The sequence below is a fragment of the Penicillium canariense genome (assembly GCF_028826845.1).
Source record: "Penicillium canariense strain IBT 26290 chromosome Unknown utg000006l_segment0_segment0, whole genome shotgun sequence".
NCBI lineage: Eukaryota > Fungi > Ascomycota > Eurotiomycetes > Eurotiales > Aspergillaceae > Penicillium > Penicillium canariense.
This window is the reverse complement of record NW_026622733.1, coordinates 1-460,993: the sequence shown is the minus strand read 5'-3', so window position 1 is coordinate 460,993 and position 460,993 is coordinate 1. Positions and strand designations below refer to the sequence as shown.

The following is a 460,993-nucleotide window of genomic DNA, read 5'->3' as shown; positions in this document are numbered from 1 at the left end:
GAGTAATCGCGAACTCGTGAGTTGTAATCAGATGAGAGGCACGCAAAACACTCAGAGTTAAAGAGACAAGGGTTATATCATGTATCCAGGCTAGTAAAGCAAAAAAAAACTCCTTGGCATGCGAGTGGAAGATTTCGAAAGTGCGGGGCCAGAAAAGAAGACCAATGCGAAGGGCGCGGTCAGACGCCGAGAGTATCCGCATTCCAAATGACAGAAGCAAAAAGCCCGATAAGAGGCGCTTGTCATATCGAATACCGCTTCGGGACGGAAGTGTCATAACGGACGATTGGAGACCAGATCTGCAAGTCAATGGAATTCGAAGGAACCCTGCTCGACGTCATGGATCGGGCGATATTCGCCCGCGGAGCGCTTCAGCCGCCCCTCCCAACCCCCTTTCAGGTAACAACGGAGTAATCGTCACCGTACAGGTCCGCATCGTCAAAGAAAACTGCAGACTGGCGTCGCACTTCCTCCATCAGGCTGCCCCGCCGGGAATTCGGGGTCTGAGGGCGGGAGGACGTGGTGGACTGGGACATGCTATCGGACTCCCCGTAACGCGAGTCGTCCTTGTCGTGTCGTTCGGGGAAACTGGCGTCCAATCTCTGGGAAAGCGCGTCTGAAGGCTCGAGCTGTGAATTTTGGAGCCGACGAGATAGGATCGGGGAGAGAGAGCGACCCCCCGTCGTGGAACATTGCTGGAGGCCCCTCATGATAGCTCTTTCTATATTGAGGCGATTCTTGATAAACTGGATTTTGGGAAAGGTGCTTTGCTGACCAACGTGGATCATGCGCGCCAGCCGCTCCGGTGTTGGATCCGAGAGAATGTGGTAGAAATCAGACGGGACGCTCTTTGGCCAGATCGTGACCGTGCCACTGAATTTCTGTAGCCAGATCTCACTCCAGTCTTGACCCAATGGCCGGGGAAGAAGCTCCAAGTGCCGTAAGACGCGGAGCCATTTGTTCAGGTCGAGTTTGATATATTGTTCGATCGCAGTACCGAGGAATCCGCCGCGCCAGCCACGGCCCTTGCGGTGCGTGACCGGCCGCCCCACGGTTCCTCGGGAACTGAAGAAGAATAAGTTGATGTGGGGGTTGACCTAGAGGCGAGAAAGAAAAAGAAAAGTCAGAGAAACCACACGTCAAAGTAGTTGGCGGGAGGGGGATCGACAAACCTGAGACACGATTGTAAAATTGACGTTGAAATGCAGATTTAACGCTTTAATGGGAATGTCCGTCCGCAGACTGCCGTCCTTCCACTTGTGTCCAAACGAGTACGGCGCTAGTGTGCCGTCGCGCTTTTTGGTCAGCAGAACGACCGGATTCAGAATGCCGGGCACAGCAGCTGAAGCCAATACAGCACTCCAAATAACGCAATCCGGGCAAGTCAGATAGTTTGCTAGGATCGTGGGTGAGTGAGGGTCTGAGGGTACGCAAGACACATTCAAGATGCGACCAGTCCGTTCATAGGCTTCCCGAAATGTCGTCGATCCCCGGCAGAACCAGCTACACTGCCGCGCCCAGTCTAGCGTGTCGAACCGAGCGCCGGTTCTCCACCAACGGCGAATCCACGTTGTGAAGCCTTCATGACATGCCCGAATTCGGTGTGCTAGAGCCGGAACTAACAGTTGCTTTAGCTCTTCATCGGTTCGGGTCGCCACGAGGCCTGCGACTAGCGCTCCCCCTGACGTGCCAGTGATGATTTCTGGCAGGACCCCATTATCCAGCAAGGCCTTGACGACCCCGAAATGGTAATATGCAAAAGTTGCTCCGCCCGACAAACAAAGTGCCGTGCGCCCGAAGTTGGTGTCGAGGTGCTTGAAGTGCTCGTACTTGGCCTCCTTGTCGATCTGTCGGCTATCCAGGACCAACTGGATACATGTATGTACCTCGTCGATGTATTCCTGGACGAGATCCTTTGTCCCGGAATAGGCCTCGCTGTACATCCGAGGATTCTCCACCCCGGCAAAGTTGTTCTTCACGCAGGCCTCCAGCAGAGCCCGAAGCTCTTCGACCGCCGGCACATCATTGACCGAGGCCCCACCACTCATTTCCCGCTCGACTTCGTATCTCACGCTCTTCAGCTGATCCACCACCTTGTTGATCGTGAGGTGATCATAGTAAGCGTATTCATCAGCCTGCTTCCACTTCTCATTGCCAAGATGGGCGTCCAGCGCCTGAGCGGCACTCAGCCAGCTGGGGTAATCCGTCTGCGTCCAGAGCGCCCGTCTGAGCCGCTGCCTCTTGCCACGCCATGTCACCCACTGCTCATACAGAAAGATGTACACGCGGACCAGGACGTAGCCGCAGCTCAGCACGGCAATCCATGCGAACACCGTGATCAAGAGCGGCCACTTCAGCACCGTATACAACACGCCTTCCCTCGTTTCATCCCTGCTTCGCTGCGGATTCTTGCGACGGCCTCGGGTCTTGCGCACCCGCTGGTTGATCGGGCGCCAGTCATTGATGGCCACCACGGGGGATGCTTCGGGGGCATTCAGTGCATTCTCGAAACATTGCAGCTCGCCCGGTTGAAGAAATTCTCGATCGTAGTCCGGCAGACCGGCCGGGTCATATTGGTCGTGTAGCGCTGCCTTCTCTGCGGCGGCCATGGTTCAACACATGGTGCAGACGCAGGTGGTTGAGGTACCGTCGGTCAGTCAGGCCACAGCTTCACGAATCCGGGTTGGGGAGCTCTCAGCGACGTCAGCGTCACGTGTACCCCACCCCTTCCGAGCCACTCCGCAGTGGGGTGTGGCTGGTGCGGCGGTTGAACTTGGATCTCCCCCTTGGGATCTTTAATCGCCGTGCCCCGCGGCCAACAGATAAGGCACTGGTTCGATCCCACGGTTGTCCCGCTGGGAACATACTAGTCGCTCAACACCAACATTTTCTCAATGTCCGACCGGATAACCCCGCCCGGCCGTTTATCTACACAAGGACCACGGTATAATATACAATCCCAATTGCGCCAATCTACGACTCAACCACCCTCCCACCGCGGGGCAGCGCATGTCCCTAGGCAATTGGTCATGTCCCATCCCACCTCGCCATGCTACGCGAGAAAATTGAATTTGCACTTGCACTTGCATCTGCATTTCGCGCATGCTCGTTAGAAAGTCAATCTCGTGGCACGACATTCGCCCGGTTGTTCTTGTTCTCCCTATGGAATGCGCGCTGGCCGGTTCGGCCGTGCGACACCCAGCAGCATCCCCCCCCCCCCCACTCAATCCTTCCTCCAGCGTCATTCCGGCGCGCGTCACCGTCTCAGAGGATTCAGAGCGGAGTCTATCGCGCTCGCACGGCGATCCGCAATCCCGGGTCTTGGGTGCGGCGACGTCGAAGCTCCGGCAGAGCACGGCATGGCTTCACCGCTAGATACTAGCCTCTTCCTGATCTCAAGGTTTGATAGGAGACGGCGGTGGCTGTGATTGGCGGACCCCAGTAGAGTTTTTTCTTTACTTGGATTGCGGTGTTTGGTTCGGCCTTGGAGGGACCGGAAAGCACCCTATGGGCTGCTGAGGGCGGGGGCTGCTATCATACCTTTTAGCCGCATTTGTGACCAGGGTGGCGGGCGATATCGGAATATTGTGTCGAGGATGTCTGAAGAAGGTCGGAGTGTGTTGGTGACTGGTGACCGTCCGGATCGAAATCTGTCGAGATGGGGTAGGTGGGATACTCCGTGCCATCGATTCTTATAAATAGCGTCCTCTAACGTAGTTCATTACCTGCTTCATGCTCAGACGCTCCGAATGGGCCCCATCAGCGACTCTGTGGAACCAACTCCCCCATGATGTGCAGATGTGCAGATGTGCAGATGTGCAGATGTGCAGATGTGCAGCACCCAGTCGGGCGGGATTGGTGGCTAATTTGGCTAATTAGGCTCGGGACCGGGCTTCTCTTCCTGTCATCTGCGCCCCTTGATGCTGATCATGCTGATCCACCTGTGTCATCCTCGACAGAAAAGCAAACATGACGCCTCCAGTCGTCCCGATCTCAATCCTCCCTACCATCTCCCGCAGAATGAGAGATCGGGTCGGGACGAGGGAGGTCGGACGCGGTCCTACTGTAGTTGGTACTGTAGTTTCGAGCCGTGAATGGATTATCCCGTTTGCGCGGTAGCCGCCCGTCTTTTTAGGCTGCCCTTAGCTAATTAGTTCAACTTGCCGGCCTTTGAACAGGGAGGGATGGGCCGTGGGCTAGCGGGGTGGATAGGGTGAAGACCTCTAACCGCGTCCCTACGATACTCGTCCTCCAGCACGGGAGGTAACGTGCTCCTTCCTCCAGCCTCTCACCATCCAGCACTTTGACATCCAAACGGCTCAACTCCAGTGGTCCCTGCCTCATTGGGCCATATGCAGATCGCTAACCTTCCCATCGCACGCATTCGACGACGGTGGCGCTAGGATGGGACTGCCCACTTTCCCCCGCTCGCAGCGATCCCTCGTTCTCCCCGATGGGCCAAATGAGCAAATGAGCCAAAAGAAAAAGAAAACATGGCGATGATGCAGGCTCAGCGAGCCACACGGGGCTTGGCACGGTGATTGCGTCTTGCAAATGATCATGCCGCTCTCCCCCAATAAGCAGGCCGCCCGCGATATCGCCCTCCGTATCCTCGTGCTGTGTGGATCGCCTGCGGTGTGGAAGGCGCCCATGCCTCTAATCGTTCTCATTGATTGATTGGACTCTTTGATTGCGATGGCTCTGATTCTGGCGGGCGCTCCTACTGAATCCGGCCGTACGGGACGATCGTATAGGCAGATCAGCTGTTTCCCCCCCCCTTTGAGATGTCGCCATTTCTTATGCGAGCATTCCTTCAGCTGGAGGGCATGGAGGGGGTGGGTATAGTCAGAGGGAGGGTCAGAGGCAGGGTCATCACAGTCATGGCTCGCATCACGCAGCCGGGGAGCTGAAGCGAACGGAGCCTCTAGGCGCGAATCTCTGCGAGCCTCTCGAGGAGAGGCAGGTCCATTATGTACGGTACGGAGTAACTCACGTACGTCCACGGGGCTGCTGCAAGGATAGGCATGCGAACTACTCCTGGCTCGCAAGTGCAGGGTCACTGCAGCGAGGCTGGGACTGGCGCTGGAGTCCTGAGGCGCAGGAATGTGACAGAAAGGCCCGTCCTACGTAATTCCCGGTTTACAGGAACTTATAATGGGAGTCGATTGATGCCATTTCCCGCGCTCCCACGGGCATCTGCTCTTGGGATGGGGACAGTGGCATCGCGTTCGTAGGACTGTACTCCATATATACTCTGTACTTAGCGTACTTGCTGCAAGAACCGGAGACGGGTATGGTCCTGGATCCTGGATCCTTGATCCTTGGCCCTGAGCCACGAATGAAATGGGGTTCCACGTTATGCGGAATCCTAAATCTGTCCCCTCCGCAAACTCAACTGGACTCCTGAGACGCGGTGGCACCGGCTGCCGAAGACACAGGCGATCTATCGTGCTGCAGTCCACCCCTGCCTCCACATTGGTCTTCACATTAATGAATTAATGCATTCACGAAACGAGCAGGGCGGATGCGTTACCATGGCTCGGATCACGCCAGGTGTGTGGGTTTGCTTCAGTGCTGGGATGTGGGAGCGGTGTGACTGATCGCGGGGGTTCCGATGAGCAGATGAGCAGGAGCATCAATCACAGCCGGAATATGTGTTCCAAACCCCATCGCGAGTCCCTCATGCACCCAGCGATGACGGCACCCTTTGATCTTTTGATGCCGGACCGTGGAGGGCATCCCGAATATTCCAGGACTGATCCAAGGCCCACCGTGGAATGTCAGATGTCAGTGCGAGCTGACTCGGCTTGGCCCCATCGCGGACGTCCGAGTGCCAGTGAAGTGCCAGATAGCGTAAGGTCCATGTCCGTGCGGCCTGCTGATTGGCCCGTCCATAGTTCATCGACTCCCTCGAAAGCGCCAAACGGCCCGCGCTCTCGTTGGCGCCCCCCCCCCCCCCCTGCCATCTTTTATTTTTGGCCCGGGAATCTTTTTGGAGGTCATTCTTAACGGCCAGATTGGCACCTTGGAAGGACTTTTGCAATGCAGATATCTTCTGCACCTGCGGGGCCACTGGCGCGATGGAGCTGTCCACTGCAGATGGCCCAGTACCCGGCAAGGATGGACTCGGGAAACACGGCGCTACGCTAGCTACAGGACGCTCCGCCCTGTACGCGGGCTTGCGGCACTAAAGGGAAAAAAAAAAAGCGGGCCAGGGAGCACGGGGCAACTGACGCTCGGCATTCCCACCCGGGCTGCACTGCGGGTTGCCTGTGGCGGTTGCTGGGGGGAAGGGGAAGCAGATCACCAGCTGGCCGCCACCGTAGAAATCAGAGATAATCATCCCGAGATACAGCGATACGTAGATACATACGTAGATACGCGATAGCGGCAAAGTGGTGTGGATATATGGGTCCTGTATACTTTCTGTGTGGCCGATCGGGAGGGGAACGGACCAGGGACTGCAAAGCGACCCACCGCGGAGCGTGATAGACAGACGCATCCTTACTCGAGGGGATCGACTTAGAATGCTGGGACTATCCACGGTTCAGACCATGCAGGACGAAGCAACCCATCAGCGGGGCATTCCCAGTCCATCCCATACTCCCGCCATCGTGCCATACATTCACGCAGACCGCACACTGGACGGACACTGGACGCTGGACTGCAGCATTTCGGTCGATCCAACCGAAGGGTCTGATAGACGCGGCCGAACTAAACCTGCGACCCCCTCCATAGGCTCGCCACTGCCAGTAGCTGCAGGAAAATTAGCCTCCTATTATTATTAGTCGCATTAACTCGGATTTGTCCGTGTACGGTCACCATAGACCCGCGATGCTGGGTTCTCAGTTGCTTCATAGAAATTGGAGGGGAAAAACAGAGACATTCAGCGTGGTCGCTCTCGGCATGTAGCACCGGCGCATTGAAGAGAGCACCGACCGGTGATGTGGTTCTGCTGTTATGTTGTTTATCGTGGTCCCGACGTGAGGGGAGACGTCCCCCCCGAAGCATCGGGAAATGAGCATCGCGATCAGACCACAGTCAGTTCATTTAGGATTCTGCTTAGTAGGGGGGAAAGGGTAATACTGCGACAATCAAGAACCATAATGACCATTCAGATGATCTTTCCCCCCCCCTAAATAACCCCGAATAATCTGCCCTAAGCCCGATGAAACTTTAGCCCCGTCCGTACTGGTAAAAACGTATTTACCTTCTGCCACTTATCTCGCGATCAACGCCATTCTTATTTAGCGGTTACCCCGTGCCACCAATTTCTGTCGCTTCTCTTTCCTCCTCTTCAGCCCTCCCATTCATCCAACCTTCCCCCTCCCCCTGAACCCCCTCGAAATCCTCGACGATTTCGACTCGATCCCTTGGGGTTTCTTTTCTGACTCGTCGACTGGCCACGCTCCTTTTGCACGAGGTACCTGCCCCCCCCTCACACCACCGGACCAATCGACCAGACCACCCGCTAACTGCTCACATCGCCTAGGCGACAGCGACCACACGTTCCTTCAATCGCATCGGGTCACACCAGCAAAATGTCGACTCTCTCTGATAGCACCTATTGAGCGATCCATCTTCAGAGTTCTCCGGGCTACTCTCCTGCCTCGCTGGAACCCGTTTCTACCATGGAGAAGCTAAACACTGAAGATGGACAACTCTTCATCAAGGTGTGTCCGGTCCCCGAAGAGATGGGAGAACCACTCCCCCTGAGCATGTCGGCTAACCTAGAGGTTTCCCCCCGCAACAGAACCTTGCCAGCTTCGTCCGCACGCATGAAAAGGCGCTCGCAAATGCGTTGCAGCTCCGCCGCCAGTCCAAGAATGTTGTAACCCCTCAGTCGCCGACCAGCTCCTCGAGCGCCGGCTCCTCCTTATCCTCCACCTCCCTGACCCTGGCGGCGGCCTTGTCCTTTGGGGCATTGAAATTTACTTCGCAGAACATCAAGCCGGCCAAACTGACCCTGACCCCCCACCACCTCTTCTACCTGTTGTCGCGCTTTGAGGATCTGTCCATTGCGGTGGGCCCCATGAACGTCCGGTTGGAGAACATCCACACCGAAGTGTCCCAATCCTACGTGTCCTTCCTGAATAAACCCCAGCGGTCCAAGGGGGATGGGGCGTCGATCCACTCCGTGTCCAGCGTGCGTAGCGTCATGTCCGGTATGAGTGGCCTCTGGTCTTCCTTTGGTCTGGGATTCAAGGACTCGAGCTCCAAGCCCGACAGAGCCAAGGCCGCCTTGGAAGCGGACCTGAAGTATCTCTACTCGGCCTTCACCAAGATCCCCTGCCTGCGCCTGGCTCCAGACCACCGCGCGCGCCTGATCCGCGGATATGAAGAGTTTCCTTTCGACACCGCGGTGCCGCTCCATTCCTTCAAAAATTTGAGCGCATTAGAGATCATTGACATAGACTACCGCTCCTTCTATGGTTGGGACCGCTTGTCCGAGCAGCTGCGCACCTTGTCCATCAAGCGGGCTCATTTGGATGACCCGGCGGATCTGTTGACGAGGATCGTGCTGGACGACATCGACAAGCGCCGTCGTCGATCGGCCAAGTCCCAACAGTCGCCGCCGCTTGGCTGGACCAGTAGTACGGGTGCTCAACCCGTTCATACGCCCGACCATACTTCCATCTCGGCGCCGGGCTCTCCGGTGGCCGACACCGCGCTCGCGAGCAGCACCAGTCCCAAGTCGGTTCCGATGATGCGGGCGGGCTCGGAGGGCGCAAGGATTCGCGCCCGGGCGGAGAGCATCTCGCCGACGCGGCCGGCGACCAAGCATAGTCAACGTCATAGTCGTGGGCAGTCGGCGCGGATTCGTCGCACGGGCTCGGGCAGCTCGAACTCCAGCGATACATCGGGTGGCTATCGGACTGGAAGCTCGTCGACGCTTCTTCCGGGCGTCCTCCCTCCATCCAAATGGCGGTTCTTGCGACACCTTGGCCTTCCGGAGAACTCGTTAACCTCCATCTCTGCTGCCAGCCTTGCGCCCGTGGCGAACACCCTCAACTCCCTCGACCTGTCCTCAAACCTCTTGACTGAGATTCCTGACAGTCTGGCATCGCTGATGGCTTTGCGTGCGCTCAACCTGTCCCACTGCATGATCGATTCCCTTCACTCCCTTTCGCGCAATCCGCTGCCCGCGATCACTGCTCTCAACCTCCGTGGCAACCGGCTGCGCTCCCTCGCTGGCATTGAACGACTGCTTTCCCTGGAACGATTGGATCTCCGCGACAATAACTTGATGGACCCGACGGAAATGGCTCGACTGACCAGTCTCCCTGAGATACGAGAGATCTGGGTTTCCGGAAACCCGTTCGTGAAGACTCACTCCGGCTACCGCGTCGTGATCATGAACCTCTTCCGTCGGACTCCCGGCTATGCAGAGGACATTATCATCGATGGCCGTGGACCCGGCTTCACCGAGCGAAAGCAACTGGTCGACCGTGTTGCCGAGCCTGAAGGTGCCCCGGTGGTGCGCTCGAGTGCAGCAGACCAGTCGACTGTGGTGCACAAGTCAACCGGTGTCGTAGTGACCCAGGGGACTCCCCCACCAGTGCCTCCGAAAGATGATGTGGACTGGCATCCGAAAGGTGTCCAGCGGACTGAGACCGACGGCGGGACCAACCGTCGGAAGAAGATCCAGCGGCGACGCATCGTCGACCTCTCCACCGACAACCCGTTCACCACCGATGGCCTGGGAACCCCTGGGCCTATGATCCCTGCAGTCCTGCCGACCCAACAGCTTCACGGCCCGGCCCACTCCTCCGTCGTGCTCCCATATGAACATCAGTTGCGGCTCGACAGCGGGACACCGTCGGGATCTTCCAGTATCCAGAGCCCGGTCAAGCAAGCGCACTCCTCGAGCCCCCAGCCCGCGGTGGTACCACCAACCCCCAGCAAAGACTGGACTTTGGACGAGGAGCTGTGCCGCCAACAGTTGGAGGTTCTGCGGCAGGAAGTGGGACACAGCTGGATCACCGTCCTGGCAGACCATCCTTGGGATAATTCGCAGACTGGTCTGGCGACGCACCATCTAGCGGGGGCAGGGCTGGACCACCCTGCGCTTCCAACCGCGCCTCTTGCCCGCGCAAACAGTCATGCTATCCTGAGTGGAGGACATACGTTGGGTGGTTGAAGGGCATCTTACTTTTTGGAACCACCCCCCCCCCCCCCCCCCGGGGCCTCTCTCCCACCTTCTCCTCCCACCCTCTTGCATCCATTGATTTCATCATACTCGGCCCCTCTTCCTCTCTTCGGCCGTTTTATATCTTTTCGCTGCTTCCGACTCCTCGGAAAGTACCATGAAAACCACTTCCCCCCTTCAGACGAATTAGTCTATTTGAGTAAGCCTCGCGCTGCTCCCCATTTGCATTTTCCGGCGTTGGATAACTTACGAAATATGGCGGGTTGGATGTATGAACAATTTACGGCCTTGCGTTTGCTTTCATCGTTTTTGGGCTTCTCTGGTCTTCTTTTGGTCTTTGTTTTTCGTTTCTGTTTCTCATGCTTGAGTGCTGCGCTGTTTCCCTTTCCCGCTTCAAAACGCATGCTTCTGCAGCTTCTTTCTGCTCGTCATGTTCTGGAGGGCACCGTGAAAGATGACTTGGTTTCTAGAGCGCGTGTATCGTACATGTGGTTTCTGTTTTTTTTGCTGTGTTGGCGCTGGTGGCATGATTCCTTATTCCCCTTTTGTTTCTGTTTCTTCACCTTGCGTGGTTCTCTTCTGGTGGATTTTTGCCGTTTTCAATCTCCATTTTCAATCATCATGCTCTTCTTTGCAGAGCAAGACTCGCAATGAGCGAGAACCAGTTCGGAAAACAATATCAGCCTTGTTCCAATCATGATCTTCGGCACGTAGTCAAAGTAGTTTAGCCTGCCGAGCAGCCAGGATGAGCCGTAGTCGAAGCTGTGAGTAGTCAAGCCAACGCCAGCACGTAATTTAGCTCCAGGGCCCACCGGTCCAGGCGTTGGGTAGGCCCGGGCCCAGGTCGGCAACTTCGCAGCGCTGGTCGGGATGGTGTATCACAGCCGGACAAGGGCATCGGGAAGAGTCTTATATATTCGGGAGGTACCCTGGTGTATTTTTGGGCACGTATCTCAACCGGGATGTGCTCTGGTTGGTGCTATGGTCGCTTTGACTGTCTGATGAGGAGGGTCTCGCCCGGCAGCCACTGCAGGAGCCCCCTCCACTGACGCCGACAATGTGGCAAGGAGTGGTAATCGAGAGGCGAGGGAAAAGGAAGACGGGAAAACAGGGGAGTAAAAGGGGCTACGAAGATGTCAGTCATCATTCTGCCATCATTAGTGTTCTCTGAAACTCAGAAAAGGCCCGGCAGGGTGGAAGTGAGCTCACCAGCGCGAAGTATACGGCAAGCCAAACAGCCGCTGCAAACACAAACCAGAACTTCCATTCCCGCTCCCTCCTCCTCTCCCTGCAAGATTCTCCCTCTTCATCCTTTGAGGCTCCCCACGCATCAACTCGCGTTCCCGTGCTTTTGGATATTCTTCGTGCCGTTGCGCCCGCAGAAAACTTTTCTCCCTTGATTGCCATCCTCCTGCCTCCTTCGCACTCGCTGCTGCCGCCCCCCGGAAAACTTCGATCGCTCCATCTCGGAATCCCCCTCCCTTCATCCCGCTCGAATCGACCGCTCGCGATCGCATTCTACCGCACCCTCACTCTTCTTGAGGCGCTCAGCAGCCTGTCTACCTCTTTCTCTATCCCCTATTCAGTCGCTCGTCGCTAGTTGGAAGAGGCTACGCTCCGTCCACACCCCCCGTCCGGCATCCCTGCCAGATCCTTCCCCCAACAGCTTGTCGCGGCCGTAAGGCCTCAGCCTAGAGTTTTTGGTTTGATTGAATTTCATTTCGGTACGTGCTCATCTTGCTCATCTCTCTTATCGACATATCTCGTCCAAGGAGGGCCACACCAGGGCGACATAGTCTTGAGCCTGCCGGTGAAGAGAAAAAAAATTCCATCGGAGACGACGCGTCTGGCGCCCCTCTGATGACGATTTCACGATTTGAGAATCGGCCCCCTATCTTTGCCACCGATGAACCCATGCCTAACTGACTGTTACCTTTGTGGCCGTTGCAGAAACATAGCCGCCGCGTCATCAATCCTTCACCCGCTGCGGAAGACATACCTTCCCATCGCGCGTGCTCTTTCGTTTCCCTTTTCTTTTCTTCGTTTCTTTCCCGTCCTTCGTTTAGAGGCCGCCCGTCATGGCCGACCAAGAAGTGGATTTGGACTCTATCATCGACCGCCTGTTGGAGGTGAGGGGCAGCCGTCCGGGAAAGCAGGTGCAGTTGTTGGAATCCGAGATCCGTTATCTCTGCACCAAGGCCCGTGAGATTTTCATCTCACAGCCTATTCTGCTAGAGCTGGAAGCCCCCATCAAGGTGCGTATCCTGCCCCAGCATCTTTGCTCGGTCTTCCTGGAAATGACGGCTCTAACCTATGTTTGTCTTGTTTTGATTACAGATCTGCGGTGATATCCACGGCCAATACTACGATCTCCTCCGTCTGTTCGAGTACGGTGGTTTCCCCCCCAGGCCAACTACCTGTTCCTCGGTGATTACGTCGACCGTGGTAAGCAGTCGCTCGAGACCATCTGCCTGCTCCTCGCGTACAAGATCAAGTACCCCGAGAACTTCTTCATTTTGCGTGGCAACCACGAGTGTGCCTCCATCAACCGTATCTATGGCTTCTACGATGAGTGCAAGCGACGATACAACATCAAGCTGTGGAAGACCTTCACCGACTGCTTCAACTGCCTGCCCATTGCCGCCATCATTGACGAGAAGATTTTCACTATGCACGGCGGTCTGAGCCCCGATCTCAACTCGATGGAGCAGATCCGCCGTGTTATGCGTCCCACTGATGTAAGTTTTCTGTTCCGTGGCTGTTTTTCTTCGCCTTGGCCTCTGGCACCGGTGCGGTTATGTTTGGACCGGACTCGAGAGGTGGCAGACATTATCTACAAATGAATTGCCAAAGCTTCCGCGGCTTAAAGGCCACATTCGCTGACACTGACTACACTAGATCCCCGACTGCGGCCTCCTCTGCGATCTGCTGTGGTCTGATCCGGACAAGGATATCACGGGTTGGAGCGAAAATGACCGTGGTGTCTCGTTCACATTCGGCCCCGATGTGGTGTCACGTTTCCTCCAGAAACACGATATGGACTTGATATGCCGTGCGCACCAGGTTGTGGAGGATGGATACGAGTTCTTCTCGAAGCGACAGCTGGTCACGCTATTCAGCGCGCCCAACTACTGCGGTGAATTCGACAATGCGGGTGCGATGATGAGCGTCGACGAGTCTCTGCTCTGCTCCTTCCAGGTGAGTGGATCTCATATCCCTCTTCCTCCTCCCACCGTCGATTTGCAGAACACCACGTCTAACCTAGGACTTTTCTTCCCCTCCTTAGATCCTAAAACCAGCCGAAAAGAAACAAAAGTACGTCTACGGTGGCATGAGCTCCGGCGGGTCCATCACTCCTCCGCGCAAGCAAAAGAAGAAATAAAAAAAGAGTCAATACGAGCTTTCCCATGTGCAGCAGGTTCGGGCGGAGATAAGCCATTTTTGCAACACACCTTGTTCAACTATCGCCTACCGACAAATACAACAACCACCATGCCCCACGCCCTTCCCTCCAACCTCTCGCCGCGAGTTATATTCCCACCCCCTCCTTCACAACTCCCCACGAAGCGATGAACGACCGAAGATTCCTATCAACGCACGGGTCTAGCCCAACACCACCCACCCGTCTTAGCACAACCATCGCCGCAACGATAATACCACATCTTTTTCTCTCATCCTCCGTTTAGGGCTAACCCGGCGCGCCATTCGACACCTTCTCGTCTGTCTTCCCCTCATTTCTTCTGCTTCTGGCCGGATCCGGATCACGCGACCAACACATGTACACCGCGGACGGACGATTTTTCATTTCTCTTATTAACTTTTCTTCTTCGAACTCATTTCGCACCTTTTCCCCCTTTTTTTCTTCTTCCTGACTAGTCGTTCATCTGCTGTTACTGCTGTTTCTCGCTTTACCATCTGGACGGAATGTTTACTCTCGGCATCCTGGAAGGGCAGGAAATCCTGGTTTATCCCTATCTTATTCATTTTTTATTTCTTTCTTTTTTCTGTCCTCTGATTGTTTCTGTCTTATCGGTCGAGTTGTTTTGAGTTTCAATGGATCGCATCTGTTTGCCTGAGTTCTAAATTTTGATTGATGTGGTGTTGGTTGCGTAGTTTGTAGTTGATATGCGCCATAATGCCGCCTGTAGGGTAGGCGTTGCTAAGTCTAGGCTGTATACAAACTATGCATACGTCACAATGGAACTCTTGCTCGTGGTGGGAGGTGGGAGGTGATCAGGATGGGACGATCTACCATCTACCCCCCGACACATCTCTGCATTCCCTCCTTGACAACATCCATTTCAATTTCAATATTCAATTTCAATTTCAATCTACACCACTCCCGCTGCCTCGCTGGACTCGGAGCCAGCCGAAGCGCCACATTCCACCCATCCAAAAGCGAGCCTTGTCTACTTCTACTCCGCCCAGCTAGACGATAGACGAGTTATCCGAACCCACGTCTCATAGTTTCAAACCATTGTATTCAGCAAGACCAAAAGAAAAAGTTCACCGGCTAACTGGCTGCAGTGTAGGGACAAAAGCGCAACGCAAAGCATAGGCAGGGAGAATAACAGCATGCATTCGAGGGTACAGAGTAGTTAGCCCTAGGCCGAGCCTGGGCCTGGGTAGGGGCTAGGCGAGGCTAGACTTGGCTTGTGGAGTAAAAGTGCTGTGACAAGTCACGATATCGGTATATGCGTGTTGAAGGCGTGGAATAAAGGGGGGGGGGGTAACGAGGATTGGCGTTGGGTGTAGGGGGAGATTTGTCGGAGCGATAAGTCGGGTTGGGTTGTTTGGGTCGGGATGGGTTGGGTTCGGTTGCCTGGGGACTGAAGCTACACGGGGACTGGTTGTCGAGTTTAGACGTATTGGGACAGCCAGCGGATACCCTCGCCATAGCCTAGATGGTCAGGTTAGCTGCCCGGCTTTCCTCGGGACAGTCAAGCACTCGGGAGTCCCGCTGCGCGGGGCGGGGGACACTCACCCTGTCGCATGACAACACTGCACATGAAGAGCTCGATCGGCCGGATGCCCTCGAGAGGGACCTTACCCTTGCCGGTGGTCTGGTAGAGGCCCAGCTGGTGGCGCAGCTCATCCTCCGAAACGGCGTCGGGGTGGTCGATCTTGTTGCCGAGAACGAGGAAAGGCACCTTGGCGAGGTCCTCCATGGCGAGCAGAGCGTCCAGCTCGGCCTTGGATTCGGGGAAGCGCTCGTAGTCCTTGGCGTCGACCAGGAAGACAATGCCGCTGACTTCGGGGAAGTAGTCTTTCCACAGGCGGCGGGCTAGCGGTGCGAGAGAGTTGGGGACTTGGTTAGCTGCATTGTTCCCTTCTTGCCTTAAAACAGTCAATCGCTGGCGTCAGACTCACCCTGCTGGTGACCGCCCAGATCGAAGGTCGTGAAGCGGTTGTTGCCGATGGCCAGCTCCTCCGAGGTCGGGTGTGCCGTGGGCGACAGGACGGCGACACGGTCGTTCTAGGTGAGCACTATCGTTAGCGCCTGCGTTCCATCTTGCAACCACCCATCCATCAATCCATCCATCCATATCTGCGCAGACATATCAACCCATCCACCAAGAAGTTTCCGCACGCATCAGGGTCCAATAATCTCGGCACTAAGCCTCGGCCCTGGCTTGCATCCCGCCTTCCGCAGCAGCTCTCCACTTCACACCCGCGAACTCACCTTCAGCATGTGCAGCAGGGTAGTCTTGCCGGCATTGTCGAGACCGAGGAACAGGAGCTTGGCGTGCTTGTTGAGGAGGCCGAGCGAGGCCAGGACATCGTAGACTGCAGCAGGAGAAAGGCATCCATTAGCAAACGCATTTTTGCAAGGTCGCCCCGAAATCACGGGCGCTGGAGCCGCGGCATTGCGATGGGCTGAATGGGAACAGTCCCGAGTGCCGTCAATGTGCTCCTCAAAGCCCAAGAAGCTCGGTCCGCAGATGGGAAGAGCTGGGTTCCCTTTCTCTGGTATGTCCTGGGCGCGGAGGACTTGTCAGGCGATGGGGTCAGGTAGGTCACTTACACCAGTTGACGATCCACATGGCGGAGATGAGGATTCAGGGGGCGACGGTGGAAGGGTCGAACAAAGGAAAGCGGATACGGCGAGCGTGCAGACGAGAGTGAGGCGTCAAGGTGGATGGAGAGGGGGGAAGAGGCAAAAAGACAGGTTGATGTTGTTTTCGGGATCGGCCAGTGGTTTGGGTGCCTGAGGCATAAAGGGATCAGCGGTGGCGGACTTGGACAAAAATAGAGGCCACCAACTTCCGCTAGAAGGCGAATGTGAATGATAGCTAACGGAAATTCTACAGTATGCTAGATTCAGTTTGCTGTTACTCGAGCAAGAGAGTACAAGTGGTTAAAATGTGTATATGGTTCATTCGTGATCACAAGCACGAAGACTTGCGCTAGCACAACTCACATTCATCCGCCCACTATATCCACAATGCAGCAAATTAAGCTAAGGGGTATATGCACCGCAACCATGCAAGATCAAAAGGAAAGTGGCCTCCTCAGACAAGTGTTGGCAAGACAAGAAAAATGTACTGGAAAAGAGTATGGAAAAACGGTATTGGAAATGCAAGGATATATGGTTCTCCCCCGGAATGATTAGAAGAGGGTATGGTAAATATGGTCAGGAGGATCGAAAAGAGGATCACATCCCATCAAAAAATAAAGGAAAACCATCAAGTGGATGACATGAAGTTGGTTAAGTATGTATCAGCGAAAGGCACCCAGATCGCTAGCTGGGTGAGAAAATAAACATGTGAAGGAAGAGAAAGAGGTAATGTATGTACAATGACGAAGAAGAGGTAGTAGGTATTGGGGTAAAAAAAGGGGGGGGAAACAAGAGACATCCAATTGCGGAGTCCAGTCCCAGGGGGCTTAAACGGATAGGACGAGCTGGGCGTCTTGACCGACGCCGTAAGCCCTGCACCTCTCAGCAACTTCGAGGCCAAGCTCCTTCATCCGTTCAGCACCCTTGCCGGGTATCGGCCGCCGCACCATCTGCTCCTTGGCAGCTTTGCGGCAATGCTGGCGCCAAAACTTCTCTTTGCGTTTCTGGCGTTTCTTTTCGAGACCCTCGACAATATCGATGGGTCCACGCGTATGCATTTCGCGCGTGCGCGAGTGCTCACGCTCAGGCGACTCGGTCAGAGGCGGAATCCCTTGCCACCGATGGGACTTGTCCAAGCTCGTGAAGAACGGGTTGGGCGTACGCGGCAACGACTTGGTCCTGACCAAGTGCGGGCGCTGAACCAGGTGGCTGATGTTCAGACCTTGCGGGGATGAAGACTCGATGGCGGGGATGTCCTCCGATAGACCGGTCCATTTCGTGGGCAAGGGCGACTTGGCTCGGGCCCGGGGAGGAGGGGACTTGAGGCGCTTGGGGGAGATGCGGCCAGCCCGGCGAGGCGGGGGAGACATCATGCGCTTGGGTGGGGGAGACACCATACGCTTGGGCGAGTGCCGGGGCGAGTGCTTGTCATCCGTACGGCCACGTGTAGGCTCGAAGACGAAGTCATCGAGATCGCCGTGAGAAATGTCCTCGAGGTCCTCGAGGTCATCCTCTGGGTCGCTGGTCGGAAAGCTCGGGTCAATGTCTTGCGGGATGACGACAAGCTTCTCGAGACGACGTTGTTCCATGCAGGACTTGTAGGCGGCCTCCAGCGGACGATCCTCATCGAGTGTTCCACAGACAAAGTCGGTGCTATCCGGCAGGTTGGGGGTACCGGGGCGCATCATAGGCACCTTACAAGCGCGAGGGACCGCAGTTCTCCGAACGGGGGCCGGCAGCCATTTCGGGGGACGGTCATCGGTCGTCGAGTCGACGGAAGTGTTCGAGGCACGACGCTGCAGGGCAGATGGGAAAACATCGAGAGGCTGAGTGCTAGGTGCCGGCCGGACGGCCGACGGGGCCCAGAACTCGTAGTCTGAGCCGTCGTCATCGCTCTCGTCGGACTCGGCGAAACCAGCCTCGTTGTCGGACTCGTTTCCATCATCGTCAGAGAAGTGGACAGTCGAGTCATCATCGCCAAGGTCCTCAACGTCGTCTTCCTCATCCTCCTCATCCTGGGCTTCCTCCTCGGCTTGTTCACCCAGTCGTCGAATTGCATTCTCTTTCTTCATGCAATCGTTCAATGTAATTTTCTGGGAGTAATCAGTCGACTTAGTGACCCACTCGTCATCCTCTTCGACGGAGCTGGCAAACTCGTGGAACCGGGTAGCCTCTGATTCCTCGAACTTGCCCAGGCCGCTCGTCGGGACACCTTTAGGCACAACCTTGGCCGGGAGCTTCTCATCCTTGGCACCCTCGACGCGTTCTTGGGAAGGCTTGCGCGCCACCGGAGCCGGGGAACCGCGACAACGAGCGCGGAAGGTGGTCGGACGACCCGGGGAGCGCTCGCGCGAGACAGCGGACTGACGTCCAGGGCAGACGAAGGTGAGAGTCGTCTTGCGCTTGGGAGGTTCGAGGGTACTCTTGGTCGATTCAGGTGAGGGTCGGGGTGGCGCGGCGGGCTTTTGAGTAGTCGAGTCCTCGGTCTTGCGGCCGCAGGCAAAGCTGATGCACCGCTTGCGTCCCAAGTTGGCCTCGACGGTGGTCTCATTGGTGTTGGCGTCGGCGATTTTGACCTTGGGAGCCGTTTCTCTCTTGCCGTTCATCGGGGCCGCCTTGCCCATCATTTGCGGCGGCAAAGGCGGGCTCGGGGTGTTGGATAAGGACGGGCTCGTCAGGCCCCCATCACTGGTCAGCTCGGCGGTAGAGATGCCACTGATGTTGCTGTGAGGGTAGGAGCGGTAGGAGTAGGTGGAGTCGTGGAAGGAGGGGTGTGGTTCGGTGGGGGACATCTCCGGGCTGCTCTTGAGGGCGCGGGTGAGCAGAGATTCCTTGTGGACCATGGGCGGTCGTGCAAAGACCGTCTCGTCATGATGGTCCAGAGAAGTCGCATGCAGAATGTGATGTTGATCGGGGGGTTCATCCAAGTCCTCGGCCAGCTCGGCCTCGTCGTGGGCCGGCCGGGTGGCGGCGTTTGGCGCGATGAGCATCTTGAGGAGGTTGTGAAATGAGAAGGGTCGTTCTCCACGGGTTTGTGCCATTATTCGAGCAAAGCAATGTTCCAGGCAATCGCCAAGAAGGGGGGGAATGGTTTGAGGGGGTCGAAAGTGGTGGCGAGCTTCACGATGTGTAGTCGTGACTCGCACAGGCAATGCTCGATATCGATTACGAATCGCAATCGATCAACCCAGCGGGCAGAGCAGTAGTCCCGTGAAGGACGCCGGTCATGATATGTAACGCATGGCTTGGAGGCGCAGGGAGTAAAAAGGGTGACGAGAGAGGGTCGCCAAGGAGGATAATTGTCTTTCAAGAATGGCCGTTCAATAGAGCACCGGGGCAAGAATACCTCTAGTCTTAGCGCCAAGCGTCCGTGCTGGAGAGGGGAGGGCGACTAAAGAAGAAGAAAAAAGCAAGAATGTGAAGAGACCACAAATGGAGTCGAAGAGGGAGAGAAGGAGGGGAAGAGTGGAGAGTGTTAAAAGGAAGGAATCAAGAGAGGGTATAGTCAGTTGCAGATGTAGTCGTGAGGGCTCGTCGTAAGAGGGGGGCGCATGGGGGAGTCTCCGGCCTCGCAGTACTGCGTACTCACTGTACTCGGTACTCTTGGTACTGACCGTACCGTACAGCAACAGACCCTGCTTTCATGCCCTCACTATGGCCGACCCGGCCAGTGGCTCGTCACGACATGACCATCCGGGCAATACACGGGAAGGCGGCATGGTCGGCTTGGGTTTAGCGTGGGAAAGGTGCAAAAAAATTTCACGAAATCAGCTTTTGCTCCTCGCCACAAAACGTCCCTTCCACGCTTTTTCCAAGCCCCACTTTTTGACCTGCACCTTTCCATGCAGCGCTGCGCATCGGACGGGGATATGGTTCCTGCGCCTTGAGCCAACCTGCTTCGTTTTCTATTTATTGTTCTTTCAGACAAAACAGTGATTGTTCGTTCTTCTATGATCCTGTGCTGATGATCGATACCCTCTTGCTGATCCCGCGGCCAGTGCCACACAGTCAGGGTTTCATCAGCGTTCAATGAAACCGAGTGGAGCGTGATGACTATTGTCGAGTTGGCGGATGGTTGCTGGACTATGAGGCATTTTGTGCCGGCTAAACCCCTTCAGGGCACCCACGCTAGCACCCCGTCCCGTTCGAGTGTAACGGAGTAATGCACCCCGTCACGAAAATTATGTACTCAATAGACCAAGTATACAGATGTGTAGACATCACCATGCTCGCCTGGAAATTCCGTTGAATGCTCCGATCGCCCTTCTCCCGCATTCCCGCCATGACACGTTGCTCGATGCGGTCCAGCTTCAGGAATGCTTCTACTGAGGGCGCAGCTGAATTCATCGGTCCCCGTACCGTCATCCGACGTTTCAGGAGCCTGTTGGGGTGCCGATCGGCGGTATGGTTCCGTAACCGCCCTCGTCCCAAAGCGGCTGTGCCCTGAACGCTCTCGTCCAGCACTAGCAAGATTGGGACGGACGCTCCAACCCGTAGCGAACTGTTCAAACCCTAGTGCACCCTCCTCACGACCCCGCCCCCAAAATACTACACACGCGCTCTGCGCGCTTCGTGTTGCGTCGGGTCCATGGTCTTGGCGGGGTTTGCCCATACTGGAAGATCTGGCGATAGGATGCAATTGCTCCTTAATGCGGACACCTCTGACGTACTGGTGCCATCCACCGATCCTGTGAGGAGACGTGGTATGGGGCCCTCAGCCCACAACAACACATAGATGTGTAGGTACTCCGTATAGATGCATTCAACCATTCAACACGACTGATCTGTAAACAATCGCCACCGCCATCTCTCCAATAATCGATCCTGACAAGGCAGTGAATCAAAAAAGTATCCACCGTCCACGTCCTCTGATCGGGTCCCTCCCCCAGGAAGGGCAATGTCTTGGCCCTGCTCCGTGCCGGGCGATCGGGCTTGGTATCCAGCGTCGACTACCCACTGTCATGATCCTCCGTGCAGGTTATTCCAAAGCATGCCAAGTCCACAGGCTGCACTCTTCGGCATAGCGCCAAGGACGATCCCATCCTGCTGCTGCGCTGTCCACGGCAGTGAGGTCGCTCATGTACTACGCTAGGATCGAGGATCGAGGATCGCCAGGGCGTCATCCTCCGAGGCGATGCTCCAGGCATACTCATATCATGCCGACTTCGTCAACTCCAGAGGTACCGCGGTTGAAACACTGACCGATGCACCGGGTAGTGAAGTTCGCGTGGACACTCGGAGATCGGTCTCGCAGGTCCTGCCGTCCACCGTCGGAGTGTCCTCCGAACGGGAGGTGTGTCCTCCTCAACCCGCTCCTCGACTGACTCCACCAACGCAGGCTGTTGGAGTCGCTCCCCGACTCTCAATTCCGACCGGGTAGGAGAAATCATGTGGATTGCGTTGCCAAATGACCGCGGCGCACCACTCGCCGAACACGCGGATGAGGGCCACGAGCGCAGGAGGAGCGGTCAGCCGCGATCGCAATCAGCCCTGGCGGACCGTTCATACGAGCAAGAAAGATACTAATTCGCGGCATTTAGCCAGCATCCGAATGGGGCCCTCAGCAGGTACCCAAGTACCCAAGTACCCAAATACACGAGTACACGAGTACTTGGGTACCGCAGGTAGCTGAGGAGCTCGGCAGTTCGGCAACGCCCACAAGATCACATCTCCTCCGGCTTCATACTTGACGCGTCCTGTCATGTCTGTGCAGCGAACACGGCCCCAAGATGGAGCGCTGAGATCGTGACAAGCTTCGCGAATCCGAGGAGATCACCCCACACTGTGGTGCGAGCAGGCATGGCCCCTGTCGCCCGCGCGAGCCCTCAGTGGGCCGCACATTCGCCCACGAACCGGTCAGCGAGCCCGCAGTTGAGATTGCAATACTGGCGAAGCTTGTTCATCGAAACGGTGATGCAGGGCTGGGATCGCCGGAGGTGACCAGGTGCACGCTGCGCTTGAGTCGAGGGAAGTGAGGCCCGTGAGTCGAGGGGAGGCTTTCTCCGATGGGAGTTTGGCCGGAGTGGGATGGTCGAGTCTTGCTGATTGGGGGAGGGCCCCTGCTGCTGATCCTTTGGACGAGAGGCTCGCTGCTGTTTGGCTGATAGTCATCCATCATTTCGCAAGCTCGCTACGTCCTGGCGAGCAAAGCGGGCCACCTAGCACCCGTTCATCCTGTACCACGGAGTACATGTACAATCAGGGATGGGCGATATACTTGGCAGGCGCCATCTCTTTGTAGGAAAATAAATCCCACGCCCCCCACACCAGAACCAAAAACCCGTCCAATCGCTCACTGCGGCATGTTTTTCGCGCCACTGCGCGGACATTGCCCGTGCGATTGGGATTGGAGAATGGGCCGAGAAACATGCCCCCCCAATTGCCCGGCATCCCCTCATGCCGATCCATTGGACAGTCTACTATAGTAAACCACGAATAATAATACGGGAGAGTCTCTCCCTCATTCCAATCATCGCGCCGGAGACTCTTCACAATTACCTCGGGCCAAGAGTAGGATCCCGTCCCTAACGGGATAGCGTTTCGCTCGAGGCCCGAGGGCGGGAAGGGTTCGGCCGGGGTCCGTGGAGAAACAATGGGCATTCAGAATCGAAAAAAAGGGGAATGAGGAGCTCGGAATTGAAGAGTGGAGAATTGGGAAACGTATTCTATCTCGGCCCGTTTCTACCCAGGTTGCGCCGTCCAAAAACAATAAGGTGTGAACTGTGCAGGTGGAGTCCAGCGCTAGGGCCAAGAGCGGGCACGATAGCAGAAGAGCGGGCGACGAACTAACTCATACGGTCCTAGGGGATGTGTTGTACATTTGAATGTTCCGCAGTTGCTGACCGGAGCACAACCGGGGGAAGTGGAGTCGATGCAGACGTACCAGATTGGCCGAGCAGCAGGCAAAGCAAGAGCGACGCGAACTATGGAAGGAGCAGATGCCGCTGGCTTGCTGGCTCGTTGGCTAGCAGGAGGCAGCGAGTTTCGCCACGTCCCGAGGCAGCTTCTTCCCGCAGGTGTCCAGAACTGCACTGTATGAGGCATTTTCAACCGATCCCCACCGCGCACCTGCGCTGTGCTCTAAAAACAGTTAAGTCAGCCCGGTTCAAGAGGGGCAAGAACATTTTGACAGCGGCAGTCCCGCTTGGCGGGGACATGGTGGTTCATGGAACCCCGAACCCCTCTGGGTTTCTCGACTTTCTTTTTCTTCGCCTCGGACGGGATGCTCTGCGACGTCAAGTTGTCAATTGCGTGGATGGGAGAAGATTACTATTCGCCGGTCAATTCCTTTCCATGCGGCGGTGCTTCGTGTCACCGGTGTCGTGACGACGCTGCTGCTGCCGGGCGAGACTAACCTTCCAGATTGGCATACAATATACCACCAGAAACCTATCCAGATCGGGTGCCATTACCCGTGCATTCCTGCCGTGCCCATTGGGCTGTCACAGTTATACGATGACACCAGACGGCCTCTCACAGCAATCCTGGGACTTCTGCTTCTGCTGCGACCGACGGGATCGGATGTTCCACGCGTTGCAGGGCCGGGGCTATTGGGGACCCGAGGTTGTGCACGATGCCAGAGTTACTTGAAGGTGACTTCCATTTGGCCCACGTCTCCTTCCTCCCCGCCCCGGGCAGTTGAATGTCCGTTCCGAGGAGCCTCTTCTCCTTGGCCGTGTCCCTTCTACTCCGACTCCGACTCTGTATAGGTCCTGTATATCAAAGCATACTGCCTCTCCTATCGCTCACAGCCAAGGAATTCAGACAAGACAGGAACTCACAAGTCCAATGGATTTGTCATTCGCAACCTCGCCAAGACAGCCTACGCAACACCATTCCCCCTCATGCACCGATCATGCTTGGAAGCCAGGCAGGTCCATGAACACACCCGGCAGTGCCGCCAGCACAGCACCGCCCAGCCCACGAAGACACCCAGCCCGTCGCCGCCACCAGCACATATCCATTCCAGCACAATGCTGGGCGACAACCGATCTTCTAGCCTGCCAAGCCCCGGCCATCGTCCTCGCCTTCAGAATGCGGCCGGTGTGATGCCGGAGCAGCGATTGACCCACGATCAGGCTATTCTACTCGTCCAAGCCAAGTTAGGGATGGACGCCCCAAATTCACTGACAAGACATGACCCCACAAACCCGGGGGCGTGGAATGAACCCACACGAATAGGGAGGGTCGCCCCATTTTCCTTTTTCCTTTTCTTTTTTTATCTCGAGGCCAAGGTCTTACCTCTGCTTCTGCGGGAGAAGGTTCAGGGGGGAGAAGAAGGGGCAGGGGGGCGCTTCTTGACCCAGGACTCGGACGCATCACGGACTCCGTGTAGAGAGGAATGCTGTCCGCTCGGCGCCAAGACCCTCCCTTCGCAGCAGGTCTCCTCCGTACCAGCAGCAACAAACTTGGCCGCCTGGAGTTCGGCTCCATTGGCCTGCGCCAAGGGCGATCACGCCGATCATGCTACCCCGAGCCGTGCATCAAGGGGCTTGGCGCTTCTCCGTTAAAGGGGCCGGCGAGCTATTGGTTTGGCGCCAAGCCGTCGCACGGCACGACGGTGGCTGCTGGCCGGTGAGGGGGCGGTTTTGGGTGCAGAGCACTGTGGTGTGAGATCGTGCTTCTCCAGTACCGAGTGCAGGCCAGGACTGTTTGGCGCCCCGGGATCGACCGGCTACAGGCTTGGCTTGTGGGTATCGGTCGGACCGATCAGGTAGGTTCGTGACATCGGGAACCGGGGGCCCGCTGGGCTGAGTGCATACGGCGCCAATGCTGATGTTGCTGATCGGCCCTTGGATATACCGGACGGAGACGCTTGCCCTGGTGTGTGTGAAGTATACAAAGAACTGCACCAGGTGACGGACGGCGCGTCACCGCCGAGAACGACCCTATGCTGCGCCTGGCCCCTTGGCACAAACACCCTCGCGATCGTCCAGGCCATCGGATGGCCAGTCTCACGAGCTACTGTAAGCTGAGTGAGCTGGGCAACCCATGTCCTGGCGGTCCACAAACGTAGAACCTGACTGGGACTCTTAGGCCCGAGCCGGCGCGCTATCTTACTGGGTAATATACGGAGCCCTAGCAGTGAACGATTAGGTCCTCACCTAATCAGCTGCTGACGGTCATCATTTCTCTCTGCGTGCTTGTCCAATATGACAGTATCCATACTCCGTACAGGATACCAGTTACGAAACAAGAATACCAAAATGTTCACGCTGCTCGGAAATTCCCCCAATACCATGATTCCTCCTATCCGCTGATCTGCTGGATCTGCCTTAGCACTCCGTAGCGCACTGACTGGACACTCCGATCACCTCGAAATCTGGTGATCGCCAATCGACCGTCCGCAAACCAACTTGGTTGGCCAACTGCACTAGTCACCGGGCACGCTCCTCGCGCAGCTCACCTACCAATAGCAACCCAGCATCCCGCCAGCAGGCCCGGCGTCGCACTAAGATTGCCATAGCAGTTCACGAGCGACTCGCACGAGCCCGGAGTTTTCTTGCCTAGCGCTTGTTTGGATTTTGCTGGCTAGGACGACGGATTCGACGATTGAGAAAGGGGGGAGTTCAGCTTGATTTTGATGTCGATGTTGATGTTGATGCCACCTGCGGCCCCCACGCCAGCCATGCCATCATCAGTCAGCCCTGCGGTGGGCTGGGATGCCTTGTCTCCACCCGCGGCGTGGACCGACGGTTTCTGTTTTGTGCTATGTGCGCTGATGAAAGTAAGGCTGGCGGGGGACTGTGATATCATTTTGCTCGAGAAAAGATAGGCCTGAACAGACGACAGTGCCTCCAGGTCCGTGCCGGCGCGATGACTCTATGAGTATAGCAGTGCTATTCTATACACGGAGACCCTGCTCCACTAGTAATCAATGCCCTATTGAGGGGTTATGGCCAGTTGCTGCGATCTGGTTTGAGCCGAACAACCCTGTCGATGGACACGCTGTAGACGGCGACTTGGATGGCCTCAAGCGCTCGTTGACGACATACCCGACCAACACAACGCATCCCGTCGCTCCTCATTCGCCCACACTTCGGCCTCCACCCTTGTCCACACACAACACACGCAACGTCTCAGTAGGTTAAGCTAGGACCCCCACGCAAATGGTAGGCGGCCAGTAGGCGAGGGCGTTGGATGCGCATTCCAGCGGTCGGGGGAGGCCGTTTTGGGGGATGGACGGTACGGGACGCCGCTCTCATCATCGGTGATGTCACGGTTGGGCGGAGGTCAACCCAGGATCGCTTGGGCATGCGACGAGACGTGGGTGGGAGAAATCTATCTGTGAAAGAGGGTAATCTCGACGCTACCGAGGGTTGTACCTGGAACAGACTACGTCACACTGGGGTTTGGTGTCGGGGAATGGTAACGGAGGACGATGCGATATACATATCCGGATAGTCAAGAAATCTCCTAAATGCTGTAGGTATTGCGCGTCGAGATGGACTACCCACCCGGACTACCATATGGGTTGTTCTCTTCCATAGAGGTACCTGGGTTAGAAATCGATGCCTAGGTATATACCCATGAACAGGAATTCTTGAGTGTGTCCTCGATGCATATATTGAGCTGCAACAAACCTTGGAATTGGAACAATATGGCCATCTTGAGATCCTAGGTTCGAAGCGTATCATACATGTACGTTCTCGCGTTCTCATTATATATCTTGGCGATGGTATCATAGGCACAATTGGGAATTCGGAAACTCAGAATAGAAGGAGAGGTGTTGTCGTACCTGACTATGAAAGATAATGGGTACGATAATTCTAATAGTCAGATCAGATGTCAATTAATTCTAATAGTCAGAGCAAATGTCACCTTCTTCCAATAAATTGCCCTTGTTTGGATCATTTTGACGTTTGCTCTGGCCAATCTCACTTGCCTATATACAGCTTCGGTTGCAGAGGCTCAATGCTATTTCCATCTGTATACGAGCTTTAAGCGAAAGCCCCGACGCTAAAACCAACAAACCCCTCCCGACATGCCGTGAATACGAGGTCGCTCAGAAACTACCCCTGTCAAAGGGCCAATACCCCTCGAACTATCTCCTGAGTGAACCAGGGGATAATCTTCCGAGTCGAAACTTATCACCCTCAAAATATCTATTCAGGTGTCGAGGACAGCACGATGGATCCCCTCTCCATCTCCGCCTCGGTCGCCGGCCTCATCACCATATCAACTCAAATCCTCGGCATCATTGGCACGATCAAGTCCAAGAACAATCGGGGACTGGAAACTCTCTCGCGTGAAGTTGGCGCCGTTCGAGGTATCCTCTGGCACATCCAAGAGATCATCCAGTTCCAATCCACACAGCCGACCAAAAGTGCGGAATGGCTGGATGCGCTCAACAACACCCTGGACGACTGTGGAGACGTGTATCTCACATTGCGGAAAGATCTGGAGGGTTTGCATTCGAGCTCGCGGCTTGACTCCCTTAAGATGAAAGTCAAGTGGACACTGAAGGAGAAGGATATCCAGGACATGTTGAGAAGGTTAGAGAGCTATAAGCTCTCACTGGATTTATTGCTGTCGGTCCAGACCAGGTATGTCTATGTCTCTGCGGACAATGACCTCTATCGATGCTCACGGTTGGTAGTACTACCACGACAAATATCGAGGAAGTTCTTGGGCAGGTGCAGAAGAAGCTGTCGCTCAAGCCCGCGGAATCTCCTGCCGTAAAAACACCGCTATCCTGGCGAAAGAAGCTGGCAGGACTCGATTCAGGGCCTACGCAGGAGAGGGGGAATAGCTCTGATGCGACGCCCCCTACAGTGGTACGTCCTGACAGCTCTGGGGCCATTGGGAGTGATATGTCCCATATCCTTCCTGGGCCCAAAGCAACCGGTTGGCAGGAGCCAGGAGTCTACGGCATCACCCGCGATGAAGGCCAAGAAGCTCCTGATCTCAACAGCCCAAACCTCACCTCGGTCTGTGAAATGTAAGTGGCCCCGAGACTCCACCATCAGTACCACGGCTCATAGCCATCCTTTTGTATCAGAAACGTTGGGAAACAAAAACTCAGTCTGGTCTGTGGCTGGGAGAAACCAAACGAAGCAAATGAAGCGATCATTCCGATACGTGTACATCTTCTGTTCAAAGGGCCGTCACCGGGAGATCTATATTTTATGCATTTAAAAGACTGTGAGTAAGGCCATGACGTATGCGAACGGAAGACTAATCTCACCTAGCGTTATCCATGATACTATCGGAGCGCATTTTCGTTCCAGCTGGGAAATGCAGTCTCATACTAGCACGCTGTGATATGAAAGACTTGGTATGCCCCCTCAATGACCTCTCAGCACAGGAGAACCCGGAGGACTTCAAACTTGCATTAGGAGCCTATGCGTTGAAATCAAGCTCCAAAGCAGAACAGGTGTTGGTAAACTTTGAGGAACCACAAGGTACGATGGCAATCTGACTTGGGTTCGGGGAAAAACGCTCAATGTTGCAGATCGCGATAGATTTCTGGGCCATCTGTATGCTGTGCGATACCTGCAACGGATGGACCCTGCATTTGCTATGCCCAATAAGCTTTACCATGGTTCAGCAGTCAGGAAAAGGTTATACCTAGCAGAGATACGCGGACGAAGTCAACCGTGCTAACTTGTGGATGCAGAACGCAACATGTTCAAGTGGGCTATGCCGATGGCACTGAAAAGTCCTACATCTATCCTTATCTCTGCATTGAGTACAGTCTGGAAGATAAGGCTCCACGGCTCTCATGTGCAGCAAAGCCCACTGATCTTGAGGCGATCTTCCAAGAGGACTGTAAGCAGGAGCACGTCGCAGTAGTCTTCGAACAGGGTTGGACTGATAGCGTCTAGTACCAAGCCTTGATATTCAAATAGTGGGAGACGAGACTATTGTCTGCAACACCCCGGACGGAAATAAAATCCGCACATTCTCAATAACGTTTGGGTCTCTAAGTGGTATGGACTGTGGGCCAAATGATTCCTTGGGAGTGATATTAACTCCCGTCTACAGAGGTCGTTCAGATGTACCACCGCCTGCAAGATATCGTGCGGGAATGGACCGCACTAGGCAGGAGGAAACTGGACGACTACAAAACAAAGAAGGAATGGTAAGGGTCTACTCCTTCGTTTCTTTGGGTATGTGAACCACGCTTCTGAACACGGTCCGATATAGGAAGGTCAAAAAACTGGAATTCTGGGAAGGATCGCAAGCCCCTGGAGAGCCATTTCACAATGTCATCGTCGTCGCCAAATCAGACTGCGTTCTCAAGAGATTGATGATGGATATCTATGACTCCAGGCGAATTGAAAAACTGGCATCTTTCTATGGTACGTGGAAATGCAAGATTGCCCATACCTTATCTTTTTATCTTCTCTCGCCCTTTACTTACCTCTAGGAGTGATGTCATCATCTATCCTCTTCTATAAACGCCATATGCGAGCATCCTCTCCGGACTTCTTTGTTTCCCCGGTTTTTCAAACTGGCTTTTGGGATCTGAGAAATGGTGGTGGCACAACGGCGGAAAACTTCCAAGCCGGCCAAGTGAGAATGTACGGCCCAGGTGAGAAGTACCTATGTGATGAGCTGGAAGTCTTTGTTGAGGCTTTAATGGAGGAGAGTAAGGAAGCTCAGAAGGGGTTCATGATGGAAGCCAGTTCGATTTGAGGACGTTGCTCGATAGTTAGCGACGTAGAGGTCCTTCATCTAGCTTGCATCCGTGCTCCGATTGAGCTTACCGAATGTATTTGATTTTCTCTCTGCAGTGCCACATATTGAAAGATGATGAAACTGTTTGCTGTTTAACAACCTGTTCTACTTAAGTATAACCACGCGATCATAACTCCCCGCCTGGCTGCATTCCGGGGAAAGAATCCGGGGTCAACAAACTTCACAGCCTGAACTTCAAGGCTGTCAGGCGGCTGAACTCTGGGGCAGGAAAGCACGTGTCTGCAAGGAACCCCGTGTCAAGGTATAAATCTGATATTCTATATACAATGATGGTGAAAAATATAGACTGGAAGGTGAAAACAATCCCCTGCCCCCTTCATCAAGACTAGTGACTTTCTTAAGCGCCCTCGCTTGCGGTCTTCGTCATTCTTGCGCTGCGCCTCTTTTCAGACCATGGGAAATGAACGACAGGAACGATAAAAAAGCTGTTGCTATTGTCAGCAATTCCAGCGAAGGCGTTATACCAAGCCAGAAAAGCTCCAAGGAAAGCCAAAAGACCGCCTGCTTTCATAAGGCCCTCGTTGGGCATTTCATGTGCGTTCGGGTAGAAATACGCAAGGGCGATGAGAAGAATGGAGAGATCGACGACGAAAAAGAGGGAAAAGAAGGCGACAGTAGATTTGACCGTGCATAGCATGATGAGGAAGGTAAAGATGAACCACGCCTAAAACGGTGAGCATTGTTTCTGACAAGGGAGCGAAAGTAGTCACGAACCATGAGGTACAGGGCGAAGGAATTATAGAACAAGATAGGGGACCCCTTATCGGCTTCTTCAAGGGCACCTATAATGTTGAATCCGCCGGGAATGAAGGTAATAGCAATTGAGATCCAGAATCCGCCATATGAGGAGAGAACAGTAGCGCCAAAGGTGTTCCCAGCTGCCATTTCCCTGTTGATAGCCATTAGATACTCCCTTTATCCAACACTTGAGTTCAAGGTAGCTCACCACATCCCCGAAAGGAGCTGTACCAGTCCCCCGTAAACCAGGGCAGGTCCAACAATGATGTTTGGCTTGGTAATCCCTCTCACGTTCATTTGAATACACCCAAGCATAAACGTTGTCAGAGCAAACCCGCATAGACCGAGGGGTGCTGGATTGGCGATCTTGCGGTTCTTAGGGGATCGATAGAGACCCGGTTGGAACTCACCACCAAAGGCAGGGACTCGACTTTCGGCCGTGTTGATGTGTGCCAGCGGGCCATAACGGCCAGCTTCAACGTCATCAGTATTGGAATCCGAAGAAGACATATTGTTACCAGCCTTTATGTCGGGGTTATTGTCGTAAGTCATAACGGAGAAAAGGTATGCAGTCAAAGGGAACAACAGTGTCAAAATGTTTCGATTAGGAGGCTAGCCCACGGAAGTATACGTGAAAATCCACCAAGTCTAGGGATGCTACACTCAGCCTACTCAGATTCATACCCTCTTTATATAAACATCGTGATGCGTCTGCCTCCTCTTATCCATGACGATTCAACTCCAAGCGGCACTTACCATCGGGAACCCGCAGCAAACCAATGGAGCAGTGATCATGGAATGGAGACAATAAAACGCCAACAATTGAAACCCTGGGTTACAGGTAGAGTGAGAAAACAGCTCCATCCGTTCGTAGATTCCCCCTATTGATCCTGACAACCGATATATTTCCCAGCTCAGAGCTGCGGAGGTGGATCTCTTGTAATTAAGATGGTGTGGAGAAACCCCAGATGGGGGACAAACTTTATGTGCCTAAAATAAAGTGAATAGGTGGGGATCGGAGCACATTTCGGCACATCACCCAAACAGGGTCCCATATTAACCTTTAGTGCGAGTCACGGGAAAGTTATGGGTGCCGAATCTAGAGCCGATCTCTGTGATTGACTTTTCGGATCGCTAGTTGGTGGATTGGCCGTGAGTGGCGGTAATGCTGGACTGACCCCAGGTTCCGCGGAACCCATTTTGGTTTGCTGGCCATGGGTGGCAAAAGAGCAGCTAGGAGAGCTGTATGAGATCCCGTGATTGGGAACAAGTGGATTCGTTGACCCAGTCTCTGGTTGTGGAGATACTGCTAAGGTGGACAGAAGTAGGAGTATTCAGATGAAATGGTCCCCATATGAGAGTTCAGAAGAAGGACGGTGATATCTCTATACACACCTCACTTATAACAGGTGACCTGTGGCTTTCCCAGCAATGGAGTAGATAGAGCAGAGCAATCACCTTTCCTGCTCGTTCGTGTTGTTCAGGGAAACTTGCGCATTTCAGTCTTGCCCATAATCTTCGGCTAAGGCCTGGGTTGGGCCACGCTACTGAGTGGTATTACTTGACGGATCATTGCTCGATGAGATGATCCATCTGTCTCGAGTATTTATGGGTTTCGTTCGGTACGTGTAATACGAATGGAAGCTCAACGATGTTAAGGTAGCGGGATTTCCAACGAGATAGCAGATTTAGTTCTCGGTGTAAAAGTTTGGCTGGGTTTCCCGCTAGTCTGATATCACAAATAACGTGTTATTGCAAAAAGTAGAAATGAGCTTTTGAGTAACGCCGCCTTCTATGCGACCCATCAAAAACACCATCCGCTAACTATAGGAGCAATTGCCAAAGTAGATCTGCATCATATGACAAGCCACTTGTCAGTAACATCCTTGGCAGTGTTTGTATCGTCACCGAGCACATAGAGGCATTGCAAAGCAAAAGCAGCCTCGTGCGAGAAATCCTCGACAAAGTTCTGGCCCGCAGTCACAGCAACGTCGCCAGCCCTATCCATATCCACATCAGCTCCATCTGTTGCACTAATTGATGGCCCAGCCAACTGTTCCCGGGTCTGCTGCTGAATCTCTTCACCTATTTTGAGCACACGCTCATACCCTTCGATGGCCAAATGGGCCAAATTCAGGCCATGCCACATGCGAGCAAAATTGAATTCAACCTCCTGACACTCTTGCATTGAAGCTCCACGCTTCGCACGAACGCGGCGGTACTCGTGCATGAACGACAGGCCCTGCATTATAAGATAGTGTCGGTTCTCCGATTGTCGCTTCTGAGAATGGTGGATGAAGCAGAGAGCAATAGAGAGAAGAACAACCGGGTTCTGGTCATCGAGTGCGTAGGCACGGAAGAAGTAGTTCAGGGCTGGATAGAAGCTGTTGCCTGAATAGAGAATATGACCGTACAGCACCAGCAAAGCGATATCCAGCTCATACGCTGGAATTGGTTCGCCATTCTCGTCTTTGGTTGAGAGTGCAGCACGTTCCCTCCAGACAGATTGCCGCGGCGGCTGGGGCTTATTCTCCATGTCTGGCAAAGTAAAGTCCATAGCCTTGATCTGGCGGAGCATGAACTTCATACTTGGGGAGGAGTTGAAAAGTGATTTTTGAGGGTTCCCAGCTAGATGGCTCAGCATCGAAAAAAGGCGATACGTGTCTGTGACGAACTGATACTCCTTCACAAACCAACGAGCCTCACTAGTGAGAGCCTCTTCGTCCTGGGCTCGAAGTGCACAAGCTGTGAAGATATTAGCTGCTGAACCAAAAATTCCATGCCGATGAAAGACTCACTGAACCAACAGACATGGATCATACGAGACTTTCGCTTATCGTGGAACCAAATACTAGCAGTCGCAGCAGCTTCGAGGGCTTCATATGCTTCAACTGGCTCACCCTGGTCGGTGATGGTGAGGGCATACTGTAGGAAGATGTCTAGCCACGAGTCAAAGGAAATGCCATGATATTCCGTTGGAACAACGTCATGCAGTGCTTCTTCTTGAACGTCGCCACCTGCACCATGCCGTTAGCTCAGTGTCAATGACTGTGTATTCAAACAAGACGTACCCCTCGACCTCTGCAACCGTCCCGCTATTTCTTGCATTTCATCCAAGAAAACGCTGGTCTTAACGCCGCCGCTCTTCCGTTGTGCTTGGCTCGAATAGCCCTGGAATTCGGTAGTGCGTGCCATCGGGTAAAAGATTCGGTTTGATCGAAAATCGCGCAACAGAGCATCAGCAATATCAAGCCAGTCCTCGGTCGCATCGACATCGCCATCCTTGACTTTGGGCTCCAATTGCTGCATTTTTGCATACAGAAATTGGATGTCATCTGCACGGTGACTATCAACTCTCTCAACACGCCCCTGCCCAGAAGTAGTTGCTGTCCACGTGTCGAGTGGTCCGGGTTTAGGTGCGATGGGCCTCAGGGCCCCTGGGTCCGACCTCCTGAATTCGGCGGCAAGTTGTTCTAGCCGAGCATCCTTTCTCCTCCGGCGGGTTCTGGTCTCCTGTCGGCCAATCAAGACGGCCTCGTTGACATACTTGAATGCCTGATCGCTCATTCCGAGACTATCATAGAGCTTCGCTAGCTGCGCGCGTGACTCCATGTTCCTCGAGTCATGATCGGCAACGGTAAGATAGCAACTTTCAGCCTCTTCCACCCTGCCCAGCTGCATGCAACAGTCGGCCATGGCGAGGAAGAAGCTGATGTCAGCATATTCCGTAGTTTGCTGGATGGGCTCGTAGAAGCGGAGCGCTTCTTCTAGCATTCCAACATCTTTCAAAGCGTCTGCAACTTCTCGGAACAGATCCCCGTAATCAAAGATCCGGGCCCCTTCAGAGGTATCATCAGGGTTCAGATATTCCAGATGGTGCTAGTTAAGCCCGATGTTAGGTGTGTGGGTCTCCGAATATCACCGTTGATGCATTTTAACTCACCATTGCCTCTTGGTGATGCTTATCACCCATCCTCAGGCGGAACAACCCCATCTTGACCCGAAGCTCGAGAGGGAGGCCCAGTCCATAGCTATCCCGCGGCCAATGACCAGGAATGAATCCATCAGTCTTGATTCGGCGAGGTGAATCCTCCGAGTCCCATTCCCGGTCATCGTCCTCGAAATTCACCCACATAATGTCATCTTTGCGACCCAGCAGCCATCTAGAAAGTGACTTAAGATGGTAGAGCCCTTCTCGTGGCCGGCCCACATAGCCGAAGAGCTCGGCATAGATGTTGATGTCGGACCAAGAGAAATCACGAACTTGATCTGGGTCAAGGGAGGTAAAGTAGTCGACACTTATTGACCAATGAGTAACTGCCCGGTCAACATCGTTGAGATCAATGAAAATCTCTGCTAGGTGTCGAAGAGCTCTGGTGTTGTGCGGCCGTTCGTTCAGAATACGCTCGTACTCGCTGGCGGCCTTGCCATTGTGTCCGAGCTCCCGGTATAGTGCAGCTCTCTGAAATCGAACATTGAAATTTCTCGGTTGAATATCAATCACACGGCTGTAACAATAAACAACGTCATTCAGCGCACTCCCACGGTTGTCACCAGCGCGTTCCAGAAGGAGTCGTGCAACCTTCATCCAAACAGTAGGATCTTTTGGTCGGGTGTGAGCACCGTTCCAAAGAGCTTGCAAGGCTCGAACCTTATCTCCTTTGGCCAGCCAAATTTCTGACAGCAGTGAATGAGCCGGAAACATCTCGGGGTTGACCTGAATTGCCTGATTCACGAACTCATGGGCGCGGTCATAATCGCCATCAATGAAAGCAGAAGTGGCTTCTGAATGGTACAATTTGAATTCTGGGCCCGGGTCCAGCGGTTTGCGCGGCCCTCGTTTGATGCCCTTTCCACCGCGGGCACCATAACGACCTGAGAAACGCCCTCCACCTCGGCGCCGCCGCCGCCGCGCCGCACCAGAGTCATCAGAATCTTCACCTTCAGGAGGCTCGTCGTCCTCGTCACTGAGACGATTGATCAATTCAAGCACGAACTTGGAGGTGGACGACGTAGCACACATACCTTTCGCTTCCATCTTCTGAAATCTCGTAGTCTGAATCGTCGTTGCTCATGTCGTCCGCATAAAGTCTGGGCTGGGATACTTGGCTATCCTCGGATAATAGACCAGCTTCGTCACCCAAATACTCTTGCTCAGGGTTTTCGGGCGCGTTTTGAGAAAATAACGACTGATACAAGCGAGGGTCGATCACCGAGGCCGGGACGTTCTGAGCCTGGGCGGCAACAGCATTATTCTCCCGCCAAGGGTACTGAATGGCCTCATCGATATCAGGATACACGTATGCCTCTCCCGAAGGAGAGGTATAGTCCATAGGAGGATCCGGGTCTGCCATGGTGACAAGGCGACGCGCGGGTCGTGCGGACCATCAAACAGAGATTTTGAAGGGGAAGGCGTGGGGAAAGATCTTCTCAATGAGCTGCAGGGAATCGCACTGGTTACAATGATGCAGTTGTTGTTGTAACTCTAAAGCTAGTGCGTCAAGAACCAGTGCGCTGGGACCATGGGCCCAGACCGTATAGTCGAGGCGGCGAGTCTCTCCAGGCGTTTCAGATGCAGCAGCCCAGATTATTCATAGTAACAGCTCCACCAGGGGCGATGCAATGGATGAATCAGAAAAGAAACCGCTGGGTGACAAGCACTGTCAAGGTGCAGACCGAGGAATGCAGAGTTGAGGTTCCTCATTCCCTCATTCCCGGAGTTTGTGTCGCGGAACCCGTGACCCTGAAACAGAAAAGCCTCTTTTTCACGGCCGCATTTCTTCTCCCCTCTGTCCTTTTCCCACCATCCAACTTCCACCCTCCTCCTCTCTTCTCTCCTCCTCTCCCGTTTTCCTTTCTTTGGGCACTGGGCTTGGCTTGCTGTGTTTGACACACTATTGCCTCCTGGTCCCTAACTTTCCTTCGTTCGAGTCCTCCTCCTAATATTGCGGAGTCTTTGCGTCTGGTCTCCCCCCAATCCCACACCAACCCCCAAAACTCGAGGTGCAGCCACTGGCCTGGTCTGTGCCCGCCCAACTGTGGTCGCCTAGAGTCGAGATTCAGGCTTCGCAGTTCTCGTCGGCATCCGTGAATCTCCGCGACTGGGTCCTTCGGTCAGGTTTTTTTTTGATTCTATTTTGTTACGCAAACTCAGCAGGTTCTGCAGGTGTTTTGCAGTAATCTTTTCCATCATCATCTCCACTGTATTTACTATTCACTTTTCCAACTCCCTCGTCCCATCCCGGTGAGCCATGGCCAGCCATATCATCGGCAACCGCAACAGCACCCCGGAGGCGGCCCCGAATTCCACCCTGCGTCCTCCGTCGTCTGCCCGCAACCTCGGATCGCACCAGCTGCGGGCCTCCGCCGACATGTCCGGATTCCCCTCGCCGCTGTCCTCCCGCAGCATGCGTCCATCCTCGGAGGTTTTCTTCAACCCACAATCCCAAGGTCAAAACACAACGGAGGATGCCTTGGATCGGGCAGCCCAGCAGTGGCTGGCGGATATTGATCAGTACGAGGCAACACTGGAGGAGATGGCAGCGGCCACTCTCGACCAGGACTTCAAAGATGAACTCAGTGCCATCGAGCAGTGGTTCCGCGTCCTGAGCGAGGCGGAGCGGACGGCAGCGCTATATGCGTTATTGCAGCAGACCACCCAAGTGCAGATTCGGTTTTTCATCCAAGTCCTGCAGCAGATGTCCCAGAGTCATCCCATGTCTGGGCTTCTTTCTCCGGCCAACTTTGGTGAAAAAGGTAATCAACGCAACGATCTACATTTTCATGCATCCCAAAACAAACAAATGGCTAACTCCATCTTCCCTATCGCAGATGCTATGTCTAGCCGCTTGAGCGATGCCATGTCGAAACTCAATATGGACACCTCCCGGGGTTCCTTGGGCCGGCCCCCGCCATCCCCCGGCGCGAAGCGTAACTCGGGTCTCGATTCGTCTACTATAAACGCGATGTTCCCGGATGCTGCGGCCGCGATCGCGAAGAAGAAGGCGGAGTTCACACAACAGACGGGCAATGCCCCTCCATCGAACCGGAACAGTGCGGTCTTCGGAGACCGTACCTCGTTCGTTGCACCCACCATCTCCGCTCCTGATAACAGCTCGGACAACCTGGGCCAGCCCCCAACCTCCCCATGGGGTCAACGTGGCGGTCTCCCCGACACCCAGCCTCCGATTGCTCGACCGAAATCCTCTTCGGGACATCAGCCCATGGGCCAGTTCAGCCAGACTGTCAACACCTCGGGCATGCGTTCTCCTCTACCCCAGACCGCCAACATGCCCGCGCCTGACATTGAGCCCCCTATGCTCTCACCATACAACGTTGGAAATCACAGCTGGGCGTCGATGACCAATACCCCGATGACCGCAACCTTCGGCCAGCAGCAGCAGAACAATGGACAGCACTCTCAGGCTGACATGGTGGCCAACGCGACCGCGATGAAGTTGGCTGCTTTGTCTACGGTGAACAACCGCATTGCGCTGGATGATGCTCGGAAGTACCGCCGGGCCCGCTCCAACGATGGCCAGGGCAAGAACTCGGCCGCCAACCCTACCATCTCCCAAGGTCTGGCCAGCCCAGGTCTGCACGGATCGATGGCCAGCCAGCTGCTGAATGCGCAGCAACTGGCCGCATTACAGGCCCAGCAGCAGGCTGCCATGGCGGGACGGCGATCTCGCCCGACCTCCCCCGGCATCGCTATGCAGGGGGGTGGCCTCGGTGCGATGAGTTTCACCTCCCCGCAGAACAATGGTTTCCTGGCAGCCTACGACCCGAACAACCCGCTGATGGGTAACGGGCTGGCCTCGCTGGGTATTGGGCAGTTCGGTCTAGGTGGTGAGGGCTACCTCTCTGACCATTCTGAGGTCGCCCGTGGACGGTCGCCACGTGGTCGTCGTGGCAGCTCGAAGCCGCCAGAGGACCCCACGGACCCCGCTCTTCTGAAGGACATCCCCAGCTGGCTGCGATCCCTTCGGCTGCACAAGTACACCGACAACCTGAAGGACCTCAAGTGGACGGAGTTGGTCGAGCTTGATGACAAGGCCCTGGAGGACCGTGGTGTCAACGCGTTGGGTGCGCGGAACAAGATGCTCAAGGTGAGTCTTGCTTCTTATCTTTCGCTTTTCTCAAGATAATGTCAGACGACTAATTCATTCCCCTCAGGTCTTCGACCAGGTCCGAGAAGCCCGTGCAGACGGCAAGCTTGATAACGTTCAGGGACTGTGATTGTGATTTTGATGGTGACTGTTATTGTGATTTTTGATTCCGGAGCATGGCGTGGGAAACTGGTTCGAGGTCTTCTCAATCAGGCCCCGATTCGATTGCCCAGCGATATCATGGAATTGGCATTCGCGTTCCATCATGTGCGGTTGTTCCTTTCTTCTTCTCCTTCTCCTTTTTGCCTTTTTCTTGTTTTTCTTTTCCATTTCCTTCCTTCTGTCTCATTCGTTCTGTGATCTTTTGGTTCACCCTAATATGACGGATGTGGGTTCGGCATGTATCAAACGCAGTGATGTCTTCAAGCAACGGCTTCATGAGGAGGGGACACTTCGGGCTACTGAACATTGAAAATGACTGGGTCAATCGTAGATATGGACATGATTTGTTCGAGTCTGTGGTTTTCTTGATTACTTCAGTAGTGTATATGATCTTCTTAGGGAATTTCTTTACTGGTATGTGCGTGGGTGATGCTGTTCTCCGTACCACGCACAGCGCCCGTCCACATGGCCCGTGCGCTTCTAGAAACCCGCGCCCGAGCCTCCGCTCAACCTCATCTCTCCTCCCCGCCAGGAATATCCTCCACTACGACGTCCTCGTTGCTGCGTACGATCTTCTCCCGTGCCAGCTACCCATTGCCAGCCGTGGTCCTCGCCATCACAGCACATCGGTTCTCAGCCCGCAATCCCGGAAGCGGACCACCGACGCATCTCTTTCACTTGGCCACGCCAGCAACACAGCTTCGTGAACTCGACAGAAGTATCCGCGCCCAGAGCTCTCCATTACAACACATCGGCCACAATGGCACCCACAAAGCAGGAGCTCTCCCTGCTCGTCAACCCCCTCGTCCCCGAGGCTGTGCAGCACAATAACCGGGTACGTTTCCGAGTCCCAAGTCCAACCAGCCCACCCATCTATCTACCGCACCCAACCCCCCCACCACACTACAGCACGGCACAGCACAGCACCTCACCTCACACCATGCCTCACCATTCTCCCCTTCTATTCCAATGCATCCGTCGTATTCGCACTAAACTAACACCCTCAACCAGGTTCTATCCTCCCTTCACTCCCTAACAGCCTTCCTCCTCGGCCTCTCCGCCGGCGTCCTCGCCCTCCAATCCACCTTCGGCTTCGCCTTCTACTTCACCGGCACCGTGCTCGTCTCCGCCCTCTTCCACGCCGTCCTCCTGCAGCGCTCCTCTGGCGCCGGGGCCGGCGCCTTCTTCCCCGGCAGCAACGGCGAAATTGAGGGCCGCATTGGCATTGATAAGAATGGGGTGGTGCGTATGGAGAAGAAGGGGGGGCCTGGTGGATTTGTGTTGCGTTCGGGTGCTTGGAGGGATGTTTGGTTTGGAGGGGGTGTTTTGAGTGAGGCCCTTAGTGGGTTTGTGTTGGGGTGGGCTGGTGTTGGGGGAGTTCTGAGGTAGTGCCGAGATTGGGATAGGGGGGAGGGGGTAGACGTGAATATTAGTCTTGCTGTACTCGGTACTGGTGATAAATCAAGGATTTGTGATGGGGATGGGCCCCTGGTCTGGAATACATTAACAGGAAAATCATCTCAAGGGTCCCAATCTGTGGATATTGTTCAGGGACCTATTGCCCGTATAATACATACCCAGCGTGGGTGCCACGCAGACGGATGGTCTTTCCGATACTGTATCAACTAAACTTAGACGGGAGAACGATACGGCAAATGGTACGAATCAACGAAGATCGTGGAAGTAGATCAGAGTAAATGACACGGTCTATAGATTCAAGGGTATCCCGAGCGAGTATTGAGGCGGGCCCAAGCCCAAGCAAAAAGATGATAGGTATAGGTAGGTAGGTATATATGGTGGATCCAGACAAGATAGATACCCCGATTGAAGGCTAGCAATCCAGCCAAGTTCCAGATGCGGCCAATCCCAAAGACTCAATCAACAGATATTACGCCGAGGAGTCAGCAGCGTAATCATAGCAAAAAAGAACAGGTGGAAAGAAAAAAAGACAAGAAATAGCAAAGAATATTATTGTCAGGTCGTATCAGGGCATATCAATTGGGCTCCAAACCAGGGAGAGGTCCATGATCGATGCATGCGTAGAGGAGGAGAAAGGGTAGGGGAGGTAGGTGGGAGGAGAGTGACGCGGGCTTTTCTTGTTCTTGTTCTTTTCTTTCTTAAACGTGCGGGATCTCGTTCGACGAGTTCGCCACCGCACTCTGCAGCGCACTGGTCAAGTCGATATGGAAGAACGGCCTGTTCATGCCCTGCAGGATTGCGACCTTGCGACGGCTGCGGTACGCCTTGCTGTCTGTCAGATCGCGCGCCAGCTTGTCCTCGTAGATAGCGCGGCTCTCCTCGGACGAGGTCTCGATACCGTGCGTCTCGGTCTCCGTCGTGGCGGGGTCGTTCTTCAGCCCCGATTCGACGTCCTTGGTGCGCGGGTGCTCGCGCGCATTGTTGACCATCTCGGCGTGCGCGGCCGCCGACGCGCTGCCTTCAATCTCGGCGACGCTGAAGATCGGCTTCCAGCGGTGGAAGCCCTCGCTGGAGGGCTTGGTGGGGTAGCCGAAGCCGGCGGCGGCGAGGCCGCGCTTTGTCCAGCGGTTGTTAATGTGCGCAAAGTGCCATTGCACTGACCGCGGCGAGGCGTATCGATCCAGCTGGTTGCGAACGTCGATCAGGTTCTGGATCGAGGTGACGTCCACATTGTTGACAGAGGAGAAGTCCAGGATGACAGCTTGCAGGAGCGGGCGCGCGTTCTCCTCGGCTGCTTTGCCACGTGCGGGGCCGGGTTCGTTCCACGGGCGGTCACCGTTGTTGCGGAAGGCATTCGGGTTTGTGCGACGGGTGTTCTGGAAGATGGTTTGCACCAGGTAGTCGGTGTAGTGGTTGGCGTTGGGATAGTTGAAGCCCTCGGAGAAGCGGTAAATGAAGATACCCGGGTGAGGCTGCTCAATATCCACATCGGGGTTGGAGCCGTCATTGTGGTTGATGGGCAGGAAGATGGACCGGTGGGCATGGTCCTCATCCTCGGAGGAAGTGCGGGTGGTACCGAAGGAGCCATACTTGCCATCATCATCCACCAGATGGTCGCCGACCACGGAGTGGACCTTGACCTGGCCGAGGAAATGGCCACGGGCCTTGGCCACGCGGAAGAGCAGAACAGCCACGGACACACAGATGGTGCAGTAGATGCCGTTCTCAATAGATGTGAAGACCGTCACGAAAACGCCGATGAAGAAAATGATGGCATCCAGAGGGGCGACTCGCCAGAACTGGTACACCGTGTTGGGAGGAGTGATCAAGTCACCCACGGCGTGGATAATCACACCCGCGAGGGAGGCACTGGGGATGTAGAAGAAGAGGGCAGGCAATGCGTAGATAGCGAGCAGCACCACAACGGCGGTGATAACACCCGCCAGGGGAGTGCGCACACCAGCCTTAGACTTGATCGCAGTGCGGGAGAAAGAACCGGTGGCAGGGTAGGCACCCAGAAAAGGACCCAGCAAGTTACTAATGCCAATGGCCACAAACTCCTGCGAAGGGTCGATGGTGTAGTTGTTGACACGACCGAAGGACTTGGAAATGGCAATGTGCTCGATCAGGAGCACGATCACGGCCGCGGGGATCTGGCCCGCAAAGGCGCTGATGACCTTGCGGTCCATTTTCGGCACGGCGGCATTCTGGAAACCGCGAGGCACATGACCCAGCACCTTGAAGGCCGGGTGATCCTTACGGTGCAGGTTCACCGCAGCACTAATCATGGTGTAGAACAGGATGACAAAGACGGTACGCAGGGTCGAGGCAAAGAACCAGATCTTCGCGCGGTGCGGCTGCTTCTTCGCGCCGTAGGTGCAGCCGGAACGGATTATGTACAACATGGCCAAGGCCGTGACACCCATTGCCGCATCGAGGGACGAACTGGGGAGATGTTTGAGCGTATTGATGATCGTCAGGTACGTAGCACCGCGGGTCGAGAACTTGGCCGTCTCGCCCAGCATCGTAGACACCTGGCCAGCGCAGATGTTGAGGGCCGAGCCTGTCATAAAGGCCGAGATGGCCGGGAGCGGGATGAAATCCACGATGAAACCAAATTTGATCAGACCCATGAAGCACACGATGCCACCCAGGATCACGGCCAAAGTGGAGGCCACCTCATGGCCGGGGATATCCGGATACTTATCCTGGACGTCGAGCACAATCTGGCCGGTCAGAGTCGACATGACGGCCACGGGCTGTGGACAGGGTCAACATGGTTAGCTGTTTTGTATTTTTGGGCGGAGGGGGTTGGGGGGTTTTCATTTCAGTTGGCACTTACACCGATGGTGATATCTTTAGAAGTAGCAAAGAACCAGTAGAGCAGAACACCCATAAAGGACGAGTACAAACCGAACTGCACAGGCAGCTCAGCCAGCTTGGCGTAGGCCATACCCTGCGGCACGACCACCGCTCCCACGGTGATACCTGTTCCCAAAAAGAAAATTCGTCAGCTTCGGTCGTTCGCGACAGATCTAGCGTCGTTTGTCACGAACTTACCTGCAACGAGGTCACCATACAGCCACTGCATGTTGTAGCGGCCAATCCAGTTGAGGAAGGGGAAGAGGCCAATCAGATAGTTGAGCAGCTGCTTGCCGGAGGGCGTAATCTCACGAATCCACTCGACGCTGGTGGGTTCGGGCTCGCTGTAGGAATAGGTATCGACGGTGCCGACGGAAAAGGTCGACTCGCCGCGGGTGACGGGGTCCGTTGAGGCACCCAGCGGATCTCTGTAAGGGACCTTGATCCCCAGGCCCTTGGCGAGGGCATTGCCCACCTTGGTGGCACGGTCACCCATGTTGGTGATGGGTCGACACGAAGGGTGTCGGGTTCAACTCGCTGGAGATGGGGGAGGGAGAGGGGAACGATTGAAATCCCGTCCAGTCCAGTCCAGGGTCCAGGCCCAAAAGGGTCGAGAGGATCACTCAAAAGTGAAGAAAGTGGGAGGTGTCAGAGTAGTGAGATCTCGGGTGACAGGTCTCAAAAACGTGGCGACGATTCCAGAATATATACAAGGGCGGAAGAATTTCAGACGATCACGCACGGTGCATGGCGACCAGGCCCACGGACAAGAGAAAATTAAAAGAAAAAAGCATATATGAAGACGACAGGGGAGGAGAGCAGAGTGGAGGTGTTGTGCGTGATTCGGGGGCCGATGGCGTAATATCAAAGCTCCCCAGATTTCGAAGAATAATTAGTGTTGATGTGGGTTCCTCACCGGTCGCGGCGTTGGCGTTTGATGAAATGATCGGAGTCCGTTCGGTCCAGCATTCTCAGAGCCAGGACGCGGCCATAAGAATGAAACGAGTGACTACGGTGGCCATGGCCCTGGCCCACTGCCCGAAGATCGCATTGAGCAGCAAGTGCCGGGTGGAACCCCAAGCGGACGGTCTGGACGCGATGGGTTCTGATGACGACGGAGTGTGGAGCATACCTTCCGCTCCGAGGAGACGGTGGATGATAGAACATGACGGTGCTGTGAAACCGCGTTTGATCATTTCCCGTCCATGTCTTGCGCTTGCTACTGCGCCGGCTCCTGCTGGGCGTCCATGGCAGCGTCTACTATAGTCTACTATACGGAGGACGGAGGACGGAGGACGAAGTAGTGATGTCGGCATCAAACTCAGTGCCCAGCGTCAAATCAAGCAAGATCGAGTGGTGATGACATAAGCTGCCAAGCTAAACCCATGACGAATCAGGGTGGCCGCGCGGGCGCCGACGATCGATTATGGACCCCCGCAGCCAATCAGCGAGCCGCCCGATGGTGAAATCAGCCGCGCCGATGGTGCCAGCAGGAAAAGACGACAACAGCAAGGCAAGTGGAAATTACCTGGCCGCAGACAATGGACGAACGGAGTCTTCTTCCACGGACGACGCACTGCCCAGGCTCTGTAGTCTCCTCCGGTCTCGCTTCGCGACCCCTCGAACTGACGGTCCCGCTCCAGGTCGTGCTCGTGAAAAGAACCTTTACGCACGCCACGCTCGAGACCCACCTGAGCCTACGGTTGCCGCGCCGTGGCCTTGTTGACGAGCCCGAAGCTACAGAGGACAGCCCACTGCGCTCAACCGCCCCCGGTCCGTGCTTGGCAGGGGTGGACTCCCGCTCTTTTATTTGTGTCTCCGACGGTTCGTTATCCCCGAGGTCCCCTTTCTCGTCCGGTGTAGGAATGCTCCCCATAGGGACTCCGTACGGAGTACGTCCCTTCACGGACCCTCTTTACTTTGGAACCTCCTGATCCGCCCACGCTGCCACTCCCAGCGAAGACCCTACCGCATGCTCCGCCAAAGAAAAACAAACCATCCAGCATGGCACGCATAGACCGGTGGGTACTCGGAGGCCATCACACGCAACGGGCGTCGCAAGGCCCCGGACTGGTTAGCTACAGCTGCGGCCTGCAGATACGTTGCCCTAGTCTCCGCCGCAGCAAAGTCGCCATTCAGATCCAAATCACGTCATACAGCGTATCGCGGCTAGGGGTCTATGACTTTAAACAATGATGCCAGGCGCTGTCTTGCCGGAGGGACTAACGCCGTCTGCGTTATTCGTGGCTCTGCCTGTTTGGGGCTTAGTCGGGTGAGGGGATTATCCCATGCAACTTTCTGATCTAACTGAGTATTGAGTTCATCGAGAGGGCAGCAGTCTACTTGGGGCGTTACGCCGCGGTTGTGTTCGCAGCCCATGGCTTGTCCGTCTAAGCGAGCATGCAGCTGCCACATCCTGACTGGCGGAAACGGGTGGCTTGCACCATAGGCATTCATGTACCACAGGACGAACGCGACATACGGGACATCCTCCAAGGGAATCTACGCTTCGCGTGGCCCAAGGTTATCTTCTTCCTCCGACCAATGTGGCCAATCCCCATCCATACCGCGCACGCCTTCACTTCCCTATCCTCTTTCCATCCCATCTGTGTTGTTGCCCCGCGACTCCGTGATACGAGGCCGTCATGCGGCGCGACACCCTCCATCAGTGATCACGCCACCACCAAGCCAAGCTCGAGCTTCCTCTTGGCCCCGCGCATGGTAGACCATCGACCACCGACCACCTATGCCCAGTCTCGCCGCTGCACCCCATCCTTCGCCCCGGCTAGCGTACTCCGCACGTTCCAAGGGGCGCCAGCACAGGCTCAAACGGAACTGATGCCATCGCCGTCCTCGCGCGCGCCATCCGCCTGAATCTCGAGGGGACCGGTGCCAAGGGCATAGCGACCGACACGATGCTCTCGGGGTTCCTCAATTCGTAATCCGTTGTATCCTCCGTGCACCGCAGGCTGGCCATGATGTTGTCTGTCCGTGGGGTGATGCTAGGTCGACTAGAGGAGTCCGAGGCTCAGGGTCCCTATGTGGACATCGGGTGTGCGCATCGTGCATATGCAGGGCACGTGGTTGCGGCCAGGCTTTGCTAGGCGTCGGCGTGATGCTGCATGGTTACCTGGTATGGGCGATGCCAGCCGCGCTGGGTCTGGGGATCGGGAATGGGGCCGGGGGAAACCACTTTGCGGAATTATGGTGCAGTGTAAGGTATATGGGCGTGTCGGAGGATAAACTGCGTTGGACGAGACCAGGTTTGGGACGCCAACGCGGACTGTTCCCGGTCCACCCAGACAAGGGTATCCCCAAATGCACCCGTAGAGATGTAATATATACCTCTATAATGGCGGGGCACGGAAAGCAACATCCCTCCACCGCCACTAACAAAGCCATTGTTCTGATAGCAGGTGTTGATGGGAGGATAAACGAAGATAGAAGTCGGACAATGAACAACTAGAAGTCCAAATAGTAGAATACTGACTGCTCGGGCTGAGAACCCTGCGGGCCGAGCGAGCTAGGTATTCATCTCGCTTCTGCGGAGCGGGGACCTCGAGCGATAGTGCAGGACGGACACAATCTTGACTTTCCTGCTGAGATTCCAACCCTTTCCCTTTCGCTCTTCCAGTGGAAGCTCTCGTTGTCAGATCACATATTTGGAAATTTGGGCTATTTCCTCAGCTCGCTGAAATGACGACTGGAATGAGCTGGCATCTCCTATCACTCTTGTCAACCGGAACATAAACCAAGACCTACGAGTCCGACGTCGACAAAAGCTCCAGGGGCCCTGAAGCGGAACTCACATGATGGCCTCTCTGGTGTGTCTGCTTGAGCTACTACGGGATAGGGCATCATTCGACGAAGGAATACCCTAAGCTACAAGATCCTTTACTGACCACGAATCATGCCATGAACAATGCATTAAACCAAAAACAACGCAATGTCTATTCCGAGTCATCATCAGTGCGGGCTAGAAAAGGAAAAAAAAAATAAGAAGATAAAGGAAGCACAATGGAAAAGAAGAAAGAGAATCCCCATCTGGTTCACTCCACGATCCCCTCCAAAGTCCGACCACGGGACGCCGAGAAAGCGAAAATTCCGGTTCAAATCCCCTGCACACATCGTGGTCTCATCCAGCTTCGTGTCGTCGGAATAAGCACCGTCGCAAAAAGGTCACGATCCCTCTTCGAAGCCAGCTGCTCGTAACCGCCTGCCGCCTCCGCCTCCGCCGCCCGCCGAAATCAATCCAAGGAAAAGAAAAGCAGAAAGATGGAGGTCATGGCCGGGTGCGGAGAGCAGAATAAGGATGACTAGGATCCAGAAGAAGAGACAATACGAAGGTCGGTGAGAGCCATGCATCTTCCAGTTCTTCAAAGCGAACGCCAGTGCAAAGCAGGAAAAAAAAAGAGGTTGGTGAACCATCCATATGACCAGAAACGAAAAAAAAAAAGAAATCACAGCCCCGGACACATCTCTATCTCATTGGTCGGGGATGGGGGAGAGCCGGGCGCCCCTTCACATGGTATCATAAGCGAGGTTTCATCAAGTCAGCCCGGGCATTGTGCAATTTTTGTTTCGCCTTCCCCGAATCAATCACGGCCTCGTTGGCGGAGCCGTTTATTGAGAGGCGCACTGCACCCGCTCGGCGCCGGGGGGAACATCGTCATCGTCCTCGTCCATGCCGGAGCCAGCGGCACCGTGGGCGCGGGCCTGCGAGTTCTCGTTGCCGTCGATGTCCTCCAGCTCAAAGTCCTCAACCATCGCGTCGGGCGGGGGGATATTCTGGTGCACACGAGGCGGGAGCACCTTCTCGAGCAGCTCGAGATTCTGCAGCTGGTCCTTCTCGGGGAACTTGACGTCGAACTTGATGTACAGGTTGCCGTGGTCGTGATGGCGGAACGAGGGCATACCTTGACCGTGGATAACCTTGATGGAATCTACAGGCGGATGTCATGTTAGCGAATGAAACCTATGGGGGTTACAGAGGAAGGATGGAGGAAACTCACCAGGAACAATGACCTCGCCAGGGGCGATATTCACGGTCAACCACCGCTCGTCAAGGTGCTCAATGTGGATGGAGCCGCCGGCAAGCGCGGTCAGCAGGTCAATCTCGGCCTGGTAGAATAGGTCGTCGTTCTTGCGCTGGAAGCGGGGGTGGGGCTTCTGCTCAATCTCGAAAACAACGTCGCCGGGCATCACACCAGGCATCTGGTCACCCTCGCCGCGGAATTCGATCTTGTGGCCATCGCGCACACCCTTGTCCACGTGAACGTGCAGCACCTTGCGCTCAACAATAGTCTTCTTGCCGTTGCACTTCTTGCAGCGGTCCTTCTCGCGGATGATCTCGCCCTCACCGTTGCAGTCGGGGCAGACAGTTTGGAAGCGCTGGATCATGGGACCCATCTGACGCATCATCGTCTTCATACCACTACCGTTGCAGCCTGAGCACTCCTTGACGGCACCCTCCTTGCCGCCACGGCCCTCACACCCCGAGCAGATGACCGACTTCTGCAGCGCCAATTTGGACACCTTACCGCGGTAAATGTCCTCCAGGTTGACTTTGTGGACATGGTGGATGGTGCGGGCCTTCTTGGGCCCGGTTTCCCGCATGCCGCCGCCGAACATACCGCCGAACGCGCCGCCGCCGCCGAAGAACTGCGAGAACAGGTCCTCGGCATTCATACCACCGCCGGCGCCGCCACCTTCCAGACCCTCCTCACCATATTGGTCGTAGATCTGACGCTTCTGGGGATCGGAAAGAATCTCGTAGGCGTGCGACAGCTCCTTGAACTTCTCCGCAGCGTCCGGGTTGTTGGTGTTCTTGTCTGCATGGGAGCGGAAGATTGCGTGTCAGCCAGATTGGTTCTAGGCGATGTCTGTTTGGTGGGGGAGGGGGGGGGAATCATCTTTCATCTCCCCCCTCTAGGGCATTTACGTACCAGGGTGGAACTTCAAGGCACCCTTCTTGTAGGCGCTCTTCAGCTGAGCCTCAGAAGCCGAGGGGTCAACCTATAACAGAAAACAAAAAGCGCTCGGTCAGTTTCCATATTCACTCCGTCAAACCAGACAAGGGAAATTTCGACATACCCCGAGGCACTCGTAGTACTTGGTGTCTTTGACCATTGTGCCGAGATCAGGCGAAAGAATGTCGAGGGGGAGAGATGAGAAAGGGGATCACGAGGAGGAGGGAAGGGGAATCGAGAGAGAATGGAACCTCAGGATCGAAGGAGATCGCGATGCCCGGAAGGTCAAAAGGGTCAAATGGCGGAGGAGGGGGAGGATGGAGATAGAAGGAAGATGAATATCTTTGGATAAGAATAGAGAATAGGAGCCCACCAGCGAAAGGCTGAGTAACTTTTTTCAGGTACTGTACGGGGTGTGTACAGAAGTCGACCGAATAGATTACCAGGGCCCGAACAGCGAACTCCGGCCTATTCCAGCGAGAATGAACGCTCTGGAGCAATCAACGATCCTAACAGATCTCAACTTTCTAAATTTCGATCACCCAGCCAGAGGCTATATCTACCTTTCTACCTTGCTACGATGAACCGGTCCCTCGGTCGCCTGCTTTTCTGGCGGCTTCTTTCACGCGGTGCTGGAAACTGATTTGGTCCGAGCGCTGGTTCGACGGGATTCTGCGGCCTTCGATGGCTTTCGTTGGATTTCTCCGGGTTCCGTGGTTTCCTGTAATTCCATTTCACGACAGCTGAGTAATGGCGATCATTGATGCTCTGCTGACTGTACCAGGGCAATGATTATTCATGTTAAGATCCAATGGCGAAGGCTGCCGGTGCAGGATCTGATATAGTTCCAGGGTTCTTGTTGAGGGGGCGAATCCTGGTCTTCCCCGGCCAGCCTACTATAGTAGTATACATCTCTGTATCACTGCAGTACAGAATAATACAGAATTATACGGCGTTCTTCAATGTAGGACTGTTCTTACATCTTGAAAAAAAATGAACGAAATGTGTAAGCCTGCCGAGTTTTCGTCTCACGTTTTCTGCCACCTCCCCCGCCACAGTGCTAGCCACAAGCCAGCCACCGGCCTTATCGATAAGCCAAGGAGGGGGAAAAGTTCGTCGAGAACTCCGAGATCCACTCATGCCGCCCTTGTCAAATCGTCATCGAGCGGGCCTGTCCGAGGGAAACCTGTAGATAAGCGGTAGAAGAGTCATCTTTCGGCCCCTGGAGTAGCAAGCATTTCCAAAGCTTCCCCTCGTATCCCCGCACCACCCGCACCACCCGCACCACCCGCACCACCTCAATTGCAATTGCTCGTATCACCACCATGGAGCAGGACGCCGGATTCATCGCTGCCGTGGAAGAGGCCAAGCAGGGCGCCGCAGAGGGCGGCGTGCCCATTGGCGCGTGCTTGGTTTCCAAGGACGGCAAGATCTTGGGCCGAGGCCATAACATGCGTGTGCAGAAGGGCAGCGCCGTCCTGCATGTTAGTAACACCTGCCGACCCAGAACCCTGCCTCAGAACCATGGAAGTAGGCACTGGAACACAAGCTAATGTCATATGCTAGGCTGAGATGTCCGCTCTCGAGAACTCCGGCCGTCTCCCTGCTTCGGCCTACGAGGGCGCTACCATGTACACCACCCTGTCCCCTTGCGACATGTGCACCGGTGCCTGCATTCTCTACAAGGTCAAGCGGGTTGTCATTGGCGAGAACCAGAACTTCGTGGGCGGAGAAGAGCTCCTCCTCAACCGCGGCAAGGAGGTTGTCGTCCTGGATAACCAGGAGTGCAAGGACTTCATGGCCAAGTTTATCAAGGAGAAGCCGGAGCTGTGGTAGGTCATGCTTTTTTTTTTTTGTCGAACAGCTTGGACGCAAGGCGGCAGAGGGAGTTGTTGATGCCATTTACAAGAGCTGTGCTAATCGCAATGCTCGCCGTACAGGAACGAAGATATCGCCGTTTAAAGACCATAGAAATTGATTTAGAAGCCCGAATAGATGCGGTGGGCGGGTCCATGAGTCCGCCCAAAATCATACTCATATTTCGAACAGGCGGATGAATGTTCTAATGTGTCGTGAAACTTTTTTCTAGACTTAGCGCCTAGGATGGGAATGTTTGAGAACCCGCCCATTTCATAAAACCAAGATTTAGACGCCTATTTCGTTAGACGGTGAATTTCCTCAAAGAAGAACTTGAGGTGCTCGGGGTCCACGAATGGAGTGACACCTGTTGCATATGTCAATATCGTAGCTCCTGTCTCAATGGATAGCCTCACGTACCGTGTCCGAGGTTGCAAATCCAGCCCTGCTTGCCCTTCTGGAATCCCTCAACCATCCGCTCCACCGTAGCAGTAATGGCAGGACGGCCACCGTAGAGCATACCGGGATCGGCATTACCCTGGATGGTTACCCGGCCGTTGGCGATCCGGAAGGCCTCGGCAGGGTCGTGTAGCCAGTCAAGACCGACAACATTGTACCCAGACTCGCAAAGGTCGTCCAGGGCGTACCAGGCACCCTTGGCAAAAACGGTCATTGGGACAGGCTCCAAGCCCATCTCCTTCAATCGCTTGGGCAGGTTGGCGGAAATGTGACGCAGGTAAGGCAGCGAGAAGGAGGCGAACGAAGCGGGCGACAGCTCGCCGGCCCACGAGTCAAACACCTGCACCAGCTGCGCGCCGGCCGCAACCTGGAGCGCCAGGTACTCCACACAGATCTCAGCAATCTTTTGCAGCAGTGCCTGCGACTCGGTCGGGTACTTGTAGACCCAGGTCTTAGACTGAATGAACATCTTGCTGCCGCCGCCCTCGACCATGTAGCACAGCAGCGTCCACGGCGCGCCACAGAACCCGATGAGTGGTACACGGCCCTTCAGCTTGAAGCGTGTGAGCGAAATTGCCTTGTAGACATAGTCAAGTTCCGCCTTCACGTCCACCGTCTTAGCCATGACCTTCTCGTACTGTCCGTCTGTTGGCGACTTGAGAGGCTCAGGGAAGTGCGGGCCCTTCTTGTCCACCATTTCCACCACCATGCCCATGGCCTGCGGGATGACCAGGATATCGGAGAAAATAATGGCCGCATCGATCAGGCCCTCGTAGCGGTCAATCGGCTGGAGGGTCAGGGTCGAGGCGATCTCCGGCGAGCGGCAGCACTCAAAGAAGTCACGGTTGGCCTTGGCCTCGTGATACTCGGGGAGGTAGCGACCGGCTAGAAATAATTGCATAAAAACAGTCAGATTGGTTGGGTTCTCGTGCACGATGGCAGCCTCGGACGTGGGGTCGAGCTCACCCTGTCGCATAACCCATATCGGCGGACGCTCCACCTTCTCACCTGCGATTGTCAGTGATCGTGTAGAGATTAGGAATGAAGAACTGAAGTACCCCGCGCGGCCCTCAGCAACAGGTCGTTCTTTAGCGGCTCGAATTGTTCCTGCATGGTGGGTGATTGAATAGTTGAAGAGGATGGGAAGTGGCGGAATTCTCGGGATACCGCGGGCCAGCCGAGGATTTGGCGGGAGGACCTTGGCTGGAGACGAAAGAATCGACACATCCTTCTACTGAAAGCAAGTAGCCAAGGTAGAAAGTCCCTCAGTCTATATTACGCTTCAACTAAAATCTGGAATAATTATGACACCATTCGCTACGACTGGAGGGATAGAACAGAGGATGCTCACCTCAGGTGGCACGCTCGACGTGCCGGAAGACCATAGATGCATCCGTGCAGCCAAAAACAACGCAATTTAATGCAATTGTAATTGTTTGCCATAAGAGGGCAACGACGATGAAGGGCTTGAATTATCCTCTCTGTCTAATTCAGTCCAAATCTGCATTCTTCAACCATAACAGCTTTTTAGGCTCTCTGGATAATAATTTTAGAAAAAAAAAAGGTGAGCAAAAAAGAATCAAACGTCACCTGCAGGATTCGAACCTACGCTCACGAATGAACGCCCTAACAAGATGTGGTGGTCCATATGGACTATCACTGAATAGCAGGGGCGCGCCTTAACCACTCGGCCAAAGTGACAATGGAGTTATAGACTTTGATTTTCATTCGAAACCCAATTGCAGTAGATCAGATGTTTTTCGGTGACCTATGGGATTTAACTGGTCACAAATGAACGCCCTCATAGTATATGTGTAAGCGGTATCAAGAAGTACACTCCTGAAAATAAATGACTAGAGGTAGGGCGTGACCACGGACAAAATGGTGGGTAGGTCACTACCGACATCAGAGTAGGAGCATCCAGTAAATAGGAAGCGAAGTATGAACCACACACAAAGAATTTTCCAAGGTTTAGTTGGCCCCCAAGTTTGGCTGTAATGGGTTTGCATGTAACCACAAGGTTGCCGGCTAGTTCGAAGGAATGCTGCTTCTTTCTTTATGGGTAAGGGAGGCTCTATCGAACTATAATCAAGATTCATCATCGATCAATTCTTGTACAAGATAGGCTGGACCTTTTTTGCTTCAAGGAGAATTATGAACTCAGGCACACTCAACTACCAGGTGGATTGAGTAGCTACTCCGGTATGACTTTATGGATTTTAGGGCTTACTGAAGCATAGAGGACCTTGTCATGGACCCGATGACCATACAAGGGTAGAGGAGTTCGTTCTGCGTACGGTTTAGTGAGTGATTTCACTAATATGTCTCCACTGTTGAGCCAACACGTATCGATAAATAAAAGGATATTGGTTATCTCATCAGTGAAGCATAGATTGGAGCTACATTTCAACACCAACTGGCCCATCTCAATTAATAAAGGGGTGCCCCCAAGGCAGCAAAGACCAATTACCCAGAATATTGGAAAAGTGAAGTGTGGAATACTTGGTAATCTTACAATTATTGCTGAAGCCACCATGTCATATACCTCTGCTCATTTGATGTGACAAGAGTTACGGCGGGCAACAGGGAGATTGTCAGACTTTAATCACCAGGTTGTTTTACTATTATCTTCAGCTCCGGTTTTGAGAATATTGGCTACCTTTTCTTCGCTGTTCGCTTTTAAGGTGGATATGATGGTTGCAGTAACTCGTAGTAGGCAGGTGCGTTGCTACTGGTATATCAAGTCTCGTTAAAATCTTCATCAATATGTCTGTGCATTCCTGTTTCACCAGGTTTACTCTCTTGGCTGAACGATGTGGAGACCGGTATACCGTAGAGGAATATTATATATGTACGTACAAAAAACTCTCCCCTTCAGTCGCCATAACTCTTCTTCCGAGTGTTACCCAGATTGTACAAAGCATCGTCAATTGCCTTCCTTGCCTTAGCTTCCAACGTGGTAGAGAGATCCGAGGTGCCCGCGGCATTGATGATGGCCAGTTTGGAATCTTCCGCAACGGACCACTTCAGGCTTCCCTCGAAAGAATTGGCCCGGAGACTTTCAAGGAGAATCTGGGGAGAAGCCGGGCCCGACTTCCACGTATCCGTACAGTTAGGCTCCCGTACAGTGTCCACCGAGACGACAACAGAGCCCGGCAAATCCATGCTAACCAGGTCCAGCACGTTTCCAGAAAGCTGAATAGTATCTTGGAGCGTGAGTGTGCTGTCACTTTCGAGTGAGTAGTGGAGGAGCTGAGAAGAGCTATTTTACCTATTAGCAGAAATCTTTTTGATCTGGATAGAGATCGAAACGTACCCTTCGAGGTTGACAAAGATTGCCCTCACAGGGTCCCTGGTACCCACCGGCTGGTCAAGAGAGATATCCCAGATTCCACTAACAACAGAATCCTGGAATGAATCACCCAGAAGGATCTTTTGAAGTAGCTCTCCTTCACTCCAGTTCCACACGAGCAAAAGGCCATCACCGCCGCCGGAAATTAGGACATTGGGCGCCCACGAAGGAACGCATATTTTGCTAACAAGCGAAGTGTGACCCAAGCATTGTTGCTCAATGACATGAGCCTGGGGAATACCACGAGACACCCGGATATGCTCATCACGATCCGCAGTCAGGATATAATTCCGTGGGCGACTCCCCGAAGGACCAGGCAGAGAGACGGAGATTAGATCGGTCAGCATCGAGACATGGCCAAGGATCAGCTGGTGCTCAAAGTTAAGCATGTTTTTCTCCTCTACTTCCTCTTGTGGCTTTTCAACACCTTCAGCCTTCTCAGCCTTTTCAGCCCTTTCAGCCTGGCGTAGCTGCTGCTCTAGCGAGAGTAGGTTGCGCTTCGAGTGCACAGTGAGTGTGGTAGCGGCTGGCTTAGAGGCTTTAACTTGGGCACGAGTCTTCACGTACTCCCCAGGGATCAAGGGCAAAGAATAGACGTCGCCGAACTTGTCAGCACAGAGGATAGTCTGACCATCAGGCGTCAGATCCAGTGCGCATGGCTTCTTGGGCATGTTTCTTCACTGACATTAATATTTGCTGATTGTGGGATAAAGGGGGAAGCACTTACCGAGAGCTCAGCTCCTGTAATTTTCCGTCTTCACTCAAGCTAAAAACTCGGATGCATTTGTCCTCAGCAGTCAGAGCAACTACATATTTGCCATCTGGAGATGCCAAGACCATGGGGATATTTGTCCAAGAGGGAGATTTGCTGTTGAGGATCTCCTCTGTAGGCTTCTCCTCAGCCTGAGTCTCAGGCGACGAGAGCTTTCTCCTCTTCTCTGGTGGCGCTTGATCCTCCGAAGTAGATTTTGGACCAGAAGCAACTTTGGAGCTGATCTCTACATGCTGGGGCCACACGTCCAGGCGCCGGCCGCTCTCGGCCTCGTAGCAGTAGATATGCCGGCCTGCGGAGGCGATCAACACATCAGAAAGACCTTGATGCTGTCGCTTGACATATTTCAAGCTCCGGAAGGGGTGTTGAAAGCTGGCCATAGTGAATGCCGGCTTCTCTCGACTAGAATCGGCAGAATTTGATCGGCGCGGGAGGCCGTGGTGGACTTGCGTGAAGTTCCGGGGTCAATTAGGTGAATCAATCGGTGGAAGAGACATTCACAAGAGACCAAAGAGAAGACCCAAATGATCAATCACAAGAGGGGAGCCTCAACTCTTTTTTTGTCGTCGCTCTACTCGGCTTCCCAAACGCAGCAAATCGACGGCTGCTCACGTGACCCACACTAGCCGAAGCGCACCACAAAAAAACTTTCCAAATTCGCACCTCCGCGACTTCTTCCTTCATTCAACAACCACCAATTGACTACCCTTAAACAGCCTATCTTCGTGCAAATAAGGAGAAATGGGGGCAAGTCCGCAACCAAGGCCGCTTACTTCGATAAGCTCAAGGCCCTTCTCGATGAGTACCGCACCGTCTTCATTGTCGGTGTCGACAATGTCAGCTCTCAGCAGATGCACGAGATCCGTATCACGCTCCGTGGCCAGGCTGTTGTCCTGATGGGCAAGAACACCATGGTTCGCCGTGCCCTCAAGGGTTTCGTCACCGAGAACCCTGAGTTCGAGCGTCTCCTGCCCCACGTCAAGGGTAAGTTCCTCGTCGCTTCGAATATTCGAATTCCTGCATTTCGGAGACCCGTCGACTAACTCGCATGTGTGCTTGTGTACAGGCAACGTTGGTTTCATCTTCACCAACGGTGACATGAAGGATGTCAAGGCCAAGATCCTTGCCAACCGTGTCGCTGCCCCCGCCCGTGCCGGTGCCGTCGCCCCCGATGATGTCTGGGTCCCCGCCGGTAACACCGGTATGGAGCCCGGTAAGACCTCGTTCTTCCAGGCTCTCGGTGTCCCCACCAAGATTGCTCGTGGTACCATCGAAATTGTGTCCGACCTCAAGCTTATTGAGGCTGGCAACAAGGTCGGTGCCTCTGAGGCTTCGCTGCTCAACCTGCTGAACATCTCTCCCTTCACCTACGGTATGAGCATTGCCCAGGTGTACGACCAGGGCCAGACCTTCAGCGCCGATGTCCTTGACATCGACGATGAGCAGCTCCTGAAGACCTTCAGCCAGGCCATTGCCACCATCACTGCTCTCTCCCTGGCCACCGGCATCCCCACTCTGCCTTCTGCCATCCACTCCCTCATCAACTCCTACAAGAAGGTTCTTGCTGTTGCTCTTGAGACTGAGATCACCTGGCCCGAGATTGAGGAGCTCAAGGACCGTATCGCTAACCCCGATGCCTACGCCTCTGCTGCTCCTGTCGCCGCTGCCGCCGCTACTTCCGGTGGTGATGCCCCTGCCGCTGCCGCTCCCGAGGAGGAGGCTGAGGAGTCTGACGAGGACATGGGCTTCGGTCTCTTCGACTAAGCGCCTTTTCCTTGATAGGATACGAAAGCCATGTGTTAGATACCTTATTTGACCCTAGCCCTGAAAAGGGCCGGGAAATGAAAAATGACTATGACTTGGCAACGAAGCTTAGTTGTTTCGCCCTTCAGACATACTTAATGGAACGTAGAAAACACGCTCCATTACCTGTCCTGACCAAAATGGTAAGCTTCACATCCCCCCCCTTTTTTTCTTTGCTATTTCCTTGCACACCGTCGATTACATATGTACTCGACTTGGCGGATGATGAAACATTTTTAACCCCGAGCATGCGTCTCCCGTGAGACCGCGCTGACGATTAAAAACGCAACAACAACACTCTAATTTTTTGCTGACGCCTTGCCTTGTTTTGCTCTTGCCTTACATTACATTTTTAATATGATTGAGGAGCAATTGCTGACTATTTCTCAGCTTCACAGATACTATACCTCACTTTAGCGCTCCTGGTATGTGCTACGTAGTCGTACGTAGAATAGTTGGCGTTTGGACTGGCTGGATTTGACATAGGAAGATTCATCGGGTTGAATAGTCATGGTATACGAAATGAAATGCATGGGTTGTATCATACAAGAAATTTCCATTGGTAGATGGACACCATTCCATCAGCTTTTCCGCCAGTAATACTTGACGTGAGATGATCAAGTCACCTCGACATGAGAAGGTAAACTCCAGAATCTATTTGTGGCATGCATGCTTGATCACAAAATTAAATAACAGCCCACATCCTGCAAAGAGGAAGGAAAGCAAGAAAAGGTATCTCAATACGTTTTAACCAGCTACGCAGCATCGTCGGCGCCACGCCCAAACCGTCCTCCAAAACCACCTAGATCACGCCGGAAGAACTTCCCAATATTCTTGAGATTCTCATTGAGGTTACCAGCTGCAGTGGTCTCCGATGAAGTGTGAGCATGACTGGCTTGCTGGACAGAGGTACTTGGCGCGGGAGAGGGAGCGCCAGTTGTCCCGGCGAAACCAGAGGTCGACGGGGGCGTGTTTGTCATACCAGGAACACCAGAAGCACCCAATGCGCCGAGGCTGGGGTTCCCGAAGCGGTCAACGCCATCCTTAGCGGCGGACATGATGGCAGAGCCGAGCATTGAGGCATCAAAGCGCGAAGGCATGGATGCGGTACCGCCGAGTCCCAGACCTTGTGAGACAGAGCCCGTCGTGGTAGCGGCAGGCGCTTGAAGAGATGTGAGGATCGGGTTGCTTTGTTGTAGACTGGATGCGTAGCGGTCCGATGCACGGTGCAGCTGGAAGAGTTCGACAAGGTGGTTTTGCTCTTGTCGGCTGCGAATGCCCTTGAGGTCGAGGATCTTGCGGAAGTTGTTGTTGTTTCGATCCGCGATGTGGATCAGATATGCCTGCACCAGGGCTTCGGGAGGTGATGGTCGGACTTGCAGCGTTTTGAGGAGGGTTTCGATCTTGAAGAAACTGCTGTTTACGCGCTTCACGAAGCCAGCTGGGGCGGGGGCAGGAAGGAGGGATGAGAGGCCGCTCTTGAGGGTATAGGAGTCGAGGAGCATCTAGGTAGACTTGTAAGCTTGCGGGGGCCCAACAGACAAAATAAGGATCATTAAAAACAGCACGTACCTGTTCAGCGCCTGTCTCTGAAACAGGCCTGCATTGGAAAATGTTGCTGATGAACAGACTCGACATCAACTCAACCAGATGGTCAGAGAAGGCCCGCGCATACTGCTGCTTATGCAACAATTGTAGGATCTCCGCGGTTTTATCCTTTGTTCGAGATACGAGCTCGCCAACATAGGAGCTCTGGTCACTGACAGCCTCCATCTTACTCCACGGCGTGTTGCGCATTTCTCGCCAGGATGGTTCTAGGTCGACCTCAACTTGCCGTACAAGCCCTCGCACAGCTGCAGAAGCAATGCCCATGAACGAATCTGCCTGGCTTTGTAGATCCACTGATTGTTTCAGGGACTCATCCAACCGACCCTTGATTTTCTCTTCCAGCTGGGTACATGTAGTGTAACAGTAATCAGCGGTGTTAAGAACGGAAATGAGGTCTTCAATGGTCGGTACTTTCGAGGGTGTGTGAGCGCTGGGCCGTTCACTGATATAGTTAAGGAGGACCTGCTGCGCATATTGATCCAAGTATTTCGCAAACACCTTAGCCAACTCGGCCAGACTGCCACCTGTTGAGAGTTTCGCGCATTGTTGCAAAGATTGACGATAGAATGTGAAAAGTTCAGTCGAGGAGGAGATCACAATGTGCGAGTTGAACTCCTCATCTAGGGGCCTCAGAGGCTGTTGGCGGTACTTGGGTAACAGCGCGGCGAGCTGCTTGTCCTGTGCATCCACCCAAACGCTCAGATATGGTTCGAAAGCCTCGGAGATAGACTGACTGAACACAGGTGATTCATTTGAGGAGGCGAAGGTGTCCGTGGATAGGCGCGAAGGCGCAAAGCGACTCTCGAGTGAATGCTCAAATTCAAGCGTTTCTTGCAGGCACGAGAGCAGTAGATTGACATCAATAACCTGTCCGCTGCGCACTGACCGGGACAAGATGCCTTTGAAATCATCCCGAGTACCCTCACAGAAAACGTTGGCCAAGATTTCGTTAACCCGCCAGGAGGCCGGAAAGATAGCAGCGTTCTCCTCATCATAGATCTTCAGTATGCGCCGGAACCACGAATACCTGCGGGAAATGTTGTCCAATGACCCGGCTTCTTCGTTGTTTCGGAAGACCTGGCGGTACTCACGAAGCTGGGTATTGCAGTACCAGGTTACTAGTCTGGACCGAGCGTGCTCGCCTAGTGCATCTACCACCTGACATGCCTCCGAGAGCATCCCGCGCTTCTGAGCAACTTCGCCCTTAGCAAAAGCTATTTCAAAGTCCTCACAGACCTGTTCCAGAAGGTCCCGCTGGATCTCCGCCACATTTCGGCTCAGGATCGCAATTTGGTCGATCGATCGGTGTGACTTGAAATGGGCCATTAGCTGGATCACCGCCTGCAGAAGCTGCGCGCAGTCTCGGTATTGTCGCGTTCGACTGAGAGCTTGGAGCTGATCATATGCGGTGGTGAGCATCTGTAGCCGCTTCAGCGCCGTCATGGACAAAGTGAGGTTCCTCTTCGCATTGTCTAATTGCTTGATGTCGGCCGTCATGTCCGTGATGGCTTGCTCGGTCTTCATCGCACGCTCCCGCACGTCGTCGATCTTCTTGAACAGCTCCGACAAATCAGCTTTCGCTGTCTGGATACGTTCCACACTGTCCGCATTGGAGGTGACCTGCTCCTCGACCAGGATGCTGATCTCGTCATCCAATTCATCTTCGTATGTGTGGAGGGTGCCGGAGACCTGGGAGACGGAGGAGAGGGTAGAGGGATGGGAGAATATGGCGTTTAAATGGTCGACAGGATCATAGTCCACTGAAGGTTCACCACACCGAGTTAGTATTAGGTTATGCGAACAGCAGTGGTTGTCGGTCCGTACCTGCATCCAAGGCGTCGAGGGTGGGCTCCTCATTTGGCGGCATATGGCCGGTGGTCGAGACTGTAATCGCAGTCATCCCATGGATTCTTCAAGCCAGACTCATCCTGCTCTTCACCGAGAGACAATTCCTGTGACAGGCCAATGCCGACTGTGTGAGGACCGAGAAGGCGGGAATTGGGGAATTAGAGTTGCTCGGACCAGGCGCGGGTCGCATGTCTCCCGGGCCAGCTTGGCATCTTACGCAACCCTACAAACATCGGAAAGTATAGCCTACAACGACAGAACTAGAACTGCGGATTGATTTTTGTTGTGTGGCCTGCAAATGAGCGTTACGAACACTCACAGCGGCAAGGGCTTGGGCTCCCTAAGGTCATCAATAATCAGGGGTTGGGCCTCCGAATAATCGGAAGCCATACTGGTAGTGGGGATTCAGCTACGTCAACGGGACCAACCACAATACACGCAATCTCATAGTAGACCATCTTTTTGAAAATTTGCAACTATGGTTTTGAGAGATATTTCTCTTCGTCCTTAACCACATGTGGCAGATGTTAAACTAGAATACAGAAAAACAAATTTATAAAACCCTTGCCCATTCGCCCGAGCCATGCAAAATTCAGAAAGCCACCTCGGGTGCCATGTTTCCTTGTAGCATACAGCTCCACCGCAACTCCAGAATGTCCTCGCAGTCATATGTAAGGTCTTTTATAGCGGTATGATCGAAAGTAGATGTGTGAGCCAGCGAACGAGTCGTTGAAGCCGCTTAGGCGGCAGAGAGAAAAGCGGTAGCGGGAAGCGTGCCCGACGCCTGGAAATCAAGTTACTACCAGATCTTCGTATATCATTTCAATCGAGTATGCTTACCTTCAGCTCTTCGAAATTCTTCCATGCGGCATCAAGATTCCAGCCATTGCCTGACAAAGCCATTTCCGAGAATTGAAGCGTCATGCCGGACTTGGCGCTCATCTGTGCGACCAGCTGCTCCTGCTGAACTTGAATATCGGTTTTTCCAGGAGCAGGAGCACCGTATCCATTGGGGATGCCAGGCTGGGCAAGGAGTGCGGGTGCGAGTGCGGGTGCGGGTGCGGGTGCAGGCACAGATGCAGGCGCGGGTGCAATGGGAGCAGTTGCGGTTGCCTGAGGGATAGCCTGGTTCTCCGGACTCCATGCCTCGAAACCACCGTATGCGCGAAGACACAAAAGGTCACTTATAACTCGAATCCCACCCACACCACCACCGGGGCCAATAACGAATGTTCTATCGAAGCTGCGCGTCTCAACCTTGCCTCCAACACTCTCCTCAAACTCTCCATGAACCATGACCATGAGACCACCTACACCGGTAGGACTTTGCCCATGAGGGTCAGGAAGTCCAGGGACCTGGTGGCACTCGATAAGGTACTTTTCTGGGCGGGCTGCCATGTCGGGGTGGCGGGTTTGCGGAAGGGTGTTCCACAGCTCAGAGATTTTGTCTGTGCCCACAAAGGTACGCGACATGCGAGCAGGGAGGTGACTGATTTTGAGGAGGTTCCGGCTCTTCTTGATGTATGGATCCCAGCCTGCCGCTTCCGTCTGCTGGGCCTTCGGAGCCTGAGTGTTGATATTCATGGTGAACGTGGAGTGATTGTCGTAGACGCTCTTAACGAGATCGTTGCGAGAGTTGTCGAAGCCCGTGAAGAAGGCGCGGATGAAGTTCTCCCCGATCTGGCCTTCATCCTGGAAGTGGGGTGGCTGAACAGGAATGGGTGTCTTCTTCTGAGCTGCAATATCCTCTGCGGTGCGAACGACGACGTTGTTCAGCGTTTGCAGCTTAGGGTACCATTTTAGTAGGGTTTCCTTGAAATTTGGCTCGGCACTAAACGGGTTCTCAGTCAAATCGAGGAACTCGAGGTTGCGGAACTTCCAGCGCCATGCCATCACGGAACGGGAATCCTTGAGATTGTTGTGGGATAGATCCAGGTTCTTGAGATCCGGAAACGTTTGAGCGAGCGTTGTAACAGCCGTGATGTTTGTGAGTTGGTTGTGAGCTAGGCTAACACTCTCTACCGCCGCCCGTCGCTGAGCCGGGTCGTCGAATCCCATTTCCCAAACCTTCATCAGGGCAGGAAAGAATTTGGATTCAGTCGAAGTCTGGTTGAAAATGCCCATGGCCACCAGATCTGGATCGGATGCGAGTTTCGAAAGGTCGAGAAGTTTGGTGTCCGGATAGTAACGCTTGCTCAGGATCGTCGTCATCTTGGACTTGGTATCGGCAGTAGCAGCGGAAGTGCCGTTGGTGGTACCCAGTTCGCGATCGAGTGCTGCACTTGAAGAGGCATCGTAAGGTTCCACGACGACGTGGACGCCAGCGAAAAGATTGCCATTAATCCGAAGCATCCTGTCTGCCAAGTCGGGGCGAACGAACACAACGAGAGAGTCGCCCTCGACGCGCGACTATGATCGAATGTTAGCAAGGCACGAAGGACCTTGACAACCGCGGCCACTTGAAAGAACAAATTCCAGTGATGCCCAAGGAATGCCGGCCGTCGTGCTGAGAGAAAGGCCATCCTTGGAAACACAGAACACACTGGATCGGGTGGCGTCGAGATTGGTGATTGATGATCGCCCCTTCGGATGTTGAACATACCTTTGTGATTTTAGCGCGGGGTCCTGATTTCGTATGGGCGTTCATTCGTCTCTCGATAAACGCGACAAGGCTTTCGACACCACCGTCGCGGTTGGTTGCAGCCTTGCTGGCCTTCCAGCCACGAACGCTGAACTGTTCAAGGCTGCTTCCACCACCGCTTTTGCCCTGTCGGATATTGACCTGAGAATCCTTGGTGTTTGAGATCGCTTTCTGGATCGCTTCCAAAGTCTTCTCGCGTGCCTGCGGCCGATCCCCCACGCCAGAGCGAGTGGGACGACCAGCGCCAGTCGGACGAACAGCGCCACCGCGACCACGCTTGCCTCCACGAGCACCAGATGCATCCATGTCCATATCGCCATCTCGGTCGGTGCGAGTCGGGCCCCGCTTGCGAATGCCCCCGCGGTCACCACCGCCTGAACGGCGGGACTTCATGGTCTTCATAATGCTCAAGAGAGGAGGAAGAGGCGAAAAATGGGGGATTTGCAAGTGTGCGGAAAGTAACAAAGAGCGAAAATTGGCCTGAAGCCTTCGTAAAGCGGGTTGCGCGTTGCGCGCCTCAGATTGAGCAGAAAGATTCGATTCGCATGCGGGTATATCGCAGAGTTGTCGAAAGGAAGGGAGCGAGAGAGACAAATTGGGGGAATCACAGAGACCAGAAGATGAGAATAAACGAGTAAGAAGCGATTTAGGCAACGGCTGCGTGCCTACAGCTTTTTCAAGGCAATCGCGGCGTGAACCGTTATTGAGCCCCAAAAAAAGTGACGCACAGATCACGTGTGCCATTGATATGCAGCTAGGCTGCCATCAGGTGACTTAAATCTATGAGTCAGCCTCCTACCTCAGTGCAGCCAATCAGCATTTGTCCTCTGTCCTTTCTGCCGGAATTCAGAATACGGTAATTCCCATACAATCGGCCCGCCCTTTGCTCCGTTTGAGTATACGGCCGCTGTCGATCTAGCCAGCTTGCTGCTAGCATCCTTGACGGGCTCGATAAAGAACAGGGCCAACAGGCAATTGAGTTGACTCTGGTTAGGTATGTTATTTGGCCTTGAGGATCGATCCTTCTCCCACGGCGAAATTCCCCATTCGACCGAAGCAGCTTGCGCGTTTCACGGCCCCCCTCGGGCTAATGTCTCCACGTACTCTTTAACAGGAAACACACGCAACGCTGCCCTCCACTCTTTTCTTGAGTCTTTGGCTCACCACATGCTTGTCCATTGCTCCGCGAGATGGCCGCAAAGTCGCGATTCACGAGGCTAGACGCCTTTGCTAAGACAGTCGAAGATGCGCGCATTCGCACTAACTCCGGCGGCATCATCACCATAGCTTCGTTGCTGGTGGTGCTATGGCTTGTGTGGGGAGAATGGGCGGACTATCGCCGGATTGTGGTCCAGCCAGAGCTGATTGTTGACAAGTCAAGAGGTATGCATTGCAAACTCAATTAAAAATGCTCGCGGCGAGCCGATGTCTTGAAAGGAAGCTGACATGGACGGGGCTTGCCTTGAGCAGGAGAGAGGATGGAGATCCATTTGAATATGACATTCCCGCGGCTGCCTTGCGAGCTCTTGACGTTGGATGTTATGGATGTGTCTGGTGAAATGCAGGTTGGCGTGGCGCACGGTGTGAGCAAGGTCCGTCTAGGCCCGGTTGCGGAAGGAGGTCGAGTGATCGATGTCCAAGCTCTCGACTTGTGAGTTTATTCCCGGCAGGGAACTTTCAATTCCAGCGGTTTCCTACCAATCCAGCAAGTTGATCACGAGCTCACCTACTCTTTCCATTGCGTTCTAGACACTCTCCAGCTGATGCTGCCGCGCACCTGGACCCGGATTACTGTGGCGAGTGTTATGGAGCGGATGCGCCCCCTAATGCGTTGAAGGCAGGCTGCTGTAACACCTGTGATGAAGTGCGAGAGGCATATGCGACCAAGCAATGGGCGTTTGGAATTGGTGAGAATGTGGAGCAGTGTACGCGCGAGGGATATGGCGAAAAGCTGCTGGCCCAGCGGCGAGAGGGTTGCCGCGTTGAGGGCGTCCTGCGAGTCAACAAGGTGGTGGGCAACTTCCACATTGCGCCGGGGCGCAGCTACACAAGCGGCAATATGCATGCGCACGATATGGACAATTATTTCATGCGAGATGCGCCAACTCCGGAACATCACACTATGACCCACGAGATCCATGAGCTTCGATTTGGACCTCAGCTTCCTGCCGAGCTTGCGGACCGCTGGCAGTGGACCGACCATCACCACACCAACCCGTTGGATGATACCAAGCAGTCCACAGAGGAGCCTGCTTTCAACTTCATGTATTTCATCAAGGTTGTCTCGACTTCCTATCTTCCCCTCGGCTGGGATCCGACTTTCTCGTCTGCCATCCATACCGCCTATGATAAGGCGCCTCTTGGCTCCCACGGCCTTGCCTACGGTGCTCAGGGCAGCATCGAGGCCCACCAGTACTCTGTGACCTCCCACAAGCGTCCGCTCGTGGGCGGCGACGATGCTGCTGAGGGTCATAAGGAGCGCATGCACGCCGCTGGTGGTATTCCCGGTGTCTTCTTCAACTATGATATCTCTCCCATGAAGGTCATCAACCGCGAGACTCGACCTAAGACTTTCATCAACTTCTTGACCGGGGTTTGTGCCATTATTGGTGGCACCCTGACTGTGGCCGCGGCTCTGGACCGCGGTCTCTACGAAGGTGGCATGCGTATCAAGAAGTTGCACTCCAACTGAATTTTGCCTCGGTGTTCCGGAGGAGAGAGAGACACTGACGGCATCGCATACCCACCGCAACCCCCAGCCTGAAAAGGAAAGGAAAGACATGGGAGGCAAGTGGGCATTCGTGGCGTTATTGGGATACCTCTATATATTGAATTTCGTTTCGTTTCGTCGTGTCTTAGGTTGGAGTGTGTGTACTACGTTATCAAACGACATTGGTTGTTTTGCAGGGCAGATATTCGTTCTATGTTCACCGCCTTGAGCTTCAATAGTCCCGCATGGCATTGTGACTAGGGCCTCACGCTCTGCTTCAGTAAGCTTAATGAGAACACCACCAGGCAAAGTAGCTTCTCAATCCTCCTGGAAGAGCTTAGAGGTTCGCTGCGGAGCTGGTACTCAACAACACCATGGAAAACCCACGCAAAGTAGAAGCACAATCCAAACCCAGGATATCAGGAAATAAAACAAGAACACAGTTCCCAAGTGAAACATGCTGAAAGACCTATATATTGAGATGTTCCTACAGCACAGGGATAGATATACTATAGGTACAGCGTACAACTTACAAAGGTCCACTGAGAAAATAGCCTGCAGCAAGCAATCCATTCTGTACGCATCTCTCGACCGAAGGAATCTAGATAATCAAGAATACAGACAAAAACACAAGGGGTCAGATCAACAAAGAAAGGCTAAAGGAGATGAGGACAAGCAGTAGCAGCATGGCCTAAGCGATAGCAATAACAAAATGATAGCAAAGCAGACCGCACGCAAAAGAGAACAGAAGAACCTATCGCGCCAGACCGATATGCAACTCCATTCTGATGCGCAATGCAAGAACTAGGAAAAAGAAAAAGAGGCAAGCAAATGAAATGATAGGAGCGAGTAATGAGGGCAGATCAATGAGAGAGGAAAAATGAAGGCGGAGGACCAAGAACCGTCGAACTATGCAGGAAGTCTAGATCTAAGGCGGTAGGTAGATATGCAGTTTGAAGTTTGGACATGGAAGAAAAGAGCTGGAAGGACTGTGGCGGGACGTGGAGTTGAGTTGGGACCAACTCAATGGAAAAGATAGGAGATCGTAACATTTTATGGATGCATGGTGCTGTGGTTGGCCGGGTAGCCACCCTGCTGAGCAAAGTGCTGGCTCTGTTGGTAACTCGGCGGTGTCTGCGAAGCCTGGGCGAGCTGGCCGTACCAAGACCTGCGGCGGGGCTCGTCGGAGCGGTTCATCTGGTGAAGGGCGTCCCAGGTCTGGCTGGCGCCAGGGAGATTGTACATCCCATCCCTAGTCTGGGGTGGGTACACTGAGCCAGCGTACTGAGACGCATATTGCTGCTGATGCTGTTGCTGATGCTGCTGGCGCTGAGCAATGGCATGCTGGACCATTTGGTTCGACATGCCCTCCTTCATCTCACGCTTCTCGCGCTCGCGGGCATCGATTGTCGATACGAGACCCATGGGGTTCATTTGCGGCTGGGCCTTGTTGCTGTCACTCGACAGGTCGAAGAACGAAGAGCCGGTCATGCGTGCGACGTGCTCCCGTTCGCGAGCAGAAAGGTGGTTTCCCACGTCATTGTAGTTGGTGAGCATCGTGTTGGTACCACGAGAAGAGGGGCGGTAATTGGGATCTTGATAGGTCATGCGTGAGCTAGGCCGAACATGTTGCGCCCAGTCTCCCGATACTGGCCGGACCGGTGGTGGGGTGTTGTTTGATGAGGCACGCTGGTGCATGTGCACCGGAGGGCTGGGTGCGGCTCGCTGTTGCACGAACTGCTCCGGAGTAAGACCGCCTCCTGGAGTGGTGGGTCGACCACTCGCCATACCAGGCTGCCACAGAACACTTCTTCGGCGCTCTTCTTGACTCGGGGACCGATTGTGACCACGTTCCATAGGGTTGGTTGGAACTGACAACTTGAAATCAGATTCGTTTCGCTGGTGTGACGCTCTTTTCAAGGTATCACCTGTGCTCGGACGGCCGGTGGTGGGCATGTAAGTCAAGGTAGGGCCAAAATCAACAGTGGGAATATCTGGGTTGGCCTCGACTGGCTTGTCGGTCGAGTAGTGAGCGTCACCAATGACGAGATCCTGCTTGGCTGGCACTCCAACAGTCTTCATGACACCCATCCGTTTCGCAGACTTCTTGCTGTAAACAGATTCATGGGTGCTGGCGTAGTCAGGCGTTACGGTAGATGACGCATCGCCATACACGCTCTCTTCCTCGTTTTGGGTTGGGGAAATAGGAGATGGAAGGTGAGGGGCGACTCGGCTAAGCGCATCTTCATCGAGGGTATGGCGCAGGTCGTCAAAGCTAGGCTCTCCACCATCAGGTGACAAAGGTGGCTCCCCAAAGAGCTGTTTGTGAGGAAGGGGTTTACGCCTGACTGCCTTGACAGTATCAATTTGTAGGTTTCGCTGAGGTGAGGGAGTTCCCCCGGAACTAGGGGTGTCCGGAAGGGCCTCCGATGTAGGAGCATGGCGCACAGGGAACGCAAGACCGATACCCTCGTCACTAGATCGATTCCTAAGTGGAGACCCCCTCGATTCAAGAGATTGCGAAGAGTAGGCGTGGTAAGAAGCATGGTAAGGCGCCTGATTTTGGGGTCGTTCATTGTTGCTCAGTTCGGCCTGTTGCGGGTGGTGGTGGTCCTGGTATGCAACTGCAGCACCGCTCATTCCCATACCTGTTTTACCAACCTGGTGGAATTGCATCAGAGTTGTGTGAGACATTCGGTTGTTAGCGCGTCTCTGCTCGTTGCTCGCTTCAGGGCGGTTGGTGGGCATTTCTCGAGGGCCATGAGCAAAAGCAGGTGGGCTGAGGACGGGAGAAGGCGGCGTTCGGGGCGGAAGCTGTTCGCCAAGAGCAAATGGTTGTGCAGGCACACCGGAGTTACGATCACTTTCAGAGCTCGTACGTTCAGCGATGGGAGCAGCCAGAGCTTGCGTCCGGTCACGTTGCACCAAATCTTGGGCCGACGAGTCGGGCGAGCTTTCAACCATAGAACCGTAGCCGGGCCTGGGGCGCGTCTGCAGTCCTGTGATGTCCGACATTCCCCTAGAATGATAGATCACAGGATCATTCTTTGGAACTTCATGAATGATGGCCTCTGCAGAACGGTTAAACTCGGGTTGGGTCTCCGGAGAGAAAGGTTGGCGGAATGCGTTCAAGGGGCTCTCGCCAGGGCGACTGCAGATGCTGGCACGGTAACGAGGCCGACTGCTGTTGACGCTGTTGGTTCGACTCCTGCCGGTGCTCATCCGCTGTTGCGCCGCATCCTTCAACTGTTTCCTCCACTCGGCTTCGCTCCACTCCTGGCTTCCGGGATTTTGAAGGAGATTCGTGATATCCAAAATATCCAAGTACCCATAGCGACGTTGCTTGGGAAAGGCGAACATGATGCTTTTAATGTGGTTCACGTCGGCTACAAGGCGCGTTGGACGGCCATAAAGGTTGAAGGTATCGAAGGTGGGGAAAAGGAAGCGAAGCATCATCTCGAAGCCGGAGACAGCAGCGTGCAGCTCTGGCATGACGAACACAAATCCTTCCGTTGACGCCTGGGATCCCGAGTGTATAGTGATCCGGCCTTCCAGCTTCACCAGAGTAGATTGATCGATGAGTGCCTTGGACTGAGGGTAAATCGCATACGCCGAGTACACGTTGGTCACCGTCGCGATCGGCTGCACCTTTTTGGTCTTCTTGGTCTCGTAAAATTTGATGCATCCAGTGACTGGAATCGAAAGACGGTCGTAGGCGGACTTTTTCATCAACTTCCGAGCCTTATGGAGTTCCTTCTCATCTGGCGGGCTAATCACGAACCAGCATCGCCTCCAGGGCGTTCCCGCACCAAATCGCACCCGCGCCCAATCCTCGTACTTAAACTTGGTAGGAGCCAGAATGGACTGGATGCCATTGAGGGTTTTACCTTTGGCAGCAATAAGCGAGCCGGTGTACGCTTCATACAAAGAGGTATGTTCGTACATCGAGAGGCGAATCGCCGCAGTCCACTGAGTCATCGAATGGAATGAGCTAAAATGCAGCAAATATCGGTTTTTCCCTGCGGACGATAGACTAAGGACGTTCTTTAACGGTTGCACGGCTCCGTTCCTGATTGGCAGTGTTTCGATCTGGGGGGCAAAATCATGGATTAGCTTATGCTTTGCGACCGCGCCCGGGCTCACACCCCATAATCCAAAGAGAAAAACAGAAAAGAAACCCCGAAAAGGACCATACCATCTTAATTGACGCATCTGCGAGGTTGATAAACGTTGCCGGGACCTCTTCCCCGCCCGCTGCGTCCAGCGCAGCAGCATCCCAGAGGGAGAGGACGGTTCCGACGAGCTGCGCATAGCATTCCACCCACTGTCGATCGGCCCAAGGTCGCCCGTCTGCGCTTTGCAATCAGCCCACTTTTCCCCGCAAGAAATGTATACCCTTGGTCATAGGGATTCAAACATACGGGAGTCCTGGTCATTCAACTTCAAAAAGTAACCTTCCTGGTAGACCTTGTTGGTGTGGATATTGAGGAAGGAGAAGATCGGCGACAGCTCCGGTGGGGTATCATCCTCATGGGTCATCAGCGGCGGATTGCGCGAGAAGATCATCGACGCTGGCCGCGAACCAATTCCCTGACCTCGTGGAGTTGAGCCACCACCCGGTGACAATTCGGAGGGGGTGACGGGGTATCGGGTGAAGGAGTCTGCCACCGCGGAGGTGTTTCGACGGGCGTCACGTTGCGGGAGGACCTCTTACTCTCCTTCCCCGAGCCATTGCTCTTTGGGCCTCCCAGGGCTGATATAAACGAGAGTACTAGAGCAGGGACGCAAGGGCGAGTCAATAATGCAGTTCCGCAAAAAGCTCCGACGGAGCCACCGATCAACTGAACTTACCACGCGAGCGACCCATGACGTCGAGCGAATGAATCACCAGCCAAAACCACAATCTGGCCTTCAACCAGTGCTGGAAGCGCTGTGCGACCTTTGAATGGAGAGCAGAGCAGAGACCGTGAAGATACAGGGGGGTTGAGTAATATTCCAGAAGGCACGGCAGCGCACGGTCTTGGGTTGGAGGGTGTGGAGCTGGGAGGCAGGAAACCCACTGGAACCAAAACACAGAGGAGCCGGTTAATCCATGGAGGGAAGGAGGAGGGCGAAGGGTGGGAAGTTGCACGGGGGATCGGGGGGATAAGAATAGGACCCAAGGACCCCAGAACCCAAGAACCCTAAAAAGTAGGACCAGGGAAGTCGGTAGGCGGGTGGAAGGTCTGGTGGACAAGCGCCGCCAAGCGGGTGTGATGACGTTGCGGCCTTGGTTTTAATCGCGGTGAATATAAGCAGCGGGAAGTGAGTGGCGGGGGAAGATGAAAACAAAAGGCAGTTGGGGAATGAAGAGAGTGAATGAGAGTGAAGAGAGCAGTAGGTGAGAAGGAATTATGCCATTGAGGAGGCAAATGGGTTGGCATGCGCCGTGGGTCTGGCTGGAGAGGCGCGTAGGGACGATGCTGCAGGCCATCACCAACCCACAGGGCCGGGGACTGGGCTACACTCAGGAGGGAGTATTAGTTATGCTTACCCACGCAGTCTACGGAGTACTCCGTTCTAGCGGTCGACTATTGGCAGCTGGTGGGACAACCCGAGGGGCTAGGTGACGCAAATAATCATCGATTAGTTTAAAGGAGTAACTCCGTATCCGTAGTTAGTTAGTCCGTAGTAGTCAGTAACTAGTGCATGATCATCATTACCGCGGATATATGCCTGCCTACTCCGTAGTGATTTGTGTGAGACCCAAGCTGAATCCGCCACTCTGCTCAGATGGCGAGAATATGAAATATCTGCCGGAATGGCCCGCAGCAGGAACCAGCAAGGAAAAAAAAAAAAAAAAAAGAAGCGGCTGCGTCATGCTGGACCCTCGGTGGGTGGGATCATCAGTGGAGGGCATCCTGTCTTGGTCCCAAATTTAGCAGTGCGTGTCTTAGCCAAGTTTAACTACTCCGGCTGTCGGTTTGTCATTGCGAGAGCTGGCCCTTTGTTTCTACTCCGCACTCAATACTCTTCTGAGCCAAGTACGCTAGCACTCCTCTTCTTCGGTTGTTCGGCTGGTAGACACGCCATTTCTATGGAAGATTTGATCTCCCCTGCCCACGCCGTCCACACCGTTTTCCGTCCCCTCTTCTTCGCCACCCCTCGACCAGGACTCACCACGCACCATGCACCACTCACTACGGAGTACTCTCGACGAACCAAGTTTTCCCGCTTGTGTGATCTAATGCATGGCCAGAGCGGGTCAGCGCGGCCAAGGACAGTTGTTCCTTCCCTCTTTATTCTGCCGGGACGCGCAACGCCTGCGCCGGAACGGACTGCCACATTGGCCGAGACGCGCCCACCGCCGGCCCCTGGGCGGTCCAAGCTACGGGTTGATTCCAGGGCTACCCGCTATCCTGGTTGGCCCTCGCTGGCAGGCAGGAGGCAGGCAGGCAGGCAGATCAGGCTCGGTGGCCAGCTGCAGGCGATCATCCCCGTGCCTGTCGCGCTGGATACCTGCCGCTGGTCGCCTCGGGTTCAGGCGCGAAAACCCGACTCACGAACACGCACGAACATGCTTATTAGCTCTCGGGCTTTTCCTCGCACTCCTGCGTTAGACCCCTCCGCCACCCCAGCCACAAATTGGCACTCAAGCCTAACCGATGCTCCTAGGCTGCTAGCTGCTAGCTGCTCTTGGGGTGAGATCTTGGCCCGCCTGATCAAAGGCCGGCCGGCACTCACGTCCGGGTGCTTCCCCCTCTCCCCTTCTGATCTTCTGATCTGCCGAAGATGGGCCGGGTGATTCAAGATCGGCTACATTGCTTTCATTCCCCAGGAGAACCCTGCCCCCATTCTTGCCACGGAGCATGCAGGTATTTGTAGCTGAAGCTCCCGACGTACCGTACGGACTACTGCGCGCAAGATGAACTAACTACAGTTAATAGGGGGTCAGGGTGTCATCGCCGTAACCCCAAACTACAATACCGAGCGCACGTAAACACTGTGGCGCCGGATAAACCCGGTTCCAGTTAGGCGTCCGACAACAAATGCCTGCCTTTGTTGACGGGCTTTTACTAGTTATCATTTCTATGATTTATTATGGATTAATTAACTCCGGCGAGCAGGGTCGGGGTCTTCCGGCAGGATTTACAGAGCATCTTCGACTGTGTCTTTGCTTTGGTCATGGGATTCTTGCCCGCCCTTGAGGGCCCGAGGCCTTGGCACATGGCATGGCGCGGGGGTAAAGTCACGCAAACGTGGGTGTCACATTATGGGGTCCCGCGGGTCATCCCTTGCGGAGGGGACTAATAATAATTCACCCCCACCACCCCCCCACTTCATTCCTGCACACATCTTTTCCGGCTCACGTCCATATAAACTTATAGTTTGCATGCAGTCCACGTCGCAAATAAGCAACGTCTGCCTCTGCCTACCAGATCACACACAACTAATCTGCTAATTAAGTAGGGTTCCACCAGGAACCACCTCCACTAGAAACAAAAACAGAAAGATATGCTCATCATTCCAACTAGTCTAGTTCTTGATGCGGTAGGTAATTCAGAACATAATTTGATCGGACCTCTCTGCTTAATCTAGATATGGAGCCAGGATCACGTATAAAGTTACTCTTGACATGTCACTGTAGACTTTGACCTCTCTAGCGAGCGTTTAAGAAGAGATAAGCACAGCGTGCTAATGCATATTTGTCATCTTCATCTGATCCTTAGTGTATTCGAGCGAGTAGTAGCACTCTACTCGAAGCTCCTTTGACGCTTAGTAGTGCCAGAGTTGAAGCTCGCCCCCTGTGTGCATTACTAGTATTGTCCACAGTGGCACTCATTTTCTATACTAAGACGCGAGGGTTTGAGCTCTGAGCTTTTCTTCTCCCTGAAGCATTTCCCAGGTCGCTTTTGATGGCCGTCATCATTTCCAATCTGACCTGCTCAGCCCTTGGTCCTTTCCCCACCAGTCGTTTTTGACACCCGTCAGAATCCCATTCTCGATCTTGCCCTCGCCTCTCCCTGAGCAGCTGCTAAGCCGGTTGAAACTAAGGCAACGGTTAGACAGGGAGAGGGTTAGACAGACGTCGAGGGTGAGGCGAGGCCAAGATCAAGAATGGGATTTCTGACGGGTGGTCAAAAACGACTGGTGGGGAAACGACCAAGGGCTGAGCAGGTCAGATTGGAAATGTTGACGGCCATCAAAAGCGACCTGGGAAATGCTTCAGGGAGAAGAGAGGTCCAGGGGCAGAAAAGTTGGGGGAAAAACGAGGGAAGGTTGATCCGGGCAGGGGAGCCAGTATTTATATCCATAATTCTTTAAAAAGCGAACGTAGCCAACGGGTTATAGACAGAACTAATGCCTATAATTTGGTACAGTGCCAGTAGGAGCTTGTTCATGGGATGGCATGTTGTCTCAGAGTAGGTTGCCCTTGAAGATGAATGTAGCTGCTTTGATAACTGACTTTAGCGACGTATCTCGCAGTCTCTGGAATGGTTCACTAGGCTCCTAACTTATGCCGTGCTAGCTTTGTATGAATGATTGCAAACAGAACTCAAGCCTGCATACAAAGCACCAAAAATCCGCACCATGGTTGTCTGCCCGTCCCTCGTGATACCAATATGTCCCAGGGGCTATCTAACATGAGAATGTCTCGATCGGCCATCAATCTACTAACAAACACGTGAATGATTATGAAAAAAATATTCCATAGACACTCTTGCCAAGCCTAGTGCAAGCTTGGTAGACTGTACTAGATTATACTGGCCCCAGGCAGGAATCTGGGTCGCCAGCCAGATTCCTGCATCTGTAACACAGCTGAACGGGACTCAGTAAATAGTTGTGAATGCTGCAAACTAGACGTCGATCGCGGCCTGTATGGTGGCCCAGCGGGCTGTTCCGTATTGTACGTAAGTGCGAAACACGCATGGGTAGTGAATTGGTACTAACTGGATGCCAGGTCACTGCGAAAGAGACGCTGCGGCTGTATCTGATCTATCATGTTCAATGGTCATTGTATTCACCATTGGTTGGTCGAGCCATTATATGTGTTCCTTCATAGACCATTTTCACTGGCAGCTTCTTAATATCTAGCTAGTTACCCGGCATCAGCAGCTCAAATCTGCATGCTGGGGCTGATATATCGAGAGTGGCGAGGTTGTGCGATGAAGGTCCGAATCAAAACATGGGTTGACCATAAGATGATAATCCTGGTGGAGTATGTCAACGAATGAGTACATTAACATGGCCGGCTTCCACAACCTTGTCCTACTGAGCAAGCCCCACCAGTGCGCTGTGTCGACGAGTCAACACAGCGTGAATCCGCAGCTTATAGAGAAGTACGCGCAAGAATAGATTGACCAGTACAGATAATATTGTGAGTGCATGAGAAAAGCTATCGTGAAATCGTAATGGCGGTCCCAAAACAAACTCCACGAAGCATATATGGGCAGATTAACAACCAAGCACAGTATCTGGGGCTTGTATCCGAGAAATTATAACTCAAATCCAGGTATTCCTCTTCACTCTTCCATCAAATGATATGCCTGAGCCGGATCAATGAATGCCATGTCATTATGGCTGGGTATCATAGCATCAATATCTCCCTCCGTCCTTTCCGAAAAAGCGTCATGCATCAACAAGTCAGAGTCCAGTCCAGTCCGCTGCTCCGTGGAGGGAAGTTCGTTTGTCGCACCCGGATCAAAAGAAAAGGCCTGATCAAATTCAAGACCGTAGATACCGAGCGAGTTCCCTCCAGGGCCGGTTTGGTCGGACAACAGGGCACGCTGCATGAATAGACCTTGTACCTGGTCTTCGGAGCAGCCATGCTTGGCAGTCATATGCCCCCACAGGTCGTAGTCGCGGTGGAATCGGTGTTCGCATGACTCGTAGAAGCAAGCAATATGGCGACCTGTTTCTTCTGCATAGCCCTGACCCGTGAGAGCTGCCAATGTCGAGATCTGGTGGTGGTTGCTTGGCTTGTTGGTCAGTCCAAGTCGCTCGCGTCGCTCTGCCTTGGAGTTTTTGAATCCCATATGCGCTGTGCGAACATGTTCTTCAAGTACGAGCTTAGTGCCATATCGCTTTCCGCAGCCACAACCATCCCATCCGGCGACCTTTTTCGAGGTGGAAAGGTCTGTTTCACCACACACGAACCGCTTTTCGCCTTCATGGAAGGTGCGAATATGAACAGTCAGATTGCCCTTTTTGGTAAAGCTGCGGTCGCAGCTATCAAAGGTACACTTAAAGACTTTCCTCTCTTCAAGGCTGACATCGCCGTGTGCGACTTCAAGATGGCGACGTAGTTCACGAGATGTGGAACAGATAATAGGGCATTTCGGACATTTTGGAGGATGTGCGGTCCGGATATGAGCTTGTAGCAGAGCGTAGGTAGGGAATACGAAAGATTGATCGGAGTGGTTTTCGGTGGTATCCATGTTTGAGGATTGCTGCTGAAATCGTTCGGCGCATTCTGTGCAGCTGAACCGCTTTTCGGTGTGTACTCGGCTCTCGTGGGATCGAAGATTGCCAGCGGTATCGAATGCCATTTGGCACTCCTCTCCAGTATTTTCATCGACATGGGTGCAAGGGTATGGTTTTTGATGCAGATGGACCGTTATGATGTGCTTTTGGAGGGTAGAATGCTTCCGAAAGGTCTGGTCGCAAGGCGGGTACTCGGTGCAGCGGAACTTATCTCGACCATCATGCGCAGCAAGGTGACGACGAAGACGTGATCCGGTCACAAAGCTCTTCCCACAGTCTGGGCGATCGCAGACATAGTCACGGACTCCGGTATGGGCACTTTTCACATGATGTTGGAGATGGGAGGCACGCAGGAAGGTTTTGTCGCAACCTTCATGTGTACACTTGAAGACTCGCTCATTTTTGTGCGACCGAATATGTTCATGCAGTCGAGCAGGGCGATTGAAGGCTTTGAAACATCCTTCAAACGGGCAGAGATGAGTTTTCAGCTCTGACGGGTATCGTGTGGAGGTGGTAGAGACTGGTGTCGCAGGAGTCTCATTTATATCATCGCTCACAAGGCTGGGGGTCTCAGATGCCGAGTATGCGGCGTCAGAATGCGCTTCCCCGTAGATTAGGTCTATTGGGAATTGTCAGTAACCTGACGGGTCTTATCGTAGCTTCATAGGGCGGTATCGCCCCTTACCATCGTGATCCAGAAGGGGCTGATGCCGTCGTTTAGATGGCGAAACCTCTTCTATGGAGGCCTTTCGCTTCGTGGCCATGACTGAATGTCCCTCAAGGCGACAGAGACATTCGCCATCGATATGGGGATGGATGATGTCGCAGTGTCGGTGTGAAATAAAATTATTTTGCCGCAGCAAGAAGGCGGTGACCCCAAGAACGGACTAGTGTGGTGGAAGATTTTCCGCCTCTTTGCATCGCGAATCATCACTTTTGGTCCTGCGCTCAGGGTTTCTCTCTCATTGATCCCCTCGGACTCCACTCATTGCCATCCAACATGTCTGACTACGGCGGCGACCACGAGGCCGAGGAAAAGTAAGCATTTTTGCCATTCGGAGCTATTGAGGCGGCGCGAAAGATCCTTGCAGCTATGGGTCGCCCCGGAGTCCTTGACAGCTCTGAAAGAAGGAAGGGCAATTGCTGACTTGAATTCCTATGTAGCTACGACTTCGAGCCTCAAGAGGAGGTCTTCGACGAGAATGAGCCCGAGGATTTCATTGATCATGAGGGTCTCGAGGGCGAGGATGGTATCGAAGGCGATTCATACGAGCCAGCCGTCAATGGCGAGAATGTGGTTGTTTCGGGCGATCCCAATGCTGGCTATTCAGGCAAAGTGATGGAACAGTCGCGCGAAAAGAAGGTGCCGAACGACCAGCGCACGACTACCCCATACTTGACCAAGTACGAGCGCGCGCGTGTCCTCGGCACTCGGGCTCTGCAGATCAGGTGCGTTTGCTTGCAACATTGGCGAATGCCATGCGAACACTACGGCTTTTGCGGATTACCCCTAACTAATGATTCTGCAATGCAGCATGAACGCTCCAGTACTCGTCGATCTCGAGGGTGAAACCGACCCCCTGCAGATTGCCATGAAGGAGTTGAACCAGAAGAAGATCCCGTTGATCGTGCGCCGGTATCTGCCTGATGGATGGTAAGGATTTCTGGATTGTTGGCGAAAAGGAACCTGCAACTAATGCTTCATAGGTACGAGGATTGGTCTTGCGAGGAGCTGCTTTAGACTGATACCAGCTTCCTTTCTGGGACTTTGAGGATTCTTCTTGCTTTTGGGTGGGTTCAGCATAGCGTTCGGAGTTTGGGAGTCTAGAAACCGTGGCTCAAAAAGAAAACTCAGGCGTAATCGCCATTGACATGGGCACGAAATGTACATGAGATCTAGAAAGACCAAAAAAAGCAATGACGGTTTCTATATTACTTACGATGACAGTAGAGCTTGACTATCAGAGGGACGGCGAAAGATAGTCCACAAAGCAAATCAAATCAGGTAGAATAGCAGCTCAGTGCGCTGAACAAGCCAACTTCTATAAGCCTGGTGTAGATCGTACGATAAGCACTTTATGTACACAGGCCGGCCATTCCCCTGCCACGTGAGCCGTGCGTTTATCTTCGGGGAGGAACTTTCCGAGCCCGAAGTCCCACTTTTCCCTTGGTTCATCCCCTACGGAGTACTTGTGAATTGGGGTATGGCACTAAGAATCATGATGATTCAACCTCCAGGGACCGCACAGATCGGCTCTTGGCCCCCTCTCGCCTCGGGAATCGGCACACCTCCCAAGGATCATCATTGGTTACGCCCTCTACTCGACATCCCACCCCATGCCAGTGAGGCCAAGCAAGATGGCTTTGCCGCCTGCTACCCCATGGTCGAGGCAGGTGGATGCCGGTGGGCCACACTTCTTGCCTAAAGCTGCTTCTTTTCGGGGCCTTCCGCCCTCCAACCTGCATTTTACCAAGGGGCCCCGCTTGTCTGCGACTCGGGGTTGGTCCAGAATTTATAATCCTTCCTAAGGATTTCCTTTTCTATGATTCACTAATCTTTTCTTTCCTGCCCCTTTCGTGCATCCTTACTTTGTACCCTCTGTTTTGGAGGGACTCTCACTCCGAGCAACAACCAGTGTCTGTTCCAATACGAGCGTCGAAAGTGGAAAGATGGGTTCGACTAATGTGGAAATAGAGCAAAAGGTCATCGCGGACACTCCGATTACCAACGACGAGGAAAATGCGAACTCTTCTGGGATCAGTTCTCCTGCTGAAAAGGAACTTGAGGAGCAAACATTCGACACGGGTTTCTCCGCATGGATGCAGGTCTTGGGCTCATTCTTCCTCTTCTTCAACTCATGGTATGTGGTTCTAAAATGACAGAAGCATAGAAATCAAAACGCAGACGCTAACAGATGACTAAATAGGGGCGTGATCAACACTTGGGGTGCATACCAAACCTACTACGAGCAAAATCTGCTAGCCAGCACTTCGTCATCCACCATCGCATGGATTGGATCTCTGCAGTCGTTTCTTCTGATGATGATCGGTGTCATTACGGGTCCTCTTTTCGATGCAGGCTATTTTCGCGGGCTGATCTGCTTCGCCAATTTCATGTTGCCCTTCGGCCTGATGATGACCAGCATTTCGACCAAGTACTGGCACCTGATTCTTGCGCAAGGTATCTGCGTGGGCCTGGCGGCTGGATGTCTCTTCGTCCCCTCAGTTGCCCTTCTGCCGCAGTACTTCCGTCGGAAGAGAGGTCTCGCTAACGGTCTCGCTGCCAGCGGTAGCAGCATTGGTGGTGTGGTCTATCCCATCATGTTCAACCAGCTGCAGAAGAAGGTTGGTTTTCCCTGGGCTACTCGTGCACTTGGATTCCTCTGCTTCGGAACTATCCTTATTTCGTTGAGTATCATGCGTATCCGGTTTGCGCCAAAGGAGAAGCGCAAGCTTTACCAGTTCTCTGCCTTCAAGGACCCCGCATACTGCCTTTTTACTGCAGCTATGTTCCTGGGCTTCCTGGGCTTCTACAACTTCCTCTTCTACGTACAGTCCTACGCTATCGATACGGGGGTTGTGGATCATAACCTGGGCTTCTACCTGGTGTCCATGCTGAATGCAGCCTCAACCTTCGGCCGTATTGGGCCGAACTTCCTCGCCGACCATCTCGGCCCGCTCAATATGCTCACTCCCGCTGTGACCATCACCTCCATTTTAGCCTTTGCATGGATTGGGGTTCACACAGTTGCCGGTCTCATTATTCTCGCTGTTCTATACGGCTTCTTCTCCGGCGGCTTCGTTTCCCTGCCTCCAGTGGTGATGGCTAGTATGACGCCCGATGTCCGGGACCTCGGAACTCGCCTTGGCATGGTCTTTGCTGCTACCTCCCTCGGTGTCTTGATTGGTACTCCAATTGGTGGTGCGATCTTGGCCGACACGAACAGGTATCTTGGTGTCCAATTGTTCACCGCTTGCTGCCTGATAGCATCTGCGTGTCTCATGGCTACGTTGAGATTTGTGCGATCCGGCCCCAGACTTATGTACAAGGCCTGAGTGATTTTATTAGATCCTTTGGTGAAAAATTGGTGAGGGTGTGTGTTGGATAATAACTAGGGTGCAGCCCATCAAGTGTCAAGGCCTCAACCAAGCTTCTTATCATAGACTATAGAGGAGTTGGTGTTGTGAGGATCCGCTGCCTCGTCTGCAAGCACAGCACCTCACTACCTTCTGCCTCTCGGGGAATCATAATTGGTGTCTCTCTTGTCTTTCCGAGTCCACAGTCCGACTCGGAGAAAGGGGTTTAATCGTGGGCGTTGATTAGGACTTGCATATACCGTCGGAGCTTTTGGCGTCCAACAAGATTCCTGTACTTGAGACCCCGTCAAGGACGACTATCCAGACGCGGGCATCGTCATTGGTCAACGCTTGGAGACTACTTTATATTGTAGTGTCTTATTAATGACAAAAATATGATATACTATCACTCCTTGAAAGTGGTGTATAAGTGACGCGCCATTTGTATGCGAGCTCCGGAACACCATGTACAAGCCCCTATACAAAGTCCATGAAAAATCCCTTTTCTTTTAGATACCCGTAGATCCATTGCATTCCCGCCTTGCCATTGGGGATTATGAGACGTCCTCCGGGTTCACAAGGAAGTCTTCACCCTTATCGCGCACGTGTTCAAGTTTCTTGTCCCGGCTACAGGGTTTGCGCATGTCGAATGCATCTTCTCCGGATTCTGAAACGCCTGTCGGATCATCGCTGTAGTAATTCATCACTCGTCTGAAGACAGAATACCTGCATGGACATGTTAGCTTGCGCGATCCTTCCATGAATTCCCTCGCCCTCCTTCCCACTTACCCCATGCCCTTATACATATCCACCGCTACCTTGTTCCCTGCGCGGACATATAGATCTACAAACCAAGCGTCATTGATATCCGATCCCTGTTCCAGCTGCTCTGTCAACCGACGGGCGTAGCCGAGTCTGCGCCAGGCTGGCGCAACGGTCAACACGGTGATATGTCCGTGCCACGGGGTATAGTGCTCGGATTGTTTCATGGAAGGATGCTGTTCTTCGAGTTTACCCATAACTGCAAGCCGTCAGTTCCAAACTTCCCTCACGCTCCATACAAAGGGTCACGGGAGATCCATACTATAGCCCACAACGCCAGCATCGCGGTCCTTCACCGTGCTGAAGAGCGACGGCCACTTGGTCAGGTAATTCAGATAGAAGCCCAGGTCATAGTTCTCGGTCAAAGGGTCCAGATTGGTCAAGTTCAGGTCCAGCAGGTCCAATGGGGACATCCGAGTAATGGCGCTCATCTTGTTGCGGCGGCGAGCTTCTTGCTGGCTGGGAAGAATGTGGGGTTGAGCGTTGAAGACGCCTTTTTTGCCAGGCGGTGACGGCGGGTTTTGGTTATCATTCAGGGACTCAACTTGGTCCCTGACGACGCACGGCCAGCTTGCGGTGCTGTCCTTGATTCCGGTCTCTAAATTGCTGTCTTTCTTTCCACCTGGACGGAATCTCTCGTTCATTGCTCAGGCCATGTCGCGATAGATGCCACCAAGCACCGTCATTCTTGGGCTTCAAACAATCGCTCGAACTGGTAGACCGTCAACACTACATGCCAATGCGTGTCGATGGTGTCCTCCTTTCAGTTGACGCTTCTTTCACCTTGATTTTCCTCTTCATTCTCCCCGGTCTCTGAATTATCTCTATTTTCCCTCAGAGCCCGAGTGCTCCTGTCCATGCGATGCCGGTCCCCCCACCATCTCCCCTGAAACTCTCTCACCGCCGCCCTTCAGATATGGACGACTCATTGATCTCCCCCGGCGCAGGAGAAGTCAATGTGTTCGCTCCCCAGAGTCCTCTTTCGCCTCGAACTCCGCGGCTATCCGCCCCGCCATCTCCCGTCACACCCCGCCGCAATACAAACGCCATGAACGGTTCTCACCGAGAGTCTATGGATTTCTCCGCCGAAACAGGCGGGGGTGGTCTGGGAAACCTTGCCGATGAACTGGCAGATGCGTGGGAACAGGAGGAGGAAGGATATGGCTATGCGTCGGGGCAAGAGACCGGCCCCGTGGGGTCCCAGCAGATGGACCACAGTGATGAAGAGGATGGGTACATGCAGTCCATTCGCGATATGCGCGCTCCATCTCCATCAGTGGACTCACCAGACCGCAGGAACCGACTCCGCGCCGCACAGCTTCGACAGCACCGGAGGCAGGAATCCCACTACGATGGATCAGACTATGGCAATGACTCGGATCTTGACGAGGCGACGGAGATCTCCCCCGCATTAGAGAGCCAGATGGCTGATATCGAGAGCCTGGCCCGGCGGGGCATTGAGAACAATGGCAGTGAGAGCGATCATGTCATTCAGCGGACGGTTGAGGCTCTCCGGGACCTGGGTGCACAGAGCGGCATCGAGAACAGTGCTATGCGGTAAGTACCTTGTTACCCATGCATCATGCTCAACAGAGAACTAAATCTTGATAGACTGATCACCGCCCACTCCTCCATCACATCTCACCTTACCCACCAAACCCGTACTCTCCAATCTCTGATCCACCCTCTCCTCTTCTCTCCATTCCCCCTTCTCTCCGAAGACGCCATCGACTCCCTCATGCCCCTCATCGATGAAGGCCTCCTGCCCAGCCTCCCATACCCATTTCCCGAACAGACCCGCCGGGGCTCCCGACCCTCCACCCCCTCACAACAAAATACTCAGCACCCTCTTGTATCTCTGCAAGCTCTTGTCTCACAAACGGCCGACATCACCGCCTCCCTCCGCAGCTTGGGTGACACCCTCTATGAGTCCCGTCAGCTAACATCCACAGCATCTCGACGCCTGCGGTCTGCGCGCGAACTCGTCGCGGACCTACGTCGCGAGGAAGAAAGCCGCGAGGAGGGCTCGCGGTGGATTGAGCGTGGTGACTGGGATCGCCGGCTGAAGGATCGCGAGGCGGGCCAGGAGTGCAGAGATGTCGTCAGCGGCTTTGAGGCTGTATGCGGCGAGTGGCGCGAGAAGCTGTTCGGGGCTGGCGCCGAAGTGGCTGCTGCGTAGCCAACCTGCCATGACACTGTCCCCTTTGCGTTTGAACTCGGGAAGGAAATCTCTACTCCTTCCAAGGTGCACCTAGACTGCCATGAGCTTTCTTGGGTCTTTTCTTGTCAGATATCCACTTGATTCCATTATTCCTTTGCTTGTGTTGATCTCCGCCCTTCATACAGTCCTATCCCGCCCTGGAGGGGTGTCCATATATTCCCCTATGTTGCTGCTGAGATCGATATACCATACAGTATATACAGCTAGACGTAGCTTGAAGGCTATTTTATACCACTCTCTTGCTTCGATAGGTTCTGGTCTGTTCTTCGTTGTGTTTGTGTCGATGGAGGGTTCGTTTAATCTTGCCAGGTGGATATCTTAACGACACACTACACTAGCCCCAACATTATCACTTCGGAAGCAAACACCCTATTCCGCTAGAAATATGGCCTTCTCGCCCGAAACACCCTCCGCAGCATATCACATCCCACTTGACTTCTCCGATGCCTGGGTGAAGCTCTGGTTCCAGATACCCAGAATATCGGCATGATTATTACCAAATAACATCTTCGCTCGCACACCTACAGGAACCATGCCCAGTTGCAACAGTGTGGTCGCAATGACAAGACATATGCTATGCTGTTTCCAGAACGGGAAGAAGAGACTCGTTTGGACCGGCGGGTTGGGAGATTCCCGCACAGGGAGAGCCACTATCCACCTCGGAGGCAATATCTGCCACCACAGATTCACTGATATTATCCCAGATCTTGCTAGAAAGTTTTTCCACATACTTGAAGTTCGGTTACGATGCTGCAGTACGCCCGCCATGCACGCCTCGCATTCCAACCAACAGCAGATGCACCACCCCAGATAAAGCAACCAAGTTGCCGGTGCTACCAGAGACGGAGGTCACCTTAAAAAGCTGGCAGCGCCGGCATCTGGCTATCAATCAGCGCATGTGCCGCCCTTGTTAAAGCCAGTGGAAAGACTTGCTTCCGCGGACCCCATCCACTGAGGGTTCGGACAGGTCAGAGCCATGTCCACGACATGCTCCTGTAATTCACCCATAGGGCACCACATGCGCCGCCTTGTATGAAGGCGAGGAGGTGGTACTTGGTCTTAAGGTGTGGTGTGTACTGGTTTCAGTGTCGACAGATACGACCATGCCGGTCGTGTCTTCACTCACAACCGCGGGGTACTTGACGAAGAGCAGAGAAGTGTCTTGCAAGATGTGGTTAGCTAGGTTTATGGCGCAGGCGTGCGCTTTGATGAGGAGTTGTGTTAATGCGAGGTCTGTTTCGTACGGAGTTGCGTAGACAGATAGAGAGGGACGTTGGCTTGTCTTGCTAGGCTGTGTGGTTTGGGGCACGGTCGGTGGTTGAAAGGCGACATGAGTAGATATGCATCGTCCTGAACTTGATGTTCTTGATGTCCTGCGGTTGTACGCATATCCCTTTGGTCGGTTCTGGGGATATACGGGCTTTATAGATGCTCATATCCAACGTATTCGAATGCTGCGTTGTCCTGGGCATTCGGACTGGTTCACCTCCGTGTATGAAGAGGGCCTCTCTACCTAAGACGTTATCTAACTATTGAACGGCTGCCGTGGGGCTTTTGAAGTTATCTCTCATTTTCATATCATTTTCTCCGGTCGATCGCACTGAACGATGTGATCTATCGTGGCGTCCTGTCTCTGATCTGAAGGCCCACTTCATGATTATTGCAACCAAATGAATGGAATGAAGCGAGAGCTATGTTCAGCCTGAATCCGCCAAGTCTGTTCCCTAACATAGGGCCGCTAAACACCGTCGACACATCAGTCTACAGAATATGCTGAAGCTACAGGACAACCTGACAGAAACCAAACTTATTGAATCGTCTAGAGATGATCCTATTCACTGATATCCCACTCCAATTGGGACTAGAAGTACTAGAGCAAGCATGATATTGGCATCACGGATGATGAATATAGTAACCCATCCGGAGAAAAACGAGGAAATGCGGGAATTAAACACATGGAACACGCGTGAAGGCACACATCAATAAAAAAACGATGGACCAGGAGGCCACCCAGTGGAGAGAGGCAAGGAGGCCTGGCCGATGATACAGGGTCATTGCAAGATGGGTCATGAAAAAGAAACATGCGCCGGATACGAAAAAGCTTCCGTGTCACTTTTTGGTTCGCTCCCTAAAGGTGTAGGTGAAAAGAAGAAAACATAGTGATCACTCGTGCACCAGCTTAAGACTGCTGCTGCTTCCAACGGGGCACCCATTTACCGCCGCTGCTGGGCTTGGGCTCCTCAGACTTGGCGGCGGGGGGAGCATCGGGCGTAGACGAGGACGGGTCGCGGAGGTGGCGGGGGACGAAGCGGTCGGTAGGGCCATTCTCACGGGCAGGCTCACGAGTAAATTCACGAACAGGCTCACGAGTAAACTCACGGGCAGGCTCACGGGTAGGCTCACGGGCAAACTCACGGGCAGGCTCACGGGTAGGCTCACGGGCAAACTCACGGGCAGGCTCACGGGTAGGCTCACGGATAGGCGCACGGGCAGGCGGGGCGGAGCCAGAGGCAGCGCCGCGCAGATGAGGAGGCACGTATCCACCCTTGCGGGGAGCGGGCTCTTCCCGAGCGGGCTCGGGGGCTGCACCGCCAGAGACCTCCTTGGCAGCCAGACGGTCTCTCCAGCCACCACCACCAGCAGTAGCAGCAACAGGGCGGGAAGCGAGATTGAGACGGGGTGCGGTACGCTCGGAGGTGGCTGCAGGGGTAGGCTCGGCAGCGAAGCCACCACCAGTCTTGCGGGACGCACGGCGGGCTTCTGCCTCTTCCTCGCGCTGCTTCTGCTTGATAGCCATCTCGTCGAGTTTGCTATAAAAATCATGTTAGCTTGGACGGAATATAAGACGGGATGTTGATGAAGATGAACTAACGCTCGCTCCTCCTCGCGCTTGGCCTTCTCCTCGGCCATAGCACGACGACGCTCCTCCTCGCGGGCAACACGCTCCTCTTCCTCGCGAGCGGCACGCTCTTCCTCCTCCTTGAGGCGGCGCTCCTCCTCCTCGCGCTCCTGCTTCTCGCGGCGGCGGCGCTCCTGGACTTCCTTGACACGCTGCTTCTTCTTGGCCTCGAATTCTCGCTCGGCGGCCTTGCGGCGCTTCTCGAATTCCTCGTGGCGCTTCTCGGACAGCTCCTTGCGGAAGCTGGAAAACTGGGGCACGAGACGGCCTAGACGGTGCTTCAGGGCGACGGCCTCGGTGTGCTTTTGCTTGGCCTCCTGAAGGGTCTCGGCCTTTTGGGCCTCGTAGAGCTCCAGGTCGTGCTTCCTCTGAGCCTCGTAGTCGGCGGGGACGTGCTTAATCTCCTCGCGACGGAAGGCACGCTCCAAGTGGTCAATACGCTTGGCAGTGGTGCGCACACGGTCGTTGAGCTCGTTCTTCTCCTTCTCAAGATGAGCCAGCTTGATAGCACGTAGACGGTTGGCATCCAACTCCTCAGTATCAAACTCGCTCATGTCGAGACCCTTGACACCGGTCTTAAGCTCCTCCAGCTGCTTCTTGAGCTCCTCAGCGCGGATGCGGTCCTGCTCATCCTTGACGCGCTTGAGTTCACGCTCACGCTGCTCATCAGCAAGACGCTGCTTCTCAGCCTCCTGGAGTTGCTGGGTACGGATGCGCTTGCGAGTCTCCTCCTCGCGCTGCTTGCGGTTGAGAGCATCAGTGGCAGCCTCCTTCTTCTTGTCGATGATGACGCGACGAGCGAGGGTCTCCTCGTGCTCCTGGGCAGCGCCGGCCAGAGCGCGGGCCTGAGCGGTCTGCTTGGCCTGGAGGCGAGCCTCGTTGTACGAGGGATCCACATACATGCAAGTAACGTGGAGAGTCTTGGCCAAGCGGGCAACCTGGAAACGAGCAATCTCAGCAGGAGTGTGCTGAAGACGCTGGACGGAGCCAAACTCGCTTTCAGCGGAGCCAGCAGCGCTACCGGCGTGCATGGCCTTGGACGAAGAGAAGACATCCGAGTCGAAGGTCAGGACACCAGAAATGTGGTCCACGCGGATGGCAAGATCACCCTTCTTGCAACCGTTCATGATGAACTTCTCGATCATGGCAGGGGTGATCTGGAAAGGATCGGGGAACTGGGCAAGCTCGTACACGAACTTGAGCTCAACGGACTCGTAGACCTGAGACAGCTGCTGGAACAGGCGGGTCAGGATAACCTGCTGCAGAGGCACAACGTACTTCTCCATCTCGGGGTCGGCACCGATCTTCTCCAGGATGGGGGTGATCTTCTTGCAGATAGAGAGCGGGTGGAAGTCGACCTCAAGGATGTTGTACAGATCACGGATCTCAGGGCGAACACGCTTGAGCAGACCCTTGTTAAGGGCATCCCGGAACAGAACCTGGCGGGAAGGAGGTTGAGCCATACCCAGCAGGTTGGTGAGGCGGGTGTTCTTGTTCTTGCGGGCCTCATCAACGTCGACCAGAGCGCCACGGGAACGGGTGGTGCTGATGACGGGGATGGACAGAGCGGAAAGGAGGACGAATGAAGCGGCCTTGGTCATATCGGCCTCGGTAACAGAGGGATTCTCCTTCTTGGTGCTCTGACCGGTAGCCAGAGCGACGGTGGAGAGACGAAGCAGGTTGTAGTACCGGTTCCAGGCGGCAGCGTGGAAGAGGTAGTTCTCGCTGACGAGGAAGATGCGAGCCAGCTTCTCGTAGTAGTTAGCCATCATGACGTTCTTGGCCGGGCGCTTGCTCAGGTTCAGTAGAGTGTGGATGTCCTCAATGCTACGGAAGGCTTCCTGCCACAATTCCAATTCAACGGCAACATTCAGCTGCTGGAAACGGGTGTCCAAGTGGCGCTGCAGGGTATCCGGGTCGCTCAGGTTGATAGCATGCATCTGGGTGGAGTACTTGGCGGCATTCTGGACGTGGTTGCGCAGCAGCTCGCAAAGACGGCGGAACTCAGTCTTGCGCGTGTACTTGAGGCAGAACTGGAAGGCCTGCAGGGCGGTGGCCTGGTACATGATCTCGAGACGGGCGTTGTTCTTCAGGATCTCGAGGACGGTACGGTAGGTCTCCCACAGGAACTTGAGCCAGGGAGTGACGACGGCGCGGTCAGTGCGATCACGAGATTGCTCGCCCGAGACGGTAGCCAACAGGATGGTCTCGGGAGTCTCGATGGCTTCCAGGTCGTCAACGTTGGTGGAGGAGGGGGCGGCAGATTCAAGGGAGGACTGAATCTCGTCGGCCTTGGCCTGGGCCTCAGTGACCTTCTGTTCGGCGAGCTCGATAAACTTCTTGAGAACGACCTCGATGGTGCCGACATTTGTGTTCTGCGCGATGTTCTTGTACTGGTACAGGCCATCCTTGGCAGCCTTTCCTTTGCGCAGGTCGACACACAACTCAACGAAGAGGAGCATGACCGGCTCGAGCGAAGCAATCGGGCTGCTGCGAGTACGCTTGGAGGTGACATGTTCGTGGAGGACGGTCAGAGCGGCGGGGGCCTGACCGACAGCGATAAGTTCCTGAGCCCTCTGTAAATAGGGCCGTAGACGTCAGTAACCAAGTCCTCCGAGTTTCTTCTTCGCCCTGAGATTGGGTGGTGATGATCGTGACGCACCTTGAGGACATTCTCAGGCTTGATGTGTGGTGGTGGCGGCATGTTGGGCAACGCAGCCCTTTGGGCGATAGATTTTCGGGGGGTATTCGAAAAGTCGAAGAGGGGAAACAAGTGCAGACGTCTCACACACGGGCAGTGGTCAAAGACCAGAGTTGAAAATGCTGCCACGCGAAGTCCCTTGACCTAGAGGGGGAGAAGTGCCTGTTGTGTGGGTGCCAACGAAAATTGCCCGAGTGTTCCACTTCGGGCTAAGCGATGGGTCAACCACGTGACTATTGCCTGAGGCAGTTCAACTCGCGAACAATTTCACGGTGGTGTACAGTATGAAAAGGAGAAAAGAAAATACAGGCTTACCGTGCAAACTACAGTATGAAGGTACCATGTTGTAAGTATTGCCAGGTCCGAGACTGGCTATGTAGTTTACTTTCTAAATGGATCTGGAAATATAACTCTTCTTCTGAGGTCGGCCAATTCGCACCGGGGGGCTCATGCTTTTGGATGGGTCAGTTTTGCGCGGGTCACCTTGGTACCTCGGGGCGGGCTTGAGCTATTGTCGCACTATTGACGAGTCGCGCGTATAATGCAATACGGAGTACGGGGGGTCCTTCCAGTACACCCATCATACTGTACCACCCCCATGGTACAGTACATTGAATAAAAGGGGAGAGCAACCCACAGACCCCCGTATGCCCCGTACCTCCTCCCATTCCTCCGTACAATACCCCCCGTACCACCCCCCAAAACCGCTCGGACAAACCAGCCAAACTGCCCAGCCAGCCAGCCAGCCAGCCAAACAGCCAAACAGCCAAACAGCCAACCGGGAAAATCCCTCTCCAACCGTTTCTCCCCCCGACCTCATCTTGTCCCTTCCTTTGACCTGCCGCTCTCTTTCTCTCTTTTTCGTTCTTTGTTCGGCGTCGAGTCGACTACTTTTCCCACTGACGCGAAGCTCCAAATCCCCCTTTGGAAATCCCCGGCATCCTCCCGTTGTCCACATAACTGCGGACCCGGGCCCCCCCTTTCTCGATCGCGCGCCTCTATCCACATACCTCTCGATTCGCCGACCGTCACAATGCCCGCTTACGAACTTCGCTCAGGGGGTGATGTCAAGAACAAGAAGCAGAGTGTCGCTGACCTCAAGTACCGCCGATTGACCGAGCTCAATGCCCGTCTGAAGGAGGATCTCGACCGTCCGCGGGTGAAGGTCTCCGAAGCAGCTCTCTCGTGAGTTTGGCCCCTCTCCCTGATGATCACCACCCACGCTACGCAACCAATCAACCAAAGCTGACCAGAGCCCCTGTTACTGCCTCGACACAGACTCATCAACTACTGCAACAATACTCGCGACTTCATGGTACCCTCTGTATGGGGACAGGTATGCGACCGTTGACTGTGGGCGCACACGCGCAAATCCCGCTAACTCAGTTCGTTCAGGTCGACAAGCGGGAGGACCCCTACGCTCCCCAGCAGCAAGGTGGCTGCTGCACCGTTATGTAATGGCCCTCATGACGACCACTTCTCTTGATCGCCACGACACGATTTCTTTCTTCTGCTCGCCCTTTTCACCTAATTCTCCTGGATCCTCACCCCACCAATGATCGTCTTGACCCTTCCCGACAACTATTCCCCCCTTGGACGCGAACACCACCACATCCGCCGATCGCTCAACTGCTGGACGCGAACAAGCGAGAGACATGCGCCTGAAGAAATCGTCTGCTGGCCCTGCACGAAACCCTTCCCACGCCTCGGGATCATGCGGGTAAATTGATCATTCTCAAGTCCAGTCCTCGTTCCCGGATGGTAGCTCCGGTCGATCGCACTGGACGATGCGATCTACCGTGTTACCCTGTCTCTTCTACTATTGCTTCGCATTTTTTTTTACTACTTCGTCGTCCACTTCTTCAATTTCTCTCCTATAGTATCATTCCCCTTTTGTCGTCTCTGTGTTTTGAAGCCAAATTTCCTTTGTTCTCTGGGTTCCTCCAAAATCCTCTCTGCACCGCACGAGAGTCGGGTTGCCATTCGTGTATCATAGATTCGATTCGCATCCAATGACCAAATACAATAACCGATCTAATCCCAATTCCTCTTCCTTTTTCCCTGTTCTCTCTCTTTGTTCCTGGCCCCAAATTCCCCACATGGTAGAGTGTTTCAGCCTCACGCTCGGGCCTGGGTACACGTCGTCCATAAGATGCAGAACATGCAGCTCTTGAGACGAACCCTCCCAAATCAGGCAAGTTCCCTCCCCCACGGACCCGGCTGACATCATCCCACCAACGTCGGGCTGTCTAGACTGTCGCGAAATCCTTTATCTTCACCATCGACTATAGTGTCGCCGTGACGTCCCTCTTTCTGTCGCTTCCACTTGGCAGAATACCCCGCTCCGCTTCCACGCTCTTGCGTCACCCCCACGAGGATACCTCGGGTTTCCACGCTTTCCGGAGTATCTCCCGCATCCTGGACTGAACATGACCGAACCAACTTCACCAATTGAGAACAGTCTCGCATCAGAGACTGCGTCGTCCGCTCCCACCACTCAACCCTCGACCGCGGAGAGTAGTGCATTCGAGCGTGTTCATCTTCCCCGCATTGCGATCAAGTTCTGTACGCAATGTCGATGGATGCTGCGGGCTGCATATGTATGTGCATCATCAGTTACCTCCCATCGTATTCTGTTCTTCGTGGTTTTTTCCCTCTACGATTATCAAATCCTCCATTGTATATCTTCCTTCCACCTGAAACTATCGCCTGTCATCCTTCTTCAATTCCAATCACGCCCATGTTCAAATTTGCAAAGACATATACAATCCAACTGCTAATGTCCTACAGTTTGCCCAAGAATTGCTCTCCACGTTTAGCACAGACCTTGGCGAGGTTGCCCTGGTCCCAATGACTGGTGGCGTCTTCACGGTGACCATCTGGCATGCAGCAGAGACATCGGCCTCGGGAGAAGTTACGACACAAGAGTCGCTTCTCTGGGATCGGAAGCGGGATGGCGGATTTCCCGGTATGTATAGGATGTTTGAAGTCTTCTGGATTATCTTCCGCTCCTTGGGGAGCTATACAATGACTGACAATTATATGAACGTAGAAGTGAAAGCTCTCAAATCTCTCGTTCGGAACATAATTGCCCCAAATCGGGACTTGGGACATACAGATCGAGCATTGAAGAAGGAAGAGGAGAAGAGAATCGAGAAGGAGGCTCAAGGCAAGCAGCAAAAAGATTGCGAAGACTGCTCCTAACTTTCCGCTTTATACCATGCATACGGCTAGGTCACGACCATGGATAGCATTAAGCTATGGCTCATCTGGACAGCAAATGTACTTTATAAGATTGCAGACACCCTTTAAAAAGTAATATCATCTGAGGTGTATTCAAGTATCTTGCTCGGCTATCGAACAATACCAGATCCGTATGTGGAAGCGTCTTGTTCTCCCATAGCGACACCAACCCCTACGGCAACTCTTCCTCAGAGGGACCTTCGTTGTATCCATTCGATGTCTGGGGCTTTGCGTGACGAGTACGGTCACCACCTATGATGTTTGAGCGACTGATGGCCTCCTTTTCGTCCATTTCTATGATCATTGTCGTGTTAGCAGATCGTCGAGTGAACTAATAGAGATCAATAGAGTCCGTAACGAACCCAGTTGCTGGTCGGTATCGGCGAAGTTCTCATCCATGAGGTCTTCAACGTCTTGAGTGTCGTCCTGGACGGGGATTTCCTGCTCCTTGGTTGCGTAGGAATCGGCCATTGTCATAGGAAGTATTCGGTATTTGGAAACCGAAAAACGGATTTGTAAATTGTGAGAATTGCGATGCTTCAATAATGATGAGAAGCTAGATAGAAAGTTTATCAGGCAAGATGCTAGTATTTATATCTTTGCTCGGGTCTATGGGCGTCACACAAGCTCATCATCCATCGGTCAACCCGAACGACAACAATCAAGTTCTTCAGCTCCGCAACAATCCCGATCAAGATCTAAAACCTAATCGACGAGAGGGCAAGATCTCCGATCTAGAAGATCATTCGAGATCGGTATGTCCCAAGTACAACCATTATCGCCGTTATTCCGCATTCGTCCCTGATTACGTTGCGCTGACGATAGAATATCTCCCCCCAATTAAGGTTGAATTTTGGAGGCTCTAGATTGCGAGTTTTACTAATTTGAGGATTCACTCCTTTTTCCTCTAGTCCAGAATATCTGACTTCTGGGATTCATGACGCTTTGAGAATGCGATATCGCCGAGGGATCTCATAGGCCGAAGCTCGCCCTGTAATGTCGGGGGCATTCGAAGGGAGCAAAACCAGTTTTAGCCAAGTAATTTCCGGTCTACGCCAAGTCTCGGCCTTTTCCGGCTTTCTATTATGTGCACTTGACCGTTGATCATCAACTCATGACTTCCCAAGGATCGCAGTAAATTAAAATTGCTAATTGATTGGTGTAAAAATCAGACATCCAAAGTCCTGAACATTGATCTGAAATTATACTACAAAGCCTCTGATCACCATGCAATATCAATATGCCCCAGCGGAGTGACGCAACCCCGGCCTCGGAGCGCTTCCCAAAATTTGGGTGCACCCAAATTCTCCGCTGAACTAAGTGGCACGTCGCCCACTGTCAACCCGTCCAACCTGCCGCCTGCAACAATGACTTGACACCATGCCACCTCCAAGCTCAACCCAATCGTCACAAACACATAAGCGGTACTGCACCCCGCCATGACCACCGATGACCTGCTCTCGAAGCTGCGCACGGCCATAAAGTACGTTATCATTTACCTGACCCTACCGTTACCCAGGGCCAGGGCGAGGGACCACTTTCTCTCCGCAGACATTTCCTAACTGGAGCAGAGGACCACATGCGTCAATCCACAGACTGAACCTCGCGCGCATCGCGCTCTGCCTGCCGCCGCGCGTAGATGGAGTTGGTCTCTATGCGCTGGGGCTGTCGCGGTATGCGGAGTTGTTTTATGAGGTTGAGGCGGCGTGGGCTTCATTAATCGGGGACCCCGGGGATATTACGTATCAACAAGCCGAGATCATCGGCCAAGAGCAGGGGGGATTGGATCCCAAAACCCGCGTCCAGACTTTGCTGCGCCGATTATATATGCCGGAGCTACAGCGCACGCGGGCGCTGAAGACTGATCTGCAGTTTTTGCGAGCCCTGGATGTGACTAGAAATCCGGACATTTGGGAGTCTATCAATGACTGGAATGCGGGACGTCAAGTCAGGCAGGAGATCCATCGGCGCATTCTAGATAAACCACATATCCTTGTCGCGTATATCTGGATCATGTACTCGTCCATGCTCTACGGTGGACGGGTAATCCGCGCGCAACTCCTCAAGGCTGGTCCGGATTTCTGGGGGTTGTCGGCGGCGGAATTAAGTCCTCATCGGAGGACGCCGTGTCCCTTATCATTTTGGCAGATTGATGACGACGTGGGCGTCAAAGTCAAGTTCCGTGTCCGCGTTGCTGAGGTGGAACAGTTCTTGAGCTCTCGAGAACAGCAGGATATCTTCGAGGAGGCGAGGGCGATATTCGGCATGTTTGAGATGCTCACGAGGAGCTTGGATGAGGAGGCAAAACGTATCAATGCTGCCTAATGTCGGAAACAGACCTAACATGTATATACGATCCCCCGGCGGTGGTACATGAGAGAGGGATAGATGTCTACCGATCTGCGATAGCGAGACAATCACAAAGTCCCTCCCAGTCTACTCCAAACTCTGTCCACCGCCGTTTTTCGCCTGTTCTGCAAGATGTCCGATTTGCATGCTTGGCAGGCCGATTTGTTCCTGTTGGTAAATTCTCTCCATTTTAAGGTACATGCATATTTTAACAACATTCAAGGAAAAATGGCAAGATGACTCGTCGCTATCGACTGATAGCCAACGAGAACACATTTTCTCTGAATTTGTAGCACTCGGAATCCGTGGTCGTAAGGTAAATTAATCTTGGGCCCCTGCTACTCCTGAAACGAAAAGGCTAACCTATCGGAATAGCCCTATGCGAATCAACAGAGAAGACTAAAGGGCAGATCTGTGCTAAGCCTTCCAACCTCCAGCCAAGAGCTATTGGATCGTGTTCGTCAGCCGAGCATTGAGCGTCGGTTGACCGAGGGTCCTTATTGAGTCCGCACCTACTATGAGCCTTCCTCCGAGAGCTCTTGGGCTGCGATTCAAAGTCATCTTGAACACAAATATAGGGAGCCTGATATTTGCAACGACTCGTCCCTGTATAACTTCGGTTCTAACTGGGAGAGGATTTTTCTTCGTCTGCCACAGCTTCTGGACAATCTTTACTCTGCTGAAAAATACGAAGAGGATGCCCAAGAGTCCCTATAGGCTGGAATTGAGGCTGAGGCTTTTGATCCGCAGGTGGCGGAAGAAAGCGGCTATGACCCGGCGGAGGACGAAAACCCATGGACCTCGTTTTATTCAGACTACCACATGCAGCTAGTCATGAACCGCATCCATATCGTTGATAAAACAACGCTTGCTTCCAAGGGCCGCGACGCGGGGAAGGTTCCTGTGGTGTTTGTTGACGAGTGCGGACGGCCAATCCGCTACTCTCGCCTAGAGCTAGAGGAAGCAGCGGATATTGTAAATCTCGAAAATTTCATGCTTATAGAACATGGGTCTTGGGCCAATGCGCAGGTTGGCGAATCCTATGAATGGGGGGCGCCCTTGGGACCCCCCTATGGCGAGAATGGTGGGGATACTTCCGAGTAGCAAATTTCACCTTAGTGGACCTCGGGAGTAGTCTCGGATACAAGACTTTCCTAGCCTACATAGTTAATACAACTTTGGAAGCACCTGCAGCATAAATACTATTATCGGCGAAATTGACGGGTGGAAAATCAAAGGTATGCTAGAGCTGATGCATTGAATTAAAATTTACAAACTGATAGCAGACAGGAATCGAGATCGACAGAAACGCTGAGGTTATCGCCGCAGTCTCCAACTTCGTACTGCAAGGCGAATGGCTGCCAGCGATATATGAAGACTAGGCGGAGGAAAGAAGACTGCCTCATACGTAGTTTCAGTGCGTTGCTTTCTTAACATCGAGGGTATCATGAGAAGCCATCCAAAGCCAGAGATAGTCATCGTAAAAAATTCAGGATTGTGAAGTTCGAAACCTAAGACTTTAGAAGAGGAGTTTTCTATCGAACTTGTTATATAGGCCCCTAGGAGGGTCACAGAAACTAGACATGGACTGAATTTATCCGTGTCTAATAAGGCTAGTCTAGGCCATTGATCGACATGTATTTTGGAACCGGTGATTCCATTCTGAAAAGCGAAAGGCTAAAGCGTGTTGGTGCCTAGGGTACCTGTTGAATCGAGCCATAGGGAGCAGACAGAGAATAATCTATTTGAAGAACGAAGAGACTATGAAGGCTGAGCAAATACACTGTGAACGAATAATCTGTAGCGTATTGCTCTTCTAAAAGCCTTGCAACCTCCTCACTACGCCGAGAGGCCGAATAACTCCAATCCTAACAATGAATTATGAAGGCAACAAGGGCTCAGCCGCAGTGTACGACCGAAAAAACAGAAAGGGTTAAGAGGCGGGCAGGACAAGTGGGTTATCCGATTGGGCGGCGAAATTGTAGGGGCGGAGCGATGAGTGCAGGATAGAGAAGTAGGGGAAATGAAAAAGTGAGAAAGGGGAGGAGGAAAAGCGAAGACAACTCTGTTATATTGGGAGCATCAATGGGAGGTTACGTGACGGCGTACTAAGGTACTAAACTTAAAAATGGCAAAACTAACTTGAAAGGACATTTCACAGGTCCACCGTTTACATGTCAAAAAATTCAATATGTATATTGAAGTGTATAAATAGTGACCCAAGCTCACTACTCTCAAATCAACGAAAATGAGGAGGCACAAGCCTGGCCAAAATGAATCAAATGTAAAAACAAGTCGAGAGACGAAAGAGGGACGAAACCAACGCCGCCGGTCCCCGTTCCAAGCTCTAAGATGACCGACCCAAAACAAAATCAAATGCAGCCCCCAAGGGCACAACGCACGTGCAAATAGGTAGACAGACAAAATATAAACAAACAGCAGTAGAAGACGTATTGTGTCAATGATCGTCACGGAGGCAGACGCAGATGCGGGGTCAGGACCCGATGCAATAGAGACAAGTAAAGCAATTACTCGAGACGAGAAGCGAGAACATAGCCACCGGTGCCGGGAGTGCGTATTCAAGCGAGCATGCGAGGCATAGGTAGAGCACTGCCTGCTGTGTTAGGGAGGAAGAAAAAAAAAGGCTATAGACAATAGCAAATGACTGATTCTGGTTCTGCAGAGACAGAACCGAACGAGAATTGCGTTTGCTTTTTGCCCAGGCATCTGGAGTCGAACCGCGCCAACAGGTAATCGTCTCTGAGATCATCAGATGGGAGAAATACCGGGACCTGAAGGGGCAGACAGAGGGCAGAAACCAGGAGAAAAAAAAGACAAGGAGATCAGATCGTGAAAATCATGTAACACAGTCGAAGCCTCGACACTCATCACAACAACAAAAGATGCACCATTCGTGAGACCATGATCGCATAATACAGCCGCTTAGCCAGTGAAAGCATCCACCAGCCTGGGACGAGAATGGGACAAAAGGGAAAGAAATCAAGATTCGCCATGGACCTCCTGCTGATGGTGGTTGCGGCGCTTCCAAAATGCGAGCCGCAGCCGACTGCGTCGTTTGGGAAGGCGGCGCAGCACACCATTGTGAGAGTCGTCAGGAGGTCCCTGGGGGCTTTCATGTTTGATGCTCTCCCCGGTGGTGGTAGACTGGGTCGGGCTGCGTGTGCCATTAGCTGCTGGCTGAGGGAAGTCTTTGTGGTTTCCATCCTCAGACGGCGGATGACTGATGTCCTTGGTAAAGCTGGGACTGCGGCTGTAGGTGCTCTCCTGGTCTCCTGCGTGGGAAGCATACGACGTGCTAGGACGTGTGCTGCTGTCATCAGGAGCCCCAAGGTCGCTCTGGGCTGCACTGTCGTCCGAAACACGCTTCTCATCCCCACTGTCCACCTGCAAGAAACTGGATGCGTTGGTCGCGGGCGAGATAGGAGTCATGTTGTTGCTATAAGTGCTGACACTTTGGGTGCGAGTGCAGCTGTTGCGGTTGGAACTTGACGGACCGGACGTGCGAACAGAGGAGCTGTGGTGCGCATGGTGGCGATTCGTACTTTGTTGTTGTCCTTGGCGAGAGCTAGTCGGTCTTTCATTCGATGCTAACTCGTTTGCGTAATCGCGTTCCTCGGTGTTTGTTGATGCGTTACCACCATTCGTAACCGAGTTGGCATACAACGCAGCAGCTAAAACGGCCGGCTCTCCGGAAGGGCGAGTCGGATCGGTGAGAGGATTCTGATATTGTCTTCCAACTGATCCTCGTGCTGATTGCGGCGCCGTCGGGATGGAGAAATAAGAGAGGTCGGGTATGGCACTAGATGATTTTCGTGATGATGGTACCTCGCCGGCGATGGGGGTGCCGGTGATCTCAATCTGTGGACCTGGAGTGTCCGGCGACACGACCGGCTCGATGTTGTTCTCGTTGTACGCACCAGACTGTGATTCCGCGCGGTCCGATGATTCAGGCGAATCGGAGTCATCTGGAGCATGCTCTCCAGCAGCGGTAGCTTTTGGTGTACTCTCCTCAGACTCAGCGACGGGAGCGGCCGGGCTGAGCGAACGAGGCGAAAGAATACTATCTGTTCGCTTTTCCATGGGAAGGCCCTGCTTTCGCAGCTCGTCGTTTGCATGCTGCTGCCACTGCGCCTGATTGCGCCGGAGGTGGTCTGCCGTGAATTGCAGCTGTGGCAGAAGATCGGAAACCCCTTCGAAAAGTGGAAGAGCAAATATGGACATAAATCCGATCTGGCCTGTGGCCAGTTTATAAATATTGCCCAGCTCCGGTGGACCGCCAAAGAGTGCAGTCTCCATACCTACTTCTTTCTCCATCTCGCCTTGGTTGGCGAATTCCTCCTGCAGGATTTGAGTCCACTTCTCTGCAATGCTCCACGGCCGCGCCACGTTACTGATGTCGGCGCACTTTATCAGCAACCCACAGAGAAGCGTCTTGTACAGCTCAATATCCTGAGGCTTCCAGCCATCGACCGACCTGCGGTTTTCGTAAAACTTCTCCTGCAGTGATCCCATGCGCTCCATGAACTTCTGGTGGACGCCCATGTCGGTCGCCAGAATAGAGCTGATGAGCAGCTTCCGAAGTTGTTTGTCCTTGAACGCAGCCGGCCAGTGACGGCGAAGAATCTGAGAGAAAGCAGCACAATGGAATGCTTCGAGGACCGAGTTATCGTTATACAGTTGTGCCAAGGGGGCATTTAGCTTGACAAGGAAGAAATTGTTGACTCCAGGATGGCCGACATCGTGACCAATTGCTGAGATCAGGAGAGTAAGAGCGTCAAATGGTGAGATGAGAGAGGCGATGGGGGATTTCGTGATCGGAGTCTGGCCAATTTGATCGTACGGAGGTAAGGCACCAATGCGAAGCAAAAAGCAAAACACAGACTGCAACACGTCGATCGCATGGCGGAAATTGTGATAGAGGACGAAGGAGTTGTAAGCGGCCCGGCAGGCGAGCAAGAAGGTTTGCAATTCACCCGGGGTCAATCGCCAGTGTTCCAACCCCGGCATATTGAAGGCGTGAGAAATCATCTCGCAGGCACCAAAGACTAGCTCATCCTCTGTGAAGATGTGAGCGGAGAAGTTCCAGCTTCCGATCTGCTCTCTGATGAAAGCTCCGCGCTCCCGGTCGACATCGAGATCGCGTTCTTGAAACTCCGCGATGATTTCCTCCGGATTACAGATTCCCTTCATGAGTTTGGACACCATTGCCTCTCTCAAATAAGCATACGGCTCTTCATCGTGCACTCCGACCCACGACATCTTGCGCAGCTTCTTCCGTGCCAGGAAGCGAGACATCTCCTTCTGGGCATTGCGGCGTGCCCGGTACGCATGGACCACTAGCCCCTGGATCCGGGATCGATCAAGTGGAGTAATCAAGACATCCACCGCACCTGCATCAAGGCACCGGGCGATTTGCTTGTGCTCCAAAGTGACCAAACTCCGACTCTGCGCTTCGCTGGTTGGGCCCATCGGAGCGTTACCGGGCGCATCCGAGCCAACGGCGCGCAGAATGGCGACCGGAACGACGAGATTCGGGCCATCTTGAACTTGGATATCGTTGGAAACTCCGGAGAGAAGTGACAGGCCAGGTGCCTCATCCGAATGCGAGGAGAACGTGAAAGTTCGTTGAATGGAACCGGGGGATGGAGGAGCGGTATCTCCCCACGAGACGCGGCCGGCCTTCCGTCGGGCGATATTCGATTCGTCGATGTTAAAGTCAATGCCAAAGAAAGCGAAGATCGGGGTACAGTCTTTGCCAGCGTATTCACTGAGCTCGGCAAGCTTGTTGGCAAAGGATGCTCCGGTCTGACAGAGGTAGACTGGGAGAAGGTTAACAGGAGAGACTACCATGCAAATGAGGCACAATGAACAAAAACCTACTCTTTCTACACACTTCCAGCAGCTGCTCCACATTAGCCTGTAGTGCATCCGGCTCATCGGGGACTGCCAAGGAACCGGCAGACGACAGTGTCGATGCATCGATCGACTCTCGGCGCACCCATCTTTCCGATCGGACGCGGTCGTCGATGTAGACGCCCGTACACTCCACGCGGTCTACCATCATGTAACACACAGGGGGTGAGTGATCGCTCCGATTCAGGCGACGCCGCCAGAATCACAGGGCTGCAGCCAAGAACGTAGGAGAGAAAACGAAAACGAGGCGACCGGACCTGCCCTGGTTTGCATATGGCTCCAATGACCGGAGAAACGCAGGGGATGAAACGGTTGGAGGACAACAGACGGTAAGGGGGGGTTGAGACGATTGAGATGAAATGCGGAAAAGGTGGAAGTGAAGAGAGGAGGAGAAGTGAGTTGTGGTCGTTGGACGTTCCGGGATCAGACCGAAGGGGAAGGGAAAAATAACGAGCGGCGAGTCGGACTTGAAGCGAACCGACGAGAAATCCGAGCGAAGGAACGACTAGAGTCGGCCACAACTCCTAACGGCAGGATCAAACAATGCAGTTGTTCCCTGCAGCGATTCAGCCCGAGTCGCGCCGTGGACCGGACGATCCGAGACAAGTGCGACGGACTTTGTCGCACTGGGGGTGGGAGCCGTCGCGCGCGACCGGGCAGCTCGAAGAAATGGTGATAATTACTGAGGCCGATGTTACTGCGGATGGCAGGTGAGGGAGAAAGACGACCTGTGGTGACAGGTAGGAAGGGGCGAGGAGAGATTGTGTTGCGTTCAGCAGTTGGGTCGGGTTCAGGGAGGAAGTCGTCAAGGCGACATGGTCGAGGCCGGGCGAGGGAGCAGGTGGATGGGCCGGTGGCCGGTGGGCGAGAGAGATGAGGAGAGTGATGGCGTGCAAGAAGTGGTGAGAGGGGGAGGTTGCAAAGGGCAAAACAGAAGTGGAGGGGGGGGCACACGGGGAAGGGGCTTCTTTCCTCCTTCCAGAAGGCCTGGAGGGGGGGGGCGGGACGGGATGATCGTCTCTGCACGATACGCCGGTCGCAGTACCCTAACAGTGTCCAGAGTGCTTGTTACCGACTACTGGCGACTCAACTATCCTTTGCATGCGATATCTCGTGACTGCTTCTCAACTACGTTTAATTTCAAGTTCAATCCTTCCCTCCTTCCCTCCTTCGCCTCCTTTCTGCCAACTCTCTGTCCTCTCCATCCTGCAGAGCCTCGATCCGTCCCCAAGTGGACCATGACGCCTCCTCTCATTTGCGTACGATTTTTTTTCTAGAAGGCCCACGGTCTTAGGTAAGCCCACCGAAAGTTCCATGGCGCCCACTTGCGGATTCGCGGCCGGTCAATCAGTCCTGCTGATTGGCTACACCTGCAGGATCCCGTCGAGGCTCCGGGGAGTCCGCCGGGCGCAAAGCACCCAACTGCACTCTGCACAGGCCGACCGGCTGGATTGATGCGACAGGTTGGAGAGGAAGGGGGGGCCCCCCATTTCGGGGGCTTTCTCCTCGAAATTACCCTGCCGCCCCCCAGTCCTTTCCCCCGAGTCCGGTCCCCTCCCAGACGGCGTGCGTGCCCTCGTCAACTGGATCCTCGCCTCCATTCTCGTTCGTCCCTCGGTTCCGCCCCGGTGCTTATTCCGCGATGATCTCATTCACCAGATGCGTCACTTTTCGTCGCAACACTGGACCTTCTGGCAGAAACGCCACCGTTCCTGGCCGTTGCGCGCTTCCCTACATCACCGGATTTAACTTCCTCTGACCTAACCAGACTAACCTATCATCGCGGCCCTGGGCCCCTTCGCTCCATCATTCCACCCTCCGCTGCAACGCGTTTGTCCGTGGTTCGGAGGGCGATCGCAGCCTACGGGTGGATGGCCGGCCAATCAGGGGTCCGCAATAGCCAGCACTAGTTTGACCTCCAACCAGGCTGAACCCGTAGAGGCGGTAGAAATCCCGGAAACAGTCGTGCAGCTCGGCCCTAACTGAGGTTCGGTGCTGTTGGTTGGTGTCGGGTCGTTTGAGAATGCTTAGCCTGCTTACTATCGACAAGGGTCTCTCAGCCAGGGTCCCTACACATAATACTCGATTGCACTAGGGTCGCACTGATAATACGCTTCATGCGATGCCATTGGTACCCCGTTCCGCAAGGCCGGATCCTGCATAGCCCGACTACCTGTTACATAGGAGCTACCGTTTTCTATTGGTCTAGTCCCCCTAACAAAGAATTTATTATCCTAGGGAACTATGCGGTGCTGTCAAAAAGGACGAGACTTTGCGATCGGTGGATCCATCCTCCTTCCATGGACAAGAATGGCCCGCCACTCTGAACCGAACTGTGCATACTCTCCTTCATAGGACTAGATAAGATCAAGGGAAGTAGTACAAGACAGGATGCTTTAAGTCGTGATATGATACCGAAAGAGCCACCGAGCGTTCTCCTAGCCACCCACTATTCACTCTCCTTACTCACCATTCATTACACAAATAATCTTTCCCTTCGTCTGATTACTCTCCAACAACTGGTGCGCCGTAACAATCTCCTCAAACGGAAACACCTTCTCAACAAAGACCTTGAACGTCCCATCACAGAACTTCGGCAGCGCATGCTCCGCCAGCGTATCCCTCAAACGCCCCTGGTACTCCACGTCCCGACTACGCAGCGTACTCCCCTCAACACGAATCCTCTTAAACAGCAGCGGCGCAATATTCACCCCATCCGGCAACTTGCCTCCGCCCATTAGGCCCAGCAACACGACACGCCCATCGCGCGCCGCCACGTCCAGGTCGCCCTGGAAATAGGGCGCGCCGATAAAGTCGATGGTGAGGTTGACGCCGGCGCCGCCGGTGGCCTTCTGGATCTCGGCGGCCCAGTCGTCGGTCTTGTAGTTGAAGGCTTTAGTGACGCCGAGCTCTCTTTCGAGGAAATCGATCTTCTCTTGCGAGCCCGCTGTCGCGTAGATTGCGGACGCGCCTTCGGCTTTGGCGAGCTGGATGCCCGATATGGAGACGGAGGAGGCACCGGCGTGCCAGAGGACGGACTGGCCGGCTTTGAATTCGCCGATAAGGAAGAGTGCTTGAGAGGCGGTGATCCAGGTCTGTACGGGCAGATTTAGTATCTAGAATCGGGCATGGTGGGAAACTGGAGCTGGGAGGAGACTCACCTCTGGCACACCGGCCGCTTCTTCCCAGGAGAGCTCCTTCGGCTTGTGGACAAGCATCTTCGTCGAGACAACAATGTACTCGGCATAAGCACCTACACGGCCGAGCTCATTAGCCCAACCACCCGGTCAGGAATGAATAAAGAAATCAAACATACCACCATACGCCAACCCAAACACCTCATCCCCGCGCTGGAAACCACACCCCGCAGCAGCAGCCTCATCCCCAAATCCCTCCACCACACCGCTAAACTCCACACCAAGCGTCTCCGGTGCCTGTGGCGGCAGCGGATACAAGCCCTCGCGCTGTAGCAGGTCCATGCGGTTGAGCCCGAAGGCGCGGATCTTGATGAGAGCTTGGCCTGGTGCGGGGATCGGCTTGGGGATGTCAGTGACGTGTAGGGCTGTGGCGGGGCCCTTGCCGCCGTGGACGCCTTTGTGTCATAGTTAGTATGGATCCATGAGCTTATGGAATGGGAAATTGGATCTGCGGTTGAAGACTGAGGTATATAAAAGGCCCGGGGCGAGCGGCGTGTTTCTTATATCGCGCGACATAGCTCCCGGGACTCCGGTATGTGAGGGAGGGGTTGCTAGGGGGGGTGAGTTGGGGCAGATGTACCGATTGCGCGCATGGTAGTAGTCATTCTTGTGATGGGAAGTCGATCAAGTCGAGCTTGGATGTGGGGATGATATTTCTGCAAGGACTCGATGTTCTTTTATTTCCCGCAGCTCGGGAGTGCTGGGCAAGCTGGGAGAATCTGGAGCGGATGAAGCGCGTATTTGTCAGCGCCCACTTTGACGTTGGGTGGGCCTGCGGATATCCACAATCACCAACCCTCCTAAGGTTGGCAATCACGGTTAACCGGCACAAGCTACGTCCCTGCCGAGGGGCCGACTCACTGGAACATTGAGTCGAGTCCACAAAGGGAATGGCACGGAAAGCGCAAGGGGTAAAGTAAAAAGGTGAAAGCCGAGTAAAGAGAATAGCAAATGCAAATCAATTCTTCTAGCCGTAATCACGGGGGAATGGTAATCAATCAATCGTCATAGCTGTAAATGGAGAAAGTCACCAGCCTTATAGTACTCCATGCAACCCACGAACCCCGTCCCATCCAGTCCCATCCAGTGTAGTCCAGCCGATTGTAGTCAAGGCACACCACCCATCGAAACTTCGCATTGCTTTTCCAGCCGCGATCCGTAATCGAAAAACGCCGAGAAGATGTCAGACAAAGGGAAAAGACGGGAGAAAATGTAATGTCAAGGGAGAAAAGTAGAAAATAAACAGAAGATAACGGATGAATATGGGAACAGAGGTTCAAACACACAGACGCCATATGGGGGTGTGGACAATTTCCATCAAGTGAGAAGAACAGAATAATGCAGGGCACTTTTTGTGTCAAGATGCCACCCACGCACAGATGCAATAAGGGCAGAAGAGAATAAAAGAAAAAAGATCTGAGCAGGTATCATACAATCCGACGGGGCGCTAAAGAGCTACCGCAGGAAGAACGGGAGGAATCAAGAGAGAAGGTTCTTGAGCGACGGGCTCGCGCTCGCTCCTGACCCAGTACTCGTAGCGTTCATGCCCGAGTGCCGCCTCGCGTGGGGAGTCCCGCCAAGTATACTAGCCAGCGATTGAGTCGAGTCGACTCGAGTGGGAGGGGAAGGCCCGCGCGGGTCAGGACGTCCTTGAACTGACGGTGGTGAGCGGGAGGAAGCCCCCATTTCACGATCAACGGAGTACATGCGCGGCGGCGGACCACCGTTCAGGGCACTGAGGGAGGTCTGCGGAGACCGGTTGACCGTCGCCTGCACGATCGGCGGAGAGGCAGATGCCGGGTATGGGCGCGGGGGAGCTTGCGAGAGATGCGGCGACCGAGCGGACATGGGGGCATAGGGGCTCTGGTGAGCCGAGTATGTCTGCGTGGGCGGTGGCGGAGGGGGGCCAGTGCCGAAAGGAGACGGCGGATGAGCAGGCGGATGAGTCGGCGGGTAGCTGCCTATGTGATGTGGAGGGAGAGGCGCCGCAGGATACGCAGGCGGCGACATGCCGTTGCGCACGTCGGGACCAGGCCGCTGGTCATACCCAGGATAGCCCGGAAGGGCACTGTGCGAATGAGCCGGAGGCAATGGCCGTCCAAGTACGCCCGTTGGCACACTTGCTGGCACACCCGTTGGCGTGGGGTGTTGGTGTGAATGCGGATGCGAATGCGAATGCGGCACGAAGGTATGGCCATGGTTGTGGTTCTGGTTCTGGTTGTGATTGTGGTTGTGACTGTGACTGTGGCCAGTAGCAATGCGAGGGGTTGGGAGCATGGTAGGGCGCTGGGCCGCATAGGGCGAGGGCCGGGGCTCTGGTGCGGGCTCAGGCACAGGCGGGTGCTTCAGGTGACATTTGTGGCATTCGTAGGCAGGCTCCCCAATGTCCCCGTTGGAATGCACCAAAGATAGTCGCCGGGGGGAAAGGACGGGCTGTTGGTGTTGTTGCCTACTCCATTGGTCGCCAAGGGGGCTCGGGGTTCGTTGCGTAGTTGGCTGGGCCACCATCTGGGGCTGAAATCGGTCGTGCATCGAACACATCTCCGGTTTGTCGAGTTACCTGTGACAGGCTTTGGCACAGGTACATTTTCCTCCGTGTCTATTTCCATTTCATCGGCGGCATCGTCGGGGGCAGGTTGGGACTTGTGGTTGTCTTTAGGAGCTGCCAACACGCTGCTTGTGGAAGTCCGTCGGTGGACTGCGCCGATGCCGTAGTAAACAGGGGCTGCAACCGACTGCTGCACATACGCTGCCTTTCGAGACGTTCCGGTAAGTGTGAGATCCGCCTGCTTGTATGTCTGAGCGAACAGCTGCAGTGCATTGAGGCCATCGGGGCCTGCCGCCTCGCCAATATCATGCACAGTATTCGACACGCTGTGGCTAGGGCAATAGATGACAGGCGTAGCCACACCAAGTTCGGAGCCAAGGCGAATGGTCTGTACACTGTCTTTCCGCGTGCTCTTCACAGGTGTAACATCAATCCCAAGGCGGTACCCTGCCTGGAACGCACAGCCAACATGGAAATGGCTGTTGCATCCAGTAGAGTGGCAGGAAACACACGCGCCCTTAGACGACTTGCAAATCTTGCACACCTCGCGCCACCGGTCTTTAGGAATAGACCCAAATCCCTCCGCAGGTTCCAACTCTTTCGCATCCCCGAACTTGATCTCTGGGGTCCACAAGGAGCACATCACGTGGGCCCAATTGTTGCCGGCAGTGCGCTTCAGAGGCTCCCGAGGACTGACAGGCTTGCCCACTGCTTCCTGACGCTGGCGGTAAAGCTTGATGGCTTCGGTGACCATCTCCTTCTCTAGCCGTTCCTTTTCCTTGTCCCGGTCTGACTTCTTCCGGCTGGTGTTCTTAGTGGTTTCCATCAGATCGTGCTCGGTCCATGTTACTGGGCAGAGAACGCATTCGTAGGTTGTAGAGATTGAAGGGCTGCGGTCGTTGGAGCACATATCGCATAGCCACTTGTTGCCAGCTCGGAAGGACGAGATTCCGTAGCAGTTGCGGTGAACGGTCAGGCGGCAGTCTCGGCAAGAGAGGTGCTCATCGCCAGACGGCTCGACCTTGCGACAAATCGCACATGGAAGAGTCTTCGCCCTAGGCGGATCGGGGACAATTGGCGGTCCCTCAGAACTAGTCTTCTCGGCACCCACCTTCTTCTTCGGCATGGGCTCGACCGATGTCGCAGTGGATGTCGCAGTGCTCGGCACATCAGCACGCGGTTTCTTCTTATCCAACTTGCTTTCGTGCTGCAGGTGAGGGTTGACATCAACTGAAATTCCGATGGAGGAGGCGGTGGCCGCTGTGACACTGTTGATGGTGAACGGTGTTTCGGTAGCCACAATCATCTGGGCCAGCAACTCCTCGTCAATGCGTCTCCTCCATGACTTGTTGCCGCTGGTTGCAATTCTCTTCCCGACTTCATCAATATCCTCATACTGAATGGCGTATTTGCGCCATAGCAAGGCACAGCGAAGGCAGAGGGAAACGGTAAGCAAGGGCCCTTTATCCTTCTTTGCAGAAGGGTCCGAAGGAACCGTGGTCCCGGGAGGGACCAGGGGTGCACGTCGCCACTGCCGGGAGCTGCGAGTGGAGCAGAACTTGCACTGAAATCCGCGTTTCTGAATGACTGCTTTCTCGTTATCAAAGGCTGAATCATCGTGATCATCGGCGACATCATCGAGTAGTTTGGAGGTAGCCACACTCTGGCGGCGAACCTCCTTCTTGCCTCGTCGCCCTTCATAACTGCCCCATACTTGTCGACCTCGGGGAGTTTTCTTCCACATGTAGTAGAACCGCACAATCTGGTAGTGTGGAACAGTCTTGACATGCTTGGTGATATTGCGCCATTCGGAACCATACTTGGCAACTCCTTGCTCAAACAACTTTAACTCCTCGGGTCGAAGATGAGGCTCCTTGAGATCCTTGTACTTGTTGACTTTCTTCAACTTGGCGAGAGCTGCGTCCGCATTGAAGCTTTCGGAATATAGCAGCTCCAGAGCCTTGTCCAAAAAGTTGGTGCAGTACTTCTCAACTCCAACATCGGGAGCCAAGTCCTTCGCTCGTCGCATATAGTCATCAATAAAAGCCTCCCGGTCAGCATCGCTCAGATGAGCGCCCGGCGCATCGTCTTCACCTCGTGCGGGGAGCTGCTCCGCAGCCGGCATCTTGAACACGAGCTCGGCCGTGCGCGCCTGCTTCCCATTACTCATCGTAACCGGCTCGTCCTCTCCACGTTGAATATACCCTGGTGGCAGATCCTGGACCCATTTAGGCCGAGTGGCCTTTTCTTGTTTCGCAGCCTCCATGGCAGCCTTGCTGTCAGTGGTCAGTTTCCCGACTTTGGGACCGCCCGACTGCCTTGCGTACTTCTTCTTGAGCTCAAGTGGCTTCACGTATTCCACTGGACGTCCAAACCAAGGATTGACGATGGCTTGGTGTCGCGGTCCGAGTCGGGAACTGGCACGAGGGTAGATCCGATCATCGTAGTCGAGAGCGTCCTCCACGCGGCAATGCATGCCCAAATAGCGATACGGCCACATCCTCGCCTGTGCCATCTGCTCCGCGGTTTCCGGCTGGGGCATGGAGTCCTCGATGGCTGCCGGAGTGCTGACAGAGGTGTCGTTGACGACAGCTTTGGCGTGGTGCTCTTCGTCTTCCTCTTCCATAACCTCGTCCTCCCCGTCCGCTTTGGCCCCGCCGATAATTGGCGTGTTGCGAGCTTCCAATTTGCGTTCTTGGGCCCGACTGCAGGGCGCACAAGCCCAGGCAAATCCGCGAGCAGGCTTCTTTGTGAGGGCAGGTCGGACACAGGACATGTGGTAGGTCGAGCGACACACCGCGCAATCAACCGACTCGGAATTTGCCGCGAACAGGTGGCATCGCTTGCAGGTCTTCACGGCGCCCGTCAATTCCTTGCTCTTCCCGATTTCGACGAGGATGAACTTCCAACGATCATCCAAGACGCGCTTGACATTGGGTGGCACATTGACCACATCCTTGGTGGGAATCACGTCGTATAGGCGATGAATATAACGATCGAACATCTTGTCGTACCAAAACGAATCTCGCATCTTTTTATATGAGGTCAGGTCGTCGATCTCCGAGGCATGGCGAATCTGACACTTCCCGCGTAGCGAAGAAAGGGGACATGTATCCGAGTGCATCGATGCATATACAAATCGCGTGTCGGCGCTGTGGCGCTGAATGTCGCGTGGGCGGTAGTACCAGTTTACCCGCAACGCTTCAATCACGCCCGACTCTTTCGTCTTCGAAGGCAAAAACTCCATGATTCGAGCCAGGTAATATGGCTCACCAGGAGGTTCACAAATTAAATATACATGATCTAGCCACTGGAGTTAGCTGGTTGGCCTTGGAAGATCACAAACCCATGGCACCGGTGGTGCAAGGTTTCGGGCTCACCATTTACGGCAAATGTGGTGCCATCGTCCGATTTGATTTGGCCATTTTCAAGATAGGGACCCGAGGCCTCAAAGCTCATCATGTTAGTGAAATAACCACCGTCCGAATCACCCGGCGCGGCGGTGAAGATCCTCTTTGCGGCATTACCACCGGAGCTCGCACTGGAATTCGGGGTGCTCGCAGGCTGCTTGCGCTTCCGTAAGGAGCCGGTGCCATTCACATCGTCGGGACGCGCCGAGAAGGACGACGTGCCGGGGATGGAGTCTTTGGGCGCGGCATTGGCAGTGCCGTTGGGTAGACTCTTCCGGGGTTGCACTGGTGAGGACTTCTCGCTGTCGGTTTTGGATCCGTTGACGATGTTATTGAGGGCCACGCCACTATTGCGCTTGTTGGCGGTCTTGGCGGGAGCGGCCTCAAAGTCCACGTCGAGGTCCCGGTCCTCGGCGTAATTGGGCCGAGGAGCGTTACGCCCTCTCGATCGCGTCCCATACGGGACCGCGGCGGAGGCGCTGGCCGGGTCGGCCACAGCCTCCGGGGAGTTGCTCGCGGTCATTGAGGACGAGTCTTAGTCATCCACGGCAGGCATAGACGGAATTCCTGCGTGGCGATGGCAAGAGCGTGACCGGCACGTTGCGCGAGATGGCTGTGGAGTATGATCAGTCACAGGCTTGGGTGGGATGGCGGAGGGTGGAAGGGAAGTGGGAGATGGAAGGTGGTGGTGGAAAAGGAAGGTGGAATGGGAGGCCAAACACGCTATCAGACGTGGCGCGGATGCATGGACGTGGATGGTGCGGTATGTGGAAACGAAATGTGGGAACACTAAATGACCGGGGGCGAAAATCTCAAAGGCGGGTAGATGGGATATGCCGAGGCGGGATACGAACACCAGATGAGATCGGGGTGGGGGGGAGATAGGCAGAGAAAGTGTCGCAAATAGAAGACGAAGGATTGGGGGAATTGGGGGGGAGAAAGAAAAACAGGTGGGCACAGCAGTAGGTAAATGGCACAAAGAGTGGGCCGTGTCAGATCTGATTCTCTGCAGGGGTTGAGTAGGGCGCAGGTAGGGCGGCCGGGGCCAGATGGGGAGGATGGGTAGATGGGCCGATATCAAGGTGATATGAGGGGGGGAGACGGAATGGGGGGAACAGGATGATAGGCTCATAGACTGATGGGATTATGGGAGACTGGGCATATGACCACGGAAGAGAGAGACAGCAGATGGTGGGGAGCCGAATTCCATACGGGCGATAGAGCACGAGCATGGAAAAGGGAAATCACGAGTAGACCGGTCGAGGGGGAAGGGGGAGCGGACAACTTACCAACAGCAGACCGAGGGGGTCGAGATCGAGAGAGAGTGGGAAGGGGCCCAAAGATCCAGAGACGCGAGATGGGCGGGAGGAAGAGTAGGCCAGTGCGAAACAAAACAAGCGCGCAGCGGAAGGGAAAGGATACTGGGATGTGTGGAAATGTGGAGTGATAAAAGTGGTGGCAGTGGTCGAGCGGAGAGAATGAATGTATTATACGGGACGAGCAGAAAAGAACCCGACAGATTGGGAAAGATGGGAAGTGGAAGATGGGAAGTTGGGAAGATGGGAGGGAGATATGGGGAATTATGGAACGAAGAATATGGACGGGGGGGAAAGAAGAGAAAAAGCGTCGAGCTTCCCGAGCGTGCCCCTAGTCCCGATATGTTAATATGACGGATCCCCAGCACGCTCGAACCAAGGGAAGACCCCAGGGAGATGGGCTGCGATGGCTGTAATTCACTACTCGATCCGCCCCTCAGAAGACCGCGCCCATCCCACGGTATGCCGGTAGAAGGTATATGGCGGTATGATCGAGGATACAGACAGGATTGGGCCCGTCCCCGTGCTGGTTGGACGGTCCGGGAGATTCGCAGCGGGAGACTACGACGGATTCGATCGGGACAAGCAGATGAGCAGATGAGCAGATGAGTGGATGACTACCCTGACGAGGAGAACCAGCGACCGGATCTTCTTGGGACGGAGGGAGAGGTGTCAGAACGGCCGGAAAGGTCAGAAAGGTCAGAAAGGTCAGAAAGGCCACTAGGCTGGCTGGGCAGAACTCTAGACTCTAGTATCGCCCGAAGAATAATTAGATAGGGTCGCGGATTTCCGGTCTACACAGCCTAGAAAGCTGCAGAAAACGGCCCGCAAATCGCGCCAATTATGAGGGAATGGACCCAATCCGTAAATGACTAGGAATGCTGTCACGTAGGAGGCGCGTATGGGCCTGTAGAGTTCAACCGTACGAAGAATCAATGGGATACGGGGGATGGGGGTCGTTAACCACCCCCTCCAGACGCGGGTCCGTAGGCGATCATTCTTGCATGGCTCGTCATCCGTCAGGGCCCTCCGATCTCTCCACGCCAACCTTTGGGGCATGTTGTGTGAGGTCTGGTTTGAGCTCTGCGCTCTGCGACTTGCGGTTCCCCGTGGTGAGTTTTTCCCGGGGGGAAACCGATTGACGGGGACGGGGTACGATCATATTTAAGACGATCATATTTAGGTGCCTATCTGGAGATGGGATATCTGGGAGGGGAATTATCTGCCTTAGGGGGGAGTTCATGACTGATATCGGAAGAGGCTTGTGGTCAAGAGTAACGAGTAGCGTGGTGGGCAGGGCACTAGTGAGCAGTTAGCTAGTGAGGGACTCCACCTCCATCCACGATCCCTGCGGAAAAATTACGGGTACCCATGCATTACGGAGTAAAGTACACTTCCTCACAGTGGCCCATTCTCCCGCACCACTGTGGGTTTCAATGGGGCCGCCATACCTTGATTCGGCTTGTACCACCTCTCCGGGGACTCTCATTCACCGCAAGCGAGTCCATTAAACACCCCTTCTTCCACGGGCCAATGGAACCGCGTGGGATATTATACTCCGTGTATCAATGAACCAGAGAGCTCCAGGATATGGTTCACCTAGATTTTTCGATCTAGGATGATGTCCTGATATCTATCTCCCTGCGTCTGGTTTCGTTGTACGGCCCATCATGATCAACGAGGGGGCCCAGGTGTGACGCCGCCAGGGGAGTGTGCATGGGTGGGACTACCTCATAATATTGCCTTCCCGCGCAAGTCCGTCGGGCCTCATTTGGTGACCAATGTAATAAAGGGAAACGAGGAAAACGGAAAACGGAAAAAAAAAAAAAGAAAAGAAAAAACGGAAGCAAGGGAAAGGATGATTCGTGCCGGTCACCATCGAAATGCCGACCAGCAGGACGAACGGCCAGGCCTGTAAGATTCAGTTTCATCCAGGTGCACTCCATCTGGAGGGCGTCAGAAAAGCGAGAGAGTAAAAAAAAACCAAATCCCCTTCATCGGTCCCCGTGTATTCTAACCCGAGGGAGGGACTAATTAATGAGTGCCTGTCTTCCTGAATTAAACTTCTACCGCCCACTCGGTCCAATGACGATCGAAGGCGCCGAGAACCGGCCGCTGTTGGCCGAGGATGATTTGCTCCCGGCGGCTGTTGCGTGTCGCCACCTTGCATCCGGTGGGCCAAAGCTCCAGAACGTGCCGGGTACTGGAGTTGGGGATCTTACCTAACACAGTAATATCCTCCATCGACTGAAATCGGAGTCGACGGGGAGGGGAGGGGAGATGGGGAATCACATAGTCAGAGTAAGCTGAAAACCCCGAGATCGTATTTGGTTCCTGGCGGCCAGACACTATCCTGTGATGCAGTGCGATCGGACCTCTCTTGGGGGGCAATATACCTCGCGAGCCGCTCACGGGGGCTTTGGGTGCACACGACACCCAAGAGGGTAGGAAATCACGGTAAGAACCTACTATGTGATTCGCCCACGTAAGCCCTAGTGGACTGGCAACTGTACTAATTTATCAATTAATCCACTCCTATGTACAGTGTATAGGATATATATATGTGTCTTGATCCGGCACCACCACCACATTCCACCGTCATGTATATTGATGGCCTGAATTCCAGACTGTCGATCCGCATATTGACCTCCCTCGATCCGGAGCACTATGTATACATGTATACAGTGAAAAAATTTTCACCGTCCACAGCCACAGCTCCATTTGAGTAGGGAGATTTCCAGACCCGCGATCCACCGACGCGACCGGGTCTCGGAGGAAGGATTCGCAAGCCAAGCTGGGCGTTCCGGGACATAGCTTGGCTACGATAGACTGCTCCGGGCAGGCAGCAGCCTACCGAATGGACAGTTCCTTCGTAGTATACTCCGGAGACACCAAAGACATACAAAGCCACCACAATCTACGCAAATGCCATGCCCCAATCACTCGCATTAAGACTGTCCCGCAGGCAGAGCCGCCCGTGGGCCGAGATCGTCAGACCGTCCATCCAGCAGCGACACGTTGGTCATCAAACCATGAACACATCAATCAGTGCTATTCAACCAGACCTGGACGGGGTTGATTGACCCCGAGCAAGGAGTCAATTCTCATGTGGGTTTCATGGGCCCCGTCCTCAGTCCCAGTCTCAGATCATTTCGCGCATTGAACCTTCGGCGGGAACCTTACCTGCTGCGGACCTGCTGGCTCCATCCAGGAACCGATTACATAAGGGCCCTGACATGTTCTGCCTGAGGCACTTCACCTTCCCGGCATCAAACGCGGTGGTCGCGTAGACTTCAAATCAACGTAGCGGGCAGCAAAGATGACTGACTTGCATTACCGTATTTGTCGCACCTAAACTACCCTCGCCCCTCCCCCAAATCCAGCCTACATGAATGGTTCAGGCCCCAGGAATGTCGACACCGGGCCCGCCGCCCGCCCAGTCTCGCGGATACGAGACCACGATTGATATCGCGCGCCACCAGGCTTATCATGTAGCACCAGTGGCAGGAATCAAGAGGTCGACGACGACTCGGTCTCCTGAGCCTCCCACCTCCGGCGTAGGCGCCCCCACCCACTCTACATTCCGGCGCGGACCAAACAGCCCCGCAGATGGTATCCGGGAATCAACACCGCTGGAGTTCACTCGAGCCTCGCTGATCCCTCTCCCAAACCGATTTCACCCCAGCAAGATCCATCCGGGCCCGGGCGCGCCAGGCCCTGAGGAGCCCAAGGACGGGCAAAAGGGCGCCTCCGCCCCGGGTTCCAGCCAGAATCCGCTGCTGTCGCTAACCAATCCCAAGTACGGGCTGCCGCCGGCACTGACGGCCAATTTCGCTGCCCTCGGCGTCAGCAATATCTATCCGTGGCAGGCGTCGTGTCTGCTTGCGCGCGGGTTGTTGGCGGGTGGGCGGCACCTGGTCTACACGGCCCCCACCGGCGGAGGCAAGTCCCTTGTCGCGGACGTACTGCTACTAAAACGGATTATTGAGGATCCCGCCCGCAAGGCGCTCCTCGTGCTGCCGTATGTAGCGCTGGTTCAGGAGAAGCTGAAATGGATGCGCCGGATTGTCCAGGGCGTGGAGAGGAATGTGCCTGAGGACGACGAGGACGATGCGCACTACCCGCGCAAACGCTGGAAGAAACTGCAGAGGCAGATCCGGGTGACGGGATTTTTCGGCGGAAGCCGGACGACGGCGACCTGGGCGGATACCGATGTTGCCGTCTGTACTATAGAGAAGGTGTGCTATTTTCTGATGATTGAATGTCTGGTTTTCTATGTTCTGATGTATGTCTTAGGCCAACTCCTTGATAAATACGGCAATCGAGGAGTGTAGTATTGGGGACTTGGGGGTGGTTGTGTTAGATGAGCTGCACATGCTTGACGATGAGCACCGGGGCTATCTCTTGGAGCTCATGGTAACGAAATTGCTGTTGCTCCGGCAGGATATCCAAATTGTGGGCATGAGTGCTACACTCTCCGTAAGAGCCTGTGCGTGTGGATCCTATAGCTGGCGACTAACAAAACAATAGAACACAGAGATGCTAGCACAGTGGATGAACGCAAAGTTCTTCATTTCCACATACCGACCGGTTCCCATTGATGAATATCTCGTCTATGAGAATGCTATCTACCCAGCCGCAACCTCGAGACAATTGTTTCAGACAGCATCAAAACTGACAGCCGCAAATTTAACCTCACTACACGACTCGATACCGCCTCATAGACTCATCGATGCTTCTGAATACAAGGAGCTTTGTAATGCTGCCACCAATTCCATGGTGGCATTGGCTGTTGAAACTGCTTCTGCTGGTTACGGCGCATTGATATTCTGCAGTAGTCGTGGCGCTTGTCAAATCCATGCTGCTACCATTAGCGAGGCAATGCCTAGTCTAGCACCACATGAGTCAGAAGAGCTGAGCAAGCGGTTGGACCTGCTTGCGGAGCTGCGAAGTCTTGCGTGTGGATTGGATCCAGTTCTGGAGAAGACAATCGTCAAGGGAGGAGGATTTCACCGTAAGGTCGTTCCTTAGATGGCGGAGTTGTCCATAAAACTGACAACTGGTAGATGCCGGTATGACCATGGAAGAGCGGGAGTTGATTGCACAAGCCTACGATCAAGGTGTGTTGAGAGTGCTGGTTGCTACATGCAGTCTTGCTGCTGGCGTCAATCTCCCTGCTCGACGGGTAATTATCAATGGAGCTCGGATGGGCCGGGAATTGGTTGGGCCTGCAATGCTGTACGTACCAATCGGTCTGATTATTCCAAAGGGAAACTTAAAACTGATGGAATTAGACGTCAAATGTGCGGACGCGCTGGACGCAAAGGCAAGGATGACGCGGGCGAGACATATCTGATATGCATCAAGGCTGATTTGGAAGCTGTTTGTGACCTACTGGATGCGGACATGCCTGCAATCGAGAGCTGCTTGGCTCCCGAGAAAAGAGGTCTGAAAAGGTACAGGGATTGCTCTCATTAGCTCCTTTTCTCTGGCTTACCTTATACAGGGCCCTTCTTGAAGCGATAGCAACGGGCTTAGTATCGGGCGGCGAGGCAATTAAAGAGTACGTCCGCTGTACCCTTCTCTACCGCACCATCGACAAGAAACTTGTGTACAGCATCATGAAATCGGCCCTGCAGGAATTGATCGACGAAGGGCTCTTGATTTTCAAAGATGATGAGTCCTACGGGGCAACCCTCTTAGGTCAGGCAGTCGTCGCCTCGGCATTTTCCCCCGAAGATGGGCTTTTTGTGTACGAGGAGCTCAAACGTGCCCTGCAGGCATTCGTCATGGATGGTGATATGCACATATTCTATATCTTCACACCACTGCAAGTTGCCACGAACACACCAATCGACTGGCAGATATTCCGCAACCAATTGGACCGCATGGATGAAAGCGGCCTACGAGCGCTGCAATTCATCGGTGTCCAGCCAGGATTCGTGAATAACATGTAAGTGACTCTCCCCGAACGCCCTTCCAGAACATACTCACCCTACGACAAACCCAATGCTCATCAAACTGCCAGGGTCCAATCTGGCGCTTCCCTCAAAGAGAACACCCCCGACCAACAAAAACAAGCGCGTATATACCGCCGTGCCTATACAGCCTTCCAACTCCGCGACTTGAGTAATGAAGTACCGCTTTCCACCATCGCCACCCGCTACCGCATCCCCCGCGGCGCGGTCCAAACCCTTGCCCAGCAGTGCCACGGCTTCGCGGCCGGGATCGTCAAGTTCTGCCAGCGCATGAATTGGGGTATGATGGCGGCTGCGTTGGATCATATGCGGGATCGGCTGGAGGCTGGAGCGCGGGCGGATCTGCTGGAGATGGCGCAGGTCACGTTTGTAAAAAGCTGGACGGCACGGTGCTTGAGGGAGAATGGATTCCGTAATTTGAGATCCTTGGCCGAGGCAGAACCGAAGGATTTGGTGCCGGTACTTATGATGGTAGGTGACAGTGGCTGTGTGTGATGCGTGGGGGGTGAGTGCTGACTTGTGTGTGGGGTTTAGGTCAACCGGCGAAAGACTCAGAAGAGTCAGCTCCATCCCACCGAAGCCGAACGGTATGCCGCGAAGGTATTGGCGAAAGCGGAGACTATTGTTGCCTCTGCGAACAAAATATGGGGTATGTTTAAACTCATGTTTGAGGATCACAGATAGTCGCTGACATCGTCTGATAGAACGGGAGATGCAGATCGAGCTGGAGGAATGAAACAAGACGCTAGAGAAAAACCTTTGATATTTGGCATCGACACATGACAATTCGTTAGCATTAGAGAGCGTTGGCGCTTGCAAAAACAGCCTCTGTATGACATCACATTCAATAACATTCATTCTAAGAACTTGCCACTATAGATAGTGGCCATGTTAATAACGTGTACATGATCACTCGGACCTCCTCTAGAACCCGTTCAACTCATTCTGTGCCTCAATAACATTCCCTTTATCCACGAAGTCCGCCAACACAACGTTCGGCGCCCTGTTATATAATGCCTCGCACACTGCAGCCTGTGCGCCAATGCTGCCTTTGCCAGTCGCTGCATTCGTTGTGGCCGCTGCATCACGGTCTGGCACTTTCACGCCCAGGATGTCCACGTCGAGGAAGTGGTTGACAATGTACATACGGCCGGAGGCGGAGGCACCTGACGGCCTGTCGATGCTGCAGCCCGAGAAACTCGAATCGGTGACGTCGTAGGGGGTTTCAAAGTAGTAGGCGAATTCGTCGAGGATGTAGTTTACTTTGCTCGTGTCGGCACCGTAGTCTGTCGTGAGTGGGTGGTGTTAGAATGATTGAATGGCCCATTTATGATAAATAGTATGCAAGACTTTTCCATGGCTTTCTCTCAAGAGAAACTTGGGACGGAACATACCCAGGAAAACGACCAATCTCTTCCCGCTCGAGATCAAATCACCGATAGTCGGCCAATCGCCAATAGACAATGGGCTGGAGGATGGTGCAAAGGCGTAGCTATCAATCCCGCTGCTCGAGAAGGTGCTACCGAACTCGGTGATACTGACAGAATCGCCGTTTGTGAGGAGGAGTGTGACAACCTCGTTTGCGTTGGCATCTAGAAAGGCCTTCACGGTACCAAGGAAAGACTTCAGAGTACCCGCGTCCTCAAGAAGACAAGAGGTGTGGCACAGCTCCAAGACATTATCGTCGAAGAGGGAATGATGTGTTTGCGCCTGCAGAAATCGAATACCCATATTCAATTGTGCCGTGACATCAAGATTCTGGTTTTGCTGGGGAAGATCTCCAACAAAAGCAGAGTCATGAGAGCCTACAAAGGTGACACTCGAGTAGGATCGCGAGCAATACTCTGCCCACCCGTTGCAGACTGATGCGGCGGCTCGGGGGAGCACATCTGCAGCAGGGATTCCAAGCACCGGCTGAAGAAGCAGCAGGATGCCGAGCAGAGCTCGTGTCAGTCCGCAGACAGGACTCATTGCGTCAGGCTTATGCGTGCAAGGAGGACAGGATCCAGTCTGGAACCTGGAGCAAAGGTGCGATGCCTGGGGGCTTCACGGTCTTTTCAAAACCTTTCAGCTCACTTCACTACTTCAAGTGCCGTGACACCTCTAGTAGGACATCGTGATCAATATATAGCCGTCGCGGATGGTCATGCAGGCCCTCCGACGGGGAAATGATCAAAACTCCCCAGCATTCCACATGACGACGATCATTAGCCAGAAAGGAGGATAGGCAACTGATCAAGATCACGGCCTCATGTCTGCACTGGCCATGGTGATAGGAGAAGCCGGGCATGCGAGCGCCCTAGTGGATCGATGTAACCGCACGCCCCGCACTTGTGAAGGTGGACGACGAGGTTGGGACAACTAGGCAGTTTCCACGCTGTCAGGGGTCGGCCAGGAAGCTTAGCGCTGGGGCGACCTTTCCACATCTTGGATCTGGGCAGCGGACTTTGGCGATGGATAAAGCTATGGCACCGCCGCGGGCGCATCTGGACCAGGAGAACCTGCCAATGATAGTGTAAGATACGCGCAGGAGGATTCACAGGGGCGGGAGGGGTGTGATGCAACCGAGAAGTGATGCGCATCGGGGCACATCCTATAAGGGGAAGTCTGCTCAAAGTAGACTGCAGGCCGTGACTGGTGGATGCGATGTTAATAGTGATCTGTAGTGGCTTTAATCAATAGTTAGGTGGAGCTGGACCGAGTCGGTCTTGTCCTCTGTACGGAGTAGTGTCGCTCTTGTGATAGGAAGACGTGGGACGCCCGCGCGTAGTACTCGTCCGACCGTCTAAACATTATATTTCCAATATTTCCGAGAACCCTAGAGGCTCTGGAAATCTCATATGAGCTACTGAAAAAGAGAGAAAGAATGTCCGATTACCCATGTATGAAAAAAGGTGAGGGTGAGCATACTCCGTACAAGAGTATGCGGTAAGCCACTGTGGCTGGGGTCTCTCAGCCCCTAAAACGGGCCGATCCAGGCAACCGGAGCTCTGCACTCATCGCGACTCCACATGTTTACAACGTCCAAGCTCGACTCTCTCGTCCGCACCCATCCGCCTCATCTTCGCTCGCCGACATTGCCGACACTGCGAGCTCGACTCTCTCTCTAGCCCCGAATTTTTTGCTCGCCCCTCCACTCCCGCTGGCCCCGGCCACGCCTCACTCCGTAACCCGCCTCCAGCTATGATCATTCGGAGACCTTGCCCATGAGCTCGATGGCTGAGGGCAGTGAGGGTTGGCCACGAGAGGATGAGCTTGATCTGGGCCAGGATGAGCAAGACTCCCGATCCCCGGACTATGACGCCGCCCTCGACCATGGCCACCCTGAGCCTTCCCCGCAGGAGCCAGTCGAAGTGGAGGCGGAATTGGACACGCTAGACAATGCGCAGGACCACGAATCTGAGAAGACGCTGGAAGCAGAGGGCCCTCAAATACCGCACACCCCACCGCCCCGGCGTGCGCAGGTGAATGCGACACCGGGGAGTGTTGATGAGACGGCCTCGACCCCCGATGATACCCCATCCTTACATGTGAGTAGTTGCGATTAGGCGTCGCCCGCCTGGGGGATGATCTAATCGATGATAGGACTCTATACCATCTTCTCAGAGCAGCGGTGTTTTAGCTTTTCGAGGCTCGCCTCGAGTCAGCCCCAGCCCCAGTCCAGCCCATCGTCCATTCGACCTTCGCTTCCAGTCCCGGCTATCTTCGTCGCCGTTGAGCGCACCGAGGTCGGGCTCCCCGTTTCTGGCGTACCTACACTCCCGACAGTCGTCAATTACAAGTCAAGTTTCACCGACCCCGGAATCAGATAACGAAGTGCCGCCGAGTCCCTGGGATGTTGTACGATGGACGAAGCTGCGGAAGATCACTGGGCAGGCTTTCTCGGAGATCGGAAAGCGCAATTTTGGGAGGCCAACCTGCCTGGCAGTTTCAACTACAATTGTGATTGGTACTTCTAAAGGAATCATCTTGGTGTTCGACTATCAGCAGAGCTTGAAGACAATTATTGGAACAGGCACAAAAGGTATGTCTAGCGCTTTCTTGTCGTGAACTGCACTAGGCTAACAATATTTCAGCTGTTGAATGCGGACCGATTACCTCGCTGGCACTATCTGCAGATCATTCGACTGTCGCTGGAGGCCATGAGTCTGGCGACATTTTCACTTGGGAAATCTCCCGGTCGGCGCGGCCTTTTCTCCATCTACCTCCAATCCCTGTGCACCAAGTTGAGACTAGGATATCAGATGGCCATATTTCCGGCTCTGCAGTCATCCATGTGGGATTTCTGGGAACAAGGCGCACGGCAGTCATTTCAGCGGATACACGGGGCATGGCTTTCTCTCATTTGGCAACACGAGGCACGGGGGCACTTGGACGAACGGTCAAGACAACTCGAATCTTAGGTCGTTATCCGCAGACTGCACCGGAGGAGATGCGGAAGCGAAAACCCAGCTCGGTCTTAGCTTTCTCTCCGCTTCCTCTAGGCAACGTGGAGCAACCGTCTGATTCTTTAGGCCTCGTTGCCATGTTGACTCCTTATCTTTTAGTCATCGTGTCGACTACCCCCGTCGCTCAGACTCAACACAAATCGCCGCGTCCAAAAGAGGTTCCGGCCCATAGTGCTATGACTGGCGCTCTAGCTTGGTTCCCTGCAATTCGGTTGAAGGGCAAAGATACCGAAACGTCACACACAAAGCTTGTTTATTGTTGGTCAAACGTCCTGACCGTGCTGGAGGTGACCGAAGCCGAGACAGATGAGCTCGTGGACAGGGATCGACCCCCAAGCCTTGTTTTTCGAGCACGCAGCAGATGGAAGGCCGATGAGGCTATTGTGGCTGTCCAATGGCTCAGCCGTTCCGTGCTAGCAGTGTTCACAATCACCCAGCGCCTCCTCATCCTTGAGGACTATTCCATGCATGTAACAGACTCCATCGACCTTGCAAACCGACATATCTACCATACCGATCTCTTTTCATCACAACTCCACAACCTAGTCGAACAACTCGACGAGGAAGACACATCCATGCATGGGGTGGTGGCTGACGCTTTCTATATGAGTTTCCGTTCCTATAAAGGGCGTCTGTTCCTCCTTGGCTATAATGAGGTGCAGGTTGGCAGTCTTTCAAATTGGGCTGATCGACTCCTGGCACTTATGGAGGCAGGTGATTTCATTGGTGCCATCCGCCTGGCGACTTCATACTACACAGGAAGTGCGGAGAGACTCACGGTTGGGCTTCCCGAGGAGGATACGTTGAGGCAACCGATCGTCCAAGAAAAGCTCCTAGAGATGATTTCGGCATCTTTGAAGTATGCTTTTGGTCGCAATGCTGAAGCAAGCAATGAACAGCTGGAGAACCAACAGCTCAAGGAGCTTGCTGAGGTATCCGTCGCTGCTTGCCTCTACATGGCGGACGAGGAACTGCTTTGGGAGGAGGTGTTTACCTGGTATGAGGAGCACAACTCTGCAGGGGTTTTCTTAGACGTCCTAGAACCGCGCATCGTTGACGGAACTATTCGCTCGTTGCCTCCAACTGCAGTCAAAGCTCTTATTGATCATTTCATTTTCACTCATTCGGCTGGTCGACTGGAGGAGATCATTTGTCTTCTCGATACCACGACGATGGACATCGACCAGGTGACCACACTATGCAAACAGCACAACCTATACGATGCATATATTTATGTCTGGAATCGCTGTTTGATGGACTACGTGGGACCCCTGGAGGAACTCTTACGTATGATCCCCTCCCAGACGGAGGAGTCCCTGGTCAACGGAGACTACACCATTGAAACGAAGCGCCACACGAACGCGATGAAGATGTTTCCCTATCTGTCCTTCGTCTTTACGGGCCGTATCTATCCAACCGGTGACGACATGGAGGAAGCCGAAGCACTGCGAGCTAAAACCGCCCTGTACAAATACCTCTTTTCAGGTCACCTGTCTGGGACAGGTTCCGCGAATGCCTCTACAGAGGCTGATTCGTTCGCTGAATTGCGGGCCATGCTCAAATTCGACGCGTCGAGCTTCATGAGCATGCTCAACGAGGCGTTTGAGGATAGTTTCTTGAACGATCCCGAGTCTGAAGAGGCCCCCGCTCCTGGCGTGTCCATTAACCGCCAGTACCTGATCAGTATTCTACTTCAAGTCATGGATGCATCCTTTTTCGCCCCTTCCGATACTATTTACTTGGACATGTTTGTTGCGCGCAATCTTCCCAAATACCCCCAGTATATTCTTCTTTCGGGCACGACTCTGCATCAGGTGCTTACCCGGCTGTGCCAGTATCCGGAGGAGGATATGGCTGATGACTGTGAGTTGAGTGCGGAGTATTTGCTGTCTTTCTATCATCCACCGGACATCCAGAGCATGGTGCCGTTGTTCAAGGAGGCTCGATTCTTCCGGATTCTGAAGTCGACGTATCGCTCTGAGAAACAGTATCCCCAGTGGATTATGACGTACCTTGATGATCCGCATGACAAGGAGGCTATTTATACTGCTCTGTATGATTGTCTCCGCTCAGGATCAGGGCTTGGCAAAAAGCAGAGGAGAGATGTGGTCGAGGTGGCCAAGAAGCATGCCAAAGAGATTGCCGATATCAATGTCAAGCGAACTGCGCAGACAATGCAGGATCTGGCTCCTGAGACCCACTCTACCTTCCTACCCGTGTTGGAAGATGATCCATTCAACCAATATCAGTACCTCCAGGTTTTGGTGGAACCTCATAGCCAAGCCGGCGAAAACCAATCCGCTCCATCTGTTGAGAACTGGATGATTGAACGCTACGTGCAGCTTCTATGCAAATACAATCCGTCTCATGTTGCAGACTTTGTTGATGGCCTCCGAGTTGGGGAAATCCACCTCGAGGAACTACTCCCTTCTATCGAAGAGAGTGGTGCCATTGATGCTGCGGTTATCCTGCTCACTCGACAAGGCCAAGTGCGGGCGGCCCTGGACCGTCTTGTAGCACACCTGAGTACACTTGAATCGGGCTTGGTAGGCATTCTGCAGAGTGTGGGCGAAGCCCCAGATACTGCTAGCACAGCTGAAGCGATTGATGACCTTCTTGAGTCTCTGAGCAAGTACGCTGGGGTCGGAACCTGGCTCTGTCAAAGTCAGACCCAGACAGCCAAGCAATCCCGGGCGAGCACAAATGGCCAGAAGGCCGTCCCACCACTTGAACAACCCCTGGCATTGGACGAGACACTGTGGTTGGATCTTATCGAAGCAGTGGTTCGCATTGCAAGCGACGTGTTTGCCCTCCTACGAGACCAACAGGTCAAAGATCTCGAACCAGCCCAGCCCACCGTATCCTTGAGTGAAGATACTGGCCGTTTGACGATCTCTTTCCGCACCCTGGTCCAACAAGTATTCACCTCGCTGCTCGCTAGCACCGTGAAAGGCGGCCGCCCTTCCAGTAGCGAACGCACCGACCTCTCTTTCCTCCGCATCCTGCGTGCCTTCCTCACCCGCGCCGCCAGCTGGTCCCCGTCCCTCCTTGAGCTGCGTGCCGTGCTCGCCTCCGTCTTCTCCGCCTACTCCTACGAAAAGTCGCTTCTGACGCTGGCCAACGGCATGCTGGACCGCGACCTGTTCGTGCACGTCGACGAGGTCACCCGGCTGCGGCAGCACGGGTGGCGTCCCCGCGGGCAGGTCTGTGAGGTCTGTCGGCGGCGCATCTGGGGGCCTAACGTGGGCTTCTCGCACTGGACCTTCTGGGAGCAGAAGCAGGCCGGCATCCACCAGCGTCGCATGGTCAAGCGTCTTGAAGAAAGTTATGATCCTGTGACCGAGCGGGGAAAGGGTAAAGCGGCAGCCGTGCCGCCTGTCCATGCCGGGTCCCACCCGGTCGACCACGCCCATGGTTCCCCGGCTGGCGATGGGCTTCCAGGGACTGGGCCAGGGACCGGGGTGGTGGAAGAGCATCCCCCTGAACCTGTGGTGGTTTTCTCCTGTAGACATCTCTACCATCGGCAGTGCGTTCTTGATGCGATTAGCGGGATCCATCGGCCCACGGGTGCACATGGCCCTGCTTTCCGACGCGAGCATCCAGACTGGCCGGTGGATGAACTGTTCTGTCCAGCTTGTACATAGTGACGAATGGCGTCCTTTCTTTCCTTGTTTTATGTTACTTGACCTGTGTACTTTCCCCTTGATCATTCTGATTGGGACGAGATCTTATGAAGGCATTTTGCGCGACGAATGCGATGGATGTGTCATATAGTTCATTTCCACCGGAATCAATCATCACGTCGAGTCGAGTCGAGTCGAAGCCCATGGTGATCCGTCGGCGCAATCTGTCTACTCCTTGATACCATGTGTCCGCCCCATGTTTGAGGACTGTAACAGGGCCTCGTAGTCACACCCTGGGCACAGTCGTTCAAATAAGCCCCTCCTGATCCAGTCCCACGCCCGGAGTGGCGTACATGCTATATGGTCAGCATTCTGCTCGCAAAGGGCCCCCCCTGGCTAGGCTCTATACGGGGCCGCCATCCTGGCGAACCACCGAACCCTCTGGAGTAGATCCGCCCCGAGGTCATCTATCTGCGACGAGCACGCGGCCGTGTGGGGTCGCATCGCAGAATTTTAGATCGCCTGATGGGGCCCCCGCCAGCCGTGATCAGCCATGGTTTTGTCCGAACGGGGTATGTTCAGGGCTGGCCAGGCACCTCGGGGAGACCATGAGATGCGACTTTAATTTTGCAGCAGGGCTTTAGTGCCGGTAGATTGCGATCGTGCTTGTTGCAGCTGGGCTATTGTGATACTCGTGAAACGGGGGCAATGATGGGGTGGTGGGCAGTACTGGAGGGCGCGTAGCAATAGTCGCAATAGCAGACACCGTTCACCGTTCACCGCAGGGGAAGGGGCGTCCCAAGTGACAGACTCTCTGACCAACTAGAATATTCTGTACTCTCTTCTCTTCTCCCATGAGAGGGCACAGACTGACCAAGCATTGCCAGTCTCGACCGTCTCCAAGATGGCAGACTGCTTTCTCAGCGGGCCAATCGGCGCCGCTTCAACTTTCTTGTCCAATCTTTCGATCGTTCTCCCTCCACGTTGACTCGCATATCTGCCGACCAGCTTGTGCAAAGAACCGCGGAATCATCCTTCGGAACCAAATGAGAAGGATCCAAATGAGAAAAAATCTGAAAGATCAAACCCAAAAAGCTTAATCATACGGCAAACTCGCCCGGCGATTCGTGGATCCTCGCCTCGCCACCGTGATGGGCTGGCGTGATTGGATCATCCTCGCAGCTGAGGACAACCAGTGACAAGCCGGCAAGGGCTGGTACCAGCCAGAGATCGACAAGACCCGGCCAGAAAAGCCGGATAAAGCAGATGCCTGCATCTCCGCCAGCCAGTGAGAGCGCTCGCAGGAGTCGTTATGCGCCCGGCCCCAGCTCTTTGATTTCCGTCGTGGTTGACCGAGCGAGTCAGCAGCCGCACGGCGGTGATCGTCCTGCGCTTCCGAAACGCCCAGGCGAATAAGTGCAAACTTTCTCTACGTTTGAATATGAAACCAGGAGGGGCTGGGCTACGATGTTACAGTAGCTGGCTGCCGGCTGGTGAGGTGCTCGGCTGAAAACCTCGACTAACTGGATCCAGAATATAGTAAAGAACCAAAAAGAGGCACACTGGAAGACCAGAATACCAGACATGCAAATGAGCCATTCTCCACCAGCCTTCCAGCCAAGGTGACCATGCCCTGGCCTCAGAAGAGGTGGCGTGCCCCTCCCATCTGATGCATAATATCGTGCGTGGATAGTCGATGCCACGCAGATGATGCGCAACCCACAAACCACACCCCAGCTCAGATGGCATGCGCCGGACTCGTCGGCTCGACGGCTCGAGGGGAAGGGCGGAGGGTCTGATGGTCGGTCCGCAGTCTCGACCCCCTCCCTCTCCAGGATTTATCGAATATTTGGTTCCGGGCCCACGCAGTCCCTTAGGACCCGGCCAGTGGATATCCTTTCCACGGCCCTACGACAACCAGCCTACGAGGCCTGATAGCGCGGCCTGCAGCCAGCGTTTTTATTTGGGCTGTGAGGATGAGGGCTTGTCCTATCTGGGCAAGCGTTTCAATTCTCGGGACCCGCCGTTCGGTGCAGGGATCCTGCCTGTATCTCTTTTTTTTTTTGCTCTCCCACTTGCCGTAGAGGGAAGACTCCTCCGCGTTTCGTTTCGCATCTCTCACATGGGTCTGGTCCCAGTATCCTGTCATGCATGTTCCACTCCAGTCTCAAGATCGGGTCGGGTGGATGCAGGGTCAGGGCCCGCGTTGCGTTGCCGCCACGCGGCCGGTTCCCTTGCCTCTGGCCCTTTATGCTTGGTCCTTTGACGCTGGCCCTGTTTAAATGGTTGGCTGATTCCCCCCCCGTTCCTGTCGGGGGATTTTGTTCCTGAAGATGTCCATCGGCACCTAGTCCTTCCTTTGTCTCGCTTTGCGTTATACTTCACTTTTCATTCCTTTCTGCTTTCTGGTATATACGGTCCCTTCTTTCTCTCGAGGGTTGTATATCGCCTTTCTTTTAGATTTTCTGATTTTTACATTCCTTCCTCCGGTTTGCTTAGCCTAGTGCTGGCATCCGGTATACTGGGCAGCTCGTCTTTGATAGACTGCGTCCAATCCTTTTCTCTACCGATTTCTATCGATCTCGCACGCGGGAACAATGCACGTCCTCTCTACGCTCATTCCGAGTCTGGGACTGTTGGCCCACCTCAGCACCGCTGCCTACACGTTGCAGGACGACTATGGCACCACTGACTCGTTTTTTGACAACTTCGACTTTTACACGGTACTGTCTGACCTTTGTAGTATCGATCTGGAAGTGTCTCACCCATACTGACTCAACCGTCTGATAGGATTCGGATCCCACCAATGGCTACGTCAACTACCTCGACCGCTCAAGTGCTAGCAGCGGTCGCCTTATCAGCACTTCTGGTGGTTCCGTGTACATTGGTGTCGACACTGTCAACACTGCCAGTGACCCTGGCCGCTCGAGCGTGCGCCTGACGAGCAAAAACACCTACACCCATGGATTGGTGATTTTGGATCTGGAGCACATGCCTGGCAGTGTCTGCGGTACCTGGCCTGCCTTGTAAGTCATCTTATCTTTACGCATGGCGACTGAGTTACAAAGAAGACAAACGGAAACTAACAGTTACCAGCTGGATGCTCGGCTCAGACTGGCCCAGCAACGGCGAGATCGACATCATTGAAGGCGTCAACACCCAAACCAACAACCAGATGACCCTGCACACCAGCGATGGCTGTTCTATCAACGACTCTGGCTTCAGTGGCTCCGCCGAGACCACCAACTGCTACGTCGAGGCCTCGGATCAGTCCGCCAACGCCGGCTGTGCCATCATTGGCTCCAGCGACCAGTCCTACGGTGACGGATTCAATAAAGCCGGCGGCGGCGTCTACGCCACCGAGTGGACCTCCTCGGGCATCAGCGTCTGGTACTTCGCCAACGCCAGCATCCCCTCGGATATCACCAGTGGCAACCCCGACCCTTCGGGCTGGGGCACGCCCTCTGCTGCATTCACCGGAAGCTGCGATATTGACTCGCACTTTAAGAACCTGCAAATCGTATGTTTCAGCCTCTCTGCCTCTGTCTCCTGTTGATGCCCAGAAGCACAAAATCACTAACACCATCTGTTCAGGTCTTTGACATCAGTTTCTGCGGCGACTGGGCCGGCGATGTGTGGTCCTCCAGCAGCTGCGCCTCCAAAGACAGCACCTGCAACTCCTACGTGCAGAACAACCCCTCCGCCTTCCAGGAGAGTTACTGGAGCATCAACTCGCTCAAGGTCTACAAGGAAGGCAGCAGCAGCTCCAAACACAGCGCGCACGTGCACGGTGGGCACAAGCGCGATGAGCAGGCTATCGGCGAGGGCACGTCGCGCCGCTCGGCGCCGTATGTTCGCCCGGGGCCCCGCCCGGCCTGGAAGCACCGCCGCGGTCAGTATAAGCATGGCCATGTGTAACAGATGACAATGTTTGTCTGATTGAGATGGATTGAATTGATGATATGAATTGGGATCAGGGATCTGTGATTCCTATTTGTGGTGTTTTTGGAGAACTTTTGCGATTTCTCTTCTTTAGCTGGACTTTTTTGGACTTCTGCATGGTGTCTGTTTACAGGCTCCCCCTTTTGGAGGACTTTTCATGATGGATCTGGGCGATGATGTATTGATGTTTTTGAAATACCCCCTGACACTCGTTCACATTGCATTTTTTTTGCATTGCGACTGCATGTGCATTGAAATAGAAAACTATTGCTTGGTCTAGCCCAATTTCTACGCTGCCAAAGCAACAACTACACTCCTGTTCCCGTAAGATCAACAACCCGTAGATGATTAGGGAATAGCGTGCACGGTGTGTGAAGCTTATTTCATCGGAACCATGACATATTTACTAAACGCGAATCTAGAACAACCCAATAATCCAAGTATTGCAGGAACAATACTCAAAATCATAACCTATATCCGAGTACATCTCGTTGATCATCCGTGAGGCGTCCCCACTCTAGGAGCAGCCGGAAGAAATAGATCTCCATATCCTCTTTGCGGAGTGCAACCTCGGTCCACTTGCGTCCCTGCTCGGCAATCCACCAGCCCTCGTTCACATGCGCATCCATGATCATTGGGGCCCCGTTGGGATCGTGCTCGTTGGGTTTGGGATTTGGTACGCCGGCGAAATATGCCAATGTGCTCCAGAGGCCATGCAGACGGATGTCGATGGGGACAAAATGCAGCCATGAGATAACCCGGGAGTCAAACCATTGCCGAAAGAGACCGGTCCTTAAGGGGAGACTATGACTCTGCAGGAAGGGCAGGAAACGGCCACTAAAACCGGCTCCATCAAGATCGAACAGGTATCGGTAAGACCAGTGCGCCTGAAAGTCTACCCTGCCGCTCGTGCCCAATTCATCACGCTGAGTATCACAGTCTCCACAACGGGTAATAGGATCGGCGATGTGAACATTTGTGCGCAGATTGAGCTCCTTAGTGGGTGCAAATCCATCCATGATCTTGTACTGGTAGGAGCCAGGGCCAGCTGGTAAGAGCACAGAGACTTGGCTGTGAGTGTTGTTATTGATTAGGTGGGAGAACCGCTGCCGTGGCATACCCTTCCATTCATTGAATCGGCTATAGCCTTCGGACGTGCTGCCAACCCAGAACAAAGAGTTGTCCTTCTGTCCATACTCCGGGTCAGGATTCTCTTTCGAAGGCTTGTATTCCACCTTATCCATGTAGTTCCATGGGCTGGGGAAAAGAATGTCGTTGAAGCCAGCCAGAGCGCTTTGACTGAACACCGGTATAAGGTCTTGGGATACCTTGAATGAGGCCGGAGATATCAGGAGGCCATGCAGGAAAGCGAGATCAGGTTGGTGGCAGATCTCTGTGGCGAGGTTGAAGTCTAATGGAAATTGGCCCATGGTATGTGGCGCCGCGCAGCTCAAACAGATATCATGTCGGTTCCAGACCCGTCCTGTGCGCACTCGGGACGAGGGTGGGCAGACTGCGCTGACATACGGATCGAAAATGCCTCTCCAAGCGCCGTCGGTGAAAATCGTCTCATTTGTTTGGTCAGCCGGCTCAATTGGACCCCAGCCAAGCTCCCGGTCTCCTGACCACCGGTCTAACAGTTCCTCCTGGGGGACAGGTTTTTGTGCTCGCGCAGCCTGGTTAAGGAGCAACATCTTCTCCCACGGCACGGCGACTCGCGGCTCATCGTTGAGATTAAACACAAGATCCATGTCTGGCAGGTGTTGGGCAAAATTCTCAATCATTTGTGCTGCACCTTTCACCATCCACGCATGAGTTGGCTTGATGCCCTCTTGAACTCTGACCTGACCAGCACGGATGCTGATCGCTCCGAGGTCGTTGAAAGGATTTGTCGCTAATTTCTGTGTCATTTCTCGGATCTCTGCAGGGCGAATGGCTCGGAAAGGCAGGAGGTTCTCGTAAATCTGGTCGAAATCGTCGATAATGATTGAAGACCGGTTGACTGCATATTCAAACCACTTATCAAATCCAGGTGGTGGATGCTGCCGATATCGCTTTCGATATTCCCAAATGGCTTCTTCCAGATTCTTGCTGGCGCTAGCTTGCAGAAGGTAGTTGTCATAGTGTATAGTGCCTTTGTGGATAAGGAGATCGATCGGGTGTGTGTGGGAGAATTGATGCTTGGTCGTCGCAAAGATCAAGCCAATTCCTCCGATAACGAGGAACAAAATTTGGAGGACAATGTTGGTGCGATATAATGGTTTCGACTCGTCTTCGGACAATATCCTGGAGAAAAGGAATAGGATTACACCGGTTGACGATGCAATCAAAGGGACAACAGCATGAGTTTGGGAGATGTGAGGAAATGGCATCTGTTCGAAGAGCAGGGTCGATGTCGCAGGGAAGAATACAAAAACAAAGCCGCCCAAGATAGAGAGCCCGAGAATGCCAAAATGGGGTAGCTTCACAAGTCAGCAGCCATAGAATAAATCAGATGCTGGTAGGACCAACCATTTGCCATGCCGATAGAACGAAAAATACAACTAACATCGCTTGACCAAACGCACTCCGCGAGTACTTCGCATCCAAGAAGGGCTGACCGCTGTGTTCAGGACGACTGTTGCTGACAAAATGCCCAATAATAGTCCAAACGATGGCAACGATCTATAGCGTATTGTTAAAAATATTATCATTAGGTTCTCAGCGTTGCGACCTACCAGAAGACCAGCTCCTAGCGATACGATTGCTCGCTTTCTCCCAGCCTCTTCAATTTCGCCACTACTTCGGCACAGTTCAGCAATCCCGATAAGAAGAATTGAATCTATCACCACGTTGGCGGCTCTCATAGTCTGTAGACGTGCTGCTCCATTGAGAACTATCGGGCAAATGTACGTTGACTGGCTGCCAGCGAGAAGCGACGAAGCCGCATATCCACCCACTGAGATCAAGGCTGCGGAAAACACCCCTCTGAAGCGACCTTGCGTAAGGTTATAGAAGCCGCGCCGACAGACGTAATAGGCTACATTGGACGACAAATTTTGGGGCGTCTGCAGTGGAGAGTAGCCATCCCTTGAGCGTAATCGCTGATGGGCGAGGTAATCATATAGTGAAATGACGAATGGAATCGCATACTAAATGTATCAAAGATGATTAGTCGTGTGCAATTTGTCATGGAACCCAAGGTGTAGCCTTACGGCATATCCAGTAGGCGCGCACTCGTTGTGGAGAGTCACTCGACGGAATAACTCGACGCGCAAACCAAAGATTCCTAGAAGCAGGCCAAATTTCAACCAGAAATGGGTTCGGGGTGGTGGAAGTCCCTGGGGACCCAAGATTGGGGACGAAGAGGAGACCCGCGATGGGAGTTCGAATTGGTCGGCGAGCGGAATGCCAGGCCGTTTCCTCGTCGGAGACAAGGGTCGAGACACTGATGGGACGAACCGCCCTAGAACTGAGAAGACTGCTCCAAGAAGGAAACAGACTAGGACGGACGTACTGACCGGGCGGTCTTCATGGACATGGGGATCAGTCTATGGCAGCTCGGGGGAATTTCATTTGTCGAACGCGACTCACCAAAGGCGTATGTGGCATTATAAGATGATGCAAGGAAGAAAGAGCTCAAGAAGAAGATTCTAATTCGAACGCGATCTTTAGCGACCGTCTTCTCCTCCCGCAATCGAGCTTCAACATGGCATTGCTCAAAGCTTACTCACCCCACACAGACCTTAAGCCCCGTGTCGGCGGAGAATGGGACCATCATGCACCCAACTCTTTATCATTCCACGCGGACTAGATCATAGACCATCGTGCCACATTGCAATAAAGTTGGATACCAGGGAGAAAGGGCGTACCTCACGCGTGTGAAGGCGGAAAGAGAAAAGACTGGCAGGGCGGCATGGCGAGAGGAACAAGAGCCCGGACCCTCCACTGTGGAAACCTCAGGGGATTAACAAAAGATCATGGGCTAGCCAGAGCTTTTGACCAGGTTGTGACATGCCGGCGGCTAATCAAGAGCAGCCGACATGGGCCTCCACGCAGACTGGCGAGCACGTTGCGTCAGCGGGGGACATTTGGTTTTCGGTTGAGCACGCAACCATGGGCCCTTCCTATGCATGTTGCATCTTCCGGCCAATGATACGGGTGAGATACATGCAATTTCCACTGGCTTCCAAGCCCTTGATTCATGCACCTGGGAATGCGTCGAAGAAAGCAAGATATGCGGGCGATCGGCGGCCAGAATCAAGACTTGGCTCCCGGAGCTCCACTTGGCGCGGTCTGGGCGTCTGAGCGCGCGCCATATCAATATGAGTTGACCTTGTACGGTTGTACCTTAACATCTTGACTTTCAACGTTTTCCACCGACAAAGGTGATTGGCAAGGAGAGTGTAACGGTAGACGCATGCATGCGTCATACAAAGGAAGGGTGGAGTTGCGAGGAGTTCAGATGCGGAATGGAGACTGATTGCCCAATCAGGAAATCATCATCAGGAGGGGATCCCGTTTCACGTGATCTATTACATAATATTTAAGGTCCTTGAAGGCGGTGACGAGCCCAAGGTGAAAGTAGCAGGCGGTGTGTGAAAGCAGTATGATTTTTTTTCTTTTTGGACCATTTTGGGATGCTGGAGACCGGGCGAGACCTTTTTCTCAGATCAACAACTCTGAAATTGCCTTCATACATCGAGGGCCCGACTATCGATAGCCTCGGACAGCACTCAGCCATCCTGTCTATTCTCCCGACAGGCAATCCGACGGCGAGCGTTAAAGCCCCGACGATACTCGCGGCCAGCTCCGCAACCTCATCATGCCGCGCAAAGCGATTGACTCGCGCATCCCTGCCCTCATCCGAAATGGCGTGCAGGAGAAGAAGCGTAGCTTCTTCGTCGTGGTTGGAGACCGAGCGAAGGATGTGATCGTGCATCTCCACTACATCATGTCCAGCGTCGATGTGAAGCAGAACAAGTCGGTCCTGTGGGCGTACAAGAAGGATTTGCTGGGCTTCACGAGTCACCGGAAGAAGCGCGAAAACAAGATCAAGAAGGAGGTCAAGTACGGCATTCGCGAACCGAACCAGGAGGATCCCTTCGAGCTCTTCATCACACTCAACCAGATCCGCTATGTGTACTACAAGGAGACGGAAAAAATTCTGGGTAACACCTACGGGATGTGTATCTTGCAGGACTTCGAGGCTATGACCCCGAACTTGCTGGCACGCACTGTTGAAACCGTCGAGGGAGGTGGTATGGTGTTGCTACTGCTGAAGAGCATGAACAGCTTGAAGCAGTTGTACACCCTGTCCATGGACATCCACTCCCGTTACCGGACAGAGGCGCATGATGATGTGGTGGCCCGCTTCAACGAGCGCTTTATTCTCTCTCTGGGAAGCTGTGAATCCTGCCTGGTGGTTGACGATGAACTGAATGTCCTGCCCATCTCCGGCGGCAAGAATGTCAAGCCCCTCCCTCCCCTCGAATCCACCGACGAATCCAGTTCAGGGCCCAAGAAGGAGTTGAAGCAAATCAAGGAGAGTTTGGCAGAGTCACAGCCGGTTGGGCCGCTCTTGAACTTGGCTCGTACTGTGGATCAGGCAAAGGCTCTTTTGACCTTTGTTGACGCAATTGCTGAGAAGACGCTGAAGAGCACTGTTACACTTACTGCCGCCCGTGGTCGTGGAAAATCCGCTGCCCTCGGTGTTGCAATCGCCGCCGCTATTGCCCATGGTTACAGCAATATCTTCATCACCTCCCCTAGCCCTGAGAACTTGAAGACGCTCTTCGAATTTGTGTTCAAGGGCTTTGATGCTCTGGGCTACTTGGACCACGTCGACTACACTATCTTGCAATCGACTAACCCGGATTTCAACAAGGCTATCGTGCGTGTTAACATCCACCGCAACCACCGTCAAACTATCCAGTACATTCAACCGCAGGATGCGCATGTCCTGGGACAAGCAGAGCTATTGGTTATTGACGAGGCGGCCGCTATCCCTCTGCCACTTGTGCGCAAGCTGATGGGCCCTTACCTGGTGTTCATGGCCTCGACCATCAACGGTTACGAGGGAACTGGTCGGTCTCTTTCCTTGAAGCTGATCCAGCAGCTTCGGGAGCAGGCGCGCGGTGGTGTCAAGACTGCCGACGCCGATGTTGCTGACCGCAGCACCGGCAAGATCTCCAAGAGCACAGACAAGAACCTCGGCGGTCGGTCACTGCGTGAAATTACTCTTGCTGAGCCCATCCGTTACGCCCCCGGCGACGCCGTTGAGAAGTGGCTGAATAAGGTCCTGTGTCTCGATGCAACCCTTCCCAAGTCGCGCATGAACACTCAGGGATGCCCCCACCCGTCGCAGTGCCAGCTGCTCCAGGTCAATCGTGACACGCTTTTCTCTTTCCACCCGGTCTCCGAGAAGTTCTTGCAGCAGATGATGGCTTTGTATGTTGCCAGTCACTACAAGAACACGCCTAATGACCTTCAGCTCATGAGTGATGCCCCCGCCCACCAACTCTACGTGCTTGTTCCCCCCATTGATGAAGAAGCTACCAAGCTTCCAGAGCCACTTTGCGTTATTCAAGTCGCTCTCGAAGGCCGGATCAGCAGACAGAGTGTTCTGAACAGCCTAAGCCGCGGCCAGCGTGCTGGTGGCGATCTGATCCCCTGGCTGGTGTCCCAGCAGTTCCAGGATGAGGACTTCGCGGGTCTCTCTGGTGCTCGTGTCGTCCGTATCGCCACCAACCCCGAATACGTTGGCATGGGTTATGGTTCTCGTGCCCTTGAACTTCTTACCGACTTCTACGAGGGCAAGTTCACCAGCCTCGACGAGAAGATGGCTGAACCGCAGGAGGAGATGGTCCGCGTCACCGACGAGGAGCTCGCTAACTCGAGCCTGCTCGATGACAACGTCCAAGTTCGGGATATCCGCTCCATGCCACCGCTCTTCGGTAAGCTGACCGAGCGTCGTCCTGATTCTCTGGACTATCTCGGTGTCAGTTACGGCCTCACCCCGACGCTGCACAAGTTCTGGAAACGCTCTTCCTTCCACCCGGTTTACCTGCGCCAGACTCCTAATGATCTGACCGGCGAGCACTCGTGCGTCATGCTGCGCACTCTGAGTACCGGCACCAATGATGCCAGCTGGTTGGGCGCTTTCTCTCGGGACTTCCACCGCCGATTCCTCGCCTTGCTTTCTTATCAATTCCGTCAATTCCCCTCAGTTCTCTCCCTGAGCATCTGCGAGTCCGCCACTTCTGGCGCCAAGCTTGACTCCTCCGCCGTGCTGCGCACTCTGAATAAGGGTGACCTTGATGCTGCCTTCTCGCCGTTCGACCTGAAGCGTCTGGACAGCTATGCGAACAACCTCCTCGACCACCACGTCATCCTGGACATGGTCCCCGCTATTTCCGAGTACTACTTCTCCAACCGCCTGGGCGGTAAGGTCAGCCTTTCCGGCGTACAGCAGTCGATTCTCCTGGCCATTGGTCTGCAGCGTAAGAGCATGGACGATCTGGAGAAGGAGCTGAACCTTCCTTCGTCCCAGCTTCTTGCCATGTTCCTCAAGATCATGCGCAAGATGTCGACTCACTTCCGCGGCCTGATTGAGGGTGCTGTTGCAGACACCATGCCTGCAGAGCAAATTCGCCCCTCTGCTTCCGCCGGTGGTGCCCATGACGATGATGTGATCGAGGACCGATTCAAGCCTTTGGAGACCGGTTTGGAAGATGAACTCCGTGAGGGTGGCGAAGTAATCAACGCGGAGTTGCGCGAGAAGCAGCGTGCATTGATTGACGCTCTTCCGCTGGACAAGTAAGTGGCCCTCCGCCTCAAAACTACTTAGTCAAGTCATGGAATGAGCAATAACTGATTCCTAGTCTTCAGATACGAAATTGACCACGGTACTGCGTCTTGGGAGGATGCTGAGAAGCAGATCCGTGCCGGCGGTGCTGCCACTGTTAGCGTGAAGTCGAAGCAGTCGAAACGGAAGAAGGGTGAGACGGCGCGGGATATCTTCGACAAGGAAGTCGACTCCAAGCGTCAAAAGATGATCAAGAAGGGCACCGAGGGCCGCAAAAAATAAGTGGTTGGGATTACTAGTGTTCTGACGGCGTTCCTCTGCATTTTTTTCACGGTGTTTCACGCGGCTTTTCACTTCCTGTACTCTTCGAAGAGCGTGATGTTCCGGTTATTCCATGTTGCACTGGATATTCACCTCTTGTATATATGAAATGACTTGATATGTCTTTCCATACAAGTGCTTGTTTTACGTAGATGCAGAGAAGGCTGCCTCTGGTAATGACATACATGTGGGGTAAGATGCAATTGCTATCGAGCTAAAGACAAGATGGTATAGACTGACAGGGTTAGATCACCCGGAGGTGTTCAAGCTCTTACAACTCATCGTGCTCCGGGTCCTCGGCCTCCTCAGCCTTGGGCTCATTGACAATGCCCTCGGGTAGCTTCTCCTTGGCGCCTTCTCCAAGGCGGATGGCATCAACCCACCCTTCCACGGCGGCGAGGCCGTAGTCCTCTGTGTTGCCATACCGACGGTACCATCCGCGGCGGGCATTGATGGCCACAATCTCTACAGTCTCGCTTCCCCCAAGGCCGAGCGCATTGCGCAAGATCTGGGAGGCAGAGTTGATCTCTGGGACGCCGTACATCGGGAAGAGATGCGTGCCACGTTGGGCGTGCTTGTGCGCAATCTCAGCCAGACTGGCGAGCGCAGCAGTGGCTGATGATGGAAGCACAGCGTCCGGCTCACTTGTTGCCGGAAGGAGGGCCAGCAAACAGGTGGTTGACTTCGGGCCTAGACAGGCGGATTCGAGAGATTCGGGGGTAGCGAGCGTAGGAATGGGAGGCACAATCGGAACCTGAGCGGGCTTGGCTTCGGGCGTTTTCTCCGCGTCTGCCGATGCATCTTCGTCATCAGGGACAACTGGAGGCTTGGGTGCAGGCTTGGAAGGCTTGGACTTCTTGGGCTTAGCTGCAGGGGACGCAGCCTGCCCGGTAGCGTCGGGATTGGGCGAGGCGAACTTGCTGAGGAACTCGGTGATGGGCTGCTTTTTAAGCTCGCCCTCATATACCTTGGGCTCCTCGTCCTCGCCCGAGACCACAATCAGCGTCGGGAACTCAGAGACGCCAAACTTCTTGACCGACACAGACTCCTTGTTGCGCACCTGGGCGACGTCGATCGCGCCCAGGAAGTCAATGGCCAGCGCGCGGATCATCGGGCTGGTTGTGCCCTTCTCCGTGAATAAGATGGCCTTGGGCCGCTCCTCATTCTGAGCTAGCCACTTGTCCAGGTCCTTGTCCGTTGCGCGCTTCACATGGTTGGGGATGCGGTCAACAACCGCGTCGACGATGGCCTTGGCGGTGCGCGCGCCCTGGTAGTCCTCCACGCGTGGTTTTCCAACATTCTTCGAGGGGGTCACGATCTTGAGAGTGGGGAAGCCCTGGACGCCCATCTGGCCGCAGAAGGGCTTGTTTTCGTCTTCATCGCAGTTGACGGCGGCGACCTTCGCTAGGCCGTTCAGGTTTTGAGCGGCTTTCTCGTAGGCAGGTTTAAGGCTCTGGCAATGACCACACCATGGGGCATAGAATCTGGCGAATGCACAGGTCAGCGTGGTGAAAACTCGGGGGAATCGTTCGACGGTGCGGGGAGAGCTCACTCGACGATCTATGGAAGTTAGCTCTCGATCGGTCCCATTGGGCAAATCTACGACAAAAGGCGCGCTTACCGAAGTATAGTTCGAGTTTGCAATGAGCGACCCATAGGTCTTCTGATTGAGTTGCAGCACCGGCGACTTTTTGGTGTAGATCCCGTCGGCGTTGGCTGGCAGCGCCGCCAGCAACGAGGCGACAAGCAATAACGAGCTGTGTGGCAGCATGATGGCAGTAGGTAGGAAATAATTGAAGGGTTAGCTGTGCACAAAAGCTATGCGGGCGCTCAGGGGAGCATCGCAAGTCGACAGCGCGAGGGAAGAAGCAAAGAAGCCAGATCGATCAAAAGCGCGTCATTACGCAAGGTGTCCGGAAGCTCTTGGCGTGCGGAGGGAATAGCTTCTCCAATGAGAAGCTGCGGCGTGTGATGTTCCTTAACTTTTTACCACTACGATGCCGCACAGCAATGACCGCCCCTCCCTGCAACAGTCAGGGCACCTGTCATGACCTCGCATTCCTGCCCCAGGACCTTTTCTGGCTCGTCTTGGACTATTTGGCCCCCACGGATCTTGTCCGATGCCGCCGCGTCTCACGAGCATGGAACGAGGCGTTCAGCAACCCAGTCCACTTGGTGGCACTTTTCAAACGGCACTTCCCATGGACGCAAGAAGTGAAGGATCTGCAAGCTGGCTCTCCTGCCACGGGGGACGCTGTCCGCCAGGTCTTTGACCAAGTGGTCGCCCGGTATGACCATCTGGAGCGAGGAAAGCCCCGCTCCGTGCAAAAGTTCCGCCTGTGCGACGACTTCGGTGGTTCACGGGAACGAGAATGGTTTCAGGTGCAGCCGTGGGAGTCGCACGCCAGTCATCATTCGGGCACCGTCGACCGCCAGTTCGGGGAAGCAATGTGGACGCACGAAGATGGGTTGCTCGTCTTCCCCCGAGCGGAACACCAGTGTCTGGTGCTTATGGACCTGAGCAGCGACAGACAATTCATGGTCCCGTTTATCATTCAGGGCAGGGTCATCCGCAGAGTTCGACTGCAGAAGCGTTTACTGGTAGTGGAGTGGGCGGAGCCAAAAGCCTTCCACTGGCTCAATGACAGCGACGGCGTGCACCGGCATTTCGCCTCGTCTTTCGATGTGACACCGAAAGCTGACGATGGCGGATGGAACATCGTCCCGCGCAATGAGTGGAAGATTATGTTTCTAGGCCATCCCCTCAGTGAACGGGATCGGTTCTTCTCCGCGCACTCCAATACGCACTATGTTATCTACATCTGGCAGCCCAATCGCAGCTTGTACACCGCAGATGAAGATGCCCCGATCGAGTCGCTGTTTGTGTGGGATATCTCGAAACAATCTTCCTATCGCCCATCTCTGGATCCCACAGGAACTCAGACAGGTCACGATGTAGACCAGTCCCCGTCGATTGTGGCTCGGTTCGGATACCGTGATCTTGAGTTTTTCTCAATTCGCCAGAGGGGATTCCCATGTCTGCAGCGGCTAGCGGTCACTGGTGATGGCCAGGCCGTGGAAATCACCGAAAATGCCCGCATTGTTGGGGAATCCGATGAGCTTTGGGTTCGTCCGTTGGGTGTGCCTCAGACCGTAACTACGAGCATTCCGTTGACTGGAAATGGACCCCATGACCGACGCCCTGCCGGATGGACCACGCCAGCGTATCGCAGTAACTGCACGTTACAACAGATGCCTCTCTTTGAGTGGTCCCACTTGCCCGACTCGTGGTACAGCATCATCTCACAGGTGGCAGACCCTGGAGCCGGCCTTTTCTTTTGGCTCCATTTCGAGGATCTCGAAGGTGCGGAAGACCAAGATACCATATACCTGACTATTGAAACAAACAAGACGCGAGTCACTATGGAGGCGCTGGATCTCAGTGGCAGAGCAAAAATATGTGGATGTGATAGATATATCGTAGGCGAGAGTCGGAACCGTGAATTGGTAATCTACAGATTCGATCGATGAGGATATCATTGATGAGTGACAACCCTCGCCCATACCTGAGACTGTAGTTCTCGCCTGGCATGAGTCTACGTAAACACGAGAGCAAGAAAACCCACCAACGCTAACATTTTCTGCCCAGAGTCTGCCCCGTATGCTGACCGAGGGTCCTGGTCCTACAATAAATTAGAGGTCGATACGAGGGTTGTTGTTCGGCGTACCCTAACCGTCTTTTAACAGCGTGAATACAACTAGCTGCCTGTGCTTCGACTTCCTCTCGTTCCAATGGCACCTTTCAATTTTGTAAAACGCAGGGTTTAGAGCTCACAGTTTCTCGACAAAGATAGGACTTGGAAAGCAGAGGGCGTGGAAGTCACTGAGACAAGCCTGGAAGGTGAGGAGGAAGGGCTCGAAGGTGAAAGCAAAGGGATGTTTCTATCACCCATCAAGAGCATGCTGCAATAGCGACCGAAAGACTGAAAGACTGCAGCAGAACTGCTCGAAGACCCAGGGCTGAACAGCAGAGATCAACTGAATCCAAGCTCAGTCTAGATGGCTATTCTACTCGTTCAAGCGCGATTATCATGCATAGTACGCATCTATGAACAAGTTGGAAACTTGAACTATTGGGTTTACGACATGGATTGAAGGGCAAGGACGTAAGCTTGGTAGAATAAACCGAGATCCCAGCCCACGCCATGATTGGAAATAGTGCTTTCCCTCAAATCCGAAAGCCCGAGGCCTTCCTTGCGTACTGTTTCGTCAAACAGAATAGCACACAGAGGGATGAGCTGTCCACCATACCATCATAACTCACTTGGTCGACCCGTCAGTACTACCATTCTTAAACTTGCAGCGTACGCATTTCTTCGCACCACAACCCGGGCAGGTCAAGATATAGAGCGGCTTCCAGAGACCACAGTTCTCACATTCGGGCATGTCAAACCTCTTGTGCCAGAAACCGAGATGCGAACAAGTAGAACTGACATTCATAGCGGCCAGCGGGCTCGCATTGGGACACGAGAGACGAGTGCTCTCTAGCCAGCCACAGACAGACTCCATAACAAGACCGATGAGCTCCTGGTACATATCGTCGGGGGTATAACGTCCACTAGAATCGTTCAACTTGGCCATGAGGTACAGGATGAAAGGGCGCAATGAGCCCTCGATGTCGGGGTACTTAGTAGGTTGCTCACGCTCCTGGGGAAACTGCTCTGTGCTCAATGAGGTTGGGTTGGAGCTGGAAATGGCTCGGCCATTATTGGAAAAAGATAGAGCCCAAATCGCACAATCAAAATTCGTATCCTCGCCGTCGGTTTGGGTCTCAAGGTCAGGAAGGTGCATTCCACCTGACCCGATGCTACTGTCGCGGTGACTGAATTGAGATCCATTGGAGAGCTGGCAATTCCCATCACTGCTGTCGTGTAAATAGGACGCCACACTGGCGTATTCAGTCGACTGATGAACGGATGTGCTTGCCTCGCTGCCAGGACTAGCACCGTCGGGTTCGATACCTGAACCCTGTTTCACGTCATGCTCTTCCACTGTCCCGTCATCTTCGGCCGCCAACTCTTCCTCATCACGCAAAACCCGAGCCTGCATCCCCCCTTGCGTATTTCAGCTCGTGCCTTCTGGACTCCAGGATCAATGCAGGCGTAATCATCCTCCCATTGGCCCTTTCCCGCCTCAAAGTCCCATTGGTCCATTTCTGGCTGATCTTCCCTTATATGTGTTTCTGCCCAAAGAGAAACTTTCTCCTTCGGCTTCAGCTCCTCAAACATTGTGTCCATTTGCACGTTCTTCTTGCAGCTGCCTCGTGTATCGTCGAGGTTGCTTCTGTGATTATCTTCTCCACAAGGTTGCTTGCGCTCCTCCCAATTTTGCGAAGTATCTGCCGGGTAAGAACGAGAGTTCTTCCAGGAGTAAGCAGAGGAGGTCCGGGATGAACGTTGATACCAGCCTGTCCGAGAGGGATGATTGTTGTCGAGTTCTTCGTCGTGCTGGCGACGCCGTTCAAAATCGCGGAGGACCTCTATAGCCTCCTGCCCCTGTTATCCCGGTTTGTCAATGCCGAGAAACTCTTATGTTTGTAGGGTCAAGCGGGTACGGCTAACCTTCCGGAACTGGTCAATAGCATTATCAGATTGGCTGCACTTGTCTGGGTGGTGCTTGAGTGCAAACTTCTTCCAGGCGACGTTTATTTCCTTTGTTGATGCATGGCGTGCGACGCCTAGGATAGCGTAGTGATCTGTAAACTGTGTTGTCGACATCTTGGCTATTCAACAGCGGTGTCTTCGTGACAGCAAAAGCCCTGTCAATGAGAATAGTGTGACAACTAGGGAGAACTTTGAGATTGGTGAGATATAGTGACCGCAGCGGTGGGGCTGGGTGTTTTCGTGTGATTAAGGTGGCGCATAAGGGTTGGAAGGAGAGGGAAAACGTGAGAATATGATTGAGGAAGTGCTCGAAGCAGTGTGAAAAGATGAGAGCAGCGGTTGGCTGTCAAAGTAAGACAATCAGAGAGGGAGAGATGCGACAAAAAAAGGTGAGGGTGAAGAGAGGAAGCAGCTTGAGCCACGAAACTGGGGAGCTGCAGGAGCTTACGAGGGGAGGGCACACAGAATAGGAAGAGGATAGGCAGCGACAACAGCGGCCCCTAGTCAATTTGATAAGTTAATGACGGCCTATTGGGTCGGCCGAAGAGCACAAAAGAAATCGGAATGGATTGACACTGATTTTACAAAACGGAGGGTCGATCTAAATATCAACAAGTCTACACTGAAGGTGACTTCATCCCGTAGAAGCAGATCAAGGCTTCTACATTTCGGCAGAGGCGGTGGCACCGGTGATAATCTCAACCAGCTCACCGGTAATGGCGGCTTGACGCTGACGGTTGTACAGAATCTGGAATTTGTTGATCATCTCACCAGCGTTCTTGGAAGCGTTCTCCATGGCGTTGCGGCGAGCCTAATTCTTGATTAGCAACATGATTCGTCGCAATGAAAGGGTTTGTTAACGCATACCGAGATCTCGCAGGCGTGGCCCTCAGCCATGGCCCAGAAGAGGTTGTTGGCGAGAGCATACTCGCGGAGACCAGCAAGAGCCTCGTCGTCGATCTCGTAGGCAGAGATGTTGGCTGAAAGGATTGAATGTAAGCAATTGAAGATGGACAGCATCTGTGGAGTGCAGAAATATCATACCGGACTGGGTGATCGCCTCCTCGGAGAAAGCCTCAACGACGGAAGCCTCGTAGCTCTGCGCGTTGATGAACTTGTTGTAGATGATCTTGATGCTGGCGTAGTCGGTGGGCAGCAGAGAGATCTGGTCGGCAATAGCCTGGGCGTCGGCGAAGGTCGGAATATCCTTGCAGACATTGGCGAAGCTCAGGAGGATCTTCTCGGGGGCGAAACGGGACAGCTGGGCCTTGGCCTTCTCGCCGAGGATGACAATGTCGGCCTCAGGGTTCTGAGCCAACATGCGGCGGGTGGCCTTGGAGAGACCGGAGTGAATACCACCGCAAAGACCCTTGTCGGAGCTGGCCACCACATACAGAGTCTTCTTATCCTCCAGCGGCTTGGTCTCGGCCTGCTCGAAGACAGTGTTGGAGGTCTGACCGTAGCTGCGGGACTCATCCATGGCCTTCTGGGCGCGGGTGAGACGGGTCGAGGCAACAATCTTCATGGTGTTGGTGATCTTCTCGATGTTCTTGATGGACTTGAGGCGGCCCTCAATCTCACGCAGAGTCGCGAAGTTGGCGGCATTGGCAGGGGCAGCGCTTGATCGGGAGTTAGCAATCGATGGAGCTTCCTGTGCTGGGTGGTATCCTCGATTCAATCGAGACAGTATCGAGGTGGTGGTGTCGAGGGCGTCGGGTGAAAGGACCTGACCACGAGGCGGGCATCGGAAGAGGACTTACCGAGTGGCAGCAGCACTGCCAGCCCGAAGGGCCGGGCGGACGGCACGGGAGAACATCGTGAAGAGTTGATGGGGTGGTTGATAGCAGAAATGAACTGCGGAGAGAGGGGAGGGTGAGCAGGGCAGGGTTGCAGAAGCCTCTCTTTGCTATCGTTACTGGGACTGTCGGGAAGTGCGAAGTCGAACTCCTGGCTGCCGCTCCTGCGCTAAACCCAAAGGGGCAGGGTCCTACGGTGTGCTGTTCCGGCTTCCGGCGTAATTTGTGGCCTTAGGGCCTGTGCGCCTGATTTATGCCCCGTTATCCAGGCAACAAACCAGGCAAATCTGGTAGTGTTTTGGCCTCAGGCAGAATGAGGTCAAGGCCTCGCTTTCCATTCCATTCCCTCCATTCCCATTCCCCCCAAGCTTCCCAACTCTCTTCTCCTCTCCTCTCGTCTCCTCGACTCCGCGCTCCTCTCTCTCCTCTTCCTCGAGCCTCCCCCCACCACACAACTCTCCCTTCGCATCATTGATGCCTGGTCGCCTCTACTGAAGTCAACTTTGTCTTCATTGGTCAGAATTTCCCTGACTTCGTCGTTCTATCAAGCGGTTCGATTTGCCCGACTCGACGTACGAGGCCTCCTCCCAAACCCCAGCCCTCGGTTGTTCCACTCATACTCTCGTGTGCGCCCTCTGGGCATTCGAACAACCACAATGAGCTCGTCCGAAGATGACATTCCCCTCGCGCGTGCCAACGGCCGCGCCAATGGTAAGCTTTCCCCGGGTGGCTTCGCCAACATGCGGCCCCCTCGGCACTTATTTTCGAGGACACCTTTCATCTCATCACATCACACATCACACTCTCTTCAACTTCTGTCTACTGTCTGCTACAGTCTGCCCTGTCATTGGTCTTATCTATTCACTTACTCTCAGTCTTGAGCTTACCTAACATGCGAATTTCTACCTCTCTAGCCACGCCCTCTTCGGCCAAGTCTCCCACGACAAATGGAGATCTTGACCCCGGTATATCGGTTCGATTTGGCCCCGTGCAAGACAAAGACGTGGAGATGAAGGATGTGAATGCGCATGCCGTGAGCAAGCGCAAGTCTCGGATAAGCATTGACAAGAAGTCGTATGCGGAGGCCGAGAGCAGTGAAGATGACCAGCCATTGGTACGCTACGTATCGGCCTGAAATGCCCTGTATTCGCGACTTTGATGTCGCTCTTGGTTTCAGCGACTGACCATGTTCGACAGAGCAAACGCCGGCGAACCTCGGTTAAGCACGAGGACCCCGAAACAGACGATGACGTGCCTCTGGCCCTCAACGGACGGAAGCTCCCCAAGGCTTCCGAGACGGCCATTGGCGAAGAGTCTGACTCCGACGTCCCGATTGAGAGGAAACTCTCCGCGCAGAAGAAGAAGATTGAGAAGAAGGCAGAGAAAGATGCCAGTGTTGCGCGCAAGCCCTCAGCCTCGAAAGCCAAGCCCGTGACCTCCGCCAAGAAACAAGCAAATGGCGTCAAGAAGGAAGCCGTGGATGACAAGTCTTCCATCAAGAAGGTCAAGGCCAAGGTGAAGGCTGAGAGCGAGGACGCGGAAGATGCGGAGGAAGAATATCGCTGGTGGGAGGATCCCACCAAGGGCGATGGGACCAAAAAGTGGACGACCCTGGAGCACAACGGTGTGGTGTTTCCTCCACCCTACGAACCTCTCCCCAAGAATGTCAAGTTGAAGTACGACGGAGTTCCTGTTACTCTTCATCCCGAGGCCGAGGAAGTCGCTGGTTTCTTCGGAGGCATGCTCAACTCGACCCACAATGTGGAAAACCCGGTGTTTCAGAAGAATTTCTTTGGGGATTTCAAGGATATTCTCAAGAAGACTGGTGGTGCCAAGGATCTCAAGGGCAACAAGGTCGAAATCAAGGAGTTCGCCAAGTGCGACTTCAAGCATATCTTCGAGTTCTACGAAGCGCAGCGCGAGGAGAAGCGGAGTCTACCTCCGGCCGAGAAGAAGCGCCTGAAGGCTGAGAAAGATGAGCAAGAAGCCTGTTATACGACTTGCATATGGGATGGTCGCCAGCAGAAGGTCGGCAACTTCCGCGTGGAACCTCCCTCGCTATTCCGTGGCCGAGGTGAACATCCGAAGACTGGACGCGTCAAGACCCGTGTCCAGCCCGAGCAAATCACTATCAACATCGGCAAGGAGGCAACAGTTCCCCCACCACCGCCCGGTCACAACTGGAAGGAAGTGAAGCATGACCAGGAGGGCACCTGGCTCGCTATGTGGCAGGAGAATATCAACGGCAATTACAAGTACGTCATGTTGGCTGCCAATTCCGATGTCAAGGGCCAAAGCGACTACAAGAAGTTCGAGAAGGCCCGCGAGCTCAAGAAGTACATTTCCAAGATTCGCAAGGACTACACGAAGAACATGAAGAATGATCTGATGGTTGAGCGTCAAAAGGCGACTGCCGTCTATCTCATTGATAAGTTCGCTCTGCGTGCTGGCAACGAGAAAGGTGAAGACGAGGCAGAGACTGTCGGCTGTTGTTCGCTGAAGTACGAAAACATCACCCTGAAGCCACCAAACACTGTCGTCTTCGATTTTCTGGGTAAAGATAGTATTCGGTTCTACGATGAAGTTCAGGTCGACCCGCAAGTCTTCAAGAACTTGAAGATTTTTAAGAAGGCACCCAAGAAGAACGGCGATGAGGTGTTTGACCGTCTGACGGTATGTGTTTTCTTCCCATGCCCTTCATTCATGGACTCAACTAATCAAGCATAGACCTCGGCTCTCAACAAGCACTTGCAGAACTATATGAGCGGTCTGACCGCCAAGGTCTTCCGTACCTACAACGCCTCCTACACCATGAGCAACCTGCTCAAAGAAATGAAAGCATCGGGCACGGTTGCCGAGAAGGTCAAGGCCTACAACGACGCTAATCGCAAGGTTGCAATCCTGTGTAATCACAAGCGAACCGTTGGAGCTAGTCACGCCAACCAGATGGAGAAACTGGGTGAACGGGTAGGTCTTTCTGAGTGCCAATCGGTCATGCCAAGAAACTAACAGGTTTTGATTAATAGATCAAGGGGCTTCGCTACGAAAAGTGGCGGTTGAAGATGCAGATGCTCGATCTGGAGCCCTCCCTCAAAAAGAAGAAGGGCGCCTCGTTCTTCGAGCTTGATGAGGACCTGACCCCCGAGTGGGTCAAGGAATATCAAGCCTTCAAGCTTGAAGAGATGACTCAGAAAATCAAGAAGAAGTTTGAGAAGGACAATGAAAGGCGTGTTGCTGAAGGCGAAAAGGAACTGAAGGCATCTGACCTTACAGAGCGCCTGGAAGCCGTCAAGGACTTGGAAAAGAAGTACAAGAAAGAGAACAAGACCGGAAAAGTTGAGGCCGAGGGCCGGGGCCCGACTGTTGACAAGCTCGAGGGCAACATTCAGAAGATGGATCAGCGCATTGATACCATGTCACTCCAGGCTCAGGACAAGGAAGACAACAAGGAGGTCGCCTTAGGCACCTCAAAAATCGTGAGTTTTGAACTGCTCTTGTTACGGGATGATTGTGCACATGTCTAACTGTCTTCTACAGAACTACATTGATCCCCGTCTCACCGTCGTGTTCAGCAAGAAGTTCAATGTGCCCATTGAGAAATTCTTCTCCAAGGCTCTCCGCGAGAAGTTTGAGTGGGCCATCAAGTCCGTCGATGAGGATTGGGAGTTCTGAACATCTTCCATATGCAACCAGTCTGTCGCCTACAGTTCTCTTTGCCACGTACAATATCGCCTTTTTTCAACCCTGGACAGTGGAGAGGTGACTGTTTTCTTCGATATCTTCACTTTTTCTGTTAAATTTTTTTTTGTCACCATAAGCATGAGATCTGGCTCTCTCACTGGTTTCTTTTCACGTTGATAGCATCCAACTCGAAAAAGGTGTTATATCAACGGGTCACGTCACGTTATACGCACAAACACCATGGATGGCTCTCGTGGGTGAGTTTCTAAAAGAAAACAAGACAAGGACAAGAAAACGCCTGCAAAAGACCAAAAAAAGACCAGAAAGACGCATTGCATTGCACATGGTTGTTTCCGTTTCGATTTCCAGATCGCCTTTGCATTCAACCCGGTATTGACTCTGCTTTCCCGGTCAGTCCATAGAAGCTCAATTTAGCTAGAAAGGAAGATCGCAATGTATTCTACCTATTACTCCTTACCTATCTCTTCGTAGACTCGGTAATTTCCCTACTCCAAACGGGGCAATCATGCTGCCTCTCTCCTGGCAAGTGAAGCGTACAGGCGTGGCTTAGTAGTGAATCCTGCACGATATGTATGCATGCAGACAAATGGAATCACGAACTCAAGGCCGACCATCACGCCCATATTGAGAACCAGAGGAAAAGCGGGGTGAGATGCTATAAGGGCAGATTCTGGGGGCTAACGAACATTCGAGTCAATTCTAAAGTACATACAAATCCAACGAAGTGTCGATGCATACAGAATACTGTGTCAAAGAAAGCGGATGAGAAGGAAAAGCCACCACCAGATGGAAAGACGAAAAGGCTCAATATGCAAAATGCATCCTCGATCAAACAATAGGGGGTGAGAACGGGAACGAAAATGGAAAGAGGATATATGCAAGAAATGGAATCAAAATCCCGCGCAACGGAGTCAGGGTTATTAGTACAAAAGGAGGTAGCAGTCCAGCATGCGGGTCTGGGCGGCGGCGATATATAAGGGAATCTGGAAATTTGACAAACATGTAGAAGGGGAAGTGCAAAGATGGAGGAATCAATCATCAAAGACGTCGTGCCGTGTCAGGGCTAGGGGAATGCTTGCTTTGAGGACACAATGCGATGCGATGCGGAGACCGGGACTCTCTCGACAGGGGAAACAGACCGTTCACAATCATACGAGGAGGTAAGGAGAGGGGAAAGACCGTAAGACGGAACGAGAAGGGGGTTGTTTACGGCCACCAGCCCATCCGCTTGTAACTCTCGATTATCTCGCGGACGCTCTCGGTGCCGAAGTGCTCATACTTCGGCTTCCAGCCGACTGTCGACTCGAACAGCGAGCCGTCAATCGACATGTCTTGGTCCTTGAGCACATCGCGCTCCAGGAACGGACCGATAGGCCCGGGCCGCTCGATCTTGCTCTTGGCGACCAGATCGGCCCACTCCTGCAGACTGACCTCGTTCATTTCGTCCACGACATCATCCAGGTTCATCTTGGCCAGCTGCGAGGCCAGCGAGCCGAGGAAGGAGACCTTGAAGTCGAACACCTCGGCCAGGGCGTTGGCGACGTGTTGCTGCGAGGTTTCGTTGTGGTCAACGACGTTGAAGGCCACCGTCATGTTCGGGTCCTTGAACAAAGACGGCAGGGAGTCGTCGTTGCGGTCCAGTTTGCCCTTGCTGGCGCGCCACTCGGCCGCCATCCAGAGCGCACTCGCCGCGTCCTTGACGTGCAGCGTGTTCACCTTGATGTCCTTGGAGTATAACAACTCGAGGTCCTGTTCCATCTCTTTGTGCACACGGGCCAGGCAGATGGCCACGGAAAAGTAGCCTGGGTCGTAGGCGCCGTAGACGTGCGGCAGGCGCAAGGCACAGTACTGCAGGCCAGGGAAGTTGAGCAACTCCTCGGCGGCCTTCAACTTCCATTTGGCTAGCTTGTGCCACGGCTGCAACTTGTCGGCCTCCTTGCGCGGCGAGGACCCGCTCTTGTAGACGTGCGCAGTCGAGCACTCAACGAAGGCAGAGATACCGCGCTTGGCAACCTCTTTGCCCAGGGTAATGCTAAGGCTGCAACTGCGGGCTTCGTAGACATCGTCGGGTTGGGAATGCCGTGTCTCGCCGCCGCAGTTGATCACATAGTCAAATTGTTCGCCATTGGCCCGGTCGAAGATACGCGGGAGGTGTTCTATAGCAAGGAAGTTGGGTGTATGAGTACTCTGTGCCGACCATGTAATTGCCAGGGAATTGGGATTCGCAAGTCCACATACGTTCACGACTGGCGTCTGCCTGTACAAACTTCTCCTTGGAGCAGGCCTCTTCGAATTCGGGAGCCAGCCACGCCAGTTGCGGCAGAACCTTGTCGACAATGCGGACCTCGGAGGCCAGGTTATTCTCATGGATATGGAGTGCCAGATGGCGACCGATGAAGCCTACGCCATCAGGCTATGTGTCAGCGGCATGTTTCCGGACGAGGTCCGAGAGAATTGAGAAGGGCGAGGCGGGCGAGAGGAGGAAGGAGGAGGGGGAGTGGTCCGCGGGGGGATACGTACCGAGGCCACCGATAATCAAGACGGCGGGCTTTTTTGCGTCGGTCATGGTGAACGAACGGGCTGGTTTCAATTGCAGCGGCCCACAGCCCGAGTTTCCAGGTTGGAGGAATAAGAAATAAAGAAAAGGGGAGGGTAAGGGGAGGGGAGCGAGGAGGAGAGAGGGGGGAAAGAGAGTGGTGAATCGATGAATCGACGAATGCAAAAGAGGGGGACGGAAAGGGAGACCAAAAGCCTAAATGGAATCGCGTGTCAGCCGGGGGAACTCTCTCCTCTTCGGGCCGTTTTCCCTCCACCAGAAATTAACATCTCCGCTGCAGCCTGAACAACAAACCCTCACCAGGACCCCACGGCGGCCCGCTAACCCATCGCTAGAAAATTCGGGAAGATCACACACCCTGGCTGGTCCCAAACTTCGCGGGCCACACCCCTGCCAAGCGCCTCCGCTCCAACCGCTCTAACAACGCCGTGGATCTATAGTCGCCGAGCTAAGTGGGCTTAGCGGGCTCGCGGTGGGGACTACCTGCGCACCGCAGATTTGAGGCGCAGGACTGGAGTTGCCGGTGACGTCGGCCCTGTGTGCAGACAGCGCGCTGGGAGGGACTCCGGAACTACCCTCGGGAGCTAGAGGACGAGCAAAGTGTGGTACTGGGATCTGCCCGGACCCAAACATTTGTGCGTGCTTAATTGCCATCTGGGGTTCCTCGGTTCCCCAGTTCCTCTACATCAACTGGACACCCTCGCCGGCAACAGCCCTGCTCCCTGATCCCGTTCTGATCGGGTTGTTGTGTTCATCTCATCCCTTCATCCCGGAGATAGCCAGCCTGCCGTTCACGGTTCACGGTTCACGGTTCACGGTTCACGGTTCACTCCATCCTCAATGTCACCTCCACCGCAAACTCAAATGCCTGCAATTCTCCCTCCTCCTTCGCTCGCCATGCACAGCCGATTCGGTTCATCAGTGACTGGAGATCGTCGGTTTCACGGCGCATCACGAAGGACACTCCCGACCACCGGAGCAGTACTACTGCGTACGAGCAGTGCGGAATATCAGCAAACAGCTGCAGCAGGCTTCCATCATGCTCGAAACGGCACCTCTTCTCCATTTCGTCCAGGAAGTCGTCAGTAGTCTGAGATTCCTCGAAATTGTGGAAGGGAACACACACTGGCTCCCGTCGGCTTCGATCTTCTCGAACCAGAAAGTAGGTCGCCAGGGTGTTGGGGGCAGTACTTATGGAACGAGTGAACAAGTTCTCCGACTTCTGCAGGCTTTCTGTTGAATCATTTAGCGAGGTTAAGTCAGCCAGTACTTATCACAAAGAGTTCACTTACCTCGCCGGGAAGGCTGAGTGCTGTGCCCACTTGGAGCGCCTCGGGCCGCGGTGGTCGAGGCCACGAGCGCCGTTCCAGGCATTGCACAACGCCCTCGAGTCAAGGGGGTGGGGGTGAATTGGGCTGCATCCTTTGGAGACTTGCCTGTAAGTACCAAACTCTGACTTCGCTTGGTCTTGGGAGCCGTGGGACTCTTGGTCTTGGAAGACTTGGACTTAGGAGTCGATAGCGGGTTGCTCTTCTTGGCCACCGCAATAGTCCCACATTCGGATGAGGGTGGCTCGGATATCATGCTGCTTGACGGAGACGGGGTTTTCGACACCTGGGGTTTGTCAGTATCAAGCCACCCGGAATGCAACCGGTAGGAAACTAGACCCTCAAATTCGGGAAGCTTACCTCCTGCGAGATTAACTCCCGCCGGTTTTTGGCATCCTTCTCGAGCAGGAACGAGAGCGCTTGGACCATTCTGGTGAATGTCAACTCCGTCCTCCCCTTAGTTAACAAAGCCAATAGGACCACCACACTCACGGTTTTCTGTCTCTTGGATAGACACAAATATGACCCGCCTGAATATGTGCTTCAAGCAGGTACCGTTCTGCGTGCTTTCGACCCCAATACTCGTAGCCGACCTCATCAATGAAGCTCTCGGCAACCATCTTCCGCTGTGACTCGTTGTCTTGCATAGCTGCCCAGGACGAAGAGAGCGAGACGTGATCCTTAAGCTTTTTGTGGAACTTGTTCCAGAATTCATGCTTGAAGTCAAAGAACAGACGGAACTCATCCAGTCTGCTTTTTGCAGTAAGTTCCTTAGCATTGATCAGATCCATGAGGGGATTCATTTCCTCGGGAAACGAAGGCGTTTTGTTGTTTCTGGTCGAGCGTGGTGGATTAAACATCACGTCGCGTCGGTGGGTGCTGAGGGGACGTTGAAGTGAGGGGAAAAAGAAGATATCGATAATCTCGGTAGTGAGAGATGGTGAATGAAGGATAACACTCCTGGGGATTTGAGCTTTGAACGGGTATGGAATACTCAAGTCGTCGAGTGTGGGAGTGAATGGAGAGGATGCGGGGATGTAGACAACAGGAGACAAGGCACAACCAAGTAAGGTGGGGGAGAGCTGCGATGCTGGAGGAGTCTGGTGTAGGCAAGTGAGTGGGAGAAAACAAAACCGCTCAGGTAAAGAGGGTTCTTTCACCCTGCCTCGAACTTCGTTATATTCGCTACAAGGCACTACACTACCTAATATAAAGTATTGACAAAACATCTCATCAAGCTGAACAAACTGAACGGCAGAACCGACTGGCAAGATATCGGCCCCAGAGACCGGTCACTAGACAGTTATGTCGATGCCACGTATGAATGATCAAGACGAGCAAGAGATATGCACGTTGTGGAATTATCAAAGCCGCACCACCAAACTAATAAAACTGTTCAAGAGTGCTTAGGGAAACTCATTCTGCACCAAGGTATCTCAAAGAATTCTTCAGCTCTTTGATCGCTGTATTCACATCGTCAAAGGTGAGAGCCGAGACAGCCCAGCGAGCGTGTTTCTGCGCCATGGAGATATTATGGTCATCGACTGAGTGCGATGGCTGACTCGGGGCCGCTGGTGCAGGAGCAGGGGATGCCCGAGCAGCAGCAGGCACCGATGGAGATGCTGCTGGGGGAGAAATATGGGTACTAGCACTTGGTGGGTTGTAGAAAGAAGTTGGGTCTGGTGCCGCGATTGACGGGCTTGTTGTAGAGGGTGGTGGGAAGGAATGGAAGGAGTTAGAATGACGCGATGCATGAGTCGTGTGGAGATCGGAAGTTCCAGGTGTATCGGGTAGATCTATGATAGGACCAGGGCCGCCAGCCTTGCCACCGATGGTGCTAGGGGTGGAGGGAAGTTCCAGTTCATCAGATTGCCGCGGGTAAACGTCTCGTGCCTTTCCCGGGGTGCCGGGTGCATTGCTGGGCACAGAAGGAATTTCGGGTCCCGAGGAAGCAGGTGCCCGCGGCATGGAGGATGTTCGGGACGGATGCAGTGACTCGTCCAAGGTTGATTGATGGGCCAGTTGGCGCCCAAGCCGCTCGGCTTCGTCTGGAACTTCCTCCACGGATGCCTGGCGTGGCCTTGAGGCCTGCTCTGCCACGGACTCGTCAAACGCTTGCACTTCAGGGTCAGCCACTGTCACCTCTTCCTCCTCTGCCTTAGGTGCAGGGTTCGTGGCATTAGGATCCTCTCCAGCCTTGAAGGCTTTCACAATCCGAACCGCGTGGTATTTGGCGAACTTGATTCTCCCCGCAATCTCCGGGTCCAGGTCTCCCCAAATCTGGCACAGCTCAAGGAAAACAGCTGCTGCTTGGAACGTATCGGCAGTTTGTCTGGATATCTATAAACAGGTGTGGACTCGTTGACTGGTGACGTGGGGAAGCTCACTTTGTAACCTTGTTGGCGGCCATGGCAGCCTCGGCGCGATTGAAGACCTCTAGTCCGAATTGCTCGACATACGCATTCGCCGCAACGTCATCTGTCACAGTTTCATTCTCAGGGTTCTCGAGTTTGAACTATTCCCCAGGTCAAGTAGTCAGTTATCGTGCTGCGCAGGTAGCAGCGGGCAGTGATGCGGCGGGGAGTGCGGGGGAAGTGCGCCTGACCTGCTCGAGCTTATCCACGAGGCTGGTCGTGTAAATTCTGATTTCATCATCGGAGTTGTGAAGTCCTCTCCCAATGATCTGATTCACAACGTGAAAGTTGCCTATCGCGTGGGGGAACCTGGGTTAGTTCGAAAGTCGCATGGCGGGGGAATCAGCACCACCCACACCAATAGGCCACCACGGGCTTTGCCTTCTCGATCTGCGCCGCCCTGACGGCAAAGCGCCCAATGTCAGCAGATCGCAGCGCGGCGGGGATATTGCTGGCCATAGCGGAGGTTGGCGCAGGAGAATGGTGGGGGAAGGGCCAGATGACGTTTGGAGCTTGGAGCTTGGAGCTTGGGGGATTCCACCGCCCGTGCGGAGACGCGATAACAAAGCAACGTCATCTTTTGGCAGTCTTTCATCAACATCAACGTTGCGCTAGTTCTCTTTCTGTAGCCAAGTATGGCTCCAACACTTGCTGCAAAGTATGCTTCCTTCGGATTAATCCTTGTGCTAAGATCCTCTTATTAATTCATACATTATGGTGGCAGGTCTCTAACGATAACGCTTATCCGGTCCGAATGGTTGCATGTCCTCGCATCGTCACCTGACTATTCTAGTGTTGCTTTGCTCTTCGGAGTTTCCCTAGTGCCCAGCTCCGAGGCTTTGTACCGAGGTGCGTGAGTGACAGGAGCCGGAAGCAAGTGCCGTCTCTTGCGGTGTTCATCTACTCAGGGCTCGGACGGAGGCAGCCTAGCCCGGGCCGCACCAAGGCCAACGCCAATTTTGGTGTTGATCACTGGGTCAGATGATGCCGGGCCGCTCAGCAGGCTGAAGCTCAAGGGGAGCCTTCTCGAGTCACCGAGGTGGAGTCCATGGACTTGGATGTCTTTATGACGGCATTTAATAAGAATGATTGGGTTCATCGTAGAGCTCAAAGGATCCCAAAGTGGTCAGTGATTTGGATTCAAGCATCTTCGACAATCCACTCGCCAATCTCTACTCGCTCCTCAGCCATGGCCTCTACCTGAAATTGATCTTCCACTTGTCCCCCAGGCCCTCCAATGCGCTCAATGACAATCCAAGTTTTGCCCCGCGAGGCAGGAGTCGGCATGAGATTAAAGTCATCCACCCGCACCCCGGACGGGGCATCGCAATGACTACCATCTTCGGAAACGGCCAATGTCTCCTTGTACGGGCCTTGGCCCAGTTCCACGGTCATCAAAACAGGCGACGGGGCGACGGAACGAGATCCAATCATGGATAATTTACTCTTTGCCACGAGTTTGATCTGTGTCATCCGCGATACTTGCAATGACGCTAGCATCCGGTCTTTTCCTGGAGTTAGAACGCCGACACTAGACACAGTGATTCGGCGGCCGGCGGACTCGGAGGCCAATGGTTGTACCACACATGGAATCGAAGAGGAGATCCAGAGCATGAAGCGGCCAAGTTGGTCAGGCGCGAAGGTAGAACAGACAATGGTGTACATACCCTTGTCGAGGGACTTCGTTTCGGCTAGGGCACATCCTCGACGATAATCTCCGCTGTCGGCAATGATGTCTCGGCTTCGAACTCTCGCGATACGTTGACCATTTGACCAAAAGAGCTTCACATGCATCGCGAGCTCGGCCTCGTGAGATTCGAGTAAAATTGAAACATCTGTCATTTCAGGGACCTGAAGACTGAATTGCGGGTTGGAAGAATACCGGGTAGACTCTGCGTTCCCGCCGGCTGTCAATGCTGTCCAGGAGCCACTTGATTTGTGAAGACACATGTGTTTGTCTCTTGAGGGGGCCAGGGAAACCGGCGATGTTGAGAATGCTGAAAGAGTAAAATTCTGGCTTGATGAGGGTAGTGACTGTTCTGAGATCACGGCAGTGTAGGTAGTCCTTGGAGGCATATCGAGTCTCATGAGAGTGTTCGGAGCATCCACATAGGGCCCGCGATGTAGGGCTCCATCGCTCAAAGAAACTCTGGTGCCATCTGCTTGGAAAATGTAGATGCTGATAAAGCCCAGCTCGCCACTTTCATTTTTCAAGTAGTGCTGGTCGCCCTTGAAATGCTTGCCTAGCAACAACCAAACGGTGCCTCCCACCTCGCTATAGACCGAGAACTGGGGATTCCTGACAAAGCACCCAGCAAGGACCCGTCCCTGAGAAAGGTCCCAGGTGAAATGTATGTCTTCACGATGCTTGAATAAACCTGGGTTCCAATTGAGATAGAGGTTCTCGAAATTTTGGAAGACCTGTTCGCAATCCATCCAGAAAGTCCCTGGAGATAGTGGTGACGAGGGGTTTGCAGAGGCCGCCGGCTCAAGCCGGCTAGTCTGGATGATGCTAGGCTCCGCACCTGCCCATGGATTTTTGAGCAGGAACTGACGCCGCCCGTTGTTCTCCTTCATATGTAAGATAGCATAGTCATGCTCGCTCACTAAGCCCAGGCCTTGTTGTTCCCGTTCGGTCAATTTGCCGGTTCCGATGGTCAGAACGACATCACCATAGGAGAACGCTTGGTACAAACGTTTCCAAATCTCTTCCGATGTTGCATCCTCATTGTGTAGGAAGACTTGTTCAGGAATCCAGCCGGTCAACACCCAGAGATCTGTCCCTGAGTTGCTGCCAGGAAAGTCATACCCACCGCGAACTTTCAGATATGCTTTCTCGACAAGAGCAGGCCATAAGAAGTTGAGGTTATTCCGGTCAATCACATGAAGTGATCGTTCTGTATTCGAAGATGGCAACCGGTCATCTATGACGACTTTTCGAAAAGACCCGTTGAAATAGAAACAGAAGACGTATTTCCCTGATGGCGATAGAGCCGGTTGGTCTGAGCCGGTCTCACAGGGATACATCGCTGGCGAGGCATGCTATGTGATTCGGTCAGTCCCACATCCCCCAATGCCACCAAGGCTCAATACATACATTTCCTAGTCCGCGCTCCGATCTCGAGGTAGTTGCACAAAGACTTGCAACTACAGAACAATCGGTCAAGACATCTTGCACGAGATCGGCTGTCCCTGTGACAGACATCACTGCCGCAACTGCCGGTTGGGTTTTGTTTGCCGTATTTCTTGCATGTAGCAAATCGGACGGTCGCTTCCATCCTGCAAATATTTCCGTCTGACATTGAGACAGATGCAGATCGGGCGAATCACTGTATAAACAATCAGACAGGACACAAAGACACAAGCATCTAAACAACACGTGTTCCACACATACGTGAATGGCTGATCGAATTCAGCGGAGGCCGGCGGGCGCTCCCATGGTGGAAAGATAAAGCCATTCAGCTTTGCTCCCTCCAATATGATGATCTCTTCACGGGTTGTGAGCTTGCGCTTGGACGTGGGGGGTCGCAAGCCGGCGACACGTTTCTGGCGGGCCGCCGGTTGCCAATCCGCGGCAGCCTTTATCCGCTCGGCCCGGGTGAGGAGTTCCTTGCATTTGGAATCGAGTAGCTTCCTGTCATCAGAAGATGCCAGGCGCAATGCCTTCATGTAATGTTCAGCGGCATTAATGGCTGCTTCCAGAGCTGCTTTCTGCGAGGTTGCGGTGGCTATCGCTCCTTCGGCTTGCTAACTGCCGATTAGCTATTCCGGGGTTCGGTGTTCCAGTCTGGGGAAATTAAGGTAGTGGGCATTACCACTGCTTGAGAAACATGCAAATTCTGCGTGGCCCCGTGGGGTTTCGACATGGCTTGCGCTTGCGCTAGGTCGCCGTCATGAAAGCCGCTCGTCGCGCTGGTTCACTACAGGCTAGCCAGCAAGTTTGCCGAATGTGGTTGGAGCCGAATGTGGTTGGAGCCGACGTGCCCCGCAAGGAAGTCCGTTCAGGAATCCATCAACCACCACTTCCTCCACCGAAACAACCGCCGATGCGCTGTTAAGTCTCGGGATAGGCAATTTATTAGCACCGCTCCCAATGCCGAATCATTTGCGCAAAATCCGCCGACACGGTGCTATGTAGCTCCGGCGTAGCTCCGGCGTCTCTCCTGGTCTGGCTGACATAAGCTTGCCAGGCGGAGTGGACCTCGGCTTGCACCGCCGCTCCACCGCAGCGCCGAGGTGCGTGCAGCGCCTGTGCCATCCGCTTTCCTGGCTCGGCCCTTCCTCTCTTCGGGTGCCATCGGTTACTATGATCCTGACTATCCTGGAGATGCGTCCGAGTCCCTCTTCTCCGAATTCCTGATCGAGTCTCTTCCTGCTCGTCATCTGTCTGTGGTCGCTCCCGTCTTCAGAGCAGTCGTCTAGAGGCCCCACTCCGGTTTCTCCTGTCGGTCTTAACACGCCTCGACTTGCCACTGACACTTTTCACCCATCACTGACCAGGCGCCATCAAGCGTCTGTTTGATATTCATATTCACCATGGCTGGACAATCGAAGCCCGTGCGCCTGTCTCCTTGGGGAAGCGCAGTTGCGGGCGCAACGGGCGCTGTTCTAGCGAATGCGCTGGTATACCCATTGGACCTGTGAGAAACACTCCCGGTTGAGCGGAGGGGCTCCTAATATCCCGGAGATGCCAATTCGCTGACCGCATTTGCTTTTTAATAGGGTGAAGACGAAACTGCAGGTTCAAGTCAAGCAGACGAAAGGCGCCGAGGAACAAAATGAACAAAATCAAGTCGAGCACTATGAGGGGACCGTGGATGCCATCACTAAGATCATGGGGAAGGAAGGTGTCACCGGCTTGTACTCGGGCATTGCTGGCTCGCTGCTGGGAGTTGCCTCAACAAACTTTGCGTACTTTTACTGGTACAGCGTCGTTCGCACTCTCTACATGGCTTACAGCAAGGCCGAGAAGAACCCCGGCACTGCGATCGAGCTGTCTCTTGGTGCGGTTGCGGGTGCAGTCGCCCAGGTCTTCACCATTCCCGTGGCGGTCATCACCACACGGCAGCAGACACAGCCCAAGGGAGAGAGGGAAGGGCCTTATCGAGACCGGTCGCGAGGTTGTTGACAGTGAGGACGGCTGGTCCGGCCTGTGGCGCGGCCTGAAAGCCAGTTTGATTCTGGTTGTCAACCCCGCTATTACCTACGGAGCTTATCAGCGTCTGAAGGAGGTGCTTTTCCCGGGCAAAAATAGCCTTAAGCCTTGGGAGGCTTTCTGTGAGTGGATGCAGTTACGGCCTATTGATCTGTCTCTTGCTAATAAACGTCACAGTGCTCGGTGCCATGTCCAAGGCTCTTGCGACCATTGCGACCCAGCCTCTAATCGTCGCGAAGGTGGGTCTGCAGTCTCGTCCTCCCCCAGGCCGACAAGGCAAGCCCTTCAAGACCTTTGGTGAGGTCATGAAGTACATTATTGAGCATGAGGGTGCCCTCTCTCTCTTCAAGGGCATTGGTCCCCAGATCATGAAGGGACTTATGGTGCAGGGTCTGCTGATGATGACCAAGGAGAGGTATGTTTGACATTTCTTGTTTTTGTCCATGCTGGGTCTTTTTCTAATGCTTCTTTTAGGATGGAACTCCTCTTTGTTGTCCTGTTTGCGTACCTCCGCCGGGTCAGAAAAGAGAAGCTGCAAAAGGCACTGGATTCCGCGGCGGCAAAGGCTAAGACCAGCATGCCCGCGACCCTCAAATAGACAAAGCCGCTTAAGGCCGCCCCCACTACTTCTTCTTTTGTACCCAATTGTTCCTTTGGAGACGCTTCACGGGTCTCGTTTTACGGCGTATCGGTCTTCACTTTTGCGATTTATTTGAGTAGTCTAGACACCTGTTGGCTCTTGGATTCTTGGAGGACGGCTGATGCAAGCAAATGCGTCTGTTTCTACCCTGAAATTTGAGATAGACCTGTACATAAACGCTCAGTTTGCAGCTTGTCCCGCTTCATTGAATGTTTTCAATCAATTCCGCACTGCAGTACATGAGACTTATCAATAGCGAATATTAAAGTATCCTACAAAGGCTGAGAATCTGCGCGGTGGACCCGCAGTATATAATTACGTATCTGCGGCAACGATCATCGGCGTCTCGACTGCCGCGGCGGCGATCACCACCCTTCCCCAACAACTCTCACTCAACACTCCCTCGCCCGTTTCACATCCTGCATACAGCAGGGGCATGGGTCGTCATGCGATGGCCGCAATGGAGTTCCGAGTCGATCAATGACGATAAACAGCCCCAGGAGCGCAGCTCCTCAACCGCGTCATCGCACCCCACACCCGAAACAAACAACACCCGCTCCGCACTAGACTTGGCCGCCTTCACAGAGTCTAGGACACTCCTCTCGACCCTTCTCTTGACAAGCAGTATCTTGCTTGCTGTACGCTTCCATCGCAGCTACCTGCGCCGTATCCCCGATGCTCCCAGCATCTTGCCTTCGTTTCTCCGGCGGCGGACCGTCTTCGGTCAAGTGACCAGCGTCGGCGATGGGGACAACTTCAGGATATTTCACACCCCTGGTGGCCGACTCGCTGGATGGGGCTGGCTGCCATGGAAGAGAGTTCCTACAACGAAAAAGGGACTGAAAGATAATACTGTTCGTCGCATATTGCTCCCTGCTCCTTGTTTTCACCCCAGCTTCAACTTAGAGTCTCTCATAACTGACACACTCATCTGTTGCCGCTAGATCCACATCCGTCTAGCAGGCGTAGATGCCCCTGAACTTGCACATTTCGGCCGCCCCGAACAACCATTCGCCCGTGAAGCCCATGAGTGGCTCATATCCTACCTACAAAATCGTCGCGTGCGGGCTTCCGTCTACCGCCAGGACCAGTACCATCGTGTTGTGGCCAGTGTATACGTGCGGCGCGCCTTTGACTTCCCGCCGTTCCGCCGAAGGGATGTATCATATGAGATGTTGAGGCGCGGCCTGGCGACTGTATATGAAGCCAAGGTCGGCGCGGAGTTTGGAGGCGAGAAGATGGAGCAGAAGTACCGCCGCGCGGAGTGGTGGGCAAAAGCACGGTCCAAGGGTCTTTGGAAGGATTACCGCCGCATCGGGTCAGATTGGGAAAGCCCAAGAGATTATAAGAACCGCATGGGAATGGGCGATCCCTCCGACAATGGTGGTAAGTCAAAATCATAGTCGCCGGATATTGGGTTCCCGTGGCGTGCGATGTCCTGCGATATATGCATGATAAGATGACATGACTATACTGTAAATGTTGGCAACGATTATAGACTCGAGGCAGTCATTTAATACCATTGTAGATATGTATATCGTACACCGACGTGGTAATAGCTATAGCTGTACAGAGTGTTCGAGTTCCCAGAGACCACCAACGCCCCAGACAACGCCCCAGATTAGAACGGGGTATAATAGGGCCCAGGCATCCCAAAACTGCAAAGCACGCGCCCATTGTAATGCGGCCCGATTAAATGTATGTTTACATACTTGGCATCAGCTTACACTTCAGCAGAACCTTCGCTCAATCTCCGCGAACAATTGGGGAGAAATCTCATCGCTCGAGTTGCCTTCCACCCGCCAGAGACAGCCGCGGCGGTCGTAATGCTCCAGAAGGGCCTTGCTAGTCTCCTCAAACTTCTGCAGCCGCTGCCTCCAGGTATCTATTGAGTCGTCTACTCTCTGTGTCAAGGGCTCACCCGTGACATCGTCCTTTCCGGGGACCTTGGGCACATGGAAATCCGTGTTATAGACCCGACCTGATGGCTCGTGCACCCAGCGGGATCCAATACGAGCGAGAATGACTGAAGGTGGTGTGATGAGGTTCACGACGAAGTTCACCGGGACAAGACTGTCCAGGCTCTTTGCTTGAACGGCGGTGCGGGGGAAGCCGTCGAGGATGAATGAGGCGGAAGGTGATAGTGTGGGGGAGAGGCTTGGAGGGCTGGGAGAAAGAAGACGCAGAAGACGTGGAGGATTCGGACGGTGACGAGGGAGGGAGCCAGCCCTTGGATTCCAGTTCAGAGGAGATAAGGCTGAGAATTGTTGAGTCCGGGACGAGGTTACCGGACTGCATTACGGCCTCGGCTTGAACACCTATCAACACTGTTAGAGGCGATTGCCCTCTTCGAAGGAGCAAATGAGGGAGAATAATGGGCGCAATTTACCAATCGGTGTCCTCCGGCGCACATTCTCGCGCAAGAGGTCCCCGGAGCTGATTGAGGCCAGCTGGGGAAATCGGGCCAGCAGTCGCTCTGATTGCGTTCCCTTCCCTACCCCCGGCGCGCCAACGAGGATGATGCGCGCAGCCTTTTTGAGCTGCTTGGTTGTGGGCGACATGCTGAGGCGACGTCTGGCCGGTCCTGTTGTTGTTGGGGTATATCAAAGTTATCTCCAAGAACGATGGCCCGGAACGGAATCTTTTTAGCCGCTCTTGCGGCAGACAGGGGCGTGAACGGATCGCGACACAGGAAGCTAGGAACGAAGAAACGCGACAAACAAAATCCGCTTTATTGCTGATGCATGCCGGACGAGGGAATGTCGGAGGGGACTCAATATAAGCACCGCAGCTGTCTAGCGCATTTAACCGATCCCGAATTTTGTGGGGTTGCTTTTGCGGATTCTTTCTTCGGCCCCCGGTGAGGAGAGCTCCGAGGGAAACGACGCGCGGGAGCAGAGTGAATATTACAATGAAGATGGGCAGGTAGAAATAGAGATATTCAAACCTCCGGAAGTGTCCACCACGGGGGCATCTGCCCGATAGGAACTGTTTGGAGGAGATTCGGCACAACAACTGGCTCTCACATGCTTTCACCGGCGAAACGGTTGAGCGTTTTTGTGGCCTGAGTTCCAAGGCCAATAATCGCATGGCTTCACGTGACTGCTTCCGTCGCGTGCACGCGTCGCGTCGGCCAATTTAGTGACGGGGTGATAACGGGAGATCCTGCACACCACTCCAAATCGGACTCTGGCAACATATCCACGCAACTCCGCGTCGCCGACAGCATGATTCGACAAGACGCGCATCGAATTGATCCCAAACGCAGAGCTACTATCGACCCTAAAAAGAGACAGTTCGCTACTCCGACCTACAAGCAGCAGGACTACCCGCATCGTCTGAACATATACGACACGCCGCCCACGGCGGAAATCACCCTTGAGCAGTTCGAACAATGGGCTATCGACCGATTAAAGGGTATGAGTCTTGCGGCAATGCCAAAATCCCCGGGTACTAATGTCGAACAGTCTTGGCTGAGATTGAAGCATGCTCTTACCGGAACAAGTCCCCTGCGGAGACTGAATCCCACATCACACCTCTTCTCCAGAAATTTCTCCCTCTCTCCTCCAATACTGCCTCCTCGAACGGTGCTGCGGACCCTCGCTTGAGAAATGAACGCCAAAAGGACCACTACTCACACTTTATCCTCCGCCTCGCCTTCTCCGCCACGGAGGATCTCCGCCGACGATTCGCACGGGCCGAGACAATGCTTTTCAGATATCGCTTCCAGAAAGATGATTCACGAGAGAGACGGGCGTTTATCGAGAGCCTGAATCTTGATTGGGAGCCAGTGAGCGAGGAAGAACGGAACCAGGTTGCCGAGAACTTGATCGGTGCGACTTTGGGATTGCGGCGTGTGGACGAAGAGACATGGTATAAAGTCGATTGGGAGAAGGTTGCGGAGCTAGTTGAGCGACGATCTGTGTTCATGAAGCGGGGCAAGGCCTATGTTCCTGGTAGGGAGCAGCTTAGCATGATAATGGCCGAATTCACGGCTCGTCTGGAGCGATCACTGGAGGTATGTTTTGCATGGACCTTTTTTGATTAACTACGGACCTCCCACTGACATATCCAAGCTCACAAGCCGAGCGCTGCCGCGTCTGGATGAGGATGATCGTCTGACCCCCATTTTGAACCACCTTTCCAAGAACTTCGGCAGTGCCGAGTCTGTCTACTCCGAAAGCGAAGGCCATGTCGACGGCGCAGCAATCACAGCCAGCTCCATTGACTCGCTTTCCCAGCACTTCCCACTGTGCATGCGCAGTTTGCACATGAACCTGCGGAAGAACAATCACCTGAAGCACTTCGGACGACTTCAATACACGCTCTTCCTAAAGGGTATTGGCCTCTCGCTCGAGGAGTGTATTCTTTTCTGGCGCCAGTCCTTTAAAGGAAAGACGGATGACGAGTTCAATTCGCAGTACAAATACAACATCCGTCACGCCTACGGCGATGTCGGCGGTGATGTGAACCGTCGTGGTCGTGGATACCCTCCCTACTCATGCCAGAAGATCCTGGGGGACAACAACGTTGGTATTGGCCAAACCCACGGATGCCCCTACCGCCATTACTCCGTCGACAACCTGGTCGGACTGCTCCAGTCCACCGGTGTTCACGACAAGGAAGTACTCCGCGGTGTCCGTGAAGATGTGGGAAAGCAAAGATACCACATTGCGTGCAATCGGGTCTTCGAATTCAGCCATAAGAACGAGATCAAGAAGGTTAAGGAGGATGGGACATGGAGCCAGGCGGATCTGGACACGATCGTCCATCCAAACACCTATTTCAAGCGCAGCTATTTGCTGAAGACGCTGGCCAAGGCTCCGCCCCGAGGAGAGGCTTGATCCCGCGCATGTGAAATTTTTATGATATTATGTCGGCCTCTTATCAGCACGTGCACGGCAGTCCAATGGGACAATTGGCGTTGGGATTCGGGAATTGTACAATTGCAGATGGCATTTAGGTAGATTCATTCTTATAATGTGAGAGAGTATAGCATTGCATCAGGAACTTCAGTATTATGGGAGGAGGTCTGTGACCACAGCTGATTCCCAGTAAATCCGAAAGGATCGAAACGACCTTTCAAAACCAGGTGCCCAGCAACGGGTCAAGTCGATCTTCGCTCGACGCGAAAACAACTTCATCATTGAATTGACAGAAGCTGTCGACAATAATGTGATATTTTGTCGGCGTGAAAAAAACATGAAGAAGAGAAAGAAAAGCGGGACGAAGCCGAGTTTTAAGGATGTTTGGTTCCGGCGGGCGGGAGAGACCAGTAGTGCTGCAACCTGGCCTTACTGCTGGCGGGCATCCTCACACAACATACTCCTCTACCTTGCGCTCGAACATCTTCCCCTAGCTGACATTGGGGTCTTTTGTTTTGGGACTGGGTTATGCTCTGGTGAGGTCCTATTGTCTAGAACGTTTCTTGGAGTAGTCCGATATCGCGGTGCCCTTGCGATTTGACTCGCTCCGTTCCCCCTCTCCTTGTCAACACCGGACCGAGACCTCGAACAGCAACCGCCACGATGGATTACGAAGCGCTTAAGGATCAATGGAGTGATGTGGAGGATCGTGATGGTATCAGGCTCAGTTGGAACACTTTCCCGAGCTCTCGCATGGTGCGTGTTTGGTCGGGCGGTAGCCCCTCTTACTCCATGTCGCATCGTCCTCTAAACCTGGAAATAGGAAGCCTCTCGACTGGTTGTCCCCATTGGCGCCATCTATACGCCTCTTAAGGAGAAGCCAGACTCCCCACTGCTTCAATATGAGCCTGTTACCTGCAAACAACCCTGCCGGGCTGTGCTCAACCCATATGCGTACGTTCGGCCGTAGTGGTGCTCCTTCCCCGGATCTTGCGGTGAGCTGACATTGAGCTAGCACCGTCGACACCCGCGCAAAAGTTTGGATTTGTCCCTTCTGTTTGATGCGTAATCCTCTTCCACCGCACTACAAGGACATTACAGAGAACACAATACCCCCGGAGCTCCACCCGCAAAGCACCACAATCGAGTACCAATTGGCCCGACCCGCCCCAGCTCCTCCGATCTTTGTCTATGTTGTCGACACTTGCCAGGAGGAGGATAGCCTGCAGGCCCTCCGAGACTCGCTCGTCATGAGCTTGTCTCTGCTGCCGCCCAATGCGCTCGTCGGTCTGATTACCTACGGCACCATGGTAGGATGCACCCCCTTCCTACTTGGAAGAGATAGGATATTGACCACAGGATATTAGACCCAAGTCCATGAGCTTGGCTACGCCGAGTGTGCCAAGTCTTATGTATTCCGAGGCAACAAGGACTACAACGCCAAACAGGTTCAGGAGATGCTGGGCCTCGTTGCTGGCGCCGCGCGCCCTGGCATGCCCCCTCAGCAGCAACCGCCACGCCCTCCCCTCGGCCCGGCTGCCCGTTTCCTCCTCCCCGTCCAGCAGGCTGAGTTCCAGATCACCAATGTCCTCGAGCAAATGCAACGCGACCCGTGGCCCGTGGCCAACGACAAGCGACCTCTACGCTGCACTGGTGTCGCCCTGAGCGTCGCCGTTGGCTTGCTCGAATCCAGCTTCCAGAATGCCGGTGGTCGTATCATGGCCTTCCTGAGTGGTGCGGCTACTGAGGGTCCTGGCCACGTTGTTTCGCCTGAGCTGAAGGAGCCCATCCGTTCGCATCACGATATTGATCGGGATAACATCAAGTACTACAAGAAGGCCGTGAAGTTTTACGATGCTCTTGCCAAGCGTGCTGCCAACAACGGCCACATAGTCGACATCTTTGCCGGCTGTCTCGACCAGGTCGGCCTTTTGGAGATGAAGAACCTTTCCAACTACACCGGTGGCCACATGCTCCTAACGGACAGCTTCACCTCGTCTCAATTCAAGCAATCTTTCGTCCGGGTATTCGACAAGGACGCCAACGACAACCTACTGATGGGCTTCAATGCCTCTCTGGAGGTCCTGACCACCAAGGAGCTCAAGGTTACTGGTCTTATTGGTCACGCAATTTCTCTGAACAAGAAGTCCAGTTCGGTTGGTGAAACGGAATGCGGTATTGGAAACACTTGTGCGTGGAAGATGTGCGGTATCGATCCGTCCTCCAGCTACGGTGTTTACTTTGAGATTGCCAACCAAGGTGGCCCCGCTGCCGTGCAGGCCGGTCCCCAACGGGGCATGATGCAGTTCTTGACATACTACCAGCACTCCTCCGGGCATTACCACCTGCGTGTGACTACGACCGCACGGCCACTCAGCGGCCCTGCCGGCGACCCCACGCTGGCGCAATCTTTCGACCAGGAGGCCGCTGCCGTGCTCATGGCTCGTATTGCCGTCTTCAAAGCTGAGGTGGATGATGGTCCCGATGTGCTGCGCTGGGTGGACCGCATGTTGATTAGACTCTGCTCACGGTTTGCCGACTACCGGAAGGACGACCCAACATCATTTAGATTGGAGAAGAACTTCACTTTGTACCCGCAGTTCATGTTCCACCTGCGGCGAAGCCAGTTCTTGCAGGTGTTTAACAACTCCCCCGACGAGACTGCTTTCTACCGCCACGTCCTGAATCACGAGGATGCCGGTGACTCGCTGGTCATGATCCAGCCCACTTTGGACTCGTACTCTCTGGAGCAAGAGGGTAGCCAGCCCGTCCTGCTGGACTCTGCCTCCATCCAGCCCACGCATATTCTTCTCCTCGACACCTTCTTCCACATCCTCATCTTCCACGGTGAGACAATTGCCGAATGGCGGAAAGCTGGTTACCAGGACCAGGAGGGCTACGAGAACCTCAAGGTGCTCCTGGACCAGCCCAAGGAGGACGCTAGGGTTCGTTACACAGATTTCATGCCGATATTGACTCTCAAGCTAATTTTATTTACTTAGGAACTCATTGCCGACCGTTTCCCTCTGCCCCGTTTCATTGTCTGTGACGCCGGTGGCTCTCAGGCCCGTTTCCTTCTGTCCAAGCTGAACCCGTCGACCACTCACACCACCGGCGGTTATGGCGGCGGCGTCTCGTCGCAGACCATCTTCACTGATGATGTCTCGCTGCAGACATTCATGGATCACTTGATGAAGTGAGTGGTTTTTCAAACTCTGCAAATGACATTCTGATCGTTTACTAACTTAACTTGATAGGCTGGCGGTATCTGGTACGAGCTAATTGTAACTAGACGATGAGCCATGAGAGCAAAGGGCGGTCTTACATCGATCCCTCGGGTCATGTGTATCTTTAGCGGTAATTTAGCTACTTTCTTTTTTGATTCAATATAGGTCCTAGTAGATTGGATTGATTGATACCAGGGCATCGTATCGCCTCCTCTAGATCTAATAACATCCAAGCCGAGGTGCTAAGCTTCGGTTCTCCCGCATCTACCACATTACCCGATCGGGTAAGCGTCCGTTTATGTCATGTGATTGGGGCTGTGCCCTATGTTCCAGTTGGGTCTTTCGCTTAGACTAGCTGGTAGTGTGGATCCCCGGCTGCTCCTAATGACTTCTCTTCAGATCGGCTGGGAATTCTTTCTTTCCTTCTTCATCCACCCCTTCGACAACCCAAGGCAGATTGACTACCTTTCGCACTCGCCATGCGTAAGTATCATCGCCTGGGTCAATTCTTCAATGGCGACTAACACATCTTTCTGTAGCTCCCAAGTTCGATCCCAATGAGGTGAAGGTTATTCACCTGCGTGTGACTGGTGGTGAGGTCGGCGCCCAATCTGCGCTCGCCCCCAAGATCGGTCCCCTGGGTCTGTCTCCCAAGAAGATCGGTGAAGACATTGCCAAGAACACTGGTGACTGGAAGGGTCTCCGTGTGACTGTCAAGCTCACCATCCAGAACCGTCAGGCCGCGGTCTCTGTTGTTCCCTCCGCCTCTTCCCTGGTCATCAAGGCCCTCAAGGAGCCTCCTCGTGACCGCAAGAAGGAGAAGAACATCAAGCACACCAAGTCCATCCCCTTCGATGACATTGTTGAGATTGCCCGCACCATGAAGCACCGCTCCATGGCCAAGTCTCTCCAGGGTGTTGTCCTCGAGATTCTGGGTACTGCTTTCTCCGTCGGCTGCCAGGTCGATGGCCGCAGCCCCAAGGATGTCTCCGACGATGTCAAGGCTGGCGAGATTGACGGTGAGTTTTCCTTATGATCGGGTATATCATCTGTCCCTGTCTTCTTACTGACAAATGTGCAGTTCCGGAGGAGTAAATTCCTCTCTGCTGAACGGAAAAGAGGAGGACGCTACTTACTCTTGTAACAACAAGCATTTCCGCTGAAAATGTGGAGCTAGTTGCAGAATAGGACCGTTTCCTCCAAACAAAAAGAAACCCATGTTCATGAGCTATGACCTGATACCTTGTTTTCTTCGTTCTCTCGCGAGTCTCCGAATGAACAGTTCGATCGCCCGCGCTCTTCTCTCCCGTTCGTATAGATTTTCTCTCCCTTTTGATCCATCTAACCTTGACTGCTTCCTCTCGTTTCACCCCTACTTGGCGACGAGGATGCAGGCCAAGGCATATATCCCTGCCCGGTGCAGTACATCTTCCATCACTCCCTTCGGGGAACCGTTGCAACACTCTGGCCCTTACCGTTCTCTCCCTACGGGGTTTGGACACTATTCCAATGTGGTTTAGGCTTATTTTAAGCAACGAAGAGCAATTGACCCATTACTCACCGCGGTAGCCTTGGTGGCAGACTTTATGTCTGTCGCTGTGGTTACAGTGGTCCATTTTTGTGGTCTACATCCTTCGATCGAGAATCTCACCTGTTCTCGATTTCGTAGTTGTCGCTTACTCAGTTGGACTATATCTTTATTCTCAGTTAATGAATCTTTCTCATACTTGCAATTCTGTACATCCTTTTCCCTAGAATACTGCATGTAAGGAGGCTTCGTCTTGTGTGACATGTTATTTTCGCAGCTACTTCTATGTGCAAGAATGCTGCGATCACCATGGGACATGATCTACACCAAATCTGCATATTGGGTGGACTCTCAGGGATATAGGCGTACCTCAACCCGACAGCTTCTTTCCCGGATTTTGTCTGGTAAGCTCTTCGGGAATCAACGCTGGACTATGGGTGTCCTTGTCCCGAGCGAGACTGTCGGATGACCGCATGGCCCCGGTACTTCTACGGGCAAGATGCGTGAGATATATATATAGGTTATCAAATCATGAACCCAAGCTACATGAACACCGGTCCCATTTAATTTGATTAGCAGCCCTTTGCTCGGCCGAACTCCCCCCACCCAGCAGTGATCACCCACACAGGACTGTGGCTTTAATTGATGCATCGCGTTATGTGGACTACATCCACTATAAGAATGTGCAGTATCGGTGGATGCTGCCCACATCGCGATCCCTCCCCCCGGCCATATGGCGATGAGCTTGTCTGCGCCATCGCCAGCACCCGTGGAACAAACCATAGCATTCTGGACCATCTGGAACACCCCAACGGCCCCAACATTCAGGACCGCCTGAACCTCGGGCTCTCTGCCCCAGCCGCCGACCCTACACGACAAACAGTCTCGAGCAACGCGTCGAGCCTCCGCAGGCGCCACGGTGATTGGACCCTCTCCCAGCAGACTCTGTCCTGCGATGTCAATCGCCAGTCGGTCGGTTCATCTGTCCCCCAGGCCCCCAGGTCGACCGTCAGCAAGGGCACACCGAGAGCACCGAAACCGACGGGCATGCAGCTCAGACTGGTGGTGGCCCCCAGAGCCACTCCACCCACCCCGCCGATCATTGCTGGTTGGCCGCCCCTGATAAGGCGGGCGTGCTGGGCGCCTCCACTGGGACACCACTAAGGAGGGGGGGAGGGGGAAACGGGAGTGGAGACGAGCCGGGAGTTGTATACACTGGAGCGGTCGTGCGCTGCTTTGCGGATAGGGTGGGGGAATATCGACGGGCAAATGAGGCTGGGGGGAGATGACGGTAGCGAAGAGAATTCTACTTCAGGGGAATAATCTACGTATACCAGTGCTGGGGAAATTGGTTGATCACTTTTGTTATATTGGCGTGAGAATATCGACCGCCTGGGATTCGTAGCGCCTACACTTATTCGGTCGATCCTCGTGTCGACGTGTTCTACAGCCCATCTGTACTTACTGATGAGAGTGGAGGTCGCGTCCACGTGAAACCCGGTATTTCTATGCATTTGAAACGGTGTGGACAGTGTGGACAGTGTAGACGGTGTACCTGCCTGTACCACTCGACCCGCATGCCACTTGGACGATGTGCAGGCCAAGGATGTCATGGTGGGGAGGGTGAGTTTGCCGATCGCGGCGGCAGGTGACATGGAGGGCGTTGAATCCAGAGTGTCCCCCATAGAAAACATCGCGCATCCTGTTGGTGCTTACACCGTACGTCTGCTGGAGGCCAGGGAGGTGGTGTGGGATGCCGGTATAGAAGATTCAATCATTCCCCAGAACGACCGTGCATTGCGCCCAGCAAATAGCGAACGAAGGATGCGAGGTCATATTTATTGTTGGGTGCTGTGTTCGGTAGTGAGTCAGCTAGCTCGATGTAGGGCTAGAAAATAGGCAATTCTTCCAAGCGATCCGAGCGATCCACAGTCTCGGGTCTATTTTGAGAGGGAAAATCTCGAAAATCAGAGACGATGGCTTTGAGCATCCTTGTCCGCATCCCCAGAAATCAGGCCCAAGTCGGAAACGATCGCAGGCTGAGGCGGCGACCGGAGAGGCAAACAGGGGGCCTGCTGCGCTTGTCACCCGGACACGAGAAACCGAGACGGTCGGTGGAGGTGGTGGCTTGCATGGGTGTAGCAAGTGGCAGCAAGTCAGAGGCCACTAGTCATCTTATTACCGGTGTTTCCCTTTCCTTCCCGGCCAGGGTCCTTGAGAAGGGGGAGTCCATAGTTAAGGCTAGCCTGGGAGTGCGTGGCTCGCCGCAGTGCCCGGGAAAATCGTGTGTGATGGGAGGAACAATCGAGCGTCAGACCTGGCAAGGTTCAGCTCATTAGTTAAGCTGCGAGCAGTCCCGCAATCGGGGCGGGATCCACCTCTCGCAACGCAGGACAAGACCGGGCTCGACTCGATCACCGCGGCGGGGCGTCACCGATCCATGACTAGTCGCCCGGGACGGAACCAATGGTCCACTGACGTGGGCTGCTGGCTGGAGACTCCAGCCTAGAAGAGGGTTCAGCCGTTGGATGGAGTGGGTCGGTGGGCCCGGGGCGAGAGAGAGAGAGGCAGAGAGGCAGAGAGGCAGGGAGGCAGGGAGGCAGGGAGAAAGCGATCGAAGAGAGGAGAGAGGAGGAGAAAAAGGAGGTTGGCAGGGAGTAGAAGACGAAGGTCGAGAGAAGTGAGAGGAGCGCGATGGTAGAAGAGGTAGAAGAGGTAGAAGAGACGGCCCAGTGGGCGATCCGCACGTCCTTCCCCCCACTGCGCTTGGCTGGGTCCTGGCGTAGTAACTACTCTGTGAGCTCTTCTGTGTAGTTATGTGACGGACTGTGCGACGCTTCGAGACTTGGCCTGACACCTTCACCTCGTCCCCTCTTCTCTTCCCTTCCCCCTTCTCCTCCTCACGCTCCTCATCTCCGGGAGACACCAGCGAGAACGCTGGTCCAACGGATCTCCTCCCTCCTCCTCCTCCGCACGCTTGGTCTCTCCCGCGATTCCGACCCTCACCCAATTCCTGCCAAGATCGCCCGCATTTGATTGGCCCACCCCGTCTCGGACACCAGCAGATTGCGAGCTGGACTTCTTTCCCTTCTCCCTTGCGTCCCCAAAATATCGAAATCTTCTGTATCCTTACACCTGGCCTCTCGCCCGGACCAACCTTCAGCATTCTTATCCGACCTGCTCCCGCGACACCACCCGACTTCAAAGACAGACCTCGATGACGATACTGTGAAGCCTCCACTACGCGCCCTACGGTTGCTCCCTTCCTCTCTCACGCCCGCCACCGTTTGAGAGCTGGCTTGGTACCCATAATGCGGTGTCGGAAACGATTCAAGGAGGATGCTTGTTGATTGTCCACGAGTTCAACTGACCTGTGTTGATTTTTCCCGAATCTGAACCCCTCTGCTGCCCGATCGGACCCTCTCGAACGAGACGGGCCGCGGTGGTCGAGGCGAGGTGAAGATGTTTCCGACCGTCGCGTCTTTCCCTTCGGTGCAGCCTCATCACCGCCTTCACCACTATCCCGCCCATGACGCTATCAACCAACCTCTTTACGACGTGAATGACCCAAACTTTCCCGCATATAACGACCCCTCGAAACCTTTGTTCAATCCAATATCGCGATCGCGCCTCCAACTGCCGCACCCCGTCCAACGACTCGATGTCCGCGATGTGACTGGCTCCGGCTCCAATGCAAATGCTGCGGGCGAGCATGCCTTGAGGCGGAAGACCCCGAACGGAACCCTGGCCGCAGGCTACGATGGATCGCTCGGTGATACCACGATTCAACCCGCGACGAAACATATCCTGGTCTCGCCGCTGGACTCGACCCAGTTTCTGTCGGCGCAGGCAGGACTGCAGCCAGACAGCTGGCAGCAGCCGGCCCTGGACCCGTCAGGTTCTAAGCATATGAATTTCCCGCCTGTGTTCAAGAACGACGGCAGCAACGCCCTTGCTGCTGGCGAGGTAGTGCAAGATGCCCACGGCACGAGCTGGGTGCGCCCCGTCAACTATCCGCCAGGCATCGACTCGGTATTGAATCAAAGTTTACCCTTGCAGGTGCCTCAACGGTTCATCTTGCATAACGGTGCCTACGTCCCGACCGTGCTGCCAGCGACCCTTCAGCCGTGTGTTGGACCGACTGCCTCAGCTGGCACTGGTCCGTTTGGTCCATACTGGCCAGACGGCGTGTATATTCCATATCGCCCTGCAGCGTTTCGTGATTCGCGTTTTGGCTCTCCTAATCCGAACGGCCCGCCATTTGTTGACCTGAACCAGCCGGCCTTCAACCAACCTCAGATCCCGCTGGGCAGCCACCCAGATACGTCCTTCGCATGGAGCCAATCTGCGTCTGGCTTGCCCACCCCAGACCCTCTTTTAAAACCCATCTTCCCTCCGCGACACTCGGATCAATTGCCATTCCATGCTCGCGTCAATCGACCCGTCGCGGGGCTTGCAGCAAATCCGCTCAGTGCCGAGCCAATGAATTGGACCGGCCGTCCTTCGGGACGCGGTTTCCAGGCCCCCGGACCAACAGTTGCCGTGAATGTGGAATTCAAGGAGAAGATCTTATCCTGGGCACATGGTGTCTATGTCGATCTTCTGGCCACGATTCACCAAGCTCGCCGCAACAGTCTGTCTAACGGCGGTGCTGATGGGCAGAGCCAACGCTTTTTGAAACCGAGTATTTACCCCAAACCTCCCCGCCAACCCGGCCTCGACTTCTCTCAACACTCCTCCGAGATACCCCGCCACAACAGCTACCCATCCAGCCAATATGACTTACAAAGACAGAAGCTTGGCCTTTTGGCCAACTCGAGGATGGATGATTCCCATTCCCCCCGCATTCCCAAAGCAGCATGCACGTTCGACGCCCGTCATTGAGCCAGTTCTCTCAACACCACAGAGGCTCAGACTCGCAGATGAGAGATGCTGGTCGATTCCCGGGATCCGCCAGCTCGCGGTTCTCTGGTTCTCTCTTCAATGAGGGATCCCCTGTGACCAATGCGGTATCTGCTTTGGAAATGCTGTCTCATCTGTGCATGGAAAGCCACTGGGAATGGATTGATGGGATGCTACTTGGTGGCTGTTTGGCTTATGGATTGGGTGATTACCACAAAGCTATGCGCTGGTATTCCAGGATTATCGCTCGCGACTCAACGTGAGTTATACTTGTCGTTTCCCAACCGTCTTTTGGATTCACCCTAATATTGCTGCAGACACGTGGAAGCTATTTCTAACCTTGCCGCAACGCTGTTGGCGCTGGACCGGCGAGAAGAGGCCCAGCAGAATTGGCTGCGTGCCGTGAAATTACGGCCTAGTTTCTTTGAGGCTGTCGAACATTTGATTGGCCTCTTGTGCACCAGCCATCGTGGCAGGGAAGCCGTCAATCTCATCGAATTTGTTCAGAACTCGCTCCGCCATCCGCAGGATGGTGATTGCTTCAAGGTAGATGAGCATACCAGCGAGTCGGAGAGCGATGCCGAGAGTAACGTGTCCGATGTTGGCATGTGCGACAAGGTATCGTTCGATTACGAGGATGATATGGGAGGTGCCCCAGGATTGAATCTGGGCTCGCTCGATATCACTACCCCCTTGGCTTTGCGACTAGCGGGTATGCTATCCCCGGCTCTGACAATGGGCGAATGCTCGCACTGGTTCATGCCAAGGGGAATATGCTGTATGCTCTTGGCGACAATGCGGGGGCGGCATCTGCTTTTGAAGATGCGGTTTTGATTGCCGCTGGGAGACGGCGGCATGGTATCCAGAGCCTCATCAAGCAGATATTTGCCGCCTTTTCTCATCGGCCAAGTAACGGCTATCACCAGCCCGAGACTGAGTCCAACGAGAGCGTTCTCTTGTATCCTGACAGAGCTCTGCAGACATCCAAACTCGTCTTCCGGGCCGGTGGGACCCCGCCAGGGCTGAAGTACGTTGCTGAAGGTATCTCCCGAAACGCTGCCGTGTCCACCACCAGTAACTCGCTCCTATCGCTTGCAAAGATTTACCAGGATGGAATGTCGACCGTTTCATCCGGTGCTCCAAAGTCCACACCCGGTGTGCGGGATATCCTCGCCCTCTACTACCTTTCTCTTTCTTTACAGCCGAGTCCTTCTACAGCCAACAACGTTGGAATCTTGTTGGCTGGCATTCAAAATAACCCACCAGCTAGAGGGTTGGTTCGTCCCAATGGCGAGAGCCAGCATCCTGAGATCCCAGGTGTTGTGCCCGGCAGCGGAATTTCTCTGGCATTGGCATACTACAACTACGGCTTGCATCTTGACTCTCGCCATGCCCACCTGTATACCAACCTGGGCAGTTTGCTGAAGGACATTGGTCAACTCCAGGCTGCTATCAAGATGTATGAGCAAGCTGTCCAGTGCGATGGTAATTTTGACATCGCTCTGGCCAACTTGGCCAACGCCGTCAAGGACGCTGGTCGGGTCAATGATGCTATCTCGTACTACAAGCGCGCTGTCAAGGTAAACCCGGAATTCGCCGAGGCTGTTTGTGGCTTGGCCAATGCGCTGAACTCGGTGTGCAACTGGGTCGGTCGTGGAGGCATTGTCCATAGCCGTGGCTTCCGTGATCGCTGGCATGTGGACGACAAAGGCATGCTTCGAGATGCTCAAAGCAATGAAACAGGCGCTGGCTGGATCAAGCGAGTGGTGGATATTGTCGACCGACAACTCCGGGAAGGTGAATACTGGGGCCGGGGTCTGTTGACTCCAAGCACCGCCGAGCACTTTGTTGCTCAATTGGCGACTGCTTTGGAGTCGGGCCGCTTTGGCTCGAGTCGGAGGTCGTCCCTGGCCAAGATTCTCCAGTCGTGGGCCGGGAAGAAATGGGAAGGCTCTCGTATTGTCCGTCTCATTGAGCGTGCCATCCGGTCAATCACATGGCAGTGGTATCAGGACCGCTATGTCTATGGCAAGGACTATCCTGCTTCGAAGTATCGTCGACCTCAACTCCCAACCACACTCACGGCTCCAAACGCCCCGACAGTCCTGCCTTTCCATACCTTCACCTGCCCACTCTCTGCCAAGCAGATCCGACAGATCTCCCAGCGCAACGGCCTGCGCATCTCATGCTCGACCTTGCGACTACCCTGGCTCCCTGCGACAGTCTATCGGCCACCCTCTCCTCCTAATCCGTACCTTCGAGTCGGCTATGTGTCCTCGGACTTTAATAACCATCCCCTGGCCCACCTGATGCAGTCAGTATTTGGGCTGCACAATCCCAGCAAGGTCAAAGCGTACTGCTATGCCACCACTGCCAGCGACAGGTCCCTCCATCGCCAACAGATTGAGAGGGAGGCGCCTGTCTTCCATGACGCCAGCGGATGGCCGGTGGACCGGCTAGTCCAGCAAATAGTTGACGATGGGATTCACATCCTGATCAATCTGAATGGCTACACTCGCGGAGCCCGCAATGAAGTCTTCGCCGCACGGCCTGCACCCATCCACATGTCCTTCATGGGCTTCGCTGGAACTCTTGGCGCAGAGTGGTGCGATTACATCCTTGCTGATCAGATTTCGATTCCGCCCGAGACCCTGAGCCCTGGACGACGCACTACGCGCATCGAGGATCGGATCCTCGAAGAGGACAATGGCGAGGAACTTGAAGACTGGGTCTACGGCGAGAAGATCGTTTTCACGCGGGATACGTTCTTCTGCTGCGATCATCGGCAGAGCGCCCCGGATGCAGGTGAGCGACCGCTCTCGTGGGATGAGGAACAGATGCGCCGCTGGAGGATGCGGAAGGAGCTGTTTCCCAAGCTGAGCGATGATACTATAATCCTCGGGAATTTCAATCAGCTGTACAAGGTACGCTTTGCGCTCGACGACTTCTTCTCTCCCCTCTCGGGGTTTCTTGACTAACTCTGTTCCAGATTGAACCCACGACATTTCGAACATGGTTGCGCATTTTAGCGCGCATCCCTAACGCCGTCCTCTGGCTGCTCCGGTTCCCGGAGACGGGCGAACAGAATCTGCGCGACATCGCCAAGGCATGGGCCGGGGAAGAAACAGCCTCCCGGATCATCTTCACGGACGTGGCGCCGAAGAATACGCATATTGCGCGGGCCAAGGTCCTTGATCTTTTCCTCGACACGCCCGAGTGCAATGCGCACACAACCGCCACTGACGTCCTGTGGAGTGGAACCCCGCTGCTCACACTCCCGCGATACAAGTACAAGATGTGCTCGCGGATGGCAAGTAGTATCCTGAGCAGCGCACTCCCTAGTAGTGAGACCAGCCAACGGGCTCGAGAGGAGCTCATCGCCTCGTCGGACGATGACTACGAGAACAAAGCAATCCGGCTGTGCATGGACCTGCAATATGTGCCTGGCGGCGAGGGCCGCGCGCGCGGCCGGCTGGCCGACATTCGACAGATGCTGTTTATGCAGCGATACAAGAACAAGCTCTTCGACACCGCGCGCTGGGTGCGCGACCTCGAAGATGCGTACGAGGCGGTGTGGGCGCAATGGGTGAATGGCGAAGAAGGCGATATCTGGTTATGATGTGCACAGCGAAATATACCCCTTAAGCGATTCTTTTTCCTACTTTGGTTCGGACTTGACATCTTTCTCTGAGAATTGTTTTGCATCTACCTCGGGGGGTTTTGTTTTTCTTTTCTCTGATTTCCGCTGGATTCTGATCTGATACTTTACTTATTCTCCCCCTGGGATGGGGATTTCTGTGTGTACTGTTCCTCTTCTACACGTCCACCTCGGGGTCATTTTATTTTCTTGGAATTTTCATGTTGTGCTTGGGTGTTGGATGGGCAGATGTATGCAAGCCGGCTGCGTTTGGGAAACTCCGGGAGTTTGTGTTGGAATTCCTCGCTGCGATATAGAATGCCTTTTTCTGCATACGGTTGCGACTGGCCTCACTGAAGTCAGGGAATACATTCACTTTTACGGCGAAGAATATTTTCTAGGTTGAGATTGGACCTTTTAAGGCATAGCGTTGCATCCTCTCTCTCTCTCTCTCTCTCTCTCTCTCTCTCATCTCTCTCTCTATCTCTCTCTCTCTCTCTCTCTATCTCTCTCTATCTCTCTCTCTCTCTATCTCTCTCTCTCGGTCCACTAGGTATCCATGTGCCTTATTCTCCTGTTATCCCGAGGTTGGTTGTTGGTCGCTTGGTCAATTGGGTTGGGCAGAATGTGCCCTAGCAGGGCTAGGCCTAGCCAGAGCCGAATCGAACCTAGCATCCGCAGTATGTGCTGGAGGTGGCGGACACTTGGCCAGTGCACCGGGCATGGGGCGAGCCGTGGTGATGAGGTGCGGGAGTCGACACCCGTCGCAACCGAATATGAGTCCTTCATGTACGGAGAACGCCGTGCAGACCGGCTAGTGCGTACTGTCTCCGTAGCTGGTCTCGCCGGAGGAGACAGGGGGGATCCACCACCTGGTCTACCGTGCTCCGTGCTCCGTCCTCCGTACTCCGTACGCCGTGTACCGGGTCAGGCCTACGGATCGATCGATGCTGGCGCTGACGGGAACGGCTGGTCTCGGTCATGACCGGTCCCTGAACCTGGACCTGAACTGCACGCTGCGCCCCTGACCCGCGCACCGGGTCTCGGTGGACGAGAGGACGGAGGATAACCGTGTTCAGCCAGACGGACAGAAAGACAGGGAGGGGAAAGCGTGATTTGTGATTTTCAGAGCTAGCAGGGCTACCATATTTGGTGCCCCTGCCAAAAGCGCAAATCATTCGGAGTGCGCTCCCAATCCTGTCCGCCAGTGCGACCCATCCCGACAGGCGGGTACCTCTGTTGCGCTAGTGCTGGTTGGGACCAGCGCACCAAATGGCACCGAGATCCTCCGTTCTCCAATCAGCACCCAGGAAGGGGGTTAGGGGGTGGGGAGGGGAACACATCCCCCTGGGGCGAGGACTGTTGCACGACGGGGCCGGGGGGGTTGATGTCATTGAGGATAGACGGCGTCTCCCTGTGTATCGAGAATGGTGATGGGAGGCGTGGATCTTGTTTTGGAGACGTGAAGAGCGATCTTCTTCATGGATGCCGGTACCTGGTGAATGTACGGAGTCGTTTCATCCTGTACCTCAACCCCATGTTACAGCCTCATGCCAGGATCGGGCGTAGCGGATACGATCGAACAATAGAAACAATAGAAAAGCGAGAGAAAAAGAGAAAAGTGCTCCGCGATGGACTCGAACAGGGCGCGCGTCAAGGGTACCGTTCGGGTGAGCCGAGGCGTCGATCGCAGGATCCGGTGGCTTGGGACGCAACGGGCGATACCGAACGAGACAGGGATCCATACCATACTGAGAGTACAGTACGGAGTACTGTCTCTGTACAGTACTGTATGGAGTACATACCCTTTGCATAACCACACGATAGCATCCCCCGCGATCATCGCGACAGTCTCGAGAAGGAAGATGGAGTCGGGTGTATCTTTCTTCTTCTTCCCCCTGACCCATTTACCGACGACCCACGGGTCGTGCGGCAGCTCTGTACTCCGTACTGTACCAAGGTACTGGCCCAACGGCCAGGTAAACAGACAGGAGGTCGCATACCGCGATCGCCTTGGCACCGTTTGCCCGTCATCGCGCGCAGGAGCCGGGACCTGGTCCTGGCAGGGTCAGGAACTAGTGGCCGCCGCCAAACTCTACTCCTGCGCAGGGAAGAATTGGGCCGATCTGGGACCAGCACGGGATGGTCTGGCTGTCTCCCGTGACTCTCGGGGACCAGGATCGAAGTCTGGGGACGATTGACGATTTCCGTCCAACGGTGGAAAAGGGGGTCGGGCGCGAGCATTCCTGGTTTGGCGTCCGAAAGAGTCAAGGTCAAGACATCCCAAGTCACCGGGCACTATTCAGTTTTTTCTTTCATCCTTTTCTTGGTCCTTTTCCCCTCTCCCTTGTCTCTCCCGTCCGGACCCACCTTTCCACCGGGTTTTCGGGGGTCTTTTTATCTGATGTCCCGTCCCCATTTTCGGTCCCAATCCCGTGGGAAGCGTGTACGGTATTATGCACGTCCCGTCATACCGGATAATTACGACGATTCTAATTCCAAATCACGGGCAGCTGGCCCTAACTCGTTTGGTCGCTCGTGCGCCCTGCGTTGAGTCGATCGTAGTCCGCCCCCTCGACTCCAGCCTCGAGGCCTGCGGCGGTAGCGCGATTGCTGCTGGTGGTGACCTGAAGCCAGAGATCAGCTCTCGACTATTGATTTGCTGTACCCCCGATGATCACTCGGGATGGTCGTTCTGCGGCGCTGATTCGATGGCCATCTGATTTCATATCATCCCGGATCATTTCCCCTCGTGCATCCATCTCCATTCGTCTGGCTATTCTCGCGCTGGTTCGGGGCGGGGCCTACCCTCCTCGACCTCGATCACGATGCTCGGCCCCCGATCACGACCGTGGTCGGCTGTGGATGTGGCGGGATGGTTCCAGCTGAAAACAACAAACCAATAGGATCAGGGTCCAATTGTCTCGGGAGGGTGGTGTTTCCCCGTCCTGCGTACGGAGTACAGTAGGTGGTGTTGTCGTTCCCCTCGCTCTGCATGGCAAACCTCGGCATCGAGCCGTATGCAACGCCCATCGTACTTCTGTTCCTGCCGCAGCGTAGCCGATCCGCCCATCGCCCGTCCTCCACCTCCCGCCGCGCCCCCCATTGTCCAGGCCCAGCCCAACAAGTGGCCCACGATCCTGATCGCACGGCGCAAAAACCCGCCCAAAGAGCACCCAAAAAGTGGATCGGATCACCCGCCGCCACCACTCACGGCCACCGCCGCACGCCCGGCACCGGCTAGGGCAACACACATCGGCAACGGTCCAACGTTCGTTGTTGGCCGAGAGATCTCGCTTGCACACTGTGCGGCGACGACTGGGGCCGTGGCCGGAAATTGAGTCCGGGCCGTTGTAGTGTAGTGAGACGCACCGTGGTTTGTTGTGCAGGATGGAATGTGACGGGAGCTACGAACCGGCCAGCCATGTCCATGTCCATGTCCATGTCCATGTACGTCCACGTCCACGTCCACGGTTCATCTAAAGGTCCCTGTTTTCGCCAGCCATACAGGGAGTAGTCATGGTCCTGTCTCAGCATGCACGACCACCCTAGCCCCGCCGTTCATTCCGTCAGAAGTGACCAGTCCGATGGATGCATCAGGCGATTGGTCGGTCGCGCGGGTCCCCGGCGGGCGGGGGAACGAGCGGCGCCACTCCAGCGCAGACGGCGTCGCATCGGCCAGCGATCGGGGCGGCGTGGTTGGCGACGGGACCGTTGGGCGATGGGCCTGCTGCAAGCGCGGACGAACCTCTCGTTTAAACTTTGGCCTGGTCGTGCAGGACGACCGGGGGGTTTTCCCGTCTGTGGCATTCCTGCGACATGCGATATGCGATATGCGATGTGCGATGTGCGATGTGCGATGTGCGATGTGCGATGTGCGATGTGTGATGTGCCAAGGCATCGGCGAGAGTCTCGAGTCTAGAGTCTCGAAGGTGTCCTCCGTCTCTGTCCTCCTACTGTACGGAGTGGTTCAGTCGGTTCAGTCGTCACCGTGCAGTGGCCCTGCTTGGTGAAGTGCATTGTATGCACCCCGGTGGATCCGGCCTGCCACCCCATCTTGCCATCTTGCCATCTTGCCTCTTCGCTGGGGCTTTTTCCGGGCTCGTCGTGCCTTTTGCCCCCCTCCCCCCGAAGGATGGAAAACGATCCTCATGCTGATGGCATCCCTTGCATTGCGGCCTCGTGAGCGTTTCGGTGGCGCATTCTTCACTGAGAACCGTGGGTCGTGGGTTTCCCCTTCTCCCCCATCCTCCCTGACACAGGAGGGGGAGGCCAAGAAGGGAGATTGGGAGGGGATGGCACCGGCAGGTACGGGCAGTAGGCACCTGGCCGGTGTGATGACAGATACGGTCACGCGGTGCCTTGGACCATACTCGAGAACTGGAGGCTAGGATGTAGCACTGTCGTAGTGGTGACGCAGTACGTACATTGGGTCTATCAAGACTCGCAATTGCCAATGGACGGCCAGGCCCAGGATGGTAAACCGTGGAGGAGGGAATGGCGCTGATGGATGGGCATTGTGCGTGGTGAAGGTTGGGGGGGGAAGATCCTCTCTATCTGGAACCTGGCACTGTTCAACATCCCAGTTCGTGCCAGGACGATTCCAGTCCATGCGATAGCCAAGTTCGAGGATTATAGTATGCGGGTACATGGCTAGGGAGTTTAGTCAAGTCGAAACAACAATCGATTCCTTATGCGCAAGGGGGTATTATGCTAGACATCCCAAAACCCAAAAGTGAACTTCAATTCACCATTTTCCCTTTTTTATTTGGACATCTCCTCTCCGTCCAGAAAACCGATCCAACTCCGGGCACACAAAGCTAAGCCCCATGAAACACAGGAGAAAAGGGGGAGAGGAAAAACAAAACAAAACATAAAAAGCCCCAGATTAAGAGGTCCCCCACATTGACCGAGAAACACCCAGGTTTTTCAAGATCCGAACCGTGGTAATACACATTAAGAGTACAAAGGAAAAGGTGACCAGAAACAGAAAAGCAAGCCGTGGGGGGGGGGGGGGGGGAGGGTTTGGCACATGTACAAATCGCGGCCGTCCTCGCCGGACGTGAGCCTGCGAAGAGGGGGAATTGAGAAGTATAGAACAGAGAGAAAATGAAGAGACAAGAAAAGTCGTACAGTCGTAACAAAGGGGATGCGTCAAGAGAAAACAAAAGTTCGTAGGGTGGGGGCTTCTCCTTCCCCCCCTTTTTAGTTGAGGAGGTTATTCAGACCCATCCGCGTGTCGCGGGTGGGCTCGACAGGACTGGTTTCCCACGCCCTGGAAAGCGAGTCGGTGGGTTGATGCCAGGAAGCCAGGGTCGGCTGGTGCTCCATCCACCGCCGTTTGGAGGCGGTGTCCGAGAGCGGCTCCAGCGAACGGGCGGGACAGCTGGGTGGGGAGTCGTCCACCACATGGACGGAAGGAGCGCTGGACCGCCGGGCGTCATACTGTGAGCGCAGGTCCACCGGCAGCGGAAGGAGCTGCGGCGATGGCAATGTGCGAGGCGACGACGAACAGACGGAATTGTGATCTGAGACCATGGACGGTGGCTCAATCGAGTGGGCATTCGAGACCTCGGAAAAGGCAGGAGAGGTCAAAGGGGTCTCGATGGGGCGGTTGATGGAGGGAAGGGTATAGATGGGAGAGAGCTGGCGGGTTGAGACGGTCGACTCGCGGCGCGAGTGGGAGAAGTGGTCGGACGAGTCCCTGGGCGATTCGGCCCACGGGCGAGTTGCAAAGCGCGGGCGGGAGGGGCTCACCAGGGAGGCGCGGGCGAAGGGGGCCTCGATGCGGCCATTGAAGGTGCGCGAGGCCGTGGGGGTGGAGAGACCACGGCGCTTGCGGTTCATGCTGCCGTTCCACCAGTTCTTGACGGCGTTGTCGCTGCGGTTGCCCAGGCGGCGGGCGATCTCGGCCCAACGCTTGCCCATCTCATTGACCATGCGCTCAATCAGCAGGCCCTCGTCGGCGGAGATGGGCTCGCGGTTGAGAGAGGGCTTGAGGTTTTGGTGGAAGCGTTCGCGGCATTGCTTGGGCGAGCGGTAGTGCATGTGTTGGGAGATGCGCACCCAGTTGTTGGGGCCTTGTTCGCGCACCAGTTGGAGGAGCAGTTGGTCTTCCTCGGGGACCCAAGGTCCACGGCGGTGAGAGGGAGCCATGGCGGAGTGTTGTGTGTTGGGGGGGTGGCGGAGAGAGAAGAGAGGAAGGAGGGGAGGAGGGAAGGAGGTATAGAGAGTATAGCAAGTATCCACGTATTCAAGTATAGAAGGCGGAGGTAGAGAGGATTGCAGTCGAGGTCGAGATCAAGGTCGCGGTCCGTGGGGGAGGTGAGGTTAAAGTAAGTTGGATGGGTTGGAGGAGGGCAGAGTGCAAAATCAAGCCACCAAGAGCAGCACGGCGATAATTATATTTACAACCCAGGGGGACGGGTCCAAGGAAAATGCCCAGCTCCACCTGCACACGCTATGGGAGGAAGATCACGATCCAAGATCTCGGAGCTGACAGTTTGGAACAATACAGGTATGGTTTGGTATGGGATTATGACTGGGTATTGTTTCAGGGCGTACGGTGGGTATGGTGGTGGTGAGGACGGAGTAGGGTTAGTCGGGTTAGTCGGTTAGTATGGGTTAGTATGGGTTAGTATGGGGGTGTCGACGAGGGGGCTCCACTCTGGAGGACGTACGGGGGAACTCCGGCACCCTGTGCTTCGTACCGTACGGACCAAACTGGCCCTCCCGGTGGTTCTCTCCCCTCAAAGGAGATAACCATCAACATTGAAGAACCATGGGTCAGGACTATAACTCCTCAGTCCATTCGCATCCTCCTACACTATCACCAACAAAAACATCCAAATGCTCCGGAGATCGTCAGTACGACCCGGGAATCCGGGCTGAGGAAATACCGTAATGATCGGAGGGATCGACCATGAGCCCCGTTGCTGGAATTCCAAATCACTGCCCGCGCTAAAGCAAGCTATTTTTTTTTATTTTTCTTCTTTTTCCTTTATTTTTTGGGGGGGGGAAACCCGTCTGAGCGCACTACGTCAAAATGAATTCATCCTTTCTAGAATAGATGAGGATTCATAATTTATTCTGACATGAATTATGTTTTTTTTTTTTTTTTTTTTTTTTTTTTTTCAATTCCATCCTTTTCCCGGCCGAGGCGGGACGAGAGTACCTTTTGGTCGTGCAGAAGGGACCCAAAGCGCCGGTTCAGATGCGGGTGCACCGTAAGACGCCAGAAAAAAGCAACGGCCAGAATTCAAGGCACGAAAACGCAAATGCTGTCTGGGCCGATCGCGAAGTAAAAACCGGATGTACCACAAGATGTCAGTTCGTCGATTGCCCGGTTGAGACGAGGGGGACCGTGGACGGAGGGTCGTACATACTTCCAAGGGGGGGCCTCGTATACACGCGGGACTAGCAACGCCTTCTCGCGGATCAGGGGGAGGAACCTCGTCCAAGCGCTCTTCCCAAGCCTCGCGCTCAATGCTACACCCCCCTGACAGGGACGTCCAAACGAGCCAGGGGCAGATCTTAGCTTCCGAAAGTGACAAGCGAGAGGCGCCAGGAGGGTCACGATTCCCCCAGTCTTCAGCCAGCCATGCACGACACGCCCCCCGATCGTGTCCGATCCATGTGCAGTCAACCAGCAGCGGTGTCCTATTGGCTCGATCGGCGGCTCCTCTCAAGCTCGACGTTCCACCGGCCGAATCCACCGGCCGAATCCACCGCGGTGGATCAGCCGGTGGAGCGCGGATCGTGACAAATTCCCTACCGGGTCTGAAGAAGGCCATTGGAATATGGGGAAGCCCCCTCTGTCTCTGCCGCTGCGCTACCCGGGCCCATAGACGTTCAAACGGCAACTCCGTGCGCAGGGAGCTGGATCATAGCTCCCTGGTCATCCAGCTCCTGACGCCCCTGGCTCCTCCCCGAGCATGTCCGAGTCCGACGTTTCTCGTGGCTGACGGGGTGGATCGACGAGCGTTGCACGTCTCGCCCTTCCCAGTGCACACCCCCCTTCTCCGCTCACTCTCCCCCATTCTGTCTCCGTGCCTTGCAGCTCCCGGGGCCTCGTCTCCAATCAAGTCGGCGAGCAGATTGCCAGTCTCTCCTACCCATCCCCTCCGTTGCCCACATTTGTCGCCACTATTAAATTCTATATGAGGATTTCCATCGCCATCTTGCAAGCCTGCAGGAACTGGGAAACCTTGGCTGATGCCGAGCATCACCGAGGAACCACAGAAGAACCCCTCTTCCCCAATGGAAGGGGGAAAAAAAAGAAAAGAAAAAAGAAGAAAAAAAAAAAAAAAGAAGGAAAAAGTGCATGGACCACCTGCCACCTGTCACGGTGCGGTTTGGGGCGATCTCCGTGACGTGATGTATAGAGCTCGAGACAAAAGAAAAGAAATAAGAAAATCCACGATCGGGCCAGAGTGCGGGCGATCATCTCTGGCTCGGCTGCACGCTGCGCGCAATTAGCTGTCGGAACTACTGGTAACCAATCTATGTCCCGTCCCTTTCCCACTATTTCCTTCCTAACGGCCTGGTGTACCAGACTCCAGCGATGGGGACCCCGTTGGGTCCTCCCCCCACTCTTCCCTCTCTCGACGGTCGTAGGGAGCGCTGGGTTGATGGCCGGGGACTGTCTAGGCTTGTTGGACGCCCAGCGGCCCGATACATCCAATTCGATCGAGGCTAGAGGGATCGACTGCCCTGTGTGGAATTACCCGGTTGGGATGCTTGCAGGGCTCTCCACTCTGGTGGAAACCGTTGAAAAAGAGGGATGATTCGTACGCCACACCTTTTTTTTGGCTTTCGGTTTTGACGTGGTCGGTTTTACAGTACCGCCTCACCGTACGGTATTCTGGCACCTACAGCAGCACCTACAGTGGGGTTGAAGTATAGCCGGAGTACGGAAGACAATCTCGTAGGGCATGGCCTAACCTCCTGTCCAAAAACACTCCCGCTTGGACGAGCCTGTGCGTATACTGTAGTATGTATTGTATCCTGTCCGGCGTACAGAGGACGGACTGTCAGTATTACCCCCCTAACGCACACGCTACTGGCGGGCCCACCGTGACGAACCTCTCTCCGCCCTTCCCCACTCACTCGGATGGGCCTAGGTATTTGTCATTGTTCCCATTCCGGCAGGGATCGCAGAGTGCATATAGACAGCCTCTCGGGAAGGTAATCTCAACGATACTTAATCTATTCCAGACGAACGGCCCCTTCTCCCAGCTGTCTACAATGCTCCACCGCTGTGGTCTACGTTTACTCAAAGAGGAAGAAGAAAAAGCCGCAGTGGAGCTAATTTAGGGCTGTGCGATTTCTGCTGCTGTACCTCCTCCCACGGTTCATCTATATGGACTCATTACTTGAAGGAGAGACAAACAAACAATCGGAACCTGAAGAGCAGTCCTGGACGGAATCGAAGTAAACAGGACTGGAGGGAAGAATCCGTCAGGACCAGGACCAGGACCAAGACCAGGACCAAGACCAGGACCAGGACCATGCGAGATCACCTCGTGTGTGGACCCGATCGGGTTTTCCATCCTTCTGGGCCGAAAGCCGTTGCAGGCGGAACCCGTCTTCCTGGAATGCATTCCAACATGGGAGCACCAGCAGAGGTCTGGCAACCCGATAGCTTCGCCTGCCAGTGGTGACCTCATCAGCGATCCGCATCATTATCCCCACTAGTGAAATGGCTATCCTCCAGGCCCTCATCCGCTTGCAGTCAACGGCGCGAGCAATTGCATGTCGGGCCCTGAGATGTGACCTGTCAGTTCCGTCCTCACCAATCAAGACCACCGTAAGTATTTGAGATAAATCCTTGTCGCGCTGCAGGGATCACCGCTGATCGCGCCCGTGCACGGCCTGAATGGAATCGGTCTCCTGTCGACGGGGCTTGCGCCGGCTCAACAGCTACCGTCGACAGCGCAACCGCGACACAGCCGAAACCGCTAGCTCGAGAACTATGTCTCTTGTACCCTGTTGGGGATGGCCCTAGTCAAGTGTCTTGTGAGGTGTTTATTTTATTTTATTTTTCATACACACACACTCTCTCTCTCTCTCTCTCTCTCTCTCCGGGCGAGTGAGCAAATACCTAAATCGGACATATTGACCGCTTGCCCTTTACCCCCCTGCTACCCTCGCGAGAACCTTGTCCTTAACTCAAGGAGGGGAAACTAGCTAGAAAGGGGTCGGGACAGGGAATGAAATCAACGAGCTACGGTAGACTGTATGCAACACAGCTATCTACATAAGATCAAATCATCGAAATCATCGAAATCATCGAAATCACTAGTCAACCGAACGGCCTCGCATCCGCCGCAGCTTCCTGACTGTCGGGCCTCCCGCGTGGGAGGTCCGAGCCCGTCACGTGGTATTTGCTCAGGCTCGGATTTCGGGTTTCTGGCTGGTTGGGATGACGATTGGGGGTTTCACAATTACAATTCACAGAGTGATGCGGGTAAAGGGGGACGAAAGAGAGAGAGAAAGGAAGAAAGGAAGAAAGGAAGAAAAAAAAAAAAACAATAGTCGGATACAATGCAAATGGGGTGAAGCGAGTCAGAATACTCCGCAACTTGCACAGGGATTGTTTTGAATTTGCCGTAGTGTTCCCCGTTTTCCACCCGTACCAGTACTCCGTACAGCCCATACGGTCCATTCCAGACCCACAGTTGAAGTCCGGTCCGTCCCTGATTGGATAGGCGCTTCGGGCTTTAGATGTCGGGGACCACTGCCATGGTGCCCGATCGATGGGGAAACCTTGGTGCAACGCTAGACTACGTTGGATCCCTCGTACATCCTCCTGGTGGCAACGCTATTGTGCATTGATGCATTGAATCAGAGATTCATCCTGGACACAGGACAACCTCCGACGCCTGTCCGGTGATCTGAAACCAGCCTTCCTGTGGATGGCTTTGCGTTCCCTCTTTCGGGCTCGAAGGGCTCCTGGTACAGAATACAGCGTACTTTGTACTCTGTCCTCCGTCCTCCGTCCTCCGTCCTCTGAGGAGCTCCGCAAAAGCAGGTGGACTGCCAGGGGGGGGCGCCGTGGATCCACCCGTTGGAGCCGTTTTTTTCCCTGTGTCAGTCTGTCAGTGTGAGAATGACAGCATCCTGGCAGGTCCGATTTACACTATGCAGCTGTCAACATCGTATGGAACCGACCGGCGGACTCGGTGGTATCATGTACGAAGTGCATATGACGGTGTCAAACATCGAACGGTATATCAGTTTCCAGCCGCAGGTCCCCGGTATAGGCCGTTACCGATCTCTCCTCCTCGTCCTGCTACCCAGATACATCTAGATGCATTGTATACTACACTCGAAGAGGGAAGCTCTACCGCTACCCTCAACGGCTACACCCTCTTGGGTACCCGCTTTCGCCCCCCTCGAGACCACCAGGAAGGGCCGTTCGTCCGTTCTGGACTGCTGCCGATGGAGAACGGGCCCCGCTCGCCCCGCTCTGGACCGTCACCGTCACGCAGCATACGCAATGACTGGCTGGAGAGCGCTCACCCGACGGGTTTGACAGCGGTCTCACGAACCAGTTCGCTTGCGCTGGGTCCCCGCCAGGCCGTGATTCCCTGCCCGTTCCCTGCCCGTTTCCTGCCCAGGAGGAGACGGGAAGGGGAGGGGAAATCGACAAGGTTCGCGGACGAGATACCCAATTTGTTGTCTGTCACCACCACCACCACCATCCCGACTGGGGAGTATACGGAGCACCCCCTTCTCATATTCATCCACTTCTCACTGCTCCGTAACACCCCCTACAGACGGCAGAGCAGCTCGACCCCGTTCGCGCCAATCGGTTCGGTTAGAGAGCGAGGGAGGTGTTCTTTCGCTCCACAATCCTCCGCCTCCGCCAGGAGCAGCCCGTCCAACCAACCACGTTGCGCCGCAGAAACCGGGCCAACCCTATCTACCCGGTTCAAACTCAATCGGCCCAGACGAACACGCTTCCCAGCGCAAAGGTAACCATGACATCTGCCTCTTCGTTCCGGTGAACTTCCGGAAAACCTCCGATCGGAGCCTGATCCCCGATACCTACATATTCCATACAGGATTCCGTTGGCCACAGGTCGGTCAGTGTTCTGGATGGAGATACAATCCTTGACTCTGTCCAGTCTCGGAAAACTTTGTTCTGATTCTGGTTTGGCTTTGGCTTGGCCCCCGTTAGGATGTGGCTACTGTATACTACAGTATACACTATACACTCACGATACAAAAACAGGGCCAGCCTCGTTCCATCTCTTCTTTTGTTGGACGATGTTTACAGTAGCGAGCATTTTTCCGGCTTGGCTTTGATTTTTTTTTTTTTTTTTCCCCGTACCATTTCCCATACCGGGCGCTCCGTACGAACTATACAGCTAAATCCAACCAGGCCCAACGTAAGAAGAAGAAGAATAATAATAATAAAATAGAAAAAGGACGCGGTCTCATTCTCGTTTCTGATTCTGCGTTTGAGCCGCACCCCTCAGGGCCCGGGGCTGACCGTCACATCGTGAACTCCTTCACTCGTTCCTCTTGTCCGGACTGGGATCCAGCTAGTAGGTCCTTAAGCAGAAGGAGCTGACGGCGCCAACAGTTGATCTGGTGGCGGGCAGTCACGTCACTTGGTTCATGCATCGTTGGATATGCATGGCGACTAGTGTCCGGAGGAAATATGTCAAATGTACCTACCTACCGGTTCGGCGCCCGCGAGGGGCGTATCACTCTTCCTGACTTGCTGCTCTCGAGGGCCCGTTCCCTCGTCGACGCTGCCTGACTCGACTAGCTGGCGCCACGTCTGGGTCGCGGCCTCGTGAAAGGAACTGGGCCTGGGCTTGGACCCCGGCTTGGGGGGTTCTGGCTAGGTGCATTCGCCGGCAGGAGCAAGACCCTATACCGTAGGAGGATGCACCTGCGACTCGGATTTGCCGAGGCAGATGGGCATGACAGCCAGGCTGCCTGACGTGTCTCCGGTTTCTCGTTTGGGTCATATATCTCACGTGACGTGGACTTGCCCGATGGGGATTAGTTGGAGGGCTGGCAATTAGGGTTGGACGGAGTATACTGGATGAGTTGGGGTTACCAGTGTACCAGTCTGTGCTGGAACTAAAGTGTTCTGTTTGAGAGCCAATGTGCGAGAGAAAAACAGACCTCTTCTCCGTATAGCTGGAGATCCTCACCATGGTCCTGGGAGGCTAGCTGCTCCAGCACACACCTCGTATTGGCCCGTCCCGTTTCATCCTCGTACCACAGACGGGATATATATCTCCAACCGCCAGGCTTCGCAGAGTCTAGAACCACCACCCCCACCTTGTTCATCCGACCAACAGAACCCATGATGGAGAAAGCCCCTAGTTAGAAAGCGGTCCTCTTTCAGCGGGAGCGCGATCGATCCAACGCCCCCGAACCGCCATGGCAAGTGGCGCCCGCCGCTGCATGCCACACCAGTGAAATCGCAGCACAGCCGAATGCAGTGTCGGACATAGTGCCTGTCACACCACCCCTTGACCCCACCCCGTGGCAAGATGACACGGCACATGGAAGGAAGGGGAATAAAAAGTACGCCTTATTGAAAAGCATTACGGGCGGTTTTCTTACGGAGGGATGGTGAATTGGGGGGGGGGGGGGGGGGGAGAGCGCAATTCCCGGAGTTGGGAGAGACCAACGAGGGCGTTGCTGCAAGGGATGCGCAGGAAAAACTGGGAGGGGCGGAGATCAGAAGATCAGAAGATCAGTGGATGCAAGGCGTAGGCGTTTTAGGTTTGCCGGCTTGCCGTCTTTGCTTTGTTGCAAGCTTGGTTTCGCACTTTGGGATAGTGTGCTCTTGTGCCTTGATTTTGTTCGCGCCCACTCGCGACTAACCTGCCGATCGGATCTTTGCATTGGATATCTGGTCGATGGAGGTGACTTGCATCTCGTACTTTGGACCGATCCCCTCCACGCAGGAAGAAGGCCATAGCCAGCTACAGTCGCTAGCCTCTTTCCTCCTTCTTTGCGGCATGTGGAAACAATGCGTTTATCGCTGTGACCTCACTCCGTTCCAGGTTCCTGGATTGCCCCTCCTGTGTACCACCATGTGGCGCCCGCGCCCAGAAGGAAACCTGCAGCGAGAACGAGGGCCATCGTGGCGACGGGGGCATGTCTCATTCAGAACAGGGCGGTCTCCCCCCCCTCCCTTGTTACCACACTGCCAGTGCTGATGCTCACGCCCGAGCTCACGCTCATTCTCACGCTGGTGGTTTCGTGTGGTCACAGGCGACGGGTCGTCAATCCAGTCCAGTCCAGGAGAGGGTCGGCCGCGCTTAACTCTAGAATCAGGGCCCATGGCTCGTTCGTGGCCCAGGTACGCTCTGGTGGGCTTGGGCCGTTCGTTGATCCCACCTGGCCGCCAGTCGATCCATCATCACGGACGCTCGGCCGAAAGGGCCTTGATGCTCGGGCTGTTGGTGTCGTGATATCGGAGTGGGGCAGCGATGGCATGTCAGGAGGTGTTTCAGCTCGGGTATGTGCTCTGATTTTCATCGTTTGGCGTATCGGCTTGGGCTGGCTGAGGGATTTTGCTCATCGCCTTTATTGGCTGTGGTCCGGGCGGGTGGTTGGTTCTGTGTACCTTAGAAAGGGCCGTTGGATGCGTAGACTTCGGAGCCGGGGCCGGGGCCGGGGCCTGAGAGCTGCATATATCTAAACCCTGGCGCCGACTAGTCGTCATGTAACTGGATTGCAGGCGCCGGACGATTACCCCCGATTACGGTGGAAACAGGTTTGAATTACGCTCGTAATGGTCATGCTCGTGCAAGGATGCTGGCTCTGGCTCGAAGGTCGAAGCCTTAGGAACTACAGGGAGGTTGCTCAGGCATTCACGCGGTAGAACACAGGCATCGTCTCAATCGGACAGTTCACCTCAACCTCGCGGCCACCCTGATAGATCCTCGGGATGTCTCCGATCGGGATGCGCACCTTGTCCCAGAGCGTCCAGATGGCCCCCGCAGGCAGATAGACCTTGATGGTGCGCTGCTCAGGCTCCAAGATGGGTGCCACCAGATACCGAGAGCCGAACATGTACGCCGTCTCAACGTCCCAGGCCCGCGCGTCCTGCGGGAACTCATAGAACAGCGTGCGCATCACCGGCGTACCCTTCTCATGCGCTTCTCTCATCAATCCCCGCGTATACTCGCGCAGCTCCTCGCGAACGCTGATGAACTTCTTGCAGATCTCGTATACCTCCTCGCCATACGACCAAATCTCATTGTCGGAGCCGCTGGCGGTCGGTTGGCCCTCTGGCTTGGGCTCACGGTCTCCGTGCAATCGCATCACCGGACAGAAGGTTCCCCACTGGAACCATCGTGTGAATAGTTCCCGGAAGGTTGGGTCAGCGGGGTTGCCGCCGTGGAATCCGCCAATATCTGTCGTCCACCAGGGAATTCCGGCGAGACCCATGTTCAAGCCGGCAGCGAGCTGGTTCCGGAACGAGCTCCATGAGGATGCAATATCGCCGCTCCAGACGAGCGCGCCATACTTCTGGCTCCCGGCCCATGCGCAACGCACCAAGTTGACAACATTCGTCTGGCCCTCGGCCTGCATCCCCTCATAGAATCCGCGTGCGTACTCCTTAGGATAAATATTACCAATTTGCAGGTTACTGCCGGCATGATAGCGGTAGATATCAAAGTCGTAGATCGAGTACTCGGGCTCTGCCTCGTCGAGCCAGAACACCTTGATTCCACGATCGTAGTAGTTCTTCTTCGCCTGGCTCCAGACAAACTGCCGGGCTTCGGGGTTGGTAGCATCAAAGTGAGTGATATCGCCATCACATTGCATTGCCACGCGCAGGCCACGGTCGTGTCGGATCAAGAGTCCACGCTCCAGCATTTCGGGGAAGTTCTTCGAGGCACTCTCGACCGTTGGCCAGACCGAGACCATGAGTTCTACCTTGAGCTCTTTGAGCTCTTTGATCATGGCGTCTGGAGGGTAGAGTATTTACATGTCAGCAACCGCCAGTGGGATATGCAGCTGAAAAGCGCACATAGAGGATAAGGCAGGGCTCACCAGGATCAGGCCAAAACTCGGGATCAAAACTCCACTCTCCCTGATGCTTCCAGTGGAAGAAATCAATGACAATAAGGTCCAGTGGAACTTCACGGCGCCGATACTCCCTCGCTACGTCAAGTAACTGCTCCTGATTCCAATAACGGAGCTTGCACTGCCAGAACCCCAGGCCGTACTCGGGCATCATGGGGACACATCCAGTCACCTTCGCATAAGCCTCCTCAATCTCCGCCGGCGAATCCCCCGCTACAACCCAATAATCTAAAGCCCGAGTGGAGTATGCCTCAAAGCTCATCACATTGGTCCCCAGAGTAGCTCGCCCAATACCAGGATTATTCCAAAGAAAGCCATAGCCCCGCGACGACACTGCAAAAGGCACACTCGCTTGCGAGTTTCGATGCGCAAGCTCCAGAACAGCACCCTTCAGATTGAGATACGGCTGCTGATACTGACCCATCCCGAAGATCTTCTCCCGTGGATCGAGAGATTCAAACCGCTGCATCAGATGAAAGTCGCCGCCGAGAATGGGCCGCAGCTCGCGCGCTTCAATCAAGAGGGCACTGCATTTGGGATCTTGAGGGTCCTGCCGGTGCCGGGCGTATTCTTCGAGGAGCTTTGTGCCGTTTGAGTCGTAGATGATCACCTTGCCACGCCGTGAGACGGTAGCCCGGATTTTGCCATTGGAGATGCTTGCATCTTCGCCAACGGGGGTCTCAATCGTGACTGATGGACTGTCTGGCTTTGTTTCGAGGGCCCAATCGTTCGTTGGCATGGAGGCGAGCTTGGTTGCTCGCACGCGGAACGCATTCTCGCCCCAGGGTTGGACCCAGAGGAGGTGGTCGTCGAAACGGAAGACAAGCTTGTCGTCCTCGGCGTACAGCATTTTGACTCAGTAGTTACTCATAGATCTAGGATGAGAGGTCCGGTCTGTTGCATAGAATCCCGTTGGGCTTGGTGCGGGGTGCTGGGTGGACGAGGAGGCGTAGGCTCATCGGATCAAAGCCCGAGGGCCTGGGGGTGTCCAATGACGCCGCTGACGACCCCTCTCCCCTGCGGCGCTGACATCTGGACCCTCGTGGACTGATTGGTGATCCACATTGCCCAAAGGTCGTATAGGAGAGGCGAGCGATCCAACTGTTCTCTGAAAGATAGTAGCACTGCGGTGGACAGGGATTGGACTAGCCCTAATCGATTTTCCCTGAAGGATGCGGCCCCGCTCCGTTCTCCGTTGACACTCGACGTGAACTCCCAAAAGGTCAGACCAGACTAAACCATGAGAAGTCAAAGATAATTTTGAGATTGAACCCTCCGGGAGATTCTGTCTTCAATATGTGTGTTGGTCTTCCATTGCTCGGTTGACATCTGTTCAAGCGGCTCTGACAGTCGACCCCCACCTCCCCCGCCTTTTCAACCTCCCGCGTTTCCCGCCTCGTCTCTTTCATGCAACCTATGGAGGGCTTTGCATAGACCTTGCTGTGTCCAATCACCCCGGAGCGGGGACTTTCCTTATTGAGTCCCCGAATGAATATATAATGCGCGATGCTCCTATGCGGGTGATGGCCTGAGCAGTATATTGAGACGAGATGTGTACCAAACTTGGCTGGACTGCGCTAGAGAAAGACCGCTGGATGGATTTGACTCTCCCATTGTGGCATGGAGAATGGATATTGTTCACGGAAGATTGATCAAATCAACATTCGGGGCTCCTCAATTGCGGGCTCGCAATTCGTGACTGCGATCCAAGATGAGGGATGAGGTCTTCACAGAATGCCAGAAGTGCGTCCATCGCATGTTAGCCTTCGAGCTCCTATCCCATGTCAAGGATTCCTGCATCAAGTGGCCTTATTGAATCCGTTCAAATGCCACCCCCAAGCCTCGGCCGAGGACACGGTGGCGTGAGCTTAGCAGGGGGCCTTTGTTGCTCAGCCTCAACCGCGTGAGAAAGAATGGAAAACGTGCTCCTTGAAAGTGCCATTAACCGTGAGGCACGACGGTATCCAGACACGACGATAAAGATCGTGTTCATCCTGATACGAAGACCGGCGGTCCACAGAGGTCCAAGCCGATCTCCCTTTCAAAATGCATCGTCCCCTGCAACAAACTTGATGAACGTTGGAACGGATCCCCCACACGCGCTAAGCCCAACTGGGAAACACGCGGGAAGCTCTCGCCGGCGGCTTTTCTCAACTCACCACCTGCCACCGCTGCCTCACTTGACCTTCACCCCCCCCCCATCACCACCGGTCTTTACACTATACTGAGCCAGTCTGCGCTTGTGAACGGAGACCAGGGCTCTATTCCCGACGCCATCATGGATATCGACATGGATCTCGATCTGGGCCTGGAGCCGGAGCCGGAGCAGCCAGTGCCCGAGCCCATTGTCACCGTGAGTGATGGAGTGGGTTGGCGCAATGCGCTTCGGTCGCGGGACAATTGCTGACCTGATCATCTTCTCTCAACAGGACTCCCTTACACAAGAAGACACTGTGGATTCCCTCTCTGAGGAGGCCGTTTACGAAAAAGTCCACGTTCGCGGGGTGGATGAATTGACTACCGAAGATATCAAGCAATTCGCCATTGCCCATTTCGTAAATGAGGCACCCTCACGAGTGGAGTGGATCGACGATACATCCGCCAATGTCATCTACTCTTCTGCCGAGGTAGGCCTCCAGGCGCTGGCAGCGTTGACGCAGGTCAGCGAGGAAGAAGATGCGACGGCCCTGCCACCTTTGCGCCTACGGTCGGCCAAGCTCCTCTCCACCCACCCAGACTCCGTCCTTCAAGTGCGATCCGCCGTCAAGGCGGACCGGAAGCAAGCGCGTGCCCATGAGAAGAGTCGCTTCTACCTCATGCACCCCGAACACGATCCCCGCGAGCGCCTGCGACAGGAAATATCGGACCGACGACGTGGTGGTGACTCGAGCGATGGTGATTACCGGAGACGCCAGTTTGATGATAGGGAATTGCGTCGGCGCAAGGACCGTGACCATGACGACCGCTTCGATGCCAATATGTACGACGACCAGCCTCAGGGTGATAGTTACTCCGACTCGGAACGCGACCGAGGGGCCCGGAGACGGCGCGGTCCCAGAGAGTTATTCCCGGAGGACGAACGCTCATCAGGACGTCTTCGCAACCGCAGCGCATCCCCTGGCCGAGACACTCTCGATGATGAAAAGCTCGTTGATACCCGCCGAAGATTCCGTGAGCGATCACCACAAGTCAGCCGTCGGAATCAGGGCAAGGAGCTCTTCTCATCTGGTGACTCGAACGCCCGCGAGCTATTCCCTAACAAGCCGTCCTCCAGCTATCTCAAGAAGGAACTATTCCCGAGCAAACCCAGCAACCACCGTCGGTCGGATGCTTTCGATGCCGCAGATGAGACGGCAGACCTCTTGGGACGAAGGATTTCGGTTCCCGTTACCGATGGCAACAACTCGGCGCAGCGAAACCGTAATGTTGAGCTTTTCCCTGATTCGACCCCCGGGGGCATCTCTCGTACGGAAGACCAAGGCTTTGCGATGCGGAACGCAGGGCGCGGCATGTCGATCAAAGGCCGGGGCTCATCGGTTCGCGAGCTCTTCCCCAACAAGTATAAGAATAATGCTGGAAAGGAGTTATTCTCTGAAAAGCTGGAGGGACGCGGAGGTCGTCGCCAGCGCGCAGAGGATATGTTTAGCTAAAGAGAAGCCTCCAAGAGGATGGCAGCAAGGACCTATTTACTTTTTTTTATGTTCATGAGAGCTGGATTCACTGGGAGCATGTTCATATGGCGTTATGATGGATCTTTTCGGGATAAATCGCATACCGACACAGACTCTGCTCTTCTACAGTCAGAAATAATTATTTTCTATACACAAAGCATCCCAAAATTTTTGGCCGCGTTGTAATTGTAGTGTTGTTGTTCACTGGGAGCCGAGCCGCTTGCAGACCGGCCCATGGCGCGGCGTATTTATTTGGCGCACCACCACTTCCGCCCTTTACAAGGTGGCGCCCCGACTCGTTGACCATGACGCCCTCCACACAAATAGATGCACTGGCCAGTGCCGTAGTCGCGCGGTTCCTACGGACATACGCCTACACGGAGACTTTGCAGGCTTTTATCCGCGAGGCAGGTCTTGCTCCGGACGTGGGGCAAGCCTCCGGTGATGACACTCACAATTTGACCATCCAGAGCTTGCTGGAAGAGAAAAAGACCTTTGACCACAGCGTCAACTTTGAGCGACTTGGACATGATACCAAGGAGACTGCACCATGGGCGCTTCCAGGTACGTTATCTCTTTGAACAACCATCCCCGCGCGGAGAATCAATTCGCTGTCCCATTATGAATGATCGCTTCTCCCTAGTGCGTAAGTATAGTTCGCAACGCTGACAAAAACCTAGCCCCATCTAAACCAACTATTGTCTCTATTCCAACATCGTCAAACCTACTTGCTGCATCGGTGGAGTTATGGCAGAAGCCCTGCCATAACGGGACTGACCCTGATGTCGCTACCTCACCCAGACCTTTTATCATCTCGACGGGCGCTGACAGGCAGATGCATATGCTTGAAACCGCACATGGTCATGCGGCTGTCGCTTCTCTCTCTGGCCTGTCCGACTCGCCCGTGCTTTCATTCGTGTCGATTCTCCAAGGTCGCTATATCTTGATGACCAATATGTCGGGGCACTTGCTTTTGCAGCGCGGATCTGAAGTGTTGGAAAGCAGAAAGGATCATGCCAAATACGCGGTGATGGTCGTTGCACATGAAGAAGTGAGTGATTCAGAATCTTCACGGACAGTCTGGGTTGCTACCGCTGGCTGGGATGCCACTGTTTTCTTGTACCGGGTCACCATCCTGGATGGGGACCAGGAAACATCAACACCGGTAATTGGAGACCCCATTGCTCGTATCAATTTGACTACCAACCCGGAGTCGCTGCTATTTGTCCGCCATGTTGATACCGGCGAGTTGCTGCTCCTCGTCTCACGTCGTGACTCCAGCTATATCTACTATTACCAGGTGGAGTCAAGGGAAAAGGGAACAGCAGACAGCCTTGAATGTCATCTCCTTGGACAACAGAACCTGGCTCCACGCTCCAATGCCTGGGTTGCTTTCTCACCGTCTCATATGGCGCTTAGTCCTCACGATCCAGGTCTACTTGCAGTTGCTACATCCTCAGAGCCACATATGAAGCTCATCCTTGTGCGCCTTTTATTCCCGTCAACCGGATCTTTGAACGAGCCCGATGCATCTGCCACAGACGCAGCGGTGACGCAGGCTTCCCAGGCCCTCGAAGCCCTAGGGTTGCAGAACCGCGAAGATGCTGCTATCTTAGTACAGGCGAACACATTTGCGCCTCAAACATCGTACTCGACGCCGCAGGTGGCTTGGCGGCCGGATGGATCGGGTGTTTGGGTGAATGGGGATGATGGTGTGGTGAGAGGCATTGAGGCAAAGACCGGGAAGGTGATTGTGCAGCTGAAGGACGGCCATGAACCCGGGTACAAGGTGCGGACAATCTGGGCTGGATATGTGAATGTGCCCAATGGAGGCAATGGTTCAGAGGAATGGGTTATTAGTGGTGGATTTGACAAGCGCTTGATTGTTTGGAAAGTATGATATTAGATGTCTATAGACTGGCTCGGATCCAAAATCATGACCATCATGGCTCATGTTACTTGCGGTCTGACGAGTCGACCCAAAGGTTCTACTCTTTACGAGATATTGCCGTCCATCGATCAACCCTTTCGTCATTGAGAGACGAAAAGGCAGTAGATATATGACGAGGGCAGAGTTTGTTCTTGGCACGTAATAAAAATCCTTCAGCAGGCGCGCATAAAATTAAGCACGTTGCTGTACACACATATGCCGTGAGAGATTGGGAAGGGGAGGGAAGAGAGGGGGGGAGAGGGGACTCGAAATCATGTTCGAGAGTGCTGCGCAGGCAGGAGAGCGGTAGGCCGCGATGCAATGTAATGCAAGAGCATGCGTCCACCGAAAATGCTAAAGCAAAACACAAAGCGGAGAAAAGATGGGTTTCCCGTTCGGGATTGGCACCGCTGCGCGGATATCGAATTAAGCCTTTTGATTTCTGTGTATCAAACAACCCCGGATGGATGTGCCGCGCAAGGAATAAGCAGAAACCAGGCTTATTCGACTAAGACAGCGGGGCCGGTCTTGGTTCATCGCACATAACGTTATGTTCCCCGGGTCCTTGCGCGCTCGAGTTTTTCTCCTCCCATGATTTTCATTTTCGATTTCGTCCACGTTTATGCGACCTCACGCTTGCCCTCCTTGCGCTCCTTCTGTTTCATTTGTTAGTGCTTGCATCTGGCTGGAGGGTAGGTCGTCTCAAACGGCCTGGCGAGAGTAGTGCATATCAACATACCAGGGCCTTGGCGGTGCCGTGGAGAGCGTGACGGTGGTTGCGGCGGAACTTGGGGTCAACACCCTTCAGGGAGGGGTAACGGTTGGTCAAGGGCTTCTTGAGACTGCGCGGGGGAACGAATGTCAGTGGCCTGAGTTCTGTGGCATTGCAAAAGGGCGTATAGAGGCTGAAGGGGAGAGCCGAAAGCCTTGGCTGGGATCGAATAGAGGTTCCAAGCCACCTTGTCACACCCTGATCCAAATTCAACCAGTCGGCCTCGCACTCCCCCCGTCGGGCGGTCTTCTCGTCGACTCGTATGATAATCACGATGCTGTAGGAACTGGGTATTTGATAGGGAATACACACCCGTTACGGTGAGCCTTCTGGCTGCGGTGGTGCTGGGACGCGTTCTTGGACTCTGTAGAGCGAAAAAAAGTCAGTGACCCAGCGGTATAAGAAATCGATGAATTTGGCAGCTGTTGAGCAAGGCGCCGATTAGCCGGGAGCACGTACTGGCCATCTTGACGAATGTTGTCGATTAACGTGGACGGGATGGTGAGAGGAGAGGAGTGCTGTCGGAGTCGAGCCCAAGTGGACGGGTTCGGCTAGGGCTTTTCCCGTTTGTGTGGGATCTCGCTTACCGCCGTGGGGTGCACGGACGTCATTACTCCGTACCTCAGGACGGGGTAACTATGTATAGCATCTCCTCTCCTAGTGCTGGTAAACTCGAGTATGTTAAGGATATTTCGGTTTCATCTATCTGCATAATCCAGAATTCATGTTTCTATACCCTCATGGCTATTGCAATTCTCATTTGCGCTGTTAGGAAAATCCCCGCTAATCACGTGACATAGGATTCGATATAAATCACGTGACAATACTAGTATATTTCCATAGGCAACAATTCACCCCCAAGGTTAATGGCTTTTCCAATGGCTCTTTCGCAGAAAAATGTGCACTGGAAACACATAAATATGGACTATATGACAGATTGCACTAATTTCAATTCAGGAAACTAAATAATATTCCCCAAGGCAACAACCTGACTTACCTGGAGCGCAGTTTGTTCGTTGTTTAAGTGGGACTAGCAGCAGAGGAATGGACTAGGGAGCCCTAGAACAGTAGTTTGTCTTCCTAGTTGTTCTATCATTCATGTGAACGTGGGAAAGTTGGTTGCCCTTGTCGCGGCCATGTTTACCGTACCCGCAACAGTTGATGCCGGGTGGTCTCATTCACGTGACCTGGGCCGCTAGGGAACAACCGGCGCTCCGACTTCGACCTTTGCAACGCACCCTTCAAGAGGCATTCGTCCGGCCTTTGCATCCTCCCAACCATTGCACAATGAACTCCTTCCGCTTCGCTCGCTCCGCCCTGAGGGCCCGTCCCTCCCTCTTCAGCGCTCCCATCCAGCGCCGTGGTTATGCTGAGGCCGTCAACGACAAGATCAAGCTGTCCCTGACCCTGCCTCACCAGGTATGTCGAACCGACCTCGGAATCACCATCCCACAGCTCCATGGCCCCAGGACTAACTCATATGCTCTCTTATAGACCATCTACCGTTCGACCGACGTGTGCGTCTTCCTCCCCGTCGCGCCCTCTCCCGCCGCTCCCTGAAAAATACTGACGAACCTTGCGCGATCACAGTACCCAGGTCAACATCCCCGCCGCCTCCGGTGAGATGGGTGTCCTTGCCAACCACGTTCCCTCCATTGAGCAGCTGAAGCCCGGTCTCGTCGAGATTGTTGAGGAGGGTGGCGCCACCAAGCAGTACTTCCGTACGTCCGACCTACCTGCGCCGACCGTATGAAGATATCATGGGATCACGCAGCTAACAATGGTTTTCCTTGTGATAGTCTCTGGTGGTTTCGCCGTTGTCCAGCCCGACTCTCAGCTGAGCATCAACGCCGTCGAAGGTTACCCCCTGGAGGACTTCAGCGCCGACGTACGTTCCGATTAATCTTTGCGACGACACCATTGGTTGATACTGATCTGATTTCCTTGATATAGGCTATCCGCGCCCAGATTTCTGAGGCCCAGAAGATTGCCAGTGGCAGCGGCAGCGAGCAGGACATTGCCGAGGCTAAGATTGAGCTTGAGGTACGATGCTGATTTCTTCCCCGAACTCGGACCACCCACTAACTCGTCTTCGAATAGGTTCTGGAGACCCTGCAGGCTCATGTCAAATAGATGTACATAACCATTTGCGCACTTCCCCTGCTTTGAACGTGTAGAATTACAGCAATCTTCCTTTGTTGACTGCTACTTCTGTTTTCTGTTTTTCTAGTAGACGGGTCGGTGGTGGCGCCTTCCGTGGCCGTCATCTCAACCTTCAACATTTGCTCTCACTTGGAATCTCAGTCTCCCTCTGGACCTTCTCTCCACCGTGACACGCTCGACAATGCGATCGATGAGAGCACCTCTGGGAAGCATCGATACGCGCCTGAGAATGACCGACTCTCTCCCGGACGGCTGTCCCTCCCCCTTCTTCGCGTCTGTCATCGCATTTGATGACCTGCCGCAGCGTGATATTCTGCCACTTGACGACCCGGGATTTCCTGAACCCAAGCTGAAGCAGACAGTGCAATTCGCATCTAACGAGTCTTACAAGGCGGTTTACGGGCGAGACTCTGGAAAACGGTACCCTCGACTGGAGTTGGACGTCGCCATGGATAAGTATCACTTGCTGGATGGCTTCGCCGAGACTGGGAACCCACAGAATACCCCAGCCTCCAACAGCGGAGGTGATAGCCCTAAAGACCCAGGCCGATATGTCGACACCCAGAGTCTGCGCACCAGTTCCGCACCGCAGTTACAACCGTTGGCTTTCGAGTGGCTCGATGGCAAGTCAGAGGAAGACCGGGCATACTTCGACGGCGAAAAAACAGACAACAGGGCCCTGACCTTGAAACGCCGATTCCCAGTTGATGATGATCCACGCTCGTCTTCCACATTGATCCCTTTGCAGGATATGCATCAAACCACCGACCCCGATTCTAGCGAGAAACTCGAAGGCACTACTCCGCCTACGCGTTGCGTTCGGTTCTCTCCGCCAACCGAGCCTTCTCCCAATCAGTATTCGCCTCGCTCAAACCGTCCAATCCCTACAGTGGAGCGAAAGGTTGACTACATTGCCTCACACCGTCAGCAGAAGCAATTTGAGAAGTGGAGAGGCCCAAACCGTGCTCTTGCTCAGCGAGTCTCCCCCTACCGCAGCCTACCAAAGGTGGCAAAGGTGCTGGAGCAACCCCTGGACCGACAGCCCGAGATTCGCTTCTTCTCTCTTTCCCCTTTACCATACCATCAAGGAGATCCGACAGATTCGGCTAATCAAATCAACCCAAGTCAGGACAGTCTTGTATACAGAGTCCCAGAGAATGCGAAAGCTGTTACAACTGACGCGGCAGATGTCAACGATGGCACCCCATCTCATCAAATGTCTGACCTCGTTGCCTTGTCCTTCTCTATTTATCGAATCCGGCACCCTGGAAAGCGGTCAGCTCGAGCTATGAGCGCAAATGTGTTCCAGGTACAGATGACCTCGACACCCTTCCCAGCAAGTACCTCAACCCGGGAAGGAGAGGAGGCGAAGCATGTTGTGAGTCGCATGGCGCTCGAAGATCTGGTGTTTCATACCTATGTCGTCGTGCCCGCCTTGATTACACGCATTCCTGTCATGATTTGGTCCATGGTAAAACGGGTCGGAGACTCACGGATCGGCACAATCATCCTTTACCTGGAAAAGATGTTCTGGTCAGTGGTCATTGCACTTTTCCTTGCTATACTGGCCAAGATGCGCCGATCTGGGTCCGGATTCCGTACCGCGAGAGCCTAGCATCGCTGAACGACCTCACCTTTGCCGTGGTTGGTATCGAAACCATCCTGATCAACCCAGACAGCTTCAGGGTTTTCAATATTTCTTCGTTCCTGTCAGGCACGGCTCAAATATTATTTTTATCCCGAGGCTGGTTCTGCTGTGTCCTGCAAAGTCTGTCACGCATTTTACCAGAGCATCTGTTCCGCTTATTGGATATCCACGAGTTCGTTCTGTAGTAGGACTGCTGTTTTCTCTATGGCAGGCTTGAAAACGCAATTGTTTTCTTACCCCCTTTTTCGTGATACGTTCCTGTTTGTCTACTTTTTCTTCATGTTTACTCAAAATCATGGATTATCTGAGTTGACTACGGCATTCAAAATCCATCTGTTTGACCCAAGCAGTAGCATATTCGTCTCTTACCTATTACTGCACCGTCAAAACCTCGGCGAGATGCTTCATACTTCCACTTTCGCTGCCAACTCTATCTTGGCCATGGGGCTGCATAATGGAAGCGCTGTACTGTCAAGCCAACAACAGGGCTGGATGGTACGAACACTTGCCCTTATTTTGAACCGGTATCTTCAGTCTCTCGGAGAGGAGAAGACATGGCTGACTGAAGTTGATGGGAAATGGAAGTTCGATTGACGGCATAGCTGGTCTATACTACCTTGGTTAAACGATGGAACATGAATTAGCATCATAATCGTGTCCACTCAGCTAAACATGACCTACTTGTTGAGACTATCTCGTACAGAAGGCCAGTATCAACAAGACCAATGGGTTGCCTTACAGTTATCCGAAAATCGGGGGTATATTGGCGCAAAAAAGGCAACAGTAATATAATTGACAATGACTGCAGTCAATGACCCCAGAAAACTGGCCGACGCATCCAATTCAACGAACAGAAAAGACCCATAAATTCGCTTGCCTCATAAAGTAAAAACAAATGTCCTACCTATCCATGTCATTCGTTTCCATCACATCAAACAGATCCGCATCAATATCCATAGTCAAAATATGTAGAAAAAGCCCCATCACAGAGGCATGAGAAGGAGGCCATCATATCAACAGATCCAGAAACTCATTTTGTACAGGTCATCGCAAACGAGCATCACAAAAGAAAATGAAATGGTTAGAGAAAAAGGAAATAGACTGCCAATCAGTTTACTCAAACTCCACGCCATGCTGCTGTTTGTCCTGCTTTGCCCGTGCTCGCTCGGCACGCCGGCGTCGGCGGTTATTGGCATAGGACCCACTGGCTTCGGTACCAGTCCATGTACCGGGTGAAGCGACACTGCCCGCACCGAAGGGCATGCTTGAAGGTGCTGGGGGTGGAACAGGCGGGGGAGGTGGCACATGGCTGATCTGGGATTGAGAGGGGTGGAAGGAGGATGGAGGGACGCTGGCTGAGGGCGCCGCGGATGCCGCAGCGGCGGCTGCTTGTTGTCGCTCTCGTTGAATATGCTCAGCCTGCTGGCGTTCCAATTCCTCGACACGCCGCCAGCGGTCATAATCCCGACCTTCATCGCCAGAGAGGGAGCCAGCGCTACTACCCCGACGCCGCGAGTTTCTGCGTTCACGGCGTCGTGCTTCGCGTTGGGCGGCAGCTTCCTCTTCTGTCAGGCGGCGAAGGGTGACATGCCTGCCGTCGTTGTGCATCTTCACTTTCACTGATACCGGTGGAGACGCGACGTGGTCAGACCGATGCCGGCTATCGGCACGGCGTCGACTGTCATCTCGGCGGCGACTCCCGCTGTTGCGGCGGTGGCTAGAGGCAGCAGCACTCATTGCGGCTCCCGCAGCAGCACCGGCTGCCAACTCTTCTGCATGATGGGAGTGATGAGAGTGTGGCCGCTCAGATGGGAAGTCTCCGGACAATTCTTGGTGCACTGGAGGAAGGGGAGGAATATCGGAAGGAGCACCATGAGCAGCTCCTGTTGCCATGGGCTCTGGGCTGAGCATGGAACTCACTGATGCAAGCCGTGGCGGTGCAGGCTGTGGTCTGGGGGTCAGATCCGTAGGAGTCAAGTCACTCTCAGAGTAAGGGCTTGGCCGTCGTCGTTGAGGGTAGGGTCCTGATCCAGTCTCCTGGCGCCGCCGTTTGCTGTTTGCTCTTTGAAGCGCCTCATCTTCTTCCTCTTGCCGGCGAATCATCTCCACCCGGCGCTTTTCTTCGTCGTCCTTGTCTTTATTGCGACTAAACAATCGTTTAACCGCAGCAAAAGCACCAGCGCCGAGCAACGCATCCCGGACGCCATGAGAGGCACGCCGTTCCCGCTGCCCGGACAGGTATGTGCTGTTGTAATAGTATGATGAGCCAGGGCTTTGAGGCCGGCTAGGTGGGTGGCTTGGAGGACGACCGGCGATTGGTGGGCGAGCGGGTTCTGGCCGCGCATCTTCCAGACGGCTAAGAGAGTCTTCGGTGTAGCTGTCACTTCGCGAGTGGGCGGGCTTGTAGTGGCCCGATTCGGTGTCATCTTCACGCTGTCGTCGGCGGTCCCACCACTTCTTTGCAAGCATACCGGCACCAGCCAATGCACCGATTTCAAGAAGCTTCTTTCCCCATCCCCCACCACCTCCACCATGATGGCGGGAGGATTCATCAGAATACTTATCTGAGTAAGACGTTCGGGATTCTTCATATGCCTGACTCGTGTTCCGGTGGCGTCGTCGGAAGATTGAAGCCAGTCCTGCGCCCAGAGCGCCGCCAGCCAGAGCTTGGCCAAGGCCGGCCCCGCCACCTCCACCGTGATGTTCTTCCACGACTGAAGGGCCCGTGTATCGGCTACCGTGCTCGCTTGCCATGTGGAATCCCTCATCATCGTAAAGGTAGGATAGGACAAAGTAAGTCACTAGCAGGGCAAATGCCCCAAGCGCGTAGAGGATGAAAAGAATTTTTGGGGAGCCATAGAGCGTCAGACCCAATGGGATTTGAACGATCCCCAGAATGGCTAATGCTCTGCCCATCCACCGATGAATCTGAACAATCAAGAGTTAGCTGAACTGCAAGGTGCTTAAGTTTTTCCAGTGATGCATACCACGAGCTTCAACGGAACATGGTGCCGTGTTCGTTTACTCTCCTTTCTGTGCACAAACCAGCCCCATAGTACCTGGAAAATCACCATAACATAGATCGCCAGGCCAATTCCATGGTGCGGGTTGGTTAGGCTCCGCTTCGGACCGACAGCAAACCAGCCCAGTACAAACACCACTGTCGACAAGAGAAGCGTGAGTACCTGACACCACGCGTGGAGCTTGAATGCCCAGAATGGATTCCATCGGGAATAGTATCGGATGATTAGGGTCGAGATGGGGACGAGGCCCAAGAAAACAATTGTTGCAATAACACCATGCGCGATGATTATGGAATGGTACCCAGCCATATCCTTGAAACGATTGCCCATGCCTGCGGTATGTTAGTTGGACCGCCATGTCTGCATATTGGGTGCATGTTGACTCACCATTGTATCTCATTGTCTCAAAATTCACACCCATCAGATTGGGTAGCAAAAACGTATCGCGCTGCGAGTCCCAAGTGCCATCTCCCACATGGAGTGTATTCGAGGAGTAAGTGCTACTCCCCGCAGCCGTGAGCCCCAAGTCGGACATGGTGACAGTAGTTGTGGATGTCCCGTGCGATCTCGATGCTCTGGAATGTCGGGATTACCGAAGGAGACCTATCGAAGGAGATCTATTGAGATCCCCCGATCCGAAGAATGCACCATGCGACGGGGCTGGCAACTCAATTGAGATCGTGGATGCCAGGGATTCCTGACGTATGAATCGATGGGTGGCAGTTGAATGGAAATGGGGTCTTTCCCCAGACGAGATAACGCGAGATGCTTCTGGCGGTGAACGCTGGTGAGTGCGAGCCGATATGAGCAGTAAGTAGGGAGGGAGTCGCACGAGTTCAAGAACGTCAAAAAGCGCAGGCTGGAGCAGAATTGGAGATATTAAACGCAGCCGAGAGCCACCGAATCGATGAGAATGAGCAAGAGTCGTACAGGATCAACAACAGGCGGGCTGACCGAACCCTGTCAACTGTTTCCCATTTTGGGTTTAGTGCGCCAACGCATAACCGCAGCAACGGGCAGAACAGACTGACCGCCTTTCGGAGTAGGATTACATCTGATAACATCACCTGATCTTATCGACACGGGACCTCCGGCCTATCTCGGTGTCCGCCGTATCGCTGCCATTTGTTCTGTTACCACCTCATATACATAACCGATAAGAAGGGTTGAGGAAGAGGCCCTTTGTGGGCACACTTGTCAACCATGGATCGATCTCAGTTGGAGGTTTTTGTTCGGGCACTGTCCCGGTAAGTGGCCTCGTGGAAAGAAGCCCTGACGTGTGGGGGATAAGCACTGATCCGTCATGCCAGCCTCTTGGGATGGACATAGTAAGTCGCAAGCACTCTCAAATGCCCCTTCTTGAGCGGCCGAGAGAGAATGACAACTTGCTCACACCTTGGACACAGTATGGCCAGTTGGTCATTATCCTTCTTTCCCCAACCTCTTTCGATGTGGCGACGTAAATCAACATCGGGCGTCTCGATCGATTTCGGCTTTATCAACTTGCTCGGGTTCATCTGCTACACTATCTACACATCAACCTTCCTCTATTCCCCGATGATTCGGTACCAATATGCGGCCCGACACCCTGCTGCCAATGAACCAACTGTTCGCTTGAATGATTTAGCCTTTGCGGCAGGTGGGGTTCTGATGTGCCTCTTGATGTACTTGATGTTTTGGCCCAGTCTTTCGGGTCTGCATGTTCCTCGTCGCCAGCGGGTCAGTTGGACCATGAGAGGGTTTTCTTGTGGCTGCGTGGTAGCCCCTCTGGTGGTGATCTGCATTGTGTTGGGTCGGAGCCCGGATGGAGGAAACAATCCTTTTACTTGGGCGTGGATTGACGTGGTAAGTGAGATCGTTCACCCTCCGCAGTGCCTTATTTTCGGTGTTCTTTTTATTTGGGTGAAGTCTAATGCAGGAGCTGCGTGGTTTCTCTAGATCTACGCCTTTTCATACGACAAACTAGCCATTACGACGATCAAGTATATCCCGCAAGCATGGTTAAATTACCAGCGCCAATCGACCGTGGGATGGAACATTTGGACCATTATATTGGATTTGATCGGAGGAGTTCTGTCGTTAGTGCAGCTGGTTCTGGACTCCAGTCTCCAAAGCGACTGGAGTGGTATCACGGGCAATCCCGCGAAGTTGTTGCTCAGCAACATCACCATCTTTTTCGACCTTGTTTTTATCGTTCAACACTACATCCTGTATCGAGATGCTGCGGACCCCAAGGCACAGCCCGGGCCGGATTCGACCACCCCTTTGCTAGACGATTCCTATGGCCGAGTTTAGTTGGTTGACGAAGAGAGCGAGAAAGGGGAACCTGCGAGGCAGTAAGATGGGCAGGGGCCAAATTAGAGACATTGTGTGGGGAGAAGCCCTATTTTTATAGAAGTTTACCTTTTGGGAGTTGGCAATTCAAGACATCATCATCATTTCAAGGAACCATAGCGTTGGAGACAATGGGGGCGGAAGTCAACCTGCGAACCCACCTGGTTTTGTTTCTTGGTTGCGTTGCTCTCGTCTATCATGTATCCTTTTGTTCGCGACCTTGGTGGGATTCGGGCGAGCTCGTTTTCCCGTCCTCGCCCACGTCATCCGTGCTTCAGGATTGCCCAGCCCTATACCAAGAGGATTCCCCGGCTCTACCACGGGAGGATCGTGCATGATGCCAGCTGCCAGCGCATGGCAATTTGATATCACCTGCACTCTGAGTTCAGGCAAACAATGGCTTTCAGCCCTATGCGCGACGGTCGCTGGCCAGCTGGGCAGCCGTTTGGACCTCCTTCTAGACGTCTTTCTGGACCTCCTTCTGGACCTCCTTCTCGGCCGCTACTATCCCTAGTCCGGTAGGAGCGGGCGCAGCATTCTGCGGCCTTTCGCTTTGATCTATACGGAGCGGCGCCACATCTGCGGCTCGGGACTGCATATCATCGTTAAATTGGTCGACACCGCTTCTCGCGTTTGGGGAAAGCCCCCCGACCGCCTCCATAGGGTTGTCTGACTGTCTCTGACTGGCCCCAGGGTGGGCTAAGCACTAAACCCGTGCCCCATGGCCAATCACCGCCGCCGCTCCGGCCCCGACAGGGATCTGGTCCCGGCTATATTCGTCGGTGTCGGGTCGGGGTCCCAGCTGAGGGTCCAAGTACCTTTGGGCTGATTCTGATTAATCCCTTTCCCTCGGCCCCGAGCCCCCCAGCTTGGATTACCAACGTGACTCCCCTGCTTGTTTCAGGAAGGATCGACGAGGTAGCATGCGGTGTCTCGAACCCGCCCTTCGTTGGTCCCTCTCGGCAGCTGGGCTGGGCTCATACTACCCTCGAAGCATGACCACGCAATTGATGCTACCTTATGTCGCCGTTGCGTCCAGCCCTCCGGAGAACAACAGGATGGGCTGGTCAGAGTCGCTAGTATCTCTCTTTCTTGCTTGGTTTGCCATTTATTCTATTTGATTCTATTTGTAATCTTTCAGGACTCCGGTTCGGGACCGTAAGAGGTGTGTTGATATTTGGCAAGGCGGGGACGTGGGTTGCTCCTCAACGATCTACGCGCAGTAGATGACGGCCCCATACTTCCATAGTTGGTAGCGTGTAGTGGGGGAGGCAAAAAGGGCAAAAAGGGGGTCTCTATCCTTCTGGACTCCACATGGGCAAAGATCTTCCGAGTCGGGAAACCCATTCGTGACAATGACACCCCCGACTGTCCTACGGTACGGGACAAAGTACCCCGACCCCGGCATCTTTGCTAATAATTGCCTAGGCACCTGAAAAGGATATTGTGTCGGAGGGTGGCTGAGCCCGCGCCAGTCCTCCGTCCGTCTGTACGTCGCCCGGTGGAGTCCGCATACCCCCGGCCAATCAGCAGGCGCACTGTCGCTCTGAAAAAGGTTGGACGATGCGCAGCATGCCCTCTCCGGCTCGGCCTTGCGAAAGTTGCTCTACCGTTAGTACAGCCTCGTACAGCGGGCCAATCATCGTTGACGATACCAAATCCAGTTTGGGCAATTGATGGGACTCTCATCCCTCCCCCCCTGCTAGGGCCATTCCACAGCCGGTGCAATACCGACCCCATCCTCAGCCCTACTCGAGCCATCCAATGGGCCACCAGCATATGTCCCGGAACCTGCGCCTTTTACGCTCGTACAGCTCTTACGTCGATCGTGTCTGCCAAATCATGCATGGCCGCCATGCCGGTTCCGAACGATCTGAATCACTCTGAATCATCATGGTTCTTGCGATCCGACCAGCACGTACCCTACCCATAGGGGCGGTACGCTACTACTCACCCCAGTTGTGCTGCTTCTGTGACTGCTTTCCGTGCTGGCTAGTGGCTCGACGGGTTCGGGACTCCTGCTGAGCCCTTCCCAACACCCATCATCCGTCCTCGTCTTCGTGATTCAACGGCCAGGATGCAGGATTCCCTTTTTTTTTTTTTCTATTCTATTCTAATTCTCCTGCCCTTTCCTCCCCCCCCACCACCCACTCCCATCTGAGTCAATCTGGTTGCAGATCCCATTGGAAATTCCTAAACCCGTTCTTTGGAACGCCTGGCTGGGCTTGATGCCAAGCACTGCCTCCCCGTTCTGCTCTTATATACAGATCGGACACTCCGGCAGAGAGAGGAAGTGTCATCATTCCTCACCGTCGCACTCACCGTCCCCTTCTTCAGCTTGGAAAACGCTATTGTCCGTGAAGATAAGCCCTGCCAGCCACGTGTTTAAATATCGACATTGGCTCGGTACCCTCGCAGACAGGCTTATAACTCTGACCCTGTCCGGATCCCCCATTGCTTTCTTACGTCTACCGGGCCAGCTCAACCACTCTCCATCTTCCCGTTCCATTGGTCGACTGTTCAATTGTTCAAATTCTTCCCATCTAGCATATGGCCCATCGAGGTTCTCTGCTCACCAGCCCGGAGTTTAGATCCAAACCCCGTTCTCCGAACAGTGGTTGATATTATGCGCGCCCAATACTCCCCCACAAGCACCTTACTCGACTTTGATAGGGAGGTCCAAGCTCTGTCTACGCTGTCTCAAGACGGTCTGTTGATTGACCTCGAGCGTCTCTCCTCGTTGCCGGACATGGCCATCATGAGGCCCGCGGGTTGTAAAGCGAAGGACCTGGACGCCCCCGTGCCTGGCAGCGCCGCCTGTGGCCCGTTGGAACCGCCGCTCCTGGTGGGCCTGACGGAGATCCCTGTCAGTGCCTCGTCGAGCATGCATGCAGTTGGGATCCAACCCACCTTAGGCTTTGCCAGTGCCCCTCCGGACGTCACGTCCTTCTTGGCACCCGACAACTATTTATCAGACCAGCGGGACTCTCCCGTCAGCGACGCCGTGGGTTCTCTTTACGCGTGGTCCAATGCCTCTGGTGCGGAGATGATGGGACCGTCTGCTCCGTCCATGGACCCTGCTATCGCTTCCGCCACCGCTTCGCCCTTTATGCAGTCGTACTATACCTACGGGCCTTCTCAGCCCGCGGTTCACCCACAGCTTCACGCTGTGTCTGGTTACACACCGCAGCAGATCAACAAGTGGTGCATGGAGAGTGACCCGACCGGCGGGCTCTTCCAGTCGACCACCTCCTACCCAGCAATCAGCCCACTCGCCTTTCCGTCGACCGAGCTCCCCCAAACCATCTACCCAGCGTTCACCGAGAACATGAGCACCGCCGCGGAGCAATGGTTCTCTCCTCTTCCCGCCTTTGGCGGCCCTTCTTCGGCCTCCTCCCACACCGGCCCCATGCACGACAGCAGCTTCCTCTCTCCCTCTCTCGACTCCTGCTCCGCCATGAGCACCTCGCCCGCCCCGACCGTCCTCTCCGACTTTGAATCCTCCTCCTCCCGCCACCCCTCCTCGCCCCCCTTCAACCCCGCCGACCTGACGCGCTACGGGATTCCCGCCGGCGACGGCGTCTGGCGCTGTGCCCACCCGGGTTGCACCTCGCAGGCGCTCTTCCGGCGAGGCTGTGACCTCCGGAAGCACTTCAACCGCCACCGCAAGCACCTCTTCTGCCGGCACGAGGGTTGCCCGCAATCCAAGCAGGGCGGGTTCTCCAGCAAGAAGGACCGTGCTCGCCACGAGGCGAAGCATAACCCGGGCATTGTTTGTGAGTGGGACGGGTGCGGGCGGGTCTTCAGCCGCGTGGATAACATGAAAGATCATGTGCGGCGCATTCATCAGCGCGGTGGTAGTCGCTGATGACGCGAGCTGTGTGTTACGTTGATGTTGGAATGATTTCTTTTTTTTTTTTTTGGGGGGGGGATGACGGGTTTTCCATCTGGATTCGGGGTCTGGAATGTGGACCCAAGATTTCTATCTTGACCTGTATGAATACTAAATACATGGGGGCTAGCGGGTGGTGAATCGGCGAACCTGGATGGATCTTGTTTTGGGCGTCTATGGTTCATTTTCATTTTCATTCAGTTTTCATTTTTGGCAGGGCTCGGACTAGAAGGGCGTTTTTACGGTGTTCCAACTGAAACGGGTGAAAAAGGCCTCGAAGAAAACGGGCCTGGCATCATTCACACGGGGACCGCTTTCATACATGGGATTACACATTGGTTGAGTTGTTTGAATTGATTGAGTTTGCAATGATTGGCTTCTTCCAGTTGGCTTCATTTAACCTGTATTCTATTCCACCGCGGTCATTGGGGTGATCCACCTGATGTGCCTCTGGCGACGTCCGCGCATACTCCGCCGCTCTAGTAATTATAGTACGTCGCAATAACCAATCCACCCAGCCAAATGCGACCCCGCACCCCTCCACGCCCAATTCCCAACTCGCCACTTCCATACATTCATCATAGAATATTCATTCATTCCTTCTTACATGCTTACACGCTTACATCTCGACGTGGGCGAATGCAGTGCCCGACGTCGTGTACGTCGCGGCCCGCGGCCCCCTCGCGTTCCGCCTTCCCCCTGCCAGGTGCTTACGCGGAATAGTTACCCCTCCACTGCACTCCACTGCACCCCTCTCCCCTCTCCCCTCTCCCCTCTCCCCTCTCCTTCTCCCTTGACATGTCAGACTGCATGTAAAGTATTCAAATTATTCAGAATGTTCAAAATGTTCAAGCCCAGCCAAACCCCCTGTCCTCGCTCTCACAGTCTGCGGAGGGGAATGCGAGTCGGGGACCCCACTCGGATCGGCGCCGAGCCTCCATGCCTTGGCGGGATTCCCAGCGCAGCATACACACCGAATCAGTCCGTCCCTAGCTGCTCATGCCGCCCCCGCGACCATTTCCATTTACGGCGTAGTGTACACCCTGACGAATCCTCGTCCCGTTGAGGTGCTTGGATGCTGGGGGTTTGGCCCCATTGCCCTGATTTGAGAGGGGGCTGTTTCGATGTTTACGTGGCTGGCGGGGCCATCCCTGCGTCCTTGGGACCGCGCACGCTACGGTGTACAACTTAAGGTCTTGGGAGTTGCAATCATAGATATACGCGCCGATAACTATTCGGGTAATGAGCGCGAGGGGATGCACAACTCTATCGAATTTAGTTCCCATGCGTGGGGTCCACGGAAGGCCCGGCTAGGGCGCAGGGTAGCTCTACCCTACTCGTCATGCGATGAGGTGCTTGGCTTGGTAGGTCAGCATTTGGCCCCCTTCGTGGGCGTGGGCTGTGTGCTATTTGTGGGAAGTTGTCGTCGGACCCATCGGGCGCAAGTGTATGCATTCGTTGAGAGACTGTAGAGGCGAACGTTGAACGCCGGATATGTGGATTTCCTGGTGCTAAGCAATCGTAGCGAAAGTGTCAGGTCTAGTATGTTCTCCCTAGCTAGCCCTTCTATGTCTAGCCTGTCTAGGCGATAGATAGACTAATCTGCGTGCAATACTAACTTAAGGTTACCTGGCACTGCCTAGTTGGCTCTCTGGGGCGTGGGAGACTGACATCGAACCTTGTCGAAAAGGCGATGCCGAAATGACTGTGATGTCTCGCCCAAGGACCCTTCTCATGGACGTGCAGGTACCTCCGCCCTCCGATCGACCTCTCCAGCCGATGGTAGAGCTTCTGTTGAAGAAAGGGCGTATGGTATGAATGCTAGCCCTGCTTTCAATCTCATCAAACCCTCCTCGTTACTGATCCTGGGAATTGATAGTCACGAGTTCCCCGAGTAGCCGATACCCAACATTGTGTTTGACTTTTCCGTCTCTGCGTTATGCCGGGCGAATCTAGCAATCTAAGTCGGGGCCCCCTTCTCGAAGCATAGACACAACGAGGCTGATAACAGATTTGTACAATAAGACGGCTTGCACAAAGGGAGTAGGGTCCACCCGGCAAGTTTCGCATACCGTCCAATCTGTCCCTTGTCTGCCATCTCCCATCGCGTCAAAAGCCAGGATGAACCTCCTTCCAAGACAAGCTCACTGAACTATTCTTGTATTATAAGTTCGCCACTGTCGCCGTATGCCCGGGACAAGATGGCTTGGCCGATCACTCTCTGCTGTGCAGCAGGAATTGAGTCGCCAGTTCTTGCTTTCGTAGCTTCGAAGGTGTAGTGTGAGGCAGTTCCGGTCCCTGAAAACCTGGACGTCCAGAATGATTGGATGCCAAAAGCATCTGCCACTGCTCGAGGTGGATCCACCGCGCCGGAAGCTATAAACTTCTTTCAAGGCACGTGGGGCACTTGCGATAAACAGCGTCTGCGGCGCACAATCCTGTGTGGTCGGGATGGATAGAATGGGTCGCGCATAAGGGGCCTGGGAACCGAGAAAAGTCTGTCCTAGTCAGGCGTGGGTTCAGGCTGGCGTGTTCCGTACGCTAGATTTGTATGCTGTGATGGGTGTGCTGGTGGACTAAGTGTTTCGTGTCTTGTGTGCTGTGTGACGGAAGGGTGAGAGGCCAACGGGACGTTGGGGGCTGGGATGAGGCTGGCCGTGGGAGTGTGAGGTGGTATTTCGGTTATCGTGGGGGCTCCTTGTAGAGGTTGTATTTGATTTGGGGCGGGTCTTAGTTGATTCTTGAAGAAGGGGGAAGGGGGAGATCGGGATTGAAGCACGGGTGGGTTGATGGTAGTATTCAGGGCCATATATCTACCAGCCGTTGGGTGAGTTGGGTTGGTGAGATGAAGCGCAGGTGGTGATGAGAGCAGGACAGGATGGGATGGCGTCGCGAGCGTGGTGCATGCTGACCTCTCGCGAGGCTTCTGACTTTGTGGATGGCATGGGCCTCTTGATCATCTGGGATATAACCTTCTAATGGAAACTTCCTGCCGGTAACGTACTAGAGTGATAGCAGTTCAATTGCGCACCAGAGGTATCTACAGCATTGCTATTCATTTTTTACCTACAACCATCGCACCAGGTACGTGACCTAGCACAGAACGGACCAGTTCTGAACCCACAAAAAGAAAGATGGAAACAAGATCGAAATTCCCGGAGATTTGCTGCCGCAACCTAGGATCACTTCCACATACGAGCAAGAAAGAAAGGATTGAAGGAAAAAGCCTTCGAGCTGGCACCTATGCTAAGTGATAACCACAAGGAAGAAGAGAAGTAGAAAAGAACAAAGAGTATAGTAAAACGAGTGGACCATCGGCAGAAAACTCAAACACACGCTGTGCGGTCTGAATGGAAGAGTTTGGTAGGACAGAGAAACGAATGGCCCGTGTATCATCATGCTTCTAACAGGGTGACATGTGGTATCATCGAAGGAAGAGAACAGTGCTGTGCTGTGCTGTGCTGAAACGGGAACAAAGTAATGTCGACAAGAATATGAATAAGAATAGATCTCGAGGAAGGATATCAGATGGAAATTCGTTACTCGTAAATATGGGTGTGTTGTGTCGGTTGAGAGTCGAAGGTGGGGAGGGCGTGATGCAGCGAGGATGGCCATGACGGCCACATAGGTCAGTCCATGCATATATGCTCCGATCAAGAGCCCAGAGAAAGCGCTCTCAAGGGAACCGAGGGTGTTAACAAAGACTATTCCCACAGCAGAGAAGTGATATTCAAACGGTTAACCAGAATTCATCCGTCGCCGCCGCCCTCGCGTGCTCCCAGCTGGGCGCTGGGCGAGAACCTGACGGAGGATGGGATCATCTTTACTTTTATCCACGTGGTGGACGCGGACATGGCTGCAGAAGACCTCCGATTAGTTGCTCGTCCCGCACATGGCAGCTGTTCGCCGGGGGAGCTCACCGTTGAAGATTGTCTGGCCTGGGATACTTGTGTTGCTGGTCGGGACAGAAAGGACATACATAGCCGGGCGAGTTATGCACCAGGCCATGGCGCATCATTTCATTCTTGCGCTTGAAGCCTTTTCCGCCCAACGCACGGGGACATCCTTCCACAGGACAGAAATGAGGCCGATCTTGTGAGTGCACATTTGCGTGAGAGCTGATCGTTGTGACGTTACGTTAGAGTCTTTCGTTTTCTTCGGCCGCAGACGACCGTGGGATACGTACTTGAGCAAATACTGAGTCTGGAATGGCGCTGCTGTGCATCCGGGATGCGTGCATTTGTAACTGCCCGTGGCTCCAGCCCCGTTTACCGGCACCGCCGAGCTAAACGAGGCCCGTTCACTGGACCCCGGGGTGGGCGCGAGCTGCTCCGTGGGCGTGGGATAGCTGGTTGCCGGGCTCTTGGCAGTCATTGGGGACATCTCGTAGGGCGTAGGCGCATGATGCGGGGTGTCGGCGGCTGGCGGAGGGGGTGGTGGGGGAGGAAGGGGCGGACCGCGCCAGAATGCCGAGGAGGGTTGTGATGCAGGGGAGGGGTTGTTGGAGGCATCTTTGGCGCTGATGGGGGAGAGGTGTTGGGAGAAGGGAGTGGGTGGGATATGCGATGGGAGGAATTGCCGCGGTAGTTGGCGGTCATGTGGTGAATCCGATGAAGTTGCGGAGCCTGGACAGGACGCGTAAGGGTATGGTGGGGGGAGCCCGTTGAGTCGAGTGGAAGGGAACTCGCTGGGTGAAAATCCACCGAGCGCCGATTGGATGGAGGGGAGGGTTTTGTTGTTGGGGTGGCCGGAATCTGGCGACGTGCCTGCCACTGAGGATGGGGGAGAGAGGGACTGGAGAGAAGGTAGAGAAACTCGATGGCCCAATTCCGGAGATCGTGTGAGGAGGTCCTCCGAGGGCCGTCGAACCGGAGGAATGGCCGTGATGGATTGCAGGCGTGGACGCTGTCTCGGCGGGACAAAGTCGTTCTTCAAGTCGGACGGCGGCGCTGGGGGTGGCAGGATCGCGGGGAACGGTTGGTTGCGCGGCGACAACGACGTCTCGCGGTCCCGTTTCCCTTGGGCGTGCAATTGCGATCCTCTTTGCTCCACCACGGGATTGAGCTTGGCTTCCTTCTCGGCTGGAGTTGATGCGGGAGGTCGGGCGCGTGCCTGTTCCACTTCCGTGTCCTTTCTTCCTCCGCCTGCTCCGTCTGCCGTACCTTTCCCTCCCCTAGCTCCCTCATCTATATCCATCGACGGTGGGGGCGGAGGCTGTTTCCAATCCAACGGGGGTGGCCGATCCTGTTTGGGCGACCATTCCGAGTACGGATAGTCGCGGGCGTGCGCCGCGATATCCGGACGGTCTGGCACTAGATAGCTTATCAGTACCGAGTCGCCGAGATGCGTTTGGGTCTGGGTTTCCGGCAGGTGCGGCTTACGGGAACGATCGGGCGTTCCCATAGTGTCGGCGTGGGCTTGGGCTTGGGCTTGGGCTTGGGCTTGGGCTTTGGTGTCGCCATCGTTGCTCGTCACGAACGGCGGGGGTGGCTCGTCCGATTCATACTTGATCTCCTGCGGCTTGGGCGGCGGCGACCGGCCCATGGCATCGTCCGAGTCATAGATATCAGACGTCATGGCGACGGGGAAGGGAGCATAGAGCCCGCGTCGCCTCGGGGAGGGTGAGCTCGAGCTCTGCTTTGGAGAGAGTCTCGCCGCAATGATCGAGAAAGAGTGGATGGACTTGCGTGCACAGCATCAGCAAGGGTGAGATGTCCGATCGACCTGCATGCGTGGGTTAGCTGGGAGGCCTGCGAAGTATGTCCCTGCGACCTGCGACCACATGGGACGAGAAGCACAGAGGATCGAAGACTGCAAGATGCCAGAGGCCAGATGGGACCAGTCGACCCGACCGCGATTGAGGCTCTGCGCGGGCTCGGGATCTAAAGCAGCGGATTGACGAAAGCTCTCCGCCCCTTAAGACTAGCGAACAGATGCCCGCTAATCTGAATCTGAATCTGAACCGATCCGGTCCGGTCCGGTCCGATCCGACCTGACCTGAGCTGACCTACATAGGATAACAAAGAAAGGGAACGAACATTGGGCCGGGAGGGGAAGGGGGAAGAAGAGTAGGACGAGTCGACTTACCCAGGGTGGAGGGGACGGGAAGGGGACAGGTGAGGTCGGATGAGGCTCAACGGATCCGCCAACTGACCAACGCCATCCGCACGAATGAGATCGTGGCAAGAACAAGCACGGAGAGGGACAAAAGGGAACAAAAAGTGAAGGGCAGAAGAGGCTCGGCAGGAGGGGGAGAGCAATATGAGCTAAGCGCGATAGGGGAGCACGGGCCGATCACGCTGCGAGGCCAGCAAGGCCAGCAGGGCTTCCCAGCACTTTCCAGGGCTCCCAGGACGAAGGGCCAGTCAACGAGAAGGCGCGAAAGATTGAGAATCGTCTGCAGCCGCAGGGAACCAGGGAACGAAAAGAACCAAAAAAAGAGACTGAGCGATCCGACGTCAGGAGCGGAATGAGGCTCTGAGCAGGCCGTGTGGGCCTGTCCGAGGCTCTCTGCTTGATTCCCCGCAGGTCGGCACTGCCAGTCTGGAAACGACGGGAATCCCTTCGGCGGCTCTCTGGCTTTGGGCGGGGGACTCTACTGGATCATCCTGGGGAGGTGACTCGAGTTGGACTCGAGGGGTTGACGGCTCGTCCTATGGGACGCGATCGCAGAGTTGCTCCTGCTGACCACGGCAGATGATCGCTTCGGAGGATTTGGTGGCCCTCGTCAACGCGCCCTCCTTTTCTCCTTTGCAGGCTCCACTATTCCTCGCTGTGCGTACGACTCGTCCGGTACCAGGCCAACAGACGTCGGAATCTTCAGCCGGCACATCGTGGCCGATGACTGGCACGTCAGTTGCCCACCTTTTGGGTCCTTCCATCCATGCCCATGCTGCCCCTCCTTCCCCCGGGGTTAAACCCGGCTAGGGAAGCTGCACGACTGTCGTCTCCACTTGGGAGTCCTCCCGTGCCAGATATCCTCCTCTCCTCCTACAATCCACCTCGCTGGCTCTGACCGAGAGACCTTCCTATCCCGTCAATCAGGATCCACCGGTCATCATGATCGCGCCTTCTGCGACTCCCGCTCTTTCGACCATCACCGGCTTCATCCTGCGGGCGTTTCCTCCCTTTCCCCCCATGCCCAGCCGTGGCCTGACCCGCCTGGCTCCGAAGGATTGCCAACGCAACATGATCCACGTTGTGTGTTTCAGAACCCGAACGATCCTGTCTGGCTGGCACCCTTGCCAACCGCCCATGACGGAGTCGCACTGGCTCCGTTCTGGCAATCGGCCATTCTCCCTGTTCCCTGCTACTTCCAGAAAAGGAGTGCGCGGCCCGCCCCGAGATCATTGCGCGACTCGTGTCCTGCTCCGGCCTAAATTAAACTAACCAGCCTATGTAACTTCGGGAGGTGCTAATCCGGGCAAGTGGGTTCTTCACCCCCTTTCAGTCCACCCGCCCACTCACATGGACGGCTCCTCGCAGATGGGGCCTCAGTCCTCCGCGCTCGCGCCCCCTCTTTTGTTGCTGGTCGTCAGCCTCACTTTACGTAGAGCCGCAGGGCCAACGCAGCCTCATCCCTCGGCCCCCCCGCTCCTTCTGGCTGCCAAGGCCATGCCACAGCCTATCAGACTCCGGCAGACAACGCGTCGGCGTCCCCTGGTCTGGGTGAATTCTCTCCCCCATGAGGACTCGCCCAGTTGGCGACTGATGATTTGACTTTGCATTTTACTTTTTTTTTCCACCGACCTCCCCTCCCCCACCACAACCCCCTCCCGAGACGACGACCGCATCAGCCTGTCTAGGACAGACAAGGTCATCGGTCTGCATGGTGGCGCCGCATGGACGTGATAAGGTGACCGCCAGCCGCAGGACAATACGGGCGGTCGGTTCTCGACGAGGTTTCGACGGGTTTCTGGACTAAACGTGGACCGAATGAGGCCAAGTGCTGACCCGATCACCCCGCTAGATAAAAATAAGTCTTCCATGGTCCTCATCCAGCCACCGTCCACGGAGATGACGCCCAACGTCCGTACGGACCCAAAGTACCAGGACTGGAAGTACTTTGTCCAATATTTCCGGTGCTGGAAGTACGGGGAAGTATTGGTACCTCTTTAGCCCTCTTTAGCTTGGTACGACGGTACACTAGACGACTCCGTGGAGGTACCGCGACGGAGATGGAGTCCGAACTCTGGCCAGATGTGGATGATCGGATGAATGATGGCAATGCTCCTTCTACATGCATGAGAGCCTGGCCATCTCGGAATCCGTCACCACGTCCAAGTTCCCAACCAATGCTCCGTCCTTCATCTAGTCGGCGATGGGCCTTGAACCGCCCAGCCCAGCCCAGTACATCGAGCGGGGCCTCTTGTTCTGTACTGGACCACTTGCCAGCCGTAGCTGCTGCCTCCTTCGGCTACACAACCTGCACACCGTCCTGCACGTCTGAGGCAAACGGCTGCCGTGGTTGCCGGCACCCGGCGCGACTAGTCCTGTTCGTTCTGCAAACCGGGCCGCAATGCGTGCATACACGGAGCCCCAAGGCTCGCTGGGGGGCTTGTTCTCGAAGCACGAGAGGTGTGCAAGTGGATAGGTGGTTCCCTCTGCTGGCAGCCGCAACTGGGTATTGGCCGGGGAAGTGGCCGGTTATCTGCCCTCTGGAGCTGCCATGCATGAGGACCCGACCACGCTATGACCATGACGTTCGGGAGGATGAGTGTCGGACAGGACCCTCTCGGTTGAGTTTCAATCTTGCATGATCGACTTGAGCGCCCCCGCTCATCGGTGTAAAATGAATGGGCTCTACTCCGTCGATTGCCCGCAAATCCATCCCATCCTTCGATTGAACTAGGGGTCGAAACTACCGTACGGAGGACGGATATCCGTAGCCTGGGCGAATTTGCGACTGACTACTCCGTACAGAGATGCGAAATCGGGTCAAAATAGTCACTAGCTCGTGAATCAAGACCCGCTGGGTCCGTCTAGCATATTGATATGCGCGTAAGACTTCATCGAAAGATTACCCCGAATAGGCTGACTCACTACGATGGACTCCATACGGTGTACGGTGTCCAACATGCCCCACGGCGGCTCTTCCAAGCGAGGCTCAACCATAGGACAGCGGTGAGAGCAGGCAGGTCTGGTCCTGCATCACGGGATATCACGGGATGTCATGCCATCAAGGTGGAGTGATTGGAGCAAACAACACAAACACCATCTCTGCCCTTCGCTGCGACGCGCTGCGCCGCGTCCCAGCGGTGAAACGCGCAAGGGGACCCCTCAAAAAGCACACACCGCAATTCCACCACGATCAACTCTCTAACTTAACAATTGATTTCCCAAGCTGGCCCCTTTCCACTTCTCCCCTACCATCTGCTCTTTCCATTGCTTCGTTCTCCCGGCAATGACCAGAGAGACCACCCCGCCCGCCGCCATCCCCGCCACCAACGCCGCTCGCGAGCCGCCTTCCCTCCCCGCCTCCCCGCTCCCCAAGCGTACCAAGACTAACAGCAACGCCGACATGACTGCCTCCAATGCCCCCGCGGTGACCTCGATCCAGCCGCCACTGCCCCCGCTGCTGGTCAAGAAACTGGTTGACTCAGCCAAGGCCCCGACGCGAGGCTCTGCCTTCGCAGCCGGGTACGATATGTACGCGGCGAAGGAGACCGTGGTGCCGGCCAAGGGGAAGGCCCTGATTGATACCGGGATTGCGATGGCTGTGCCGGAGGGTACTTGTATGTGGACCTGCTCCCCTGGATGATCGAAGTGGATGGCATATGGAAGCTAATTGTTCGCTTGGCTGTTTTGCAGACGGCCGTGTAGCTCCCCGCAGTGGTCTTGCCTCGAAGCACTTCATCGATACTGGTGCCGGTGTCATTGACGCTGACTACCGCGGTGAGGTTAAGGTGCTTCTGTTCAACCACTCCGATGTCGACTTCCCTGGTATGTGACAAAAAGGCTTAAGTCTTGGAGGATCTTGGCTGATGCAGATTGAACTTTAGTTAAGGAGGGTGACCGCGTTGCCCAGCTGGTTCTGGAGAGGGTGAGTGCATTCGTCCCCAAATCTCTCTTGTTTGAAGCTTCTAAAAGTTAATTTCTTTGTGTATAGATTTACACCCCCGAGGTTGCTGTCGTTGAGGAGCTGGAGGAAAGCGTGCGTGGTGCTGGTGGCTTCGGCAGCACTGGTATTTAATGAATGAACGGATGGGATGGCCTTGAATGAATCGGGTTCTGGGAATACGGACAAAAGGCATCGGAGTATATCTAGAATTGGCGGTTCTTTGCAAAATCTAACGAATTTACGTGTTGAAGACGACTCAATCTGAACTCAACGTTGGAAATCACCTATCTGATGTATGGACAGGGTCCCGGGACCGGTCAGCAGTCGTCTTGTGTCAATCTGTAGAAGACTTCTTCAGAATGTCTAAACCCATCTTTTCTATCACTACCAGGTCGGGGTCTGGGGCAAGCGGACGTTTTGCTTGCAGTTTGATGTGTGATTCGTGGGCCGCGGCAGAAGACGGCATGTAAAGTAAGCCTAGAGGCTAGCCACGCACTCTTAGAAAGGAGTAGTCGAAGACCTAGGTTAGGGTTAGAGACGACATTACCTCCATTCAAGGCCCAACCCCGGTTCACGGGGCTACAATGCCCAAGGGAGAAGAAGATCAAAGAGCATTAGACCTTGTCTAAAACATTCCGCATCATCTAGCACATTCTTGATCTCGAAAGCTATTTCCTCATAGCTCAAGGCAAGTGACACAAGCTTATAATAACCCCCAGAGTCCTCATGGTTGGTATTCTACAGTCAGATGTTTTTACAACCGAAGAGTGATGAGTGTAGGTGAGACCTTGAGCAACTAATAAGAACTCTACATCATGACGCCTTGTTTGGCAATCTTGTCTAGCACGGTGACGTCGTACTGATAGAGAACCGGCTGCCTCGGCAGATAATAAAGAACGTCACTATAGAGCGGGAGCTCGAGATATTCAAGTAAGCCCTTTTTATTAAACGACGCAGGCAAGGAACGTGGTGGTAGGCTCAACGCGGCACATATAAATTCCGAGATAGAAGATACTCATAACCTACGTGGAAGAAAGTACGTGATTCGGGTTGCGGGATGAATCTACTCCGCGACTGCCACACATGAGATTCAGTCAGAGATGACGATGAAGTGTTTGATTTTCTCTATTGCTACAATCTTGCCTCTCGCTGCGACACGTCTTGAATCTAATGTTGAATTGTCTATATAATGACTGAAATGTGTAGGCAGATTGGAGAGAAATCAACGGCAGGTCCTCTCTTTATTAGCTGTTCATATCTCGTTTGCAGGGCCACGCCGTATATTGGACGGTCTATCCGAAACAAAATTCTCTATTGCAACTGCGCGGGCAGATCCTCCTTGCGCCATTCCTGTACCCCAAACTGAACGAGCGGATCCCGCAGGAATCGCGCATTGCGCACCAGCCGCACTTCAGCGGCCTTGGTCCGCCGTAGGTGTTCCCGCTTTTGCTGCTCCTCCGAACCCACGTCTCCGTTCTGAGACGGGACTTCCTTCGCGAGCTCCGCATCACGAGCCTCCATTGTCCGCTCGAGAACGCTATGCATACTAGAAAGAACCTTAACGGCAGCCCGGGCCAATGGGAGATTACTGGATGCAACACTGTCAGGCGACACCCAGGAGCGAGTGTTGCGCAGATCATCACCTGCAGCGTCGACAGCCTCGCGCAGTCGCGCCACCGTTAGTGCTGCAAACATGTCACCTGTGCCACTAAAGAAACAGTCCAGGGCTGGGACGTCGATCCGGAAAAGGCGCGGAGATCCGTCGGACTTTGTGGTGGAGCCGATCACCGTCAGAAAATTCTTTGGTGGGCTGGGGGTAGAACCGGACTGGGACAGCTTAAAGAGTTGCACAGAGGTGATGATGACGTGTGGAACGGAATAAATGCGGTGAATGACAGTGATAGCCTCGGCCAGGGTGGCGAGGGAGGTGATTTTGATGCCGGAGAGGACTCTGATTGTCCAGGTTAGAGAACATTTTATAATTGCGTTTTGGAGATTCGACTGCCCGGGCGTGGGTGACTCACTCAGCTTCAAACTGGTTGGGGAGAATAAGGTCGGCGTGGTGAATGATTTTCTTGTAAGCGGGGACGACATCGTCGTTGACGTATAACCGGCCCTGATCGCCCATTACGGGGTCCAGTACTAGAATCGGCTGTCAGAGAAGGCAATCAAATGACGAAAGAAGGTCACCCATCTCACCCCAAAAGAATGAGCCAGGCTTCTTTTCAGCCCTTTGTTGCAGATCAAGACCAATGGCACCCACAGCTTCGACAACGGCTGCACTCGGGGCATATCCGGAGAGCATGACATCAAAATCGACCAGGTTACTCTGGCATAGGCCTTGGTAGAGATCTGTGATCTCCTGCGCAGTTGCGCGAGTACCTTTGAACTGACGATAGCCGGTATGATTGCCTACATATCCCAGGTTAGCGGCGCTGATGCTAATCATCGGTCTTGACTCATGGGAGCTTTCCCGCGGGGTTCCCTCGACGGATTGGAGGGTATGATGCGGGACCAACACCTACTGAAATTCACTGTATTCAATGCAGCAACTTCACAGCCTAATGACTGCATGACGAACGTCGCCATTGTGTTTCCCACATGGCTGGGAAAAAGGTTAGCCTCGACGTCATCTTCGGATAATGGGATGACTCCACACAGAAGCACAGAGCACATACCCGTAGGCGACCTGATGTTACGTTAATTCACTGAGCAATGTTGGTATGGTTGAATGCAGCACTCACATGGCTAGCCACGGCCAGCACTCGTGTCTCTGGAACGAGCAAGTCGGACATGATGACGATGAATAGAGAGGAGAGGGTCGACGAGAGTGTGGGGAGAAATGGACGGGACGTCGCACTGAATTCCCTCTTACCTAATTGGCCCGGGCGGCCGTTGAGGCTTCACCGGGAAAGGCGACCATGCGATAAGAGCAAGAGTGCACATAGTAAGATAGTCGTCATTGCAGAATTACCATCGTCGAGCAGTTGGGTGAAGCGAGTCACAATTGGAGGTCGCGTGTCTTGGTTGACCTTCTCCGCTTGAATATCCCTGCCTGTCCGTGACTTGCACGACTATCAGAGCTGCCCCTCCGGCTCGTGCGGGCTTCTCCTTACATCGCCGAAATCCAATTCATTTCGCGTCTCGGCTTGCGCGTGGTAACACGGCCGGGCACACAGTTCCAAATTGCGCCAGACAAATCAAAAAGCAAAGACAAATTTCTCGTCCGAGGAAAGGGAAGAGATCAGCGTTCGATCGTCAACCGTTCCATACGGTAGTTCGCGATCTCATTGCCGTCGACTGGTCTGGACCGCGCAACGATCGTCCCCTATCAACCTTCAGCAACATCATAAATCATGTTCTTCTGGGCATCACCGAGAGGCCCCGGCAAAGATGCTTGGCCCCTGCACCATGCAGCCTGCCCCTGAACCACTGAACCATCCAGTCCCGTCGCCGACTCCACAGAACGCTCTAGTCCCAGCCAGCCCTGCTCTTTCAGGGCTTAGCGCTCCGCGCTGTGCGCATGTTCTCGGCCTTGGCTGCTTGCCCATGCGATGGAGACTAGCACTAAAATCCAACTCGGTCAAGCCTGCTGCTCCATGCCCTGCCGACGTGCTTCGTGGTGGCTTACTAGTAGGCGGACACTTGCTCCCCCGGGGTTGTCATCCTTCTTACCTCCCCAACCCCAAGGTTGCGAGGGTGTTGCCTTCCGTCAGTGTCTAACCACCCGGTTGGAGACCCGACAGTAGTGTATGCCATGTCGGATCGTTCATAACGCTCGTGTCGCGTTTTTATCCTCGCTCCTTTTTCCATAGCCCGTCGAGGCTGCGTCGCTCGTTTCTACGGATTTCCCACCATGGACGCCGTCTCCAGCTCAGTGGACTGCTGCGGCAGTCCAAATGTCCGTCACTCACGCTCAATGATTTCTCACTCTCGTTCGTCTTCGCTGCGTCGCTGGTGTCCCGGGCTGCCTCGCCGACCATTCAGGAGTCATGGGTCGCTCTACTATAGCCTGTTAATTTTAATGCTTTCTCTTTGCTTCTCGCCAATATCAACGCTGGCGCAACCGACAACTTTCGCATCGGATCTAACCGCGGATGACCCCCGATCGGCTTTGGGGCCGGGTGGAGAGATGATTGTGGATGATCTCCCCGAACGATCATGGTCACTCGAGCTCCGCGAAAGCGACAGCAACAGCGACGCAAAGTCTTCTGGTGTAGATCACAATGATGGCTTGTTACTGCACCGGAGCATCCTCACTGCGACCAACTCCTCCTCCAGCGACCTGCCCACCGCGTTCGATACCCTCTCCAACAACTTCGCCAATGCCACCTGCACCGCCTTCTTCTCCAAGTTCCGCTCCAATTCGACCGTCACTGACTGCCACGCTGTTTCGCTCCTTCTCGGAAACTCCAACTCGTTCTTTCACACGCTGACCTCCGCTGTGGCTACCTCTCACGTGCTCGACGTTGCATGCTCGCAACCAGTCGCCGCATGTGCATCGATCATGACATCGCTGGCTGAGGAGATGCTTCAAGACGACAATTGCGGCCAGGACTATGACTCGAATAACTCAGTTGTCCAGAGCACGTATCAGGATTTGATGGCGTATGAGCCGATGTACCGCGCTTCTTGTTTGACCAATCCCGATACCCAGGATTATTGCTTTGTTGATGCTGTGACCAATACATCGGCTCCCGAAGATTACAATGTCTACTTCATGCCGATCGGTGGCACATTGGGTTCGTCTGGAAAACTTACCTGCAACAAGTGCCTGCAAGCCACCATGGCCATTTTCGCACACTGGGCCAGCATCGACGACCAATCTCTCGACACAACCTACCTCCCCTCTGCCAACGTGGTGAATAATTACTGTGGCGCAAACTTTGCGACTACCAATGTCACTGTTGGCTCCGACAAAGTTACGGCTGGCGCTGGACTGATGGTGCAATTGCCGAGTATCCCACTCGCCGCTTCATTATTTACAGTTGCCCTCGGCGCCACAATAGCGGGGATATTTTAACTTTTGGGGTTGAGCTTCAGCTATACCCGTTGTTTTTGTAATTGCATTTTTCTTATATATAGAAGGGTCGCTCCTTTCCCCTTCTTCTTTTCCCCCTGGGGATTACGGTCATGTGTAATGTCAGCGAACAGCGTGCCATTCCATCTGCGTGATATACACTTTCTTGTCTATTAGTTAATTCAATCTGTATATTCATACGTTCTTTTGTGCCAGAGTATCCCCTAGAGTGTTTAGATTTCTTTTTACGAACATGGCGCTTGCCCCTGACGCCCCACGATGTCGATCAGGACGCCCGGTACCTCCCTCATCTTCGACTGATCCTCCGACCGCGCACGATCGTCACAGAGATATGCCAAAAGCTGCCCCAAATGCATGCCCACATGTGGGAAGCACTGCCTCATATCATGGGGAAGGCAATTTCAAAGGGGCACCGCCCCGGGAGTTGGTAGTGGAAACGCGATCCCTGCTCAGCCTCAGCCCCCAATAAGGTGACTAGTCGGTCGCCAAATCTGAAGCGCCTACATTAACGTCGGCTTGGCGCGAAGTTCTGAAGCACAGTGCTTGTTTTCATCTCCCCTCACTCGTCATGCTTCATCATGCCTCTACCCCAGGCTCTGCGAGGCAGCCTGTCTGAACAATTCGCTGCCGTTCGGCCATTGGCCGACTCGCTATATGACTCCATCGGCCGGGAGCCCACCCTGATCAACCAAGCGCGGGACGAGCTTGATCTGCTTCGTGTGGTGCTGGATGTGACGGAAACCTCTTCGGCGCTGCTATGTGTGGACAATCCTCCAGCACTGGGCAGAACTCTTGAGAGCTGTCGATTGGCCTTGGTGGAGCTGGAAAAGGTTCACCACCGGGATGAAGTGCGCTCCCTGAGTCCACTGTCCGATATTCGGGCGCGATTTTCATCCTTGATCTTTGAACTCAGCGTTATGAATGCTGATATGATGATGTGGGTTGATTGTGAACCAATTGCGAAAGTGTTGTTATAGTTTTTAATTGACTTTGTAGATCCTCGCAAAAGAATGTCAACCGCCTGCTGCGGGGCTATATCGAAGATGTTCGAGCGGGCAAGCGAGAGTCTGCCATCGTCTCAAATGTGCTCGATGATGCTTTCCCAAAAAATAAGAAAGATGAAGCATGGAAACGGCTACAACAAGAGCTGCATGATGTTGGCATTGTGCCTGAATGGTCAGATCAGGACCATGGCTATATCATTTCAACGCTCCGAACTGCTGTAGGCGAGCAACTCCTGCAGCGCAGTGTCACAAAGCCAGTTCCACCGAAGATACCACCACAGCCAACGAAACCGCAGTTTTCCCCAAGCAATTCGCAACCATACGCAATACTTATAGCGGAGCCATTCACGCTACCACATCAACCTCCAGAACATCAAGAAAGAGGTCTGTCTGACAAAGAGGTACTACCCATGGAGGACTTCCCAATCCCAGTGGCAATGGAGCTACAAGATGTGGCCGATACAGAAAAACACGTGTTACTCAGAGACAACGTTCCTGTTCCGATCGCGCGGGAGCCGTTCTGTCCAGAAAACGGTGCCTCCGATAGACAAGTCCTGGCGCAAGAAATATTTCCTATTCCCGTGGACTCGGAGCCCAGCATTGAGAACAGCTTGGTAAACAGATCAGAAAATAGCTCTTCTGTGAGTGGCTCATACCTGCCAAAATCCATGATCCGCAGCAAAAAGCCTAGTCTCGTGAGGCGGATGAAATTCCGGTTAACTAGCAGCAAAGAGGAATTTGTCTCTCTGATCCAGATAGGCGGTCTATACCCGGTCAAACTGGCTCTGGATAAAGGCGCAGATGCGAATACGACCAATGACGAGGGACAAAGCGCGCTTATGGTGGCTGTTTCCTTCGGCCACCACGATATTTCTCAGCTACTCCTCGAGTATGGCGCGAGCATTGACAAAGTGTCACACAAGGGCGACTCAGCGCTGGGCACAGCCGCACTGATCGGCCGCGAAGATATCGCGCGGATGCTGCTCGTGTACGGTGCAGACCCCAATGCTGGCAAGAATCGCGGCAAAACAGCACTCTCGCAAGCTGCTGCGGCGGGATATGAGCACATTACTCGGCTACTGCTGGACCGTGGTGCTGATCCAGATGGGCTATGCACTAGTGGCGACACCGCGCTCGCGCGAGCGGCCTTCTACGGCCACATCGATACCGCGCGGTTGCTCTTGCGCAACGGGGCGCTGGTGGACAAAACGGCCTACCCTAGGCAGACGCCGCTTTGGAGGGCTGTCCATCAAGGCCAGACTGAAATGGTACGTCTGCTGATGACTTTTCGCGCAGATCCGACCACCAAGGACGTACATGGCCAGTCACCACTGTCGCTGGCGGCTTCGCTTGGCCGCAGTGAGATCCTTCGCATTTTCCGGCAGTATGGATACCAAACGTCGCCACTCCAGTACTACTGAGGGAGATGCTTTTATAGATCATCGTGTATATTTTTTTATTACATTTTCACCATGACAAGATACCTAGCTCGCGTTGATTCATCGTTCAAGGTGCTCCGCCTGAAATGCAGCCGCATAGATATCCATGTCTTGCACGAACCCGTTCAGTCGCGTGGGCTGCCAGTCTAACACATGCTTTGCCCGCGCAGAGGACCCTCGGAAGCTGGTGCTCATTGCTTTGGAAAAAAGATCACCGCCATGTCCCTTTAACTCGACCGTGCCCTTGAATCCCCAGGTGGTAGCTAGTGCATCAAAAATATCCCGCATACTCTCCTGGCTCGTCACCAGATCGAAGACTGGGTAGACCCCCGTGCCCGGAAGCAGATGCACTTTCTCGATGGCCTTGACAAAGGCACTTGCCGTGTCGTCGACGTGAATGAGGCCAGGTCGTGAGTGAGCGTCTAGTGGGATTTCGACTGCCTGCAATGCCTCGTTCGCGGCCTCGAATAGGGGCGTAATATATGCGGACCAAATGGTGCCCTCTCGTCCATAGAGTAGTGCAGGTCGCAGAATCATGACATCCAGAGAGCCAGTGGCCTGGAGGACCGCTGTTTCCATGTCGACTCGCCAGGCGACCAGCTCTTCTGGAGGCGTATTTGCTCCCTCCCCCACGATATCGAGATCATTGACAGGCTCGGAAGATGAACCATGCACCCAAGTTCCAGAGCAGTAGATAAATCCGAGCTTGGAACCCTGAACCCCGCGGCTCTGAGCTGCCGCAATCCGCTCGTCCCCGATAGCAGCCACGTCGCGGAGGAATTTGTATGAGCCCCCATCGGCACCAGCGACATCCAGAACCACATCGATATGCTTGGCGCGGATGATCGACAGATAGGGCTCTGGCTGGTTCTCTGGGTCCGAGCAGAGAACGGGGATGATCTCTTGTTTGGCGAGCTGCGTTGCTTTGGCTGCAGTGCGGGCCATTCCGTAGACGGTATGGTGACCGACCTGGACAAGCTGATGGGCAATCTGCCGGCCGAGATAGCCAGTTGCCCCGATGACAAGCACCTTTGGCATCTTGGCGACGAGTTTAAACTTGGTTAGGCCGTTGTGATTGCTTGGTTTTGGTGAATGTCTCGTTTATACGGGGGCTACAGGGAGCGAACTTATAACAGCCTCGGGGTCATAACTTTCGCCAGCTTCATCTTAACCCCGCGAGATCAAAAGAGAGGCAGTCAAATCCTAAACTCCTAAACTCCGGTCAGGTGAGATGATGGTAAAGGTCGAATATAATAACAACTTCCGCCAAGGCAGATGGTGCACACTAAACCCAAGGGACCAAGCGGCCCTAAATCCGTAAAATCCGCCGCCTTCCTGCAGCCTCCGGTCGACTCGTGGCTGGCATTTCCACCCCATAAACGAAGATCAATGCCTCATAGGACGCTCTGCAGTTGGGACACCAGCGTCTTGGCACCCCACAATGACCGCGGGCCAACATGCCTGCCGCCCTACGGACGCCTGGTGGCTGTTCTCCACTCCGTACGGAGAAGGTTAGTGGCGCACTGCCGCATCCATCCCTTGCGGATTCACACCGGAAGCCCGGCAACTCCTTCAGGAATTGAGGGGCAGCATTCAGCTCTCGGAGTCGTGAACCTCGTAGCCATTTGACCTCTTCATATCCCTCGCATTCGATCCCATCCCATCGGTGAAGGACACTGTACTTATATACACGACGATACGGTCCCTGTCGCTCCACAAACGCTATTATGTCGGCTATCACTGCCTCTGGCCTCCTGGGCCCCGTCGCCGCCCTTAGTGGTTGGACCTTGGTGATGGAAGTCTGGATGTATGCGACCTGCATTCCGGTATACAGAAAGCTCCAGCTTAGCAGTGGGACCACCAAGAGCCAGCTCGATGCACAGATGCCCACCTATGCTCGCTGGAAGAGGGACAATTACAACCACCTCTTCGAGCAGCCAACCCAGTTTTATGCGATTGTCCTGGCGCTGGCCATTGCCGGTGCCGGCAAGGAGGAGAAATTCAATGTCGTTCTTGCGTGGACGTATGTTGGCGCCCGCATTTTGCACAGCTTGGTACAATCCACGACAAATCATCTTCCGACGCGGTTTGCCGTTTTCGGGCTTTCGTCAAGTGTTTTGGCCGTTATGACTGGAAAGCTTGCCATGCTTGTGCTCTAAAGCATAACCGAGATAACCTCTGCGGCTCTCTGGCAGCGGTTTTGTATCGGGTCGGTGCAAGAGTATCTCAGGAGTAGATGGGAGGTTCCGCGACTGATCTGCCACAGTGGCGAGTCCAAGAGAGTGGGGCGAAACTCACTTAGATGCCTATGAGCGGACTTGAAACAAGCAGGAAATTGTGTATATGGTGGAAAGGTGGAAAGGTGGAAAGGTGGAAAGGTGGAAAGGTTGAACTTCCTCAAAAAGTGGTTTTATATATGGCCATTGAAAGCCACGTGCACCGAATGAGCGCCAAATGGAGAAGCAACCTTGCAATATATCTGATACTGCTATAGTCGAGCTTACCGCTACTCTTGACGAAGTCCGGTATATAGTCAATAAATACACTTCCAAAGTATATCTATCAAAAATAGCATTTCTACTTATATTAGCACTGTAAACGGCGGACCTGTGAATTACCTGTTCGAGTTAGTTTGCGATGGGCAGATCCAAGCAACGGAAAATGTCACCGGTATTGCAACATGTCCCGGCAGATGTCCCTCGGAGTGCTCCCGCTTTCCGAATCAAGATCCATCTCTTCGATGCAGACGACTTAACGCGAAGGGAAGGCAAATCCTGATCTCCATTCCTCTAAGCGAAATAAACCTTTCAAGTGCTGGGAAGAGAGATTCAAAAAATAGTGTTGGTCGGTCCAATAACGGGTCCGGTCGTCACAAGAGCGTTTCGTTTCCTGCCGTTCGTGCTTACTTCTCGGCCCTTCTGGTCGAAGATCGGCTATAGTTCCTATCCTAGCTATTTGAGGGTGCTTTACCTCGTTGTGTTTCTATGCCTTTGAGCACAGATGCCACTGTATCTAGATACATCTTGAGCTAAGATTCAGTCATCACATAGGTCTGTGACCAGCCAAGCTCAAATACCGAACTAGTGGATGCGCAACATACCCCTTGTACAAGAAAAGGCTTACCACGGTCGTGGAAGAGGGTTCTTTATTGGTGAAGCTTAGGGAGGAAAAGGATCTCGCTTGGCCGGAGGTGACAAGACAGTTTGCACAAAGGTTCCCTGGGAGGAGTAAAAGGGTCTTTACAGGTGTACTGGAGCACGACACTCAAGGTTAAAGGGTCCATGTTCCCAAACTACACCGACTAAATACTCTCAAGTCAATTCTGACATGTCTTTCTGACCCGCCTCCCCATCTGCTCTGTTCACCAGTGCCGCAACGATTAAACTCCATCCTCACTGGATTATGGCACTGATTGTGGAGAGCAAATAGCAGCTGCGAGTTTTTTATTGGACCACTCCAGATTCTCCTCTGTGATACGGGAGACATTAGAATCTTGCAGGAAATACAGCCTACTTGATACTCATGAACTTACGACAGTTTCCGCGAATTGGTTGGGAGCTCCAGTTTTTGCGATCGTAAGGTCCAATGCACCCCTTGATTGATGACATGCTGAGAGCGTCACTTGCAATGACCAGGGATTAAGTGCGTGGGTTGTCAAAGCGATGCTATCAATTCTTCGTGGTCGGCTTATGAAGCGCCAAGGAATTCGAGCGCGGCTCCCATCTGCCACCAGCGCAACTGATCTCAAACACCTTTGTCGCGACCAAGGACCAGCGATGAAACTCAATGTCAGACGTCCTGCCCTTTCGACTTTCCGATGTTTGAGGTCTCATGCAGCTCAAGGTCTTCAACTACGAACACCGGCCGTTTTTCAAGCATCACCACGATCATTATCAACAACTGCTCTCCCTACGTATCGCGAAAGCCTCACCGTCCGCACGATAACCACTATCTCCAGGCAAATGACAGCGCCAAACCCCGAGTTTGAGCACTTCTTTCGTTATACAAGCGGGCGATGGCTCTGGGATGAAGAACAACAGCTTCAGAACAGGTATAAGACCTTCAATGTTGCTGAGCTTCAAGCCTTAGCAGCCAAGGCCATTGGCTCCGACGGCTGCGTCTCAATAATAAAGTTGGCAGAGGGAGGATACAACAAGGTCTTCCGTTTGATTATGACAGACGGGAAAACCGTGCTTGCCCGTATCCCAAATCCAAATGCCGGCCCCCGGTTTTATACGACTGCCTCCGAAGTTGCTACTATGGAGTTCGTAAGTTCATCCTTCCACTTTCAAGCGCAGGAGGCGACTGGCTTATACTCCTGCAAGGCTCGAGATTTCCTCCATATTCCCGTGCCTTACGTGTTGGGTTGGAGCGCTACATCTAATAACCCCGTTGGCTCGGAATATATTCTCATGGAAGAGGCGACCGGCACACAGCTTGGAGTACTTTGGGATGAGCTCAGTCCTGATCTCAAACTCTCCATTATGCGAGAGGTAGTGTCCATTGAGTCAAAGATGCTGTCGGTGTCGTTTTCACAGTATGTTTACTTTATCCCATTCGCCCTCGTGTGCGGAGTCTGATCTATGTTTCGTTAGCTTTGGCAGCATATATTTTGCGAGCGACGCCGTGGAGGGTGCAGTTCCAGCTCAAGTTACCAGCGAGGCGTCCCCCGAACTGAAAGAGAAGATATACGAGAAGTTCAGTATCGGACCTACTGTTGACAGGGACTTTTGGCACAAACAGCGCTCTTCGATGGATATCTCGCGGGGACCCTGTAAGTATCACCATACGGCTATGTGATGTCCTTTTTAGTTGGTCGTCTCCAGGGTCAATTCCCAAGGATTATGCGTTATGTGTTGGCTGGCGTGAAATACAATGGATTAAAAATTACGCGGTTCCGAAACCACCCAGCGAGGCTATGTTGGTCTCATCAGCTCAAAATAGCCCACAATCACATCTGCAGCTGCTGGAGAAATACCTCAAAGTGGCACCTTCCATTGTGGACATTGAACCCATCCTCAGTCGCCCTACGTTGTGGCATGGAGACCTTCACTCCTCAAATTTTTTTGTGAAAGATGGTCATATAACGGCTGTCATTGATTGGCAAGGCACGTGGGCTGGGCCACTCTTCCTTCAAGCTCAGCCATCCCCGCTTGTTGACTACCAAGGTGACATTTTACTTCAACGCCCGGACAACTTTGACGACCTTGACCCTGAGCAACAAGCTCAGATTAAACGAAAAATATTCAAATCGACGCTATACCAGCTTTATCTGCTGGAAACCGAGAAACGCAACCCCTTGCTTACAAAAGCATTCCATATGGACCATGGAAAAACAAGGCGTCTTTCGGTTCAACTGGCCGGGAATACATGGGATGATGACATTGTCTCTTTTCGGGAGGCGCTCATCAACATTGAAAGGTACGTGCTCGATGCTCCCTCCTTTCTCCGGCCGATATTTAATGCTTTCGTAGGTTTTGGCACGAGCTGGGCATTCAAGGTGGATGCCCGTATCACTACACACAGGATGAACTACATAACCACGCGGTCGACGCAGAGGGCTGGAATGAGGTCCAGGACTTTTTTGACAGTATTGAAGGCCTTGTTCAAAGGGATGGCTGGACACATCCTGACACGTTCGATGCAGCCTTTGAATTCTTCTCAGAACTCAGAAAACGGGGTCTCGAGCGTATGAAAGGCGAAGAAAAGCACATTTTCGAAAAACAGACCCGTTGGGCCAAATGACTTGAGAGCATCTGGGATGCCACAGTCATGGCACGCGACGAGGAAATATCACCGGGGCTACCTTATCCGAACGCCAGATGGATTTAAAGAAAAATAATGCGCACTGCAATTATCATGAAAGGGACGGACTGCTGTGTCCTATATCATTACAAATGCATTCAACGCCAACACATTTATTTTCCAACCCATTTCGGGAATGGGTGGTGTTTTCTTCATATTTTCAACATAGAAACACATGTTCTGTATGAAAATTCGACCAATTCCGTGTTTGATCCCCTTGCCGACAAAACATCCTGGGTTTTGATCCTCGCAGATGTGTCAGTAGGCGTGGAATAGTTCGGTCGGTCGGGAGATAAGTGGGAGGTATGCCCTAACGATGTAACTAGGTGGCAAAGAGTTCGTATCTTGGTAGTTGAAAGGGCGCAAAGGAGAAAAAAAGGTTGAAAAGCCGCAATTGCTCCCTATTTCGTATCTATTGATAATTAGCCGCGCGCGTGTAGATCCCCTACAATGTGAAAATCCATGACACTGCACGGATTGAAACATATGGGCAGTGGGCTATGCGCCTTGGTGACGCGGCCTGCATCTACCAAAGAAAATCACGCACACCTCCTAGCCTGTCAAAGTCTTGCCTTGAGTCTTAGGTGCGGATGGTATGTAGCCGCCAACCCATTCCATGTCTGTCATTGGTCACCGATCCCTGTCGGACCAAGTTGGCGGTTTCATACCAGACTATGTATTTATTACTACACTCCCGCCCGTCCAAAGTTACGGGTGGAAAGGCAGCCGTTTCTGGCGCCAGAGGCTGTCATTTTCGGCGTCGATTTCACCGGCCCTCAGATTCTAGATGTAAATCAAGGAATATGCGCGCAGGAAGCAGAAAGGGTTGCAGGAAAGCGCTCATGAAACAGAACAGCAAAAGGAAATTCTTCTCTAGGTGGATCAACTGCTTCTGTTGAAGATGTCACCAAGGGCAACCCCGACCAGACTCTGCGGCTCGCCGCCAAAGCTGGTCCCGGGATTTGTGACAGTGGGAGAACCAGCGCCGGAAATGGGACTCTGGGCAGCGTCCCGCTCCCGCTTTACCCGGAAGTAGCCCAGCTTGGCGAAGCGGCTAAGGTGAGTCCAGAAGTGTCGGCCAGCTGAATGGGTGGCAATGCGGTCGAGCAGGTCAACTGTCGCTTCACGCACGACCTGGTCCGGGTGAAAAAGACCCATGCTCAGATAAAACAGTCCTGCCTGGTTCTCCGGAGCAACGGTCAGCAGTTGACAGATACCGGCATAATCTTTGACTGCATGAGATAGCGCAAGGTAGATTGCACCTGCATCAGCATGGGACAGCTTGAGGAACCGGAGCCGGTCATGGTGGTGATGTAGATCAGGCCGCTGGATGGGCCGTGCCGGATAATACATAGCAGCAATGTCTTGGATATACGAGTAGTATGAACGGGTATTCCGCCAACCCTCAATCCGTGAGACAGAGGCGGACAGCTCGCGCTGCTTGGCACCTTCGTCGGGCCAGACATAACCGTGACCCCGGAGAGATGTGGGATCTGTTGCATCTGTTTGATGGCCTGTCGGGCTGTCGGGCGACAGCTCTTCCCCAGGGCCAATTATATAGAGATTGGAAGCGCCATATACAGCTTCCTCGAATGCCGCAGAAACTCGAGTGAATTTGGTAATATATGCCCGCCATTTTGCCCGGATGGCGTTCTCGCCATGACGCTGGTAAATGCTGCGTAGAATGTCCTCCATGAATAAATTGTCTCCTGTGGGATCCGAGTTTGCGTGGGAAGTGGGATTCGGCAACAACGCGTTTTGTTGTTGGAAGAAGAGAAGTCCCTCAGTGACCGGGGCAGGTTCAACATGGCTTGAGATCTTCATACGACCTGTTGGCAGGTCACACATGATATCCCACCATTCTGGGTGATTGGCAAAGGTAGGGTTTGTGACGCCGGCAATGAAACCAGGCACTTTGAGGAGATCATCGATCTTGGTCAGATCAGTGTAGGGGAATGCGTGTCGGGTGAAGCCGCGAAGAATGCCACCAGATGCAAGTGCGCAAGCTGCAAGCACAGCTTCAGCCACCTCTCCTGACGGCCGGTTGTGTCCCAAAAATATCACTCGTTTTTGCGTGAGGATGGCGTTGACAAGCACAATGATAGGATGTGTAAATGGTCCACTGGTCGTCAGATGAGGATGGATTGGGAAAGGTTGTGGGGAGGTGGCATGGGGTCCGGCGAAAGTCTGAATGAGTTTGACGAGAGAGAAATCACCGACAGTTTCAGGCCAGATGACTGTAGGGATTTTCACGGGGATAGGGATGTCGTGGTAGACCACTTTGGATTCGAATTCATGCGTATCCCGGGGTAGAACGTATCGGCCTATCTTCTTCGGTGATGGCGGGCACTCCCCATCCTCCGCCTCTTGTTCTTCTCGTTGGCGAATCATTTGTTCAAACTTCTCGATAAACATATCCTTGGTGTTGCTGGATTGCAAGATGTGGCGCTCCAATATCGACATTTTCGGCATTAATGAGAGGTCCATATTATTTACTGCATCATAAAGTGTTGCGAGCGTTTCAGGGAAGGGCGACTTGAAGTAGTCTTCCAGTGCCAGCAGAAGAAGTGGCTACGATTGTCAGACCCCGTCTATATGATGTACAGGAAAGAGCTGACCTTGTAGATGTGGAGGAATGAGTGCCGGGTACAGATTGCCATGGCCTTGACGACGGCACCTCTGTTTTCTTGTCAGTCGGAATTCCTTCCGGGTCATGATGGGGAATCATACCGTCTGACAGTATTATCCTGCTTCGTGTTCACCAAGTTCAAGACATACATCAAGGGCGGACCTTCTCCACCCTCTTCGTCGTCACTGCTGTCGCCATCGGAGGGCTCATCCAAATCCTCATCTGGCAAACCCGCAGCCTCCTCATTCGCACGGTATCTTGACTTCCGCTTTTTCGTCTTTTTCCCGCCCTCTGCTTTGTCCTCATCATCGCCGCTGGTATCCTTGTGCAGGAAGAAAATGGTCCAATCCTGACTCCGCACATGCGTTTGATCCGGAAGCATCAGCTCCGCCAGCATGCTCTCATCCCCACTGATCGCCGCTGGATACTGATGCTCCATGATCGGACCGCGGTCAATATGGAATGACGCTACCAGAATGTATTCCACATGGCGCTCCGTCGAATCCAACGGATATTGCGATTTACACCGCCGCTGCTTGTAGCCCATCGCATTTTCAGCAGATGTGCGTCGGAATGAGGCGTGCGAGCCGCTCGGGGAGCGTCCGATGAAGGAGGCGGCGGGGGAGAGACGAGGGAGTCCATTGGTCTTGGGATTGGAGGTAGACAGGGAGTCATTCGACGGTCGATACGGCAGCGGCGACGCCATCTTGGGAGGGGTTGAGAGTCGAGACAGGTGCTCCGGGGTCACGAGAAGGAATCGAGGGGCATGCCTTGCTTGTCACCAGGCCTCGATTTGAGCGAAAGAATTGTGATGGGGTGGTTGTTTAATGCTGCAAGCCAATCACCGCCGAGCGGCCGAGAGTTCAATGGTTCATTCAGGGGGTTGCCGCTCAGAAAAAGGGAGATCTCCACAGCGGGGGCGATAGGCGATAACAGCTGCAGCTTGGCAGTGCGAGAGGGCCGCGGGCTGAACCTCCCGCGATGGGCGCTGCCCGTAGATAAATTCTGAAGTACATTTCTGGGTAGCTGCTGATCATGATTTTCAAATGACAGCTCTCATATGATCCATCCAACTCGTCCTCATCACTCGCAGGCGACGGTTGACAGCTCCAAAATTGTTGTTCCACGGCTCCGCACGTGCGTGGTCGGGCCGACTGTGTTGCCGGGGCATTGTTTACTTGCGATCTTCCACACTCGAGATATACTCCGCGCCACGCAACTACAGCAATCATGGTATGGTCCCGGCTTGGATGAGATGGATTTCATATCTAACATATCATGCAGTCAAATAACCCAACTTTCAAGCCCTCACCGCTGTCTTTTGGGAGCCCACGGGCTTCACCCTTCCGGCGCCCGTCGACGCCAAACTCCCCGCCGGGCTCAGCCCGTACGGGTGGCACGCCTGGGAGCTCGCCGAGTCGTGGGTATACACCAATGCAGTCGCCCAGCAAACTGAATCAGTCATACACGGTAGAAGAAGACGAGGCAGTCTCCTCAAGGAATGATCCCATCCCGCAGCCCAAGTTCACCCGGGAGCTCCCTCCCTCGCCGACCAAAGGAGCGCAGTCGCCCGGTCACTCATCGTCAATCATGGGAACTCGATCGCGTGAGCCAACGATTGCAAACACAGCTGCCTCAACCAAGCTTCCTGCCAATCAAGTCAGAGAAATCCGAGAGGCGTTCCAAGTCCTGGACCGGGACAACGACGGGCTAGTCAACAAGGATGACGTCGCAGACGTCCTAATGAACTTGGGTGAGTGGACTTGCTGCTCGTCCAAATCGCACAAGCCCTGGAAATTAATCTGGACACTGTTATAGGCCAAGACTCATCGCCTTCTACCCTCTCGCGCTTCTTCCCATCTGGCGCATCCCAAACAATCAACTTCCCGACTTTCCTAAACGCCCTTTCCCAATTAATGTCGCCCATGTCTTCGTCCCAAGAGCTCCTCAACGCCTTAGCTGCATTTGACGATGACGATAATGGCCAGATCGACGCGGCGGAACTACGCGATGCGCTTCTACACACTGTCCCCGAAGATGGAGGCATTCCATTAACGGAACAGCAAATCGACGAGGTCTTTAGCGGGTTTACAGGGCGGCGAGCGTTCGGGGGCCGGGGCGCAAAGACGGGTGGAATGAAGAGAGGCGAGGTCTTCCAGTACCACGACTTCGTCCGAGGTGTCGTGGGCGGAGGGGAAAATGGAAACAATGGACGACGTGAGGCAGATGCAGCTCAGGCTTGAACGCTGTATCAGGATTTGGTTTCCGAAGGAGTCGGCGCTGGGGGGTGTTTGCTTTGAATCTCTGTTTTGTCGCCCAGCTCCTCAGCTGGACTAGCAGTGATGAGGAAAGATAGCATATAGCAGTTGCGACGACGCTTAACAATTAACAATAAACGATGGATACTCGATAACCGACAATTCCATATCTCCAGATAGTCCGGTAAATAAAAGTAGGTACATAGTTGAGAGGCCGACGCGTGCTCCGCATTTCACTAACGGCAGAAAACAGACGGCCAGCTTCCAGCCACCGCAGCCCTCATAGTTGACCCGTCCCATCCCTACAACGAACCCTCCCCTCAACCAGAAGATGTGTATCTGTGGCCACCAAATGCGCTCCTAATCGTCCAAATGGCCAAGCCTCAGCCGTCTTGGTATCTCGGTGGCCCCGAGGCGCCATCCTCGCCGCGGACGATGCGCACGCTGCGGAAGATCCAGTCTCATCAGGTCCTGACCAGCTCCAGCGCCCTTATTGCCCAGACCCAGTCCTCCTACCCTTCGGGTGCTCGTGCTGTCGATGGGTCGACAGCAGCACAACCGAGTGCTGCGATACGTGCTCCAACCCGTCGGCCCCGATCGAACAGTGACGCGACCACTCGTGAAGTCACACCGGCAGCACCAGCCCCGACGCAGAGGCGTCCTGCTCGCAAAACGGGCTCAGGGGTGGGAATCAAGAGGTCTCTTCTAGAGAATCTTGTGCGCGACGGGCCGCAGAATGGAGACACACACGAGGCATTGCAGGAATTGAAATACCTTGTCCTGTCAACCAGAGTAGACGCAGATGGGGACGGCATGGTACGCACTTGAAGTTGTGCTTGCAGATATACCTGGCATCGATGTAACTGACAACCCCATTCAATTGCAGTCCCCATATCGAGTCTATCTATGGTCGATTCTTTTGAATGTTTCACCCGTTCCCACTGATGACTACCTCGCCCTCGTCCATCGCGGTGGCTCCCCGGCTTACGCGAAGATTCGCAACGATACTTTCCGCACCCTCGCGACCGACCCTCTCTTCAAACGCCGTGTAACCGAAGCAAGTCTCATCCGGCTACTCAATGCGGTGGCATGGAAGCTCCGGGACTCCAAAACAAGACCTCGGTCCCGGCCTTCTTCATCGAGAAGACGTGAGATGGAACTGCTGGTGAACACACCACCGAGCATTCAAGAAGAGCCTGACCTAGATGATCGAGGTTCAGTGCACAGCACCGCTGTCAGTGATTCGGCGATTTATGTGCAAGGCATGAATGTCCTCTGCGCACCCTTCTTGTATGCGGCTCGTAGTGAAGTAGAAGCATTCGCTCTCTTCCACTACTTTGTCACCAAAGAGTGCCCGGGCTATATTCGCGGGGCTATGGATGGAGTTCACAGAGGTCTCCGACTGGTCGATCGGTGCTTGGAGATCGTCGAACCCAAGCTTGCAGCTTACCTCTTTTCCAAGGGAATGTATGCCGAGCTCTATGCTTTCCCATCGGTCTTGACCCTATGTGCCTGCACACCACCATTGCCAGAGGTCCTGCATCTGTGGGATTTCCTTTTTGCGTATGGCCCTCATCTTAATATCCTGTGCATTGTAGCTCAGTTGATCCGTATGCGGGATACCCTCCTTGAGAGTCCGAGGTGGGTAGCTCCGTTTCCCACTTATTCCAGCTTGCTGTTCCTAACATTCCACTAGCCCTAACAAAATCCTTCGGTCTTTGCCTCCTCTGGATGCCAAGGATATCATTGCTTTGACCGTTCTTCTCGTGCAAAAGATCCCCAATGATCTCTACGCGGAGATGATCAATCATGCAAAGTAACCTGCACCTGAGCGAGACATGAGCTTTGTTCTGTTTTGTTTTGTTCTTTTGTTTTCATGGGCATGGCGTTTTGGGCATATAATTGATTGTTTTATTGGAAACGGCGGCTGGGTCATGGCATTTGAAAATTGCATTGGAACGACCTTTCAAGATCAACGACAGTCTGATGAAATGAACTGATGATTTTTCTCCTTAAATGTTCTTGATACATATGACATCGACACGAAGCTTGCCGTCTTCCCTCCCGCGTCAACAATGGCAAGCAAGATCCTGTCTCTATTTGTATGATGCATTTTGCCAGAGGTGTCTTGTGCCCACCAATTTGGTTGGCTACTTTGGCGGCATTTGCCTGCTGCAGGGGGGCAAACTTCACTTTGGAGCGGTCGTTGCCTGTATATGGCTTTGTTGACAAACGGGAAAACAGCAGCATGGTGTATATTGCATTGTAAATTGATTTTGACTTATAAAAGAGCTATACCTCGCATCGAGAGTTTTCTTCCTTGAGGTTCAACTTTCCTGAGAGACACCACAACCATCATCTTTTGACGACGGAGGGATTTGTCGCCATGCTTTCTCTGATTATGGGCTTAGCCTGCCTCGTTTTTGCATGCATGTACTTCCACCAACGCAAGCCCAACTCCACCAGCACGGCAACGGAACTGATATCCGATCTTGAAAAATGCCGAGATGTTATCTCAGGGAAACTTGTGAGAGGGAGTGCACACAATCGGCTGTCTAGACTAGAATCAAGGGCTCTGCCCAACCAACGGCTTCGAGCCGCATTTGGCATCGAAAATGCTTTTACCACGACACAGAAAGCGTGTGCCGACGAATATGTTCGGAGAGCCAGAAGGAAGATCATCCTAGACAATGCGAACTGGTCACTAGTTGCTGGAAAGCTGATTGAAAAGGCCCATCACTGGATTCACTTCGGGTTTGACAAGAGCTCTAGACCTGATCATGGCGGTCCTATCCGGATCAATCTTACCAGTCTTGTCCAGGCCCTTACTGTTTAAGCCGTCATCCTCACAACGTGTCGGAAGGAGGCACACCGCGAAATCGCGGATTGGGATTTGCTCACGTTGGGCCGGCTCATCTCCCAGAGCTGGATAGCTTCGAAGCAGGGACAGGACAGTACCTGTGGCACAGATCATCCCTTCACATTTTGCAGATATGAGGACAACCAGCAACTTCAGGATTGTCTTCAGGCGGTTTTCAGTGGCCATGGGGACGGCGGAAAGAATGTGCTCAATCTCGTGTTGCCTGCCTTCGAGACTATGTGGCGGATCGTCCTGCGCCTGTTTCTGGAAGTCCGGTTTGTGACCGGAGTAGACAATCCGGAATGGGGCACCGCATTGATGGAGTTTGCGAAGACGCCAACCGAAACACAATTCGGAAAGCGGCAGACTCCTCATGAAACCGGCGCGAATGATTCCCAGGATTGCTCTCCCCGTACGGCCTCTGTCAACGAAACAGTCCTGGAAGCGCTCCGACTCTACCCTCCGACGCGGCGGATACATAGAGCCTATAACTGGGGTAGTGGCTCGGAGACAAGAAACCACTCGATGGGTGACTTGGAAAATTATGACCCAGACAGGCGTATCGCCTCCGACACAGATGGCTCCCACCCGGAGGGCTCAGAGCGAGACAACTCGACAATGGATCCCACGGCGATGCCGACAGATTGGCGAATGATTGCGGCGGACGTTGTGGCCTGTCAGCGTAATGTTGACATCTGGGGCGTCCGCGCAGACGAATTCAACCCGCAGCGCTGGATTCCGTGGACCGAAGAACGCAAGGATATGAAAAAGATGCTCTTGGCATTTGGGTCACCTCCGATCGAGTGCCCGGCAAAGCGGGTCTTTGCTCCCTGGATGATTGGTATCCTGGTCGGAGCGCTTCTCCGTGGTCTGCAGGGTGAAGCCAATTATCGAACGAGATTCTGGCGACTGGACTGTCCAGACAAAAAGGTCATGGCAGCTTTGAGAGCTAAGAAGAGACTGCGACTCGAGAGAGATGTGTACGATGATCTCGAGTTGGTGGGCAGCTTCTGATATTGTCCCAGGACGAGAAGATGGGGAGGGACAACGCTGCGCTTGAGACGCAATGAGTTGATTTAGAAAGCATAATTCCAATCAATGCCTTGGCACCGTCAAACCGCCACCGCTTAATATGCGCTGTTTGCCACTCTTTCTTCTTAGAGATTGATGTTTTTACTGGCAGAGAACGCCCGGAAGCCTCTGGCCGATGGTTGCATTCACAACAAATCTGACAAAAAAACAGTTCGACCGTCAAACGAGCGTCCATCTCAACGATGAAGGTTGAAATAACGCTCGAGTAGTTACAGCGTCTGCTCAAGATATCGTCATGTGGAATCTCTACGGCTCAATGCCTATCCCGGGAACAACGATTCTCCCAGCAGCTCAATCGTGTGTCAACCCTCCAGGTACAGAAGCACTCGCTCCAGAGCATTAGCCTAAGCACAGAGTAACGCAAGAGACCCGTACATAGTTGCTTAATTTCTCCCCCTTCAGATGCGCGGTCGAGTCTCCTTTGGGCTGGGAATGTGTGGTATGTGGTGGCTGCACCTGCACTGTTCGTGGGCATGCGGCAATATATTCTCGGATGTCAGAAGAAAACCCGTAGACTGAAGTAGGCAAATGGGAGGGCCGCAAAGATTTGAACAACCGGGCAAGTCCAAGTTTATCGATATTACCTATTACAGCCTAGAATCAAGTGATCTTTTACGAAGGATTAATCAGGCAAAGGGGCCAGCAGCACTGGTTTCGAGACTCAATTTTTATTCAGAGAAATAGAAATATTTTAGACTGGCATAATACATTACTATCCACAACCATTACGCAGTAACCAGACAATTCTCCACCTACCCCTTCATACAACGCAGTCAATCCCATGACCTAGGTAGGTTCTACGTCGGTGCCGACGTCGACAACAACTCTAATGACTTCTTCTGCAGACCGCTCCCATCAACCACAAGCGGCTTGTGCGGATCCACCTGCTTGTGGCTCTTGAACAGGACATCCTGCCCACAGCCACTGCACTCAGAACTCTTCTCGCTGGCTGCTGGATCCATCAGATCGGGCTCGTCCTGCGTCACGGTGCCATCCCAGCTTCCACTGCGTGCCATATTGGGCGGTTGCTCCATCTTGACGCGGATTCGGGCGCCCATGAATGTCATGCCGTTGAGAGCGGTCACGGCGCGCCTGGCTTCTTCCACGCTGAGCATGATTGCGGAAGCGTGCGTTTGGGCTTGGGTGTCGTAGGCCTCAGAGGTCACTGTTAGGTTGCACTGTTCGACGGTACCGGCGCCTTGGAGGAGGCTCTTCAAATCGGATGTGGTAGTTGCTGCGCTTAGGTTTTCAATATAGACGGCTCGCTGGGTGAGGTCTGGAACCGGGGAGTCGGATGTTGGGTGGGAAGCCCAGGGCTTACGGGGGTGATAGCGCGGATAGTGGTCTCCTGCATGGTCGGGGAGGGGCTGAACCGGCGAGATCGGGTACATGGGCATCATGTTCCAGCCTGGTGCCTCGTACGGCGAGCAGTGCATCATGGGGGATGGCGTCACACATTGCATGGGATGGTCTGGCATCATGGGCATGTAGGGCTGCTGGGGGATGGCCATTGGGGCCCCCATGGGTGCGAACTCCGGGTATGGGTAGGGGGGACTACCGGAGTGGACCGATCTGATCAGTTCAGACAGACGTATTTCATTCACACGAGTGTAGAGGTGACTTACTCGGGTGAGATGGGCGACGGAGGCATGGTCATGTTGCCCTGAGACCGGGGTGGTGTGGAATGACCTGACATGTAGCCTTGGATCATTGCCGGTGGACTCCTGGTAGGTCCAGCAATAGGCTTCGTGGGAGCGCTGGTGCGCGCCAGTGTCACAACCAAGCTCTGGCCTTCCCACCCATTGGTGGATAATCGGTCTGCACTTTTGTGTTAAAGAAAATCACGCCCCGCCAGTAACCCCATAGGGAGAAGCATAGACTTACGGTAAGTCCGCCATGCTTCATCCTCATTTTTTACGATGATCTGACCCAGTCCTGTCGGGAAGCCATGGCTGTCATCATAGACCACAGCCTGCCGAATATGGAGAGCCGTCTGACGGACGAGATCTTTGAGCTCTTGCCAGCGACAATGGGCCGGAATCTGCTCTTCCGTAAGAAAAATGCATCCCAGGTTGCGAACCATTCCAATTCAGAGCTTACCCCCTGGAGGAAGACGACAAATTCGTCATCCGATCTGCGAGATCTCGGGCTTCGGCCCTTTTCTCGACCAAGCAACGGCATAGCTACAGATAACTCTCTCTCTCGTTTTCCAATGAACCCGGGTATCTGCTTCCGTTCCCCGATTCTGGCGCACCTCGATCCGAAGTGCAGGCAGGCGTGGGGTTGTTTGTCGTCGGGGAAGATGCCCGTGGTGCAAGTATCCCGGAAAACCACCAGCGGTGCGAGACAGTCGGAGATCGAACCTATCCGAGCAGGGCGTCGTGTCCGATTGGGTCCGCAGCTGGAATAATAGCTTTGTACACAAGCTGGACGTGACCTTTTGTTTTGTTTTTTTCTTTCTCACCAGACTTTCGAGTTAGCTCGGGGTCTTAGAAGGGAGGGTCTAAGGCGGATTGGATGGGTGGCCTGTCATTGTTGCCAGGGACAGTGAGCATGGTAGATCAGACTGTCATCGCGCGGCAATCGGCATCTCATAGCATGAAGCGTAGTTTTTTTGGGGGGGAGGGGGGGGGGGGGGGTTTCAAAAGATCACAAGAGCGGCCGGGAAGCCAACTTACCTGGTTGCAACGAAATTCAATGCAGGTCAACGAATTCGTCAGACCGACACATGCGCACTTGGCAGAAAAAGAATCCAAGCTTCCCACGATCCCAGCGTTGTCTATCTTATTATAGGGACCACGGCGATGGGGATCCAAAGGAAGTTGCAACCAGGAGTCTCTGGGAGATGTTTCACAAGAGATAAATGGCATCGCGGTCAATCATGAGCAGGTCGAGACTAGTAAGGAAATAAATTTGGAGAGACCCTATGGCTTGTCTAAAGCAGACAGCAGCAGACAGCAGACGAGTTCGGAGGCGAGACCCAGACAGCTGCAGCGGCCGACGAATCGAGATGCGCCGACGGAGAGCAGCCAACCAGTCAGGACGGGGATCCTTCGACTCCTCCAGTCTGCAATGCTGAGATATGTCATTTTCGTCCGCAACGAAGCCCGGGCTCAGCTCCTCCCACTTAATGCCCCAATGCAATAAATCGTCTCCCCGTACCACCCCGCTGGGAATAGTTCCACCCAGGGACTGGCACTGGTGTCATCTGCCTGTTGCTTTTTCTGTGAGCCGCCCGCTTCTTTCTTAACTCATAGGCCGTGAAGGGCAATCAATTTCATACAGGGTTGCCCTGGTTGGATCGCCGTCCAGGTCGACCCGTCTCATAGAGTAGGGGAAAGGGGGAGGGGGAGAAGTGGGGGAGGTGCACACAAAACGAATCTGAGATCTTCGAGGGCGAGATGCAGGCATTGAGCGTGCGTCGTGTTACACCGCCAGATCCAGATCGGACGTGCTCCCCTCACCAGAGGGTACTGACCGTACATCCTTGGGTATTGGAAGAAGAGAGGAGGGGACCCGGGTGGAGCTCTCTGCGCGCGCGCGGAGCGGCCCATATCGATCACATTGGCTTGATGGGCTGCATGATCCCCTTAGCTCTGCAGACACCCCGGTGGTGGAGGAGTAGAGGAGTGGTCGGCGTGTGTCATCATCCAGAGAGAAAAATGGAAAAGAAATACAAGCCGCTGGCGGTGGACGATCACCGATCGCCCGGGGGTTACCAGTGAACCAGTGAACCAGTGAACCAGTGAACCAAGCAACCCCGGGACCCTGCGACGTGAGCAATCAGATGGAAATGCGCGGGAATGTCGGCCGACGATTGGTTTTGCTTTTGGATCCCCTGCGATTATTGATTCGTGACGGGGGCTTCACTGGGAGTACCTGCAGCGGCGGCTCGACATCATCGTGGCTGGCTGCGAGTGCGGTTCGTTATGAGTTAGTGAAGATGGTGGCCTCGAATCGTCTCCACTTTGGGGGTTCTAGGTAGAGACTGGCCGACCTCATCTCGGGATATCTGGCATGGCTGGATGGCGTCTTCGTACGGAGCCCGGGATGGATTGATGTGTACAGGTCCCAATTCCACTTCACCGCACGACGCTGGGGCCCTGGGCCGCACGGACAGAAAGAATCCGGTAGTACGCAGCCCAGCCTATCCGGCGAGTCCAGTCCAACCGGGCAAGCTGGTCAAGCTGGTCAAACTGGTCAAGCTGGTCAAGCTGGTCAAGCTGGTCAAGCTGGCCAAGCAACCGTTAGTCATGGTCAAGCAGAGACGTCCATACTGGCGTAGGGTCCACGCCCAGGTGACACAGCAGGCTCCCTTTGGGGTCGGCATGAGGGCTGCTGGGCTCTGATCCCATTCGGACGCGACCGAGCACACTGTGCACAAAGTGGTACACCACTGAGTACATCATCATGAGGGACCAGGGAAATCGGGAGGTGCCACAGTGGGGAGAACTGAGGCTGGCGGGGTATGGGATGGATGGATCCTGGTGTTTCGTCGCCGAGGATCCTGTTCCACTGTTCAGTGGTTCAACACTTCAACAGCACTGCCGGAGGTCGATTTGGGATGCGCAATGGCTGGCCAGGGCGTATGTGACCCCCGGTAAAGCCTATCTGCTGCCCCTCACTGTCAAATGAGGGGCATAACGAGGTGGCACAACGCCCGCTTCGATGGTGGGACACGCCATCTTCGCGGTTAGTGACAAATGGGAGAAGGTTGTTGATGAACGAGGAGCGAAAAGCAAGGTGGATTGTGGTAGTCGAGTAACAGGTCGGTTTCCTTGGATAGGTGGTGACTGGGTGATCTGCGCACCCCGGGAAGGTTCAGAGCAGCAGCAGAGCAGCCAGGGGTTGTATTCTGGGGTCAGGGGAAGCATGCCGCTATTCTGAACGTGTATAACATGAGATTCTGATCCCTTGATCTGATACGGTCGGACCATGAGGTGGCTATACAATGGGTTCTAGGAGAAGGCTTATTGTTCATTGGGACGCTCGTCACGATGTTCTCTAATTTGAATGTATATGTCCAGGAGCGATCACAAAGCGCTCCTTGAAGCTTCTCACTGTGGAGGCGACGAGGAACGATGCCCTTAAGACAATGTTACCCCAAATGCGACCTCGAATGCTATCTCAAATGTATGGCTAAATGCAGAACTGCAGTATAATGCACGAAGATACGCCAGGGATGATCAGACAGCCGTGTACGGTCTAATCCGGCAACTGAAAAGGCCCATGCCGATAGAAACCAGCGACCAGCGACGAAACGCCCCCTCCCAGGGCGGGCCGAATGTTGGAGATCCCATTCACGCTGGACCGCTGAAGAGAGCCCACTCTGCGCGCGCGTTTCCCCACCTGTTTTAACCGGAACGGTATGATTCCAGGACACGTCTATAAATCTCGAGTGTCTGGCCCTTCTGGGGATTCATCAGAAACCTCCCACGGCCTGCTGCATACGAGGTTCATAGTGACTCCAGCAGAGGACTGCCCCGGCAGGTCCTTGGGAGAGATGGGTCGCAGGGGTGTCGAAAAACAAGGGAAGTGTCGAAGCGACGGTAGGAAATTCGTGGGTCGATGATCGATGATTGAGGGGAGAGGTGTTGTGGATTGCTCTTGACCGAGACACAGGCCCCGGGGGTGAGGTGGATCAGGGTAGGTCGGGGTTGGGGATTGTTTGTATGAACGGCGGGTTCGTCCGCCCGTTTCTCGCTTCATCGCACAAATCCGACCTTGGAGGCGCACCGGTGGCAGTAATAGGAGTTCATACCGAACTGGACGGCCCCAGAGCCGGAGTGTCTAGCCAGGCTGAGAGATTGTTGGCAACGCGAGCAGCGGACGATGTCAAGGGTCAGCCCCTGGGGTGGGGATGCCTCGGCTGGACGGGGCGCGCCCCCAGGTTGGGGCCGCGGCGAGACTGGGACCGCGGGCGAGTTCATGCTTGGGCCGGGGGGTGTGAGTGGTGGTGTAGTGAAGTTGAAGGGAGGAGGGGATGAAAGGACAGGACGAGAAAGAGGCCAGAGGGGCGTAGATAAGAGGGAGGGCAGATGAGCCTGGGAGAAGGGGGGGGGGGGGGGGGCGGAGCAGTACCCCAGGCAGGCAGAAGGATTGATCATTTGCGAATCATCCTTGTGATAGCGTATCCCGCCCCAGTAGGTTAAATCGCATAAAGTAAAAATGGTGCGCAAAGCTGGTTTTTGGGTTTGCTGGGAAGGCGCGTGTGACAGAGACTTGATACTTCAGTCCGGAACGCGGCAACCTTGAAGAGCTAGCGGTCATTGGCGTCATGACAGTGCCGTCTCCATTGGCCTCGTCGAGTTGCGCATGCGAGGAATCCATCATCCCATGTACTTCAAGGAGTTCCCTCGTACGCCCATCCCCACCCTCCAGCTATCTTATCCACTGCGGCTGATCTACCAATACCCGCGCTGCCCCTCAATTCAGGCTTCCAAGAGAATCTTGTGTCTCACCATCTCACCATCTCACCATCTCACCATCTTCGCTGGATTCGTGGGATCCGGCCCCTCCCGGGATTGGGTTGGCGGATTGTGTTGGACGTAGTCCACATGCCCATCCTGACGGTTTAACCCGAGCGTTTCCGTGGGGCCGATATATCCGGTCGCTCCTCTAGACCATCTGCATGATGCCGTCATGGCCAGGACAGCACGATGCAGGCGGCCCGACCGGGGGGAGATCAGGGAAACCAGGATGACGGCCCTCTCTGGGCCTCTCTGGGCCTCTCTGGCCCTCTCTGGCCCTATCTGGCCCAAGAGCCAGCCGAATCAGATCCATCCGGCCCGAATCTGAATGGGCAAGATTAAAGTGTGGCAAACATGGAATGCTGCCGATCCTGCCCTGTTTTGGGAGGTAGAGAGGGGAGGGGTTGATTGGGATTGTTGCGATAGTTGCGATAACCCGGAGACGAACCGAGTTAACTTCATGATTAGCAGCTGTGGAAATCCGTGGCCCTCGATAAGCAGAGGTGTCGAGGAGTCGGTGGAGTGTGCTCCGTGCTGCCAGGGAAGGACGACGTCATTAGTCGGACGACCGTCCATCATCTCTCGCAAGTCGCCCCGCCAACCCCGCCAGCGCTGAAGAAACCCTTTTCTAACGTCTGGCATTCTGGCCTGTCTGGTCTTCTAGTCCTTTGGTCGTGAATCGAACAATCTTCTTGGCCCTTCCAATCCACCCCTCTCCTTTCTCCTCCACCCTCCACCCTCCACCCTGCAACCATGGCCACCGCCCAACCCAATCTCTACAGCTTCCCCAGCACCGACGCTCTGGCTGGGCAACTGCGGTCCTACGTCCTCCGCTGCCAGAATGCCGCCCTGGCCCGCCACAACATCTTCCGCATCGCGGTCTCCGGCGGTTCCCTGCCCACCGTGCTGGCGCGGGCCCTCCTGGCTCCCAGCAATGGCTCCCCCGAAGATACCCCGCAGTTCGACAAGTGGCATATCTTCTTTGCCGACGAGCGCGCCGTGCCTCTCGACAACGAGGACAGCAACTACTTCCTGCTGAAGGCCGAGCTGCTCAGCAAGATCCCCGCCGAGCTCGGTGCGCCGACTGTCTACCCCATCGATGAGAAGCACGTCCACGACGATGATACCCAGGAATTGGCCGATCACTACCAGGAGGACTTAATGCGCTCCTTCGCCGCCAAGGACAGCGTCAAGCTGCCCGTCTTTGACCTCATTCTCCTGGGCTGCGGTCCCGATGGCCACACCTGCAGTCTGTTCCCGGGCCACGAGCTCCTGCGCGAAAAGGACGCCTGGGTGGCCGCCGAGACCAACTCCCCCAAGCCGCCGCCCAAGCGGATCACCCTGACCCTGCCCGTGGTCATCTCCGCCGTGAAAATTGCGTTTGTGGCGACTGGTGCGGGCAAGCAGGATATTCTGAAGGCGATCTTCGATTCCGAGGAGGGCCGCAGCCTTCCTTCAGCTCTGGTTAACCAGGGCGCCGGGGAGAAGGTCAGCTGGTTTACGGACCACTCGGCAGTGGCGGGCGTCGCCTTCCCTCGTCGAGGCAGCCTGTGAGAAGCGTCGGCAGACAGCTTCAATCCATAGCGACTGGCAGAAATTGCCCGCTCGTGAAAGCGGGCCCGGGAATGGGCGCAGACGGATCCCAATGCGGAATGCTTCACCTCCTAATTTGACTGGTGTGATACGATCAGCCTCCTCCTCTCATGAATTTGATACGATTGGATGATGTTTGCTTTGGAAAAAGTGAGATTCCTATTCAGTAGGACTTCGGCCTTTCCAGAATGTTGGTGTCTGTTACGGATAGAACACAACGAATAATATAGAGTTTCTATACCAACGAGCGGTCTTTCCTCCTGTACACCCTAATGGCATAAACAAATCACGGAGAGCAGCATGCGCCTGGCACCAGTAGGTTGCAACGATTCATCATTCAGACTGCCGGGAATCGCCAATGTGGTTAGAGTTTCACCTGGACTGTGCGCCCCCAGCTCCACCCGGCCGGGATTGTTTGGTTGCCGGAAGATCGTCGCGACCGGACGAGCCACCTTCCTCCAGGAGCTCGTGACCGACACATTGCTAAGTTGCTCAAACGAGGGACGGTGTTGGATACACATATCCCATCCATGACATTCTGCGATGAAATATGCCCATTCCAACGCGCTCGGCATCGCTGCGCGAGCCCCGGAAGCCGGTCAGTGGCCCAGGAGAGACCCCCCCCCCCCTTTTTTTTCCCCCGGGATCCCCAGCATTCCTCGCTAATTAAACTCCAGAACTCTACTCTAGCACGACCCACGACCAACACTGCGATCCCGACCACTGGAACGACCACAGTATCTACGCGCCTGACGAATGACAAGACTCGATCTTCAGCCAACCCCTCGCCGGCCGAGGGCGCGTCCGTGAGAGGCAATGCGGTTTCCAATCGCGACCATACGCTCCTCCCTCAGCGCAGCAACCTTGTTCGAGACAATGGAAATGGCTCGGGACAAGTGCGGTTTCAGCCACCAGAGAGCAGACTTCCGCAGCGGCGAGAGATATCACCGAAAAGGCAGCCGCAGACCAATACAGAGGGAGAGAAACAGGGGACGCCCTCCTCGGCTACGAGTGGTTCGGTGCCTACGCGCCGCCAGAGCTTGATACGGCCGGGGGCATTGAGAACAGCCTCAACTAGAGACAATGTCTCGGCTCCTGCAAAGGCCACTGGGCCGACTTTTGCGCCGCCGTCACCGCGAAAAGCATCTACAGTACGATCGTCCACGCAGTCCTCCTCTGCGGCCCCGAGACCCCCTTCTCCGAAAAAAACAGAAATGCTCCCTCCGCAACGGCCCATGCGGTCTGCGTCGTTCAGACAGCCCCGGAATGCTGTATCGGGACCCCCAACTGCCGCTCGAGGCCACGCCCGACACCGCAGCCAGATGGTTTTGGTGAGTACGAAGCCGATCCAGCTTGACCAATCACCGGTAGCAGCCTCAAAACCTCGCGCACAATTCTCGACCTATCAGCAACACTATTCACCCAAGAAACCTACCAAGCCTCCAACGCCTACTCCCGGAGCTATCTCTGAAGCCGACAGTCTCATTCCTACATCCCGCCCAGATATTGCCGCATTACAGACGGAGCTCCTACAGCTTAGTCTCTTTCACTCCGATTCACTCCAGCAACATGCAGAGTGGAAGTCAGAATCAGAATCTCGACTGCGCAAGAAGTATGACAATGTTTCTGACCAGTATCGGGCTCTGCGGGTGGATGAGCAGAGCCGCCAATACCAGCTGAATGTGCAGTCTCTGGGCTGTTGGCTCCAAAACTGCCGCGACCACCTCGGCCCGCATGGATTTGCTGAGCAGATCCAGGTTCTGTCTCAAGTCTTGCAGGATGTCTCTGATCTCGGTCTATGTGGGATGAGCGGGCGGTATACACAAGCGGTTAGGAGGTTTGAAGACTGGTTCCAGCAGGCACAATCTCTTCGGCACCAGCGCGCGTCATCGGGAACTTTCGATGGAACGGTTTTCATCGATCCACTTGATCGGTCCTGGAAAGAGGAGCTGCACGCGCTGCATGCCAAGCTTGAGCTATCCGCGCGACAACTCCAGAGTCTAGATATCCTAGGGTTTGGCGAGGTGGAGCTGTTAGAGCAATCTGCGCTCACTCGGGTGGCTCAGAGCCTGACTGAGTCTATGCAGCTGATGATGCAGGAGATTCGTAGCATGCAGACCCTCGAGGCAGAGCTTGTTCGGTCAGAGCAACAGTGCGTCAGACGAATTGCGACCGCGCTGACTGGTCCGCGGCGGGAGATGAGCGCACGAGTTGGCGTCTGGAGATCTTGAATTATGACCCGTAGTTAATGAATCAGGGAACTTTCCCAATGTACTCAATTGCGCCAGCCGTTGGAAGCGGGAAGTAATGCATCGTATTATTGAGCTTTATGGGACGCGTGCAGAATGCAGAGCGCAGAGTGCTGAGCATGGAGTTGATACTTCCCAAGTGCCCAGCTGCGCGATCGGTGGGGCTGTTGGTACCCGCTGCGCGGGTAGCTCGGATGAGTCAGCCCGGCAGGATCCCCCTGCCGCCCGTTCTGGATCCTGCTCGTCCCCCTCACTAAGCTAATCAAACCAACCTAACTCGCCCGTTCATTTGCTGGACTGGCCCTCGTAAACCCGTGAGCCTGTTCTGCTCCGACTGCCCGGTTTCTGCTCCCCTCACTCGACCTATTCGCTGCTCGCCACTTGCGACCTGACTTTGACCTCCATCTCTCCTCTCCACAGCACTCCTCTGAATATCGTCTACTCGATATCGTAGCGACCCGACCGTTGCATTCCTGACGTCATTCTCCAGTCTCATCTTCCGTTCGAACCAACTACTTCCAGACAAAAGTTATCTCTGCAGCACTGCCCGCCGTAGTTACTGTGGGTTCAGAATGGTTGTCGATCACCCCTATTCAAGGCTTTAACTTCGGCGACTCTGGTCACTCACAATCATGAAAGACTCGTTGTACGACCGTCTCTGGCGCCGAGAATGCGGGGACCTGTCGCCCTATGCCTCGCTCCGCGGCATTTACGGCTCCAAGGAATGGATCAACGACTTGGACATCGTCAACGAGCTGGGCGGCCATACGGGATGTGTGAATGCTCTTAGGTACGTTTATCCTTCAGTTCCTGTCGGCTTACTGTCGCATTCCCTACTGACCGGCGGTGCATTGTTGAATTGCGCTAACCCTCTCGCAGTTGGTCCAAGTCTGGACGTCTCCTGGCTTCCGGCTCGGATGACCAGCACCTGAATATCTACTCATACCAGCCAGAATCCTCGGATGCTCAGTTCACACTGAACACTACCGTTTCTACCGGCCACAGGGCCAACATCTTCTCCGTGAAGTTTATGCCACACTCCAACGACCGGACCCTGGTCACCTGTGCCGGCGATTCGCAGGTGCGCGTCTTTGACATCGAATACTCCAGCAGCAACAGCAACAGTAATACCACGTCGGCGTTTGCAGCCTCGGCTCGGAGTCGGCGCTTCAATGATTTTTTTGAAGGGACGCGGTACCTGAGTGAGGGCAACACCAATGCCAGGGTTTACCGTAGCCATGCCGATCGTGTGAAGCGCATCGTCACTGAATCCTCGCCGCACCTCTTCCTTACATGCTCCGAAGACGGCGAAGTCCGACAGTGGGATCTTCGCCAGCCGTCCGAGGCATACCCTCCACCGCGGGGTGGCCAGGGCTTCATGGCGTACCGACCCGGGTTGGATCATGACGACTCCAATGTTCCTCCGCCACTCATTTCCTACAAAAAGTACCGCCTCGATTTGAACACGATATCCTGCTCTCCGAGTCAACCGCACTACATTGCCTTAGGTGGCGCCCACATGCACTGCTTCCTGCATGACCGGCGCATGCTTGGCCGGGACACCCTGGCCGAAAAAGGTAGCCCTGGTTTGTCCACACCAAGCGCGGGTAGTGTTGATGATGAGATGATGGGCAATGCGACCCGGTGCGTGCGCCGATTTGCTCCCCGTGGAAAGCTCCGCATGAAGCACCTCGATGATGGACACATCACCGCTTGCAAAATCAGCGATGCAAACCCGGACGAGATGGTGGTCAGTTGGTCTGGGGACCACATCTACAGCTTCGATCTTATTCGGAGCCCGGATGCACGGGATGATTCGCCTGAAAATGCCAATGCATTGAAGAACACAACTCGTCGTAAGAATGGCCCGCGGAGCCGAAAGCGCAAACGCCCCAAGCCTGCATCAATGTCGTCCCAGGAAAGTGGTAATCGGCATCAGTCCCGACGCCGCTCCGGGGAACCAGATGCTTTCAGAGTCACTTATGAGAATGGTGACTCCGAGGATGTTCATTTCCCAACGATACCGGATGAGGATGAGTTGGCCATGGTCCAACGCGCGAGATACTTGGTACTCAATGAGGCCCAGCGGCTAAGCATGCAGATCGCAAAAGGCCTAGTCAAGCTTCGACGGGCGCTGTTCTCGCTGCAGGCAACCGCGCGAGAAGCCACCGCCTCTGAGCAGAACGATATCTCACCGTTTTCGGACTCATTTGCGTCTGCCTTGTCGCTCGCATCGACATATCTGCCTCGGATGGACGAAGTCATTCGCAGATGGCATTATCCAATGAATCCATCACGCGAGACTGTTGATTTCCAGCAATCACTCCGTCGCAACCGCCAAGCGTCATGGAGATTTGTGCAAGCTGCTGGTACCCTTGCCCGAGCTTTGGATGGTGATGTTGCAGAGGAAGCTGCGTCAGACGCGGTCTCGGACTTCTTACAAATTTCCCCTGCACCGAATGAGGACGAGTCTATTGACTCCGAAGCCCAGTTTGGATATGACTTCCTCAAGGCAATCTTGCTTTGGCTACAGGGTGGCAGGCAAGAGTTGCTGAAGGGATTCAAACGTGGACCCCGCCCAAGAAGGCTCGAAGGGCGTTTCCCCATCCCCGCTGATGCCACTGAGGATGCGATCGATACCATCCTTGTTCCGTATCTCCAGCTCCTCGCAAGAGATACCCCCATTGTCAACGTGGATGCCTCTCGCTTTGAACATGATTCCACTCGTATTCTGTTCCAAACGCAGAAAGCAGCCGTGACCGCGTTCGGGAATGCAGTGCGGCTGCCACTCGAGGATTTGGGAACTACAGCTGCTCGGATTGATCGCCGCCGCGTGTCAAATCCTTCCTCACAAGTTCGATCTCTGGATCGAGCGTCCGCGACCAGATTCTGGATCTTGCGGGTAGGTCGAGGCATCTTAATGGAGGCCGGTAACGAAGTCAATTTCTCCTTTGTCAATCGAGCATTTGGTGGAATCCACACTTCCACTGATGAATCGGACAGTGATGGCGAGGTGGAGAGATCCCAGGACGATATCGATCCCAATGCGGAGGAGAGCCGAGTGAAGTCGATCAATGTCCTGAGGACCTCTCACTCTTCCCAAGCTCCCCCTGGCGAAGGAGCAGAGGCGACTTCAGACCTCGAAGATTCGGAGGGCGAGGAGGACATTCCATCTGCGGCTTACCAGAACGGCGACGATAATAGTGATACCGAGGACTCCGACGAGAGCGAGAGTGAGGAGGAGCAGAGTGATGAGGGTGGAGAGGATGAAGACAGCTGGCATATGGCCCTGGCGGACTCCTCAGAGGACGACGATAACGGGAACGTCTCAGACGAGGAGAGCGGAGAGCCGCTTCTCCTACGCCGTGCGACGCGCAAGTCACGCCGGGGAGACGTCGAAACTCACACTCCAGTCTCTTCTCACACGCGGGTCTACCGGGGCCATTGCAACATTAAGACCGTCAAGGATGTCAACTTCTTCGGGCTGAATGATGAGTATGTGGTTAGTGGGAGTGACTCGGGACATCTTTTCATCTGGGACCGCAAAACAGCGAAACTAGTAAATATCCTGGAGGGAGACAGTGAGGTTGTCAACGTTGTTCAAGGTCCGTCTCAACTGTCTTCAACATGAAGCATTTTGGAGCCATTTCACTAATGTGCTGGTCTAGGTCATCCCTACGAGCCAACCATCGCCGTTTCTGGCATTGACAACACCGTCAAGGTCTTCTCTCCAGATCGTCACGCCCAAGATCTGGCCCTCAAAGGCATCAACATCCTGGATCCCGACAACCCTGTCAACGTTCTCGGTCCTGCCGCGCACAACATCGGCGGACTTCAGAGCCGCAGGCGCATCCACGACAGCTACCGCATCATGAGTCAGAACGATGTCGATCGTCGTGGTGGCATGTCCGAAGCCTACATCACGGTAAGCCCCTTCATGTTCCAGTTCCTACTCCATATAACTGATTCCTTCCAATAGAGAAGCATGCTGGCGCGCCTTGCTGCTACCCTCCGTGGTGGACAGGGTGGAGGTGGCGGCCCAGGTGTGGAAGTTGGCGCGGGCGAGGGGGCTACTGTCGTCCTTGATGATAATTGCCTGGTTCGTTCTCCTTTTTGGCTCGTTACGCATCCCATATGTGCTGAGAGATGCTGACTGAAGTGTTAGGTGATGTGATAGCTCGTGACAGTGTCTCGGGGAGTGCATTTCCATTCTGCATGCTCTTTATTATTATCGAACCTGGAATCCAGAATGATTATAAGGTAAAGTTTTGTGCATTCAAGGAACGGCGAGGGGGTTCATTTGGAAGTAATTTGAACCAGCATTGAGAATAGCATTCCGAGGCATGAAGTTTATGATAGCGGAGTTAGTATCAATAGGCGTAGTTCACCCGTGTCTTCTCACCACCGTAGGAAGCTATTTATGGAAGACAGGAATAAGATGGAAAATATAGCTAGGCCCCATGCCAAATCCAGGAACCAGGTAATCATTTCCCGAAGCATGTGCTGTCGGCGCTAAGTTGAAAATCGAGGGTTTCCCCGCCAAATGCCCGAATTAGGAAAGCCCCACATGCAGGAAAACCCACTTCGCCGCAAGTCAAGATTGAAAGATTGAACGTTGGAAGATTCCCCTTCGCAATCGCATTCGCCCTCACATTCCCTTGCAACCCCGCTCCGGGCCAACCATGGCGACAGATCTCCTGCAGGCTCGCGCCTCCAAAACCGCCCAACTCTACGCAGACCCGCACAACCCGCACCTCTACCTCGACCGCGCCCGCCTCTACGAGCAACTTGGATTCCCCGATCTCGCTGCCGCGGACGCCTACCGCGCACTGTCGCTGCTGGAGTCTGTCGTTGACCCGGACGGGTGTGAGTTTCATGCTAGGAAGATCGATACTACTGTGCACGGGGAGGACGATAGAAGCAATGAAGACGACGAGGACGCGGATGAGGGTGTTCCTGTGACGCAGGAGGAGTATAATGCGCTCATTGGCGAGGTCTATGCTGTGCTGGTGCGCAGTCTTGTTCGATGTGGCTGCTACCGCGATGCGTTCGAGTTTGGCATGCGTGGAATTGGACTGCTGCGAGAATTTGATCCAAAGACGAGTGATGCTTCCTCCATTACCGTCTTGAACGAACAGATGGATCTGATCAAGGAGGTCTACCAGTCGCGCACGACTACTGAGAAAGATATCGCCTTGGACGCAATTGACCCCGTTGTTCTGCCGGCCCAGGGATTTGCTCGTCGCATCTTGTATCCTTGGAACGAGCATGAGCCGGATCGCCGCGCGCCGGAGGAGTTGGCGACGTTGAATGAGAGACTGAAGGATGTTGCGCCCAAGTGTGAGGTGCGTGCTGTGACGTTGCCCGCGCTGCATGGTGCAACGCCTGATGAGGAAGAGGTCTCCATTCAACTTGGTCTCTTCGCGAAGGAGGATATTGCGCCTGATGAGATTATTCTGCGAGAGTCTTCGCTTTTGACGGCAACCAATCGTCTCCATGATGACCTCTGCGATGCTTGTAATGCGCCTCTTCCCGATCTCTCCGCCGCTGAGCCTCCTGTTGGATGCGAGGGTGGATGCGCCGATACAGTCTTCTGCAGTCAGACATGCCACGACACTGCCCAGGAGGTCTATCATGGCGCTATCTGTGGTCTCGAAGATGGCCTCGAGTCCATCGGCAAGGACATTCCTGACCCCAAGGATAAAGCCGACTATCTATACCTACTCCTGCTAGGCCGCGCGTTGGCCATGTCCGCCACGCAGGACGTCCACGCCCTTGACCTCCCCGAAGTCAAGTATATCTGGGGCGACTTCCATGACTTCGACATTAGCGATATATCAACCCTCTCCGCGACAGCAGATACAGACGAGGCTGCCACCCTGCCCTTCTCCTTTCAACTCAATATCCTCCAGCCCACCCGTTTCCTCGAGGAGATGGAACTGGACCCATACGCCTCGCTCCCCCGCTACGACACTTGGGTTCTGAACACGCTGTATGCCAAGTTTCGCGGCACAGCCTCTGGCCGCCTGTCCACTTGGGATGGGGGTCCAGAGCTGTGCGCCGTGCATCCGCTCTGGTGCCTGGCGAATCACTCGTGTGATCCCAACGTGCGGTGGGAATGGGGTGGTGAAATCACTTTCCGGGCGCGGAATGACGAGGAGACGGCGGTTTGGTCAAGGACGCTGGACAATGGAAAAATCGAGATGAGGGATCCAAAGTCTGGGGGGATTCGGAAGGATCAGGAAATTTTGAACCATTATTGTGATATTGGGCTGCCTGTCAAAGAGAGAAGGGAGTGGGCGTGTGGTGCGCTGGGCGGGAACTGTCGGTGTGATCGGTGCGTGTGGGAGGCGCTCGAGGACTGAATCCCATTTCAGATCTATAAAGATATAGCATGACAAGGTATGGCAGCGGTGTTGATGTAGATGAGATACCCATTTAGACTTTGGTTGTTGGCTGGCAATGGCATATGCATGGTATCTGGGAATTGGCCTGAAAATACTAGGCGAGGAAAACACAATTAAAGTACACAGTAGAAAATTTGATTCATTGGCTTGTCCATGTTTCCCAGCACCAACCCGAACCCCAAGATTGAACCCAAACGAGATCCCAAAACTATCAAATTCTGCCGTGGAACCAATCAGAGTCCCCAGCGCAGAATTCTGCTCATACTAATACAGTCGCTTATCGACGGCGAGGCGGCGTCCGCGAGTGGCTTCTACCCCGCGAGTCGTCACGTCTTCTTGAAGAGCGCGAGCGCGAGAGAGAGACAGACTGGTTACGACCACGGCGAGGCGGAGGAGACGCCGGTGCCGACGAATACCGTGTTGCGCTCTTGGCTACCGGCTCACGAGGAGGGGGTGAAACCGATCGAGAAGGTGACCTCGAGTAGCTGCGGTCTCGCCGGCTCGCTGCAGCCGGTCCCGGGCGTGGAGGGGCAACTGACCTGGAGACGGAGCGGCGGTACGGGCTGCGGCTATGTTTGCGCGATGAGGAGCGTGCGCGGATGCGCCGAGGCGGAGTGCGTGATACGGTCCTCGACCGGGAGCGAGAGCGGTCAGAGGGCGAGCGGGACCTGCTATGCGGAGCATCCCGTCGACTACGGCGGGCAGGAGATCGCGAGCGCGAGGGTGTGTAGCTCCGGCCCCGTGAAGAGGGTGTGACAGAGCGTGAGTAGGAGCGGCCGCGGACCCTGGACGGAGATCGAGAGTAGGAGTACGAGCGGGAACGGGAACGGGAGTAGGAACGAGAGCGCGAACGAGAGGAGCCGGTATAGGATGAAGACCGCGAGTATGAGCGATCCGATGGCGAGCGTGACGTCCGTGCAGGCGGAGCGGGCAAGGTGGGCCGAGGGACGTTCTTGAGATGCTCGCGCATGTCTTCCGTCAACACACCCATACCAATGCTGGTGAAGTAGTTGATTGAGAAGCGAGTGTGGCGCGGGTTCTCTGTGGGGAACAGGCCCTCGAAGCTGGGCCGCAGAACGTTGTCTCTGAAACGGACCTGCAGGCCGGGGAGACCAAGGTTCTCTGCGAGATCCTGGAACAGGATCTTGATGAAGATACGGCTGCTGGATGTGGTCTCCTCTTCGTTCATATGAACCACAGACACAACATGCCAGCCAATAGCGTCATTGCTGAGCATATGCCCAAAGAACCGCGCAATGTTGCGCAGGCGGTTCGTCTCATATCGATGGATGGTATCGTAGTACTTGGCGAACGCAGCCTCAAACAGATCAGACCAAAGGCGGTTGATCTTGGCAAACCGTTCTCCGATCAAGCCGTAGAACTTCGAGTATGTCCGTTCCTGGGAGCAGCACTCGATGATCATAGACGGCAGTTCCGGCTCCAGACCGGCTGGGAGGTTAATCTTCATCAGCTTGTGACAACATTCTTCGAAATCAATACTCGACATGATCGTCAGGTAGATGGTCCGACGAAGGTTGACCAGGTCGGTGTTCGTCTGGTCCTTAATATCTATCTTCTGTTCCTCGGTGTCCGATTCATCTTCCGAGCTCTCGTCTTCGTCCTCATCACCTTCATCCTCGTCGCTGTCCTCGCCCAAGATCTCGGCCTTCAACTTCTTATATTTCTCCTCATTCTGTTCCCACTCCGGATCAAACTTGAAGATATTCAGCGTGTCCTGAGATTCGACCTCGTCATCCAGCCCGATTTGGTGCGTGATCTGATCCTCTTCTTCCACTAGATCGAGTTCCTCCTTGATTGCTGCATTGTCCTTATACCGATCCTTGCGTACTTGGAACAGCACTTCGATCATGTACTGCACTCGTTTGTCGATATCGGCTTCGTGAAGGATATTTCGGAACTGGTCGAACACGGCATTCGCGATCTGGGGATTCATCTCCTCCAAGTGTTGGCCGGCTTCCCGAGTCAGTCCAACTGCAATTTCCACGCTGTCGTCTGTTGGCTTGTGGAGAAGCAAGAGCAAAATCTGCGCGACAAGCATTTCGTTGGCGACTTGATGGTTAACAAGGTGTGCAATAAAGGTCGTGGAGGAGATGCAGACGGCCTTGTCATTTCGCTTGAACGCCTTGCGGAACTGGATGATTAGCCGAGACACCAGCAACTCTCCGACCTGGGGCAGCTTTGTATTGACAATGGCTGTCATGGCTGCGTAGATAGCTGTGAACGGCAGACTGGCAGCCTGCGCTTTCATGATCGACCGGCAGAACAAACCGCGTCCCCGGACCAAATTCTCGCCAAACAGCTCTGGGACAATGTACTTGATATTCGAGACATTGACCTTATTGATCAAACCGTTGATCGACTTCTTGAGGGCCTCCCACGCCATGCGCTGATACTCCTTGCTCGTCTTGTCCGTGATTTGGGCCTGCAGAGCGCGGAGTCGTGCCGGAGGGATGTAGGTACCACCGGACCGCATGTTAAGGAGCTTCTCATACTCGGCTTTGGCCGCGGCCTGCTTCTCCTCCTCGGTCAAGGGCTTGCGGGCGGCTTCCAGCTTCTCATGCTCGCGAACACGCTCGGCGAGCTGTCGCTCCCGCTCAATTGCGCGTTCATCGTCGAGACGGGGTACATCGGCATCACCTATGAGCGAGTCCCCGGGAGGTGAGCGACGGCGGTTGGGGGATGGCGATCGAGAGGGAGGAGAGCGCTTTCGAGAGGCTGCGGTCGGCGAGAATGCCCCGGGAGGTGGAGTGGGCACTCGCACCGCAGACTGCAGAACAACCGGGTCTGACATCGTGAAATCTCAGAGGTTCCGGAAGTCCAGGAGAGAGGTGGTGGGGGAAGGAGACACCGGAGATGCGGTGGTTGCGAATCTTTAGACTGCGCAGTTCCACAAACGAAAGCTCTAGCGCAAGAATAGTCACGTGACTGCACCCGGGGAAGGCCAGGTAGGAGAACAATAAACGGGCGAGCTCCTGACAGCCCACACCCTTGGCCCTTCCTTCACGACCAGGGCTCCCCTGACGCTCACGGACTTTGCATTGCGCTTGCTCGCGACCACTCTTTAACATAATGGTATGATCCCGCTGATTGACTGCCGGGCCTGTTCTTCAAACTGACCTCGCGCCGTAGCTGGGCCAACTCGTGGGTTCCGCGATGCTTTTGGCCGCGACCGCTATCTTTCTCTACTATACGGCCTGGACGCTGTTGATGGTACCTATCTCTCTCCTCTCTACTACGGTCCAGCTTTTCGATCTCTTCTCACATATTGTTTAGCCTTTCGTCGACCCTGGCCACCCTCTCCACGACCTCTTCCCGCCGCGTGTTTGGGCCATCCGCATCCCCGTCATCCTGACACTCCTTGGCTCAGCCGTGGTGGGCACTTTCATCAGCATTGTGATGATCAACAGCAACAAGAAGAAGGCAGCCAAAGCCAAGGCTGCGGCGAAAAAGAAGACCTGATTGTGACGCGATGGATCCGGGGGGGGGAGAAGGATTGACTACGATCGCATTCGACGCCGGCTTCGAGGGCCCTGTACCACCACCTGTCTATACCAGGCTTCCCAGTTGATCACATCTAATAGAAATCCAAAAGAATGTAATTTCCCAGGATGTCCCAGAACATGACGTGGCTGCGAACAGGCCCGAGTTCTATGTTGTCCAGCCAAGTATGGCGCGCTCGAGACCTTGGAATGCGCGTATCGGGAGGATTCAGCACGGCCAGCAAATGATCAAACATGATTCGCGGCATTATTTCCATCACTCTTCCCAGCTTTTAATCATTGACTAAGATGCGATCATCGACCCTAGTAGTTCCTCAGCCCATCCAGTCACGTTCTCGGCCGCAGTACACGGCCCCGTGACCATCATCTTTCCAGCCCCAACCAGGTCAACCGAAGTCATCAAAGGCCACCAAAGGCAATAAAGACACGGCTATGCTCGGATTCCGCTGTTCCACGGTTGGCGGGTGGCTGGGTTGGCGGGCTTAGATAATCCCGTTGCAATGTCCTATCGTGGCGCGACGCTGGAAATGGAAATAGACCCAGACCTAGAAGGGAGTGGAGACTGGAGTGGAGAGTGTAGGGGAACAAACTAGGTAGCTATGATGCCCCTGGACGGTGGCCGGAGTTGGCAGTTCGTGCTTCGTAGTTCGAGGGGGTGTGTTGGGGGCGAGGAGAGTGACAGGCTCAGCCGGGGGATGACGGGGTCAGCGCGCCTGCTCATTCGGCCCCGTCGGTCCCCCTCCCCCTCCCCCTCCTGCTGCTGCTCTGAGTCAGGTACCGCGTTCTCAATCCCCCCTCTTCTTATCGCATTCGCTTCTTCCTCGCTTCACCCTCTACCTGACCTGAGGTCGATCTGTTCCCAAGCTATTATACCAACTTCTCTGGGCACTTACTGGATCATTAATCCAGTTGGTGCTGCGTGACGCCTATCGGCCTTATCAAAGCTTCCCCGCGTATCGAGAGCGCCTCCGCTCGAGATACGCCGTCCCAACCCCCCATCCGCCAGCAACCAGGATCAGCCCGTGCTGTGACACTGTATAGGTATGCACTCGGAGAATGGTAGCCCCTTCAGCCCGCAAATTGTCGTCCAGTGTGAATGAACCGCAACTGATGTAACAGACTGCAGCAGAACCGACCCCGCCTGTTGTACTTTCTCAGCTCGTCCCCCCGCCATCCGACGCAGACGGTGTGCACCCCTGTTCTCGGACCTCACCACAGGTCTTGAGAGTGGTGCTTCTGTGTTTTAGGACTCTTCCCGACCAGCCTCTCCTCTTGAGGCAAACGGCTAGTTGAATGCCCCCGGCAGCGCCTGACGATCTGATCCGCCAGCATAGCCGGTCTTTAGAAGACGAGCACTCCCTAGCTTCAGCCGTTCCAGCCCCCACCCCCATTATTCAGGAGCATGAGCCAAGTGGAAAGGGCAAGAAGAAGAAGAAGGGTAACAAGGCCAAGGGGGGCAAGGCAACCACCGAAACACCAGACGATTTGTAGGGCTTCGTCTTTCCCAAAGCGGAGCGCTGCTTGATAGCTGACATGGATGATAGAGTCCCTACATCGGCTCCTACTACGGAGGAGCCATCGTCGTGTCCAGATCCCTCACTGGACCATCATGCTCCTCCCATCGTAACCTCTCCCGCGCTCGACGCTCTCGGGTCAATCGGGGAAACTGCCGACAACGACCTCACCAGTCGGACAGATAGCTGGGCACAAGCAGTGCCCTATGGCAAAAGCCCGCCAACAGATCTGATGGATGGCGAGCTTCCCAACGAGTCTCCACTCAACTTTCCGACCATCCAGGAGCGTGGTGGTTTCAGTCAGCCCTCTTCGGCCTCGCCGCCGACTCGGATTCGACCGTTTAGTTACGGAGGTGGCTATCGGAGCAGTATGCAATCACGCCAGCAGTCGGTGGATCGACGCAAGAGTCATTCTTATGGCAGCCCAATGGGCAATCTGACCCCACTACCGCATCTGCCGCAGGCTCATTTCTATGGCGCCCCGGACATAGATCTTCCAACCCAGAATCGCGCCGCTGCCGATGGAGCCGCCTCTTTCTGCGGTTTCGATACCCTCCCAAGCATGTCGACCAAGACACCGCGGGCGGGATTGAATGTTCTCGTGGTCGGGTTGGACGGTGCTGTCGAGGTCCTTGCCGTTGACGATCGTCGAACTCGTCTGGTTGGGCAGATCACCGGCCTGAATGGCAGGGTCATCGAGGCAAAAATTCTGTCTGGGCACCCGTCTAATGACCCGCTTGCCTCATCTCAACCCCACGTTGCTCTGATCGTTCATGGCCCACTCCCACCCAATGAAGAGGAAGGTCGGGTGTCCGCAGCTGGCTCTGATATCAATGAGGTCCCCCCTTCTATGGTACGCGGCCAGTCAAGCGAGAGGCGATCAGGGAGAGGCGAAGCGCTCTTCTACCAGACCAGAGCTGAGGTGTATTCTCTCCGATCTGGTGAGCATATAACAACGCTGTTTGCCAGCAAACCTGTGCCATCGCCGGAGAATAGTCCGGGCCTTCCATCCTTGGCACCTGCGCCAGTGGGTAGCTTGAGACTCTACAACAGCGGCAACCATGTAATTGTTGCTTCTGGCGTCAGTGGAGAGGTTTATGTATTTAGCCATACGTTGACGGGTGTTTATCAATGTCTGGGGAAAACTTGGACTAATGTTCAGACCAGAGAAGCTCGGCGATACTCTACGTCGTCCAGCTCTACCGATGCCGATGGTTCCCACGAGGCACCTCGAAATCCAGCCACAGAGCGACCGATCTTGGCTGTTCAAGGAAGATGGTTGGCGATTGTCCCACCGTCCTCGTCCTACAGAGCCTCCATCCAGGGAACTGTTCCTCCAACTTTGATGCACACCAGAGCCCAAGGGATGGAAACTCGCAGCCCGCCAACCGTGCCGTCGGTAAACTGTGCGACTGATGTGGGCGAAGGAGAGAGCTTCCTCGATAGGGTTGCCAGAGGTGTCACACAGGAACTAGTTAGAGGTGCTCGCTGGATGGGTGACCAAGGGCTCCAGGCGTGGAACAACTATTGGAATAACCCTCAATCTCCGTCCTCGGGCACCCCACCACAGCGACCAACCCGGGGCCTAGAACCGCAGGTGCAGGGATATGGGCTGTTCCCCCCGACGCATGCCCAGGATACCCAGGCATCTTCGGCACCAGAGCCTGACGCGGTCTCCATTCTCGATCTCAAGCGATTCGATTATGGTATGGATGCAAAGGCAGCATCTCTCAACCCTGTGGCAACATTCCAGGTCCCTAATGGTTGCAGTTTCCTCTCTCTCTCTCCTGACGGATTGTTGCTCTTCACTGCAAGCAAAAAGGGTGATGTTCAATATGTGTGGGATCTGATGCAGCTCAAGCACTGCCGCGCTATGGCATTCATGGCCGACGACCAGAGTGGTCACAGCCCCAATGTGCGGCAGGTTGCTAGATATGCGCGATTAACCACATCGAGCATTGTTGATGTGATTTGGACGGCCCCAGTCGGTGATCGCTTGGCCATTATTACACGAAAGGGTACCATTCATGTTTTCGACTTGCCTCGGAGCGCATTCCAGTGGCCTCCGTTCCGTCGAGCTCGACCGTCTGCAATGAAGTCACCGAGTATTGACCCGGTGGGTGATGAACTATCAGGTCAAGCAGCGGCTGGAAATCCGCTGTCTGCGGCGATGACTTTCATGGGCGGCAAAACACAACCGTTCCTCTCAGCCGTCAGAGGTCGTGTCCAGTCTACTGGAGGTGGTTTCCCTCATGTAAGTGGATTCGCTCTGCCAACTGCGGCCAGCATCAAAGGTGGCAAAGTTGTTGCGGCCGGTCTGAGTAAATCCATGGGCGCAGCAGCTACCGGCACTGTCGCGACCCTCCGGCACGTTGGTGAGAACCGGCTTCATTTGCCGGGTCTTGCTCGAGATCCGGCTCCGTCTCGTGTGATTTGGATTTTCAATAAGGGTTCCATTTTCATGGGCCTGGTAGATGGGGGACAGTTCAAACTGTACCGTCTGAAGCGAAGCACCACTACCAACAAGAATCGTCAGTACTACTCTGTGATTGGAAGCAAAGAAATTCAGTTCAAATTGCCAGCCAATATGCAGAGCCCTTGTGGACCCGCACTTCTTGTGCCTTACGATCCTGAAAAGGTCGTCCAGGGGTCCCTTCTCTTACCTTCTGCCAGCTCCCAGCCTATCAATACGGGCAGGACCTTTTGTCAGCCGCTGTCCCAGGCTGAAATCGAGACCAACACGCCCTACCAACCATTCCACACAGATCAGCGCGTTAGCCTCCATGTCTACCCCACTGATAGCGAAGCACATGATCCTAGTGGTCAGTGGGTCTTTGGCGATAGTATCCCCACAACCAAGGTGCATGTGAGATCGTACAACAACAGCGGCGATGACCGAGAGGGCGACGAGGAGGAGAATTCTGCCATCTATGGTCACTCTTTGGGGGCCGGTGGAGATATGGAGAACCTCATCACCCTTGGCAATAGCACCGGCAATGTCGAGGAAGTGGTCATTACCACTCGCCGGAAGAAGAGGCACTCCACTCCACCCAAGGTGGATGACGGTTTCTTCGAAGATGACTGCGAGGTTCTTGACTTTGCGCGGGACCGGGTTTGATTCAGTTGCAACCCCTTTTCTTTGATTATTAACTTAGTGATTTAGAACTTGTGCTCGCGCGGCGTCGGAGATTTGCAACCGGAGTTTTTTCTTTATTGGTCCGCCCGATGCTTTCTCGATCAAATCATATCTATGAAATTGCATCACATACACCCTGGCTTGTGGACTTTTCTGCTTTTTTCTGTTGATATCTGGTTGTTCCGTTACCATCTTTTCGTTTCCTCTGGGGTTTTTTTTTCGCTCTTCGCTCACAGAAACCCAAATACCCAAACCTTGTACTGATTGTTTTGTTGCCTCTTGATAGACTGGAGGATATTTGATGATCTTCTTTTTCTTTTGCGTCTCTGCTTCTCAAGGCCCGTCTCTACCGCTAGGATTCACTCGTGCTGGCGTTTGGGGTTGGATCAGAATGATCTCTCGTCCTTTCTATGCTTTCATACCTGTCGAGCACTTACACTCGCTGGAAGCCTAGAACGGCTATACTATGAACATGAATCAATTAACTAGTGGGGCTACAACACCCCATGGTATTCCACATAGATGACACTTTCATTTTGTCCCCCTTGAGAGCCTTTTAGACCGTAGCAACTTCCATCTCCTCTTCCCACCAACCACGGAAAGTTTTAAGCCTCTCCGTCCGCACTTGTGCCATCTTCCGCCCAGTCTCCGTCTTCATCATCCCCTCGAGCCTCTCCAGCTTCTCCACAAAATGCTCAATGGAGTTGTTCATCTCCCACTTGCCATCCCCAGCAAACTTCTTCCCCTGCGCACCAAGGAAGGTGAAAGTTCGCCCGATGCCAATAGCGCCAATTGCATCCAGCCGGTCCGCGTCTTGCACAACTGCTAGCTCAGGATACCCCTGCTGATCAATCAACCGTCGAATCACAGATGGATCCTTGCACTCGGTTGTATACGAGACATGTGATACAACCATCTGCACTTTGGCGGCGAGCTCCGCCGGGGCACCGTGCTTGAGCAGCGCAAATTCCACCATGATCTTGGGGTCAAGTGTCGCTTCGGCTTGGTCGCCCGTTGCAGATGCGAGGCTTGGGAGGTATTTTCGGTCTCCAATGTCATGCAGCAGGGCTGCGAGCTTGACCACGACTGCGTCGAGCCTTGAGGCAGGGTGTAGCGCCTGCTCGGCTTCGAGGATGGTGTTCGCCAACGCAGCGACCCGGTGGACGTGGGCTGGATTGTGGGATGGATCGTGGCCGGACATGCAGGAGTCCACGAAGGCCGACATGGCGGTATATAGGGTCTGGAATTGCGCGCTGGTGGCCTCCATTTTGCTGTTGAGGTACCTAGTGGGGTCTGGGTGCTTCGTCTTGTAGGGGGTATGGAGCACGGCCCAGTTGGGAGGTCTATTTGGTGTTGCTGGAGAGCACGGCGCTAGGTGCTTAATGATCCAAGAAAACCCAAATGATATACCTCAGAGGAGTCTGTGCTGGGCAACTTTGTATACGCAGATGAAAATATATTGTCGAAATATGTGGAGTGGTAACTTACCACTAAGAACGGGCTTATTCATCAAGCGCCCAGGTTTCTTATGTTTTTGTATGTAATACTGGCTTACAGAGAAACTCAGGCTTTGTAACAGCCGAGTATCGGCCGCACGGACAGAAATACGTCCGTACAGCCAGGGGATAGCTATTCAACAGGCAATCCCCCTAATCTTCTATCATCATCAATCTGATCAATTATCTCTCGTCCCATTAGACATCTTTTATACTAGCCCATACAGAATCAGCCCATTCTGTCAGTTATGAGCCCGAGTGCACACTGAAGCATTAAGATATAATTAACGAAGACCGTTGCTCTGTATCTTGATAGTGAGAGCCTTCCTATCGCCGAATACCCCTGAACGACTATATAAAATCCTAGAAGAGATCAACAAGGACTCAGACTAGAGGAGACACCGTCAGGATCACGGCAAAAGATATATATAAAGATATCTGATGAGACTGAATCTCAAGTAATTCAACCTATCCTATAGGACTAGCGGTTAAGGACGAAGGCCTAGTGGAGGGTCTAGATTAGTCACTTTAAAACTAAAGCCATCGAAAACGACCTTTAGGAGTATCTTGACCCTGTAAAGATAGATGTAGAGATTAAAGAGCTTCTAAAGAAGGCTCCCCTGCCGCCGGTTAGCAAGATTAACAAGAATGCGACAGACGAAGTCGACCTCACCGATAATGAGTATAAGAAGTATATACGAATTCTCAACAGATACGACCGCGAAGAGGCCGAACGAGCGAGGACCGCCCGAGCCCTTAATAGGTTCAGTGATGCTATATCCCGTTCGTTAGCCGCAGAGCACCATTATATACTTATAGGTGTTATCTCTGCTCGCAAGAAGTTAGTAAAGCTAAGGCAGGAGTTCGTATAGAAGGAAGCCGACTGTATAGAAGACCTCTAAAGATAGTAGCGTTAAATACTAACGTACCCGTCTAATAATATATCTATCGATAAGTGGTTAACCGCCTAGACGTCTCTGTACGAAGAAGCTAAAGCTACGGGTGTACTAGATGTCTTATACGGTCTAACGCCTGCCAAATTCGCTATCAGAGACTTCCTCGGAGCCATCTAGGTCTAGGATAATCTCTTCTGTTCAACCTAGAGTGACAGATTAGAGACAGAGAATCCTACCTTTAGTAAGGTTATATCTGTATACCGTATACGACGAAGTCTACTAGAGCGTTTAGGAAAGGAAAGGGCTAGAAAGCTAGCTATATTAACGCTAGATAGCCAACCGGAGGTAACACCTAAGCAAGGAAACACTAAGGGTCAGCAAGATACCAAAAATTATCAGAAAGATAAGAAAAGGACCCCCTGTATATACGGAAGAAACTATCCCTAGAGATTCTGCTATTACATCGTCGAAAGTATTAGGCCAGACTACTAGAAGCTACGAGCCGAGACGGAAGAACTAGTCGCGAAGGCTATTAAGAAGCTTAGCAAATTCGACTAAGAGAAGATCGCGAAGATCAAAGAGGATGGAGGTACTACCTAGGCTACTACCTAGCTGGCAGTGACCGAAGAGAAACAGGGATCGATTAGGAGAGTAGCTATATATACAGCTAACGTATCCCGTTAGGTTAACCGAATAGCTAAGAGATATCCCCTTAAGGACTCTTAGATACTAGACTTAGGAGCGAACGTCTATATATATAACCACCGAGGGAGCTTTGAAAGCCTCACCGAGAAAGAATTCACTATTAAAACCGGTGACAGCGACTCTATTATTAAGGGTAGAGGAATAGCTATCCTCCGGTTAACAGACCTAAAGATAGGTAAGAAGCGAGAGGCAGTAGTAGAAGCGCTATACGTACCTAATTTCTATACGAATCTACTGTCCCTCGGCCGTATCAGTGAGAAAGGCTTCGAATTCCACAGTAGAATCCCCGCTATTATCAAGAACGAAGAGCCTATTAGAGCGTTAGAAAAGAGGCATAACCTCTATATCGTAGGAAACACCTAAGATAGACAGAAACTACCTAAGAGCACTCCCCTAGCGATGGTAACGGGTTACCCTAGGCACAGCTAAAAACCCCTTATATCCGTCGCTATACCGAAGCGATGGCATCAACGACTCGCCTATATATATAATCAACGGATCGAGAGGCTCTCGGAGATGGTCGATGGTATCGAGGTTAAGGGAGACACTATAGATAATGCAGAGTGTAATCCTAAGAGATATAAGGTCTATCAGCGCAATACAGCTAAGAGACAGATATCTAGGAGACCTATAGTAAGAGAGTATGTCTTTAGAAGATATAGAAGGATTTATTTCGACCTTATTTAGCTTACTACGGCCTATAACGGCCACTGCTGGATAACTTATATGTATATTAAGGGTATCCGGCTATATACGACAGTTTCTTACGAAAGAAAGAACGGCTGTTAATCGGCGATTATATACTTTATCGCCGTACTAGAGACATAGCTGAAAATAATAATCCGGGTGTTTAAAAGCGACTATAAGAGAGCGTCCGGAAAGACAGTAGACGATTTCTGTCTAGACAGAGGCATAATCATCGAACACAGCGTTATTAGAACGCCGGAAACGAACAGCCACAGTGAATAATCTAGGGGGTAATCATCGGAGTAGCTAGAGGGCTTCTTATAGAATTAGGCCTACCTAGAAACCTCTAGCCAGAAGCAGTCATAGCAGCGGTTTATATTATTAACAGATCGCCTACTAGGCTACCTAACGGCGAATAGATCATTCCATACGTTGAAGCGATGTACCAAGACCAGAATCGGCCAAAATTCCGCCTAAACCTATCGAACCTCCGTATGTACGGTTATAGAGCGTACGTACGCCGCTAGGGCGTCCCGAGGATAGCTAAGATAGAAGATCGTACAGAGATCGGCTATCTCGTCGGTTATGTAGCTTCTAATATATAGCGAATCTGGTTTCCGTACAGGGGAGCTGTTAGGGAAGCGCGCGACGTGGTATTTAATGAGAATGTCAAATTTGATCCCCGAGAGCTTCAGGTTAGACCATCCGACGATATCATCGATACCCTACCTTAGAATATTAGCCTTGATAAAGAGGAAGATAGTTAGCTAAATACACATAGTGAAGGGCTCGTAGAAGAAGTAACAGTCGTAGAATAAGACGCCCTACTAATACAAGATATCCCTTAGCCGAGTACGTTAACCGAAGAGACGACAGAAACTTAGAAGGACGGTTAGAAGGACAGACAGGCAGTCTATTAGACACTATCCCCTACACCGTCGGTAACGCAGGAAGCGTCGTAGCTAGCAGAGATCTCTATATCTCTAACACCGGATGCACCGCCAGAGGCGAGCCCGCTAGGGGCATTTCTAACTGAATTTCGTCAAGAGACCCCTAATAAACAGCTTCAGGATAAGCTCTAAGAATATATAACACTAAGAGCGCCCAGAGATATCGACGGGACGGTCTTACAGACTAATATCGTTACGGGCATACGCCAGAGAAGGGCTCCGCAGGATTATAGCTATCTCGCAATAATACAGGACCCTAATAAAAATCACGACGGAGTGTTAGCCGTATATATAACTAGCTTGAACCCTCCCTAGCCGTATCAACGGCTATACCAGGACGACTTACCTCCTGTACCTATAAATTAGCTAGAGATAATAAAACACCTACACCGTGATGTATTTATCGCCGCGGCATCGCTAGAAGTCAAAACGCTAGATAGAAAAGAGATATACTAAGAGATCGACCGCCTAACAGACCGAGGCATCTAGATCTTACCATTAAAATAGGTCTTTACGTACAAATTCGACAGTGATAGATTCCTAGTAAAGCATAAGGCTAGAATCTGCGTACGTAGAGACCTCTAAGCCGTTAGCAGTAACGAAAAATACTCAGCAACGTTGGCAGCACGGACAGCGAGGTCCGTCTTCGTACTGGTAGCTATATTCGACCTAGACATCTATCAATACGACGCCGTCAACGCATTTCTGAATAGCCTACTAGATAAAGAGATCTATATAGAACTACCTCCTGGACTATTCCCTTAGGGGAAGAAGAAGAGAGTCTGGAGGCTTATGAAGGCCCTATATGGCCTACGGAAGTCTCCTAGGCTATAGTAGCGTAAGGCCTCTCGGGTGCTTACCTCCCTAGGTCTCCGCGTCGTCTAGGAAGATCTTTATCTCTTCGTCGGTAACGGAATCATTGTATTCTTCTATGTCGACGATATTATCACTATTAACTACCCTATAAAACGGACAGCCGCAGATAACCTACGGAAGAAGCTCTGTGAGGCATAGGAACTGAGGGAAATGGGTAAAGCGCAGTAGTTCTTAGGGATACGCATCCTTAGAGATCGCCGACAGAAGGCGCTTTAGCTATATTAAGATTCCTACATCTCTTTAATAGCTAACCGATATTATCTTACCGAGAGCCGTAGGTATAATACCCCCCTCCCCGAGACGACGATGAAGCTATATAACGGTGTAGCTATACTAGAGTAGATTTATTAATACTAATAGAAGGTTGGGTCTGCCTAATATACTACTATAATCAGTCGACCAGATGTGGCTAAAGCCACTAGAGGTCTGGCTCAGTTTCTGACGAACCCTAGGCCTAAACACCTCTACGCTATCGATCGAGTTATCTCCTACCTCTACTAGACGAAATCTAGGGCTATTATATACCGTACACCCTCGTATCCGTCCGAACCATACAGAGAGATAGCGGAGGTGCAGATCTTCAGTAATACATCCTTCGCTGATAACCATAACCGGAAGAGCTCGGAGGGATATATCTATATGATATATAGTAGACCGGTTAATTAGAAGGCTTCTAAACAGACGACCGTTACTACTAGCACCACCGAAGCTAAATTATTAGCGATCTCATCGGCAGGGAGATCGCTATGTATGTAGACTCGCTTATTTAAAGCGATTAATTACCTGCCAAGTCAACCCGTCGCCTTGAGATGCGATAACCAGCAGACTGTCGGTCTGTTGACTAAGGAAACACCTTAACTACGCACCAAGCTTCGTCACGTCGATATCTACTACCACTAGCTTCGTCAGGAAGTTCAGGCCGGTAGAATACTAGTACAGTAGGTACCAACGGGCGATATAGTGGCCGATGGGCTTACTAAGCTGCTGCCTAGGCAAAAATACACTGAATTCGTTCATTCAATGGGTCTAGAGGATATTAAACGGCTATTAGAAGCTTCGTATACCTAGGTAAGATAGGCTACGCGCAGATTAGGCGAAATTGGCCGCTTGCTGAGGGGGTGTGTCGAAATATGTGGAGTGGTAACTTACCACTAAGAACGGGCTTATTCATTAAGCGCCTAGGTTTCTTATGTTTTTGTATGTAATACTGGCTTACAGAGAAACTCAGGCTTTGTAACAGCCGAGTATCGGCCGCACGGACAGAAATACGTCCGTACAGCCAGGGGATAGCTATTCAACAGGCAATCCCCCTGATCTTCTATCATCATCAATCTGATCAATTATCTCTCGTCCCATTGGACATCTTTCATACTAGCCCATACAGAATCAGCCCATTCTGTCATATATATTCGTGTAGGCGAACCAGCGGAAACTTTGTTCCCCGCAGTAAACAACGCGTCGGTTGGCGGTGAACGTCGCCGTTGAGTTTCACACATGACCATCTATTTCCCCTGCATCGTTCCCTGCCGAGCCAGTGCATATTCCAATCCTCGAGGATACCCGTTCGTCCGTCACCCATCTCCATGTTGGGAAGCAGTCCAACATGTGGGCTGTGATCAGCGGAATGCGACAGCTGGAGGCCGATCAATGCGTTGATTTTAATCCGTGGAGTGCTACGTTTTAATACTTCCCGAAAGAGCGAGAGTTGGAAAGTTTGGGCACGAACAATGATTGGTATTCGCATCGAAGATTATTATTCATATGTCATTCACAACAGGTCCTCAATCCAGAACTAAAATTAGGTATCATCGATACTATCACACAGGTGAAAAGAAAGCAAAGAGGTTGCGCTGGGCACCAGTCATGGTCTTGAAGAGACGCGAAGGTCGCGTCGTAGCACATCCAGGATCAAATGTGACCCAAATTGATGTTCGCATGCTTACAGAGCAAAGGCAGCGAGCACCAGGCCAAACAGCCCAGCGCCGGAGGCACCCAGCTTGACGTTGGCGGCGGCACCGGTAGACTGAACGGCGCCAGTGGAGGTGCCTGTGGCAGAGCCACTCGTGCTGCTGACACCCTTGTTGGCTGTAGAAGTAGAAGCGGGAGTAGTTAGTGAGGCGTTCTCTGGCAGTGACCTGTGAATATGGTGAGAGGACGTACAATTGGAGCTGGATGAGCCGGTCTCGGTGGCAGAGCTGCCGGAGGCAGTAGTGCCCGAGGAGCCAGACGAAGCAGTGTTGGTGGCAGCAGCAGCGCCGGTGGCGGGGAAGAAGTGGGAGTTGAAGCAGTTCTGCTCGCAATCGGCGTACTTCTTGGTGTCCGCGGCCGAACCGGAGCCCTGGGGGCAAGCGGCGACGCAGCTGTTGGTGTCGTTGGCCTGGTTTTCGCTAGGGCAGGGGACCTTGTAGCACTCGGCGATGCAGCACAGGTCTTTGGCGTCGCCTGTGAGCAGATACATTAGAGAAGAGTAGAACTCTGATGTATTCAATCAGGACTTACACTTCTTTGCGCATTGGACCTCTGCGCTCACAGTGGTAGTCGAAGTTTCCGCGGTGGTAGTGTCCGCTGCGGCGGCCAGGGCCAGCAGGGCAGAGAGTGCGAACAGGTTCAGCTTCATTTTGAGATGTGGAGGTAATGTGAAAAATAGAGGAGAACAGGTAGTGACTGTAGCTAACGAGTGACAGAAACTAGGACAGGGACAGAAGAGGGAGGAGTGAGAAGAGGAAGTGAAAGAAGTTAAATAAAGGCCGCGGTTGAGCTTGCAGGGTCACGCCCTGGCATGTTTGGACGACTGCTGGGACTGCTGGGCCTGCCGGCTGCTTGGCCGTCGATTCCTCCCTCTAATCAAAACTCATGGAAAACCCCAGTCCAAAAAAAAGACCCAACCCAACAGTGGCACGACTTCTCATTTGCTCGGTCTCAGATTGACTCCGCGAGAGCATCGGACTTTTTCTACCGGTTTCTGTCCCAGGAGGTCCATCTTTCGACTAATTTCCTGCTACCAGTGCCGCAGTCGGCAGGAGACCTCTGCCTTGCTTCCTTTGAAGGGTTCCCTTTGGAAATTGGGGACCGATCCTGCCCCCCTTGAAGCCCTTGAAGAGATTGGGGAGAGGGGGGAATTGCCGCTAACGTTGACGCTAAACAGCGTGCCGCAGGACCCTGACGGCGCCCCAGTGGATCTGCCAAATCTGGGGTCGTCGGCCAATTTGTCTGTGCCACATCCCTGATTGCTGCTAGGCTTGCTAGGGTACCTAGGTGTCTGCTGGCAGACTTTTGAAGATCAATTATTGGACTAGCCACATCCCGCTAGCGCCTCCTGCGAAGCAAGGAACCCTGTTTTCTTCGGACTTGTTTTTCCTTTGTGGGTTGTATAGAGCTGATCGGACGATCACCGGTAACGGGGACTGCAACGCCTTCGAGCGCCGATGCGGGACACTGATCATAGTACCCTGGAGTATCAACTAGCAAGAAATTAAGCAACCTTAATTCTATGGATCGGCTGCAATGGTAATGGCAATTGAACTACCTGTCCAACGTTCCTCGGCCGAGTACTTTCGACTTCGTGCAACCGCAAGACAAACCATGCAAACAGCCTATTTGGATCACCTGACTGCGCGACTCTTGCGACGCGTTGGCATCGCAAAAGTATACGAACAGTGTACAGAGCAGGCCGAGCAGCGCGCTGCTCTACTCCGGCGCCATGTCCGCAATAGACTCAGAGTCGGACTATTTTGACGATGACTTTGTCGTCCCCGACCCTCCGGGGATCGCGTCACCTCGCCCAGCAAAACGCCGTCGCGTCCAACCGCCGACACCCTGGGAAGATGACGATCGCGATAGCGCTTCCCGGACTGACTCTTTCTCGGACATAGACGAAGATATCCCACGTTATCGTGACCTGTCTACAGATCACGATCAACAAGCGCGATCCAAGTCACGTAGCTTCGTGCCCAAACAAAGCAATTTCCAAGATAACATCTTCGTCACTCAACTCACCCAACCCGACTCAAGCCCTGAACGAATACGCGGCCCTCGATGGAAGAAACCGGCTCCTGAGTCGGCCTTGTCCGAGATTTTGTGTCCGCCGCAGGTGAACGGGATCAATGGCACAACCGGGCAAGCCAATAATAATAATTACTACGACGACGAGGAAGGTCTGAGAGCTGCTCTGGCTGCTTCGCTGGATGCATTCGAGGAGGAGAAGACCATGCATGGAGCGGCAAATTCGACTTTGTTACAACGTGATGTTTTGCAACGACCGCAGCCTGCCAAGGAGGGCGGCAGGACCACCTCGATGGACACCTCAATGGAGGCCTCGTTTGAGCTGGAGGACATCCCTGAGGACGCGTTCGATTCCTCTCCATCGTTGTCACCGGTATCACGCCCGGCACATCTGGCAATCCACCAGTCAAGCTTTTCGCGACCCTCAAACAGACCTCAATACATGCGACAAATGACTCTCTATGGCATGGCTGCACAGAACCAGGAAACCATACCCCGGGAACAAGATTGCATGCCACCAGAGAAAGAGGAGCGTCCGACCCACCACAAGTTAAACCAGGACTCATTGAATACATGGTGGTACCCCACCAATTTGGGAACCATTCGTGATTATCAGTTCAACATTGCCCAAAAGGGCCTGTTCCACAACGTGCTTGTCGCCTTGCCGACTGGGCTGGGAAAGACCTTCATTGCCGCAACAGTCATGCTCAACTGGTTTCGATGGACGAAAGATGCACAGATGGTCTTTGTGGCGCCGACAAAACCCCTCGTCTCGCAGCAAGTGTCGGCATGCCTGGATATTGCGGGTATCCCACGATCACAGACAACAATGCTTACAGGAGGTGCTGCGCCTGGAATTCGTGCAGAAGAGTGGCAGGCCAAGCGGGTGTTCTTTATGACACCGCAGACCCTAATCAATGATCTGAAGACCGGAATTGCAGACCCCAAGCGAATTGTGTTGCTAGTTGTTGACGAAGCGCACCGTGCTACTGGAGGTTACGCTTACGTGGAAGTGGTGAAATTTTTGCGACGTTACAACCAGAGCTTCCGAGTCCTGGCACTGACAGCCACTCCCGGTTCCACAGTGGAATCAGTGCAAGCTGTCATTGATGGACTTGACATATCACGAGTCGAGATCCGCACCGAAAATTCCATCGATATTCGCGAATATGTACATGCCCGCGATATCGAAATTGAGACGTTTGAGAACTCGGATGAGATGATCTTTTGCATGGATCTCTTGTCCACCACATTACGGCCGCTGGTCGGCCAACTTCGAACTTTGAACGCTTACTGGGGAAACGATCCGATGAGTCTAACTGCGTTCGGTCTCACCAAGGCAAGGCAACAGTGGATGGGGTCCGACGCGGGCCGCAATGCCAATTTCGGGCTGAAGGGCAAGGTTAATGCGATCTTCACCGTTCTTGCCAGTCTGGCCCATGCCATTGACTTGCTGAAATATCACGGAATCGTACCGTTCTACCGCCACATTCTGCATTTCAAATCCAATACCGATGGACAGAAGGGAGGGAAATGGCAGAAGCAAGTCGTGCAAGATGAGAGTTTCAAAAAGCTCCTTAGCCATCTTGATCCTTGGACCAAGAACCCGGAATTCATTGGACATCCTAAACTCGAGTATCTCAAGTCCGTGATTTTGAACCACTTCATGGATGCGGGTGAGGGAAAGGAAACTGCGGATAGTAACGGTCGACCCGCTACAAGAGTCATGATTTTCGTGCATTTCCGTGATAGCGCTGAAGAAGTGACAAGAGTCCTCCAGCGCTATGCACCTATGATTAGACCGCATGTCTTCGTGGGCCAGAGCTCCGCCAAAGGCTCAGAAGGAATGGACCAGAAGACCCAGCTGCAAATCATTGAAAAGTTCAAGGGAGGAACTTACAACACTATTGTTGCCACGTCGATTGGTGAAGAAGGTTTGGATATCGGTGAGGTCGATCTCATCGTTTGTTACGACTCGTCTGCATCGCCAATTCGCATGCTGCAACGAATGGGCCGAACGGGCCGCAAAAGAGCAGGCAGGATTACTTTGTTGCTGATGAAGGGCAAGGAGGAGGACAACTACACGAAAGCCAAAGACAATTACGAAAAGATGCAGCAGATGATCGCCAGCGGGACTCGGTTTACTTTCCACGAAGATCGGTCTGCTCGCATTCTGCCTGCAGGGATTCGTCCAGTGGCTGACAAGCGGCGAATCGATATTCCTCCAGAAAATTCCCAGCAAGAGCTACCCGAGCCAAAGCGAAAGGGAAGAGCGCCCAAGCGGCCCCCAAAGAAATTTCACATGCCTGACGATGTCGAGACGGGGTTTACTCGGGCTTCGACCCTCGAGGAGAGCTTCGCCAAGATAAAAAGGAAGACGACGCCCAAGAAGCGACCTCGCACACCCACGCCGGAGCCAGTAGATGTACCGCTCTTGGAGGAGGTCTTTCTATCCGCAAGCGAGCAACGGGAGCTGGAGCATCACTACCAGAACATTGGCGATACCTCGCCGCAATTCATTCGCTTCCCGCGCAATGATGCATTTCCGCACTTGCAACTCGTTGCCAGACCTACTAAGACTGTCAATCATGGCTCTCTCACCCGACGCATGATCACAGCCCTGCAAAATATGGACAAGTCTGGTCCTGACTGTGAAGATCGATATAGGCAGATCTTGGCATGGGAGTCTGAGAAAGCTGCTAATAACACCGGTCGGCGCCCAGGTGCTACTGTGAAACAGCCACGTAACCACAAAGGAACGAGGCCATCGAAGAATTCTGGGCCTCGCCGATCTTCGGCATCGGTAGCTCCTGACTTTGAAGACGACCTCGGAATCTCGGCATTGATGTCGCCCAATCTTTCCGACCCTGAACCCAAACCACAGCAACTGCCTTCCAGACCAATGGAAAGTGAATTCGACGACGGCTCCGACTTCGATCTTCCAGATGCAAGTTTCCTCTTTGAACCGAAACCCAAGCCCCATCCCCAACCCCGGAGAACAAACCGGGCGATTCTCTCTGACAGTGATGATTGATGAACACCCAATCCTTGGATTACCTTATTAGACTTGATTTTTTTTGGGCATTCTGGCACTACTGAGAAACTATTCAGATGTACATATGTAGATAAATTTGAAATTGGGTGCATCCCTTGTAAAAGTTTCATCTTTGTACCGTTATTGTCGGTACATTGCTCACCGATATAGACTGTTGTTGCTCGTGCCACGCCGGCCGCGGAAACACCCACGCACCTTCGCCCTGTCAACACCGCCGTTCGGAGACCAGATCAGAGTATACACAAGCACACCCCTGCCACACCATGGCTGACGCACAATTCGATAGCGCGCTGTAAGTATCTGGCCTATAACCAGCCCATTCTCAATCCCTAAGTCTTTCCCCTGGCCATGATGCCCAGCATGGACAATGCAAGGCCGTGCCGCAACCCCGCCCCGACTGCACGGCGAACCCGCGAGCTGACCACCCCGATCCCAGCGACCTGCTTCGGCGCCTGAACCCGCGTGACACCAAGGCAAATCTGCAGTCCATCACGTCCATTGTCCCCGACCTGACCGAAGACCTCCTATCCTCCGTTGACCAGCCCCTGGAGATTCGCCGCTGCCCGCGGACCAGCCGCGACTACCTGCTTTGCGACTACAACCGAGACGGCGACAGCTACCGGTCACCGTGGAGCAATGAGTTCGACCCACCTCTTGAGGATGGCACAGTGCCCAGTGAGAGGGTGCGCAAGCTCGAGGTTGCGGCGAACGAGGCGTTCGATGTTTACCGGGAGCTCTATTACGAGGGGGGTGTTGGAAGCGTGTACTTCTGGGACTTGGACGATGGGTTTGCCGGTGTGATTCTGCTTAAGAAGGGTACGGTGACTGGACGACTCAGGCTGGGCTTGTCCTGGAATAATTATTGGGGCTGACTGTTCAATCGTCCAGGGGTGACTGCCGGTTCCCAGAGCTCCGGTGAATGGGACAGCATTCACGTCTTCGAGGCTACTGACCGGGCGCGCATGTCCCACTACAAACTCACCAGCACCGTCATCCTCCACTTGGCCAACGAGACTGACGCCCTTGGCGAGATGGACCTGAGCGGCAACATGACCCGCCAGATCGAGGCCGATTTGCCTGTCGAGTCGGACGCGAGCCACATTGCCAACGTGGGCAGACTGGTTGAGGACATGGAATTGAAGATGCGAAATTTGCTACGTAAGTGGTTTTCTCTTTCAATTTAGAGAACAATTTAGAGTCGATTTGCTGATACGGACTGTGTTTTCCAGAGGAGGTTTACTTCGGAAAGGCCAAAGATGTCGTTGGCGAGCTGCGGAGTAAGTCGCAGTCACCCTACACTTGATACACACAGTACTGACTGGTGGCTACTTAGGTCTGGCGGCGCTCTCGGAGACCAATCGGGACCGGGCGACACAGCTTGAGATGATCAAGGGCATGCAGAAGTAACCTTTTCCTAGTTCTGTCTGTTGCCGGGTGGGCAAGGTTGAAAGTGGCTCTGGGAGCCCAAGATCGACAGCCTGTTGCTGCGTTCTTTCTTTGCATAGCTTAGTTCTGTGAACATTCGTGGATAGCCATCCATCTACAGTCGATATTGATACAACGAAGGGCCCCAGGTGTAAATCATTGTTTGACGTTTTCTCCAAGCTAGCGCCTCCTGTAACCGGGGTATCATTGAAAAAAAAGGCATGAAGTCATCCATCTCCTGCTCTTGTCTATTCTACTCTCAATCGACCTGCATCATCTCGGACTCGCCCACTTGCTTGGCCGAGCCATTCTGCCCACCGGGCGACTTGCCCAACTGCTCCACAAACCCTCGTGCTGCAGCCCACAATTCGGCCTCCTTATCCTTCCCGACCGTATCCTTCCGGCTGTTCAGCCAGCTGATATCCAGAGGGTTGGCAGCACCGGACCCAGAACCCGTTCCTGCGCCAAGCCCGCCGGCGCCGGTGCCTGTTGCATCACCGGTCCTGGAGGCCGTCTCTGGTGCAAGCAGGGAAGCTTCTTCAAGGGCATAGACTTGGCGGCGTAGACGGACATCAATGGAGGATAGGAGGGAGAAGTATTGTGTGGTGGCTTCTTTGAATTGGATTTTGTGGGATTCGAGGGATCCGTCCGAAGGGGCGGAGGGGGAGTCTGGCTTCGTGTTGGTGAGTGCTTGGATAGCGAGGCCAGCTGATTGAATCAATTTTGCAACATCCTGTATAGAGCAGTGCGTTAGCATGTCAGTCTAGGGGACCTGCTGCAGGGAGATGTCCAAACGCCACCATACCTGGTCAATGTCAATTAGTTGCCGGATGCGATCCGCAGACGTGAAGGTTTGTGAGGAAGGTGCCTCTTCGCTCATTTTGCCAGGAATCCCAAGAGACCTTTGCAGCAGAGAGATCTCAGGCCCGTGCTTAGACACTCTAAATGCACGGCTGACCCGCTTGTGTGATTGAGTGAATGGCGATTGACATCTGGAAGCTCCCGCATTGGCAGCACTCAATATCACGTGTGGAATCCGGGGAGCTTATTCAGCCTAGCAACAGCCCGCCTTGCCAATATCAAATTCATCCCGACTTTCACCATCAATCTCTCCTTCGTGCCCCTCGCTTGTCATCTTCTCTTCTTCGCGCCCATTGGGATCTTCACCTGGCATTCTCTGGACATCTCCCATCGGATCAATCGCTATGTCCGCGCCAGGTGGCGCCCCCAGCCCTGCGCCGCGCAGCGGCAGCATGGGACCCGGCGCAAATGGAGGCAATATGCCTATGTCGTCGCAACAACCAATGTCTGGAACCCCTGTCCATCATCCACCTACTCCCGGCCCACCGCCGCCGCAGAGTGGTGCCATGTCACAACAGAATCTCAATCAGATTGTAAGTTGCATCTCCATGACTCCATGCCCTGCGTATCCTGGCATCCCGCCCCGGAGCAATGGTACTGCTTTTTCGACGGTTTTGCGTTCTGCATTTTGGTCTTTGTCTGTACCTTCGAGAGGAGATTCAACTGGGTCCTATATTCAAACTGTGTCTGCTGGTGCCAGCCTGGGGTACCACTTTGAACTGAAGTGGGAGCATGTGATATATGGACGTGGACGATGAAGAATGAGAGCCGACGGTGCCTGTGGAGGTCTGAGTGCCTTGTCAACTTGTGCAGTTGCCAGCCCGAGTGATCCTGGAAAGGTCCCTTCCATATTAGGCAGGACCTCTCATCCATCGCTCATCATCAGGCACGTGCTGCCCGCAAGTCTCGTCAACTCGCGGTCTGTTTGCTCAGAACCTTGTTCACTTTTCACATTCGTCTACCCTTATTCATATCTCGACCAACGTCCACTTCCTTTGAGTCCTATGGCTCGATCAAAGAGTCGCCGCAAGCCCGGGGGGGGGGATGTCTGTGACGAGGAATACTATCCCCCCGGATCGAGCCAATCAAACTCAACCGCACTCAAGCCCTCTGCCAGGAAGCGGCCTCGGCATCGTCCTCCTGCTGGGAAAAGGGGACATGGTCCTCCTACTCCAGGTCCCGAGGTACCCCGAGCTTCCGCGAGGACTGCACCTGCTGAGAGGGCTGCGCCTGCCGGGAAGACTCCAGCTATTCAGGGCTCTCAATACTCTCACACCGGCTTGCAATATGTCTCGAATAGCTCTCTCATGGACCAAGCACTATCAGTTGCGTCTCGGGCTAGTCTCAAGCTGCTGGGCCAGAACCCCCTGGGACCGGATGCAGTCTGTTCAATTGCAATTTTTTTTCTGGCACTGATGCGTTAGTAGCTAATCCAGCGCTCTTCCCATAGGTCATTGATTACCTGGCCAAGAAGGGCTACAGCCGTACCGAGGCAATGCTGCGCATGGAATCTGCAAATCAAGAAATTGATGGCCGCCCTCTCCCTCCTCTTGGAGAAGACGCCCGTCCTAAGTTTAGACAGGGCTTTGGTGAGCAGTCTTTGAGGAGTGTATTGGTGGGACAGGCATGCTTACCCAACCTTTAGATCTACTCAAGACTTGGGTTGAGGAGAACCTCGATTTGTACAAAGTGAGATGGCCCTGTCTTTTATCATAACCGGACCAGAAGTTGCTGACAATTATCTAGCCTGAGCTTCGTCGTGTGTTGTGGCCACTCTTTGTTTATTCGTTCCTGAATATGGTCACGTCTTTCTACCCCCAAGATGCGAAGCAGTTTTTTGAGTCCAACAAGAACATGTTTCTCCCCGAGCACACGGACGATGTCCGTGTTTTTGAGCCCATCAGCCTGCCAGAGCACGTCCAGGCCAATGACACCGCCAAACTTTATCGAACCAACAAGTACCGCATCGTCCTGAGCAATCCTGCGTACACCAACCTCTTGCAATTCCTGGAAAGCAAGGAGAAGGAGGGAGGCTCCGTCATGAATGCCATTCTGAGCAGCTATTGCACCATCAAGACTATGGACCGTGCTGCTGACGATCGGTTCAGCTTCGCTGCCATGCTGGGCCAGATCGGGGCAGGTCAGACGTTCCCCTCCGAAGATGAAGGTATTCCCGGCCACCATCCTGGCTCGGCTTATACCGGAGATAATCCGGCCATGGCTGGAACCCTGCCAAGACTTAGGCTCGGAAAGATGCCTATGGAGCAGACTTTGGAAGAAGATGTTCGTGCGGAACTGGCCGATGAAGATGCGAAAGACGCCCCTGGCCCGGGCCGGCACACACTTGTGCAGGAGTTTGAGCAGATGATCAAGAAGGAGGAAGATGAGGAGGCGCCAACGCGCGCTGACATCCCTTTCCCTCCATCCACTGCTCGCGATGTCGCGATCGAATGCATGAAGGTTAAGGAGAACCGAGATCGGTACAAGATTGAAGGCCGTACTGGTGGTGTGGGCCCTGGAGTCAGCGTGTGCATGTTTACTTTCCACAACACCTTTGATGGGTGAGTTACTTTCTTCGTCCACGATACCTAGATTACGAAGTACTGACACTGTTAGCATCAACTGCCTGGACTTTTCCGATGACAACCTGCTTGTTGCTGCTGGATTTGCCCAGTCTTACATCCGGGTTTGGAGTCTTGATGGGAAAAACATTGAGGCGGCCTATCCGGAATTAGATGATCTTCCTCCGGCCAACTCTCGACGCCTCATCGGACATTCTGGCCCTGTCTACGCGGTTGCTTTCCCTCCTTGCGCAACAAAGGCCGATAATGTTTCCAGTGAAGATTACGTTCCTACCAATGCTCGGTTCCTTCTCTCCTCCTCAGCGGACAAGACGATCCGGCTGTGGTCTCTGGATACCTGGCAATGCATGGTCGTTTACAAGGGCCATGACCGCCCCGTGTGGGACTTGCGCTGGGGACCTTTCGGCCACTACTTCGTATCTGCCGGCTCTGATCGCACTGCCCGTCTCTGGGTCACCGACCACATCCGCCAGCAGCGCATCTTCGCCGGACATGACCAGGATGTGGATTGTGTTTGCTTTCATCCAAACTCCGCCTACGTCTTTACTGCTAGCTCCGACAAGACAGTACGCATGTGGGCAGTCACCACTGGAAATGCCGTGCGCATGTTCACTGGCCACACGGGCAATGTGACTGCTATGGAGTGCAGTCGCGACGGCAAGATTCTGGCTTCGGCAGATGATGCCGGTTCGATTTTCCTGTGGGATCTTGCTCCAGGCCGTCTCTTGAAACGTATGCGTGGTCATGGGAAAGGTGGTATCTGGTCCCTCAGCTGGAGCGTTGAGTCAACTGTTCTCGTCTCTGGTGGTGCTGATGGGACTGTCCGCATCTGGGACGTCGCTAGTCCCCAGGATGCCAGCCAGGGACGTGTGATCGGCGAAGGTGGTGCCGGTACTAAGCTTGACTCCGGCAATGCCCCCACAAGCACTGCAGGTCAAAGCAAGAAAAAGAAGGGCAAGGATGTCGTTGTCACCCCAGATCAGATCAGTGCTTTCCCGACTAAGAAAAGTCCTGTTTACAAGGTCAAGTTCACCAACATGAACTTGGTTGTTGCGGGCGGTGCGTATCTTCCATAGATGGGCACACTCATTTACTTTGGTCCTTACACCTTGTCGACACTTTCTCATATTCCTCGGCGCAAATACCCCGGTTTCTTCGGAATCCTTCCTTCTTCGATTTGATCATGATTGGCTTTAGAATCTTCCCACCGCCATTTCTTGTGGAATCTGGTGGCGTTTAGAATCTGAAATCCGATTCTCTCTGGTGTTATGGCATGGTGGCGGCGTGGACATTACTTCGGTCTGTTTTATTAGCCGTTAAGGCTGCTTACTTTTTCAAAATGCCTTCTTATTTTTATGTATCTAATGGATTCACCTTGACTGGTCTGCGGACTCTATATGGCCGCTGCGATTTTGCGAGTTGACCCTTTTCGGAATGGAATGGATGACTTACGAAGTGCAACGACATATGCGACTTCTGTGGACCTTCGTCAGAGGTAGAATCATCAGCCATTCCAGCCTCGGAAAACTTCACAAACGTTAATGTTATTCGATTCACTCGTAGCTGTAGACATAAGAATATAGGTATCTACTGTGGCGACCACTTGTACGCGATGCATGCATCGTTCGTCTATCAAATATGAGCTTGCGTCTCCAAAAGCCTTAACTCGCTCATCAAATTGTACACTTGGTGCTACTTCGAAGGTCCCTTCTCGGAGGCGCCAGCGCCTTTCTTCATCGCAGCTGCAGCCTGCATATCAGCCACCTTGGGAGGTAGTACCAACGCACTGCGATCATTTCGTCTATAAAAATCAGCCAACACCTGCGCTGTCTTGGCCGGTTGGTCTTCCTGAATAAAATGCCCAGCTTCCGGGAAAACTTGAAGCTGATATTTTCCTACCATGGGCAAAAGGAAACCGATATCAGCATGGCTCTGGCCAAAGAAAAGAAAAGCATCATGCAGGTACCTTGCATCTGTCCAATCATCAATTCTTTATCCAGTCGATCCGTTCCTGCCAGCAGCAACAGCTTTCCGCCCCGTGCGTCCAAAAATTTGCGACTCAGGCCTACAAACCAATTCTCCCAGAATGGCTTCGTGGCGGAGAGATTGGTGCGCCACACCCAAGGGCGTGACGCGTCGATTGGCTCGCTCTCCTCATATATTAAGGACGGGACAGACACTCGAGCCGAGGTCGTATTTCGGATGGTGCGGGAGCGAGTACTATGAAGTCTTTTAGCACACGGACAGAGAGGTCGGGGAAACCACAGGCAGAGGCGCTTACTGCCACTCAATTCCTGATGCTAGAGAAGGGAAACGGATTGGCCGGGTGGAGAGATAATTCTCCATACTTTGCAGAGCGTCCATGGCAGATCCTATGAAGCCCGTCAGCATCGGATTGGTTCACTGCGTGGACTGACCGAGAGGGAAAGGAAATATCTACCTTCCACGACATCTAGCACGGCATATGCCAACAACTTCGAGCCAAGTTCACCTTTCTTGGCCACATCAGTAATAACTGCACCCCCAAGGCTGTGCCCGACAAGCACGATATCCGGGGGATTTTCCCACCTCATTTTCGCCTGGGTCTCCCGAACAATAAAGACGAGGTCTCGACTTAATGTCTCCAAACTCAGGTCGAGTTCAATCCTGCCGTCGGTCTCGGCCTGAGCAGCAGATCTAGTGGAGGGGCTTTCTTGGTCAAGCTTCTCTGATTTGGGAGTCATAGTGGTACAGCCGTGGCTTCTTGCGTCAAGGGACAAGACACCCGCGTTCGGCAGGATCTTCCGGAGCTCATCTGCGCAGGTTGCAAACGAGAGACCAGACGAGCCCGCGCCATGATGCATAACAAAAAGGGGACCTGATCCTGTTGGAGGCGTTAGATACACATGGTGAATGATGTGGATCTCGTCGATATCTTCCGGTAGGAACAGCTCCTGGGCGAAGAAGTCTGTCCAAGGCAGTGATTGCGATGATTGCCTGAGGTAGTGGGTTAGCTCAATCCCTCGAGAAAGCATGTTCGACTCCATGCAAGGCCATTTGCAGCTTTTCAGGTGACAGCTAGAGAGGGCAGGTGGCACACGTACCCGCCGCCCCTACGGGCAAATAGATTTCTTGTGGGCGACGGCATTAGAGTTCCGGTCGAAGAGACCGAGGAGGCGGAGGAGCTCTCCTCATCGCGATATCCTTCTGGGATGTCCATTGAGTCGTAGATCGGTGCTTCCGAGGGAAGCTTCGCCAACTTGGACTTGGCAAAGGACTTCTGGAGCTCACTCATGAGATATAAGTGGGGGTAGCCGTCCCCGTCGATCCGAAATGGTGTTAACAAGAAGTCGATGATGTTACGCGAGATCAATTCTTGTCCCACCAGACTTGCAAAAATATGCAGAAAGAGAGACCTCTGGGAGACGTTTTCGAGCGAAGCTTTCGAGGTTGGAATTATCCTACTGCGTTAACCACACCACATGGCGTTTCCCTGCGGGCTAATCCCACTATTGCTGACTAAGGGACCCGGTATGGTCTCAAGGGAGCAAGGAAAAAAGAAGAGAAGAGAGCAGACCACCAGTTACAATAGCAAATGGCAGTTGCGGTGAGCATATCTGATCTGATCTACAAAATAATGCCTTGATAGGAATAAGATATAGGTAGCATGAGAATAAGGGCTGATGAATACAAGTCAAGTAGTAACAGAAACAAGAGATTCAAAGGGGAGCCTTCCACAAAATGAATTATAAGCTGAGCAAGCCCTGGCTTAGCGGCCATGGAAGCCATATAACCCTCGTTCTTTGACCTCGTATAGTATACGGTGTTCAAATTAATACAGAAAATCAAATATGTAACTCTTCAGGTGACTTATTCCCCATCACTCATTTCAGCCACCAGTCCAGAAGCCGTGAGGTTCTGTTCGCATCATTATTATTGGGATTCACCTGATCCATATTCTCTTGAATGTATCCATATGGTTTTTGGTTGAAATGGCATGACGCTATTGAACGATACCCTTTCTAGTTGCCGGCGTTGTCGCCGCTAATCGCCAGGGCTAGGTACTTGCTTTCTTGTATAACTTGAGGCTGCAAAATCTATAATAGACATGACATGGGCAGTAGCAGCTTCAGTCAAAAGCCAAGAAGAATGAGATCAATAAAAAAGATAAGAAAGGAAACGGCAATGACTGAAAGGAAGAGAGAGTTCGGGGGGTAGTAAAGCACCCGAACTTGTAAATACAAAGTGCCTACTTTGTAGATCAAGGGAAGAAGACACTTTAAGTATTATTACAAGGAAGATTTGAAGGAATCTAGAGTTCAACGAAGGGTCTTCTATTTTTACGATGAGGCTACGAGCGGGTGTGGATAGAAGAGAACCCTGTGTCATACCTGCTTGTCTGCGCTGAGCACCCTGAGTGCTCCTTGGGTGCTCCAGGAGCTTATAGTACTAGGATAGGGGCCGACCGAGTTACGGATTAGTTTTATGACCAAGATTATCCTCAAAAGGACGCCTAAAATGGCTTCCATTCTCTACCCACCCAGCGTTGTGGTGTACTTCGCGATCGGCCAGACTGTTGCGTTAATTTTGTAGAGACATGTAGACAGCTTTGAATACCCTAGAAATTATAGATCTGTCTGCTCTATTCCTAACAAACACTTTGAAAATAATATTTGAGACTGTACCAGAGTTTCTTAACACATCACCAGTAAAAAAACCGATTAGTGTTATTGCTGGCAGTTATGGTCCCTGGCGTAAATCCGTGACCTAGATTGCATTTAGGCTACTATATTCATTGCCCAGCCGTTCCAACAGAACAGCAGAGGGGGATTTCACAGAGCCTGCAGTTTTTAGAAGCTGCAAACCAGTTTGTGTTTGCTCCTTACCAGCTCGCAGCTGCTTGCTTTTCCCTTCGCTCCTAGCGTGGCAAGGAAGTACATGACGTCATCTATCATATCTCATCATACTTGGCGGCGATTTTATTAAATACACCTTCTGCGGCAAAACTAGGACGAAGTAACATTACGCTCCTCGTGGTGCTCAAACACTTGAAACCACAGCCAGCTCTTGGCTGCCATCAAGATGGTCTCCTTCTGGAGTTCAAAGAAGGATGAGCCTGACAGGCCTGAGTCGTCCCAGGCCACTGGCCACGCCCACGCCCACCAGGACGAAGGGCATGGGCCTGCGCCCGAAAATGAGGAGCCGACCGAGCGTACTAGATTGCTTGCACAGCATAATGCCCAGGGATACTTGAGTCCAGATGATCCAGCCGTGAGTCATCTTCTGTCGCAATGCCTGTTTTGCTGCAGACTAACTAATCGGAACTAGGTCTCTCCGTACAACCTATGGAGTGTACGCGCCTTACGGGGACTCTCTCTCTTAGCACTGGCCGCTAGCTTCGTGTGGTGGACGTTCCTGCTAGTCTCTATCTTCGTCAGTCCACCGCTGATGCACTCTCGTGGATCGGGCTTCTTCGCATTTTCGTACACTACTTTCACGACTGGCTACCTCGTGCTTGGTCTACTATTCTTTACCGTCCCATCGAAACCGATGACTATCTGTGGCATTATCATTGCTATCCTTCTTCTGATTGATATGTGCATTATTCTCGGCGTGCCACAGATTCGGGTTGAAGAAGGGTGGGTTGGCATTGCTTCGATCGTCTGGGCCGTTGTCATCTCCCTCCACCAGATTATTCAGAACCGAGTCGTCACATGGGGGAAACGTGAAGAGGAAGAGCGACTCACTGGCCGTGAAGAGACTCGCCGGTCCATTCGAGAATGGCTTGCTGTTCTCTTCGAGATACTCATTCTTGTCGTGATGACCCTTGCGACTCTTTTGTTCACGGCGACGCTGATCCTGCGTGCCTCGGATGCTTCACTGGAGCCCGCTGGCAAACGCTATTCTGTCCGTGGGAGCGCATATCAAGTTCATTTAGCCTGTGTGGGCAACCGCACTACGGAGAACCCAGAAGAGCCTACGATTATTGTCGAGGGAGACTATGGTCCCGTTGAGCATTCACTACAGCCATTCATTGACGATCAGTATCAGTCTGGGGCCATCCGCAGGTATTGCTACTGGGATCGGCCAGGATTTGGGTGGTCAGACAACGCGCCATCACCGCATTCAGCAGGGATGGCTGCAGACGTCCTGTCCGAAGCACTGGCTTTGGCCGATGAAAGTGGCCCTTGGGTAGTGGTCTCTGCTGGTGTTGGGAGCCTCTATTCACGGCTCTTTGCCAGTCGCCATCTACTGGAAGTAAGTGGGATCTTTCTCATAGACCCACTTCACGAGGCCTATCTGGATGACATTGGTAAACCGGGCCGAGGCTTCAAACTATGGCTTCGTGGAGTTCTATCCCCCTTGGGGTTAGACCGGCTGGCGGGGGCCATCGTGCGAGGACGTACTCGGGAAGACCGGGTCATTGGACGCTCTGCGTATCAGACGGGAAAGTTCATCAAGGCCAAGCTGCAGGAAAATCTCGTTGCCGTTACTATGACTTCGGCCGAAGTGCAGTCCGCGCGCCACATCCAAATGGGCGCCACTCCTTTAGTGGTTGTGAGTTCTGGTCGTGAGATGCAAGAAGACCCCAACTGGGCGGAGCGACAGGAGGACCTTTCTCGGATTACAAACAAGCTAATTTCCTGGGACGTAGTTCATGACGCGCCCCACGAAGTGTGGACTGATGGAGAAGGGCGATCAGTTCTGGAGAGCCGATTGAGGGATCTTGTACGGGCAAGTCGTGAATCTCAGTAGTCAGCGCCTCGGTGTTGGAATGGTTCTTCTTCTCGGTTGTGTCTGCTTCTTTGGTTCATTCTTACCCTGCAGGTATACGAATGGGGAGGACTGTGAGCAAGGCGTTTTGGCTTTTTGAACGGGCAGTCTCATCGTGACGGTACACGAGGATAGATCAATTGTTGCGAGTGGGCTGTCGTTGAGTGCTGTATTTAATCAATGCTACTCTGGGTTAGTGTGAATCTGTTGGAGAATGCAAGTTTTCCATGTGTATAGAATGCGAGAAGCCAGAAATCCGTTGCCTAATCTCCAAGGGTGGGTGGTCACTGTTGAAAGCATCTATGATGAACCTTCTCAAACTCCGTGTCGACGCCAGAATGATCATTATTCTATTCGCCCTCCCCCATCTACCCACCACTGACCATGCCTAAGGACCCATCGTGGAGGCGACCGGGATACAAGGAAATTGGAGTTCTTGCGAGATATGAAGCACGGTGTATGTGAACCTCGCCATCATCGTCAGGTTATCAAGGACGAACGACATATGCGAGCCGGACCGAGTCGGACGAAAAATCTAAGAACACCGAACGGCGAATAAATAGAACTAGTCACTCTAGACTAGCTCCCTTGAACCTCTTAGCAAGCTGTTCACCGTCGGACTTTGGAGACGCGGATCGGGGGAGATGGGCGGCGGGTGAATGAACCCGCCGTTGTCCAGAATGGGAAGCCGGGCGGAATGCCTCGGCCGCGGCGGGCCAGGGGCGCTTAGGGGGGCGCTCACCACTCTCCTGAAGAATTGTCATCAAGGTTGCCCATCCGGGGGTATTCAACAGCTGAATTCCGTCGACGGGGGCGTGAGTCGTCGCAACTCGGCCGAGGAGTGCCTCCTCATCCTGTCATCAGTCTGAATTAGTACTTCAGGATCATGATTACTCCAGATTGCCCCGCATTGCTCCGGCACAACCCGCGAGAAGACTGACCTTATTGAACGTGGACAACCCATGCAAGAAGCATAGGAGATGGAAATCGGATACGCCTTGAATAGCCTTGTCGGGGTCTCCGTGTGACATGAGCTTCTGTGCCACATGTCGCAATTCTTGGCTTTCGCCAATGACCTCGCGGTTCTCGATGGGGAAGCGACTATCGGTGAAAAGAGGTGTTGATTCGGTGGGGAAACCGTGTGTAAGTGTGACCAGCAGGAAATCCACGGGGAAGCTTGGTTTAGCATTCTCCTGAACACTTGCACCATATTCGTTGATTCGCCGGAAGAAGACTTCAGGGATGTATCGTGTCTTACTGCCCAGATCATCGTCGTCCTCCGACTGCACCAACATGACGGAGGGCTCTGCGGAGGGTTCAACGATATCGGCTCGAACCATCTCCACCGCCGACACCGTCGCCTGGTATGAACTGACGGCAATGGCACCGGTCTCGTCTCCACTCAACACACAGGTGACAAAGTCCGAGCCAAATCGCCCCGTCCGGCTCCATTTCGTGGCTTTGGGGTTCTGGGCCTGCAGACGGGAAGCGAAAGCAATCTCGAGAGAAGACAGATAATATGAATCAATGTGCCGTTTGCAAACCACAGAGCCATCCCCACGGCCTGCGTCGAGAAGATCTGTGAAAATGACTCCTACCTTCTGCAGGCCGCACAGTTGAGCGACTTCGTCGATGTCTTTCTCATTATGCCAATCATGGAGTGTAACACCATCAACCTCGCCGTTCTGTGGCGGTTCGTAGATTGCCTGTACGACCGCCTTCACGCCAAGTGGCACCTCGGTGTATTCTTCGTATGTTCCGTAGAGAAATCCCAATCGCTGAGCACCTGACTTTCGCCAGAAGTCCAACAAAGAATTGATCAAGTCGGGAGACGAGAATTCCACGTGGTCAACCATGCGAAACTCTTGAGGCTGTAAACTAATCGCGCTGGGCTGGCATTTGGTGCAAATGCCCTCCGGCCACTGGGGATGTCCAGACGGACAGTCGCGCCGTACTCGATAGAAAGGCTCACTAAGTGGTGGCATGTATGAACTCTTAATTTCCGGTTTGTTGGTTGCAGCGTTGATTTTGCGCAGGTAGGAGTGGAACGAAAGGTGCTTGATCTTCTTCTCCGCAAGGTATTTCGCATCGTACGGCTCCAGAGGCATGCAGTAGTCACACATTCCCCGAGGGCCATGCTTGCACATTCGAGGGTCTTTGCTTCGCTTGATCTTGCCATCTTTCTTATCGAGGAGATCGTCCAACGGGGACTGCTGCACCACATCCCACGGGTTTTGTATATTGACCGTTGGCGAGCTCGGTTGGGGGCGAATGGGCACGGTTTGGTGTTGCTGAGGAACCAAGGCTCCATTCAATCGACGTTCGGAAGAGGTAGATGCGTATCCGTTGGAGGTGCCATTTTGTTGTGTGGCTCGTTCTTGGTATCCAAGGAAGAGCTTATCGCCGTGCCTTCCAGGTTACACCGATTAGTATAGTTCCTGCTGTAGCACAAAGCACCCATAAGAGTCTTACTTGAGGCCAACTTGTGCGATAGCGACCCCACCCAAGGCCTCTAATTCTCGTTCTTCCCCGCCGGTGCCAATGGGTTTATTGGAGAGGGTAATGGATGACGGGTCAACCTCTGCGGGAAGGTGCTCAAGGATCTGATGTTGCTGTGTTAGCCTTGATTGACCAAAGTTGGCGCTCCTGGCAGCTGGACTCGCGGTCACCTTTTCCTGGAGGGAAGGGAACTGGTCTTGCGGGTTGACGGTGACCCGAAATTGGCCGTTCCGGCTCTCGAACCGCAGAAGGATCGGGCGGGACGCCATGATGGGCGGGAGATGTCAAAGGCGGGCTGGAGATAAGCGGAATGAGCAGGAGGAATTCACAGAATTTCAGCTCAAAGAAGACACATGGTACGAAGTGGTGGTGAAGGCGTCGAGCTGCTTTCGGAGCTCCAACAAGTCACGTCACAGCATGCGGGCGGTAACGTTACGCAATGACTGCAAATACACGTGATGAAAAGTATCAGGTGTGTAATATTTGTAATACGCATACCCGCAACGGGGCTTTTGGAACTTTCTGGACAAGAGACCATTTGACTAAGTACCTACAACTTACCCCAGTGTGATTCTGGGGCTACAGGTCACATTATTCTCCTCGAACTCTTGAAGATTGAGTCTAGGCTGTACTTCTAATTATAACATTACCATAAACACATGACCACAGTAACAGATCCCAACAATATATAACTTTATATAGTCTAGACAATACAATCATTCTGGACCGCAGAAGTTTAACAAGAGCTTTCCATTTGGCGTCAATGAACTTTTATCTAGGAGAAGCCCTGAAGTTCAAAGACGGTCATATATCCATTATCATCAAAATCCCTGACGCCCACGAGAACGCCCCTGGAAATCACAAAGGAGAAGGGACATTGGCAAAAAGAAGGGAAGGCTAGACCCAATCAAAGAATGTTACACTTCTTGGGCAAGCCGCATGGCCCTTCTTCATTGTCCTTCTTCTTTGCTACTTCCTGGTTGCCCTCCTGCTGCTGAGAGGGCTGCTCAGTCGTCCTGGCAGCCGCACCTGCAGTAGAGGCCGAGTTCTCGGGCTTCGGCTCGGCACTGCCATGTAGTCACTGGTGGTTGACCTTGGCAACCGTCTCGTAGAAAGCCTTACCCTGAGCCTCAGCAATCTCGAGCTCGAGAGCAGTGGGCTGACGGGAACCGTCGGCACCCTGGAAGGATGAGTTAGCAGATACCAAGTTTGAATGGTGTTTCGAGAGGAGCTTACAGCGAAGGTACCAGCACCCCAGGCGCTACCACCGTGGATCTCCTCGAGATTGGCCAGAAGGGGGAAGGTGGTCTTGTAGCCCAGAGGCACGTAGATGAAGCCGTGGTGAGCGAGAGTGCTCATGGAGGCGATGACGGTCGACTCCTGGCCACCGCCGAGGGTACCGGTGGAAACGAAGACACCGGCATACTTGCCCCAGTAGCCACCGGAGGCCCAGATGGAGCCGGTCTTGTCCCAGAAGGTCTTCCACTGGGCGGGGAAGTTACCGTAGCGGGTGGGGATACCGAACAGGACGGCATCGTAGTTCAGAAGGTCGGTGGGCTCAATAATGGGGTAGCTGGACTTTGGTGGGGCGTGCATCTTGGCCAGAACTTCCTCAGAGAGAGTCTCAGCAATCCTGTATTAATTGTCAATACCAAAGTGAGGAATTAGATGGCTGGCACGGAGTGCCGTACTGGTGGATGGTGGCCTCGCCACCGGCGGCCTCAATGCCCTTCTTCTCGGCCTCGGCCAACTTCTGGATGTGGCCGTACATCGAGTACTAACGACAGGAGTCAATAAGGTGTACTAGGGAAGACAGTGCGAGGAATTGGCTCACGTACGTAGACGATAGCAATCTTGGGAGCCATGGTGGTTGAGTGGTGGTCTGGAGGGTTTTTGGGAGAGGTAGAAACAAAGTAGAAACAAGCTTGGGAGGGAGGATGATGGATGAAGGAGGGCGGGAGAGAGGAGCTTAAATAAAAGCGCCCCTCCCTACGACTCGACCCCACCAACAACGAGGGGGTACCTCGCCCGTCATGCGCCGTTGGGCAGCGTCAGTGGTCGCAGTGCATTATGGCTCGATTAGCAAAGCATAGCAAAGCACAGCAAAGCTTCACGCAAGCGCATCAGTCATCGATGACCGAGCAACCGGGCCGCTTATTGGCCCGCAAGCCCCACACGGCTTTACACGGCTTTAGTTATGTTTAGTCGAGTATGACTGATTCATGACAAATGGATAGCGTCGCCAAGCCGCCAGCTTCATATTTGAGATAAGACCTTGTTGGTGACATGCAGGTCAGATTATGGTTGTCGCTAGCGTCGTTCAAATCCATTGTCGATGTGATTCGAGTTGGGTATGGCCCTCAGCTTCAGTAGATTATCGATGGCTGATTGTCGATCTTCATGATGTCATGGACTTATGTCATGATGTGGAACATTCTTGTAGGCTTTCCCAGGGCATCTTAGGCGACGCCTTATCATGCCTTATCATGTCGACCCGTAAGGTGCCTTGGAGACGGCCGAATATGCAGGGACCAGCCAATTGACTTTAGTGGCGGTTCAATGGCCCCAAATCTGTATGCTTACGCTGTCCACCGCATTACTGTAGTTTGGGCGACTGCGCGAAAGTCCAGAGCCAAAGGAATTTAGCGGAAGGAACGGTTGGCATCGAGCGAGGCATAGCCATAGTAGATCTGTCAGGAATATGATTGTTGCCTTTTCATGCTATATCCTGCTATGTAAATTGCAATGGGTATCTCGACAACGATCCTCGGAGGACCGCCAGTAAATGAATCCAGAATAAAATGCTCCCAAAACACCCCTCGCCGTGGAAATGCAAGACCGCAGAAATGTGGCGCTTGAGGCGAACCCACTAGCCCCTTCCTCGCCCGCGATACCGACCTCGCATGAATCCACCACCCCGGCCACGTTCGCTCCGCCACTCGCGCTCGCGCTCTTTCTCCCGCTCCTGCTCTTCTCGGATCAGCGCCCGTTCATGCTCCAGCTCTTCCTCTGTCTTCTCCGCTCGCATCGAGGGCCGTGGGAGGTTCTCCGTCCACCGAGGGTGCGCATTCGGGCAGGCCTTGCCTTCGGGGCAGAAGCCGGCGAGGTAGAACAAGCAGAGCTGACGGCGAACATGTCGCTTTGCGCAGAGAGGGCCCAATTCACAGAACCCACGGTCGTAATGCTCGCAGGGTGGCAAACGTGCCTCTTCACGAACGTGTTGGTATAGGCAGTCATCGCCATTGGGACAGTATCCGGACCGACTGAAGGATTGGCATTCGGGCATGCGACGCAGGTTGTATTCGTGCAGGTACTCGCACTTCACCCCCTTCTTACAGAGGCCCTTGAGGAAGTGTTTGCAGACAAGCGAGCCATGTGTAGTGGATGGTGCCAACCCGGAGGCGGTGGTTGTAGATGTAGTGACTCGGGAAGGGGTGGGATGTCGGTCTGGGCAAGCAGGTCCCAATGGGCAGTGCCCTTCGCCGTAGGCCTTGCAGACAGGCACGTCACTGGCGAGGCCGAAGCCGAAGCTTTTGCGCAGGAAAGGTGTGAAAGAGAACTCGTTATAGCTGGGGTCGCGCGTGGGCTCTGCAGATAGGAGGCGTGAAGCCGCACTCTGAACATCGGCAGCCATGATGGCTTTGAGAGCTGGGAGAGGAGCTTCAACAGGGGAATCCAAAAGCTACCCAGTTCCTTCCGAAGGATGGGGTATTGCAAGATAAAAAGACTCTGAAGAAATATCCCGCGTAGGACCGAGCAATTTGACGTCGAGGGTGGTTGAAACAAGGCGCGAGGAGAGGCAAAACTGATGAAGACGATGGCGATCGCCGCGAGGTGGAAGGTTCCCGCGGTCTTAGAAATCAGCTGTTTGCACTGTTTGCACCTGTCGCTATAGGCTGAGCGCCCGCCGAACAACAAGACGAGAAGATTCTTTGATCATTGTAGGCACGTTGCGTGTTTCTCCATTCTCCTTTAGAACGTGGTGGTGGGGTAGTGTGATACAAAATTAATTCAGTATTACGTGTACAATGTGAGGCCTATAATACGAGGTCTAATGACCTCTGGCTAGCTTGAAGCTCTATTTGCCACTCCCAATTCTTCCCCAAAATCTATATAGCTGTATTTGTGGCAAAGCCCAACTGCTAGTCCATAAATTCATGGATTGTCTGCACCCAAAAGCGCCATTCCGAGCCATGGTCCTGCTCTACTTTACTAGGGTCATTTGGCATATATTATCCCTCGACGTTCGCAGTAATTTTTGCACTGACATCGGGATAATCTTTGTGCACGATTCGGGCTACCTCTCTCTAGGATATTTCTTTCTCGTCTAAGTGATACTTTTGTGCCGCCAGTAAGCTTTGAAATCAGGCTTGATGTGGGCTTCGGCGACATCCTGAATATGCACTCCGGTTATCCGAGGAGCGCCACTCGCAATGGCTTCCACAAACCATCATTGGACGATTCGCATCTGGTTTCTGCAATGAGATTGTGCCCATATACGAAGGATGCGTTACGCTATCTCCCCGATCGCGGGCCTAGATACCCGGGATTTGCAACGACACTGGGAAGCGCCACAAGATAGTTGCTGAAATCATACGGCCAAGGTAACTAAAGATGCTGTCACCCGATGCAAGAGCTACTGATACCAAGAGAATATTAATAGAAGCGAGACGGCTTCTCGCTCTGTATAGCTCGCCCAAAACGTCTCATCGACCTCAACCTGTCTGTTGCTGCGGCACACAAACTCCACAATGCCGGCTTGTATATCAACCACAGTCCTGATATTCTCTCGGGGGCCGAAAAAGAACATCTCGCCAGGACCATCACCAATTTCTACGTCTCAAAAGGTCTACCCGCTTTCTATGTCCGGGTACACTTTACCGAAGATGCCCCCGGTACTGCCTTTATCGGCGGCGAAAACCACACCAATTATGCGGGAATAACGATTTATCATCTGGCACGCACATTCCAGAGTGATGAAGCTAGACAGCGTTTCCTCTCAGGTGTTGACAAGATCCCGAATCCGGTGTTTGCACCCAAAGGCATGGATTGGGAGTACTTCATTACAGAGTCGTCGAGAGATCTATGGAGGATGAACGGTCTTGTACCTCCGGAGGCCGGATCTGATAGCGAGAAGGAATAGGTTCGACTAAACAGAGCTGTAAAGTAATAGTTGGTAGCTCAATATCAAAATTCACAGGGGGCTGGCTGCTTTGGATTTAGCCGCCCCCTGCACTGGCCATTAGAAACCCGGGCCCATAGTATTGACTGGTTTGAATGACTACGTAGTCCAATTATCACATTCAAAAAGGGAGGGACTCTGCTCGACTGAAGCCAATGTGATTACTGTGCTTCCACCTCCATTAGCTGACAGTCTCAATGTCTCGGATAACTTGCCTGGCGCCTGCGAAACATCCTGGGTAAGAGTAAGGGCACGAAAACCCTAGCGTACCGTACCGCCTTGCGTTGAATAGTCTTAGCCAATCATTCCAGTCTGTCCGGCGATCCGTGCAGCGAAAAAAGCAAACATAACAGTCACGCCTGCGTGGCGGTCGCGGTCTGGGCTAGCCCATGTCTCCGCCCCCTTCGGTCCTCCGAGGGCATCTCCGCGAAATTGACGCAGTACCCGCGTGCGACCAGCCGCCTGATTCTGGGGCCTCATATAGGTTGCCTGCGCGGATCAGGGGGTCAGATCCGAGTCTTCAGACTCAAGGGACGAAGGACTCCGTACTCCGTCCTGGGTTGCAATGCGCGCATGCGCTCCCCCACATGCAAGCTCGTCACGAGCAAATTGGCTGTGGCCTAATCGAGCTGAGTGCAGGCCCTAGTCGAATCTCACCGCACGTCATCTGGGGTCGTGAGGCGGTGCCCCTGTGGAAGATGGTAGCCTCTTAATGGGCCCGGCGACGCGTGCCTAGTGGACAATGCTTTCCCCGATGGCCCGAGATTTTGAGCGAGCAGTTGCCGGATTGGAAGGCCTAGCAGTGGCGATTGAGGGTGGGAGAATTCTGCGCCCCAGTCCCATTATCCCATTACCCCATGCTGTGCGCCGGGCGAAAATTCTGACTTCTGGCATGCCTCGCGCTAGGCCGGAAGCCCCGCACATTCGCACCGTGCGGTCGTATCCAATTGATGGTGGATCAACTGTTCTCGAGGAGGGGGCCGATGCCTCCCCACATTTGAGGTCACAGCCCCAGATGTGCGATGTGTATCTCAATCTCAGCTGACACTCTCCAATCGTGCGAGGTTCAGCTTGGTTTGCATGGAAAACCAACAGCACGTGACGCAGTCCTGATCAGGAAACACACTAGGTTCGTGTGGTGCTTTCTTATTTCTTCAATTGACCCTGCCCTTCTGCTCGCGTGCTCGACCTTTGGAAAGTTCCTCAATCCCAAGCTTTCGGGTCTGACTCTCATTCAGGATCCTGAGCTCCTTGCAAACCGAAGCATGTTCTCAGGCATGTTTCGCCGGCGACAGCCCGCGGACCTTCCCGCCGCCGCCGAGTCAGTCGGCTCCTACGAAGTGCCTTTGTACACCAACGCGGCGTACTACCCGAACTGGCGGATTTACAAGAAGCAACCTCCTTCGTCACTCCGCTTAGGGTTTATTTCTCATGTCTTCTACGCGTTTGCTTGGTACGTAGCCAATCATCTCCAAGAGATCGTATAGATAGACGCGCTAATCTCGATCTGGAATCCTTGCAGGGTGAAAGACGATGGCACAATTTATGTAAGTCTGATCCCGCTGCTCCATATCTCCTATTTGGGATATCTGGATATCTCTAACAGGAAGATCTCCGCAGCTGAGTGATGAGTGGGCTGATACCCAGATGCCGGTAGATGGCACGGAGGGCTGCCTGCGCGCTTTTGTCCAGTTGAAACAGCAGTATTCCAAGATGAAAATTATCCTCTCTGTGGGTGGTGGTGGTAAGGGTAGTGAAAATTTCGCTGCTGTGGCCCACAGTCGTTCTCGCGTGGAAACCTTCCTCCGGAGTGCACGAGCCGTGGTAGACCAATTCGGGCTAGATGGCATTGACGGTAAGTTGTTGATTACATGTAAGCTGACGGCTGAATATATGTTAATGGTCGTCTTTAGTGGACTGGGAGCATCCCGCGGATTCTAAACAGGGCAAGGACTATGTTCGTCTGCTTGCTAAACTGCGCGAAGTGCTACCCGCTCCACGCTATGTTCTCACCACCTGTCTCCCGGCCGGCCAATGGGCCCTGCGGAATATTGATTTGTCTGCGGCGCAGCAGTATCTGGACATGGTCAACTTGATGGCTTATGACTTCTCCGGCCCTTGGGAAGCCGAGACTGGGCATCAGGCCCAGCTCTATGGCTCGCCTATCTCAGGCTACTCAGCGGTTGAATATGTGTTGTCGCAAGGCGTGCCTGCGCGAAAGCTCATCCTTGGTGTTCCAGTGTATGGAAGATCGTTCCTTGGCAGCAATGGGCCTGGTCAGCGATATACAGGTACTGGCGGGGAGGATGGCGTGTTCGACTATTCTGATTTACCCCGTCCTGGGGCTCAAGAGAGCCATGATAAACAGGCCGGTGCTGCGTCTTGTGTTGGCGCCGATGGAGGCTTTGTTACCTATGACGTTCCCGCGACGGTGCGGCAAAAAGCCCAATTTGTGATCTCGTCGAAGCTTGGTGGCCTCTTTTACTGGCACATTTGCTCTGATGCCCGCGGACCACGCAGCCTCATCGAAACCGGGTATAATACGCTTCATGACATGTAATGTATCGATTGGTCCGATCAGGCTCTTAAAAAAACAACCAAAAGTGATATCAGATTCTACTCCAATGTTGTTGCTATTGAACCCTTCCGCAGAAGGCGGCTGGCTTACCTTGATCCACTTTAGGCTCGGCCCGATATGAAGCCATGTAGCAACCCATAGTAAAACGAACACAAATTCTGGGAAAGGCTTGGATACATGTCCATCCTTCACGGAAGAATGCAGAAGCGGTATGACTTTGTGGAGTCGACCTCACGGGCCATTGTGCATCAGGCCAAGGGACATTAACTCCCCAATAGCTGCTTGAACAATAACCTAGCGAACTGGTCTCATATTATTTGGAGCTCGCCGATAATTCCACGTCATATCTATACCTACCTCAACTCGGCGCTTTCGCGGCGGAGTGCGGTCCACCTCAGAAGCACGAGAGAGCCGAACGCCGAGGTACATTTCCAGAACGTGCCAAGCTGACCCAATAAGCTTTGAAGGCCCCTCACGTGGAGCGAGCGTTATTAAGGCAAACATACCCCGGATTTGGTTCTGTACCCCATCTGCACTGTTCCCTACGGAGTATAATAACTTGAGACAGCCCGCCATGTCACCGTCGCCACCCCAACCTGCGACCGCGGAGAGTGGCTACATCACCCAACCGGTCCCACTGGAGAACACGTACACGACGGACACGAGTCTACAACGAGCGCTGAAATGTGTGCCTCGCTTCTTCATTTTTGCAAAGGTGTTTCCATTCTGATAGAGTATAGGGTATCTCCCTGAGGCTACGCTTCGATCGGTGGAACCGCACTTCACGCAGCTCGGGGCTGAAGCGATATCCGAGCGTGTCCGGCGGTGGAGCGCGGACGCCGAACGAAACCAGCCCTATGTCAAGAGCCACAATGTCTGGGGTCAACGATACGACTATGATCGGCTCGTCACCACTGAGGGCTGGGAACAACTCGGGAAGTGGGGCGCTCGCCATAAGATTGTTTCCGCCGGATATGACTCTGCTTTGGGTCTGGAAAGAAGGACGGTTCAATATGCACTGTAAGGCTAAAATGCAGCCGGAAAATGTCATTTATGCTTCCCATAGGTTGACCTTACCCCAGGAACTATCTCTATTCTCCCTCTTCGGGGCTCTACTCCTGCCCCATGAGCATAAGCGATGGAGCTGCCTTCATACTTGCTTCAAAGATCCCCAGTTTACCCCCCGACCCACCCATTCCATGCTGTATACAGAGGATTGATCTCGGAAACTGATGACCACTGGACCTCCGGTCAGTGGATGACAGAGAGAGCGGGAGGAAGCGATGTTCACAACACCGAGACATGGGCAACCTACTCTCCACTGCCCAAGCCGTCAGCCTCCGACTCCCTTGGCGATGGTGACTATCTGATCAACGGGTTCAAGTTTTTCTCGTCCGCCACAGATGCCAATGTCGCGCTGGTTTTGGCCAAAACCCCGTCTGGGAAACTGAGCACTTTCCTGGCACCCCTGCGAAGGACCATTGTCGGAAGTGACGGTGTATCCCGAGAGATCTCAAATGGGGTGCGAATTCACCGTCTGAAGAATAAACTGGGCACCAAGGAACTTCCCACCGCCGAGCTGGAGCTCAAGGACATGAGGGCTCATCTGGTGGGAGAAGTTGACCAGGGGGTTGTCACTATTGCACCTCTCCTCAATGTCACTCGCATCCACACCTTTATTGGCTCCCTCTCCGGCTGGCGCCGCGCTCTTAGCATTGCTAAGAGTTTTGCAAAGGCCCGAACAACCGTGGGGGAGCCCCTGTGGCTCATTCCCATGCACCTGCGCCTGCTGGCAGACCTGGAAGTTAAGCATCGGGGTGGCATGAACCTCGGCTTCTTTACCGTGGCCGTTATGAGCTTGGTGGAGAACCGAGTCACCCAACCTTCCGTGCACACCCACCTACCTCGCCCAGGCCGGGAAGCTAATGTAGTGTTTCGCACTCTCACAGCCACCGCAAAGGCTGTGATTAGCAAGATGGCCATTTTGGGCATCCAAGAGTGCCAGGAGGCCATGGGCGGTGTTGGTTACATGGATGAGGCGGATGAGCCCGAGTTCAACATATCCCGGATCCTGCGCAACACGTCTGTCAATTCGATCTGGGAAGGAACAACGAATGTCCTGGCCAGTGAGATGGTTCGCTTCCTTCTCAAAGCTGATAATATGCAGGTCTTTGTAGGATGGATGAACCGCACGCTGGCGTTGATCCGCACCGCCACTCTCCGGAATGCTCTCAGTGCCATGTGGTCTGCTCTACGGGCACGCTTCTCCCCCAGAACCAACCGCCTACAACCATTCTTGCCGATGCACGCCGTTACATGTTCACTCTGGCGTGGATATTGTGTGGCTGTCTCTTGGCAATTGATGCTGAACGGGATCAGGACCCAGTGAGTATGGAAATTGCGCGTCGGTGGATTCTTAGTGCCGAAGGCGGCGTTGGGGACATGGTATTCCATGATATTGTCACAGTCCAGAAGAACGCTAGTCATGAAGATGGCGAGAATCATCTTCAGTGGGATTGTAGAATTGCCTGGGGTATGGAGCTTCCGACTAACCGGGCATCGGGGCATCGGTCGATGCAGAGCGCCAGCTCCAAGCTCTGATTTTCTCTTGGAATCGCACGGCATTGTAAATAGCAAAAACATCAAGATCCAGATGGGATGGCATCTTGATGTATGGTTCGTTCATCATCGGCCACTCAAGTAGGACAATGAATGTCCGGCGGAAGTGTTTGCCCCGTGAATCTTCTGCTATAACATAACTGCCAAGCTCCCTTAAATCAGCTCATCTCAGCCACTTTATGCATCGGCCGACGCAGATCGCATGATCCTGGTGAATTAGTCTTCTTATTTGTGGTTATGCAGCCTGGCCGATCCTTTTTGCAGTCACCTCGCTCTCGAGCTGCGGGACACCATTCGCAAAGGGCTGAGCAGTATACGCATGTTCCTCGTTTTGTGCGCGGCGTGCACGAGATCCCTATGACTGTCAACGGCAAAACGGTTGAGACTTGGGTTCAACAAGTCATATCCAGTGGAGAAATACCCCAAACCATCAGCAGCACGGTCGCATATCCAGCATGCTTGGACTATTTCAGACAGTACTACGAGCTGGAACTCCGCCAGGGCCACAGAGGTAAACTATAAGCCAGCCGAGGCCAGGGGGTTGGCGATGTATCCTATACTATTCAAGAGATCTTCGTCCTACTTGGCACGGGTCCTGTCACTTGATATAAAATCTGAATTTCGTCACCATTGTGCCGTATACTCGATGCATTTGATAGGGTGTATTCTGGTGTGTGCCCAGAAAACTCGCTGATGCACGTGGGTGGCTGATCGGTCGCTAGCGCAGCATTCTACGAGGAGGGGTCGGGTTGCACTTCATCTTGGACCTCTCTATTCCTACAAAGTCTCCCCTGCTGTCAAAGGTTGCATCGGGTTAAACAAGAAAAGAACATCCACAAGCATGCTGGATTCATGTGCGGCAGATGAAATACTTGATCTCGAGCCTGTTAGAACTGCAGAGGAACTAAAGCCATTCGAAGAGAAGCTGCTTGGCATTTTGAATGACTTGCTTCAACCAGATCCAAAACTTGAAGCTTCCGCCGCAGCCAAGAACATCGACGAGCTCTTTCCTTCCAATGACAACACCCCAACAGGGCCGGTTGATGAGAATGATACCGCAGAAGATCCCGAAACCTTCCTATGGTCTCTGTGGGGCCTGATCATTCAGGTTATGAGATTAGTACCTCCTAACCATCCAGGTCAAACACGCATGATTGCTTTCATGGAGTCGTTGGGTCAGATAACCTCCGGAACACTCAATGTCTGGGGTGTAAGGAAAAGCCTATTCAGCGCGTGAGAGTGACCAGACGCTTATGAGGATAACAGAGTGACCAAGAGCTTTGGTCAGACTTTCCTATTTTACGTCCTTGCTTGAGGGACCATTTGGAGTGTGAGTGAATCTACTGCGGAAAGGGTCTGTTAGTGTGACTGATATTCAGACACAATAGATATCGGGGAACCCGACCCCGATGGCATTGCAGAGTGGATCAATCAAAACTCCTTCATGGCCCGCCTCCTCGGAAAGGATCTCCTGAACTGGGACACCTTGGTGATCTGGATGATGAGAGACGCGCTAGAAGAGGAACCGCCCCAGGAACAGATTGTTCTCGATTGTTACATCGCTGTGGTGGTTCAATGGATCACCCATGCGGGAGAGACGATTTTTAGCCAACTGAGCGACCAGGACTTGAGCGAACAGCAAAAGCGCGTGACGAAAGGCGGTTCGCTGTATCATGGCAAAGATGGGCTATGTCCTGAGAGGTGGGAATTCTGGAGACAGCGAGCAGGGGAGGTCAGCAAGCTGGTGTCGAAAGACCTCCAGCCGATTGCACTTGCCGCGGCCGAAAGAATGAGTCAAATTGAAAGAGCGCAGAAAGCATGAACGCCTTTCGGGTGACTTACCGAGAGGAGAGCTTTGGTTGATTGTGATATTTGGTATCGAGAGGGGACTTCATTTTAATCCTAGTATACAAATTCAAACACTGAGCAGCCAAGAACCGCTCCAATCAAACCCGGACCCTTCCCAGTTGCTGGTGAATGGCTCCATACTGGTATCAAGAGCAGGAAAGGCGAATTCATCCGTGTCAAGCGGGTGGGTATCGAAGGGTGGAACCGCCTCGTCCGAATCTTGAACCTCCGCCAAAGTACAGGTGGTTGCAGCCGCTGGGGTTGTACTCTCTGGCTCGGCAGACTGCCCAATCAAGCGCCACTGTTTGCATAATTTAACGTCGAACCCGTCGAAGAAAGAAGCCGTGTCAAAGTCTAGGCTGGGCGGCCGACCGTCAAGAAGACCTTGCTCTCGGACTTTCCCGGTCAACTTATTGAGAGCTCGCAGGGGTCCAACCGCGGAAAGCCACCGTTCTGACAACTTCTGAAGAGACAGTTTGATGACTATCAGTTCATGTTCTGCTGTGCTTTGCAACGAGGAGTAACGCCAGCTGGACAGTAGTGACAGCCCGCTGCAGAGGGGATAGAATGCAAAGACAGGGCCAAGATAACGAAGCTCGTCACGGAGGAGGAATTCTTCGTATATCCCCGCAATGAATGAGGATGCAACTAATGACGCAGCAGGCGGGACGCTGTCTGGAGTTGGAGAGCGATGCAGAGTGGTCAGTACTACAAAGTACATGACCGACAGTTGCTGGACTTCGAAATGCGATGCTGCAGCGTTTTCCTGCTGTGAAGCAGACACGCGTAGCTTCGGGATAACCTGCTTAGCCCATCTATAGATCGCGTTTTCAAGATCAACCCGGCGTTGGCGGGATATTTCGCGTCGTAAGTAGCACTCCACAGTATCTCCTAAGTGGCAAGATATTGTGCAATATGCCAGGAAGAGGTGTGCCTGGAAGTCCTTTACGGGAAAGTCGTTCAGCGAGGGGGCAGAACGTCACTGTCCCGCAGGTTGATGGTCCGCGGCCTGCCAACTCCGACCGAGATGATATTATCTCGGATCTATTAAAAGGTTAGAGGCAAACGCCCCCAAGTGAACACCACTGGAATAGATACGCACCACGAGAGACCACCATAACCGTCGCCGTAGACCACGATCTTTTGTATTCGGAGAGGGTTCCTTGTGCAGTCCAATCTGGAAAGCCATTGCCCCGGCCGTACGGATCCAGAACCCACTTGTATCTGTCGAGACATCTTCAGGGCCTACCGGATTGTACCAGTGCAGCAGGCAGGCAGCTACGATTGAGATCAGTGAGTTATTGCGGCCGCCAAAGAAGAAGAGAAGTTTTGCGCGGCGATAGAAGACTTCACTAGAGCCGTAATCAAGATGTGCCTTGGAAACTCTGCTTCCAGCCAGGAAAATCGACTGCAGAAGCAGCATTGACGGTGGCGTACTCGCGTCCAGCCACTTAGGGTCAACAACCGGCGTCCACGGCGCACAATACGTCTGGAAGCTTTCCATCAATTCCTTTTGGACACATAACGGCGGCAGTTCGAATGCACCTTGCTCGCGCAGCATCTGAAGATCCGCCGCCGACGCCTTCGGGCTGGTATACGTTGTCTCGTGACCTGGTTTCACCATATTTTCGTCGAAAGGAACGCTGCCCCCCAAGTACTCGCTCCGCCCGCGGTAGCTTTCTTCTTTAATGAAGGGCTCACCATTGTTTGCAGGCCGTGCAGCAGCCACTCGCCCACGGGGAGGTTCATTGTCTCCCAACGACGCGGTGGACGACAGACGCGGTGCTACTCCGCCCTCAACGGGCGGGTCGGGGAGCTGCGAGCTACGCCGACTCCCCGAGTCGCTGGCTGGGGCGCGCCCTGGCGACAGACTGTTCGTGAACCTCTTGCGCTTGCGTGTGTAGGGTCTACCGGTATCAGCATCCATGCCAATGGATTTATCAACGCCCGAGGGGTCACCGCACCTGCAATCCACATCGGACTTTTTGCAGTTGGTGCAAGGGTTGTGGGTCGCCAAGTCACATTTCACCTGGAAGCCGTCAGTGAGCGATCGGCCATGATGGGAGCCCAACGGCCACCCCAGGTGCAATATCTAGCTAGACCTTTCTCTTGTGACAGATGATGCACGCGCTCGACATGGCGGGGGGTTGGAGGTTGGCAAGTGTGGGGGTGAGCCGAGGCATCTCTTGTGTTTCCCCCCAAACATAAACTCTCCCGCTTTCTCAGTTGCGATCCTGGGGATGTTGATGCTTGGTGTTGACCATGCCCACCCCTCATGGCGGAAACAGATCTAGTCTTAGCTGATACTACGTCCCATCCTGGAATCTCGATCATTACCATCAATCGACCCCAGAGAAAGAATGCAGTGGATCCCAGAACCGCCAAGCTGCTCTACGAAGCTATCATCGCCTTCGAAGCGGATGTGACACAGAAGGTCTGCGTCCTCACCGGGTCGGGAGGCACTTTCTGTGCTGGGGCCGACCTGCACAGCGTCGCACAGAAGATCGAAGGGTCTCCTCCGGGCGAGAATCTCCAACCCGTCAACAATCGCAACCTAGCTCCCATGGGGCCCTCGAGGCTGATAGTCCAGAAACCAGTGATCGCAGCTGTGGCGGGATACGCTGTGGCAGGCGGGCTAGAGCTCAGTCTACTTGCAGATATGCGTGTGGTAGAAGAAAACGCGGTCTTTGGCGTCTTCTGTCGTCGCTGGGGCGTGCCGCTGATCGATGGCGGAACCGTGCGCCTGCAGGCCATTATTGGCCTAGGACGCGCTCTTGACATGATCCTGACCGGTCGTCCAGTGGGGGCCCAAGAGGCCCTTACGATGGGACTTGCCAACCGTGTGGTGCCCAAGGGAGAGGCCCTCCAGAAAGCACTTGAGATTGCCCAGCAGCTCATCGCGTTTCCCGAACGTTGTTTGAACACGGATCGCCGGTCTGCTTATTATAGCGCCTACGAAGCTTCTTCTTTCCAAGATGCCATGTCCCAAGAGTTCAATACCGGGTTCAAAGTCGTCTCAGAGGAGGCAATCGCAGGCGCTGCCCGATTCAGCAGAGGATCTGGTAGACACGGTAGCTTCAAGGAGTTCAGCAAGCTTTGACCGGGGAGGTGAGGGTGGCGTTCGAAGTCCTCGTGCGAGATAAATACTTGCCTTGGCCCCCATTCAATTCTCTAGGCACTAGTACACTTTGGGAAGAAGAGGTTGAATGAGCAATTTTACGGGGACTGCGAGACAGCAGGAGTAGAAAAATAGTGGTGCATTAGGTGACCGACTAGTGGTCCGATACGAAGACGTCTCTATTTAATGGCTCCAATCATACATGAATGTTCGAGCCGACGCATTTTGTGAGCTGGCGGCATACCGCTCTATAGGTACAAAACCCAACACCCCAGTAATAAACCTGGAATGTATTTAATTGGTCTTTTTCTCGTCCTCTTCAACTTGTTCGGGCGCAAACTCAATCCGCTTCCCATAGAGAAGAGGCGTCCGAGAGACCAAGGAACCGAATGCGCAACCGATATACGCTCCAGCGAGGATAGTGATCGGGAACGCTTGCCATGGGCGGTCCCTATATGTTCTGTATCAGCCAATTTTGTTACATCAATCTTAGCATTTGTTGATAGAACTGACCAGTCCAGAGGGATGGGAATAGCGCCGAACCAAGCACCCAGGCCAGTTCCCAGGGCGCCGCCCCAGACCGCATCCGCCGGCCGGGCAATTCCCCATACCTGCTTCCAGATCGAGCCATCCACGCCGTGCACATAAACCAGCCCCGTTGCAGACAAGAGGGCCATATGAGCCGCACATAGCAGCGTCTCAGCGTTGTGGGTGGTAAGCGGTGCGCCAAACAGAACAAGAAGGACGGCAATCATAGGGGTGGCGAGAAGGGAGGTAAGAGCAAGGGACAGGAACGCGGACTAGAGGAACAAAAGTTAGCGGTTGCACAAATCGAGTTCCTACTTGTGGAAGCAAATCCTACCATTAATTTGGCCCAAATAGCTGCCAAACCACTCCGTCCGGAGCTCTGCTTTCGACGGTACGCAGGCTTTCCAGGGCGCAGGGTCACAGAGGGGCCAGAAGGCGAGCGAGGTGCCTTCTTCTTATCCTCGTCAGCCCCGGAGCCAACTTCTATAGACGTTGTCCCCGCTGGCGGTAGGCAGAGCATGACGTAGGAAATTTGTAGAGCAGCCAGCCATGGCAGATCCGCGAGAAGCTCCCGCACAGGATCTGCAACTACTGTCTCGAATCGCAAGGCACATAGCCCCAGCAGGACTGCGGGATGCACATAGGAATAGGTCTGCGCGAGCAGAGAGGGGAGGATGTCGATGGGCGGAGCAGAGGGTTTCTCGGCCGGGGCTTGACTCGGCGAAGCCGCGGTGTTCACAGATGAAGGCGAGGCTGGGGAGGCCATGGTGGGCGCATTGAACCTCGCGCTTCACTTTTGCGATTTTCTTTTCTCCCTGGTGCCTTGAGAGCTCCGGTTGGCTCGGAATCGAGATGGGGAAGGGGTCTCCATCGTGTGGATGTGTTTGGTGTGTTTGCAACTTTCCATCCCTGCCTGACCTCCCGGGCGAGGATTGTCCCCTTGTGTCGCCTGAGATATCAGGCGACAATCGTCAACAACACAGCATCCACCTCATCCAGAGAGAATTTCCAACGCTCAAGGCGATGATGATACATCATATAAAAGAGATTTCATAATTCCTGGCTCTCGTTACTTTGATACAAGGTTACTGTGCGATCGGGCCAATACAGGGCAAACCGAGCGTCATTCTTTCCAGCCGAATTCCAGGACTCGCACCGACCTCGTGAATCCAGGCCCCGAATGGGCAGACCAACTGCAATGACAGAGACGTATCATCATACCACATAGCTACATGACCCCAAAAAAACGAAAACAAGCTAATAGAGCCTGGCACTCAAAGAAAAGGACGCAGGCAGGGAGACAATCAGGAGGGAGATACACGGCACGAACACAAAAAAAGTGCCAGCAGGTATAAAAAGTGCTCAGGGGGCTCAAATAAAGATCACACTGACCAGACACAAACAGATATCGGGATGAAAGTTAAGTCATCCCAGTCATCCAAAGCGAATGCGCCAATGAACGCCCAAAAGAATTAGGGACTTGGCAGGTCCCCATTGAATCACATCCCCGGCATATCAGTCACAAGGTACGCTGCCCAGAGGGAATAAATGAAAAAGAATTTGCGAGAAAAAAAATGCTAATCAAAGCAATACACACAGTGGGTGAGTACAATACTCTCTCACAATGACAGGTCTTCGGAATCATCATATCTTGCATCAGCTTATGCAGATACTTCTTTGTCAGTAGAAGTCGCCTCCGTCGATGAACCGGGGGCCGTTGTCGTTTCCACCGGCACCGATGTGCTTTCAGCAGCAGGGACTGCCTCGGGCTCGTTCTTAAACTCGACAGCTGCCGCAGAGGGCGCCTCCGGGCTATTCGGCTCTTCGGGGATGGCTGGGGGAGACCCGCACCGGGCAGCGGGGAACCAGGCGAGCGAAGGGGTTCCTCCTTGGCCTGCTCGGCTGGCACATCAATAGATGGCTTGCTATACGTCTGGCTGGGGAGAGTTGGAGAGAGTGGTTGGCCGGAGGCTGATGGATCGGTATCGGACTGGTTCGGACTCTTCGTGCGCTCACGATCATCCTTCACCCCATCGCGTACCTGGGCCACCTTTGCCTTGAACTTCCCAAACAGGCTTCTCTTCTCCGGTTCGGCATTGTGGGCAGAGTTGCTCTGGATGCCAGCATCCAAACCTAGAGGTTGACTTGTGGGGTCATTAATTTGGTGCGGCCCACTGCCAATCGAACTGGTACTTTGCTCGGCCGCGGGGGTAGTGGCAACCAAGGGAGGAGATGCAAGACCCAACCCGACCTGCTCACTGCTGCGCTTTGCCGAACGGTGAAACCGCCAGCTCCGTCGATTATCACGGCGATCAGAGCGCGGGCCGTCCTCAGGCTGGTCGAGATCGGACTGATCGGTAAACGATGACCGAGAATTCATTGAAGGGGTGCGCGACTGATGTGGCTTCAGGGAATTCTCAGTGTTGGGATGTGAGGAGCCATCCCCGAGTGTGGGAGTTGATTCCAACATTGCCTCCCGGTTGCTCAGCGTTGCTGTGTTGGGAGGTTTGGGAGTAGTGTCTCCAACAGCCAGATCGATAGACTTTCGTTCGCGCCTCGGCTCCAAGGATGCATCCCAGCTCGGGTCCAAGGAAATAGTCGAACTCTGTGCGCTGATGCTTGCACTACCCGGGATGCGTTTCTTTCTGAGACGGTTTGGTTGTCGGGTCTCCCTCAAATCCCCTTCTGGGGGTGGTGATTTGGTGAAGAAACTGGACAACTTGCGCTCACGAGAAGGGGTTACAACCTGAGGGGCTGGCGAGACAGACGAGAGTACGTTCTGTGTTTGAGTGTTTTGTGTTGGGATGTTTGCAGGTGGAGGGTTCTGGGGAGAGGAGTGCGCTTGAGGATTCTCCCGTGGCGAAGTAGTACCAGCAATGCTGAGTCGCTCAGCTGTTGCGACTGGCACAGGGCCCTGTTTCGAGGTGTGCACAAAAGTGTTACCGGTGGAAGCTTCTGACACTGTACTGGGCTTACGTTCCTCCTGTTCTTCCCGTAGAGAGGGTGTTCGGCTAGCTGAGCGAGAGCTATGATGGGAGACGGAGAGAGCAGACGGGTTGGCCGTGCCGCTTTCGCCGGCCCGCGCAAAGCGTGCCGACGCCAGAACAGGGCCCATCTTGGTGGGAAGTGTGTTGCTCCGGTGAACACCACCGCCGGAGTTCGAGGTGGGTGTGCCGGGGCTGGGAGCATTGTTTGAATGACGAGAGTGGCGAGAATTGCGAGAAGAAACGGAGACATTTCTGCGGACACTGTCGAGCTTGCGGTGGCTGTCGTTGCTCCCGCTGGCATTGGAGACCGATCGTCGAACGTTCGAGGTGGCGGATGGGCGAGATCCCAGGCCGCCTTCTACGTCTTGGGCGGCAGGCCGAAGGCCTGCTTCAACCTCTTTCACTTGCTGTTCATCCGGGGTGGTTCCGCTCATACCAACCAAGAAGTGATCCTGGTTCTCAATTAAGAAGATCAGCACATCCTGACTCAGTTTGTACTCCTCTGGCGACATGTCGTGTTGGGGATGGGACAACATCCCGGGTTGGAAAATGGCCGAAAGGTTGGCTGATGTCATACGATTCTGGTCCGACTTGGACGCAAACACGGCGAGCAGATCGAGGATGTACAGGAGCAACTGCTTGTTTAATGGGGGAAGCTCGACGATCAGGCGCTGATATGTCTCGACGGCCTTGGCGTGATCAAACTTGTCTGCATCGGCTGACTCCTTTCCGGCCTGCACCTGCTTCTGATAAATGCGCAGGGGCTCGCGAAAACGCTCATAGAACTCCAGAGGAACGATGGGCTCAGGCAACTGATTCAAGTATCGACGCAGGACGTTGGCGGCATCGTGCACGGTGTATCCTGACCAGTCGAGGCCCTTCCCGTAGCGCTCGGGCGAATCGAAGATCTCTTGCAGATCTTTGATGCGCTTGGCCGACCCATTGAGGCGGAAAATACCTTCCACATCCGTGGCTGTGAGGGAAAAAGAAGAGTCAGCAACGGTTTGAACCCGTCGGTAGGGAAGTCTCGCTCTACGAACCTCGGTCTTTGAGGAATACACCACACTTGGCCACGACGATGGGTACGTATCCATAGATATGGCTCCTGCCATGCTCTCCAGTCAGAGATATGGCCACGTTCGCGTATTTGATGCTGACATTTAGCGGCACACCGAAGATGCCTCGAGGGGGTTCTGTTCCGACAACGGGTCAGCTTATGGTTCCAGAAAGAAAGTCCCTACCGCGCAACGACAAGGCCTCGCGCCGATATTCCACTACTGCCTGGACAAGACTGAAACAGGTACCTCAGCGCCACCAGGGTATGTCCATCAACGGCTCAGGGAAATCGCGAATCGACGCGGGCGCGGCCAGCCAGGTCGGGTGGTAGACGCTAACCCGGCTCGGTGCCGCCACCGCGCCCAGTTTCGAGGCACTATGGGCACCACGTACCTTTGACTTCATCTTTCCTCGAGTTTCGTTTAAACTGCCTCCACCACGAGGCCAGGTCTCGCTTCGACGGTGGGGAGTTGGCGCCGGTCGGGTTAAGTGAAGTAGCGGGGAGCTGAACTGGCTCGACGCCCGGCTGCGATTTGCCGGTCACCATGGTGAACCGGAGGAGAGAGAGCGAGACGGGATTGGAGGGGGGCGAGGGGGACGGATTTCGCTGAAAGATGACGGCGTTCGGTCAAGAGGGTGGAGGGGGTGAGGGATGATCGCGGGAATGTCGAAGGGCACCTGCGTCACCGCCCTGGTGCGGGAAATCCTGGGGCTGAGCCCAGGATGGCGGTGGCGAAAGGACAGGGGATCGAGTCGCCGAAGAGAAAGGGAGGACGAAAGAAGCAGGGAGGATGAACCAGGTGGAGAGGCCCAAGATGAACGGGGGAGGGACGAGGCGGGTGCAGAAGAAGGGATACGACAGGAAGGGTCGAACAGGGTCAAAAGGGGGAGCCGGTGGTTTTTTGGGTCAAAAATTGGGTTGCGGGCACGAGCCACAGCCACGGCTAGAAGACGAGGAGTCCAGCGGTCGTCGAAAGGGGCGAAAAGGCGCGCAGGAAGACGAGGGACGAGAGAAGAGAAGCGAGAGAAGGGAGAGAAGGACCGAAGAAGGATTGCGATGGAGGTTCTTAGCTTCATGGGTTTACAGGACCACCGCAAACCACCGGATCGACCGTCGGGCGGGTGCTATGAATAGCGCAAATGGCTGGAATGGCTGAAGACCCCGGCAGGGCGGTAATACGCGGACCCAAGGTTCCAGCTCCCAAGTTCCTGGACGACCAGCAGAAAACTATAGTTGAAACGGGCCTTTTTGCTTTTGCGTCTCTGGCCGAACCAGTCTGTCGGAACGATCTTCTACAAATCGGTGCGAAATATGGAAGAGTTGCGGAGTATGGAGACTGCCCACGGCATGGGCTACGCAGATGAAGTATAGCAATACCGAGATAAGTATGGCAAGTATGGACAGTATGGACAGTATGGACAGTGGGGGCCAGTATGGCCCAGTATGGCGCAAGTACTCCGTACAGTATTCGAACCCATTCCATCGTATCCAGCGAGACCGAAGAGTAACCAAACGGTCTGTGGAGGAACGATGGGGCGTAGCAGACATGGCCAGGAGGGTCTTGGTCTACTAATGGACGCAGACGCAGACACCCAAGGGACCGCTGGCTGGACCGTGTCTGGGCCAATTTTGAGGGGTCTCAATCACCGGATTCAGGAACTAGCTCCATCGGTTCCAGCTTTTGCGCTCGCAGCTGAGCCGACTGGTCCTGTGTGGTCAGGTACCGCCATCGGCTAGCGAGGAGAGGTTGGTCCGGCCACAACTCCGTTTGATTGATGAGTTGGCAGCCTTCTGGTGGACAAGGGCGGAAGGGATATCGATCATATAGAGATGATCGGTGGAGCAAGAAACATCATCACTTCGGAGGTTGTGAGGGAAAGATAGACTGAGGGATTGATTGTGGGGATTTTTCTGCACAGACTCGAGACTCCACCGCAAACGGCCCGATCAGGTGACTGACCGACTAGAGTCACATGACCTCGAGAATCGAGTCGATCACATGACCTTTGGGACGGCCGGCGGATAAACGTAGTTGCGCCGAGAAGCAGCTTCGGAGCTCCACGCCTGCCTCTTCGAGCCGGTTGTTATTTTGCACCAGACGTCCGCCGTTTCAACCAACCTATTTCAATTCTCTTTCCTGTTCACATCACACATCATGGACGGGTATGCTGCCTTTTTCCACATCCCCGACGCTCGATGCTGCAGGTCGATTTTCCTTGGATCCCAAGACTAATGCATGATATCGCTACAGCCTCAACGCATCGGAGCAGCGCGAGTTCGCCTCCCGCATGGAGCGGAAGCAGCTGAAGGAGTTTATGACTGTATGTCCCTTTCTTACACCTACCAACCCCGACTCGCCGGCTTGGTGGGGATGGTTCTCGGGGCGGCCTGCCATTGAACCTAAATCCGAGCCCATCTCCGTCCCTTGAGGATCTTTCCCCACGACCCGATTCTCACTTTTGATGCCTCGTGCAGATGTACTCCAAGATGGTCCAGCGGTGCTTCGACGACTGCGTCAACGATTTCACCACCAAGTCCCTGATCAACCGTGAAGAACAGTGCATCATGCGCTGCGTCGACAAGCACCTCAAGAGCTCGGCCCGCCTGAACGAGCGTTTCCAGGAGCAGAACGCCGCCATGATGCAGAGTGGCCAGCTGCCCGGTAAATAAGAATCGGATTTCAGCGGCCGGGATCCCGAGGAGGGGGAGGAGGAAAGCAGGAGATGAAGACTGTGCCACCCGGACCGAGGCCAGGGTTGACTCTCTGAGCACGCGCCGCTGGCCCGTTCGGAAACTCCCCTCTCTGGGGAGCCGATCGAACCACCTCTTTGATGTGGCTGATGCTCGTGTGGCCCACGGAGGCGCGCGGGGGAACAGCTGGGTTCTGGCTCCCTGCATGTACCATAGTGATTTGGACGGGACCGGGAAGATGAATATTCCCCCTCGTCCCGATCCCCGAAATATAAAACTGGCATTGCTCATTTTTGATTCTGATCTCGACAGTGGCCTGGGGATATCCTTGTCCTCTCTCGCACGGATTGATTCTTAACGGTAGAAGTGGAGTCATTAGGTGTTCTGCAGAGCGTCCGCCTGGAGACGGCAACGGGCCGATATCGAACCCGATTGGGGCCTCTCCCTTGTGAGGCATCACGTCCGCCGGCGACCCGCTCGTGGGTGTAGGACTCCTGATTGGCAGGGCGCTTGCTCAGCTTATCCAATGCCGGGAAACTTTGCCCTGTTGGGCGCCCGCGGTGCGCGAGGGGGGGAGGTGTGGGGGGGGAAGGGCTTGGGGAGAGGGGAGCGATGCTCGAGATAAGCCGGGTGCGGTCCCGTCCGCCGACCTAACCTCTCGTCCCCAATACGCCCGATCGATGTATGTCCTAGAAAGGCTGGCATGGTACCCACCTGTCTAGTCTATCAATCTATAGTCTCTCGTCGAGTATAAGTCAAAGTTCATGCAGTACAGTACGAGCTTTAGGGCCTGCGATCCGACGTCCATCTCGTCTGGCGGGGCTGGAGACGGACCAGACGCTATTCCTGGCCGATACTTCGCCGGAGAGCTCGAGCAGAGTCCCAAGTAGAAGAGTTGACATGACATCTTGGCCCAGGGACCAACAATCAGACCAAGGGCTCAAACTCGACTGAAACAATTGACTGGACCAGAACCGGGCGAGTCGGGCCAGGCGTCCGTTGGAGACGCCCCTCACTCCTCATCGCCTGTCACCTCCTCATCCTCCCACCACTTCCCCCCACTCCCCCTCATTCCCATTTTCATCAGCTCCCGGCTCCACTCCCCTCACAAATTGCTCTCAAAAACCCATCCTCCCCTTCTTCTTCCCGTCATCGCTGCATCAACTTTGTGAGTGAACCCCCCCCCCCCCCCCCCCCCCCCCCCCTCACAACCCACCACCACCACCACCGCGTTTCCTCTCCGTGGCTAACCACCGCCACTCCGCCACTACCTAGAGCTCTGCGTGGGTCTAGGAACACGTCACTCTACATACACTATGGCTAGCACCGTAGGAAAGGTAAATTGCGCCCCTTTTACTATGATTTGTACGAGGAGATGATCGCGAAGCTGACTTAGCTTGATTGCCAGACCATCACTTGCAAGGTAAGCTCCCATTCGGCCCCGCGATGACGTTGGCCAACCCCGCGTCACCACCGCCATGCCGCGACTAAAGAGAACTTAACTGATGATTCCCATTCACAGGCTGCCATTGCCTGGGCGGCTGGAGAGCCTCTGTCCGTCGAGGATGTCGAGGTTGCCCCCCCAAGGCCCACGAGGTCCGCATTCAGATTCACCACACTGGTGTCTGCCACACCGGTAAGCCCCGCGATCGGCTCCGCCTGGCACAATTCAGAACAAGGAACCCAGCAAAGCAAACACGAGCGGGACTGACCTCCAACTAGATGCCTACACTCTGTCCGGCAAGGATCCCGAGGGTGCTTTCCCCATCGTCCTGGGCCACGAGGGTGCCGGTATCGTCGAGTCGGTCGGCGAGGGTGTGACCTCCGTCCAGCCCGGCGACTACGTGATCGCCCTCTAGTAGGTTTCCCTTCGCCGCATGGGCTTTCGCTTGACCTTGCCGTCCCGCTGACCAATTGCAGCACCCCGGAATGCCGTGAATGCAAGTTCTGCAAGTCTGGCAAGACCAACCTGTGCGGCAAGATCCGCGCCACCCAGGGTAGGGGTGTCATGCCCGATGGCACCTCCCGCTTCAAGGCCCGCGGCAAGGACATTCTGCACTTCATGGGCACCTCGACCTTCTCCCAGTACACTGTGGTCGCCGACATCTCCGTCGTCGCGGTGACTCCCAAGATCTCTACCGACCGTGCCTGCCTGCTGGGCTGTGGGATCACCACCGGCTACGGGGCTGCCGTCGAGACCGCCAAGGTCGAAGAGGGCTCCAACGTGGCCGTCTTCGGGGTGGGCTGCGTCGGTCTGTCCGTCGTGCAGGGTGCTGTGAAGAACAAGGCCGGCAAGATCATTGCCGTGGATGTCAACGACGGCAAGGAGGCTTGGGCCCGCAAGTTCGGTGCCACCCACTTCGTCAACCCCACCAAGCTGTCGGGCCAGACCATCCAGGAGCACCTGATTGAGATGACCGACGGCGGGTGTGACTACACCTTTGACTGCACCGGCAACGTCGGTGTCATGCGCGCTGCTCTCGAGGCCTGCCACAAGGGCTGGGGTGAGAGCATCGTCATTGGTGTCGCGGCCGCTGGCCAGGAGATCTCCACTCGGCGTACGTGAAGTCCCTCATCCCGTGGTTGTTTTCGTTCCCCCCTCGCTGACTGTTGCTTGTTTAATATAATAGCATTCCAATTGGTGACTGGCCGTGTGTGGAAGGGATGTGCCTTTGGCGGCATTAAGGGTCGCACCCAGTTGCCCGGGCTGGTGGATGACTACCTGAACGGCAACCTTAAGGTGGATGAGTTTATTACCCACCGGGAGCCCCTTTCGGCCATCAACACGGCCTTTGAGCAGATGAAGGCGGGCGACTGCGTCCGCTGTGTGGTGGATATGAAATAGACGCGCGATGTGATATAGTTTGATGATGATCCCCAAAACTGGCTCGATGTGAAATATGATTTCCTTTTGTTGTGATGGAGCGAGCTTTGGACGGCACTCTTTTGACCCTGTGCACATAGATTGTGTAAAATGGCTGCTTCCCCCGTCTTGACGGGGCGTGGCCGGTCTTTGTAGGGCTGGGCAGGACACCCCAGGGTCCTCACCCCGCAGCACCTTGGGAGTGGTGTACCCATCCGCATGGCGATAGCGTGCCAACTCTGTCCATGAAGCGCCGGGGGCTTTCTGACCCTGCAGAGGACCTGACTGGCCTGACCAGTTCTGCTCGAGCACAAAAGCCTGCCATCTTGGGCCGGGTGATGGGCCGCGGAGGAGAGGTTCAACTCCGAATGTCACGATGCATCGGACCACGATGAACCGGGGGGCGCTTACTATCGGCATCAGCAGAGTCGATCCTATTGCCGCTCAGAGTGACCATCGCTCAGGGCCAGAGACGGGTCCGCCAGTCCGCGCGGGCGTCCCGTCTCCGCCTTTGCAGCAGCACCATGATAAGCAGACCGATTTCGGGTCGACTCCAGCCGGTAATGGCAGGGGGCACGCTGATGGCGATTGGATGAACAGCCTCGTGGGGTGAACCGGACGCTGGCACAGGGCCGGGCTGCATGTCCTACGCGGTCTGCGCAATCTGCATAGCGCCATGAAAACGGCTCTCCACCTGCGGACGATGGCCGCGACGAAGAGGGGAATGTATCTCACGCGCCCTCTCGGCTCACGGCCGGCTGCCGTCTCCATTGCCATCGTTGGAGTCGTGGAGACCATCTCCCCTCTCTCAGGCACTCTGATAACAGTCGTCCTATAACAAGGCCATGCATTCCCCGGACCAGACACCTTCCCAAGCCCTCCACACCATTCGAATCCCTCCAACCTAGATTTTGATAGACCCATCGCCTCTGATCAAGATGGCGCAGAATCCCATCACCCTGCCTGAGCCCTTCTCAACTATCCCGCGCACTCCCCTCCTTCTCGGCCCCTCGCCGATCCACGTCCTCCCCCGTATCAGCGCCGATCTCGCCCAGAACAGCCCCCATCCGCCCGTCACCATCTATGCCAAGCGGGACGACCTCAACTCCGCCTATGCGTATGGAGGCAACAAGACCCGCAAGCTCGAGTATCTCCTGGCGGATGCCCTGGCGCAAGGCTGTGATACGCTCGTTTCCATTGGAGGCGTGCAGAGCAACCATACCCGCCAGGTGGCGGCGGTGGCCGCGCGGACCGGGCTGAAAGCCAAGCTGGTGCAGGAGCATTGGGTGGACTGGGTGGACAAGGGATATGACAGTGTGGGCAATATCCAGTTGTCCCGCTTGATGGGCGCAGACGTGCGGCTGGATCCGTCAGGATTCGGCATTGAGCATAAGACCACGGCGCAGGCGGTGGTGGAGGAGTGCCAGGCGCAGGGCGACAAGCCGTACTATATCCCTGCCGGCGCCTCGGATCACCCGCTCGGTGGGTTGGGGTTTGCCCGCTGGGCCTTTGAGGTGCGCCAGCAGGAACAGGAGCTGGGGGTCTTCTTCGACACGGTGCTGGTCTGCGCCGTCACGGGCTCGACCTTTGCCGGCATGATCGCGGGCTTCAAGCTGCTGGAGAAGCTTCACCCGACCGATCCCAAGCGCAAGATCATTGGGATCGATGCATCGGCCACGGTGGAGGCCACGCGTGCTCAGGTGCTCCGGATTGCGCGCAACACGGCCGTCATAATTGGCCTGAGTGCAGATGAGATCACCGACGCCGATGTCATTCTCGACGACCGCTACCACGCGGGCATCTACGGGATTCCGGATCGCCAGACCTGGGACGCCATCGAGTATGCCGCCAAGATGGAGGCGTTCATCACCGACCCAGTCTATGAGGGAAAGAGCTTCGCGGGCATGGTGGACATGATCCGTCGCGGGGAGATCCAGGGCGGCAACGTGCTCTACGCGCACCTGGGAGGCCAGCTAGCCTTGAATGCGTATTCAGACCTTGGGAGGGTCAAGGAGTAGACGATGGCCCTGGAGAGGGGGATGTATATCGCCATCCATGCACTGTTTACTTACTTCGGGGTTGGTCAGATGCTATTCTGACGATTGACTACGGAGTAAGAAAAAAAAAAAAAGTCCAGGGGAATTAAGAAAATCAATTTCACAGTTCGCATCAAATAAGTAAAGGAGGGACTATAGTTAATACGATGGTCCAGTCGGACCGAATGGATCAACCAAGAACCTGAATTACAGCAGCTTGTGCTCAAGAGTCATCTCCGACTCGGGCTGGAGACCAACGCAGGCACGGAAGATGTTGATCAGCGCAGAGCGCTGCTTGCCCAGGGCGTTGACAACCGGGGTGCCGGGAGGAGTCAGGGGGGCCTTGAGCATGTAGCTGAGCACGCTCAGCACGCTGTGGAAGCCCTTGAACTCGGCACCCTCGCTATCAGCCTTCCAGCTGACACGGGTCATCATCTCAGCAAGCACAACCAGATCAATGATCAGAGGGGAAGCCAGCAGGGAGTCCTCGCAGATGTTGAACAAGCTGATGGTCTGGTGGCCACCCATGAAGATCTCGGCGTAGTACTCGTCCAGAGCGCGCTTGTTGTCACCCACAGCAGGCATGTATTTGATCACCACAGTGTGGTCCGGGTGCTCGTCCTTCTTGTACAGGATGTGGTTGGCAGCAACCATGTCATCCACAACATTGGACTTGGAGATCTCCTTAGAGCGGAACTGCTTCTGCGAGCTCAGGTTCTTGCCGTCGTTGTTGCCCAGGTGGTTGTAGCTGGCAATGGAGGTGAGCTTGATACCAGCGTTGATCAGGAAGTCCACCAGAGCGGACTTCATCTTGGTCTGGCCAGACTTGAAATCATCACCGCCAATAAAGGCACCACGCTGCTCGGCGAACTGGAGAGCACCGGGGACGAAGGTGTTCTGGGGCGAGCCATTGATGAAGGGAGCGTTCTCCAGGATGGAGGCCACAGCGAACACGGTGGACGGGGAAACCTCGGCGTGGCCGGTCTTGATCGAGTTGATCAGGTTGTCGGCAGTGTCGTTCACGCCGGGGAGGATGTCAGCATAGCGCTCGGTGTTGGCGGTCCACATGACGACGACCTTGTCCAGATCGTTCTGAGCCTTGAAGTCGCTGTGGTTCCAGTCAGCACTGATCTTGGGTGGATATTCAACTCCTACAAGGGGCACTCACCGAATGTCCTTCTGGATCTGCTCAACGTGGGCCCAGCAGGCCTTGGAACCCTCGAGGACGTTGTCGGCACGGTCCTCCTGGTTGGCGGCGATGAAATCAGGGTAGTAGATGCTGGGCAAGGGCTTCATCTCCGCCATCTCCTTGCGAACAAGGGTCTTGAGGCTAGGATCCAGCACCTGAGCACGGTCCATGGAGGCCGCGAGGTTCAGGCTGCTGATATCCCAACCACCGATGACCAGGTCATTGGGATGGGCCATGGGGAGCAGGTCACGGAAGGGGATGTTGATCTCCTCGCCAGACTTGGCATCAGTGCCGAGCTTGACGGTCGAGCTCATAATAATGGAGCCGTAGTAGTTGGCATGCTGCTGGCCCTCGCGGGTCTCCCAGGAGAGCCCACGGCGGTTGGCAATGATACCGGCGGTGACAGTGGAGCCGTTGTTTCCACCCCAGCCGACCAGCATCATACCGACCTTGCCGACCTTGCGGTCCACCTTGAAGTGGTAGTTGATGGCCTTGGGAGTGGCCACCAACTTGTTGTCCGCAGTGCGGGTGATCTCGGTGGTCTGGTAGGCATACTGACTGTTGATCTCATTGTCGGTGTAGACGACGTTGGGCGACTGAACAGTGAAAAGAGGGGAGGCGTCTGGGCGAGCCGACCCGTTCACGGTGCCATTTGCAACATCCGAGCTTGCGTGGGGAGCCATTGCGTTCACAGGGGTGTTGGAGATTGAGGAAATTGAAGTGATTGAACTCGAAGCGTGCTCGGAATTGATTTACTGCAAATATAATGCGTAGTCCGATGCCCCTCCACGGTTGGAAGTGCGTCGGCCGTTGAACGGGTGGTGCCGCCTAGGAAAAGCAGGTTAATGACTGGATTGAAGGGTTTCGGCCATAGCCTTGACGGTCTCACGGCCGGCACTGTAGAGACCGCAAATCACGGGCCAGCAGGGGAGACTTACGAGTTAAGCTGCGTGGCAAAAATTTTGACGGTTGTATGTGATCACTGTCTCGTGGAGAAGTGATCGAACCTACTGACAAGGCTTATACGAACCGAAGGTTGGAATTGGGGGGAGAAACGAGGTTGTTTGCGGGAGGAAAGTGGGCGTGGGCGTGGGCCTGCAGTTAAATAGTTGAGTGGCCCACGTGAGCTCCGCCTATCTCCGGGGATCGATCTCCTCTCTCCCCCAGCTCCAGGTTTGCCCCTCCTTCCCCCTTTTTTCTTTTCCTTCTCGTCCTAGTTTTTCCCCCTGGGTTGGTAATTTACTCCCGCCAACCAGAGAGCCTCGGCCTGGAAGGATCTTCGATGGATTTCCAGGAGCAGAGGGTCGTTGGGCACTAGCTCCTCCGAGCCGAGAGAATGCGGGCGAGTGCCTTCCGGTACCATACTTCCCCATTGACACAGGCCCTTCGTCTTGTCCTCGCCTAATGATGCAAAAAAGTGGGATCCATAACTGTCCGGCCAGTCGCCCGCAGTGCTCCGCTCGTTTGTTGGGCCCCATCGACGCCGCTATCAGGGTCGGCCATGGAACGCTCCGCTTCCGGCCAGACTTCTCGGGTGCCTGTCGGCCTCGGGTAATCGTCCCATTGTCCCATTTGCCCCTTGTCTGTTCCGATGCTTTCGTCGGTGGTTCATCGTTGGACAGGTCATGCAATTCACACCATTCTCGTCTGCCCGGGACTATGGGACGATGGAAACCGTTTTGACCCCTCGATCATGAACCAGCAGGTGATCCGTGCTCGAACACAATCGCGATGAAGGAGGGGCAGCCAGCCGTGCATTATCGGCACCCGCGCTCCTCCAAACTGGCGGTCTGCGTGTCCGGTCTCGCCCCCTGGTTCCTGCGTTCGTTCCGCATCACGCTGGTCACCGCACCTTTCGCCCCTTCCATCTTCCTTTCACTGCCCGGCCACAGATGAGCCATCGGATCCGATAATTGGGTAATGGGATCATTGCCCCTCGCAACATTGACACATATTGTATTCCGTACTTCGTAAACTGCACGAATCGCATAGATTAGGGACCTGGCCTCGATGTTCTGTCGATCATTTATGCTCCCGCCCGTCACGTTTATGAACTCGGGTAGCCCGGCACTCTCTCCGTTTGGGTCAGACCCTACATTGTCAAGTCAATCGCCAGTCTGATCCACGGGTATTGAAACAATTTTCCTTTCCTTTATGCTCGCGACCATACAATCACATCAATGGAAATCGGGTGGCCCGGCTGTCTCTCCGTTGGGTCAGATCCTACCTCGTCAAGTTACTCGCCAGTCTGATCCGCCGGTATTGTGATACTTTGACTTTTTTTTGTAGTTGTAAACTCAACTCACAATGCCGCAATCATTACGATGGGATGGAGCCTCGCGTCCCGGCGGGCCCTTTCCACCTAAGAGATCCATCTACATACACTGCAGAAATCCGAGATGCCGCGAGATAGCTTTCCCGACTGTACTCCTCAATCCGATTCACTTTGTTCACTTAAAGAATCAGCATGGCGATTGGGACTGCACCCGTTGCGCCGAGCCCAAAGCCTCATTTTGCAGCCAGACATCTATAATAAAGAATTGAGTTAGTGCGTGTGATTTGCAGCAAGAATTGCAGAGTCATTCCCAATAAGGACACGGGCAGCACAGGCATGGTGAACATATCCCACCAAGTGACTCGCTCACTGTATGTTCGAACTCGATAGAACAAGTGTTCACCTGCATTTCAACCTCCGCGGCCTCGGATCCATGAAGCCGAGTGAGAACCTCTCGCGCACATTCATGGCAATCCTGACTAGCCAAACAACGTGGACTGGGAGGCACCCATCCAGAAGGCGACCAGCTTCCCCAGACATAAAATCATATGTTCGACGGCCACGATCCGGCCACGTAGGGGGGAAACACCGCCGACACATGCTCCTACTCCGAATCCTAGAATCACACGGCCCATAGTCTGGACAATTAGTCCTGGAAATAGCTGCTGAGCCAGAAGGACCGGGATGCTCACAATCCGAGTGATTGAACACACGACTTGGAGAATGGCACCAGTAATGAACACCTTACAGGCAATCGCCAGGGTTCGCTCACGGATTAAATCAGCAAGATACCCTAAGGACATGACGCCAGTGAAGTATCCCATATCATAGAGGAACATAACGGTACCAGTCACCCCTACAGCGAGTTAGCGAGAGAGCTGCTGACTCCCAGTGGGTACAGATACCTGGGGTAGTACCATCCCCAGTTCCAGAACACCTCGGCGGCGCTCGAACAATTGATAGCGCTTGCTGAGGAATGACCTTATTGCGGGCGGAGCCTACCGGATTGACTTGAGTTGGGGGAAATCCTCCCATCGGCGCAGCCGATCTTCTCCCGAAAGCAACTCAAAGTGGCAGTTCAGCACGCGACTATATCGTTAATGTGTGGTCCGTGCCTTGCCCTGTGCGGAGAGGGCGTCTTGATTTTCCTTCGGTCTGGTTAATGCATTGACCTGGCACAGAGGAGCGTTGTAGTGGTACCCGAGAGGACGTGCCCTGCTGGTTTTATCTTTTGTGATAGTGGGGGTGGCCAGCAAGGGCGTGGCCCGCTATTGCATGTCGGGCGTTTTGGTCCAGCGTCTGAATTATAGAGGACTGGGGATGGAGACGCCGATCGACGGGCATGCAGGTCAAACATAGAAAGACTGTGCATTGACTTTATAATGCAGCCACCATTGCAGAGCCAATCAGGCATTCTGGTTGTCAACAATGACCCTCTGAACCATATCAGATACTTACAGCAGTCCCGATCAGATGACCCTCTGGACAAGCTGCGACGGCACTATGAGAATGGCTATCTCTTTTTGAAGGGACCGATCTCCCGCGACGTTGTTCTGAAGGCCCGCTATGAGTACTTTGCCATGATACAGCTCACGGGAGTTCTTGAAGCAGGCACCAAGCCAGTCCGGGCGATCATCACCCAGGACAAGTCTCAGAATTCCCAGGGGTTGGTGCTGGGGTTGGTGAGATGAATGGATGTCCAGGGGGCGAAAAAGCTGCCCAGGTTGTAGATTAAGCTATTGATGCCCACTCCCGCGACTGGTATGCCACGGATATCTATCAATATCCGGCCTCGGTAGTCTTCGTGGCTCGGTTTCGCGGGTAGAATTCCAGCACACTGAGTCTACGGCAATCGCTCTTGCGCACGATATTCCCGGGACCAAACCTATCGGATCTCACTATGACCAGATCTTTGGCGAACCAACTTGACTGATTGGGTTGCCACTTGGAGATATCAAAGTGACAGGTGGGCTCGTTTACTTGGAGAATGGTGAGTTTCCTTGAGGACCTCTATAGCGTCGAGTGGCTACTAACAGCTCAATAGGGCAATCTTCAGATTGAAGAGGAGTTCTCACTGAAGGCCAAGGTGACTGGCTAGTCGCTGAGTACGAGGCCAGAGATGTGGTTCTACACAAGCTTGTATGTTTGTCTTGTGCCCGCTACTAAGATACCACCAATACTGATGTTGATCCTTTGAGGTCCATGCTTCCACTACTAATAATGTTTCCTCCCCCGGACCGTGCTATTCGTCTTTCTACTGAACCTCAGATCCATTGATTTCTCAAAGCCTTATGACCTGTTATGTTTCTCCGTGGACCTGGCGCATGGCTCAAAATACAGATACTAGTTGATGCGGACGCGATGGAACAAATTCTGTGAGGCCGGGGATGGTGTTTAATTTAGGAAGGAATCTCCTATCAATCGTCAATCTATTCGATCAGAAGACATTGGCCAATGATAACCTCACATTGGTAACTCTGGTGTTGTTTCGCATTCCTATGAAATAATTGTTTCGGCTAGCACTGTGAGCCCCCGATCCCGGCCAATGCTCTGAATTTTATGAAAGGGCAGCACGGAGCCGGATTTCTTGGAAGACCAGAAACTGGCCGATCACGACGGTGCCCTTTCCATAATTTTCCTTGTGAGTGGCAATACGAGTTATGAGTTGTAGCAAGTGTTGACAATGACTCAGCCACAAATCATGATCTTTCCGCCAGCAATTACCCACCTTTGGGCCACGAAAGAGGCTTCGAAAGAGCCTTCGACGAAGCTTTTGCTACCTTCATCGAAGGCCCTGTTAACGCTCCAAATTCATACCATTGCATGGCTAATGGTGCGCGTTGGATTCCTGGGACGCCGAGCCAAAACATTGTTGGAATGGAATGCGGCAACAACAACAACAAGAACGGGGGCCGTAAGGGCTGATCGTCTCACGATGTCACGGTTAAAATTGAGTTAACTTGAGATGCATTAAATCTTAATCTTACTAGATTAACCTTGTATTTGCACAAACAAGCGTCAATCAGCTGTTTCATACAGATAGCCTGATACTTAACTTTGTTCTGCTCTTGATGCCGCCATTCCTTGGCCTTCGAGGTAATCGCCTCAATGTGGTAGCCATATTGGGGGTGACTATGCCCTCTATAGTGTCATTCGGTTATAACCAATCACTATTGGGTGGAGTTTTGACGTTGCATAGCTTCGAAAAGCAATTCCGTGAGATCGATGTGACCGATGCCACCCTCGCCGAAAAATCCCAAAAGTCAACTATTCAGGGCACGATAGTAGCCTTGTATGCTGTCGGTGGCTTGTTCGGTGCACTTTCGTGCATTGGCCTGGGAGATCTTTTGGGACGCCGTCGGGTCATCATAGTGGCAGCTGCCACTCAGATAGTCGGAGTAGTCTTGATGACGAGCGCTTTCAGTTTCATCCAACTCATCATCTCTCGTCTGATCCTTGGGCTCGGCTGTGGCGGTTTAGTCGCGACTGTGCCCATCTGGCAGTCAGAGATATCACCAACTCACAAGCGTGGTGCACATGTGGCAACTACCGGTCTTTTCGCTGGCCTGGGCACCTCCCTGAGCCTTGTCGTGGACCTTGGGATGTCGTTCGCTCCCGGGAGCGTGGGGTGGCGCTTCCCTCTTGCCTTTCAAGTGCTATTCTCTATCACTATCCTTGGTTTCATCTCAGTCATGCCAGAGTCACCGCGCTGGCTAATTCGGCAAAACCGCGCTGCTGAAGCTCGCGAGGTCCTAGCGGCCTTGGAAGATGCTGATCCCCGCGACTCCAAGATAGAAACCGAGATTCAAGACGTGCAATCATCACTGAAGCTTTCCGGAGAAGGATCTCTTGGGCAGGTTCTTCGAATGGGACCCCAACGAGTTTTCCATCGAGCGATGCTCGCTGCCACCGTGATGTTATTTCTGCAACTGACCGGGGTCAACGTCATCACGTTTTTTAGTATGTTATTGGCTTATCATGAACACGATCTGGTCTAACGCCTTCATTTATTTAGCCAACACAATATTTGAGCAGTATCTTTTATTGGATTCTGTAACGTGCCGGGTGCTGGCAGCCGCTTATCAACTGTTCAGTCTCGTTGGAGGCACCGTCTGCATCTTCACCGTGGAGGCCTTCGGTCGGCGTGGCTTATTGCTGGCCGGGGCGACAGGCAATGCCATCTGCATGGCTCTTGTCGCCGGGCTAGGATCCCAGCCGGAAAACAGAATGGCAATACACGGTGCAGTCGTGTTCATCTTCCTCTATCATTTCACGTTTATCGTCGGGTTCGGAGGCGTTGCGTTTCTCTACGTTGGAGAAATTGCGCCCTTAAAAATGCGTGCAACTATCAACGGGATCAGTGTCGGAACCTTCTGGGCTTTGAACGTATTGGTTGCGGAAATCACGCCCATCGCATTCAATGCCATTGCATGGCGGTTTTTCATTGTTTTTGCATGCTTGAATGCCGCCATCGTGGTCCTTGTATATTTTTTGTTTCCAGAAACGGCCGGCCGCAGTCTGGAAGAAGTGGACCAGATTTTTGTCTCCTCCACAAGCATTTGGGACTCGGTTTGGGTGGCTAAGCGCCTCCCACGATCGGGGTCGGATGGCTTGGAGAGGGACGAAGGGCACTTGAAAGTTCTTCCACAATAGATTTAACGTGGACGGTGTTTCTTGATGTCCACCCGAGATATATTTCCATTTGCAAGCTAGAGCATTAGCTGCAATCCCACTCTGGGATGGTAGGCATCCATATGGGGCCCTGTAGAACACTAAATAAACTATAGCCTGAATCTCCCAATCCCTATTGTTCCACAAATGCTACCCGCTAACTCCATCATTCCGGACGGTTTGGCCTTTCCCCAACCGACCCCACAGGCTCCAACTACTCTTCCCCGCTTCAACCTCGACATTTCAGATATCCCGTCATCGCCATGGCGAAGAGGATTAAAATGCTGGTCGGAGGGCCCCACCACTGAGCTATTGTTGAGCTTGGCTAATGGCACGGTGAATTTAGTGATCCGGGTCGTCTACTTCACCAAAGAGGTGAGAAACCCTTTCACACCGGATGTTTCTGCCCATCGCGGGAGGTGATGGCAATCTTCCTCAATGCGGTCGATACACACGGACAGGACGCGCCTGTGTGCAAGACCATCGCGAGGCACAGTTTTGCCAGGGGAAAGGACATGGGCCACGGACTCGGTTCCGCGCAATCAGGTTTGGCTCAAGCCGCCACCCGGAGGTTGGGAGTATCTTGTCTCTGAGATCGATGACTGGTGAATTTGTCTATCGAAACCCAGTCTATGGAGGGTGCCTTGCCCTTTGTCGATAGCCGACCAACTTCCAGCCCCGAAACACCGACGGTCCCCACGAGTGCACATCATTGCGGCAGCTGACGAGGACCGGACGCAACGATATATCTGGAGGGTCAGGGATCGGCGTACCCCTCAACGCCAGCGCTCGTGCCCTTGAGAAACCCGGAAGAGGCCTGCCTCTTGAAACATTTTGTGGACCGAATATCGTCGTTTCTGAGCATATGGCCCGCCGCGGGGAAAACGAGGGACTTCGGGATCTGACTGGACCGGACTAGATTGACTGTACCGACCGTCAACAGGAGTTTTGCTGTCCATATATTCCCTATCATACCCGGGACCTTGTTCAACGCGATTATGGCGTTGTCAGCGCGATATTTGAGTTGCACCACCAATTTGATTCCTTTGTCTCGCCCTAGTACTACCAAGCATGTCTGAAGACACCGATCCCAGCGATGAACGACCATGAGGTTACCATGGATGATTATTATTGGCGCCCACCGTCGTCCTCCGTCTGCTGGAGGAATTTGACTGCGAGTGGATCCCTCCCCCCACCGTACTATTCTAGGAGTTTATGTTGACGGCGATCGCAGTCCCACTGGCGGGTCTGATCACCTTCATTCAGGGTCCACCACCCTCCCCAACGACAACCCCATGTCTACGACAAGCAGTTTTGACCTAGGCCAATTTAGTGCATCTCGCTAAATGAGCCAAGATGATAGAAGCCACCATCGATAAGCTTAGCTTCGGCGCTAAGACCAGGGGGTCCTCAAGTGGTTCCTGGACACGCTGGTCACGCTTCGTATCAAAATTACAAGTACCACCACGCTTGGCCCAACTCGATCCGAGTCAAAATTGCGCCTTAAGGTGTGGAAGGTTACGGCTCTCTCTCTCATATGTTGTCGCCCCTTCTGAAACCCCGGCAGCAGTTTAATATTGACACCTATCACTATTCCTCAATGACCATCATCATCCAACGGCTTCACTTTCATCCGCGCCTACTTGGTCGCGCGAGAAAGACCCATGGTCCTCTCTCTTCGTCGCGCGGCTACTCGGAGATGACAAAGATGGATTCTTCACCTATCAAGTTGGACAACAGCGGCAATGGCCCCTTGCGAGTCCCTGGTTCCAGTGGTGTACCCCTGTACTATGAGCACTCAAAAGGCAATCGCTTTGCTCATGGAATTGCCGATTGGAGACAAATCCCCCAGTTGTTTCTCCGAGAGGTCTCCATGCTCGAGTTGATGTCGTTTGTCACGGACCAGCCAGGCTGGGATAAGAAGTCTACAGACGCGCAGACACTGGAAGACTGGCATCAGCACGCCGTTTCGCTCTTCGATCTCGACGAACCCTCATGGCAGTGGTGTGTAAAGGAGCTGCGATACAAAGCGTCTGATTTCCAACGCACGGGCTATGTTGCCGCGTTTGATGCAGACTCACGAGTTATTAAGACTCTAGTTCATGACGACCTCCTTGACGAGCTTCGCCAATCCTTGTCGCCACTCTTTTCGGAATCAAGATCTGTGTCGTCTCTTAGCTCGGGTGATTCTCCTGAACCTGAATTCGAGGGTCCCGTTCGACATGTGGTTGACCCCTTCATGTATCCTCTTGTCTATGGGCGCACTCGCGTCCTTACCGACGGGAGCAGAGTTGATCTGGACAGACCTGAGTCCTGGAGATGGTCACAGTCCCGGATTGCCCCGATTCCCGATCTACGACCCGACAGATACGAAATGCATCCCGAAGAGAGGGAAAAAAAGACCGAGGGGATACCCGGTATGTTGGGAAGGGAGACTACTGGTCCAATGCGTTTCAATGTCTTCCCTGTGACGTTGCCCTGGACAAGCAAAGAGGGGTTAAAATTACGTCCTATGTCAATGGTGTGCACCCAAAGGAAAGGAGCATATACAAAGCGCTCGAGGGGCTCATTTCGGCCGCCATACAGCCGTGGAACGAAATGCTTATCCTTGGAGATCAAGGTCGGACACCAATGCGAATCAGAACTTATGACTTTCAAGTGGAAGGTATCGATCATTACCCCAAGTTATATTATGACCTGTACCACGTGAGACAAAGACGAAAACCACCCTTCACAGAAGAATGGCCTGTCATTCAATCCCGAGTAAGAGATTACCTTGCTCTCCCCGAACCCGAGAAGCGGCATCGCATAATCCCTGGCACTAGGAGCCATGATCTTCTCGCTGGTATGCAGCCATGGCAATGGGATTCTCTTGAAGCACTGGAAGAATTGATCATCGAAAAAAATGACCGGCTGTACGCCGTGAAAGGCGTTGAGCCGGGGATCTCCTTCACATACGAGGAATGGAAGACTGGTAAAACCACAGGCCGCGCGATCATGCCCAAATTGAGTGAACCGGATTACCCTGAATATCTCCCAAGTCCCGATCCAGATCACCAATACTACACCATAGCACTCCAAGATCAATTTGAGGGTCTGCAGGTCATAGTACGAGTGTCAACTGTTGAGCTCACCCCGGAAAGGCCTTTGTATGGTGGTGATGCCCATCACAACATTGCTGGTATCCTCAATGAGCATATCGTTGCTACGGCCATATGCTACTTCGATATGCACAACATCAAAGATGCAAAAATTTCATTCCGACAAGAGACGAAGATTGATGGCAATGATTACAACGTTGATGAGTTTATGGCTTTGAATCAAGTGTTTGATCTTCCCGAGTCCGACTGTGATGGTCCTTTCCCGCCGGCTCCACAGACCTTAGGATCCATCCCGATTTCACGGATTGGGCAGTTTCTTACTTGGCCCAATACACTACGGTCTAAGGCCGAGCCTTTCGGTCTCGCAGATCCATCGCAGCCAGGGCACCTTCGGTTTGCGACTTTGTGGTTGGTAGACCCGCATTATCGAGTTTGCTCAACTCTGAATGTACCTCCCCAGGACCTCGGCTGGGTCGAGATATCAGAATCCATGGAGAATGCAGGGAAGGACGACTCAATGACATTTGCGCAGGCGGTTGAGATTCGAAACCAGATGAGGCACGAGAGGGACAAAATAAGCATGCATTTTCTTTTACATGCACATAAGCTGCACAACTATTCGTGGGATCTATGGAGGCCCTGCGGCCGCGGACACAACAAGTAGATTCCACGTCGGCTCAGGCTCATCAGTTTCTGGTTTGTGTGGCAGCAGCTGGCCCTGGAGGAAGAGTACATTGTTTGAATACAGCCGAACGCGTAGTGCTTCCAAACCTTCGATGCTGGAACTCCATCTTTAGTAAAGGATACCCCATTCCCTCCAGTCCCAAGGCATCAAGCATGATGGTAAGCGACCATGTACATACAGATTCGAATTGGTATAGCATCCAAGTTCTGATCATACATATTTGTCAAAAACACCAACGGCCCAACATTTGAGCTATCATCTGACGCCTTCACTGTATGCATGATTTTCTAATCACAGCTGTCCACGCTGTCCAACTCAGTCAAGCTACGAGCAATTGAGGTGGTAATCTTTTGATGACTGATGTATTTCCTCGCATCATCCGTTTTGCTGTTCCGAAGACCAACATACTAGGTTATCCACTCCCCTACTGTTTCGACTCGACCATTAATGGCCGTCAATGTCAATCCCCAGTCCACCCGATCCTATGAAACGTCTGTGTCTAGTACTGGAAATGGCGAAGACTGCAAAGTCTTCCCGGGATATTTATCTTGGCAGAGGTACATTGGAAGACAGATCTTCGAATGATTGGATCCTCAAGCATTCCAAGGCGAAGCCACTCCCAAGGTTACTCAAAACAGCTTTTATAGTACTAGAGATTTTTATTAATATAGACTATAATCTTCTAAACCTAGAACATATTATATAGTTAGTATTAAATAGAGAAATAATAGTAGAAAGGAGATATAGTATATTTTATTTATGGGTTATATAATCTTTTAATTCTTCTATTAGGTACTGTCTCTCTAATTAGCCTATTCTATCTCTTCCCTGTTAGGTATTTTATAGATTCATATCTATTTAGCTAAGAAACTCCTTAAAACTAGGTAAACTATATATATACTATATAGTATGTAAATAATTAGCCCCAATATGACCATTTCTTCTGCCCCTCTGCGATGCGATTCAAATGCACCAATGCACCAATGCACCAAACGGCGATAAGACTGAATGCCGTAAGCCGAGCAGGGCACCAGGAACCAGAATCCTTTGCATGGCCCAAATCGGGATAGAAGGCAGGAACCGGCATAGTTCGCTAGCTAGCCTTATACATTTAGTAAAGGAGGATGGGCGAAGGGACTTGCAGGACTTGGGGGCCTCGGGGGCCAAGCAGCAGCAGCAGCAGCAGCGACGGCAGTTTGGGGGCCCAAATGGACCCGATGGATGGTTCGATATTTTATTCTTAGTTGTTGCTGTCCTTACTCCCCACGACTACTATTCTGATAGATCTTGTGTTTATGTCCACAGGGTGACCCTGCTGGAGTTATTTCCTATTCACGCGTGGTGCCCGACTCGATCCAATCGTCTGGCCCCCCTTGGTGCCCCGCCGATGGGCGAGTTGGCCGCTTCGAATGCGCGCGAGGTTCACCATGATTGGCAAAGAAGGGGGGAGGGGCGAGTGGCATGGGGCACAACATGGGCAGGCATCAACGGTGGGACCGAACATCAACCTTGAAAAGGAGCTGGGTGAAGCAGCCAGTGGGAGGACCAAGAGCAAAGGAGCAAAGGACGGCCAAAAGGAAAAGCGCTCGGGCCCCACTGGAATGCGCCTTCGCCCCTGAAGGCCCAATCGGCCCCCGTGGGACGGCAGAGCAGAGTAGTCAAAGAGAACTGCTGCCACGGAAGAGGGCTTGATGAGGCAGAGATAGTGTGCAGCACAACAACCGCACGAATTGCATCAGAATGGGGTGGAACCCATCTCAGTCAATGCAGGCAGCTCGCCTGACCTTTATTGTATGGAGCAGAGGACGGGAGTATGGGCGGGATCCATGGCGAACGGGCCATTGTGACTCGGCAACCCCTGAACCACCGAACCACAAAGTAACCGACTTACGAATCCTCCGTCCGCACTGGAGACGCTAGGCACTAGCGCCGTCACACTGGGTCCTGGCGTCTCCTGAATGGTTCTCGCATGGGCCTAGCTCGGAACTAGCACCGCGAGATGCGCCCGCGATCGACCATAATCCCTGGGAGACTGGGGTCGGCCATTTGAACCTCCTCCCTTCTGGAAACATTCCAATCATCCTTCTACAGGCACGACTACCTTTTGACTGGAACGGTGTTCCCCAGACCACTCCCCGCACCGACTTCTTTGGATATCGAAAACAGCCTCCGGCCTGCAATCGTGACTCGGCGATGAAGGCTGGGCTGCCCCTCTGAAACTCGATGACCCCGGTGGTCCCGACCATCTGATCCGAATACCGAATAGCATGGCGACGATGAATATGGGCTTTCTGCCCACGATCAAATGCTCCAACTGCGGAAACAATGTTGAGATTTCGGCCATGGGCGACCATGTGTGCACCCCTAGTGATCTTGGTATGCTTTCCCCGCTGGATACGACCACCATAGATGCATCATGTTGACTCTCGACCCCTCCCGGACAGCCCCTATTGCAACGATTCCTCCATCACCACCCCCTCCGCGGGGCTGGACGCTCCAGACCGACTGACGACGGCCATGGCGGCCAAACCCGGTCGGTCTGGAGCGCCCCCTCGCATCGACCCTTCGATCGCAAGTATGTCTTAACTCAGGCGCGGGGACAAGGTCCCTCTCGGACCTGCGGGCTCCTGGATCACTAACAAACCATCTAGATCGCGCATTCCTCCAACCAAACATGCCCACGCCGGCGAGCAGTATTGGGTCGCAGATGCCGTCCCCTCTTTCGATTCACTCGGCCCTCCGTTCTCCAATGCATTTGCCGTCGCCCACCACCCAGGTGTCGCCGGATGACGAGTCGGTGATCGACCTGGATACAGTATTTTCCTTCCCCATGCCTGGTAATCGGTCGCCGGCCCTTGTGGGAACCCCTGGGAGAATGGGTGATGGCCCAGTGCCCCCAGCGCGGTCCCCAGCGCGATCCCCAGCACCAACGCCGTCTCCGCGACTGGGGTTAGAGCTGGTCCCAGAGAATATAGAGCTCCCACCCAGTCCCCTCCCACCACAACCGGAGTCGACAGAGATGGGACATCGCCGGGGTGATTCAATGGCCAGCCACAGCAGCTACCGCACCTCTCTGGCGAGCACTCGCTACGGCAGTTCGACCGCGCGGTCGTCGACCCATAGCTTCACTCGTGGCTTCCGCTCATTCATGGACGATACTCCGCCAGTGCCGCCAGCACCCCTCCGCACTCCCAACAAATCATCTTTTCCTCGCGACTCAAACCACTCGGTGAGCTCTGCCTATCCTAGCGACCGAGGAGAAGCCTACAGTGGATTTAATTTTGGCACCTCGCCCGCCCACAACCACAACGCGACTGGTCTCCATGACCTTCCGGAGGAAAGCTCGCTCAATCAGTCTAGAGTCAACCATAATCATGATTACCAACCCTATGTATCGAGCCGCCTACACCCGGCAGATGCAGAGGCAGGGAGCGACGCCCCCAGGAAGAACTCGGACGCGACGAGCGAAAGTGCCATTTCAATAACCAATTTTGCCCGCGCTCTGGGCTTGGACGATCATCAGGCTCATAAGCCCGAAGGCTCGATGTCGTCCGAATCGTCCCCGTCGGACACTCGAAGCGGAAGTTCCATGTCCAGCCTTCCCTCCGATACCAGCTTGAACCGGCATAAGACATCTGATCCCCTCAACTTGGGCCCTTTGGTGGAAGCACTTCCTCCACGAACGCGACAAACCATCCTGGAACTGCCTGGCCGCATCCGCAGCACAATGGACGATGTGCCCCCGATTCCTGCGGTCTTCTTCAGCCCTGATTCTCCGACGGATCCGGCGATTGGCCGAGGCGGTCTATCACTGATTGCTGAGAAGCGTGAGATAGCCCCCGCCAAGCAGCAGCAACCCCAGGAGCCCCCTTCACCTCGTCGGCCGATTCAGCGCTCGGCAACAGCACCGATTCCTCGGCCCGCAACCAGCTCAGGAAGCCGCTCCAAGGGTAACTGTAAGGGGTGTGGCGAGGCGATCATGGGCAAGTCCATCTCGTCATCGGATGGCCGTCTCACCGGGCGATATCACCGCGGATGCTTTGTTTGTTTTGAATGCCACTCCCCCTTCCAAACCGCCGATTTCTATGTCCTCAACAACCGGCCTTATTGTGCCCAGCACTACCACGAGCGCAATGGATCCCTGTGTTCGACTTGCCACCATGGTATCGAGGGGCAATACCTCGAGACAGTCGAACAGAATGGCGGCCATCCCGATCGACGACGATTCCACCCCGATTGCCTGCAATGTCGAACGTGCCATGTGTCGCTCAAGGGAGACTACTTCGAGTGGAACGGCGAAGTTTACTGTGAACAAGATGCCCGGCGTGCTGCAAATGCCTACTACCGGCCACCACCGGGGCCGTCGGGATCGCTGAGACCGCCAGGCCCGTCCGGACCGCCCGGTCGTCGACGACCCACGATCGGATCTTCTCCTCTGGCACAACCTCGTGGCAATCCGCCGGCCGGTTACCCACCTCCACCCTCGCCGGCGCCGAGCAGCGCGGGGGCTCGCCTCGGTCCACGGTACCCATCCGGGGGGGCCAGGCGCTTCCCCGAGCGGAGAACCACCAAGCTCATGATGATCTGAGTTATGGCCACCCTGGCTACAAAATTCCTTCCGACAGTCCTCGACTCTACAGAGCTGTTTTCCTTTTACCCCTTATTTTCCTTAATCTCTGTATTTGGCCCTTCCCTCCCCCCAACCCCCCCAGAGCTTGATATCATCTACTTGCCTGGGTTTGTCATTCGTTTTATAGACCGCGTTATACCCTCCGTGCCCTTTCTCCTGATTATTTCATTCGGCTGCCGCCGACCATGGCGCTGGTCGTTCTTGTCCCTGCTTCCGGGGCTTCTCCTCATCTTTGTATCTATTCGACTCCCTATTTTTGGCATGTTTTTGCGTCGGAATCGTCATGTGGGTCGGTGTTTTCACGTTTGTTATTTGTTGGCTTATGGTCATGTGGCCATGTTTCCGATGTATAATTCTATCGGTTCGGTGTTTGGTCGGTTCGGTGGATTCTTCTTTCTTTTCTCTCTGCTTGGCACAGGGCCGAATGAACATAATGTTGACTACAAGAAACCCGAGATGGTGGTAGTGTGCCGATATCTCCTATTTGACAAGAATTACCCCACCAATCTACTCTCCATGATGCTCATGGTCATCTAATCATCATGCAATCTTGCGCTCCTCAAACTGGATGCGCTCAACAGGCAGTAGGTACTTGCGTTTGAGAACCCAGCCAAACAGCAGGACAAATAAGGTCGCGACCAAGATCTGCGCTCGCTGGCCCCAGGACAACTCATCCGAAAGTATATCCGGTGAAACACTTGTTCTAGCTCTCTGTCCCCTGTCCCATTCCTCACAAACGTTCCGGCATAGAGCGGGATCATCCGTGATGACCCCATCCACCTCATGTCGAATGCCCCAGCGCATCAGATTCGGTGCGTTGACCGTCCAGAGATAGACTCGGCGACGGGCAGCGCGTGCCTCCTCCAGGAACCCACGACCCAGCGGACCCATCAGGATCCTCTGGTTGACGTTGAAGGAAACTCGCGGCACCTGCAGGAATTGCCGGGCATAGCTCAGGTCAAAGCATATCAAGGTCATTTCATAGCGCGGCAAATACTTGTCACGCAGAGGCAGGTATCGAGCCGACCAACAACCGAGGACGATTCGGCGGTGCCAGTCTGGTCCTACGGCGGGGATGGGCACTGATTCAATTGTTTCGGCGATGCGCTGCATCATGGCCACCGGATCACTGCTAACCTATTTATCGACATCAGGACGGAGTGCTTGAGGTGCCATACAACATTGCCCCGGATATGCACTTACTTTGATGTCGAGCAGGACCCAAATGTGTTCTCGCCCTGGCTGCCGGAGATATTCAAGGACATCCACCAGCCGGGGCATGGGCTCATGTGGCGCCCGCAAGGTGCGTAGGGTGTTCAAATAGGCCCAGTCACAGTCGGTGATCTTTTTCTTGATACCATAGCATCGCCGCAACGTTGCGTCCTGCCCCGAATCAGTTATGGTAAGTACGCTTATCTCCTCATCGTCAGGACTTACGTGGGATAGCACAACCACTCCATCTCGGGAAAGGTGCAAGTCGAGCTCCAAGGCATGGGTGCCTGCTTGGATAGCGCCCTCGATGGCTACGATGGTATTCTCAGGGAATTTCCCCTTATAGCCGCGATGAGCGATAGTTTGGGGTATGCGCGGCGCACCGTGCCCACCGGGGGAGTGTAGAAAGTGCGCTTGAGAGAGATGAGTGGACCGTCGCTGTTCGCCACAAGAGGTTACCGACCTGGAGTGGTGAGGGAATGCCCCTTCTGGACAGGCGACTGAGGTTGAGACTGAGACTGATCCTCTGCCATCGTGCATATGGGTGGGTAAGCAAGAGGATGTACTTCCCCCCGTCGTTATAAGCGTCAGGCCACCGGAGTTTGGCGGAGTTAAGTCGCCCCGCGTCAGTCGGCAGGCTGCGAGGTTCTTGTTTCAGTCAGAGCTTTGCTGACAGTGGCGGTCCACAACAGCCTGCATCGACAGGTGATCAATGAGGACCGAATCCTGCCACAAATGTTAGCACTGCCCTCGTAGGAGCTCTTTGCGGCGGTCTGTTGACTCTTGCTGCTTGTCTGCTTCTGCAACGGCGGGGAATGGATTCATCGCGGGATGACTCAGCCGCGTCTCCAAGTTTCTCCAACTCGGCAAATCATTAGCAAGCCCACAGGACGACTCAATTGCACTGGGACACCACGGGTCGACTTCGTGACTTCTCGACATACCCCACAGCATGTCGATTCAACAATGGGTGACGCCTCTTGAGGGTCTGGACAGTCTCCGGCAGACTGAGGCTCCAATGCCCGCACCCGGACCGGGCGAGGTGCTGGTGGAGATCCATACTGTCTCCCTCAACTACCGGGATGTGGAAGGTTCGATCGAACGATGTTCCGGGGACAATGGCAGACTACGAATCTAACAGTCAGATAGTCACTAAAGGAGAATACAAGCACCATAAGACCGCGGAGCAGAACGCGACTATTGTGCCTTGCTCGGACATGTGCGGTGTGGTCGTTCAAGTTGGTTCTGGCGTGACCCGGTGGACTGCCGGGGATCGGGTTCTATCTACATTCCTGCCTGAGCATCAGACCGGCCAAGTCACCGAGAAGGAGCTGGCGGGCAGCATTGGACTGCCGCTGGATGGAGTGCTGGCCACCCACCGGGTCTTCCCCGCACACGGCCTAGTGCAGGTGCCCAGCTATATGTCCGACGAGGAGGCATGCACCTTGCCTATCGCGGCGGTCACGGCCTGGATGTCCATCAATGGGATGCGGCCCATCGGCCAGCATGGCGGCAAGGACGAGTATATTCTGCTCCAGGGAACGGGTGGCGTCGCCATTGCCGGCTTGCAGATCGCCAAGGCGGCAGGGGCTCGGGGTGAGTAGTAGCCTATTTGTCTATCAATGCGAAGACGCGAAGGGCAGGCTCCGGAGCGTCGCGCTAATCGGTTATGCAGCCATCATTACCTCTTCATCCGATGCGAAATTGGACCAGGCGAAACAGCTGGGCGCCGACTGCACCATCAATTACCGCACCACGCCCAACTGGGAGAGTGAAGTCATGCAATGGACCCAGAACCACGGCGCGGATATCATCCTTGAGACGGGGGTGCGCAAACTCTGCGGAAGAGCTTTGATTGTATCGCATTTGGCGGCCTGATTGACTGCATTGGCTACGTGTCGGGCAAGGTGGATGCGGAGGATGACCGGCTGAATGTGAACCTCCTGGCGCTGCGTCGCACGGTGACCTTGAAGGGTATCATCAATGGGCCCAAGGATCGGTTTGAGGAAATGATTCGATTCTACGAGGCGCATCAGATCCGCCCGGTCGTCCACCGGGTGTTTCCCTTCGCCGAGGCCAAGGAGGCATTCAAGTTCCTGGAGAGCGGCCGCCACTTTGGCAAAGTCGTGATCAAGATCCAGCCATAGCAGGGAAGAAAGAAGAAGAGCCTTGGATGTTTTGTAAGCAATGTTTCTAATGTTGATCGGACGAAAGGTACAATCCCCAAAACCACGTCTTCCTTCGTCCTCTCGTTCGTACTCGGTTACTGGTCGTTCCGGCTGGGCTCCAACACCCCCGTGGCAATACCCAGGTCCTCCTTCAATGCGGCGCCGTCCACGGTGAGCGGCTTGCAGTCCTGCAAGACAAAGGCCATGCGTGCCCACTCGGTGTCGCTCGGGTTGCGCCACCCATGCATCGTTGCGCGTTGCACAGCGATGTCCCCGCGTTGCATCAGGGTGGGTTCCCCCTCGTCCAGCACCATCTCAATCTGCCCCTCCAGCACGATGCCATAGTCTAGACTCTGGGTCCGGTGAACGACACATGGGTTATTGGGGGCAAAGTCCACGACGCGACATACGGTGCCCCGGGGGTTCACCAGACCCAGCTGGCCCGACTGGACGACCTTCTCGTGCGCCGTCAGGTCGGCGTCCTCATTCAGATCGGCGGGGAACTGGGAGGTGGTGTAGATGACATCGAAGGCCATATGGCTCTCCTCGAACGATTTCCACTGCCCGGCTGTGGAGGAGTGCAGTACTGCTTTGCCCTCGGCATTGTGAGTGGTGATGTGTCGAGTGAGGGGCCGGAGAGGCGAGATCTGACCGGGGTTGGACATGGTGAAAATGGGCCAGAGAAGGACTCGTCAGGAGAGGAGAGACAGGAAGCGTGATGTAGTGATGTAGTGATGTGGTGATGTGGTGATGTGATGATTGAAAGTAGCGTGCTGATTCCCCCTGGCAACATTCGCAGTTGACCCCGACTGCAGCTTCGTCGTCGCACGTCCACTTGGCCCAGCACCGACCAGCGGTGAGCGACAGTCCTGCTGCACTCTGCGAAGATGCTTGCCGGTGAAAGGGCCCCGGGATCACCGGCCTGCAGAGCCCTGCAAGAGCATGCAATGACCGAGACGGGGAGTCAGTGCTTTTTCTCTGCCACCGCGTCAGCTTTGGAGAGGTCGCCGCTCTCGCTGTCATCGTCCCCCCTTCAAACCAAAAACCCCCACTCCTGGGGAGTCCTCCGCGCTGATAACTGCGAGCTCCCCGCTCCGCCACTCCCCAGATTTGACGGGCCAGCTGGTTCGCCGTCCAAGTGGGGCATCCCACATCCCGCGCCCCCACTTGCGTGGCATTTCTCGGACCCTCGCCCACCCCGAGAACTTGCGACCTTTGACCAGCCTCTCCCTGGTTGTTCGACGAGGCCCGAGAGATGCCCCCGTTAGGCCCCCCACGCTTCCATTGCGCCGGGACGGACGCTGCTGCTGCTACTGCGCGGGATGCTTATCGGACTCGGGTTCCCAGCGTACTCCCTCTTCCATCCTCTATACGGAACAAACCCAGACGGCTCGATGATACACAGACAGGATTTCATTTCTCGGGATAATTACATACAGGCACGGCGACCCAATGCCGCTCCCCCTCTTTACAGGAACCAGCGGAATTGCGGCGAGGACGGCCCGTCTCGCATGCGGTCCGTGGGGATATCCCGCGCCTGGAGCGTCACTCCATCCCGGCGGTCCCGGCGTTTGTTATCCAACCACATATACAGTCCCAGGAGACCGGCCAGGCAGGCTCCCACTGCGCCAAAGGCGGAGACGGTAATCAACGCCGGCATGTACTTAGGTGCGTCCTTGTCGAGAAACACGTTGCTGCTCACCAGCCCCATCAGGTTGGCCAACGGCACGCCGATGCTGGTCAACAGCACCCGGCGACCCTCATGCGCAATGTTGTTGTTGTACCAGGTGCTGAGGATCACCGAGGGGGCCGAGGTGCCCCAGGTCATCATGAAGGTCGCAAAGTAGGCCACCTGCAGCTGCTGGTGCACGTCGTTAATCGACGCGTAGATCATAAAGCCGGCAAACGTGAACAGAAAGCCAAGCACGATGAACGGGGACCGGAGACGGGTGTAGTCCGAGCAGAAGGCCAGCACCAACAGCATGACCGCCCCGGTCACGTTCGGGGCCACCGTGTAGAGATTGGTCTTGACGGTCGAGTAGCCCAGACGCGCCACAATCTGCGGCATGAAGAGGGCCACGCCCTGCAGGGGCACTCCGAGGCAGATTTCAATGCACAGGAAGACATAGGTGGTCGGGTGCTTGAAGATGGCCACTGCCTCGCGGAACCGGAACTGCTCGTTGACCACGGCACTGGAGTCCACCTGGATCCGGTGGAAGGCCAGCGCCTTCTCCTCCTCAGACAGAAAGCTCGCTTCGGCGGCACTCCGGGGAGGTACATGTACGCGAACACGGCGAAGATCACCGTCATGGCGCCCTCAATGATGAACAAATAGCGCCAGTTCGGTAGACTCGATCCCTGGATCTGGAACACGCCAAAGGCAATCAGCCCCGAGAAGGCATTGGCGATGTTGGACGCGGCGTAGAACACTGCCAGCCGACGGGCCAGCTCGCCTCGACGGTAGAAGGTGGTGAGGTAGTAGATGACCAGCGGGAAGAAGGCGGCTTCGGACATGCCCAGGAACCAGCGCAGGGCAAAGATGCCGCCGAAGTTGTTGGCTGCGGACGAGAGCAAGGTGAAGGAGCCAAAGGAGAACATCAGAATGGGCAGCACGCGCGCCGGGCTGAACTTCTTGCCAAGCATCGAGAAGGGCGGCGCAAAGACCACAAAGGGCACGAAGAAAATCGACAGCAGCAGATTGTACTGGTTCGGCTTGAAGTGCAGGTCTGCCGCGCCCAGGGGATTAGTATATCGGATTCTTGTTGCACCCGCGAGGAGGCATGCGTGATGTCCATGGGAGGTTGAGCTGGGAGCTTTCAGCCATACCTTCGGTCATTCCATCGGTCTTTGCATTACCCAAGTTCCCCTTGTCGAGGGCATTGAAGAGGTCTAGCATCTTTGGTCAGCGCTGCTTCAACCTGACTTCCCGTTCATCCCGCGACTTGGACACTTACACATCACCGCCAGGATGGGGAGCAGCCGCATGTCAAATCGCCGGCACAAGCGTCGCTCGGCCTTGTGGTCCACCACGCGGGTGACCTCATCGACCACCCCCGGGGCCGACGCATAACCCTGTAGCTTATTGGGCTCATCGACAGACCCCAGGGCGGCCGACTTGGCCGTGTCGTCCAGCGACGACTGATACGTGTGGTCCGGATTCATCTTGGAAGGGAGCGGGCGAGGAGGAGAGAGCAGGGATGAGGCGGAGGACGAGGCGAGGGCCACGGTATATGAACAGAATGCCCTCCTGGAAGTTCACGGACCATCGAAAGAGCGGAGAGAAGACGTGTTGCGAGGCGGCCATGTCTTATCAAGTCGCTGTAACGCGGGCATCCCTTGCCAGGCCACGAACCCACTTCCAGCTGCGATAAGAAGAACGTTGCATCTGGCTTTGCCGGGACGTCTCGCCCCCACGCAGCTTCTCCACACAAGCAGACCGGTCAAATGCTAAGCTAGCATCCACTCAGGGACGTGGAGGAGGAGGCGGTTGGATGGGGGGTTGGCGCCGATCCCGCCCTGGCCTCTGCCACGGACGGGTTGCATCCACGTCCGCCGCCAACGTATGGCTGGACCCACGACACTAGTTCTGGACTCATCGCTGGGCCAATGGACTGCTACTGCGCTTTGGGGTCAAGCTCGTCTGCCGCAGCCGAGGTCTACGCCGTTAGTGACCTTCGCTACATACACTACGCATAACCATGTCCTCCATATACTTCGTCCTTGGTACCTCCACCTGCGGATGGTCTTTCATGCCCCCTCGGATCTCATCCTGCTGGGCTGTTTTTCGAAGGGCTTCCGCTCCAAGGAATTTCCACAATCCTTCTCAATTGCAGCGAGCACCGAGTGATTCCGTGGCCCGGAGGAACAGCCGAAACCTTCCTATTGCGGCTGTCGACGAAATTGGGTTGCATCCTCGCCAACACCCCCCGCCATTCTCTGGTTTTTGGATTTCGGGATTGCTGTGTATGGGGATCATACATTTGCTCATCGTTGAATTGATCGCTATTGTTCTTCAGACCTCCTGTAACTAGTCGATCCGTGTCACGATCAATGATCCACGGCCCGCGCCACATCCCTCCCGGATCTCCGCATTTCCGCATTGGGATCCTGCCATCCCTTCATCGCCCACAGGAGCACAGCTCGTTCAATCCGTCAATTCAAGTCAATGCCGTGAACGTGAGAGCTCGTTCAGAGCCAGTGTAAAGCTGTCAGTTTGCATCCCATAGGAACTGCGTGCTCCGCGGCCGGACGGGAGTGCATCCCGCTGGTGCCAATAGTCACCATCGCACCAGGGCTTGTGTATACAGGGCCAGTCTCCTATCCCTGGGGCGTAGATCCTGTTCCCGGCATGGAACACCACCAGGTCGATCGACGGTAACAGCTCGGTGATTTGCTGGTCGGTCGCTTTCCAGATCTCAGTGTCCGCAACACGGATCACAAATACCTCCGTCGTCACCGTGGCCAGATTCTCCTGGTCGATGTCCAGAAGTGCCCAGGTGCATGCCTTTGCTGCGGCAGAGCTTCGCAACTGCGAATCACACCCCCGGCGCGGCTCCGGTGATGAGGGCAGTCTTCTGGTCCTGAAGCACGGATCTCATCGTTCACGGCGATAGTGCAGGTGGCGGTTGTTTGAAGCCAAAGTACGATCCAAGAACGACGGTGCACAGGAGGGGGAAATGCCCATCGGCCACGACCACAGCGATGTCATGACGGGATTTACCGGAGATACCCAGACGGAGTATACCCACCGACACGAGAGGCCAAATACCCCCGTACTTACTCCAATGCCCACCTTTTTATCCAATTTCGCCGGAACTTCTTCGATCGCCTGTCTTGATGCACTTAGAACGGACTGCGGATTGCGCTGATCTTGGTATTTTGCAGCCGTGTGGTTGACAGTTGCCTTGAGTACATGTCCGGCATGATGACTTGCAGAGCTCCGCTTGGGCCCTTGTTACGATCGGGATATTCCCTGCTTGTGGTGGTTGCATTGCTGGCATGGATGGCCAGCGCTCGACCATTGCACAGACGAGCGGTCGAGGATCGCTTCCACTGGGTTGGGATCTGGAGTGCCATGCCCCAGTTGGTCGAGCCGTCCAATCTCCCCCCAGTGCCTTTTGTATGTTGCAAATGAAGGTCCGATAGAGAGATCCCGATCACTCCCCATCCTCCTAACGCCCACTCTAGAATGGTGCCGCGGCGGTATTTAGCAACAGCACCATCCGCCAGACTATTCAGATTGCACTCGACGCACAGGATATCCGTCTCCGCGTGTCGAATGCCTTCGGCGTGAATGATTTGAGCATACCCAATGTGGCGTTGAGCCTCCCGGCGACACAGCAGGCGGGAACCAGCGCCCTGCAGGTCGGCTCCACAACCGACGTTTTGTTTAGTGGCATTCCGAGTATCATCATCCCCGCCGGGGGGCTGGCGGTCTCGGATCCTATTCAATTGGCCGTCGCCACCCAATCGGTTGTGATGATCGACATGTATCTTGCACACGGCCAAGAAGGGGTTTTGATTACCGGTCACCCAGGCTGCCGGCAGGAATCGCATCCTGCATGACAGTCTGGGTCCTAATGTCGTCAGTCGCATCGATCGGGATGTTCTTGCCCAACCCGGGGTGAAATATGCCATGCTTTTCGAGGGAGTGAACGACATTGACGTGGCAGACACGGACGTCCCGTCTCAAACGGAAATTGGAGACCAGCCCATCTTTGCCTATCGACAACTCGCAACGCGAATCCACGCTGCCGGTCTCCCTTTCTTTGGTGCGACCATTACGCCGTTTGGTTCCCCCTCGACCTCTGACTATGTTCAACCTTACTCGGAGGGGAGAGAGAAAGTACTCGACAGCGGATCAATGCCTTTAACCGAGAAAGTGGAGTTTTTGACCCGGTGCTGGATTTTGACCAGGTCCTGAGAGACGCCGAGGCCCCCGGGCAACTCCGGGCTCAATATGATTCAGGGGATCACCTTCATCCTAATGAAGCCGGCGATCAAGCGCTGGCGGATTACTTCCCACTGGACCTTTTCGTGGAGTGGGGCGCAACTTGAATCAGGACGGACAGGGGCACCGACGAACCGGTGGTAGAGAGATGGATGCCGGGCAGGCCATCCCACAAGGGGCATGTGTCTCTGGGTTTACTCTAGCGGATGGAAGGGGTTCCGTTGGTGGACCGTTTCTCTGATCTCGATTGAAATTACATTTTCCATGTTCTGGGAGGGCTTGCATATCTAACTGACCCCGAGTGGGTGATCAGCCGCGTCGTCGGAGGCGGTCGTTCACGCTTCTCTTCTTGAATGCACCGCTGTCGACCAGTGCCTGAGCGGATCCCGGCCCAAAGTCCGGCTCGCCACCCAAAGTACCGAAGATGTCACCAATGTAGTTGCGCGGCTTGATACCCTTGGCGAAAGTCGCGTCCCAGCCACGCAGGATGCCTTGGACCACCTGGATGCCGGCCCGGTAGATATTCTCCAACGCGGGCTCAAATCCACCCTGGTCCGAATACAGTAGATTGTACGTCGCGGAGGATCCGGGGTACGGACGGTCGAAGTCAGAGGCAGTGCGCATGACAATGATCCGAGCAAAGTCGGTCAGCTTGTGAGAAGAGGAACGGACGAGCACTTCCAGGGTGGCATTGTCTTCCTGCGCCGTGGAGCAGTAGTCACCCGTGCCATTGGTGAACAGTGTGGTCGTGTTCTCGAAGGCAGTTCCCAAAATGCTGCCGCTATAGTAGACGTCCGAGGTCGCGACGTCACACTCGACCACCCCGGGGGCCAAAGTCGCAGCATGGTACTCACTCGAATTGGCATAGTGCGCCCGGTAGACTTGGGCAGCGGCCGAGTCAGAAAACCGGGCGTGGCGGGCAAAGTCCGCCGCGATACTGCGCAGGTCCGCGTTGAGCTCGAAGACCTCGGTCCCGTAGATGCTGGTCGGGTACTGGTCCGGAAAGTCCGAGCCGAGGGGAATGTAGCCGGTCGAATAGGTCTGGGGGAGCTCGCGGATGTCAATTTCATACTGCAAGGCCACCTGGACCGCATAGCGAGCAAACATGGCCGAGCCAGTGGTGGCTCGCTTGGGGTTCACGCCCGCGATTCCTGCCACGAAGAAATAGGTTCGCGTGAGGTCGAACAGCGGCGAGAAGGCCACTGCAGAGACGGAGGTGGCCGCATTGATTTCCGATTCTCCGGTGATCATGTGGCAGACCTCATAGTCCTCGGTGCAGTGCACATCCGGATAGAGAGGCGACAAACCCGGGATAGTGATATTGTGTGCCAACAGGTTGAATTCCGGGATGTTCCACCATGCTTGCCCTTCCGGTTCAAACTGGATTGTGGGATCAATAGAGTGCTCGACAAAGATTTTTTCCCCAGCTCGGGCGACACACATACCATGGAGACGATGAACACCTTGGGCGCCATCTTATGGCCATGGGCGGAGGGCTCCTTCGCCGCGGCTTGCGCCCCGAAGGTGCTGCCCGCCAGCAATAGCGAGGCGACCAGACTCGGCAGGGATGGCATTTTGAGGGAAAATAGTGGTTGTGCTGTCCCTCGAATCTCCGCAGGCGTAGCCGTGTTTATATTTCCCTGGGGTCCATCCTGCAAGCTCGGTCCGTCGGGGGGTCCAGGAACGCGAGCACGCTATAGATCGGTCAAATTCTTCCAGTGGAGATCGGACGTGCCCAATGAAGGAACGATCCGCCCCCGTTTCCTCACAAGCTGGGGTCCATAGCGGCGAGTGCCTGGCTGATTGGCGTCGCGTCGGACCAGCTCCATGGACTCAGCCCCTGGAGAGAGAGGATAATGGGAGATTTGACCTGCGCATCGCGCGTTCACTGGCTCGTCGCAATCAGGAGTGGGACCTGGTTATCATCGATGCGGCTGTTATCGCGGGCGTCGCGTGCGTTAAGCGTCGGAGCGTACCGGGGGGATCCACCAGAGAGAAATTTCTTCGCAAACCCCAGAGGATGAGAGGCTGCACGGAAGATCTCGCCAAATCGCAGACAGCGGATGCCACCGGACCGCGAAGGGTCATATGCCAAGTTGATGGTGGCAGATTCATGGGATCGACCTCTCCGGCATAGACATTGCGGAGTATGCTAGGCTCAATCCGGGATTCAAAGGAGCAAGAATGACTAACCCTGCTCTGTCAAACTGCAAGCATGCTGCAATTTCCACGCCAATCACAATCACGGCATCTTTGTTGATTGCGGCCCTCGCGTGCGGAGGCGTTGGAGGGTCATTGGCAGCCTCAGGCCATCAGGGGCTCAGTCACGTGCTTGGTTGCGTGAACGGGTGGCCGAAGCTTACTCAGCGTGAGGCCACAGCCCACCAACAGCATGATCAACCCGTGATACACTCCCCACCCCGAGGCCGGAGATCTTGTTGAAAATCGCACGATGGGCTCGATCGATGCTATCGCAGAAGGGCTGGTCCTGGGTCGCCGCCTCTCCCCAGACGACAATGCAGTCAACCGTGCCCGATGACGCGCGGGGCTCAAGCCACCATGGCCAGACAGCGTGGGGCATGACGCATGTCAGGAGGGGCCCTGAGAAGCCCCAAGAAGCCCTGGGCCTTTCGTGGGACCGGAATCGACGATCCCAAGAGGGTTGTGCAATCCCAGTCTCGCAGGGATTCAACGTCATCCCCATGATGTCATTTTAATATATTGTTCTCTGCTGTACAGCCACCAGCAAAACCAGCAAACCAGCAAACCAGCAAACCAGCAAACCAGCAAACCAGCAAACCAGCCAACCAGCCAACCAGCCAAACTAGCAATTAAAACCACCGTCGGTTCCCACCTCCCCTAGGGACGTGCGACCCTCACAACCGCACTGATCGTGTCGCTACTGCTCTCTGGTTGTCCTCCGGTAAGTTGGCCCCCAGAGTGAAAAGTAGGCTACAGCCTCCCTGTCGTGCTTGACCAGCGTCGCTCATTCGTCTAGTATTTCACACACACCCCTCCCGCACCTCTTGCACCGCAAGTGTCTCGACCTTATCGATCTTATATCCGCCGTCATGCCATCCATGCACGATCGCATTCGGGAGGATCTCCTCAACAAAGAGCGTGCACTATGGACTGCACTCACCTCGGCCGACCCAGCCCCCGCAGTACAGAAACTGTGCAACCCGGAAGCCAACCTCATGTTCCCGCAGATGCCCATCTTGACTCTTGAGAACGAATCCGATTTCCATAATGCGCTCAAGCCCCCCTTCCATCGGTTTGACGGGTATCAGCTTGATGAAGTTCGGATCATCATCATTGATCTCATGGCGGGTGCTGTGACATACAAAGTCCGCGCGGTGAGGGGCCAGAAAGAGTACCGGGCCACCGGCTCAACCACATGGGGCCAAGGGTCAGATGGTGAATGGACAATTTTCTCGCACTCAGAAACACTGTTGTAGAGAGAGAGAGAGAGAGAGAGAGAGAGGAAGGAATCAGGGACACTGGATGGATGGACCAGTGAGCGTCTTATACTTGTGAACGGTAATATGATGTCAATGCATCACGAAATGATGAACTGGTCTACATACTTTCTTGTTATGCTGCCTGTATGATGCGATTGAATACCAATGGACAACATGGCCACACCCCCGTCTCTTGCTTGATCACAACCTCAGACTCGAACTGCGCGAGACATGTGGTGATCAGAATGATCGCCCGTGCAGACCCAGTTGGGACCGGCCATTCCGTAGCAGTAGCGCGAAAGGCCCCTTGGTGCTGATTGGTTATGCGGGTTTGTTTCGTGCACGGAGCGAGCACGGAGCGAGTGGACTAAAGGATTTCTCCCGACTCGCTTCCCAGCGGTAGTATTTTGTTTGGCATTAATCAGAAAAGAGACGTGCATGCATTGGTCGCCGCTAGCGCCTCTTCGATTCTGCAGAACGGAATCCGGGCCGGCGCCTGGTGCTGCCAAGGATGACGACGAATAAACCACAAGGGCCCCACGGAGGTGGAATAGTTCGATAACCTCGTTGGCTCGAGGATGGCTCCACAAAGAATCATATAGCCATTTTCATTCAGGTTATACTTAGATGTGCTGTATATCCCATTCGGAACTAGCATCCCCGTGGAGCCGAGCGGGGCCGAGCGGAGCCGAGACGGGCGCTGCTGCAAGAAATCCAGGACTTGTTGGGGTTGGACGGAGTAGTCAGCTCGAAAAATAAATGCCTACATATCCCCCAGGGCGCTTGCCGTCCAACTTCTGCCTGGCCGGAATGCCTGATACACAGCTGACGGCTGAGGCGCTCGCTTTCAGCGATCTTTTGTGTGGTCCATCGCTTTGACGTACTTCTGTTTGGCCTGAGAAGGGAGATAGCCCTTTCTCGCCAAGTCTTCCGGACGCAGGCCAGTCCTCATCCGGCGCTGGTCTACTCGGGCAGACCCACCACGGTTCCACAGATGGTGCCGTTGGGGGCAAATGCCGAGCCATCGCCTCGCCCGGCCGAGGAACCTTGAGTTTTCCTCCGGCCGGGGCTGTTGAATCAGTGGGCTTGGTGGTTGGGCCTGGATCTTTTTTGTAGACAACGAATGGCAGATCTGGACGGGCTGGTTGTGTCATATTTGGATCCGTGGCGGCGCTGGACGATTTTATATATTTTATATATCGTGTCCACCCTATTCCCCCGGCCCAACAACGGATCAAGTGTAAGGTGGATCGGATCAGCCATTCCAGCACACGGTATTGTTTGACGACCCCGATCCGACGCGTCCTCTCCGCCGGTGACTATCGAGACCTTCGTCATCTCGGCTGTGTCCTTGCTCTCGAGAAGATGGATCCTCCAAGCCCGCCTCACAACATCGTCATCGTGGGCGCGGGTATTGCCGGCATTGCCTGCGCGCTCGCCCTCTCTCACGAACTCTCACCATTCGTGCCGGGTCTCAAAATCACCGTTTATGAACGACATGATATCCTGTCGACATCGGGTGGCGCCATCAATCTGACCCCGGTCGCTCAGCGACATCTGGCGCTGCTGGGAGTCTTGGATGAGCTGGAGCGCATGGGGTCCGATGGTGGAGCCGAGGTGAATGCAGTCGAGCTCTTCTCGATGCGCTCCGGTCGCTCGCTTGGTTCGATCGACTTTGTTGATCATGATGGAAACGGCTTTGGTGGGTACAAGGGCCGCCGTGTGATGCGGATTGCCCTCTCCGTGGCCATGATGACGGTGGTCGAGAGGACGCCGCACATCAATATCATCTTCGGCAAGAAAGTGGTCGGCGGCGAAGAACTTGGCGACCAAGCCGTCGTCCATTTTCAGGACGGATCGGAGGCCATTGCCGATCTTGTTCTGGGCTGTGATGGGGCTCATTCGGCAGTTCGCAACCGCTGGGTTGATCCTGACAGCCCGTCTCAATACACGGGCATGTCTTTCCTCCAAGCCAATATCCCGTCGGACTCCTTGTCCTCTCCAATCCATTTTCAGTCCGCCGCCTTGAATATATCCCGTCATGGCTCGCTGTTGACGAGCTTTTGTGATCGGGACCGTGAGCAAATCTTTGCCGCCGCAATCGTGCAGTTTGATCAAGGCGAGTTGAGCTCGTACCGACTCGAGCCGGGCCAAGACTGGGCAACGCAGAATCGCATCCGTCGTGCTCTGCGCAGTGAGATGCGAGACCGCTTCTCCAAATCAGCGATGCCCTGCATTCGAGAAATGGTGAATAGCAGCGCGGATTGGATGCTCTATCCGGTCTATCAAGTCCGACCGGGAGGACAATGGTGTATGAACCGCGTCATTCTCCTTGGCGATGCAGCTCATGCGGTATGCCCCCTAGATACCAGACAACGGGCTAGACCTGCCTCCATCTACTAACGGTACACGTTAGATGCCCCCCGGGACGAATCGGCATCATATGCGTTAGATGATGCCATTCTCTTCGCGCGTATTCTAGCGCGCTACCGTTCAGAACCCTTGTCAGAGGTTTTCGATGTGTATGAGCGGCTCCGTCGCGATACGATCAACCGTGCCTTCAAAGAATCTCGCCGAATGTGGGATCGAAATCGCGACATGGGCCTGCTTGAATGTCGACTCACAGAGTGGATGACCCCCTTCTATCTTCGTAGCCACCGCGAGGAGCGAGAGTCTGCATGGGAGTTCGACGCTACCAAAATCATGCTCCCAACTCCAACCCCAAGTGAGGATCTGGTGACGCTGCATTCATTTCTGAAGGAGCATACCGTGTAGGCGAAAGAGGTTCTACGAATTTCCTTCAGTTAGTGGTGTTCAGCTGCGTTGCATGGGGCGTCGAATTGGGTTTGATTTGGTGGTATGATATCCTACAATAACTTGATTGCCTTGCCTTTTTGCACCCGGAGGGTGGTCAGGCAAGTGTTGCTGTTTTGATTTTGGGCTCTGAATTTGATTTGATTTGATTCGATATCATTTTGTTGGATCACAGCAGCCTTTCTCTAACCCGATGCTCTTCTTGACTCTATATCTGGTTGAATCATTTACAAATTCAAGAGATTCTGAGAGATATCGCACGGGTCCCTTTGTCGTTTTGTCACCAGAAGAGACCTTCGATGGCTTCAATTACTATGACCGTCACTGCTGTGAAAATTGTCCTTGATTCTGGAGTCTTTGGTAATTTGGTCTTCGCTGCCTAGCGGTTGTCTGCCTTTGCTCTAGCTCCTACGCGTCATTCGTTGTATGGAGGTTTCACACATGACAATACTGGTAACTGTAAACTACAGTAGCAGGGATATATACATATGGTTATTGTGGCACAATGTAATCTCATTTCACCTGCCCCTACATTCTTCACGACACACTTCTCGGCTAAATCACTTTGCGCAAGCTAGATATTGGCCGCCTCAAGTCCTTAAAAGCTCAGCGTCTGACCCGCAGTACCGACGACAGAGCTCTTAACTTTTCCAGATCCCAGCAGGCTATAGCTATAGGGGACAGAGGTCAGAGTTCCAGTTTCGGCAGTGTTCGCCCCGTCACCAAAGTCATTGTCCTTTGCCACAGCATAGCCAGCGTCAGTCGAGTAAAGAGGCTTATCACAACCCACGAACGTGTTAGATTCAACAAGGACTTGGGCACCATCGCGAGTATTGATTCCGTCGTTCACTTGCTCGAAATAACTGTTGTAGAAGTGACCCGTGCCGAATCGAATCGATGGTGTCCGGGAATTGATGTTGTACCAATAGTTGTTGTTTTGAGTAACATGCAGATAGCCAGTATCCTCATCACCGTTGCTGTCTGAGTGCCCGATCAAGGATGCTTTCCAGTGATCATGGAGGAACGTGTTGGACACCGTGACATAGTCAGCTGCATGGGTGATCTAAGGCAATGTTAGTATGCTATACTCATACTCCATTTCGCTGTGGTGAAGAATCTTACGTCGATAAGGCCGTCATAATAATCCTTGTCGTGATCCATGTCGGAGGACACATCGCAGTGATCAATCCAAACATTGTTGGAGTATTCTCGTGGGCGTTAGCCACGAGATATAGAGCCAAAAACAGAAAGACAACTTACGGACTCCAATGGCATCTCCGTTGTCTGCCAGAACCTTCTCGATTCCTAGATTGCGAATGATGACGTTGGATTCTTCTTTGACGAGACTAAGCATGGGTCAGCAACCGGATAGAAGCCCTGAGGATATTGGGGACACCGACATGCCAAAGTTCACAAGCTTCGCATTCGAGTTCTTGCCGATGATACTGGTGTTGCTACCCACGCGGGCCTGATCAGCAGTTTTCGTTATGGTGCCGCTGACAACCACCACCTTGGCGGCATCTCCAGACACTGCCGACGTGAAGGCCGCGTATGATGATACAGTTGTGGTAGTACCACCAGCGCCACCAGTAGTGCCTCCATTCTGACTAGCGTAACCGGTCGCGGCCTAAACCTCGTATGCCGACCAGTCAGTGCGAGCATAGAACACAATCAAGACATATCGACAAGATTGTCACTTACGTCATTAATACTGGCGCGCTTCACAAACGGTTTGCCCACATTAGTGGTTACAGTAGGGGCTGCCAGGGCTATCCCGGAGAGGTAGCTAGCAAGCACGGCGGCAATCAACTTGGAAGGAGCCATTTGTGAAGAAGAGTCAAGAAGAAGTCGCGGTTTAAATAGAAATCGAGTCGAATTGTCGGGCAAGATTAAATCAAAGCCGCAAGAATGGAGCTCGCAAGGCTTTTTATACCTTTCAACCTCCCCTGAGCCTCTCCACTGGACCCCATTCAATGCTCCTGTCCATCATTGTGGACGGCATTTCTTCGCGGTGTCATTTATTCCACATTAGCGCGTGAATTGGAGGAGAGAGGTGGACTCGTCCGCCATAATTCTCCGACAAGAAATGTATCAATGCGGCTACGAAGAATCTGCCTTCATGCAAGAATTTTGGCTCTAGTCCCTCGGAGAAGACATTCCGCGCTTGGCACCCCCAACACATGGCATTAGCGCCGCCTGCAGGAGGAATCTAGGTTTTATGGGGAAATTATTCACCCTCTGGCAAGTTGCCTACGCACCCGATCCCACGAGTAAAATAACTAAATCACCGCTGGGGATCATCAAAGGTAAAAATCAAAACTTCCACAAATGACCTTGTGGCGGCTTCACCTCCGGGGTGCAGTGGGGCGCCAAGATCGCTGGGGTTTCATCACGTCCCCGGGGATCTTGGCACCAGTCGATGAAGGGTGAACTGGGAGATTTCCATCAATTGGCAAATTTGACTTGCGTCCTTGTTAGGTAGCCATCACTCTTGGGTCTGTTTCATTCAATACTGGTGGTCTCCACAAGGATGATTTGGCAAGCATTATCTGTATTTCCAATCTATATTTGTACCTCAGTATACATCTGTGCATTAATTTTCTACCACCACTTGGCCACCCCTTGAGATATAAAATTTTATGTTCCAAATAATCCCGTGGACCTTTAAGGAAGTGCACCTGTGAGCTCAACAGTATTATTGCACGTGCCATAGCGACACGACAGACTGTCCGAGAGGGAGCAGCAAGTCGAGATCGACGGTGAAGGCGGTGAAAGCCGAGAGGTACCGGTGCAAATCGGTGGGACGCCGCGGTGGGGAAACGTAACCGCGGCGCGGGGAAACGAGTCGAGTCAACTTGGAGTTCTCCGCGTTTAGGAAGTCCCGTCGTGCAAAGAAAGCTGCGAACAGGAGGACAGGATTATACAGCCACCAATCTCTACAGACATCAAGACGGAGAACACATTCTTGGCACGTGTTTGGTATACACTAGATGCGTTGTGGCGCAGGGTGAAACGACGACATGACGGACACATTTGCGTCAGTGCCCCAAGTCGATTATTCTCGTCTGAACTCCCTTTCCACCCGGGATGATGAGCTTGCGAAGCTCCGACGGGCGATCTTTGTCGTGGGGTTCTTATACTTGACTAATACAGGACTGGAGGTTCGAAACTGATAACCGCTTCCCCCAATTATAAATTTGCCTGTGGAGAAGGACTGACCCAAAGCTAGGAACTTATGCGTCGGACGCACGATGCAATCCCGCCACTCTTTGACCTGTCTGCCGAGGCCAAGGAGAGCTGCAATATGATCCACTCGCCGTCCTTTCTGGGGTATACCCGCCTCGGGGCCGAGACCACAGCAGCCAGAACGGATATCAGGGAAGTACGTCACACTTCCACTCTAGCCCTCATCTTATGTATACCGGCACTGAACCAGCCAGCAATACGACTTTGGGACCCCAGGGATGGAGGAGTGGACGACGCAGGATCCATTTTGGAAACGGCTTGAGGGCCCGAATCAGGTAGATGACGTGTTCTTGGCCGAGCTGGGCGCTTCCTGGCCTTCCAATGCTCTAACGAATCCATACAGTATCCGGACCATCCTGGTGCGCAGGCGCTTGTTGAGGAATACATGACCAAAATTGATGAGTTAGCCCAAAAGTTTGTACATCTGGTGGCAGAATGCCTGTCCCTTCCGGCCGACACATTTGACGACTTTAAAGGCAAAATGAGCCGGCTGAAGTTCGTCAAGTATCCCGCATCCGCACCGGACTCTCAAGGTGTCGGCCCTCATAAAGATTCGGCTGGTCTTTTTACTTTTCTTTCCCAGGACAACATCGGCGGGCTGCAAGTTCTGAACAAGAACGGTGAATGGATTGATGTCCCACCCGTGGACGGTAGCTTGGTGATTAATATCCAGCAAGGATTTGAGGCAATCACCGGAGGTGTTTGCGCAGCCACAACCCATCGAGTGATTGTAAGGCGTGATGATATCGGTTGACGGCCGAGGCCAAAAACGCTGACTGGGTCATTCCAGGCACCCACCTCCCAGACGCGCTATAGCATCCCCTATTTCCTGGGGGTCCGGCTGGATCTGACGTTGGATGAGCTGAAGGAGTCGGCCGCGCACATTGTGCGACGTATCCCCGCCGCAGATGACCGGAAGAAGCGAGCAGTCGATGTCCCAAGTGAATTCTTGTCCCCTTTATATGCCTGCGTGCGTTAAAACCCCCCCCCCTTCTTTGTTTTGTCCAATTGAGAGTGAGACTGACTCGACTGTAGTTTGGCGAGGCACACCTGCGAAATCGAATTCTGAGCCATCCGGATGTCGGGCGGCGTTGGTACCCCGACCTGTACGCGAAGTATTCCCAGCAGAGCTTAAAATAGAATGAAGCGGGATGAGAGAACGTATAGTGTGAGAAGACAAAGCATCATAGTCCCAATTTTGTAGGGTAGTTGTCGGATTGAAAGGCGAGTCCATTGTTCCGATCGCGGCTGCGGATTCCGATACCCCGCGCTGCTGTCTGACCGGACGACCGACCGAACACACAACTCGTCGTGACTAGCGTGGGCCTGATTCCTGACCCAGACCTTTCCATAACACGAGGCAGGTTATTTCAACGGCCGGTGTACTGCTCCACCATGGCGGGAATTAGCTCCTCGGCGATTGAAACACTGCGCGATCAGCTGGCCACTGCGACCGTCCATATCCCGGGCTCCAAAGGGTACGAGGATAGCCTCATCCGATGGTCGGACACCGGAAGGAAGCAGGCAGTATGGAGACACTCCCCCTCCCCTACCGGGATGCATTCGAGGCATTAACATTGGCAAGGGAATCGTGGTCCAACCCGTGGATATCGCTGACATTAGCGTGGCCCTGCGATGGGCGCAGGAACACACGGTGGACCTCGCGGTGAGAGGTGGGGGACATTCCACTGCTGGCACCAGTTCCAGCGAGGGCGGCTTGGTTATCGACCTCTCGCGCATGAGCCAAGTCACCGTGGATGTCTCCCGCACGACAATCACGGCTCAGGGGGTGCCACCTGGAAGGCCGTCGATGAGGCTGGCGCAGCTCACGGCCTGGCGACCGTCGGTGGAACGGTGAACCACACGGGTGTCGGAGGCTTGACCCTCGGTGGAGGGTATGGCTGGTTGAGTGGCCAATACGGCCTGACAATTGACAACCTGCGGTCTGCCACGGTGGTTTTGGCGGACGGCCGCGTCATGACGGCCTCCGCAACCGAGCACCCCGATTTATTCTGGGCCCTGCGAGGCGCGGGATACAACTTTGGGGTGGTCGTGGACTTCACCTACCAGGCATACCACCAGGGAAATCGGGTCTATGCCGGCATTCTGGGATTCTCCCCGGACCGGTTGGAGAGCATCATTGAGCTGCTGAATAGCCTTTTGGCAAATCCCGATGCGCGGTCAGGGGCCATGTGCATCTTCGCCCAAGCGCCAGACGGTTCGGGCCCGATGATCATCATTATCTGTTTCTACAATGGCACTCGCGAAGAGGGCCAAGAGCGCTTTGCCGGCTTCCTAGCTTTGGAGCCCGTCCTCAACACAGTGGACATAGTCCCTTACCCGGTGGTGAATACCCTGCAGAATCCGCAAGCCACGTATGGTGATCGCAAGTCCTTCAAGGGCATCTTCTATGAGCCTCCACTAGATCCCGGGTTTATGCGAAGTGTGTTTAACGAATTCATGGCTAAGATCCAGGACGATTTGGATCTGATGCCCTCCGCAATTATTCTCGAATGTATTGACATGCGCAAGATCTGCGAGACACCCGTGCCGGCAACCGCACTGGCAAGTCGCAACTTGACCCAAAATGGTATTCTGTATCTACGCTGGACCGATCCCGCAAAGGATTTGGATCATCGGGCGTGGGCGCGCGGTGTCCAGGCTAAGTGGAAGGCCGAGCTGGACGCGAGGAAAAGAGACCTGCAGGGTGGGGTGGAGGTACCTCAGTACATCAATTATGCTGAACGTAAGTGGCTCTGCGGTGCGCACTCCCGACGAGGCCAGTGCCGATGCTGACCCTAGTGCCAGCGGGTGACTCCGTCGTACCCAATATCTATGGTGAGAACTTGGGCCGTCTTCAAACCCTCAAGGCCCGGTACGACCCGAACAATGTGTTCCATAAGATGCACCCCATTCCCCTGCCCCCTTGAAGGTACGTGAGGCAGGAAAGGATTTCGTGCGCACGCTCGGGTTGTAGATCGTTCGTGTATGAAGACCGTATCTTAGAAAGCCACATGCAATGTGAAATGACAAAATGTGGGATCCTCCTGGAATATCGCTCCACCTAGAGGCAAGCTCCCGGAAAGGAGGAGTTTATTTTCTCCTGGGGTGATCTACAGCCGAGGAAGGATATGATACTGGAGCCGCCTTGATTCTGGTCCAATCTTCCCGGGATTCCTTACATTTGCCGCGCCCGAAATCCACTTTCCTTGACTCCCCCGGATGGGACATGCGTAACCTTTCGCCCGTGGACGATGGGACAAACTAATTGTGAATGAACAGCCCCGAAGGAACTGTAATAGATAGTTTTAGCCTCGAGAAGCTTCCACATCCGTGGCCGAGGAATTAATCACCGGTAATTCGGCGGCCTTGCGCTCCCACCACTATTAATGATACCAGACATCCTGAACAGGACGATCCGACTACTGGTGGCAATGATCCCACCGATCCACGAGGTATATATTCTGGGCATCAATTTGAACTGTATCCCCGAGGATCCGGTTTTGAACTGTTTCATGAACGGCTATCGGAAGCTTCTGTGGGCATGGCCGCAACAAGCCAGCCCGAACCAGCCCAACACCGGCCGAAACAGCGGCACCCGCGCAGCTTCCGCGATGCGTTCCGAGATACGGTCCGAGCCGCAGCGGGGGCGCTTGTCGGGCCGCTCTGTGTGTATGACCGAGCGAACTGTACAAGCGAGGTGGAGGGTTTCCATTCCATCGTGAAATCGAAGGTTAAAGGTCTGTTCCGACGATTTGGCCTACTGCGTCATGCAGATGTGCATTACCGTGCGGAGTCAATTAGGATTGTCTTGCTGTCCTCGCTCCATCTTGGAGATGATAACTCCCGAGGCCATCTACCGACATCAGCCATTTCACACCTTGAAAGTCTAATAGGTAGCGCGTGCAGTAGGCAGCAGAATGGCAGAAGGACAAAGATTGGTGTTGCTTTAGAATATGCACTGTATATTATCTTGACCAACGCCCGGCGAGATCAATGTTGTTGCTTGCCTTGACGGCCAGGCACGACCGTGAGGGCCTGAGGGCCTGACGGCCCGAAGGAGATGGCCAACTGCATCAGCTGCGCGTCCGCCCGCCCATCTCTTCCACACTTGTGTGGACCGTTGGATATGATGGCTTCTTCTGTACATCTCCAGGATGAGCAGCAATCGGCCTGCCTCGTCCCTCACCGAGGTCATATTATGACTTGGTTTCCCAGAACCCCCATGAAATTGCCACTATCAACTTGATCCCCGCCGACAACCAGAGTATCGGCGCGATTTCCTGGGTAGCCTTGGTAACCCAACCCCCAGCGATGGCGCCCAGCAAGGTCCAAACAAACGCAATGATGCGCCGATCCCGCTTTTTGTTTTGCAGAAGGAACAACTTGGGGTCTGACATCAGGTCACAGAGGAGACTGGTGATCACGACGGTCGGGATCTCGTTGAATCCCAGTGCGCGACTGGCGACGATCTGACCCGCCGATTGAAAACTGAGAAGCACAATCGGCACCTCCTGGTCCCACTGAGGTGTTTTGTGCGACTGACTGTCATCGAGGGCACTCGAGACGACACCCACCTGAACAAGAGCGGCGGTGATGAGGATGATACTAGCCTGGATGAGAAAAGAGAGCATCAAGCACCCTCGACGCCGCGCTCCAACAAGACGATTCAGCTGCGCAAAGAGGAAGCAACCGATAACAAAGCAGCCGATCGATGTCAACGAGCGTGCCCATCCATACGCACGCGGATTTTGATTGGAAGCGCCCAGTCCCACGAAGATGGTATTTCCTGCAGCCAATTCAACACGCGATATCAGCATTTTTCCTGTAGGTCAGGCGACGCCGACGATGGTCAGATGGGGTCTATACCCGTTTGCATTGACACGAAGGTGTTGTAGGCTGTGTCCAGGTCAGTTCGATGGGCTCACCCTCGCACGAGGCAGACGGGGGTCGCACCATTGTATATCGTACTATCCACGAGGCCCGATGTCAAACAACAGCTAAACAATAGCCGGTCAGCGTGACGTGGTTCGATCTCCCCTTCTAGGAACCTGGATATTCTAGGAAGCAATTTCTTCTGCTGTTCCATCGCAGATGCCGGCTAGAGTGGCCACTAGAGTGACGCGAGAAAACAGGGCTGAAAATGGGAGAAGAAAAGGCTCGGGGTCTGAAACTCGCGGGGGTATGGGAGAAGTCTCGTCAGCGGTGGGATTTTCCCCTCCCCTTCACCTTCCCAACCGACCCGTTGACCTCGCATCCTGTATGCATTTCCTTCAAGGCCCGGAAGACAGAGAAAACCCCTCCTCCCCTCCCCCCCGGAGATAGGAGCTCGCTTCCCCCAGGGGCATCGATGTCCAAGAGACGCAAGCCCATTCAACATGTGCACAGGGTCCGCACCATAAGAGCAGCCACCGTCACATCATTTTCCGCGCCAAGGATGTTCGTTTCGGCAGGGGATTGGATGCAGGGCCCGACCTGCCGCCCGAGTCGGCGACTTCGTCTTGCAGGTCGGATACATGCATGCCCAGAGTGCCAAGAAGGACTCGGGGTAAATCAGTCACGATGCCGAGCCGCTTGGCGCTATGCCTCCTCTTGTCCCGAGATCTACCCCTCCGCGGCGGAGGTGTGTCGCAATGGTCTCCCACCAGGGGGGTGCTAGCATGTCAACTTGGTTGCTAGCCTAGTCATCATGCCCTCTTCGCGGGGGCCTAAGGTTAACCCTGTGAGAGCTAGCCTTGGATGTACTTCACACTTGAAAAGCTCAAGCACTGTTGGTTTCCCGGATTCACCAATGTCTCGAGTCAAGAGATGAAAGGAGGGGGGGGGTTTCCGGGGCATTCACGCCTGGCGTAGCTGTTGATCTCCCGAGTGACGAACTGTAGAAGAGGCTTGGCGGAGTGGGGTTAGAAGGATCCGATCATTGCTCCTAGTCCATCCGACATCTCTCTTTGCAAATGCAAGTGAGAATATAAGGCCCGAGGGGCTGCATAAGCATTCGCGATCCCCGGCATTTTCATGTTGATTATTCCGCCTGCGCAATCAGACAAAAGTACCTCTCCATTGCGTTACCAGACCATGATCCGTTTATTTCTTTTATCCAATTGGATGCGACAGGTGCTTTATTAGCCGAGCTGATGCTGGGACTAGAGTTCCATCTTCAACGGGTGGCGCAACTGGCTTGAGCATATCGGTGCCGGTGTCTACTGCCAGGACGCTTCGGCAGCCTTCACGCCCTCACTCCAGCAGGGGGTTCCATCTGGGCAGCAGGTCATCTAGGCGTCCACCTTGGATCGGTACGACCCAAGCAAGAGCAAATGAGCAATTTCCGTCTTGGCGCATCATGAGATGTTGCATCTCCAAGACACCCAGGCCCGTTCCTCGCGATCATGGCCTGAGCTGCGAATCGGTGTTATTCGGGTATCTGAGGTTAATGTTGGAGTCGGGTGATATTATCCCGAAAAGAGTAAACCTGGAATTATAAGTAGCGAGGTCCGCATCTCCAATCTGAAGTGTATAAGCTCCGCGTCCAGATCCGCCAATCAGCCCTTGCTTCACGCTTTAGACAGTCAATAACCATGACAATCACTATTACCGTCGAGAAAGATGGCTATTATGAGGTCAACGGGATGCGGCATGAGCCCACTGTCTCTCTTTATGTGATTCCGGCCGCATCGAAACTACGCCGAATGTTGAAGGACACCAAGGCGCTCATCGTCTGCCCCGGAGTATACGATGGCCTCTCTGCTCGAATTGCTATGGATCTGGGGTTCAAAGCCATGTATATGGTATGCCACACCTCTTTCAAGTTATAGTTACTCACTGGACATATGAGTCATATAACTAACCATTGTAGACTGGCGCAGGAACGACTGCCTCACGCCTGGGGATGGCGGATCTTGGTTTAGCCCAGCTTCATGACATGCGCACCAATGCGGAGATGATTGCCAATCTTGATCCGTTTGGCCCTCCCCTGATTGCGGACATGGATACGGGTTATGGAGGTATGAGAGGCCCTACCCCTTCAAAGACTCTGAATGGGCTCAATAGGGTTTCAAAGCTGACACGTTTAACCCCAGGCCCTCTCATGGTATCCAAATCGGTTCAGCAGTATATTCAGGCTGGTGTGGCTGGATTCCATATCGAGGACCAAATCCAGAATAAACGCTGTGGCCACCTTGCTGGAAAGAGGGTGGTGAGTCTAGAAGAATACATGACGCGTGTTCGGGCAGCCAAACTGACCAAGGACCGTCTACACTCGGATATTGTTCTCATCGCACGAACTGATGCCCTGCAACAACATGGATATGACGATTGCGTCGCCCGCTTGAAAGCGGCCAGAGAGATCGGGGCTGATGTGGGTCTCCTAGAGGGTTTCACGTCGAAGGAGCAGGCATGCCAGGCAGTTCAGGACCTAGCTCCCTGGCCTCTTCTTCTTAACATGGTTGAAAATGGTGCCAGCCCGGTTATTACCACCAGAGAGGCAGAAGAGATGGGATTTCGCATTATGATCTTCTCGTTTGCGTCCCTTGTCCCCGCCTACATGGGCATCCGATCAGCCTTGGAGCGCCTTAAGACTGACGGAGTGGTCGGAACCCCCGATGGACTTGGGCCTCGTAAGTTGTTTGAGGTCTGTGGACTCATGGACTCTATGAGGGTAGATACAGAGGCAGGAGGGGATGGCTTTGTCAACGGTGTCTGAAGTAGTATCGGCTACGGCTCATTCAATTTATAGCACCGTCATTTATTCGATAGCCAACTTAACCCGACTCTTTCATGAAGCTAGCCTGAACTTTGGATGAACCTTGAAACGTGAGTAGCAAAAAGCGAAGCTCTCAATCCACAGGGCACTGCAAGAAAAAGTACGACCTAGTTTTCATCCCGGGAGTCAATTGGAAGACGCTATGTGATGAAGGGATGGACTACTTGTATACAATCCCCCATGGCCTAGTATAATAGTAAGCTATCTATCCCTTCACCTTTGAGAACATTGAGCGGTGCAACAAAAGCCATCTGACTCCAAGAGAAGACTCTGTTCTTTCCACCGTACACAAAAACTTCGAATCTTCCCATAAATTGACCATCAACCCATACACGACTTCCGATAGTTTCGTTGGTGCTAATGGTTATTTGGCACCTCTGGGGAAGTTTGACGATTTCATGTGTTGAGCCGGTAGAATTGGCCCAAATTCTTCCCGGTGCATCAGGGTCGAACCCGTCTCCCTCAGCAATAGAGCGCAGCGGATAGGGCCAACCGTCAGCAGTGAAGGTTAATTGACCATCCTCAGAAAGGGAAAGTCTTGCATCATGCGACTCGAGGGAAAAAGGGCCCGCAACATTGAGCTGCAGAGTGTAGTTCATTCCTTTGCTACCATACCCCAATGCAAATTGCTGCTGAGGCTGATCGGAGTGCGGCTTCCTCCAGGACACCAATGGCGTCCGGGACTTTCCAGTCTGTAATAGTTGCCTTTCCAGGTTCTCTCCTACCACATTGGAAATCAAAATCTCAATCGCCTCTTCGAGGCCTTCTTCCCTTAACCGTGGCCCCCGACTACCCGACCATGAGCGAGACGCAACCACGGGAATGCCATTCCGAATTGCATAATATGATTCTAACTGGGTAGTCGCATCGGCTCCATTATCGTTCCAAGCAGCAAGGATCGCACCCCGAACGGAATTCTGATTGGGCTGCTCCGTAATGTTAACCGGATTGAACAGTTGTGGGGTCCACTGCCAACCTTCTTTGTCGGCAAAATTCAACACTCGGGCATTATTGAAAAATTGCGGATATGGTGCCGGAGCTATAGGAACGTGGTTGTTCTTCAAGGACATATAGGCCCACCAGTCCTCAGAATTGATGATCTGATATCCATCCTGGGCCAGCAGCATGGGGTCCGATTGTCCGTACTGCCAGTGCTGGATCGTGATATTTCTATTGATTGATCGGGTATCGGATGGCTCGTAAGTGCCCCAAATGCGAATCTTCTTTCCGGAAGTTTGTTGGATAAAGCGGGCCATTTCATTCACGAATGCGATGTAATCATTTGCCAACGCGGCGTCATATTCATCGGCCCCGATGTGGACTTCTTTGGTGTGGAACCAGGGCAGGAACTCCGACCATATGGATTTCACCAGGGGTACGGTATCCGGATGAGAGAGATTGAGAAGATCCCGAGATTCCAAAGCCAAGTCTGGTCTCCATTTCGTGATGGATAGACAATGGCCGGGGCTTTCAATTTCGGGAACCACCGTCACTCCCCGAGCAGCACAGTGACCCTGGAAGTCGTTGAACTGGGCACGGGATAATGTTTCATTCTCTCTTTGGACAAGAGGGAGGAGTTCCGGATTATTCGGTCGCAAAGCAAACTGTGAGTAGACCTGGTTCCATGAAACATTAGGTCCTCGGCTCAGCGGATAGTTGTCGGTCGCATGGTAGTGGAACTCCGAGAGCTTGAAGAATGAGGCGTAGGTGCAAAGGTCCTTGAGGTAGTCCAACGAATACCATTTCCGCCCGGCATCGAGCATGAATCCTCTTGTCGCATAGGCCGGCACGTCCTTCACCCAGCCGGCTGGGATCAAAGAATGTGGATTCAACGCGAACTGTTGCAGAAGAGTCCGCGTCCCCCACCACATTCCTCGCGCACCCGACCCGTAGATACACGCACGGTTCTTTTCGACAATCAGTTCGTATCCCTCTTCGGTTGCTGTGCCATCTTCGTATGTGAAGTGGGATTTTGGCTTTGTTGAACGGCCCAGGAAGACCCCTGATGCCTGCTTCGGGAGTTGCTTGACTGTTTGTATTTCCCACGAAGAGTTGGTGATCTCGTGAAGATCGTCACGAAACGTCAGGGCAAACTCTGACGCCGATGGAGGAATTAAAGTCAGACCATCTTGATCTCTCCAACTAGAAAACCCATCCTGGATGTAGATGACATTGTCAGCGTTTGCAAGGGAAAATCCTTGGGCGGCAGCTGAATCTGGGCTGTGTGGATGAAATGCAACCGGGGGCAGAGTCTGCAGGGACAAGGCGACCGCCGCAAGTGCAAGAATGGAGAACGTCGCCATTGTCCATTTCAGCAGACAGAACTTGAGCGGGTAGGTGGCTTTTAATGTTGTGATGCGAGGGGCGCGCACGGTTCCTGATGGCAGCGTTGCATTCTTCTAGTTGGGCCAGGGATCGATTTGCGACTATCCCGCGTGGGTGCTAGTCTTGGAAACGTGGGCAGGGAATGCGTGGTGTCGGAGCGAATCATGAGTAAAGAACAGTACTTTCGTTGCAAAGCTAGTCAAACTCTTTATAGATCTACCCTGACTTCCGTTCTAGAATTTAGCAAATGCGAATTAAGCCAGGCGGGCTATGAACTTTCAAAGTCAAGAAATTCATTTTCAAAGTTATATACTTTCTCCCACGAGGATCACCCACCACCACGGCCGGAACTTCTCAAAAGTTCCTTAGCATCCTTCATGTGATAACTGTTTTAATAGCCGAGAGTCTCCGTGGTTAATTACCACCCCTCAACAATCAATCTCAAGATATCAGTTGTACTTTGTCACAAATCCAATCAGGGCCTCGTCCACTTCGATCGGATTAGAGCCGCTCAAGAAATGAGCCCCGCCTTCCACAGTCACTAACTGTGCATCCGGAGAGTTCACGAACATCTTGATCTCCTCTTGAGCGTTTGCAACCGAGTACACCACGTCTTTGGTACCCTATACATCGCAAGACGGAAATTAACCAAAGCCCCCTCTACGCAAGCGAACATGGAGCTGCCCAACGGCAGAAACTTACGTGTAGCCACAGCACAGGACAACGAACATCGGACAGGCGGGAATGCAGCCCATCCCGTTCAGCAAGATTAATGGCCGCCATCCGGATTCGTCGACGACCGTCATCACCACGATAGTTGGCCTTGATCGTCTGCCGCCAGAATTCGCGAAGCTCCGGGGCACACTCATTGAAACCGATGTCAATGAGGAAGTCACAGTATGCGGTGTCGGGCTCAAAGTCTTCAGTAGGCTGTTTTGTGGTCCACTTTGCAATATTGGGGCGCAGGAGCCCGGGGCCGTTCCAGCAATGAAGCTCGCGCGTGCGCTCGGATTCGTAGTCCAGCGAGGTTCCAAGCGGGATGATTCCTTGAATCTACTGGAGGTTTGAGATGGGGCCATGTCATACGCGTGTGCCTACCCGGGATTCACATACCTTCTCCGGTCGCATAAGCGCCATTCGAACAGTGATCCAACCACCCTGGCTCGTACCGAGCACAAAGGCCTTCTCAATGCCGAGGGCATCCAAGACCTGCAAATTCATCTCCGCAGTATCCCAATAGGTCCAATTCTCGCGCTTGGCTCGTGTTTGGCCATGGCCAAGCAGTTCTATGGCCAGTAGGTTCATGGAGTCAGTCAAACCTTTGTCATCATATTGTTTCTGGTAGAGATCCACGGAGGTCGTAAAAGAGTTGACGAGTACAAGAGTGGGCTTCTTCGGGTCGTACGCGTAGGGCATATGATATGAGGCATCGATACCCCCCAAGTGAGGGACTCGTACAATTTGCGTACGAGACATTATGCCTATCAATTGAGCCTTTTAAGCCGGTATGATAAAAAGTGAAAGTGATAAGGAGAAGGCGTTGAATCCTGCTTATAACCTGCAGTGAAGCGAGTCTACCGAATATTCAGTTTGCAAAATCCAACTGGGCTCTATATATACTCACCCGCGAGCAGGCTTCCTATGGTCCCATGAGGCGGGACGCGCCCCGGACGAATGGATGGGTAATGATGTCAAACCGTCGAACCGGGATTTGGATGCGACCGGGGAGTTAGGCCGATGCGGGGAAATAGCTTAACGGAGCTCAGTCGGATGCGGTCATCTCTTTCCTGTGCTAGAAAGGGCTGGGTTTCTGTGGGTCGCCAATCATTCCCAGAAAAGGACAGCGGGGAAATGCGACCGGGGAGAATTGGAGTCTCCGGGGAAGAGCTTCCTGTGACTACGCATTGCCCTCAGTTGCATCTGAAAGAGAACACCTGGCAATTGCCCTGCGATAACTGCAGAGCATGCATGTGTTCTAATACCCCGAGCGCCCATTTAAACCATGTCTTCATCCGCGCCGCAGTCGAATAAACGGCGCAGGGCCACTTTGGCCTGCCAATCTTGTCGGCACAGGAAATCCCGGGTGAGGATGCAGTCCGCGTCGATTTGAACAGTACCTGAAAGCCAGCCGGCTGACCGGAATCCAATCTAGTGTTCAGGTGATCGGCCATGTGGCCTATGCCGCGAACTGGAAGTCGAATGTTTGTACTCGGAGGGTGCTGGTCCGAACAATCTGACCATGGGGAAAAGGTGAAGAGCATTCAATTCCCCTCGACTACCGTCGACAGGTTTTTTGCGAGCCATCTGTAGGCGACGATGTTAACAAATGTCCAAGCTATATCCTGCAACTGGAGCAGCGACTGGAGAAGATGGAAGCGTCAATACGGCAGCTCCAGGACCATAGGTCATCGGCGCCCATAGACGGCAAAGAATCGAGAGGAGGCCCGAGTAGGGGGCCAGAAGACCCACTGAAAGATGTACAGGACTCTTCAACCGGCTCAGCAGCAGCACCAGATCCCAGGGACCAGAATACAACAGAGCCTCTGGGAGAAATTGATGCATCTGAGAGCTCGGTAGACGGTATGGGAGCGCTTCAGTTCACAGACGAAGAGGATTGTGGTTTCTTCGGTATGCTAATTGTCTACCTATATGGGATTGTCGGTGGCACCACTAGGCGCTAATTGTGCAAGGGCCTTCTTCTAATATTGCATTTCTGCGCTATATATCTCGAGCGATAGCAAAGACAAGTCCGCATAGGGAGCCGGCCCTTGTTCCGTCTCCGTCGCAGAGGAACTGCACGGTCAACGGTGCCAAATCCCCATCTACAGGCCATCCAGTGAGTGTTGAGAACCTTAATTTGAGCGCGGCAGTCAACATCTACGCTCTACCAAGCGAGGAGCGTACGTGGAGTCTTATTCAGCAGTACTTCTATAAGACCGGACAGCTTCTGCCTTTTATCCATGAGCAATCATTCTGCGAGACATACTTTCAGATGAAGAAGGAAAGATTTCGCAAGGTCCGTAGGACCTGGCTCGGTCTGCTCAACATCGTCCTCGCTATCGCAGCAAGTCTGTCAACCAAAGGTGACATGCCAGCGGAGAAGCGGATACAGGAATCCGACGTGTACTATCAAAGAGCAAATGGCCTCTGTGATCGAGATTCCAGACGAAACGCCAGCTTAGAGATGGGTGAGTGTCGACGCGGGAGCTGACCCTGTTCTTCGCAGGATGTCAAGGAGCTAATTCTGATGCAGTGCAATATCTCCTAATCCTGGGTCAATACCTACAAGGTACTCAAAAGTCAGTGCAAGCTTGGACTGCACATGGGTTGGCAATATCTGCGGCGTATCAATTGGGTCTACACTCTCCAGATGCAAATCGGGGATTTCCTCCAACGGAATGTGAGACTCGTAAACGCACCTGGTTTGGATGTGTCCTTCTTGACCGGTGAGGACAGCTCTGTGTGAGGTCTTCCGCATTGCGCTGATTCGATCATTCTAGTACTCTGAGCATGACTTTCGGTCGCCCGTGTACTATCCCTGAATTTTACGTGAAGCTGGAAATGCCCTCTCAGGACTTGCAAATGTTAACCTCGCCTGTGGGGTCTGATACTCATCGAATGTTGGACGGCTCTTTCTTTACGGCTGCAGTGTGAGCTCAGACTTGCGTTCCCATGTAATTCAGAAGACAGAGATCTTTCGCTGATAATATACAGAAAGCTATACGTCATACTTTACAACGTGCTCGAATCATGCTATGGGGCCAATCTAGGATTCGTTGTTTCCACGAGCCCCATAGACGCCATGTCCGGGATCCTCGAAGGGCAGCGCCAGCTCGATGAATGGCGACTTCAGCAATTGCCCTCCCTGGGCCTGAAAGTCTGGGATAGCCCCTTAAGTCTGGAGGATGTTGAGAAGATGGATACAGGCTCGATAATCCGTCATCGATTTGAGGTTGTCCTTTCCGTGCGCTATAATAACCTTCGAATCCTCGTGCATCGCCGCTGCTTAGAGAGCCTCCTTGACCCAACCCAGACGCAAGGTGACACGCTGGTGAAATCTGAAATGCGGCTGCTTCAGCAAATGGGACTGAGCAGCGTTATCAGCTGCGTTGAATCCGCTATGTCGATTATCTCGACTGTACACAATATGTCTGCCGGTAGTGGCTGGCGACGTGAATTCTTGGGTGCATGGAATTATTCACTCTACTACAGTAGGTGGAGTTCTGTTGATGTTCGACTTCAGGGAAGTTGAGACTGATTTGAAACAGCCTTCAATGCAGCACTAGTTATTTTCGGCTCTCTCATCGTGGCATTGAAGGAGCGTGACCGCAACCCGTCAGCCTGGTTAATGGTTAGCCATTCCCGGCCCTATATTGACACCGCGGCTGAAGCACTGCGTCAGCTTGACCCGGGAAACCCTGTTGTTGAGCGGTGTCATGAATACCTTTCGCAGCTATCTGCAATATTGGACCCTCTAAGTTAGTTATCCTGGCGTTTCTATTGCCACAGATGCAAATCGCTCTTCCGTCCCGTCCTTGCCATTCCAAGGCTGGCCCTGTCCACGCTTCAGCATTCGTCTCAACGCACCGCTAACAGCTTTCACCTGCACAATGCACAGTTTCTGAAGAGCCATGTTTTGATAATAGGCTTGTTTTCGACTTTCCTACCGAATATTCAACCGGACTCTTTTCTCTTCACAGCTCCGACTTGGTACCGCCCATGGACTTTGGCGAATTCATGATTGGTTAGGGTTGGAGCTTCTCGGTAGGGTCCTGAAATAGTGAGGCATTGACTACTAGTTAGATGTAACGGAGTAAAAAGAGAAGGGGTCACGTAGGTACAAGCTGGGCTGTTCGGCAGTTCGAGCCTCTCGAGATGAGTTCGCCGGGGAGGGAAGGAGCATGGTCTTAGGATCCAGCATTGCTTTAAAGGTGAGAAAAATAAACTTAAGGCGGATATCCTAGATTACCTTCTAATAGAGCATGTAGAGGACCTTTTACAGAGAAAGATGGTATGGTAGGATTTAGACCCGCTGGATAATAGTGCGGCACCGAACCCCAACGGCCCGGCGGCCCGGCGGGTCAGGTAATGGCTATGGTGGTAAACCATTCAGCCAATGCTATGATCAGTTGACAAGGCACGATTGTCGGCATTATTATTTTTAACACCTCAAATCTACCCCAAATGCGCCACCAATTCCGTATTCCTGTGAGTTTAGAAGTCCCACAGGCATACGTCCCGTCTAAAGGTCCTCCTGAGTTAGCGGATGCGGGGAATCCGGGGTATCGTACACTCCCGTGGGCTGGGCCGGAATGCCTAACTCCCCGAGCGAGCAGGGCCGGGTGGGTTGGGGGGTTTGCGAGAAAAAGAGAAATTGCATGTATATATATATGCTGCGGGATCCCATGGCTTGGTGCATCACGAGCAATCAATCGGACGTGTCCACACGAGTATCTTCTCGTTGTCAATCCTAAGTTATCTTCTTCTCTACCACAAGTAACTCTATACACCTGAACGTTGAACATGGTGAGAAGGCTGCTTCCCGAATGCTTGGCGTTGTACTTATACATGCAGGCCAATCAGCATATCCATGTTGGAATCATCGGAGCTGGAATAGGAGGGCTGGCAGCTGCCATTTCCTTTCGACGTGCAGGGGTGGATGTCACTATCCTAGAAGCAGCGGATGAATTGCTCGAAGTAAGTTAGCCTTACCGGTCAGAAAATAATGCCGCATGCAGGAGCTCATAGCAAAAAGATTGGGGCCGGGATCCAGATGACGCCGAATGTATCGGTTCTGCTGCAGAAATGGGGCGTTGCGGACGTGATAGGAGACAACTTGGTTCAAATCGAAGAACTGAATATGCGCCGCAAAGATGGCACTCTTGTCGGACATACCGAAATACCGATTATTGAAAGGGCATTGGGCAGACCGTGGTGGCTTGTGCACCGTGCTCATCTCCACCAAGGTCTTGCGGCCGTGGCCACCCAGCTGGGAGCAGCGATTCATATAAACAGTCGCGTCGTCTCACTTGAGTATCAGGAGGGGAGTGAAGTTACGCTCGAAACGCAAAAGGGCGATACATATCATTTCGACCTCTGCGTGGGTGCAGATGGCGTCAACAGCATTGTCCGAAGTACACTGTTTCCGGACATAAAACCGGATGCCAAAACCACCAACTGTGCTTACCGGGCGATTATACCATATGACCTTATCCGGCAGGATCCAATTGCAAAGGAGCTTATTCAAAAGTTGACGATGGAGGTCTGGATGGGCCATAATGCCTACATCATCACTTATCCCATTAGTGGAGGCGAAACCTTCAACCTGGTGCTCTCGCATCATCGTCCGGAGAAGGTCTATAGTACCCAGACGAATGTTTCTATAAAGGAAATGCGGGATGTATACAAGGAGTTTGATCCTCGGATTAAACGCATTGTCGATATGATCACAGAGACTGTTAGCTTTACTTCCTTTCGAGAAACTCTGGATTGCTGCTGACGATCTATATAATGCCAGTCACGCTGGCCGCTATTAGTGACCGGACCCTTGCAATCATGGTCCTCTCCGCAGAAGAATGTGGTCCTAATGGGGGATGCAGCGCACTCAATGGTAAATCACATGGCGCAAGGAGCTGCTACATCCATGGAAGACGGAGCTTTCCTCGCAAAGTGCGTCGGGGCCGTTACACATGGGAAACTGAGTCTTCGCGAAGCCATCAATCTATACGAGCTCGAGCGGATGCCAAAAGCCTTTATGAAGCAACAGGTCTCATTTCTCAATGGTGCCATCTGGCACTTACCAGATGGCCCTAAGCAACAGGCTCGCGATGCGGCAATGGCACCGTCGCTTGAAGGGAAATACTTAGTTCGCAGCAGCAATCTCTACGATGACCCTCAAACGGTCCTGGATATATATGGATATGACGTTGAAGCGCATGCAGAACAGGCACTTGCGCGGTTTGTCCACGGGCGCGAGGCCGTGTACCCAGGTACTGGTATAGCACCTTACATCGAGGACAAATATATGGGGTGGTTTTCAAAGTGTCGACCAAATGACCGCTACTCTGGAGCTGGGAAGCTTTAGATTATTCAACCATCGTCGATTACTTCTTCTTACCAATTCATTTGTGACATTTGTGATTGAGCTCAATTCTGACGAATACAGCGCCTTTTCAGATGGACTCAAGTATTTAGAAGACTCATCCTTCGAGACAGTTTAGTAACAGAACCTCTCACTCATACCTTCTTTTTTGTGCTATTGGATTACTAGTGTATTTAAAATAACAGACTGTTTTACACGTCGAGATAGTGGTCATTTGGTTGACAACGTGCAATAAACTTGCGCCACCACCGACATGATGAAAATTCCCCACCACCAACACATTGCTTTTCTACCCATCCAAACAGCCACAAGAAAGCATGGAGAACCAATGGAATAAGAGGGCCGTACCTTGGTTGCTATGGATGCCTTCCAGAGCAGTCAATTTAATAGTATACTTGTTACCCGTTTCACCTAACGTACTTCCCGCTTACGTCGGCCACCCGCCTATATCGGCCATCCCAAAACACATCTTAAATACGAAAGATTATACTGAGACTCAAATGCTCCCTAATGACCACGACAATTTATTATTAGGGCGATGGTTTCTGCGGTAGGAGTCGAGCTGTACGACGGCGGCTAGCTGGAGCTCTAGCCAATGTCAACAAATACATAGTCAAGGCGGTCTGTATTGTTAGCGCCGCTTGTATTTCGTTCTTGTGGATCTAGGCTCATGCTTAGTGTAACAAGATATCAGGGTAAGCTGATACTGTATAGCCTAGTATGCGAAGACGACGAATGATATCAAGCGGAACCAATATAGATGAATAACATTGATTGATTGAGAAGGAAAACAGGGGGGAAGCGCTGCTGTAGACTACCCCTTATAAAACAGGTAGACCTCGCCAAAGACCGGGTCCGGTCCTAAATCTTAGGACCAGGACCGGGCCCTCCGGTCCTTAGTCTTTTTTTAAAGTACTCAGGACCGCACTACGGTTCCCTATAGTCCTTTACAGTCCCCCGTACGGTCCCCCGTATATTTATAATTCTACTAAGACCTTCTTTTTTCGGCCGTATAAACTAATAATTTAGCCGTATTTATTACTATTATTAAATACTATTTTAGTATATATACTAATATTTATAATAAATTAGGCCTAATTATTAATAAAGTAGGTAAAATAAGCTTATATATTAGAATCTTATTTATTAAAGTATAAGAACTAACTAAAATTTAAGTATTTTACTACTCTAGTAGAGGAGAGGTTAGGGGGGGGGTATAAATTTAGTTAGTTTTTATAGTTAGAAATATATATTAGCTAGCTAATATCTTTAGCGTTATTTTCTAATAGCTATCGGAAATTTTAATAGCTATTAGAATTTAATACTATATACTACCTAGATCCTATTAATTTCCCTAGTTATAAAATATTTAATAGCTATTAGAAATCTAGGCTATCTATAAAGATATTATTAGTATCCTTAGCTAAGATCTCTAATAGCTATTATATCTCTAATAGCTATAATAGCTATTAGAAATCTCTATAGGATCCGCTACCTCTAAAATAGTAGTCTTTAAATAGGAGTAGTAGTCTTTCGGCGGTTTTTAAGGTTTTTTAGCGATCCTTAAGATCTTTTAGTAATCTTTAAGATCTTTTAGTAGTCCCTTCGTAGTTCTTATAATCTTAGACTATAAAGATTATAGTAGAGTACGTTTTATTAGCTAATTACTATCTAGAATCTAGTTAGTTCTATCTTAAATTATCTATCTATTACTTTTCCTTTCTAGTAATCCCTCTAATTATTTATTTACCTAGATAAAAAGATATTTATATATCTTTTCCTATTACCTTCCTAGCCTTACTTTTTATTTTTATTATCCCTGTCCTATCTTCTCTTATATACTATTTATTAATATATTATAGAGCTAGATATCTTAGTTCTCTAATAACTATCTTTTATTAATCTTTAAAGATAACCTTATAGATATACTCTCTCTTTTTATATCTAATAGGCTATTTAATCTAGATAAAAATAAAATACTAACTTTAATACCTAGTATAGCTTTTATATAACTAGTAATACTTATACTAATTCTAGAGACTTTTTAGCCTATTAGACTATATAGGAAGAAATAGTTTCTTTTTTAGATAGAGATAGTTAATAAAGATTTTATTAATTAGTAATAAAAGACTAAGTATAAAAATAAAGAGAAATACTAGGTACTATAGTATTAAGAGTCTTTTAAGATTTATATCTAGTCTTACTAATAATATTATATAAAGATATAGTTAATATTAACTATTTAGTTATTAAATAATAATATATCTAATATTAATATCTTTCTATAATCTATTATTTTTCTCTAGTTAGTACCGACTACTCTAGATAAATTTATAAGATATCTTAGAAATAGTAAGTTTAATTTTATTTATATCTTAATATTTAATAGTACTAAATCTCTCTAAATACTATCTAATTAATACCCCTTATTTTCTAGAAAGCCTATAAGATAGAGTATCCTATCCTAGTAAGCCTTACCTAAGATATCTTTATAACTCTAGCTAGTAACTCTAGGGTAAAAAGCTTTTTAACTCTATCTATAATATATATTACTATCGCCAGGGCTTATTAAGCCTATATACTATTTAAGATCTAATAATATTTATATATATAATAAGATTTAATATATAGTTAAAATAGTTTATACTAATAGATAAGTTTCTCTTTATCTAAGAGAAATATATAAAAAAAAAATAAGATAATACTAAATAAGATAATAAAGAGTTTAATCCTATTAGCAATAATAAGGAAAGTAAAATAATAGATATTTCTATAGAAGTATCTACTTAATAGCCTAATTAATAAACGCTAGAGAAAAGAAGGGCTATTAATAGTTAGCTTTCTAAGCTAGAAAATAATAAGATCTCCTTACCTAATTTTAATATCTAGAGATATTTATTAGTGTATATTCTAAAAAGATTAAAATATAATATAGATTTTATATATAATTAGTAGAGATAAAGAATTAGATTTTTTCGGCTAAAATTATAATTATTAGATTTTCTATAGAAATCCTCTTTAAGCTAATATTAGCCTATATAAATAAAGAATAAAAGTAGAATACTAAAAAATACTAACTAATTCTATATAAAATATATATATTATAGGGTTTCCTATATTTATCTTATTTATAGGACTATATAGAGGACCGGGACTATAGTAATATAGTCCTAAAAAGATTAGGACTACCTAGCAGTCCTAAAAATAAAGACTAAGCCCTATATAGTACAGTCCGGTCCCTAGTCTAGTCCGGTCCTAAGCGGTCTTTAGCAAGGTCTATCTATATTATTTATATAGTAATAATCTATATCTTTAAGTATTTCTCTTATATTAATATCTTAATAATATAGATATATTAAAATAAAGAATATCCTTAGTAAAAGGCTTTTAGCCTAAAATTTCTAGTAAAATCTATATATTTTAGAGATAAAATACTTTATTTAATAAACTAATAATATATCTACTAGTCTTCTTCCTCTCTAGGACACTTATATAATCTCTTAGATATTTAGTATATCTAAGTACTTTTAATATAAGGAAGCTCTCTTTTATTATCTAAATAAATTAGCTCCTAAGTATTATCGCCCTCCTAGGCCTTTTCTTATATCCTATCTTCTTTATTATTACTAATTAGATTAAGCTTAAACTAATTAGGTAAATCCTCTCTTTCTTCCTCGGCCGCTTTAACCTTATTAGGAGAGAAAGATTCCTTTAAAAAGTTTAAATCCTCTTTTTTAAGGTTAAATCTTAATATATAAAGAAATATTATAAGCTCCTAGATTATTATATTACTTAATCTACTATAGTAATAATAATAGATATTATAAGTAATATTAAATAGCTACTTAATACTAGTACTAATTACTAAGATTAAAAAGATATCCTAGGCTAAAGTAATAATAGTAAGAAAGTAATATTAATTCTCTTTTTAGAATAGTAGAGGTAATATCTAAATAGTATCTATAGTTAATTAGTTTATATATTAAAGAAATAAATAATATAGATAATAGACTTACTACTATTAAGATATTAGATTATCTTATCTTTTAGTAATACTAGCTAGATCTTATTTCTACTTAGTATTAAATCTAGATATAAGCCTACTTTTATTAACGCTTAAGATATAAATAAATCTAGTTAAGATATAAAATACTCTTAGTATAGAGAAAAGAACTCTTTAAAGCTTTTCTAATATCTATTATACTATTTATTATCCTAGTTATTACTAAAAAAGAACTAGAACTTATTTACTAGTATAAATATAGTTCTAATTATATAAAGATTATTTTAAATAGTATTAGTCTAACTATAATAGTTACTAAGCTTAGCTTAAGCAGTTTAGAGTATCTAAAGTATTCTCTATTTCTAATATATCTTTTTCTATTAAAACTAGTATATTAATCGCTTAAAGTATTTAAAAAGCTTATTATAAATTATAAAGATATAATATTATAGTAGTATTTTTAGTTTTTAATAGTTTAAAAGTAAAATTAAAAAAAGATTATATAATCTATAATAAATAGTTAATCTAGCGCTATTTATCTATATTAAGTATAATATTAGTCTAATTATATTTAGTATAGAAAGGCTTAAAAATTAGTCGGAGTTATTTTATATATTAAAGTATTAAAAAAGTTAAGTTCTAGTATATCTTAATATCTTATAGTAATATAAGCTTAGTTAATTTAGTCTAGAGTTTATAGAATATATTACGATACTAAAGGCTTATATTAATATAAATTATAAGATTATAAATCTATAATAATCGATTAGATTAATAAAGGTTAATATAAGTAAGAAAAGATAAAGGTTATCTATCTTATTTAAAGTATAAGTAATGTCTCGCTTTTTTATATTTATATTTATATTTACTTAAGTCTACTAAAACTATTTACTTATCTAATATATCTTAGTTATATTATTTATAAAATTAGCTTTTATCTATCTAAGTAGTTTATTTAAGCTTAGTTAGATAATATAGGCAAGGTATAGAACTTAAATAATAGTAGTTATATCTAATAGCGACTACTATAAAATATTAACTAAAGTATTATTATTCGATATATTATCGGTAGTAATTATAAGTATATAATCCTAGATATAATATTATATAAGTATATCTAGGAGTATAGTACTAAGATTCTCGCTAGAATATATTCTAGAAAATAATTAAAAGCTAAGTAGAATCTCTCGATACTACTAATCTTTATTGATAAAATAGCTAGTAATAGCTATAAATATCTAAGAAAAAAGAGATATTTAGTAATTAAAAGTAATTAATATTTTTATATCCTTAGGGAGTTTTCGTAAGATACTTTAGTACTATTCTTTAACTATTATTTATAGGTAATAATAAATAGTCTTTATAGATAGGATCTTAGGGCTAGAAGGAGTATATTAAGCTATTTAGATTAGGTTATAGAATTTAAGATATTTAATAAGTCGAAAAAGAAGATATACGACTATTAGAAAGGTAAGAAGCTTCTCTTCCTAGGCCTTTTAAGTAAATCTTTAGCTTATTAATATATCTTATCTCTATTATTAAGAAATACTTACTATAGCCTATAAAAATCTAGTAATTATACTCTAAGTATTATTCTATATATATTTTTAATATATAATAATTTTAAGATATTTTAATAGTATTAAGGTATTTTAGCGAGTTTTATTATCTAGATATAGTAGAGTTAAAGGATACTTAAGGATTTAACTATAATATTTATATATAGCTTTTAGTATACTAGTAACGCTATCTATTACTTAGTTAAAATACTTCTAGTATTTAGAGTAATAGCCTATATCTTAATTAATCTTATTTATCTACCTATAGTCTATTTTAAGCTACTATTATACTTACTTAGTATATATTATATCGTTATAGAGAACGTAGTTCTTTCTCTAATTAGGGCTAATATATTTTAAAAAAGAAAGAATCGATTAACGGGGTAGTAGTTATAGAAAGTCTTAATTAAATAAATTAAAGGTCTAGTAGCTACTAGAAGGCTTAGGGATAAATATCTATAGGTCCTCGGATATATAATATAGAGAGCTCTCTATATTATTAAAAATAGAAGATAGAAATATATTAGAATATTAATTTTAAGATATATTATAGAGTAAGAAGGTACTTAGAGATTATTAAGATATATTAAAAAGAGAAATATAGATATACTAAGAGTTCTTTATAAGAATTAAGCTCTAAGCTAGTAGACTTATTGATTTATTATATTATTAGACTACTAACCCTTATATATTTAATATAACTAGTTTAGAGTAAGGCTTTTAAGTAGGTCTAACCTACTAAAATCTATCGGAACCTACGAAAACCTATTAGAACCTATAAAAATCTATCTAGAATCTATAAAAACCTATTAAAATCTATAAAAACCTATCTATAGCCTATAAAATCTATAAATAATCTATACCTAATCTAAAATTACCTTTAAAGATATTAATACTATCTAGGTAATAGATAATCTAAATTCTAATAGCTATTAAAAATCTTTACTAAAGATATTAGTATAGTAGATAGCCTAATTTCTAATAGCTATTAGAAATTACCTCTAAGAATATTAATATAATAAATAGCCTAAATTCTAATAGCTATTAGAATTTAATACTAATATATAAAATATAGAGAAATAAATAGGAACTAAACTAGTAAGAATTAAAGAGCTTTTTAGCCGAAAAGAGTATTTCTACTATAAAGAATATTTCTATAGTAAATATATATATTCTTATATTTAGATATATAAATTCTAAACTAATAACTATAATAGTCTAAAATTAAAGATTTAGTAGTAATTAACTTAATATAAAGTTTTATAAAATTAGATATAAGGTAATTTTATAAAATTTCTTATTTATTAAGATAGGAATATAGTAATATTTAATAGATAAACTAGTATACTTATAAAAAATAGTAATTTATTTTAATTAGTTAGTAGTATTATAAACGCTAACATAAAGATTTTATATAAAAATAGGTTAAAATAGGTTATTAATAGGTTTTTATTCGAGGAATAGAAACCTATTAGGTTAGGTTAGGTTCTAGGTACAGAACCTATAACCCACGTTAGGTTAGGTTAGGTTTTAATATCAGAACCTATTCGCGGGTTTTGGCGCAGTCTAGCTATTCTAACCCTAAAGGGGTTAGTCTGTGAATAGCACTATCACCATTCTCTTTTTAGCAGACAGGGGTAGGGCTAGACTGCGCCAAAAACCGCAATTGGGGGCAAACCTTGCCCCCAAAAACCAAACCGTAATGGTTGCGGTTTTTAAAACCAAAAACCAAACCAAACCACAAACCATTGCGGTTCCCCATTGGGGAACCATCAAAAACCATTTTTACATATAATTACATAAAATTGCATAATAACTAGTTACGAACTAGTTAAATAGCTTAGTAATTAAGATATAGCCAATAAATATTGATAGAATATTATCCACGTGATATTTTAGCCCCGCTTTAAAAACCATTAGGGCCCCAAGAACCATTACGGTTTCTAACCTAGAAACCAAAAACCATTGCGGTTTCTAGAATTGGCCCCAAAACCCCCCCCAATTGCGGTTTGGTTTTTTGCGGTTTTGCGGTTTTGCGGTTTTTGGCGCAGTCTAGGTAGGGCCGCTTTCTTTTACCCCTCTCATCCCACCTAAGATAGCGCAATAGCTGGGATCAAAAACGTACAGAAGATCCTGCGTCCACGAGGGGTTACACAACATTACCGAGACTATGCAGACCAACCTTTGGTTTTGATGTAATTCAGGCCTACCAACCCTGACACCTCGTTAGCTCCTGTTCCAGAAATCGCCATCCAGGTTTACAGCAACATCCCCCTAGAGTTAGGCTCTGAAGATAAAGTCTACCGCTTTGTGCCAATATCTCTCCTCGCAGATTTCTGACTATCCCACAGGAACCTTGTCATTTGAGATCTATAGTCCCCGGCCTAATATATTCGCCTACGTGGAGCATCAAAGACGGGAGATTCTTCACCGAAAGAATAATCGTCCGGGAGAAGATTTCTTCCCTAGTATTCCGAAAGTGGCACCCAACGATAAGGATCGGCGTTTACAGGGGTTTCTGCTAGTGATTACTTCCTATAGCTTCTGTGCTAATTTCCGATCGGATTATAAAGCTGAATCTGGTCCGCTATAGGTAAATTTTACTGGGAGTTTCCCGCCTAGAGCGTAGGTTAACCTCCGCTCGCGAATTAAGCAAGTTACCCTAAATAGATTGAGTCGTGTAATTATCGGTAATAAATACAACGTCTTGTTAGAAAGAGAAGAACTTATCGTAAAAAATTACCGGGAATTATCGTAGCCAATAAGCCCAAGTTGCTATAATATAATAGGGTTCGAGGATTATAGTCTAAATAAAGAGGGAGAACTATACTTATCTAATTAACCTCTAGCACAGGAGATAATTAAGTTACTACAGAGGAGAGCCGATTCATTATACTCTAAGGAATGCAATATATAATCCCCTTCCGAGGGCGCTATTATTATTACATCCAATCCTACAGCAATAGCACTAGAACTATACCTTCAGTATATTATTTATCGCCTTTCCTTATAAGAAACTCGGGTTAGAGCTTATGCCTATCCCCTAGGCCTTTACTACGTCTATCCTTGATAACCTTCCTCGGGGGACGACAATCAGCTTTGAATTTTTTTCAGCAGATCAATCCCAAGCCGCTATCCCAGAGTCGCATCGGGATATCATCAACTGTCGACCAGAGGTAGTTACAAGAGCGCTTCATCAAGGCAGTCGGAGTTTCCTACAGCAGCGTTGGGAGCGTGAAGTTCCATCGGATAGGGAGCTGCCCACTCCTGCATATGTTTTTGTATGGTAAATCTGATCAATTTGGAATACTTGCGTTGTAACACGCTAATACTATCTCCTAAGGGTATGAGGCGCCTTCAACAGCAATCCTCTGCATAGTTCTTCAATCAGTGTCCTCAGTTGGTTTCCACAGGACTGGCGTGTACGGAAATCCCGTGATCTATTAGTTTAATATGCGCAGGGGTTTGTATCTTTGTATATTCGTATAGCAAATCAGAGTTGTAGGGTAGATGATACCTGTCTAGCTAGCTGGTCGCTGTACCTCTTTCTGTGCTGCCTCGCTGTTCATGGAGTAATGTTACAACTAAGAGAGACCAAAGCAAAATAGATACCAAGCGTGCAATTCAAAAATGCGTCGAGTGAGAAGGAAAAACGAAGCAGAGATAAAGAAGGCAATCTAGATACGCACGTCTTCCTCCCGTCTCTCCGCTTGCTCAACCGCAATAGCCGCCACAATTACTAAACATGTACCCCTAACAGTCGGGTTCAGGTAAAAATGTACCCAATATCCGACTTAGTCCACGACATGGGTGTATCGGTAGGGCTTAGCAGTGAAGCTGCCATCCTTCCAGCTGACAGGGCGCTTATAGGCGACACAACCGTAGGTGCCACGGCACTCGAGCGTGTTGTACTCCTTCTTGGAACTGTCGGCCCATGAATGGAAAAGAGTGACGTGGCCAGCAGCACCGCCAGTGCCGGGTCCAAGGGTACCAACAAGGTCACCAGGCTTGAGGTCGTCCCAAGAGATGGGCTTGGCGATGTCGGGGAGACTGACTGTGTTGTAGCCTGGTGCATACGCGTGGAGAGCCATGCTAACAAACCCTGAGCAGTCGGTGCGATATTTGCGGCCAGTAGGGTCCGGGTATTCGGCATACATAGAGTATGGAATGTGGCGAGAGACCCAGAACTCACCGCGGGAGATGATCTCCTTGCGGCTGATCTTGCCTTCGTAGGACGAGCTGCCGCCGCCACCAGAGCTGCCACCACTGCAATCCTTGGTGACCATGCCGCTAGAGCCGGTCTTCACATAGTAGTCGGTGACATAACAGCCGTCAGAGGTCTTGTCCCATATAGTGGAACCCTTGATGTCTTCACCATGAGTCTGGCAAGTGATTGTGACATCGTGACCCTTTGCGTATGAGGTAACAACCGCATCGCTAGTAGATGGACCAGTGCGGCAGTTGACACCGTCGCCATCAATAGCGTACGCATTGGCCATAGAGAAAACCGCCGCGACGGCCAGAGCCATGCTCGTGAGTTGCATAATGGGGAATACTTGAAACGAGATAGATCTTGAAGTGTTGATGATCTTTCAAGTGGGATTTCAAGGTGAGCTGAGAAAAATTGAGGACTTTATATTTCTTTGTGATTGTGATAGAAATGTTGAGCATCTGGCTGGACCTGGGACCTTATATACCCGAGAGGTGCGTTAATATGAACATTTCCGAAGCGAATGCAGCTAAATTTAGTAGTGGGGGATTTTTTTACAAAAGTTGAGAAGATATTTTCGTACCAGGAAATGTGCTGTAGACGGTGCGTAGCTATGGCCGGAGTCTAATTGATTCGTTGAGCTCGTAGCCGGCCTAGAACTTGAGTTATCCACAGGCAGCTTGTAATTAGGCGTTCTTAGTCTCATTCTCTAATAATACGAGGAAGATGCCATTTGCTTTTGAAGATCAATCCTACTTTGGGGCCAAAATAATCGCCTATACTCATGAAAGATCCAGGGCAAATACAATCTGTGGCTGAAAGCTTCGGATTCGCTACCAAAAATAGTCCCGTTTCCTCACGTTAGGTTGGCTCTATACGAGCCACATCAGCGATCGGCAGGGCTCTCTACCTTTAAAGGAGGCAAACTACGTACGAAACAAACAGCAAATTTCTTGGCAGGGCAATCATAATCGAAAACTTCACTCTCATCTCCATGAACAAGATAAACACGATGTAGTAATCAATGAACTTCCGGACCTCGCGCTAAAAATAGTCATGGTTCTCGCTTAGCCCCGCCTTATACGAGTTGAATCAGCGATCGGCGGGGCTAAACCTTAATAGGAGGCAAAATGCGGGTGAGAGCATCACACACTGGCAGAATTGTGTAGCATTGTACGGACACAAATCAACGACAATGCTGCTGCTATGCACCATCGGAGTCTATATTGATGCTTGTGATAATGATAGACAACACCTTTGTTGGTGATTACACATGAGAACCACTGGTCTGTCGCCTGGCAGATCTTGGCTAAGGAACTGGCCGAAATTAACGCATCCTGCTAAAGTAAGAAGATGCACTTTAATACTATATAAGATGCTCAGTGTCGTCTTATCCACTGTCTAACCGACACCGCGGCCGAAAAATGTGACTGGGAAGGTGCCAATATAGACGGAGCATGTGGAAATCCCAATAAGGATGCGCCTTGCGGCGATAGCAAGTACGAACTCATCGCCGATCTTTTCAACGACCGAACCAGAACCAGTCGATACCTAATGGGCAAACAATTATTGTGCTACAACGCCAGTCCGGCGCTTTCCAAGTGCTCATGGTCAGAGTATACGCAAGGTTGCGCTTCTGGTCTTAACTATGCCCCGGATTTCTAGTCATTCTACCCGGGCGGCAACCTGAACGCGGACCTAGAGAAATGTGATGCCAGATTTTTTACCTTCTACTGGGTTATACCAATATATGCTAGTGCTAGACGAACAATCACTTTCGTAGCCCTTGTCGGAGCTAAAGACAAATAAGCGCTACGTGATTAGAGCTTTATCGCTAGGGTAGCTATCCACGTATGTGAATAGCATACCCCGTATAATTATCTTCCGATGGATACCAAAGGTATCAGTTAAATTACTAGTTGACCTAGATGATCTATTCAAATATCCCGATGAGGGTGATGTTAGCGACTATTATTAGGTCGAGGAGTTGGCGAATTCCGATAGCGAGTAACAAAACCAAAATCTATACTATTCAAAGTACCTAGTACTAACCAGATATACTCCTATAACTAGCGGGCGATAATAACGAGAACGAGCCTTTCCTATTTATTATGATTGACGGAGATACTAGTATAGATAACGAATCTTTCGTCGACTAGTGGAGCTTTCTAATAGATAAGAGTGAACTTACGAAGCGCGGCCTTAGATTTAATAAGAGTAAAAATATTTTCGAGAAACGCTTAGATACATTTAAAAATACCGTCGGAGTCTATCATATTTGTTGCAATGCGATGTCTACCAACTCGACTATATACCTGTAAACCTTCTAGGGAGGAGCCCAGAACACCATTGTGAAGATTCCAAAGAACCTTGGCGCGGGCCTATACGCCCGTGTAGTTAGCCTATTCCCCTTGGTAGCACGAAGCGCGATGTCCACTTTTCCTCATCGGACACGTATAAGTTGATAGTGGATTATGGTTTCCAAGCCCCTTCCGCTTTAGAGAATAAGAAGGGCGATGTGAACTTCCTTTTCGACTACACTAGCTTACTAAAGTCCCAGAGCGAGATCACAAATTCGCCTTCCTCCCGCAAGAGATGGTTTGGATCGTACTCGAATTAGCTGGCCAAGAGGACCACAACTGTCAAAGACAAGAAAGGCAGCTTGCCACTTGACTACGAAGAGACGCTTAAGCTCTTATACGCAGAAATATATTGTCCGAAGACCAACATCGAAGCCACCGTCGATATTGATACGGATCTCCGACTTTGGTTGAACGGCCAGTACACCTACTACTTCGAAGGATCAATTCTGCCTACGCCTTCATTGATCTCCGCCTACGCGCATTTTTCCATTCAGCCAGAGGCAGTCGTATGTCGACCCCCCTCCACCGAACGTCTGCTTTTTTGTGACTAATAATGTACAATGTAGATCATGTTGATTATGCGCGCCGAGGCGACCATGCAAGTCAACCCTGACCTAGCTTACATCGTCAACAGATTGACATTCCCAGGCTTTTCTGTCAAGGGTTTAATTAGCATTGGCCCGGAGTTGAACTTGATCGGCGAGACGGATGCTTCAATGAGAGTCTCCGGAGAGTTGAATGCAGGCTTTTTACTCGCGTTTCACTCAAGTGGCCATATGCGCAGGTATACTATCTATAAAATGATAATAGGGAGGGTGCCTCTGATAACCTAGCAGACCTCAACAATAATGATAAACAGGTCTTTACTATGGGGCCTACATTTAATGCGGCTCTCACGGGAGAAGGCAAGATGTCCTGTATGTTATTCCGATTCCCTTGAAAATCTTCATTAGTTTAATACTAATAATAATCCTTGGTATTACTCACACCGGAAGCACGAATCGGTATTTCAGTCTTGGGCGGTACTCTGATGTCCGGATATGTCACTGCGGGACCCAAGAAAAGAACTCAGTGTTGGCTTCATGCTACAGCGTCTGTGAGCAGTGATGGCTCAGCGTTAGCTGGATGCTGCTATTGGGCGGGCTTCCTCTATGATCTCTATGTGAAGGCAGACGTGAGATGAGAATATTCTCTTCGAAATTGTTCCTCTTGGCCAGAATGTGAGCGGATAACCGCTGACTTGGGTTAGCTATTTGAATAAAGTGGCCTACCGGGGTGATAGCCTAGACCTAGCGTCACCTGACAAGCGCCTTACACCGGTTAAAGGCACATGCATCACGTAATCGATCGACATGGACCTCAGCAAGCGTAGCATTGCCGAAGCTCTGGTCGCCAATTCTATTGATGCTGGTTGCTTTGGCGGTTTGATCTCTTTCTCCACAACGATTGAGGGCTCGTCTAGGGGAACTTGCATTGACAATTCGCCGTTCAGCGATGCTCTACAACCGTGGTAGAGACTTTTTCAAGCGCGTCACTGTTGAAAATCAAATCCAGAATACCAATGGACTGACTGACAGCATCACAATATGCAGTATGATCCACCCCGTTGATTGCTTGTTCTTTGCTAATCACACCCTTATGTATCTATGACAACATCTTCAACTACATTCAGGACGGCATAGCCAGTCAGGGATCAAATTTCCCAGGCGAAATCACTAATCATAACAGTGGCGAGGCATATATGATCTTGGATCACATCTCAGAGTAAGTAAACTCTGTTGGAAACCGTGAGGACGCCTACGGTTTGACCGGTGGAGGGATAGAACAGTACACCGCTCTCAAATTATCCTTGTGGCCGACGGATATCGCCCGAGAGATGAATCTTGGCTCCCAAGCTACACAGGACTACCAGTTGCTGGCAGGATATACGTATAGTATGCCGTGTGATGAATTCCCATGTGAGTTATTGCTTCTCACAATCGTACGTTGAATTTTATTTGATGGAAATATTCTCTAACATAGGTGCTATCACTTAACTCATGAGTCTGTTTTTTTTTCTCCACTCTACGTTCGGCTGTCGCTATTGTGGTTGCTAATTATTGCCTTCATCCTCCGAAATACAGTGTCCAGGACGGTGACCATGGCTCAGTAAGATCCCCGTCATTGAACCGCTTCTCTACTGTTTCTAGGACTGATTGAATATGAATTACCAACAGAACATCGAGTGTGTCTGGAAGGCAAAGCAGGACTACCAAAGACAACTTAGTATGGTAATATTCTTAGTTCTATTATTCTAGATTAGATATAGTAGTAAGATCAAAGAGATATATTTGAGTATAGATGAAAGATATTACCTATGGTCTTAATCTCCCCTATTAAAAGATAATACTATTGACCTAACCCTGTAGGATAAAGGCTTTCTAGATAAGTATTCTAGAATATTTCTTCATATTAAGATAGATCTATATATCGGATTAAAAGATCAAAAAACTGGAACCAAAACAATCCAATATTAAAGAAGTTAGAAGTATATCAAAAGGTGCTATAATAGCCAACTAGGTCGCTATAGTCGACTAGATTCTTAACTATAAGGTGCATAAACAAAAAGTCTGTAATTGATGCCACTCCTCCGGAGACTAGTACAGTGGGTTGAATGATTCATTTTAATGGGCCTTTGCTCACCAGCGCGTAGGAGCAGCGTTGTGAAATGAGGATTGGCCGATCAAAAGACAGAGAATCAACATTGGAATATGTCCCATATAGATGCAATTGAGAAAATCAGATCTATTTGAAATCAATTTGAATGATGCCTTGTTGGATACCTTGCCAAGAGTTGAGATTTCCGCTGCCTTCAACTCCCAAGCAATGTTACCTAGCGCATATTAACAGTTATCAACAGGGTAATATTTCCATTAAGCACGTTCGGTAGCCAGTTCAGCCCGAGCCTGTGGCGCATGCTCGTAATGCTCCGCATGCTCTGCCTCCAACTGAGCCAACTTCTCATTGTCGACATGTCCGACCATCTCAGACAAGGCTCCCATACCCTCGGTGAGCTTCGCACCCTTGCGGCCAATGACGTGCCACGGCAGGCCGAACATCTCATCCATGGCCTCGAGCGACTTGCCCGCGGTCTCAGGCACAAAAAACCAGACATATACCAAACCAAGCAGGGTCACAGCGGCGAAGAACCAGAAGGTGCCTTGGGGCTTGAGACCAGGAGACTGGGTGAGCAGCATGAGTGGGACCGCTTTGCTATTACCATATTGATTGATGAAGTGGAAGCACATAATAATACTAGTGCCCAGGGCACGGACTCTGAGGGGAAATATCTCAGCGCCGATGAGGTACTAGGATATGTTAGCGGCGATGGAAACAAAATGTATGTAACAGATCAGGTCCAGAAAAGGAAAAGAGGCAGTCTAAGGAGATAGCTGACCTGGATGCTGTTCCAGCCGAGAGCCCAGCCGACTCCAGAGAAATAGATCATGGCGATCGCACCGGTGGCGGCGTGTTTGGCGGCGCCACTCTGGACTTTGCCAGCGGTGATGGTGGGCACACTGGTGAGATAGATGGCGATATAGAGCATAGCGATAAACTGGATGATAATACCAATGCTCAGGGCGCGCTTGCGGCCAATAAAGTCGACGAGGAAGAAGGCACACGTCAGCGCAGAGACCAGCTTCACGACACCAAAGATGGCAGTAGCAAAGAGACTCTCAGATTGACCGGTGGTACCAAGGAGCTGGAAGAACTGGGGAGCATAGATTGTCATTGAATTCGCACCACTCCATTCTGAAAGTTACAATCAAGGTCAGCGCGATCATTTCGAGTCTGGGTTAGTATAAGGACTTACGGCCAAGGAGTTGACACATGAGACCAAGGACAATCCGGTAGCGGTTGCTACCAATCAAGAACAACTCTTTCAGAGGTCCGAAGAAACTAGAGCCCATGGTGGCTTCTTGCTCTCGCTCCAACTGGTCACGGATGTCGATCAGCTCCGTCCGGACGTAGTGGTGATCTTCTGGAAGATGGCGAAGCTTAGCCATCATGGCGGCGGCCTCATCATATCGCTTAACCTTGCAAAGCCAACGGGGTGACTCGAGCGCGAAGAAGGACATGACGAAGATGATGCTTGCGAAGATAATATGCATCAGTGTGGGTTCCACCCACTGTAGGGAGTTCTTGTTGGAAATATGAAGCGAAGTGCCAAAGTTGGCGAAGTAGCCCAGCATGATGCCTAGGTAGACGGAGCCACTAAAAATGCAAACGCAGAGACCACGAATGGTCCTTGGGGCAACCTCAGTCAGGTACCTGTCCTTTTTCATTAGCATGCCTGTTCTAACAATCCCATGCCTTATGTCGCGCGTCGCTTTCTGCCTGGAGAAGAGCCATCGGCTAAACAGGGTAGACTTACGCAGGAGCAACCACTGTGGTTTGACCGATTCCAAGTCCCATCACAAAGCGGCCAGCCAAAATTTGGCCATAATTGCCGTTGGCGGTGATGTAGACGATGGTACCAATAATCCAGACACAGCATAGCTGACGAGCGGCCCATAGCCGTCCTACCATGATACTGCGGTCAGAAACAAACAAAGACATTGTAATGGATGAAGATGGAGGGGCGAAAGCTGGTACTTACCAAGCTTGTCACACAAGATGAACGCGAGGAGCGCACCACCCACACTGCCAATCTGCACCATCGCGGTAATGTTTCCTTTGCGGTTAGCGAGCATTGCGAGTTCCGCTGTGGTTGGCTTCTTGGAAGGGACCAAGCCATATTCTGTTCGACGTTAGCGGCCTATCGTCCCTCCTCTGGTGTTCCTTTTATGAAGGTGAGCAAGCAGGGGCACGGGAAATATCGTACCTGACATGAATGATTTCTGCGCGACTGTCGTGCCGATCAAGCCTTCATCCAAACCACGAGCGGCTCCCTGGGAAGAATCAAAGCATGTTAGTCAATGTTGCAACAGCGGAGAGGGGATAGGCAGGACATGACGCACCATGAGACCAAAACATATGACTGCATAGAAAAGCCTCCAGTTCAGCACCTCGCGAGGGGGTATCGGCAAGGGCATTTTTGAAAAAGGGACGTTTAGTGGGCTGCTCCGTAGACTGCTCCATGCTGGTCGTCGAGTATGAGTGATTGCTACGTAGGGAGGACTGTCTTTAGGAAGAGGGAGAAGAGAAAAACGAGGAGTCCGAAGGGCCGATGCAACTGTTTAAATTACCCCATCACTAGGGAGCCGAGAATCCCTCCAGGATTCGGAAGATTGACTCTGGTTTGTTCGGGCTACCATGAATTTCCCCAGTGAATTTCCCCAGTGAATTTCCCCGTGGGCAGCTGGGGGTGTGGGGCGGCCGGTGATGTGTTAGAGTGGTTTAGACATGGCGCGTGGTCTGTCTTCCAGTCGAGTAAAGTCCGATATGAGGAGGAATCGAGGAACCTCCACAGAGTGGAAATGTTGATATCTGGGGCCCCAACCACGGCCCACAGCGAATGAGGAGTTTCCGGGGGGCCAGGTCGTCTCCTTTCGTAGCTCATCCCCACACTTCGCACTCGCACTTCGTGGTAGACCTCTGTGTGATGAGCGATTGCGGTTGTTGGGGTTTGCAATCTTGCCTCCGTTGATTCGCTGCTGCGAGCGACTTGTGCGCCACGTGGATACGCTGGTTTGTAATGCTCGGACTGTAAGCGCTTGCAAGGTCACTAGGACAAGAAGAGTAGTATCTGGCGGGATACTCCGAGCTAAGCTCTCGGCCAAGAACGCACAGAACTATCAAGCAATAGTTGGCAAAGTTGGCACAGATGCCATAGCTTGGCAAACTTGGTACAGAAGATGAAATGAATAGGGAGATGGGAAGATGGGAAGATGGGAGGGTGGGACGGATAGGGACTAGCGACTGAAGCGTTCCGAAGACACAACCGAGCACAGGTACGAATTATTAGTACTATACTGTACTAGGGACACCGTACTCCATACAGTAGGTTGTATGTACAGTACACGTACATACAGAATGCCACACACTCCCTAGTCCAGAGTATTCCGGGAAAACTCGGGGGGTCCAGAGGGTCCGAGACCGCAGAATCCTGACTACATTTCCACAAAAGCTTACTCCCCCTTGTTTTCTTCTTCTTCCCCGCCCAGGTCCAGGGGGCACCAGCGCTGCGATCCAATCACACGATATATGCCGCGGACTGGCTCGTCTCGAGAAACGGGTTGGGCCGAGATTTCCCCCAGCCCCCCGTACCCCGCCGTACATCCTTATCGATTCCTGCCCATTGGCCTTGACCACAATTGACCAACGAGTCTGCACCGGTGTCATGCCAGCTGGACAGAGCCAGCTTCTTGTCCTGGTTGTTCTGCTAGTCCGTTGACGTCTAGTCCGGCATCTGGCAAGCCACACAGCTGTTTGTACACACAATACGCAGCAGGACCTTTTTACCGATAATGCTCCACCAACCTCCCCAGGCGGGGTAAATGGTCTATGCATACGCTAAATAGATGCTGATCGTTATTCTTGAGTCGATATCAGCTTGCTCCATACAGCTCAGACTTTTATTTCATCCTGGTAGAATAGAGGCATACGAAGCGAAGCCGAAATCAGGAATGTGGAAGTCTCCCCCTGTCGCACGCCCCAGGAATTACTGCCGAACTTCGGAGGAAGAAAGAAAGGGGCGCAAAAAAGTTGGGGAAACGAAACGAGAGAGGAAGGAGAGACGAGGAACCCCTCTTTTTCACCACCCTCTTCATTAGACACAAACCAATTGAAATTCAAGGACGTCTGACGGTGGAGTGCAAGATTATAGACTGCTTCAGGGCTAGCATCTTGAGTAAACACGGACTAACAGTAGAGCTGCTCGAGATATAGAGCATTAATATTTCCAATTCGGCTTGTAGGTTGAATTTCGCAATAAATTCTAAAGATTTGGTCAAAGAAGATAGTGTTCATTCTGATCTCTAGAGCGGTGGCAGGAGGGTGGGAACCTCTTCCTACCTTCCCCTTTATTGGTTAGTAGAGGAAACATGTTGCCCTTCCTAGAATGGAATCATTGACATATGCGTCCGTTTCGAGATACGGTAGTCTACAGCTAGTAAGTCTTTGGGGAATATACCCTGTATTTCTAGGATGATGTAAATATATTTTTACCACTGCTCTGTTTCCCACCCTTGAAGAGTGGTCGAGTGGTGTATTGCGTAGTTTTCTTTGATATCTGGTTTTGCTCCTGACTACCACTATCATGCTATCTCGATTGCCTATAGTTTCTTTCTTCTTTACCTTCGTTATCTTATTAAATACACCTGGTTATCTCCTAGTTAGCTCTTTTCTATTATCGTAATATTTACCAGATATTTTAGCTAGGCTAATTTGATTCAAATAATTATAGCTAGGATACAGGAACCTATTTACTATAAGGAATTAGGATAGACTTTTGTATATTTCCTACAGGAATAGCAATAAGTATTATCTATATAGTCTGGTCTAGTCATTACAGTCTTTGCCAAGGTATTTGGCTAATAGTATTTTTGAGATCGCATAATACACAGACTAAGCGCGGAAACTTAGGGCCTTAATAGCGAACAGGTAAAGAGAAATGGCAATCTGCATAGTCTGGCTTAAGGTATATAGGAAGTCTCACGTTGACTTAGGAAGAGCCGAAAATCGCCATAATATTGACCCTATTCTATATGAAATCGCCGAGATCGTCGTAAATCGATAGCTAGAGACCTACGCCCACCCCCTAACCTAAAGGGTATGTAGGAGTTCGGAGCTATCACCTAGCCTCCAGAATCTCCACAACAGGACCCAACAGGAAAGGCTGAAGCTTCTTGAGATACATTCCGTCGAGGAGTGTAACCTTGATTGGCGGAGTAAAATTAACTCTAGAATTTTATTTAAATACCTATACTGACAAAGATCCCGCCACAAAAGTTAATTCTCAACGGCCAAGTCGTAAACCCCAACAAACAGACAACCCCCACTCCAGTGAAACCTAAGAGTCTCTATTATAGGATCTATAGAATATCAGCACTACAGTACTAGGCACCATCGATAATCGCGTTTCAACAGCGTTTTATGAGTATTTATTTATACGCTCTTAAGAGCAACACCTTCGCGGCACCTAGACTCTTGTTGTAGGGCTCTAATACGATCCTATATGAATTACAATGGCTCTGAGTGTAGATATTTTCCTGGAAATCGCAAAACAATCACAATGTTTCATAGAAAGGTCAAGCTTTTTAGGGAGAGGAGTAATATATAATCAACTATCGTACCGTAAGCTGCTCTGCTCCTATAGAACAAACTATACAGAGTATAGTGCCGTTCCGGAGGCCGGAGAGGTTGGCACAGGACCGCATTGGTGCCACCAGGGTACGATGGACTCGCGAATATTTGTCAGGAAAAGGATAACCCCCGAAATTCGGGACGAACCTATTGTTCCAGCAACAGTGGGGCCGTGTTGCTACTTTCCAGCCAGCTGCAAGTGATTGATTTTGCCGAGGACATTGAGCCAACTCTTTGAATCGCTCACCACCACAACCTCACATCCCGGGCAGTGATCCCTGCCATCTGAAGCTGCGGCCACCGACGTCGTGCGTATTTTGCCCAGTCCCAGCACCACATATTGAAACCTGCGGGTCTGATCCTCTCCTTCCTCTCTGCTCGTCCTTTGTTCCCAACCTCCCAGCCACGTCCAGGAATCACCACATTGGCATTCATGGAGCCCAGTCCTATGCGGTGTTTATTCCTCATCTCTCCATGAATAATGAAGAGTGGTCGTGCACTGTATGAACTATTATCATCCTGAAGTATTTACAATAGTGACCCCTTCTCAACAGCTGGAAATTAAAATTCACTTACAACGACACGCTGACCTAGGTGTAGGGTCAATACCACAGAGCATTGAGCCACCACTCACGCCCAGCCTGGTGCCGAAGGGCACGAATCATTAAATACGGAGTATGGAGTAGTTGAGCTAGTATTTCCCCCAGACCCACTCTACTCTGACCGCACGGGCATAGGACCAACGGCCCCACTACCAGCGCCGTTTCTCGGCCACTTCCCAAGGATACACATCTCTCTCTTTGGTTGTGATAAGCAATGCTAACTAACGGGGTAGCATCAGACCTAAGGATATTCCTTTGAGTAGAGCGGGGATTGTCTGAGTTTCGCTAGGTTACCCCAGACCCCGTGGGGTGATTTGCTAGCTGAGTACATTGTTGCATTGTGTCTCCACTCAAACCAGCGATGTTTTCAATTCATGAAAATCTCTGCTTCCCGTATCTTACTGTTTGATTTCCCTATATATTCCCCATTCCCATCTTCTTCTTGAGCTTGAATCTGTCATGGCATAGTGGCAAGATAGGGCATCTCATCAAGCCTCATTCTTTGTGAACTTATTTCAGCCCCGCCCCTTGGTCACGAAATAAATACCCACGACCATATCTGTCTTGCTCATCATCATGCGGGGAAAGACTGCACTTCTTGTGTTTCTCCTGACAAGTGTCCAGTCCGTTCTTAGCGGCTCTATCGAGTGCATCAACGGCATCCAAACAGCTGTGGCAACCTTCAAATTCACTGGGGAGAAGGGTGGCGCCTTTACCTGTGTTGGCAACCATCATGTCTACTCACTGTGGGCAGCTGCCAAGGTATACTGCACGGAGGATGAGATTGAAGCTGGGTCAATGTATTTAGCGCACATCTGCCTGCCTCGGAAAACACCACTAGTGCCGTATAGCACGGTTGATCCGCACCTTACGCCTGACTATATACAGTCATTGCCTGTAGTAACCTTCAAGGACGTTGAGAAAAAAAGAAACTGGAATACCTCGGTCCTACTATCCCAGGAGCTCTATGAGATCGCCGTGAGATCAACGGTCAGCGTTTCGCGAAAAAAGAAAAGAGCTTAATAGGTTCCTTCTTTGCTGACATGACCACAGACGGCCATGGATAAGCAATATTCAGTCCAAGTCCTATATGGGTACGTTGTCATCTGCCACGATAATTCTGCCAATAAGCTGCAGGCAATTTTAACTGATTGACTACTAGATGGGCCTTGTATGGGTTCTGGGGTGCCATTCTCTTCCTCGGAATGCTATATCAATGCGTAACTGCGTATTCGATCTCTCGACTCACGGCACGTGCTGTGGACCTTGAGGGAGAAAGAACCCCAGCGTGGTGTGGACCCTCTCGACTAGGAGTAGCATGGCATTGGGTGCGGCAGAAGATCACCATTCCAGCAACCTTCAACTCTTATCATCAACGCCCTTGGTTTTACTGTACCATTCCAACACGGTTGGAGTCAATCGTGGTTCTCAGTTACATGGCCCTTAACGTCATCCTTTTGTCTGTGACGTACGATACTTTCTACCCACATATTCGGTAGGTTATATCAGTTATAACCCTCACATTTCCATATCGTAGTGACTCCACTAATTCGATTTGATCCAGCTATCCTCAACTTGCCCAGCAGTGGCAATATTTTGCAAATCGAGCTGCTAATTTGACCTTGGCTAATCTGCCCTGGCTATGGCTGTTTGGGGGACGCAACAATATTTTCCTTTCGTTGACTGGATGGAAATACTCAACATTCAGTATTTTCCACCGGAATATCGCACGAGTGGTCCTTTTACTTGGTATCATCCATTCGACAACGTACACTGTCTGGAAAGTGCACGGTAAGGGTTTCCCGCCGGAGCCTATAAGAGTTTCTGATCCCGAGCTATCGCCCACTAATTGGACTTAGATCATGCTTATCTAGCGGTTTGGGCAGACAACTATTTTCAAATGGGCGCTGTGGTATGTATATCGGTTTCTGTCGTTGCTTTTCTCTCGCTTAAAGATCCTAACCTCCTGTCTTCTGTGCTCAGGCTCTATCCTCGATTGGGCTTATTGTGTTCTGTTCTGCCTCGTATTTTCGCCACCACCATTACGAGTTCTTTTTGATACTTCATAATCTGCTGGCACTGCTGGTTATCATTGCTTTATTCCGGTTTGTGAAGTTCCGCGGGACCGCTATTCCATCCCTCCTACACCTCTAACAGCTCTCACATTCAAGTCACACCTCCCTATATAACAGTCAGTTTAACGGTTACCTCTGGCCACTACTGATAATTTGGCTCATTGACCGAGGGTCCCGTTTGATTCGCCTTGCTTACCACAATTGCCAATTGTATTACACAGGGGATGTCCTTGGCACATTTGCAACTGCAAGTTATAGTGCCGGCATGGACATTATCCAACTTGAGGTTATCCCGAGGCGTACCTTCCGGCAGGCTCGTCCAGGATCTTATTATCATATTTACCAGCCCTCCCGGTGGAGAGCGTGGGAGAACCATCCCTTCACCACGGCTACCTGGGTGCCAGTCGGCGACTCGCCACCGCCTAAAAAGCTCCAGTTTGAAAAAGGGGAATCCCAGCCCAGTACTGCCGCCGAGCTGCAGACATTCGCACAGTCTGTTCCTTCGGAAAAGAGACATAGCAATCACATTGAGTACCAGATTGGTCAAACAGATGGGTCAGACTCACAATCGTTGGATGACGATAATAGTGTGAAGCAGTCCAATGCACGGAAGTTGGTATTTTGGATCCGCCCATGTTCCGGCTGGACGAAAGAACTCCGGGATCAATGCCTTGAGAATGGTGGTGTCCTTCCAAATATGAAAGTTCTCATCGAAGGCCCCTATGGTAAAAGTATTCCCCTTCACGCCTTCGATAATGTATTATATATCGTCGGGGGCACTGGTATCTCTGTGGCAGCATCCTATCTAACAGACCATGCCTATCGGGTGGCGAAATCACCTCACACTTTGCTGAGAAGGAGAATCGACCTTATCTGGGCCTCGCGAACTGTAGAGCACATCCGGCACGTCGTTTTAGACATGTTGGCGCCAGTTCTGAAAGTGCAAAGCGACATTCGCACATCGTTCTATGCCACTTCCTTGGCCCAAGATGCTGATCTGCTCCCATCTCAATTGTGTGGACTCGAGATTTGCCAAGGTCGACCGAATGTTAATGATGAGATCATGAGATATGTTCGCAGTATCTCCGCTGAGGGCTGTCGATATGAGAGAACCGCGATCGTCGTCTGTGGGCCAGCTAGCATGGCGGACGAGGCCCGTACTGCGATGGTAATGGTGCTGAAAACCTGGAAGATGCCGATCGAATACTTTGAAGAGGCATATGGATGGTAATAGGAAGGGAAGGGAGCTAGTGCGCTGTATCCGCAGAGGTCGCGAAGGGCACCTTGTTACATAAGCCTGCTTATGAAACTAAATGTGTCTCATGCATAGATCTTGGCTGGAACGATGGGTCTTTCTTACTTTCTTGGTATATTTGTGTTTTCTTCTACAATTCTCTGCTTTATATTTGTGTTGCTATCACTATATTACTGACTATAAACATAATAAAAATAGGTAGCCTCCTCCCTATAATTTTATACTTTAGTTTTGATAAATATACTATATACACCCTATTTGGAACTCGCTAGAAGACTACGCAATGTTACGTCTAACGGAGGAAGACTAAAAGGGACCTTATTGCGGAGACCCTGCTGGTCGACAGCTATCCTAACCTACAGAGCTGCCTTGAGGATATCAGAACTAAATAGACTCCATCCTCCCCTACGAGCTATTAGAAATACTCCGCCTCAAAAAATCACAATACTACGGCTACGCTAACACGCGTAACTAGGATCGCTTCGCCTCGCTCCCGTAAGGTATATAGCACTTTACATGAAGCATCTAGAGATAAGTAACCGACCCTTTATAACTAATTTAAACGGACCGTACCTATAGGCTGGAGGATATAGTGGCCAGTACTAGACTACGCCAAAAACCATAATTGGGGGAAGCAGTGCTAGGATAGAGGTTTGGTCCCATTTCCTATATCAACCTAGGTCCTATTCCTCTGGTTCCTACGGAAGCCTATTTACAGCGCTGTAGCCTATGGTTAGGCGCTAGTTTAGGGCAGCTACTAGTATCGGGCAGTAGTCATTTAACATAAAGCCAACACTCCTCTCGTCCCTCATTGCTCACTCACCAGAAGTTATCTCAAAATCTAATCTACACTACTACCACGTGATAAAGTCGATTCTCCCGCAATTCCTATCTCTTTACACTACTCCACTCGCTATTCTTAGCAAGACTAGACCTCGCTAAAGACTAGGTTCAGTCCTAAATCTTAGGACTAGGACTGGGCCTTCTAGTCCTTAGTCTTTTTTCAAAGTACTTAGGACCGTACTATAGGCCCCTGTATAGTCCTTTATATATTTATAATTCTACTAAGACCTTCCTTTTTCGGCTATATAAATGTTACGAAACATGCCTAAGTCACATAAGCGTATAACTAGGCCAAAAGACTACTATATTAGCCTAACGGCTAATATGCTCAGGACCGATACATATAGTAGCGTACAGTATTATAACACTTCGTTATAATAAAGTAATAATTTAGCGATATTTATTACTCTTATTAAATACTATTTTAGTATATATACTAATATTCACAATAAATTAGGCCTAATTATTAATAAAGTAGGTAAAATAAGCTTATATATTAGAATCTTATTTATTGAAATATAGGAACTAACTAAAATTTAAGTATTTTACTACTCTATAGAGAGGTTAGGGGGGGGGGATAGGAGTTTTATTAGTTTAGTAGTTAGAAATATATATTAGTTAGCTAATATCCTTAGTATTAATTTCTAATAGCTATTAGAAAGTTGAATAGCTATTAGAATTTAATAATATCTATTATCTAGATACTATTAATTTCCCTAGATATAAAATACTTAATAGATATTAGAAATAGACTTCCGCAAAACCTAACTTAGGTCGAAGATCTCGACCCAGAACCTAACCCGGACCCAACCCGGACCTAATACTAGGGCCCTAGCAAGACCTAATATAACCTAATTCGACCTAACTTTTTATATAACTCTAGTTATAAAGCTACTTAATTATTAAAATAAAATACTATTTTTTATATTAGTTCTAGCTAATACTTTAAACTAATACGATAAATAAGTACTTAGGCTATAGTACTATTTCTCTAATAGCTATTATAATTTATGATTATTAATTATATAGGATTTAATACTATATTTCTAATAGCTATTAGAAATTAGGCTATCTACTATATAGAGACTATTAATATCTCTACTATATTTCTAATAGCTATTAGAATTTAGGCTATCTACTACTAGAGACTATTAATATCCTTACTATATTTTAGTAGCTATTAGAATTTAGGCTATCTACTATTTAGAGACTATTAATATCCTTACTATATTTCTATTGGCTATTAGAATTTAGGATATAACTATATAGATATATATATTAATATATAATATATAATATTAGTCTAATTACCTAGACTTTATATAACCTATATAACCCTATTATTAGGTATTACTTTAAACCTTTTAAACCTATAGTAGATTAGTAGCTATTAAGGTTATATAAATTATAAGGTTTTTAGTCTAGTAGTATTAGGACTTTCGAAGCTAAACTATAACTATAGGTATAGTTAGATAAAAAATTTTTAAGGATAAAAAAAGGAGTTAGGGTAGGAATTAGGTTATTACTAGATTATTACTAGGTTATTGGGTTATTAGTAGGTTATTACTAGGTTATTACTAGGTTATTACTAGGGTATTACTAGGTTATTAGATTATTACTAGGTTATCGCTAGGTTATCGCTAGGTTATTACTAGGTTATTAGGATAAATATATATAAAAGTAAGATAGTCTGTTACGAAGGAGCCAGCTGTAAAGGAAAATAGGTGCATTCAACGAACAACGAAAGTGAAGAAGGAAGAGACTGTGGGGGAAGCTGCCAGCTATCTAAATGGCCACCTACGTAACCCGTCCCAATCCGGTTAGTCCGCCTCAGCTCCGTCAGTCCTCCTCTCCAACAGTCCTTTATATAAGCTATACGTTACATAGTCCCCCTCTTTAAAGAGTCTCGCCCCGAGACTCTAGAAAATTATTATCTGGATAATCACTCACGAATTCGTCAATCTCTGCTGCAGCTAGCTAGGCCTGTAGGTTCTTCGGGGGTCCGGGGGAATCAGGATATCTCCGGTAGAAGTCGAGTAATTTTAGAGGTGTATTTTTGAAATCCGCAGTATAATACTAGGTATCGTCTTTATCGTAGCCTAACTACTTTACCTTATACTAAAACTTCCGGTAGTATAAACGTAACCGAAAGATCTCTTTAACCTCCTACTCTTATTACTTATTAACTATTATTAGTAGTAGCGGGTCCTCAATCTATCCCGGTAATAGTTTTCTCTTCGATATAAAACGTAGCTTACTCGGTATAAATACTAGGTGAACCTTTATAGACGGGGGTAGTTCGAGTCTAAACGCATTCCTTTTTTTCTTTAAGATCTTATATAGTCTACTAGACTAATCGGATAGCTTATAGCTTAGGCGATCTAGTCCCTAATAATAGGTTATAATATAAACTATATCTTCCTTATCGAAATTAACCTCCCGGCGATACTTATTAGCCTAAGTCCGTTAGCGTTCCTATATACGTCTAACCGCTTCGGTAGTCTCTTTCTAGATACGTTCGATTCGCTTTACGAACGTCCGTACTTCTTCGGTTAATTCTAGCGAAAGGGAGGTCTCGGTAGGTAGGTTCTAATCGAAGGATATCCTTAGCTCGTATCCTCGTTCGATAAAGAAAGGAGATCTCTTTATTAAATCCTAGCGTAGAGCTAACGCAGCGAAATTAATTATTAGTAACTATTCTAACTAATTATCTTAATATTTATTTACTATTACTCTTAAACGCTAGACTATCTATTAGTTAGCGATCTCGCTTTAACTATCAGTCTACAGGTAGTAAGCCGTAGATAGTTTTCGCTTAATACTAAGTATTCGGCAGAATTCAGTCTAGAACGTAGATATAAACTATCCTCCGTAGTCCGATATAATCGAATTAGGTATATCTACCTATCGGTAGAGATATATTATAAATAAAGTAGCTATCTCTTCTGCCGTAGTAGTCTTATAGTACAGAATCGACGCCTAGCGCTTACTAAGGCGATAGTATACTACGAACACTATATTATAACTATACTTATCCTTCGGGAACGAACGGAAATCTATTATAATATATTACTATAGCCGTTACGGGGTAAATAGTAGTTATAATAACCCTAGAGGCTTATCTCGCTATATCTTCGTCCGTTTATATATTCGACAGTTCTCTATATATCGTTCGATATCGGTTACCTAGCTAGGCTACTAATAGCGGCTCGAGAGAAGGGCCTTTAGCTTAGTCTCTCCGGGGTACGCCGTAGATAGTTACTAGTAAATCTTATCGAGTAAGCGAGCTCTTAGATCCTCGTTATCCGGTACTACTAGCTTTCTATCGTAGAGTAAGAGGCTATCTCTTATTTCCTATTATCCGTCCTTACTTATTCTTACCTAGTTTCGATTTACTTCGAGTAAGGTATAGGTTAGATTCGCTTAGAGGACTCGCTCGACTATTCTAGTCGCAGCAGAGACAGTCGAGGGTTAATCGTCAAGAGTCGTCTTAACCGGGGCGATTTCGGCGATCAACTAATTAGGATTATTATTATTAGGGTATACGCCCTACTCGAGGCATTCGCGAGGTAGAAGGATCTACTCCTAGGCGTCGGAGGTACCTAGGTCTTTCCGTAAGAGTATATTAGCGATAATATTCCGCTTTCCTATAAAGTAACGTATTAAGAAGTGAAATCTTAATAAGAATTTACCCTAACGAGCCTACCGGGCGTTTAGTCTCTTTATCGTTATAAAATATTATAACGACTAATAATCTAAGAAGATACTAAATCGGTTATCTTATTATAATCCCTCGAGCTCTGCTCTCTAGATATCGAGGCTTTTAATAATCGTAAATATCTCGTAGTTATAGGTATCCTACCGCTATTCCGTAGCGGTCAGCTTCGACGAATAGAAGTAAATAGGATACTAGTAGCTATCCGGCTAGAGTTATAACAGAACGCCTCCGATATATCCTTCTAATACGTCCGTTTCGACCTTAGTAGGGGCTAATAGGTCGTAGTAAGCTAGTACCGGCGTAGTTATTATTATACGCTTTATCTCTCGGAAGGCTTATTTATATTTAGAGGTCTACTTAAATAGTATCTTATCCTCGGTAAGGCGGTTTAGTAATTTAGTAATTTAGCTATAGTTCTTTACGAATCGTCGATAGAACCTACAGAAACCTAAGAAGGACCGTATACCGCGAACTATTATAGGCTATTACTAGTCGATAATTACTATAATCTTCTTAGGATCTACCTTAATACCGTCGGTACCGATAATAAAACTAAGGAACTAGGTAGTTATAGTATAGAACTCGTATTTTCTAAGGTTTACCTAAAGGCCGGCTATCCGAAGCCGCTAGAGAACCTTCTTAATATACTTAATATATTCCTCTATCGTTTCGCTATAGATTAGGATATCGTCGATAAAGGTAGTTATAAAGTTATTAAGATACTTACTAAATATAATATTAATAAATCGTTAGAACGAAGCGGGTCTATTCGTTAGTCTAAACGGTATTACCTTAAATTTATAAGATCTATAACGCATCCGGAAGGTAGTAAGGTCTTCTAAGTTAGGATCTATACGAATACAGTAGAATCTTTACCGGATATCTAATTTAGTAAAGATCTTTACCTTTCCTAGCCGTTATAAAAGCTTATTAACTAATAGGATTAGATAATAATCCTTCTTCGTAATCGTATTTAGCTTACGGTAGTTAACGTAAAACCGGAGTCCTCCTCTAGGCTTCCGTACTATTAAGATAGGTAAATTAAAAAGGGCGTTACTTTATTCGATAAACCCTTACGAGAGATTCTTCGTAATATAATTCTTAGCTATAAGAAGCTCTTCCTCCGACTATTTATATAGCGGGTAGTATCTAAGAACTAGTCCTTCCTCGAGGATAATTCGATAATCGGTAAACTCTCGATACGGCGGTAGTATATTAGAATCTTACTCAGAGAATATATCGGAGAACTTATAATAGTCCTTCGGGATTATACACTTAGTCTCCTAGTCCTCCTCTAGTCGCTTACATCTCTTATTTTCTAGGACCCTATCGATCTCCTCTAGTAAGATTATAAAAACCTCGCTACCCTTCTTCTACGAGTATCGGTAAAATCCTATAGCTCTAATTATTATAATCGTATCAGAGAGGGGAATATAAATTTAAAAGGTCTAGGGTAGTTATTCTTTCTACGTAGAAAGATAGGGCATTACGCCTTATAGCGTACGTTCTATCTTCGCTAGAGCTTACTTCTAGTCTCCGGCTATAGTTCTTATTAGCTCTTAGCGTAGCAGTTAGTCGACCGTTTTAAATAGTCGGTCGTATCGATTAGCATCTCTTTAGTACTCGGAGTTCGGATCGGGTTATTATAAGATAGTCCGGGGAAGGATAATAGCTAGTTAACTAGCTACTTCGTCCTATAGGCTTACTTCCTCGGGCTAGATTAAACGTCGCTTCGCATAATCCGGAAGGACTTTATACTCCGTAAACTATTTACGTCCGAGAATTAGATCATACTTACCAAGATTAGCGATCAATATCGGTAGACTACGCTATATATAGCCGTTAATTATTAGTATTAACTCGATAGTATACGTAATCGGCTTTCTTGGGTAATTATCGAACCTATAGATCGGTACTTCCTTTTCTAATCGTATTACTAACTATCTAAAGGCCTTCGTAGCTTATAACGCTAGTCGAGTATTAATATATATAAATCTATCTACTCTAGTATCACTAAGAGCGCGAATCAAGAAAGAGTGTCTATTATAAACTATTTAGATATTAAAAGATAAATTATTTCCTCTTCCTAATAACTTCTATAGATTCAGCGCGAAAAGTAACAAAGTCATTCTACCTAAGAAAGAGACTTCTCCTAGGCTTAGGTATTTCCCGACTCGGAAGAAACCTTAGCGGTAGGAGCTTCGTAAGCGGCGAGCTCGGTAGTAGTATTAATCGCAGTAACAGTCGGTAGTTTCTTTAGGTAGTCGCGTAAGGTATATCCTTACTTATAGCATTTAAAACATCAGCCTTCTTTTAGGTAGGTAGCGCATTCCTCCGTAGTTATCGGTTTAAAGGTCGAAGTAGTACCCTTACGCTTAATAAAAAGGGATCTAGTGCATCTACGATTAGCAGCGGTAGTACTAGGGGGATTTCTAGAACCCAAGCTAGAGCTAGTTATAGCTTAGCTACGGCGAGATTCCTTCTACTTATAGATTAAATTTAGGCTAAAGGCTAGAGCCTAGTAGTAGTTAACAAAATACTAATAGCTTACGTTAGGGTCAACGAGTATATATAACGTTAACGTCTAAATGGAAGTCGGCAGTTTACCGTAGAGGTCCCGAAGTCGATCTTACTTAGGTCGTTTCGCTTCCTAGGCGAGACGGGAAAAATTAGCTAGGAAATCGTTAAAATCATCCCTTAGCTTTATAGTTAGATTAGTATATTTATAGAGTACTTTAACTACTCGGTTTAGGTTCGAGAATACTCCCTCGAGGTATTAGATTATATCTTCCATATCGTTATACAGGTTAGTTACTCCTACTTCTATACGAGAACTAATATATAGCTAGGCTTTTCCTTTAGTTCGGGTAGATATATAATAGACTCGGTCAGACAGAGTCGGGTAATAGTCAGTATTACTACATAACTTATATTATATCTAATTCGCCTAGTAAGTAAAGCGAACAGTCTTTCCATCGCTTAGGAGAGGAGGGTTAGGGAGCTTCGTAGTACGACGGGTTCTAGTCGTAAAGGACTCAATCGGAGTCGACTAGTAATTCGGCGGCTATCCTCGCAGTATACAGTCTTATAGGTCTACGACCTTTAAGGCTAGTTTACCTACCTTAAGAGTAGTAGTTACGAGCTCTCGCTCTAATTCCTTATACTCAGCACCTATAGCATCCCGTTAGGTAATAAGAGCTTAGTTTTTATAGTATATACGATATAGAAGGTTATAAAGTTACTTAGGCGTATGATTCTTAATATAGTCGACGTCGACATTCCCTACACTAGGGAACAAGAGAGGGTCGCATAGTCTATACTATTTAGAAGAGTCTTTAATAGACCTAGCTTCATCGGGGTTTATATTAGTACCTTTAGCTAGGTTCTCTATAGTCTAGTCGTAAGGCTTATCAGTAGCCGTACTCTACTAACGGCGAGCTACGGTCGATCGGGATCGTACTATAACGTCGGCTTATCTTAGTAGGGGAAGGAAGATTCAGTTCGGTCGGTTAGAATCGCTTAGGATTCGTTAGTTCGGTTCGGGGTAGGGCGTCCTATAAAGCGAGACGGCGACAGCGAGCTATTCGTGTCTATACGGCTTTAATAGAGACAGAAAGGTAAGAAGATAACTTTCGTTATATATTACAAAGGAGCTAGCTATAAAGGAAAACAGGTACATTCAACGAATAACGAAAGTAAAGAAGGAAGAGACTATAGGGGAAGCTACCAGCTATCTAAATAGCCACCTACGTAACCCGTCCCAATCCGGTTAGTCCGCCTCAGCTCCGTCAGTCCTCCTCTCTAACAGTCCTTTATATAAGCCATACGTCACAATATCCCTAAATTCCTATTAATTACTTACTTTCTCTTATTAATTAGAAATATAAAACCTAATAAAAACCCCATAATAAAAGAATTGATATTAATACTAATTAATCTTAGATAATATTTTATTTATATCTATTTTTAAATATAAAATATATCTAAATTAACTAAAATTCTCTATTAATATATTTCTTATTACTAATATTCTCTATTATAATAAAATAGTCTTAAAAAGATAATAATTCTAAAAAGGAAAACTATAAATAGTTTTAGCTATATTCTTTTTTTCTTTTTCTTTCTTCTCTTTATTCTAGAGCTATAGTTCTTAGCTAATTTAATTAAGAATTAGTAATAAGAATTTTAGTCTATAGAATTATAGAAATAAAATAGATTTTATAACTAATACTATTATTATAGGTCTATTACTCATATAAATTAGAAGTAAAATAATCCTATCTCTCTATTATAGCTAAGGATAGTTACTATTAGAGAAGGAATAAATTATAAAGGATTATATATTAGTCTAATATAGAGAAGTATTAATATTAAAAATAGTTATATTATTCTTTATTATTACTCTATATTATTATTCCCTAATAAAAGAGAGTACCCTATTTCCTTTTAATCTAAATTGTTAAGATTTAGTCTTTAAAAGGAAGAATAGTTAAACTATATTATAATAATTTTATTATCTATTCGCGATTCTTTACCTAATCGATAGGCTTTCTACCCTAATAAGTAGTAAAATTGTTATAATAGGTATAAGAGATAGAAGGAGAACTTGTGGGAATCAAAGTATAAATAAGTTAACTGGCTAGGCAGAGGGAAATTGTATATAATTCTACGTCGAAAACGCATTCTATGGAAGCAACAGATACTTTACGCACTTAAAGCTAGTCGGCTAAAGCTGGATGAGTACTACTCTTAAACAGATGATATTTATGGGCATATCTATACAATTAGTACAATGCTAGCGCCCGTTAATAAGTACAAGTTCTTCCTCTTAAAGGACTAGGATCAGTATTAGCGAGACACCTACCGCAAGTCCTTCTAATAAGCTCTCTATACTAAGGGTATATTATAACTCTAGATTAGTCCGGCGAGGGCTCCTAGAGAGTATCTTAGCCAAGCTTAAAGCTTAATAAGATATTAGATAAAAGTAAGCTATAACTAAATATAGCTACTAATAAAATAACCTAATACCTTAATAGTAGTATGTTTATACTATATCTACGTTATAGATATATCATACTAATCTATAGATAGATACTATTTAGATTAGGCCTCTTATATTCTAGAGAGAATACTAAGCTCGCTTTCTAGTAATTACAGCCTTTATGTAAGATATACTCTCCTTCCCTATAATAGGTACTAGGGTTAAACGGCTCTTTAATACTACTCGGGATATCTATTATTACTATCGAGGGAGGATAAAATCTTAGACAATCGAAGACTTAATAATATTTCTTTATATATCACGATTTAATATAGAAGAACGGGAGGCGAAGCTTCTAGAGAAGTTCTTCTCCTATAAGGAGAGGGAAGTAGTAAAAGAAGAGAAGGATAAGAAACTCGATAAGGTAGAGGTAGAGTTAATTAATAATACTAAGGAATAGGAGACTATAGTTAACGATAAGATCGAGCTAGATAAGGCTTTATCGATAGAGGTCGGAGATTAGTTACTCGGCGAATCCTAGCTACTACTACTAAGGAATTATACCTAGGTATATATATTAGGACAGAAGCGTAAGAGTCGAGATAACGATCTCTTTAAGTACTATTAGAATAAAGTTATTAAAGCTCTACTATTTACTAGACCTATTTAAAGGCCTACATTCTGACAGCTGGTAGAAATATAGTAGGGATATCAATAGTCTCTAGGTAGCAGATAGCTATCTTTCTAAGGGCTATCAGAAAGATAGTAGGGATATCAACAGTCTCTAGGTAATAGATAGCCTATATTCTAACAGCTGTTAGAAATATAGTAAGGGACGTTAACCTAACACACTAGAGAGACTATAGCTTATTATAGGAATACTCAATATTACAGCCCAAAAAATGCATAAGTTATGTAGTTACAGGTCTTAGCGTGTTTAAAATGTTTATGACCCAACTTGGGTAATTGACCCAACGCTGGGTCGAGATTCATAACCTGGACCCAACGCTAGGTTAGGTCTAGGTTAGGTCTGGGTAGACTACGCCAAAAACCGTAAAACCGTAAAACTATAAAAAACTAAACTATAATTAGGGTAGTTTTTAGGGCTAATTCTAGAAACTATAATAGTTCTTAGAGCCCTAATAGTTTAGTAAATAATATAAACTAAGTAGGTCCTTAATACTATATATTTTATATAATTTTACTCTATTTCTTAGGGTATTTAATATATAATAAAAGCCTCTTTCTATTACCTTAATCTTTAAAGTATATTAAATAAGCTCTTTAAACTATAGTACTATTTTTCTAATAGCTATTAGAAAAGGGCGATTAGGGAGCTACTATCTATATACTAGATTTTCTAATAGAAATTAAAAAATAGGAGTATCTAGCTACTATCTATATACTAGAAATCTAATAGCTATTAGAAAATAGGTTATTTAGCTATAGTATTAGTTTTTTAATAGCTATTAGAAATTTAGTAAAGTTATAGATAAGTATTAATTTACTAGTATTTATTACTAATAATATCTATATAAATCTTTATTATATTATATATATTTCTAAGCTCTTACTAATATATATATCTAGGTACTATTCTCTTTATTAGAAAGAAAAAGAGGATTAATACTATAATTAGTCTTAATTAGTATATCTTTCTTTTCTTAGGTCTCTTTTTCTTTAGTATTACTAATTAGATTAATACTTATACTATCTAGTATAATTTCTCTTTCTTTCTTTACTATTTTAATCTTATTATATATAAAGAACTCCTATAGGAATACTATCTATTTCTTCTTAATATCGAACTTTAAAGTATAGAGAAATATTATTAACTCCTAAATAGTTATTATACTTAACCTTCCTTAATAATAATAATAGATATCTTAAGCTATATTAAATAGCTATTTAATATTAATACTAGTTATAAAGACTAAAAGTATATCCTATATAAAAGCTATAAAAGCTATAAAGATAGAGAATTAATTAGTATTCTCCCTCTAAAATACTAAAAATATTATATCTATTATAGTTATTTAATAGTTAATATTATATATACTAAAATAATTAAAGATATATACTACTATTAAGATATTATAAAAACTTATTATTTATTATAGTAGATTAGGGATAATTTAGCTTTACTATTATATTAAGATATAATCTTCCTTTCTCTAAAGAAAAAGATTAAGTTAATATTACTTAGTTTATAAGATATTCTTTATAAGAAGCTAACTAATCTTTAAGAGCTTTCTAGTAGATTATACGCTAGTAATCTTCTTAATTATTAGTTTAAAAAAATTAGAACTTATTTACTAGAGTAAGTATTATAGTAATTATATAAAAATACCTTTATATATAATTTATCTCTAAATAGTACTTATTAAGCTTTTATTAAGTAATTTATAATACCTAAAATATCTACTATTTCTAGATAGTCCTTTTCTATATAAATTATATAATTAATAGCTTAAGATACTTAAATAGTTTATTATAAATTAGAAAGATATAATATATTATAATATCTTAGGTTTTTAATAGTTTAACTATAAAATTAAAGAAAGGCTAGATAATAAAAAGAAAGTAATTAATCTAATATTATTCTTTATCTTTAAATATTATATTAGGCTATTTATATTTATTATAGAGTAGCTAGAAAAATAATTATAAGTATTTTATATATTAAAGTATAAAGAATATAGAATTCTAGTATATCTTAATATCCTAAAGAAATATAAGTCTTATTATTTTACTTTATAAATTATAGAAGGTTTCCTAATATTAAGAATTTATATTTATATAGACTATAAGATTTTAAATCTAAAGATTATTATTAGTATAATATAATTAGAGATTAGATATATATATATCTTTAATAATATATTAGTAATATCTTAGTTATATTTATATATACTAACTAAGATTATTACTCTATCTATTATATCTTAGTTAATTTATTTAATAAGTAAGCCTTAATATACCTAAGAAGCTTATTTAGGCTTAGCTAAATTATATATATAAGATATGGAACCCTAATAAAGATAGTATCTTCTAATATTATTTATTATAGTAAATTAACTAATATTTAGTTATTTAATATATTATTAGTAATAATTATAAAGACCTAATCTTTAATCTTATATTATAGAAGAATACTAAAAAGAATAGAACTTAGGTTAATACTAGAGTATATTCTATAAAATAGTTTAAAACTAAAAAGAACTTTATAATATTACTAGTCTTTATCGATAAAATAGCTAGTTATAGCTATAAATATCTATATAAAAAATAAAATCTAGTAATAAAAAATAACTAAAATCTTTATATCTTCTAGAAGTATTCTTAGGATATTCTTTTATTATTATTATATAGAGGATTATAGTTAGTATTATATTATTTTTACTAAAGAGATATTAAAGATCTTTAGTATAGACTAAACTATCTAGATTAAGTAGTAGAATTTAGGATACTTAATTAGGTAAAAAAAATATATATAACTATAAGAAATATAAAAAGCTTTTCTTTCTATATCTCTTAACTAAATCTTTTAGTAATTATTATATTCTAGCTAGTAAATCTAATTATTAAATCTAAACTATTTTAGATAGTAAGAAGAAATATACTTTTAGCTATAGGAATTAAATAATATTTATCTCTTAATATTAGGAAGCTTTAATATAGCCTATACTAAATAGATAATCTTTTATAGTTAAGATTTCTTAATACTATTTCTTCCTATCTTTTATCTTATAGATAAAATTTAAGTATTTAAGAATCTAGCTATAATATTTATCTATAATCTTTATAGTACTATTAAAGCTATAGGCGATCTAGTAAAATTTATTCTAAATACTAGACTAATATTATATATCCTAGTATATATAGTCTAAACCCCTAATAGTATCTTATTACTAGCTTATAAAGTTATTATAAAGTATTTTATTATAGAGAATATAGGATTTATTATAACTAGGACTAATATATATAAATAAAAAAAGGATTATAGAGGATAGGAGCGATTAAAAGAAATCTATATTAAAAGAAGATAAGATTTCCTAACTCTTAGATAGCTTAGATATAAAAAAAGGATTATAAGAAATATTAAAATCGCTATTATATATTAATAAAAAAAAAGGATTACTAGTATTAAGATATAATAAAATAGGAGATAGTAATTACTAAGAGAGAAGGACTAACTTAGATAGATTATATAGTTTCTACCTAGATATAACTAATAAATAAAGGATTCTAGGTAAAATAATATATTATAATTAAAAGATTAAACTAAGCTACTAATTAGATAAAAGTTAGTTTACTATATAGGCTAAACCTATTAGAAACTACTAGAAACTATCAGAAACTATTAAAAACTACTAAAATCTACTAAAAACTACTAAATTTATTCTATAGAAAAGATTATATTTAATAATATATTAAATATATATATCTTTATAATAAAATATAGCTAAATACCTAATACTAAATATTACCTATCTACCTATAATTAATATACTTAAAAGCTAAGGAATATTATATTACTTCTACTAATAAGTTCCTATATAAAGTAATTACTCTTAATTATATAGCTCTTATAGTTAAAAAATAAGATTAAGTAGGGTTATAACTAAAATAATATTTAATAATAGTAATTTAAATATATAAATTAGTAGGTTTATATATACTAAGACCTAGATTTTATATAAAAATAGTTTTTAATAGTTCCCTAATAGGGAACCGTAATAGTTTATAGTTTAGTTTGGTTTTTAGTTTTAAAAACCGTAACTATTATAGTTTAGTTTTTAGGGGCAAGGTTTACCCCTAATTACGGTTTTTAGCGCAGTCTAGGTCTAGGTTGAGTTAGGTTCTGCGGAAGTCTAGTGTCATCTAATACTCCTATTAGTACTCCTAAGCTATAGCTATCGTAGATTACGCCTAATCTATAGTTTTATAGAGGTATTCTATAAAAGCCTAGCTAGTAGCTTCTAGTAGTATCAGTATTTCCTCGCTTATACTCTTATCTAATATAATTAGATCGATATAGTAGCTATAGATAAAGAAGAAAGGTAATAATCTAGTAGATATAGTATCCTAATTATTAATAACTCTAGCTATAACTAGGAGTAATTAGGTCTAATTATCCTATATATAGATTATAAATACTTATAGGTCTATTTAACCTCCTAGTTGTGACGCATGACATCAATAACGATAATGGACACTGGGTCACCTGACAGAGGAGTGAATGATGGGAGCAGCTGACTAGACTAACCTGATTGGGCCTGTTTGTATGGCAGCGCACTACACAACAGCCATCTCTGTCCCCATAGTTTCTTCCTTCTTTATTTCTGTTCTTTTGTTGAATGCACCTGGTTGATCTTCCAGAAGGCTATTTTCTTCATCGTAATATAGAACAGAAGCATTTTTTCACCCTTCCTGTCGCTCTCGAGCTGTACAGACACCAGCAGCACGCTGCCATCGTATCACTCGTAGTGACACCCCACCCTAAACCGAAACTGACGAACCCTGAGGGATCCCGACCGACCCGAAACCTTACCGAACCCCTACCAAGACAAACCGACGCTATAGCACCCCGAACTAGACACTGACAGAGTACTGTATCTGACGAACCAGAAGACCAGAATCTAGAGAACCTAGCAGAAGAACATGAATCGAATAATGATAAAGAAGTAATCGCTAATATAGAGCCCGCTGAACGGTATAGGCTAGATGAACCAATCTCTTTCCCCTCCGAGGGAGACCTTGATCTTAATTTTATCAAGAACTATACGCCTAAATAACTCTTTGACCTCCTCCGTCGAGAGCGCCGCGAAATTCGAACTCTTACTACCTAGCGGGATACTATAAACACTAAGTATAGGGAGGTATAAAGGGATCTCGAGACTACTACCCTAAAGGCTAGTTAGCTTACTATAAAGATTATCGATCTATAGGAGCGTAGGTAAGACCGCTAGTCGATCTACGAATCCCCGATGGCTAGATCTTATTATACTACGAAACTCCCCGAACCCTCTCTCTTTAGCGATAGTAAGACTATACGCTTTGACTAGTAGGCTAATCTAATTCGATATAAGTTATGTAGTAACGCTAATTACTACCTAACTCTATCCGACCGAATCTACTATATTTCGAGCCGTACTAAAAGTAAGGCCTTACTCTATATCGGTCCCTAAATAAGAGCTAAGGCGTCTAACCTATATAGCGACGTAGAGGATATAATTAAGTACCTTAAGAGTATATTCTCGAACCTAAACTAAGCCGCTAAGGTACTCTATAAATATACCTACCTAACTATAAAGCCTAAGGATAACTTTAGCGACTTCCTCGCCAATTTCTCTCGCCTAGCTAAAGAAGCTTAGTAGCCTAAGTAAAACCGACTCCGAGATCTTTATAGTAAACTAGTACCGATACTCTAGACCTAGATAATATATCTACTTAATAACCCGGATATTAGCTTTAAGCAATTTATTACTACCTACTAGCGTATAGCCCTGAACCTAAGCCTATTCTATAAGCAGAAAGAATCTCGCCGTGCCTAAGCCGCGATAGCTAGCACTAGCTCTGGATCGGCCTTAGGCTTAGCTACGACTGCCGCCCTGCGTAGACGTCCTACATTATCCCCTTTCATCAAGTGAGAGAGTGTTGCTTTGGCTTACAAGCTAATAATAGCGGAGGAACGAGCCACTCATCTGAAAGAGGGTCGATGCTTCAGATGCCACGAGCAAGGACACACCTCACGCGACTGCCCGAAGAAACCAACAACTATCGCTTCGATCTGATCATTCTTGTCGGTCTATTCCAAATCAAATATAATCAGAAACAGTGTCGTAGCTTGAAGAAGCCCACTTCATCCTCGTACGGGCCTATGGAAGCTGCTCTGCTAGGGCAAATGGACAGCACTACAAAGCACAGAAGTCCATTTTGAAGCAGGTAAATGACACATCACTATGCTCCAAAATGCGACTCTCGCGTCTTTGTAGTCCCATCGACCAGCCCCAGCAGGGAAGCATCCGTAGGCCCCTACGGAGAGTAACTAGAGTCCCATTAACACGAGCAGTCGCTCCGAACTTAACTTTTTCAAAGAGGGGCAAAAGAAACGTTACCTGTGATGGAGAAGTCACTCCGGCTAAGAAACGCCCATAGCCTCTATAACACTTTTGACAGGGGTTATCTTCTCTCCGTTATCATTAAAGACAGCTCTAACGGTAGCCTCCATAGTAGAGGCTATAGGGCCCGGGTAGATTATGTTTCCTTGGGATCGATTGCCATAGACACATTCTGCTAGGCCTGTGGAAAAGCCTCGCTGCGCAAGGTAGGCGTTCGGAGATTTCTCTGATATAACGTTGTTTATATGGCCTAAAACAGAGACATAAAATTGATCAGTCTCATGTCACCCTGGCTGGTGAGATGTCATCACTTACCACGGGTCGCATGTCGACGAAGGCCCTCCTTGACAAGAATCAACTTGATGAGAGTATCACCAAGTAGAGCGAGATCCTTGTTCCTATTCTAAAGAATACTATCTGCTAGCTATAATGCTTATCGAAGTGGAAGCCGGTCGGTAAATCGATACGAGATGATATCCTCGGCGTTCATGATCTTTCTATCTCCAAGAGAAGTAGAATAAAATATGGTTAAGTGTGATAAGAGTTGAAAGAGAAAAACGTTCGCTGAGTATCCTTTTATAGTAGATAACTTTCCTCTTTTCTCTCCTTTCCGACTAGCGGTTAGAGAAGAGTGGCGATCGTCTATATAGTAAAACTAATCTTTAGCGTAAGCTCCTTACCCTAAAATAAAATATCTATCGATAGCGGTAGAAATAATATCGGTACCGTCAAATCATTTCGTTAGTTTACGTTTAGTACGATCCCTTATTAATATAGTAATAACAGTATTTAGCTCTTATATAATAGTGACGGGTAGTCTTCTGTCGAAGAACTTTCTCTAGTAAAGTTTCCTTCACCTTTAACCGTCCGCCAGTACCACCATTAGAGTGTGCCAAAACCCGCATAACCCAAAACCCAACCCGACCCAACCCGCCGATGGGTTAGGTTTTAGGTCTAATCCTTTAACCTGCGTACAGGTTTTGGGTCGAGGTAGATAACCTAACCTAACCCAAAAAGCTTATAAACAAGATAAATATAAATTATGTAAAAAGACATACTGTTTTAGGGTTATAATAACTATATTATCCTTGGTAATATTAGTATATATAATAATTATTATATATATAATAGGACTAGATATCTATATATAGATTAATATATATATAAAAGCTAGTTTTAATATATTAAATAAAATATATCGCTCTTAGAAAAAGTGATATACTTACCTTCTAGGAAATATATATATCTATAATAATCTATACTACTTACCTAATTTAGTAAATATACTAACTATAGAGCTATATATAGCCTATAATAGCCTATATATAAGCTATTATACTATTATTTACTAGTAAAAAGTAATATATAATCCTTAGAAAGGTAATATAGAGTGTATTAAGATTACTAGTATATAATTACTAAGTATTTTATGCTAGATTTTTATGTAAAAATGGGTCAAAATGGGTTATTTGCGGGTTTTTATTTTTAATTTCGAAACCTATTAGGTTGGTTTGGGTTCTAGGTACAAAACCTAAAACCTACGTTGGGTTAGGTTGGGTTTTGATATCAGAACCTATTCGCGGGTTTTGGCGCAGTCTAACCACCATTACTACCAGAATTTCTTCTAATTTTAGTTAGTCGGGTATAAGTAATAAAATGTATTAACTATACTATTTATACGACCGTATATTAAGGGTAAATACCGAAGTAACAGTCTTATCCTTAAGTAAAGGACATTCCTAATCTCTAAACCTATAACGATATTTACTTATTCCTTTTCCTCGGCCATAGTTTCTATACCTTACTTATAATAGTAATATTGGTCTACAGCGGCTATAATTCTTATAGTCCCCTAGCAGAGGAGTCTCGAAATATATATCGAGAAGTTCTTTTATAAAGTCTAGTACCTATATTATAATTAAATTGTATTTAGAACGTACAGATTTGTTGTCTAAATAGGACACGAGATTATCTCTCGAGAAGCGGATAGCGAGTTCTTTAAGTTCCCTGTTACTACTCAATAGTAAGAAGAAAACATCCTTAAGATATTCTACGGGGTTAAATCGATTCAAAGCCTTTTTCGAGTATTTTACTATAGCCGTATAATAGAGCTCCGGGATAATATATTTATCCCCTAAAGAGAATATTTGTGTATATAATTGAAGAGCTGATAATGATAATGGCGGTATCTTAGGTAAGTCGTCCGCCTCCTTTTTATCGAAAGTCTCCGAGTATTTACCCGTATATAGGTAATCTAGCATTTTTTTAATAATAGAAACCGATTTATCTATTATTTGGTACGTGGATTCTACTACTTCCTAATATTTAGCTTTAGCTATTAATAAACAAAGAGAAAGCCTGATGTGAGATATGACTTACCTTGAAATTTCTGGTATATGCAGATTGAAAGATAGGAGATTGTGAGCATAGTATAATCTTATAGACGTTGAATTCGACTCTATCGTAAACTATCTTTAGATCGGTAAAATCGCCTCTTTCACGATATCTTTCAGTTGTTAGTAAGGCCCCTGAGACCCTTAACGAATAGCTTACTCTGAAATCTTGTTAATGATGAACTATATCTATGTGGATGAATTCTTCGACATTGTTGTGTATTATTAATGAGTAAGCGAAAATAAAAAAAATTAATCAGGGATAGCGTACATAAGTATTCTTCGACCTTAAACTTTTTAAGTTAAAAGGTTTTTAGGGTTAGTTACTATACTTAGCGAAAGTCATGACGTAATACCGTTTAGTATGACGTTTATTAGAGAACATACTTTTCGGCTGTCACTAACTACGGTACTTTCTAAAGGCTAGCCGATTCTTTAAGTCTCGAAAAGCTCAACTAACCGTGGTACTGTAGGCTAATATGGTTCTTATTTGTAATTTCGAATGGTTCCTGCCCCTGCCGATGCAGACCTGAGCGACAGCCCGTATCATATTAGCATTTCAGCGTCAAGGTTAGATATATAGGAACAAGATTCACTGTGTAACTAAACCCCTTGGATACCTCCGCAACCTTTGTGGTAAGTTAAGCCATCCATATGCAGTCACTCTCCGTCGATTGCACAAAAACATGCAAGCAGATGGCGGCCACATCCTGTTTCACTACTGTAATGGCAATTTTCTGGTTTCAACTTTTAGTGTTTCATCAACTGAAGACACGGACGCTCCTTAGTTGAAAAAAGTTCTTATCCACAATCCTCTCGGCTTTTGTAGCGCTCAAATCCATGGAAATGTATCAGTGGTAGATACAGTAATTAACACTTAAGTCTTGGAACATGGCATATTTCACTCGGCAAATGACATTCGTCTGTGGAAAGAGACAAGGAATTGCCAAGAGATGAGATCTCTTTACTGTAATTTACGCCAGCGCATCGCAGGCACATCAACAGATGCAAAGGTGGGCGGAAGCCAATTTGGACTAGTGCGCTCTAGGTGGAGTCTCGGGAAACACAGAGTGAGAGATTAGAGGTAAAACTGATTTCGAACATTGCTGCATTCGCTTGCCTTTTTCATCAGGTTTTGCGGCGGCATTGTTTTTGGCGCATCAATTTTCTTTCGAGGAGGCGCCCTTCGGGTGGAATTTATAGCAGCCATTTGCGAGTAGTTGTCTTGGTCTACTTATGGAGGTACTATAAACGTAACTACATCTATAGGGGGAAACGCATAGGAGACGGGCGCTCTTTTAAGCGATAGGTCCGTTAACAGGAAAGAATCAAATAGATGCAAATGCTCCAATTGTGCAAAGGGGAATTTCGATCATTGCACACGCGAAAGAACCACCACAATTCTTTGAGAGAAAAGGTGGTCTTTCGCGTGTTGAGTTTATGGGTGGTCACCAAAATGGCGCGTAGCTAAAATTGCCCAGCAAAGACTGTGGGGGTGATCAACGGTCACTAAATGGGTGCGCCAGTTTATTTCCACCGCCAGTTGAAGGTATCTAAACGGAGCGACCACTTTCCTTTGGTTAAGGCAAAAGAAAAACGTAAATTGGTATCCAACTATTTTAATTTCAATATTGGACTTTTCAACAAGCATCTTTTTTCGCGGCACGTACGATTTACGTTGCAATTCCGGGATGAGGGCGGCAGATCACCTTCTGGAATCAAATTTAAAATGACTTTTCTCCTTCAACGTGCATTGCGGTCGCAAAACAGATGTGGCAATAGACTTGTCACGCCTATTAACGTCGTGTTGCACAAAAGCGCGCTCGGCTGATACAGGTTTGAACCACACTCAGAAACAAATCAGTCAAGACATCGTGACATAAATAGAAAATAGGGCCGTTAAGCTTAAGGCTGGAGTAATAAGGATTGAATCTTACTCATTATCATAGCCTATACTGGTCTAGACGCTTATATAACACCAAGTATCTAGTTAGTTAACTACAAACATCATAATAGCGTAAGCGAATACTATATAGCCTAGTATACGAAGAGAACCAATAAGATCAAGCGGAACCAATTCAGATAAATAAAATTGATTAATCGATAAAAAAACGACGGGGGATAGCGCTATTAAAAACACTGTATTAGACGCTCCGATACTCGGCTATTATAAACCCTATATTACTGCTAAGCTCCCTCCTTACATATAAATACTAAACGAATATAGGTCTTAATTAGCAACCAATTAGCTGCTAGCGGTAAGTCATCCCTTCATGTTCTAACACATCACCACGTAAAGACAATGATTATATAGATATCAAACCCACCGCGCTGGGTCGTCACCCATCACCGAAATCTCGACCTGCTTGGTGATGCCTGCATGCTCTCGCTCAAGCGAATCGGGGCGCCCTCCAATTGTGGTGCTTGTATGCGTGCTGTCTTCGAGGATGTAGTCCACGCTGCCATTCTCCGCGTTGTGAGACTTGGTGAGACGCCGCAACCGCCCCAGCCGTGACTGGCTTGTGTCATTGCCTGCACTTCGGCGGCCGCTGGAGGGTCCGCTGGAGGGTCCGCTGAGTTCGTAGGAGCGGGCGACACTCGAGATCTTGCGCACCGAGGAGATGATCAGGGGGCGGATGCAGGGGATGGAAGACGTGATGATAATGATCACATTCTCAAGGTAAGCCCAACGCATCAGCTCAAGGCCTTGAGCGGCACGCATATTGGTGAGGGCGGGCACCTGGTCGAGTTTTGTTGTCTTGATGATAGAGGCGACCATTGCGCTATAGGAATTGTTAGCTTTGGTCTAAGAACAGGTGGTAATTTGAGACGAACATGATTCCCAAACTTAATAGACCAATTAAACTGATCTTGATGCCCAGCTTGAGCTGGAGGTTCCAGAACACCACAGTCGGGAAGATAGCTAGGAATAGGTCGGTGAAGGAGTTAAATGCTATAGATAAGTTAGCCTATACTTAACGAGACGAGATCAAACAATATACAGTTAGAATAATAGGCGTATCTGATGACGTCCCCGATGTTACCACAGGTGGTATAGAGAGCTACCTCGACATTCCATAGTGCGCGGACATCGCGACAGATAGTTAGCGGTAGCACCGCAGCAGCAATATTCCCCGCAGCCTGAATAAACAGAAGAATCCATAATATAATTATGTATGTCTTGTTGGTACTAAGGACGCCGAGGAGGTATATGATAAAGGACGAGCGGGCAAAGGCGGCGCTAAATGTCACGAGGGACGTTTGAAAGGCGATATACTTCAAGACTAGCTGTTGGTCCCGAATTTTCAGCTTGAGCAGATCGGTACCAAACCCATGCTTTATGCTCTGGGTTAGGTATACCGTTGACACAATAAGAACAATCTAGACAGGGTTAGTGCACTGCGCATCAAGAACACAGCAAATGAACTACGGAGTAGTTCCGGGCTCGTACCTCTGCAATGATCATCAAGACATCGTCGACGTAGAACCGTTTGATCTTGATCTTCGCAAAGACCCTCAAGATAAGGATCACCGCGGCGACGATTATCCCGGCCCAGATGCCCCTTTCTAGGTCTGCGCCCTTAGCAGTCGTCATCGTGATAGCCGCGGGAGAGAACCGGGAGATGACAAGAATCTCTAGAACTACCGCATGGCCGTTGGAACCGCGCCGCAGAGAAGTATTCCTCAATAAATCCGGTGCAGCAGATAAGCTTTCCTTAATAGATCGGTTGCAGCAGAGGTGCCTCAAGAGCCCGGTGGTGGAAATTGCGGATTATACTTTCCAGCTACCAGCATATAGTTGAACGTTGTCCCGGAGCTGCGCCACGTGGGCCCGGGTGAGGGTCTTACGCGACTTCCACGGTACGGCCATGGTCATAAATTGCTTATGGCCCATGATGAGCATCCAATTAGCAGCGCTGCGTGCTGTGAAGCCATAACGAGAAGCCATGCCCCGTCGCTTTGCTTGCGTGGGCATATGAGGATGGCGTTGGCCAGCCAAACTCTGGTCGAGTGGATGGCCACCACCAACACTCACGAGGACTTTCCTCTTTGGGCATGACGGTTCCAAACCATGGACGACTACACGGGACGATAGCGATCACCGGGAAAATGCGCCAAGTATGCATACTGTATTATAGACCGCCCTAACGGCCCTGTAACGTAGGAATCGTTTTTTACACTATCTTTCCTATATAAAATGGGGAATTGATAATCCGGCCCCTACCTAAGTTCTTAGGTTTCTGCACTTTCTACCGCCCCCTATCAAAAATTAGAATTCCCTCTACACTCTTACTCTTTCTCGTTACTACTACCTTTCTACCAGTGTTATACACCCACCCACAACGCTTCCGCGTTGTGGGTGGATATAAATAACACAGGTAATGGTCGTATTCCTTTTAAACTTTAGGAAATTCTAACCAAGGTACTCCCCTATCTCTATCTTAATTTTAGGCGTAATTTAACGTAGTTCCCGCTTACGTCGCTCAGCCGCTTACGCCGCAAACCCCAAAACACATAGTAAATATGGAAAATTACAATTCTATATCTCACCAACCACATCTCCTATAGAGAAAATACTTAGACATAATATTCAAAGTCGGGCTTCTAGTGTGTAGATAGATTCTAAGGATATTCATGTAAGTAATAATAGAGAAATATATATCTAAGGCTCGAATGTCTAAATTACGTTGTATTTTATAGTAATATAGCAAAATCTTTTTCTAAATAGTCCTAGAGTTAAAGATGTTATTTTTAATACTTGTAATAGCATATAAACCAAGATTCAAATTGATATATAGCCTAGTTGTTGAGATATAGAATTGTAATTTTCGGCATTTACTATGTGTTTTGGGGTGAGCGACGTACAGTAAGCGGGAACCACGTTATCTAGTATAAGTAATTCAGGTATCTAAACTTTCTGCCAATCTTAGAATATGCATACTTAGCGCATTTTCCCAGTGACCGCTATCGGCCGCCGTAGATGACACTCCATTTTCCCTCCCCATTCATTCATTGGCCCTGAGCTCCCCCTGAGATATACGATCCGATATCGGCTTCGGTTTGATTGCATCTTTTTGCAGAATTCCGCTATTCTCCGGATCCCGAGGTTGCACGGACCTGCCCATGGTGGACATCAAGCTTTCTGTTGTGGCGAAAGATACGGATACCCTGTCACTCGGCTGCGTCTGCATGTCGACCTACGCATATCCCTCCATTCCCCTGGTAGTTGCATAACCTGCAACGCAATCCTTTTTTGTACGAGCGCGTCCCGCAAGACCCAGCGTTGGTCACTCGGGTCCCCGGCAAAACCTTTGCGCGCGTACGGTGGAAGCCTATGAACTGGGATCCCTCGAATGCCACAACCCACCCGGTGCCAGCCACAATCAGACCGACCGCGTTCTTCTGAACTATCGTCTAAGCTAGACGCTCTGGGGAACATCTGGGAGTCGCTGTGAAATCCTGTTGCGTCCAGGCCGAGGTGGTGTTGCCAGCAGACAATGCATAAGTCGAGGCACCCGGGGAGAATTTAAACTCGCGATCGGCAAACTCTGTAGCTATCTCTAGTCTTCTTCAACCTCACTCCACCATGAAGGTCTGATCGGCAACCGTTGTGGCCCTTGCCTGGGGATGCCTGCTGGCCGGCCCCCTCGGCCTAGGCCAAGAACATCCGCTTCGTGATCAAGAACACTGGCTATGAGTCAGTTTCGCCCCCCTGCATCTCTGGCTATAGGGGATCAAGGCTGATCCGATTGTTGTAGCTACTTGGGCCGCTCGACTGGTGCTGGTGCGCTCTCCGTCTGGACCCACAACAACAGCTTTGTCTTCTTCTGGTTTATAGCGCCATTTGGTCTGCACAGGGGGCTGATAGACAAAATCGGGTCGTGGTGCCAGAGAAATCTTCTTGGTGGGCTTATTGATTTACCAGCTTGCGCCGCTCGAACTGCGGACCAGAGGGATTGCCACGTGGTGCTACCATCCGACTCCTTGCCCTCTCGAGTTTATGGCTGATGGAAAGGGAGCCCGTCAGCAGGACGAGATAAGGAGACAGATCTTCCGAGTCCGTGCGGAGAATAGAGTTACACTATTGAAAACGGGATTTATATTTTACATGGTTTTTATGTTGGTATTTCTAGAGGACGAAATGGCGGTGAACTAGGTCCCTATATCCTCCGAGCGTAATCCGTAAACAATCCACCTTAGGTGATTTAGTCCCCGCCGGAGGATCGTATTTGACCGTTATATATGGACTATATTGGTAGAGATATATATCTCTACTCTATCGCACTTGATCCCCCCTAAGCCCTATGCTAATCCCCTGCCCCCTTTCCTCTATATACTATATTAATACCCTACTATCTTAAGGGGAATTTATCTTTAAATAAGTATCCTCCCCCTAGGACTAAATAGTAGGAAAGTAGAGATAGAGGGTCTTATAAGAAATTAGATCCCTATCCTATATAGACCTCGGCAAGGACCGCCTAGGACCGGACTAGGACCGGGACCAGACTGTACTATATAGGGCTTAGTCCTTACTTTTAGGACCGCTAGGCGGTCCTAACTTTTTTAGGACCGTACTACTACGGTCCTAGTCCCCTATATAGTCCTATAAATAAGATAAATATAGGAAAACCCGTAATATATATATTTTATATAGAATTAGTTAGTATTTTTTAGTATTCTATTTTTATTCTTTATTTATATAGGCTAATTTTAGCTTAAAGAGGATTTCTATAGAAAAAACTAATAATAATAATTTCGGCTAAAAAAACCTAATTCTTTATCTCTACTAATTATATATAAAATCTATATTATATCTTAATCTTTTTAGGATATATCCTAATAAATATCTCTAGATATTAAAATTAGATAAAGGGTTCTTATTATCTTCTAGCTTAGTAAGCTAACTATTAATAGCCCTTTTTTTTTAGTACTTATTAACTAAGCTGTATCTATTATCCTATTTTCTTTATTATTACTAATAGGATTAAATTCTTTATTATCTTACTTAGTATTATGTTACTTTTTTTTTATATACTTCTCTTAGATAAAGAGAAATTTATCTATTAGTATAAATTACTCTAACTATATATTAAATCTTATTATATATATAAATATTATTAGATCCTAAATAGTCTATAGTTTTAATAAACTATAGTAATAGTAGTATATATTATAAGTAGAATTAAAAAGCCTTTTTACCCTAGAGCTACTAGCTAGAGTTATAAAGATATCTTAAGTAAGACTTACTAGGATAGGATATTCTATTTTATAAGCCTTCTAGAAGACTAAAGATATTAATTAAATAGTACTTAGAGAGATATAATATTAATAAAAACTAAGATATATTAGTATAAAAATATATTATTAGACTTACTACTTCTAAGATATCTTATAATTTTATCTAAAGTAGTTAGTATTAACTAAAGAGAGATAGTAAATCTTAGAAGTATATTAATATTAGAGATATTAGATATTATTATTTAATAACTAGATAGTTAATATTAACTATATCTTTATATAGCGCTATTAGTAAGGCTCGATATAAGTCTTAAAAGACTCTTAATACTATAGTACCTAGTATTTCTCCTATTCTAATATCTTAAAGAACTTAAGCTTATTTTATAGGCCTAAGATAGTCCTAATTATATAGAGATTATTTAGAATATTATTAGTCTAGCTATAATACTCTATAAGTTTTTTATACCTATACTCTAGTACTAGCTTTATTACCTTCTTCTACCTAACTCTCTTTTATATTAGTTATATCTTTATCTTATTAATATAAGTAAATAAGGTATTATAGATCCTAAATATATTATAGATAGTTATATTAGTTATTACTAATAGAGATAAAGTAAAGTTAAAGAAAAGATAGGTAATTAATAGTAGATAGTTAATCTATTACTATTTATTTTTATCTAGTTTTATATTAGTTAGATTAAACTAATTATAAAATCTATTAAATATAGTCTATAGCTAATATATATACTAAAATATTAGAAAGGTAGAATTCTAGTATATTTAGATATCTTATATTAGTATAAGCTTTAGTTCTTTAGTCTAAAATATACTAAAGCTTTTATAATACTAAGGATTTTTATTAATATAGATAGTAATCTTTCGAACCTAGAAGATATTATATAGTTAGTATTAAATAGAGAAATAATAGTAGAAAAGAGGTATAGTATACTTTATTTAGGGTTTATATAATCTTCTAATTCTTTTACTAGGTACTATCTTCCTAATTAGTCTATTCTATCTCTTCCCTATTATTTTATAAGTTTATATCTATCTAGCTAAGAAGCTCTTTAAGACTAAGTTATATAATATATATAATATATAGTATATAAATAATTAGTATATAACTAGGAAGCTTAAGAGATAAAATAGTCTTTTTAAAAATAGTTAGTAATATACTATTATTCGATATATTATTAGTTATAACTATAAGTATATAATTAGTAATTTAATATTTCTTAAGTAGTCTAAATAGAATACTATTTAGATAGATACTTATATAAAAACTATAGAGAGATTTAAAACTAAGTAGAATTTTATAATAGTTCTATTTAAGATTAATAAAATAGTTAGTAATTACTATAAATACTTAGTAAAATAGAGAGATCTAGTAATCTAATATAATAGAAAACTTACTACCCTCTAGGAGTATTTAAAATAAAGACTCTTAATATTCTATAACTATTTTCTAAAAATACTAATAGATAGTCCTAGTATTTAGTATTTTAGGGATAGATAGAGTAAAAGAAGCTATCTCAATAAAAATATAAAATTTAGGATACTTAATAAACTAAAATAGTAGATATATAGTAATAATAAAAGTAGTTAACCTATCTATCTAAATATTTACTAAAAAGCCTTTTTTACTAGATAGGTAATTTATCTAGAGATAATTATATAAATTAGTATAAATTAGCCTTATAGATAGTATTTATACCCTATTTAAGATTATCTTTCTAATATCTTATATCTTACCTTTTTCTTTTTAATAGATAGTAGTTTATAAATAATATCTATTTATAGTCGATATTTCTTAGTACTAGTTAGTAAGATAAATAAAGATATAATTATACTATTTATATATTATCTTAAAAGATTTATTAGAGATAGTAGTAACCTAGTAGAAGTATTCCTAAGTATCTATCTAGTATTTACTTTTAAAGATATTTTATTCTATTTAGCTTCTATAATTAGTCTTTCGTTACTAATTAATAAAATCTTTATTAACTATCTCTATCTAAAGAAGAAACTACTTCTTTCTATATAGACTAATAGGCTTAAAGATCTCTAGAATTAGGATAGATATTACTAATTATATAAAAATTAAGCTAGGAGTTAAAGTTAGTATTTTATTTTCGTCTAGGTTAAATAGCCTATCGGATATAAGGAAGGAGAGTATATCTATAGGATTATCCTTAAAAACTAATAAAAGATAGTTATTAGAGAACTAGGATACCTAACTCTATAATATATTAATAAATAATATATAAGAGAAAATAGGAAGTAAGGCTAGGGGGTAATAGGAAAGATATATAATTATCTTTTTATTAAGATAAATAAATAATTAAAGAGATTACTATAAAAGAAAAGTAATTAATAGATAATTTAAGATAGAACTAGCTAGATTCTAGATAGTAATTAGCTAATAAAACCTACTCTACTATAGTCCTTATAGTCTAAGACCGTAAAGACTACTAAGGGACCGCTAAAAGACCTCTAGGACCGCTAAAAGACCTTAAAGATTACTAAAAGACTATTACCCCTACTTAAAGAGCGCTATCTTAGGGATAGCGGATTATATATAGGTTTCTAATAGCTATAATAGCTATTAGAGATCTAGGTTAAGGATATTAATAATATCTTAGTAGATACCCTATATTTCTAATAGCTATTAAATATTTTATAACTAGGGAAATTAATAGTATCTAGATAGTAAATAGTATTAAATTCTAATAATTATTAAAATTTCCGATAGCTATTAGAAATTAATACTAAGGATATTAGCTAGCTAATATATATTTCTAACTATAAAACTAATAAAACTCCTATCCCTCCCCCTAACCTCTCTACTAGAGTAGTAAAATACTTAAATTTTAGTTAGTTCTTATACTTTAATAAATAAGATTCTAATATATAAGCTTATTTTACCTACTTTATTAATAATTAGGCCTAGTTTATTATAAATATTAGTATATATACTAAAATAGTATTTAATAATAGTAATAAATATAGCTAAATTATTAGTTTATATAGCTAAAAATAGAAGGTCTTAGTAGAATTATAAATATACAAGGGACTATATAGGGGACCATAAAGGACTATAGAAGACCGTAGTATAGTCCTAACTACTTCAAAGAAAGACTAAGGACCGGAGGTCCCGGTCCCGGTCCTAAGATTTAGGACCGGACCCAGTCTTTGCCGAGGTCTACGCCTAAGAAGGGTATAAAATACCTTACGGTCCCCTATTCCCTGATATACGCTTAGGGGCCTACGATACATATAGCTGATCATGTGCCTTAGCTAGGCGGGAGCTAGCTAATATGAATATGTGGCTGGTAGCCACCGCTGAATCATACTGTGTGCCTAGGGGGGTATTCCCTTGGGGCATGGGGACATGCCTACTTAAGGGTGGGATTGTTATAAAGGATTAAGTTTATAGCTGTGCGCTACTATATGTGTCGGTCCTAAGCATGTCAACCTTGATGGTTGACATAGTGGTCTTTTTGGCTCAAGAGTACAATCATGTGACTCAGGCTTGATCTGTTATATCTACTTCCGAAAGAGCTTTAACTAGGTAGTATTAGTACTAAAATAATATATTAAGAAAGTCGGTAATAGTAGAAAAGGATAATCTAGGATTAAACCTACCTTATAATAAAGCTCCTAAGATAGCTTAGTTAATCCTAGGTATAGTACCTTACTAGGCTAAAATAATATATAGTAGGTTAGGTATTTTAGGTATATTATACTAATATTAAGAGTTTACTAATAATAGAAAGAAAAGTACTAGGTAGTAAGAGGGCCGGGAAGATAGCTAAAATTATAGATAGCCTCCTAATAGGGGCTATAATAATTACTAATTATATTCCTAAATCGATAAATATTATAATTTAAGTAATATTTTTGACTATAGGGTATTAGGGATAGTAATAGGACTTAGGAAAAAAGGAGTAATAGGGTCTAGGATAGAGTTAAAGAAACTAATAAATCCTAGAGATAATCTAGATTAATAGTTAGAATATATATAGGGCTAGATAGAGATAGAGCCTAAGAAAAAATAGGAATAAGTAGAGATAGCTTAGAAGGTTTAATTAATAGATATATAAGAGTAAGAGATTTAATTAATAGATATATAAGATTAGAGGCTAAAAGATTATAGTATAAAACTAGAATAGTTATTAGATTTAAAGGTATTAATATAGTAATAGCTTACTTTTTAGAAGAAGTAATATATAGTAGATATCTTATAATCTTTTTAGATATTAATAAAGATTTATAGTATATCTAGTAAAATCGCTAGTAATCTATAAAAGCTAGAGTATCTTAGTCTATAGTAGAGATATAAGGCATATAGTAAGAGATAGTCTTTATAAGATTAACCTAGGCGTTATACTAGATGTAGAAGTAAAAAAATACTATTATTAGAGTAAATAGAGAATAAATTATAAATATAGAAAAAGAGAGTATAATAAAATATATATAACTATATATAATATATATTATTATACTATATAAATAGCAATAAGAGAGTATAAGAATCTTAGGATAATTAGGAAATATATAAATAAGCTAAAGGTAGGACTTCGATAGCCTATATCTATAATAGGCTTAGGGGGGCGAGAATAGGAAGGTACTAAAGTACTATAGGATATATAATATTACTAAAATAGGAAATAAACCTACTATAGAATAGTAGTATTAAAATTAAAATACTTAATAGTAGAGTATATAGAAAAGATAATTAGTATTAGGGAAAGTAGGATCTACTATAGATTATATATAAAATATAAAAGAGTATTAGAAAAAGTATAACTATAGTAAAAAATATTAATTATTAGTAATATAAATAGTTACTATAGATAAATAGTAAATAACTATTAACTAATTAATAAAGAAGACTATAAGTAAAGAGATAACTTAGAAAGATAACTTAGTAAGTAATAGTTAGTAGATAGTAAATTTTACCTAACTATACTACCTAAGATTAAAGAATAAGAAATTATTATATTTAGGATATATCTAAATAATATATCTATATCTATAGATACTAGTAATATAGAGAGCTATAAAGACTAATATTAATATATATAATAGATTACTAAATAACTTACTAAATTAATCTAGGAGTTTACTATAGTAATAGTAGCTATAGCTAAGGTTTTTATAGACCTTAGACTATAGCAATATCCTCAATATCTATAGATATCTATATATCCTCTCCGTAAATTACGGATATAGTATATTACCTAATATCTATAATCCTTAATTTTATAGATATAGTATACTACCTAATATCCTCTAGATATTTAAAGATATCTAGTAGATATTAAATAGGCTAAATATACCTAGCCTTATAATCTTTTTAAGTATATATTATTTATATTGTTTCCTATATATTTTTTAAGTAATTGTAATATAATTATTATTTTTAAAGATTTTAATTTAGTAAATATAATTCTATTATTTCTATATAATATTTACTATCTTAAATTAATCTATATTAGGTAATCTAGGTTACTTCTGAATTCGCCCTAACCGTCCCTATATACCCCTATCTATTAGTATTTCTAGAAGGCTATTATTATTATTATTAAAAGATTTAGATAATTATTTCTTTAATTATTTATGCTATAGTTATTTACTTCGATTATTAGACTTCCTATTATCTAAATTATTATCGTAGCTCTCTATCTATTATATATCCTCTATACTAGGCTCTTAATCCTTTTTTTTATTATTATTAATTAGTTTAAGAGTTTTAAGCTAAGGTATTAGTTTCCGAGCTTAATCTAATAATATAGTTTCTCTAATAGAGAGATACTTTTTAATAATCTCTATCTTTTTTTATTTAATATTAAAGTTAGTTATAAATTAATAAAGTATTAGTTTTTAGATAGTACTTAGTTTTAATTAACTATAATAATAGTAATAGATATTATAAATATAATTAAATAATCGCTTAATATCTATATTACTAGCTAAGATCGAGAGAATATCTTATACTATCTTTATAAAAATAAAGAACTTATATTTATAGTTTTTCTAGAATACTCTAGGCTTCTAGCTCTTAATCCTATAGGTAAGATAACTTATAATCTTATTATTTTTAGGCTTTAAGAGCTTATCTTATAGCTAGTTCTAAGAAGTATAAATAGTATTAAGATTATTATAATTATTATCTAAGATCTTTTTAGTAGTATCTTATAAAATTATAGTATCTAAATTATAGTAAAATATCTTTTTATATCGATAAAACTCTTATTTAAGAACTCTATAATAGTAATTAATATAGTTAATTTTATTTTACTAGTCTAATAATATAAAATATCGAAGTTTCTTTAATAGGTAAAAGATTATTATAAGTATATAGATATTACTATATAATTTATAATTAGTAGTAGTATAATTAAGAGTTTCTATTTAGTAATTTAAAGAGCCTAGAATATATACTTCTTCTAGATAATATCTTTCTTCTTTAACTTACTTTTAGTTTTATTAAGATAAAAGAAAAACTTATTATAAATATTATAGATATTATATATAGTAATATCCCTAGTTTTTAATAATATAGTAGTAAAGTTAAAGAAAGGCTTTATAAAAAGAAACAATATTTAATCTATTACTACTTTTCTTAATTAAGTTTAGAATATAGATATTAATAATCTATATAATACTAATTATAGAATAGTTATAGCTTTTTAGCCCGATTAAGTATTATAAAGATTGAGTTCTATTATATTTAGATATCCTAAATAGAGACTAGATAAAGCTTTTTAATTTATAGAGCTATAAATACCTCCTAGTATTATAGGCTTATATTAATAAAGACTATAAGATCTTGGATCTTAAACTCTCTTATTAGAATAAACTTAGAAAATTTAGGGAGATAGGGAACTTATTTTTTTTAAAATATCTATAATTTACTAAGTTAAGATAGATTATTTAGTCTAAAATAAATAGATTTATTTATTAGACTACTCTAGTTTAATTTTTTTATTAGGTAATATAACTTTTAGCTTTCTAAGAAGCTTATTTAAGCTTAACTAGATTATATATATAATATATAGAACTTAGAAGATTAAAGTATCTAGTTAGTTTTATAATTAGATAGTTTCTTAGATATTTATTATTAAAATATTATTATTAATTATATTATCTATTATTATAGATAATATATAATTAGTAATTGTATAATTAGTTAGAAGCTAAATAATAGTTTTATTTAGATTTTTATTAATATAAGATCTATAAAAATATTTAAATCTAAGAAGAACTTTATAGTAATTCTAATCCTAATTAAAGAAATAATCTATAATAGCTATAAAAACTTACTAAAATAGCGATATCTAGTAATTAAGTACTAGTAAAAAATAATTCCTATTTAGAAGCTTTCTAAGAATCTCTTTCTAGTTACTTTTAACTATAGAATTAAAATAATATTATATATTTTATATAGATAGTATATCGATTTTATTTTAGGCTTACTAAATAACCTTTACTAGATCCTTAAATTAGGTATATTTAATAATTCGGAAGGGTAGGTAAGTAATAAAGATAAAGTCTAGTATTATTTTTACTAGATACTCCTAGAAGAAGGATTAGCTTTTTAGGATAGTTAGTTTTAGGATAGTTATTAAGATTAGTAAGAGAGATCTTAAGAGTCTAGATAATAGAGTAATATACTATCTATTTTAGTAGCTAATTAATCCTCTAGGTAACTAGCTTCTAAGTATAGGTACCTACCTTAATATATATATTTATTAGTAATAACCTAGTATAGCGATATCTTAGATAAATAAAAGTATAGAGATATAATTAGACCTCGCTAAAGACCACCAAGACCTACTCTTAGCAGTCTGAATATAGAGCTCTAATAACCGCTAAGATATTTTTCTAAGTATAAATATACATAGAGTACCCTAATTAGGAAATTATTTACTTATAAATCAGTATTTATGCATTATTATACATCTTGGCGGTCCCGGTCCTAAGCTTTAGGACTAAGACCGCACTTTAGCGAGGTCTAGATATAATATATATATAATCTTTAGCTTACTAGTTTTCTTATATATAACCTAATTAAAGTTATCTTAAATACTTAATATCTTTTTACTATCCTAACAGATAGAGTCTTATATATTAGGTATTAATCTAGATACTATAGTTAGCTACTATTTTATAAAATACTTATAAGATTTATCTATCTCGCTACTAGGCTTAGAGGAATAGAGGACCTAGTATTACTAAAAAAAAGGGACTAATATATATAAGCGAGAGAGGTATAATTAGAGATAAAACTTAGGATATAGATATTAATAGAGTATAGCTACTAATAAGCTTAGAGATATTATCTAAATAAAATAGGTCGGGATTTAGACCTAGATTTAAATTAGCGTAGAAGGAGTAATAGGACTAAGATACCTATAAATAAGATATATTATACTTAATTACTAGTTACCTAGAAATAAGCTATAAGAGAAAGAGAGAGAGAAATATATATATAGGAATAGCTAAAAATATTAAGGGTATAGTAAATAAGCTATAACTCGCGAGTTATAGATATATTTTCGATATATCTCTTACTTTTAATAGTAATAATTAGCTATTACTAATTACTAGTATAGATATTTAAGGATAATTATAGATATTTTATAGATATCTGTATAGATATCTATAGATATCCTTAACTTTATTACTATATTTATACTATCTACTATCTATAATATTAGAATTTCTAACTAATAATTTTTAGAAAATAGATTTAAAAACTTAATATATTTAAAAAAATAGGCTTAGATTATTAATTTTAAGCTAGACTAGTTAGATTTAACTAGGAAATAGCGAGTTTAGTTATAGATACTTAGTTTAGATAAAAAATCCTATACTACTACCTTAAGTAAATATATATTTCTATAGTAAAGTAAAATAGAATAATAAAAAATTATATATATCCCCTAATATATATTAAAAATAAGATTAATACTATAAGTAATAATAAAATTAGGGTTTTATTAGTTAATATAAACCTATTTCTTAATATTTTATTAGGGAATAGGATAAATAAGGCTAGTAATATAGTTAGGACTAAACCTATAGATCTTTTATTCTAAAAAATAAATTAATAAGCTATATAAGAGATATATAACTACCCCTAAATAGATAATTAAGCGAGAGTTATACTAGTACAGATATCCTTAATATCCTTATAGATATCTATAGATATCTATAGATATCCTTATTAAGGATATAGTATAGAAGTAATATCTATTATCCTTAATTTACGGATATAGTATTAAACCTAATATCTAATAGAGAGGATATACCATAGTCTAATAGACCTATTAGAGCTAGCTAGAGCTAATAGACTAAGTCCTCTCTATTTAGGAGGCTAGGGCCGGCGAAGTATAATTTTAGCCTTTTAAAAGAGATCTATAGATAGGATAGTATTAATATTCCCTAATTATATACTAAGTCTATCTATAGAGTATTTCTTATAGTAATTAGTTAAGATTAAGATTTAAGGTAAGGGTAAAGATAATTAGAAAGGTATAATATAATAGAGTAATAAATAGTAAAACTAGCTTTATATTTAATACTTCCGAAAATAGAGGGGCTATATAAAAAATAATAAAAATATACTAATATATGTATACCCTAGTAGGCCTTAGTAATTTAAATATAAATATTACTTAGAGTAATATAGGGAATATAAAAGAGTAAATTAGTTAAATATTAAATATAGAGAACTAACTAATTAAAATATATATAGATCCTATATAAAAAGATAGTAGAATTACTATAGTTTAAGAGTAATATAGACTCTATAATAGATATAGAATATAAGAGAAAAAGATAGTATTTTAATAAAAAGTACTAGAAAGTTTAGAATTAGATTAGGGAGGATTATATTTAAAAGAAATAAAAATTAACTATATAAGACTAGAGTAACTAGAAATAAAGTATATTAAGATAGATAAATAAATAGTAATAGTTTAAAAAGAACTATAATTAAAGGCCTATCTATATATACTAAAAAAATAAGGGAGGGAAAAGAGGAGAAAAAGAATTAAGCCTAAAAGTAGGTTTAAATATAGGGTAGTAAAAAATAGAATTATATAGAAACTACTAACTATTAATAGACTAATTTTATTATAGGAAATATTATAGGATTTTATTAGTAATTAACTAAGATATAGTAAAAAGATTAAAATAGCTACTCTATATAAAATAGTAGTTATATTAATATTAAAATTAGGCTAGATATAAGAAAGATACTAATAAAATATATATATTAAACTAAAGTATAGATAGGTAATTAATTAGTAGGTAGAAAATAGAATATCTATAGATAGGAATTTAATAAAATATAGGAGTAGTCTATTATAGTAACTAAAGTAGGCTATCTATAGCTCCTACCTTATTAAAAGTAAGGAAAAAGGCCTCCGGCGGATAAAAAGGCAGAAAGGCTAATTAGTACTAGTATATAATAGTATATAAATATTAATAAATAGATCTAAAGTAAGGGATATATAGTTACTTAGGGGCCTTTTTTACTATACTTTACTATATTCCTATATCTATATAGATATAGATAGTGACTATTATTATAAAATAAACCCTTATAATTTTATAATTCTATATATATACATTAAAATACCTACTAACCCTCTAAAGCCTCCTAAAATAGCTACTAACCCTCTAAAGCCCCTAAAATAAATATCTACTATATTTTAATAGCTCTACTATCTCTTAGATATAGCTAGGGAACTTATTATAGAGTTATAAAGGGACTTCTCTAGAGTACTAGTAGAGTAAATATCTAAAGATTTATTAGTCTTATAATAGAATAATAGATATATACTAACTAAAAGGAAATATAGGAGAGATAGATAATATAAAAAGAATTATATAGAGGAGTAATCGGAAGATAGACTAGAGAATAGAGTAAAAGATAGAGTATAGGATAGAGTAGAGAGTGGAGTATAGGGTAGAGTAAAGGCTAAAACAGAGAATAGAGTAAATAAAGTATAAAAAATAGAGCAAAAGATAGTAGATAAAATATAAAAAGTAGATTATACAGAGTAGAATTTAATAGGGTATAGGAGTAGTTTATTATAGTCTCCGGAGTAGACTAACTATAGCCGCTAGCTAATTAGGAAAAGGGAAAAGGGCGTACTTAGATAGAGTAAAAAGATAAAATAGGTACTATATATAAAGTAATAGTTATATTAATAGGAAAGTTAGGTAGGTTATAATACTAATTTAAAATAACTATATAGGGTAAAATCAAGTATAGGAAGGCACCTTATCAGTAGGTAGATAATATAATAATTATAGATAGGGATTTAATAGGGTACGGGAATAGTCTATTCCGGCTACCTAAGTAGGCTACCTATATATACTAGGCAATCAGAAGAAGGGAAAAGGGCCTCCGGTAGGCAAGAAGGCCCAAGGGCTAATCAGAGGCCGCAGAGCGGCGGAAAATGGCACACTTTACAAGATATATATATGATAGATAGCGAGAATCTAAAAGGTTAAAAGCTATTATAAAGAATTGATGGGGTAAAGAGAGTAGGGCAGAGAGACCAATAAGAAATAGGGAGGATTGAGTATGAGAGGAGTGAATATATATATGATGCTTCACAACGCTCATGAAAAGCACTTTCCAACCACCTTCTCCACACTCTGCAGACCTGTGGTGACGCGATCTCCGAACTTGGCAATGTCTGTCTCCTTCATTGTGCGACGCAAACTGGCCGGTTTCGCGACCTCGAGGTCATCCGCCAAGGATCCAGCAACCAAGACAATGTTCATGATGTCTAAAGCCACGTTGCTGGGATCCTGGACAATATCAGCGACAGCCATGCCGGTATTGCCCGCCGTACCGGCAATTCGAAGTACGGTAGCCATCTCGGCTAGACCATCGATCGGGCCTAGCACCTCACCAGCGACGGGAATCAAGAACAGAATTCCGGCCAAAAACCCGCCGATGATTTCCTCTTCTTTTGCTTTCTTTTCCTCCGCAGTGATATTCGCTGCAATAGTCTCCACCGTGGCCATTTCCTCCACCGCAGAGACAATTATCAGGACAGGCATCGAGACAGCGTCAATGATATCCATGCCATCACCGACGAAACTGTCGGTCGACATCTGGAACAAGATGCTTGAGACCTGGTCTGGCAAGCTTCCAGATCGATCTAGACCCTTTTGAGCGGTGTCTTTGGGGTTGGCCACGTCGGCCTTACCGTAGCTTGCAATTGGGTGGGGGAAGTTGAAGTCGTAGCCCTGCGTCCAGCAGACATCATTGGCGGCCGCATCGCTCCCACAACCACCACCATATGGACCGGTCCGATCGTAGACCTGTTCAAAGCTAACATAGCTCTCATTGAAGCCCGTCGTCGTGAAGAGATCGGCCCAAAATTGGTTCGCCTAGGATTCGACCAAGCTCTAGGTCACACTTTGCATGGTATGATCGACGAGAAGACGTTTGGAGTAATCGGGTAGACAAGGCTCATCCACATTCGCGTTCTTGATGTTCGGCTCTTTCATCCCAAAAGTACCATCGATCTTGCAGCCAACGGTGTCACAAGTCGTGTAGCAAACATCGTCTGTCTAGCATATATCACAGTCGTTATATAAACTATTGTTATTGCAAGTGTTACAGCAAATAGTAGGCTCGTCCACTTTGCAAGTAAAATACTGTGTTCTATTCTGATTTATGAAGTCAGCGATGTAGGGACCGGCGTTTGAAACGACACTGTCGGCAAATATCTTGAACTTGTCGTTATATCCACCGTTCATCAAGTCCGTGTAGTTCTGCATTGCGGCAGTAAGGGTATCAGACAAAGTTTGCAAAATGTATTGTATAGTATAGTGGTCAGGAATCGTACCGGCGGTATTACCTAGGTCATCAATGCTGCTAAAGGTTGCTGTGCAAGGGGCCAGTTTAGGCATAGGGGGCTCATCCCACTCAGTGGTAGCATTATAGTTACCGCTGCCATCGAATGCAATCAAATCGACAGCCCAATCAACAGTACTACCAAAGTTCAGGCTCTTGTAGTAGCTAGTACGACTTGCCAAAGTGTCGTCATCCATGAACGCAGCCCATATATCGTTCTATACGATAACGTTGGAATCTGAGCTTTGGTCGTAGTATGTTGTATTCTGCTCCTCAAGAGCGAGCATCTTATAGATCTCAGCATTTGCAATCATTCCCGCAACCCGGGTACAGCGTCCCTCGTCAGCAGTGGATGTAGTATTAGTTCCTGTGAATTGACAGTCGGGCCTAGCCTAGTGCATGCCGGATCTGCCATCCCAAAAGAGCGGCCGTAGCTAGGGACGCCAACCACGATGTCAGTTGAAGCTACGCCGGCCTTGGTAACTTTGAAACATCAGTACCTACTCAGGAATCTTATACAGACATAGAATCGTCCAAGGGGGGGTGACTTACTCATCACCAGCGCATATTCAGTTTCCGTCAGATTAACTAGAGGTGAATTTGTTAGCTTCAGAGGACGTGATCATAGTTACTAATGCAGGGGAGTAAGTCTTACTGTAACTTCGAAGACAGTTACCATTAGGACATCCTTCCTAAGCCCACGCGTTGCCGTAGTCCCATTGGCCTAAAACTTAGAGTCAATATCATATCGCACAATCAACCACTTATCTTGCAGAATAAACCAACCGTATAAATCATACGTCATATAGACAACGTAGTTCGTATATATCGTCATATTCTTGATCGGGAATGATCGTAAGTACCAGTAAGAAGCCGGCGCCGCGATTGAAATTGACTTGGTGTAGGGGAACCCGTCCCTCAGCGTCTTCAGGAAACTCAAGTAATTAGGGCCGTCGCTCGCAAGACCAGCAGGGATCCCAGGGATATCAGGGGCCTGTGACGAAACGAATTAGCTTATAGCTAACAATGCAGCTGAAGCAGTGACGTACCCCGGGGTACTCCCAGTCAAAATCAACTCCATCGAGTCCGTTGGCCTCAACAAAGTCGAAGATATTTTGCACAAATGTGGGTGCATTTACCGGTTCCATCGCCTGACGCAGTTTGTCGTATGTTGCAGGATCAGTCGAAAAGCCCCAGCCACCAAATGACAGAATCTTGTTCACTTGCAGCATACTCTTGAAGCTGTCCCATTGGTTGTAGGTGTCATTGATAATCACGCTAAAGTCGTCGCCGATGCTCGTAAATGCCCAGTGGATATAGGAATATTCAGTAACATCGATATCGCCAATGCGCATATTCAGACAATTCCGATCAAAGTTCCACGACTCATAGTAGCCAATCTTATAGGGCGACCCGCTGCTGTAAGGATTGCTTATAATGTCGGTGCCACAGTTAGAAATACAGCCATTGTGCCCTATGGGAGCCGTTCTAGGATTGCCTGTAGGGCCAGTGACATTCGCACAATACTCGGCAGTGATTCCACACTGACCCCAAATATTGCAGCATGCATTCAGCGGGCATGGATTCAGATCTGCCAATTCCGTTCCGTTGGTTAGCTTCTCAGTTCCTGGGACAGTTAGGCCACACACTGAATTAGAGACCGGGGCGGGCAGTAGCGGATCACCTACACTCAAACAAATTTGCTGACCAGCTTGGAGATCGTTACATCCAAACCATCCCCAGGTCGTGCCATCATTGAAATTACTGATGTCGGTGGCCGTCAATCCGTTGGCAGCAGCAATAGTAGAACACAAGTCTACGCCTGTGACTTGATAGGTGTAGCAGGAACCATCCGCATTAGGCTTAGGCTTGACATCTGGAAGAGTGCCGGCTGAACAGCATACAAGCTGGCCAGCTTGCAATGTGTTACAAAAGTTCGGGGCATTGTTATAGGTAGAGAGATCAGCTGTCGAGATGCCACACCGTTGTGCCAGAGACCAACAGCCGTCGCCTACAAAAACACTCTCAGTAGTGCAGTCACCTCGCTTAGAAATATAGGAATTAGTAGTCGTCTTGTTCATGCTGTTGCTGACAGATGTTCCCAAAGGCGTCTCATAAATAGGAATAGCATCTAGCTGACTTAATAATCCAGTGCTGCCTGCACATGTTCCATTGTTCCATAAGGAAACAGCTTTCTGTACTGTAGCGAGATCACCAGAAGCGTCAATTGCCAAGCCAAGGACATAGGCAGCGTTTGGAGTGTTTCCGCAGCGTTCCACAATCATGCTCTGAGAGCCTTGATCACCAGAGATATGAGCTTGCAGGCTTTTGAAGAGAGAAGGAACGCTTCTGGCGTCATCAATGGCTGAGCCGACATAGAGACCAACGGCTACTCTATTGTAATAACCGAAGAGACTCGTTGTGTTGCACGATGAGTCTTGCACCACCTGGGTTTGAAACGCTTGTAGAATGGTCTGGATGTCATCCGTGGCTGCAAAATCAGAGGTTGAATCCACTGCCATTGAGAGACTTGCGGACTGCTCTTTGCCCACCTTGCACGAATTTGCACTTTGCCTGCGGTGAAAGCGCTGGTGCAAGATATAATGATGTCTAGGGGCATAGGTCCGCGCAAACAAAGCAGTACCCGCAGAGTTGTGAAGGCTGCTCATGTTGCTTGCAGTGCAGGTAAAAATCTTTGTTGCTCTCTGCACAAGATCAAGGGCTGGATACAACGAGAAATCCAATAGCATAGGCTGCTGGCAAACCTAGACACGGTTTACCGATGTATATAGAGTCCAATTATGAGATAGGCACTCACATAGTACCGGGCAGGGATGCAAAGCGGAGTCGAAAGCGTCAACCGGGGCAGCAATAAACATCAGCAGCGCCCAGCCAACGGCAACGGCTAGAACACTTCTATCTGGCCACATCTTACTGCGCAGTAGGAAAGTAAAAAAAAAGAAAAAAAGGGAGAAGATATCAAAAGAGAGAGAAAATGGAAATAGCCCCTTGGGCTGGGATAAAGAGTGTAATGGTAGGAGACGGCCAGGGCAATTGGCCCAGCTGGAAAAAAAGGGAAACAGAAAAAGGAGCGATAGTTCTCTAGGAAAGAGCATACACAGTTCGATCTCTGACGAGCCAGGGGAGCAATGGTCAGGTTTAAAGGACCCTCTACGGAGGTCGGACAATGATCTCCTATTTCATACTTTGTGAGAAACGGACACTCCTAATACCGACAAAACTTTGAAACTTTGTGTCTAGACCACTCTAGGAGCGTCGCTTAAAGGTTTGTTATTGCTAGCGCTCTATGGAGTCCATGAAAACTGGGTATTTCTCTGGGTCTGAGTGTGTAGTACTCATACGGTGATGCGTTAGCAGCTATTCTAGTAGGGTAATACTGAAGCGGCGTAGGAAGAACGTAGGTCCTACTCTCGACCCTGCATTAGAAATGCCACTTTTTCGGCCTCCAGTCCCGCTAGCGCTCCGAGACTTCCTAGTGCACATTTGTGAATAGACTTCCAGATTCCTTCAGCAGAGAGACCAGCTCCAACACCGGAGCCAAGGAGTCCAGCAGCACCTAGACCTGAGCCTGAGGAGATAAGCATGTATAGAATCGGCGCGGAAGAAGAGCTTCATCCGAGCATTGCGAAAATCGAGCAGTTGTGATGGTTTCTGTTCGAAGCTATTCCGGGCGATATAACTATATAGACACTTAAATGTCTAGCGCGCGCGACGTCACGGACCCGGCCTTTGTATAGTAATCGTGAGTGACTGCTGAGCCAAAGTATGTAGGACCGAGTCTACAAGTAACGAGATGGTTTACTCCAGTCAGCCCCTTAATCCTCGTTAGGTCTCGATCCTTCTATTAGCGCCGCGCTAGGGGAGAGCCAAGGCTTAACATAGGAAACAAGCCGAGACACGGTCCGATTCTTATGCTAGAAAATAGATGCCAAGAAATAAATGTGGGCCTGATATGGTCATCTGCAGGCCCGCTAATATCCGGTAATCTTGAGATTTACCTAAACGTATCGATACGCTGGCGGGAATGAGCCCGTCCGCGGTCTTAGTTTGTTGGCCCAGTCGAAGAGACCATTCTCTTATCCGATGGGGAGCAGGAGTCTTTCTATGAGGTTATTATGATTATGGCCCCTGTGCGTGTGGACCCAAGGGTCTAAGAAATTCCGATCATTTTTTCATTCCGTGAAGGCTTTGAGTTCGCCTTGAAGTCCAACTTGTGGCCACTATTTTCTCGGAGCTTGCGTTTATTATCCCAAACCCCCTATCGACACCATGAAGGGATTTATCATCCGTCTCGTTGTGTTATTTGGCTTTTTCATCAGCCCTATTGCTGCCTGGGACGGTCGAGCTGCTGGGGAACAGTAAGTGCATGCGTGTGTGTCTGTCACTCCCCATTGATGGGCAATTACTCTGGGAGATAACTGAATCGTGTTAGGATGTCCTACTGGTACATGTACGTACTTGAAGGTGCACTCAACCGCGACGCAACCACTCGAACCGTTGCGCCTGGATGTGCGGGATAGGCTTTAGCTGCCGCCGATATATCCTTGTTGGATCCTACGGATTCGTCAAAATGCTCCCTGAAAGGCTTCTTAAAGTACATCTGGGCACCTCGCTTTACCCTAGACGCCAATGGAAACACCGTATATATGAGTGGCGACAGAACTAAGTTCTTGAATCCAGACGGCTCTCCCATGACACGTGATGATGTCCTTGCAAATGAACGGCCCAACTTTTCGGTGGACCCGATCAAAGGCAACCCGCCCTGGCGTTCTGCCACCTTGACGCAAGTCTACGATGTGATCTACCGGAGCGGGTACGTCGACGGCTCGGATCCTAACCGACTTTTGCCAGCAGCAGGCGGAGACTACTGGGCGGCACGTTCTCAAGTCACTGCAACTCTTCCTGCTATCGAGGCACAGTATCCCAAGGACTCCACCCAGCCTAAGGCTTACCAGCAGATGCGCCAGCTCATTGATAAGACCATTGCAGCGAACAAAGCTGCGTATCTGCTTCGGCTCAAGGACTTTGAGAAATACCGTATTGGACAAGGCTACCTCCTTCAAAGGCTTCAGGCCAGGCTGGGAGCTGGAGTGACAATCAAGACACAAAGGTTGAGCACGACGATCAACAGTGAGCCTGCATTCAATGCACTGGATGCCGAAGCAACACGGTCAGCGAATTCCGGAATTGCAGGCTTTGACGCAGCATTCGTGGATGTATGCCAGGCATACCGAGCAGATGACCCGAATCATTGGACCGCTCTGCAAAGTGCTCGAGTAGCTCTGGAAGCTGCTCACTGTGAAATCCCGGGAGGAGGTACTCTCAAGAAGAGGTCCCTTGGCGCATTTTAGTGAGCAATGGTGTGATATCTCTGGGCTAATCTGCTCCTTGAGATTGCTCTGTTCTTCGGTACTGGACCATCGAAAGTGCCCTGATAAATAGTAGTCGCATCAATTCAATCCATCATACCATTAAGTGTACCCGAGGTTAGACTCTGGGTTACCTTTCCAGTATTCCAAAAATCACATAGACATTTTGAGTTTCTGGTTGTTTCTGCTGCCTCCCTTCACCATAAGCTTTGAAAGGATGGATGCAAGCGAGAATGTTCGGAGATTCCTCCGATGATCCACCGAGGGCGAAGCTTCTCCTCGACTCTTTCGCGTGAGCATCTTTCCCGGTGTGCTTTTCACATCGAGCCCGCTTAGGATAGCTCAAGACAGAGTGGGAACCGGCACGGGCGAATCCGTCTTTCAACGGTTCAGGGGATAGGGTCCCATGGTGCGGCAAAATAGCACCGTGTTGGACAGGATATGGAGTTTGCTGTTTACGCTAGACAAAGAATGCACTACGCAGTGTTCTTAGTCTATACGGTCATTTCTCGGTCTGACCGAGTATGTGTATTGCCAGCGTAATAGCGGGTAATGAAGCGGAGTCGCAACTGGGTTTGCTGGGCGAATATGCTTAGCTCAAACCCAATGCTTAGTTCATCCTGGGGACGGAAGCGTTTGGGCAGTCGCCGACAGTCAATGCGCAAATTCGAAGTGGGCTGCTCTCTGGCGGACTTCGCCCTCGTCTCTCGTAACGAGAAGTCCAAAATCATGTAACCTCGCAGGAGATAGTTCACTCACTCGGTATAGCCGATCGGGAAAGCACCCATGTTTTCCGCCCTGGTGATCGATAAAGCCACGGAAATGGTCTGGATCCATGGGAACTGGGACAGGCCCTAATCAGTTGGACCAGTCGTGGCAGGTACAGTCCGAGAACAAAGAACAAGCGATCGGAACCAGCCCGGAGTTGCCACCGCGGACGGTGCAGTGCAGTGGTGGGACTAGCGGGGGAAAAGAACTCCTAGTGTGCACAGGAGACAGGGGGCAAGAAACACCGGCAGAAAATCGAGCCCGTGCCAGTGAGCGTCCACGTGCCATTTGATATGCTGATTCAGCATGTGATATCCCTTCAGGGCTGCTTCCAGCGGACAACCTTCCACCAGGATTCTCCATTACGTCTTACAACATCACCGACAGATCGATCAGTATCGATCGGGATCGAATAAGTAGCTCGCACTCATTTTGCGATATGCATTTGCACATTCGAAACCTCGCCGCTCTGGACTTGAGCCACGCGACCGCCAAAGGCTGGGTGAATCGCGTGGAATCTCTGCTGGCGTCCGGCGTCGATCCCAATGCACTTTTCCATGGTGAGGAACCCACCATCGCTGCTCAGGCAGACAACGCAGCTCTAGATGAGAACGCTACGCAGCCGCCGCAGGTTTACTCCGAGCCCACGGAAATGCCTGCTCTTCGGCGGGCTGTTCGAGACTCGGACCCGGACATCCCCAAGAGGGCTGATTTATCAAGAACGGCGCGGCTGATGAAAACGTTACTCGAACATGGCGCTGATCCGTACGCGTTGTTTCGCCAGCCTATCTTTTGCTGTGAGCTCCGTCCTATGTTTCCAGGGGCCGCGCAGGATCCGGAGTATGTCGAGGATGACTCAGACCTCCGAGCTATGACATATGCTCGTCGAGGTATCTTTGAGAAGATACTCAAGAGCGAGTATGAGCGTCTTGGGCTGTTAGGCGTGAACCAAGAGTCCGGCTTGTCACATTACTATACATTTAGTGATGGCTGGGAATCAACTATCGACTATGAGCCTCAATTCCCCCGCACCTATGCTGTCTGCAGCGTATTGCACTCTTTACTTGAAGATGGCGGATTTTCTCAGCCAATCCTTGACTTTCTCGGTAACAGCCTTGATGTGGAGCGGCGAGATCCCCAAGGGCGGACCTTGTTCCTCGCGGCCTGTCGCAGTATGCTTGGCTTAGACGCTGCAGTAGATGGGGCCTATATAAATCTTTTGTCGTCGCAGATATTGCCAAACCCCTATCCGCAGCCGCGGAATCCTTGGCAAGACGTACCACACAAATTCACATCGACATGCACAGGCCCTAGTCTACTCGAGTTCTTCGTCTCCTGCGGCGCAAATCTTCTGGCTGTGGACAAGTACGGTCAAAATGCCCTTCACAACATGCTAGCATTCATCGATCGCGACTACTGTTATACAGTCCCGGTTATCGATCACTCCCTCAAGTACTTGGTCCAGAAGCATCCTGCTTTACTAGACCAGCCCGACAGAGCTGGGGTCTTCCCCATCCACTACGCAATTCGGCGTATGTGTGACTATTCATTTGACGGGCAACCCGAAACAATGTTCCACTTCGAGAAAGCTGTGTATGAACTTCTGGCTGCCAACACAGATCCACTCGTCCGTGATAGCCGCGGCAATACCGTTCTCCATTACCTTGCTGCTGGTCGGCTCGGCGAAGGCGATCGCGTGGGTGATGAGCAGAGACGCCTCCTTGCAGTTTTGCTCCAGCGAGGAGTTGACCCCAGGGTCCGTAACATAAATGGTGTCACGGCATTAGAATTATTCTTCATGACAGGGGATGAACCGAGATTTGAAATTGATCGTGATTACGATCGTTTCTACTCTATTGGCCAAGGAATAGTCGACGCATTCGAGCAATCTAGCTATATCCTGGCAGAAACGAATGCCGCAAACCAAACGCTTCTGCATCTGGTGGCTAAACTTGATTCCGATCGATCGCGCCCATGGTATGATCTTCTCCAATCCAAAGGGCTCGACCCTGAGGCAAAAGACAGCAATGGGGTAACCCCACAAGAAAGCGTGAAACTCAATAGCTGGATGAGGCAATAGGTCTTGTATTGGCAGTTACATAATTGTATGGACAATAGGCGTCAATGGATGCTCTGATTACTCCAGGGCTGTCAAGCCTGATGTATGCCCGTAAGCTGGACGTTTTACTCTCGTCAAGAAATTGACTCAAAATATATTTTTCTACACATCACTCAATGGTCGAGCACTCGCAGACCTACCTACTGTAAACGACAACCTTCCAAGCCTACTGATTAAATAGTGTGTACTCTATCCAACGGGGGTATGCCCATCCTACCAGAGTGGGCACCCTAGCGTTATTTTTCCCATAGTAAAAAAAAGTGGGGGGGGGGTAGGATGGGCATATTTTCAGACCTAGGATGGGCATACCTTTTATGGATCGTACGAGCTCAAAATTTCAAAAGTTTTAATTAAGTCATTAATCTTTACCTATTTTAAATTTTAGAACAAACAGAGAATTTTAAAGGGTAGTTACAGGGTTTAGAAATATAAAGATTTGGGGGAAATTATTTTGATAGGGTTACGACCGGGGCTTATATAATCCATCGTACGATAGTATATTCCCTATAACTAAGTTATATTTTAGTAGTAGGATAATTTATACAAGCATTTTAGTTAATTTAGATTTATTTAGACTTTTAAAGGGTAGTTTCTAAATCTCTAGATCTAGGGGAAATTATTTTAATAGGGTTATAACTAGGCCATTTATAATATATCGTACGATAGCGTATTCCCTATAACTAAGTTAGGGCTATAATTATAGGATAATTTAGAGAAGTATTTTAGTTAATTTAGATTTATTCTAAAGTTTATAAAATCACTAGCTAAGCTATAAAGTATATCTATCCCTCTTATAACTAGACTATTCTTACTCTATCCTATATCTATAAGGGAGAAAAAGTATTAGTCTATATCGTACGGTATATAGGGCGGATTAGGGGGGTAACTAACTACTTAATATTCGTCCGAACCGGCGTTATCGCTATCGTCGGTGATTAGGAGAGGGTTCTGCGCCGAACCTAGGGTAGGTATCGATAGGCTAGCCGAGGGGGCTATACTAGTAGCGCTAGGGGCGGCGGGGAGGCTTAGCCTACCGAGCTAACGGGTAAGGCGGGCCTGATTATTACGCTAGCTATCTCGTACGGAGTACCGGCTTCTATAATCCTGCTACTTATAGTTACCGTAGTATCTACCGAAGTAGCGAGGGAGTCGGACGTAGAAGGGGAAGGGGGTCGGGCTATCCTCGGCGTTATTATAGGTATCGTAAGCCCGTAGGAGCTCGCCGCTACGAGACTAAATAAGTAGCGTATTTAGATAGGAGGGGCGCTACGAAGTAATCTACTAGCTATTAATACGTCTGCGTACGAAGTAGACTTCGAAGCTAGGGAGGGCTAATACCCGACGCTATATAGGATTATAGAGTAGCTAGTCGAGCTACCGGCCGGTAATCGGTAGCGGACGAGAGATACCTTAGGGGTCGCACTTATACTAAAGGACTAGCTAGTAGAGCTAGACGAGCTATTAGGTAGCCGAGTTATTACGGGGCGGAGGGCTAGGGAACGGGTTATCCGTAGGCCGTAGGGAGGAGAGGGGACTAGAGGGATAAGAGAGTCTATCGTATACGTAGTAGAGTTAGTATCTAATCTAGATATAAAGTAAGGCGGAGGTAACTATAGCTATACGCTAGAGATACGCCGTCGGGTAAGCGTATCTCCCTTAGGCTATAGTATCGTCAGCGAGGGGGGAAAATAACGTACGAAGATATCCTAAGATACGAGGGGGGCTTTAAGCGATATAAGTAATAATAAAATAGATAAAATTAATAAAATAGTAGATGAAATTAATAGGGGGGAGGGTAGTTAACGAGAGAGGAAGGTTAGTAAGAAAAAGGAGGAATTTATATCGGAGGGTAGAGGTAAGTCGACGATATAAGCGATAGATAAAGTAAGTCGACGATATAAGCGACGTAGGCTAGAGGCTATATATAGCTATCAGAGGGGATTATAAGCGTCGTACGAAGTAGGCTAGCGGGTAGATTTAGCTAGTAGGATATAGAGATAGCCTCTCCGGCGGGCCTAAGGAGGGAGAGATATAGCTAGGCTAGGAGATAGGCGGTAGCGGCGGATAAGGAGGATATAGATACTAACTACTAGGGTAGGGATCGTACGATATAGCCTACGAGGCGTTTAGTATAGATAGAGCCGCCGAACCTTATAGAGATACGTAAGGAGAATAGCTACACTATAAGCATCCCGGATTAGTAATAACTAGTATACTCTAGATCCCCCTATTCCGGGAGAACTCCTATCGTACGATAGTATCCTAACTTTATAGGAATACGTAAAGAGAATAGCTACCCTATAAGTATCCCGGATTAGTAATAACTAGTATACTCTAGATCCCCCTATTCTAAGAGAACTCCTATTATATAATAGTATCCTTAATCTATAAATTCTACCTAGGAACCTTAGGAGTAGGATTTCTTTATTAGTCTTAGGGAGGTAATTTCTTTATTATATAGATAAAGTAGTGCTCTCCCCGATGTCCCCGTCCCTTCTATAGAGTAATCGTATAGGGTTAGGACTAGGCTCGGTTAGGGCTAGATTAATCTCGAAGGATACCGTACGATATAGGACTATAGTACTATTACTCCCGTCGCGACTAATAGCTATCCGATAGAGCGGCTAACTATCTAGGGGTAAATAAAATAGGATTAAGATACCCGCTATAAATCCTAACTATCTATTACTCTCCTACTATACGGTATACTCCCTTTAAGGCTTTTTTAGATTTCTAACCCGCCCTACCTTTTCTATTTAGGGTTCGTATATTATTATAGCCGACTAGCTCTTTATTCGAGCGGCCTAGTTCCCGGTCCTTCTCTGCTAGCAGTACGAGTAGGGTGTCCGACCCTAGTAGGCGCTCGCCTATCTTACTAATACCCTATATCGGATCCCTATCGCTACCGCTTATACGATCGCCTACGAGGTATAGGAATAGGCCGGGGTAAGCTACGACCCCGACTAGCTCCGGCTACCGGCGTAGATTAACGAGCCTATTAGCGGGCTCCCTATTTACTCGGATAGCGTACTCTACGTACGAGAGGCCGACTATAGGTATATCTACCGTAGCGTACTAACCCTTAAGAACTACTAGCGCTAGGCGTACGGGTGTTACGGACCTTAAGAAGGCGCGGGGACCGCAGTTATTTGAGGAGCAACCGTGAACCAATCGTCCACGGACGCTAAGGAGTAGCGTTATTACGTACGTTTCGGTATACTTAGACATGCCCCGGAAGGCCCTAAGACGTTCCGGAAAGAGAACCAGAAACGGCCTGCAGCTAACCACTACGGATAACACCTACTTACATAATAAGGTAGTTAGTGCAACACAGGAAACGGCTACCATTTTACCCGCACTTAGATTACGTCCTAAGTGCTAGGTACTAGTAAAACTATACGTAACCTCTAGTAGTAGAAGGGTAGATTAGTATATAGGTAGATCGTACCAAGACTCATCTACTACTTAACTATCTACTACTTATACCATTACGAAGGACTAGATATATAAGGACACTCGTTTAGTATTATATATTTAGTTCTTCGCGATTAATTACATATTATTACTTAGTTACTACCTTTAGTACTCTACTTTACAGTTCACTTTTAAGATAACCTAACCTACGAGCAGGGGAGCTTACTTCGTAGTAACACTCAGTGACTGACCTACTTAGCGTATACCTCTAGTACATTCTACAAGATACTTAATAGGACCCGAACCCGACGTAAAGCTAAGTATAGTAACGGTACGGTTACGAGATACTCTTAGAATCCGTAGTTAGAACTAGGTAAGTATTATCTAGACGCTCTAACTCACAGTGACTAGTCGGCACCGCGTAATATATTAATCGCCCTATCTTTAAACCGTAGAGCATAGTTATTATAGTAGGCAATAACAGTACCTTAAGTAACGTTTCGAGCAGATCGAACGCTGCACCTACTAATACGTAACTCATAGAGATAATATCCTAGTTATAAGAATAGCTCGTATAGGTAAGTAATACCCGTATACCGGCTACGATTAAACTACCGAAACCTAAGTTTTACTATAGTAAACGAACTAAGCTTCGTTCTTTCTTAACTTAAATAGATATACAGCTCCGCTTAATTAATTATATAGCAGAAGCTAACAGAGTGATCTACGCTTCTACCTACCTCCGCGGATAGGCATTCGAATAGTTTAAGCCTTACATCCAGGAATTCAACGATAAACCCCTAGGGGATTAGGGAGACGTTACTAAAGAAATCTTCGTATCCTATAAAACTTTCAAGAAAAAATTAGAACAAACCTTTAGTAACATCGATACCGCAAGAATAGCGGAGAGACGACTTAATCGGCTACGATAGACTAGATTAGCTAGCGTATACGCCGCCGAATTCTAATAGATTATTTCGTATCTTAACTTCGACGACGATACCTATATTTAGCTCTTTAAACGAGGACTTAAGGAAGACGTTAAGGACGAACTTATAAGGATTAACCGACCGGAAGAACTTTATAAGATAATTAAACTCGCGGTTAAATTCGATAATTAACTTTATAAACGTAAACTCTAGCGACGGGAGCAGCGATAAAGAGGTAACCGAGGGACGGTACTATACTAATACCACCGCTACGAAGATAGGCGAGGATAATAACGAAACTAGCCGAGGGAGTTATATAGCGACCCCTACGGACTACGACTAATAGAGCTTAACGTAGCGAGACTCCCGACCGAAGAAGAAAAACGGCGGAAGGATAATAACCTATACTTCGAGTGTAGGAAGCTAGGATATCGGGCGCGTAAGTATAATAAATATAATAACGTAAAGCTATAGGCGTATAAGCGAGACAACGGACGTAATAACATAAAACTATAATAGCTAAGGGCTACTTAGGATAGCAAGGTCCGACCCTAATAGCTACGAGTAACTAAGGGGCCTAAAGAATAGGAACTAAGCCTAGAAGAGGCCGAATACGCCTACGATAACTAAGTAGAGGTTATAAGGAACGCTACGAAGGGTAAAACTACGGATACCTTTACGGACGATATCGAATACTGCGGCCTAAATAGCGTAGAGTACGTAACGGAGAACTTCCCCGAGATAGACTAGGAAAACATCGAGAGCTAAAAGTAGACCTAGTACGGTCCCGGGAATACTATCGACTCCTAGGAACTATCCGATAAGTACTAGGAGTAGGGTATAAAGATCCTAAAAACACTAATCGAGATTCTAGGAACCCTAGAGATCCTAGAGACTCTACCCTAACTCCTAGGGACGGATATAACTAAACAGCCTTAAGAAAAACCCTAGAAAGCTAATGTCATCGCGGATATTAAACGACTACAGAATAAACTCTAAAACTTATTTTAAAATAAGGAGGGAAACGGTAGTTAGATAATTAATAAAGCCCTCGAAATTACTAATTAGTTATACAAACTACACTAGTTAAAAGCAAAGATCGAGGACGGACTCTATCTATACTAGTAGGATAAGTATATATACTAAAGATACGTACGATACCCTAACTACCGACTTAGATCTATAATAGGATACTACGACGAAGGATACACAATATATATAGCAGGAAAAGTCGAAAATAGTCTAGAACTAAAGCCGCTACGACGAGAAAAGAAACTAAATTAGAGCTCGGAGTATACGGGACTCTAGTATAGAGACCGGAGGATAAACACCGAACTACAGCATCTCGTAGCTACTGCGTAGGGCGTATATATAAAGATTACTACTAACATCGCGTTTCGATTAACTAAAGTAATACTTAATTCGGGAGTAGTAGGAAACTTTATAAGCCTACGGTATAAATACCGCTACAAGATCTAAGGCGTAGAAAAGCCACGACCTTAACCTATTATTAGGCTTAACGGAGAGAGCCTAGGACTAGGGATTACGTATAAGAGTAGACTATTACTAGTAGTCATCGGAGACTACTTCGAGGTAATTAACTTCGATATTACGAGCCTCGGAGAATACAATATAGTACTCGGGGTACCCTAGCTAAGAAAGTATAACCTAGCTATCGATTAGTAATAAAGACGTATATTATTCGATAGATACGACTATCGATAAACTAGCGAGATATAGACCGGAGATAAGATACGAAAAGCGCTGAAGAGACCTAGCGAAAGGGACATAGGTACTTATAAGAACCCTCACGAAGAAGAACTTAAGAGGAGTTTTCGGCTAAGAGGTAGGCCTAATAAGAGATCGACCGATATTAGGGACATCGCGATAACTAAATAACGACTAGATATAACTAATAAAGAACTTAAAGAATACGTTCTCGTTAGCAACGAAGAAACGTACCTTTACGCTACGGGAGCGCTAGAAGGAGAATATAAGATCCCCGAAGAATATATTAAATTCTAGGATATATTTACGCCACTACTAGACGGTAAGCTACCGGAATATAGTCTGTTCGACTATAAGATTAAAATCAAGGAAGGCGAGGAACTAAGGTTTATACTAATTTACCTACTATTATAGAAGGAGTTAACGACACTGTAAGAATATATTAGGGATAATCTTAAAAAAGGAAACATCAGAAAATCGAAATCATCGGCAGGATACCTAATCCTATTTATACCTAAGAAAGGAGGGGAACTTCGGATATACGTTAATTATCGATAACTTAATAATATTACGATTAAAGATCGATATCCGCTACTACTAATTAGCGAGATATAAGATATTATTTAGGGAGCGAAATATTTTAGTAAATACGATATTACCAACGTATATAACCGACTTCGAATTAAGGCAGGAGACGAATAGAAAACGGCATTTAGGACTAAGTTCAGTTACTACGAATATACCGTTATGCCCTTCGGACTCACTAACGTACCCGTATTATTCTAACGCTTTATCTTTACCGTATTAGAAGAATATCTCGATAAGTTCGTTATTACGTACCTAGATGACATTCTCGTATTCTCTAAAACTAAGGAAGAATATCTTAAATATAATAAGAAAGTGCTGCAGAAGCTAAGGGAAGCAAAAGTTACACTTAAACTTAAGAAATACGAGTTCTATATTTAGGAAACGAGTTTCCTCGGATACACTATTAGCCCCGACGGGTTAGGGATAGAATAAGATAAGGTTAAGAGCATTCTTAAATAGCTAACGCCGACATACGTTAAGGATATTTAGAGCTTCCTCGGATTAGCTAATTACTACCGAAAGCTCGTTCCGAAATACTTATAATATATAGCCGGACTCTACCGATTTACTAAAAAGGGAGTACTATTTAAATAGGACGACGAAGCGGAAAATTCGTTTATAGTACTTAAAGAAATATATAATAAGAAAGCAGGAGAGGTAATTCTTGTAATCTTTAACTACGACGTACTAATTATTATAGAAACCGACGTATCAGACTTCGCGCTCGGCGTATAGCTTATATAACTAGGAGAAGACGGCAAGCTCAGACCTGTCGCCTTTTAGTCTCGGAAAATGATCCTAGCAGAGCTTAATTACGATATCTACGACAAGGAATTATTAGCTATAGTATTAGCATTCTAAACCTAGAGAGCGTACCTAGAAGGAGCGAAATACACCTAAATATAGTCGGGCCCGGTACCCCCCCGGTACCCATAGTTAAGAGAGTGGGTCTAGGGGGGGGGTACCGGGAAAAACACGGTACCCCCCCCCCTACCTTAAATATTGATCTTTTTTGGTCGCTCTTTTTTAATCTTTTAATAGTAGAGCCTAACGGACCTAAATATGAAAAAATATCCTAATATTTCTATAGGGAAGAGGCTAATCTAGGCGTATTAGGGTTAGATGAATTATTTTTTGATGGGGGATGCCAAGACATCTAGGTACGGATAGGCTATCCCTAAATATAGTCGGGCCCGTCCCCGGGGGGGGGGATCATAGTTAAGGAGTGGGTCTAGGGGGGGGGGGGGGACGAGTCTAATACGTCCCCCCCCCCCTAACTACCCTAAATATTGATCTTTTTTGGTCGCTCTTTTTTAATCTTTTAATAGTAGAGCCTAACGGACCTAAATATGAAAAAATATCCTAATATTTCTATAGGGAAGAGGCTAATCTAGGCGTATTGGGGTTAGATGAATTATTTTTTGATGGGGGATGCCAAGACCTCTAGGTACGGATAGGCTATCCCTTTTTTGGCTAGCCTTTCTAAACCTATATTATTAGCCTTAGAGATCTGGCTCTCTAGGGGACTTAGCTTAGTAGCTAGGGTAGTAAGGGTTTACTAATAACTATCTCTTGAGGTAAGATATTACTATATACTAAGCTATACTAGGTAAAACTATAGATTCTCTATACTAATAAAATATTTTAATTTAATTTAGATTACTAGTCCTTCTATAATATCTACTATAGAGCAGCACAAGCTTATTAGCCTTAGCCTATCTAGGTAGGCCCTATCTCTATCTAGGTCTACCCTAGTCTACCCTAGTCTATCTAGTCTATCTAGCCTAGGTAGATATAGGCTAGTCTTAGTAGATATAGTCTGGTTAGTCTAGTATAGGTAGATATAGTCTAGTCTAGGTAGCCTAGGTAGATGTAGTCCTGTCTAGATAGTCGTGGTCTGGTCTGTCTGGTGTAGGTGGTCGTGGTCTGGTCTAGGTGACCGAGGTGGATGTGGTCCGGTCTGTCTGGCGTAGGTAGACGTGATCTGGCCTAGGTGGTCGTGGTCTAGTCTGTCTGGCGTAGGTGGACGTGATCTGGCCTAGGTGGTCGTGGTCCGGTCTGTCTGGTGTAGGTGGACGTGGTCCGGTCTGTCTGGTGTAGGTGGACGTGGTCCGGTCTGTCTGGCGTAGGTGGATGTGATCTGGCCTAGGTGGTCGTGGTCTGGTCTAGGTGACTAAGGTGGACGTGGTCCGGTCTGTCTGGCGTAGGTGGACGTGGTCCGGTCTGTCTGGTGTAGGTGGTCGTGGTCTGGTCTAGGTGACTGAGGTGGACGTGGTCCGGTCTGTCTGGCGTAGGTGGACGTGGTCCGGTCTGTCTGGCGTAGGTGGACGTGGTCTAGTCTAAGGTGGTCGTGGTCCGGTCTGTCTGGCGTAGGTGGATGTGGTCTGGCCTGTCTGGCGTAGGTGGACGTGGTCCGGTCTGTCTGGTGTAGGTGGTCGTGGTCTGGTCTAGGTGACTGAGGTGGACGTGGTCCGGTCTGTCTGGCGTAGGTGGACGTGGTCCGGTCTGTCTGGTGTAGGTGGTCGTGGTCTAGTCTAGGTGGACGTGGTAGACGTGGTCCGGTCTGTCTGGTGTAGGTAGTCGTGGTCTGATCTAGGTGACCGAGGTAGACGTGGTCCGGTCTGTCTGGCGTAGGTGGACGTGATCTGGCCTAGGTGGTCGTGGTCTGGTCTAGGTGACTAAGGTGGTCGTGGTCTGGTCTAGGTGACCGAGGTGGATGTGGTCCGGTCTGTCTGGCGTAGGTAGACGTGATCTGGCCTAGGTGGTCGTGGTCCGGTCTGTCTGGTGTAGGTGGACGTGGTCCGGTCTGTCTGGTGTAGGTGGACGTGGTCCGGTCTGTCTGGTGTAGGTGGTCGTGGTCTGGTCTAGGTGACCGAGGTAGACGTGGTCCGGTCTGTCTGGTGTAGGTGGTCGTGGTCTGGTCTAGGTGACCGAGGTAGACGTGGTCCGGTCTGTCTGGCGTAGGTGGACGTGGTCCGGTCTGTCTGGTGTAGGTGGACGTGATCTGGCCTAGGTGGTCGTGGTCCGGTCTGTCTGGCGTAGGTGGACGTGGTCCGGTCTGTCTGGTGTAGGTGGACGTGGTCCGGTCTGTCTGGCGTAGGTGGATGTGATCTGGCCTATCCAACGGGGGTGTGCCCATCCTACCAGAGTGGGCACCCTAGCGTCATTTTTCCCATAGTAAAAAAAAGTGGGGGGGGGTAGGATGGGCATATTTTCAGACCCAGGATGGGCATACCTTTTATGGATCGTACGAGCTCAAAATTTCAAAAGTTTTAATTAAGTCATTAATCTTTACCCATTTTAAATTTTAGAACAAACAGAGAATTTTAAAGGGTAGTTACAGGGTTTAGAAATATAAAGATTTGGGGGAAATTATTTTGATAGGGTTGCGACCGGGGCTTATATAATCCATCGTACGATAGTATATTCCCTATAACTAAGTTATATTTTAGTAGCAGGATAATTCATATAAGCATTTTAGTTAATTTAGATTTATTTAGACTTTTAAAGGGTAGTTTCTAAATCTCTAGATCCAAGGGAAATTATTTTAATAGGGTTATAACTAGGCCTTTTATAATACATCGTACGATAGCGCATTCCCTATAACTAAGTTAGGGCTACAATAGTAGGATAATTCAGAGAAGCATTTCAGTTGATTTAGATTTATTCAGACTTTCCAAGGGTAGTTTCTAAATCTCCAGATCCAAGGGAAATTATTTTAATAGGGTTATAACTAGGCCTTTTATAATACATCGTACGATAGCGTATTCCCTATAACTAAGTCAGGGCTACAATGGCAGGATAATTCAGAGAAGCATTTCAGTTAATTTAGATTTATTCAGACTTTCTAAGGGTAGTTTCTAAATCTCTAGATCTAGGGGAAATTATTTTAATAGGGTTATAACTAGGCCTTTTATAATACATCGTACGATAGCGTATTCCCTATAACTAAGTTAGGGCTATAATTATAGGATAATTCAGAGAAGTATTTCAGTTAATTTAGATTTATTCTGAAGTTTATAAAATCACTAGCTAAGCTATAAAGTATATCCATCCCTCTTATAACTAGACTATTCTTATTCTATCCTATATCTATAAGGGAGAAAAAGTATTAGTCTATATCGGGTT

General features: G+C 51.2%; 161 protein-coding genes across 161 annotated transcripts; 88 read left to right on the top strand and 73 right to left on the bottom strand.

Annotated features, from left to right (window-relative positions):
• Nucleotides 1-395: 395 nt before the first annotated feature.
• Nucleotides 396-2,609, bottom strand: N7482_008153 (patatin-like phospholipase domain-containing protein; the record flags this gene model as incomplete). The annotated part of the gene is made up of 2 exons (XM_056690277.1): nt 396-1,097; nt 1,173-2,609. The coding sequence occupies 2 exons, from the start codon at nt 2,607-2,609 to the stop codon at nt 396-398; spliced, it is 2,139 nt and encodes a 712-aa protein (XP_056540042.1).
• A 493-nt stretch (nt 2,610-3,102) lies between these two features.
• N7482_008152 (uncharacterized protein) lies at nt 3,103-3,375 on the top strand (the record flags this gene model as incomplete). Its single annotated transcript, XM_056690276.1, has 1 exon — nt 3,103-3,375. One exon carries the CDS (start codon nt 3,103-3,105, stop codon nt 3,373-3,375), a length of 273 nt encoding a protein of 90 aa, XP_056540041.1.
• Nucleotides 3,376-5,680: 2,305 nt separating this feature from the next.
• N7482_008151 (uncharacterized protein) lies at nt 5,681-6,502 on the bottom strand (the record flags this gene model as incomplete). Its single annotated transcript, XM_056690275.1, has 2 exons — nt 5,681-6,093; nt 6,235-6,502. The coding sequence occupies 2 exons, from the start codon at nt 6,500-6,502 to the stop codon at nt 5,681-5,683; spliced, it is 681 nt and encodes a 226-aa protein (XP_056540040.1).
• A 1,129-nt stretch (nt 6,503-7,631) lies between these two features.
• Nucleotides 7,632-10,141, top strand: N7482_008150 (leucine-rich repeat domain-containing protein; the record flags this gene model as incomplete). The annotated part of the gene is made up of 2 exons (XM_056690274.1): nt 7,632-7,673; nt 7,754-10,141. The coding sequence occupies 2 exons, from the start codon at nt 7,632-7,634 to the stop codon at nt 10,139-10,141; spliced, it is 2,430 nt and encodes an 809-aa protein (XP_056540039.1).
• Nucleotides 10,142-11,207: 1,066 nt separating this feature from the next.
• On the top strand, nt 11,208-11,750 carry N7482_008149 (uncharacterized protein; the record flags this gene model as incomplete). The annotated part of the gene is made up of 2 exons (XM_056690273.1): nt 11,208-11,285; nt 11,334-11,750. The coding sequence occupies 2 exons, from the start codon at nt 11,208-11,210 to the stop codon at nt 11,748-11,750; spliced, it is 495 nt and encodes a 164-aa protein (XP_056540038.1).
• A 478-nt stretch (nt 11,751-12,228) lies between these two features.
• On the top strand, nt 12,229-13,532 carry glcA (type 1 serine/threonine-protein phosphatase catalytic subunit GLC7; the record flags this gene model as incomplete). Its single annotated transcript, XM_056690272.1, has 4 exons — nt 12,229-12,405; nt 12,559-12,888; nt 13,049-13,348; nt 13,437-13,532. The coding sequence occupies 4 exons, from the start codon at nt 12,229-12,231 to the stop codon at nt 13,530-13,532; spliced, it is 903 nt and encodes a 300-aa protein (XP_056540037.1).
• Nucleotides 13,533-15,009: 1,477 nt separating this feature from the next.
• On the bottom strand, nt 15,010-16,194 carry sar1 (Arf family GTPase SAR1; the record flags this gene model as incomplete). The annotated part of the gene is made up of 5 exons (XM_056690271.1): nt 15,010-15,050; nt 15,135-15,467; nt 15,521-15,626; nt 15,834-16,027; nt 16,176-16,194. 5 exons carry the CDS (start codon nt 16,192-16,194, stop codon nt 15,010-15,012), a joined length of 693 nt encoding a protein of 230 aa, XP_056540036.1.
• Nucleotides 16,195-17,035: 841 nt separating this feature from the next.
• On the bottom strand, nt 17,036-19,198 carry N7482_008146 (DUF2457 domain-containing protein; the record flags this gene model as incomplete). Its single annotated transcript, XM_056690270.1, has 1 exon — nt 17,036-19,198. The coding sequence occupies one exon, from the start codon at nt 19,196-19,198 to the stop codon at nt 17,036-17,038; it is 2,163 nt and encodes a 720-aa protein (XP_056540035.1).
• A 4,983-nt stretch (nt 19,199-24,181) lies between these two features.
• N7482_008145 (uncharacterized protein) lies at nt 24,182-24,718 on the top strand (the record flags this gene model as incomplete). Its single annotated transcript, XM_056690269.1, has 1 exon — nt 24,182-24,718. The coding sequence occupies one exon, from the start codon at nt 24,182-24,184 to the stop codon at nt 24,716-24,718; it is 537 nt and encodes a 178-aa protein (XP_056540034.1).
• A 1,021-nt stretch (nt 24,719-25,739) lies between these two features.
• On the bottom strand, nt 25,740-25,964 carry N7482_008144 (uncharacterized protein; the record flags this gene model as incomplete). Its single annotated transcript, XM_056690268.1, has 1 exon — nt 25,740-25,964. One exon carries the CDS (start codon nt 25,962-25,964, stop codon nt 25,740-25,742), a length of 225 nt encoding a protein of 74 aa, XP_056540033.1.
• Nucleotides 25,965-27,338: 1,374 nt separating this feature from the next.
• N7482_008143 (uncharacterized protein) lies at nt 27,339-29,849 on the top strand (the record flags this gene model as incomplete). The annotated part of the gene is made up of 10 exons (XM_056690267.1): nt 27,339-27,754; nt 27,808-28,149; nt 28,210-28,352; nt 28,400-28,612; nt 28,663-28,771; nt 28,828-28,979; nt 29,036-29,140; nt 29,196-29,292; nt 29,358-29,512; nt 29,581-29,849. 10 exons carry the CDS (start codon nt 27,339-27,341, stop codon nt 29,847-29,849), a joined length of 2,001 nt encoding a protein of 666 aa, XP_056540032.1.
• Nucleotides 29,850-30,249: 400 nt separating this feature from the next.
• Nucleotides 30,250-31,202, bottom strand: N7482_008142 (acetate uptake transporter family protein; the record flags this gene model as incomplete). Its single annotated transcript, XM_056690266.1, has 3 exons — nt 30,250-30,576; nt 30,627-30,801; nt 30,859-31,202. The coding sequence occupies 3 exons, from the start codon at nt 31,200-31,202 to the stop codon at nt 30,250-30,252; spliced, it is 846 nt and encodes a 281-aa protein (XP_056540031.1).
• Nucleotides 31,203-32,505: 1,303 nt separating this feature from the next.
• On the bottom strand, nt 32,506-36,004 carry N7482_008141 (tetratricopeptide repeat protein; the record flags this gene model as incomplete). Its single annotated transcript, XM_056690265.1, has 5 exons — nt 32,506-33,395; nt 33,449-33,667; nt 33,722-34,529; nt 34,594-35,617; nt 35,676-36,004. 5 exons carry the CDS (start codon nt 36,002-36,004, stop codon nt 32,506-32,508), a joined length of 3,270 nt encoding a protein of 1,089 aa, XP_056540030.1.
• Nucleotides 36,005-36,901: 897 nt separating this feature from the next.
• N7482_008140 (RNA-binding protein VTS1) lies at nt 36,902-38,888 on the top strand (the record flags this gene model as incomplete). Its single annotated transcript, XM_056690264.1, has 2 exons — nt 36,902-38,758; nt 38,826-38,888. The coding sequence occupies 2 exons, from the start codon at nt 36,902-36,904 to the stop codon at nt 38,886-38,888; spliced, it is 1,920 nt and encodes a 639-aa protein (XP_056540029.1).
• A 792-nt stretch (nt 38,889-39,680) lies between these two features.
• Nucleotides 39,681-40,309, top strand: N7482_008139 (EMC6 family protein; the record flags this gene model as incomplete). Its single annotated transcript, XM_056690263.1, has 2 exons — nt 39,681-39,755; nt 39,932-40,309. 2 exons carry the CDS (start codon nt 39,681-39,683, stop codon nt 40,307-40,309), a joined length of 453 nt encoding a protein of 150 aa, XP_056540028.1.
• Nucleotides 40,310-41,037: 728 nt separating this feature from the next.
• Nucleotides 41,038-43,697, bottom strand: N7482_008138 (SLC26/SulP family anion transporter; the record flags this gene model as incomplete). Its single annotated transcript, XM_056690262.1, has 3 exons — nt 41,038-43,098; nt 43,182-43,327; nt 43,400-43,697. 3 exons carry the CDS (start codon nt 43,695-43,697, stop codon nt 41,038-41,040), a joined length of 2,505 nt encoding a protein of 834 aa, XP_056540027.1.
• A 1,904-nt stretch (nt 43,698-45,601) lies between these two features.
• On the top strand, nt 45,602-46,075 carry N7482_008137 (uncharacterized protein; the record flags this gene model as incomplete). The annotated part of the gene is made up of 1 exon (XM_056690261.1): nt 45,602-46,075. The coding sequence occupies one exon, from the start codon at nt 45,602-45,604 to the stop codon at nt 46,073-46,075; it is 474 nt and encodes a 157-aa protein (XP_056540026.1).
• A 1,749-nt stretch (nt 46,076-47,824) lies between these two features.
• Nucleotides 47,825-49,330, bottom strand: N7482_008136 (type I HSP40 co-chaperone YDJ1; the record flags this gene model as incomplete). Its single annotated transcript, XM_056690260.1, has 4 exons — nt 47,825-48,144; nt 48,214-49,032; nt 49,147-49,216; nt 49,295-49,330. The coding sequence occupies 4 exons, from the start codon at nt 49,328-49,330 to the stop codon at nt 47,825-47,827; spliced, it is 1,245 nt and encodes a 414-aa protein (XP_056540025.1).
• A 1,165-nt stretch (nt 49,331-50,495) lies between these two features.
• On the top strand, nt 50,496-51,006 carry N7482_008135 (cytosine deaminase; the record flags this gene model as incomplete). The annotated part of the gene is made up of 2 exons (XM_056690259.1): nt 50,496-50,654; nt 50,737-51,006. The coding sequence occupies 2 exons, from the start codon at nt 50,496-50,498 to the stop codon at nt 51,004-51,006; spliced, it is 429 nt and encodes a 142-aa protein (XP_056540024.1).
• A 317-nt stretch (nt 51,007-51,323) lies between these two features.
• Nucleotides 51,324-52,599, bottom strand: N7482_008134 (uroporphyrinogen decarboxylase HEM12; the record flags this gene model as incomplete). Its single annotated transcript, XM_056690258.1, has 3 exons — nt 51,324-51,394; nt 51,448-52,494; nt 52,545-52,599. 3 exons carry the CDS (start codon nt 52,597-52,599, stop codon nt 51,324-51,326), a joined length of 1,173 nt encoding a protein of 390 aa, XP_056540023.1.
• Nucleotides 52,600-54,360: 1,761 nt separating this feature from the next.
• On the bottom strand, nt 54,361-55,990 carry trm82 (putative tRNA methyltransferase; the record flags this gene model as incomplete). The annotated part of the gene is made up of 3 exons (XM_056690257.1): nt 54,361-54,748; nt 54,803-55,513; nt 55,566-55,990. The coding sequence occupies 3 exons, from the start codon at nt 55,988-55,990 to the stop codon at nt 54,361-54,363; spliced, it is 1,524 nt and encodes a 507-aa protein (XP_056540022.1).
• Nucleotides 55,991-56,326: 336 nt separating this feature from the next.
• On the top strand, nt 56,327-57,374 carry N7482_008132 (60S ribosomal uL10 domain-containing protein; the record flags this gene model as incomplete). Its single annotated transcript, XM_056690256.1, has 2 exons — nt 56,327-56,594; nt 56,677-57,374. Coding segments are annotated over 2 exons (966 nt in total), but the record flags the coding sequence as incomplete, so codon positions are not given.
• A 794-nt stretch (nt 57,375-58,168) lies between these two features.
• N7482_008131 (putative GARP complex subunit Vps53) lies at nt 58,169-60,921 on the bottom strand (the record flags this gene model as incomplete). Its single annotated transcript, XM_056690255.1, has 3 exons — nt 58,169-58,918; nt 58,986-60,781; nt 60,846-60,921. 3 exons carry the CDS (start codon nt 60,919-60,921, stop codon nt 58,169-58,171), a joined length of 2,622 nt encoding a protein of 873 aa, XP_056540020.1.
• A 687-nt stretch (nt 60,922-61,608) lies between these two features.
• N7482_008130 (uncharacterized protein) lies at nt 61,609-63,912 on the bottom strand (the record flags this gene model as incomplete). The annotated part of the gene is made up of 3 exons (XM_056690254.1): nt 61,609-61,653; nt 61,710-63,278; nt 63,472-63,912. 3 exons carry the CDS (start codon nt 63,910-63,912, stop codon nt 61,609-61,611), a joined length of 2,055 nt encoding a protein of 684 aa, XP_056540019.1.
• A 788-nt stretch (nt 63,913-64,700) lies between these two features.
• N7482_008129 (retrograde cargo receptor ERV46) lies at nt 64,701-66,202 on the top strand (the record flags this gene model as incomplete). Its single annotated transcript, XM_056690253.1, has 3 exons — nt 64,701-64,893; nt 64,981-65,161; nt 65,260-66,202. The coding sequence occupies 3 exons, from the start codon at nt 64,701-64,703 to the stop codon at nt 66,200-66,202; spliced, it is 1,317 nt and encodes a 438-aa protein (XP_056540018.1).
• A 1,071-nt stretch (nt 66,203-67,273) lies between these two features.
• On the bottom strand, nt 67,274-71,087 carry N7482_008128 (uncharacterized protein; the record flags this gene model as incomplete). Its single annotated transcript, XM_056690252.1, has 5 exons — nt 67,274-70,309; nt 70,416-70,570; nt 70,642-70,881; nt 70,935-70,991; nt 71,072-71,087. 5 exons carry the CDS (start codon nt 71,085-71,087, stop codon nt 67,274-67,276), a joined length of 3,504 nt encoding a protein of 1,167 aa, XP_056540017.1.
• Nucleotides 71,088-72,296: 1,209 nt separating this feature from the next.
• N7482_008127 (uncharacterized protein) lies at nt 72,297-73,199 on the top strand (the record flags this gene model as incomplete). The annotated part of the gene is made up of 2 exons (XM_056690251.1): nt 72,297-72,900; nt 73,147-73,199. The coding sequence occupies 2 exons, from the start codon at nt 72,297-72,299 to the stop codon at nt 73,197-73,199; spliced, it is 657 nt and encodes a 218-aa protein (XP_056540016.1).
• A 2,524-nt stretch (nt 73,200-75,723) lies between these two features.
• Nucleotides 75,724-77,448, bottom strand: N7482_008126 (C2H2-type zinc finger protein; the record flags this gene model as incomplete). Its single annotated transcript, XM_056690250.1, has 2 exons — nt 75,724-77,303; nt 77,370-77,448. 2 exons carry the CDS (start codon nt 77,446-77,448, stop codon nt 75,724-75,726), a joined length of 1,659 nt encoding a protein of 552 aa, XP_056540015.1.
• A 236-nt stretch (nt 77,449-77,684) lies between these two features.
• On the top strand, nt 77,685-78,425 carry N7482_008125 (DNA-directed RNA polymerase core subunit RPO26; the record flags this gene model as incomplete). Its single annotated transcript, XM_056690249.1, has 4 exons — nt 77,685-77,722; nt 77,849-78,133; nt 78,219-78,338; nt 78,392-78,425. 4 exons carry the CDS (start codon nt 77,685-77,687, stop codon nt 78,423-78,425), a joined length of 477 nt encoding a protein of 158 aa, XP_056540014.1.
• A 929-nt stretch (nt 78,426-79,354) lies between these two features.
• N7482_008124 (MCT family MFS transporter) lies at nt 79,355-80,740 on the top strand (the record flags this gene model as incomplete). Its single annotated transcript, XM_056690248.1, has 2 exons — nt 79,355-79,545; nt 79,612-80,740. 2 exons carry the CDS (start codon nt 79,355-79,357, stop codon nt 80,738-80,740), a joined length of 1,320 nt encoding a protein of 439 aa, XP_056540013.1.
• Nucleotides 80,741-81,315: 575 nt separating this feature from the next.
• N7482_008123 (peptide alpha-N-acetyltransferase complex B subunit NAT3) lies at nt 81,316-82,227 on the bottom strand (the record flags this gene model as incomplete). Its single annotated transcript, XM_056690247.1, has 3 exons — nt 81,316-81,487; nt 81,551-81,782; nt 81,846-82,227. 3 exons carry the CDS (start codon nt 82,225-82,227, stop codon nt 81,316-81,318), a joined length of 786 nt encoding a protein of 261 aa, XP_056540012.1.
• Nucleotides 82,228-82,499: 272 nt separating this feature from the next.
• Nucleotides 82,500-83,762, top strand: N7482_008122 (uncharacterized protein; the record flags this gene model as incomplete). Its single annotated transcript, XM_056690246.1, has 2 exons — nt 82,500-83,140; nt 83,195-83,762. The coding sequence occupies 2 exons, from the start codon at nt 82,500-82,502 to the stop codon at nt 83,760-83,762; spliced, it is 1,209 nt and encodes a 402-aa protein (XP_056540011.1).
• Nucleotides 83,763-85,983: 2,221 nt separating this feature from the next.
• Nucleotides 85,984-89,407, bottom strand: tif32 (putative eukaryotic translation initiation factor 3 subunit EifCa; the record flags this gene model as incomplete). The annotated part of the gene is made up of 3 exons (XM_056690245.1): nt 85,984-86,614; nt 86,677-89,279; nt 89,366-89,407. 3 exons carry the CDS (start codon nt 89,405-89,407, stop codon nt 85,984-85,986), a joined length of 3,276 nt encoding a protein of 1,091 aa, XP_056540010.1.
• A 1,030-nt stretch (nt 89,408-90,437) lies between these two features.
• Nucleotides 90,438-90,862, top strand: N7482_008120 (guanine nucleotide-binding protein subunit gamma; the record flags this gene model as incomplete). Its single annotated transcript, XM_056690244.1, has 3 exons — nt 90,438-90,589; nt 90,683-90,740; nt 90,800-90,862. 3 exons carry the CDS (start codon nt 90,438-90,440, stop codon nt 90,860-90,862), a joined length of 273 nt encoding a protein of 90 aa, XP_056540009.1.
• A 971-nt stretch (nt 90,863-91,833) lies between these two features.
• On the top strand, nt 91,834-92,608 carry N7482_008119 (Rdx family protein; the record flags this gene model as incomplete). The annotated part of the gene is made up of 2 exons (XM_056690243.1): nt 91,834-92,004; nt 92,195-92,608. 2 exons carry the CDS (start codon nt 91,834-91,836, stop codon nt 92,606-92,608), a joined length of 585 nt encoding a protein of 194 aa, XP_056540008.1.
• Nucleotides 92,609-92,819: 211 nt separating this feature from the next.
• On the bottom strand, nt 92,820-93,118 carry N7482_008118 (uncharacterized protein; the record flags this gene model as incomplete). The annotated part of the gene is made up of 2 exons (XM_056690242.1): nt 92,820-92,941; nt 93,010-93,118. The coding sequence occupies 2 exons, from the start codon at nt 93,116-93,118 to the stop codon at nt 92,820-92,822; spliced, it is 231 nt and encodes a 76-aa protein (XP_056540007.1).
• Nucleotides 93,119-94,086: 968 nt separating this feature from the next.
• N7482_008117 (biliverdin-producing heme oxygenase) lies at nt 94,087-94,972 on the top strand (the record flags this gene model as incomplete). The annotated part of the gene is made up of 2 exons (XM_056690241.1): nt 94,087-94,130; nt 94,219-94,972. The coding sequence occupies 2 exons, from the start codon at nt 94,087-94,089 to the stop codon at nt 94,970-94,972; spliced, it is 798 nt and encodes a 265-aa protein (XP_056540006.1).
• A 156-nt stretch (nt 94,973-95,128) lies between these two features.
• Nucleotides 95,129-96,100, top strand: N7482_008116 (uncharacterized protein; the record flags this gene model as incomplete). The annotated part of the gene is made up of 3 exons (XM_056690240.1): nt 95,129-95,170; nt 95,220-95,312; nt 95,747-96,100. 3 exons carry the CDS (start codon nt 95,129-95,131, stop codon nt 96,098-96,100), a joined length of 489 nt encoding a protein of 162 aa, XP_056540005.1.
• A 1,896-nt stretch (nt 96,101-97,996) lies between these two features.
• Nucleotides 97,997-101,078, bottom strand: pdeB (3',5'-cyclic-nucleotide phosphodiesterase PDE2; the record flags this gene model as incomplete). Its single annotated transcript, XM_056690239.1, has 2 exons — nt 97,997-100,836; nt 100,898-101,078. 2 exons carry the CDS (start codon nt 101,076-101,078, stop codon nt 97,997-97,999), a joined length of 3,021 nt encoding a protein of 1,006 aa, XP_056540004.1.
• A 395-nt stretch (nt 101,079-101,473) lies between these two features.
• N7482_008114 (uncharacterized protein) lies at nt 101,474-102,840 on the top strand (the record flags this gene model as incomplete). Its single annotated transcript, XM_056690238.1, has 5 exons — nt 101,474-101,640; nt 101,725-101,832; nt 101,991-102,189; nt 102,307-102,496; nt 102,590-102,840. The coding sequence occupies exons 3-5, from the start codon at nt 102,169-102,171 to the stop codon at nt 102,838-102,840; spliced, it is 462 nt and encodes a 153-aa protein (XP_056540003.1). The 5' UTR covers nt 101,474-101,640; nt 101,725-101,832; nt 101,991-102,168.
• Nucleotides 102,841-103,392: 552 nt separating this feature from the next.
• On the bottom strand, nt 103,393-104,732 carry N7482_008113 (NAD(P)H-quinone oxidoreductase; the record flags this gene model as incomplete). Its single annotated transcript, XM_056690237.1, has 4 exons — nt 103,393-104,025; nt 104,092-104,183; nt 104,247-104,522; nt 104,708-104,732. 4 exons carry the CDS (start codon nt 104,730-104,732, stop codon nt 103,393-103,395), a joined length of 1,026 nt encoding a protein of 341 aa, XP_056540002.1.
• Nucleotides 104,733-105,606: 874 nt separating this feature from the next.
• Nucleotides 105,607-110,608, bottom strand: N7482_008112 (DNA-binding E3 ubiquitin-protein ligase SNT2; the record flags this gene model as incomplete). Its single annotated transcript, XM_056690236.1, has 3 exons — nt 105,607-106,560; nt 106,581-109,978; nt 110,056-110,608. The coding sequence occupies 3 exons, from the start codon at nt 110,606-110,608 to the stop codon at nt 105,607-105,609; spliced, it is 4,905 nt and encodes a 1,634-aa protein (XP_056540001.1).
• A 4,185-nt stretch (nt 110,609-114,793) lies between these two features.
• N7482_008111 (DEAD/DEAH box helicase) lies at nt 114,794-118,115 on the top strand (the record flags this gene model as incomplete). Its single annotated transcript, XM_056690235.1, has 9 exons — nt 114,794-115,639; nt 115,698-115,880; nt 115,932-116,415; nt 116,468-116,639; nt 116,696-116,857; nt 116,908-117,354; nt 117,430-117,850; nt 117,914-118,028; nt 118,084-118,115. 9 exons carry the CDS (start codon nt 114,794-114,796, stop codon nt 118,113-118,115), a joined length of 2,862 nt encoding a protein of 953 aa, XP_056540000.1.
• Nucleotides 118,116-118,303: 188 nt separating this feature from the next.
• N7482_008110 (uncharacterized protein) lies at nt 118,304-119,350 on the bottom strand (the record flags this gene model as incomplete). Its single annotated transcript, XM_056690234.1, has 2 exons — nt 118,304-118,665; nt 118,774-119,350. 2 exons carry the CDS (start codon nt 119,348-119,350, stop codon nt 118,304-118,306), a joined length of 939 nt encoding a protein of 312 aa, XP_056539999.1.
• Nucleotides 119,351-120,585: 1,235 nt separating this feature from the next.
• N7482_008109 (CORVET complex membrane-binding subunit VPS8) lies at nt 120,586-125,471 on the top strand (the record flags this gene model as incomplete). The annotated part of the gene is made up of 3 exons (XM_056690233.1): nt 120,586-120,909; nt 120,965-121,403; nt 121,456-125,471. 3 exons carry the CDS (start codon nt 120,586-120,588, stop codon nt 125,469-125,471), a joined length of 4,779 nt encoding a protein of 1,592 aa, XP_056539998.1.
• Nucleotides 125,472-128,047: 2,576 nt separating this feature from the next.
• On the top strand, nt 128,048-129,368 carry N7482_008108 (glycoside hydrolase family 16 protein; the record flags this gene model as incomplete). Its single annotated transcript, XM_056690232.1, has 4 exons — nt 128,048-128,173; nt 128,241-128,476; nt 128,547-128,970; nt 129,045-129,368. The coding sequence occupies 4 exons, from the start codon at nt 128,048-128,050 to the stop codon at nt 129,366-129,368; spliced, it is 1,110 nt and encodes a 369-aa protein (XP_056539997.1).
• A 488-nt stretch (nt 129,369-129,856) lies between these two features.
• Nucleotides 129,857-133,149, bottom strand: N7482_008107 (putative capsular associated protein; the record flags this gene model as incomplete). Its single annotated transcript, XM_056690231.1, has 6 exons — nt 129,857-131,854; nt 131,904-132,056; nt 132,110-132,523; nt 132,587-132,900; nt 132,966-133,024; nt 133,106-133,149. 6 exons carry the CDS (start codon nt 133,147-133,149, stop codon nt 129,857-129,859), a joined length of 2,982 nt encoding a protein of 993 aa, XP_056539996.1.
• A 1,047-nt stretch (nt 133,150-134,196) lies between these two features.
• N7482_008106 (ribosome biosynthesis protein KRE33) lies at nt 134,197-137,460 on the top strand (the record flags this gene model as incomplete). The annotated part of the gene is made up of 2 exons (XM_056690230.1): nt 134,197-137,189; nt 137,262-137,460. 2 exons carry the CDS (start codon nt 134,197-134,199, stop codon nt 137,458-137,460), a joined length of 3,192 nt encoding a protein of 1,063 aa, XP_056539995.1.
• Nucleotides 137,461-137,770: 310 nt separating this feature from the next.
• N7482_008105 (putative disulfide isomerase) lies at nt 137,771-139,270 on the bottom strand (the record flags this gene model as incomplete). The annotated part of the gene is made up of 1 exon (XM_056690229.1): nt 137,771-139,270. The coding sequence occupies one exon, from the start codon at nt 139,268-139,270 to the stop codon at nt 137,771-137,773; it is 1,500 nt and encodes a 499-aa protein (XP_056539994.1).
• A 239-nt stretch (nt 139,271-139,509) lies between these two features.
• Nucleotides 139,510-141,030, top strand: N7482_008104 (F-box protein; the record flags this gene model as incomplete). The annotated part of the gene is made up of 1 exon (XM_056690228.1): nt 139,510-141,030. The coding sequence occupies one exon, from the start codon at nt 139,510-139,512 to the stop codon at nt 141,028-141,030; it is 1,521 nt and encodes a 506-aa protein (XP_056539993.1).
• Nucleotides 141,031-141,638: 608 nt separating this feature from the next.
• On the bottom strand, nt 141,639-143,276 carry N7482_008103 (uncharacterized protein; the record flags this gene model as incomplete). Its single annotated transcript, XM_056690227.1, has 4 exons — nt 141,639-141,797; nt 141,868-142,602; nt 142,644-143,054; nt 143,121-143,276. 4 exons carry the CDS (start codon nt 143,274-143,276, stop codon nt 141,639-141,641), a joined length of 1,461 nt encoding a protein of 486 aa, XP_056539992.1.
• A 547-nt stretch (nt 143,277-143,823) lies between these two features.
• Nucleotides 143,824-144,978, bottom strand: N7482_008102 (F1F0 ATP synthase subunit gamma; the record flags this gene model as incomplete). The annotated part of the gene is made up of 4 exons (XM_056690226.1): nt 143,824-143,973; nt 144,030-144,142; nt 144,207-144,781; nt 144,923-144,978. 4 exons carry the CDS (start codon nt 144,976-144,978, stop codon nt 143,824-143,826), a joined length of 894 nt encoding a protein of 297 aa, XP_056539991.1.
• A 636-nt stretch (nt 144,979-145,614) lies between these two features.
• N7482_008101 (DNA topoisomerase 1) lies at nt 145,615-148,630 on the top strand (the record flags this gene model as incomplete). The annotated part of the gene is made up of 6 exons (XM_056690225.1): nt 145,615-145,669; nt 145,873-146,072; nt 146,156-147,631; nt 147,686-147,925; nt 147,985-148,434; nt 148,496-148,630. 6 exons carry the CDS (start codon nt 145,615-145,617, stop codon nt 148,628-148,630), a joined length of 2,556 nt encoding a protein of 851 aa, XP_056539990.1.
• Nucleotides 148,631-149,866: 1,236 nt separating this feature from the next.
• On the bottom strand, nt 149,867-151,226 carry N7482_008100 (NAD-dependent epimerase/dehydratase family protein; the record flags this gene model as incomplete). Its single annotated transcript, XM_056690224.1, has 3 exons — nt 149,867-150,816; nt 150,899-151,060; nt 151,181-151,226. The coding sequence occupies 3 exons, from the start codon at nt 151,224-151,226 to the stop codon at nt 149,867-149,869; spliced, it is 1,158 nt and encodes a 385-aa protein (XP_056539989.1).
• An 817-nt stretch (nt 151,227-152,043) lies between these two features.
• N7482_008099 (uncharacterized protein) lies at nt 152,044-153,405 on the bottom strand (the record flags this gene model as incomplete). Its single annotated transcript, XM_056690223.1, has 3 exons — nt 152,044-152,450; nt 152,510-152,964; nt 153,038-153,405. The coding sequence occupies 3 exons, from the start codon at nt 153,403-153,405 to the stop codon at nt 152,044-152,046; spliced, it is 1,230 nt and encodes a 409-aa protein (XP_056539988.1).
• A 556-nt stretch (nt 153,406-153,961) lies between these two features.
• N7482_008098 (uncharacterized protein) lies at nt 153,962-155,418 on the bottom strand (the record flags this gene model as incomplete). Its single annotated transcript, XM_056690222.1, has 4 exons — nt 153,962-154,877; nt 154,933-155,060; nt 155,151-155,251; nt 155,316-155,418. The coding sequence occupies 4 exons, from the start codon at nt 155,416-155,418 to the stop codon at nt 153,962-153,964; spliced, it is 1,248 nt and encodes a 415-aa protein (XP_056539987.1).
• A 681-nt stretch (nt 155,419-156,099) lies between these two features.
• Nucleotides 156,100-158,825, bottom strand: N7482_008097 (calpain-like protease PalBory; the record flags this gene model as incomplete). The annotated part of the gene is made up of 4 exons (XM_056690221.1): nt 156,100-158,001; nt 158,057-158,288; nt 158,354-158,706; nt 158,775-158,825. 4 exons carry the CDS (start codon nt 158,823-158,825, stop codon nt 156,100-156,102), a joined length of 2,538 nt encoding a protein of 845 aa, XP_056539986.1.
• Nucleotides 158,826-159,495: 670 nt separating this feature from the next.
• N7482_008096 (putative peroxisomal carrier protein) lies at nt 159,496-160,712 on the top strand (the record flags this gene model as incomplete). The annotated part of the gene is made up of 5 exons (XM_056690220.1): nt 159,496-159,599; nt 159,682-160,071; nt 160,133-160,236; nt 160,292-160,529; nt 160,589-160,712. The coding sequence occupies 5 exons, from the start codon at nt 159,496-159,498 to the stop codon at nt 160,710-160,712; spliced, it is 960 nt and encodes a 319-aa protein (XP_056539985.1).
• A 488-nt stretch (nt 160,713-161,200) lies between these two features.
• N7482_008095 (thermonuclease family protein) lies at nt 161,201-162,157 on the top strand (the record flags this gene model as incomplete). The annotated part of the gene is made up of 2 exons (XM_056690219.1): nt 161,201-161,608; nt 161,699-162,157. The coding sequence occupies 2 exons, from the start codon at nt 161,201-161,203 to the stop codon at nt 162,155-162,157; spliced, it is 867 nt and encodes a 288-aa protein (XP_056539984.1).
• Nucleotides 162,158-162,484: 327 nt separating this feature from the next.
• N7482_008094 (adenylate kinase ADK2) lies at nt 162,485-163,315 on the bottom strand (the record flags this gene model as incomplete). The annotated part of the gene is made up of 3 exons (XM_056690218.1): nt 162,485-162,920; nt 162,967-163,072; nt 163,144-163,315. The coding sequence occupies 3 exons, from the start codon at nt 163,313-163,315 to the stop codon at nt 162,485-162,487; spliced, it is 714 nt and encodes a 237-aa protein (XP_056539983.1).
• Nucleotides 163,316-163,981: 666 nt separating this feature from the next.
• N7482_008093 (DNA primase subunit PRI2) lies at nt 163,982-165,598 on the top strand (the record flags this gene model as incomplete). The annotated part of the gene is made up of 3 exons (XM_056690217.1): nt 163,982-164,171; nt 164,222-164,772; nt 164,831-165,598. The coding sequence occupies 3 exons, from the start codon at nt 163,982-163,984 to the stop codon at nt 165,596-165,598; spliced, it is 1,509 nt and encodes a 502-aa protein (XP_056539982.1).
• Nucleotides 165,599-166,282: 684 nt separating this feature from the next.
• sec23 (GTPase-activating protein SEC23) lies at nt 166,283-168,901 on the top strand (the record flags this gene model as incomplete). Its single annotated transcript, XM_056690216.1, has 6 exons — nt 166,283-166,375; nt 166,443-166,573; nt 166,635-166,929; nt 166,987-168,564; nt 168,622-168,815; nt 168,877-168,901. The coding sequence occupies 6 exons, from the start codon at nt 166,283-166,285 to the stop codon at nt 168,899-168,901; spliced, it is 2,316 nt and encodes a 771-aa protein (XP_056539981.1).
• A 424-nt stretch (nt 168,902-169,325) lies between these two features.
• On the top strand, nt 169,326-169,941 carry N7482_008091 (60S ribosomal protein uL11; the record flags this gene model as incomplete). The annotated part of the gene is made up of 3 exons (XM_056690215.1): nt 169,326-169,329; nt 169,386-169,865; nt 169,928-169,941. 3 exons carry the CDS (start codon nt 169,326-169,328, stop codon nt 169,939-169,941), a joined length of 498 nt encoding a protein of 165 aa, XP_056539980.1.
• Nucleotides 169,942-171,055: 1,114 nt separating this feature from the next.
• N7482_008090 (uncharacterized protein) lies at nt 171,056-171,538 on the top strand (the record flags this gene model as incomplete). The annotated part of the gene is made up of 1 exon (XM_056690214.1): nt 171,056-171,538. One exon carries the CDS (start codon nt 171,056-171,058, stop codon nt 171,536-171,538), a length of 483 nt encoding a protein of 160 aa, XP_056539979.1.
• A 2,298-nt stretch (nt 171,539-173,836) lies between these two features.
• Nucleotides 173,837-175,258, top strand: N7482_008089 (uncharacterized protein; the record flags this gene model as incomplete). Its single annotated transcript, XM_056690213.1, has 1 exon — nt 173,837-175,258. One exon carries the CDS (start codon nt 173,837-173,839, stop codon nt 175,256-175,258), a length of 1,422 nt encoding a protein of 473 aa, XP_056539978.1.
• A 38-nt stretch (nt 175,259-175,296) lies between these two features.
• N7482_008088 (uncharacterized protein) lies at nt 175,297-178,895 on the top strand (the record flags this gene model as incomplete). The annotated part of the gene is made up of 4 exons (XM_056690212.1): nt 175,297-175,535; nt 175,594-175,899; nt 175,935-178,200; nt 178,266-178,895. The coding sequence occupies 4 exons, from the start codon at nt 175,297-175,299 to the stop codon at nt 178,893-178,895; spliced, it is 3,441 nt and encodes a 1,146-aa protein (XP_056539977.1).
• Nucleotides 178,896-179,595: 700 nt separating this feature from the next.
• On the top strand, nt 179,596-179,941 carry N7482_008087 (uncharacterized protein; the record flags this gene model as incomplete). The annotated part of the gene is given in 2 exon segments (XM_056690211.1): nt 179,596-179,730; nt 179,750-179,941. The coding sequence occupies 2 exon segments, from the start codon at nt 179,596-179,598 to the stop codon at nt 179,939-179,941; spliced, it is 327 nt and encodes a 108-aa protein (XP_056539976.1).
• Nucleotides 179,942-181,933: 1,992 nt separating this feature from the next.
• N7482_008086 (uncharacterized protein) lies at nt 181,934-182,254 on the top strand (the record flags this gene model as incomplete). Its single annotated transcript, XM_056690210.1, has 1 exon — nt 181,934-182,254. One exon carries the CDS (start codon nt 181,934-181,936, stop codon nt 182,252-182,254), a length of 321 nt encoding a protein of 106 aa, XP_056539975.1.
• Nucleotides 182,255-182,430: 176 nt separating this feature from the next.
• On the bottom strand, nt 182,431-183,564 carry N7482_008085 (uncharacterized protein; the record flags this gene model as incomplete). Its single annotated transcript, XM_056690209.1, has 2 exons — nt 182,431-182,725; nt 183,341-183,564. The coding sequence occupies 2 exons, from the start codon at nt 183,562-183,564 to the stop codon at nt 182,431-182,433; spliced, it is 519 nt and encodes a 172-aa protein (XP_056539974.1).
• Nucleotides 183,565-184,118: 554 nt separating this feature from the next.
• Nucleotides 184,119-185,069, bottom strand: flbD (putative MYB family conidiophore development protein FlbD; the record flags this gene model as incomplete). The annotated part of the gene is made up of 1 exon (XM_056690208.1): nt 184,119-185,069. One exon carries the CDS (start codon nt 185,067-185,069, stop codon nt 184,119-184,121), a length of 951 nt encoding a protein of 316 aa, XP_056539973.1.
• A 5,005-nt stretch (nt 185,070-190,074) lies between these two features.
• N7482_008083 (uncharacterized protein) lies at nt 190,075-190,924 on the top strand (the record flags this gene model as incomplete). Its single annotated transcript, XM_056690207.1, has 3 exons — nt 190,075-190,171; nt 190,225-190,733; nt 190,787-190,924. The coding sequence occupies 3 exons, from the start codon at nt 190,075-190,077 to the stop codon at nt 190,922-190,924; spliced, it is 744 nt and encodes a 247-aa protein (XP_056539972.1).
• Nucleotides 190,925-193,757: 2,833 nt separating this feature from the next.
• On the bottom strand, nt 193,758-195,837 carry N7482_008082 (putative glycosyl hydrolase; the record flags this gene model as incomplete). The annotated part of the gene is made up of 2 exons (XM_056690206.1): nt 193,758-194,869; nt 194,955-195,837. The coding sequence occupies 2 exons, from the start codon at nt 195,835-195,837 to the stop codon at nt 193,758-193,760; spliced, it is 1,995 nt and encodes a 664-aa protein (XP_056539971.1).
• A 1,428-nt stretch (nt 195,838-197,265) lies between these two features.
• On the top strand, nt 197,266-198,637 carry N7482_008081 (NCBP3 domain-containing protein; the record flags this gene model as incomplete). The annotated part of the gene is made up of 2 exons (XM_056690205.1): nt 197,266-197,340; nt 197,417-198,637. 2 exons carry the CDS (start codon nt 197,266-197,268, stop codon nt 198,635-198,637), a joined length of 1,296 nt encoding a protein of 431 aa, XP_056539970.1.
• Nucleotides 198,638-198,963: 326 nt separating this feature from the next.
• On the top strand, nt 198,964-200,558 carry N7482_008080 (uncharacterized protein; the record flags this gene model as incomplete). Its single annotated transcript, XM_056690204.1, has 2 exons — nt 198,964-199,222; nt 199,339-200,558. The coding sequence occupies 2 exons, from the start codon at nt 198,964-198,966 to the stop codon at nt 200,556-200,558; spliced, it is 1,479 nt and encodes a 492-aa protein (XP_056539969.1).
• A 641-nt stretch (nt 200,559-201,199) lies between these two features.
• N7482_008079 (60S ribosomal protein eL29) lies at nt 201,200-201,906 on the bottom strand. Its single transcript, XM_056690203.1, has 4 exons — nt 201,820-201,906; nt 201,673-201,724; nt 201,328-201,430; nt 201,200-201,244 (listed from the first exon to the last, which is right to left on the bottom strand). Exons 1-4 carry the CDS (start codon nt 201,824-201,826, stop codon nt 201,209-201,211), a joined length of 198 nt encoding a protein of 65 aa, XP_056539968.1. The 5' UTR covers nt 201,827-201,906; the 3' UTR covers nt 201,200-201,208.
• A 741-nt stretch (nt 201,907-202,647) lies between these two features.
• N7482_008078 (F1F0 ATP synthase subunit delta) lies at nt 202,648-203,493 on the top strand (the record flags this gene model as incomplete). Its single annotated transcript, XM_056690202.1, has 6 exons — nt 202,648-202,779; nt 202,855-202,877; nt 202,951-203,081; nt 203,160-203,248; nt 203,314-203,403; nt 203,461-203,493. 6 exons carry the CDS (start codon nt 202,648-202,650, stop codon nt 203,491-203,493), a joined length of 498 nt encoding a protein of 165 aa, XP_056539967.1.
• Nucleotides 203,494-203,704: 211 nt separating this feature from the next.
• N7482_008077 (uncharacterized protein) lies at nt 203,705-205,138 on the top strand (the record flags this gene model as incomplete). The annotated part of the gene is made up of 1 exon (XM_056690201.1): nt 203,705-205,138. One exon carries the CDS (start codon nt 203,705-203,707, stop codon nt 205,136-205,138), a length of 1,434 nt encoding a protein of 477 aa, XP_056539966.1.
• Nucleotides 205,139-206,284: 1,146 nt separating this feature from the next.
• Nucleotides 206,285-208,729, bottom strand: N7482_008076 (uncharacterized protein; the record flags this gene model as incomplete). The annotated part of the gene is made up of 3 exons (XM_056690200.1): nt 206,285-208,099; nt 208,159-208,526; nt 208,582-208,729. 3 exons carry the CDS (start codon nt 208,727-208,729, stop codon nt 206,285-206,287), a joined length of 2,331 nt encoding a protein of 776 aa, XP_056539965.1.
• Nucleotides 208,730-209,397: 668 nt separating this feature from the next.
• On the top strand, nt 209,398-210,489 carry N7482_008075 (putative L-cystine transporter; the record flags this gene model as incomplete). Its single annotated transcript, XM_056690199.1, has 3 exons — nt 209,398-209,441; nt 209,601-210,039; nt 210,133-210,489. 3 exons carry the CDS (start codon nt 209,398-209,400, stop codon nt 210,487-210,489), a joined length of 840 nt encoding a protein of 279 aa, XP_056539964.1.
• A 496-nt stretch (nt 210,490-210,985) lies between these two features.
• N7482_008074 (uncharacterized protein) lies at nt 210,986-211,189 on the bottom strand (the record flags this gene model as incomplete). The annotated part of the gene is made up of 1 exon (XM_056690198.1): nt 210,986-211,189. One exon carries the CDS (start codon nt 211,187-211,189, stop codon nt 210,986-210,988), a length of 204 nt encoding a protein of 67 aa, XP_056539963.1.
• Nucleotides 211,190-213,154: 1,965 nt separating this feature from the next.
• N7482_008073 (putative C2H2 transcription factor) lies at nt 213,155-214,396 on the top strand (the record flags this gene model as incomplete). The annotated part of the gene is made up of 1 exon (XM_056690197.1): nt 213,155-214,396. One exon carries the CDS (start codon nt 213,155-213,157, stop codon nt 214,394-214,396), a length of 1,242 nt encoding a protein of 413 aa, XP_056539962.1.
• A 3,762-nt stretch (nt 214,397-218,158) lies between these two features.
• N7482_008072 (uncharacterized protein) lies at nt 218,159-219,997 on the bottom strand (the record flags this gene model as incomplete). Its single annotated transcript, XM_056690196.1, has 3 exons — nt 218,159-218,276; nt 218,341-218,538; nt 218,607-219,997. The coding sequence occupies 3 exons, from the start codon at nt 219,995-219,997 to the stop codon at nt 218,159-218,161; spliced, it is 1,707 nt and encodes a 568-aa protein (XP_056539961.1).
• A 5,794-nt stretch (nt 219,998-225,791) lies between these two features.
• On the bottom strand, nt 225,792-227,275 carry N7482_008071 (pyridoxal kinase; the record flags this gene model as incomplete). The annotated part of the gene is made up of 6 exons (XM_056690195.1): nt 225,792-226,431; nt 226,505-226,622; nt 226,680-226,892; nt 227,006-227,085; nt 227,159-227,169; nt 227,225-227,275. The coding sequence occupies 6 exons, from the start codon at nt 227,273-227,275 to the stop codon at nt 225,792-225,794; spliced, it is 1,113 nt and encodes a 370-aa protein (XP_056539960.1).
• Nucleotides 227,276-228,336: 1,061 nt separating this feature from the next.
• On the top strand, nt 228,337-229,503 carry N7482_008070 (uncharacterized protein; the record flags this gene model as incomplete). The annotated part of the gene is made up of 1 exon (XM_056690194.1): nt 228,337-229,503. The coding sequence occupies one exon, from the start codon at nt 228,337-228,339 to the stop codon at nt 229,501-229,503; it is 1,167 nt and encodes a 388-aa protein (XP_056539959.1).
• Nucleotides 229,504-230,099: 596 nt separating this feature from the next.
• Nucleotides 230,100-231,946, top strand: N7482_008069 (ankyrin repeat domain-containing protein; the record flags this gene model as incomplete). Its single annotated transcript, XM_056690193.1, has 2 exons — nt 230,100-230,458; nt 230,518-231,946. The coding sequence occupies 2 exons, from the start codon at nt 230,100-230,102 to the stop codon at nt 231,944-231,946; spliced, it is 1,788 nt and encodes a 595-aa protein (XP_056539958.1).
• Nucleotides 231,947-232,024: 78 nt separating this feature from the next.
• On the bottom strand, nt 232,025-233,002 carry N7482_008068 (NAD-dependent epimerase/dehydratase family protein; the record flags this gene model as incomplete). The annotated part of the gene is made up of 1 exon (XM_056690192.1): nt 232,025-233,002. The coding sequence occupies one exon, from the start codon at nt 233,000-233,002 to the stop codon at nt 232,025-232,027; it is 978 nt and encodes a 325-aa protein (XP_056539957.1).
• A 689-nt stretch (nt 233,003-233,691) lies between these two features.
• On the top strand, nt 233,692-234,123 carry N7482_008067 (MAPEG family protein; the record flags this gene model as incomplete). Its single annotated transcript, XM_056690191.1, has 1 exon — nt 233,692-234,123. One exon carries the CDS (start codon nt 233,692-233,694, stop codon nt 234,121-234,123), a length of 432 nt encoding a protein of 143 aa, XP_056539956.1.
• A 1,803-nt stretch (nt 234,124-235,926) lies between these two features.
• Nucleotides 235,927-237,709, top strand: N7482_008066 (aminoglycoside phosphotransferase family protein; the record flags this gene model as incomplete). Its single annotated transcript, XM_056690190.1, has 4 exons — nt 235,927-236,501; nt 236,560-236,738; nt 236,791-237,385; nt 237,439-237,709. 4 exons carry the CDS (start codon nt 235,927-235,929, stop codon nt 237,707-237,709), a joined length of 1,620 nt encoding a protein of 539 aa, XP_056539955.1.
• A 942-nt stretch (nt 237,710-238,651) lies between these two features.
• N7482_008065 (AFI1/MesA family protein) lies at nt 238,652-241,104 on the bottom strand (the record flags this gene model as incomplete). The annotated part of the gene is made up of 3 exons (XM_056690189.1): nt 238,652-240,340; nt 240,388-240,448; nt 240,500-241,104. The coding sequence occupies 3 exons, from the start codon at nt 241,102-241,104 to the stop codon at nt 238,652-238,654; spliced, it is 2,355 nt and encodes a 784-aa protein (XP_056539954.1).
• Nucleotides 241,105-241,832: 728 nt separating this feature from the next.
• On the top strand, nt 241,833-242,641 carry N7482_008064 (uncharacterized protein; the record flags this gene model as incomplete). The annotated part of the gene is made up of 2 exons (XM_056690188.1): nt 241,833-242,151; nt 242,217-242,641. 2 exons carry the CDS (start codon nt 241,833-241,835, stop codon nt 242,639-242,641), a joined length of 744 nt encoding a protein of 247 aa, XP_056539953.1.
• A 387-nt stretch (nt 242,642-243,028) lies between these two features.
• On the top strand, nt 243,029-244,476 carry N7482_008063 (TBC domain-containing protein; the record flags this gene model as incomplete). The annotated part of the gene is made up of 3 exons (XM_056690187.1): nt 243,029-243,472; nt 243,543-244,297; nt 244,353-244,476. 3 exons carry the CDS (start codon nt 243,029-243,031, stop codon nt 244,474-244,476), a joined length of 1,323 nt encoding a protein of 440 aa, XP_056539952.1.
• Nucleotides 244,477-245,360: 884 nt separating this feature from the next.
• On the bottom strand, nt 245,361-245,702 carry N7482_008062 (uncharacterized protein; the record flags this gene model as incomplete). Its single annotated transcript, XM_056690186.1, has 1 exon — nt 245,361-245,702. The coding sequence occupies one exon, from the start codon at nt 245,700-245,702 to the stop codon at nt 245,361-245,363; it is 342 nt and encodes a 113-aa protein (XP_056539951.1).
• A 51-nt stretch (nt 245,703-245,753) lies between these two features.
• Nucleotides 245,754-246,530, top strand: N7482_008061 (uncharacterized protein; the record flags this gene model as incomplete). Its single annotated transcript, XM_056690185.1, has 1 exon — nt 245,754-246,530. One exon carries the CDS (start codon nt 245,754-245,756, stop codon nt 246,528-246,530), a length of 777 nt encoding a protein of 258 aa, XP_056539950.1.
• An 875-nt stretch (nt 246,531-247,405) lies between these two features.
• On the bottom strand, nt 247,406-248,789 carry N7482_008060 (RNA-binding protein; the record flags this gene model as incomplete). The annotated part of the gene is made up of 4 exons (XM_056690184.1): nt 247,406-248,180; nt 248,234-248,426; nt 248,493-248,649; nt 248,709-248,789. The coding sequence occupies 4 exons, from the start codon at nt 248,787-248,789 to the stop codon at nt 247,406-247,408; spliced, it is 1,206 nt and encodes a 401-aa protein (XP_056539949.1).
• A 1,901-nt stretch (nt 248,790-250,690) lies between these two features.
• On the bottom strand, nt 250,691-251,017 carry N7482_008059 (uncharacterized protein; the record flags this gene model as incomplete). Its single annotated transcript, XM_056690183.1, has 2 exons — nt 250,691-250,840; nt 250,886-251,017. The coding sequence occupies 2 exons, from the start codon at nt 251,015-251,017 to the stop codon at nt 250,691-250,693; spliced, it is 282 nt and encodes a 93-aa protein (XP_056539948.1).
• Nucleotides 251,018-253,831: 2,814 nt separating this feature from the next.
• Nucleotides 253,832-254,632, top strand: N7482_008058 (6-phosphogluconolactonase; the record flags this gene model as incomplete). Its single annotated transcript, XM_056690182.1, has 1 exon — nt 253,832-254,632. The coding sequence occupies one exon, from the start codon at nt 253,832-253,834 to the stop codon at nt 254,630-254,632; it is 801 nt and encodes a 266-aa protein (XP_056539947.1).
• Nucleotides 254,633-255,221: 589 nt separating this feature from the next.
• Nucleotides 255,222-256,902, top strand: N7482_008057 (uncharacterized protein; the record flags this gene model as incomplete). Its single annotated transcript, XM_056690181.1, has 2 exons — nt 255,222-255,269; nt 255,349-256,902. 2 exons carry the CDS (start codon nt 255,222-255,224, stop codon nt 256,900-256,902), a joined length of 1,602 nt encoding a protein of 533 aa, XP_056539946.1.
• A 650-nt stretch (nt 256,903-257,552) lies between these two features.
• N7482_008056 (WD repeat-containing protein) lies at nt 257,553-261,094 on the top strand (the record flags this gene model as incomplete). The annotated part of the gene is made up of 5 exons (XM_056690180.1): nt 257,553-257,710; nt 257,800-260,525; nt 260,589-260,845; nt 260,900-261,019; nt 261,086-261,094. The coding sequence occupies 5 exons, from the start codon at nt 257,553-257,555 to the stop codon at nt 261,092-261,094; spliced, it is 3,270 nt and encodes a 1,089-aa protein (XP_056539945.1).
• Nucleotides 261,095-261,602: 508 nt separating this feature from the next.
• On the top strand, nt 261,603-263,285 carry N7482_008055 (putative MYND domain protein; the record flags this gene model as incomplete). The annotated part of the gene is made up of 1 exon (XM_056690179.1): nt 261,603-263,285. One exon carries the CDS (start codon nt 261,603-261,605, stop codon nt 263,283-263,285), a length of 1,683 nt encoding a protein of 560 aa, XP_056539944.1.
• Nucleotides 263,286-263,604: 319 nt separating this feature from the next.
• On the bottom strand, nt 263,605-266,139 carry N7482_008054 (Pre-mRNA-splicing factor cwc22; the record flags this gene model as incomplete). Its single annotated transcript, XM_056690178.1, has 1 exon — nt 263,605-266,139. One exon carries the CDS (start codon nt 266,137-266,139, stop codon nt 263,605-263,607), a length of 2,535 nt encoding a protein of 844 aa, XP_056539943.1.
• Nucleotides 266,140-266,417: 278 nt separating this feature from the next.
• Nucleotides 266,418-266,807, top strand: N7482_008053 (dolichol phosphate-mannose biosynthesis regulatory protein; the record flags this gene model as incomplete). The annotated part of the gene is made up of 3 exons (XM_056690177.1): nt 266,418-266,420; nt 266,478-266,558; nt 266,622-266,807. 3 exons carry the CDS (start codon nt 266,418-266,420, stop codon nt 266,805-266,807), a joined length of 270 nt encoding a protein of 89 aa, XP_056539942.1.
• Nucleotides 266,808-268,141: 1,334 nt separating this feature from the next.
• N7482_008052 (uncharacterized protein) lies at nt 268,142-271,480 on the top strand (the record flags this gene model as incomplete). Its single annotated transcript, XM_056690176.1, has 2 exons — nt 268,142-268,335; nt 268,393-271,480. 2 exons carry the CDS (start codon nt 268,142-268,144, stop codon nt 271,478-271,480), a joined length of 3,282 nt encoding a protein of 1,093 aa, XP_056539941.1.
• Nucleotides 271,481-272,054: 574 nt separating this feature from the next.
• On the bottom strand, nt 272,055-272,765 carry N7482_008051 (HD domain-containing protein; the record flags this gene model as incomplete). The annotated part of the gene is made up of 1 exon (XM_056690175.1): nt 272,055-272,765. The coding sequence occupies one exon, from the start codon at nt 272,763-272,765 to the stop codon at nt 272,055-272,057; it is 711 nt and encodes a 236-aa protein (XP_056539940.1).
• A 6,282-nt stretch (nt 272,766-279,047) lies between these two features.
• Nucleotides 279,048-279,725, bottom strand: N7482_008050 (uncharacterized protein; the record flags this gene model as incomplete). Its single annotated transcript, XM_056690174.1, has 3 exons — nt 279,048-279,193; nt 279,269-279,550; nt 279,608-279,725. 3 exons carry the CDS (start codon nt 279,723-279,725, stop codon nt 279,048-279,050), a joined length of 546 nt encoding a protein of 181 aa, XP_056539939.1.
• Nucleotides 279,726-280,808: 1,083 nt separating this feature from the next.
• On the top strand, nt 280,809-284,144 carry mph1 (3'-5' DNA helicase; the record flags this gene model as incomplete). Its single annotated transcript, XM_056690173.1, has 1 exon — nt 280,809-284,144. The coding sequence occupies one exon, from the start codon at nt 280,809-280,811 to the stop codon at nt 284,142-284,144; it is 3,336 nt and encodes a 1,111-aa protein (XP_056539938.1).
• A 284-nt stretch (nt 284,145-284,428) lies between these two features.
• Nucleotides 284,429-285,572, top strand: cap2 (F-actin-capping protein subunit beta; the record flags this gene model as incomplete). Its single annotated transcript, XM_056690172.1, has 5 exons — nt 284,429-284,457; nt 284,500-284,981; nt 285,054-285,323; nt 285,395-285,442; nt 285,499-285,572. The coding sequence occupies 5 exons, from the start codon at nt 284,429-284,431 to the stop codon at nt 285,570-285,572; spliced, it is 903 nt and encodes a 300-aa protein (XP_056539937.1).
• Nucleotides 285,573-285,849: 277 nt separating this feature from the next.
• N7482_008047 (mediator of RNA polymerase II transcription subunit 11) lies at nt 285,850-286,470 on the bottom strand (the record flags this gene model as incomplete). The annotated part of the gene is made up of 2 exons (XM_056690171.1): nt 285,850-286,323; nt 286,396-286,470. The coding sequence occupies 2 exons, from the start codon at nt 286,468-286,470 to the stop codon at nt 285,850-285,852; spliced, it is 549 nt and encodes a 182-aa protein (XP_056539936.1).
• Nucleotides 286,471-286,795: 325 nt separating this feature from the next.
• On the top strand, nt 286,796-290,109 carry N7482_008046 (putative transcription initiation factor TFIID subunit; the record flags this gene model as incomplete). The annotated part of the gene is made up of 6 exons (XM_056690170.1): nt 286,796-286,984; nt 287,471-287,833; nt 287,902-288,040; nt 288,097-288,140; nt 288,198-289,012; nt 289,068-290,109. The coding sequence occupies 6 exons, from the start codon at nt 286,796-286,798 to the stop codon at nt 290,107-290,109; spliced, it is 2,592 nt and encodes an 863-aa protein (XP_056539935.1).
• Nucleotides 290,110-290,725: 616 nt separating this feature from the next.
• Nucleotides 290,726-292,307, bottom strand: ppe1 (putative ribosomal protein/carboxylic ester hydrolase (Ppe1); the record flags this gene model as incomplete). Its single annotated transcript, XM_056690169.1, has 5 exons — nt 290,726-290,928; nt 291,000-291,253; nt 291,315-291,405; nt 291,474-292,009; nt 292,117-292,307. 5 exons carry the CDS (start codon nt 292,305-292,307, stop codon nt 290,726-290,728), a joined length of 1,275 nt encoding a protein of 424 aa, XP_056539934.1.
• A 1,787-nt stretch (nt 292,308-294,094) lies between these two features.
• N7482_008044 (DUF2417 domain-containing alpha/beta hydrolase) lies at nt 294,095-295,768 on the top strand (the record flags this gene model as incomplete). The annotated part of the gene is made up of 2 exons (XM_056690168.1): nt 294,095-294,283; nt 294,341-295,768. The coding sequence occupies 2 exons, from the start codon at nt 294,095-294,097 to the stop codon at nt 295,766-295,768; spliced, it is 1,617 nt and encodes a 538-aa protein (XP_056539933.1).
• A 587-nt stretch (nt 295,769-296,355) lies between these two features.
• Nucleotides 296,356-298,554, bottom strand: npl4 (nuclear protein localization protein 4; the record flags this gene model as incomplete). Its single annotated transcript, XM_056690167.1, has 3 exons — nt 296,356-296,640; nt 296,728-298,195; nt 298,259-298,554. The coding sequence occupies 3 exons, from the start codon at nt 298,552-298,554 to the stop codon at nt 296,356-296,358; spliced, it is 2,049 nt and encodes a 682-aa protein (XP_056539932.1).
• Nucleotides 298,555-299,192: 638 nt separating this feature from the next.
• Nucleotides 299,193-300,150, bottom strand: pst2 (putative NADH-quinone oxidoreductase Pst2; the record flags this gene model as incomplete). Its single annotated transcript, XM_056690166.1, is given in 5 exon segments — nt 299,193-299,352; nt 299,368-299,465; nt 299,522-299,918; nt 299,977-300,062; nt 300,124-300,150. 5 exon segments carry the CDS (start codon nt 300,148-300,150, stop codon nt 299,193-299,195), a joined length of 768 nt encoding a protein of 255 aa, XP_056539931.1.
• A 1,004-nt stretch (nt 300,151-301,154) lies between these two features.
• yth1 (cleavage polyadenylation factor RNA-binding subunit YTH1) lies at nt 301,155-301,919 on the bottom strand (the record flags this gene model as incomplete). Its single annotated transcript, XM_056690165.1, has 1 exon — nt 301,155-301,919. The coding sequence occupies one exon, from the start codon at nt 301,917-301,919 to the stop codon at nt 301,155-301,157; it is 765 nt and encodes a 254-aa protein (XP_056539930.1).
• An 871-nt stretch (nt 301,920-302,790) lies between these two features.
• Nucleotides 302,791-303,428, top strand: N7482_008040 (tautomerase family protein; the record flags this gene model as incomplete). The annotated part of the gene is made up of 2 exons (XM_056690164.1): nt 302,791-302,866; nt 302,977-303,428. The coding sequence occupies 2 exons, from the start codon at nt 302,791-302,793 to the stop codon at nt 303,426-303,428; spliced, it is 528 nt and encodes a 175-aa protein (XP_056539929.1).
• A 1,304-nt stretch (nt 303,429-304,732) lies between these two features.
• Nucleotides 304,733-306,027, top strand: N7482_008039 (glycoside hydrolase family 18 protein; the record flags this gene model as incomplete). The annotated part of the gene is made up of 3 exons (XM_056690163.1): nt 304,733-304,920; nt 305,093-305,322; nt 305,381-306,027. 3 exons carry the CDS (start codon nt 304,733-304,735, stop codon nt 306,025-306,027), a joined length of 1,065 nt encoding a protein of 354 aa, XP_056539928.1.
• A 592-nt stretch (nt 306,028-306,619) lies between these two features.
• Nucleotides 306,620-308,646, top strand: N7482_008038 (putative acyl-CoA dehydrogenase; the record flags this gene model as incomplete). The annotated part of the gene is made up of 4 exons (XM_056690162.1): nt 306,620-306,731; nt 306,786-307,065; nt 307,258-308,356; nt 308,425-308,646. 4 exons carry the CDS (start codon nt 306,620-306,622, stop codon nt 308,644-308,646), a joined length of 1,713 nt encoding a protein of 570 aa, XP_056539927.1.
• An 859-nt stretch (nt 308,647-309,505) lies between these two features.
• On the top strand, nt 309,506-310,486 carry N7482_008037 (DUF3632 domain-containing protein; the record flags this gene model as incomplete). Its single annotated transcript, XM_056690161.1, has 3 exons — nt 309,506-309,874; nt 309,931-309,994; nt 310,053-310,486. 3 exons carry the CDS (start codon nt 309,506-309,508, stop codon nt 310,484-310,486), a joined length of 867 nt encoding a protein of 288 aa, XP_056539926.1.
• Nucleotides 310,487-310,579: 93 nt separating this feature from the next.
• N7482_008036 (transcription factor domain-containing protein) lies at nt 310,580-312,439 on the bottom strand (the record flags this gene model as incomplete). Its single annotated transcript, XM_056690160.1, has 3 exons — nt 310,580-311,403; nt 311,496-311,556; nt 311,615-312,439. 3 exons carry the CDS (start codon nt 312,437-312,439, stop codon nt 310,580-310,582), a joined length of 1,710 nt encoding a protein of 569 aa, XP_056539925.1.
• A 348-nt stretch (nt 312,440-312,787) lies between these two features.
• Nucleotides 312,788-313,612, top strand: N7482_008035 (enoyl-CoA hydratase/isomerase family protein; the record flags this gene model as incomplete). Its single annotated transcript, XM_056690159.1, has 1 exon — nt 312,788-313,612. The coding sequence occupies one exon, from the start codon at nt 312,788-312,790 to the stop codon at nt 313,610-313,612; it is 825 nt and encodes a 274-aa protein (XP_056539924.1).
• A 312-nt stretch (nt 313,613-313,924) lies between these two features.
• N7482_008034 (PIG-F family protein) lies at nt 313,925-314,924 on the bottom strand (the record flags this gene model as incomplete). Its single annotated transcript, XM_056690158.1, has 3 exons — nt 313,925-314,081; nt 314,144-314,430; nt 314,493-314,924. The coding sequence occupies 3 exons, from the start codon at nt 314,922-314,924 to the stop codon at nt 313,925-313,927; spliced, it is 876 nt and encodes a 291-aa protein (XP_056539923.1).
• Nucleotides 314,925-315,819: 895 nt separating this feature from the next.
• On the bottom strand, nt 315,820-318,748 carry N7482_008033 (uncharacterized protein; the record flags this gene model as incomplete). Its single annotated transcript, XM_056690157.1, has 4 exons — nt 315,820-315,947; nt 316,010-318,118; nt 318,186-318,338; nt 318,595-318,748. The coding sequence occupies 4 exons, from the start codon at nt 318,746-318,748 to the stop codon at nt 315,820-315,822; spliced, it is 2,544 nt and encodes an 847-aa protein (XP_056539922.1).
• Nucleotides 318,749-320,357: 1,609 nt separating this feature from the next.
• Nucleotides 320,358-320,872, top strand: tim9 (protein transporter TIM9; the record flags this gene model as incomplete). Its single annotated transcript, XM_056690156.1, has 3 exons — nt 320,358-320,365; nt 320,454-320,523; nt 320,678-320,872. The coding sequence occupies 3 exons, from the start codon at nt 320,358-320,360 to the stop codon at nt 320,870-320,872; spliced, it is 273 nt and encodes a 90-aa protein (XP_056539921.1).
• Nucleotides 320,873-322,209: 1,337 nt separating this feature from the next.
• On the top strand, nt 322,210-323,738 carry N7482_008031 (bifunctional alcohol dehydrogenase/S-(hydroxymethyl)glutathione dehydrogenase; the record flags this gene model as incomplete). The annotated part of the gene is made up of 5 exons (XM_056690155.1): nt 322,210-322,230; nt 322,416-322,489; nt 322,596-322,751; nt 322,814-323,451; nt 323,524-323,738. The coding sequence occupies 5 exons, from the start codon at nt 322,210-322,212 to the stop codon at nt 323,736-323,738; spliced, it is 1,104 nt and encodes a 367-aa protein (XP_056539920.1).
• Nucleotides 323,739-324,147: 409 nt separating this feature from the next.
• On the top strand, nt 324,148-324,369 carry N7482_008030 (uncharacterized protein; the record flags this gene model as incomplete). Its single annotated transcript, XM_056690154.1, has 1 exon — nt 324,148-324,369. One exon carries the CDS (start codon nt 324,148-324,150, stop codon nt 324,367-324,369), a length of 222 nt encoding a protein of 73 aa, XP_056539919.1.
• A 325-nt stretch (nt 324,370-324,694) lies between these two features.
• On the top strand, nt 324,695-325,774 carry N7482_008029 (putative 1-aminocyclopropane-1-carboxylate deaminase; the record flags this gene model as incomplete). The annotated part of the gene is made up of 1 exon (XM_056690153.1): nt 324,695-325,774. One exon carries the CDS (start codon nt 324,695-324,697, stop codon nt 325,772-325,774), a length of 1,080 nt encoding a protein of 359 aa, XP_056539918.1.
• Nucleotides 325,775-325,999: 225 nt separating this feature from the next.
• On the bottom strand, nt 326,000-327,664 carry N7482_008028 (inositol-3-phosphate synthase INO1; the record flags this gene model as incomplete). Its single annotated transcript, XM_056690152.1, has 2 exons — nt 326,000-326,900; nt 326,961-327,664. 2 exons carry the CDS (start codon nt 327,662-327,664, stop codon nt 326,000-326,002), a joined length of 1,605 nt encoding a protein of 534 aa, XP_056539917.1.
• A 2,974-nt stretch (nt 327,665-330,638) lies between these two features.
• Nucleotides 330,639-330,947, top strand: N7482_008027 (uncharacterized protein; the record flags this gene model as incomplete). Its single annotated transcript, XM_056690151.1, has 1 exon — nt 330,639-330,947. One exon carries the CDS (start codon nt 330,639-330,641, stop codon nt 330,945-330,947), a length of 309 nt encoding a protein of 102 aa, XP_056539916.1.
• Nucleotides 330,948-332,390: 1,443 nt separating this feature from the next.
• On the top strand, nt 332,391-333,909 carry N7482_008026 (sugar transporter; the record flags this gene model as incomplete). Its single annotated transcript, XM_056690150.1, has 2 exons — nt 332,391-333,216; nt 333,272-333,909. 2 exons carry the CDS (start codon nt 332,391-332,393, stop codon nt 333,907-333,909), a joined length of 1,464 nt encoding a protein of 487 aa, XP_056539915.1.
• Nucleotides 333,910-335,527: 1,618 nt separating this feature from the next.
• On the top strand, nt 335,528-337,692 carry N7482_008025 (uncharacterized protein; the record flags this gene model as incomplete). Its single annotated transcript, XM_056690149.1, has 2 exons — nt 335,528-336,344; nt 336,548-337,692. 2 exons carry the CDS (start codon nt 335,528-335,530, stop codon nt 337,690-337,692), a joined length of 1,962 nt encoding a protein of 653 aa, XP_056539914.1.
• Nucleotides 337,693-339,140: 1,448 nt separating this feature from the next.
• N7482_008024 (uncharacterized protein) lies at nt 339,141-339,332 on the top strand (the record flags this gene model as incomplete). The annotated part of the gene is made up of 1 exon (XM_056690148.1): nt 339,141-339,332. One exon carries the CDS (start codon nt 339,141-339,143, stop codon nt 339,330-339,332), a length of 192 nt encoding a protein of 63 aa, XP_056539913.1.
• A 648-nt stretch (nt 339,333-339,980) lies between these two features.
• N7482_008023 (LIM domain-containing protein) lies at nt 339,981-342,301 on the top strand (the record flags this gene model as incomplete). Its single annotated transcript, XM_056690147.1, has 3 exons — nt 339,981-340,067; nt 340,123-340,288; nt 340,365-342,301. The coding sequence occupies 3 exons, from the start codon at nt 339,981-339,983 to the stop codon at nt 342,299-342,301; spliced, it is 2,190 nt and encodes a 729-aa protein (XP_056539912.1).
• Nucleotides 342,302-342,883: 582 nt separating this feature from the next.
• On the bottom strand, nt 342,884-344,088 carry N7482_008022 (glycerophosphodiester phosphodiesterase; the record flags this gene model as incomplete). Its single annotated transcript, XM_056690146.1, has 4 exons — nt 342,884-343,480; nt 343,547-343,726; nt 343,781-343,968; nt 344,019-344,088. The coding sequence occupies 4 exons, from the start codon at nt 344,086-344,088 to the stop codon at nt 342,884-342,886; spliced, it is 1,035 nt and encodes a 344-aa protein (XP_056539911.1).
• Nucleotides 344,089-344,507: 419 nt separating this feature from the next.
• N7482_008021 (zinc-dependent alcohol dehydrogenase family protein) lies at nt 344,508-345,702 on the top strand (the record flags this gene model as incomplete). The annotated part of the gene is made up of 4 exons (XM_056690145.1): nt 344,508-344,646; nt 344,705-345,151; nt 345,186-345,382; nt 345,403-345,702. 4 exons carry the CDS (start codon nt 344,508-344,510, stop codon nt 345,700-345,702), a joined length of 1,083 nt encoding a protein of 360 aa, XP_056539910.1.
• Nucleotides 345,703-345,818: 116 nt separating this feature from the next.
• Nucleotides 345,819-346,388, bottom strand: N7482_008020 (cupin domain-containing protein; the record flags this gene model as incomplete). The annotated part of the gene is made up of 1 exon (XM_056690144.1): nt 345,819-346,388. The coding sequence occupies one exon, from the start codon at nt 346,386-346,388 to the stop codon at nt 345,819-345,821; it is 570 nt and encodes a 189-aa protein (XP_056539909.1).
• An 803-nt stretch (nt 346,389-347,191) lies between these two features.
• On the bottom strand, nt 347,192-348,885 carry N7482_008019 (putative MFS transporter; the record flags this gene model as incomplete). The annotated part of the gene is given in 4 exon segments (XM_056690143.1): nt 347,192-347,987; nt 348,002-348,449; nt 348,550-348,612; nt 348,678-348,885. The coding sequence occupies 4 exon segments, from the start codon at nt 348,883-348,885 to the stop codon at nt 347,192-347,194; spliced, it is 1,515 nt and encodes a 504-aa protein (XP_056539908.1).
• A 1,000-nt stretch (nt 348,886-349,885) lies between these two features.
• On the bottom strand, nt 349,886-350,321 carry N7482_008018 (uncharacterized protein; the record flags this gene model as incomplete). The annotated part of the gene is given in 2 exon segments (XM_056690142.1): nt 349,886-350,251; nt 350,265-350,321. The coding sequence occupies 2 exon segments, from the start codon at nt 350,319-350,321 to the stop codon at nt 349,886-349,888; spliced, it is 423 nt and encodes a 140-aa protein (XP_056539907.1).
• A 326-nt stretch (nt 350,322-350,647) lies between these two features.
• N7482_008017 (uncharacterized protein) lies at nt 350,648-351,780 on the top strand (the record flags this gene model as incomplete). Its single annotated transcript, XM_056690141.1, is given in 4 exon segments — nt 350,648-350,842; nt 350,911-351,237; nt 351,260-351,568; nt 351,580-351,780. The coding sequence occupies 4 exon segments, from the start codon at nt 350,648-350,650 to the stop codon at nt 351,778-351,780; spliced, it is 1,032 nt and encodes a 343-aa protein (XP_056539906.1).
• A 202-nt stretch (nt 351,781-351,982) lies between these two features.
• On the bottom strand, nt 351,983-353,247 carry N7482_008016 (purine-nucleoside phosphorylase; the record flags this gene model as incomplete). Its single annotated transcript, XM_056690140.1, has 2 exons — nt 351,983-353,053; nt 353,119-353,247. The coding sequence occupies 2 exons, from the start codon at nt 353,245-353,247 to the stop codon at nt 351,983-351,985; spliced, it is 1,200 nt and encodes a 399-aa protein (XP_056539905.1).
• A 785-nt stretch (nt 353,248-354,032) lies between these two features.
• On the bottom strand, nt 354,033-354,254 carry N7482_008015 (uncharacterized protein; the record flags this gene model as incomplete). Its single annotated transcript, XM_056690139.1, has 1 exon — nt 354,033-354,254. One exon carries the CDS (start codon nt 354,252-354,254, stop codon nt 354,033-354,035), a length of 222 nt encoding a protein of 73 aa, XP_056539904.1.
• Nucleotides 354,255-354,744: 490 nt separating this feature from the next.
• Nucleotides 354,745-355,131, top strand: N7482_008014 (nuclear transport factor 2 family protein; the record flags this gene model as incomplete). The annotated part of the gene is made up of 1 exon (XM_056690138.1): nt 354,745-355,131. The coding sequence occupies one exon, from the start codon at nt 354,745-354,747 to the stop codon at nt 355,129-355,131; it is 387 nt and encodes a 128-aa protein (XP_056539903.1).
• Nucleotides 355,132-356,499: 1,368 nt separating this feature from the next.
• Nucleotides 356,500-357,909, top strand: N7482_008013 (FAD-dependent oxidoreductase; the record flags this gene model as incomplete). Its single annotated transcript, XM_056690137.1, has 2 exons — nt 356,500-357,445; nt 357,551-357,909. The coding sequence occupies 2 exons, from the start codon at nt 356,500-356,502 to the stop codon at nt 357,907-357,909; spliced, it is 1,305 nt and encodes a 434-aa protein (XP_056539902.1).
• Nucleotides 357,910-358,546: 637 nt separating this feature from the next.
• On the bottom strand, nt 358,547-359,772 carry N7482_008012 (pectate lyase family protein; the record flags this gene model as incomplete). The annotated part of the gene is made up of 5 exons (XM_056690136.1): nt 358,547-359,011; nt 359,071-359,156; nt 359,209-359,294; nt 359,349-359,575; nt 359,650-359,772. 5 exons carry the CDS (start codon nt 359,770-359,772, stop codon nt 358,547-358,549), a joined length of 987 nt encoding a protein of 328 aa, XP_056539901.1.
• Nucleotides 359,773-361,183: 1,411 nt separating this feature from the next.
• N7482_008011 (Oxoglutarate/iron-dependent dioxygenase) lies at nt 361,184-362,173 on the top strand (the record flags this gene model as incomplete). The annotated part of the gene is made up of 3 exons (XM_056690135.1): nt 361,184-361,330; nt 361,538-361,924; nt 361,985-362,173. The coding sequence occupies 3 exons, from the start codon at nt 361,184-361,186 to the stop codon at nt 362,171-362,173; spliced, it is 723 nt and encodes a 240-aa protein (XP_056539900.1).
• A 416-nt stretch (nt 362,174-362,589) lies between these two features.
• On the top strand, nt 362,590-364,124 carry N7482_008010 (FAD-binding oxidoreductase; the record flags this gene model as incomplete). Its single annotated transcript, XM_056690134.1, has 3 exons — nt 362,590-362,672; nt 362,943-363,940; nt 364,003-364,124. 3 exons carry the CDS (start codon nt 362,590-362,592, stop codon nt 364,122-364,124), a joined length of 1,203 nt encoding a protein of 400 aa, XP_056539899.1.
• Nucleotides 364,125-365,393: 1,269 nt separating this feature from the next.
• Nucleotides 365,394-366,283, bottom strand: N7482_008009 (YoaK family protein; the record flags this gene model as incomplete). The annotated part of the gene is made up of 2 exons (XM_056690133.1): nt 365,394-365,983; nt 366,151-366,283. The coding sequence occupies 2 exons, from the start codon at nt 366,281-366,283 to the stop codon at nt 365,394-365,396; spliced, it is 723 nt and encodes a 240-aa protein (XP_056539898.1).
• A 1,486-nt stretch (nt 366,284-367,769) lies between these two features.
• Nucleotides 367,770-368,893, top strand: N7482_008008 (isocitrate lyase/PEP mutase family protein; the record flags this gene model as incomplete). Its single annotated transcript, XM_056690132.1, has 2 exons — nt 367,770-367,979; nt 368,048-368,893. 2 exons carry the CDS (start codon nt 367,770-367,772, stop codon nt 368,891-368,893), a joined length of 1,056 nt encoding a protein of 351 aa, XP_056539897.1.
• A 245-nt stretch (nt 368,894-369,138) lies between these two features.
• N7482_008007 (beta-N-acetylhexosaminidase) lies at nt 369,139-371,256 on the bottom strand (the record flags this gene model as incomplete). Its single annotated transcript, XM_056690131.1, has 1 exon — nt 369,139-371,256. One exon carries the CDS (start codon nt 371,254-371,256, stop codon nt 369,139-369,141), a length of 2,118 nt encoding a protein of 705 aa, XP_056539896.1.
• Nucleotides 371,257-371,727: 471 nt separating this feature from the next.
• N7482_008006 (alpha/beta fold hydrolase) lies at nt 371,728-372,757 on the bottom strand (the record flags this gene model as incomplete). The annotated part of the gene is made up of 3 exons (XM_056690130.1): nt 371,728-371,901; nt 371,981-372,331; nt 372,392-372,757. Coding segments are annotated over 3 exons (891 nt in total), but the record flags the coding sequence as incomplete, so codon positions are not given.
• Nucleotides 372,758-373,477: 720 nt separating this feature from the next.
• On the top strand, nt 373,478-375,761 carry N7482_008005 (fungal specific transcription factor domain-containing protein; the record flags this gene model as incomplete). The annotated part of the gene is made up of 7 exons (XM_056690129.1): nt 373,478-373,566; nt 373,614-373,906; nt 373,969-374,466; nt 374,532-374,724; nt 374,779-374,928; nt 374,993-375,489; nt 375,547-375,761. 7 exons carry the CDS (start codon nt 373,478-373,480, stop codon nt 375,759-375,761), a joined length of 1,935 nt encoding a protein of 644 aa, XP_056539894.1.
• Nucleotides 375,762-376,801: 1,040 nt separating this feature from the next.
• On the top strand, nt 376,802-378,362 carry N7482_008004 (uncharacterized protein; the record flags this gene model as incomplete). Its single annotated transcript, XM_056690128.1, has 4 exons — nt 376,802-376,804; nt 376,853-376,975; nt 377,034-377,735; nt 377,796-378,362. 4 exons carry the CDS (start codon nt 376,802-376,804, stop codon nt 378,360-378,362), a joined length of 1,395 nt encoding a protein of 464 aa, XP_056539893.1.
• Nucleotides 378,363-387,736: 9,374 nt separating this feature from the next.
• Nucleotides 387,737-388,486, bottom strand: N7482_008003 (putative NlpC/P60-like cell-wall peptidase; the record flags this gene model as incomplete). Its single annotated transcript, XM_056690127.1, has 1 exon — nt 387,737-388,486. The coding sequence occupies one exon, from the start codon at nt 388,484-388,486 to the stop codon at nt 387,737-387,739; it is 750 nt and encodes a 249-aa protein (XP_056539892.1).
• A 3,381-nt stretch (nt 388,487-391,867) lies between these two features.
• N7482_008002 (uncharacterized protein) lies at nt 391,868-392,667 on the top strand (the record flags this gene model as incomplete). Its single annotated transcript, XM_056690126.1, has 3 exons — nt 391,868-391,937; nt 392,285-392,449; nt 392,639-392,667. 3 exons carry the CDS (start codon nt 391,868-391,870, stop codon nt 392,665-392,667), a joined length of 264 nt encoding a protein of 87 aa, XP_056539891.1.
• Nucleotides 392,668-393,427: 760 nt separating this feature from the next.
• Nucleotides 393,428-395,590, bottom strand: N7482_008001 (MFS quinate transporter; the record flags this gene model as incomplete). The annotated part of the gene is made up of 7 exons (XM_056690125.1): nt 393,428-393,862; nt 393,952-394,307; nt 394,369-394,826; nt 394,930-395,077; nt 395,155-395,295; nt 395,380-395,446; nt 395,516-395,590. 7 exons carry the CDS (start codon nt 395,588-395,590, stop codon nt 393,428-393,430), a joined length of 1,680 nt encoding a protein of 559 aa, XP_056539890.1.
• A 4,389-nt stretch (nt 395,591-399,979) lies between these two features.
• N7482_008000 (ferric reductase family protein) lies at nt 399,980-402,709 on the top strand (the record flags this gene model as incomplete). Its single annotated transcript, XM_056690124.1, has 7 exons — nt 399,980-400,393; nt 400,457-400,497; nt 400,566-400,898; nt 400,968-401,194; nt 401,263-401,315; nt 401,387-401,508; nt 401,737-402,709. 7 exons carry the CDS (start codon nt 399,980-399,982, stop codon nt 402,707-402,709), a joined length of 2,163 nt encoding a protein of 720 aa, XP_056539889.1.
• Nucleotides 402,710-419,419: 16,710 nt separating this feature from the next.
• Nucleotides 419,420-419,889, bottom strand: N7482_007999 (RNAse III; the record flags this gene model as incomplete). The annotated part of the gene is made up of 3 exons (XM_056690123.1): nt 419,420-419,649; nt 419,715-419,797; nt 419,867-419,889. The coding sequence occupies 3 exons, from the start codon at nt 419,887-419,889 to the stop codon at nt 419,420-419,422; spliced, it is 336 nt and encodes a 111-aa protein (XP_056539888.1).
• Nucleotides 419,890-421,342: 1,453 nt separating this feature from the next.
• On the bottom strand, nt 421,343-421,904 carry N7482_007998 (BTB/POZ domain-containing protein; the record flags this gene model as incomplete). Its single annotated transcript, XM_056690122.1, has 2 exons — nt 421,343-421,717; nt 421,779-421,904. Coding segments are annotated over 2 exons (501 nt in total), but the record flags the coding sequence as incomplete, so codon positions are not given.
• Nucleotides 421,905-424,109: 2,205 nt separating this feature from the next.
• N7482_007997 (uncharacterized protein) lies at nt 424,110-425,387 on the bottom strand (the record flags this gene model as incomplete). Its single annotated transcript, XM_056690121.1, has 4 exons — nt 424,110-424,575; nt 424,628-424,745; nt 424,795-425,173; nt 425,244-425,387. The coding sequence occupies 4 exons, from the start codon at nt 425,385-425,387 to the stop codon at nt 424,110-424,112; spliced, it is 1,107 nt and encodes a 368-aa protein (XP_056539886.1).
• Nucleotides 425,388-425,564: 177 nt separating this feature from the next.
• On the bottom strand, nt 425,565-425,768 carry N7482_007996 (uncharacterized protein; the record flags this gene model as incomplete). Its single annotated transcript, XM_056690120.1, has 1 exon — nt 425,565-425,768. One exon carries the CDS (start codon nt 425,766-425,768, stop codon nt 425,565-425,567), a length of 204 nt encoding a protein of 67 aa, XP_056539885.1.
• A 14,912-nt stretch (nt 425,769-440,680) lies between these two features.
• Nucleotides 440,681-444,451, bottom strand: N7482_007995 (glycoside hydrolase family 18 protein; the record flags this gene model as incomplete). Its single annotated transcript, XM_056690119.1, has 9 exons — nt 440,681-441,460; nt 441,592-441,643; nt 441,732-442,147; nt 442,261-442,412; nt 442,482-442,517; nt 442,585-442,589; nt 442,632-442,653; nt 442,716-442,923; nt 442,979-444,451. 9 exons carry the CDS (start codon nt 444,449-444,451, stop codon nt 440,681-440,683), a joined length of 3,144 nt encoding a protein of 1,047 aa, XP_056539884.1.
• Nucleotides 444,452-446,641: 2,190 nt separating this feature from the next.
• N7482_007994 (uncharacterized protein) lies at nt 446,642-447,301 on the top strand (the record flags this gene model as incomplete). The annotated part of the gene is made up of 1 exon (XM_056690118.1): nt 446,642-447,301. One exon carries the CDS (start codon nt 446,642-446,644, stop codon nt 447,299-447,301), a length of 660 nt encoding a protein of 219 aa, XP_056539883.1.
• Nucleotides 447,302-448,526: 1,225 nt separating this feature from the next.
• Nucleotides 448,527-450,167, top strand: N7482_007993 (ankyrin repeat domain-containing protein; the record flags this gene model as incomplete). The annotated part of the gene is made up of 1 exon (XM_056690117.1): nt 448,527-450,167. One exon carries the CDS (start codon nt 448,527-448,529, stop codon nt 450,165-450,167), a length of 1,641 nt encoding a protein of 546 aa, XP_056539882.1.
• Between the last annotated feature and the right edge of the window lie 10,826 nt (nt 450,168-460,993).

What these genes read in the sequence shown, in the direction of transcription:
- N7482_008079 (XM_056690203.1), bottom strand. An exon ending in CAGAAGGCTCACCGTAACGG is followed by an intron (nt 201,431 to 201,672) that starts GTGTGTATTCCC and finishes TCCCCCGCGCAG; the next exon opens with TCTCAAGAAGCCCTTGACCA. An exon ending in ACGGCACCGCCAAGGCCCTG is followed by an intron (nt 201,245 to 201,327) that starts GTATGTTGATAT and finishes CAAATGAAACAG; the next exon opens with AAGGAGCGCAAGGAGGGCAA.